The 551439-nt window shown below is 34.0% G+C and overlaps 15 protein-coding genes and 3 long non-coding RNA genes across 49 annotated transcripts; 8 read left to right on the top strand and 10 right to left on the bottom strand.

Annotated features, from left to right (window-relative positions):
* Positions 1–19909: 19909 nt before the first annotated feature.
* Gad1 (glutamate decarboxylase) lies at positions 19910–89613 on the bottom strand. The gene is made up of 8 exons (XM_075304659.1): positions 89430–89613; positions 88180–88248; positions 70805–71041; positions 51839–52407; positions 50295–50362; positions 32367–32445; positions 21537–21881; positions 19910–20087 (listed from the first exon to the last, which is right to left on the bottom strand). Exons 2-8 carry the CDS (start codon positions 88238–88240, stop codon positions 19914–19916), a joined length of 1533 nt encoding a protein of 510 aa, XP_075160774.1. The 5' UTR covers positions 88241–88248; positions 89430–89613; the 3' UTR covers positions 19910–19913.
* Positions 89614–100037: 10424 nt separating this feature from the next.
* Positions 100038–126736, top strand: LOC142233662 (uncharacterized). Its single transcript, XM_075304661.1, has 4 exons — positions 100038–100085; positions 115737–116003; positions 116385–116530; positions 125564–126736. Exons 2-4 carry the CDS (start codon positions 115744–115746, stop codon positions 125884–125886), a joined length of 729 nt encoding a protein of 242 aa, XP_075160776.1. The 5' UTR covers positions 100038–100085; positions 115737–115743; the 3' UTR covers positions 125887–126736.
* Positions 126737–140718: 13982 nt separating this feature from the next.
* LOC142233785 (uncharacterized) lies at positions 140719–141340 on the top strand. Its single transcript, XR_012721489.1, has 2 exons — positions 140719–140909; positions 140965–141340. It is a non-coding gene; the product is annotated as an uncharacterized LOC142233785 (long non-coding RNA).
* LOC142233786 (uncharacterized) lies at positions 140929–141771 on the bottom strand. Its single transcript, XR_012721490.1, has 2 exons — positions 141362–141771; positions 140929–141302 (listed from the first exon to the last, which is right to left on the bottom strand). It is a non-coding gene; the product is annotated as an uncharacterized LOC142233786 (long non-coding RNA).
* Positions 141772–144734: 2963 nt separating this feature from the next.
* LOC142235119 (uncharacterized) lies at positions 144735–227675 on the bottom strand. Of its 21 annotated transcripts, none has more exons than XM_075306372.1 (12): positions 227633–227675; positions 227428–227501; positions 203828–203893; positions 182173–182346; positions 181689–181857; positions 177313–177459; positions 174553–174651; positions 167051–167128; positions 154357–154449; positions 153978–154225; positions 153824–153917; positions 144735–146014 (listed from the first exon to the last, which is right to left on the bottom strand). In XM_075306372.1, the coding sequence occupies exons 3-12, from the start codon at positions 203854–203856 to the stop codon at positions 145901–145903; spliced, it is 1245 nt and encodes a 414-aa protein (XP_075162487.1). In that variant the 5' UTR covers positions 203857–203893; positions 227428–227501; positions 227633–227675; the 3' UTR covers positions 144735–145900. The 21 variants fall into 21 exon arrangements, with proteins under 21 accessions (XP_075162487.1, XP_075162472.1, XP_075162474.1 ...); XM_075306357.1 differs by lacking the exons at positions 227428–227501; positions 227633–227675 and adding exons at positions 220306–220642; positions 225489–225620; XM_075306359.1 differs by lacking the exons at positions 227428–227501; positions 227633–227675 and adding exons at positions 220306–220642; positions 225493–225575.
* A 157-nt stretch (positions 227676–227832) lies between these two features.
* On the top strand, positions 227833–231834 carry LOC142235118 (uncharacterized). The gene is made up of 7 exons (XM_075306355.1): positions 227833–228122; positions 228196–228424; positions 228484–228600; positions 228660–228799; positions 228859–229084; positions 230843–231418; positions 231477–231834. Exons 1-7 carry the CDS (start codon positions 228052–228054, stop codon positions 231729–231731), a joined length of 1614 nt encoding a protein of 537 aa, XP_075162470.1. The 5' UTR covers positions 227833–228051; the 3' UTR covers positions 231732–231834.
* LOC142235117 (ribosome biogenesis protein BMS1 homolog) lies at positions 231765–235582 on the bottom strand. Its single transcript, XM_075306354.1, has 3 exons — positions 234203–235582; positions 233617–234142; positions 231765–233554 (listed from the first exon to the last, which is right to left on the bottom strand). Exons 1-3 carry the CDS (start codon positions 235505–235507, stop codon positions 231885–231887), a joined length of 3501 nt encoding a protein of 1166 aa, XP_075162469.1. The 5' UTR covers positions 235508–235582; the 3' UTR covers positions 231765–231884.
* A 3864-nt stretch (positions 235583–239446) lies between these two features.
* On the top strand, positions 239447–241112 carry RpL14 (ribosomal protein L14). Of its 2 annotated transcripts, none has more exons than XM_075304982.1 (4): positions 239447–239503; positions 239876–239977; positions 240185–240379; positions 240790–241112. In XM_075304982.1, the coding sequence occupies exons 1-4, from the start codon at positions 239501–239503 to the stop codon at positions 240988–240990; spliced, it is 501 nt and encodes a 166-aa protein (XP_075161097.1). In that variant the 5' UTR covers positions 239447–239500; the 3' UTR covers positions 240991–241112. The 2 variants fall into 2 exon arrangements, with proteins under 2 accessions (XP_075161097.1, XP_075161096.1); XM_075304981.1 differs by lacking the exon at positions 239447–239503 and adding an exon at positions 239746–239787.
* Positions 241113–247340: 6228 nt separating this feature from the next.
* Positions 247341–249311, bottom strand: LOC142234088 (LETM1 domain-containing protein 1). The gene is made up of 4 exons (XM_075305166.1): positions 248982–249311; positions 248208–248759; positions 247850–248138; positions 247341–247781 (listed from the first exon to the last, which is right to left on the bottom strand). The coding sequence occupies exons 1-4, from the start codon at positions 249107–249109 to the stop codon at positions 247407–247409; spliced, it is 1344 nt and encodes a 447-aa protein (XP_075161281.1). The 5' UTR covers positions 249110–249311; the 3' UTR covers positions 247341–247406.
* A 1709-nt stretch (positions 249312–251020) lies between these two features.
* Positions 251021–390862, top strand: LOC142235075 (uncharacterized). Its single transcript, XM_075306301.1, is given in 6 exon segments — positions 251021–251509; positions 288728–289479; positions 386716–386877; positions 386989–387196; positions 387276–387471; positions 389515–390862. Coding segments are annotated over 5 exon segments (1602 nt in total). The 5' UTR covers positions 251021–251509; positions 288728–289287; the 3' UTR covers positions 390359–390862.
* LOC142232979 (uncharacterized) lies at positions 260423–268045 on the bottom strand. Its single transcript, XM_075303710.1, has 2 exons — positions 261537–268045; positions 260423–261366 (listed from the first exon to the last, which is right to left on the bottom strand). The coding sequence occupies exons 1-2, from the start codon at positions 266720–266722 to the stop codon at positions 260766–260768; spliced, it is 5787 nt and encodes a 1928-aa protein (XP_075159825.1). The 5' UTR covers positions 266723–268045; the 3' UTR covers positions 260423–260765.
* On the top strand, positions 295731–296935 carry LOC142234236 (uncharacterized). The gene has a single exon (XM_075305326.1). It carries the CDS (start codon positions 295823–295825, stop codon positions 296861–296863), a length of 1041 nt encoding a protein of 346 aa, XP_075161441.1. The 5' UTR covers positions 295731–295822; the 3' UTR covers positions 296864–296935.
* On the bottom strand, positions 373420–373938 carry LOC142236410 (uncharacterized). The gene has a single exon (XM_075307643.1). The coding sequence runs from the start codon at positions 373936–373938 to the stop codon at positions 373420–373422; it is 519 nt and encodes a 172-aa protein (XP_075163758.1).
* A 25466-nt stretch (positions 390863–416328) lies between the features above and the next one.
* LOC142234882 (TBC1 domain family member 13) lies at positions 416329–420822 on the bottom strand. The gene is made up of 7 exons (XM_075306091.1): positions 420703–420822; positions 420571–420644; positions 420035–420462; positions 419577–419775; positions 417228–417429; positions 416819–416941; positions 416329–416744 (listed from the first exon to the last, which is right to left on the bottom strand). The coding sequence occupies exons 1-7, from the start codon at positions 420720–420722 to the stop codon at positions 416630–416632; spliced, it is 1161 nt and encodes a 386-aa protein (XP_075162206.1). The 5' UTR covers positions 420723–420822; the 3' UTR covers positions 416329–416629.
* Positions 420823–430080: 9258 nt separating this feature from the next.
* Positions 430081–443456, top strand: LOC142235971 (uncharacterized). Its single transcript, XM_075307222.1, has 4 exons — positions 430081–430123; positions 431421–432863; positions 433967–434033; positions 443273–443456. Exons 1-4 carry the CDS (start codon positions 430081–430083, stop codon positions 443454–443456), a joined length of 1737 nt encoding a protein of 578 aa, XP_075163337.1.
* Positions 443457–443826: 370 nt separating this feature from the next.
* Zasp66 (PDZ_signaling and DUF4749 domain-containing protein Zasp66) lies at positions 443827–550487 on the top strand. Of its 9 annotated transcripts, none has more exons than XM_075303893.1 (10): positions 443834–444469; positions 502963–503111; positions 503174–503269; positions 503327–503525; positions 537048–537248; positions 537433–537512; positions 538053–538109; positions 542334–542484; positions 549432–549473; positions 549779–550487. In XM_075303893.1, the coding sequence occupies exons 1-10, from the start codon at positions 443996–443998 to the stop codon at positions 549863–549865; spliced, it is 1536 nt and encodes a 511-aa protein (XP_075160008.1). In that variant the 5' UTR covers positions 443834–443995; the 3' UTR covers positions 549866–550487. The 9 variants fall into 9 exon arrangements, with proteins under 9 accessions (XP_075160010.1, XP_075160011.1, XP_075160009.1 ...); XM_075303897.1 differs by lacking the exon at positions 443834–444469 and adding an exon at positions 473480–473904; XM_075303894.1 differs by lacking the exon at positions 538053–538109 and having other exon boundaries at positions 443833–444469.
* On the bottom strand, positions 475437–476329 carry LOC142233110 (uncharacterized). 3 transcript variants are annotated; one of them, XR_012721322.1, is made up of 4 exons: positions 476231–476329; positions 476015–476165; positions 475677–475919; positions 475437–475609 (listed from the first exon to the last, which is right to left on the bottom strand). It is a non-coding gene; the product is annotated as an uncharacterized LOC142233110 (long non-coding RNA). The 3 variants fall into 3 exon arrangements; XR_012721321.1 differs by having other exon boundaries at positions 476015–476181; positions 476231–476321; XR_012721320.1 differs by having other exon boundaries at positions 476015–476297.
* Positions 533077–535683, bottom strand: Cdc6 (Cell division cycle 6). Its single transcript, XM_075303891.1, has 2 exons — positions 534136–535683; positions 533077–534073 (listed from the first exon to the last, which is right to left on the bottom strand). Exons 1-2 carry the CDS (start codon positions 535535–535537, stop codon positions 533655–533657), a joined length of 1821 nt encoding a protein of 606 aa, XP_075160006.1. The 5' UTR covers positions 535538–535683; the 3' UTR covers positions 533077–533654.
* Positions 550488–551439: the final 952 nt, after the last annotated feature.

Raw genomic sequence — 551439 nt, 5'->3', positions numbered from 1 at the left:
TGGTTAGCATGCCCGCTTTGCATACACAAGGTCGTGGGTTCGATTCCTGCTTCGACCGAACACCAAAAAGTTTTTCAGCGGTGGATTATCCCACCTCAGTAATGCTGGTGACATTTCTGAGGATTTCAAAACTTCTCTAAGTGGTTTCACTGCAATGCGGAACGCCGTTCGGACTCGGCTATAAAAAGGAGGTCTCTTGTCATTGAGCTTAACATGGAATCGGGCAGCACTTAGTGATAAGAGAGAAGTTCACCAATGTGGTATCACAATGGACTGAATAGTCTAAGTGAGCCTGATACATCGGGCTTCCACCTAACCTACCTACCTAGGGAATAGCTCATTAGCTCTTTGGGCTAAAAATCAAAAAACAAATAAAACGTAAAAATACAAAAAAATTTAAATATTAGTTTTTAACTACCCTGTAAGTGGAAGTGGAAGTGGTCCAAAATTCGCACAGAAGCGATGATTTTAACATGGACTTGTCACCATGGGCATAAATCGCTGAGCGATATAACTTAAAAAAAACAAAAACAAATCATCATATTGGTACATTTTGTCGTACTGTAGGAAAATCTACTATTTTATCATCTCCCACGGAGTATATTCTCTATTTCGAAAACTTTCCACACTCAAGAGTGTAGATTGATTTTAATGAAGAGACATTTCAGTCAGGGATGCACAAGTTTGAACTATTGTACTAATTGGTACGTTCAATATTACTACAGTAAATAATTTGCTATAATTTCCGTACGTCTTCAAAATGCAAGAACACAGAAAAATCACCGAAACCAATTGAAGGTTAATTCAAGAAATTAAAAGGTTAATTAATGCAGGTAATTTTGGCTCCGCAAGCCAAATCGGGATATCGGTTTATATGGGGGCTATATGTAATTATGGACCGATGTGGACCAATTTCTGCAAGATTATTAGAGACCATATACCAACACCATGTACCAAATTTCAGCCGGATCGGATGAAATTTGCTTCTCTTAGAGCAATCGCAAGCCAAATTTGGGGGCTATACGTAAAAGTGGACCGATATGGCCCATTTGCAATGTGTTACAAACGGAATGACAAAGTTAATATACCACCCATCCTATGGTAGAGGGTACACGCTAAAAAAAACGTGTACCGAACACGTTTTTCATTTGTTAGAGTTTTTTGAATTTCTTCGAAAATTTTAAACTTTATCACCAAAAAAATTCGTTTGTTACAAAATTTTCAGTTTTTCAATAAAAGAAATTATTTTTGAACAAACAACACAATCCATTTCGTTTATATCAAGTACTGTTCTTTAAGTCTTTAGTAAGACACATTTTACAGTTTCATAGTAACATATAGAGTAGTATGTAATGTTGAACACCTTTTCGGAATCTTCCGAACATATATGGAATATAGGTAATTAAAAAAAATACAAAATAAAAACTTTTTGGTGTTCGATCGACGCAGGGAACGAACCCAGGACCCTATGTTTCTCTTAAATAAAATTTATTTATTCGGCTCGTGGGCGTCGCACACTATGCTATATAAATATAACTTATAACGATAATTGTCTATTGATGACAATAACAGCTACGTAGCCCATTGAATAGTGTGTTGGCTTAGAAATTGCAGGGTCCGCGGTTCGATTCTCCGTCCAGGCGAAAGGTAAAATTTAACAAATTTATAAAATTTAATAAATTTTTCTACATTGTTTGTATTACAGAAAGAGGTGCTAAGAAAGATGTGAGGGAAAATGTAATTATCCAGAAAATATTGTTTTTTTGAGTTAGTCTTTATGAATTTGTTTTTACATCCTGGAAATAAACTTCCTTACAGCGAAAAGCAAATGAGAAACGATCTTTGTTTGTGTAAAATTTCATTTGGGAGGAAAGAATTATTTTGTTTTTTGCGTGTATAAAAATACTGTTGATATTTTTTTCTGTGAAGTCACGGCCTCAGAATGGATTAAGTATATACGAGTATACGAAGAAGAAGAAGAAATTTTCATTATTTCAACACTTATTTATCATTTCATTCGTATTCATTTTAAGTTGGAACAGTTTGGTAAACTTGATTTCTCATCTCTGCTCCAAGCTCCAAGCCTCGTGAGTAAAAAAAATAGAATAGTAGAATAGATGCATTTTGAGTGTGGAACAACTTTAATATCTGGATTGGTTTATTTATATAAAAATACCATAACAAAAAAGAAAACACGAATATAACATTTCATATATACATCGCATTTTCTATTTGAATATTATACATATATATTTATTTTTTATTTTGTTATTATCATAACCAGATTTTTATTCTAACGATTTGTCAACAGTTTTATGACATAAATCCAAATGTGCAATACCTAAGTTGTGGTTATTTAAATCTTGCTAACACTCTTAAATATAAATAAAATGCAAATTGTAACAAGTAAAGGGTGATTTTTAAAGAGCTATAGGAACATTTTTCCAAAAAAAACATAAACTGTATGTTCCATATAAATTAATGTTTAATGATTAATTCATGCAAATGTTGATCCCGACTGTGCCACCAATCGTCTACTCTTCCCCACATTTCGGCTGGTATATCAATAAGACTTTCAATGGTGTCTTAAAATGCGATCGATCTTATCGATTCGATAAGAATCCCGAGATGAATTTTATTAACAGAGCACTCATTTTGATAATAAAATGCAATAATCTAAATTATCAACCAAACTGAAGATGTTTGATGGCTAAAAACACAAAACGTTCTTCAGCTGCTTAAACCAATGTTGCCAAAAAGATGAAAGCTAAACAATCACCCTTTACATACGGCCAAAAGTTCAAATCGTAAAATCCTATCACCACACGCAGAGAAGGAATATGTAACCTCTAAATTGTTTCTAGAGCAAAATTTTATTTTTGGATGGGGGAAATGTTTCATTATTGTTTTCTCGCCAAACAGAAAATGTTTGCCGAAATCAGCTACACAATCTCCAAAAAAACATGGTTGCGACAAACGTGTAAAATATTCCCCATCCAAAAATAACACATTGCTCTTGATACATGTTTGAGATGATCTTTCTTCTCTTGGTTCATGGAACGCATAGAAAATGTTTTTTATACCCTCCACCATAGGTTGGGGGGTATATTAACATTGTCATTCCGTTTGTAACACATCGCAATATCGCTCTAAGACCCCATAAACTATATATATATTCTGGGTCGTGGTGAAATTCTGAGTCGATCTAAGCATGTCCGTCCGTCCGTCCGTCCGTCTGTTGAAATCACGCTAACTTCCGAACGAAACAAGCTATCGACTTGAAGCTTGGCACAAGTAGTTGTTATTGATGTAGGTCGGATAGTATTGCAAATGGGCCATATCGGACCACTTTTACGTATATCCCCCATATAAACGGACCCCCAGATTTGGCTTGCGGAGCCTCTTGGAGGATCGAAATTCATCCGAAATTTGGTACATTGTGTTAGTATATGGTCTCTCACAATCATGCAAAAATTGGTCCATATCGGTCCATAATTATATATAGCCCCCATATAAACCGATCCCCAGATTTGGCTTGCGGAGCCTCTAAGAGAAGTAAATTTCATCCGATCCGGCTTAGATTTGGTTCACCGTGGAGCCACCGTGGTGCAATGGTTAGCATGCCCGCCTTGCATACACAAGGTCGTGGGTTCGATTCCTGCTTCGACCGAACACCAAAACGTTTTTCAGCGGTGGATTATCCCACCTCAGTACTGCTGGTGACATTTCTGAGGATTTCAAAGCTTCTCTAAGTGGTTTCACTGCAATATGGAACGCCGTTCGGACTCGGCTATAAAACGGAGGCCCCTTGTCATTGAGCTTAACATGGAATCGGGCAGTACTCAGTGATAAGAGAGACGTTCACCAATGTGGTATCACAATGGGCTGAATAGTCTAAGTGAGCCTTATACATCGGGCTGCCACCTAACCTAACCTAGATTTGGTTCATAGTGTTAGTATATGGTCTCTAACAACTATGCAAAAATTGGTCCACATCGGTCCATAATTATTTATAGCCCCATATAAACCGATCCCCCGATTTGACTCGCGGAGCCTCTAAGAGAAGCAAATTTCACCCGATCCGGTTCATAGTGTTAGTATATGGTCTCTAACAACTATGCAAAAATTGGTCAATAATTATATATAGCCCCCATATAAACCGATCCCCCGATTTGGCTTGCGGAGCCTCTTGGAGGAGCAAAATTCATCCGATCCGGTTGAAATTTGGTACATGGTGTTAGTATATGGTCTCTAACAACTATGCAAAAATTGGTCCACATCGGTCCATAATTATATATAGCCCCCATATGAACCGATCCCCAGATTTGGCTTGCGGAGCCTCTAAGAGAAGCAAATTTCATCCGATCCGGTTGAAATTTGGTACGTGGTGTTAGTATATGGTCTCTAACAACCATGCAAAAATTGGTCCATACCGATCTTAATTATATATAACTCCCATTTAAACCGATCCCCAGATTTGACCTCCGGAGCTATGGGAGAAGCAAAATTCATCCCACCCGGTTGAAATTTGATACGTGGTAAAATTTGGTACATTGCGCTAGTATATGGCCGCTAACCTAAAACAAACCAAAATTGGTCCATATAGGTCTATAGCTATATATAGCCCATCCCAAAATATAAACTACCAAAATTTTATTTCTATAGAAAATTTTGTCAAAATTTATTGCTATAGAAAATTTTGTCAAAATATTATACCATACGGGGTATATATTTGTTTAATATATACTCCGTACACGCAAAGAAAAAAACGTTTGGAAAACGTGTGCCGAAAACGTTTTTCTTTTGTTAGAGTTTTTTGAATTGCTTCGAAAAGTATCATAGTATTTTATCACCAAAAAAATTCGTTTGTTACAAGATTTTTATTTTTTCAATAAAAAAAGTTATTTTTGAACCAACAACACAGTCCATTTCGTTTATATCATACACTGTTCTTTTCTGACTTTAGGTCTTTAATAAGACACATTTTGCAGTTCATAGTAAAAATTTAATATAGTAGAATGTAATGTTGAACATTTTTTCGGAATCTTCCGACTATATCTGGAATATATGTAAAAAAAAAAACAGGGATCGAAGCCACGACCCTTGGAATGCAAGTCGGACGTAGCAACCACTGCTCCACGGTGCCCAACTAAATGTATTTTTCTGTTAAATAAACTTTGTTTAATCGGCTCGTGGGCGCCGAAAGCTATGCTATATAAATATAACTTATATGGGTAATTGTCTATTGATGACAATAACGGCTACATAGCTCAGTGGATAGTGTGTTGGCTTACAAATTGCATGGTCCGCGGTTCGATTCTTTGTCCAGGCGAAAGGTAAAAAAAATCAAAATTTATAAAATCGTATAATTTCTTGTACATTGTTTGTATTACAGAAAAAGGTGCTAATAACTAAAAAACTTCGTGAAGTGAGAAAGATGTGAGGGAAAATGCAATTGGCCAGAAAAATAATTTTTTGGAGTTAGTCTTTATGAAATTGTTTTTACATCCTGGAAAAGAATAACCGTTTATCAGAAAAAGTATATACTTTTCTTTCAAATACACTTCCTTTCAACGAAAAGCAAATGAGAAACGAACTTTGTTTGTCTAAAATTTCATTTGGGAGGAAAGAATTTTTTTTTTTCGTGTAGAGTCAACGTTTATCACAAGAAGTCTATACTAAAAACAAGTATAAACGGCCGTAAGTTCGGCCAGGCCGAATCTTATGTACCCTCCACTATGGATTGCGTAGAAACTTCTACGAAAGACTGTTATACACAATCGAATTACTTGGGTTGTGGTATCTTAAATCATTTTCTAAATTGTGAGTTAGTCCACATGTGGTATATATTAGACAAAAAGGTATGTAAGTCTACAAATAATTACGAATCGATATGGACTTTTGCACGGTACGTAGGGAGCCAGAATTGAAATATGGGGGTCGTTTATATGGGGGCTGTATACAATTATGAACTTGATATGGACCAATTTTTGTGTGATTGGGGATCGATTTATCTGAGGGCTATTTATAATTATAGACCGATATGGACCTAGTTAGGCATGGTTGTTAACGGCCATATACTAGCACAATATACCAAATTTCAACTGACTAGGAGGAAATTTACTCCTCCAAGAGGCTCCAAAACAACTACTAACATCACATATCAAATTTCAACAGAATCCGATGCATTTTGCTCTTCTAAGGGGCTCCGGAGGTCAAATCTGGGGATCGGTTTATATGGGGCTATACATAATTATGGACCGTTTTCGACCAATTTTTGCATGGGTGTTTGAGGCCATATATTAACACCACGTACCAAATATCAACTGAATCAGATGAATTTTGGTCTTCCAAGAGGCTCCGGAGATCAAATCTAGCGATCGGTTTATATGGAGCTATATATAATTATGCACCAATGCGGACCAATTTTTGCATGGTCATTAGAGACCATATACTAACACCATGTACCAAATTTCAGCCGGATAGAATGAAATTTGCTTCTCTTAAAGGCTCCGCAAGCCAAATCTGGGGATCGGTTTATATAGGGGCTATATATAATTATGGACCGATATGGACCAATTTTTGCGTGGTTGTTAAAGACCATATACTAACACAATGTACCAAATTTCAGCCGGATCGGATGAAATTTGCTTCTCTTAGAGGCTCCGAAAACCAAATCGGGGGATCGGTTTATATGGGAGCTATATATAATTATGGACCGATGTGGACCAATTTTTGCATGATTGTTAGAGACCATATACTAACACCATGTACCAAATTTCAGCCGGATCGGATGAAATTTGATTCTCTTAGAGGCTCCGCAAGCCAAATCGGGGAATCGGTTTATATGGGGGCTATATATAATTATTGACCGATGTAGACCCATTTTTGCATAGTTATTAGAGACCATATACTAACATCATGTACGAAATTTCAGCCGGATCCGATGAAATTTTCTTCTCGTAGAGGCTCCGCAAGCCAAATCTGGGGATTGGTTTATATGCACTGTTAGAAAAATATGTTTTTCATATGTTCCGATATAAACAAAATGTGTTTCGGGCACGATTTTAAACCACAATATATTTAAGTGCGAACATGTAATTTTCCTAAACTAACACTTAATGTTTGGGACATCTATGTTAATATGTTAGAATATATTATGTTTGGGGCATGAATGTTTCATAAAAATCATATGTGTGAATACAAACATATATAAATTTACAAATTTCAACTAAACATACATATGTTGTGATATTTTATTCAAAGCGACAGAGAGAGTATAGAGAGAAATAGAGATGGAAACCGGAGAGTTGACGAAAGATATCAATATAACACAGCAAAAGAGTCAAAAGAGAACAATTTCTGTGAAACCGCTTGTATGTTGTTTCGGAAAACTGTTTTATGATAAGGCCAAAAATTTGATATGTTTAAGTCTAAATATTATTTAATTTGAATAAAGAGAATATACATTCTGAACCAAGAGAATAGACATTTGAAAAACAAACAGCTTATGTTTTCGCCTTGAGAGCAGCATTTTATGTATGTGTGGACATGTGTTTTGTTTATCATTTTGGCATTATTTTTTTCTTGGTTCGTTAAAAGAAATCAGGGGTCTTCATAAAAATAACGAAAGGGCACTATACTCTTTTTAGAGTTGGGACGGTAAAATGAAATAAGGAGGAAATAGTGAAAAATTACACAGTAAAATGTAAAAAAAACAAAGTTTAGTTTCTCTTTATTAAAAAGTAGTCCACGAGGAGTTGACGGACACCATCAAATATAAAAGCGGGTATTAAGTTCGACTTTTACAGCTAAAACAATTTAAAAAGTTTATTTTCTTTAAAATGAATTATTAAAGAAAAATAAAAGGAATTTTAGAGCGATGGTGTTAAATGCTAGTAAAAAACTGTTCACTCCTAAATAAATTTATGTTTATATTATAAAATTATGTATGTATGTTTATACTCGACTCCACGTTCTTCTTTTGTTAGAGTATTTGAATTCCTCCCAAATTTTAAAGTTTTGTACAAAAACAGTTTTTTATTACAAGATTGTTATTTTTGCAATAAAAAATAATATTTTATCCAAAAATCATTCAATTTCGTTTATATCAAGCACTGTTACTGACTATAAATCTTTAATAACGCACATTTCGATGTTTCATTTAAAAAAATAATATAGTATAAATATAAATGTGTAAATTAAAAAAAAAAAAAAAAAAAAAAAAAAAAAAAAAATGTTCGGTCGGAGCAGGGATTGAACCCACGACCCTTTGCATGCAAGGCAGACATGCTAACCACTGCTCCACGTGGCAAACAAATGTATGTTTCTGTTAAATAATGTTATGTTTGCATGGGCTCGTGGGCGCTGCAAACTATGCTATATAAATGTAACTTAAAACGATAATTATCTACTGGTGACTATAACAGCTACGTAGCCCAGTGGATAGTGTGTTGGCTTACAAACTGTATGGTCCTCGGTTCGATTCTCCGTGCAGGCGAAAGGTAAAATTTAAAAAATTTATAAAAGTGAATAATTTCTTCAACATTATTTGTATTACAGAGAAAGGTGCCAATAACTAAAAAATTTCGTGGAAGAGAAAATTACGAGTATGTTAGGGAATGAGCACAATCGTGTTTGGGAAAAATTCTTCCAAGCATATAATATTTTTGGCTCAAAATGCTTCCAAACATATAATATGTTCACATAAAACAAACATATTAATGTTTCGGCAGTATGCAATAATATATGTGCTTCCTGCAAAATATGTTTGGAACATATGTTAAAGAAGCGATTTTTTTTGAGGGTGTGGGGGCTATATATAATTATGGACCTATGTGGACCTTGCCTGGTTATTAGAGACCATATACTAACACCATGTACCAAATTTCAGCCGGATCGGATGAAATTTGCTTCTCTTAGAGGGTCTGCAAGTCAAATTTGGGGGTCCGTTTATATGGGGGCTATATGTAAAAGTGGACCGATATGGTCCATTTGCAATACAATCTGACCTACATCAATAACAACTACTTGTGCCAAGTTTCAAGTCGATAGCTTGTTTCGTTCGGAAGTTAGCGTGATTTCAGCAGACGGACGGACGGACGGACATGCTCATATCGACTCAGAATTTCACCACGACGCAGAATATATATACTTTATGGGGTCTTAGTTTTTATACCGTCCCCATCCTATGATGGAGGGTATAAAAACTTCATTCAATGAATAATTTTTTGTATATAAAGACTGCATACTGACATCACATTACCTTCTTCCAAATTATTGAAAATTCACATTTTTAGAGATACATTTTATTTTTTTTATGGTTTTTTATGTTTTTCATTTTATAGGTTACATTTTTTTCATTATAATATATGTATGTATATATTTTATTATTACAGTTGACGTATACGCAATTTGGCATATACATAAACATATAACAGTTTTATTTTTCAATATTTCTTTTTTTTAGTTACCAATAACTTAAACATTTGCAAATGCATAAATCGCTTTTGTTTTGTCACAGGGAAGATTAATTAATCAGTTATGGTCAATTTTCCATATTTTTTTTTTAATTTTTTTTGCATAATTGTATGTGTCATGTTCATAAATTTATATATGTATATATATGTATATGAGTATATATTTTCTCTTTTTTTTTTTTTTTTTGTTTGAAATAGAAGAACACTTGTACATACAGAGATTTTTTTAGTTATTTACTTTATTTTGTGAAAACAATATATTATTTATTTAATGTAAGTCAGATTCTTTTTATTTTTTACTATTATTTTTTTTTTTAATATAACAACACAGAATTAATAAGAAATATGGATGGCTTAGTGAGTATTAGGATCCTTATGAACAAAGGAGAGGCATTTGGTAAGGAAGTTAAAAATCATTGAAGAAAAGAACTTGTATTGTGGTTATTCACATTAATGTTTTTAGTATGAAAATCTTTACCAGGGATGTATTTTCGGGAATATTATTTTATGGTATATGATATAGATTTTGTATATAGCAAAAACCTAGAATTAGTACTAATTTATTAGTACAAATAGTATTCATATGCGAATATTCTGTTCTAGTACTACGTTCACATTATGACATATTTTTGACATATGAAATCTCGAAAAGCAAGATTTCGAGCCTAGTGTGAACGTATTATAATACTCAGGTCTTCTCAGTACTCATCTTTATTTGTAGAGTGCAATAAAATGTGTGTGAGTATTATTTGCAGTACTACTCATAGTTTGATTGCCAAATATTTGAACTGTGCTATGTACCCATTGCTTACACTTGGGAGAATAATTTTATTCACCTAGATTCGGGAAATCACAAAAGGAATTTTGTCCCAGCTAACTTGAGGTCTCTTGACCTCTCCATGAAGATGATAGACTTTTTAGTTTTAGCAAATAATCTTCGGGGAGCATTAAATTAGGCTATAATAAGAATGTTATTTATAATTGAGCAAATAATACAAAAAATGCCAATTCAAGTTCTATTATAGATCTACTTAATACTACGTTCGCACTATGTCAACTTAAAAAAGATTTCAACTGAAATACCGATTCATTTCAGTACACTCGCAATAAATGATTGCCAGAATATATGAATGGGAGAATATTTTTCCCCCTTGATTCCGGAAAACACAAACAAAAACATCCAAAAGGAACCAAGAGTTAAACAATTAAGTTTATGTTGAAAGAAAAAAAAACCATCCAAAAGGAACCAAGAGTTAAACAATTAAGTTTATGTTGAAAGAAATAATCTAAAAAAATTGCAATGTTTACTTCTTCTGAATGTAAACAAAAAACAGCTGTTAACTTCGCAAATGCTCGAAATCTTTATTTTGTAGCCAGTATATTGGTAAAACAGTAACCTTTACGTTATGTTTGATGGATTGAATTTTTGTTTTGTTATAGAAAGTCACCTGAATTATTCAGAGCTCTGTTTGTATATATGTATGTATATTTGCTTTTAACTTACAAACAAATTACAAGAATGATAGCAGCTATAAGAATAATTGCAGATATATTAGTTTTGAATGTGTAAGCAAGTTTAGTGAGTATCAATGAGTACTTTGAGTATACAAATTTAATACTTGAGGGTAGCAATGGCTAAATACTCATTCATTCGACAATGAACTATGTTCTATACTCATTAACTTTGTACAAGCAATAAGTATCAATAACAAATAATATTGTATAGTACATTTGATTAAACTGTACATAATAGTTTGATTGGAAAAATACATATATTTATTCTCCAGCTAGCAAAGGGGTAGTAAGTATATCGGTGTATAAATTTTTCTTAGCTAAAAACATTAGTGTAAATCTCCATATTAAATATTCCTTTCCCCTAGCTCTTTTAAATAAAATTATTTTTCAACAATTAATGACATACATACACATGTACATAAATTACACTTAAAATTTTGTAATAAATTTCTATATAGATAGATAATATTTAAACAATGAGACCACAAAAAAAATTTTATGCATTTTTCTTTTGATTTCAGGGTGTTAGTATAATGGTTCATTTGATTGGAAAAATACATATATTTATTCTCCAGCTAGCAAAGGGGTAGTAAGTATATCGGTGTATAAATTTTTCTTAGCTAAAAACATTAGTGTAAATCTCCATATTAAATATTCCTTTCCCCTAGCTCTTTTAAATAAAATTATTTTTCAACAATTAATGACATACATACACATGTACATAAATTACACTTAAAATTTTGTAATAAATTTCTATATAGATAGATAATATTTAAACAATGAGACCACAAAAAAAAATTTTATACATTTTTCTTTTGATTTCAGGGTGTTAGTATAATGGTTCACAGAGGAATAGAGGATTTAACAGGTTGGCAGATAAGACCCCGGTCTGACACATAGATGGCGTCGCTAGTATTAAATGCATATTATTTTTATACAGAACCAACCTTCAAATGATTTGTGTCAAAATTTGACGTCTGTAGTCAATTAGTTTGTGAGATAGAGCGTCTTTTGTGAAGCAACTTTTGTTATTGTGAAAAAATGGAAAAAAGGAATTTCGTGTTTTGATAAAATACTGTTTTCTGAAGGGAAAAAATACGGTGGCAGCAAAAACTTGGCTCGATAATGAGATTCTGGACTCTGCCCCAGGGAAATCAACAATAATTGATTGATATGCAAAATTCAAGCGTGGTGAAATGAGCACGGAGGACGGTGAATGGAGTGGACGCCCGAAAGAGGTGGTTACCGACGAAAATATCAAAAAAATCCACAAAATTATTTTGAATGACCGTAAAATGAACATGATCGAGATAGCAGAAGCCTTAAAGATATCAAAGGAACGTGTTGGATATGTGGAAGCTCTGTGCAAAATTTGTGCCGCGCGAGCTCACATTTGACCAAAAACAACAACGTGTTGATGATTCTGAGCGGTGTTTGCAGCTGTTAACTCGTAATACACCCGAGTTTTTCCGTCGATATGTGACAGTGGATGAAACATGGCTCCATCACTATACTCCTGAGTCCAATCGACAGTCGGCTGAGTGGACAGCGGCCAGTGAACCGTCTCCGAAGCGTGGAAAGTAATGGCCTCTGTTTTTTGGGATGCGCATGGAATAATTTTTATCGATTATCTTGAGAAGGGAAAAACCATCAACAGTGACTATTATATGGCGTTATTGGAGGGTTTGAAGATCGAAATCGCGGCAAAACGGCTCCATATGAAGAAGAAAAAAGTGTTGTTCCACCAAGACAACGCACCGTTCCACAAGTCATTGAGAACGATGGAAAAAATTCATGAATTGGGCTTCGAATTGCTTCCTCACCCACCGTATTCTCCAGATCTGGCCCCCAGCGACTTTTTCTTGTTCTCAGACCTCAAAAGGATGCTCGCAGGAAAAAAATTTGGCTGCAATGAAGAGGTGATCGCCGAAACTGAGGCCTATTTTGAGGCAAAACCCAAGGAGTACTACCAAAATGGTATCAAAAAATTGGAAGTTCGTTATAATCATTGTATCGCTCTTGAAGGGAACTATGTTGAATAATAAAAACCATTTTTGACAAAAAAATGTGTTTTTCTTTGTTAGACCGGGGACTTATCAGCCAACCTGTTATATACTGTTAAAATTTTCTCTTTAACCCCCATTTTCATGAAGCTCCGTTAGTGCTACGTTAGCTAACGAACTTTTAAACCGTGATATCTACATATCTGTCATTTTGCGTATATATTCCAAATGCCAGTTAGAAACTTAACTGTTGAAAATTTTTCAGTTAAAGTTAACCGGAGAAAAGATATTTCCATTTTTCTTTCTGTTAACTGACAGTTAAAGCCTAACGGAGCTACATGAAAATGGCCGTAATAAGATGTTTCAGTTACCACGGAATTTCAAACACTCGTTTAAATTAACCACTCTAAAACGTTATTACCTTTGGGATAATTTTCTTAACTTTTTAAAGCTTCAACTTGTATATTATTTGTCTTTCCACATGTCCAATAATCGTTTACTTGTAGATGTAATTCTGATCACAATCACAATCAGAATGGTGATATCTTTGAATAGGTTTATGATTGTTGAATAATTTTTGTAATTGATCTTCGAATTTTATTGAAATCATATTTTTCATCTTATAGTTTTATTTGTTAAATAAGATATTTAAAAAATGCTGTGTTGTACCATTCGACGAACCCATTAAAATTATATTTTTTTATATATTTCTTTTCAATCAACTTTTATCTCTGGCAGCGTCTACTGTTGTTTCCATGTACACATGGAGAAATATTATAGTCAATGCCTATATAGCTGAAGATCATAAGTGTACATTTTATACATCAACTATAAGAGTTGAGATGAAAAACTGCTTACCATACTTGGGAATAATGACTTATTATTACTGCAAATTAATTTGCTCATATCTTGAGATGAGATAAATTGTGAAATATTGATTAAAATTAGATTTTTTCGAAAAATAAAGTATATGAGTGGAGATGAAAACCTTATACTTGGTAATAAAGACTTATTATCACCGCAAATTTTGGCAAATTAGTTGGCTCATATCTTATGAGATAAATTGCGAAATATTAATTATCAAATATAGAAATTTGATTAAAAATTAAATTTTTACTATGCCTACTGCACAGGACGAAATATTATGTACAGCAATAATGAATTCTATTTCTGGAGATTTTTAAGAATAAATATTGATAATCTCGGACAAATCTTCCATTATATATACCATGCATATAATATTCCTCATCTTCTTAAAATTTATTGCATCTCTATTGTGTTTATATGACATTTCTCTTGTTTGGCTACGTGTATCCAACTCTATTAAATATGGGTTTATAAACCTTTGAGTATTGTTTATTTACTATTTTGGTTAATTGACACTTGTAAGTGTTGACTTGCCTCATTTCAAAATACGTGTATCTTACAATTACAGTATTCGAAAATAAAGAGAGAAAAAAAATTATTAAAATTAATAACAAAAATTATTACTTGTATAAAATAAGCGCATTTTCTTTTTGTTTTTATACTTAGCACTCAACACAATTTGTTTATATTTCTTGAATATTGATTTTTTTTGGTAGGAGGAATCCATACAGATGATGGATATGATTAACAAGCACAGGTCTCTTTTGCAAAGGTACATAATTATAAATATTTCTTTTTTATGTTTTGTTTGGCAATATATTCTCATCTTTGGTTCTTATATAATTATATACACTGAAAGAAACATTTTGATAATTGATATACATATTAAATCAGGTAATGAAGGACGATTACTGAATTTAGTGCTGTGGTTAGTTTTTGTTTTTTTTTTTTTTATCAAGACGACAAAAGCTTTTGTTTTTATGGCAAAGAGAATAAGGCCTGATCCAGGATATTAATAAAAAAAAAATAATATATTAAATTAAATATTACTATTAAAATATTAACCCATTCCCTGGCATTGTACTCGCTTGAGTACAGAAAATTTACCACATTTAATCTCGCAAAATTTTGTTTCTGAATGAAATTAGGCAACGTTTTTTTTTTGTGTTTTTGTTTTTATGCTTTTTATATTTTTTAACTGAAGTTAAGTGAAAATATATAAATTAATTTTGTTTTTTTTTTTCTTTTAAATGGCATGTAAAAGTGAGTACTAGGTTCGGGTTTTTCACCAAAACACCAAATTAAAAGTACAAATATATTTATGAAGACGATTATATTTTGATCGAGTCTTGCCAAATAATGGATGGAAAAGATCCAAGGAATTGATTGCAAATAATTTTATATTTCTAAATTAGTTCATTAAACAAAAAGTAACCGTGAAAACAAGCTGGTTTTCAGCTTGAAAACTGAACATTACTCAGCTTAATGGGTTAATATTAACAGATCAAGAAAAAATAATAATAGCAAATAATATATGACTTTTTATATTAATATTAAAAAAAATATTTAGAAACTCTAAAATATATAGAAAATATGTAGTAGAGTGAATTTCCATAATATTGCAATTGAGCTGTGTTCAATATTAATTAAACAAACAAAAAACATATGGTTCACAGCCTGTTTTCTTTTACTAACCGATGCATCAGTTATATGACCCATCCAGCACATCTCATTAGTGAAAATCGCATCTGTGTTGGCAAATTGCATTTTCATAAAATGATGTTTACTCTATAGCAATTTGTTGTGATTAATTTGCCGTACGAAAATATTTATTAAATATTTACTATTTGAGCACTTTATACATTAAAAATGCAATGATTCTTTTCTATGATTGCTTTTAAACAGCTGATGCCAGATTTGCACTTTTTTGGACATACCCTCGATAAATGCGTACTCTGTTCTCTTTTAGTCCATCACTGTTTATTCAGTACTAAAAGAAAACAAGCCTAACATTAAAATATCGGTGGCGAGTTTCTTACTGAGTTTTTATCCTCGGCGGTATTGAGTAAAAAATCTAATTTTCGACTTTTTTAAGAAAAAAGTCGATTTTTTCTAATGTTCAAATTGGACATATGGACTTTTGATATTTTTGAAAATCAATTAATCGGCTTTTGATGTAGGTGAAAATCGACTTTTAACGAAAACTGCGAAAAGTCGACATTGGATTACAAACGGAATATAATGCAAATATTTCTATGGTAACTTTGGGAGTATCTTTAGACGATATCATTTATTTCAAACATTATTTCCAAAGTTTTACATATATACATACACACAAAAAAAATCACGAAAATTTGTCCAATTAAAAATTTAATTGAGTTTTAAAAAATATTCAATTAAAAATTTAATTGATTCAACAAATTTTTTAATTGAAATAAAAATCAATCACAAAAATAATAGTATCAATTAATTTTTTAATTGGATCAATTAACTTTTTAATTGACATTCAATTAATTTTTTAATTGATACTATCATTTCTGTGATTGAAGACATTTCATCAATTAATTTCGTGATTGAATCAGAAATTTTGTTTGTGTGTACAATGAATATGGATTATACGGTTTAAAAAACCGATTAATTGATTTTCCAAATCTAGAGTTTCCAAACTTGTTCAAATGACATTAGATGGAAAAATCGCCTTGTTTGATTCTGATGAAAATCCACATTATTTATTTCATTTATTTCGTATTTTTAAAGGTATACATTTATAAGAAAAAATAAGTGGATTATCCGGAATAAACTCAACTCAAAAATTAAAAAAAAAAAAAAATTGGAAAATCAGTTTTTCTGAATTTTTGAGTATTTAAAAAATTTTAAAGAGTCGTAATGACGACATTTGCAAATTACAAAAAAAAACCAAAAGTCGTCTTTTCCATATTTGGGCAAAGTAGAAAACTCAAACAGTGGATTTTTCCAAATTTTTCAAGAACCTACTGATAGGTAGGTCATAAAAATAATTCCAAAATAGTTTTAGAGCTACACAGAAAAAAAATTTCACGAAAATTTTTCCAATTAAAATCTTAATTGAGTTTTAAAAAATATTCAATTAAAAATGTAATTGAATCAACTAATTTTTTAATTGAAATAAAAATCAGTCACACACAGAAAAAAATATCACCAAAATATTTCCAATTAAAAAGTTAATTGAAGTTGAAAATTTTTTCAATTAATAAATTAATTAATACAATTAACTTTTTAATCATGATAGAAACATTAAGTTAATTAAGTTCAATGATTGAAAATTTTTAATTGATACAATTAACTTTTTAATCAAATTCGGAAGACTAAGTCAGTTAAAAAAGTGATGAACATTTTTTTAAATTTTTAATTAAAATTTTTTTTCAAACAATCAATTGTTAATCCATATAAAAATTCTAAGCCAATTCAAAATGTAATTGAAAATAGTTACCATTTTTAATTAATAAATTAATTGAGTTTTGCAATCAACATCAATTAAATTTTTAATTGAATCAATTAAAAAATTAATTGAAATTTGGTAATGAAATCAATTAATTTTTTAATCAAGAATTTTTTCTATGCCCAATTAAAACTCTGATTGATACTATCATTTTCGTGATTGAAGACATTTCAATTAAAAAATTAATTGGATCAATTAATTTCGTGATTGAATCAGAAAAAACTTTTTTGTGTGCACGAATTAATAGTATCAATTATTTTTTTAATTGGATCAATTAATTTTTTAATTGACACTATCATTTCTGTGACATTTCAATTAAAAAATTAATTGGATCAATTAATTTCGTGATTGAATCAGAAAATAATTTTTTTTTTGTGTATAAACAAATTCAGAATATATTTTAACTAGATCAGGCCTTTTGAGATTAGAGGGGAAGATTATGTTAAAGATGTATATTCTGTAATAGCAAATGAACTTTTTTTTTAATTATTTTAGCTTTTAGTTGTCACACTTAAAAAAACAATACATTAATAATAAAAACTTTTCCGTAGGTGCTGTTCTACATTAATTTTCTGCAGTGTGCTGTGCTCATAATTGACACTTAGGTCGGCTAATGTTAATTGTTTCATTTTTGAGTAAATTTTCAACTTTTGAAAATCAATTAATTAATTAATTAATTAACAGAATTTAACAGTTAACAATTACAATAATGATAATAATAATAATCAATAGTTAATAGAGTATATGAATATGTATGTTTCTATGTATGTAAATAGTATGCATGTAGTTGTTTTTTTTTTGTTTAGTTTATATTATTTAATAAAACAATTAAATCTTAAGGTTCAATTAAAAGTGGATTCATAAATTGAGGTGACTCATTTTTTTTAATTATACAAGTTTTATTAATAACTGAACAATGAACTTAAACATTTATAATAAATTCCAAAATTTATATCTTTTATGCGCTTTACATATTATCAGTTATTCCGGACGGAATGTCGGTGTTTGTAAAGAATCTTACACTATGTCGTATGGATACGACTTGTCGGCTATGACTAAATAATCGGTAAATGTGTTATCGATCCCATAAACATGCAGCAGTATCGATTATGCCTTCGGACTTAACTTATAATGTACACAATATATGGGATATGTTCGACTCGAGCACTGTCGTCCGGAATAACTGATAGTCTGTAAAGCGCATTAGTTGCTATTATGTTTTGTGTGCTGTACCTGAGAGAGTTATACACACACACACACAGTGTAATATGTTTTATATGCCGTTCATACCATAGATAACCTAACTAATAGATGACCCATCGGTGTCAAACACAGTCTGACAGTTCCCAAAATGAGGAATAAACGAAGAAAATAGGGGGAATTACAAATTCTATCTGAGATTCGATTCTATATTTTTCCTATTATATTCACAATTTGAACATTTTTGATACACGAGATGATTTATAATCAAAAATAAATATTCAAAAATAGTTGAGCAAAAAAATGCGACTAAAACCGCGAAACTACAAAATTTAATTTTGAGCAAATGTTCTCTTTACGAAAAACACAAAATGAAAAGTCAGAAAATTCATTTTGGCTTCTTCAACATGATCTGGTCGGAGAGCGACGGGCCATCAATTAGTTAGGTTATATATGATTCATACTACACTTTTATTCGTACAATATGTTCTAGTCTGAAGCAAAGATTATAGATTTGAGGAAGATAGGATATTGGCTTGCGTCATACCAAATGTTGCATTTACCAGATTAGTTTAATACATGTTTGTAATCTTTTAGTTGTTTTTCGTTTTTATTTTTTAAATGAAAAATTTAATTTTCTTAATGAAACAATGTTAAATTTTAGGCAACAACAAAAAAATTAAATTTTCCCCTTTATGGAAATTTATTTCGTGCACTTAATTTTTTTTTATTTGCATTTTAATGCCATGTCAATACTTGTCGTATACGCGTTTGGTTCGAGTATTAAACTATTCTGGTAGATGGTTCGATCTCTTCAGTAGCTAATTTCCTATCTTCCTACAATTTATAATCTTTGGTCTGAAGTGTATTTTACAAAGTTCACACTATACCCGAAATATATTAAAAGTAGATTTCGGCTGGAATCTCGATTGATGTCAGTAGATTTGCAAATGGGAAAGTCAGCTGAAATTCTCTTAATGAAAATTTTCAAAATCCTTTTTCCTTAATAGAATCCACTTTATATTTAAACCCTAATGAATTAAACGCATTATATTTAATAGTTTTTTTGCGATTTTTGTTTGAATGATATGCTTTTACCTTAAGGATATATCTTGGTTGATTTTTGTTTGTGTTCTATGTTAGTTTTGTTTGTCTTCTTTTTCATCTTCATGTTATACTTAAGAATAATTTTCTAAATTTCAAATTAAACTTAATAATCAAGTCTATATAAATCATATATGCAATTTTCTATTCCTTTTGTTGCAGGCTATTGATTGATATATAGTTCGTCAACTTTGGGCATCCCCCATTTCGGGGATGCCCTTTAACATTCAATATATAATTAAAATTATTCCTTCAGCATTAATTAATTTACAAATCATCACCCAATCGATGAATTTCATCCAACATATAATCAACATCGGCTTCAGTAACAGCAGCTGAGGAGATAATCGAGCGGAAGAAATTAGGTCGTCGATCGTCGGGTTGGTAGCCAACCATAAGGCTGCCCTTTTGCATCATGCGTCCCTTGATAATGGGGCAGATCTAAAAAGAAATTAAAATTATTATAAGTTCTTTTCATTAAGAGAATTTAAGAAATAAATATATAACAGGTTGGCTGATAAGTCCCCGGTCTGACACATAGATGGCGTCGTTAGTATTAAGTGCATATTTTTTTATATAGTACCAACCTTCAAATGATTTGTGTCCAAATTTGACGTCTGTAAGTCAATTAGTTTGTGAGCTAGAGCGTCTTTTGTGAAGCAACATTTGTTATTGTAAAAAAAATGGGAAAAAAGGAATTTCGTGTTTTGATAAAATACTGTTTTCTGAAGGGCAAAAATACGGTGGAAGCAACAACTTGGCTTGATAATGAGTTTCCGGACTCTGCCCAGGGAAATCAACAATAATTGATTGGTATGCAAAATTCAAGCGTGGTGAAATGAGCACGGAGGACGGTGAACGCAGTGGACGCCCGAAAGAGGTGGTTACCGACGAAAACATCAAAAAAATCCACAAAATGATTTTGAATGACCGTAAAATGAAGTTGATCGAGATAACAGAGGCCTTAAAGATATCAAAGGAACGTGTTGGTCATATCATTCATCAATATTTGGATATGCGGAAGCTCTGTGCAAAATGGGTGCCGCGCGAGCTCACATTTGACCAAAAACAACAACGTGTTGATGATTCTGAGCGGTGTTTGCAGCTGCTAACTCGTAATACACCCGAGCTTTTCCGTCGATATGTGACAATGGATTAAACATGGCTCCATCACTACACTCCTGAGTCCAATCGACAGTCGGCTGAGTGGACAGCGACCGGTGAACCGTCTCCGAAGCGTGGAAAGACTCAAAAGTCCGCTGGCAAAGTAATGGCCTCTTTTTTTGGGATGCGCATGGAATAATTTTTATCGATTATCTTGAGAAGGGAAAACCATCAAGAGTGAATATAATATGGCGTTATTGGAGCGTTTGAAGGTCGAAATCGCGGCAAAACAGCCCCATAGGAAGAAGAAAAAAGTGTTGTTCCACCAAGACAACGCACCGTGTCACAAGTCATTGTGAACGATGGCAAAAATTCATGAATTGGGCTTCGAATTGCTTCCCCACCCACCATATTCTTCAGATCTGGCCCCCAGAGACTTTTTCTTGTTCTCAGACCTCAAAAGGATGCTCGCAGGGAAAAAATTTGGCTACAATGAAGAGGTGATCGCCGAAACTGAGGCCTATTTTGAGGCAAAACCGAAAAAATTGGAAGGTCGTTATAATCGTTGTATCGCTCTTGAAGGGAACTATGTTGAATAATAAAAACGAATTTTGACAAAAAAATGTATTTTTCTTTGATATACCAGGGACTTATCAGCCAACCTGTTAGCAAATGTCTCACGAAAATTGTCCAATTTTGAAACGTGTCACGAAAATTGTCCAATTGTCTCTACGGCCATTTTAGTAATTGGTAACTCTTGCAAATAACATCATGATCTCAACTTACCTTGCCCAATTCCTTTTCCTTATTTGCATCGTGTGGTACACCTCGTAATCTCTTTGGAATATACCAAAATGATACATTCACACATTCTGGTTCCATAATCAAATGGAAACGATCCGATTGCTCATGGATACGTCTTACTTGATATTGGGCCAAATCCATAAGACGATCCTGCTGTCGCTCAAATCCATCGGTACCCTTGGAGCGCCACTGTAACCACAATTTGAAAATGTCATTGTGACGACCACATTGAATGACTTTATCGCCGGTGTCGTAACTAATGTCGTATTGTTTATCTGTCATGAAAAGATATTCAGCAGACATTTGATTACAGCTGATCAGAAGACCCTGTAATGAATGTTAAAAGAGAACAAATGTTTTAAATAAAGGCCGTTAAATTAATGGAATATCCAAAAAATATATTTTGTATCTATCGATTCATTTATCGGGCGAAATATCGAAATATTATCACATATCAGGAATTAATGCAGCATTGATTCAACGGATGCTTAAAACATATAACTTCAGCCCTACGACAGTCCATGCAAATTTCATTGTTTTGATCCGATTTTGCACCACTTCACTATCCAAAAAGGATAATTTAATTGCCTGTTTGGCTACAATCGATTTGCTGGGAATTTAACCCAACATAAATGCAAACAAGTAAGTAAAGTAGAAAGTCGGGCGGGGCCGATTATATCATACCCTAAACCACCCTTACTGAATTAGTAATCATAAGCATTTGTGGGGTAACATTGGGGTAAAAAGCGCAACGAGACCCCATTCGTCGAAATCGGGCGATACATATATATGGGAGCTATATCTAAATTTGATTTCGATTTCTTCCAAATTCAATAGGGCGAACGCTATTGTGCCCAAAAAACTCCCTGTACCAAATTTCATCAAAATAATAATTGCGATCGGAATCCTGTGAACAACAAATACATGGACAGACGGACGGACGGACACCAAGCGCTACATCGACTAGGAGGTGATTCTGAGTCGATCGGTATATATTTTATGGGTTAGGCACATCTGGTAGGCACATTTTTTGCCAGATCAAACTTATACCCTGACCACTATGTGGTTTAAGGTATAATTTTTAAATTCTATGGAAATCAGTAAGATAGGAAGAGATTCCCTTAATGCCATGCTGCATCTATTGCCTTTAGACATTTTGGCCAAACAGTCAGCTGCAACAACGGCTGTGCGGTTGCGCGAGCTAACGCGGTGGTCTGAAAAAAAGGTTCGGTCACAGTTCGGTCCTCAAAATAATGCCAGATGTGCCAAACGTAGTGGATTACAATCTGGCGAAACCACTTTTCGACAAAAAGTTTGAAACTCTAATTCCCAACAGTGAGGCGTGGTGCACACAGACCCCAGGGAATAAACGTCATATAGATTTCTACACTGATGGCTCCAAATTTGATGGACAAGTGGTTTTCGGAGTATATTCTAAAGACGTGGAACTACGAATAGCGAAACGATTACCCAATCACTATAGTGCTTTTCAGACAGAAATACTAGCAATAAGAGATGTGGCGAATTGGCTGAGAAGTAATGTTCCAACAAATGTTGGCATTAGGGAGCCACCGTGGTGCAATGGTTAGCATGCCCGCCTTGCATACACAAGGTCGTGGGTTCGATTCCTGCTACGACCGAACAACAAAAAGTTTTTCAGCGGTGGATTATCTCACCTCAGTAATGCTGGTGACATTTGTGAGGGTTTCAAAGCTTCTCTAAGTGGTTTCACTGGAATGTGGAACGCCGTTCGGACTCGGCTATAAAAAGGAGGTCCCTTGTCATTGAGCTTAACATGGAAGCGGGCAGCACTCAGTGATAAGAGAGAAGTTCACCAATGTGGTATCACAATGGATTGAATAGTCTAAGTGAGCCTGATACATCGGGCTGCCACATAACCTAACCTAACCTAACAAATGTTGGCATTAATATATTCTCAGACAGTCCAGACCTGAAATAAAATCCTTCTGTGTTCCTTAACTCGAAAAAGGCCATCGACTGCCGCAAATCTCTCAACGAGATGGCTGTGCAGTACAATATTCACCTAATATGGGTGCCTGGCCATAGGAACATAACGGCGAACTGCGAAGCGGATGAGTTAGCAAGGCTAGGAACTAGAATCTGTTGGTATGCTTCTGGCTACCTGCAAGCTCTTACTGCGTGAGAAGGCTGTTATGATAGCAAATGTTCGATGGGAGAATTGCAAGGGTTGTAACGACACAAAGCAAATATGGCCCCATTTAAACTTAAACCGCACACTAGATATACAAGTGTTCTCAAGACGTCAGATTTCACTACCGATATTTGCTACAACGGTTCGCTGCCTGTTAGGCGATTTTGCAAAAACTATTGGTGCGAGGAAAAGGAATCAATTAAACACCTATAGTGTGAGTGTCCTGCATTTTGTGTAAGGCGTAAGCGAATTTTAGGGGCATATAGCTTTAGATTACTGGCGGACCTGCAAAACGTTAACTTAAGCAGTCTGCTAATGTTGGTTCAACAGAAGAAAATAATCGAGAAGTTTCAGCGGTTAAAACTAGAAGTGCCCATATGTTATAGTTAAATGGTGATACGGTCAAAATGTGGTCAAGGGAAAACGCGTGAAAATCGGTGAAATCGTTTATTTAAAAAATCAAATTAAATTTCTTTTTCACGTTCAATTAGTATAAAATGATGAAAAGATGGCTTGCCAAACCAGATATTTCTTTGCGAACTTTGACAGTTTTATATGCTTGAAAATATCTGCTACCTTTCCCCTTCCTTTTGCCGTATAAAACTCCTGTCCCGGAAGCTGCTTGTAGTCGGCTTTGATGTAGGTTTCGTCGTCCATTACCACGCAGTCAAACTTCGTCAGCATCGTCGTGTACAGCCTCCGGGATCGCGCTTTGGCCGTCGTATTTTGTTTATCATCGCGATTTGGAGTCACTACCTTCTTGTAAGTCGATAGTCCGGCTCGTTTTTTGGCTCGATGCACGGTTGTAGACGATACACCCAGCTTATTTGCGGCATCTTGGAGAGAGAGGTTAGGGTTTCGCTTGAAACTACCGGCAGCTCTCTTTGTCGTCTCAGCGGCTTCCGGTTTTCGATTTCCCCCCGATCCAGACTTCCTGGCTGTCGACAAGCGTTCCCCAAACACTTTAATTACATTTGTAACGGTTGATTTGGCAACTTTTAGCGATTTTGCCAGCTTTGCGTGCGAGTAGCTCGGATTTTCGCGATGCGCGAGCAAAATTTTGATACGCTGCTCTTCTTGCTTGGACGGCATTTTGACAACTGAAGAGTGAATTCCAAAATCAAAATAGGAGCAATATTCTACACACACACACACCTTCAAAATGAGGGGTGTTCAGGTTATTTAAATGCAAAATTGAAAGTTTATATTGACCAAATTTTGACCGTAATGTGGTATCATAGTCTAGTGAGCCTGAAACTTATTCGGGCTGCCACTTTAACCTAACCTAGGGATATGGAGAAAATCTGTTCATTGTAAATTCAATTAAAAACATCTAATCGTTCATCAGATCACTTGAAAATATTCGTTTATTCCATTCAGAATTCAATCCAAATCAGATTAATAGCCATACACATAAATGTTCCCAACCAACTCCTATGCTCTTCTTTTGTCTCACCAACCAAACAAAAAAAATCATCATCTTCATCAACCACCAAGAGGATTTTATTGGTGGAACAAATGTTTCGCTTGTCCGTCCCGAGGGTTGTTGTATGTGTTATGTGTGAGTGGGTGTGTGCATGTCCGCGTCAAAAGCAATAAGTCAAGTAAAAATTTTAATTAAATTCCTTAAAAAGTAATTTTGTTACGCAAAATACCATCAGTGGCAACTGTGACCAATGACTGAAACATATTGTGTATTGTATAATATTATACTGGCCAAGGATACTATAGAATATGAATGGAAGTATAGCCACCAAACCATTGAAACATTTTCAAACTAGAGGGTAGTTATTTGGTCGAAGTTTTTCCCATATCATCTTATTGGTTTGTCCGTATGAATTGCTTTCGTTTTCTTATTCATAGAAAAGTTTTTCGTTTGCAATCTTTAAAATGTGTGGAAATTCCTAACGATATTTGAAATCTATTATAGTTCTAAAATATGTGAATAAACACTTCATTTCCAAAATTTCAAAAATTTTTTTCATTAACTTTGTATATTCTCCATTGAAACAATAAAATGTTAACCAACTTTTGTAAATTTTACAAATATGCCATGTACATACAAATTAGTATTTTTTCGTAAAAATATTCGCCTTACACTTTTGTGAAGAAGCTTTTACGAATTTCAGGAATATTTTACGAAGGCGGATTTTTTTCATAAAAAAATCAAAACATTTTCATCAAATGTACGAAACATTTCTTATAAAAAGTATGACTTTACTTAAGCAAACATATGGCCGCAATTTCGGTCGGGCCGAATCATAAATAGAATTCCAGACCGATTTGACGTACTCTCTCCAGAAGATCAGTTAAATTTTTAAGCTTCCCCAATTTAAACTTAAAGTTTATATGTGTGGAGACTATATTTGGATTTATAACAACCATTTTTGTTTGAGTTTTCGAAGAATTTCGCCCAATTCCAGCATATAAAAAAGCAAGGAACAAAATTGTTCATGAAATACTCCATCTAGAGTATTAGACTTTTTCTACATGAAGTATTGTCCATGAAAATTTTTATTTTATCAACTTCATATCAAATTTGTTTAAGGATCAAACATAGTTTTGTTTCACCGGCACCACATAGGGCTGCTTTGCAAACTTTAAGACAGAAGCCATTCAGACAGATCCCGACAAGTAAGTGTAGCCAATATGGTGTCTAAATATTCAAATTTATACACCATACGGTTTAGGTTTTTATAATGGAATCCCTTTTTTCAGCCAATGTTCGTAGACAATAAAATGTTGACAAAATTTTCTATAGAAATAAAATTTTGACAAAGTTTTCTACAGACATAAAATTTTGGCGAAATTTTCTATAGAAATAAAATTTTGCAAAATTTTCTATAGAAATAAATTTTTGCAAAATTTTCTATAGAAATAAAATTTTGACAAAAATTTCTATGGGATTAAAATTTTAAGAAAATTTTCTTTATAAATAAAATGTTGAGAAAAATAAAATTTTGCAAAATTTTCTACAGAAATAAAATGTTGACAAAATTCTCTCACAAGTCGTTAATACCAAATGTTTTGGTAGATTCTGCAAACCATTCCCCTCGAACTCAAAAGGCACTTCTATATAACTAAAAATTTTAACAAATTTCCTACAGAAATAAAATTTTGACAAAATTTTCTATAGAAATAAAATGTTGACAAAATTTTCTATAGAAATAATTTCTATAGAAATAATATTTTGACAAAATTTTCTATAGAAATAATATTTTGACAAAATTTTCTATAGAAATAATATTTTGACAAAGTTTTCTATAGACATAAAATTTTGACAAAATTTTCTATAGAAATAAAAATTTTCAAAATTTTCTATAGAAATACATTTTTGCAAAATTTTCTATAGAAATAAAATTTTGACAAAATTTTCTGTAGAAATAAAATTTTGGCAAAATTTTCTATAGAAATAAAATTTTGGCAAAATTTTCTATAGAAATAAAATTTTGGCAAAAATTTCTATGGGATTAATATTTTCTTTATAAATAAAATGTTGAGAAAATTTTTCTATAGAAATAAAATTTTGCAAAATTTTCTGCGGAAATAAAATGTTGACAAAATTTTCTATAAAAACAATATTTGGACAAAATTTTCTATAAAAATAATATTTTGACAAAATTTTCTATAGAAATAAAATTTTGATAAAATTTTCTATAAACATAAAATTTTGACAAAATTTTCTATAGAAATAAAATTTTGACAAAATTTTCTATAGAAATAAAATTTTGAAAAAATTTTCTCCAGAAATAAAATTTTGACAAAAATTTCTATGGGATTAAAATTTAAAAAAAAAATCTACATAAATAAAATGTTGAGAAAATTTTTCTATATAAATAAAATGTTGAGAAAAATTTTCTATAGAAATAAAATTTTGACAACATTTTCTATAGAAACAAAATGTTGACATAATTTTCTATAGAAATAAAATTTTGTCAAAAATTTCTATGGGATTAAAATTTTAAGAAAATTTTCTTTATAAAAAATGTTGGGAAAATTTTTCTATAGAAATAAAATTTTGCAAAATTTTCTACAGAAATAAAATGTTGACAAAATTTTCTATAAAAATAATATTTTGTCAACATTTTCTATAGAACTAATATTTTGACAAAATTTTCTATAGAAATACAATTTTGACAAAATTTTCTACAGACATAAAATTTTGATAAAATTTTCTATAAAAATATAATGTTGATAAAATTTTCTATAAAAATAAAATTTTGATAAAATTTTCTATAAACATAAAATTTTGACAAAAATTTCTATGGGATTAAAATTTAAAAAAAAAATCTACATAAATGAACTGTTGAGAAAATTTTTCTATATAAATAAAATGTTGAGAAAAATTTTCTATAGAAATAAAATTTTGACAACATTTTCTATAGAAACAAAATATTGGCAGAATTTTCTATAGAAATAAAATTTTGTCTATGGGAATAAAATTTTAAGAAAAAAAATTTTCTTTATAAATTAAATGTTGAGAAAAATTTTCTATAGAAATAAAATATTGCAAAATTTTCTACAGAAATAAAATGTTGACAAAACTTTCTATAAAAATAATATTTTGACAAAATTTTCTATAGAACTAAAATTTTGACAAAGTTTTCTATAGAAATAAAATTTTGATAAAGTTTCTATAAAAATAAAATTTTGATAAAATTTTCTATAAATATACATTTTTTACAAAATTAAATAAAATGTTGACAAAATTCTCTCACAAGTCGTTAATACCAAATGTTTTGGTAGATTCTCTCTCGAACTCAAAAGGCACTTCTATATAACTAAAAATTTTAACAAATTTTCTACAGAAATAAAATTTTGACAAAATTTTCTATAGAAATAAAATGTTGACAAAATTTTCTATAGAAATAATTTCTATAGAAATAATATTTTGACAAAATTTTCTATAGAAATAATATTTTGACAAAGTTTTCTATAGACATAAAATTTTGACAAAATTTTCTATAGAAATAAAAATTTTCAAAATTTTTTTATAGAAATACATTTTTGCAAAATTTTTTATAGAAATAGAATTTTGGCAAAATTTTCTAAAGAAATAAAATTTTGGCAAAAATTTCTATGGGATTAATATTTTCTTTATAAATAAAATGTTGAGAACATTTTTCTATAGAAATAAAATTTTGCAAAATTTTCTGCGGAAATAAAATGTTGACAAAATTTTCTATAAAAATAATATTTGGACAAAATTTTCTATAAAAATAATATTTTGACAAAATTTTCTATAGAAATAAAATTTTTATAAAATTTTCTATAAACATAAAATTTTGACAAAATTTTCTATAGAAATAAAATTTTGACAAAATTTTCTATAGAAATAAAATTTTGAAAAAATTTTCTATAGAAATAAAATTTTGACAAAAATTTCTATGGGATTAAAATTGAAAAAAAAAAATTCTACATAAATAAAATGTTGAGAAAATTTTTCTATATAAATAAAATGTTGAGAAAAATTTTCTATAGAAATAAAATTTTGACAACATTTTCTATAGAAACAAACTATTGACATAATCTTCTATAGAAATAAAATTTTGTCAAAAATTTCTATGGGAATAAAATTTTAAGAAAAAACTTTTCTTTATAAATAAAATGTTGAGAAAAATTGTCTATAGAAATACAATTTTGCAAAATTTTCTACAGAAATAATATGTTGACAAAATTCTCTCACAAGCCGTTAATACCAAATGTTTTGGTGGATTCTGCAAACCATTCCTCTCGAACTCAAAAGGCACTTCTATATAACTAACTATAGAAATAAAATGTTGACAAAATTTTCTATAGACATACAATTTTGACAAAATTTTCTATAGAAATAAAATTTTGCAAAATTTTCTATTGAAATAAATTTTTGCAAAATTTTCTATAGAAATAAAATTTTGACAAAAATTTCTATGGGATTAAAATTTTAAGAAAATGTTCTTTATAAAAAATGTTGAGAAAAGTTTTCTATAGAAATAAAATTTTGCAAAATTTTCTACAGAAATAAAATGTTGACAAAATTTTCTATAAAAATAATATTTTGACAAAATTTTCTATAGAACTAATATTTTGACAAAATTTTCTATAGAAATACAATTTTGACAAAATTTTCTACAGACATAAAATTTTGATAAAATTTTCTATAAAAATAAAATGTTGATAAAATTTTCTATAAAAAGTATTTGGGAGCCACGGTGGTGCAATGGTTAGCATGCCCGCCTTGCATACACAAGGTCGTGGGTTCGATTCCTGCTTCGACCGAACACCAAAAAGTTTTTCAGCGGTGGATTATCCCACCTCAGTAATGCTGGTGACATTTCTGAGGGTTTCAAAGCTTCTCTAAGTGGTTTCACTGCAATGTGGAACGCCGTTCGAACTCGGCTATAATAAGGAGGTCCCTTGTCATTGAGCTAAACATGGAATCGGGCAGCACTCAGTGATAAGAGAGAAGTTCACCAATGTGGTATCACAATGGACTGAATAGTCTAAGTGAGCCTGATACAGGCTGCCACCTAACCTAACCTAACCTACAAAAGTATTTCGATCTAATGCATTCAGAAATATGGTCATTCGATCAAGCGTGATAATGTCAATGCTTTATATTTGCCTGGAAGATCACAAGTGATCACCGTTAGGAATCTCCAGCGTTTAAATGTGCATAAATCGTGTTTTCCGTACCATTGACCGTTACCGTGATACTGGCAGTGCTGCATCACGTCCAAAAAGTGGACGAAAAACGACTCAGAGATAAAATTTTGATAAAATTTTCTATAAACATAAAATTTTGACAAAAATTTCTATGGGATTAAAATTTAAAAAAAAATCTACATAAATGAAATGTTGAGAAAATTTTTCTATATAAATAAAATGTTGAGAAAATTTTTCTATAGAAATAAAATTTTGACAAAATTTTCTATAGAAACAAAATATTGACAGAATTTTCTATAGAAATAAAATTTTGTCAAAAATTTCTATGGGAATAAAATTTTAAGAAAAAAAATTGTCTTTATAAATTAAATATTGAGAAAAATTTTCTATAGAAATAAAATATTGCAAAATTTTCTACAGAAATAAAATATTGACAAAACTTTCTATAAAAATAATATTTTGACAAAATTTTCTATAGAAATAAATTTTTGACAAAGTTTTCTATAGAAATAAAATTTTGATAAAGTTTCTATAAAAATAAAATTTTGTCAAAAATTTCTATGGGAATAAAATTTTAAGAAAAAAAATTTCTTTATAAATTAAATGTGAAGAAAAATTTTCTATAGAAATAAAATATTGCAAAATTTTCTACAGAAATAAAATGTTGACAAAATTTTCTATAAAAATAATATTTTGACAAAATTTTCTATAGAAATAAAATTTAGACAAAATTTTCTATAGAAATAAAATTTTGACAAAAATTTCTATGGGATTAAAATTTAAAAAAAATTCTATATAAATAAAACGTTGAGAAAAATTTTCTATATAAATAAAATGTAGAGAAAAAATTTTCTATAGAAATAAAATTTTGACAAAATTTTCTATGGGAATAAAATTTTAAGAAAATTTTCTATAGAAATAAAATTTTAAGAAAATTTTCTATAGAAATAAAATTTTGACAAAAATTTCTATGGGAATAAAATTTCAAGAAAACTTTCTATATAAATAAAATATTGAGAAAAATTTCTACAAAAAAAAAAAAACAATTTTGAAAAAGTTTTCTATAGACATAAAATTTTGACAAAATTTTCTATAGTAATACAATTTTGACAAAATTTTCTAAAAAAATAAAATTTTGACAAAATTTTCAATTGAAAAATTATATAGAAAATTATCTATATAAATAAAATTTTGAGAAAATTTTCTACACTCAAAAAAGTGAACTCTATATTTCACTTAAGCCAATTTAACTTTATTTTAGTTCATGGAATTATTATGTTTGGAGAAAGATTCCTTTACTCTAATAATTTTTTGCGTACGTTAGTTAAATTAACTAAAAAATGGAAAAAATTATACACAAATTAAGCATAGAGATTTACTAAATTTACTAAATTTCTCACAACATAGTTCATTAATTCTTTAAATTTGTGAATTTTAATACAAATGCGTTCATCATGAACTTCGTATGTCACTTAAGACTCTTGCAATTTTGAACTCCACTTTTTTCCTTCAAACTAAAAAATTTTCTTTAACAAGTGAAAATGTTCATGACTTTGTCGAAAATATTTACTTATTTTTGTGATATCGGCGTGATGCCAGCGTTTGTAATACTGTTTAGTTAAATTTTTCTAAAAATAATCAAAATTTTCTAAAATTGACGGAAAGTTTTCTTCCTGGTGGGTTCACTGTTTTTTCAGTGTATATAAATAAAATATTGACAAAATTGTATTCTCCGTTTTTTGTAGTAGATTTGTGGTAAGATTTTCTTAAAATTTTGGTAGCTTATTTTTGGCAAGAGTGGCAACCTTTTTCCTGGGCCAAAACAGCAACAGAAGTTACAAACGAACTTGGAAATAATTTTCGCGAGCACTTAAATTAATAGGCTAATATATGATTTAATTCAAAATAGTAGGCCAATCAAACACCGCTAAAATTCAGTGTGACCTGCATGAATTATGCAGTAATCTCACTTGAATAGGGTTATTTCTACTTACATCTTCTTTGAAATGAATAGTTGAGCATTGTAACAGGGCTCCCATTAGTTTATGTGGATTCCAGGTAACTGAATCAGCTCTGTAATGAGAACGAAAGAAAAAGGCAAACGAAAATTTAGATGACAATCAAACCACAAATGAGTAACAAATTAAATTACTTCAACAATAATCTGCAAATCAAAATCACATTTCATCCAAGGGGGGGAGAGAGAAGGATCTTCTGAGCAAATATTTATGAAGATGATATACTTGGATTTCTATTTGAGAAACAAGTCTCGTATTTGCTTTTATTAAATGCCACATTCAGATACAAATTACAAACAATTAACACTAATCCACACAACATTCACAGCACGCGGCATAAGGCACTCTTCGAAAGGCACAGTGAAAGACCCTGAACTTTACCAGCATCCAACCCATCCGCCTATACTTTATCATTACACTCATCCCTCACTCATTCACTCACTCTCCACCAGCCCGCATCCTGACATATTGTAATTGAATTCAGACGAGTTTTCCCTTTTGCCCTTACTATGATGTCCTTGTATGTCCTTGTCAAGAAGGGTGGCTGTCGAAATACAAAAAAGCACATTCTAGTGTGCTAAACATCCCTCTGGGAGCTACTTATGGTTTGAAAATTGGTAGCATTGTGTCAAGCATTCACTTACACAGGACCCACAATTAAGGGGGAGTTTGTGTGGCCGTTTTAATAGCCAAATAAATTTATCATCTCTCAACCGAGTCCATATGTTTTACGCGAATAGTTTGCCTTTTACAACTGAATGAGATGTTACTGATTGCGTAAAATAATGCCTGTGTAGTATACAGGTTGGCTGATATGTATTGAAACCAACATCAGATTGTTATCATTTCTAAACTGCTCGTGTGATAGTTCATTACTCCAGTGATAGTTCATTTTATTGTTTACAAGCTTAAACATAAACATGTTACGTGGTCACCCTCCAAAAATAACATTTTGCTCTTGAAACATGGTTGAGGTGATCATATTCCTTCTCTGCGTGTATTGAAGTTCCAAAAAGTGCAAGAGCTGACCGATTCACAAAAAAGTTTAGACTGGAGAGAGCCAAAAAGTTACTTCGCTTGCACGAAAGTGACCAGTTAATGAAATTGCTTTTCTCCGATGAGATTCCAGGGTTTACTTGCGAAAGAGGTCGATGTTCGGTCCCCTCTCATATTCATCGACGGTGGGGTCAAATACTATGGGGAAAGTGCAATAAATACAGTATTAAAGCCCGGGGCAGACAAACATTTCGGCCACAGGCGACGGACATTCCAAAAGGAATCAGCACTCAACATGCGTTCCCGAAGAATGGCTTAAAAAGCGGCTTCACGTTCCATTTTCACAATGGCCACCGAAATTTCCCGATTTCAGTTCATTTAACTTTTGCGCCTTGGACATTTTGGAGAGCAATAACAAATACTAAAGTTTCGTGATAGCCAATTTGCGCAATATTGCATCTAATAGTACATTTTGCGTAAAACGGTGAGACTGAGTACATATTGGACTATTCTGGTTTAAAGATCTCATGATATGCGTTTAATATTTATCTCATCGATCAAATCTAAGGTGGCACCAATTTTCGTACCACGTACTTACTTATGCCTACACCGAGAGAACTCTCTTCGTAAACTACACGAAATATGTCATAGTTTATCAGATCCTATCCAATCCAACATATAATAGCAACGGTATGGTAAATAGGAACATTGATACTAAATTTAGTACCACACCTAAACGTCAAGTGTTTTTCCGAATTTTATTTGACATTTCTCTATTTCAGACTTACTCAATTTGAACCATGGAGAGATACACAATCTAACAACGTATTAAATGGTTCCAAGAAATGGCAACAATGAACGATCAATTTTCGAAGAAAATCATCTTCAGTGATGAGGCACATTTTCACCTCAGTGGATTCGTCAATAAACACAATTGCCGCAAGGGTGTGAAGTTAAAGTTGTTTTTTAAAGTTGTTTTTAGCCAAGACACAAACCACCAGAAAAAATTTTTAATTTTCACTTTTCAGCGAAAATTCGCACAAAATCAAACGAATTTCATCTTGATTTGTTGCTGTTTGACTAAAATCAATAAAATATGAACACATTTTGTTAATTATTTTATATTTAGACCTTTAAACTATAGAGAGTTAAAACCCAAAAATACGACTAAACTATTCAAAGCTGATTTTGGCTATTTCTGATAGACGATAATGAACCAAAGGGGGTACACGTTGGTTACCCCAACTGAGGAGCGTACCCCAGTGAAAAGCCCATGGGCGTACGTAACCTGTGAGAGGAGTAATCAGGGGGGGGGTTTCAAATCAACTTTATGTCTATTTTTGAACGCATTATGAATACAATTTCTTTTAAATTTTAAAACCAGTAGACAGGCCAGACTGAGTAGAAAGCTACAGTTTCATTTCCATAACCGTAGCGTATTAAAATTTTAAAAGGGGGGCTAAGTAATTTTAGTAAAAATTTCGATATGGATTTTCGCCTATTTACACCCCACGACAACGAACTAAAGTGGGTATACGTAGATAGCTGCACTCTTGGAGCATCCCCCAGTGAAAGCCCCATGGGCGTAGCTCATCTGTGAACGGAGAAAAGTCAAAGGGGGTAAAAGTACTTTTTGTTACAATTTCAACTATTTTCAACACCGATTTTCACCTATTTACACCCCACGACAACGAACTAACGTGGGTATATGTAGGTAGCTGCACCCTTGGAGCATCCCCCAGTGAAAGCCCCTTGGGCTTAGCTCATCTGTGAACGGAGAAAAGTTAATGGGGGTAAAAGTACTTTTTGTTAGAACATCAACTATTTTCAACACTGATTTTCGCCTATTTAGACCCCACGACAACGAACTAAAGTGGGTATACGTAGGTAGCTGCACCCTTGGAACATCCCCCAGTGAAAGCCCCATGGGCGTACCTCATCTGTGAACGGAGAAAAGTTAATGGGGGTAAAAGTACTTTTTGTTAGCATATCAACTATTTTCAACGCTGATTTTCGTCTATTTAGACCCCACGACAACGAACTAAAGTGGGTATACGTAGGTAGCTGCACCCTTGGAGCATCCCCCATTGAAATCCCCATGGGCATACCTAATCTGTGAGAGGAGAAAACACAATGGGGGTAAATGTTATATTTGTCACAATTTCAACACTGATTTTCGCCTAGTTACACCCCACGACAACGAACTAAAGTGGGTATACGTAGGTAGCTGCACTCTTGGAGCATCCCCCAGTGAAAGCCCCATGGGCGTAGCTCATCTGTGAACGGAGAAAAGTCAAAGGGGGTAAAAGTACTTTTTGTTACAATTTCAACTATTTTCAACACCGATTTTCACCTATTTACATCCCACGACAACGAACTAACGTGGGTATATGTAGGTAGCTGCACCCTTGGAGCATCCCCCAGTGAAAGCCCCTTGGGCTTAGCTCATCTGTGAACGGAGAAAAGTTAATGGGGGTAAAAGTACTTTTTGTTAGAATATCAACTATTTTCAACGCTGATTTTCGTCTATTTAGACCCCACGACAACGAACTAAAGTGGGTATACGTAGGTAGCTGCACCCTTGGAGCATCCCCCATTGAAATCCCCATGGGCACACCTAATCTGTGAACGGAGGAAAGTCAAGGAGCGCTAAAATATTTTTTCAGTACTCTATAGCGGCAAATTTTTTTTAACAAAGGTTTCATATGTGTACCAGTAATATTCGTTTTCGCTTAGTCATGATTTTATCGAATCTATATATTATTATCCTTGAATCATTTATTTAAAAAATTTAAATATTTATTGTTGAAAGTTTAATATTTTTACTCGATCATTTTTGCTAACAAAGTTCGCGAACAGAACTATTGTCACTAGAGTTCATACACGGTGTAGATGCCAAGTAAGAAGAAGATTATTAAAATTGCGCGCTTTTGATACTGCGTGTAGTTTAATATAACTTTAAACGTGAAAGACAAGGATGGCAATATAGAGTACCATGCCGCCCTTTTTTGTTTTGAAACATTTCAATATATCCAATGTGCAAAACAAGGACGGAGGTATAATTATAGCATTTTGCCGCCCTTTACCAACATTTTAATGCGAATGCCAACCCAGTAGAATAAATATACTTTATCTTTGCTAATGAAGCTAATATTGTAATATTGTTTATGTAGTTGTTGTTTATAGGACTTCTATTATGATACAACAATATTTCATTAGCAAAATAAGATATGCATTTTTTATGGGTAATTTCACACGATATTCGACAAATCTGTGGCGTCTGAACGACACACAGTAAATATTTGATTTCCAAAATTTTGTCTCGTTTAGTTGGCACAACTTTTCACATGATTGTAACCTAGGGCACAAACATGTAAAGATAATCGAATTCTATTGCAAAACACCCAAAAGCCCAAAAATATATATATTTATTTCATGTATTCTACATAAAAAGCCAAAAATACAAGTAATTGAATTTTATATGCAGAGTTATTAGGACGCGCACATCGTTATACGGAGGCAAACATGTATATGAAGAAGCGTTCATATTACATGATTAGTTGTACAACTTTTTGGAAATACCAAGTGCATTATACCGCGTCCAGATCAGAGAATGAAGCCGCCGAGTCGCGCCGCCGTTTTTAGCCGCCGCCGACCAATTTTTGCCAGCCGAAGCCGCCGCCGAATATGTCGACTCATCCCGACTCAAACTTAGCCGCCAATTAATCAAAAATATTAATTTAAATCGAAAAAAAATATTAATAAATGTTATATTTTTTGTCAAAATATTTGACTTTCCATCCAAAATCCGTCAGTATCAAGCTGCTATAACAATTTTCCACAAATTTAGTTCAGAAAATTTGAATGAAACGTAGATGTGATTGTAAGATTGGTTGTACAACTAATCTCATTAGCATTCGGATAATTTCAAATTGATTTTATAATGGATAATTGTCCGCCGCCGAATCCACCAATTTATATCGGCTTAGCCGTCAAGCCGCCGCCGCCGGATGCAAAAAATTAGTGTCAGCCGCCGCTGACAAAAATGGGTCGGCTTCATTCTCTGGTCCAGATAATAAGTTCATCAGGACGCAATGTTGTTGTACAGAATGACTAAAAAATCGATAAATGTGTTGTCGATCACATTAACAAGTAGCAGTATCGATTATGATATCGGACATAACTTAAAAATGTGGTCAATATTTTTGACTCGATTACTGTCGTCTGTAGTGGGATTCTGTATTCAATTTTAACGATGAATCGCATAGTTAAGATGGGATAACAAGAAAAGTAACATCAAAGCTATTCGGTAGACGTTTTAAACTATATTTACAATCGTTTAAAATCAGTTGTGTTGTTTTCTGTGCAGATAACAATAAATAGATCGTTAAGTAAACCACGAAGATTTTTTGGTTGTTTGTTTTCTCTAATAAATTGACGTTATGAGCAGAAAATTTCATTCATGCAAAATAGGGTCTTTAATTATGTCGGTTAGTTTTAATAGATCCCTTCTCTACTACAAAAGAGTTTTCAGCAATATTTTAAAAATCCGAAGGTAATAAGCCGTTCTCAGAATTTTGTCGGTCGGAACTGCCTTGAATGGTCTTAAATTAAAGGGAATTTTATATAGATTTTTTCTCTTCCGGCTTGTGTATTTCTTTTAAATATCCAAACAATTTTGCAAACTGTTTTTGTCATTCCACCGTTTTTCGTAGCAGGGTTGCCAAGCGCAACGCAAATTAAACAACAGTTAGTTACAGAATGACACGATCGTTAGTGCAACCACGTTTTTCGTAGACAACGTAAACGTTGCGGTTATCGTGAAGAAATACAGAATCCCACTACAGGATAAACTTATAATCTGGACGGCTCATTATATGGCATCCCCAAAATTTTGTACAAATAATCATGTAATATGAACGCTTCTTCATATACATGTTTGCCTCCGTATAACGATGTGCGCGTCCTAATAACTCTGCATATAAAATTCAATTACTTGTATTTATGGCTTTTTATGTAGAATACATGAAATAAATATATATATTTTTGGGCTTTTTGGTGTTTTGCAATAGAATTCGATTATCTTTGCATGTTTGTGCCCTAGGTTACAATCATGTGAAAAGTGGTGCCAACTAAACGAGACAAAATTTTGGAAATCAAATATTTACTGTGTGTCGTTCAGACGCCACAGATTTGTCGAATATCGTGTGAAATTACCATTGCCCATAAAAAATGCATATCTTATTTTGCTAATGAAATTTTGTTGTATCATAATAGAAGTCCTATAAACAACAACTACATAAACAATATTACAATATTAGCTTCATTAGCAAATATAAAGTATATTTATTCTACTGGGTTGGCATTCGCATTAAAATGTTGGTAAAGGGCGGCAAAATGCTATAATTATACCTCCGTCCTTGTTTTGCACATATGATATATTGAAATGTTTCAAAACAAAAAAGGGTATCTATATTGCCATCCTTGTCTTTCACGTTTAAAGTTATATTAAACTACACGCAGTATCAAAAGCGCGCAATTTTAATAATCTTCTTCTTACTTGGCATCTACACCGTGTATGAACTCTAGTGACAATAGTTCTGTTCGCGAACTTTGTTAGCAAAAATGATCGAGTAGAAATATTAAACTTTCAACAATAAATATTTAAATTTTTTAAATAAATGATTCAAGGATAATAATATATAGATTCGATAAAATCATGACTAAGCGAAAACGAATATTACTGGTACACATATGAAACCTTTGTTAAAAAAAATTTGCCGCTATAGAGTACTGAAAAAATATTTTAGAGCTCCTTGACTTTCCTCCGTTCACAGATTAGGTATGCCCATGGGGATGTCAATGGGGGATGCTCCAAGGGTGCAGCTACCTACATATACCCACTTTAGTTCGTTGTCGTGGGGTCTAAATAGACGAAAATCAGCGTTGAAAATAGTTGATATTCTAACAAAAAGTACTTTTACCCCCATTAACTTTTCTCCGTTCACAGATGAGGTACGCCCATGGAGCTTTCACTGGGGGATGCTCCAAGGGTGCAGCTACCTACGTATACCCACTTTAGTTCGTTGTCGTGGGGTGTAAATAGGTGAAAATCGGTGTTGAAAATAGTTGAAATTGTAACAAAAAGTACTTTTACCCCCTTTGACTTTTCTCCGTTCACAGATGAGCTACGCCCATGGGGCTTTCACTGGGGGATGCTCCAAGGGTGCAGCTACCTACGTATACCCACTTTAGTTCGTTGTCGTGGGGTGTAAATAGGTGAAAATCGGTGTTGAAAATAGTTGAAATTGTAACAAAAAGTACTTTTACCCCCTTTGACTTTTCTCCGTTCACAGATGAGCTACGCCCATGGGGCTTTCACTGGGGGATGCTCCAAGAGTGCAGCTACCTACGTATACCCTTTTTAGTTCGTTGTCGTGGGGTGTAACTAGACGAAAATCAGTGTTGAAATTGTGACAAATATAACATTTACCCCCATTGTGTTTTCTCCTCTCACAGATGAGCTACGCCCATGGGGCTTTCACTGGGGGATGCTCCAAGAGTGCAGGTACCGACGTGTACCCACTTTAGTTCGTTGTCGTGGGTTGTAAATAGGTGAAAATCGGTGTTGAAAATAGTTGAAATTGTAACAAAAAGTACTTTTACCCCCTTTGACTTTTCTCCGTTCACAGATGAGCTACGCCCATGGGGCTTTCACTGGGGGATGTTCCAAGAGTGCAGCTACCTACGTATACCCTTTTTAGTTCGTTGTCGTGGGGTGTAACTAGACGAAAATCAGTGTTGAAATTGTGACAAATATAACATTTACCCTCATTGTGTTTTCTCCTCTCACAGATGAGCTACGCCCATGGGGCTTTCACTGGGGGATGCTCCAAGAGTGCAGGTACCGACGTGTACCCACTTTAGTTCGTTGTCGTGGGTTGTAAATAGGTGAAAATCGGTGTTGAAAATAGTTGAAATTGTAACAAAAAGTACTTTTACCCCCTTTGACTTTTCTCCGTTCACAGATGAGCTACGCCCATGGGGCTTTCACTGGGGGATGCTCCAAGAGTGCAGCTACCTACGTATACCCACTTTAGTTCGTTGTCGTGGGGTGTAACTAGGCGAAAATCAGTATTGAATTTGTGACAAATATAACATTTACCCCCATTCTGTTTTCTCCTCTCACAGATGAGCTACGCCCATGGGGCTTTCACTGGGGGATGCTCCAAGAGTGCAGGTACCGACGTGTACCCACTTTAGTTCGTTGTCGTGGGTTGTAAATAGGTGAAAATCGGTGTTGAAAATAGTTGAAATTGTAACAAAAAGTACTTTTACCCCCTTTGACTTTTCTCCGTTCACAGATGAGCTACGCCCATGGGGCTTTCACTGGGGGATGCTCCAAGAGTGCAGCTACCTACGTATACCCACTTTAGTTCATTGTCGTGGGGTGTAACTAGGCGAAAATCAGTGTTGAAATTGTGACAAATATAACATTTACCCCCATTGTGTTTTCTCCTCTCACAGATTAGGTATGCCCATGGGGATTTCAATGGGGGATGCTCCAAGGGTGCAGCTACCTACGTATACCCACTTTAGTTCGTTGTCGTGGAGTCTAAATAGGCGAAAATCAGTGTTGAAAATAGTTGATGTTCTAACAAAAAGCACTTTTACCCCCATTAACTTTTCTCCTCTCACAGATGAGCTACGCCCATGGGGCTTTCATTGGGGGATGCTCCAAGGATACAGCTACCTACGGATACCCACTTTAGTTCGTTGTCGTGGAGTCTAAATAGGCGAAAATCTGTGTTGAAAATAGTTGATGTTCTAACAAAAAGTACTTTTACCCCCATTAACTTTTCTCCTCTCACAGGTGAGCTACGCCCATGGGGCTTTCATTGGGGGATGCTCCAAGGATACAGCTACCTACGGATACCCACTTTAGTTCGTTGTCGTGGAGTCTAAATAGGCGAAAATCTGTGTTGAAAATAGTTGATGTTCTAACAAAAAGTACTTTTACCCCCATTAACTTTTCTCCTCTCACAGATGAGCTACGCCCATGGGGCTTTCACTGGGGGATGCTCCAAGGGTGCAGCTACCTACGTATACCCACTTTAGTTCGTTGTCGTGGAGTCTACATAGGCGAAAATCAGTGTTGAAAATAGTTGATGTTCTAACAAAAAGTACTTTTACCCCCATTAACTTTTCTCCTTTCACAGATGAGCTACGCCCATGGGGCTTTCACTGGGGGATGCTCCAAGGGTGCAGCTACCTACGTATACCCAATTTAGTTCGTTGTCGTGGAGTCTAAATAGGCGAAAATCAGTGTTGAAAATAGTTGATGTTCTAACAAAAAGTACTTTTATCCCCATTGTGTTTTCTCCTCTCACAGATGAGCTACGCCCATGGGGCTTTCACTGGGGGATGCTCCAAGAGTGCAGCTACCTACGTATACCCAATTTAGTTCGTTGTCGTGGAGTCTAAATAGGCGAAAATCAGTGTTGAAAATAGTTGATGTTCTAACAAAAAGTACTTTTACCCCCATTAACTTTTCTCCTCTCACAGATGAGCTACGCCCATGGGGCTTTCACTGGAGGATGCTCCAAGGGTGCAGCTACCTACGTATACCCACTTTAGTTCGTTGTCGTGGGGTGTAAATAGGCGAAAATCCATATCGAAATTTTTACTAAAATTACTTAGCCCCCCTTTTAAAATTTTAATACGCTACGGTTATGGAAATGCAACTGTAGCTTTCTACTCAGTCTGGGCTGTCTACTGGTTTTAAATTTTAAAAGAAATTGTATTCATAATGCGTTCAAAAATAGACATAAAGTTGATTTGAACCCCCCCCCTGATTTCTCCTCTCACAGGTTACGTACGCCCATGGGCTTTTCACTGGGGTACGCTCCTCAGTTGGGGTAACCAACGTGTACCCCCTTTGGTTCATTATCGTCTATCAGAAATAGCCAAAATCAGCTTTCAACAGTTTAGTCATATTTTTGGGTTTTAACTCCCTATAGTTTAAAGGTCTAAATATAAAATAATTAACAAAATGTGTTCATATTTTATTGCTTTTAGTCAAACAGCAACAAATCAAGATGAAATTCGTTTGATTTTGTGCGAATTTTCGCTGAAAAGGGAAAATTAAAAATTTTTCTGGTGGTTTGTGTCTTGGCTAAAAACAACTTTAAAAAACAACTTTAACTTCACACCCTTAATTGCCGCATGTGGGCGAATGAGAATCCAAGAGTGATTGTCGAAAAACCAATGCACCCACAAAGAGTGACTGTTGAGAGCGGTTTATGGGCTGGCGGCATCATCGGGCCGTATTTTTTCCAAAATGAGGCCGGTCAGGCAGTTACTTTGAATTGTTTTCGCTATCGTGAGATGATAACGAACTTTTTGTGGCCCGAATTGGAAGATATGGATGTGGACGATATGTGGTTTCAGCAGGACGGTGCCACTTGCCACACAGTTATCTCACGTAATGGCGATGTCAATTGGCCGCCAAGATCATGTGATTTGACACCGTTGGACTTTTTTCTTTGGGTTTATTTGAAAGAAAAGGTATACGTCGATAAGCCAGCAACAATTCAAGAGCTAAAGGATGAGATAATTCGGCACAGTTACGGCATAGAACCTCCATTATGCCTCAGCGTCATCGAAGATTTAGACCATCGGATGAAGGTGTGCCACCGAGGTCGCGGCGCCCATTAGGCCGATATTTTGTTCCATACATAATTGAGTAATACCAATATATCATAATAAAATAAAATTACAATAATTTCCTAAATAGTTTGTGTTTTATTCAAAGTCAACATCGGCCCTTGAAATTTTAACCACCCTTTAATTTTAATGAAATTTATCATGATTGTACTAAATTATAAATACTAAATTGTTCTTGCGATAGTTTTTTCAAGCCGTGAGGCAAAATACTTAACAGACTCTCCAATCCATACATCCTACACTGAAAAAAATATTTACGTGAAATTACACTACACAACCTAAATTTTAAGATGTACAATTTACAAAATATTAAGGACAAATTTCTTCAAAATAATGGAATTTTAATTAAAATAAAGTTGATAATCTTTGCTTGAAGTTTTTATACCCTGCGCCACACTGTGGAACACACTGTGCAACACCCAAAAGGAGACGAGATAGACACATGGTGTCTTTGGCAAAAATGCTCAGGGTGGGCTCCTGAGTCGATATAGCCATGTCCGTCTGTCCGTGAACACATTTTTGTAATCAACGTTTAGGTCGCAGTTTTAGTCCAATCGACTTCAAATTTGGCACAAGTATGTGTTTTGGCTCAGAATAGAACCCTATTGATTTTGGAAGAAATGGGTTCAGATTTAGATATAGCTCCCATATATATATATTTCGCCCGATATGGACTTATATGGCCCCAGAAGCCAGAGTTTTACCCTAATTTGCTTAAAATTTTGCACAAGAAGAACAATTAGTACTATAGTCAAGTGTGCAAAATTTTATTGAAATCGGTTTAGATTTATATATAGCTCCCATATATATCGTTCGCCCGATTTACACTCATATGACCACAGTGGCCAAACTTTTACTCCGATTTGATTGAAATTTTGCCCAGGGAGTAGAATTAGCATTCTAGCTATGCGTGCCGACTTTAGTTGAAATCGGTTCAGATTTAGATATAGCTCCCATATATAGCTTTCGCCCGATTTACACTCATATGACCACAGAGGCCAATTTTTTGCTCTGATTTAGTTGAAATTTTGCACAGGGAGTAGAATTAGCATTGTAGCTATGCGTGCCAAATTTGGTTGGAATCGGTTCAGATTTAGATATAGCTTCCGTATATATGTTTTTCTGATTTCGACAAAAATGGTCAAAATACCAACATTTTCCTTGTAAAATCGCCACTGCTTAGTCGAAAAGTTGTAAAAATGACTCTAATTTCCCTAAACTTCTAATACATATATATCGAGCGATAAATCATAAATAAACTTTTGCGAAGTTTCCTTAAAATTTCTTCAGATTTAAATGTTTCCCATAATTTTTTACTAACATTGTGTTCCACCCTAGTGCATTAGCCGACTTAAAATTTTAATCTATATATTTTGCAGAAGTCTATCAAATTGTGTCCAGATCGAGTGATATTTACATGTATGTATTTGGGACAAACCTTTATATATATCACCCAACACATTTGACGGATGTGATATGGTATCGAAAATTTAGATCTACAAAGTGGTGCAGGGTATAATATAGTCGGCCCCGCTCGACTTTAGACTTTCCTTATTTGTTTTTATTAAATTTAGGACACAAATTTTGGAAATTTACGTCACTCGGTTAAAGTCGCATGTCTTTGAACTAAGGCAAATTTTCCTTAAAGTAAAGAAACACATTTTTGATTTCAAGAATGTGTCCTTAAATTAACTGAAATATTGAATCTTTAGATTTAAGATAAAAACGCTTCAAATATACGTGAATAGCTTTATTCGCAAAAAGATAATGAAAATTCCATAAATGAGACATGTATCCTAATTTCATTGATCCTAGATTTAAAGCCAGATATGTAGGTAAAAAATATCTGTATTTTAAAAAAGCCGCATCTTTGGCTCGGAATCAATACCCAAATCTTTAAGGGAAGGTCAAAATTTTAGGATCCAAGTAACCTAATAAATGGTAAAATACTAATAAAAGGTACCAAATTTCGTACTATGTACTTAATAATGGTCTTTGCCTTCCTTTAAAAATTCACCATCATTTCGTGTACTAAGCCTGGGAATTTTGCAATTTGTCTTCCAATTTTGATTGGTATGCAGACATGCTGGCTGAATGGTTTTCTAGCTAACCGGGATGGGAGAGAAACATTAAAAGGATGCCATACTCAGTTCATTGTTCATCAGGTGTTTGAATTGCTGCCGGCAGATTATAGGGATTAAGAGTTGTCAAAGTTATGTTGTTACAAACAAAGTGCATTTACAGCATTTAAAAGACAAATAAATGAAGAAAGAATGATTGTTTTTTTCATATGAACAATCGGGCTGACTGTATAGATGGACAGACTGAGACGGGCTGACTGTATAGATGGACAGACTGAGAAATCCAACACAAAATTCAAAATAATGCAAAGGGATGATAGAAATGAAGGTCTGCTTAAACTTCAACCACCCCCATGTTCATATATAGACAATTTGTTTAAAAGCTTTTAAAGCGTTTCCCTATTCTCCTTGGAAACATCCTTTAAGGTTTGCATAAAATGAACAAGAATTGGTTATGCGGGAATGAGGAGATTTAAATGCAATAACAGCAAATGTTGAGATTTTTAATGAGATGCACTCAGGATACCGACCATATGTATCGACACATAGTGGCCAAATTCACTTCCTGTGCCTGGCGTGTTTTAATCCTTAAATGGTCTAGGGTATTTCATTAACATAACTATCCATCATTGCATTGCTACAGTAGGCCTTCAATTTAACTCCAACTAAAAGGGCGGGCGACAAAAGGAATGCTTTCAAAAATGGCCACTAATCCTTAAAGGTTTTTTTTTGTTAGAGATATAAAGAAGGGAGGGGGTGCTTTTAAGTTAACCACAGGCTTAATTCAAATGCTCTGTGAGTGATGGCTAGGAGGATAAAGGTCTATGGCTCTTGAGTGTTTTGTGGTTACATAAGACAAGAATTCTGTATATCCATTGAAGAATATGCTTGGGTGCTAATGAATACAGGAATCAATTATTGAAAGTTTGATAGACCCACAGCAGACTTCTTCTATACAGTATTTTAGGAGACTTTGATTAATGAGGCTGTTTTAAGCATTGGCCAAAAGAGGCTTTTAATTTGAGTGATTCGATATTATGATGATGTGATGTGTAAGGTCTTACTTAATCCTTAAGTTTTCTTTAACATCGCCTAATCAAATTTAAACATTTTCTAATCGCTTTGTTCTCTATGGAGATTGGTTGTGTGTGTGCGCGAGTGTCCTTTATTGTTTTCAAATCGCATTCATTGTTTCGCCTCAAGTGTGTCGTTGAAAGGTAATTACTTGCAGACATTCCATGATTTATGACTGTGCAAATTGTTGGCGACAACTGTAGACCCTGAGGGGTTCATGTTTTACATGATATTGTTTTTTTTTTTGATTCTTTTTTAATTTAGAAAATATTATGTAGATGTGAAGAGTATAGAAAAAACACAATTTTTGTCATTACTAAGGAAAAACAAATAATGAAAGTATAATACTCTACACAATTCTGTAGACCAATATTGTCTTTACATCGGAAGCTCTACAAATATCTCAGGGACATTTTATAAATCTTGTGCCTAGAGTAGCGATTTTACCAGGACATGTGCTAGGTGTCGCCAAGGTAGGTGGTAAATTGTGGGGTTTGGTACGTTATTTTGCATACTAGGGCGATATGTAACCAAGGCTGCCACAGTTGGTAGAATTCTACCAAAAATGATAGATTTTTTACTGTTTAGTAGATTGGTAGAATATTCGATGTTTTGGTAGATTTTTTTTTTCAAATAATATATACAAAATTTTTTATAGAAATAAATTTTTGACAAAATTTTCTATAGAAATAAACTTTTGACAATAATTTATAATTTTTGAAAAAATTTTCTTTGGTTTTTTTTTGTTTGGTAGTTTTTGGTAGAATTTTCTTCAAATTTTGGTAGATTATTTTTGGCTTGAGTGGCAATCGTGTATATAACCCTTTGACTACCTATGGCGTTCGAAACGATACTAAATTATAACATCCCACTTAGTTCCGATTTATTTCTCGATCTTACAGCCTCTACTGTAATCTAAATACGCTATAATTATTTTCCATATTGGTGGACACTAAAATTGATTTTTATAATGTTTTTTTTTTTTTTTTTTTTTTTTTTTTTTTTTTTTATCAACGAAAAATACACAATAATATGACTCATATATAAAATCAAAAGTTTTAACAATTTCAAAAAAAGGCGTGTTAATCGAGATTCCAATAATAGTGGTTAATAATAATCCAAATATTTCCGCCAAATTTCTTTTGTTTTGATTTTATATAAGTGTGGCACCTTTTTTGTTCGTTTTCGCCAAAGATAATTGAGTATAACAAGATTAAGCATTGTGCTCTTATAAAGAGAAAACAAATGTCAAGGTGTAGAGGGCTATGAGAAAAAAAATTGTTTTATTTGTCCATTTTTTCCAAAGCAGCTCTGCCCAGGAATAAATTTAAAACAGCAATATTCACATAAAACCATAATGAATATTCGCTTTAAAATACACATACGTTTTATTTTAATTTTCTACAATCGTTTTGGTATTGCTTTTGTGGGTTTTTATTCAGAAATTTATGAAAAACACAAATGTTATGATATTTTCCGACGCAAACGGCAGTACATTTGAGAGACACGTCGACGTGTCTCTCAAATGTCTCTGCATCTTCTTCTCAATTATCTTTGGTTTTCGCACGCAAAAGGTGTTGTCATTGCAAGGGATTTCGGCAACACTGTGGTAGCACCATAAAATGTTGTACCAAAGAGAATAAAAACACAAGAGGACGAAACTGTGAAGCGAAACTGCTTCAGTAGGTGGCAGTCATGAGGAACATTTCTGTAATATCATGCAGTTTTTGTCGGCGCTTCTCTCAAATATCATACAGTTTGCGTCGGCGTCACCCAGTTCAGTTCTCTGCCGGCTTTACGAAACGTAAGAAAAATAGGATTTAGAACCTACTTTGTAATAACAAATGTTCTTTTATATAAATCTTTTCATTCTAATAATTTTTTTGGCAGACAATTTGAAATTATAACTGCCGATGCCTTTATAAAGAATTTATCAAAACAGCGCTTCGACCGCAACATCGGTAATACCAAAGCTGCAGGCATTGTGCGTCATCTATACGGTTGACATTTGTTGTTTTTGTAGAAGAGAAATTTTCGTTCTCTTGTGTTTTTATTCTCTCTGGTTGTACCATTTGTATGCAACACTTTTTTCCCAAACGATATCACCATAAGAAATGTTACCAGCGTTACTGAGAGGGGATAATCCATATCCAAAAAACTTTTTGATGTTCAGACTAAGATTGAACCGATGACCCTTTGTATGCTAACCAATGCACCACAGTGACACTTTCGGAAGATAGCGTGATATAAGCAAACGGACGGATGGACATCGCTAGATCGATTCAAAGTTTCAATCGATCTAGCCAGTCTGTCTGAGTCTGAGATGTATATTTCGATGCGTTACAAAAAAAGGTCAAAGTTGTTATAAGCCCATCCTATGGTGGAGGGTATAAAAATAGCACAATCATGCAGCGTAAATCTTATCAGTAAAGTGCTTTTTTTCGTGAGCGTGAATTTTATCGTAAACGTGAATTTTTCGGGGGCAGTGTTGTCTGTATTGGGGATAGTCTTGGGCAAAATCGTTCACCGTAGTGATTCGGACTCATCGTTCCTTTTGTACAAAGGAAATAGTTCCTTCAAATCGTTCCATCGTTCCTTTTCGTTCCGGATTTGTATATTTGTCATCACTGTGATCTACTAAAGACAGACATTGCATTGTTTGTTTACTTTGTGTAACGAAGTTCGTGGTCAATTGAAGGATACAAAAATATGGAAAATTGAGTGAAATTACTTCAAATAGTTTATAGTAATATAAAAAAATTAAAGGAATGGAAAATTTAAGGAAATAACTAAATTCAGGAAGCCAAACTCTTTGGATGGATTTTTGGATTGAATAATACTATACTCTGTGCAAAATTATTCATTGCAAGAAATTACGATTTTTTTGTCGTTTGTGAAGACCCTGAGATGGAATTAAAGATTCTATTAAATAGCAGCATATCAGTCAATGGTTTAAATACATACGCGCCAACATGAATGAATTGGTAAATAGCGCAAACAGAAGTAAAAAAATCAAACTGCGATCTGAAGAACGATGGAGCGTAAATTGAAAATAAAACTAAATGAGAAAAGGAACGATGAGAACGAAAGAGATGGAATTAGTGACAGTCGTTCCTTTTAGTGAACCGTTAATTGGAACTAGTTCGTTCCGGAACGACACAAGACTAATTGGGGACTTATCCCCAAATTGGGAATATTTTTCGTGGGTGTTTTTTTTTTATTTGGGGACTTGGTGGGGAATTTCCAGAAATTCTGGGGATTTTTGTATTGATTTTACCGAAACAATTAAATTCTGTTTATTTCTAAATTATTAAAAAAAAAAGTACAAAACGGTGCAAAGCAAGCATTTGGACTAGAAACAGACCCAGCATTCTATATTGGCCTTCCAAGCGCTAAATTAATATTTTACTCAGCTTGATTAATACATCATTCTACAATTCTCAAATCCTATCGTGAGGCCTAAATGCTCCCCTGCCTTCAGTATTCATAACTGATTTGGACAATACTTCCCACAAATATAGAAATGATTAAGGTGGTTCACATTAATATTTATCTACCATCCAATTTTTTTTACTTGAGCAATTAGAAGTAAATTTTGTTCATAAATAGATGGTGGCCGAACGCCCATTTTTCATTTTCCGAACATTTGGAAAACGATGACCGGTCTCCTGGTGTTGTGTTCCGAAATCTTGATCTTATGGCAAACTCGTAAGCTGGTATGACAATAAATATTATATATTTTTCAATTTTTAAATAATTACTGATTTTCCACCCCAGAACCTATTTATTTCATAAAAACCCAAAAATCCCCAACAATTTTTTGGGGATTTTTGGGAGGGATTTTAATTTAAATTGGGGAATTTTGCAGACGAAAGCGTCGTAATTTGGGGACACGACCCAGGAAAATACTGACAACACTGTACGTAATAAACCTGATATTAAAAAATTAAAATTTACTCCGGAGGAAAGTATTTTTTCTTTGGTGTACAAAATTTCGGTATTATGGACCACTTAATAGGAAACTTACCGTTCAACACCTGTAAATCTGGGATGACGATGTCTTCGGGATAATAAAAGACCACCACCCCAAGCAGCCTGAAACAAATTAAAAATATTTATTAATAATATTAAATTTTTCACTGAAAGCAAATAGTAAAGGGTGATACGGTCAAAATTTGGTCAAGGGAAAACGCGTGATTTGCACGTTTATTTAAAAAATCAAATTAAATTTCTTTTTCAAGTTCAATTAGTATAAAATTCAGGAAAAATATTCAGTTAGGCTTTCGCTTTTCCAAATCCGAATTGGCGGGCCTCACGCTTGACACCTGCCATCAGATTTTGTACAGCCACCTTGTCCACCTTCTTCGCCGCAGAAAGCCAGTTTGCCTTGAACTGCTGCTCGTCCTTAGCAGTTTTTTTGGTCTTCTTTAGGTTCCGCTTGACAATAGCCCAGTATTTCTCAATTGGGCGGAGCTCTGGCGTGTTGGGAGGGTTCTTGTCCTTGGGAACCACCTGCACGTTGTTGGCGGCGTACCACTCCATGGACTTTTTACCGTAATGACAAGATGCCAAATCCGGCCAAAACAGTACGGAACAACCGTGTTTCTTCAGGAAAGGCAGCAGACGTTTATTCAAACACTCTTTCACGTAAATTTCTTGGTTGACAGTCCCGGAAGCTATGAAAATGCTACTTTTCAAGCCACAGGTACAGATGGCTTGCCAAACCAGATGTTTCTTTGCGAACTTTGACAGTTTTATGTGCTTGAAAATATCTGCAACCTTTCCCCTTCCTTTTGCGTATAAAAATCCTGTCCCGGAAGCTGCTTGTAGTCGGCTTTGACGTAGGTTTCGTCGTCCATTACCACGCAGTCAAACTTCGTCAGCATCGTCGTGTACAGCCTCCGGGATCGCGCTTTGGCCGTCGTATTTTGTTTATCATCGCGATTTGGAGTCACTACCTTCTTGTAAGTCGATAGTCCGGCTCGTTTTTTGGCTCGATGCACGGTTGTAGACGATACACCCAGCTTATTTGCGGCATCTCGGAGAGGTTAGGGTTTCGCTTGAAACTACCGGCAACTCTCTTTGTCGTCTCAGCGGCTTCCGGTTTTCGATTTCCCCCCGATCAAAACTTCCTGGCTGTCGACAAACGTTCCCCAAACACTTTAATTACATTTGTAACGGTTGATTTGGCAACTTTTAGCGATTTTGCCAGCTTTGCGTGCGAGTAGCTCGGATTTTCGCGATGCGCGAGCAAAATTTTGATACGCTGCTCTTCTTGCTTGGACGGCATTTTGACAACTGAAGAGTGAATTCCAAAATCAAAATAGGAGCAACATTCTACACACACACACCTTCAAAATGAGGGGTGTTCAGGTTTTTTAAATGCAAAATTGAAAGCAATACGTCAAGTTTATATTGACCAAATTTTGACCGTATCACCCTTTAGAAACAGATTATGGTTGTGGTGAAAGTGTTTTCTTTCAGAATAAAGCAAACACATAATAATGGCAACCTTATCTATTTTCATCTTCAAACCAAAGTGTATTTGTCTCTCTCAAAACGCATACTTACATCAACATGCATCCAGCAATTGTATTTCTGGCATATATCGGCAATTTCATTGAGATTATCGAATGCTCCCAACACTGTAGTACCAGCGGTGGCATTCACAAAGAATGGTATGTGTCCCTTGGCCTTACGCTGTATAATTAATCGTTCCAATTCGGTTGTGATCATACGGCCACGTTCATCTGATGGCACCATCACACAATTCTCCGTACCCAAACCGCATACAGACGCACATGATTTTATGGAATAATGACATTGATCTGATGTGAACATCACCAATTGACCGGGTAGACCAGCGGCACCATGTTCTTTATAATCGGGGAACATTTTATGACGAGCAGCCAAAAAGGCATACAAATTGGAGATGGAACCACCAGGAGCCAAAATGGAATCACCACCTTGCCAGCCTATAATTTCACGCATTTTTGAGAGGACTACATTTTCCATTAAAATGAAAACTGGAGCAATTTCATAGGTGAACATATTCGTATTGGCAGTGGCAGTTAACCATTCTCCAGCCATAGAGATGATATCCAAACCGCATGATAATTGATTGAAGAAATGGGGATGACCTGAAATGCACAGGTGGAGGGGAAAAAGACAATTTTTTACTTTATCTTAAAAAAAATACTTCAAGAGACTTAATAGGGCAGATTTCAGTTAACATTCAGAGTTGAAGGCGATGATCTTTATTTGTGTATGCCTACATTGAAAAAATATTTACGTGATATTAAAGATTACGCAACCTCAATTTTAGGATGCTAAATTGCCAAATATTAAGGACAAAATTCTTTAAAATAATGAAATTTTAATTAAAATAAAGTTTACAATCTTTGCTTCAAAAATGTTTTTCATTAAATTTAGGACACAAATTTTGTAAATTTGCGTCCCTCCGTTAAAGTCGCATGTCTTTGAACTAAGGCTAATTTTCCTTAAAGTAAAGAAACAAATTTTTTGATTTAAAGAAACTATCCTTAAATTAACTGAAATATTGAAACATTAGATTTAAGATAAAAACGCTTCAATATAGACGATATAACGATGTCCGTCTGTCGGTCTGTTGTAATCTCGCTACAGTCTTCAATAATGAAGCAATCGTGCTGAAATTTTGCACAAACTCGCCTTTTGTCTGCAGGCAAGTCAAGTTCGAAGGGTTATATCGGTCCAGGGTTTGATATAGTCCCCATATAAACCGACCTCCCGATTTGGGGTCTTGGGCTTATAGAAATCGTACTTTTTATCCAATTTGCCTGAAATTTGAAATCTAGGTGTGCCATAAATGGTGAGTATCGGTCCATATTTTGGTATAACCCCCATATAGACCGATCTCCCGATCTTACTTCTTGGGCTTATAGAAACCGCAGTTTTTATCCAATTTACCTGAAATTGGAAATTGAAAGGTATTTTCGGGCCATAAAGAGGTGTGCCAAAAATGGTGAGCATCGGTCCATGTTTTGGTATGGTCCCCTATTAACCGACCTCCCGATTTGGGGTCTTGGGCTTATAGAAACCGTAGTTTTTATCCAATTCGTCTGAAATTGGAAATCTAGAGGTATTTTAGGACCATAAAGAGGTGTGCCGAAAATGGTGAGTATCGGTCCATATTTTGGTATAGCCCCCATATAGACCGATTTCCCGATTTTACTTCTTGGGCTTATAGAAACCGCAGTTTTTATTCAATTTACCTGAAATTGGAAATCTAAAGGTATTTTAGAACAATAAAGAGGTGTGCTGAAAATAGTGGGTATCGGTGCATGTTTTGGTATAGCCCCCATATAGACCGATCTCCAGATTTTACTTCTTGGGTTTCTAGAAACCGTAGTTTTTATCTGATTTGCCTGAAATTATAAATATTCTGGTATTTTAGGCTCACAAAAACGTGTATCGGATTAAGTTTTCATCGGTCCATTTGGTAATGCCTCCATATAGACCGACTTCACTTCTTGAGGGTGTAGAAGGCGCACTGATCATGACAATTGCTTGAAACTCAATGTAACATTTCCAGATTTTAGTTCTACAGATTTAAGATTTCAAATTTATCTTCGGGAAGTGTCCTCAAGTCCTCAAGCCCTCCTGAAATTTCAAAGGAAACCCTAATATTTGGTTCATGGTGGTGGGTATTTAAGATTCGGCCCGGCCGAACTTAGTGCTGTATATACTTGTTATACCCTCCACCATAGGATGGGGGGTATATTAACTTTGTCATTCCGTTTGTAACACATCGAAATATTGCTCTAAGACCCCATAAAGTATATATATTCTGGGTCGTGGTGAAATTCTGAGTCGATCTGAGCATGTCCGTCCGTCCGTCCGTCCGTCTGTTGAAATCACGCTAACTTCCGAACGAAACAAGCTATCGACTTGAAACTTGGTACAAGTAGTTGTTATTGATGTAGGTCGGATGGTATTGCAAATGGGCCATATCGGTCCACTTTTACGTATAGCCCCCATATAAACGGACCCCCAAATTTGGCTTGCGAGGCCTCTAAGAGAAGCAAATTGCATCAGATCCGGCTGAAATTTGGTAGAGGGTGTTAGTATATGGTCTCTAACAACCATGCAAAAATTGGTCCACATCGGTTCATAATTATATATAGCCCCCATATAAACCGATCCCCCGATTTGGTTTGCGAGGCCTCTAAGAGAAGCAAATTTCATCCGATCCGGCTGAAATTTGGTACATGGTGTTAGTATATGGTCTCTAACAACCATACAAAAATTCGTCCACATCGATCCATAATTATATATAGCCCCCGATTTGGCTTGCGGAGCCTCTAAGAGAAGCAAATTTCATCCGATTCGGCTGAAATTTGGTACATGGTGTTAGTATATGGTCTCTAACAACCATGCAAAAATTGGTCCACATCGGTCTATAATTATATATAGCCCCCATATAAACCGATCCCCCGATTTGGCTTGCGGAGCCTCTAAGAGAAGTAAATTTCATCCGATTCGGCTGAAATTTGGTACATGGTGTTAGTATATGGTCTCTAACAACCAGGGCTGTGGAGTCAGAGTCGGAGTCGGAGTCGGAGTCTGAAGATTTGGCTGGAGTCGGAGTCGGAGTCGGAGTCGTAAAAATTTTGCTCGACTCCGACTCCGGCTAAACCAAATATTTTAAAACACTACACATTTTTGTAACTAAAAAAGTTTTTACGCAAATTAGTTTCCAATGCGTTATGGATTCGATCAATGTACACCATGATTGGAAATGAAAATCAACTTCCAATTACGGCTATCATTTTATGTTTCCTAGAATGTTAGACTAGCAAATGGGCTGGATCGATCCATTTTAATCCCCATATCAATTTATTTGAAATAATTCGAACAATAATTCGAATTTATTGTTTTTAATTTTATTTTAAGGCTATATACCTACACACATATGACAGAAAAAATTGTCAAAGCTGTTTTTTATAGAAAATTTTGTCACTATTGTATTTATATGGAATGTTTTGTCAAAATTTAATTTCTATAAAAAAATTATTCGAGATATTATTACTATAGAAATATTTTTTTTCTATAGAAAATTAAGTCAACATTTATTTCTATAGAAAATAAGAAATAAAACAAGTATATACAGCAGTAAGTTCGTCCGGGCCGAATCATAAATACCCACCACCATGAATCAAATATACTAATTTCCTTAGAAAATTTCATGGGGGTTTGATGACAGATCAGTTTAACCAGTTCGCATCCCGAAAATAAATGCAAAGATTTTACCTATCAGATTCCGGATTTATAAGAACTATTTTTGTTTGAGTTTTAAAGGAATCATAAACATATCCTGTAAATGTGCAAGAAAATTAAGAAAAAATACCTTGATTTGAAATCTAAAATCTATAGTACACCAACTGTTTTATGATTACGAGAAGAATTATCTGGCAAATTTACATTTATGGTAAATGCACCTTCTGTACCCTCAATATCTGAAATCGGTCTATATGGAGGCCTTACCAGCGTTGCAACAACGAATTTTTATTTTGGACCAAATTTTTCCAAAATTCGTACCAGGGGACCAGTTTTCTAATTTAAATTAATATAATTTAAAAGTTACAATTTTTCTAAAATTTTTCTTCGAAAGAAATTTTTTTCAAAATTTTATTTCTATATAAAATTTTGACCTCATTCTATTTCTATCGAAAATTTTGTCCATATTTTATTTCTATAGAAAATTTGGTCCAAATTTTATTTCAATAGATTTCATTTTAGCCAAAATTTAATTTCTATAGAAAATGTAGCCAAAGTTTAATTCTATTGAAAATTTAGCCAAAATTTAATTTCTGTAAAAAATTTAGCCAAAATTTTATTTCTATTACATATTTAGCAGAAATCTTTTTCTATAGAAAGTTATCGCAAAATTTTATTTTTTCTTAAAATTTGTACAAAATTTTTGCATAATATTGTATCCCAAAATTTTTTAAGAAGCTTATTTCTATACAAAATTTTGTTAACATTTTATTTCTATGAAAAATTTGTTAACATTTTATTTCTATGAAAATTTTGTTAAAATTTTATTTCTATAGAAATTTTTGTCCAAATGTTATTTCTGCAGAAAAATTCCATTTGGTCTGACCATCAGACCAACTTCAATAATTTTTTGGATCTATTTTGGTCCAATCGGACTAATGGGGTTACGCCAAAAACATGGAAGGATACGTACAGTATGCAGCACATCTATTGTAGTTCTAGAATATAGACCCCAAAACGGAGGGCCGGTTTGTAAGGAGACTATATCAAAAACTGGACCGATACACAATATATTCGGCACACCTCTTAATGGTCCTAGAATACCTCCAGATTTCCAATCTCAGGCAAATTGGATAAAAACTACGGATTGTAGAAGTCCAAGAAGTAAACTCGTAACATCCGTCTAAAAGGGGGCTATATCAAAACTTCGTCCGATAATGACCATCTTCGGCACGCCTTATAATGGTCCTATAATACCTCTAGATTTCCAATATCAGACAAATTGGATAAAAACTATGGATTCTAGAAGCTCAAGAAATAAAATCGGGAGTTCTGTCTACATAGGAGCTATATTAAAACATGGTCCGATAATCACCATTTTCAGCACTCCTCCTATAGCCCTAGAATACCTCTAGGTTTCCAATTTCTGGTAAATTGGATAAAAACTACGGTTTTTATAAGCCCAAGACCCCAAATCGGGCGATCGGTTGATAGGGGAGCTATATCAAAACATGGGCCGATCTAGCTCATCTTCGACATGACAAACTTATTATACCCCTGTCACCATTCTATGATGGTGGGTATAAAAATATTTTTATGTAGAAAATTTTGTCAAAAATTTATTTCTATAGAAAATTTAGCCAAAATTTTGCTTCTATAGAAAATTGTGCAAAATTTTATTTACACAAAAAATTTTCCAAAATTTCTATTAATAATTTTTTCAATTTTTTTTTATAGAAAATTGTGCCAAAATTTTGTTACTATAGATTTTTTCTTTTATAAAAAATTTTACATTTTATTTTTATAGAAAATTTAGTCTAAATTTTCTTTCTATAGAAAATTTTGCAGCATTTTATTTCTTTAGAAAATTTTGCAAAATTTTATTTACTACACAAAAAATTTTCCAAAAATTTCTATTGATATTCTTTTCAAAATTTTATTTCTATAGAAAATTTTGTCAAAATTTGTTTACTATAGTTTTTTTTTTATAGAAAATTTGGTAAAAATTTATTTATATAGAAAATTTTCTCAAACATTTATTTATATAGAGAATTTAGTTCAAATTTTGTTTCTATAGAAAATTTTGCAAACTTTTATTTACTACACAAAAATTTTTCCAAAATTTCTATTTATATTTTTTTCAAAATTTTATTTCTATAAAACAATTTGTCAAAATTTTATTTATATAGCAAATTTTCTCAAATTTTTTTCTTACTGATACTCACTGCTAAGTCGAAAACTGGTAAAAGTGACTCAAATTTTGCTATATAAAAAATTATTAATGTTTCCCAAATACTGCACGAGATTTTGTAGAAGTCTGATTTCAGATTTTATCAAAATGTAGATCTAAATACAAAGTTGTGCAGAGTATGTTACAATCGGCCCGCCCGACTTTAGACTTTCTTTGCATTTTTATTTTTTGCTATAATTGTGTTACGTCCCATAACGTTAGATTTAAATTTTAGGTACAGAGATTTTCTAGAAGTATATACAATTTTGTCTAAATCGATTCAGATTCAAATTCATGCATATGGGAATATAACCCTTTATAATAATTTTCGTCCACAAATACATATACTGTCGGTATCTTCTCATGTTATGGTGGGTATTTATATCATTATTTTATTTATTAAACATTGCCCTAAATTTGAAATAAAGAGTTTAATTGGTATAAATGCGAAATTAAGACCTTTCTTGCACACATAAATAAATACGATAGTTTATATCGATCCATATATATATACCCCATATACCCCCTCAACAGAACTACTAATTAGTGGTACTGAAATGAGATTTAGTTATATTACCCGGAGTCGACTCCGGAGTCGGAGTCGGAGTCGAGCTGATGAAAAATGCTGGAGTCGGAGTCGGAGTCGAGCAAAATTGGCTCGACTCCACAGCCCTGCTAACAACCATGCAAAAATTGGTCCACATCGATCCATAATTATATATAGCCCCCATATAAACCGATCCGATGGTTTTAGTATATGGTCTCTAACAACCATGCAAAAATTGGTCCACATCGGTCCATAATTATATATAGCCCCCATATAAACCGATCCCTCGATTTGGCTTGCAGAGCCTCTAAGAGAAACAAATTTCATCCGATCCGGCTGAACTTTGGTACATGATGTTAGTATATGGTCTCTAATGACCATGCAAAAATTGGTCCATATCGGTCCATAATTATATATAGCCCCCATATAAACCGATCACCAGATTTGACCTCCGGAGCCGCTTAGATGACCAAAATTCATCTGATTCAGTTGAAATTTGGTACGTGATGTTAGTATATGGTATCCAACAACCATGCAGGAATTGGTTCCATATCGGTCCATAATTATATATAGCTCCTATATAAACCGATCGCCAGATTTGACCTCCGGTGCCTTTTGGAGAAGCAAAATTCATCCGATTTGGTTGAAATTTGGTACGTGGTGGTAGTATATGATATTTAACAACCATGCCAAAAGTGGTCCATATCATTTATAGCCCCCATATAAACCGATCCCGAGATTTGGTTTTGGAGCCTCTTGGAGGAACAAATTTCATCCGAGTGAGTTGAAATTTGTGGATGACAGTCTTTCGTAGAAGTTTCTACGCAATCCATGGTGGAGGGTACATAAGATTCGGCCTGGCCGAACTTACGGCCGTATATACTTGTTTTGGAATTAAGAAAACATATTTTACTTTGAAGTAGCCCTTATAATTTGGATTTTTAAATTAATATAATGAGAGAATCAAAACTCGAGAAATGAGATCTGTATTCTAATTTTAATTTTATTGATCCTAGATGTAAAGCCGGATGGGTCGCTAAGAAATGTCTTTATTTTAAGGAACCCGCATCTTTGGCTCGGATTCAGTACCAAAATCCTTGCTTGTAATTTTGAGAGAACATAGAATACGATACTGAGACCTGTGACGAAAAGACTGTATAATTTCAGATTTTCACATCCTTGTGATCACTCTTCGAAATTCCCCTGTGATAAAACATCAGGCTAACCTATTAAGACTTCTAATTTTGATTTCATGTCTCTAATCAATTCTGATGACCATAACATGAAGTAGATCCAATTCTTCGATACGAACTCGTTCATTATCTCTCAATATCTTATAATCTTCCAAATCTCTCTTCGAACATCATTATTATTTTATATTATACGATACCAAAGATTGGCCATGACTCGTCACACAAACAGGAGCATACGAACACACACACCCACAAAATCCATTAAAATCAGCAACATTATCAGAATGTCTATAAAAATTCCATTTGGTATAGTTAAGCTTTCCTTAATCCTGCCTATAAATAAGCACTGGGCCAAAGAGCAAAGATACCGAGAAGACGAGTATGGAAAAAATTGGCAACACAATATTCGTCTCAAATTCCAATGCCACATTCGTGTTTCCCATACCATCGAACACAAGAGGCCCTCATCTATGTCCTTATGCACACTTCAGTGCTTTAATGATACCAAACATTGACAGTCATACTTCGAACTCCCAACCTAACAGGAGTTTGTGTTACATGCCAGGACAATAGCCCAGAGAAGAGAAATGATGTCAAAAGGGGACAAAACAAAAAAAGTTTTTTTTTTTCCATTTCTGGCGAGGGGAGTTGAGTTTTAATCAAAATCCGTTGTTATTTTCTGTATCGTTGCACACTGATCCTTTGATGCGTCTGAATGGCAGAACAATGTGTTCCATTTCGTCTATATTCCTACATCTTCGTCTGAGGAAGTATCTGTGGCAAACAAGGTGGAGTTGTATATGAAGGGGGATGGTATTGGGTTGGATGGATTTTACTCTAGAAATTTTACCCATCTGTGCCAGGAAGCTGCCACCACCACCACCACCACCGCCACTACGCCTATCGTCGCATGTTAGACTCGTGCTTAAATTGAAATGTTTAGTCCTGGTCGTAAGTCAATGTGAAATCCTTTATGTATTTTTATAAAGGAGACAAATGAAAATAAATTTCTTCTACCTTAAACAAATGTTTGGAATTCTTTTTGCTGCCATCATACTTTCCTGTATACGATGGGAAGTATGAAGAGTTTTTGAGAATGAAATGTACAAGGATTTTAAAAAGAGCTAACGCCAGATCGAGTCTTGTTTTGCTTCTTTTGTGGTGGTTAACCAAGCCGTGCCACGGTTGCCAGATTGTTCCAAACCAGTCTGTATTGATATCGCGCTAACCTAAAAGATTTATAATAGTTTTCGAATTTTTGACTATACAAAAGTTTGCGTTATTGCATAACTCGTAAACCAGAATACGGGAAAACATTTAGAATAAGTTGTAATAGTTTTTTAAAATGTTTTCTCGTTATATCTTGCCAATGGTAATTTGTTACTAAAATATGATCAAAAACAGAAAAGTGATTTTGCCTAATCTAAATGAATTTGTAAAGATTGACATATAAGACGTACTGTACGTCGGTATTACACTTTCTACGAAGTAAATATACAAAAATACACAACAATCCCCAGCCAAATCCACTAAGTAATAGAAATATCCCCAACCAGGAAAAAATTCGCAGTTTGGGTAAAAGTCCCCTAACCTGGCACCAATGAGCCGTAAGTACGGTTGGCACTCGAGTCAAAATTTTATTTCTATAGACAATTTTGTCAAAGTTTTATTTATATAGACAATTTTGTCAAAAATTCATTTGTATAGAAAATTTTGTCACAATTTTATTTCTACAGGAAATTTGTCAAAATTTTATTTCTATGGAAAATTTTGTCAAAATTTTATTTCTAAATTTTGTTTCTATAGTAACTTTTGTCAACATTATATTTATATAGACAAATTAGTCAAAATTTTTATTTCTATAGAAAATTTCGTCAAAGTTTGATTGCTATAGAAAATTTTGTTAACATTTCATTTCTATAGAAAATTTTGTCAAAATTGTATGTTTATAGAAATTCCTGTTAAAATTTTATTTTTAAAGAAAATTTTGTCAAAATTGTATTTTTATAGAAATTTTTGTCAAAATTTTATTTTTATAGAAAATTTTGTAAAAAATTTATTTCTATAGAAAATTTTATCAAAATTTTATTTCTATAGATAATATCAAAATTTTATTTCTGTAGAAAATTTTTTCAAAATTTTATTTCTATGGAAAATTTTGTCAAAATTTTATTTCTATAGAAAATTTTGTCAAAATTTCATTTTTATAGAAAATTTTGTCAAAATTTCATATCTACAGAAAATTTTGTCTAAATTCCATTTCTATAGAATTTTTTGTCAAAATTTCATTTCAATAGGAAATTTTGTCAAAATTTCATTTCTTTAAAAAATGTTGTCAAAATTTCATTTCTGTAGAAAATTTTGTCAAATTTTTTTTTCTATAGAAAATTTTGTCAAAATTTCATTTCTATAGAATTTTTTGTCAAAATTTCATTTCTACAGGAAATTTTTGTCAACATTTCATTTCTATAGGAAATTTTGTCAAAAGTTCATTTCTATAGAATTTTTTGTCAAAATTTAATTTCTATAGAGAATTATGTCAAAATTTTATTTCTTTAAACAATTTTGTCAAAATTTTATTTCTGTAGAAAATTTTATTTCTATGGAAAATTTTGTCAAAATTTTATTTCTATGGAAATTTTTGTTAAAATTTTATTTCTATAGAAACTTTTGCAAAATTTTATTTCTATAGAAAATTTTGTCAAAATTTTATTTCTATAGAAAATTCTGTCAAAATTTTATTTCTATGGAAAATTTTGTCAAAACTTTTATTCTATAAAAAATGCTGTCAAAGTTTTTACTTCTGTAGAAAATTTTGTCGAAATTTTACTTCTACAGAAAATTTTGTTAAAATTTTAATCTACCGTAAAAAATTTTGTCACAATTTTATTTTTACAGGAAATTTTGTCAAAATTTTATTTCTATAGAAAATATTGTCAAAATTGTATGTTTATAGAAATTTCTGTCAAAATTTTATTTTTGTCAAAAATTTATTTTTATAGAAAACTTTGTCAAAATTTTATTTCTATAGAAAATTTTGTCAAATTTTTATTTTTATAAAAAATTTTGTCAAACTTTTATTTTTATAGAAAATTTTGTAAAAAATTTATTTCTATACAAGATTTTGTCAAAATTTTATTTCTATAGAAAATATTGTAATTTTTTCTATAGAAAATTATATCAAAATTTTATTTCTATAGAAAATTTTGTCAAAATTTCATTTCTATAGAAAATTTTGTCAAAATTTCATGTCTATAGAAAATTTTGTCAAAATTTCATGTCTATAGAAAATTTTGTCAAAATTTCTTTTCAATAGAAACTTTTGTCAACATTTTATTTCTTAGAAAACTTTGTCAAAGTTTAATTTCTGTAGAGAATTTTGTCAAAATTTTATTTCTATAGAAAATTTTGTCAACATTTTATTTCTATAGAAACTTTTGACAAAATTTTATTTCTATAGAAAATTTTGTCAACATATTATTTCTATGGAAAATTTTGTCAATATTTTATTTCTATAGAAAATTCTGTCAAAATTTTATTTCTATGGAAAATTTTGTCAAAATTTTTATTCTATAGAAAATGCTGTCAAAATTGTTACTTCTGTAGAAAATTTTGTCGAAATTTTACTTCTACAGGAAATTTTGTTAAAATTTTAATCTACCGTAAAAAATCTACCATTTTTCGTAGAATTCTACCATTTGTGAGTAAAGTTTCATAACTAAGTACACATTTATTTCTATTTGCACTCTTCATACATTAAAAAATTTAAGATTTCAATTGTTTTCTGATGGAAGTTTTGCACATTTTTGGACATGTCCTGGATAAACGAGTACTCTGTTGGGCAACCAGTACTAAAAGAAAACAAGCCTATTGTTATCGTTGGAATTATTTTCATTTTCCGAAAACCAGATTATTTTCATGGCTACTTTTTTGAAATTGGAAAAATGAAATGTTTTCATGATTTGACAAAATTTGAGATATTTACTGACATTTATCATATCAGCGTATTGTTTGTCTGGTGAATTCAATTTTTTTAGTGTAGCTAACAAGTTTATAAAAAGACTTTTCATAATGTTTGATCCTCAATTTTAGTCTCTGCTCTCTATTTCTACTAGGGTGGTTCCTTTTAAATACTAAAATTTATCATTAACAATTTCACCTCATTAACATCCCTACCCTCGTACACAAAAAAAAATACAAAATCACATTGTTTGTCTGACATAAATCCAGTCAGGAAATAAACACCGGCATTGGCAGCACATGCGATTCCGTCATATTTTGCCATTGCTGCCACTGTTCAGGGAGGCAGCGGTCGCTTATGGCTTAAAGGAATGACTTTTTTTGTAATAACAGAAAATAACACAACTTATGGCACTTTCAATGTGACCTGACAAACAGCAAGGATTTTCATTATTGGGATTATGAAAACAGCAAGGGGTTCTCGCTGAAGGACTGACAACTCCTTCATTTGGTTGGTGTTGAAAGGGGAACTCCCTGGAGAGATGAATTGTTTGGCCTCTTATTGAGAGCTTTGGCTATTCATTTAATAGTCCTCATGATTTGTGTAAAGTAATTTCCAATTAGCTCCCAATAAATGAGCAATTGTTTGGCTAAGAATCGTCGAGTTATTCACTAGAGAAGGTGAATGTATTTGGTCATGACGATGGAGAATGTAATCAAGGATGAGAATTAATAGATGAGATATTTCGTAATCGCAATAGAGCAAATATCGATTTTTGTTTAACTTTTTACTTCAGTAGAGGAAATAACAGATGACCATGCAATGTCTCAACTTCCGAAACCCTTGAAACCCCTCGAACAATAGCTTTCAGCATTTCCTTTTTTTTTGTTTTATTCTTGGGATGATTTTCTGCATCACTTATTTTCCACAATATTGCAAATGTGGAGCATTCGAAAGAGTATGGAAAACAAATGGATTTTTTTGTATCACCCCTTCCCGCTTTTGGAATCATCTCATCAACAGTCGGTGATGTGAATGTCTCATAAGAATTATTAAAGCCTATTTGTATTTAACCCTCCATTTTACATTGGGTTTTGTTTTTTGTTTGGATCCTGACAAATACATCTGTTGCCTGTCGATGTTTAGACGATGGTTTTCCAATTTCGAGGCCATTTTTGTTTCCATCTATGCTGAACCGTTTGTTGTTCCTGAATATTTCCTTCCTGTTGCCTGTGTGTCGCATTGGGTGATAGACAAGCGAATATAATTGCTCATCTCTTGACACAGACCTTTTCGACAGACGAATTCACAAGAGTTCACTTATTTTAATCAAAGCTTATAGTCCTTGAAATAAATTCGCTTGAAATAAATTCGTACATCTATAATAGAGATCGGAATGCAATTTAATTTTCTCCAAGGCGATTTCAAGACAACTAGGATAGTAAAATACTACCGCTTAGGTATTTTCCTATCACGTATTCATGTATAAAACAGGCGTTCATTAAACACCGTATGACAATGCGGTGTTTAAGTGAATGCATTAAGTATTAGTAGTTGCGGTTTTAGGTTTGCATCCCATTTATGATTACGGAAATGATACAATGACATCGCGTTAATATTCTAAGAATTGTTTCATGATGGCTCCCATGTTTTTATGTTGAAGGATGTACATCCTCCACTAATATTTAACACTGACCCGATTTGGACAATATTTTGTCAAAAATTCATATATGATTCATCCGTCGATAGATATGTATTAGAAGTATACGAAAATTTGAGTAATTTTTACAAGTTGAGAAGTGAGTATCAGTGAGCATCCGAAAGAAATAACATTTTGAAAAAATTTGCTATAGAAATAAAATTTGGGAAAATTTGCCATAGAAATAAAATTTGGGAAAATTTGCCATAGAAATAAAATGTTGGGAAAATTTGCTATAGAAATAAAGTTTTGACAAAATTTTCTATAGAAATAAATTTTTGATAAAATTTGCTATAAAAATAAATTTTTGATAAAATTTGCTATAGAAATAAAATTTGGGAAAATTTTCTATAGAAATAAAATTTTGACAAAATTTTTTATAAAATAAAATTATGAAAAAATTATCAGTAGAAAACAAATTTTGCAAAATTTCCTATAGAAATAAAATTTTTACTAAATGTTCTATAGAAATTATATTTTGGCAAAATTTTCTATAGAAATAAAATTTTGGCAAAATTTTCTATAGAAATAAAATTTTGACAAAATCTTCTACAGAAATAAAATTTTGGCAAAATTTTCTATATAATAAAATGTTGGCAAAATTTTCTATAGAAATAATATTTCGACAAAATTTTCTATAGAAATAAAATGTTGACAAAATTTTCTATAGAAATACAATTTTGACAAACTTTTCTATAGAAATAAAATTTTGCCAAAATTTTCTATAGAAATAAAATTATAACAAAATTTTCTATAGAAATAACATTTTGACAACATTTTCTATAGATATAAAATTTTGACAAAATTTTCTATAGCAATTAAATGTTCACTAAATGGTCCATAGAAATAATATTTTGGCACAATTTTCTATAGAAATAAAATTTTCTATAGAAATTAAATTTTTACTAAATGTTCCATAGAAATAATATTTTGGCAAAATGTTCCATAGAAATAACATTTTGGCAAAATTTTCTATAGAAATAAAATTTTGACAAAATCTTCTATAGAAATAAAATGTTGACAAAATTTTCTATAGAAATAAAATTTTGAAAAAATCTTCTATAGAAATAAAATTTGGACAATATTTTGACAAAATTTTCTATAGAAATACAATTTTGCCAAAATTTTCTACAGATATAAAATTTTGACAAAATTTTCTATAGAAATTAAATTTTTACTAAATGTTCTATAGAAAAAAAATGTTGGCAAAATTTTCTATAGAAATAAAATTTTAGCTAAATTTTCTATAAAAATAAAATTTTGGCAAAATTTTCTATAGAAATAAAATTTTGGCAAAATTTTCTATAGAAATAAAATTTTAGCAAAATTTTCTATAAAAATAAAATTTTGACAAAATTTTCTATAGAAATAAAATTTTGCCAAAATTTTCTATAGCAATAAAATTTTGACAAATTTTTCTATAGAAATAAATTTTGACAAAATTTTCTATAGAACTAAAATTTTGACAAAATTTCTATAGAAATAAAATTTTGACAAAATTTCCTATAGAAATAAAATTTTGAGAAAATTTGCTATAGAAATAAAATTTGGGAAATTTTGCTATAGAAATAAAATTTTGACAAAATTTTCATAGAAATAAAATGTTGGCACAATTTTGTATAGAAATAAAATTTTGACAACATTTTTTGTAAAATAAAATTTTGAAAAAATTATCAATAGAAATAAAATTTTGAAAAATTGTCTATAGAAATGCAAATTTTGCAAAATTTCCCATAGAAATAAAATGTTTACTTAATGTTCTATAGATAAAATTTTCTATAGAAATAAAATTTTGGCAAAATTTTCTATAGAAATAAAATTTTTGCAAAATTTTCTATAGAAATAAAATGCTGACAAAACTTTCTATAGAAATACAATTTTGACAAAATTTTCTATACAAATAAAATGTTGGCAAAATTTCTAATAGAAATAAAATGTTGGCAATATTTTCTATAGAAATAAAATGTTGACAAAATTTTCTATGGAAATAAAATTTTGACAAAATTTTCTATAGAAATAAAATTTTGCTAAAATTTTTTATAGAAATAAAATTTTGACAAAATTTTCTATAGAAAGAAAATTTTCTATAGAAATACAATTTTGACAATATCTTCTATAGAAATAAAATTTTGAGAAAATTTGCTACAGAAATAAAATTTGGGAAATTTTGCTACAGAAATAAAATTTTGACAATTTTTTTTAGAAATAAAATGTTGGCAACATTTTTTATAAAATAAAATTTTGAAAAAATTATCAATAGAAATAAAATTTTGCAAAATTGTCTATAGAAATAAAATTTTGCAAAATTTCCCATAGAAATAAAATGTTTACTAAATGTTCAATAGATATAAAATTTTGTCAAAATTTTGTATAGAAATAACATTTTGACAACATTTTTTATAAAATAAAATTTTGAAAAAATTGTCAATAGAAATAAAATTTTGACAAAATTGTCTATAGAAATAAAATTTTGCAAAATTTCCCACAGAAATAAAATTTTTACTATATGTTCTATAGATATAAAATTTTGGCAAAATTTTCTATAGTAATAAAATTTTGGCAAAATTTTCTATAGAAATAAAATTTTGACAAAATTTTCTATAGAAATCAAATTTTGACAAAATTTTCTATAGAAATCAAATGTTGACAAAATTTTCTATAGAAAAAAAATTTTGACAAAATTTTCTATAGAAATAAAATTTTGACAAAATTTTCTACAAAAAAAAATTTGAAAAAAATTGCTATCAGTATTTCACATATGTATATAGATAGGTGTAGGGTTTAAAAAAAATTAAAAATAAAATCGGTGGTTGGAAATATTTCAAATAAATGGTTATGGTTGTGGACATTAAAATGGATCGATTCAGCCCATCTGCTAATCTAACGTTCTAGGAAACATAAATTGATCTCCGTAATTGGAAGTTGTTTTTCGTTTACAGTAATACCGTTTATTGATCGAATAAATAACGCAATGGAAACTAATTTGCGTAAAAACTTGTTTAGTTACAAAAATGTGAAGTGTTTTAAAAAATTTAAGTTAGTCGGAGTCGAGCAACAGTGTTACGACTCCAAAATCTTCAGACTCCGACTCCACAGCCCTGCTGCCAATACCGTGTTCTACAGTGGCATATATAGCTAAAGCTCTTCTAGCTGTATTTGCTTGCATTATTTTCGATGTAGTGCAACCCCTATCTTGACAGTGTAAAAATTATTCACACGTTTTTGGTTACCCATATCTCATAAACTTGGAGTAATCATTTAAATATGAATTGCGAGGCAGATTTAATTTAATTAAAATCCTCCACAAATTGTTGGCCAGCTTCAATAAAAGATGATGATGATGACAAGAGTTACAGCGAAGGCAAGTTTTATCAATGTTTGAACAGCCAACCAAGAAAAAAAAAAACAAAACAAACACAATTGTTAGAAATTAGCATCCTGAAATATAACCACAAACGCTTACTGCGAGCTAAGCAGATCAAATAACAAGGACTCTCTAACAAGATTTTGGCATAAATTTGAATAAAATTATCGCAACATCAGACTAGTATCGGAAGGAAGAAAGGACTCTGAGATGACAATGTCAAGCAACACCAAACGGCAAATAGCATATGCCACTCAATAATACAGAGATGAGTAAAGACTCTTTACAGGATAAGAACCCAAAATGGCACACTCCACCACACACTTCTTGCACACATACAAGCAAGACGTGTTCAAATGTAATATACACGCATTAGGGTTGTCAACAACAGGCCAGGACATTGAATCACTCATATCTTGCAAATATTTCACCTTACTATTTTGAGTCACAAGGACGATGTTTACACAGTCATCCAAGCAAGGCAAACAGTTGCTTCTCTGTAGTTAAAACCATTTTATGGTCCATTGAATATTGATGGCCAGCTAAAGATTATTTACACCTATCAACCACAGACGATGTTAATTCAATTTTTCGTTTTCAAAGTTTGCCTCTTGGGAAACTGGCTGGAAATATATGGAGAACGGCTTAGGGTGAAAGGGTAGAATTTTGGTTATTTCAATTATTCCGATTTTTTAGAGAGAGAAAAAAATGTGATTGTTTGTTTTTCTTTTTTTACAAAGAAAAGTCAATGAAATCAGCTATAAAAATCCCAAAAAAACATCAATCATAATTTTGTTCCAAAGGCAAACAGGGATTTAAATTTGCACAGTGGTATTCGTGCAATAATTTAAAAAGAATTTTCGATGAAAAGATATTATAGACAAGTAAGAGAGAGGTAAAGTCATTCGGAACCGAATATATAGGGTGGTTGATATGAAGGTCATCATATTCTTGACAAGCCATTATGCGTCTGTTTTTTTCAAAGGAAATTATAAAGAAAGTTTCAGCGCTAAACTGTGATTGAGTTATATTTGGCTGGTAAATCACAAGTTAGCAAACTTTTTTTCATTCATACTCGTAATTGATATAATGAGCAAAATTTTCGAATTTTCGACTTTTTGTAAATTCGAAAAAATTGACCTTTCGAAAATTCTAAAAATGATTGAAAATTTGGAATATGCCACTTTTCCCGTATTCGTCTTTTTTAAAATTTGTAAAAGTCAACTTTTAGAATTTTCCAGTTTTGAAAATTTTAAAAAAGTCGGCTTTTATAAAAGATTTTGACTTTTTCGGCTTTTTAAAAATTTGTAAAAGTCGACTTTTTGAATTTTCCAGTTTTTTAAAATTTTTAAAAAGTCGTGTTTTATAAAAGATTTTGACTTTTTCAAAATGATGAGAAGCGGTTTTTTTACTTTTTTAAAGTTTGAAAAAAAAAACTTTTTGAAAATTTTGGAAAAGTCTAACCTTTTGAAAAAGTCGAACTTTTTGAAACAGTCAAGTAAACTTGAAAAAATACACTAGTATGGATTTTCTGAGAAAAGCCATTGCACGAATGATTGTTATAGGGCATTTTTCATACAGCTCGTTTTTAACCGACCAATAGCAATAGTGAAGTGTTAATATCATGCTAAAATTTTCCTGATCTCCCTATATTTTTGTCATTTGAATCAATAAAAAAAAAAATCACACAAAAAATATATGGTTCTTTGAATAGCTAACACATCGTGTCAGCCACCCTGTACACATACATTTTCCTAGTATATATGAAAAAAAAACTTTGTTTATCTACACCACTGTCTTTGTTCGATTTGCAAAGCTCCCTTGACTATAAAAAGTCATTTGGCTGCTATTGAAAATAAAGCTCAAAAACACGCCTTATACTCCGCCCCAGTGTTAGGTATCCTTCATTGTCTGGCATAATCGCATCAGTAACACGTGACCACAATTGTTCTCTTGGAGTGTCGATAATAAGCATGTTTATATAGGAAGTGTGCTTGTCTGTAAGTCTTCCCCCCTCTAGGGTTGGGAATATGTTCAAAAATCGGAAATGTTCGTTTAGCAAAAAGGATGGAAAGACACATCACACCAAACCACAAGGATGTTGTTTCCCCCACTCAGTCCTTACACGCCAGGATATGAGGGTTATACATAAACTGATGGTCCAAGATAACAAATAACAGATTTTAATGAATTCAATTTTAAATTTGAAATTCTTTTCCCATTTCTGGTTCAGGTCAGGCAGAAAATCAATTTTTATTTGACTCTGTTCTTCTAAAACTACTTACCCGTCTTCACTTGGTATTTCAGAGTGGTAGCACAGTCTTCAATCAATTGCTGGAGATTCACTGCACGATCTGGTATATCCAAATCAAGAAGACGTTTCATATCCTCTGGATGATGGAAATCCAAAACTTTCTCATTTCGATCATTTGTGGCCTTGACAAAATCCAAAAGAACATCAATCACTTTGAGTAGAAATTCTCGGGTCTCAGGGCCCGCTGTGGTGGTGGTGGGCAAAAGCTCTGCAAAAAGGGGAAAATAAAATCAAGATTAGTTTTGAAAGAAGCTTTTCGATATTCGATAAACAAAAAATAGAATACCAACAAAAAATTATTGCCTACTGCATTTGGAGATATCAGCTATGTTGAAAGTTAAAATATGTTCTCGCCTTCCGTTATCAGGAAATTATGTCCTCCTTTTTTATCTTTGACTATGAATAATGGTTATGAGGAGATACACATACACTCACCAACCCAGATTGATAAAAAAAAAAAAAAACGGAAATATATTTTCACCCAATATTATATTTCTCATAAAGGCATTCAGACCACAACCATCAAATGGGGGAGCTCTTATAGCCATCATAAAAACCGGAAGATAGCTTACTGATGTGAACCCTCGTTATTTCAATACTCTCCCAGATGTTACCCTCTTGTAGGAAGGTTTTTGCATTCCAGTGCACTCAGTGTGTGTGTGTCGGCTTTGTGTCAATTTTAAGACACTCTCACTCTCTAGATGAACATCCCTTATTTTTTGTTCTTGGCAATTTTCGTTTCATTTATATTGTGGAGATTTTCCTTGTAAGGACTTAAATAATTACTAATTGATGTTGGTTTCTGACTGGGCCATACTACTTATTTTCCCAAGGATTAAATTGTCAGAATAATGGATTTTTTACGTAAAGACAACTAAGAGGGCAGAGATTTGGAGTTCAGTATGTTTTTTTTTTTTGAGAGAGGTGACTACGGACATAGTATCACATAAAATTTTATATATACGATTAAATTGAAATGAAAATTGCTTCACTCATATTCATGAAAATTTCAGCAATGTGTTTCATGGCAACGAATGCTTCCTTTTTTTGTTATCTGTTTGGAGAGGGTCTCCCTCAGCCCCACTATGCCAAAACTAGTATACCTCCAGGGTTATAAAAATCAAATATCAACTTTTCAACTAAACGACTTGCTGTCAAAACAGTCATAAAACCAAAGCTGACTTTGTGCACCCAGAGAAGGAATATGATCACCTCAAACATGTTTCAAGAGCAAAAAGTTATTTTTGGATGGTGACCATGTAATATGTTTGTCGCAAAAATTTTGCTTTCTCTGCAAACATAACATGCTTTCCGAAAACAGATACATAATTTCCGAGAAAATAACATGGTTGCGGCGAACATGTTGCTCTTGAAACATGTTTGAGGTGATCATATTCCTCGTCTGGGTGTGATACCTTAGGTTAGACTATTCTCCACCATAAGATAGGGGGTTAACTAAATTTGTCATTACGTTTGTAACACATCGAAATATTGGTCTCAGACCCCATAAAGTATATATATATATATATAATGAGCCTTAGGTTAGGTTAAGTGGCAGCCCGATGTATCAGGCTCACTTAGACTATTCAGTCCATTGTGAGACCAGATTGGTGAACTTCTCTCTTATCACTGAGTGCTGCCCGATTACGTGTTAAGCTCAATGACAAGGGACCACTTTTTTATAGCCGAGTCCGAACGGCGTTCCACATTGCAGTGAAACCACTTAGAGAAGCTTTGAAACCCTCAGAAATGTCACCGGCATTAATGAGGTGGGATAATCCACCGCTGAAAAACTTTTTGGTGTTCGGTCGAAGCAGGAATCGAACCCACGACCTTGTGTATGCAAGGCGTTGTGCGCCAGCATCATCAACGGCTGCACGGTTGCGTGAGATATCGCTGTGGTTGGAAAAAACTCACGGTCACAGTTCGGTCCTCAAAGTAATACCGGACGTGCCAAACGTACACTCAAAAAAATGAACTCTATATTTCACTAAAGCTGATTCATTTCTATTTTAGTTCATGGAATTATTACGATTTAAGAAAGTTTCCATTACTTCAATATTTTTTTTGCGTACGTTAGTTAAATTAACTAAAACAGAGGAAAAAATATACACAAAGCATAAAGATTAACTAAATTCGTGTTCCCCCAAAAGTAGTTCAGAATTTCTTAAAATTTGTAAATTTTGCCAATAATGTGTCCATCATGAACTTCGTATGGTACTAAAGACATTCTTGCAATTTTGAACTCCATTTTTTTCCTTCAAACTACAAAATGTTCTTTAACAAGTAAAAAAAAATAAGGAATTAACAGGTTGGCTGACAAGTCCCCGGTCTGACACATAGATGGCGTCGCTAGTATTAAATGCATATTATTTTTATATAGTACCAACCTTCAAATGATTCGTGTTAAAATTTGACGTCTGTAAGTCAATTAGTTTGTGAGAAAGAACGTCTTTTGTGAAGCAACTTTTATTATTGTGAAAAAAAATGGGGAAAAAAGGAATTTCGTGTTTTGATAAAATACTGTTTTCTGAAGGGGAAAAATACGGTGGAAGCAAAAACTTGGCTTGATAATGAGTTTACGGACTCTGTCCCAGGGAAATCAACAATAATTGATTGGTACGCAAAATTCAAGCGTGGTGAAATGAGCACGGAGGACGGTAAACGCAGTTGGCGCCCGAAAGAGGTGGTTACCGACGACAACATCAAAAAACTGCGCAAAATTAATTTTAATGACCGTAAAATGAAGTTGATCGAGATAGCAGAGGCCTTAAAGATATCAAAGGAACCTGTTGGTCATATCATTCATCAATATTTGGATATGCGGAAGCTCTGTGCAAAATGGGTGCCGCGCGAGCTCACATTTGACCAAAAACAACAACGTGTTGATGATTCTGAGCGGTGTTTGCAGCTGTTAACTCGTAATACACCCGAGTTTTTCCGTCGATATGTGAAAATGGACAGTCGGCAGTCGGCTGAGTGGACAGCGACCGGTGAACCGTCTCCGAAGCGTGTAAAGACTCAAAAGTCCGCTGGCAAAGTAATGGCCGCTATTTTTTTTTTGGGATGCGCTTTGAATAATTTTTATCGATTATCTTGAGAAGGGAAAAACCATCAACAGTGGCTATTATGTGGCGTTATTGGAGCGTTTGAAGGTCGAAATCGCGACAAGACGGCCCCATATGAAGAAGAAAAAAGTGTTGTTCCACCAAGACAACGCACCGTGCCACAAGTCATTGAGAACGATGGCAAAAATTCATGAATTGGGCTTCGAATTGTTTCCCCACCCACCGTATTCTCCAGATCTGGCCCCCAGCGACTTTTTATTGTTCTCAGACCTCAAAAGGATGCTCGCAGGGAAAGAATTTGGCTGCATTGAAGAGGTGATCGCCGAAACTCAGGCCTATTTTGAGGCAAAACCGAAGGAGTACTACCAAAATGGTATCAAAAAATTGGAAGGTCGTTGTATCGCTCTTGAAGGGAACTATGTTGAATAATAAAACCGAATTTTGACAAAAAATGTGTTTTTCTTTGTTAACCCGGGGACTTATCAGCCAACCTGTTATGTCTAATATTTTTATACACTGCGCCACACTGTGGAATAGGGTATTATAAGTTAGTGCATATGTTTGCAACACCCAGAAGGAGACGAGATAGACACATGGTGTCATTGGCAAAAATGGTCAGGGTGGGCTCCTGAGTCAATATAGCCATGTCCGTCTGTCCGTGAACACATTTTGTAATCAAAGTCTAGGTCGCAGTTTTAGTCCAATCGACTTCAAATTTGGCACAAGTATGTGTTTTGGCTCAGAATAGATCCCTATTGATTTTGGAAGAAATCGGTTCAGATTTAGGTGTAGCTCCCATATATATATTTCGCCCGATATGGACTAATTTGCTTAAAATTTTGCACAAGAAGAACAATTAGTACTATAGTCAAGTGTGCCAAATTTCATTGAAATCGGTTCAGATTTAGATATAGGTCCCATATATATCTTTCGCCCGATATGTACTAATACGGTCCCAGAAGCCAGAGTTTTACCCCAATTTGGTTGAAACTTTGCACAGGGAGTAGAATTAGTAGTGTAGTCAAGTGTGCCAAATTTGGTTGAAATCGGTTCAGATTTAGATATAACTCCCATATATATCGTTCGCCCGATTTACACTCATATGACCACAGTGGCCAATCTTTTACTCCGATTTGATTGAACTTTGCACAGGGAGTAGAATTAGCATTGTAGCTATGTGTGCCAAATTTGGTTGAAATCGGCTCAGATGTAGATATATCTCCCATATATAGCTTTCGCCAGATTTACACTCATATGACCACAGAGGCCAATTTGTAACTCCGATTTAGTTGAAATTTTGCACAGGGAGTAGAATTACCACTATAGCTATGCGTGCCAAATTTGGTTGAAATCGGTCCAGATTTAGATATAGCTCCCATATATAGCTTTCGCCCGATTTACACTCATATGACCACAGAGGCCAATTTTTAACTCCGATTTAGTTGAAATTTTGCACAGGGAGTAGAATTAGCTTTGTAGCTACGCGTGCCAAATTTGGTTGAAATCGGTTCAGATTTAGATATAGCTCCCATATATATGTTTTTCTGATTTCGACAAAAATGGTCAAAATACCAACATTTTCCTTGTAAAATCGCCACTGCTTAGTCGAAAAGTTGTAAAAATCCTAAACGTCTAATACATATATATCGAGCGATAAATCATAAATAAACTTTTGCGAAGTTTCCTTAAAATTGCTTCATATTTAAATGTTTCCCATATTTATACCCTTCACCACTACTGTGGTACAGGGTATAATAAGTTTGTGCATTTGTATGTAACTCCAAGAAGGAAAAGTCTGAGACCCATCGTTTAGTATACCGATCGTCTTAGAATTAAATTCTGAGTCGATTTAGCGATGTCCGTCTGTCTGTCTGTCTGTCTGTCTGTCTGTCTGTCCGTCTGTCTGTCTGTTGATGTATTTTTGTGTGCAAAGTACAGCTCGCAGTTTTAGTCCGATTGTCCTAAAATTTGGTATAGGGTCCTGTTTCGGCTCAAAGACGATCCCTATTGATTTTGGAAAAAATCGGTTCAGATTTAGATATAGCTGCCATATATATTTTTCACTGATCTGGTCATAATTGGCGTGTATATCAACCGATCTTCCTCAAATTCCGTACATCCGAATATTTTATGAGTCTCGAAAAACTTGCAAAATATCAGCCAAATCGATTCAGATTTAGATATAGCTCTCATATATAGCTTTTGCCCGATTTACACTCATTTGCCCACAGAGGCCAAGTTCCGATTTAGTTGAAATTTTGCACAGGGAGTAGAATTAGCATTATAGCTATGCGTGCCAAATTTGGTTGAAATCGGTTCAGATTTAGATATAGCTCCCATATATAGCTTTCGCCCGATTTACACTCAAATGACCACAGAGGCCAATTTTTTGCTCCGATTTAGTTGAAATTTTGCACTGGGAGTAGAATTAGCATTGTAGCTATGCGTGCCAAATTTGGTTGAAATCGGTTCAGATTTAGATATAGCTCCCATATATAGCTTTCGCCCGATTTACATTCATATGACCACAGAGGCAATTTTTAACTCCGATTTAGTTGAAATTTTGCACTGGGAGTAGAATTAGCATTATATCTATGCGTGCCAAATTTGGTTGAAATCAGTTCAGATTTAGATATAGCTCCCATATATAGCTTTCGCCCGATTTACACTCAAATGACCACAGAGGCCAATTTTTTGCTCCGATTTAGTTGAAATTTTGCACAGGGAGTATAATTAGCATTGTAGATATGCCTGCCAAATTTGGTTGAAATCGGTTCAGATTTAGATATAGCTCCCATATATAGCTTTCGCCCGATTTACATTCATATGACCACAGAGGCCAATTTTTAACTCCGATTTAGTTGAAATTTTGCACTGGGAGTAGAATTAGCATTGTAGCTATGCGTGCCAAATTTGGTTGAAATCGGTTCAGATTTAGATATAGCTCCCATATATAGCTTTCGCCCGATTTACATTCATATGACCACAGAGGCAATTTTTAACTCCGATTTAGTTGAAATTTTGCACTGGGAGTAGAATTAGCATTATATCTATGCGTGCCAAATTTGGTTGAAATCAGTTCAGATTTAGATATAGCTCCCATATATAGCTTTCGCCCGATTTACACTCAAATGACCACAGAGGCCAATTTTTTGCTCCGATTTAGTTGAAATTTTGCACAGGGAGTATAATTAGCATTGTAGATATGCCTGCCAAATTTGGTTGAAATCGGTTCAGATTTAGATATAGCTCCCATATATAGCTTTCGCCCGATTTACACTCATATGACCACAGAGGCCAATTTATAACTCCGATTTAGTTGAAATTTTGCACAGGGAGTAGAATTAGCATTGTAGCTATGCGTGCCAAATTTGGTTGACATCGGTTCAGATTTAGATTTAGCTCCCATATATATGTTTTTCTGATTTCGACCAACATTTTCCTTGTAAAATCGCCACTGCTTAGTCTAAAAGTTGTAAAGATGACTCTAATTTTCCTAAACTTCTAATACATATATATCGAGCGATAAATCATAAATAAACTTTTGCGAAGTTTCCTTAAAATTGCTTCAGATTTAAATGTTTCCCATATTTTTTTACTAAAATTGTATTCCACCCTAGTGCATTAGCCATCTTAAATTTTGAGTCTATAGATTTTGTAGAAGTCTATCAAATTCTGTCCAAATCGAGTGATATTTAATTGTATGTATTTGGGACAAACCTTTATATATAGCCTCCAACACATTTGACGGATGTGATATGGTATCGAAAATTTAGATCTACAAAGTGGTGCAGGGTATAATATAGTCGGCCCCGCCCGACTTTAGACTTTCCTTACTTGTTTTTTACTAACATTGTGTTCCACCCTAGTGCATTAGCCGACTTAAATGTTGAGTCTATAGATTTTTTGTGCAATTGGCTTGACGTCTGCGTTTCTAATACAGTCTAGTTAAAATTTTCTAAAATAATCTATTTTCTCTAAAATTGACTAAAATATTTTTTCCTAGTGGGTTCACTGTTTTTTGAGTGTAGTGGATTGCTCTCTGGCGAAACCGGTTTTTGACAACAAGTTTGAAACTATAATTCCCAAAAGTGCGGAGTGGAGCACACAAACCCCTGGAAATAAACGTTATATAGATTTCTACACCGATGACACAAAATTGAATGGATAAGTGGGTTTCGGAATATATTCTAAAGACCTGGAACTTAAAATAGCGAAACGATTACCTAATCGCTGTAGTGTTTTCAGGCTGAAATATTAGCAATAATAGAGGTGGCAAATTGGCTGAGAATTTATGTTCCAAGAAATGTTGACATTAATATACTCGGACAGTCAACCTGAAATAAAATCCTTAGATTCTGTGTTCCTTAACTCGAAAACGGTCATCAACTGCCGCAAATCTCTCAATGAGATAGCTGAGCAGTACAATATTCACCTAATATGGATGCCTGGCCATAGGAACATACCGGGGAACTGCGAAGCGGATGAGGAACTACCTTACATATTCCTGGGGAACTAGAATCTGTTGGTATGCCTCTGGCCACCTGCAAGCTCATGCTGTGTGACAAGGCTATTATGATGGTGAATGTCCGATTGGAGAATTGCAAGGGTTGCCACGACACTAATGGCGATTTCGATTGGGAAAAACTGTGCAACATTCTCCAAATTGATTGCAAAATATGAAGGACACTGTCATATATTTCGGATCCGGTGTCCCTCACAATATTATGAATTAACAATAACATTGGAAAGACACAATCATTTTGGCTAAAATACAATGAGGAAAAAAGTAGTGTAACACCAAGGCAACATATTTTTTGCGAAACGAAAACGCCCTAAGAAAATATGGCCCCATCTAAACTTAAAACGCACACTACATATGTTAGTGTTTTCAAGACGTCAAATTATTGGCGCGAAGTATAATGACTACTGCATGAGCTGTCATGATGCGGAGGAAAAGGAATCATTTAAACATCTCTTGTGTCAGTGTCCTGCATTTTTGTGTAAGGCGTAAGCGAATTTTAGGAGCATGCAGCTTTAGATTACTGGCGGGCCTGGAAAATGTTAACTTAAGCAGTCTGCTAATGTTTTTGCAGACATATACCACAAACACATTTAACATATACCCCAAACACATTTTGCTTCAAGCATATATATTTTCACGATTGGTCCAAATTAAATATTGTTTGTATTGTTCAAACATATTATGTTTCACCTTAAGCATACACTGGTAGAAAAAAATGTTAATGAAATTTTCCTTGTGTATATATATATTTTTAAGGCGCCAATTGGTTACTTCCATTCTTTTACTTGCAGCATACTCTCTAAGTCTCTCTTTCTAAACACATATATGTTTATAGGCTATTTCTAAATAAATATATGTTTCATCAGCTTTAGATTACTGGCGGGCCTGGAAAATGTTAACTTAAGCAGTCTGCTAATGTTTTTGCAGACATATACCACAAACACATTTAACATATACCCCAAACACATTTTGCTTCAAGCATATATATTTTCACGATTGGTCCAAATTAAATATTGTTTGTATTGTTCAAACATATTATGTTTCACCTTAAGCATACACTGGTAGAAAAAAATGTTAATGAAATTTTCCTTGTGTATATATATATTTTTAAGGCGCCAATTGGTTACTTCCATTCTTTTACTTGCAGCATACTCTCTAAGTCTCTCTTTCTAAACACATATATGTTTATAGGCTATTTCTAAATAAATATATGTTTCATCCAATCATATTATATTTACAAACATTTTATGTCCCAAACATAATATGTTCTAACATATTATGTTCCAAACATGATATGCTAGTTAATGAACATTGTATGCTTGCACATAAAAATATTGTGTTTAAAAATTAGTCTTCCAAACATATAATTTTTACACCTAAACATATGAAAAACAGTCTTTTTCGTCCTTGTAGAAGTACCCAAATGTATGTACCTATTAGTTAATGTGGTATCACAACGGACTGAATAGTCTAAGTGAGCTTGAAAATAAATCGTATATACTCTTGATCAGGTTGAAATTCTAAGACGATCTAACTATGTCCGCAAGTCTATCAGTTGTAATCACGCTCCAGCCTTCAATAATAAAATTTTGCACAAACGATGAGTCTACACACTGAAAAAAATATTTACGTGATATTAAAGATTGCAGAACCTAAATTTTAGTATGCGAAATTTACAAAATATTAAGGACAAATTTCTTTAATATAATGAAATTTTAATTCAAATAAAGTTTATAATTTTTGTTTCAAAAAATTTTTTCATTAGATTTAGGACACACATTTTGTAAATTTGCGTCCCTCCGTTAAAGTCACATGTCTTTGAACTAAGACTAATTTTCCTTAAAGTAAAGAAACACATTTTTGATTTAAAGAAATTGTCCTTAAATTAACTGAAATATTGAAACTTTAGATTTAAGATAAAACCGCTTCAAATATAGGCTAAGACTTATTTTGAGGATTTAGCGTCTTTGGTTTAAGAAAACATTTTTACTTTGAAGTATCCGTTATAATTTGGATTTTCAAACTGGCATTTGTTTGTACGTTAGTACCTTTATTATTAAACCGCTAAAAGGGAATGAAAATTTGATAAATGAGATCTGTACCCTAATTTTAATTTTATTGGTCCTAGATTTAAAGCCAGATAATAGGTCGCTAAAAATTTCTTTATTTTAAAGAAACCGCATCTTTGGCTCGGAATCAATACCAAAGGGAAGGTCAAAATCGTTGGATCCAAGTAAACTTGTTTTTGAGTGCAGGCAGGTGAAGTTCGAAGGCCAGCTATATATTCATTATAATTTGGATTTTTAAACTGGCATTTGTTTGTACGTGCCTCATTAATATACCGCGAAAAGAGAATGAAAATTCGATAAATGAGATCTGTATCCTAATTTTAATTTTATTATTCTTAAATTTAAAGCTTCATAGGTCCCAACAAAATGTATTTATGTTAAAGAAGCCGTATTTCTGGCTCGGAATGATTTCCAAAATCTTTAAGGGCAGGTCAATGTCTTTGGTTCCAAGTAAACTTTTTTTGAGTATATACACAGAAAAATATATCACCCAAATAGTTCCAATAAACAAGTTGATTGAAGTTGAACAATTTTTAAATTAATAAATTAATTGATACAATTAACTTTTAAATCAAGATAGAAATATTAAGTCAATTATTGGAAATTTTTATATGTTTAATCAAAAAATTAATGGATACAATTAACTTTTTAATCAAACCCGAAAGTCTAAGGCAGTTAAAAAAGTGACAGAATTTCTTTTAATTAAAAAATTATTTCAAACAATATTTCGAAATTTGCTATGAAATCAATTAATTTTTTAATCAAGTATTTTTTTATGCCCAAATAAAACGGCGATTGATACTACAATTTTCGTGATTGAAGACATTTCAATTATAAAATTAATTGGATCAATTAATTTCGTGATTGAATCTGAAGAAAAAAATGTGTGCAGATTCCCTCAAATATATTCAATGGAGTTAACGAAATATCGAGATATTAAAGTCAGTAGTTTTTTAAAGGATCATTTTAAGGACAAATATTATTTTTAGTTACAAATCTAAATAATTATAAATTTCTTCTCAATGGGACAAATATACGAAATTTTTAATTTAAACTTAAATTAAGTTTCCGTTTAATTTCACAAATTTTTCTAAATAACGAAAAAGTCAATTGTTTCATAAAAGCAAGTTTTGACTTATTCAAATTCTCAAACGTCTCAGTAAAACGATTCCTTCCAAAGCAGCAAAGGCGTTTTGGAATATTTCACCCACATGTCTTCAAAATTCGTTACAGAAACTTTAAAATTTAATTTAAATTCTTTACAGTTTTTCGAATTTCCTCCAAATGTGCCAGACAAACAAACGAATACCCTTTCGAAGAACATCGAAGGCAACAAAACAAATTTGATGTCTAATACAAAAATTCCTAAAATTCTGTAGAAAAATAAATTGTTGGCCAATGATTTTTATATTCCAACTTTGGTATGTGGTAAGGAATGGAAAAAAAGGAAACAAAATCATCATCATCAGCCATCACCCCTCTGTTGTGCCACAAAAGCTAAATCAGTTAAGGACTAGCTTTTGGTGGCCGGAGTGTAGGTAATATCCTGTGACTAAACGGTTTATGTTTGTTTTATTTCAATTTAAGACTTGGAACAGTTGCTGGCAGTGAATGTATGGTAGAAAGGTATGACATGGGGGTGGTTGGCTGGCTGGCTACAAGTGTTCCAAATGCCTAGTGCGTATGGATCCATTCGTTTGACTTTTCGTGCGTGGTGGAAAAAATACTAAATCTTTGGAACAATCGTTAAGTGCATATGTGTGAGTGTCTCACACAGGCATTGTAATGTTTGTTGCTACTGTTGAAAAAAAGTGATTTATCACAATGCGAACGAGTGTCCTGGACATAAGGACACTTGAGTTATGAGTAAATGTTACAATTTTCCCTTAAGATACCTTCCAACATTTTTCTACATGATCTTAGAATAATTTGCTTGGTTTTGGGACTTTTGTGGATATTTCGTTTTGTAATTTTTTTTCTTGTTCAATTTTTTGCCTTTGTATCCGTTTCGAAACACTTGCACTTTTTTTGTTGTATTTAGTTTTGTTTTGTTTTGCCATTTCTAAGGAGATTTAGAATTTGTGTTTGTGACATGAGCTTTGTGTGCCGTCTGTATTATTGTGTTTTGGAAGCAACAAAATATTTTTGCAATGTTAAGCTTTTGTATACAGGACATTTATTTGCTCATTTTGTTTTGAATGTCCTTAAGCACACTTCAACAAATATTGTGACATTCGTAGTTGACATGTTTGCGATGTGTACCGAGATAATGGCGTTGAAAATTATTTCAATAAAAACAGAGATTGGGGAACATATATTTTTCATATTAATACAAAATAATGATGTGAAAATAAGTAATATTTTTGCTTTAATATAAAAAAAATTGTTTCGTATTTTGTTGTAATACCACAGGTGGTGAAATTTCCCTTATGATTTCGGGCTTCCGCACTGAACTTAGAAAAGCTTTGAAACACTCAGAAATGTACGCAAAACTATTGAGAGAGAATACAGTTTTCTGCAACTACAAAAGTTCACTCAGTTTAGCTTGTCTGCATTTTAAGATGAGTCCTATCTATGCACCACTTTAAGATGTTAGAGTTTTTAACTCAAACTCAACTTTCAGATGTCATTTAAAAACACTCCGTTTCATGATTGGCTTTAGCATAATTCTTGTAATTTGTGTGTCTTTTTAGTAAAATATTGGGATATTATCTCATTTTATATTTTGTGAAGTTATTTCATTATGAAATAAAATTCCAATCCCAAAAATTATATAACACCCCCAAGATTGCGCTACGAAAATGGTCCCCAGGAAAATGAGCCACAAAACCCAAATGAAACAGGGGCCCAAAAATGGGACGACGCTTCATAATGACTTTAAGCCCCACGATAATTAAACTCAATAAAATGTAACTAATACATGAAAATCAACCCAAAGTAAAATTGGGGTTCATTTTCACTTTTGATTTAAATGACTGTGTGACAATGAACCCTAACTGATGCCAAATTAAATATGTATTACTGAGTACGAACAAATTACATCAGTTAAAATATTTTGTATTCACTTGGCCCTATTCAAATGGAACCACAGTCAGACTATATTCACGTCAGCCAAATTTGGACACAGTCCATAGGAAAAAGTTATAAACTCAGGCCGAAGGCCGGCCACTTGTAACTTTGGAAGCTCGTTAGCCCACTTCGGAGGCCCACATAGCCCACATAGGAGAAAGACCTAAACTCCGACCGAAAGCCGGTGTCTAATGTTACATTGAAATTACTTTAGCCCACTTTGTATTGTGACAAGTGGTCAAAATGGTAATCCTCGATAATTTTTTCATTGTCAAAATTTTATTTCTACTACTTTGTCAAAATTTTTTTTCTAAAAAAAAATTTGTCAAAATTTTTTTACAGAAATTTTTTGTCAAAATTTTATTTCTATACAAATTGTTGTCCAAATTTTATTTCTCTACAAATGTTTGTCAAAATTTTAATTCTTTTGAAGTCTTTTTTTGCAATTTTAATTCTACTGATTTTTTTTTTTAATTTATTTCTATAGAAATTTTTTTTTAATTTATTTCTATAGAAAATTTTGGTCAAAATTTTATTTCTATAGAAATTTTTGTCAAAATTTTATTTCTATACAAAATGTTGTCAAAATTTTATCCCAATACAAATTTTTGTCAAAATTTTAATTCTATTGAAGTTTTTTTTGTTTTGATTTATTTCTATAGAAAATTTTGTCAAAATTTTATTTCTATAAAAAATTTTGTTAATATTTTATTTCTATAGAAAATTTTGGCAAAATTTTATTTTTATAGAATATTTTGTCAAAAATTTATTTCTATAGAAAATTTTGTCAAAATTTTATTTTTAAAGAAAATTTCGTCAAAATTTTATTTCTATAGAAAAATTTGTCAAAATTTTATTTCTGTAGAAAATTTTGTCAAAATTTTATTTCTATAGAAAATTTTGTCAAAATTTTATTTCTATAGAAAATTTTGTGACAAATTTATTTCCATAGAAAATGTTGTCAAAATTTTATTTCTATAGAAAATGTTGTCAAAATTGTATTTTTATAGAAAATTTTGTCAAAATTTTATTTCTGTAGAAAATTTTGTCAAAATTTGATTTCTATAGAAAATTTTGTCAAAATTTTAGATCTATAGAAAATTTTGCCAAAATTTTATTTATATAGAAAATTTTGTCAAAATTTTATTTCTATAGAAAATTTTGTCAAAATTTTATTTCTGTAGAAAATTTTGGCAAAATTTTATTTCTATAGAAAATTTTGTTAACATTTTATTTCTATAGAAAATTTTGTCAAAATTTTATTTCTGTAGAAAATTTTGTCAAAATTTTATTTCTGTAGAAAAATTTGTCAAAAATTTTATTTCTATAGAAAATTTTGGTCAAAATTTTATTTCTATAGAAATTTTATTTCTACTAGAAATTTATTTCTATACAAAATGTTGTTAAAATTTTATTTCAATACAAATTTTTGTCAAAATTTTAATTCTATTGAAGTTTTTTTTTGTTTGATTTATTTCTATAGAAAATTTTGTCAAAATTTTATTTCTATAGAAAATTTTGTCAACATTTTATTTCTGTAGAAAATTTTGTTTAAATTTTATTTTTATAGAATATTTTGTCAAAATTTTATTTCTGTAGAAAATTTTGTCAAAATTTTATTTCTATAGAAAATTTTGTCAAAATTTTAGATCTATAGAAAATTTTGTCGAAATTTTAGATCTATAGAAAATTTTGCCAAAATTTTATTTTTATAGAAAATGTTGTCAAAATTTTATTTCTATAGAAAATTTTGTTAAAATTTTATTTCTATAGAAAATTCTGTCAAAATTTTATTTCTGTAGAAAATTTTGGCAAAATTTTATTTCTATAGAAAATTTTGTTAACATTTTATTTCTATAGAAAATTTCGTCAAAATTTTATTTCTGTAGAAAATTTTGTCAAAAATTTTATTTCTATAGAAAATTTTGTCAAAATTTTATTTCTGTAGAAAAATTTGTCAAAAATTTTATTTCTATAGAAAATTTTGTCAAAATTTTATTTTTATAGAAAATTTTGTCAAAATTTTATTTCTGTAGAAAATTTTGTCGAAATTTTATTTCTGTAGAAAATTTTGTCGAAATTTTATTTCTGTAGAAAATTTTGTCAAAATTTTATTTCTATAGAAAATTTTGTCAAAATTTTAGTTCAATAGAAAATTTTGTCAAAAATTTAGTTCAATAGAAAATTTTGTCAAAATTTTATTTTATAGAAAATTTTGTCAAAATTTTATTTCTGTAGAAAATTTTGTCAAAAGTTAATTTTTATATAAAATTTTGTCAAAATTTTATTTCTGTAGAAAATTTTGTCAAAATTTTATTTCTGTAGAAAATTTTGTCGGTTTTGACGAAGTCAACCGAAATATTGGAAATAAAAATAAAAGAAAAACATCATATCTACGTTTTTTAATCGACCTATAGCCGAAACTATGAAAAATAATTCTTAAAAATTTTATTTCTATAAAAAATTTTGTCAAAATTTTATTTCTATAGAAAATTTTGTCAAAATTTTAGTTCAATAGAAAATTTTGTCAAAAGTTTATTTTTATAGAAAATTTTGTCAAAATTTTATTTCTGTAGAAAATTTTGTCAAAATTTTATTTCTATAGAAAATTTTGTCAAGATTTTATTTCTATAGAAAATTTTGTCAAAATTTTATTTTTATAGAAAATTTTGTCAAAATTTTGTTTATATAGAAAATTTTGTCAACATTTTTTTCTATATAAAATTTGTCAAAATCTTGTTTCTATAGTACATTTGCCAAAATTTTAATTTTATTGAAAGTTGTTTTTTTTTTGTTTTTTCTTTTAAATTTTAATTTTATTGAAAGTTTTTTAATTTTGTTTCTATAGAAAATTTTGTCAAAATTTTATTTCTATAGAAAATTTTTCAAAATTTTGTTTCTATGGAAATTTTTGAAACAGACAAAACAGAAAAATGTGCTAAAACAGCCAAAAAATCTGCTCAAAAGAGACATAGAACCTTTTGGTTGAGTGTGAAGTTAAAAAAAATCCCTCGAATTTTATACAACCTTTTCACTCGAGTGTAATGCGTCTTACAGACTACGAGATTTTCCGGACGGAATGTCTGTGTTTGTAAAGAATCTTACACACCCAGAGAAGGAATATGATAACCTCTAACATGTTTTAAGAGCAAAATATTATTTTTGGATAGTGACCATGTAACATGTTTGTCGCAAAAAAGTTGTTTTCTCAGCAAACATAACATGCTTTCCGAAAACAGATACATAATTTCCGAGAAAATAACATGGTTGCAGCGAACATGTTACATGGTCACCATCCAAAAATAGCATTTTGCTCTTGAAACATGTTTGAGGTGATCATATTCCTTCTCTGGGTGCAGTGTGTCCAATCGATACGACAATTCGTTGATGACTAAATAATCGGTAAATCGATTACGCCTTCGGACTTAACTTATAATGTGGCCAATTATGGGATATGTTCGGTACGATCACTGTCGTCCGGATAAAGTTATAGTCTGCAAGGCACATAAAGGTAGTATAATATTCGCATTAACCCTCGGACAGACACATGAGCCTGGCCAGGCCTTTTTCGATTCTAATTGTAATTAAAATACATTTATAGTATAGCTCAAAACTTGAAACTTCAGGTACCCTCCTATAATGTTATTAACTATCGATGTGTGAAATAATCAGGACGGAAAATACGACAGTAATAATATCAACAAACTAGCATATTTTCCATATAAATACATTAAAATACATAGTGGGTCTGGTCAGGCCTCATGTGTTACGAATATGACTATCGAAACATGTGTATGACGGAGGGTTAAGTTTTAATAATCTAATCTATTTTTTTTTTCAATTACAAAATAAAGTAAAGATTACACTCGAGTGTAAAAGTTTCAAAAATTTTTTTTATTCATTTTATTTTAATTTTTAATAATAAAAAAAAATCTCATTGGGCCCTATTTAATAATGCTCGGGTCTTTTTGCATTGCTGTGGGATTTTATTGCATACTCAAAAGGGGGCTTTATTTCGTTATGAAACAAATCCCCAAAACTTGGGGCATTATTTCTAATTTGGGACCTTATTTCTTGTGGGCTTATTTTCCTCAACCGTTAGCTTTATAGCATATATATTTCAAAAATTAAGACATAATAGTAAATAAAATTTTTGCTGATCGCATTTAAGGGATTTTAATGGTATTATAAAAGACAGGAATATACGAAAACATTTTTTCATTTTAAAAATGCTTTGGGTAATATTTTAGAATCCAAACATGTTATGATTTTTTTGTTCGCTAGACCACAAATAAACAGCAAATACACACTGAAGATATTAGCAGATTTTTTCTATGAGTGTACTGTAACATCTCCCACTATGCAATCCCCTCTCTCATGCCATAAAACCATTGTACAAACTTTCTGAAACAATATACGGATTCCCGCCAAACCAAATCAAATATACGCCAGGCAAAAATTAATATATTAGGGAGGATAAGATTTAATAGAATCTTACGAACTTCTCTTTAGCAAGCATAAAATTTTCTTTAGTGTAGGTAATGAAATTTTGTAATTTAAGTTGTTACATAAAAATACTGAAAAAAAAACTTAAAGATATCAATACACTACTTACCATATGCTGTTAATTTGCCCGTTTTTTCGGAAAGTTTATACCCATTTGGATTGAGCGACATTTTCTCCTCTGTAAGTATTATCAAAAAAAAATATACCAAAAAAATTATTATTAATTATGAAAGTCCTCCTCATAGAGGTTGATGTGAAAATTCTACATCTATCTGTTTAAAGGACATGCTAGAAAACCTTGATTATATAATATCACAAAATGTTCTTGCTTTTGTTTTTGCATATACAACTACGCAGAAGACAAGGAGAAATAAAAACAAAAAATATAAACCAATGAACGTAGGATGAATGTTTTGGGGCTTTTTTGTATACATATATACTTGATAAAGGTATTGAGGGGAAAAACAAATAATGATACAGAAAAGTGTGGGGAGTAGGGAGAAAAAAAAATTATGGACAAAACTAAAATAAGGTCGTTTATATACAAGGACTTGTGAAGGTTAAATGTGAAGGGTATGAAAGGACAAGAGGGACGAATAAATGAAAATGGATACTGAGAGAAATGCAAATGCGCATTACAGATTGGAGATTTTATATAATTATGATGCGATAGTGATATTGAATATCAGCCTTTAGCACTGAGCAATGGAATAGTATCCTGTTTTCTGATTTTTTTTGCGAGGCAATTGTCTTGTTTTCTTAAAAAAATTACTTTTTTTTAAATTTAAATACATTAAATTTTTTTTTTTTAATTTTAAATAAATTATTTTTTTTTTTTTTTCAATTAAAATATATTTTATATTTTTTTCTATATTGAAATTAAAAATCTTACCAATTATCTTGCGGAGATCTTCGATGTATTGCTTTAAGAAAATCACTTTGACTGATTTATTTTAAAAACGGTGTTGATAGTAAGGTAATGTGAAGATCTATGAACGATTTCGAGGGGAAAAGTTTTTTTAAATTGATTTGAATGAAGCAACGATTGAATTCGATTTAAATAATAAATAAAATAAAAATTGTAATAAAAATCACAAACCGAAAAAATTAAAAAAAAGGAATCAAATTAAAATTTTTTTATTTATTTATTTATTTTCTTTTAATTAGAAAAATATTTTGTTTTAATATTTTCATAAATTATATAAATATTTAATATTATGAACTACTTTATATAACATAAATAAAATTGACAGTAACCAGTTCATAAAATCATAGTTTTTTTTTTATTTTCTAAAATAAGCCAACTAAGCATAATTTAAAATTATTTAACATTTAATTTTTTCTTTATAACTTTCTCACTTTGGTTTTTTCGGAAGCGTGTTAAATAGGCTTAAAGCACTGATTTTTGGAAACTTTCACTGATTTCTGTTTTTTTTTTTAATATGTATTTAATTCTTTTTTTTTCAGTTAGATAATGGAATCCAGCCGTTCACAAAAAATCGGGACGGACACAAAAGGAAAGAGCAGCCTTACTGTTCGACGATCTGAGGAGCTGTGTGGTATAACTTGCTGTTTGGTCTCCTACGAAGCCATTATTTCAAAATGGCTACATGCAGATATTCTTAGCATTCCCTCTGGCCCCTCATTGTCTATGTCTGCTATATATGGCCCCCCGTGTTTTGCCATATTAAATAAGCCAAGAGTCTTACTGCGCATAAACCATTTACTGTATATAGAGAAGAAGAAGCAGCACCTGGAATTCCCATCCTTGAAGCTGCAAAATAAACGATGACGTCACAAAACAAAGCCATATTGCTTTCTTCTATATCAAAAGGGGCGGAGTTTATATTTGACTCGTGTATACGCAAACACTCACATACACTCTTACAAATCTTTATAGTAGTCCATTTAAGTATTTTGGTGTATAATTCCTTGTAAGCGAAGGACACACCTCACTTATTAGTGGGTGGTCTATGGCCCACTGTTTCTCTTTTATCATTGTATGTTTAAAATTAATTTTAATCGAGATTTCATCAAATTTAAGAATACCAACCATTTACGTTTACTTTATTCTTTTTTGTTTGTTCTTAAAGCTGCCTAACAAGATGAATTACTTTTCTCCTTGAGAGTCAATCACTATAAATTGGATTTCACCAAAAGTTATTCCGAAGAATAATTGATTTATTGAAGGATATAGGATTTGTAAAACCATTTTTGTAATGAGTCTGGAAAGCAAAAAGGAAATGCTGAGTTACAGTGGCGACTGGACATATCCCCCAACGGATATATCGATTTTTGGGCGTTATGACCTCCCTTGGGGCGGTCACATCATCCAATTTTAGTTTGGGCACTATGTTTTTATGGGGCTTATGACCGCGATGAGAGAGGTCATAAGCCCCATAAAAAATGTGGGTGTTACGACCATTTGAATATAATTGAATATAAAGAATATTTTAAAATAACAAAATATATATTTTTTTTTTAATATTTCAAAAGCTATATATGATTACTTCATCTATGCATTTATTTTTTTTTTTTTTAATTTAATAGGTAGATATGCCTCTTATTGACAAATATCGAATCCTGCTTTTATTGCATATGCTGGAAGAAGAGATAAAACTAGCATGGCTTCATCGTTTGTTTTAACTGTTTTAGGCTGGATCAGAATTTTGACCATTTTTCTTCTCACGTACGACAGAAATGGAAAAGTGGCTAAAGTGGCACTACGAAGACCTATTTCGCTCGTGAAATAGGTCGGTTTAAGCTCAAAGACATTTGAATTTATATATTGAAACTTGTAAATTCGAAAAATGATCATTTTTTTCTTTTGAACAAACCAGACAAATGCTAAATAGAAAATTATGTATTTTAAACTGAAAATTTGAAAGAAATGAGATGATCGATGTGCTGCTGATGGGTACGTGAAACAAATCGCGCGCGCGATTTTTTTTAATGTTTAGAACAAGATAATAAAATGAAAGTTGCACCGATTTGGGGACGAACTGAATATGATGAATTTAAAAAAGGATTCGCGCCTGCGAATTCTTATTCAAATTCTTCAATGCTTGTATGACCACGTTTAAATTCAGCAACCCAAATTTTTACTGTTGCATATGCAAAAATCGCTGTTCCATTGTAAAAAAATTAAGAATGCGTCTTTTTTGAACACCTTTTTTTATATGAAGGAGTTGCCAGATCGAAACAAAATTTAACTTGTGTTCATAACAGAGATGGAAGTATTCAAAACACTTAACTTTTTTTTCAGTTTATACCGCGCTTTTTGTGCTAGGCTAAGATTTTACCGCCCTGATTTTTCTGCCCTCGTATTAAAATATTCCCACAGTGTCTAACCATTGATGATCTTCCGTCGGGAGATTAAACCAACTGAGGGCTATATAGAAAAGGAAGCAATAAGGGCATAAAACAAGTATATACAGCAGTAAGTTCGGCCGGGCCGAATCTTAAATACCCACCACCATGAACCAAATATTAGGGTTTCCTTTGAAATTTCAGGAGGGCTTGAGGACTTGAGGACACTTCCCGAAGATAAATTTAAAGATTTCACCTATGGGGAAATCTTTAAATTTATAAGAACCATTTTAGTTTGAGTTTTAGAGCAATCATTAACATCTCTTGTAAGTGTGCAAGAAAATTATAAAATAACGTCTTGATTTGAAATCTTAAATCTGTATATGTAAAATCTGGAAATTTTACATTGATTTTCAAGCAATTTTCATGATCAGTACGCCTTCTACACCCTCAAGAAGTGAAGTCGGTCTATATGGAGGCATTACCAAATGGACCAATAAAAACTTAATCCGATACACGTTTTTGTGAGCCTAAAATACCAGAATATTTACAATTTCAGGCAAATCAGATAAAAACTACGGTTTCTAGAAACCCAAGGAGTTAAATCGGGAGATCGTTCTGATGGGGGCTATACTAAAATATGGACCGATACTCACCGTTTTCGGCACACCTCTTTATGACCCGAAAATACCTCTAGATTTCCAATTTCAGGCAAATAGGATAAAAACTTCGGATTTTAGAAGCCCAAGAAGTAAAATCGGGAAATATGGGGGCTATACCGAAATATGGACCGATACTCACCATTTTCGGCACACCTCTTTATGGTCCTAAAATACCTCTAGATTTCCAATTTCAGACAAATTGGATAAAAACTACGGTTTCTATAAGCCCAAGACCCCAAATCGGGAGGTCGTTTTATATGGGGACCATATCAAAACATGGACCAATACTCACAATTTTTGGCACACGTATTTGTGGTCCTACAATACCTCTAGATTTCCAATTTCAGGTAAATTGAATAAAAACTGCGGTTTCTATAAGCCCAAGAAGTAAAATCGGGAGATCGGTCTATATGGGGGCTATACCAAAATACGGACCGATACTCATAATTTTTGGCACAAGTATTTGTAGTCCTACAATACCTCTAGATTTCCAATTTCAGGTAAATTGAATAAAAATTGCGGTTTCTATAAGCCCAAGAAGTAGAATCAGGGGATCGGTCTATATGGGGGCTATACCAAAACATGGACCGATACTCACCATTTTTGGCACACCTCTTTATGGTCATAAAATACCTCTAGATTTCAAATTTCAGGCAAATTGGATAAAAACTACGATTTCTATAAGCCCAAGGCCCCAAATCGGGAGGTCGGTTTATATGGGGACTATATCAAAACCTGGACCGATATAGCCCATCTTCGAACTTGACCTGCCTGCAGACAAAAGACGAGTTTGTGCAAAATTTCAGCATGATGGCTTCATTATTGAAGACTGTAGCGTGATTACAACAGACAGACAGACAGACAGACAGACAGACGGACAGACGGACATCGTTATATCGTCTTAGAATTTCTCCCTGATCAAGAATATATATACTTTATATAGTCGGAAATCGATATTTCGATGTGTTACAAACGGAATGACAAACTTATTATACCCCCGTCACCATTCTATGGTGGTGGGTATAATAACACGGACAGACACCGAGGGCTAGATGGACTCAGGAGGTTATTCTGAGTCGATCGGTATATATTTTAAGACCAATATTTCTGGTAGGCACATTTTTCTGAGGACGTTTTTTCAGCTATTTGATTTAGAGGCGATCTATTATTATGGCCGGTTTTGATGCCAATCTGGTGAGTGAGACCTCCCCTTGTCCGAATTTTTGAAAAATGGACTTATGTTCTCCGATTTGTTTGAAATTTTAAATGAAGGTTGGAATGGCTTCTAGACGATGATCCGAATTTTAATTTTTTCAGGATTTGAATGGAATTTGTTTTGGGGTTGGTCACGAATTACGCTCAGTTTTGGGGGTCGCTTATGTGGAGGCTATATAGAATTATGAACTTGATATGGACCAATTTTTGTGTGATTGGGCATCGATTTATCTGAGGGCTATATATAACTATAGACCGATATGGACCTAGTTAGGCATAGTTGTTAACGGCCATATACTAGGACAATGTACTAAATTTCAACTCGAATGAAATTTTGCTCCTCCAAGAGGCTCCAAAACCAAATCTCGGCATCGGTTTATATGGGGGCTATATATGATTATGTACTGATATGGACCACTTTTGGCATGGTTGTTAAACATCATATACTACCACCACGTACCAAATTTCAACCGGATCGGATGAATTTTGCTTCTCCATACGGCACAGGAGGTCAAATCTGGGGATCGGTTTATATGGGGCTATATATAATTATGGACCGATGTGGACCAATTTTTGCGCGGTCATTAGAGACCATATACTAACACCATATACCAAATTTCAGCCGGATCGGATGAAATTTGCTTCTCTTAGAGGCTCAGCAAGCCAAATCGGGGGATCGGTTTATATGGGGGCTCTATATAATTATGGACCGATGTGGACCAATTTTTGCGTGGTCATTAGAGACCATATACTAACACCATGTACCAAATTTCAGCCGGATCGGATGAAATTTGCTTCTCTTAGAGGCTCAGCAAGCCAAATCGGGGGATCGGTTTATATGGGGGCTATATGTAATTATGCACCGATGTGGACCAATTTTTGCATGGTTGTTAGAGACCATATACTAACACCATGTACCACATTTCAGCAGGATCGGATGAAATTTGCTTCTCTTAGAGCAATCGCAAGCCAAATTTGGATACCATCTGACCTACACACAAAAAAATTTTTTTCTGATTCAATCACGAAATTAATTGATCCAATTAATTTTTTAATTGAAATGTCTTCAATCACAGAAATGATAGTATCAATTAAAAAATTAATTGATCCAATTAAAAAATTAATTGACACTATTAATTTTTGTGATTGAATTTTGTTTCAATTAAAAAATTTGTTGATTCAACTAAATTTTTAATTGAATATTTTTTAAAACTCATTTAAAATTTTAATTGGAAAAATTTTCGTGAAAATTTTTTCTGTGTACATCAATAACAACTACCATCTGACCTACACCAATAACAACTACTTGTGCCAAGTTTCAAGTCGATAGCTTGTTTCGTTCGGAAGTTAGCGTGATTTCAACAGACGGACGGACGGACGGACATGCTCAGATCGACTCAGAATTTCACCACGACCCAGAATATATACTTTATGGGGTCTTAGAGCAATATTTCGATGTGTTACAAACGGAATGACAAAGTTAATATACCCCCATCCTATGGTGGAGGGTATAAAAATATTAAATTAAAAATTTAATTGGTTCAAAAAATTTTTTAATCGAAAAAAAATTAATCACAACAATTTATTAACTTATTAATTGGAACAATTAATTTTTTAATTGATCCTGGTGGTGGAAAAAGACGAATAAAATATTACCAAAAATTTTCCAAATAAAATTTTAAAAAATTTGTAATTAAAAATTGAATCGGTTAAAAAAAATTTAAATTGAAACAAAACTCAATCATAACAATTAATTGTATCGATTAATGTTTTAATTGGAACAATTCATTTGTTAATTGTTAATAATAAATTCTTTGTTTGAAGACATTTCAATTAACAATTATTGGATCAATTAATTTCGTGATTGAAGATAAAACATATTTTTTTATGTGTTGAAATTTACACGTGAATAAATTAATACAGGTCAGTGAAGGGGATCTCCTCTTTGGAATAGTGAAAAACTAAATTTCTTGGATTTACCCCGGGCAGTGACAAGAGAGAAGTTTACCACTGCACGCAAAAAAATAATTCTTTCCTCCCAAACGAAATTTTAGACAAACAAAGTTCGTTTCTCATTTGCTTTTCGCTGTAAGGAAGTGTATTTGGAAACAAAGTATATAATTTTTGTGATAAACGTTTATTCTTTTCCAGGATGTAAAAACAATTTCATAAAGACAAACATTTCCCTCACATCTTTTACACATCCACGAGGTTTTTTATTATTATACGACTTTATAAATTTTTAAAATTTGTTTACCTTTCGCCTGGACGGAGAATCGAACCGCGGACCATGCACTTTGTAAGCCAACACACTAACCACTGAGCTATGTACCTGTTATGGTCATCTATCTATATATATAAAATTCAGTCTATGTTTGTTTGTTTGTATGTTCCGAGTTGGCTCCGAAACGGCTGAACCGATTTACTTGAAACTTTCAGAGATCGTAGGGGCGTTCATGTGGTGAAAATAGGGTAGCTCATTTTTTGACACTTGGTCGCGGAGAGGGACCTCCCCTTTGTCGGACTTTTTGAAAATTGGACCAAAGTTGACCAATTTGCTTGACATTTTCATTGAAGGTTGGGTTTGGTATACAAAAATCAGCTACTTTATATTTCGATATTTGGCGGCGGAGGGGGACCTCTCCTTTGTTCGACTTTTTTTAAAGTACAGTGAAAAAACTAAAATTCTCTAAATTATCTGAGATTTACAGAGAACATGCGGTGAGGTTATGGAATTAATATGGGGTACCTGATGGTTCGATATGTGGATGGGGAGGGGGACCTCCCCCTTGCCCTACTTTTTTAAACTTGGAACAAAATTATGCGATTTGCTTGAAATTTTCATTGAATGTTGGGGTTGGCATCTAGACAAAAATCCGCTACATTATTTTTCGATATTTGGTCGGGGAGGCGGACCACCCCTTTGCCCGACTTTTTTTTTAAAGTACAGTGAAACAAAACTAAACTCCCCCGACTGAAATTTTACGGAAAAATGAGTGAAGTTATGATATTTATATCAGGTTCCTAATTTTTTAATAAAAATAAAAGGACATAGGGAGACATCCGCTTCTCTTAAGTAACTGCATACAGAGAAACAATTAAACTTTACCGAGTTACTTGAAATTTACAGAGGATTGGGGGGAGGTTACGATATTAATAGTTGATACCTGATTTTGTGATATTTGGACGGAAGAGAGGCCGCCCCTTTAGGCTTATAATTTGCTTGACATTTTACAAAAGATACGCTACATCACTTTTCGATATTTGAGGAGGAAGTCCTCCTCTAAAACTGGAAGAAAAACAAAAATTCTTAAGTTTTCTTGAAATTTACAAAGGCAGTGGGGGAAGGTTATGAACGAAGAGGTAACCTTCCTTGCCCCACACTTGAATTTGATGATTTTTCGATATCTGGTTGGGGAAGGGGAAAATTTGAATAAACTTTGTCGATTTACTTCGATAGAAATACGTCATAGTCCGATATCAGGTCGGAGTGGAGCGAAGGTGGGGAGAGGGTCCTCTTTTGTCCGTTTTTTTTTTTTTTAATTGAAAGTAGAGTGTTGTCCGTAAATGGGAACTCGGTACATAATTTTATGATTTTTGAACAATCTGCCAGACTTCTTTTTAGTAAAGAACTTAAATTTACATGAAATTGGCAGCCAACGTAGAGGGTGCATCATTTTCCAACATTTTAGCAAATGTTAATGTCGTAAAATTGTTTACTACTTTTGCTTTTTCCGATTTATTGAATTGGAAACAGTAATTCTTTGTATGTTATGTTATTATAATATAGTGCTTAATTTTCAGATATGTTGACGAGAAAGATACATTTCCACACTTAAAATTCACAAGAAATATAGAAGATTGACAACTACTTGAATACAGAACATTATTTAAAAAAATTGGAGGAAAGGGTACACCCTCTCCCCGACATTTTTTAAGGCGAACCGTTTTACATATGCATATCCGCCGTATTTGTACCTATAAACGAAAAAGCAAGTAGTCCGATTTGTTTGAAAGAATTCAAATCTTTTCGAATTTGTTTTCAGCACGAAGGATATGGTTGACTAAGTTAACGCAAAATGTTCCTACAAAAACACTTCGGAAGGCGCAGCGAAGCGGGCCGGGTTACGCTAGTCAATAGATAAATATCCATATAAGCTATATTTATATAGCATAGCTTGCGGCGCCCACGAACCGAATAAACAAAGTTTATTTAACAGAAACAAACATTTAGTTTGGTACCAAGGGTCGTGGGTTCGATCCCTGCTTCGACCAAAGTTTTTTTGTGTTGTTTTTACATATATTTATTCCAGATATGTTCGGAAGATTCCGAGAAAAAATGTTCAACATTACATTGTAGTATATTAAATTTTGAACTGTAAAATGTGTCTTATTAAAGACCTAAAGTCAGAAAAGAACAGTGTTTGATATAAACGAAATGGACTCTGTTGTTGTTTCAAAAATAACTTTTTTTATTGAAAAAATAAAAATTTTGTAACAAACGAATTTTTTTAGTGATAAAAGTATAAACTTTTCGAAACAATTCAAAATACTCTAACAAAAGAAAAACGTGTTCGGTACACGTGGTATCACAATGGATTGAATAGTTTAAGTGAGCCTTAAATAACAGGTTGCAACTATACCTAACTACTTACTACTTGGCATTTATAGGGAACGTGGGAGGAGGTTATAAAATGAATATGTGGTACGTGATTTTTCGATGTATAGTTGAGAACACAAAAAAAAATTGATTCAATCACGAAATTAATTGTTCAAATTAATTTTTTAATTGGAATGTCTTTAATCACGAAAATTATAGTATCAATTACAGTTTTAATTGGGCATAAAAAACATTTGAAAAAAAAATGAATTGATATGATTCGAAAATTTCAATTAATTTTTAACTAATTCAATTAAAAATTTAATTGATGTTGATTACAAAAAACAATTAATTTTTTAATTGATTCTTTTAAAAATTGATCAACTCAATCAGTTACTTTAATTGATTAAATTAATTATTTAGTTAAGCTTCAATCCACCTTTCAATTAACTTTTTCATTAAATTAATTCAGATTGAAATCAACAACGACTAATTTTTTTAATTAAATTGTTAATTACAACAATTGAGTAAAACAGTAAATCTAAGTGGTACACAACCATTTGTTTACCAATTTCCTTCCAAAAAAATCATGGAAACCACCCGTCGAAGACGGATCACTCTTTACCACGACAATTCGAGCTCTCATACATCGGGTAAAACAACTGCGGATGACCCATCAAATCGATGTTTTGAGTGCTCAAAAATACTCAAAACATCGATTTGATGAAGCGTCCTCCGTATAGGCCTGACTTGGTACAAAATGACTTCTTCTTTTCCGTACGAAAAAAATAAAATAAGAAGTCAACGTTCTTAGACACCTGAAGAAGCGATTTGCCTTTGTTTGCATGCAAAAGTGTATATTACATAATGGGGAATATTTTGAAAAACATTAGAGCTAGTTTCGACGCTTAATATGTATTTTTGTTCTCTAATCCCGAAATATAAAAGACAATTCTCGCACTCTGTGTATTTTTCGTTGTTCGATCGAGATATTCAAATATTTGTTTTGGTTACAGTCGGAGTTAAATTAAACAGTTATTACTCCAACTTCGACACCTGGTTCGCACTGCTTTTCTCCTCTACATTTATTGCTGGGATATATCATCGATCGTTTTCTTATATTTGATAGCTGTTTGCTATGATTCCTAAAAAAATTTAGTGAATCATCCATCAAATGGGGGAAATTTGTGCGATCCTATCTATTACCTCAATTGTTTGTATTTCATATCATATCATTTAAAATATTCCATTTTAATCTTATACGCATATTCGAAAATATTTCCAACACTTTGTGCATTTTGTGACATACATCACAAAATTCTCATATTTTATCAACGGCAATTCGACTTGATTCCCACATTATATTCCCAGATCAATAAGCCAAAGTAAACCAAATATATGAACACGCAAAATACACAATGTTTAACAAATCATCAAAAGTTCGGCCTGTTATTAGATTAAAAGGCACTTAAAGGCTCCTACTGCGACCAATAATAATTAACTGCGTTATCGTTCTGAAAAACTCAGTCAATGCAATTGTTGCCTGTGACAATCGGAATTTGTTCATTGATGATATCTCTAAAAGAGATATGGTGACAGTGATTGAGTGTTGGCTGAAGCAACAACAATCACGGTAAGAGCAAGAGAGAGCTAGCCAAGGAAAATACGCTAACCCATCAGGCAGCAGTAATCAGTAAAATCACATATACCTCAAGTGGATTAGCTGATGGACATGCCGACGGACAGACATGATTTTTTGCCAACAATCGTATTTATCATGACATCAATATGTCCACTGCCAACTAATGCGAACTTATCTCTAGACCTGATGATAATTTTGGAATTTATTTGCTCATTTGAACGAATGGGGTAAATTCAGAAATCAGTGATACTGGTATGTGGAATGAGCTCTAGTAGGAAATATATGGGAAATTTGTAGAATTCGAGTTTAGTTGTTTATAAGCTCGAGATACATTCGCAAGTTAATACGCGAGCTAATTACAAATTAAATAAACCTATTACGTCCTTGTAATTATCGTACCAATAGAGAAAGTTTAAATACTTATATTTTTAGCTAATAATAGCAAAAGAATTCATATGTGGAATGAGCTCTAGTAGGAAATATATGGGAAATTTGTAGAATTCGAGTTTAGTTGTTTATAAGCTCGAGATACATTCGCAAGTTAATACGCGAGCTAATTACAAATTAAATAAACCTATTACGTCCTTGTAATTATCGTACCAATAGAGAAAGTTTAAATACTTATATTTTTAGCTAATAATAGCAAAAGAATTCATATGAAAAAAGGATAAATGAAATATGAAAGGATAAAAACAAATAAAAAGTGTCTTAAATGCGAATAGAATTCACCTAAAGGTGAGTATTAAGTTCGAGTTTAGCCGTTAAAATCGCTAAAGTGAAAACTAAATCAGTAAGAAAAATGCATGAAATTATACGTATTTGTTGCAAATTTTATTATAACTTGATGGGGAAAAGACCAAAGCAAATTTTCACAAAGTTTGTATTCCTTAAAATGGATTATTAAAGAAAAGTAATCGTGAAAAAATGACGTTTTTAGCGGCTAAACTCGAACTTAATACCCATCTTAACTCCAAAAAAATATGTGAACTAAGAACAAAATCCATGATCTAAAATCAAACAATAAAATATCGGAAAACTTCAAACAAAAAACAAACTAAATTGAACTAAAAACCTTTAAATGATTCTAAAATCAATTCATGACGAGTTAATAACTATTTCCATGTTAGGCAAAATCAATTAGTGAACGTATAATGCCATAAAACTTAAGCTAATAAAGGAAGAGAGCTAGATGAAGATTTTTTATGGCAACTCTCTGAATGTCGAATATTTAATTTTGATTGGTGGAGATGGAGCCAAAAATTGGACAAGCCGATGGGATTAAAACTGGGATTTGATTACAAAGATGTGCCTACAAACTGAGGCATAAGCCTCAAGCTCATAAAGGAAGAGAGCTAGATGAAGATGAATTTTTTATGGCAACTCTCTGAATGTCGAATATTTAATTTTGATTGCTGGAGATGGAGCCAAAAATTGGACAAGTCGATGGGATTAAAACTGGGATTTGATTACAAAGATGTGCCTACAGACTGACGGACATCGCTAAATCAATTCAGGAACACGCAGAGAAGGAATATTATCACCCCAAACATGTTTCTAGAGCAAAATGTTATGTTTGGACTATTACCATGGATCATTTTTGTCGCCAAAATGTTGTTTTCTCGGCAAACATATATACATGGTTGCTGAAATTAGATACATAAACAAGTAAATACGGCCGTAAGTTCGGCCAGGCCGAAGCTTATGTACCCTCCACCATGGATTGCGTAGAAACTTCTTCTGAAGACTGTCATCCACAATCGAATTACTTGGGTTGCGGTAACACTTGCCGATGGCAAGGTATCTTAAAACTTCCTAACACCGTAATATATACGACATAGTCCATACGTGGTATATAATAAACTAAAAAAGGCCGATTAAATACGTATATAATTAAGTTTAAAGTAAAATTTAGACAAAATAAAATTTGGAAAAAATTTTCTATAGAAATAAAAATTTTGAAAAAAATTTTCTATACAAATAAAATTTTGACAAATTTTTCTATAGAAATAAAATTTTGACAAAATTTTCTATAGAAATAAAATTTTGATAAAATCTTCTATAGAAATAAAATTTTGACAAAATTTTCTAAAGAAATAAAATTTTGACAAAATTTTCTAAAGAAATAAAATGTTGACAAAATTTTCTATAGAAATAACATTTTGAAATTTTTTTCTATAAAAATAAAATTTTGGTAGATTATTTTTGGCTCGAGTGGCGACCATGATTATAAACCGATATGGACCAATTTTTCTGTGATTGGGGATCGGCTATATATAACTATGGACCGATATGGACCAATTTTGGCATGGTTATTAGCGGCCTTATACTAACACCACGTTGCAAATTTCAAACGGATCGGATGAATTTTGCTCCTCCAAGAGGCTCCGGAGATCAAATCTGGGGAACGGTTTATATGGGGCTATATATAATTATGGACCAATGTGGACCAATTTTTGCATGGTCATTAAAGAACATATACCAACACCATGTACCAAATTTCAGCCGGATCGGATGAAATTTGCTTCTCTTAGAGGCTCCGCAAGCCAAATCGGGGGATTGGTTTATATGTGGGCTATATATAATTATGGACCGATGTGGACCAATTTTTGCATGGTTGTTAGATACCATATACTAATACCATGTACCCAATTTCAGCCGGATCGGATGAAATTTGGTTCTCTTAGAGGCTCCGCAAGCCAAATCGGGGGATCGGTTTATATGGGGGCTATATGTAATTATGGACCGATATGGACCAATTTCTGCACGGTTGTTAGAGACCACATACCAAATTTCAGCCGGATCGGATGAAATTTGCTTTTCTTAGAGCAATCGCAAGCCAAATTTGGGGGTCCGTCTATATGGGGGCTATACGTAAAAGTGGACCAATATGGACCAATTTTTGCATGGTTGTTAGAGACCACATACTAACACCATGTACCAAATTTCAGCCGGATCGGATGAAATTTGCCCCCCAAATTTGGGGGTCCGTTTAGATGGGGGATATACGTAAAAGTGGACCGATATGGCCCATTTGCAATACCATCTGACCTACATCAATAACAACTACTTGTGCCAAGTTTCAAGTCGATAGCTTGTTTCGTTCGGAAGTTAGCTTGATTTCAACAGACGGACGGACATGCTCAGATCGACTCAGAATTTCACCACGACCCAGAATATATATACTTTATGGGGACTTAGAGCAATATTTCGATGTGTTACAAACGGAATGACAAAGTTAATATACCCCCATCCTATGGTGGAGGGTATAAAAATAACAGGATTGGAGCAAACATGTCACATGTTCCCCATCCAAAAATAAGATTTTTTCTCTTGAAACATGGTTGAGGTGATCATATTCCTTCTCTGGATGAAGTGGTCCTGAGCATATTTAGCTACATCTGGGCGTTGCAAATATATGCAATAACTCCCCAGCAAAAAAATGCAACAATTTTCATTTTCTTTTCTTTTTGGATGATGTGCACAATTGGCTCAGAAGCAATGAATTGTAAATGGACTTTAGTCATAAGGCAAATTCATCTTTTTAAGCATTCGCTTCATTGGTTTCACATCAGTTCTTCAGATGTGATACTAATTCAGTATTTTGGATTTCATTTTAAAACAATAGGGAACAATTAAAAAAAATCATTTTCCTAACTCTTTCGACTACTTCTATTCAAAGACATTTCGAATAATACTAGCCAATATTTTATTGTGAATTCTATGTCTGTCGAAAAATGAATCGGTACGCTTATAAAATATATTTTGGAACTTTCACTTATTTTGTTTGTCCTTACTGTGTTTTATGTACAATCAATTCTATTCAAATATAAAATTTTTATATACTGCCTTAAAAGAACTTCTTGTGAAGTAAAAATTAAGTCCATCTCCAGAAGAACATTTTTGAATGTCCTTTAAAGTAAAGTACTTTAGAAGAAACGAAAAAGAAAGTTCATTTTCAATTCATTCATGGTTGACGCGTACTGAACACAGTTGGTAGAATTCTATGGTAGATTTTTTACGGTTTGGTAGATTGGTAGAATTCTTGATGGTTTGGTAGGTTTTGCTTAATATTTCTCTCCAACTAAGAGGTACTTCATAAACCTTCTATAGAAATAGAATTTATACAAAATTTTCTATAGAAATAAAATTTTGACAAAATTTTCTATAGAAATAAATTTTGACTAAATTTTCAATAGAAATAAAATGTTGACAAAATTTTCTATAGAAATAAAATTTTGATAAAATTTTCTATAGAAAATGTTTATACACTTCACCACTACTGTGGTACAGGGTATAATAAGTTTGTGCATTTGTACGTAACGCCAAGAAAGAAAAGTCTGAGACCCATCGATTAGTATACCGATCGTCTTAGAATTAAATTCTGAGTCGATTTAGCGATGTCCGTCTGTCTGTCTCTATATGTAATTTTGTGTGCAAAGTACATCTCGCAATTTAAGTCCGATCGTCAGATTTTGATATAGCTCCCATATATATGTACGCCCGAGGTGGGGAAATATGGTAGAATGTTTCATATTTTAGACCTATTTTCAATGGGATTTTCCTGCAATTTACTCAATAGTTTCCACAGAGAATTATTTAATATGCTATTTAAGTGTGTCAAGTTTGATATAATTTGGTTCAGCTTCACCTTCAAAAAAAATCGCTTCTTTAACATATGTTCCAAACATATTTTGCAGGAAGCACATATATTATTGGATACTGCCGAAACATTAATATGTGAACATATTATATGTTTGGAAGCATTTTGTGCCCAAAAATAGTATATGCTTGGAAGAATTTTCCCCAAAGAAGATTGTGCTCATTCCCTCACATAATTTTCACTTCCACGATTTTTTTTAGTTCTTGGCACCTTTTTCTGTAATACAAATAATGTTGAAGAAATTATTCACTTTTATACATTTTTTTAAATTTTACCTTTCGCCTGCACGGAGAATCGAACCGAGGACCATACAGTTTGTAAGCTATCCACTATCCACTGGGCTGCATAGCTGTTATAGTCACCAGTAGATAATTATCGTTATAAGTTACATTTATATAGCATAGTTTGCAGCGCCCACGAGCCCATGCAAACATAACATTATTTAACAGAAACATACATTGTTTGCCACGTGGAGCAGCGGTTAGCATGTCTGCCTTGCAGCAAAGGATCGTGGGTTCAATCGCTGCTACGACCGAACACTTTTTTTTTATTTACACATTTATATTTATACTATATAAATTTTATAATGAAACTTCGAAATGTTGGTTATTAAAGATTTATAGTCAGTAACAGTGCTTGATATAAACGAAATTGACTGATTTTTGGATAAAATATTATTTTTTTTTATTGCAAAAATAACAATTTTGTAACAAAAAACTCTTTTTGGTACAAAACTTTAAAATTTGGAAGGAATTCAAAACCTCTAACAAAAGAAGAACGTGGAGTCCAGTATAAACATACATAAATATATCGAGTATAAACATGTACCACTACTGTGGTACAGGGTATAATAAGTTTGTGCATTTGTATGTAACGCCAAGAAGGAAAAGTCTGAGACCCATCGTTTAGTATACCGATCGTCTTAGAATTAAATTCTGAGTCGATTTGGCGATGTATGTCTGTTTGACTGTCTGTCTGTCTGTTGGTGTATTTTTGTGTGCAAAGTACAGCTCGCAGTTTTAGTCCGATTGTCCTAAAATTTTGTATAGGGTCCTGTTTCGGCTCAAAGACGTTCCCTATTGATTTTGGAAAAAATCGGTTCAGATTTAGATATAGCTGTCATATATATATTTCACCGATCTGGTCATAATTGGCGTGTATATCAACCGATCTTCCTCAAATTCCGTACATATGAATATTTTATGAGTCTCGACAAACTTACAAAATATCAGCCAAATCCGTTCAGATTTAGATATAGCTCCCATATATATCGTTCGCCCGATTTACACTCATATGACCACAGTGGCCAATCTTTTAGTCCGATTTAATTGAAATTTTGCACAGGGAGTAGAATTAGCATTATAGCTGTGCGTGCCAAATTTGTTGTTATGTGTGTGTAAAATCACCACTGCTTAGCCGAAAAGTTGTAAAAATGACTCTAAGTTTCCTAAACTTCTAATACATATATATCGAGCGATAAATAATAAATAAACTTTTGCGAAGTTTCCTTAAAATTGCTTCAGATTTAAATGTTTCCCATATTTTTTTACTAAAATTGTGTTCCACCCTAGTGCATTAGCCAATTTAAATTTTGAGTCTATAGATTTTGTAAAAGTCTATCAAATTCTGTCCAGATGGAGTGATATTTAAATGTATGCATTTCGGACAAACCTTTATATATAGCCCCCAACACATTTGACGGATGTGATATGGTATCGAAAATTTAGATCTACAAAGTTGTGCAGGGTCACGAAATTAATTGATCCAATTAATTTTTTAATTGAAATGTCTTCAATCACGAAAATGATAGTATCAATCACAGTTTTAATTGGGCATAGAAAAAATTCTTGATTAAAATATTAATTGATGTCATTAGCAATTTTCAATTCATTTTTTAATTGATTCAATTAAAAATTTAATTGATTTTGAATGCAAACCCCAATTAATTTTTTATTTAAAAAGGTAACTATTTTCAATAACTTTCTGAATTGGCTTAGAGTTTTTATTTGGATTAAGACATGTTCATCACTTTTTTTAACTGACTTAGTCTTCCGAATTTGGTTAAAAAGTTAATTGTATCAATTAATTTTTTAATTAAAAATTTAAAAATTTCAATCATTGACTTAATTAACTTTATGTTCTATCTTGATTAAAAAGTTAATTGTATCAATTAATTTATTAATTGAAAAAACATTCAACTTCAATTAACTTTTTAATTGGAAATATTTTGGTGATATTTTTTCTGTGTATAATATAGTCGGCCCCGCCCGATTTTAAACTTTTCTTACTTGTTTCAGTGTATGTTTTTGGACCTGGACTAGTATTGATGCTATTGTAGATTAGTGTAGATATATAAAAAACTTCCATTAAGTTTTCAAAATAATTTTTTTTAGATCACTACAATTTCCATCCATAATCACTTTCAAATATAGATATCTCACTTTTTTGCTCACAACTTGTCGATAGAAAACTTGTACACACAGATGTTGCAATATCCTTCGTTTTTCGATATCCTTTGAGAGATGTAGTATGTACAAGTGCACATTTTTGCTTGCATTATATAACCCAAACTATATATTATGTAATATCCAATAAGAAGAGGCAAACAAAGCTGGACAATAAAGGTGGGTGATGAGATGAGGAATCCTTGATAGTGCATGGATGATTTTGTTGCATTCGCATTATTCGTACCTTGAGTTTCTTGACGCTTTAGAAGATAGTGATGGTATGCCCGATAACCGAGATACGCGAAAATATTTCCTCACTATATAAGCTCTGGGCACGGCACTATTTGGTATTTTCCTCTTTGGGAAATTGTAGAAAAAACGCTTTTTCGTTCGTTCGTTCCACACTTCAGTTTCACTATTGGCAAATGTGTGTCAGGATCAGACGTTAACACCAAAATGGCGTTTACCATTTGCTTTGCTACACTACTTATATAAAAAAGGACGAGTGGTAAAATGTTTCCCGATTTTGTTTTTTCGTTTTTCTCAAATTTCACTTTATTTTGTTTCGATGGGTGGGAAAATGGGTAGGCATATATTTGGCGTTCATATTTTTGGGCTGAAGTGTAAGCAAACGCAAAGCTTAAGGTTTTGATAAACGTGGCAAAAAGGACTAAGCTAACCTTAAGGTAATAAGAATAGGTATTAGAATTCTCAAGGATATTTATCGCCAAAAAAAACAAATTCACCATTATGGAAAAGGTGTATCAATGTGGATAGTATGTAAGTGTGGGTGTCATATCAAAATATTCTTTGAAAATCCCCCAACTCCCATGGATGTTGTCAAAGTTTTATGCAAATTATGTAACAAGCACCTCACTACCTAATTTCCACTATATTATTTACTCGTACCGTCCTTGGTTTGTGTGTTTGCCCTCCTCCACCCCCAGCAGCACATCCTTTAGGAATTGAATTCCATTGAACCATGATAGTAGTGCCAATAGTAGAACTAATCGACCAGCATACCACGGTTGAATGCTCAACATTTTTACCGTCATCACCACCTATGCTGTCTTTGTCGAATGGATAAATGAATGCTGCCAGACATATGTGTCCGGTCCAGTAGTATGTTTCCATTGAAAACCATTGCAGTTTAATAATTGCATTTTAAGTACCATTAGGTCTACACATTGTATAGTAATCGCAACATTTTGTAGTGGGCATTGTGGAAAGAGTTCATTCCACATACGCCTGTACAACTTTTTTTTTTAATCTAAATTTTGCTGTACATACAAGAAACCTTGCATTCGATATTATCGTAAAAATGTATGTGTTCATTTTGTATATACAGTGGAGGAAATTTATTTAGGGGTACAAAAAATATAGAATTTGTAAACGAATAGTTATTATGTTAATGAGAATAAATTTTTTTTTTTTTCAAATTTTTGTTGACTGTGGGCTTTTTTGGAAAAGTCGACTTTTTTAATTTTCAAAATTTTGAAAATTTCAAAGTCAATTTTTCGAGTTTTCAAAAACTTCAAAAATTCAATTTTTTAAAATTTGGAATAATCTACTTGTCGATTTTCGCGATTTTGAAAAATTTGTTCGTTTTTCTGACTTTTTGAGATTTTTTCGAGTTTTTGACATTTTGAAAATTTGAAAATTTGAAAAACAACTTTTTGAAAAGTTGGTCGAATTTTTGACTTTTTGCAAAAGTGGACTTTTCAAGATTTGACTTATTCAAATATTCTAAAAAACTATTTTCGAATTTTTATACCCTGCGCCACACTGTGGAACAGGGTATTATAAGTTAGTACATATGTTTGTAACACCCAGAAGGAGACGAGATAGACACATTGTATCTTTGGAAATAATGCTCAGGGTGGGTCCCTCAGTCGATATAACCATGTCCGTCTGTCCATCTGTCCGTCCGTCCGTCCGTCTGTCTGTGAACACATTTTTGTGATCAAAGTCTAGGCCGCAATTTAAGTCCAATCGCCTTCAAATTTGTCACATGTTCCTAATATGGTTCAGATTCTGATTTAGATATAGCTGCCATATATATTTTTCGCCCGATATGCACTAATATGGACCCAGCAGCCAGAGTTTTATACCTATTTGCTTGAAATTTTGTACAAACATAACACTTAGCCGTATAGTGAAGTGTGCACAATTTGATTGAAATCGGTTCAGATTTAGATATAGCTCCCATATATATCTTTCGCCCGATATGGACTTATATGGCCCCAGAAGCCAGAGTTTTACCCTAATTTGCTTAAAATGTTGCACAAGAAGAACAATTAGTACTATGGTCAAGTGTGCCAAATTTTATTGAAATCGGTTCAGATTTAGATATAGCTCCCATATATATCTTTCGCTCGATATGGACTAATATGGTTCTAATAGCCAGAGTTTTGGCCCAATTTGGTTGAAATTTTGCACAGGGTGTAGATTTAGCATTGTAGCTATGCGTGCCAAATTTCATTGAAATCGGTTCAGATTTATATATAGCCCACATATAAAGCTTTCGCCCGATTTACACTCATATGACCCCAAAGGCCAATTTTTTGCTCCGATTTAGTTGAAATTTTGCACAGGGAGTAGAATTAGCATTGTTTTGGCCTTTTTTAAATTTTGGAAAAGTTGAATTTTTGACTGTAGAAAAACTGACTGTAATGTAGAAAAGTCGACTGACTTTCCTTACAATTTGGAAAAATCGATTTTTGTTTTCTTAACTTAGGGTAAGTCGACTTTTCAAGTTTTTGAATTATTTAAAATATGGAAAAATCGATTTTTTGATTTTTTAAATATGTGGAAAAGCCGACCTTTCGACTTTTTTTAAAATTAAAAAAAAATTACATTTGAATAGTTGACTTTTTAGCTGTAAAAAATCGTCTTTTCGAGATTTTGACTTTTTGAAAATGTAGAAAAGTCGACTTATTATGACTTTCCTTACAATTTGGAAATTTGGAATTTGGAATTTTTGTTTTCTTAAAATATCCCAGCAAAAAAATTGGAAGTTGTTCCACAAAAATTTCTTTTAAAGCGCATCCCGGAATCCCCCACCAAGTTTCTTCCACTTCCGATACAGTCCTTTTGGACAAGTGCACAAACATTTATTTCAAAGCGCATCCCGGGATCCCCTATCGATTTTCTTTCACTTCCGATGCAATCCTTTGGACAAGTCTTAGAATGTACGGAATTAGGCCGTTTTAAGTAAAAATTTAAGTTTTGGACAATTAAATTGCGAAAAATCAATAAAAAAGTAAAAAAATAATAAAAAAATAGAAATAAAATAAAAAATAAAATAATAAAAAACAAGTATATACAGCAGTAAGTTCGGCCGGGCCGAATCTTAAATACCCACCACCATGAACCAAATATTAGGGGTTCCTTTGAAATTTCAGGAGGGCTTGAGGACTTGAGGACACTTCCCGAAGATAAATTTAAAGATTTCACCTATGAGTACTATATCAGATTCTGGATTTATAAGAACCATTTTTGTTAGAGTTTTAGAGGATTCATTAATATCTCTTGCAAGTGTGCAAGAAAATTATAAAATAACGTATTGATTTGAAATCTTACATCTGTAGAAGTAAAATCTGGAAATTTTACATTGAGTTTCAAGCAATTTTCATGATAAGTGCGCTTTCTACACCCTCAAGAAGTGAAGTCGGTCTATATGGAGGCATTACCAAATGGACCGATAAAAACTTAATCCGATACACGTTTTTGTGAGCCTAAAATACCAGAATATTTACAATTTAAGGCAAATCAGATAAAAACTACGGTTTCTAGAAACCCAAGGAGTTAAATCGGGAGATCGTTCTTATGGGGGCTATACTAAAATATGGACCGATGCTCACCGTTTTCGGCATACCTCTTTATGACCCGAAAATACCTCTAGATTTCCAATTTCAGGCAAATAGGATAAAAACTTCGGATTCTAGAAGCCCAAGAAGTAAAATCGGGAAATCGGTCTATATGGAGGCTATACGAAAATATGGACCAATACTCACCATTTTCGGCACACCTCTTTATGGTCCTAAAATACCTCTAGAGTAACAATTTCAGACAAATTGGATAAAAACTACGGTTTCTATAAACCCAAGACCCTAAATCGGGAGGTCGTTTTATATGGGGACCATACCAAAACATGGACCGATACTCACAATTTTTGGCGCACGTATTTGTGGTCCTACAATACCTCTAGATTTCCAATTTCAGGTAAATTGAATAAAAACTGCGGTTTCTATAAGCCCAAGAGTAAAATCCGGAGATAGGTCTATATGGGGGCTATACCAAAATATGGTCCGATACTCACAATTTTTGGCACACGTATTTGTGGTCCTACAATACCTTTAGATTTCCAATTTCAGGTAAATTGAATAAAAACTGCGGTTTCTATAAGCCCAAGAAGTAAAATCGGGAGATCGGTCTATATGGGGGCTATACCAAAACATGGACCGATACTCACTATTTTTGGCACACCTCTTTATGGTCATAAAATACCTCTAGATTTCAAATTTCAGGCAAATTGGATAAAAACTACGATTTCTATAAGCCCAAGACCCCAAATCAGGAGGTCGGTTTATATGGGGACTATATCAAAACCTGGACCGATATAGCCCATCTTCGAACTTGACCTGCCTGCAGACAAAAGACGAGTTTGTGCAAAATTTCAGCACGATTGCTTCGTTATTGAAGACTGTAGCGTGATTACAACAGACAGACAGACAGACAGACGGACATCGTTATATCGTCTTAGAATTTCTCCCTGATCAAGAATATATATACTTTATATAGTCGGAAATCGATATTTCGATGTGGTACAAACGGAATGACAAACTTATTATACCCCCGTCACCATTCTATGGTGGTGGGTATAACAAATATATACAATAGTAAGTTCGGCCGAGCCGAATCTTAAATACCCACCACCATGAATCAAATATAATAGTTTCCTTTGAAAATTTCAGGGGGTTTGATGACAGATATTTTCCCAAGCAGATCAGTGCGCCTTTTATATCCTCTATAAGTGAAATCGGTCTATATGGAAGCCTTACCAAATGGACCAACAAAACTAAATCATATACACTTTGTTATGGGTCTAAAATGCCAGTATATTTTCAATTTGTGGCAAACAACTACAATTTCTAGAAACCCTAGGAGTTAAATTACCATTACACCGAACTCCCGGTTCTGTGTGATGGGTGCTAAACCAAAACATGGAAGGATACACACAGTATTCAGCACATTTAATTGTAGTTCTAGAATCTAGACCCCAAATTGGAGGGCCGGTTTATAAGGGGGCTATATCAAAAACTGTACCAATACTCAATATATTCGGCACACCTCTTCATGGTCCTAGAATACCTTTAGATTTCCAATTTCAAGCAAATTGGATAAAAACTACGGATTCTAGAAGCCCAAGAAGTAAAATCGGGAGATCGGTTTATATGGGGGCTATATCAAAACATGGACCGATACACCCCATTTTCGGCACATCTCTTTATTTTTCTAGAATACCTCTAGATTTCCAATTTCAGGCAAATTGGGTAAAAACTACGGATTCTAGAAGCCCAAGATGTAAAATCGGGAGATCGGTTTATATGGGGGCTATACCAAAACATGGACCGATAATCACCATTTTTGGCATATCTCTTTATTTTCCTAGAGTACCTCAAGATTTCAAACTTCAGGTAAATTGGATTAAAACTACGGATTCTAGACGCCCAAGAAGTAAAATCGGGAGATCGGTCTATATGGGGGTTATATCAAAACATGGACCGATACACCCCATTTTCGGCACACCTCTTTATTTTCCTAGAGTACCTCAAGATTTCAAACTTCAGGTAAATTGGATTAAAACTACGGATTCTAGACGCCCAAGAAGTAAAATCGGGAGATCGGTCTATATGGGGGTTATATCAAAACATGGACCGATACACTCCATTTTCGGCACACCTCTTTATTTTCCTAGAATACCTCTAGATATCCAATTTCAGGCAAATTGGGTAAAAATTACGCAAAAAAATCGGGAGAACGGTCTATATGGTGGCTATGCAAAACATGCATTGGTACTCACCATTTTCGGCACACATCTTTAGGGTCCTAGAGTACCTCTGGATTTCGAATTTCAGATAAATTGGATTAAAACTACGGATTCTAAACGGCCAAGAAGTAAAATCGGGAGATCGGCCTATATGGGGGCTATATCGAAACATGGTCCGATAATCACCATTTTCAGCACATCTCTTTATTTTCCTAGAATACTTCTAGATTTCCAATTTCAGCCAAATTGGGTAAAAATTACTGATTCTAGAAGAACAAGAAATAAAATCGGGAGATCGGTCTATATGGTGGTTATATCAAAACATGGATTAGTATTCACCATTTCCGGCACACGTCTTTAGGGTCCTATAGTACCTCCAGATTTCAAATTTCAGGTAAATTGGATTAAAACTACGGATTCTAGACGCCCAAGAAGCAAATCGGGAAATCGGTCCATATGTGGGCTATACCAAAACATGGACCGATAGGCACCATTTTCGGTACAATTTTGATGGTCGTAAAATACCTTTAGATTTCCAATTTCAGGCAAATTGGATAAAAACTACCGTTTTTATAAGCCCACGATCCCAAATAGGGAGGTTGGTTTATATGGGGACTATATCAAAACTTGGACCGATATAGCCCATCTTCGAACTTGACCTGCCTGCAAACAAAAGACGAATCTGTGCCAAATTTCAAGACGATAGCGCCATTATTGAAGGCTGTAGCGTGATTACAACAGACAGACAGACGGACATGTGTATATCGTCTTAGAATTTCTCCCTGATCAAAAATATATATACTTTATATTGTCGAAAATCGATATTTCGATGTGTTCCAAATGGAATGGCAAACTTATTATATCCCCGTCACCATTCTATAGTGGTGGGTATAAAAATTAATTGATTTTTTTTCAACATTTTCAAAAAGTCTTTTTTTTTTAAATTCGCAAATGTCAAAAATTCGATTTTTCTAAATTTAAGAAAAGTCGAATGGTGGAAAACTCGGCTTTTCCGAGTTTTCCACTCGTCTTTTGTCTGCAGGCAGGTCAAGTTCGAAGATGGGATATATCGGTCCAGGTTTTGATATAGTCCCCATATACACCGACCTCCCGATTTGGGGTCTTGGGCTTATAGAAATCGTAGTTTTTATCCAATTTACCTGAAATGTGAAATCTATAGGTATTTTATGACCACAAATACGTGTGCCAAAAATTGTGAGTATCGGTCCATATTTTGGTATAGCCCCCATATAGACCGATCTCCCGATTTTACTTCTTGGGCTTATAGAAACCGCAGTTTTTATTCAATTTACCTGAAATTGGAAATCTAGAGGTATTGTAGGACCACAAATACGTGTGCCAAAAATTGTGAGTATCGGTCCATGTTTTGGTATGGTCCCCATATAAAACGACCTCCCGATTTGGGGTCTTGGCCTTATGGAAACCGTAGTTTTTATCCAGTTTGTCTGAAATTGGAAATCTAGAGGTATTTTAGGACCATAAAGAGGTGCGCCGAAAATGGTGAGTATCGGTCCATATTTTGGTATAGCCCCCTATAGACCGATTTCCCGATTTTACTTCTTGGGCTTCTAGAATCCGAAGTTTTTATCCTATTTGCCTGAAATTGGAAATCTAGAGGTATTTTCGGGTCATAAAGAGGTGTGCCGAAAACGGTGAGTATCGGTCCATATTTTAGTATAGCCCCGACTTCACTTCTTGAGGGTGTAGAAGGCGCACTGATCATGAAAATTGCTTGAAACTCAATGTAAAATTTCCAGATTTTACTTCTACAGATTTAAGATTTCAAATCAAGACGTTATTTTATAATTTTCTTGCACACTTACAAGAGATATTAATGATTCCTCTAAAACTCAAACAAAAATGGTTCTTATAAATCCAGAATCTGATATAGTCCTCATAGGTGAAATCTTTAAATTTATCTTCGGGAAGTGTCCTCAAGTCTTCAAGCCCTCCTGAAATTTCAAAGGAAACCCTAATATTTGGTTCATGGTGGTGGGTATTTAAGATTCGGCCCGGCCGAACTTACTGCTGTATATACTTGTTTTTATTAGAAACGTAACTATTGTCAATTACTTTCTTTATTAATAGTGTTTTTAGTTTGATTAAAAATTGATTGTTATAAATAAATTAAAAGAAAAATCCATTACTTTTTTTCTAACTGACTTGTCTTCGGAGTTTGATTAAAAAGTTAATTGCATCATTTAATTTTTTAATTAAAATTTTAAAAATGTCTAATTATACAATTATTATTCGAGCTTTATGGACAGATATAGATTAAGGAACATGGTTAATAGAGCCATTGAAAAGAAAACGCCAGATACAAATCTATACACGCCTGGGCCCTTTATTGAGGGCCCAAAATTGAGTTATCTCTCCCAGCCAGATCTATACTAAAGGCTGTGGAAAGGTTCATTCGCCCGAACCGAAACATGTACAGTCCAGGCGTGTATAGATTTGTATCTGGCGTTTTCTTTTCAATGGCTCTATTAACCATGTTCCTTAATCTATATCTGTCCATAAAGCTCGAATAATAATTGTATAATTAGATATAATGCATTTGGACGTCAATTGCCTGTTTCGGTATCAGGCTAACATGTAATATAATTTTAAAAATGTTCAATCATTGACTTAAGTAACATAATGTTCCTATCTTGATTAAAAATTAATTAATTTGTTAATTGAAAAAAATAAAAAAATCAACTTCAATCAACTTTTTAATTGGAAATACTTTGTGATATTTTTATCTGTGATGTAGTGTGATTTTATTCAAATGTCGTAGTATGTATTTCATGCCAGCCATCAGTATTTGTTTTTGTTCTTTTTTAAGGACTAGGAGTAAAAGTAAATAGCACATCTACAATAACAACAACACGCCTACAACTACATCAAGAGTTCCAAACGACCTACCCACGTATCTGTTTGCCTATTTACACAAATGCACACATTTGCCACACTTATATGTGGATGTTAACCTTTACAAAATATCCTTTTGACGTCATAGATTCTTTGTCTCTTTCTCTCATATAATCAAGACCACCTATTTTCTTTCTACTTTCAGTAGCATTATGGGAAATCCTTACAAGCTTCTGCTATTGGCTCTTGTCGTCAGTGTTATGGCGCATGACATACACTTTGCTTTTGCTAAGGACATTGTGACGTCATCAAATAGTGTGCGAGGAGGAGGAGATGTTACGAATACACAGGCGATACGCTCAGCAGCATCCAAGCTAGAAACTGCTGTGGACAACCTTGATAAAACAGTAGACAAGAGTAGACCATCAAGTGCAGTTGAAGATTGGAGTTTGGTGTGTCAACAGCTCTGCGGGTAAGTTGCCCTGGAGCAACCATAAAAATGAAGAATTTTACAATGAAGAAAACAACAACAAGAAATACATACAATTTGAAGGATTGTTTTCTTTGATCATGTATATATGAGAGAGTGTGTGTGTGTGTGTATAGAGTGACCTTTTTTCAACAAAAAGAAAAACTAGTGATTTTATGGGAAAAGTTTTTACATAACACTTTTATTATGTGAATGACCTCCAGATAAAACAGAAAAAAACACTTTCCCTAAAGTGTGAAATTGTTGAAAATTTTCAAACATATACTGAAAAAGAAGTTTTCTTCTTGTTTTTATGAAAAAAAATATATATGGTGAATTTTTATGTGAAAATTTAAGTGATTTCTTTCTTTTAAATTTTTCTAGAGCTGCCTTAGGCGGTGCTCTGTGCTCCCCCTATTGTAAAAATATGCCAGTTTTATCTCAGAAAATGCTAATCGTAAATGCCAACACATTAATGGATCCTACAAAACTTCAATTTATTTGCCCTGAGCTCTGTGGACTACAGTTAGGTGAGTTATCTTTTTTGAACATGTTGAAAAAAAAAAAAACTAAACATTTTGAACAATATTGTATTAAAATATTTTACAAAATTTATGGTGTATTATCTGACAATTTTTATTTTGCTTCCGTTATAAAAATATTAATGTTTATTAGCTGTGTAAATAGCTAGGAAACGAAATTTGAGACCAACAAAGTATTAGGGACAAAATTTCTTTAACATAATGAAATTTTAATTAAAAGAAAGTTTATAATCTTTGCTTCAAAAATGTTTTCTATTAAATTAAGGGCGCAAATTTTGGAATTTTTTGTCTCTCCGTTAAAGACGTATGTCTTTGAACTAAAGCAAATTTTGTTTAAAGTAAAATAATATATAGAACCTTTAGATTAAAGATAAAAACGCTTCAAATATAATCTAAGACTTATATTGAGGATTTTGCTTATTTAATTTAAAGTGTTTTTTTTTTTTTTGAATTAAGAAAACATTTTTTAACTGGAAGTAGCTGTTATAATTTAGATTTGTAAACTGGCATTTGCTTCTACGTGAATTGCTTTATTCATATATCACTAAAAGACAATGAATATTCCATAAATGAGATCTGTATCCTAATTTGAATTTTATTGATCTTAAATTTAAAGCTACACAGTTCCACAAAACATTTCCTTATTTTAAAGAAGCCGCATCGTTGTCTCCGAATCAATTCTTTAATGGGAACTTTTTTTTGAGCGTATATTGACATACGACTTATAGCTTTAAAGAAGCGACGCAGATTTCAAATATTCGTATCGTAAATTTAATGGGAAAAAATTTCAATGACTTTGAAATTTCTTTTATATAGACCAATTTTTGCATGGTTGTTAGAGACCATATACCAACCCAGCAAAAAAATCGTCGTCAAAAAAGTAGTGAAAATGTTCTTTTTGGATCCGGAAGTGGTCCAAAATTGGCGCAGAAGCGATGAATTTAACATGGGCTTGTAAATAGGACGGATGTCCACCATTTTAACAGCCGTTGCACTGAATTTGCATCGCTTCTTAAGGTATGATGCGAATTCAGTGTTTTGGATGTGAATTAAGAAATTTTGTGATATTTTGACAAATAAATAATTTTTAAAATCTTTTATGAGTTTTAATGCATACAATGTGATTCAAATTCAGTGCAACGGCTGTTGAAATGGTGGACATCCATCCTATGACAAGCCCCCAGCAAAAAAAGCGTCGTCAAAAATGTAGTGAAAATGTTTTGTTTTTTTTTTGGATCCGCAACTGGTCCAAAATTGGCGCAGAAGCGATGAATTTAACATGGGCTTGTCATAGGACGGATGTCCACCATTTTAACAGCCGTTGCACTGAATTTGAATCACTTCTTAAGGTATGATGCGATTTCAGTGTTTTGGATGTGAATTAAGAAATTTTGTGATATTTTGACAAATAAATAATTTTTAACATTTTTATGAGTTTTAATGCATACTTACGCTTGTGTGGAACGTTTGGCATCAACTATTTTCAAAAATTCGCAATTTTTCAGAATGGATTTGGCATTTTTTTTCGGCCAAATATAAATAATTTTTAAGTATTTTATTAATTCTTAATCTATTTTTAACCTATTTGAAACAAAAATTGTTAAATTTTCCATTAAAAATATGAAAAAAAGCGAGTTATAAAAAAATTGACTTAAATGAACTTCCTGTGCGGCTAAAATAAAGAAATTCTTTGGGAGGACATTTCTGGAAGTGCTTTTAAAGTTGTGTCTTTAGAAGAACTTCCAAATTTTTTTGCTGGGAACACAATGTACCAAATATCAGCCGGATCGGGGATCGGTTTAAGTGGGGGCTATATATAATTATGGACCGATGTGGACTAATTTTTGCATGGTTGTTAGAGACCATATATCAACACCATCTTTGAGGCTTCGCAAGCCAAATTATAAAAATTGATTTTTATTGAAAGGTCAGGACCTTTGTTTTTTACAGTTAAATCCATATCTAATTCTTCTGTCTTAGCACATTTTCTCTGCCTACTTTTCAAAGTTCGATTCCAGCATAAAATAGGAACACTATTCTGGATTTGGAAGCTATAAGGATTTTTGAATTAGTAGTAGTAGGTTATCCTTTATTGATGAATTCAATTCAATATTTTGTTACAACTACATTTAATTATTTTGTTTTTATACCCTCCACCATTGGATGGGGGTATATTAACTTTGTCATTCCGTTTGTAACACATCGAAATATTGCTCTAAGACCCCATAAAGTACACTGTTAGAAAAATATTTTTCATATGTTCCGATATAAACAAAATGTGTTTGGGGCACAATTTTTAAACACAATATATTTAAGTGCAAACATGTAATGTTCCTAAACTAACACAAAATGTTTGGGACACATATGTTAATATGTTAGAATATATTATGTTTGGGGCATGAATGTTTCATAAAAATAGTATGTGTGAATGTAAACATATATAAATTTACAAATTTCGAGTAAACATATATATGTTGTGATACTTTATTCAGAGAGCGAAGAGAGAGAGAGAGAGTTAGTATAGAGAAAGAAATAGAGATGGAAACCGGGAGGGTTGAATAAAAAGATATCAACATAACACAGCGAAAGAATGAAATGAGAGCAATTTCTGTGAAACCGCCAAAAATTTAATATGCTTAAGTCTAAATATTATTTAATTTGAATATTAGAATGAGTATTCGGAATAAAGAGAATAGACATTCGGAACCAAGAGAATAGAAAAAAACAGTATATTTGTATTACAGAAAAAGATTCGAAGAACTCAAAAATTTCGTGGAAGTGAAAATTATGTGAGGGAATGAGCACAATATTCTTTGAGGAATTCTTCCAAGCATATACCATTTTTGGACTCAAAATGCTTCCAAACATATAATATGCTCACATAAAACAAACATATTAATGTTTCGGCAGTATCCAATAATATATGTGCTTCCTGCAAAATATGTTTGGAACATATGTTAAAGAAGCGATTTTTTTTGAAGGTGTACATATATTCTGGGTCGTGGTGAAATTCTGAGTCGATCTGAGCATGTCCGTCCGTCTGTTGAAATCACGCTAACTTCCGAACGAAACAAGCAATCGACTTGAAACTTGGCAAAAGTAGTTGTTATTGATGTAGGTCGGATGGTATTGCAAATGGGCCATATCGGTCCACTTTTACGTATAGTCCCCATATAAACGGACCACCAAATTTGGCTTGCAGACCCTCTAAGAGAAGCAAATTTCATACGATCCGGCTGAAATTTGGTACATGGTGGTTGTATAATGTCTCTAACAATCATGCAAAAATTGGTCCACATCGGTCCATAATTATTTATAGCCCCCATATAAACCGACCCCCCGATTTGGCTTTCGGAGCCTCTAAGAGAAGCAAATTTCATCCGATCCGGCTGAAATTTGGTACATGGTGTTAGTATATGGTCTCTAATAACTATGCAAAAATTGGTCCACATCGGTCCATAATTATATATAACCCCCATATAAACTGATCCCCCGATTTGGCTTGCGGAGCCTTTAAGAGAAGCAAATGTCCTCCGATCAGCCTGAAATTTGGTACATGGTGTTAGTATATGGTCTCTAATAACTATGCAAAAATTGGTCCACATCGGTCCATAATTATATATAGCTCCATCATAAACCGATCCCCAGATTTGACCTCAGGAGCCTCTTGGAAGACCACAATTCATCTGATTCAGTTGAAATTTGGTACATGGTGTTAGTATATGGCCTCAAACACCCATGCAAAAATTGGTCGAAATCGGTCCATAATTATATATAGCCCCCATATAAACCGATCCCTAGATTTGACCTCCGGAGCCAATTGGAAGAGCAAACTTCATCCGATTCGGTTGAAATTTGATACGTGATGTTAGTATATGGTATCCAACAAGCATGCAGGAATTGGTTCATATCAGTCCATAATTATATATAGCCCCCTATAAACCCATCCCCATCCCCGGTGAATAAGCAAAATTCATCCGATCTGATTGAAATTTAGTACGTGGTGTTAGTATATGGTCTCTAACAACCATTCAGGTATTGGTCTTTATCAGTCCATAATTATATATAGCCCTAGGCTTGCCAGATGACCAGGATTCGGCTGGATTGTCCCGGAATTTCGTCTCCAGGAAGTGTCCCAAATCTTTCACAAAATTTGGCAAAAATCACGGAATTTCAATTACTCAAGGCCTATGTTTAATTTTTTTCCATTTCTTAGAAAAGAAAACGATTTGGAATTAAATCGCTTTCAAAAATATGTTTGGTTTTGGATTTTCATACTTTTTGTACCCACCACCATAGAATGGTGTAATAAGTTTGTCATTTCGTTTTAGTTTACAGGCAGGAGAAGTTCGAAGATGGGCTATATCGGTCCATGTTTTGGTATAGCCCCCATATAAACCCTCGGATTTGGGGTCTTAGGTTTCTAGAAACCTTTTTTTCTATCCGATTTGCCTGAAATTGGACCACAAATAGGTGTGTCGAATATGGTGTGTATCGGTCTATGATTTGCTATAGCCCCCATATAGCCCAATCACCCGATTTTACTTCTTGAGATTCTAGAAACCGTAGTTTTTATCCAATTTGCTCGAAATGTGAAAACTATAGTTTTTTGAGAACCATAAATTGGTGTTTCGAATAAATCGATATAGATATTGATATATCCCCCTTATAAACCCGCCCTCCGATTTGAGGTCTAGATTCTGTAGGTATTTCAGAACCACAATTAGGTATGCTGAATTTTGTGTATCGGTGCATGTTTTTGGCATAGCACCCATATAGACTGATTTCCCGATTTAACTTCTTGGGCTTATTTAAACCGTAGTTTTCATCGAACTTGCTGCTGTATATACTTGTTAAATGTACATTTGTCTGTGAGAATTTGTACCATTTCATTCAATCTCATCGCTATGAGAAACAAATCAAATCACTACCACTTGAGTAATGTAAAAAATATACGCAAATGTCTAATTTTATTTCAAATTCACGTTTATCTGCGAAAAACATTTTTACAAATTATAAGTCAAGTCTATACTCCCATCCAACATTTTAAAGTTCGACTTTATCCCATTCACTAGTTCACAATTGTAGCCCCCATATATTTCAATTCTGGCTCTCCACGTACCGCGCAAAAGTTCATATCGATTCATAATTATTTGCAGACTTACCTATACATAACTTTTTTGTATAATATATACCACGTATGGACTAACTCACAATTTAGAAAACGATATTAAGAAGTTTTAAGATACCTTGCCATCGGTAAGTGTTACCACAACGCACACCCTCAGAAAAAATCGCTTCTCTAACATATGTTCTAAACATATTTTGCAGGAAGCACATATATTAGTGGATACTGCCGAAACATTAATATGTTTGTTTTATGTGAACATATATGTTGTGAAGCATTTTGAGCCCAAAAATATTATATGCTTGGAAGAATTTTCCCCAAAGAAGATTGTGCTCATTCCCTCACATAATTTTCACTTCCACGAATTTTTTTAGTTCTTGGCACCTTTTTCTGTAATACAAATAATGTTGAAGAAATTATTCAATTTTATAATTTTACCTTTCGCCTGGACTGAGGATCGAACCGGGAACCATGCAATTTGTAAGCCAACACACTACCACTGGGCTACGTAGCTGTTATAGTTACCAATAGACAATTATCGTTATAAGTTACATTTATATAGCATAGTTTGCAGCGCCCACGAGCCGATGCAAACAAAACATTATTCAACAGAAACATATATTTGTTGACCACGTGGAGCAGTGGTTAGCATGTCCGCCTTGCATGCAAAAGGTCCTGGGTTCAATCCCTACTCCGACCGAACACCATTTTTTTTTTTTTTTTAATTTTTGTATTTATATTTTTATATTATTAAATGAAATTTTTACAATGAAACTTCGAAATGTGTGTTATTAAAGATTTACAGTCAGAAAATAACAGTGCTTGATATAAACGAAATGGACTGAGCTTTTGGATAATTTTTTTTTTATTGCAAAAATAACAATTTTGTAGCAAAAAACTGTTTTTGGTATAAAAGCTTGAAATGTTGGAAGGAATTCAAAAACTCTAACAAAAGAAGAACGTGGAGTCGAGTATAAACATACATAAATAATTTTATAATATACACATAAATTTAGTTAGCCGTGAACAGTTTTTTACTAGCATTTAACACCATTTTAAATGCATTCAAAACTTATCGTGTTTTGTACTTAATTTCATTTTTACCCTTAAGGCCGGTATTAAGTTGGCATTATCGTTCTAAAATGACCCTGTTTTGCATTTTACTTTTCTTTAATAATTCATTTTAAAGAAAATAACCTTTTTCAATTTTTTAGCAAAACTCGAACTTAATGCCCGCTTCCGAATGTCTATTCTCTTTACACGAGTATTCAAATTAAATAATATTTGGACTTTCCGAAACAACATACAAGCAGTTTCACAGAAATTGCTCTCTTTTGATTCTCTCGCTGTGTTATGTTGATATCTTTCGTCAACCCTCCCGGTTTCCATCTCTATTTCTTTCTCTACACACTCTCTCTCTCTCTGTCGCTCTCTGAATAAAATGTCACAACATATATATGTTTACTCGAAATTTGTAAATTTATATATGTTTACATTCACACATATTATTTTTATGAAACATTCATGCCCCAAACATATATATTAACATATGTGTCCCAAACATTTAGTGTTAGTTTAGGAACATTACATGTTTGCACTTAAATATACTGTGTTTAAAAATTGAGCCCGAAACACATTTTGTTTATATCGGAACGTATGAAAAACATATTTTTCTAACAGTGCAAGAAATTCGATTGTGGATGACAGTCTTTCGCAGAAGTTTCTACACGCTCACAAAAAATCGCTTCTGTAACATATACTCCCAAACATATTTTGCTACAAGCATATACATTTTTGGCTATTGCCCAAACATTTATATGTTTGATCTCTTCCAATATATAATATGTTTGAAAGCATATTGGTCCAAACAATATATGTTTGGGTAGTCAATTTCCAAACATTTTGTATTTTTGCATCCAAATTCAATAATGTTGTCTTCCAAAAAACAATATGTTATTATGTGAACATATAATATGTTTGGAAGCATTTTGCACCCAAAAATATTATATGCTTAAAAAAATTCTCCCAAACAATATTGTGCTCAAAATTTTATTTATTTATTTATATATTTACAATCATAATGAATTATGAAAATAAACAGGTAATATAGGTACTAACAACATAGGTTTTCGACCTGAATGCTCAAAATTGTATATTCCCCCACATCTTTCTCACTTCCACGAGATTTTTTAGTTCTTAGCACCTTTTTCTGTAATACAAACATTGTAGAAGAAATTATTCAATTGTATGATTTTTTTTATTTTAATTTTACCTTTTGCCGGACGGGGATTCGAACAGCGGACAACACAGTTTGTAAGGATCAAAGAAGTAGCTGATCAATTGCCCAAGGAAAAATAAAATGTTAATTTTGTAATAACAAGCAACAACCACCAACTTAATTCAATATCGCTCCCTGTTAAATAGCGCTCCAAGCTACTAAACACATATATGTTTATAGGCTATTTCTAAATTAATATATGTTTGCATCCAAGCATATTATATTTAAAAACATTTTATGTCCCAAACATAATATGTTCTAACATATTAACATATATGTCCCATACATGTTATGCTAGTTTATGAACATTATATGCTTGCACTCAAAAATATTGTGTTTAAAAATTTGTTTTCCAAACATATAATGTTTATAGCCAAACATATGAAAAACAGTCTTTTTCATCCGTGTACGCAATCCATGGTGGAGGGTACATAAGATTCGGCCTGACCGAACTTACGGCCGTATATACTTATTATCAATTAAAGATATTACGACTTTGACTTATAGCGTCGTCAGTTGGCGGTTTAAAATTAAGCTTTGATTTTAGTTACAAATACAACAAAAAAATAAAAATATATATATTTATAATTGAAAGTATTTATGAATATTCTGACAATATCAAATTTCTGTAATTGATTGCTAATACCAAGTATCGCACCAAATTTTTCCAGCCATCCTCATATCTCCCGTTCAATATATTAATTAGTTCTTTTTCAGTCAGTATCGGCTTTGTGAAATAGCAAGTCCTATAGCCAATATAAATAGGGCATTTTTCCAAAAAGTGTTGCAGTGTTTCTTTTTCGCGGCAATTGCCCAAAGTACGTAATCCGTTGATATTTGAATTATCTATTGCATTTGCCTTTTTAAAGAAATAGTAACAATTAAATTTTTTTATTTTCCTAAAACCGATTAAAACCAGTTAAAATAACTATTAAACACTAATTTTATTGAAGAAACACACACAAGATTAACAATTGATTATAATAAAAGGCTATGGACAAATTCGTGATATACTTTCAGTGTGATAATCTGTTTTTCTTGTAATAATAAAGTAAACATTGTGTACAGTGTATGGTTAAAGTGACAGCCCGATTAATTAAAACCCTCTTAGACTATTCAGTCCATTGGAAAAAATGTCAGGTTTGGGTCTTCACTTCACAGACGATTTTTTGTTTAATTTTTGGTTTTTTGAAAAAAATTCATAGATACAATATTTCGTTGTTTCTATGTAATAATGAAGTATTACATTCTATTAATGAACTTTTCAATTGTCTTAATGAAACATTTGTGTATAGTGAAAACGAGTTGCTGTTTCACTTCTTCAGTATGTCTTTAAACACAGCTCGACTTTCGGAGGAAACATATGACAAAGAAGATAGAATTATCATTGAATTATTATAATTGGACATGAATATGAAAATATCGTAGGCGTTATCTTAGTTTCCACCTTTATGGCGAGTGTCTCCAAAATCAAGAAATATTGGTTGCTTTTTTGTTCTTTTTAACACATAGTCCGACAAACATGGCAAAGTTCTAGGAAAATTAATTTTAAGCCTTAAATTTGTAATCTTAATTCCCCTGTGCATTATAGTTTCCTTTTTTGTTTTATTTTTAGGTGATGATGTTTGTACATGCAAGAATTGGCTAAATGGTGAACATACCACCAAACTAGCAACCATGCGGAAGGAAAACAATATCTGTTCCATATTCTGTGATATTCAGCATGTCACACTTACTGGCTGTAGTCCTTGTGCCAAAAGTGATGCGACTCACCAAACTCCAACTACTTTGGCCAATATGGAGAAACTACGTGGATCCAGTATAACTGGTTTTGATGAAGAAACAACACCAGATTGGAATGAATTATGTGCTAGCCTGTGTAAAACTGGTGATGGCGGGTCATTGTGCAATTGTGACTTGTCGCCATTTTATGTATAAGAGGAAAATAGAAACTTTTATACAAAAGGCGATGGGTGAAAATATTCTAATTTTTTTGTTACTAAATTAAAATTATTATTATTTAAGTCTTAAGGACTTTAAACTTTAAAAATTTTCTTTGTATTTCTCGTTTCAATTTTTCAACATTATTATATTTGTCAATTATATATATATATATTATATGTTTCTTTATTTTTATAAACTTAACTAAAATTAATTATTGGAAAACTTGTTCAATTATTTTTGTAAACAAATTTAAAAACAAACAAAAACTATGTGAATTTTTTTTATTTTTTTCAATGGAAATATAGAAGAAATATGAGAAAAACACATAAGTGAAAGTAATAAACTAATCCCTATGCGCATCAATTAATTTGTAATTAATTTCAATTAAAATTAAAAAAAAAACACAATTAAACAAAAACCAAAAAATCCTAAACAAAAAAAAAAACAAAATACATACAAAACATTATATTAATCATAAAATCACAAAAATATATTTGTTATAAACTATAGTGTTACTATAAAGCGTTAACTTCATACAGATATCGAAAATAATAAATATCCAGGACTTGAGGGCTTTTCGTTATTGGGATAAAGAAGACCGACAAAATCATCGATGTTATAGGTTTTCGAAAATATTTTCACATAATCCCCAAGACTCAAAAAAAAAACTCAAACACATGAAACAACAAAAATCACTAAAGGGCTTCCAGGTGAAATAGTTTGTAATTGTTTTAACCTCCCCGGTTTTTATTTTTTGTGTTTTACATAAAGAAAATAATCCCAGGGTGGAATAAACAAAAGCAACTAGGCCACTACACTTTAGTTTTCAAACGAGAAAAATATATCCTCCTGAGGAAGAACATAAAAAAAAAACAAGAGACAACCAATAATATTCATATATACAACATATCGTCGTCACATTGTTGATAAATAAAACCAATAAAAGAAAACATAAAAATCTACAAAAAATGTAAAAAATTTGAAAATATCCAAAAAAAAAAGAAATACAATTTATTTTTTTAATTTCATTTCAGTTTGTTAATGGAATCAGCATATCAATTAACAAAAGAAATTAAATACATTTTTTAATTACCAACATCTTTCCAAAAATTAAAAATCTGTCTGGCTCACATTTCTATGCCAATATATCGTAATATGATTATAATTATTATTGTATACAAAACATATTATATACATAACCCCCTTATATATACAATAAAATGTTCCCAAGAAAAAAATCTTAAAAAAACATATATTTCACTAAATTATAAATACTACAAAATTTTAGCCAAGAGTTTATTGTTGTTATTTTTATTACATTTGGTTAATTATTTCTGCTTTTTAGTTAAACGAAAAAAAAAATAAACAAAAATTTATAATCAAGTGTATTGTCAAAATCTATGAAAAAAAATCAACTCTTCATATAATAAATCTTATGCTGTTACATACAGCAAAATATATATACATCACTAAGAAATATCGATTCATTTACATTATTGTCAATTTTAAATATTTTTATTTTTGAAAAAAAAAATATTTCAAAATATTTAAAATATTTTTAAAAATTTTTAAAAATTTCTATTTAAAAACTTTAATTTTATAATATTTAAAATATTTCGATTATAAAGTCATAAAATCAAATATGTTAAAATTTTATCGATAAATTTCGATATCGATAACATTCATAATCGATAATAACTTGAACATATCGAGAAATAAATAATTTAAGGCCTTTTAAATCTAAAATCATTATAAAAAATCTATAAAATTTTGTATCGATATTTTGCTGAAACATTTGGCTTTACTGTTTTCGTTAAAGTTTTTACCGGTTTCATTTCACCATGGAAATAATAATATAGATTCTCTAATCGTCTATAGAAATATATAATTTATCGATAGTATATCGAAACATTTTTCAATTTTATTCAACATATCGATTTAATTTTCAAAATGTATTATTTTTTATATCTTCGATAAATCCTAGTCTAAACCTTTCAATTATTAACTATTTGATTAAAAATTTTATTTCGGCATGGATCGATAAAAATAATTTTTAGAAAATGGTTTTCAATTCCACATATAAAAATGTCATTATTCAAATGGACTTATCAAATGAACATGAAATAATAACATTTTAATATTGCTTGATAATAATCGATGATACATTTTAAAATATATTTATTTACAAATTATTTGATTATTAAATTAAAAATTTTATTTCGGCATGGATCGATAAAAATAATTTTTAGAAAATGGTTTTCAATTCCACATATAAAAATGTCATTATTCAAATGGATTTATCAAATGCCTGAAATAATAATATTTTAATATTGCTTGATAATAATCGATGATACATTTTAAAATATATTTATTTAAAAATATATAAACAAATTTCAAAAACTCAAAGTTCCATTATAAAAAAAAATAATATATTGTAACTAAAGGTTACAATATTTATAGGCTCTTTATTTAAAAATGGCTTTATTGTAAATGAATCTAAACACAAAGTTTATTTAAGTTTTTCCTTAGTTTTGTTCACAAAAAAAAAAAATAAAATGAAATAATCAAAAGTTTTGGAAGACATTTATAATAATAAAAAACAACAACAAAAATAATACAACTATTGAAGACAATTTTCGATTTGTTAAAATTACCAAGTCAATGAAAATGTATAATAATAACATGAAATTAAATAACAATGGAAAATAATGCAATTAATAACTTGTGGAAGACATTTTAGTGTTTAAGTAAAATAAAAATATACCATTATCAAAAAAAAAAAAAAAATAAAATATAATTTTGATTAGACTTGCCCTTAAATGTAAGAGTCTGCAGATGGAAATGTTCTAAGCTGTGACTGACAATAATTAAATTTAAGGCGAGCGGTTACAAATGCCACCATAAAATGCAAATGCCACGCAAATAATACCTATAAATATATTAATAATAAACTAAATTAATTATTTAAAAAAAAAAAACTATAAATTTTAATTTTGAAAATTGCACGCATATTTAACAAAAAGCAAAAAACAAAATAAGCACCCTTTATATTTTTATTTAATTAAAAATATTGTCAATAAATATAAATATTATTTTGTTTAACATTTAACAAATCACCATCCAGCATCTTGCACCATCATGAATACAGATTTCCCAAAAACAAAAACCAAAAAACAACAACACACAGGAAACAGTTACACACAACCAAAATCTAACAAACGGGAATGCACGTCTTGCGTAGTACTTAAAAGAAATTTTATTAAAAAAATTAAATGAAATCCTTACAAAAAAAAAAAATAAAAATAAAACACAACTGTTAATGCCACCAAAGCAATAACAAATTAAAACAGTGAAAAATAATGCAAAAAATTGTTGTAGTTTGTTAAATGTTTAATAAAATTCTTCTTATTATTATTATTAAATTATATATGTAGATGTATTATCTATGTATTAAAAAAATATTCTATATAGTTCGCATCGCATATATATATAAAAATGTATGTACGTACCTATTCATTTTGAAAAATAAAATCCCAGTATGGGCGATAATAATCGCCTTAGATACCAGGGAAACTCTAATAACCCCCTACATGCAAACCTATGTACTTATACAATTTATACATATATATACACTGAGAAAAGAAATCATTATATACAATATTATGTAATGGTTAAATAGTCAAAGATTCAGAAAAAAAATAAAACAATAACCTTAATAAAAATTATATGTATATTTCAATGTGTTAAATGTTGTAAAATAAATATAAAAAAAATATATATATATAAAAAAAGCCATAAACAAAAAAATTTAAACTTGGTTTTATTTGTATTACGACCGTTTTCATATGGCTCCGTTAGGCTTTTCACATTCAAATTATTTTCCTTTGTCGGAAACAAAATAGGTTATGATTATTAATTCATCGATAGCGGCAAAAATCGGCGGCACGACTCTGCAGGTTCATTTTCTGAATCTATCCGTCGCACAGTGCTTCGAAAACTACAAAAAATGCTTGCTTTATTTTTTATTCTAAATGTTGTTTTTAATATTCAGCTATATTTGACTTAAACTACTTTAAAAAATATTTTAATTAAAAACATGTTTTGTTGAAAATAACCCTTGATACCTTTGCTAAAACTTTAGCTATAGCTACGAACTATATCTCAAATGAAAGAGCAGAAGATGGTCTTTAATATGCAAGTGGAAAAAGTATAATAGGTCATAATCGAAGGACTTTTGAGATACATACAATATTTCACAAAATTAGGGTCAAAATTTTAAAATTGTTGTTATACGAGGGCAGTTCAGTTGATTTCAATCTGAATTAATTTTATTAAAAAGTTAATTGAAAGGTGGATTGAAGCTTAACTAAATAATTAATTTAATCGATAAAAGTAACTGATTGAGTTTTCCAATCGCCATCAATTCAATTTTTAAATGAATCAATTAAAAAATTAATTGTCTTTTGTAATCAACATCAATTACATTTTTAATTGAATTAATTAAACATTAATTGAAATTTTCGAATCATATCAATTAATTTTTTTATCAAATGTTTTTTATGCCCAATTTATAGTGTAATTTTCGTGATTAAAGACATTTCAATTAAAAAATTAATTTGAACAATTAATTTCGTGATTGAATCAATTTTTTTTGTGTTCTCAACCAAACATCGAAAAATCACGTACCCCATATTTATTTTATAACCTCCTCCCACGTTCCCTATAAATGTCAAGTAGGCACTTAGTTAGGTATAGTGGCAACCTGATATTTAAGGCTCACTTAAACTATTCAATCCATTGTGATACCACAGTGGTGAACTTCATTCTTGTCACTTCCCGGGTAAATCCAAGAAATTTAGTTTTTCATTATTCCAAAGAGGAGTTCCCCTCCCTGACCTGTATTTATTTATTCCTGTTTCAAGTAAATTTCAACACATAAACAAGTATATACGGCCGTAAGTTCGGCCAGGCCGAAGCTTATGTACCCTCCACCATGGATTGCGTAGAAACTTCTACTGAAGACTGGCATCCACAATCGCAGTAGGGTTGCGGTAACTTTTGCCCATGACAAGGTATCTTAAAACTTCCTAATACGGTAATATATACCACGTAGTCCATACGTGGTATATATTAAACTTAAAATTGCCGATTAAATAGGTATATAATTAAGTTTGACAAAATTTTCTATAGAAATAAAATTTTGACAACATTTTCTATAGAAGTAAAATTTGGACAAAATTTTCTATAGAAATACGATTTTAACAAAATTTTCTATAGAAATAACATTTTGACAAAATTTTCTATAGAAATAAAATGTTTACAAAATTTTCAAAAGATTTAAAATTTTGACAACATTTTCTACAGAAATAAAATTTTGCCAAAATTTTCTATAGAAATAAAATTTGACAAAATTTTCTATAGAAATAAAATTTTGGTAGATTATTTTTGCTCGAGTGGCAAGCATGATTATGAACCGATATGGACCAATTTTTGTGTGCTTGGGGATCGGCTATATATAACTATAGACCGATATGGACCAATTTTGGCATGGTTATTAGCGGCCATATATTAACACCACGTTGCAAATTTCAACCGGATAGGATGAATTTTGCTCGTCCAAATGGCTCCAGAGTTCAAATCTGGGGATCGGTTTATATAGGGGCTATATATAATTATGGACTGATATGGACCAATTTTTGAATGGTTCTTAGAGACTATATACTAATACCATGTACCAAATTTCAGCCGGATCGGATGAAATTTGCAAACCAAATCTGGGAATCGGTTTATATGGGGGCTATATATAATTATGGACCGATATGGACCAATTTTTGCATGGTTGTTAGAGACCATACACTAACACCACGTACCAAATTTCAACCGGATCGGATGAATTTTGCTCCTCTAAGAGGCTCCGGAGCTCAAATCTGGGGATCGGTTTATATGGGGGCTATATATAATTATGGACCGATATGGACCAATTTTTGCATGGTTGTTAAAGATCATATACTTACAGCATGTACCAAATTTCAACCGGATCGGATGAAATTTGCTTCTCTTAGAGGATCCACAAACCAAATCTGGGAATCGGTTTATATGGGGGCTATATATAATTATGGACCGATATGGACCAATTTTTGCATGGTTGTTAGAGACCATACACTAACACCACGTACCAAATTTCAACCGGATCGGATGAATTTTGCTCCTCTAAGAGGCTCCGGAGCTCAAATCTGGGGATCGGTTTATATGGGGGCTATATATAATTATGGACCGATATGGACCAATTTTTGCATGGTTGTTAAAGATCATATACTTACAGCATGTACCAAATTTCAGCCGTATCGGATGAAATGTGCTGCTCTTTGAGGCTCCGCAAGCCAAATCTAGGGATCGGTTTATATGGGGGCTATATATAATTATGGACCGATGTGGACCAATTTTTGTATGGTTGTTAGAGACCATATACTAACACCATGTACCAAATTTCAGCCGGATCGGATGAAATTTGCTTCTCTTAGAGTAATCGCAAGCCAAATTTGGGGGTCCGTTTATATGGGGGCTATACGTAAAAGTGGACCGATATGGACCAATTTATTTATAAATGACCTTCCATCAGCCATTAAATATGGTTACACTCTCATGTATGCTGACGATGTTAAAATTATAAAGGTTATTCGGAATAGTGATGACCAATCCTTACTCCAATCTGATCTGAATAGCATGTACAGATGGTGCTCATCAAATATGATGGAACTGAACATAAGGAAATGCAAGCATATCTCTTTTTATAGATTAAATTATATCGACACGAATTATAACTTGAATGGCACAACGCTTGAAACTGTTGAATCCTTTAAAGATCTTGGAATACTTTTGGATCGCATGATAAATTTTAGATCTCACATTTCTATGACTGTAAATAAGGCCTATGGATCATTTGGATTTGTCAAGCGCTGGCGTAAGGAATTTTCTGACCCATTTGTTACAAGAAACTTATATACTTCACTTGTGCGTCCTATCCTGGAATATGGATCTGTAATTTGGGACCCACAGTACCAAATTCATTGCAATCGTACTGAATCTGTTCAGAAACAATTTTTACTGTTTTGTTTACGTCGGAATAACTGGACACCTCAGACCTTGCCGTCTTACAAAGAAAGACTATCGCTCATCAAATTACCCACACTGAAAAGTAGACGTACCATGCTGAATATCTGTTTTATGGTTGATTTAATTAACGGAAGATTTAAATCTGACTTCCTTATTAACAGCATATCATTCAATGTACCCTTTAAACCTACCCGCAACTTTGAACTGCTCCACATTGAATACTTTCGAACGAACTTTGAAAACAACGATCCACTTCGCCGTCTTTGTAAAGAATTCAATAAATTTTATTATTATCTTGATTTGTCAGAAGAGAAATACAATGTAAAGAAAAAGATAACATTATTATTAAATACTTGATATATTAACAAACGATATGTATATAATGTAATATATTACTGTTAGTCTGTAAGGGTTTAATCCATAGATGAAAATAATAAAAAAAAAAAAAAAAAAAAAAAAAAAAAAAAATTGCATGGTTGTTAGAGACCATATACTAACACCATGTACCAAATTTCAGCCGGATCGGATGAAATTTGCTTCTCTTAGAGGGTCTGCAAGCCAAATTTGGGGGTCCGTTTATATGGGGGCTATACGTAAAAGTGGACCGATATGGCCCATTTGCAATACCATCCGACCTACATCAATAACAACTACTTGTGCCAAGTTTCAAGTCGATAGCTTGTTTCGTTCGGAAGTTAGCGTGATTTCAACAGACGGACGGACATGCTCAGATCGACTTAGAATTTCACCACGACCCAGAATATATATACTTTATGGGGTCTTTGAGCAATATTTCGATGTGTTACAAACGGAATGACAAAGTTAATATACCCCCATCCTATGGTGGAGGGTATAAAAATATTTTTTATCTTCAATCACGGAATTAATTGATCCAATGTATTCAATCAAAGAATTTATTAACAATTAAAAAATTAATTGTTCCAATTAAAACATTAATCGATACAATTAATTGTTATGATTGAGTTTTGTTTCAATTTAAAATTTTTTTGAACCGATTCAATTTTTAATTACATATTTTTTAAAATTTTATTTGGAAAATTTTTGGTAGTAGTTTATTCGTCTTTTTCCACCACCAGGATCAATTAAAAAATTAATTGTTGCAATTAATAAGTTAATAAATTGTTGTGATTAATTTTTTTCGATTAAAAAATTTGTTGAACCAATTAAATTTTTAATTGAATATTTTTTAATTCAATTAAAATTTTATTTGCAAATTTTTTTTATGTATATGAAAATTTTCTTTTGCTCATGGCTCCTATATTAAGCGTCGTAGAGCGAAATTCAGCTTAATTCGTGACCAACACAAAAAAATTTAAAATTCAATCAAATCCTTGAAAATTCGAAATTTTTATATGAAAATCTTCTTTTGCTCTTATTTCCTAAACTAAGCGTAGAGCAAAACTTAGCTTAATTTGTGACCAACCCCAAAAAAAATCCATTCAAATCCTGAAAAAATCAAAATTCGGATCATTGTCTAGAAGCCACCCCAACCTTCCTTTAAAATTTCAAACAAATCGGAGGTCTCACTCCCCAGATTGGCATCGAAACCGGCCATAATAATAGATCGCCTCTAAATCAAATAGCTGAAAAAACCTCCTCAGAAAAATGTGCCTACCAGAAATATTGCTCTTAAAATATATACCGATCGACTCAGAATCACCTCCTGAGTTCATCTAGCCCTCGGTGTCTGTCCGTGTTATTTTATGCCCTTATTGCTTCCTTTTCTATATAGTCCTCAGTTGGTTTAATCTCCCGACGGAAGATCATCAATGGTTAAATACTGTGGGAATATTTTTATATGAGGGCAGTTCGGAAACTTCTTAGTCTAGCACAAAAAGCGCGGTATAAACAGAAAAAAGTTAAGTGTTTTGGAAACTTCCATCTCTGTTATGAACACATGTTAAATTTTGTTTCGATCTGGCAACTCCTTCATATAGAAACAGGTGTTCAAAAGAGACACATCCGCAATTTTTTTACAATGGAACAGCAATTTTTTTCATATGTAAAATTGGGTTGCTGAATTTAAACGTGATCGTACAAGCATTGAAGATGAACCACGTAGTGGACGTCCAAAAACAGCAACAACAATAGAAATTGTAGCCAAAGTGCATGATATGGTATTAAATGATCGACGAATAAAAGTGCGTGAAATTGCTAATATCATGGGCATCTCAAATTATCGAGTCCATTTAATTTTGCATGAAGAACTACAGATGAAAAAGCTTTCTGCAAGATAGCTTTTCCATCTTTAACAGCCGCATTTGTTAACAGTCGATCAAAAACGCATAAGAATGAACATTTCTCAAGCTTTTTTGGATCGTTTTAAGCGAAATAAAATGGATTTTAAGCGTCGTTTCATAACTGTTGATAAGACATGGATCCACACCATATACTCCAGAGACAAAAGAACAATCCAAACAATGGACTGAAGCTGGAGGAAGTGCCCCAAAGAAGGCAAAAACAATTCAATCGGCTGGTAAGGTTATGGCAACCGCTTTTTTGGGACTTCAAAGGTATTTTATTGATTAACTACCTGCAAAAGGGTAAAACAATAAATTCAGAGTACTATTGCAACCTTTTGGATCAATGTACAAATTCGAGAAAAACGTGCTGGCGTACAACACACAAAAAATATTTTTTCGTCAAGACAACGCACCAGCGAACAAGAGTGTTTTAACAATGGCTAAAATCAACGAGTTGCTTGTCCACCCACCTTATTCTCCTGATTTAGCTCCCAGTGACTTTTACTTGTTCCCAATTCTAAAAAAATCCTTGCTGGCAAGCGTTTTACCTCAAAGGAAAATGCATTTACAGTTACAACTGTATTTGACTATTTTGACCTTGAGGAAAACTATTTTAATCAAGGGATATAATTGATAGAAAAGCGTTGGACTAATTGTATTGAAGTATCAGGAGATTATATTGAAAAATACAAATATTTTGAAAAACTAACTATTCTCTTTTATTGATAGGCTAAGAAGTATCCGAACCGCCCTCGTATCTCATAAACTTTATTAGATATTTACGTAAAAATTTTTGTGGTTAATAGCACTTGGGATCAGCTTTACAATGACCCCAAGTTTGTTCAAATTGAAATATAAGAGATATAGCAAAATTTTGAATGACTTTTACGAGGTTATTTCTCAAGCCCCGGGTACTTCCGGGCCAGAACAACAAACTACGTAACATACTTGAAATTCAAGCGATTTGGTGAGGTGCCAGTAAAGTGCAGTAAAATTTCTCTTCTACAAAAACAACAAATGTCAACCGTATAGATGTCGCACAATGCCTGCAGCTTTGGTATTACCGACGTTGCGGTCGAAGCACTGTTTTGATAAATTGTTTATAAAGGCATCGGCAGTAATAATTTCAAATTGTCTGCCAAAAAATTTAATGGAATGAAAACATTTATAAAAAAGAACATTTGTTACTACAAAGTAGGTTTTAAGTCCTATCTTCTTTACGTTTCGTAAAGTCGACAGAGAACTGAACTGGGTCACGCTGAAGCAAACTGTATGATATTTGAGAGAAGTGCCGACAAAAACTGCATGATATTAGAGAAATTTTCCTCATGACTGCCATCTACTGACGCAGTTTCGCTTCACAGTTTCGTTCTCTTGTGTTTTTATTCTCTCTGTTCATTCTCATTTCAACCCCACAAGATTGTAACTTCAATATTCAGCAAATTGTGTTATACACGGTTTGTGGCTATACTAAAGGTTGTTAATTACATTTTAGTTTGTTTTAGAACTTTTTCTATCAATAAGCGAATGCCGCAACCTTTACATACACTGTATTCACCACCTTCTCAAGAAACATAGTTTGAGAGATACGTTTCTAATTACATCCAAAGAGATAAGAAATTATCTGTGAACTGTTCTATATGCGTACTTACAAAAATCGCGCAATTATATGAATGCGTCTTTTAATGGGTCTAAAATAATACTAAATTTCCAATTTCAAATACGACATAAATTGTGACTTTTAGGTGCTCAGGAATCAAAATCGGGAGATCGATGTGATATAAACCGTACATCACACACTTGTCTAGATGCTCAAGAAGTAAAGCCTGAACCGCTGCCGTATGCACTAATTGATTTTAAGTCCTTCTGAAATCCATCCAGATGGCTTTGGAAGATGCTCTCTTGGAAGTGGCGTGGTTCTGCAACTTTTGAACGGAAAAAAGTATCAACATAACACCCATAGAGAAATTATTACCATACGGTCTCAAAACGATACCGTACCTTATTGATAGTTAGTCAACCCCGTATGGTACAATATCAATACCGAATGGTACAGGCGGTGCACAATGCATGAAAGTACCTTTGGTATTATGAAAGTACCAATATGGTAATGAAAATAATACCTAAGCGGTATTATTATCTATACCACACGGATGAAAAAGACTGTTTTTTATATGTTTGGCTATAAACATTATATGTTTGGAACACACATTTTTAAACACAATATTTTTGAGTGCAAGCATATAATGTTCATAAACTAGCATAACATGTTTGGGACATATATGTTAATATGTTAGAACATATTATGTTTGGGACATAAAATGTTTGTAAGTAGCATATTACTTGGATGGAAACATATATTAATTTAGAAATAGCCTATAAACATATATGTGTTTAGTAGCTTGGAGCGCTATTTAACAGGGAGCGATATTGAATTAAGTTGGTGGTTGTTGCTTGTTATTACAAAATTAACATTTTATTTTTCCTTGGGCAATTGATCAGCTACTTCTTTGATCCTTACAAACTGTGTGGTCCGCTGTTCGAATCCCCGTCCGGCAAAAGGTAAAATTAAAATAAAAAAAATCATAAAATTGAATAATTTCTTCTACAATGTTTGTATTACAGAAAAAGGTGCTAAGAACTAAAAAATCTCGTGGAAGTGAGAAAGATGTCGGGGAATATACAATTGGGCAGAAACAAAATTTTGAGCATTCAGGTCGAAAACCTATGTTGTTAGCACCTATATTACCTGTTTATTTTCATAATTCATTATGATTGTAAATATATAAATAAATAAATAAAATTTTGAGCACAATATTGTTTGGGAGATTTTTTTTTAAGCATATAATATTTTTGGGTGCAAAATGCTTCCAAACATATTATAGGGTCACATAATAATTATTAATAATTTTTTGGAAGACAACATTATTGAATTTGGATGCAAAAATACAAAATGTTTGGAACTTAGACTACCCAAACATATATTGTTTAGACCAATATGCTTTCAAACATATTATATATTGGTAGAGATCAAACATATAAATGTTTGGGCAATACCCAAAAATGTATATGCTTGAAGCAAAATATGTTTGGGAGTATATGTTACAGAAGCGATTTTTTATGAGGGTGCATAAAGGTATTGATGTATAAACAGTGCGGTACTACCAAATAATACCTTAACGGTATTGGGTGTAATACCAACCCGGTATTAATTATAGTAATACATATTTAGTTTAATAAAACACACGTAACATGTATTTGTTTTTTTTTTAATTCATTTAATACATAACATACATACATACAACTAATCATATCACCATGCATTTTTCTCCCAATTCAGCTCCATGTCGCACTTCAGTCACTACATCCCTCAAGTCGTCTGTTGTGGTATTTGGAAGGTTTTTTTATTCCAATTGCGCATCCAATTAAAGAAGGTTCGCATTAGAAACCTTTAGAAATGTTAAAATAACAGGTTGGGTGATAAGTCCCCGGTCTGACACATAGATGGCGTCGCTAGTATTAAATGCATATTATTTTTATATAGTACCAACCTTCATATGATTCGTGTCAATTAGTTTGTGAGATAGAGCGTCTTTTGTGAAGCAACTTTTGTTATTGTGAAAAAATGGGGAAAAAAAGGAATTTCGTGTTTTGATAAAAAACTGTTTTCTGAAGGGAAAAAAATGCGGTGGAAGCAAAAATTTGGCTTGATAATGAGTTTCCAGACACTGCCCCAGGGGAAATCAACAATAATTGATTGGTATGCAAAATTCAAGCGTGGTGAAATGAGCACGGAGGATGGTGAACGCAGTGGACGCCCGAAAGAGGTGGTTACCGACGAAAACATCAAAAAATCCACAAAATTATTTTGAATGACCGTAAAATGAAGTTGATCGAGATAGCAGAGGCCTTAAAGATATCAAAGGAACGTGTTGGTCATATCATTCATCAATATTTGGATATGCAGAAGAAGAAGTTGATCGAGATAGCAGAGGCCTTAAAGATATCAAAGGAACATGTTCGTCATATCATTCATCAATATTTGGATATGCAGAAGCTCTGTGCAAAATGGGTGCCGCGCGAGCTCACATTTAACCAAAAAAACACAACGTGTTGATGATTCTGAGCGGTGTTTGCAGCTGTTAACTCGTAATACACCCGAGTTTTTCGTCGATATGTGCCAAAGGCTGAAACATGGCTCCATCACTACACTCCTGAGTCCAATCGACTGTCGGCTGAGTGGACAGCGACCGGTGAACCGTCTCCGAAGCGTGGAAAGACTCAAAAGTCCGCTGGCAAAGTAATGGCCTCTGTTTTTTGGGATGCGCATGGAATAATTTTTATCGATTATCTTGAGAAGGGAAAAACCATCAACAGTGACTATTATATGGCGTTATTGGAGCGTTTGAAGGTCGAAATCGCGGCAAAACGGCCCCATATGAAGAAGAAAAGTGTTGTTCCACCAAGACAACGCACCGTGCCACAAGTCATTGAGAACGATGGCAAAAATTCATGAATTGGGCTTCGAATTGCTTCCCCACCCACCGTATTCTCCAGATCTGGCCCCAGCGACTTTTTCTTGTTCTCCGACCTCAAAAGGATGCTCGCTAGGAAAAAATTTGGCTGCAATGAAGAGGTGATCGTCGAAACTGAGGCCTATTTTGAGGCCAAACCGAAGGAGTACTACCAAAATGGTATCAAAAAATTGGAAGGTCGTTATAATCGTTGTATCGCTCTTGAAGGGAACTAGGTTGAATAATATATACGAATTTTGACAAAAAATGTGTTTTTCTTTGTTAGACCGGGGACTTATCAGCCAACCTGTTATATTATACTTACCTTTACTTTGCTATATATACAGAATTCTTTTTTTCGGTAGCCATCTTATCCTAAGATATTGTTATTTACAAGCCACATGAAAATAATAAACTACCAAGGCGACCAATTATAATTGGTCGCAACGGCTACATATCATATGTTACGTTGATGCGATAGTTAATACCATAGTAATACCGGATGTAAATGATTTGATATAAAGTGGTATCAAAATTAAAAGGTAACATGAACCATTTTACTAATACCAAATGGTAATGGCCACATACCGCCTTTTTTCTACACGGCTAAGGGTATCCAGTGCTAAAAAAAAACAGCCCTATAATTGTTTGTGTGAAAGCTAACTTGTTTTCTTCTAGGTTTGAAAGTTTGTGGGTTGCTAGAGGGTCCATGGGCTGACCTGTACGCGTTGAAAGTTGGTCACCTCTGGGGTATGAAATTTTGTTTTAAGCCTAGTACTAAGGTAACGTCATGCACGAAAAACGTTTATACTCCATATAAAAAGCGTTAGCGCGGAATAAATGCGAAATCGTTGTTTTGAGTATTTTCAGACACACATTTATGCAACCCTGGATTTTTTGCACGAAAAAATGGGCAGGGGGGTTACTCTGTATTGCGATGCGTAAGAAAAATTGTCGCGAATCGAGTAATTGGTACTCAGTAATTCGTTTTCGTATCTACCTTGCGCATGTAGTTTTCGCAAATCTGGCATCACCGCACTCTATAATGCGAAAGCGTATGTCAAACTCGTTCGTTGATCGCAAAAATCGTGCGCAAACAAAATAGCAATCGCAAAGTAACAAATATGTAAGTAAGCACAATTAAATTTTTATATTTGTATCTAAATTGTTTATTGTTTTAGGGAAAAACCAAAAAAGTTACAGACACAGCAACGTCAGTTCCAAACTTTGGTAGACTTTATGGTCTCTTCCGCAGTTACCTCAAATTGTATGTGCTTGGGACAAAGTATTCGTTCAATCACCTCGCAAACTTCTTTTAAGCAGCGCGACATAGATTGCTCTGATAGTCCTAAAAGATGGTCTTGGCCGATTTGTAGATAACCACCTTGTCCAAGCAATTTCAAAGCAGCGGCCACTTTTATTGGAGTTGGAATGGCTGTGGATTTATTTGGAACGACAAGGTCGTCTTTAATAGCGTTTAATAAATACATACATAAACGCATCTTTATTAAGACGAAATCTATAAAAATGAAATATTCGAAAACGTTTGTCACATAATTTGAGTTTCCATTTTCTTACCCGTGGTCACTTAGGGAGAGTATATTTGACCGATCTCGCAAAATTCTTCTTGTAATTCGTTCATGTTAATTTTCTTCAAACCATAACGCTATCGAATCCATAATTATTACTTTTTTGTTATAAACGATTAGCAAGTTTTAAAAGAACACGCACCGAACGGAAGATTGTTTAAAATGTTTTTATTTACAATTTTTTGACATTTCTTTTTATCATTTTCGTTATTGTTTACATTGTGCAGCCAGCGTTGTCATATTTTCGCTTTATTTTGCTAAAGCGTTACCATATTTTCAGTTTACTTTGCGAAAGCGTTTGCGCAAGTGATACAGAGTACCGAATTGTACTCTTAACGCATTTAACTATCGCATCGCATTTGCTTTCGTATCGCAATACAGAGTAACCCCCCAGGTATATTATTTCGCATAAATAAGTTAACATCCCTGAGCTCGAGACCCTATTTACAGAGATAACAGGTTGGCTGATAAGTCCCCGGTCTGACACATAGATGGCGTCGCTAGTATTAAATGCATATTATTTTTATATAGTACCAACCTTCAGATCTGGCCCAGCGACTTTTTCTTGTTCTCAGACCTCAAAAGGATGCTCGCAGGGAAAAAAATTTGGCTGCAATGAAGAGGTGATCGCCGAAACTGAGGCCTATTTTGAGGCAAAACCGAAGGTATCAAAAATGGTATCAAAAAATTGGAAGGTCGTTATAATCGTTGTATCGCTCTTGAAGGGAACTATATTGAATAATAAAAACGAATTTTGATAAAAAAATGTGTTTTTCTTTGTTAGACCGGGGACTTATCAGCCAACCTGTTGGATGAAGATACTCGTTTTTCACAGAAACTAACTTTATAATAAGCATTAGCTGTCAAATCCGCAATTATGAACCGATTTCGATGACAAGTTCAATTATGAACTTGTAAACCCCTTCACAAAAAAGTCGCGTGGGTGTGCGAATATCTTTTTCAGTTTGCGAGAAATGGGCCCCACAATTTTTTATTTTTGCAAAATATTAACAAAATGGGGTAAGTATTTTGAACCAACAAGGTTCGTTTTTGGACGGAATAAAATCGATGTATAAATTCCTCTCAAATAGTGTACTATACTTAAAAAGAGCCGCCCGATATTATACCTTTCTTACCAAGTCCTATCCCATTTCATTATATTAAAACACTCATGTTATTGTTTGTAAGTTGTTGTTGTTTTTTTATTCTCCAGTTTATTGGACATTTTAATGAATATATAAAATAAACAAAAAGAAAATATTCTCAATCCTATGCTCTTATATACAATATACACGAGAAAATGTTAAATTTTTTTAATAGTTTTTGTATCCATTAGTCAAAAAAAAAGATTTGTTTTAATTTTTTTGCGTTAATAAAATAAAATCAGTGAATTATTAAACAAATTTTTAATTCAGAAATTGCGCTTGATTGACTGTTAAAGTATCAGGCATTTTCATTTTTATTGAATTTGAAAAAAAATTCAATTAAAAGATTCATTGAATCAATCAATATTTTAATCAAAACAAAATTCAACCACAGAAATTATTTGAATCAATTATTTTTAATAAGTTTCGGTATTTGATATTATAATTTCCGTGATTGAAGCAATATCAATTAAAAAATTATTGGATTGGAATTATTTTTGTGATTGCAATCAAAAAATATTTTATTTTTATTTTACGACCTATGTCATTCTCTAATGGGTTCTCTTTGGTCAAGTGTTTAAAGATGCATTGTTTGTTATTTTGCTTTATCGTTTCCTGGATGTTTTGTCATATTTTTGACGACTTTTTCAACCAAGTTTATGAAATATATTTTTTCTCTTCTTCTCTGATAGTAATTCTTAAGATTGCAAACATATATTTTTATTTTTGTGATGTCCACTTTTTAAATGAAATATTTGTGATGTAGAAAACAAAAATTATATTTCATTAAAAACCCTATAGCAAAAGTAGGAAAATATTTTTTCTATGTGGCCAGGTTTTCCTCGATTTTATATTAAAGAAAAAAAAGTGTGAAATGCTACAATATCTCTAACGTCATGTAGCGCAACCCGATTGGGCTTCGGTTTCTATCCTTGTTAAAGAAAAAGTGTAAAATAATATATAAGCGTATTTTCTCTTTGCTAGTGTCCATTAATGAAAACGGAATCACAAAACTATCAGGGGCCAAATCACCGCATTCGTCATCGAGTTCTGTTTCGTATAGAGAAACATTTCGATCGCATTAAATTTTTGGATCACCGCATTCGATCGTAATTTATTTTGTCTACTACTTTTTTTTGCATTGCTGTAAACATATGGTAATAAGAAATTGGAAGATAGAAGAATTTCAAAATAATTTTTTGTTATCAAATTATGTTATTTCTGAGATATTTATATTGTTTTTGTGTGTTTTTTTTGTTTTCCTCGTCTTCGGATTCAGAGGATGAGTACAAAGTGGCATTAATAAGGAAAAATATTCGTGACGAAGGCAGTCCTTTAGCATTGCCTGAAGTAGAGTAAGTGATTCTATTTTGAAGTGAGTGCTTTTAACTAATCCATAGATTTAAAAGACGTTTTCATCTGTCAAAAGAAACTTTTAAATATGTTCTTGAAAAAATAAGTTTTTTTTTGAAGCGGATACTGAGCATTCCTTTCTTTGATCCGATTCCCTAAATGCAAGTAAGATTATATTTTCTTAAATGTATTTTGCCAAAATGGAATAATAATTACATTTTCACCAACTTTTTTCTTTTTGTTTACCTTTTTTCTGCTCAAAAATCACTACATACTTCGTTTTCGATAGCATGCTACCTATCGTGTTCAACTTCGAGTAGAAACAATTCGATAACGACTGCGGTGAACCGCGTAAACTACACTAAGATGACGAATTACTCTATTTCGACTGCGGTGATTTGGCCCCAGAATAGTCATTTTTAGTACTAAATGAAAAAATTCAAAGGTCAACTAGCGTAACCCTATCGAACTTATACAGCTCTAGATACAGAGATATAACGCCATCTATTGGAACAATAATGGATTTCTTTTTTACTATATATAATATTAAAAGGTTAAATAATTTATTTTATTTTTTTGCTAGTTAAATAGATCAATAATTATATTAACAAAAATAATTGTAAATGCAATTCAAATTTAACATTTTTTGTGTAGGTATATTTCATTTTAATTATGCTTTAGGAAAAAGAAGCTCTTCAAGGAGTATACAATGATTGTTCGATAAAAAAACTCCCTAATAAATATGCAAAATATAACAGAGTTCCAAAAGAAATATTTATAGGGAAACTATAAATGATATAAAACATAACAATTATAATAAATTCTTTGTCCTGATAATAGAGTAGTTAAGCAAACAAACAAAAATATTAATGCATTTAATTTATTATACAAAATAAACAAACAAAAAACTTTCGAGTATATTTTTATTTAAATTTAATTTATTGCATTAGCCCCCGTTCTCAGTGGTTAATTAGACAATTTTTATTCGTCTTCTATTTCATTAAGTTTAGTTATTGTTAATGCTATTTGTTGTTGTTTTAGATTCACATTTTTTAAAAAAAAAACTTGTGTAAATTGTATAGTTCTATATATATATATTTGTTTCATAATTGGCAAGCCGTTGGTTTGAGTGTTTCCATTTGTTTCGTTTTTGTTTGTATGATTTCTTTTTTTACTTTATATTCTTAATTGTTTTAAAAAATATACAGCTAAAGTTAGGTTTTTTTATTTTGTGTTTCTTTTTTGGATTAATTATTTTTGTGTGGGTGTGTTTTTTTTTTATTCTTATTCACCACATCTATTTATGTTTGTATAAAAATTTAATTAAAAATATAGACAATTTTAAAAATTAAAAACATAAGTACATTGTTATTTGTTAAAGCAATATTTGTCTTTTTTCTGCTATTTCCATTTTCTATATTTCATCCTAGGGCTCTCTTTATTATTTCAGTTTTAATAACTTCCTTGTCATTAGTAATTCTAACTAAAATAATCGTTTTGTTTTGTTATAGTTTCATTTTAAATGTATGTGATAAATATTAAAAAAAAAAGATGTAAGAAAAGATTACTAATTATCAATTATAAATTAATAACAATAATAAATTTTGTTTTGTGTTTAGTAAGGGAATAAGATGATTCTCTATTAAAATTGAATTAAATTCAATGAAAAATTCCATTTCAAAGCTTACTTTAAATTAAATTAACTAAGATTATGATTTACTTAATGTCTGTTATAAAACAAAATAATTATTATTCTAATTATTTATGTTTAATAGCAATTATATATGTTTAAATGTTGTTTATTTCTGAAGTTAGTAAAATATATTTATTTGTTTTATATACTATTTTGAATTAAATTCAATGAAATTAATTCAATTTAAAGTAAGCTCCAAATCTTATTAATAATCATAAAAAATCAGGCAAAATAGTAGTAATAGGGTCATTCGAAATTTAGCGTTTTATGTTAGTTTAGGCAATATCTAAATCAGCACATCTTCTCTATCCCACTAATAGGAAGATCGTATTCATCATCATTCGGCAGCCAATTCATCTATGCGACAACGCACGGCATGTTCAACAACTTCCAAACTGGGATAATCGAGCTCTTTCACCAAACATAATGTTGCCGATAATAGATTGGAACTCTGTAAAGAATATATATATTAAAGAAAATATATTAAATTATTAATATAAAATTTGTAAAATAATTAAATATATTATATACACGCAACGACATTATTCATTCCTCCCAAACGAAATTTTAGACAAACAAAATTCGTTTCTCATTTGCTTCTCGCTGTAAGCAAGTGTATTTGGAAGAAAAGTATATACTTTTTGTGATAAACGTTTATTCTTTTCCAGGATGTAAAAACAATTTCATAAAGACTAACTCAAAAAAAAAACATTGTTTTCTTGCTAATTGCATTTTCCCTCATATCTTTCTCACATCCACGAGGTTTTTTATATCTTATTACATTTTCCTGTAAAACAAACAATGTAGAAGAAATTATACGATTTTATAAATATGTAAAATTTTTTTACCTTTCGCCTGGACGGAGAATCGAACCGCGGACCATGCACTTTGTAAGCCAACACACTAACCACTGAGCTATGTACCTACTATGGTCATCAATAGATAAATATCCATATAAGTTATATTTATATAGCATAGCTTGCGGCGCCCACGAACCGAATAAACAAAGTTTATTTAACAGAAACAAACATTTAGTTTGGCACCGTGGAGCAGTGGTTGCTACGTCCGACTTGCATGCCAAGGGTCGTGGGTTCGATCCCTGCTTCGACCAAAGTTTTTTTTTGTTTTTTACATATATTCCAGATATGTTCGGAAGATTCCGAAAAAAATTTCAACATTACATTGTACTATATTAAATTTTGAACTGTAAAATGTGTCGTATTAAAGACCTAAAGTCAGAAAAGAACAGTGTTTGATATAAACGAAATGTACTGTGTTGTTGTTTCAAAAATAACTCTTTTTATTGAAAAAATAAAAAAATTGTAACAAACGAATTTTTTTGGTGATAAAAGTTTAACATTTTCGAAGCAATTCAAAAAACTCTAACAAAAGAAAACACGTTTTCCAAACGTTTTTTTTTTCTTTGGGTGTACTATTAATCATTCCTTTAGGTCATCGTCTTGTTTTCCGAACATAATACCAAGTATTATACAAAAAATTTTGATGTACTAGCAGTTATATATATATGGTAACCCTATAAAAAAAATGCAATAGTGTGGCCATCACTTTTTTTGAACTCACCACTAGGAATTGTTGTTGTATGGCCACGTGGAAATTGTTTTTTTTTTTGAAATAACTCAACAAATAACCAGAAATTACTTCAATGTTTAATAAATATTGAAACAAGTAAGGAAAGTCTAAAGTCGGGCGGGGCCAACTATATTATACCCTGCACCACTTTGTAGATCTAAATTTTCGATACCATATCACATCCGTCAAATGTGTTGGGGGCTATATATAAAGGTTTGTCCCAAATACACCCATGTAAATATCACTCGATCTGGACAGAATTTGATAGACTTCTACAAAATCTATAGACTCAAAATTTAAGTTGGCTAATGCACTAGGGTGGAACACAATGTTAGTAAAAAATATGGGAAACTTTTAAATCTGAAGCAATTTTAAGGAAACTTCGCAAAAGTTTATTTATGATTTATCGCTCGATATATATGTATTAGAAGTTTAGGAAAATTAGAATCATCTTTACAACTTTTCGACTAAGCAGTGGCGATTTTACAAGGAAAATGTTGGTATTTTGACAATTTTTGTCGAAATCAGAAAAACATATATATGGGAGCTATATCTAAATCTGAACCGATTTCAACCAAAACTGGCACGCATAGCTACAATGCTAATTCTACTCTCTGTGCAAAATTTCAACTAAATCGGAGCAAAAAAATTGGCCTTTATGGTCATATGAGTGTAAATCGGCCGAAAGCTATATATTGGAGCTATATCTAAATCTGAACCGATTTCAACCAAATTTGGCACGCATAACTACAATGCTAATTCTACTCCCTGTACAAAATTTCAACTAAATCGGAGCAAAAAATTGGCCTCTGTGGTCATATGAGTGTAAATCGGGCGAAAGCTATATATTGGAGATATATCTAAATCTGCACTGATTTCAACCAAATTTAGCACGCATAGCTACAATGCTCCCTGTACAAAATTTCAACTAAATCGGAGCAAAAAATTGGCCTCTGTGGTCATATGAGTGTAAATCGGGCGAAAGCTATATATTGGAGATATATCTAAATCTGAACCAATTTCAACCAAATTTGGCACGCATAGCTACAATGGCAATTCTACTCCCTGTACAAAATTTCAACTAAATCGGAGCAAAAAATTGGCCTCTGTGGTCATATGGGAGTAAATCGGGCGAAAGCTATATATGGGAGCTATATCTAAATCTGAACCGATTTCAACCAAATTTGGCACGCATAGCTACAATGACAATTCTACTCCCTGTGCAAAATTTCAATTAAATCGGAGAAAAAGATTGGCCACTGTGGTCATATGAATGTAAATCGGGCGAACGATATATATGCGAGATATATCTAAATCTGAACCGATTTCAATAAAATTTGACACGCTCGACTACACTACTAATTGTACTCCTAGTGCAAAATTTCAACCAAATTGGGGTAAAACTCTGGCTTTTGGGACCGTATTAGTCCATATCGGGCGAAAGATATATATGGGAGCTATATCTAAATCTGAACCGATTACAATAAAGTTTAGCACACTTGACTACACTACTAATTGTACTCCTAGTGCAAAATGTCAACCAAATTGGGCTAAAACTCTGGCTTCTGGGGCTTTATAAGTCTCTATCGGGCGAAAGATATATATGGGAGCTATATCTAAATCTGAACTGATTTCAATCAAATTCGGCACACTTGACTATACGACTAATTGTTCTCTTTGTGCAAAATTGCAAGCAACTTAGAGTAAAACTCTTGCTTCTGGTCCATATTGGGCGAAATATATATATGGAAGCTATATCTAAATCTGGACCGATTTCTTCCAAAATCAATAGGGTTCTATTCTGAGCCAAAACACATACTGGTGCCAAATTTGAAGTCGATTGGACTTAAATTGCGACCTAGACTTTGATTACAAAAATGTGTTCACGGACAGACGGACATCGCTATATCGACTCAAGAGCCCACCCTGCGCATTATTGCCAAAGACACCATGTGTCTATCTCGTCTCCTTCTGGGTGTTGCAAACATATGCACTAACTTATAATACCCTGTTCCACAGTGTGGCGCAGGGTATAAAAAGCATGTTGTACTGATAACAAAAACACGGGAAAACATGAAAATATTTGTCGACAAGTTTAGGGCTGTTTTTAGCTTTTAGCACTGGATGCAACATTTGTATGGGCTATCCAGAATATTCTTGCACTGGTGTTCTATCTGATGCGATGTTCTGTCATCAGTGCAAGTCGCGCCGATGTTGCCAGATTGTATTTTGATAAAGTGACGCTTTTTCGATTCACAATAGCACTTTATTGTGACTAATTTATCGAAAAACAAAAAGTTCAAAGTGGTACAGTGTCATCAGCAGTAAATATTTATTACTAATTGGAGCATTTCATACATTAAAAATGCAAGATTTCACTTCTTTTCTGTGATTGTTTTTAAACTGCTGATGACAGTGTTGCATATTTTTGGAGATGTCCTGGATGAACGAGTACTCTGTTTTCTTTAAGGCCTTCACGGCTTAGGGTATCCAGTGCTAAAAGAAAACAGCCCTTTTATTGTATTTGCCGTCACGAAAAAATGTTTGGCCTACCGCCTATCGTTAAAATTATATTTACTCACTACACCTTCACATTTGTTTTCTCTCTCTCAGAAAACCAATTTGCGTCTTCTTCTAAGATAATTGAAAATATTAAGATTAAGCCGTGTGCTCCTGCCAATGTCACGGTGTAGAGGGCTATGAGAAAAAAATTGTTTTATTTGTCAATTTTTTCCAAGGCATCTCTATCCAGGAATAAATTAAAACAAAACCATAATATATATTCGCTTGTCATTGAACTTAACATGGAATCCTTTTCATTGAGCTTAACATGGAATCGGGCAGCACTCAGTGATAAGAGAGAAGTTCACCAATGTGGTATCACAATGGACTGAATAGTCTAAGTGAGCCTGATACATCGGGCTGCCACCTAACCTAACCTAAATATTCGCTTTAACATACACATACATGTACGTTTTATTTTAATTTTATATAATCGTTTTGGTGTTGCTTTTGTGGTTTTTAATTAAGAAATTTACGAAAAACACAAATGATATGCTATTTTCTGACGCAAACGGCAGTACATTTGAGAGACACGTCAACACAAACTTCATGATATTTTGTCGGTAGAGTCCTCTGGTGCTTCAGTTTTGCTATGACAAAACTGCGTCTTCTTCTAATTTTTTCCATGGTGACATTTTGAAGCAGTGTTGCCAGTATTAGGAATTTTGGGGACGAAAGCGACCAACTTTGGGGACACGAGCCACAAAAATAGTGGCAATGCTGTTTGGATGTATTATTCTCCAATCAACTGAGTACAATTAATTTTAATACCAACTCTCATATGGAAGTTGTTCCAATCTTTATCGGGGTATACAAACTTTGTCACTGTGTTTATAATGCAACGTATAGAACTATATGTCTGAGACCCCATAAAATATGGCTGATAAGTCCCCGGTCTAACAAAGAAAAACACATTTTTTTGTCAAAATTCGTTTTTATTATTCAACCTAGTTCCCTTCAAGAGCGATACAACGATTATAACGACCTTCCAATTTTTTGATACCATTTTTTGATACCTTCGGTTTTGCCTCAAAATAGGCCTCAGTTTCGGCGATCACCTCTTCATTGCAGCCAATTTTTTTCCCTGCAAGCATCCTTTTGAGGTCTGAGAACAAGAAAAAGTCGCTGGAGGCCAGCCAGATCTGGAGAATACGGTGGGTGGAGAAGCAATTCGAAGCCCAATTCATGAATTTTTGCCATCGTTCTCAATGACTTGTGGCACGGTGCGTTGTCTTGGTGGAACAACACTTTTTTCTTCTTCATATGGGCCCGTTTTGCCGCGATTTCGACCTTCAAACGCTCCAATAACGCCATATAATAGTCACTGTTGATGGTTTTTCCCTTCTCAAGATAATCGATAAAAATTATTCCATGCGCATGCCAAAAAACAGAGGCCATTACTTTGCCAGCGAGCTTTTGAGTCTTTCCACGCTTCGGAGACGGTTCACCGGTCGCTGTCCACTCAGCCGACTGTCGATTGCACTCAGAAGTGTAGTGATGGAGCCATGTTTCATCCATTGTCACATATTGACGGAAAAACTCGGGAATTAACACGTTGTTGTTTTTGGTCAAATGTGAGCTCGCGCGGCACCCATTTTGCACAGAGCTTCCGCATATCCAAATATTAATGAATGATATGACCAACACGTTCCTTTGATATCTTTAAGGACTCTGCTATCTCGATCAACTTCATTTTACGGTCATTCACAATCATTTTGTGGATTTTTTTGATGTTTTCGTCGGTAACCACCTCTTTCGGGCGTCCACTGCGTTCACCGTCCTCCGTGCTCATTTCACCACGCTTGAATTTTGCATACCAATCAATTATTGTTGATATCTGTGGGACAGAATCCGGAAACTCATTATCAAGCCAAGTTTTTGCTTCCACCGTATTTTTTCCCAGTATTTTTTCAAAACACGAAATTCCTTTTTTTCCATTTTTTTCACAATAACAAAAGGTGCTTCACAAAAGACGCTCTATCTCACAAACTAATTGGCTTACAGACGTCAAATTTTGACACGAATCCTTTGAAGGTTGGTACTATATAAAAATAATATGCATTTAATACTAGCGACGCCATCTATGTGTCAGACCGGGGACTTATCAGCCAACCTGTTACATTATATTTAGCAAAGAAAAAATATGCTTTTTTCACACATTTTTCTTAAATAACCAAACAATATTTACAATCGCTGTTAATTTTTACTAAAAGTACATACCTTGGTTTAAATTTTACATTTTAAATTAAGTTTATAACTTTAAAAAAACTTTTTTTACCAGCAAAATCTCTAAAGCGCCTTGCTAAACTATGAATTCAAGAAAAAAACAATAACAAAGAGTTGCCACATCGTCGGCCTGAAACCGCCAAACGGGTTGCCATATTGTTTTACCATTATGAATTTGTTTTTGGTAATGTGTTGTCAACTTTTTCGTACCACCAAATATTTAATTTTCACAAGTTCAAAATTTGATTTTATGCGTGAGATTTCGGGGTCATTTGGCTCAATGTGCATTCATTGAGTGCTGCCCTATTGTATGTTTAGCTCTTTAAAAAGGGGGCTCCTTAGTATGACAAAACTGTTCGTACTATTTACGAATTTAATCGTTAATATTGAATCAACATACAAATTCGTTAATACAACAATTGGTTTCATTGTGTTAACGTAAATTTTGTTTATTAAGGAACATTGGTCTATGAACACCAATCGTTAATATTACGATTGTTTTTCTGTGTAAAGGGTGATACGGTCAAAATTTGGTCAAGGGAAAACGCGTGTAAATCGGGGAAATCGTTTATTTAAAAAATTAAATTAAATTTCTTTTTCAAGTTCAATTAGTATAAAATTCAGGAAAAATATTCAGTTAGGCTTTCGCTTTTCCAAATCCGAATTGCCGGGCCTCACGCTTGACACCTGCCATCAGATTTTGTACAGTCACCTTGTCCACCTTCTTCGCCGCAGAAAGCCAATTTGCCTTGAATTGCTGCTCGTCCTTAGCAGTTTTTTTGGTCTTTTTTAGGTTCCGCTTGACAATAGCCCAGTATTTCTCAATTGGGCGGAGCTCTGGCGTGTTGGGAGGGTTCTTGTCCTTGCGAACCACCTGCACGTTGTTGGCGGCGTACCACTCCATGGCCTTTTTACCCTAATGGCAAGATGCCAAATCCGTCCAAAACAGTACGGAACAACCGTGTTTCTTCAGGAAAGGCAGCAGACGTTTATTCAAACACTCTTTTACGTAAATTTCTTGTTTGACAGTCCCGGAAGCTATGAAAATGCTGCTTTTCAAGCCACAGATACAGATGGCTTGCCAAACCAGATATTTCTTTGCGAACTTTGACAGTTTTATGTGCTTGAAAATATCTGCTACCTTTCCCCTTCCTTTTGCCGTATAAAACTCCTGTCCCGGAAGCTGCTTGTAGTCGGCTTTGACGTAGGTTTCGTCGTCCATTACCACGCAGTCAAACTTCGTCAGCATCGTCGTGTACAGCCTCCGGGATCGCGCTTTGGCCATCGTATTTTGTTTATCATCGCGATTTGGAGTCACTACCTTCTAGTAAGTCGATAGTCTGGCTCGTTTTTTGGCTCGATGCACGGTTGTAGACGATACACCCAGCTTATTTGCGGCATCTCGGAGAGAGAGGTTAGGGTTTCGCTTGAAACTACCGGCAAATCTCTTTGTCGTCTCAGCGGCTTCCGGTTTTCGATTTCCCCCCGATCCAGACTTCCTGGCTGTCGACAAACGTTCCCCAAACACTTTAATTACATTTGTAACGGTTGATTTGGCAACTTTTAGCGATCTTGCCAGCTTTGCGTGCGAGTAGCTCGGATTTTCCCGATGCGCGAGAAAAATTTTGATACGCTGCTCTTCTTGCTTGGACGGCATTTTGACAACTGAAGAGTGAATTCCAAAATCAAAATAGGAGCAACATTCTACACACACACACACCTTCAAAATGAGGGGTGTTCAGGTTTTATAAATGAAAAATTGAAAGAAATACGTCAAGTTTATATTGACCAAGTTTTGACCGTATCACCCTTTAATGACTCCGGTGATCATGTCTTTCTTGAAGTTTGTTTAAAATTTCATTTCCCATCAAAGAATACTCACTCGATTAATTGGTCTTCGATGATAACCAGAATAATGATTTAGAACTGCTGTTGATACTGTACTGGCTGAATCGGCATAACGTCCATCAGGTCGCCTAAATTAATATTGAAATAGAATTATTCTAATTATTGTATCTATAAAATTCTTTATATACCTCGGTCGTGGTCTTTCATCTTCCCAGTCGCCATTCTCACGACCATTTCTATAAGCATAACGGTCAACTGGTTCTGGACGTTCTGTACCGGCACTGCGTCTTGCACCCATATGATGTAAGGCTGCTGTACTGCCATAGGGATTTTGAGTATTTTGATGGGGTTGATGATTTTCATCCCATTCCGTTAGATCTGATTGACTATGACGATAATGGGCTGGATATGAGGGGCGATCTGATTGATAATATTCCTAAGAGAATGAAGATACGAAAATAAGAAATTATAAACATTTTGCCAAATATTATTAAAATAAAGTTAGTCATTGTGTTATAGTAACAAAACAGTTTTTTGTTTTTTTCATAACACACTCACACCACTTACCTTCATCGAATGCGTTGAAGCACTGGGTGGTATGGGAGCTCTCTCACGAAACCCACCACCATGTGGACTCTCCTGATCTGTATCAGGTGACCTCTGTTAGTTGGTGATTTTAATGTTCAATTCCCAAAATGTTAGTGACAATGTTAACATTATTACATGGTGCATTCCAATGGTGATGTGGACAAAATACAAAGGTATAGGAAATTGAATATACATACGTTTGTTTTCAAATGTTTGAATTACAATGAAATTCAATTGAGTTGCTATGAATTACATTTGATGTCATATTTGGCAAAATAAAAAACAATCTCAACAATTTTTTTTAATAAAAAAATAATATAAAACAGATTTCTTGCTTCCCCCACAAAATAAAAAATAATTAATTTATTTTGTGAAAAGTTTCACAACAATTTGCCAATTATGCCAGTCATAAAATGTATTAACAAATTTCCAAAACTGAAAATGGCTACAAATCCATACATATCTCTGAAATTTTTTATATTATAAATGGAATATTCAATACTTTCTAAGCTGAAATAATATGTACTTTTAAATAATATTTACGAAATTTTTTTATTTTATGAATAGAGTTCACAAAATTTTTCCAATTATGGAATTTATAAAATAAAAAAAGTTTTCAATGGCTACAAATACATACAGGGTGCCTGATATGTAATGCAAAAAAAAATTAAAGCGCTATAGTTTTCGTAATTTTACACTGAAAAAATACTGCCGTGAGACCAAAGATTTCATGTCCTTAAAACACGAATGCGAATTTTGCTTAGCATATAAGACGCATTTCTGTGATATACAGTTTTTTCTTTGTCTAAAAGTCGTTAAACTTTTCTATGAAGTCGTTTTGTCCAACCTTAAAATTGGGTATTCTAACATGAAAGAAAATTTAATTTTGCTAAGGTCAACTTGGCTTTAATACTCCAGAAAAAAATCTTCATAATTAATGAAATCGTCTTTAAATTTGTTAACTTTTTGCATCTTATCTACAAAGCTAAAAAGCGTTTAAAAATAGGCGATGTTTTTCAACACTTTATTTTAAAGACGCTTTTCACTTGAAACATGGTACAATATCTACTTGAAGTCGAGTCTAAATAAATAAAATCTTAGTTGTCGTTAACATGGTTTTAATGGACTTTAATACGTCCAGAAGAAAAAAAACTGAAGACACAAATAAATTAAAATTTGTTTCCTAGAATCAAGTACGAAAAACTCAAATTGGAAAGAAAATTGTATCTTAAATGTGTTATTATGTTACAATCAATTCTTTGGCAATTCTCCGCTTCTTTGGCTCGGAATCAATACCAAAATCATTAGTGTAAAGAGAAAATCTTTTGAAAGGAGCATGCTCTTTTTTCAGTGTAGTTCAAAAGTAAAAGCAAGTCGGTAATAACATCAAATTTTAGAATCCGTTTTGATTTGTTTCAATTGGCTACCTTTGGAACGAATTATAGACTTCAAACGGCCGACAACATCATCACACGTAGCACGAAAGTGGCTCTGCTGTATTTTGGCCCATTCCCAGGGACGCATCGCCTTGAGATGATCGACACCTTGGCATTTTTTAGTGTCAACCTTATTCTCCAAAACAAATCCATCAGTTGATATCCAAAGATTTTGGTTGCCAATGTGCGGTAGAAATGAATGGTTGATGCGTGCTGAATGTGATGGTGCTGAGTTCTGTTGGAATGTCCATGGTCTGCGGTCGAACTGTTCGTCTGTTCATGACTTCAATACCGTTCACGATAATATTTGACATTTATTTTTAACCCACGGTCGACGAATGAGAGCGGGGAGCAACCATCGGCCTTTACGGCGGCTCACACCAGCCGAAAACTTAAATTTCCAGCAGATATATTTCGCAAGTAACTCGATCATTTCAATTGATCACTCGATCATTTTCACCATTCCACCGTGGTACAATGGTTAGCATGCCCGCCTTGCATACAAACTTAAATTTCCAGCAGATATAAAGGGTGATTTGTTAAGAGCTTGATAACTTTTTTTTTTAAAAAAACGCATAAAATTTGCAAAATCTCATCGGTTCTTTATTTGAAACGTTAGATTGGTCCATGACATTTACTTTTTGAAGATAATTTCATTTAAATGTTGACCGCGGCTGCGTCTTAGGTGGTCCATTCGGAAAGTCCAATTTTGGGCAACTTTTTCGAGCATTTCGGCCGGAATAGCCCGAATTTCTTCGGAAATGTTGTCTTCCAAAGCTGGAATAGTTGCTGGCTTATTTCTGTAGACTTTAGACTTGACGTAGCCCCACAAAAAATAGTCTAAAGGCGTCAAATCGCATGATCTTGGTGGCCAACTTACCGGTCCATTTCTTGAGATGAATTGTTCTCCGAAGTTTTCCCTCAAAATGGCCATAGAATCGCGAGCTGTGTGGCATGTAGCGCCATCTTGTTGAAACCACATGTCAACCAAGTTCAGTTCTTCCATTTTTGGCAACAAAAAGTTTGTTAGCATCGAACGATAGCGATCGCCATTCACCGTAACGTTGCGTCCAACAGCATCTTTGAAAAAATACGGTCCAATGATTCCACCAGCGTACAAACCACACCAAACAGTGCATTTTTCGGGATGCATGGGCAGTTCTTGAACGGCTTCTGGTTGCTCTTCACTCCAAATGCGGCAATTTTGCTTATTTACGTAGCCATTCAACCAGAAATGAGCCTCATCGCTGAACAAAATTTGTCGATAAAAAAGCGGATTTTCTGCCACTGATTTTGGTAATAAAATTCAATGATTTGCAAGCGTTGCTCGTTAGTAAGTCTATTCATGATGAAATGTCAAAGCATACTGAGCATCTTTCTCTTTGACACCATGTCTGAAATCCCACGTGATCTGTCAAATACTAATGCATGAAAATCCTAACCTCAAAAGAATCACCCTTTATTTTGCAAGTAACTCCATCATTTCACTTGATCACTCGATCATTTTCACCATTCCACCGTGGTGCAATGGTTAGCATGCCCGCCTTGCATACACAAGGTCGCGGGTTCGATTCCTGCTTCGACCGAACACCAAAAAGTTTTTCAGCGGTGGTTTATCCCACCTCAGTAATGCTGGTGACATTTCTGAGGATTTCAAAGCTTCTCTAGGTGGTTTCAGTGCAATTTGGAACGCCGTTCGGACTCGGCTATAAACAGGAGGTCCCTTGTCATTGAGCTTAACACGGAATCGGGCAGCACTCAGTGATAAGAGAGAAGTTCACCAATGTGGTATCACAATGGACTGAAAAGTCTAAGTGAGCCTGATACATCGGGCTGCCACCTAACCTAACCTAACATTCACTTGTACACAAACTGCTCAATTTGGAATGGCATCTCATCGGAGAAAACCAGCCTAACTTTTTTGTGAACTCTTGCACTTTTTCGAATTTCAATGACTTTAGTCCAACACCATTTTCAGTTCTCGTGATATTTTCAGCAAGTTTTCTACCACTACCAGTGAAGACCCTATTGGAATGAAATCTACGCTAATCCAATAGGGTCTTCACTTTTCGGACCATTTCTGGTGTTGTTACCCCATTTTGTTTCGTGCACTCTTTGGACGCCAGTATCACGGCAACGAGAAATAATTCGAAAAACAAAATATTTATTCACATTTGAATGGTGAACGCACAAATAGAAACTACATTTCTAAATACAATAGATCAAAATGCTTTTCTAAGCTTGTGAACAATAAAATGAACCGTCACTGGAGTAAATCTATCAGCGCTGTCAGATAAGCGGTATAGAAATGATAGCAACCTAATGTTGGTTGTAGTACATATTAACCACACTAACAGGTTGGCTGATAAGTCCCCGGTCTTACACATAACAGGTTGGCTGATAAGTCCCCGGTCTGACACATAGATGGCGTCGCTAGTATTAAATGCATATTATTTTTATATAGTACCAACCTTCAAATGATTCGTGTCAAAATTTGACGTCTGTAAGTCAATTAGTTTGTGAGATAGAGCGTCTTTTGTGAAGCAACTTTTGTTATTGTGAAAAAAATGGAAAAAAAGGAAATTCGTGTTTTGATAAAATACTGTTTTCTGAAGGGAAAAACTACGGTGGAAGCAAAATGAGTTTCCGGACTCTGCCCTAGGGAAATCAACAATAATTGATTGGTATGCAAAATTCAAGCGTGGTGAAATGAGCACGGAGGACGGTGAACGCAGTGGACGCACGAAGGAGATGGTTACCGAAAATCCACAAAATGATTTTGAATGACTGTAAAATGAAGTTGATCGAGATAGCAGAGGCCTTAAAGATATCAAAGGAACGTGTTGGTCATATCATTCATCAATATTTGGATATGCGGAAACTCTGTGCAAAATGGGTGCCGCGCGAGCTCACATTTGACCAAAAACAACAACGTGTTGATGATTCTGAGCGGTGTTTGCAGCTGTTAACTCGTAATACGCCCGAGTTTTTCCGTCGATATGTGACAATGGATGAAACATGGCTCTGTCACTACACTCCTGAGTCCAATCGACAGTCGGCTGAGTGGACAGCGACCGGTGAACCGTCTCCGAAGCGTGGAAAGACTCAAAAGTCCGCTGGCAAAGTAATGGCCTCTGTTTTTTGGGATGCGCATGGAATAATTTTTATCGATTATCTTGAGAAGGGAAAAACCATCAGCAGTGACTATTATATGGCGTTATTGTAGCGTTTGAAGGTCGAAATCGCGGTAAAACGGCCCCATATGAAGAAGAAAAAAGTGTTGTTCCACCAAGACAACGCACCGTGCCACAAGTCATTGAGAACGATGGCAAAAATTCATGAATTGGGCTTCGAATTGCTTCCCCACCCACCGTATTCACCAGATCTGGCCCCCAGCGACTTTTTCCTGTTCTCAGACCTCAAAAGGATGATCGCAGGGAAAAAATTTGGCTGCAATGAAGATGTGATCGCCGAAATTGAGGCCTATTTTGTGGCAAAACCGAAGGAGTACTACCAAAATGGTATCAAAAAATTGGAAGGTCGTTATAATCGTTGTATCGCTCTTGAAGGGAATTATGTTGAATAATAAAAACGAATTTTGCCAAAAAAATTTTGTTTTTCTTTGTTAGACCGGGGAGCCACCGTGATGCAATAGTTAGCATGCCCGCCTTGCATACACAAGGTCGTGGGTTCGATTCCTGCTTCGACCGAACACCAAAAAGTTTTTGAGCGGTGGATTATCCTACCTCAGTAATGCTGGTGACATTTCTGAGGGTTTCAAAGCTTCTCTAAGTGGTTTCACTTCAATGTGGAACGCCGTTCGGACTCGGCTATAAAAAGGAGGTGCCTTGTCATTGAGCTTAACATGGAATCGGGCAGCACTCAGTGATAAGAGAGAAGTTCACCAATGTGGTATCACAATGGACTGAATAGTCTAAGTGAACCGATACATCGGGCTGCCACCTAACCTAACCTAACCTAGACCGGGGACTTATCAGCCGACCTGTTAAGATTCGGGCTGGGCAAAATTTTGGCCTTGTACACTTATCTCGTTTATTTTTGGATTCTTTGATGTTTTTGCTGAGAAGATTTAAATAAAAGGCATACCGAGGTCGTTACATTTTCCTTGTTTTAAATACACATCGGGGAAATCTCAAAAGTGGCTTATAATTTATTTAAATCATTTTTTTCATTTCCCTTTTTTCTGAGCATTATTACAATACTACAAATATCCTAATTTTAAAAACCAATTCCATTGAATTAATATTTCTAGTCCAATGATTTTTTTTCTATTTCGCAGGATATTACGTACATGACCATGGGTCATAAATTAACACAAAGAAAAATATGTCAACCACAGTATCATTAGCACATTAGCCTATTGGGAAAATCCTATGAGAAATACTAGTTCTGCACCACACAAGTAGCAAATCAAATAAATATGGTTAACCTAAAAAAGGAAAAAATCCTGGGCAAAAAAAAAAAGAAAAAAGTATAATGAGAAAAGTTTACCACAACTCCCTTATCCTACTCCAAACTCTGAGGACATTAGCACCACAAATATTGAAGAAAAACGCGAAAACATTTTGCCGCATTAAATTAGATTCTTATCTTGGAAATGGAAATAAATACTCGTAAATATGTCTGTGTCTGTGTAAATCAAAACCACCAATTCAAAATAGAGACCTAGCCATCAGCAATATCATCGACAATTCTCTAGCAACAGTCATAGCTAATTGCGATTATCTAAAGATAGAGTTGTGGCAAAGAACATGTCTATATAAATGACGTGGCATTGTCTGGTCATGAACTGAATCATTTTTAGCACATCATTTATATTGCAACTCGGAATTCGAATGCCTGTGAATGTGGTAGAGAAATTAAAATAAAATTATAAATGGTCACTAGCAGCGGATATATATGAGGATATTACTATTGCCAAGGCGTGATGGCGTGACCAAGGCTATTAAGGAAATATGACAAAATCATATAAATTAAAGTCAGACCCATACTCCAATTTATACAAAATACTGGGAAAACCCGAAATTATTTTAAATGCTAAAGTGTGACCTTTTCCATTTTTATTACGGAAAAGTCAAATAAAAGCCATAAAATACAAAGTAAATGACAATAAATTTATTACAATTTGTTCACAGAATATTGAAATCTACCCTCAGATCAACAAGTAAGGAAAGTCTAAAGTCGGGCGGGGCCGACTATATTATACCCTGCACCACTTTGTAGATCTAAATTTTCGGTGCACTTTGTAGATCTAAATTGGGTGCTATATATAAAGGTTTGTCCCAAATACATACATTTAAATACCACTCCATCTGGACAGAATTTGATAGACTTTTTCAAAATTTAAGTTGGCTAATGCACTAGGGTGGAACACAATTTTAGTAAAAAAAATATTGGAAACATTTAAATCTGAAGCAATTTTAAGGAAACTTCGCAAAAGTTTAAAATCAGAAAATATATATATGGGAGCTATATCTAAATCTGAACCGATTTCAACCAAATTTTGCACACATAGCTACAATGCTAATTCTACTCGCTGTGCAAAATTTCAACTAAATCGGAGTAAAAAATTGGCCTCTGTGGTCATATGAGTGTAAATCGGGCGAAAGCTATATATGGGAGCTATATCTAAATCTCAATCGATTTCAACCAAATTTGGCACGCATAGCTACAATGCTAAATCTACTCCCTGTGCAAAATTTCAACCAAATTGGGCCAAAACTCTGGCTTTTAGGACCATATTAGTCCATATCGGGCGAAAGATATATATGGGAGCTATATCTAAATCTGAACCGATTTCAATCAAATTTTGCACACTTGACTATACTACTAATTGTACTCCTAGTGCAAAATTTCAACCAAATTCGGCCAAAAAGCTGGCTTCTGGGGCCATATAAGTCCATATCGGGCGAAAGATATATATGGGAGCTATATCTAAATCTGAACCGATTTCAATCAAATTTCGCACCATTGACTATACGACTAAGTCTTATGTTTGTACAAAATTTCAAGCAAATCGATATAAAAGTCTGGCTGCTGGGTCCATATTAGTGCATATCGGGCGAAAGATATTATGGGAGTTGTATCTAAATCTGAACCGATTTCTTCCAAAATCAATAGGGTTCTATTCTGATCCAAATTAGGAACATGTGCCAAATTTGAAGGCGATTGGATTTAAACTGCGACCTAGACTTTGATCACAAAAATGTGTTCACAGACAGACGGAGGGACGGACGGAGGGACGGAGGGACGGACAGACGGACATGGTGATATCGACTCAGGGACCCACCCTGAGCATTATTGTCAAATACACCATGTGTCTATCTCGTCTCCTTCTGGATGTTACAAACATATGCACTAACTTGTAATACCCTGTTCCACAGTGTGGCGCAGGGTATAAAAATTGTTGAAGCAAAGATTATAAACTTTATTTTAATTAAAATAAAGAAATTTGTCCTTAATATTTGGTAAAGTTCGCATCCTAAAATTTAGGTTGCTTAATCTTTAATATCACGTAAATATTTTTTTCAGTGTACAGTTATCAATTTAAGTATGAAACACATACTAAACTTAAATAAGAAGAATATGATATTTCGGCATTTTATAAGGAACAGATGGTCGAAAAATTGTTTCTATTTCACTAATCGATTTTGGAGTCTTTTAAATTGACCAATCGAATTTTCCAGTAAATTAAAATTCGATCATTCGATTTTTGATATTAGACACATTCATTTTTCCTAGAATGAATTGCGACAAGAATTTTGATGAATGGAACTTTTCAATACTCTTGAACTGTCGTTTAGAAATAAAACATCGAATTTTTGATTAATCGATTTTTTCACATGAAAATCGATAAATCGAGTTGTCTTGGAAAAAACCTTAAATTTAGCTAATCGTCTTTCTTGTTCTGTTATATTTGTTTAAGGGATTCGAGGACGACTTTACGATTTTTTTTAATCTACTTTTCGCTTAATTGATACATTTTGACTTAGAAATACAAAAATCAATTATCGAATTTTCAAATAATCATTTTTCTATTGAAAATCGAAGTAGCTTTTGATAATTCCTAATTGACTCTTCGATAATTCCTAATCGACTCTTCAATAACTTAGAAATACAAAAATTAACAAACTAATTGTCAACTAATCGATATTTTTTTAAAATTAAAACCGAAGGCCTCTTTAAAAATAATGATGGCGACTTTCGATTAGTCCCAATAAAATTTTCGATTAATCGATCTAATTGATTTATTGCAATCATTGAATCAACTTTCATTGTCTTTCAAACCAATTCACATAGGTGAATAGACTTTTCATTTTCACCAGAAATCAATTAATCGACTTTTGACTTTTATACTATTTGCTAATGATCAACGACTAATCTTAACTTGGAATGTCCGGGAAGGTCGACCTTTGTCCAAGTCGAAAATCGACTCTTCTAAATTTTGCAAAAATTCTAAATGTCGACTTTTTAAAAATATAAGAATCGTTAACGAATTTTCAATTAATCGCCTTTTTTCAAATGAAAATCGAAATTCGAATTTAAATAATTGTCTCTATCGTTATATTCTATTTGTATGAAATGAATAAGGATCCTAGCGAGATTTTCTATGGTGATTTTTCGATTCTTCCTAATCGACTTTTCGATTAATCGATCAATAACGAAACTTTCGAAAGACAACGAATAGATTTTTGTTTTTGCCAATATAAACCAATCGACTTTTGACTAATGACTAGTCTACTTGTCATGTTGACTAAAATGGAATAACCAAAGTTCTTGTAGGTCGAAATCAATCGAACCATTTTCGATTATGGTCAAAATCGAATTTTTCACAAAAAAAAAACATTTTGTTTATTTCAAAATCGACTTTGAAAGACGAGTCATGCCAGCTAATCGGCGTTTAATCCTCAATGATGCTAATATACGTTTTACAGAGTCCAAAATCGACTAATCGAAAATTTACGAAAAAAATGGCAAAGTCGAAATTGCGATGGGAATGTGATATAACAGGTTGGCTGATAAGTCCCTGGCCTAACAAAGAAGAACACATTTTTTTGTCAAAATTAGTTTTTATTATTCAACATAGTTCCCTTCGAGAGCGATACAACGATTATAACAACCTTCCAATTTGTTGATAAAGGGTGATACGGTCAAAATTTGGTCAATACAAACTTGACGTATTTCTTTCAATTTTGCATTTAAAAAACCTGAACACCCCTCATTTTGAAGGTGTGTGTGTATAGAATGTTGCTCCTATCTTGATTGTGGAATTCACTCTTCAGTTGTCAAAATGCCGTCCAAGCAAGAAGAGCAGCGTATCAAAATTTTGCTCGCGCATCGGGAAAATCCGAGCTACTCGCACGCAAAGCTGGCAAGATCGCTAAAAGTTGCCAAATCAACCGTTACAAATGTAATTAAAGTGTTTGGGGAACGTTTGTCGACAGCCAGGAAGTCTGGATCGGGGGGAAATCGAAAACCGGAAGCCGCTGAGACGACAAAGAGTGTTGCCGGTAGTTTTAAGCGAAACCCTAACCTCTCTCTCCGAGATGCCGCAAATAAGCTGGGTGTATCGTCTACAACCGTGCATCGAGCCAAAAAACGAGCCAGACTATCGACTTACAAGAAGGTAGTGACTCCAAATCGCGATGATAAACAAAATACGACGGCCAAAGCGCGATCCCGGAGGCTGTACACGACGATGCTGACGAAGTTTGACTGCGTGGTAATGGATGACGAAACCTACGTCAAAGCCGACTACAAGCAGCTTCCGGGACAGGAGTTTTATACGGCAAAAGGAAGGGGAAAGGTAGCAGATATTTTCAAGCACATAAAACTGTCAAAGTTCCCAAAGAAATATCTGGTTTGGCAAGCCACCTGTACCTGTGGCTTGAAAAGCAGCATTTTCATAGCTTCCGGGACTGTCAACCAAAAAATTTACGTGAAAGAGTGTTTGAATAAACGTCTGCTGCCTTTCCTGAAGAAACACGGTTGTTCCGTACTGTTTTGGACGGATTTGGCATCTTGCCATTACGGTAAAAAGGCCATGAAGTGGTACGCCGCCAACAACGTGCAGGTGGTTCCCAAGAACAAGAACCCTCCCAACACGCCAGAGCTCCGCCCAATTGAGAAATACTGGGCTATTGTCAAGCGGATCCTAAAGAATACCAAAAAAACTGCTAAGGACGAGCAGAAGTTCAAGGACAAGGTGGCTATACAAAATCTGATGGCAGGTGTCAAGCGTGAGGCCCGGCAATTCGGATTTGGAAAAGCGAAAGCCTAACTGAATATTTTTCCTGAATTTTATACTAATTGAACTTGAAAAAGAAATTTAATTTGATTTTTTAAATAAACGATTTCACCGATTTACACGCGTTTTCCCTTGACCAAATTTTGACCGTATCACCCTTTACCATTTTCGTAGTACTCCTTCGGTTTTGCCTCAAAATAGGCCTCAGTTTCGGCGATCACCTCTTCATTGCAGCCAAATTTTTTTCCCTGCGAGCATCCTTTTAAGGTCTGAGAACAAGAAAAAGTCGCTGGGGGCCAGATCTGGAGAATACGGTGGGTTGGGAAGCAATTCGAAGCCCAATTCATAAAATTTTGCCATCGTTCTCAATGACTTGTAGCACGGTGCGTTGTCTTGGTGGAACAACACTTTTTTCTTCTTCATATGGAGCCGTTTTGCCGCGATTTCGACCTTCAAACGCTCCAATAACGCCATATAATAGTCAATGTTGATGGTTTTCCCCTTCTCAAGATAATCGATAAAAATTATTCCATGTGCACCCCAAAAAACAGAGGCCATTACTTTGCCAGAGGACTTTTGAGTCTTTCCACGCTTCGGAGACGGTTCAACGGTCGCTGTCCACTCATCCGACTGTCGATTGGACTCAGGAGTATAGTGATGGAGCCATGTTTCATCCATTGTTACATATCGACGGAAAAACTCGGGTGTATTACGAGTTAACAACTGCAAACATCGCTCAGAATCATCAATATGTTGTTGTTTTTGGTCAAATGTGAGCTCGCGCGGCACCCATTTTGCACAGAGCTTCCGCATATCCAAATATTGATGAATGATATGACCAACACGTTCCTTTGATATCTTTAAGGCCTCTGCTATCTCGATCAACTTCATTTTACGGTCATTCAAAATCATTTTGTGGATTTTTTTGATGTTTTCGTCGGTAACCACATCTTTCGGGCGTCCACTGCGTTCACCGTCTTCCGTGCTCATTTCACCACGCTTGAATTTTGCATACCAATCAATTATTGTTGATTTCCCCTGGGGCAGAGTCAGGAAACGCATTATCAAGCCAAGTTTTTGCTTCCACCGTATTTTTTCCCTTCAGAAAACAGAGTCCGGAAACTCATTCTCAAGCCAAGTTTTAGCTTCCACCGTATTTTTTCCCTTCAGAAAACAGTATTTTATCAAAACACGAAATTTCTTTTTTTTTTTCTCAATAACAAAAGTTGCTTTACAAAAGACGCTCTATCTCACAAACTAATTGACAGACGTCAAATTTTGACACGAATCATTTGAAGGTTGGTACTATATAAAAATAATATGCATTTAATACTAGCGACGCCATCTATGTGTCAGACCGGGGACTTATCAGCCAATATTTGGTATATTTTAAAAATGTCGCACAAAAAGTCACATGACGTCAGTAAGGTTGCAAAATACGACTAAAGTCGCACAACGGTAACTCAGGTCATAGCCATTAAACTTTTTTAAGTTATCAATTTTAACTTAATAATGGATAAATAAATAAGTCCAAAGTCGACTTTTTATAATCAAAAAAATCAAAAAAAATTATTTTCTAAATTTAGACAAAGTTGGAACGATGAGAAGTAGACTTTTTTAAATTTCAAAAAACTTTTCTGGCGTATAATGGCCTGGGATTCTAAAAAGAGATTTGAAGAATCTTTGCAAAATAAGAGTTACAGAAAAAGTCGACTTTTTAAATTTGCAAAATATTTTATAATATAGAAACATCTTCGATTCTTATACTGCATATAATAAGACTTTTGTATGGTATTTTCCCACTGAATGATAATTTAAATATCATTTATAGTTGCACAAAAACTTAAAAACTTATCACATAAGGTTTATGAATATAATCAAATTAAAATAAAAAAAAATTGCAATCTACGTATTATGTATCTCCAGACATTAATAGATAAATAAACTAAATACCCGTATGAAAGCTTACATCATATTGGTGATACGATAAACGATTTTCTTTTGGTGTCGAATTATATTTTGGCGATGGTGAATGTAGTAATTGTTCCTGTTTTTTTTTCATAAACAAATATGGGAAAAGAGTGGTGAATATAAGGAATTGCAAATTATTTATTTGTTTATATTATGAAAATTGATTTTTAATAGCTTAACTCATAGGGTGTGAAACAAAAACAATTATATATTTGTTTAATGAAAAAAAACTAAAGCAAAAAAGTAGAAATCAAATCGAAATCAAGAAAATAGCAAATCACAACACGTAATCCAAAATTAAATTTGGAAATGATAACATCTTTAAATAAAAAAAAATATCAAGCATATGAAATTAACGAACCTATATATATGGAAAGCCTCATAATTCATATGATATTGGAAACAAAATTCCAAACATAATTATGAGGAAAGCCAAATAAAACGAACAATACAATAAATAATCTAATATAATTTATTCTTTTCCGATAAACTTCCAAATAAAAAAAAAGAGTTACACTCATAAAAATAACAAAACAAACTAACACAAGCGGAAGAGTGAAATGAAACAATGACAAGAACTATTATATTTAACAACACAATGCTTCACAACTATTATATATTAATGCGGGTCGAGATCTTTGGAGATATTATAAGCAGCATATGTACGGAAACCAGAGAATGAAGCTGATCAATTTTTATTGGCAACGGTTGACGTACAATTTTTGATATCGGCGGCGATAACTTGACGGCTGAGCCGATGCACTTTTATCTATATGGCGCTGGTCAATAATTCATTCAAAAATCAAATCAAACCTGTCGGAACCTCAATGAGATTAATTGCACAAATAATCTGACAATCACATTCTCACTTTGTTCATTTTGGCTCCACATGTTTTTTTAGATAAGATGAAATATTGAGTTTTTTTTTTTTTTTTTTTTTTTTGTTGGCAGAAAATGGAAAAGTTGATCGGATTAAAAAAAATTATATTTTTATTAATTCACGGCGGTAGCGTCGACTAGTCAAATATAGCCAGCGAATTAAATCTCTGAAAATGACAATTAATATTTTTTTAGCCCTGGCGTTGGCGGCTTAATGGTGAGTGTGTAAACGTACCTATACCGATAGATGGTAGGCGAAATATTTTTCCGCAACGAACAAATACTATAACCCTTTCCGACCGTGTACGCACAATTTTGCGGGTAAGTTTAAGTCTCTATAATTTCTTTAATATATGACGTACTGCGATAAGAGCCGCAAAAAAATAATTGTGTATGCTCTCACTTTGTCTAAGAATGTGAAGAGCCGTTTTAAATATTTGTTTTTATACCCACCACCATAGAATGGTGACGGGGGTATAATAAGTTTGTCATTCCGTTTGTAACACATCGAAATATCGATTTCCGACTATATAAAGTATATATATTCTTGATCAGGGAGAAATTCTAAGACGATATAACGATGTCCGTCTGTCCGTCTGTCTGTCTGTTGTAATCACGCTACAGTCTTCAATAATGAAGCAATCGTGCTGAAATTTTGCACAAACTCGTCTTTTGTCTGCAGGCAGGTCAAGTTCGAAGATGGGCTATATCGGTCCAGGTTTTGATATAGTCCCCATATAAACCGACCTCCCGATTTGGGGTCTTGGGCTTATAGAAATCGTAGTTTTTATACAATTTTTTTTCTGAAATTTGAAATCTAGAGGTATTTTATGACCATAAAGAGGTGTGCCAAAAATGGTGAGTATCGGTCCATGTTTTGGTATAGCCCCCATATAGACCGATCTCCCGATTTTACTTCTGGGGCTTATAGAAACCGCAGTTTTTATTCAATTTGCCTGCCACTATACCTATCTTTACAGTTAGGTATAGTGGCAGTAGAATAGTCACTTAGACTATTCTATATTCACCTCAATGAAAAGGGACATCCTTTTTTTTTGCCGAATCCGAACGGCGTTCCACATTGCGGTGAAACCACTTAGATAAGCTTTGAAACACTCAGAAATGCCACCAGCATTACTGAGAGAGGATAATCCACCGCTGAAAATTTTTTTGATGTTTGGTCGAAACCGGGTTTAAGCCAACGACCCAGTGTATGGAAGACGGGCAAAATGTGATCTTTCCAGACAATACAAAATATAACTGTGACAAATCCGTCTTAACACAAATGAGACAGATCCTAAGTCACACATTGACAGACATGAGCATCACCTACTGAGTAGGCCTTGTCTTGAATGTCCATTAGACCTGTCCAGGAAATGTATGAGATTTTTCAAAACTCAAATTTTTTAATGAGCACTTACAGTTTTAGAATCTCTCAATGATTGTAATAAGAACTGTGAAAAAAGATTTTGAAAAACTTTTGCCAAAAAGTTGCTCATCGCGGTTGAAATTCAAAAAGTGAAATTTATTGAGCCGTTTGCTTGCCACATATAAAATATTTAAGTGAGATCTCTCATAAAGAAATTAATTTTTTAGCGACTAATGACACATCCAAAAATTCTTAAACTACATTGTTTTTATACCTTATTATAAAAATATGCAAATGTATATAAATTTTTTTCGAAAAAATATAATGAATTGAAAAACAAGTATATACGGCCGTAAGTTCGGCCAGGCCGAAGCTTATGTACCCTCCACCATGGATTGCGTAGAAACTTCTACTGTCATCCACAATCGAATTACTTGGGTTGCGGTAACACTTGCCGATGGCAAGCTATCTTAAAACTTCCTAACACCGTAATATATACCACATAGTCCATACCACGTATGGACTATGTGGTATATATTAAACTAAAACAAGTATTTACAGCAGTAAGTTCGGCCGGGCCGAATCTTAAATACCCACCACCATGAACCAAATATTAGGGTTTCCTTTGAAATTTCAGGAGGGCTTGAGAACTTGAGGACACTTCCCGAAGATAAATTGAAAGATTTCACCTATGAGGACTATATCAGATTCTGGATTTATAAGAACCATTTTTGTTTGAGTTTTAGAGGAATCATTAACATCTCTTGTAAGTGTGCAAGAAATTTATAAAATAACGTCTTGATTTGAAATCTTAAGTCAGTAGATTTTCACCCGAGAAGTAAAATATGGAAATTTTACATTGTGTTTCAAGCAATTTTCATGATCAGTGCGCCTTCTATACCCTCAAGAAGTGAAGTCGGTCTATATGGAGGCATTACCAAATGGACCGATAAAAACTTAATCCGATACACGTTTTTGTGAGCCTAAAATACCAGAATATTTACAATTTTAGGCAAATCGGATAAAAACTACGGTTTCTAGAAACCCAGGGAATTAAATCGGGAGATCGTTCTTATGGGGGCTATACTAAAATATGGACCGATACTCACCGTTTTCGGCACACCTCTTTATGGCCCGAAAATACCTCTAGATTTCCAATTTCAGGCAAATTGGATAACAACTTCGGATTCTAGAAGCCCAGGAAGTAAAATCGGGATGTCGGTCTATATGGGGCTATACCCAAACATGGATCGATACTCACCATTTGTGGCACACCTCTTTATGGTCCTAAAATACCTGTAAATTTCCAAATTCAGGCAAATTGTATATAAACTACGTATCGTTCCAAAACATGGAACGATACGAACCATTTTCGGCACACCTTTTGATGGTCCTCAAGTACCTCTAGATTTTAAATTTCAGGCAAATTGGATAAAAACTACGGTTTCTATAAGCCCAAGACCCCAAATCGGGAGGTCGGTTTATATGGGGACCATACCAAAACATGGACCGATGCTCACCATTTTTGGCACACCTCTTTACGGTTCTAAAGTACCTCTCGATTTCCAATTTCAGGTATGGGGGCTATACCAAAATATGGACCGATACTCACAATTTTTGGCACACATATTTGTGGTCCTACAATACCTCTAGATTCCCAATTTCAGGTAAATTGGATAAAAACTGCGGTTTCTATAAGCCCAAGAAGTAAAATCGGGAGATCGGTCTATATGGGGGCTATACGAAAACATGGACCGATACTCACCATTTTTGGCACACCTCTTTATGGTCATAAAATACCTCTAGATTTCAAATTTCAGGCAAATTGGATAAAAACTATGATTTCTATAAGCCCAAGACCCCAAATCGGGAGGTCGGTTTATATGGGGACTATATCAAAACCTGGACCGATATAGCCCATCTTCGAACTTGACCTGCCTACAGACAAAAGACGAGTTTGTGCAAAATTTCAGCACGATTGCTTCATTATTGAAGACTGTAGCGTGATTACAACAGACAGACAGACAGACATACAGACAGACAGACAGACAGACAGACGGACATCGTTATATCGTCTTAGAATTTCTCCCTGATCAAGAATATATATACTTTATATAGTCGGAAATCGATATTTCGATGTGTTACAAACGGAATGACAAACTTATTATACCCCCGTCACCATTCTATGGTGGTGGGTATAAAAAGCCGATTAAATACGTATATAATTAAGTTTAAAGTTTCTATAGAAATAAAATTTTGACAACATTTTCTATAAAAGTAAAATTTGGAAAAAAATTTCTATAGAAATAAAATTTTGACAAAATTTTCTTTAGAAATAAAATTTTGACAAAATTTTCTATAGAAATAAAATTTTGACAAAATTTTCTATAGTAATAAAATTTTGACATTTTCTATAGAAATACAATTTTGACAAAATTTTCTATAGAAATAAAATTTTGACAAAAGGCTCAGGCGATCAAATCTGGGGAACGGTTCATATGGGGGCTATATATATTATGGACCGATATGGACCAATTATTGCGTGTTTGTTAGAGACCACATTCTAACACCATGTTCCAAATTTCAACCGGATCGGATGAATTTTGCTCCTCTAAGAGGCTCCGGAGGACAAATCTGGAAATCGATTTATATGGGGGCTATATATAATTATGGACCGATATGGTCATTAGAGAACATATACCAACACCATGTACCAAATTTCAGCCGGATCGGATGAAATTTTCGTTTCTTAGAGGCTCCGCAAGCCAAATCGGGGGATCGGTTTATATGGGGGCTATATGCAATTATGGACCGATGTGGACCAATTTTTGCATTGTCATTAGAGAACATATACCAATATCATGTGCCAAATTTCAGCCGGATCGGATGAAATTTGGTTCTCTTAGAGGCTCCGCAAGCCAAATCGGAGGATCGGTTTATATGGGGGCTATGTGCAATTATGGACCGATGTGGACCAATTTTTGCCTGGTTGTTAGAGACCGTATACTAACACCATGTACAAAATTTCTGCCGGATTGGATGAAATTTGCTTCTCTTAGAGCAATCGCAAGCCAAATTTGGGGGTCCGTTTATATGGGGGCTGTACGTAAAAATGGCCCATTTGCAATACCATCCGACCTACATCAATAACAACTACTTGTGCCAAGTTTCAAGTCGATAGCTTGTTTCGTTCGGAAGTTAGCGTGATTTCAACAGACGGACGGACGGACGGACATGCCCAGATCGACTCAGAATTTCACCACGAACCAGAATATATACTTTTTGGGGTCTTGGAGCAATATTTCGATGTGTTACAAACGGAATGACAAAGTTAATATACCCCCATCGTATGGTGGAGGGTATAAAAAATTGCGGAAATTTTCTGCATTTTTTGATTTCTAGCGGCTACAGCAAGCAAACGGCTCAATAACAGCCTGTTTCTGTATGTCGATCGAGCTCTATCGATCGACTGGAATGCATAGAAACAGCTGATTTCTGGTTATAAATTCAGCTGTTTGTGTCGATTTCAGTCGATCGATTGAGCTCGTTCGACATACAGAAACAGGTTGTAAATTTCACTTTTTGAATTTTTTATTATTTGCTTGAGCATTTAGCTCAAAGATTGCGCTTTTAGATATTTCTTATATTTAATAATAAATTATTTAAAAATTTGTTTGTACGTATACCTTTAAAATTTTCGAAAATTGCCAAAATCCTAACTTCAACCGCGTTGAGCAACTTTTTGGCAAAAGCCTTTCTCTTTGTTCACAGTTCTTATTACAATCATTGAGAGATTCTAAAACTGTAAGTGCTCATTAAAAAATGTGAACTTTGGAAATCTGGACAGGTCTAATGTCCATAGTTCAATTTAATTGTCGTATTCAATATTTCGATAAGACTATAGTTCCAAGCTTTCTGAGATTTCGTATAACTCAATAGAAAGAATCCAAAAGTAAATCATTCCAATTTCTGGAAATTTTTACCTTTTGACAAAAAAAAACTTTTTCCGAGCCTGATTCAGTACAACCCAGCAAAAAAAATGGAAGTTCTTCCAAAGGCACAACTTTAAAAGCACTTCCAGAAGATGCACTCCCAATGATGTTCTTTATTTTAACTACCCAGGAAGTTCTTTTGATTCAATTTTTTATAACTTGGTATTTTCATACTTTTAATGGTTAATTTTAACTTTTTTTGTTTCAAATAGGTTAAAAACAGAGTAAGAATTCATAAAATGGTAGAAATCATTTAAATTTTGTCGAAAAAAATACTAATTCCAATCTGAAAAAATTGTGAATTTTTGAAAATATTTGCAGTCAAACGTTTCCGACAAGCGTTAAAATCCATTAAAATTATAAAAAAATATAAAAATTATTTATTTGGCAAAATATAACAGAATTTGTTTATTTAAATCCAAAACATTGAATTCGGATCACACCTAAAGAAGTGGTGCAAATTCAGTGCAACGGCTGTTGAAAAGGAGGACTTCCGTCCTATGACAAGCCCATGTTAAATTCATCGCTTCTGCGTCAATTTTGCACCACTTCCGGATCCAAAAAGAACATTTTCATTACATTTTTGGCGACGCTTTTTTTGCTGGGTTAATTTAAAGAATTCTATTCATCATCCCTTAATATAATTTGGCGACAAGCCACTTGCTGTCACGTTAGTTTGTTGAGTATTTTGGGCTTCCCATAAGAAATGCTCGTAAACAAGTGTTCGCCTATCTTCTATCGCCATGGTTATATTTACGCACAGAGCCGATAAACGTTTGTCTAGTCGGCGATGGTTTTCTGAATAGTCCGAATACAATAAATTGTACAACTACTAGTAAGATTTAGGTCGCTTGTAAACAATTTCTTATGACCAATTAATGTAAACGAATAGCAAAAATTGGTCGACATCATGATTCGGTGGCATCATTCTCTGGCATGGTAAGACAATTAGCTTTACAATTCAATATACGCAGTCTTACACAAGTTTAAATACGGTTTAAGAAGTTGTATTTTCTTCAATTAATAAAATATAATAAAATATGCATAATGTAAACGAATAGCAAAAATTCGTCAACATCATGATTCGGTGGCTTCATTCTCTGGCATGGTAAGACAATAAGCTTTACAAATCAATATACATATATAGTGCTGATCAGTTTTTCTTCTTCACTCATAACTCACGACCCGCCTCAATATAATTTGGCTATTCAAATATAAGATGTGAATTGTTATGACTTTCTTTGAACTAAAACGAAATACCTGAGAAGGCGTTGAGGCTTTCGATGATGAACCATTGGCATTGGCATTAGTTTCGCTTACACTTTCTTCTGTTGTGGCAGGACTCGTTTGTTGAGCAGGCTTTTCATGTTTTGTATTATTTTTTATTTTCATTAATTATTCAAGACATCCAAAAAAATATTTGTTTTTTATTGGCAGCGTGCACATGAGAAAGAATAAATTGAAGAGGTTAAATAAGGAACAAGATATACGATATGGTGTAAGAACAACAAATTTATGAATCCCTCCGTATACATTACGAATGTTCATATTCGTGTCATCATTTGTATAAAGGTCAAATAAGCAGAAGAAACAGTAAAAGCGAAACCTTTTCAACAATTTCGCTTCAATTTCACCAGATATAAGTGGCAAAAATTGGTTGTTATACAAGTATTACATTTCAATTGAGTTCAAGGCAAAATGAGCAATTTGAATGTATTCTATTTTGAAGACTTTATTTTGCGGTTTAAGGGCATGTCACCTAAAGATGTTTTTTTTTCGGTAAATTTATGGACAAAATGCATCTCAGAAAGGCATTCAAAATAAGATTACAAAATATTATAACAGGGATAAAGATATTCATATCTCAGCATATTACCCATATGTTACAGATTTATTACTCAATTGAATAATTAAAATAAATTCTAAGAGAAATTACGAAGGAAAACGACACATGCTTCGATTTGATGAACCAGTTGAAGATTACACATGTGAATGATATACATACTCGTATGTACACTGTTAGAAAAATATGTTTTTCATATGTTCCGATATAAACAAAATGTGTTTCGGGCACGATTTTAAACCACAATATATTTAAGTGCGAACATGTAATGTTCCTAAACTAACACTAAATGTTTGGGACATCTATGTTAATATGTTAGAATATATTATGTTTGGGGCATCAATGTTTCATAAAAATCATATGTGTGAATACAAACATATATAAATTTACAAATTTCGACTAAACATACATATGTTGTGATATTTTATTCAAAGCGACAGAGAGAGTATAGAGAGAAATAGAGATGGAAACCGGGAGAGTTGACGAAAGATATCAATATAACACAGCAAAAGAGTCAAAAGAGAACAATTTCTGTGAAACCGCTTGTATGTTGTTTCGGAAAACTGTTTTATGATAAGGCCAAAAATTTGATATGTTTAAGTCTAAATATTATTTAATTTGAATAAAGAGAATATACATTCTGAACCAAGAGAATAGACATTTGAAAAACAAACAGCTTATGTTTTCGCCTTGAGAGCAGCATTTTATGTATGTGTGGACATGTGTTTTGTTTATCATTTTGGCATTATGGGCACAATTTTTTTCTTTGTTCGTTAAAAGAAATCAGGGGTCTTCATAAAAATAACGAAAGGGCACTATACTCTTTTTAGAGTTGGGACATTAAAATGAAATAAGGAGGAAATAGTGAAAAATTACACAGTAAAATGTAAAAAAAACAAACTTTAGTTCCTCTTTATTAAAAAGTAGTCCACGAGGAGTTGACGGACACCATCAAATATAAAAGCGGGCATTAAGTTCGACAGCTAAAACAATTTAAAAAGTTTATTTTCTTTAAAATGAATTATTAAAGAAAAATAAAAGGAATTTTAGAGCGATGGTGTTAAATGCTAGTAAAAAACTGTTCACTCCTAAATAAATTTATGTTTATATTATAAAATTATGTATGTATGTTTATACTCGACTCCACGTTCTTCATTTATTAGTTTTTGAATTCCTTCCAAATTTTAAAGTTTTGTACAAAAACAGTTTTTTATTACAAGATTGTTATTTTTGCAATAAAAAATAATATTTTATCCAAAAATCAGTCAATTTCGTTTATATCAAGCACTGTTACTGACTATAAATCTTTAATAACACACATTTCGAAGTTTCATTTAAAAAAAATTAATATAGTGTAAATATAAATGTGTAAATTAAAAAAAAAAAAAAACAACAAAAAAATGTTCGGTCGGAGCAGGGATTGAACCCACGACCCTTTGCATGCAAGGCAGACATGCTAACCACTGCTCCACGTGGCAAACAAATGTATGTTTCTGTTAAATAATGTTATGTTTGCATGGGCTCGTGGGCGCTGTAAACTATGCTATATAAATGTAACTTAAAACGATAATTATCTACTGGTGACTATAACAGCTACGTAGCCCAGTGGATAGTGTGTTGGCTTACAAACTGTATGGTCCTCGGTTCGATTCTCCGTGCAGGCGAAAGGTAAAATTTAAAAAATTTATAAAAGTGAATAATTTCTTCAACATTATTTGTATTACAGAGAAAGGTTCCAATAACTAAAAAATTTCGTGGAAGTGAAAATTACGAGTATGTTAGGGAATGAGCACAATCGTGTTTGGGAAAAATTCTTCCAAGCATATAATATTTTTGGCTCAAAATGCTTCCAAACATATAATATGTTCACATAAAACAAACATATTAATGTTTCGGCAGTATGCAATAATATATGTGCTTCCTGCAAAATATGTTTGGAACATATGTTAAAGAAGCGATTTTTTTTGAGCGTGTATATATTGGTACAATTAAAAACAATCTTTTTGGTTAATTTCTTATTAATTATTTTTATATAGTAGATATTAGTTGAATATACACCAGATAACGATCACCAAACATTCGTTAATTATGTTATTATACAAAGAATTAAAATTCTTATTAGATATACAAGTAAAGAACTTCAAGGGATAAAAAAAAATCGGATACTTTCAACTTACTTTTTGACCTACCTCTTTTTGTGGACTGGAACTTCTTCGATATTGAGGCTGAGGTGGTTGTTGTGCTTGTGTTTGCCGTTGTTGTTGCTGTTGATACTGTTGTTGTTGCTGTTCATACAATTGTTGTTGTTGCTGCTGTTGTTGTTGCTGAAATGTAATGACAATAATTTGAATAAATTTAATTGTAGAAGTCTAAGTTTAAATGTGTATCTCAACTCCGCCGTGGAGTTGAGATCCTGCCTTAGATACAAAGGGTCCTTGGATCATTCCCAGTTTTTACGGTGGTTTATCCCCTCTCAGAAATGTTTTATATACACTCTTGAGAGCATATTCTTCGTACTGAACCACCTAATGAGGAAACATAGAAATGATCTAAAGGACAGCCTAATGATAAGGTTAGGTTAGGTTAGTTTATGTGGCAGCCCGATGTATCAGGCTCACTTAGACTATTCAGTCCATTGTGATACCACATTGGTGAACTTCTCTCTTATCACTGAGTGCTGCCCGATTCCATGTTAAGCTCAATGACAAGGGACCTCTTTTTTATAGCCGAGTCCGAACGGCGTTCCACATTCCAATGAAACCACTTCGAGAAGCTTTGAAACCCTCAGAAATGTCACCAGCTTTACTGAGGTGGGATAACCCACCGCTGAAATACTTTTTGGTGTTCGATCGTAGCAGGAATCGAACCCACGATCTTGTGTATGCAAGGCGGGCATGCTAACCATTGCACCACGGTGGCTCCCCGCCTAATGATATACGAACCAAGAAGAAAGGACATCACTTTAGGTGGTACATATGGATCAAGCCTAAGGCCGGACCTATAGAACACAACGTAGGACGAGATATTGTAGATAGACATGCCAGATCACAAATTCGTAGTGAGATATGCCGACAATATAACTGCGGTAATAAAATCTGGAAAACGCGGAAGAGGCTCAACACAAACTGCATCCAACGATGACTAGAACGAAAACCTGGCATGGTCTACAGTTACAAAAATGTGATTGTTGACAAGAACACATTCACAACCTTTCGAAATAGAGATGTAACAGGTTGGCTGATTAGTCCCCGGTCTAACAAAGAAAAACACATTTTTTCGTCAAAATTCGTTTTTATTATTCAACATAGTTGACTTCAAGAGCGATACAACGATTATAACGACCTTCCAATTTTTTGATACCATTGTGGTAGTACTCCTCCGGTTTTGCCTCAAAATAGGCCTCAGTTTCGGCGATCACCTCTTCATTGCAGCCAAAATTTTTCCCTGCGAGCATCCTTTTGAGGTCTGAGAACAAGAAAAAGTCGCCGAGGATCAGATTTGGAGAATGCGGTGGGTGGGGAAGTAATTCGAAGCCCAATTCTTGAATTTTTGCCATCGTTCTCAATGACTTGTGGCACGGTGCGTTGTCTTGGTGGAACAACACTTTTTTCTTCTTCATATGGGGCCGTTTTGCCGCGATTTCGACCTTCAAACGCTCCCGTAACGCCATATAATAGTCACTGTTGATGGTCTTTCCCTTCTCAAGATAATCGATAAAAATTATTCCATGCGCATCCCAAAAAAAACAGAGGCCATTACTTTGCCAGAGGACTTTTTGAGTCTTTCCAGCTTCGACGACGGTTCACCGGTTGCTGTCCACTCAGCCCACTATCGATTGGACTCAGGAGTGTAGTGATGGAGCCATGTTTCATCCATTGTCACATATCGACGGAAAAACTCGGGTGTATTACGAGTTAACAGCTGCAAACACCGCTCAGAATCATCAACACGTTGTTGTTTTTTGGTCAAATGTGAGCTCGCGCAGCACCCATTTTGCACAGAGCTTCCGCATATCCAAATATTGATGAATGATATGACCAACACGTTCCTTTGATATCTTTAAGGCCTCTGCTATCTCAATCAACTTCATTTTACGGTCATTCAAAATCAATTGTAGATTTTTGCGTTCTGCGTTCACCGTCCTCCGTGCTCATTTCACCACGCTTGAATTTTGCATACCCATCAATTATTGTTGATTTCCCTGGGGCAGAGTCCGGAAACTCATTATCAAGGCACGTTTTTGCTTCCACCGTATTTTTCCCCTTCAGAAAACAGTATTTTATCAAAACACGAACTTCCTTTTTCCATTTTTTCACAATAACAAAAGTTGCTTCACAAAAGACGCTCCATCTCACAAACTAATTGACTTACAGACGCCAAATTTTGACACGAATCATTTGAAGGTTGGTACTATATAAAAATAATATGCATTTAATACTAGCGACGTCATCTATGTATCATACTGGGGACTTATCAGCCAACCTGTTATCTAGATGATGTAGTTTTACCTATATAACTAACATACTTTAAGCAGATAGAGTACGCAACAACGAAAGCTTCCATGATACCAGCACGTTTGAGCCGCCAATGGCATATATTGGAGAATATGAATATCTGATATCTGGGAACCGACGTTACACCGAACGACCAGAGCTACTAAACTGCTCTCCGTGCAGAGAACAGCAGCCCTGAAGGTCACATCAGCGTAGCGTACATTATCGGGAGAAGCTTTATTGGTGATAGTCAAAATTTGGTCAAAGGAAAACGCGTGTAAATCGGTGAAATCGTTTATTTAAAAAATCAAATTAAATTTATTTTTCAAGTTCAATTAGTATAAAATTCAGGAAAAATATTCAGTTAGGCTTTCGCTTTTCCAAATCCGAATTGCCGGGCCTCACGCTTGACACCTGCCATCAGATTTTGTACAGCCACCTTGTCCACCTTCTTCGCCGCAGAAAGCCAGTTTGCCTTGAACTGCTGCTCGTCCTTAGCAGTTTTTGTGGTCTTCTTTAGGTTCCGCTTGACAATAGCCCAGTATTTCTCAATTGGGCGGAGCTCTAGCGTGTTGGGAGGGTTCTTGTCCTTGGGAACCACCTGCGCGTTGTTGGCGGCGTACCACTCCATGGCCTTTTTACCGTAATGGCAAGATGCCAAATCCGGCCAAAACAGTACGGAACAACCGTGTTTCTTCAGGAAAGGCAGCAGACGTTTATTCAAACACTCTTTCACGTAAATTTCTTGGTTGACCGTCCCGGAAGCTATGAAAATGCTGCTTTTCAAGCCACAGGTACAGATGGCTTGCCAAACCAGATATTTCTTTGCGAACTTTGACAGTTTTATGTGCTTGAAAATATCTGCTACTTTTCCCCTTTCTTTTGCCGTATAAAACTCCTGTCCCGGAAGCTGCTTGTAGTCGGCTTTGACGTAGGTTTCGTCGTCCATTACCACGCAGTCAAACTTCGTCAGCATCGTCGTGTACAGCCTCCGGGATCGCGCTTGGGCCGTCGTATTTTGTTTATCATCGCGATTTGCAGTCACTACCTTCTTGTAAGTCGATAGTCCGGCTCGTTTCACGGTTGTAGACGATACACCCAGCTTATTTGCGGCATCTCGGAGAGAGAGTTTAGGGTTTCGCTTGAAACTACCGGCAACTCTCTTTGTCGACTCAGGGGCTTCCGGTTTTCGATTTCCCCCCGATCCAGACTTCCTGGCTGTCGACAAACGTTCCCCAAACACTTTAATTACATTTGTAACGGTTGATTTGGCAACTTTTAGCTATTTTGCCAGCTTTGCGTGCGAGTAGATCGGATTTTCGCGATGCGCGAGCAAAATTTTGATACGCTGCTCTTCTTGCTTGGACGACATTTTGACAACTGAAGAGTGAATTCCAAAATCAAAATAGGAGCAACATTCTACACACACACACACACCTTCAAAATGAGGGGTGTTCAGGTTTTTTAAATGCAAAATTGAATGAAATACGTCAAATTTATATTGACCAAATTTTGACCGTATCACCCTTTATATATATGGAAGCTATATCTAAATCTGAACCGATTTCTTCCAAAATCAATAGGGATCTATTCTGAGCAAAAACACATACTTGTGCCAAATTTGAAATCGATTGGACTAAAACTGCGACCTAGACTTTGATTACAAAAATGTGTTCACGGACAGACGGACATGGCTATATCGACTCAGGAGCCCACCCTGAGCATTTTTGCCAAAGACACCATGTGTCTATCTCGTCTCCTTCTGGGTGTTGCAAACATATGCACTAACTTAAAATACCCTGTTCCACAGTGTGGCGCAGGGTATAAATATTTTTGAAAAACTAACTATTCTCTTTCATTGATAGGCTAAGAAGTTTCCGAAACGCCCTCGTACACACCTTATATAATATGAATAATGTAAGTCTTTGATACTGATGAAAGTAAGGAATTTCGGTACACAACAGTGATATCAAATTGGTATTAATTTTGGACCCTTAAAATTATACTGATCAACCAATAAAATATTTTAATACAAATTCCGATCCTATTTTTCTACATACCTGTTGTTCATAGGTATCGTCATATGGATCATCTTCAACGGCTCCTCCTCCACCGCCACCGCCACCTCCACTACCAGAGCGGAGAGCTTCATCAACTTCCTCTTGTGTGACTTCAATATTATCTAATTTTTTAAGATTTGGCAGAGCACGCAAAACAACGGCACGATATCTGCAATACAAAATACCGAAAACACACAAAAAATAAATTTTACATATTTAAAATCAAAAACCCATTACACCCAAAGACATAATACTTTCCTCAGGAACGAAATTATAGACAAACTAAATTCGCTTTTGTTATAAAGTATTATCTTAAAGAGCAAATAAACCCGAATTTGTTGCAAGTGTTGCAACGATTTTATCGACGGATTTTTATTTAATTCAGTAGAATTTTTTTTTTTTTTGCATCAAAAGAAAACTTAGTTTGTCTAAGATTTCTTTCCTGAAAAACGGAAACTCTTCTTTCAGTGTATGATCAACTTACCCTGGTCCAACACGATCACAGCAGGGATTCTCTTCCAACCATAAATATTTCAAATTGGGTAGATTTTGCAAATAGGCTATTTCATTAAGATCCTGTATATTATTCTTACGTAAATATAATTCCTGTAATTTCAGGCAGTCTTCAAATGGCTGTAGGGTACTGATTTTATTGACACTGTAAGAGACAGAGGGAGAGAAAACAAACAAACAAAGAAAATTTTAGTTATGAAAATTCCATTGTCAACTTGAATAAAGATGGGAAAGGAAAATATGTAGATCCAATCAATTTGAACAAAGAAGATAATGAAGCCATACCAGACACATAGCCAGACAGATATACAAAGGCCAAATGGGGAGTACTTATTATTGTCTATCGCCCCCCGTACCCACCATTTTCAATTGTTTAAATTGGGGTCAACAATCTGCGATAGTGCGAAGAGAAAACCACAGCAACAACAACAAGGAAACAACATACATTACAATCACAATGCGATCGTTGTAGTGAAACAAGGAAAAGTTATGAATACGCATTTGTGTATTGGGGAGCCACCGTGGTGCAATGGTGCCCGCCTTGCACACACAAGGTCGTGGGATCGATTCCTGCTTCGACCGAACACCAAAAAGTTTTTCAGCGGTGGATTATCCCACCTCAGTAATGCTGGTGACATTTCTGAGGGTTTCAAAACTTCTCTAAGTGGTTCCACTGGAATGTGGAACGCCGTTCGGACTCGGCTATAAAAAGGAGGTCCCTTGTCATTGAGCTTAACATGGAATCGGGCAGCACTCAGTGATAAGAGAGAAGTTCACCAATGTGGTATCACAATGGACTGAATAGTCTAAGTGAGCCTGATACATCGGGCTGCCACCTTACCTAACCTAGGGTGTATTGATACTACACAGAATCAATGAATGAATTAATCGAAATAATTATACGTACCACCTTAGAAAGATGATGTTGGTATAATAAGTTAGCCATTCTCTTTGTAGCATAACGAAATATTGATTTCCGAATAAACGAGGGTAGTCTTTTATATTTCGCGATTAGAGAACAAAAACAAATATTAATAATCGAAAATCGCCTTAGTTTGTTTTTCAAAATATTCACAAAAAGTCTATTTCCAAACGTTTGAACTAATTGTCGAAGCACTTTTGCCACTCTGAGTGTGGTAACAGGTTGGCTGATAAGTCCCCGGTCTGACACATAGATGGCTAGTCGCTAGTATTAAATGCATATTATTTTTATATACACGCAAAGAAAAAAAACGTTTGGAAAACGTGTACCGAAAACGTTTTTCTTTTGTTAGAGTTTTTTGAATTGCTTCGAAAATTTTAAACTTTTATCGCCAAAAAAATTCGTTTGCTACAAAATTTTTATTTTTTCAATAAAAAAGTTATTTTTGAAACAACAACACAGTCCATTTCGTTTATATCAAACACTGTCCTTTTCTGACTTTAGGTCTTTAATAAGACATATTTTACAGTTCAAAATTCAATATACTACAATGTAATGTTGAACATTTTTTCGGAATCTCCCGAACATATCTGGAATATATGTAAAAAAAAAATTGGTCGAAGCAGGGATCGAACCCACGACCCTTGGCATGCAAGTCGGACGTAGCAACCACTGCTCCACGGTGCCAAACTAAATGTTTGTTTCTGTTAAATAAACTTTGTTTATTTGGTTCGTGGGCGCCGCAAGCTATGCTATATAAATATAACTTATATGGATATTTATCTATTGATGACCATAACAGGTACATAGCTCAGTGGTTAGTGTGTTGGCTTACAAAGTGCATGGTCCGCGGTTCGATTCTCCGTCCAGGCGAAAGGTAAAAAAAAAATTTTAAAAATTTATAAAATCGTATAATTTCTTCTACATTGTTGGTATTACAGGAAAAGGTGTTAAGAACTAAAAAACCTCGTGGATGTGAGAAAGATGTGAGGGAAAATGCAATTAGCAAGAAAACAATGTTTTTTTTTTTCTTGAGTTAGTCTTTATGAAATTGTTTTTACATCCTGGAAAAGAATAAACGTTTATCACAAAAAGTATATACTTTTCTCCCAAATACACTTCCTTACAGCGAAAAGCAAATGAGAAACGAACATTGTTTGTCTAAAATTTCGTTTGGGAGGAAAGAATTATTTTTTTGCGTGTAGTACCCAACCTTCAAATGATTCGTGTCAAAATTTGACGTCTGTAAGTCAATTAGTTTGTGAGATAAATAGAGCGTCTTTTGTGAATCAACTTTTTTTATTGTGAAAAAAAAATTGGAAAAAAAGGAATTTCGTGTTTTGATAAAATACTGTTTTCTGAAGGGGAAAAATACGGTGGAAGTAAAAACTTGGCTTGATAATGAGTTTCCGGACTCTGCCCCAGGGAAATCAACAATAATTGATTGGTATGCAAAATTCAAGCGTGGTGAAATGAGCACGGAGGACGGTGAACGCAGTGGACGCCCGAAAGAGGTGGTTACCGACGAAAACATCAAAAAACTCCACAAAATGATTTTGAATGACCGTAAAATGAAGTTGATTGAGATAGCAGAGGCCTTAAAGATATCAAAGGAACGTGTTGGTCATATCATTCATCAATATTTGGATATGCGGAAGCTCTGTGCAAAATGGGTGCCGCGCGAGCTCACATTTGACCAAAAACAACAATGTGTTGATGATTCTGAGCGGTGTTTGCAGCTGTTAACTAGTAATACACCCGAGTTTTTCCGACGATATGTTACAATGGATGAAACATGGCTCCATCTTTACACTCCTGAGTCCAATCGACAGTCGGCTGAGTGGACAGCAACCGGTGAACCGTCTCCGAAGCGTGGAAAGACCGCTGGCAAAGTAATGGCCTCTGTTTTTTGGGATGCGCATGGAATAATTTTTATCGATTATCTTGAGAAGGGAAAAACCATCAACAGTGACTATTATATGGCGTTATTGGAGCGTTTGAAGGTCGAAATCGCGGCAAAACGGCCCCATATGAAGAAGAAAAAAGTGTTGTTCCATCAAGACAACTCACTGTGCAACAAGTCATTGAGAACGATGGCAAAAATTCATGAATTGGGCTTCGAATTGCTTCCCCATCCACCGTATTCTCCAGATCTGGCCCACAGCGACTTTTTCTTGTTCTCAGACCTCAAAAGGATGCTCGCAGGGAAAAAATTTGGCTGCAAAGAAGAGGTGATCGCCGAAACTGAGGCCTATTTTGAGGCAAAACCGAAGGAGTACTACCAATATGGTATCAACAAATTGGAAGGTCGTATCGCTCTTGAAGGGAACTATGTTGAATAATAAAAACGAATTTTGACAAAAAAAATTGTTTTTCTTTGTTAGACCGGTGACTTATCAGCCAACCTGTTATCTCCAAAATGTGCATTCTGAAAACATCAATCACTTATTCAGCTGTCGAAAAACGTTGATTTCTCATGTTATTTTTTATGTACGGGAATTGAAAAAGAAGTCATTCGGTGTTAAGTTAGGTTTTTGCTGATTTCTTGGATGACAACCCAGAAAAAAATTTCACCAAAATATTTCCAATTAAAATTTTAATTGAATTTTCAAAAATATTCAATTAAACATTTAATTGGTTCAATAATTTGTTTAATTAAAGCAAAAATCAATCGCAAAAATTCAATAGTATCAATTAATTTTTTAATTGGATCAATTAAATTTTAAATTGACTGCGTTGATTGATACTGCGATTGAAGACATCCACCATTCACGTCAAATCCACGAACGTGGAAATTTGGTGGGTTGCACAAATCACCCAAAAAATCACTAAAGGCGGAAATAAAAATAAGTGGAATCAATAAACTTATTTTAATTTATTATTTTATTAATTATTTTTATTAAAAATTACCAGGGACCGTAACGGTTATAAGTGCTATCAAAAAAGTTATTTTTTTAATCTCATTTTGTGACTAAAAAAATAAAAACTCGAATGAAACTGTCAAAAGGAGAGTTTTATTTATCCGTCATAAGTAAAACTCCTTTTATGAGTTATATTTTTTCCTTCGGAAAATTATACTCTTTTTTGGAGTTTTATTTTTTTTTTTTTCCTTCAGAAAATAAAACTCTTTTTTGGAGTTTTATTTTTTTTTTTTCTTCGGAAAATAAAACTCATTTTTGGAAGTAGGCCTTGCTATGCTCGCCTTCTGCTTGAAAAATGTCGATGCCGCGCTTAATCTATGTCAATCAGAATGGGAAAGTGTGGAAGACTTATTAGCCCTCTTGGAGCCTGTATACGTCCCCACACAAATGCTTCAAGAGCAAATATTTTGTAGCGATTTCTTTAACCCTTTCGACCCCGAATTTTTATAGGTATCGCTAAATTTTTTTTTTTACTTTTAATCATGTTGAAGTCATTTAAGAAGCGTCTGGCCAAAATTTCGGGTCGCCACGCCCATTCGTTTAGGCTGTAGAGAATGTTGCCTGTGGGCAACTTTAGGCAATTGTGACTACAAAATAGTTTGTTTTGTAATGATAGACGTATTACGTTTTATTTGATTTTCTTTTAAGTTTTTTGTTATTTTACAGTAAATATATACTTAGGAGCGCGCGTGAGTGGAATTTCACTCACGCTCAAACACATTGACGAAGAAATATTTGTACTCACACACGCCATGTGGGTAGGAATTCACGCTCACGTCAATTCACAAAATGAAAAGTTATACTCGCGCACGCTCACACATTAACAACGTTTATGACTCACGCTTTCGCACGATTCACGACCATTTTCATACTTCACGACAAACCTCGTGATTCGCGAATATTTTCGGAACACGACAATTTTCGTGGCTCAATAAAATTCTCGTAATTCACGAAATTTCTCGTGACTCACCCTATTGAAATCTTAACCGTGATGAAATCGGTGAGCTTGAATTTAATCGTGAACGTGATTTTGTTCGTGATAGTGACTTTTTGTGTCTCTGTTTTACCGTGAGTGTGAGTGAATTTTATCGTTAACATGAATTTTATCGTGAACGTGAATTTTATCTTAAGCGTGAGTTGGATCATGAGCGTGAGTTGGATCGTAAAAGTGAATTTTTATCGGGAGCGTGATTTCGGAGAAATTTTACTCACTCACAATCATTAACACAATTTGATTTTTACTCATGCGCTACACATTTTTGTTTAGTCCCGTTCCCGCACATTCGCGGGATTTCCTTTAAATTTCATTCACGGCTTCGCGTGAATCAAGCGTGACTACGAAAAAGTTTTTTTTTTTTTTTAACCCATGTCAATTTAACTGGCAGTGCGAATAAACCAAAGTATTATAAAGCGCCAATATTCGTGCAAATCCACTAGTATGTTGCCAAGAAAGTCGATATCTATGGCTTCCTCCCTTTTTACGATTCCTTCCAAATTCCCCCTGCACTGCAGAAAGGTTTTCCACATCATCGCCGCATTTCTCGTCACTGGGACATCCCAATCGAAGTTCAAAATTTGTTCAAAATCATTGTTTTTCAAACCTTTTTTCTCTAGGTCTTATGTTCAAAAATATGTAATTTTACTACCACAATTGCCCAAAGTTGCCCACAGGCAACTTTTCAATTTTAAAAATTTCTCATCTGTTGTGTTTTTGCAATTCTAAGATTTGACTTCCAGAAATATTTTATTCGACATGTACTACAACAGATTTAATAAAAACTTTCAAAATTTTAGTTGAAATTTTTGAAAAAAGTCACATGTATAAAAACCTCTTTTTAAATTCCCAAATATTTTTTTCTTGAGGCACGTGCGTATTAGTGAAAATGTTGCTAAATGACAACCAAATTAGCTGATTTTTCATTCGACTTGAAGAAAACACTTGTAGCTTTCGATACCGTTACAGTTTTATGAACAAAAACAAAAACAACGCTGACAGCGAGTCTCAAAACACAAAAGGTTGCCCACAGGCAACTTTAGGGTCGAAAGGGTTAAAATATGGCTTCAAATGAAGTTTGACATTCAGTCGAAGCGTGAAAAAGTGCTGCTAAAAAATCCAACACTCCTTGCAGCCTTATATTTGGATCCGCGTCTTCAGTGCATCATTATTACCCAGGAACAAAAGCGTCGCCAAAATAGTAATGAAAATGTTCTTGGTGCATAATTTACGCAGAAGCGATGAATTTAACATGGGCTTGTCATAGGACGGAAGTCCTCCATTTCAACAGCCGTTGCACTGAATTTGCATCACGTCTTTAGGTGTAATCCGAATTCAGTGTCTTGGATATAAATTAAAAAAATTCTGTTATATTTTATCAAATAAATAATTTTTATAATTTTTTATAATTTTTAATGGATTCTAACGCTTGTTGGAAACGTTACCCGATATGGACTAATACGGTCCCAGAAGCCAAAGTTTTACCCCAATTTGGTTGAAATTTTCCACTAGGAATACAATTAGTAGTGTAGTCAAGTGTACCAAAATTTATTGAAATCGGTTCAGATTTAGATATAGCTCCCATATATATCGTTCGCCCGATTTACACTCATATGACCACAGTGGCCAATCTTTTACTCCGATTTAATTGAAATTTTGCACAGGGAGTAGAATTAGCTTTGTAGCTATGCGTGCCAAATTTGGTTGAAATCGGTTCAGATTTAGATATAGCTCCCATATATATGTTTTTCTGATTTCGACAAAAATTGCCAAAATACCAACATTTTCCTTGTAAAATCGCCTCTGCTTAGTCGAAAAGTTGTAAAAATTACTCTAATTTTCCTAAACTTCTAATACATATACAAACTTTTGCGAAGTTTCCTTAAAATTGCTTCAGATTTAAATGTTTCCCATATTTATACCCTGCGCCACACTGTGGAACAGGGTATTATATATGCATATGCACTAAGCATATGTTTGTAACACCCAGAAGGAGACGAGATAGACACATGGTGTCTTTGGCAATAATGATCAGGGTGGGTCCCTGAGTCGATATAACCATGTCCGTCTGTCCGTCTGTCCGTCTGTCCGTCCGTCTGTCTGTGAACACATTTTTGTGATCAAAGTCTAGGTGGCAATTTAAGTCCAATCGCCTTCAAATTTGGCACATGTTCCTAATTTGGGTCAGAATAGAACCCTATTGATTTTGGAAGAAATCGGTTCAGATTTAGATATAGCTCCCATATATATCTTTCGCCCGATATGCACTAATATGGACCCAGCAGCCAGTTTTATACCGATTTGCTTGAAATTTTGTACAAATATAACACTTAGTGGTATAGTCAAGTGTGCAAAATTTGATTGAAATCGGTTCAGATTTAGATATAGCTCCCATATATATCTTTCGCCCGATATGGACTTATATGGCCCCAGAAGCCAGATTTTAGGCCGAATTTGGTTGAAATTTTGCACTAGGAGTACAATTAGTATTAGTCAAGTGTGCAAAATTTGATTGAAATGGGTTCAGATTTAGATATAGCTCCCATATATATCTTTCGCCCGATATGGACTAATATGGTCCTAAAAGCCAGAGTTTTGGCCCAATTTGGTTGAAATTTTGCACAGGGAGTAGATTTAGCATTGTAGCTATGCGTGCCAAATTTGGTTGAAATCGATTCAGATTTAAATATAGCTCCCATATATATCTTTCGCCCGATATGCACTTATATGGACCCAGAAGCCAGAGTTTTATCCCGATTAGCTTGAAATTTTCCACAAGGAGTACAATTGGTAGTATAGTCATGTGTGCTAAATTTGACTGAAATCGGTTCAGATTTAGATATAGCTTCCATATATATTTTTCGGCCTATATAGACTTATATGGCCCCAGAAGTCAGAGTTTTGGCCCAATTTGGTTGAAATTTTGCACTGGGAGTACAATTAGTAATATAGTCATGTGTGCCAAATTTGATTGAAATCGGTTCAGATTTAGATATAGCTCCCATATATATGTTTTTCTGATTTCGACAAAAATGTTCAAAATACCAACATTTTCCTTGTAAAATCGCCACTGCTTAGTCGAAAAGTTGTAAATAAGACTCTAATTTTCCTAAAATTTTAATACATATATATCGAGCGATAAATCATAAATAAACTTTTGCGAAGTTTCCTTAACATTGCTTCAGATTTAAATGTTTCCCATATTTTTTTACCAAAATTGAGTTCCACCCTAGTGCATTAGCCGACTTAAATTTTGAGTCTATAGATTTTGTAGAAGTCTATCAAATTCTTTAGACTTTCCTTACTTGTTTTTATTGAAAATATGTTTTCTTAGGTAATGACAGCCTTTTTTTCGTTTTTAGTTTGATTAGAAAGTTAATAGTATCAGTAAAATTTTCTATTGATTACGTTTGAAACCTGTTTGGGTTGGATATAAGATGGTGATATTTTTTCCTGTGTACAAATACAAAACAAAAAACTGGTATTTGTTTAATGGGGAAGCAAATGAATATAAATACACCAAAATAATCCGGAGCTTGTTATTTTAAGCAACACACAAAAATGAAGCATCCATCAAAAAACGACATCAAATGGGAAAGAATAAAGATAGTGCAACGTTAAATAAAATAAAACAACAACATAATTTCACTTTTCTTTAATGATGTTGAACATGTTTTAATTTGTTTTGTATTTTTCATTTTATGGATGTTTTCGTATACAAACAAATTAATTAAAAAAAAAATAGATGAAATAGAAACCTTATAGGGTTGACGAAAGATTTTATTGAGAAAATACATTTTGAAAAAGTGTTACATGTAGCGAAACCCTATAACGATCATCATCACTTATCTACCTGATAAGTGATGATGATCGTTATAGGGTTTCGCTACATGTTTTGCCATTTCGATAGCATAACTAAAGAAACGTTAAATTAACAAAATAAAAAATATTGTCCCAAGATATTGGAGTTAATTTTATAAATTATATTAATAATAAATCTTGGCTTTATTGTAGATAAATCACCCTGTGCTCTATAAGATTCAGACCCATATCACATACCTTTATACCAATTCCATGGTATGTCATCTAATCTAAATTTAGAAAAAGACTTAAGACGAACGATTGAATTCCACTACATGGCATGTTTAAATATAGCAACCATAGGAGTTCAATGACATGCTTCTTCAACATCACTTGCCATTCAATTCATACAGTCAATGGCAATCATGTCATTCCACCGCTTTCCGATTTTTTTTTTCTGCATTGAAATACCCATACCATAGCCACACGTTACTTGACAGTGAACTACTCTCTATTTACTGCCGATGGCGGAAGATTATGAAGAAGATATCGCTACTGTGCCATCGAGTAATGGAGGAGGAAGACACTACTTCAATAGACACATGAGACTAGGTTGCTAGCTTATATAGTATCTAGCATTGAGTAACAAAAACGACCTTGGCCATAAAAATTGTAAATTGTTTGTTCCAGTAACAGAAAATGAGCACTTGAATATACAGCCACCATCACTACAACCACTAGAGCTGCTACTACATCCACTCATCCATATTCGGTGGTTTCAGCAAATAAAAGCCAATGGATATAAATACATTTTGTGTCATGAAAATATTAACGACAAACTTGCAATGATCACGACATCGATGAGCTATCTATTTAGTCCAAATGAGAGATAAAGGGTGATACGGTCAAAATTTGGTCAAGGGAAAACGCGTGTAAATCGGTGAAATCGTTTATTTAAAAAATCAAATTAAATTTCTTTTTCAAGTTCAATTAGTATAAAATTCAGGAAAAATATTCAGTTAGGCTTTCCCTTTTCCAAATCCGAATTGCCGGGCCTCACGCTTGACACCTGCCATCAGATTTTGTACAGCCACCTTGTCCACCTTCTTCGCCGCAGAAAGCCAGTTTGCCTTGAACTGCTTCTCGTCCTTAGCAGTTTTTTTGGTCTTCTTTAGGTTCCGCTTGACAATAGCCCAGTATTTCTCAATTGGGCGGAGCTCTGGCGTGTTGGGAGGGTTCTTGTCCTTGCGAACCACCTGCACGTTGTTGGCGGCGTACCACTCCATGGCCTTTTTACCGTAATGGCAAGATGCCAAATCCGGCCAAAACAGTACGGAACAACCGTGTTTCTTCAGGAAAGGCAGCATACGTTTATTCAAACACTCTTTCACGTAAATTTCTTGGTTGACCGTCCCGGAAGCTATGAAAATGCTGCTTTTCAAGCCACAGGTACAGATGGCTTGCCAAACCAGATATTTCTTTGCGAACTTTGACAGTTTTATGTGCTTGAAAATATCTGCCACCTTTCCCCTTCCTTTTGCCGTATAAAACTCCTGTCCCGGAAGCTGCTTGTAGTCGGCTTTGACGTAGGTTTCGTCGTCCATTACCACGCAGTCAAACTTCGTCAGCATCGTCGTGTACAGCCTCCGGGATCGCGCTTTGGCCGTCGTATTTTGTTTATCATCGCGATTTGGAGTCACTACCTTCTTGTAAGTCGATAGTTCGGCTCGTTGTTTGGCTCGATGCACGGTTGTAGACGATACACCCAGCTTATTTGCGGCATCTCGGAGAAAGAGGTTAGGGTTTCGCTTGAAACTACCGGCAACTCTCTTTGTCGTCTCAGCGGCTTCCGGTGTTCGATTTCCCCCGATCCAGACTTCCTGGCTGTCGACAAACGTTTCCCAAACACTTTAATTACATTTGTAACGGTTGATTTGGCAACTTTTAGCGATTTTGTCAGCTTTGCGTGCGAGTAGCCCGGATTTTCGCGATGCGCGAGCAAAATTTTGATACGCTGCTCCTCTTGCTTGGACGGCATCTTGACAACTGAAGAGTGAATTCCAAAATCAAAATAGGAGCAACATTCTACACACACACACCTTCAAAATGAGGGGTGTTCAGGTTTTTTAAATGCAAAATTGAAAGAAATACGTCAAGTTTATATTGACCAAATTTTGACCGTATCACCCTTTATCAGTAAATCGGTAAGACAACCATGTCTCTTTCCTATGAAGAGTCTACGAGGGCAGTTCGGAAACTTCTTAGCGTAGCATAAAAACCGCGGTATAAACAGAAAAAAGTTAAGTGTTTTGGAAGCTTCCATCTCTGTTATGAACACATGTTGATCTGGCAACCGATTTCTTCCAAAATCAATAGGGTTCTATTCTGAGCCAAAACACATACTTGTGCTACGATATATGCCCCTAAAATTTGCTTACGCCTTACACAAAATGCAGGACACTCACATAAAAGGTGTTTAATTGATTCCTTTTCTTCCGCATCATGACAGCTCATACGATAGTCATTATACTTCGCGCCAATAGTTTTTGCAAAATCGCATATCAAGCAGCGACCCGTTATACCAGATACCATTTGCTTGGTGTCTTTACAACCCTTGCAATTCTCGCATCGAACATTTGCCATCATAACAGAATTCTCACGCAGTATGAGCTTGCAGGTAGCCAGGGGCATACCAACAGATTCTAGTTCCCCTGGAAAATGTAAGGTAGTCCCTAGCCTTGCCAGGGACTATGGGCTACAGGGACTACTGACCAGGCACCCATATTAGGTGAATATTGTGCTACTCAGCCATCTCATTGAGAGATTTGCGGCAGTCGATGACCGTTTTCGAGTTAAGGAACACAGACCCCAAGCAGGTTGCAGGTTGACTGTCTGAGTATATTTAATGCCAACAGTTTTTGGAACATTACTTCTCAGCCAATTCGCCACCTCTCTTATTGCTAATATTTCAGTCTGAAAAACACTAAAGTGATTAGGTAATCTTTTCGCTATTCGAAGTTCCAGATCTTTATAATATACTCTGAAACCCACTTGTCCATCCAATTTGGAGCCATCAGTGTAGAAATCTATATATTGTTTATTCCCCGGGGCCTGTGTGCACCACGCCTCACTGTTCGGAATTAAGAGTATCAAACTTTTTGTCGAAAAGTGCTCTCGCCAAAGTGTAATCCACTACGTTAGGCACATCTGAGGACCGAACTGTGACCGTAACTTTTTTTCCGACCACAGCGATAGCTTGCGCAACCGCACAGCCGTTGTTGCAGCTGAATGTTTGACCAAAATGTCTAAAGGCAATAGATGCAGCATGACATTAAGGGAATTTGTTCCTGAATATGCCTGAGATACACAAGCACGCCATACGCTGAACTTTGTCTAAACTTGTCGGCTACTGAAGTGCCGGCCACCAGACTACAACACCATATAGCATTATAGGTCTAACCACTGTCGTGTATAGCCAATGCACAATTTTTGGTTTTAGTCCCCACTTTTTTCCTATTGCCTTTTTGCACGAGTACAAAGCTACCGTGGCTTTTCTCGCCCTTTCTTCAATATTAAGCTTAAAGTTCAGCTTCCTGTCCAAAATAACGCCAAGGTATTTTGCATACTCACCAAAGGGAATTTCAATACCCCCTAAGGATATGGGGCTAACCGTGGGAGTTTTGCGATCTTTGCAGTACATGGCTACTTCTGTATTTGAAGGATTTACCCCAAGACCATTCTTTTCCGCCCAGAGGGCTCTCTGTATAATATCTCTGATTGTGGATGGGAATTTTCCCATGATTGCTACCGCCACATCATCTGCGTATGCCACTTTTATCCTTTCTTTTTCTAGGGAAACCAGAAGGTTGTTTATAGCAACATTCCAAAGAAGAGGTGATAGAACTCCTCCTTGGGGAATGCCTCTGTTCAGATACCTTTGTAAAGGGTGATACGGTCAAAATTTGGTCAATATAAACTTGACGTATTTCTTTCAATTTTGCATTTAAAAAACCTGAACACCCCTCATTTTGAAGGTGTGTGTGTGTAGAATGTTGCTCCTGTTTTGATTTTGGAATTCACTCTTCAGTTGTCAAAATGCCGTCCAAGCAAAAAGAGCAGCGTATCAAAATTTTGCTCGCGCATCGCGAAAATCCGAGCTACTCGCACGCAAAGCTGGCAAAATCGCTAAAAGTTGCCAAATCAACCTTACAAATGTAATTAAAGTGTTTGGGGAACGTTTGTCGACAGCCAGGAAGTCTGGATCGGGGGGAAATCGAAAACTGGAAGCCGTTGAGACGACAAAGAGAGTTGCCGGTAGTTTCAAGCGAAACCCTAACCTCTCTCTCCGAGATGCCGCAAATAAGCTAGGTGTATCGCCTACAACCGTGCATCGAGCCAAAAAACAAGCCGGACTATCGACTTACAAGAAGGTAGTGACTCCAAATCGCGATGATAAACAAAATACGACGGCCAAAGCGCGATCCCGGAGGCTGTACACGACGATGCTGACGAAGTTTGACTGCGTGGTAATGGACGACGAAACCTACGTCAAAGCCGACTACAAGCAGCTTCCGGGACAGGAGTTTTATACGGCAAAAGGAAGGGGAAAGGTAGCAGATATTTTCAAGCACATAAAACTGTCAAAGTTCGCAAAGAAATATCTGGTTTGGCAAGCCATCTGTACCTGTGGCTTGAAAAGCAGCATTTTCATAGCTTCCGGGACGGTCAACCAAGAAATTTACGTGAAAGAGTGTTTGAATAAACGTCTGCTGTCTTTCCTGAAGAAACACGGTTGTTCCGTACTGTTTTGGCCGGATTTGACATCTCGCCATTACGGTAAAAAAGCCATGGAGTGGTACGCCGCCAACAACGTGCAGGTGGTTCCCAAGGACAAGAACCCTCCCAACACGCCAGAGCTCCGCCCAATTGAGAAGTACTGGGCTATTGTCAAGCGGAACCTAAAGAAGACCAAAAAAACTGCTAAGGACGAGCAGCAATTCAAGGCAAACTGGCTTTCTGCGGCGAAGAAGGTGGACAAGGTGGCTGTACAAAATCTGATGGCAGGTGTCAAGCGTGAGGCCCGGCAATTCGGATTTGGAAAAGCCTAACTGAATATTTTTCCTGAACTTGAAAAAGAAATTTAATTTGATTTTTTAAATAAACGATTTCACCGATTTACACGCGTTTTCCCTTGACCAAATTTTGACCGTATCACCCTTTATGTTTGCTTGTCCTAGTGTGGCTGAAATACGTCTCTTCATTAGAAGTTCGTCTAACAGCCTAAGTATACCTAGATTAACATTCAGAGTTGTCAGTCCATTTAATATCGAGCTCGGATCGACATTATTGAACGCCCCTTCGATATCTAGAAACGCCACGATTTTGTATTCATTGACAGATAGTGAGCTTTCAATAAAGCTGACTAGTTCATGTAATGCGGTCTCAGTAGACCTGTCCTTCGAGTATGCACGCTGTCGTTTCGAGAGCAAACTTGAATCGACGCTAGTTCTAAAATAAATATCTACCATCCTCTCAGGAGTCTTAAGTAGGAATGAGGATAAGCTGATTGGTCGGAAATCCCACATGGATTTCTTTGAATCATAACAACAAAAGAAATTGTGAAGCTTCACCATATCATTTTTCCAATTACAACTTGGTGGGATTCCGTAAAATATTTCCCATAAAATTCCGTAGCCCTTATCTAACATTGCCACAAACAGTTATCGACAATGGTAATAGTTAAGGTGAAATTGAAACAAGTGAATGGATTTTTTGTTTGTATTTTCTTCTTCTTCTTTGTTGTTGAATGTTGTTGAGTGGCAATAATAAATAAGACCCAAAGAAATAGATGATATTCTACATCAATCGTAGGGAATATGATATTGGAGAAATCTTATCATTTATTTCGTAGATGAAGAAATTAAAAAAAAAAAAAAAAAACAAACAACTGATATTTTTTTTGTATCTGACTTAAGGCATTTTTCCCCACAGTTGCAACCAATTAATCGTATTATGAAAAAAGAACAGAAAAACTCTACAAATATTAAGACGCTGGTGACGACGATGATGATAATGATGAATATGCTCTTTTATTATAGTGATGTCATCATCTACACAACAAAACGTTGAACGATTATGAGCAAAACTGAACTCAGCGACGACATTCATTAGCCAGCTTTAGAAATCAAAGACAATACAAGCATTTGTTCAAATGATCACTTGAATTAATTTACAATGTCAAGATGGTATAAACAAAATAGTTTGAAATATTTGATGGTGAAATTGGCAATATTATTTTAATTTGAAATTAATATAGAAAACAAATATATACGATCGTAATTTCGCCTCGGCCAAATTTTATGTATTGTTAACCAATAGATTGCGTAGAAAGATTGCGCGATTTCAACATAGGGACGGAAGGATATCGCAACATCGACTCCGAATTTCAGCAAGACCAAGAATGGGGCCTGACTTCTACAGTTGGTGGAATTCTACCAAAAATGGTAGATTTTTTACTGCTTGACAATTTGTTTTATATAGAAATAAAATTTTGACAAAATTTTCTATAGAAATAAAATGTTGACAAAATTTTCTATACAAATAAAATTTTGACAAAATTTTCTATACAAAAGAAAATTTTGACAAAATTTTCTATAGAAATAAAATGTTAACAAAATTTTCTATAGAAGTAAAATTTTGACAAAATTTTCTATAGAAATAATATTTTGACAAAATTTTCTATAGAAATAAAATTTTGACAAAATTTTCTATAGAAATAAAATTTTGACAAAATATTCTATAGAAATAAAATTTTATTCTGATTATTATTTTGACAAAAATTTCTATAGAAATAAAATTTTGATAAAATTTTCTATAGAAATAAAATTTTGACAAAATTTTCTATAGAAATAAAATTTTGACAAAATTTTCTATAGAAATAGATTTTAAACAAAATTTTCTATAGAAATAAAATTTTGACAAAATTTTGTATAGAAATAAAATGTTGACAAAATTTTCTATAGAAATAAAATTTTGACAAAATTTTCTATAGAAATCTTTAAATTTTGACAAAATTTTCTATAGAAGTAAAATTTTGACAAAATTTTCTATAGAAATAAAATTTTGACAAAATTTTCTATAGAAATAAAATTTGACAAAATTTTCTATAGAAATAAAATTTGACAAAATTTTCTATAGAAATAAAATTTTGACAAAATTTTCTATAGAAATAAAATTTTGACAAAATATTCTATAGAAATAAAATTTTGACATAATTTTCTATAGAAGTAAAATTTTGACAAAATTTGGCAAATTTTTCTATAGAAATAAAAATTTTGACAAAATGTTCTATATATAAATGAAATGAAATGAATATATAAATTGAAATGAAAATGGCACACCCATTTTACAAAGGTGTCAAACTTTTCATTAAGAAAATAAATGAATTAAATGCATTTATGGACATTTTTTTATCCGAATTTTGAAAAATTAACTTTCTGAATTTACATTGTGATACGGGGAGGAAAAAATACTCATGAATTTAATATTTGGCGTATAAATTCGGGTATTTGGAAGACAACGATCACATCTGTAATCTTAACGGGATTTGGAACCAAAACTCATAAATAAAAAACAAATATTTCATAATAAAAAGAATAAAAAGTATCAATGAACAAGTATATAAAGTAGTAAGTTCGGCCGGGCCGAATCTTAAATACCCACCACCATGAATCAAATATAATTGTTTACTTTGAAAACGCTTAGTCGTGGCGGGTTACTTGATAATATATAGAATTTCAGGGGGTTTGATGACAGATATTCTCCCAAGCAGATAAGTTCAACCAGTACGCTTCCCGAAGAATCTGGTCTAGTCTATGAAGACTAGACCAGATTCTGGATTTATAAGAACCAATTTTGTTTGAGTTTTAGAGAAAACATAAACATATCGTATAATTGATGAAAGAAAGCCTTGATTTAAAATCTTAAATTTGTAGATTTTTACCGCCATTATTTAAATGATTATGAGGAGTAAAATCTGGAATTTTTATTTTCAGTTTCATGCAATTTTTATGATCAGTGCTCCAGCTATACCCTCAAGAAGTGGAATCGGTCTATATCGATGCCATACCAAATAGACCGGCAAAAATAAATGCGATACAGATTTTTGTGGGTCTAAGATACATTTTCGGGCAAATCGGTTTCTAGAAGCCCAATGAGGTAAATCGGGACATCGGGGCTATACCAAAACATGGCTCGATACACACTATATTTGGCTGAAATATTTGTGGTCCTAAAATACCTCTAGGTTTCCAATTTCAGGCAAAGTGGATAAAAACTACATATTCTAGCAGCCCAAGAAATAAATTTGGGAAGTAGGTCTATATGGACGCTATACCAAAACATGGAACAATACTCACCATTTTCGACACACCTCTTAATGGTCCTCAAATACCTCTAGAGTTCCAATTTCAGGCATATTGGATAAAAACTACGGATTTTAGAAGCCCAAGACATAAAGACGGTCTATATGGGGGCTACACCAAAACATAGACCAATACCCACCATTTTCGGCACACCTTTTTATGATCCTAGAATACTTCTAGATTTCAAATTTCAGGCAAATAGGAAAGTAAATACAGTTTCTAGAAGCCCAAGACGTAAAGTCGGGAAATCGGTCTATATGGGGGCTATACCAATAGATGGACCAATATGCTCCATATTCGCTATACCAGTTTTTGGTACTAAAATACTTCTAGATTTTCAATTTCAGGCAAATCGGATAGTAAATACAGTTTCTAGACGTCCAAGAAGTAAAATCGGGAGATCGGTCTAAATGGGGGCTATATCAAAAGATGGAACAATATCCGCCATTTTCGCTATACCAGTTTTTGGTACTAAAATACTTCTAGATTTTCAATTTCAGGCAAATCGGGTAGTAAATAGAGTTTCTAGAAGTCCAAGACGTAAAATCGGGAGATCGCTGTATATGGGGACTATATCGAAGCATGGGCACCATTTTCGGCACACCTTTTTATGGTCCTAGAATACCTCTAGATTGAAAATTTCAGGCAAATAGGAAAGTAAATACAGTTTCTAGAAGCCCAAGAAGTAAAATCGGGAGATCGGTCTATATGGGGGCTATACCAAAAGATGAACCGATACGCCCCATTTTTGCCACACTTATTTGTGGTCCTAGAATACCTTTAGATTTCAAATTTCAGGCAAATCGGATAGTACAGTTTCTAGAAGCCCAAGAAGTAAAATCGGGAAATCGGTCTATATGGGGGCTATACCAAAATATTGACCGATACTCACCATTTTCAGCACATCTCTTTATGGTCCTAAAATACCTCTAGATTTCCAATTTCAGACAAATTGGATAAAAACTACGGGTTTTATAAGCCCAAGACCCCAAATCGGGAGGTCGGTTTATATGGGGAATATACGAAAACTTGGAGCGATATAGCCCATCTTCGAACTTGACCTGCCTGCAAACAAAAAACAAATCTGTGCCAAATTTCAGGACCATTGCGCCATTATTGAAGGCTGTACCGTGATTACAACCGGCAGACAGACAGACAGACGGACATGATTATATCGTCTTAGAATTTCTCCCTGATCAAGAATATATATACTTTATATAGTCGGAAATCGATATTTCGATGTGTTACAAACGGAATGACAAACTTATTATACCCCCGTCACCATTCTATGTTGGTGGGTATCAAAAAGTGGCACAATATGACAAATCAGTGGCACTTATAGAAAGAAAAATATGGTATTTAGTGGCACAACAAAAAAGTGGCGCATAAGTGTAACTGCTGGAAAAAATGCCAAATGTGCCACTAAAGTGAAGCTACGGTAACACTGCTCCGGTCATACCTCATCATCGATGGTAAAACCGAATATCCATGAAAAGAAACTTATAATGTGCCTTTGGTGGTAGCAGCTATGTGTTCTATGAGGTTGTGTGTTCTACAAGCACCTGCAACCGTGTGAAACAACCCCAGGAGCCAGGGTTGATACAGTTGACACTTTTGTGCTTCTTTTGACACTATTTGAGTAAAATAATCACCGTTGTACGCCACGACAGAGTTGATACATTTTTAACCTTCTTTAGGTTCATAATTCAAACGATGAACTCCGAAATCAGTTTATTCATACAGTCAATTAGGTCATTTCTTTCAAATCAAATAGAAAATATTATTTATGAAAGCCTGTGGTGGATGATTGCTTATGCAGAGAATAAAAAACATAACGGGGATAAACACATCTGAATCCGAATGAGGCAGACATGACCATCACCATATAAGTTAGCTTGGCCTTGAATGCCCATAGTTCCATTTAATAATCATTTTCCAGATACCGATAAGACTTCGGCCCCAGCCTTCAAGAAATTCTGTACTACTAAGTTTTTGCTACAATGGAAATGTCTTCACCAAACTGAAAAACGTACTTTTTGGCTTGCGAAAAGTACTTTTTCAGCACAATTGCAAGAATGCCAGTTATCATCACTGTATCGAACTCAATTGATGCATTTGAGCCGAGCATTACGATTTTGCAGCACTCTAAAGCAACACAAGTGAAAACTTTTTTGGAAACTCTCAAAGGGGAAGTCCTACCCCACCCGCCGTATAGTCCAAACATTACTTCCAATTTTAACAACTTGTCCCCTTTGTTCTTATGAGGAAGCCAAAAATTGAGTCGATTCGGGTTAAGTATCGGTTAGTTGTTAAAAAAAAGAAAAAAAAAAGAAAAACAAGTATATACGGCCTTAAGTTCGGCCAGGCCGAAGCTTATGTACCCTCCACCATGGATTGCGTAGAAACTTCTACTGAAGACTGTCATCCACAATCGAATTACTTGGGTTGCGGTAACACTTGACGATGGCAAGGTATCTTACAACTTCCTAACACCGTAATATATACCACATAGTCCATACGTGGTATATATTAAACTAAAAAAGGCCGATTAAATACGTATATAATTAAGTTTAAAGTTTCTATAGAAATACAATTTTGACAAAATTAAATTTTGACAACATTTTCTATAGAAGTAAAATTTGGAAAAAAATTCTATAGAAATAAAATTTGGAAAAAATTTTCTATAGAAATAAAATTTGGAAAAAATTTTCTATAGAAATAAAATTTGGAAAAAATTTTCTATAGAAATAAAATTTTGACAAAATTTTCTATAGAAATAAAATTTTGACAAAATTTTCTTTAGAAATAAAATTTTGACAAAATTTTCTTTAGAAATAAAATTTTGACAAAATTTTCTATAGAAATAACATTTTGACAATGTTTTCTATAAAAATAAAATTTTGGTAGATTATTTTTGGCTCGAGTGGCAACCATGATTATGAACCGATATCATATGCTGACACCATGTACCAAATTTCAACCGGATCGGATGAAATTTGCTTCTCTTAGAGGCTCCGCAAGCCAAATCTGGGGATCGATTTATATGGGGGCTATATATAATTATGGACCGATATGGACCAATTCCTGCATGGTTGTTGGAAACCATATACTAACACCACGTACCAAATTTCAACCGGATCGGATGAATTTTGCTCCTCTAAGAGGCTCCAGAGGTCAAATCTGGGGATCAGCTTATATGGGGGCTATATATAATTATGGACCGATATGGACCAATTTTGGCACGGTTGTTAGAGACAATATACTAACACCACGTACCAAATTTCAATCGGATCGGATGACTTTTGCTCCTCTAAGAGGCTCCGGAGGTCAAATCTGGGGATCGGTTTATATGGGGGCTATATATAATTATGGACCGATGTGGGTCCGTGTATATGGGGGCTATACGTAAAAGTGGACCGATATGGACCAATTTTTGCACGGTTATTAGAGACCATATACTAACACCATGTACCAAATTTCAGCCGGATCGGATGAAATTTGCTTCGCTTAGAGCAATCGCAAGCCAAATTTGGGGGTCCGTTTATATGGGGGCTATACGTAAAAGTGGACCGATATGGACCAATTTTTGCATGGTTGTTAGAGACCATATACTAACAACATGGACCAAATTTCAGCCGGATCGGATGAAATTTGCTTCTCTTAGAGCAATCGCAAGCCAAATTTGTGGGTCCGTTTATATGGTGGCTATACGTAAAAGTGGACCGATATGGCCCATTTGCAATACCATCCGACCTACATCAATAACAACTACTTGTGCCAAGTTTCAAGTCGATAGCTTGTTCGTTCGGAAGTTAGCGTGACGGACGGACGGACGGACATGCTCAGATCGACTCAGAATTTCACCACGACCCAGAATATATATACTTTATGGGGTCTTAGAGTAATATTTCGATGTGTTACAAACGGAATGACAAAGTTAATATACCCCCTTCCTATGGTGGAGGGTATAAAAAACTTGGAAAAAGTTGTGGTTAGCGATGGATGGAATACTTCGATTCATCAGTCTGTTACAATAAATTTTGTAGATATTTAAATTTGTATAGTACGAGTATCGTTTAAAAAATATATTTATAATGCGTACATTAAATAAAAATCTCCATAAATTGTGGTACTATATGGTTGGGGTATACGAGTAATAAATCAAGTGCCGTAGTCAAAAGATTGAATACTAAAAAGCCAATAAGACCTTTAAGAAGACCTGGATATCGATTTATAGGGGGGAATATGTATATAAGTTTAAGAATTGAGGTAATTACAATGATTTGGAATAGTAATTGATTTTCCCGCAAAGATTTCAAGACAATATCCATATGAATTAGAAAACCGAAATTTGAAAATATGACATAAAGAAAATTGGGTGCGTATGAGTATGCGTGTACTGCCAATATGCATACGCCCACTAGCACGCAACTAGAAATTCTTATAACCCAACCTATTTATTCCATCATAAGGGTATGAGAAGTATAAATCACAAAAGAACAACAACATTATAAATTATTTTTAATAAGCAAAGATAAATAAAACAAACAAACAAACATATTTACCTTAACGCCAACACTTCCACACCACGCATACGTTTTATAATGGATACATCGCTGAGATCACTTCCCCTGTAAAATGAAATGTAAAGGTAAATATGGATTATTTAATAATCATTTAATATTTGTTGGAAATAATTAAAATCTTGGTTTTGATTGGTTTCCATCTTCTCTCTATCTCTCCTCTTCCTATCAATGAAATTTTACCTGCCATAATTAGACGATGGCATAACACAGGTTCGTCGTATTTTTCTCAAAATTGTCTGTCAAAGCAATAAATCTCTTTTTTTATGTTTTTATGGATATTTTGAGAAGGTGTTCACCATAATATTTTGTGGAATGTGATGCAATGTAATAAAGTGTGATTCTTTTGAGGTTAGGATTTTCATGCATTAGTATTTGACAGATCACGTGGGATTTCAGACATGGTGTCAAAGAGAAAGATGCTCAGTATGCTTTGACATTTCATCATGAATAGACTTACGATCTGCCACAACGTCGAATTTTCAGTGAATGGGCCCTAGAAAAGTTGGCAGAAAATCCGCTTTTTTATCGACAAATTTTGTTCAGCGATGAGGCTCATTTCTGGTTGAATGGCTACGTAAATAAGCAAAATTGCCGCATTTGGAGTGAAGAGCAACCAGAAGCCGTTCAAGAACTGCCCATGCATCCCGAAAAATGCACTGTTTGGTGTGGTTTGTACGCTGGTGGAATCATTGGACCGTATTTTTTCAAAGATGCTGTTGGACGCAACGTTACGGTGAATGGCGATCGCTATCGTTCGATGCTAACAAACTTTTTGTTGCCAAAAATGGAAGAACTGAACTTGGTTGACATGTGGTTTCAACAAGATGGCGCTACATGCCACACAGCTCGCGATTCTATGGCCATTTTGAGGGAAAACTTCGGAGAACAATTCATCTCAAGAAATGGACCGGTAAGTTGGTCACCAAGATCATGCGATTTGACGCCTTTAGACTATTTTTTGTGGGGCTACGTCAAGTCTAAAGTCTACAGAAATAAGCCAGCAACTATTCCAGCTTTGGAAGACAACATTTCCGAAGAAATTCGGGCTATTCCGGCCGAAATGCTCGAAAAAGTTGCCCAAAATTGGACTTTCCGAATGGACCACCTAAGACGCAGCCGCGGTCAACATTTAAATGAAATTATCTTCAAAAAGTAAATGTCATGGACCAATCTAACGTTTCAAATAAAGAACCGATGAGATTTTGCAAATTTTATGCGTTTTTTTTTAAAAAAAAAGTTATCAAGCTCTTAACAAATCACCCTTTACAAGTATTCGAAAGTTTTTAAATTCTAATTAAACAGCATAACCCAGAAAAAGTGCCTTCTAAACTAAAGGAAACAAGTAAGAAAAGTCTAAAGTCGGGCGGGGCCGACTATATTATACCCTGCACCACTTTGTAGATCTAAATTTTCGATACCATATCACATCCGTCAAATGTGTTGGGGGCTATATATAAAGGTTTGTCCCAAATACACCCATGTAAATATCACTCGATCTGGACAGAATTTGATAGACTTCTACAAAATCTATAGACTCAAAATTTATGTCTGCTAATGCACTAGGGTGGAACACAATGTTAGTACAAAAAAATATGGGAAACATTTAAATCTGAAACAATTTTAAGGAAACTTCGCAAAAGTTTATTTATGATTTATCGCTCGATATATATGTATTAAAAGTTTAGGAAAATTAGAGTCATTTTTACAACTTTTCGACTAACCAGTGGCGATTTAACAAGGAAAATGTGAAATCAGAAAAACATATATATGGGAGCTATATCTAAATCTGAACCGATTTCAACCAAATTTGGCACGCATAGCAACAATGCTAATTCTACTCCCTGTGCAAAATTTCAACTAAATCGGAGTTAAAAATTGGCCTCTGTGGTTATATGATTGTAAATCGGGCGAAAGCTATATATGGGAGCTATATCTAAATCTGAACCGATTTCAACCAAATTTGGCACGCATAGCAACAATGCTAATTCTACTCCCTGTGCAAAATTTCAACTAAATCGGAGTTAAAAATTGGCCTCTGTGGTCATATGAGTGTAAATCGGGCGAAAGCTATATATGGGAGCTATATCTAAATCTGAACCGATTTCAAATTGGCACGCATAGCTACAATGCTAATTCTACTCCCTGTGCAAAATTTCAATTAAATCTGAGTAAGAGATTGGCCACTGTGCTCATATGAGTGTAAATCGGGCGAACGATATACATATATGGGAGCTATATCTAAACCTGAACCGATTTCAATAAAATTTGGCACACTTGACTACTACTAATTGTACTCCTAGTGCAAAATTTCAACCAAATTGGGGTAAAACTCTGGCTTCTGAGACCGTATTAGTCCATATCGGGCGAAAGATATATATGGGAGCTATATCTAAATCTTAACCGATTTCAATAAAATTTGGCACACTTGACTATAGTACTAATTGTTCTTCTTGTGCAAAATTTTAAGCAAATGAGGGTAAAACTCTGGCTTCTGGGGCCATATAAGTCCATATCGGGCGAAATATATATATATGGGAGCTATATCTAAATCTGAACCGATTTCTTCCAAAATCAATAGGGATCTATTCTGAGCCAAAACGCATACGTGTGCCAAATTTTAAGTCGATTGGACTAAAACTGCGACCTAGACTTTGATTACAAAAATGTGTTCACGGACAGACGGACATGGCTATATCGACTCAGGAGCCCACCCTGAGCATTTTTGACAAAGACACCATGTGTCTATCTCGTCTCCTTCTGGGTGTTGCAAACATATGCAATACCCTGTTCTACAGTGTGGCGCAGGGTATAAAAATGTTCATCAATTTAGTTTAGCCATTTTATTTCCATTAAGGTAAATCTTTGTGTGAAATAATAAAATTTACTTGTTTCAGTAAAAAAATCCTAAACTGAAAGCAGTTAGGAATAGTTCATTAACTAGAATAAGGCATGGAATTTTACTAATACTGTTTTCTTCGCTGGGTATAAGAATTTACTACTGAAAAAGAAAATTTTATTCACTGATAACAAAGCATTCGTAAAAATAAACAAAAACCGAACTAAAACCAAGTTTCCTCAAATTTAGTAAAATTTCTTATAAAATGATAATTCTGACTTCCTTTATTATAGAAAGCTTATCATACATACGAATAACACTTGGCATAGAAAAATATTTTAGTTCATTCGTACTAAGAAGTATTCAATCCTTTCAAAACTTAAGGAAACACACTTGTTAGAATATAGGAAATTTTCCTATATTTCTTTTATCAGCCTGTAATCGATACCTGTCATCGATGTAACAGGTTGGCTGATAAGACCCCGGTCTGACACATAGATGGCGTCGCTAGTATTAAATGCATATTATTTTTATATAGTACCAACCTTCAAATGATTCGTGTCAAAATTTGACGTCTGTAAGTCAATTAGTTTGTGATATAAAACGTCTTTTGTGAAGCAACTTTTGTTATTGTGAAAAAAAATGGAAAAAAGGAATTTCGTGTTTTGATAAAATACTGTTTTCTGAAGGGAAAAAATACGGTGGAAGCAAAAACTTGGCTTGATAATGAGTTTCCGGACTCTGCCCCAGGGAAATCAACAATAATTGATTGCTATGCAAAATTCAAGCGTGGTGAAATGAGCACGGAGGACGGTGAACGCAGTGGACGCCCGAAAGAGGTGGTTACCGACGAAAACATCAAAAAAATCAACAAAATGATTTTGAATTACCATAAAACGAAGTTGATCGAGATAGCAGAGGCCTTAAAGATATTAAAGGAACGTGTTGGTCATATCATTCATCAATATTTGGATATGCGGAAGCTCTTTGACCAAAAACAACAACGTGTTGATGATTCTGAGCGGTGTTTGCAGTTGTTAACTCGTAATACACCCGAGTTTTTCCGTCGATATGTGACAATGGGTGAAATATGGATCACTACACTCCTGAGTCCAATCGACAGTCGGCTGAGTGGACAGCGACCGGTGAACCGTCTCCGAAGCGTGGAAAGACTCAAAAGTCCGCTGGCAAAGTAATGGCCTCTGCTTTTTGGGATGCGCATGTAAAAATTTTTATCGATTATCTTGAGAAGGGAAAAACCATCAACAGTGACTATTATATGGCGTTGATGGAGCGTTTGAAGGTCGACATCGCGGCAAAACGCCCCCATATGAAGAAGAAAAAAGTGTTGTTCCACCAAGACAACGCACCGTGCCACAAGTCATTGAGAACGATGGCAAAAATTCATGAATTGGGCTTCGACTTGCTTCCCCACCCACCGTATTCTCCAGATCTGGCCCCCAGCGACTTTTTCTTGTTCTCAGACCTCAAAAGGATGCTCGGAGGGAAAAAATTTGGCTGAAATGAAGAAGTGATCGCCGAAACTGAGGCCTATTTTGAGGCAAAACCGAAGGAGTACAACCAAAATGGTATCAAAAAATTGGAAGGTCGTTATAATCGATGTATCGCTCTTGAAGGGAACTATGTTGAATAATAAAAACGAATTTTGACAAATGTGTTTTTCTTTGTTAGACCGGGGACTTATCAGACAACCTGTTATTCTTGTTAAATTATAATACGGATAAGGCTTCTTTTGTTTTGTCATCACATCCATTATTTAACATATCTGTAAGATTAGAATTTTTCATCATCATAACACAACCAGTGTCTCATAAAGGGTTGTTCTACAAAATTGTACTTGAAATCCATCCACAATTTTAGGGACTAGGTCATATTCTTCTACACACATCAAAGAAGCATACAATTATTTATGAGAGCATACAAAATGTATGTGTAAAAATGTAGCTCATATTCAATGGATCCTAAAATTTTATGAGTTCTACATGTACACAAAAGAAGCTCATATAAACTCATAAAAGATAATGCATATGCGTTGAAACACTGAAAAAATTAACAGTCCTTCTCTAGTATTTAAAGGTTTATAGTTGAATTAAGAATTACACGTATATAAATTTTTTGGAATACATTGGAATGAAGAGTATTGAAATTTTAACAGAAAAAAGCATATTCTTGGCCTCAAATTATTTGATCCAACTAAAAAATTAATTCACCCAATTAAAAATTTAATTGAGTTCAATTAAAATTTTCCCCATTTGGCTAAGGTCAACTCGGCACTAATAGTTTCGAAAAATTATTCAAAATTAAAGAAAAGGCAAAACAGCGTTTAAAAATAGGATATGTTTTTCAAAACTTTATTTTAAAGATTTTTTGCTTGATAATCATAATTTATTCTACTTGAAGTCAAGTCTGAATTTCGAAATTTAAGATGTCGTTAACACGTTTTTAAAAGACTTTGATGGCACATGAAGAAAACAGCTGAAAACATGAATAAAATCCACTTTGTTTTCTATACACAAAAAACAAGTTTACTTGGATTCAAAGATTTTGACCTTCCTTTAAGGATTTTGGCATTGATGCGGCTTTTTTAAAATAAAGACATTTTTAGCGACCTATCTAGCTTTAAATCTAGGATAAATAAAATTAAAATTAGGATAGAAATCTCATTTAGCGAATTTTCATTCTCTTCTCTGGGTACATTAATAAAGCTATTCACGTACAAACAAATGTTAGTTTAAAAATCCAAATTATAACGGATGCTACAAAGTAAAAAAATGTTTTCTTAATTCCAAAAAAAAAACTTTAAACCAAAGATGCTAAATGGTCAAAATAAGTCTTATCCTATATTTGAAGCGTTTTTATCTTATATCTAAAGATTCAATATTTCAGTCAATTTAAGGACGATTTCTTTAAATCAAAAATGTGTTTCTTTACTTTAAGGAAAATTTGCTTTAGTTCAATGACATACCACTTTAAACGAGGGATGCAAATTTTCAAAATTTGTGCCCTAAATTTAATAAAAATTAAATTTTGAAGCAAGGATTATAGACTTTATTTTAATTAAAATGTCATTATTTTCAAGAAACTTGTCCTTAATATTTTGTAAATTGCGATTCCTAAAATTTAGGTTACGTAATCTTTAATACCACGTAAATATATATTTTTTGCAGTGTAGAATCAAGTACGAAAATCTCAAATTTAAATAAGAATTTAGTCTTAAAAGCATCCTTACTACAATTCTTCACTTCTTTGGCTCGGAATCAATATCAAAATCATTAGTACACAGAAAAAAATATCACCAAAATATTTTCAATTAAAAAGTTAATTGAAGTTCAATATTTTTTCAATTAATAAATTAATTGATACAATTAACTTTTTAATCAAGATAGAACATAAAGTTAATTAAGTCAATGATTGAAAATTTTAAAATTTTTAATTACAAAATTAATTGATACAATTAACTTTTTAATCAAATTCGGAAGACTAAGTCAGTTAAAAACAGTGATGAACATTTCTTATTTCAAATAAAAACTCTAAGCCAATTCAGAAAGTAATGGAAAATAGTTACCTTTTTAAATAAAAAATTAATTGGGGTTTGCATTCAAAATCAATTAAATTTTTAATTGAATCAATTAAAAAATTAATTGAAAATTGCTAATGACATCAATTAATATTTTAATCAAGAATTTTTTCTATGCCCAATTAAAACTGTGATTGATACTATCATTTTAGTGATTGAAGACATTTCAATTAAAAAATTAATTGGATCAATTAATTTCGTGATTGAATCAGAAAAAAATTTTTTTGTGTGTATAAAGACAACATCTTTGGAACAGGGCATGCTTTTTTCCAGTGTAAGCATGAAAACGCCACACATTTTATTAAAACTTTACTGTTCAATACGAATCTTTATGAGAATTTCTTAGAGTGTAAAATTTTTGGGACACATTAATGAAGCCAGCCCAAGCAAACATGATTACCAACAATGGCCAATGGTTGTTGCCATTAAATAATTTTCATTACTTTGTGCTGCTGCTACTTGTGTAAAATCTCCTCCATTTGCGAATGCTCCTCGAAAACATCAACTAGAACATCTACTATTCAAATGGGTATCTCGTAGTCCAGTATATATGTAGATTCCTTCACTGACATACTCACCAAAAACCCTTTTTTAAGTAGACAAAAAAGTCGGTCTTGTATTTCAGTGAAACGCTTGTAGTACATAGACTTTGTGGCTACCGCATATGATGGACTTACATACAGCATTGAGGCGAAAGATGCCATGTGAGTGCACGCAGGTTGCATTAATTATTTTTTTTATACCCTCCACCATAGAATGGAGAGTATATTAATTTTGTCATTTCATTTGCCATACAACGAAATATTTGTTTAAGACGCCATAAACTGTATATCAATTATTGGTCGTGGTGAAATACGCAGAGAAGGAATAAAGGGTGATACGGTCAAAATTTGGTCAAGGGAAAACGCGTGTAAATCGGTGAAATCGTTTATTTAAAAAAATCAAATTAAATTTCTTTTTCAAGTTCAATTAGTATAAAATTCAGGAAAAATATTCAGTTAGGCTTTCGCTTTTCCAAATCCGAATTGCCGGGCCTCACGCTTGACACCTGCCATCAGATTTTGTACAGCCACCTTGTCCACCTTCTTCGCCGCAGAAAGCCAGTTTGCCTTGAACAGCTGCTCGTCCTTAGCAGTTTTTTTGGTCTTCTTTAGGTTCCGCTTGACAATAGCCCAGTATTTCTCAATTGGGCTGAACTCTGGCGTGTTGGAAGGGTTCTAGTCCTTGGGAACCACCTGCACGTTGTTGGCGGCGTACCACTCCGTGGCCTTTTTACCGTAATGGCAAGATGGCAAATCCGGCCAAAACAGTACGGAACAACCGTGTTTCTTCAGGAAAGCCAGCAGACGTTTATTCAAACACTCGTTCACGTTAATTTCTTAGTTTCAAGCCACAGGTACAGATGGCTTGCCAAACCAGATAATTCTTTGCGAACTTTGACAGTTTTATGTGCTTGAAAATATCTGCTACCTTTCCCCTTCCTTTTGCCGTATAAAACTCTTGTCCCGGAAGCTGCTTGTAGTCGGCTTTGACGTAGGTTTCGTCGTCCATTACCACGCAGTCAAACTTCGTCAGCATCGTCGGGGATCGCGCTTTGGCCGTCGTATTTTGTTTATCATCGCGATTTGGAGTCAATACCTTCTTGTAAGTCGATAGTCCGGCTCGTTTTTTGGCTCGATGCACGGTTGTAGACAATGCACCCAGCTTATTTGCGGCATCTCGGATAGAGAGGTTAGGATTTCGCTTGAAACTACCGGCAACTCTCTTTGTCGTCTCAGCGGCTTCCGGTTTTCGATTTCCCCCCGATCCAGACTTCCTGGCTGTCGACAAACGTTCCCCAAACACTTTAATTACATTTGTAACGGTTGATTTGGCAACATTTAGCGATTTTGCCAGCTTTGCGTGCGAGTAGCTCGGATTTTCGCGATGCGCGAGCAAAATTTTGATACGCTGCTCTTCTTGCTTGGACGGCATTTTGACAACTGAAGAGTGAATTCCAAAATCAAAATAGGAGCAACATTCTACACACACACACCTTCAAAATGAGGGGTGTTCAGGAGAACTTGGAACATTTTTGTCGAAAACAAATTTTTTTCGCACCAAATATAAACAGGCTTGCTGAAATCAGCTACTAGAACATAAAAACCGGGAAACCATATTGCAACAAACATACCAAACAAAAAAATATTTTGTCAAAATATTATTCCTATAAAAATTTTGTCAAAATTTTATTGCTGTAGAAAAATTATGTCAAAATTCTAATTCTATAGAAAAATTATAGCAAATGTTGTAAAAATTATATATCTATAGAAAAAATTATCAAAATTTTATTTCTTTAAAAAATTTTGTCAAAATTTTATTCCTATAGAAAATTTTGTCAAACTTTTTTTTTCTATAAAAAATTTTCTCGAAATTTTATTTGTGTAGAAAATTTTGTCAAATTTCTATTTCTATACAGAAATTATGTCAAAGTTGTATAGCAAATGTTGTAAAAATTCAATTTCTATAGAAAAATTTTGTCACAATTTTATTTCTTTAAAAAATTTTGTCAAAATTTTATTTCTTTAAAAAATTTTGTCAAAATTTTATTTCTTTAAAAAATTTTATTTCTATAGAAAATTATGTCAAAATTTTATTTTTATAGAATATTTTATCAAAATTCTATTTCTATAGAAATAGCCAGAAATAATCTACCAAAATTTGGAAAAAATCTTACCAAAAAGTACCAAATAAAAAAAAATAGTTTGTCAAAATTTTATTTAAAAATTTTTTCACAATGTTATTTCTATAAAAAATGTTGTCTAAATTTTATTTCTATAGAAAATTTAATCAAAATTTTATTTCTATAGAAAATTATCAAAATTCTATTTATATAGATAAATTTTTCAAAATTATATTTCTATAGAAAATTGTGTAAGAATTTTATTTCTATAGAAAGCTTGTGAAGTACCTGTTATTTGGAGAGAATACTACCAATCTACCAAACAGTGAAAGATCTACCATTTTTGGTAAAATTCTACCAAGTTTAGGTTAATTTCGCACGAGATAGTTAATTTTTCCCACAAAACAGTTGACCTTTTTACTGTGGAGCAGGGTTGGCCTGTCACAAACTGTGACTTTTACGACGTACATTTGCGACGGTATAATACGTATGTCGCAAAAGTCGTAAACCTACTGTAGAAAACCTAATTTTGAATAGAAGAAATCCTGAACATTTTTTAATTTCGTTTGACAGCATTCGCTGTGAGTTTCTGTAGAGATTTGTGAAAGTTTTCCCACGGTTAAGCCTATTTTCTTAGGTGGTATCAAAATTCCCGTTGGTGAGTGTGCAAAATACCTTGGGATTATATTGGACAGGAGACTGAACTTATAGCTCAGAAAGGACGAGAAAATCCACGGTTACCCTGTACTCGTGCAAAATGCAATAGGGAAAATGTGGGGACTGAAACCGAAAATTGTGAACATTCCTAGGAATTGAAACTTCTTCGCACATACCATCGTCTTGGATATCATCGAATTCGCTGCTTAGCTGACGCGACTAAAGTATTTTGAGTTTGCGACTTTTTCTACATTTACGACGCATATGTGACGTTTACAACTTTGCGACAGTCGCAAACCTAAAAAAGTTTGATACAGACCATCTCTGCTGTGGAGTTTTAAGATACCTAGCCATCGACCACTGTTGTTACAACCCAAGTAATTCGGTTAAGAATGACGCAATGCATGGTGCAGGGTACATAAAATTCAAACTTTCGGCCGCATATACTTGTTATTTGCTTTTTGTTGTTGTGTTTTTTTTTCTACTAAAAAAAAAACTTTGTTAGATGATTATGTTGCGTTGGTTGGTTACTTGCGTCTCATATTTCTCGTGTTTCTTTTCTTTTGCTTTGAAATGCACACTGATGTTGATGGTGTTGACGGTGTTGATGGTTCCCATGATGCCAATGTTGAAGCTCAAATATCACAAAATATAGTTGAGTTGAGAATGCGGCATCATGTCATGCTTACAGGAGCGAGGTTAAGTGGCAAAAGTCTTGTCAGCGAACCATGAAATATGATTTTGTTTTGTTTTTTTTTTTTTCATTTTTGCTCCACAGACTCTTTTTCCTTGTATGTAATTCCCTATGATTGCAACACACAAAACAAGAAGCAGAAATAATTTCTCTTGGATGAATGGATTTAAGGAAACAATTGTGAAGACCGCCATCATATCAAATGCGACTTTTTTCTACTTCGTGTTTTTAGTTGGTTTTTATTTTTAATAGCAAATTGTAGGGCAATTCTAGTGAGGGAAAACAAGTATATAAAGCAGTAAGTTCGGCCGGGCCGAATCTTAAATACCCACCACCATGAATCAAATATTATAGTTTCCTGTGAAAATTTCAGGGGGATTATGTGACAAGCAGATCAGTTCAACCAGTACACTTCCCGAAGATAAATTCAAAGATTTTACCTATGAAGACTAGATCAGATTCTGGATTTATAAGAACCATCTTGTGCAAGTGTGCAAGAAAATGAAATAACGCCTTGATTTAAAATTTAACATCTGTAGATTTTTACCCCCATTATTTAAATGAATACCAGAAGTAAAATCTGGAAACTATAATCCAGTTTCAAGCAATTTTCATTATCAGTGCACCGACCGATATTGACCATTTTCGGCATACATCTTTATGTTCCTAAAATACTTCTAGATTTAAAATTTCATGCAAATTTGATAAAAACTATGTTTTCTAAAAGCCCAAGAAGTAAAATCGGGAGATCGGTCTATTTGAGAGATAAACCAAAACATGGACCAATACACGCCATTTTCGGCTCTCATATTTAAGGTCCTAAAATACCTGTAGATTTCTCATTTCAGGCAAATTGGATAAAAACTACGGATTCTAGAAGCCTATGGAGCCACCGTGGTGCAATGGTTAGCATGTCCGCCTTGCATACACAAGGTCGTGGGTTCGATTCCTGCTTCGACCGAACGCCAAAAAGTTTTTCAGCGGTGGATTATCCCACCTCAGTAATGCTGGTGACATTTCTGAGGGTTTCAAAGCTTCTCTAAGTGGTTTCGCTGCAATGTGGAACGCCGTTCGGACTCGACTATAAAAAGGAGGTCCCTTGTCATTGCGCTTAACATGGAATCGGGCAGCACTCAGTGATGAGAAGTTCACCAATGTGGTATCACAATGGACTGAATAGTCTAAGTGAGCCCGATACATCGGGCTGCCACCTAACCTAACCTAGAAGCCTAAAAAATAAAATCATTTCTTGCACACCTATTTGTATTCCTAAAAACCTCCAGATTTTCGATTTCAGGCAAAGTGGACAACAATTACGGTTTCTAGAAGCCCAAAAAGTAATATCGGGAGATCGGTCTGTCTGATGGCTATATCAAAACATGGACCTATACTCACCATTTTCGGCATACCTTTTTATGGTCCTAAAATACCTCTAAATTTCCAATTTGAGGCAAGTTGGATAAAAACTACGGTTTCTATAAGCCCAAGAATAAAATCTGGAGATAAAACATGGTCCGATACTCACCATTTTTAGCACACCTCTTTAGGGTTTTAAAATACCTCTAGATTTCAAATGTCAGGCAAATTGGATAAAAACTACATATTTTAGACGCCCATGAAGTAAAAACTGGATATCGGTCTACACGATGGCTATACCAAAACATGGACCGATACTCATCATTTTCAGCACACCTCTTTAGGGTTTTAAAATACCTCTAGATTTCCAATTTCAGGCAAATTGGATAAAAACTACGGATTCTATAAGCCCAAGACCCCAAATCGGGAGATCGGTCTATATGGGGGATATACCAAAACCTGGACCGATACTCACCATTTTTTAGCACACCTCTTTATGGTGCTAAGATACCTCCATTTCAGGCGAATTGAATAGAAACTATCGATTCTAGAAGCCCTAGAAATATAATCGGGAGATCGGTCTATATGGGGGCTATACCAAAACATGGACCGATACTCACCATTTTTGGCACACCTCTTTGTAGTCATAAAATACCTCTAGATTTCCAATTTCAGGCAAATTGGATAGAAACTAAGGTTTTTATAAGCCCAAGACCCCAAATCGGTAGCTCGGTTTATATGGAGACTATATCAAAACTTGGACCGATATAGCCGATCTTCGAACTTGACCTGCCTGCAGACAAAAGACGAGTTTGTGTGAAATTTCAGCACGATAGCTTTATTATTGAAGACTGTAGCGTGATTACAACAGACTGACGGACAGACGGACATGACTATATCGTCTTAGAATTTCTCCCTGATCAAGAATATTTATACTTTATATAGTCGGAAATCGATATTTCGATGTGTTACAAACGGAATGACAAACTTATTATACCCCCGTCACCATTCTATGGTGGTGGGTATAAACATGAAATTACACACAATCAGTCAGCTTTGTCTGCATTATTTTATGTATTTCATGGGGATGATTTTCATTATATCGCAATTTTAAATGCTTACAATAAAACAATACCATAATAATATTTTTGTTAAGTGGGCATAACATCATTTAATTCTATCTTTAAATTGTTTTAATAAAACGGGAATTAAAAGTTTTGAATTTGAAATGTTTATCCTATACAACTATGGGAATTAAGAAGTCGAAAATCGAAAAGTCGTCTTCTTCTTTTACGATTATTACAAAGATCACTTTTCAACAAATTTTATAAAGTCAAAAAGTCACCTTTTTCAAAAATATGTTCCCATTCCTATCAAATGGTGGTAGTTTCGTTTTGGAACTCTAAACGGTTTTCGCACAGTGGTCTCACTTATGAAAAACACTAGTTTACAAAATAATTTTTATTTTGTGAGAAAGATGTGAGGAAAAATGCATTTAGCCAGAAAATTTTTTTTTTTGTAATTCTTTATGAAATTGTTTTTACATCCTGGATAAGAACAAACGCTTATCACAAAAAGTATATACTTTTCTTCCAAATAAACTTCCTTAAAACAAAAAGCAAATGAGAAACGAACTTTGTTTGTCCAAAATTTCGTTTGGGAGGAAAGAAATATTTTTTTGCGTTTAGGAACATCTCCGTATCCTATCAAATTTTAAAACTCTTAGGGTTTCCAAAAAAATTAAAAAAATTGTAGAATTAAGTCGAGATTGAAATTGAAGATGATTTGTGTCTCTGATAAAACATCTGCTGCAATTTTAAATTCGAATTTATCTTCACACACATGTTTCAAATTATGGTGAAACAATTATAAAGCAGCTTTGGAATACCAATATCACCAACCCACTACACCTTGTATGCGAACTAACCATTGCACTACGAAAGAGTTTTCCTTGATCTCCAGTATGTACGAGTGGATCTATGTTTGGTTGACTGTTAGAAAACAAAGCAGAAACATCCTCGGATTGCGCTTCCCGATATCGAAACGCAGTACACAAACCTCAACTATGTTTCCTAAGAATAAATGTAAACGATTTTTAACAAAATCAGCAATGGAGGTCTTTTTCCAAGTCCACATATGACAATTTTCCGATTTTTTTCCAGACCCCATAATTTACCCATGGTGAACATTTCAAGAAACTATAGAGTAGTTGATATGTGATAGAAAGTAAAGGGTTATCATTTTTATACCCTCCACCATAGGATGGGGGGTATATTAACTTTGTCATTCCGTTTGTAACACATCGAAATATTGCTCTAAGACCCCATAAAGTATATATATTCTGGGTCGTGTTGAAATTCTGAGGCGATCTAAGCATGTCCGTCCGTCGGTCCGTCCGTCTGTTGAAATCATGCTAACTTCCGAACGAAACAAGGTATCGACTTGAAACTTGGCACAAGTAGTTGTTATTGATGTAGGTCGGATGGTATTGCAAATGGGCCATATCGGTCCACTTTTACGTATAGCCCCCGTATAAACGGACACCCAAATTTGGATTGCGATTGCTCTAAGAGAAGCAAATTTCATCCGATCCCGCTGAAATTTGGTACATGGTGTTAGTATATGGTCTCTAACAACCATGCAAAAATTGGTCCATATCGGTCCATAATAATCGGTTTATATAGCCCCTATATAAACCGATCCCCCGATTTGGCTTGTGGAGCCTCTAAGAGAACCAAATTTCATCCGATCCGGCCGAAAGTTGGTACATGCTTTTGGTATATGGTCTCTAACAACCATGCAAAAATTAGTCCACATCGGTTCATAATTATATATAGCCCCCATATAAACCGATCCCCAGATTTGGCTTCCGGAGCCTCAACGAGAAGCAAATTTCATCCGATCCGGCTGAAATTTGGTACATGGTGTTGGTATATGGTCTCTAAAAACCATGCTAAAATTGGTCCATATCGGTCCATAATTATATATAGCCCCCATATAAACCGTTCTCAAAATTTGACCTCCGGAGCCTCTTGGAGGAGCAAAATTCATCCGATCCGGTTCAAATGTGGAACGTTAGTATATGGTCTCTAACATCCATGCAAAAATTGGTCCATATCGGTCTATAGTTATATATAGCCGATCTCCAATCACACAAAAATTGGTCCATATCGGTTCATAATCACGGTTGCCACTCGAGCCAAAAATAATCTACCAAAATTGTATTTCTATAGAAAATGTTGTCAACATTTTATTTCTATAGAAAATTTTGTTAAAATTGTATTTCTATAGAAAATTTTATCAAAATTTTATTTCTATAGAAAATTTTGTCAAAATTTTATTTCTATAGAAAATTTTGTCAAAATTTTATTTCTATAGAAAATTTTGTCAAAATTTTATTTCTATAGAAAATTTTGTCAAAATTTTATTTCTATAGAAAATTTTGTTAAAATTGTATTTGTATAGAAAATTTTGTCAAAATTTTATTTCTATAGAAAATTTTGTTAAAATGTTATTTCTATAGAAAATTTTGTCAAAATGTTATTTCTATAGCAAATTTTGTCAAAATTTTATTTCTATAGAAAATTTTGTTAAAATTTTATTTCTATAGAAAATTTTGTTAAAATTTTATTTCTATAGAAAATTTTGTTAAAATTGTATTTCTATAGAAAATTTTATTTCAATAGAAAATTTTGTTAAAATTTTATTTCGATAGAAAATTTTGTCAAAATTTTATTTCTATAGAAAATTTTGTCAAAATTTTATTTCTATAGAAAATTTTGTCAAAATTTTATTTCTATAGAAAATTTTGTCAAAATTTTATTTCTATAGAAAATTTTGTCAAAATTTTATTTCTATAGAAAATTTTGTCAAAACTTTATTTTTATAGAAAATTTTGTCAAAACTTTATTTTTATAGAAAATTTTGTGAAAATTTTATTTCTATAGTAAATTTTGTTAAAATTGTATTTCTATAGAAAATTTTGTCAAAATTTTATGTCTATAGAAAATTTTGTCAAACTGAATTATATACGTATTTGATCGATCTTTTTTGATTTAATATATTCCACGTATGGACTTACATACAACTTAGAAGACGGTGTTAGGAGGTTTTAATATATCGGCAAGGTTAAGTTTCAAGGTTGCAACTTAAGTAATTCGATTGTGGAAGAAGTTTCTACGCAATCCATGGTGGAGGGTACATAAGCTTCGGTCTGGCCGAAATTACGGCCGTATACACTAGTACTTGTTACAGTTTATTCTCTTCGATATGAGTAAGCAATTACAAAATAATTGTAAACAAAAATAAAATAAACAAAAAAGAAAACAAACAAATAAAACGCTACGAAGCGTAAGAAACAACGAGAGAGGTATAATGGTCAATGGAGACAGATGGTGATCTTCATTAGCACCAGTGAAATTAACAAATGCAGCTGCAATGCAATCGTCACCAAAAGCAGCAACAACAAATCACAAATGGTTGTAACAAAACCCCATCAAAAAACAAAGAGGGCTTGTCATCATTATCGTGTAATTTTGAGGAATCTTAAATTTCAAAACAATTTTCAACGAAACGAAAATTAGTTTACAACTTTAATTTTGTAAAGTAATTTGGGGAGGAACAAAAACAAAAAAGAAAGCGACGTTAAACTTACCAGCAATTAAGTTTTTTAATGGAGCTTAAATCCGATTGTTTCGATCGTGCAATGACCATTTCTTCTGTGAGGCGTGTCATGATGCTATAATGTTGATTTTGTTCTGAGTATTGTGGTCGTTTTGGTAGTTTTTTTTTCCTGCTATTTCTATATAGCCGTCGTTGCAATGCAATTTCAAATTACTTGGAACACTGCTTTTTGTTTTTTGTTTTTTTTTTTTTATTTAATTTGGTTTTTCTATTATTTTCTTTTAGAATATGAATACCGCATTTGTCGCCATCTATGCGTTGTTGCAGTTATTTGAACACTGGACGACTGACTCGTTTCGATTTTACCACTATGAATGGAAAAGAATGTTGGTGGAATAGAAATATTCTGTGTTATTATTTACTTTAGATATAACCACCAGCCAACTAACTAACTAACCTACCAACGAACCACTCAATTTTTGTTCAGGCCTTTTTTGGAGTGTTCAGTGTACGACGGCGAGTGGAGGTCACACACAAAACACCAACGCCAACAGGTTTTACTTGTTCTTAGTATAACAAAATAAAGCACAATGTACATACATAGGTATCAGAATAATACGATTTATATTGCTGAACGTTTGTTCGAACGATGGATGGACGGACGGACGATATATATGCATGCTGGTTATAGATCGACTAACAATAAGGCAATAGTAACATAGCCTCATACATTCACACACTATGGTTCAAAAGTTTAGCGATGGAGAATGGTTTCATTGTTTGTGAATTACTCGCTAGTAATTTTAAAGAAAAAAAAAACTATCATTGGATTTCATCTAGACAAACCAGCAAAAAAATTGTTTGTTTATGATTTATCGCTCGATATATATGTATTAGAAGTTTAGGAAAATTAGAGTCATTTTTAAAACTTTTCGACTAAGCAGTGGCGATTTTACAATGAAAATGTTGGTATTTTGAACATTTTTGTCGAAACCAGAAAAACATATATATGGGAGCTATAACTAAATCTGAACCGATTTCAACCAAGTTGGGCACGCATAGCTACAATGATAATTCTACTCCCTGTGCAAAATTTCAACTAAATCAGAGTAAAAGATTGGCCTCTTTGGTCATATGAGTGTAAATTGGGCGAAAGCTATATATGGGAGCTATATCTAAATCTGAACCGATTTCAACCAAATTTGGCACGCATAGCTACAATGCTAATTCTACTCCCTGTGCAATTAAATCGGAGTCAAAGATTGGCCACTGTGGTCTTATGAGTGTAAATCGGGCGAACGATATATATGGGAGCTATATCTAAATCTTAACCGATTTCAATAAAATTTGGCACACTTGACTACACTACTAGTTGTACTCCTAGTGCAAAATTTCAACCAAATTGGGGTAAAACTCTGGCTTCTGGGACCATATTAGTCCATATCGGGCGAAAGATATATATGGGAGCTATATCTAAATCTGAACCGATTTCTTCCAAAATCAATAGGGTTCTATTCTGAGCCAAAACACATACTTATGCCAAATTTGAAGTCGATTGGACTAAAACTGCAACCTAGACTTTGATCACAGAAATGTGTTCACAGACAGACGGACATGGCTATATCGACTCAGGAGCCCACCCTGAGCATTTTTGCCAAATACACCATATGTCTATCTTGTCTCCTTCTGGGTGTTGCAAACATATGCACTAACTTATAATACCTGTTCCACGGTGTGGCGCTGGGTATAAAAAATGAGTCTACACAAAACAAGGGGATCTACCCTTGGAACTTGCAATGAAAAAAATATTGTCGTGAGGCCATAGATTTCATGTCCTTAAAACACGAATGTTTTTTATTGCTTAGCATACAAGACGCATTTCTAAAAATGGGTATCCCAAAATTAAAGAAAATTTTGTTTGACTAAGGTCAACTTGTCTTCGATAATTGTGAAAAATTCTTTAAAATTAATGAAATTGTCTTTAAATTTGTTGTCTTTTTGCATCTTGACAACAAAGCCAAAAAGCGTTTAAAAATAGGAGATGTTTTTCAACATTTTATTTTAAAGACCATTTTTACTTGAAACATAGCAGTTTTTCTACTTTAAGTCGAGTCCGAATTTAAAAATGTAATATGTCGTTAACACATTTTTTTAAGGACTTTAATTGCCGTGAAGAGAAAAAACAGAAAAAAACGAATACATTAAAATTTGCTACCTAGAATTAAACTTAAATCTAAAAGACAATTCTGTCTTAAAAGTATCCTTACTTCAATTCTATGCTTCTTTGGCTCGGAATTAATACCAAACTCATTAGTGTAAAGACAAAATCTTTGGATCCGGGCATGCTTATTTTTCAGTGTGTGATCTGAAAGTAGTACAAATTTCGAGCATCTCCAATGAAGGCTTATCATAGGGTGGCAGGCTTATCAGTACTACTTTCACATTCCTTGCAGTGCCTTGGAATTACATTTGAATGAAAAAATTTCAAACCCGAAAAATCAAACATTTAATTTTGCAAATTTTTCCACGGCACAGATTTGAAACTGTGACACCCGCTGGGGTGAATTTTTTTGATTTTTATTTTTATGTTTATTGTTTTTTACCTTTTTTAGTCATTTTCTGTTTGTTTTGCAGCAATAAATTATGCAAAATTCAATTTTTGACTTAAAGAGTCCAAATATTTCAGAGACCGCCAGCACTACCCCATGTAGTAAATCTATAGGATTAGCCTCACAGCAACAATTTTGAGACTTCTTCGTAAGTAACTTTTAAAGTATAATGCGCATCTACAGATGGACTTAATTTTTACTTCATATGAATTTTTTTTCAGGTGATATATACAAATCCTTTTGTCACAATAAATGCCAATTTAATTCTAGTGTTTTAACACAAGGGCAAAAAGAAATTCGAAAAGTGTACCGAACCATTTCTCGACAGACGTCGGGATAAAATATTCGCAAAAACGAATTTTATTTTTTAAGTTTTTCGTTTTTTTTTTTCAATGAAACCCGAAATACTGAAACCCGTCTGAAGAACTAATAGCCATGTCTGTCGGTCCGTCTATCCGTGTGTCCGAACCAATACAACATTAAGGAAAATATTAAAGAATTTTTTTCTTTAATAAAAAAGTATAATTAAAATAATATTCATAATATTCATAGTGTGTTTCTTTAAATTTAGGACACGAATCCATAAGACAAATTTTCCTTAAAGTATAAAAAAAAATTGATGTAAAGAAATAAAATGGAAATAAAAATTCCAAAAAAGAAATATGTGTGCTAATTTTAATGTTATAGATCCAAGATTTAAAGCTAGATAGTTTCCTAAAAGTGTCCTTATTTTAAACAGCCTTTGGAATCCAAAATCCTTAAGCGAAGGTCAAAATCTTGGGATCGAAGTAAACTTTTTTTTTCAATGTAATTAGATATTGCCCTACTATAAAATTTTGTCAGTATTTTAATTTTGTGTAGTGAAACTTTTGACCCAGAGTGTATGTGCGGGGGTAGACTTTACTACCTAGTACGTTGGTTGTTGGTATATTTTTATTATTATTTCATACAATTGTTTCACTTCTGTTTCTCCACCTTTTAACTAAGATTCTATATATGCCACAACAGATGGAAAACTTACTATGACACAATAGCTTTTTGTAAAGAGAATGCGCGTATACAATTTTTTATATCTGTTTTTATATTTTTCTTTCAAATTTCTCTATGTGATTGTGTTTCCACGAATATAATTTTTTACGGATATAAACAAACACAATATATTTTATATCTTTAATACGTGAGATAAACCATTTTTATGACATTTATTTCATCAACGATACAATGCTACTGCAAGCCTATGGCGATTGTTTCCTATTGCATGAAATATAAATCGTATCTTTGAGATAGCCGTACAAGTCACTGCTATCATTATCGCTGTTTTTGTAGTTGCATATCGCATAAATCCAGTCATAATCATCAAACATCAGAGTAGACGTGAATAAGGAATAATTAAAGATGAAGAACAACAAAACAATGTTGCCTCTAACACCGCCGTCGTCGTCGCCGTCATCATCTTTCTTATTTACGGATGACTAATCTCTAATTCATTCTCTCACTCACTTAACTAAACTTACTGACATGTATGTAGGTTTGTTTTGTGTTGGTGGTAATTAATATATATTTTTTTTGTACTTTTTTGGATTTGTTTTCCGTTTGGTGTGTTTTTTGTTGATGTTATTACTGAGCTTCTTAACCCACATATGGGGCCAATGTTAAGCCACGAATATGCTAACAACAAAAGGTTATTGGTTTTGCATGGCCTATTACCTTTTTTGCCTTATTTCGTTTAATTACAATAATCATCATTGACTTCAAAAATACTCTCTCCTATCACTAATGAGATACATAGGTGTGATGTGTCACTTTGGCATCTACTGTCAATGAGAATTCCTTTGAATTCACACTCTCTTTTTGTTCTCACTCTTTTTGCAATTGCATGAGCAAATATTACGACATAACGGATGGCGAGTTACTAGCGTTGGTAGTGGGTAAGGTGGTGGGCTGGTGGCCTTTTTAAACGTCAAAGCCAATGACACAATAAACGGTACAACACAGAAGTATGGGAATTTCGATTAGAGACACATTTTTTATTATCCTTTGGGGTTTCATAGGAAACTAATTCAAGTAACTTTTAATATTCACTGCTTAATTATATCCGTTTTTAGGAACAAATATACCATACGGTTGAGGTGATTTTCTTTATTAATTAAACGCACGCGTGGGATTTTCTTTTTTACCACTCAATTTTCTTATCCCAAAGTTTGAATAAAAAGCCCAATTTCTTTAAATTTTCACAGAATTTCAAAATTACATATTCCTCTCTTTTTGTTATAAATTACATAGGTAAATTTGTTAATTTTTTTTTAAACCAAAAATGTACACAAAACCTATCAAGCACGCACTTGTATACAATAACCAAGTTTTCCTTTTCGAATATTTTCAGTAGATTTTCCCATGCATTCACCCGATTTTTTGGTTTCTTTTCTATTCACTTCTTCCTCCCGTCTTATTATTCTTACTATACACAGGCGTAGATACTATGCCACAACGTTTGTTGTGTACTTTTTGCTGTTGTTGTTTTTGGCGAGGAAAACAGAAGAGTTTTCCTTGTTGTTGTTGTTACAGCTATTATTTTTATTCATTCAACCATACAATCAACACGTACCCACCGCGCACCACCGTCATACGTTGTACTATGTACCCTTTGAGGTCTAAAAATCTACCGCAAAACGTGTTGTGCTTGCGTCGAGAGTAGCACAGAGACTGAGACTGTAATAATCTTCTAAACGTATCTCACTACGAATTCCTTTACACTCTATCAATTTGGGGATGTCAGATCCATGAGAGTTGGAGGTTGTTTTTTTGTTTTTTCATTTTCTCGTTCGTTGGAGAGTGCTCTCGAGGCGAATTTATAGTTTTGTTTATTTCATTCTTCCATCCATGTATTTGGGGCTTCATATTGTTCCGCACCCATGAGTAAGGTCTTGAGTGGGGTGTGGGGGGCTTTCGTCTGCTACTCGATATGCGAGAGTTTGTTATGAATGTAACCGATAAAAGAAACGTCAAACAATGTTGTTGTTGTCTCACGCATACAGTGATTCCCAAATACATATAAGCCATGGTGGGTATTGGGAGATTTATGAGTTTTATACCAAGGTTCACACTACATTCGAAATCTCGCCTTCGTTTTGTATGAATGTGTATATTTCAAATTTCTAATGTGCTAATAGTTTCGAGTTGAAAACCACTTTATTTTCGCGATTACTTTTCCTTAAATATTCAAAATTATAAATGAAAACAAACTTATTCCTGTAAAGTCTTGCCGAAATCTAGAGGAACAAGAAACCACGCATCAATTGTGTTGATTTGTCTGCTTTATATTGAACTGTTTTAATAAAGTAACCACGAAAATTTCAACGCGAAAAGCGAACATAGTACTTACCTTTAGACAGTTGAAAATTGTTCCAAATATATTTGAGATTCGCTGTGAAACCCAAACATAACACAAAAAACTAAATAGCAATAATATGCCTTCACTAGCATTGCCGAGGTATAATAAGTTAAATTATACTCACTAAAAGTTATTACTAATATTTTATAAATAATTAAACAATAGCGTGAGTGTGTCACAAAAAATCTGTTCGTGAGTACGGTTAGTAAACAATGCACACATGTGCTCACTTCTAGTCAAAGACAATAGACTTTAGAAGATGGGAAATTGGCTGCTGAGAACATCAAACCATTGACGGCGCTAGGTCCCTAACAGGTTGGCTGATAAGTCCCCGGTTTGACACATAGATGGCGTCGCTAGTAGTAAATGCATATTATTTTTATATAGTACCAACCTTCAAGTGATTCGTGTCAAAATTTGACGTCTGTAAGTCAATTAGTTTGAGAGATAGAGCATCTTTTGTGAAGCAACTTTTATTACTGTGGAAAAAATGGGGAAAAAGGAATTTCGTGTTTTGATAAAATACTGTTTTCTGAATGGAAAAAATACGGTGGAAGCAAAAACTTGGCTTGATAATGAGTTTCCGGACTCTGCCCCAGGGAAATCAACAATAATTGATTGGTATGCAAAATTCAAGCGTGGTGAAATGAGCACGGAGGACGGTGAACGCAGTGGACGCCCGAAGGAGGTGGTTAAATATTAAATAACAATTTTGTAACAAAAAACTGTTTTTCTTATAAAAGTTTGGAATTTTCGAAGAAATGCGAAAACTCTAACAAAAGAAGAACGTGAAGTTGAGTATAAACATAAATAATTTTACAATATACACATAAATTTATTTAGGCGTGAACTATTTTTTACTAGCACTGAACACCATTTTAAATGCATTTAAAATTTATCGTATTTAGAAATACAAATATATATGAATTTTTATTAACGAATGATTTTATTCATTTTAAAGAAAATAAACTTTTCCAATTGTTAGTTTGGATCATTCCCCACCAAGTTATAATACAATTTGCATTAATAAAGAGGAACTAAACATTGTTTTTATATATTAAACTGTTTACTTTCTCATATGAAAAACATATTTTTCTAACAGTGTACACACCAGTCCTGTACATTTTTTGTAGCGACATGTTTAAGAACTTACCTTAGGTAAAGTCGTGGTATTTCTTAAAGACTTCTTAAGGCAACGATCACAACCATCAAGCTTGTATATATGATCTGTAATTATGAAAAATATGAAATTTTAAAAGGATAAAAAATTTCAAGAATGATTTTTTAGAGCGTAAATTACTATGTCAATCTTCCTATAAGTTGTTTTAGTTTGGATAATATTATATTGCTTGTTTTACCTTGATTGTATATAATATTTCAATTGTTTATAATACGTTGCCTAAGTGGTCAATTAATCCTTATGCCTTGCAAGGCAAACAACATCTGCTTCTATTCCGGATTTCTTCCGTTTTTGTTTTTGCAAAAAAATAATGCACATTTTGTTATTGACGTCATAGAAATGGAATACTAGTGTTAGGTCACTATGGTGACTATGCTTGGTGGTGATAAACAAAATGCAATCAAGCATCAAATCACTTTGCAATACCATCATGTTTTCATTAACAAACAAATCAAAATTTCAAACAAAAAATAATTTCTTCATACCATAGACGGGGAAAATTTTTGTTTCTCAGATTCTCACATCAATTTTAAATATATTTGTAAACTTTTATATATTCGCTAGAATTTTATACAATAATCAATAAAGAATTTGTCAATGTTATCGCCACGTAAATCCATATCGGCCTCAAGTGTAATTTCCTCAACAAGACAAAGGAATATGAATCCGTAAGTTCCAGAAGCACTGTATTTTTTTTTTGTCAACTTCTAAACCATAATAATCTTTTAATTGCTGTTATAGAGCTTCTACCAAGAGCTGTGAAAGTCTTTATTCGAATAGTTCCAAAGGATCGGCTAGCAATATATATCGTCGGAAACTTCCCTCAGCCATGGATGGTAAAGGTGGATACAATCGTCAACCTGGAATTATACCAGCAACGAATGAGGTACGCCAAAGAGTTTTGTCAGCCCGGCGACTTCGCATGAAAACCTATCAAAATCAATTAGCCAATGCCCAGCAGACTATAGCTGTAAGTAGAAAATCACATTCCCTTTAATATGTTCTATATATACAGACGTTCCACTTCAGGAATTGGCCCATGAAAATCGTATACTAAGGACTTTACATAAACGTCAGGATTCAGCCTTATCTAAATATGAATCCACAAATGCAGAATTACCCCAATTGCTTCATTCACATGCAGAGGTACGGTACAGCTTTTTAAAATTCTTGTTGGATATTTCATTAGGTTTTTTTTTTCACAGGAATTGCGTATGTGGCAAACCAAATATCGTAATCTACAAGCTGTTAATAAGGACCTTGAACAAAAACTCAAACAAAAGGAAGCAATTATTTTATCGTTAAGTGATCAAAATAAACACTATATACAATTGAATAAAGACAAGTAAGTATGATGAGAAGCTCCTTAGGGCACTTTGGCCTTTATACTTGTTCCTTTTCCAGAAATCTTGATGATCGTCATAAATTAACGGAAAAACTACAAACTTTGGAGACGCGTTTACATGAAAAAGATAATGATATCAAAATGATGGCACGCAAAATGCAATTGGAATCAAAACAGGCTAAACAACAACTACAGATGGAACAACGTAAAACCAAAGAGGTTTTAATGAAGTTGGAAAAAGCTCGTCTAGAATTGTCCGGATTCCGAAAATTGGAAGAACTACAGGTAAAAAAAGACACTATGTTTGTACTTAGTCAACTCTAGGGATTTTAATTAGAATCAAAAGTCGGCTATTTCCAAATTTAGAATACTCAACTTTTGCGATTATTTAAAATTCGACTTTTGACATTGCGACTTTCGAAGACTTAGCGTTATAACTTTCCCATTGGAATTTAAATTCGACTTTTCGATGCTATCGTCAAAAGTCGATGAGCCCAATTTTAAGATTACAAAAAGTCGACTTCGGCTTTTCGACTTCTTTGAAAAAGTCAAAACGACGACTTTTCGAATTTTGTTTTCTTGCAGTTAGCTTAATCGTCAGTAGAGGTGTTTTCGAGTTTTCAACTTTTTTAAAAGTATCGACTTTTCCAAAATTTAGATAACTCGACTTTTCTACAATTCAAACTGTGGGATTTTTCGAAGTATTATCCACAACTTTTTCCCATCTTTCTGGGTTTCGCGGATACCGCCTTTATTTTTTTAACTCAACCCGCTAATTGGCTTCCCTATAAGAACAAAAATTCTAATCAGCCAGGTCAGGCTGATAATGGTAATGAAAATAAAATGGGCAAAATTTTATTTCTATAGACAATTTTGTCAAAATTTTATTTCTATAGAAAATGTTGTCAATATTTTATTTCTATAGAAAATTGTGTCAAAATGTCATTTCTATAAAAAATTTTGTCAAAATTTTATTTCTATAGAAATTTTTGTCAATTTTTTTTTCTATAGAAAATTTTGTTAAAATTTCATTTCTATAAAAAATTTTGTCAAAATTTTATTTCTATAGAAAATTGTGTCAAAATTTTATTTCTATAGAAAATTTTGTCAAAATTTTATTTCTATAGAAAATTGTGTCAAAATTTTATTTCTATAGAAAATTGTGTCAAAATTTTATTTCTATAGAAAATTTTGTCAAAATTCAATTTGTATAGACAAATTTGTCAAAATTTTATTTCTATAGAAAATATTGTCAAAATTTTATTTCTATAGAAAATTGTGTCAAAATTTTATTTCTATAGAAAATTGTGTCAAAATTTTATTTCTATAGAAAATTTTGTCAAAATTTTATTTGTATAGACAATTTTGTCAAAATTTTATTTCTATAGAAAATTTTGTCAAAATTTTATGTCTATAGAAAATTTTGTCAAAATTTTATTTCTATAGAAGATTTTGTCAAAATTTTATTTCTATAGAAAATTTTGTCAAAAGTGTCTCTTAGTTTGGGAGGAATATTTTGCAAAATCTATAAAAACATCAAGAAATCTATCAAACAGCAAAAAATCCACCATTTTTGGTAAAATTCTACGAACTGTGGCAACCGTGTTGTGTAGTACTTCTCGTTTGATAATTTGCTTTGCAACAAGTGCTCGAGTTCGATACAAAGCTCTTGCGATCGTTTCTCGCGGTTGCAGCAGCTCTAGTACACCACACCCAATTGGTCCCCACTTTTCACCACTAGTAACGATATCGAACTACGCCATATGTTGTCAATCTCGCCAATTACTAATTTGCGCACACAATATTTCAGCAAATATTTATTTCCTTTCTTCAGCAGACTTTCTCTTATTTTAGCAGATTTTTGTTTCTTTGTCCGATTGAGTTACTGCCACATTCATTTTTCTGATTTTCATAGTGGCTTTTAAGTTTCCAAACTTAAATATGTCAATCGAGGGAGGAGGACATCGTTGGCACACCGCCTTTTACTGATTTACCTCAATTTCAATAATGAACAACCTAAATCTGTTTCCCATTCCCTTTTAGTTGCATGATAAATTCAATATGAATATACGAAGACATAAGACCCCCACTATGGATGGCCATAAAGATGAAAAGGATCATGAGAAAATGATATTTCATATACATGATGCGGAAGGTTTAGATGACACGGAGGCACCAAACAGTCAACGCTCGCAACAATCTACGCTTAGTAATCGCACAGTTACACAACGTTCCAATCGCACTGTTAAAAACATGCACAAGTCAAATTTCAGTGAAACACATTCACAACATGCAAATAAAACCAATCTACAAGGATTCGCTCGTCGTACAGATAATGGAGATGGTGATGCCAGTAAAATATCAACATCTTCCAATCATACAACACCATTACCATTGTTAAAGCAAACCAAAGGTGGAGATACATATTCTACAGAATATGAAGATGAATTTGAAAATGATGAGGCGGATGATATCGAAGATGATGCCACTAATACCGAAGAAAATGATAATGGTCATAATTCAAGTGGTCGTACAATGGACAATATTGATGAAGGATCTGGTGAAGAGGAGTTGGGTGAAGAGAATATTGATTACTTTAAAGAACAACAAAAAGTTGAGGTATTTCCCGAATATTTGCTCTCCAATTGTTTGCAAGTAATCACTTTTCCATTTACAGCTTCCCCATACAGGAAAGAAAATACGAATGAAAGAAGAAATTTCCAGTATACACAAACAAATATCCGATGACTATAAGGAACGTGAAGCCTTTTTGGATACATTTTGCCGTCAGGCCACAAGCGGTGCTTTAAAGGAGGATACACACAAGAAGAGAAACAGTATTGCTGCTGAGCACCAAATACCAAGTAGCAGTCGTAAACACAAACTATTGGCCGCCCTCAAAGCTATTGATGATAACAAGAGTCAGGATTGAATTGCACCCACTAATATATACAATGTCGACAGATTTTCTTTTTCTTCATTATTTTAATGAATATAAAATCCTTTATACAAATAGATTTAGATTCTAAAAACAACTTAAATTAGTTTTCCCTCAGTTAATTGAACATTTTTGGATGTACACACCTCATGTTTTCTGTTTGGCTTTCATTTTACTCAAAGCCCTTGATACCTTTTTACGCAATTCCTTTTGCCGTTTCAATTTGGAAAGTTCTTCTGCCCGCTTTTGAAGTTTGAATTTCTTAACACGTACTTTAGTATCATGGCGGTCTTTATTTCGTTTCTCTTGATAGTTGGTCTCGAGCATGCTCATTAATTTGGCCACCTTTTGTTCATGTGGTGATCGAATGACGGCCACACGTTCTGCCTTTTCGGCCGGAGTCAGTGGACCCATTTTGGGTTTATCTTTATAGGGTAATGCTCTTTGTAGACTCTTGGGAATTGTTAGAGGACGGAAAACTTTGGGTTGACGTTTAATTTCAGTGTACAAACTATCTGGTTGGGCTTCATTTTTAATTTCCTTCTCGCGTTTCAATTGACCCACTGTCTTCATACCCTGCCAATGGAGTTTCTTTTCGGGTGGCAATAAAAGTGTAGTTACAGGGGCATAGAAACGATTTACATCCACACGAAACCAAGTACGACAGAACACAATGTCGCTCAGTAGAATTTTATCCTCGAAAGTAGCTCTGAATGATCCTTCAGGTGTATGATGGGCCTTTTTAATCTGACCCCTAATACCTGAGACGGTTTTTATTTTGGCTCCCTCAAATTTGGCAACCTCAAGGCTAGAGTTGAACATACCTTTAATGAAAGCAGATTTTTGGTAAATCTTAAAGGGGTGTCCCACCAGTTTTAATTTCTTCATTATTTGACAGGATTTATCCAACTCGGTAACACAGCCAGTTGCAGCTATACGGAAACCTATTCTCTTTAACTCCTCCTGATCGTGTCGAACTGTTTGAAGGGCTAAAAATCCAGTGTTTTGGGGTGTAATGGGACCCCAGAAGGTCATGCTGCAAGTTACATGTTCTGGTGTATACTTAAGATAGCGATGACGAAAGTTATCCTCCACCTTGGCATAAACAGCCACAGTTTGAAAACGACGCCAACCCATGGATATGATAATGGGATCGGCCGATTTCAGAATCTTTTTATACCATCTATGCTTCTTCACTTTACAATTCACATAGCCAATATTTTCCTCGGCCATATTAAGGCCTCCAATCAATATAGGATAAGTGGGATCAAAATTTTCTATGAATTCGGCAGGTAAACTCTTGAAACCCAGGCGCACATACATGCCAGCACGATAGCCCTCGATTTGTACACGTAAATCATTATCCAGGTTCTCAAATTCTTTTTTATTCAATTGAGATTGTTTTTGGGCTTCGGACTTGAGGGATTCATAGTAATCATGATCACCGGTTATACGGCCATCATCCTCTTCCTTTTCGCCCTTATTATCATACTCAGCGTCAAACTTGGCCTTAAGCTTTAATTTCTTAGCCATTATTTCAGCTTTGGTAAGATTTTTTTCTTCCACTCGGGTAATTTTTCTTTTCAATGATGCAGTGGCTTCCTCAGATGCAGGGGGTTTCAATTCTTCTGGTTTTCCACTTTGTTTTTCTCCCGTCTCCAAATCTTCAAAGTCTCCGTAGACCTCACTTTCAGCATCACTCATATCATCCAGTCGTAACAGATTTTCAGCATCTTCAGATGCTTTCCATTTACCAGTGACAAAGCAATTTCTTAGCAAATCCTTGTTGATATCTTCCAACCAATTTCTGGTACTTTCTGTAATGGAAGAAGAGGTAAATGTGAAGTTTTTCCACCTTTTTCTAATTCATTTAACCTACCAAAATTATCCTCAAAAAGGCAAGTCTCCATTTTATTCCGCAAATCTTTGTCTTTTTGCAATTGGCTTTGTTTTTTCGCTGCCACTTTGAATAAACCTCCAATTTCCTCATCGCTATCGGTCTCTTGATCCGAATTTTCATTATCTTCTGTAGCTTTTTTCCTTTCGCTTTGGGTGTAACATCCATAGACAAGACGCATTATATTTTTTGATTCGGAATGACGTTGAAGGAAAGCATCTCTAGCTTTTTGAGCTAAATTGTCCTTCCAGCTCATACTATTGGCTAATATGGCCTCCTCATCATCTTCTTCGCTTTGTTCATCTTCACTAGGTGCTTTGACGAAATTCTTACGATTGCTTTGAATTTTTTCCAAATCTTGGTAGTCATCGTCGTCAGATGTATCTTCATCGGAATCATGTATTTTAGATTCACTTTGAGAATCCTCATTACGCCAATCGTCCCCATCGAACTCATTTTCGTCCTCCTCATCGCTAGCATTTTCATCGTCATCCACCCCAGAATCATCCTTGAAAAAATTATGAGAAATGAAACTAAGCAAAGCACAATGTTATATATAGTTTACTACCTCCCCAGCATTGTTGTCATCATCTTCATCACTCTCCATTTCACCATCGTCATCCTCTTCGACAAAATCTTTGGATTTTATAGCAGCACCATCTGAAAACAATCTGAATTCCTGCTCATCCATCTGCTCGTCTACCGTTTGTTTTTTCCCTATAAGCTTCCCCACCAATTCTTCTTGCTCGGTGGCCTCCGCAGTTTTTTCCTTGTGACTATGTGATCCTTGCAACTCAATATAAACAGCATCCTTGTCATAAACAATACCACCAACTCCTGACATGGGAGCATAGAGCAAACGCTCCTTCTCCAACAATGTACGTTTCTTTTCTGTACCTGGCAATGGACAGGGATCTGCTATCATACTCAATTCATCTATACGAACATCACCCAATCCTGCAATATGAACCATATGTTCCTGTTTCAAAGGCACTCCTCGCACATAGCCATACAGCACCACATCGCGGTCACACTTCACGTTTCGTCTAATCAAATCAGTATTGGTAATATCCTCAACACGATCGACAACAACATAACTATGAGCACCTCGCCACGTCAACGGTCTAAACTTCATTACCGATATAAAACGTCCCAAATTCTTTACCTCATTTCTAAGATATTCTCCATGCAGCAGACCCGACAAGTAGAAAAGTTTAGCACCATCATAAACTTCTGTCCAGAAACGATGTTTAAGCTCCTTCTTACGCTTCCTCAGTTGTTTGGTGTTCTTTATCATATCCAAATGAGTGAGCACACCCATGATTTTTGGCATGCCATGAACTTGACATATATTTAGAAATTCAAAGATTTCCATTTCAAAACCATAACTGGCATCACACATCAATAGAACCAAATCTGCGCACTTAGCCACATCTATCATGGAATTTATATCATTATTGCACTCCAAAAGTGTTATGCGCCTCTTCTTTGAGGTCACTATTGTTATAGGACCTTTCACATCATTAACATTTGTTCTGGTGAAACTTCGTATTAGGTTGTTTATCAATGTGGTCTTTCCCACTTTGGGAGGCCCCACCACTGCTATTAGAACTGGAGGTGGTTCATCCGGGGTTTGATCTACCACAGGTATATGTTGCTTTTTGGCAGTTATATCCTCTTTTCGTCTGAAATTTCTTTCAGCACTGATGGCAGAGTTGATGGCAAACGCTTTGGGATTCCTCTGACGGGCGCTTAAATTTGGTTCCTTTTGGTTTGATTCTTTCTTCGCTTTCAGCTTTTTCTTCTCCGCTTTGACACCAGATTGGCGGGCCCGGTGGGTCTTCTTTTTATCGGCTCCCTCATCTTCAGGCATTATGTACGATTAATTAAAGTTCTACTTGTTTTGAAAAATAACACACGTGCATGTCATAGTTTTGGGAAAGTAACGAGTATTTGATTACAAGTACTGGTTACTGACTAATTTTGTGAGTACTCGTTACAATTAAATGAGTACTCAATATCTTCAATACAACCCCGATAAACACCACCGCTTGAAAATACTAATTTAAAGTGAGTACTATGTTCGGGTTTTTCACAAAAACACTAAACTAAAAGTACAAAAATATGTATGAAGACGATTATATTTTGATCAAGTCTTACCAAATAATGGAAGGAAAAGATCCAAGGAATTGATTGCAAATAATTTTATATTTCTATATTAATTAATTAAAAAAAGTAACCGTGAAAACAAGCTGAACGTACAAATATATTTATGAAGCCGATTATATTTTGATCGAGTCTTGCCAAATAATGGATGGAAAAGATCCAAAGAATTGATTGCAAAAAATTTTATATTTCTAAATTAGTTAATTAAAAAAAGTAACCGTGAAAACAAGCTGGTTTTCAGCTTGAAAACTGAACATAGTACTCAGCTTTAGCGATTTTAGCAGCTAAACTCGAACTTAGTACCCATCTAAAGCTGAGTACTATGTTCAGTTTTCAAGCTGAAAACCAGCTTGTTTTCACGGTTACTTTTTTTAATTAATTAATATAGAAATATAAAATTATTTGCAATCAATTCCTTGGATCTTTTCCTTCCATTAAGGTGAGTACTATGTTCGGTTTTTTCACCAAAACACTAAATTAAAAGTACAAAAATATTTATGAAGACTATTATATTTTTATCAAGTCTTATCAAATAATGGATGGAAAAGATCCAATGAATTGATTGATAATCATTTTATATTTCTAAATTAATTAATTAAGAAAAGTAACCGTGAAAAAAAGCTGGTTTTCAGCTTGAAAACTGAACATAGTACTCAGCTTTATTTGGTAAAACTTGATCAAAATATAATCGTCTTCATACATATTTTTGTACTTTTAGTTTAGTGTTTTGGTGAAAAACCCGAACATAGTACTCACCTTAAACTGTCAAACTAAAACATCTCAACTCGATGTGGACGTTGAAATGTTTTGGAAAAACGAATGAGGAAAACGAGTCAGTGGGAACATAGCATAAGGAAAGTCTGGAGGGACAGACTATATTATACCATGCACCACTTTGTAGATCCACATTTTCGATACCATATCAAATCCGTAAAATGTGTTGGGTGCTATAGCCCTTCCAACATATTTTTTTTAATTTGGGGGCACTTCTGAGAATCCCCACTAAGTCGAAAACAGTCGTATACGATATCCAAAACTCCTCGGAAAAGCGCCTATTGAGAAGTTGTACCACGCCAAGTTACAACAAAAAAGTATCGCATGAGTGCAATTATTAGGTGCGCTTCTGGATACATTTAGAAGGACGCCAATAAGAGCCACTTCAAACAATCAGACAAGTAAAACACAGGGTTGGTGAACAATTGTTGACTTTCCAAATGGAATAAAGTGATTGTTTTTCAGATATTCTACAGACACCCTACCTCCATCGAGAATAAAAACTCTGGCTGATAGACGCTGCAACATGTAACTTGCCACTTGTAACTCAACATCATTCTATTATTAGCTCTGTTCGAGAACCCGATAATTTTTGATAATTATTACAAATTTTTACTGGAAGTCGTTCGTTCAGTTGACAGTTAACTGCAAGTTTTTGCTAGAGATTTTTTTCCCAGTAAAACCTTGCAAACCATAGCATACGTTGCCATCTGGATCAATTCAATTGCCCAAGGAAAAATAAAATGTTATTTTGTAAAAACAAGCAACAACCACCAACTTAATCCAATATCGCTCCCTGTAAAATAGCGCTCCAAGCTACCTAAAAAACGCCGCTTTCTATGTGCGAAATAATGGTTTCCATAAAAATTTTTCGCAAGAATGAACATAGTACCGGCCTTATCTTAAAATTCATTTTTTCTGATAGTTTGAAGGGGCTCTTATTGGCGTCGTTCAAAATTGATCTAAAAAGGCACCTAATAATTGCACGGATGAAAAACTTTTTGTAGTAACTTGGCGTGGTACAACTTCTCAATGCTGACGGCGCTTTTCCGACGAGTTTTTGATGTCGTATACGATTACTTTCGACGTGGTGGGTATTCTCAGAAGCGCCGTCAAATTCAAAATATATTGACAGGCAATAAATTGGCCGTAAATACTGTTCGTGGTAGTTGCCATAACCGAATAGGATGGTCACAGTGGTAGTAGATGTAACAACTTTCACTCCGCAGGTGAAAAAATCGGTTAGGGCTACATCCCTGCCAACATTTTTTGAATTTGGGGACTCTTTTGAGAATCCCCACTACGTCGAAAACAATCATATACGACATCAAAAACTCGTCGGAAAAGCGCCGTCACTATTGAGAAGTTGTACCACGCCAAGTTACTACAAAAATGTTTCGCATGAGTGCAATTATTAGGTGCCTTTATAGATCAATTTAGAACGACGCCAATAAGGGACCCTCCAAACAATCAGAAAAAGTGCATTTTAAGATAGTGGTAAAAGAATCATTGTGGTCGAGTAAAACACGTTTGTTTAGATATTTAATAATTTGATTAATTATTTACAAATTCTTAAAAATATAACATTTATACCACTATCACATCACATTTAACATAATTTTTTGCATTAATGATGAGGTACCCAATAAACACAAACGTTTGAAAAATGCTAAATTTCAACAATTTTTCAAACATTTTTTCAAAGGATTAGGGTAATATTCAAGTTGAGAAATTGTTGAGAAAATCGCGTTCTCAACAAAAAACAGACATTACCCTCAACAGTGAAATTCAACACATTAGCAATAATATCTCAAGTGTTATCCTCAAATTGAAATGCATCGCTAATCAATAATTTGTCAAACAATTTTCAATGCGTGTCAAATTCAAAATTAACATCGTTGCAAATACTTTTCAACCTAAATTTGTATGAATGATATCCCCACTTCAAATTGAAAGTCAATGCCAAAATTCTATGAATTTTGTATAATTTATTCATTTTCATCAAAATAAAATATATAATAATACACTACACTACATAATACACTACAATACCAATTGATAAATAATAATCTTATTAAACATATCAACAAATAAGAACAAAAAACAAAACTTTAAATATCTTAAACATTATTAGAAAACACTTTTGCATTGATAATTCGATTTCCTTCCTTTTGGTGTCATAAAACAGCATTAAAATTTATTAACATGCGGGCAATTTGAAATTAGGAACGTACTGGACCGCGTGTTAGAATTGATTTCCACAGAAGGAATTCACAAAATATCCATTTTAAACTGATAAAAGCATATGAAGTAAACTGACGATGTGATGCACATTTTCATCCAGAAGTTGTTGATTTCAACAATTTGTTGTTTTTAACAATTTTAATTGGTTGCACTTGTAATGTTTCTGGAAACTTTTTCTAGTCGATAAGCCACTCATTTTTCATTGGTCAGATTCTTAATGTCTTTTAATGTTTTTTAACAGTAGGGATGGCAAATTACTTGCATGTACTTTTTGATGTACCTTTTCATGATGGTTGAAGTGACATTTACGAGTCTGTGGTAACGATGAGGTTGAAATGGAACTTTGAAATGCTGGCAGGGATATTACTTCTCTGGGCGTGATAATGCACATTAAGCAGCTCGCAAATTCTAATAGACAAATTCCACTGACCTTTGTCATTAGATATTTATAATGAGTTTTACTGAATATATTTGAGGATTCATGGGTATACTTCGAGTTTGACAAAAATTAGTTTTTCTTGTTTTTACCATTTTCCTCTCCAAATACAACTCTGAACATATCTCAGGTGTAGAAACGCCTATTTGACTAATCTATTACATTATAAACTGCTAGAAAACTGAAGAACATGGCGATTTAATTTTGTCTCGTTCTTTTACATTTCTTTTCTTCCGGTTAGCAGTCATGGTAAGGAATGTTTTCGAGTTTTTCTTCAATAAATTTGGCGATATAACGTGAAAAATGAATTAATGCTCATGTGGCATGTGTGAAAAGTTCAGAAATATTCGTGAGCACATTATTCTGCATCAGTTTTATATTGAAATGCGTTTAATATTGGTGTAAAATACGAAAAGTATAGCATTGTTTGTCAGAGATGAACATGCTTTTTTGACAGCTGACAATGTGTCCGAGTAAACCAATGAAGATGTGTGCTCAACGTGTTTATGGACTTTTTTGCCCAGAGCCTGAATGTAATTCTTACGCTATTCTAAAAAGTCAACGATTTTATGAATTTTCGGCCAATATAGTAATATATTTTTTTTTGTTTACATTTTGCAGCCCTTCCAAAGATTTGTACAAACAGGTCGCATTGCGAAATGCTCGGCTGGCCCCTTGAAGGGACGTCTCGTCACCATTGTCGACGTGATTGACCAAAACAGGGTAAGTAAATATTGAAGCTACCAAGAGAGTGTATTTATTTTGTTTGATGTTCATCATGATGATTATTGGCTTCTTGATAGGAAGTGCCAACTGATACATAACTGAAGCTAGCATACCATTAAAACTGAGAACATCGAACAAAAGGCAAAAAGAAAATACATACAAGTATAAATAACATATTTAATAGCCATTTTTATCTTTTGGTAGGTTCTCGTCGATGGCCCCTTGACCGGTGTTCCACGTCAAGAATACAGATTGAACAACATGCATTTGACCAAGTACCGCATCAAGTTCCCTTTCACCGCCCCCACACGTATTGTACGTAAGGCATGGCAAGACAGTGACTTGAAGGCCCAATGGAAAGTCAGTCCCTGGTCCTCCAAGGCTCAAAACATTTGCAAGGTATGTATGGGTGGGGAAGCATAAAAATATTGCAAGTTTGTACCACGATGATGATAATGAAAGTTCTTGATAGGAATTGCCGGCTGATACATAAATGAAGCTAATTTATTTTTAACTGAAATTAATATTATCATCTAAATTGTTCTCATGTGGTTCGCAAGAACACCTTACTAATGAATTTGTTTTCTTTATTTTCTTTTTAGGTATGTACAAATTTGAAGCATGTTTAAAATGCTCCTTCCGTATATGGCTTAACATGATGATAATGAAAGTTCTTGATAGGAATTGCCGGCTGATACATAAATGAAGCTAATTTTTTGTAATAACTGACAAAGCTATTCAATATGCTTGCTGGATTGCCCATCGTAACTACGTTAATCTAATCGGCTGTCCTTTTTTCTCTTTTGCAGCGCTCCCAATTGAACGATTTCGATCGCTTCAAATTGCGTTATGCCAAACGTCAACGCAACAAGTTGCTTACCATTGCCTTCAACACATTGAAGAAGCGTACCAAGGAAGATGGTACCGTACGTAAACTCAAGAAGGACAAACGCGATCGCATTCGTGAATTGAAAGCCAAGGGTGTTAAGAAGGGCGCTGCCAAGAAGTAAATTTGTTCGCCACATTTACTTGACATTTTCAAAATAGTTCTTTAGTGGAGTTTTCTTTAAAAGATTAAAGAAAGTTGAGAATAAAAAAAGATAAAAACAAACTATATTTTCTAAGAAAATAATTCGTAGATTATTTATTCATTTAAAGACACAAAAATGGTGGAAGGGTTACCTCGTTGAAAACGTTTTTTTAAAAACTATTGGTAGTAAACAGGCTAAAGTTTTAGTAAAAATCAGGATGGGACTAATAGGAAAACTTTAGCAATTGAGCTGAAAACAATGATAGGCGACTTTTTTGGGTCGACCAAACCACTTTTTGTGTTTTCCAGTTGAAGTCCTATTTCATACACACACACAATCACGAAATGAATTGATCCAATTAATTTTTTAATTGAAGTATCTTCAGTCACCAAAATGATAGTCAGTCACAGTTTTAATAGGGCATGTTAGGTTAGGTGGCAGCCCGATGTATCAGGCTCACTTAGACTATTCAGTCCATTGTGATACCACATTGGTTAACTTCTCTCTTATCACTGAGTGCTGCCCGATTCCATGTTAAGCTCAATGACAAGGGACCTCCTTTTTATAGCCGAGCACGAACGGCGTTCCACATTGCAGTGAAACCACTTAGAGAAGCTTTGAAAACCCCAGAAATGTCACCAGCATTACTGAGGTGGGATAATCCACCACTGAAAATCTTTTTGGTGTTCGGTCGAAGCAGGAATCGAACCCACGACCTTGTGTATGCAAGGCGGGCATGCTAACCATTGTACCACGGTGGCTCATAAAAAATAGGGCATAAAAACACAATTGATTAAACAATTGGTTTCATTAGAAAATTTCAATAAATTTTTTAATTGAATCAAAACTCGTTTTCTTTACTGACCGTGTTTTTATTTTGATAAAAAAATTAAAAAATTGGGTCAATTAGTTTTTTAATTAAAATTTTCAATTATTGACATAATTGCAGGGACCGTAAATAACTGTTATCCAGAAAATTTAAACTCAAAAACTCTTCATGTTAGAGTCAACGGAGACCTATACTGTCATATACCATAAGATTCATCTCGGAAAGCTCTTTCAGAATCTATGGTGATATTAAAAAAACGCTCCCAACTCCAAAGTTAACGGTTATTTTCCAACGTAAAAATAAAAGGTAATAAATAAAACTCTGTTTAGGAGTTTTATTTTTTCCTTCAGAAAATAATACTCTTTTTTGGAGTTTTATTTTTTTTTTCTTCAGAAAATAATACTCTTTTTTGGAGTTTTATTTTTTCTTCGGAAAATAAAACTCTTTTCAGGAGTTTTATTTTTTCCGTCTTAAATAAAACTCATATTCATTTATTTTTCTTTTTTTTACAGTTTCTTGTTTTATTGAGTCTATCTCACATAAAGTTTGTATTAATTTATTTGTTTAATTTAACGAACATAATTTTTTCCAAATTTTCAACGGAAATATTTGAACGCAGGTCGCTCAGTACTAATTTAAGAGCAGAGAATGCTGTTTCCACACTTACTTGGGTTGCACACACAAACACTGTACAGTTTTTGCCAATATATACAAATACGGATAATTTACTCTTTTTGCTTCCCAGAACTCAAAAAGAGGTTTATCAATCGACAAGGGCCTTGGGGAAAAGTTATCGATTTCATAGAAGGCTTCTTTTTCTTCCTCATTATCAGTTTCTTCACTTTCTTGTTCCATGTCAACATTTAGGGTGTTCAAAAATTGACCCAAAAGCGATGTATTGGATTGCGATGTATCGCAAACATCCGGTCGATCATCGCATTGGCTATTTTGACTATTTATCTGCAAAGAGAAAAACAAATAAATAGCCTATAAAGAGTTTTATTTTCTGAAGAAAAAAATAAAACTCCAAAAAAGAGTATCATTTTCTGAAGGAAAAAATAAAACTCATAAAAAGAGTTTTATTTATGACGGATCTTTTTAACAGTTTCATTCGAGTTTTTATTTTTTTAGTCACAAAATAACGATTAAAAAATAACTTTTTTGATAGCACTTATAACCGTTACGGTCCCTGCATAATTGCCTTTACTATTATATTTTGAAGAAAGAAAATTTCTTGATTTCATCATTTGAACCATTCACTCAACGTTCTGCAAAGAAAAGCCATATCTATTAATTTGAGCTTGCAATTTTGATTTCTACTAGCCCAGCCTTAAAGCACGTGAAAAGCAGACAACTATTGATGCAGTTTTAAATATTTAACATTAGTATTTTTTAAAATTCTGCCTTTGTAAAATGTTGTAAAATTTGTAATATCAACGTAAAATCTAGCGCACAAAATCTGACTGAAGTTAGACTTTCTCAAATTCAAATTTTAATTACGGCACCTACCATCTAAATTAATCCTGGAAAGCCACGGTGTTATATATAAAACATGATTTATGCCTTGTTCCTCTAACTTGTACGAAATCATTTTTTTTTTTTGAAAATATCATTTTTTGATAAAGAACAAACTGTCAAAAATAGAAAAACCCAAATTCATTGGAATTTGACGAACTGCTTTCCTTTCGAATCGGGTTTAGTAAGATTTATAGGAAAAGAGCATTAGTGTTGGAGTTCGATTTTATTATTTGTTTTCTGTATAAAAAGTCTTCTTTGCTTAGAACTCAGAAAATCAATGTTTGTGTAGTGTTCAAATTGATGTTGGTATTATAAAAAATGGTTTACATCGATGTTGGATAAGATCTGTTATTGCTGTAGTGTCCATTCGACTAATAATCGTTGTCGCACGGTTTTCACCAATACACAGAAAAACATTTTGTTCCGATTCAACCACAAAATTAATTGATCCTAATTTGAACTAATTTTTATACCCTCCACCATAGGATGAGGGTATATTAACTTTGTCAATCCGTTGGTAACACATCGAAATATTGCTCTAAGACCCCATAAAGTATATATATTCTGGGTGGTGGTGAAATTCTGAGTCGATGTGAGCATGTCCGTCCGTCCGTCTGTTGAAATCACGCTAACTTCCGAACGAAACAAGCCATCGACTTGAAACTTGGCACAAGTAGTTGTTATTGATGTAGGTAGGATGGTATTGAAAATGGGTCATATCGGTCAACTTTTACGTATAGCCCCCATATAAACGGACCCCCAAATTTGGCTTGCGATTGCTCTAAGAGAAGCAAATTTCATCCGATCCGGCTGAAATTTGGTACATGGTGTTGGTATATGTTCTCTAGTGACCATGCAAAAATTGGTCCACATCGGCCCATAATTATATATAGCCCCCATATAAACCGATCCCCAGATGTGACCTCCGGAGCCTCTTAGAGGAGCAAAAGTCATCCGATCCGATTGAAATTTGGTCCGTGGTGTTAGTATGTTGTCTCTAACAACCATGCCAAAATTGGTCCATATCGGTCCATAATTATTCAGCCCCCATATAAATCGATCCCCAGATTTTCGGTCTATAGTTATATATAGGCGATCCCCAATCACACAAAAATTTGTCCTTATCGGTTCATAATCATGGTTGCCACTCGAGCCAAAAATAATTTACCGAACATTTTGTCAAAATTTTATTTCTATAGAAAATTTTGTCAGAATTTTATTTCTATAGAAAATTTTATCCAAATTTTATTTCTATAGAAATTTTTTTTCCAAATTTTACTTCTATAGAAAATGTTGTTAACATTTTATTTTGTCAACATTTTATTTATATAGAAACTTTAAACTTAAATATATACGTATTTAATCGCCCTTTTTTAGTTTAATATATACCACGTATGGACTATGTGGTATATATTACGGTGTTAGGAAGTTTTAAGATGCCTTGCCATCGGCAAGTGTTACCGCAACCCAAGTAATTCGATTGTGGATGACAGTCTTCAGTAGAAGTTTCTACACAATCCATGGTGGAGGGTACATAAGCTTCGGCCTGCTCGAACTTATGGCCGTATATACTTGTTTTAATTAAAGTTATTTCAATCATGGAAATGATAATACAAATCGCAGTTTTAATTGAGAATAAAAAATTAATTAATTGAGAATAAAAAATTAATTAATAGATTCAATTAGAAAATTAAATGCGATCGATTGCAAAAGTATATTAATTTTTTTAATTACTAATTAAAAAAATGTTCAATCATTTTTAACTATTTTACCAACTGTTTAAAAAGCTAATTCTATCAATTAATTCGTTAATTAAAACTTTTCGTTCATTGACTTAATAAACATATTTCTAGTTTGAATTGAACCAATTAATTATACCCTTCACCACTACTGTGGTACAGGGTATAATAAGATTGTGCATTTGTATGTAACGCCAAGAAGGAAAATTCTGAGACCCGATCGTCTTAGAACTAAATTCTGAGTCGATTTTGCGATGTCCGTCTGTCTGTCTGTTCATGTATTTTTGTGCCCAAAGTACAGGTCGCAGTCGATCAGATTTAGATATAGCTGTCATATATATGTCTCCCCGTGTTTATCAACCGATGTTCTTCAAATTCCGTAAATCCAAATAATTTATGAGTCTCGAAAAACTTGCAAAATATTATCCAAATCGGTTCAGATTTAGATATAGCTCCCATATATATCTTTCGTCCGATTTAGACTCATATGACAGAGGCCAAAGTTTACTACCGATTTTCGTGAAATTTTGCACAGAGACTACTAATGCATGGTAAATTTGATTGAAATCGGTTCATATTTAGGTATAGCTCCCATATATATCTTTCGTCCGATTTGCACTTATATGACCTCAAAAGCCAGAGTTTTGTCCTGACTTGCTTCAAATTTTACACGACAGGTAGGTTTAACAGTGTCGTTATGTGTGCCAAATTTGGTTAAAATCGGTTCAGATTTAGATATAGCTCCCATATAAATCTTTCGACCGATTTGGACTCAAAAGCCAGAGTTTTGCCCTGACTTGCTTCAAATTTTGCACAAGGAGTACGTTTAAAGTACCGGTAAGTGTGCCAAATCGGTTCAGATTTAGATATAACTCCCATATATATATTTCGCCTGATTTACACTCATATGACCACGGGGGCCAAAGTTATACTCCCATTTACGTGAAATTTTGCAGAGATTGCAGAATTATTATTCTAACTATGCATGTCAAATTTAGTCAAAATCGGTTCAGATTATATATAGCTCCCATATATACGTACACCAGAGTTGGGGAAATATGGTAGACTTTTTCATATTTTAGACCCATTTTCAATGGGATTTTCCTCCAATTGACTTAATAGTTTCTACGGAGAATATATTTAATATGATATTAAGTGTGTCAAGTTTGATCTAATTTAGTTCAGATTTAGATAAAGCCTTCATATATTCGTTTTTCCGGTTTATACAAATATGGCCAAAATTCCCTGACTTTATACAAAATTCTGTGATGATTTCCCCATATCTTAGTTATATCCTATACACTGTAATGCCAGAATTTGAGTTTTAAATAAGGCTCCAAGTCGCCCGGCTTGACCAAATAATATATCACAACCCACACTTGACCACATATCTTGGCGAGATCTAACCAATATCTTTGTAAAATCGCCACTGATGAGTAGCAAAAATTGTAAATATTACTAAAATTGCCCTATATCTCGAATACATATGTATCGCCTGATAAATCATAAATGCTCTTTTGTACAATTGCATTAAAATTTCTGTCGCTTCATATGTCCCATATTTTTTTACTAAAATTGTGTTTCATCCCAGGGCGTTATCCGATTTAAATTTTAATTCTAAAGATTTTGTAGAAGTACAAAAAATTGTCTCCATTAAAAGTATTTGTATCTGGAAACGTAAACCTTTATATAGCTCCAAGCAAATTTGAAGTAGTTGAGATGGTAACACAAATGTTTGTCTACATAGTGGTGAAGGGTATAATATAGTCGGCCCCGCCCGACTTTAGACTTACTTGTTTTTTAGTTGAAAACGTTTTCAGCTTCAATCAACTTTTTATTGGAAATACTGATATTTTTCTGTGTATGGCCCATTTCTAAAAAAAAAAGATATTTTTATTTGGAGGTATGCAATACTCTATAATATGCCTTAACCTCTCATAAGACATTGTTGGTACCCCCACACTTTAGTATCGGGTGACACCGTGGGATAATGGTTCATCACAATGGACTTATCTTTCTGAGAGAGCCTAAAATAACGGGCTCCTGTTATACCTAACCAAAGCATACCTATCGATATGTTCTCCATAATAAAACAATGCTTTCAAAATGCTTTCCCTTTTTGATAAAGCAATGCTTTCAAAGATTTCACTCTAAGCCCAATGCTGTCGTTTTGTCCTTAAAACTTTTATTTCTTCTTTTCAAGATTTAAAGTTAACGTAAAAAACAAAAAAAAAAAGGAACAATTAAAATATCATTGCATAACAGACTATTTGTTTTATTTCTCAACAATTTCCAGAAGTCCACTTTTGTTATTCCGATGCAGGGGGAGAATTTTGTATTTTTTTAGTGGAATCTTTGCTACCATATAACAATTGCCAGTTATTTGGATGATTGTAAGCCATGAATATGGGCAAATGCAAAAATAAAGTCAGATGCTCCAATTGAATTGAGTTTGATACCTTTATCCAATCACGTAGCCAATTGATCATGTCTTCATTACTTAGATTTACTGGATTCAGACCGCGAATATAGCATGCATTGCGCAATGATTCTAAAGGCATATTATGGACACCACCCTCTCGACTAATGGCCAGATCCATGTAATGTATGAAAAAGGCATGTTCATATAAACTATGGCGCTTGAACCAACCACGAGGAATTCCATGCATTTTGTTGAGCAATTTCTGAAGTGGAAATACAGAATAATTAATTGTGTTTACATCAATAAAAAAAAAACATTGCGAAAACTTACGATATGTTTTCCAGGTAAAGAGACTAAACTAAATGGCGTATCGCCAAAAATATCTTTGATATCTATAATTTGCTCTACACTGGGATGTGTACCACTTCCCAGTTGACCCAAAATATGGGCAAACTGCTCATGTTTTGGATGTTTCTTAAGCGATTTTAGTTTGGCTTGTAGGCATCGAAGGACAGGTCGGTTGTATGTTAAACGTTCCTGAAAATAATATTGCTTAAACTCGGCCTTTTGCTGCAGTGTCCAAAAGTGTGAAGTCAAGAAGGTACGAGGATACATTACACTAATCCACAAGTGAAAGGTAAATATTAATTCAAAGTAGATTGTAAATTAACCCAACAATAATACTCACACCAAAGGAAATATGGCATAGCCCACCATGGGCAGCGATGAAAGAATTAAAGCAGGCGCGACCTTTATCATATCTCGAGGCATTTGCATATACAATTCCAATTCTTGTCTATTCAGAGACTTTAAGCCTTTGGATGATGAATTAACTATGCGGGCAACTTTCAGGAAACGTTTCATATCAGCAAAAAATTCCTTAACACCATCGAAGAATACCCTGTAAACCTTCATAGCTGATGGAAAGTTCTTTTCCAAAACTGTATCATAGTTTTTGACATAGTCAAAAAATCTTGTAAACATATAGCCCCTAACATTTTCTCTCACTTGTTGTGGTGATAATTTGGCTTTATTTATAACAGCTGATTTGGACGCATCTTTTGGTTGGCCAGTTGCCTGCTGGTGTTTGCCAACATTTTCTGAAAACGAATTCAGAGATTTTATATTGTTCATATCAAAACCATCTTTGGGCGAAGCAGGATGGTCATTTTTCGAATTATATTCGGAACTATTTGGCGGTAAGGGCGTTGAAGAAGAGGGTTTCTTTGGAGCAGGATCGCTAAAATTAAAAAAAAAAATGTATTATATTTAAAATAGAGTTTCGTTGGAGCTGGATAGGTAAAATTAAAAATGTTTGACTCCTTAGATTTAAATTTATTGCATTAACATACAGGTCCTTTCAGTACATTGATGATATAAAACTATTGACCAACTCGATCAACAATGCTTTGCGAATTACAGATATTTGAGCTTAGAAACAAATTCACACATTGATTCTTACCTTGAGGTTACGTAGTGGCGTTGTCTTAAAAGAGTGTTGTTACCTAAACAGCTGTTGTGTTGGAACAAGAAGAATTCCTGAGAAATTCCGCTGCATACACGGAGCCGGGTCAATCGTACCAAAGACATTTTAGAGACTTGCCACAAACGTTTGCTCCACTTCCAATACGGACGTGGGTTGAGCACCTTCGTCAGCTAAGCCACTTTGTTCTCCTCTCACAAATGAACGTTCGTTGTGAAACTTAGAATCTCATACGCAACAGCAAATTTTTGTTAAATTTTTCTAAAAATATAGCGACGACACCTCCTTCGTTGTACTATAACTCTTTATCTGTCAAAAAATCGTATGTGACAATGAACTGCGGCACAACGCCGTCTGTATTTTTATCTCCAACTCTGCACTTCGAAAATTCTAATTCACAATGAAATGAAACATCAATGGCTGATATATGCGACTTCAATAGAGAATTTCTAAAAATGAAAAGTTAAATATTACACAACTTGGACGATTATGGATTACTTGAAATCGTGGGAAACGAACATTTCAATTGGAACTGTTTGCAAATAATTTTATATTTTCCAAAGTAACTAATTAAAAAAGTAACCGTGAAAACAAGTTGGTTTTCAGCTTGAAAAGTGAACATAGTACTCAGCTATAAACGGAAAAATGTTATATTTATAAGAATTTATAAATGGTTAATCAAATTAATAAACATCTACACAATCGTGTTTTACTTGACCACAATGATTCTTTTACAACTACTGGCAAAATACTTTCATGTACATTTCATACTTTTTCATACGCTTCCTCATCACAGTTGGCGATTGTTGCAGTGTCACGAGTCTGTGGTACCGATGAGGATGAAATGGAACTTTGAAATGCTGGTAGGGTGTATAATAAACCAAAAAATGTTTCCTGTTGGCAAAAATAGGGCATTATAGGGTTAACCCTCATTTTCATGAAGCCAAATTTTAAACCGAACAAACTGTAATCTAGGACTAAAGCCATTGAAGTTGCAATAAGTGCAAGAGCTCACCGTTGCACAAAAAATATAAACTGGAAAGAGCCAAGGAGTTGCTTCGCCTGCACGAGAGTGGCCAGTTAGCGAATTTGCTCTTCTCCGATGATAAGTCATTCCAAATTGAGCAGTTTGTGACCAAACAAAATTATTGGGTTTACTGGACTTTGAATTTTTGTCTGTCTGTTAAAAAGATAACATTGTTTAGGTTGCTAACAACAAATGCACAGACAACATGAAGACAAACATTTTTTTCTGAAAAAAAAAACACGATTACATGTAACTGTAATTAAATGTAACGTGTAATTTCGAACTGCTATACCAAAACAATTGAAGTAATGACAACCAAAGATAATAAAAGAGGAAGATGGAAGATGGCGTCATACCAAATATTGCATTTACCAGATTAGTTTAATACATGTTTGTAACATTTTAGTTGTTTTTAGTTTTTATTTTTTAAATGAAAAGTTTAATTTTCTTAATGAAACAATGATAAATTTTAGGCAACAACAAAAAAAATTACATTTTCCCATTTATGGAAATTTATTTCGTGCTCTTAATTTCTTTTTATGTGCATTTTAATGCTATGTCAATACTTGTCGTATACGCGTTTGGTTCGAGTATTAAACTAATGTGGTAAATGGTTTGATGTGCTCGGTAGCCAATCTCCCATCTTCCTCTTTTATAATCAAAGGTCACAATAGCACGATAGTTACTGTGATTAATTAGTTGCTGTGTAAATAGTTAACGACAGGGTGACACATTTGTATTCACATAAGTGTTTCGTTTAGTTGACCATAGCTCCGTTATCCGGAACTAAAAGAAAACATGTATATTTTAGTTAACGTATGGGTTAAGCCATATTGTGCGCATGTACCATTTTCAGCTTTAACATTGGCCCAATCATTTCGCGAATTTCTCTTAAAATGATTTCCACATTGAGTAAATATTCTCTCCCTCTTTCTATTTTACCTTGTTTGGCCAAACAATCGGAATTTGGCCAACAGTTTAGCTCCAGACCTATGCCATTAATAAACGTAGTCGCAGCTTCACTCGCGTTCGTCGTGTAGTCTCTAATATTTTTTGTTTGGTTCAAAATGCTTTTTCTAAACCAAAATTTCTGTTGTAAAAATATGAAAGAAGTGAACAAGAAGGACAAATAAATTGCGGGAAATACAAATACACACACACACAAAACTTTCTGAACAGCGGAAGCAGCAAACCATTATTGGCGCACGCAGCATCTTAAAAACCAAATATATTGTGCGTTAAATAAACGCGTATGTCGTGCGTGTAAACGTTTGTCCGTTCATTAACATTTTTATCTATGCATGTGTGCCATCGAATGTGATAGACCAATCTTATTCTCGATGTTAATGATGATGGGTAAAAAGCAAAGAGCCCAACTGCATTAAAAGATCTCCTTATTGCCGAAGAGACACAAGAAGAAGAAAGTGTTAGGAAAAAATATTCTTCTGCTGCTCTAAAAATGTGTACATAAATGGAAAATGTGCGTATAATACCAACGTGTTCTAAACGCTCACAAATACATACATACATATATATCTAGATTTACTTCAGATGAAATTTTTTTAGTTAATATAGGTATTTAGAAATTACTTATAATTGTTATCCCGTATTATACCTTCAAATCACCGAAACACCTAAAATAACAATGAAAAATTGGGGTTCTTTATAGCGGAAACAAGTGTTAAAACCATTGAAGAAAAAATATAAAACATGCCGTGAAAACCTTGAAAATTGTGCAAAAAAAACAAAAAAAAAACGAAAAAATAACGTTCCATACTACATATGTATGTGTCCCATGAGTTGCGTATGTATGGTTGTCGGCATAGATGTTTGTAGTAGAACGATGTACCTATCTATATATTTATACATATGTTTGTATATGTGTATAATATATAAGACTATTTACCTACTGTGTTAAAATCATAACGTTAACTAGAAAAACCCCAACCGTCATCATCATCACCATCATGCCTGGGATACCCTGAAGAAAGACTGGATGAGGACATGACAAGTACGAGAGTGTAGTCTATGTTACTTTTAAATCCATTCAAAAAACAACTCAGCAATTGCATTCGAATGCACGATGAATGCAAGAGTGTTTTTGTTGCTATTACTGTTTTGTTATGCTATTATTCTCCACATGAGAGATGACATTGCACATGGATAGCGTGGCACTGAATATAGTCGAGTAGCTATGTGTGTTGGTTTCGGTGTGCTAGGCTTGAATTACCAAAAAGAAAAAAAGAAAACCATGCATATTCTAAAATACACATTTAGATAGATGTATAAGCAAACGCCTACACGCCTTTGCCCTTGATGGAATTTGTTAACGAATTTTTGTCAAGCTCATTCACTAATTCTCACATACAAAGATTACCAGAGAACTACTGTCTCTTTCACTTTATTTATTGACATGTTCTTGGAATATCTGAGAGAGTGCAAGCAAATTTATGTCTTACAAAGATAAAGTTTCCTTGTTCCTAAAACAGGTTTGATGGATAAAAATACAAGCAAAATAAACGATCGTCGATTTATTGGAGTACTCATGCTCTCCTTTCACATAGAGTCTAATCCCAGCAAAAAATTTCCAAAAAGGGAATGCAGTAAGGAATTAATTAAATTTAGTAGCACTAGTATTACACCCATGGAAAAAATCATGAACGGCGGACATATTTCAAAAAGAATGAATCAACACACATGTGGTTTCAAACGGAAATCAGACACTGTCAATTTGAAAACGATAAAATGACACCATGTGTTGTCAAAACAACAACCAGCGTTCATGATCTGAAATCGTAATGGTTACGAATATATAATCAGGCATGTACGATTTAACTTGTAATGGCAAATAAGAGCTATGAGCACCTAGGTTCCAATACCGCAATGGACCTTTTTTGTTATTAAAATTTTTATATATATTTTATATCCTTAAGGTGAGTATTAAGTTCGAGTTTAGGCGCTTATTTTCACTAAAGTGAAAACTAAATCAGTAAAATATGTCATAAAATTATACATATTTGTTGCAGATTTCATTATAACTTGATGGGGAATATCCCAAAGTAAATTTGAACAAAGTTTGTATTCATTAAAATGTATTATTAAAGAAAAGTAATCGTGAAAAAATTACAATTTTAGCGGCTAAACTCGAACTTAATACCCACTTTTAATTCTAAAAAAATGTGGAAAAATATTTTGTACACATTTTTTAAGATCCTGCATAGTAACGTTGTTATGTATACTAACATTTCATAACAATGTTTCATTTCACAGAAAAAAATATCACCAAAATATTTCCAATTAAAAAGTTGATTGAAGTTGAAAAATTTTCCAATTAATAAATTAATTGATACAATTAACTTTTTAATCAAGATAGAAACATTAAGTTAATTTTAGTCAATGATTGAAAATTTAAAAATTTTTAATTAAAAAAATGAATTGATACAGTTAAATTTTTAATCAAACTCGGAAGGCTAACCCCCATTTTCATGAAGCTCCGTTAGTGCTACGTTAGCTAAATAACTTTTAAACCGATCTATGGACATATCTGTCATCTTGACTACATTCTATATGTCAGTTAGGAGTTTAACTGGTAGAAATTTTTCAGTTAAAGTTAACTGGAGAAAAGGTATTTGCAATTTACTTTGTGTTAACTGACAGTTAAATTCAAACGGAGATACATGAAAATGACCGTAAGTGATGGATTTTTTTTTTAATTTTTAACTAAAAATTTATTTCAAAAGCCAATTTTTTAATCAAACTAAAAACACAAAGTCAGTTAAGAAAGTAATTAAAAATATTTTCGTTTTTAACGAAAAAATTAATTAAGTGTTGCAATCCACATCAATTAAAAAATTAATGGAAATTGAAAAAAAAAATTGGAAGTACTTCTAAGGGCACAACTTTTAAAGCACTTCCAAAAAATGTCCTCCAAAGGTGTTCTTTATTTCAACTACTCTTTAATTCTGTTCTTTATTTTAACAACTCAGGAAGTTCTTTTAATTCAATTTTTTATAACTCGTTTTTTCATATATGCAAAGGGTAATTTTAACGTTTTTTGTGTCAACTAGGTTAAAAACAGAGTAAGGCTTAATAAAATGGTAAATGGTAAAACGGTACAAAAAAATGCTAAATCCATTGTAGAAAAATTGCGAATTTTTGGAAATATTTTAGGTCAAAAGTGTCGATCAAGGGTTAGAATGCATATTTGACCTCCGGAGCCTCTTGGAGGAGCAAAATTCATCCGATCCGGTTGAAATTTGGTACGTGGTGTTAGTATATGGTATCTAACAACCATGCAAAAATTGGTCCACATCGGTCCATAATTATATAGCCCCCATATAAATCGATCCCCCGATTTGGCGTTCGGAGCCTCTAAGAGAAGCAAATTTCATCCGATCCGGCTGAAATTTGGTACATGGTGTTAGTATATGGTCTTTAATAACCGTGCAAAAACTGGTTCACATAGGTCCATAATTATATATAGCCCCCATATAAACCGATCCCCAGATTTGGCTTGCGGAGCCACTAAGAGAAGCAAGCCGATCCGGTTGAAATTGGGAACAGATTTTGACCTCCGGAGCCTCTTAGAGAAGCAAAATTCATCCGATCCGGTTCAAATTTGGAACATGGTATTAGTATATGGCCACTAACAACCAGGGCTGTGGAGTCGAGCCAATTTTGCTCGACTCCGACTCCAGCATTTTTCATCAGCTCGACTCCGACTCCGGAGTCGACTCCGGGTAATATAACTAAATCTCATTTTAATACCACTAATTTGTAGTTCTATTGTGGGGGTACCGTAACCGGATCGATATAAAGTATCATATTTATATAAAGGTTTATATTCCCATATGCATGAATTTGAATCTGAATCGATTTAGACAAAATTGTATATACTTCTACAAAATCTATGTACTTTAAATTTAAATCTAACGTTATGAGACGTAACAAAATTTTAACAAAAAATAAAAATGCAAGGAAAGTCTAAAATCGGGCGGGCCGATTATAATATACTCTGCACAATTTTGTATTTAGATCTACATTTTGATAAAATCTCAAATCAGTCTTCTACAAAATCTCGGGCAATATTTGGGAAATATTTATAATTGTTTAGACAATTTCGCAAAAATGCATTTATGATTCATTCATTGAAAAATTTGAAAATTGGAGTCATTTCTACAAGTTTTCGACTTAGCAGTGAGTATCAGTGAGCATACAATTTTGGAAAAATTTTTGTCTAGTAAATAAAATTGTGCAAAATTTTCTACAGAAACAAAATTTTGACTTAAGTTTCTATAGAAATAAAATTTTGGCAAAATTTTTTATAGAAATCAAATTTTGACCAAATATATAGAAATCAAATTTTGAATAAAATTTTTATAGAAATAAAATTTGGCAACATTTTTTATAGAAATTAAAGTTTGAAAAAATTATCAATAGAAATACAATTTAAAAAAAAATTGTGTAGCAAACAAAATTTTGCAAAATTTTCTATAGAAATAAAATTTTGCAAAATAACATATTCTATAGAAACAAAATTTTGACTAAATTTTCTATAGAAATAAAATTTTGAATAAATAATAAAAAATATTTCTATAGTAATAAAATTTCGAATACATTTTTTATAGCAGTGAGCATCAGTAAGAACAAGAATTTTGAAAAAATTTGTTATAGCAATAAAATTTGACAATTTTTTCTTATAGAAATAACATTTTGAAAAAATTATCATTAAAAATACAATTGTAGAAAAATGTTTGTGTAGTAAATAAAATTCTGCAAAATATTCTACAGAAACAAAATTTTGACTAAATTTTCTATAGAAATTAAATTTTGACAAAATTTTCTAATAAAAAAATTTATTACTATAAAATTTTGGCAAAATTTTCTGTAGAAATAAAATTTTGACCAAATTTTCTAATAAAAAATCTATTACTACAAAATTTTGGCAAAATTTTCTATAGAAATAAGATTTTGACTTAAATTTTTATAGAAATAAAATTATCAATAGAAATAAAATTAAAAAAAAAAGACTTTTGCAAAATTTTCTATAGAAATAAAATTTTGACTAAATTTTCTATAGAAAAAAATATTTCTATAGTAATAAAATTTTGAATAAACTTTTTATAGAAATAAAATTTTGACAAAATTTGCTATAGAAATAAAATTTTGACAAAACTTTTTATAGAAATAACATTTTGACAAAATTTTCTATAAAAAACAACTTTGAAAAAATCTTCTGTCAATATTCCACATATGTATATGACCTTAAAATAAAATTAAAAAAAAAAAAAAAAAAATAATTTCGGGCATTAAAATGGATCGATCCAGCCCATCTGCTAGTCTAACATTCTAGGAAACATCAAAAGATAGCCGTAATTGGAAGTTGATTTTCATTTACAATCATGCTGTACATTGATCGAATGAATAACGCAAAATTTTCTGTAGAAATAAAATTTTGACCAAATTTTCTAATAAAAAATCTATTACTACAAAATTTTGGCAAAATTTTCTATAGAAATAAGATTTTGACTTAAATTTTTATAGAAATAAAATTATAAATAGAAATAAAATAAAAAAAAAAACTTTTGCAAAATTTTCTATAGAAATAAAATTTTGACTAAATTTTCTATAGAAAAAAATATTTCTATAGTAATAAAATTTTGAATAAACTTTTTATAGAAATAAAATTTTGACAAAATTTGCTATAGAAATAAAATTTTGACAAAACTTTTTATAGAAATAACATTTTGACAAAATTTTCTATAAAAAACAACTTTGAAAAAATCTTCTGTCAATATTCCACATATGTATATGACCTTAAAATAAAATTTAAAAAAAAAAAAATAATTTCGGGCATTAAAATGGATCGATCCAGCAGATAGTCTAACATTCTAGGAAACATCAAAAGATAGCCGTAATTGGAAGTTGATTTTCATTTACAATCATGCTGTACATTGATCGAATGAATAACGCAATGGAAACTAATTTGCGTAAAAACTTGCTTAGTTACAAAAATGTGAAGTGTTTTAAAAAATTTGGTTTAGCCGGAGTCAGAGTCGAGCAAAATTTTTCCGACTCCGACTCCAGCAAAATCTTCAGACTCCGACTCCGGCTCCACAGCCCTACCATACCAAAATTGGTCGAGCCAAAAATAATCTACCAAAATTTTATTTCTATAGAAAATTTTGTCAAAATTTTATTTTTATAGAACATTTTGTTACAATTTTATTATACCCACCACCATAGAATGGTGACGGGGGTATAATAAGTTTGTCATTCCGTTTGTAACACATCGAAATATCGATTTCCCACTATATAAAGTATATATATTCTTGGTCAGGGAGAAATTCTAAGACGATATAACGATGTCCGTCTGTTCGTCTGTCTGTCTGTCTGTCTGGCTGTCTGTCTGTGTAATCACGCTACAGTCTTCAATAATGAAGCAATCGTGCTGAAATTTTGCACAAACTCATCTTTTGTTTGCAGGCAGGTCAAGTTCGAAGATGGGCTATATCGGTCCAGGTTTTGATATAGTCCCCATATAAACCGACCTCCCTATTTGGGGTCTTGGGCTTATAGAAATCGTAGTTTTTATCCAATTTGCCTGAAATTGGAAATCTAGAGGTATTGTAGGACCACAAATACGTGTGCCAAAAATTGTGAGTATCGATCCATATTTTGGTATAGCCCCCATATAGACCGATCTCCCGATTTTACTTCTTGGGCTTATGGAAACCGCAGTTTTTATTTAATTTGCCTGAAATTTATTTATTGACCATAAAGAGGTGTGTCAAAAATGGTGAGTATCGGTCCATGTTTTGGTATAGCCCCCATATAGACCGATCTCCCGATTTTACTTCTTGGGCTTATAGAAACCGCAGTTTTTATTTAATTTATCTGAAATTGGAAATCTAGAGGTATTGTAAGACCACAAATACTTGTGCCAAAAATTGTGAGTATCGATCCATATTTTGGTATAGCCCCCATATAGACCGATCTCCCGATTTTACTTCTTGGGCTTATAGAAATCGTAGTTTTTATCCAATTTGCCTGAAATTTGAAATCTAGAGGTATTTTATGACCATAAAGAGGTGTGCCAAAAATGGTGAGTATCGGTTCATATTTTGATATAGCCCCCATATAGACCGATCTCCCGATTTTACTTCTTGGGCTTATGGAAACCGCAGTTTTTATCCAATTTATCTGAATTTGGAAATCAAAAGGTACTTTAGAACCGTAAAGAGGTGTGCCAAAAATGGTGAGCATCGGTCCATGTTTTGGTATGGTGTCCATATAAACCGACCTCCCGATTTGGGGTCTTGGGCTTATAGAAACCGTAGTTTTTATCCAATTTGCTTGAAATTGGAAATCTAGAGGTATTTTAGGACCATAAATAGGTGTGCCAAAAATGATGAGTATCGGTCCATATTTTGGTATAGCCCCCATATAGACCGATTTCCCGATTTTACTTCTTGGGCTTCTAGAATCCAAAGTTTTTATCCAATTTGCCTGAAATTGGAAATCTAGAGGTATTTTCGGGCCATAAAAAGGTGTGCCGAAAACGGTGAGTATCGGTCCATATTTTAGTATAGCCCCCATAAGAACGATTTCCAGATTTAACTCCTTGGGTTTCTAGAAACCGTAGTTTTTATCTGATTTGCCTGAAATTCTAAATATTCTGGTATTTGAGGCTCAGAAAAACGTGTATCGGATTAAGTTTTTATCGGTCCATTTGGTAATGCCTCCATATAGACCGACTTCACTTCTTGAGGGTGTAGAGGGCCAACTGATCATGAAAATTGCTTGAAACTCAATGTAAAATTTCCAAATTTTACTTCCCGGGTGAAAATCTACAGATTTAAGATTTCAAATCAAGACGTTATTTTATAATTTTCTTGCACACTTACAAGAGATGTTAATAATTCCTCTAAAACTCAAACAAAAATGGTTCTTATAAATCCAGAACCTGATATAGTCCTCATAGGTGAAATCTTTAAATTTATCTTCCGGAAGTGTCCTCAAGCCCTCCTGAAATTTCAAAGGAAACCCTAATATTTGGCTCATGGTGGTGGGTACTTAAGATTCGGCCCGGCCGAACTTACTGCTGTATATGCTTGTTTCTATAGAAAATTTTGTTAAAATTTCATTTCTATAGAAAATTTTGTCAAAACTTTATTTCTATAGAAAATTTTGTCAAAATTCTATTTCTATAGAACATATTGTCAAAATTTTATTTCTATGGAAAATTTTGTTAATATTTTATTTCTATAGAAAATTTTGTTAATTTAATATATACCACGTATGGACTTACTTACAATTTAGAAGACGGTGTTAGGAGGTTTTAAGATACCTTGCCCTCGGCAAGCGTTACCGCAACTCAAATATTTCGATCGTGGATGGTAGTGTTTAGAAGAAGTTTCTACGCAATCCATGGTGGAGGGTACATAAGATTCGGCCTGGCCGAACTTGCGGCCGTATATACTTGTTTTTTCTTTTCCTTGAGCGACGTTTTAAGCGATATTTCCATTTTTTAGTGCAATTTCATTTCATATCGACCACATTTTTCATCTGATTCTTTACCCATGAAAAGACAGACAATCGAAATTTGTAAGGCTAAATAGCAAACCACTAAGAATAAATGTTCTTTTATTTGTGCATACATACATACTTAAAGAAAACGGCCTCTTTCTTGTTTCTTAAGCCACATGCAAACACACACTCAGGTACATGGCAGCCGTCATCGTATTTAACATAAAAACAATAAAAAGCGCATATATTAAAAGAAATGCAAGATTATTTGAAGGTGCTATACGTCTCCCTCTCTCGAGTAAATGTTGATAGCACTGTGCTTTGTCAGCCAGCCAGAAAGCCAGGTGGCGTTTTGTTAAAACCAAGAATGCAACAAAACAATGACATGCAAACTGTAATGTTTTTGTCAACACGAACTTGACATGGGGGCTCACCTCACTTACCTCAACTGACAAACACAGAAGGTCTCAAATACACCACATACATATGTTCATACGTCACATTATCATGTCCTATTATTCGAATGAACTATCAAAGTACGACAATGACAGTGGCAACGTGGTTCACGGAAGTAAAAAATACAAATGAAAAAAAAAAAAAAGAACAAAAGACTATAATCGTCACATTTATGTAATAATGTATAACGGTATAAATATGACATACTGATTAATTTAGTAATTTGTTTGTATAGAGATGTTCTTAGGAACAAATGTGAACTTAGGTTCATACACGTTGGAACGAATACACATATGGTATAAAGGAACTTAGGTCCCAAATCGAGAGGATGGATTGGACACCTTTTCCAACCCTGCTTCTTTCTTTAATAATGAAGCTGCCAATCTCAAATAAATGACGAACACTGATGTTGTTTCTTTCACACTTACATTTATTGAGTGTATAATATAGCAACGGGAGAAGAGTGGCTGCTCGATGTGACTTCTATGACGGTCGAAGAGAAAGAAGAAGGAAGTTATGGATCTTTAATGACAGATAACCCATGAAACAAAATCTGGATAAAATTAAGAGATCGAGTTGCCACTCTTTTCCTTAAAAAATAGGGGTTTATAATTCAGAGGTGTATTAAGCTACGTTTTAGTAATTCATTTTGTTTTTTTTTTTTTTACAATATTCAAGTTTTCTTTCAATTCATTTCATTTAAAATGTAAATAGGTTCAACATTCTCCTCGCCTTGACCTATGGTCAATTGTTTATTCATCAAGGACATCTCTCAACTTCTCCAAAATATTTAGTGCAATACGGACCATTTTCCGCTGTCGTTCCACCCGGGGTCTATGGACGGATAATGTTCTATTTCTTGCATTAGGTGTTGATGGTCTGGCGACAGTTCTTCTTGCATTTGTTGCGAGCCTGGCTTCTGTTGTGGGGGCCACGAGTATGATGGGGGTCTCTTTGGGAGGACGACTTACAGTTTGGGTTCGCCGGGAACCCTGTTGTACGGATGACCTCCTTCCACCACGGGTACCTCGCCGTTCGTTGTTTGTTGGTCTTGCTATCAAATGACTGACATCTGACGGTACTCTTCCTCTTTCCATTTGTTCCAATGTGAACCTTTCCGTTGGCGGCAAATGAAGAAGGGTGTGATGCTCTCCACCACACCGTTTGCAAGCTACTTCGGAGTCACAGTCATACGATCGATGAGATCTGGCGAGACAATTTATACAGTAACCCATACGACGTACCTCCCTTTTACGACTGCCTATATCCAGTTCCAGGAATTTTCTACAAAATCGTAATGCATGAAACCGGTAACACATCCGGCACTGGTGAACTTCGGGGTTTCGGGGAGCCCTGGAGAAACAAGCAAAAAACAAATATTCATCACATAATAATTGATCAATAGTTTAACTGTTGAATAAGTTATACGTCACCAACTACATATTGGGAGGGATAGAGAGTGTTGAAAATTAAATTGAGAATTTTAAGAGTGGGAGGAGGTTTCTAAATATAAAGGACATAACTTCGTTATATCTCGGGTGACAATTCCGCTTGAGGTTTTTATGTCAGCTACACGCACATAGCCATCGCTGCCTCTATAAGCCTTACATATCCGTCCAAGTCGCCATTCACAAGGAGGTAATTGGTCATCCCTAATGACCACTAACTGATGCATTTCTAGGTTATCTTTTGGAGTTTGCCATTTGTATCGATGCTGTAGTTCTTTTAAATACTCATCTTTCCATCGTCGAGCGAAATGATGTTGTAGTGTTTTAACTTTTTCCCACCGATCCGCAAGCGATAAAGTATCACTTGAGATCTCAGGAGCAGCTACTAGTGAAGATCCGCGAAGAAAATGGCCGGGAGTTAACGCGTTTAATTCGAGAGGATCGTCTGTAACTGGGGACAGGGGTCGAGAATTAAGAACAGCTTCAATTCGAGTTAATAGTGTTGTGAACTCTTCAAAAGTATACTTGTAATTTTGAGCAATTTTCTTAAAGTGAGTTTTAAAGGATTTAACCCCTGCCTCCCACAATCCACCTATGTGAGGAGCATTGGGAGGAATAAAACACCAATTAATACCATGAGAAAGGTACTTTTTTGAGACTTCTTCAGATGTGCTATTGACAAATTGTTGAAACTCTTGACGAAGCTTTCGTTCTGCTCCAATAAAATTTGTTCCGTTGTCGGACATTATCTTTTTGGGAAATCCTCGTCGACTTACAAATCTTGTCAAAGCTGCCAAAAATGATCCGGAGGATAAATCAGAACAGAGTTCTAAGTGAATTGCTTTCGTACTGAAGCATACAAATACGCAAACATAACTTTTTTGGTAGACAGAGTTTCTAAGTGTGGAGGCTTTAATGGAAAATGGACCGGCAAAATCCAACCCGGTAATTGTAAAAGGAGGAGAAAATGTGCTTCTTTCGGAAGGAAGAGCGGCCATGAGTTGAGACTGTATTTTATGCTTGTATATGATGCACGTTTTACATCTGCGTATACATTTCTTGATTGCTGAGCGTAATCTTGAGATATAATATTCTTCACGTAAGCTCCTCAACAATAAATTATTTTCAGCGTGTAGCAATAGAATGTGTGTGAATTCAATTAATAATTGTGCGTAAGATGACTGCACTGGTATAATGATGGGATGACTTTCGTTGTATCTTAAATTTGCATTAGTTAGTCGCCCACTAACTCGCATAATCCCCTTTAAATCCAAAAAGGGATTAAGGGGGAAGAGTGTACTTTTCTTGGGAACAGGTTTTTTAGATTTGAGTAACTGGTACTCCTGATTAAAATATTCTTGTTGTGTTAATACTATAATCCTTTCTTTTACACTAGTAAATTCATTGTGGGTAATTGAAATAGATTTGAATGTTGCCATTTTACGAGTTATCTGGAAAAATCGGAATACGTATGAAAGTACCCTTATTGCTCTATCCCATCTTGAAAATCTTTTTAAGATGTCATCCTTTTCATAAGAATGAAAAGTTTCAACTCGTCGAACCTCCGGAGCGTTTTCAAACGATACTGTAGGCTTAGGCCATTCCTCCGGGGGACTTGTAAGCCAAACTGGTCCATGCCACCAAAGTGAATTTCCCGCAAGCTCCTCGGAGCTGCATCCTCGTGATCCAATATCCGCAGGGTTATCTGCAGATCTCACGTGTCTCCAAGTGGAATTGCCTACGTTTCGGATTACTTTTGCCACACGGTTTGCGACGTATGTTTTCCAAGTGTTTGGAGGTTTTCCAAGCCAAGCGAGAGTAATAGAAGAATCGCTCCAAAGAAAGAGTTCGGTGTGTTCAAGACATAAATTTGAGAGCACATGTTTAACTAAACGGGATAATAACACAGCGCCACAAAGTTCGAGTCGCGGGAGACTTACGGGATCTATCGGTGCCACCTTTGTTTTGGATATTAAAATATGAGAATATGTGGATTCGCCACTACTAACACGAATATAAACAACTGCACAGTATGCTTTCTCTGAAGCGTCACAGAAACCATGCACCTGAGAAGCATAAAACGGAGCGAAATTAACCCACCGCGGAATCTTTATGAGCGAAATTCGTTTCATACTATCCAAAAAATCCAACCACTTTTGAAGAGTCGTTGGCTTCACAGGCTCGTCCCATTGCGTTCCCTCTATCCACAATTGTTGTAACAAAATTTTTGCTTGTATAATGATTGGAGACACCCATCCTACTGGATCAAATAACTTAGAGACCATAGAAAGGATTTGTCTCTTGGTTATGGGTCCCGGTTTTGGGCACAGCTCAAGATTGTAAATAAACTCATCGCACATAGCATTCCATTGAATGCCAAGTGTTTTCGTACCGCTTGTTTCGTAAAATTTTAAAAAATTCGTATCCAGCAAATTTTCCTTAGGAACTGAACAAAGAACTTCAGTACAATTTGAGACAATTTTCTTTAATGGAAAACCCGCCGAATTCAACATAGAAATTAATTGTGAGAGAGCTTCTTTGGCTGTTGAGGTATCGTGAGCACCCGATAAAATGTCATCCACATATGTTTCATTTAAAATGGCTTTAGACGCTAGGGGATATGTTACTTGGGAATCACGTGCAAGTTGAATTAGTGTTCTGATGGCCAGGTAAGGAGCACAATTTATTCCAAATGTTACAGTGTTGAGTGTATAATCTTTAATTTGTTGACCCGGGGACGGTCTGAATAGAATTCTTTGATATTGAACATCATTCGGATGAACGAGAATCTGGCGGTACATTTTCTCAATGTCTCCGCAAAATACATATCTATAGAGACGCCATCTAAGAATTATACTTGTCAAATCTAACTGGAGAGTAGGACCCACATATAAAATGTCGTTGAGAGATATACCAGAACCTGTTTGCTTTGAGGCATTAAATACTACCCTGATTTTAGTGCTAAGACGATCAGGCCTAATAACGGCATGGTGGGGCAAGTAAAAGGAGTGAAAAGAGCCGTTTGAGAAAATCTCCTGAGAAGCGGTATCAGACATATGACCCAGCGTCAAATATTCATGAAGTACATTACTGTATGCTTGTGCAACCTCGGGACTTCTCGACGTTGATTTCTCCATTCTAACGTATTGACATAAAGCTTGAGCCCTAGATGGTCCTAATGGTGAGTGTGTTCGATAGTCCTTCTTAAATGGTAGTCGAACGACAAAGCGTCCTTCAGAATTTCGAAATGTAGTCGTACTGAACAGAGTCTCACAATACTCCTCATCTGGTGTGGGAAAAGTCTCTTGGGGAAACTCTTCTTGTTCCCAAAATGTCCTAAGCTGTTGACTCAACATATCATTCGATATCTCTGTGGTCTGTATAGAAAGGGAAGTAACTTCGCGAACTGGTATCGGACCGCTAATTATCCACCCAAATATGGTCGATTGGGCAATTAGAGAACCACAAACATGCTTCACACCCTCGAGTAACAAATCTGGGATAACATCGCTGCCTAAAAGTAGATCCACGTGTCCAGGAGAGTGAAAATCAGGATCCGCCAAATCTAAATCATCAAAGTCGGTAGATATGGCTGGCTTCGGTATGAAGAAACCCGGTAACAAACGCGCAATCTTCGGAACGACTATGGCCTTTAAATTTACAAGTTTGTGACAGATATCGGAAAATAACGAGACTGAGCACATAGAGTTAGAATTAGCTACAATTTGACCTCCTAAACCTCTGATCTCAAACCTTTTTTTTCCTATAGGGAGCATCAACTTTTGCTGCAAACTTCTGGATATAAATGTTTTTTCCGAACCTTGATCTAGAAAGGCCCTTGCTTTAAATAAGTCACCTCTATGTCGAATGGTAACCAAAGCCGTAGGTAAAAGAGTGCCTCCACAATCCTCAATTCCCTGGGACGAAAAGTGAGTCCTGGCCTGATTAATATTCACAAAATCCGTTTGTGCCAAAGATGGAGAAGTTTCTTCAAAGGGTGCCTGAGAAGGCGTTGGACTTTCCGGCGTAGTGGTTGCTTGATAGTTGGAAATGTTTGTCCCAGAGTTGTCCCTGGGTCTAGCATTTGGAAAATGCAAAAGCGTATGATGATTTCTTTTACAGTGTGAACAAGCAATTTTGCTTCTACACTCTTTCCTTAAATGTTTGTCTGAGAGACAATTAAGACACATCTTATTTTCTGAGACAAACTGAGAACGATCTGCGGGAGTGAGATTCTTAAATTGACGACAATTCTTTAAAGCGTGATCCTTATTACAGAGCTTACATGTAATTTGGGATAAACTTTCGGTATTGAACGAATTCACCTCAGGTGACTTCCGTGTCACAGCCCTCGAACCATGTATACTATCCAAGCGCTCGACTACCTCATACCTGTCGGACAAAAATTGGTCCATTTCTGACCACCTCGGTAAATCCTTGTGGGACTTCAACGACTGCTCCCATAGCGATAAGGTGCCATGCGGCAACTTCGTAGAGCACAAATATACTAAGATAGGGTCCCAATCACTGATTGATATACCCTGTGCTTTTAGAGCAGCCAAACAATCATTAATTGTTGTCTGGATCTTCTGTAAAGATTCACTGCTCTCCGATTGGATATTTTTCAGATTGAGAAGAATTCTTAATTGATTATCTACCAATATCCTTTTATTCTCATACCTGGACCTTAACGCCTCCCATGCCAGTGGGAAATTGTCCCCACATAATGTATATTTCCTGACTATCGTCGCCGCTTGGCCCTTAACCTTCAAACGCAAGTGGTATAGTTTCTGAACGGGAGAAAGTTTTGGGTGATTTATATACACCGCTGTAAACATGTCCCTAAATGAGGGCCATTCCTCATACCCCCCGTGGAAATCCTCCGTATCACAAGGCGGGACCTTAATGCTACTAAAACTGGTGTCCGTATTCTCAAAAGGCATAAATGTCTTGCCCAGATCTGGTGGTGCCACAAGTGTTTTCTGAAAATCCAAAATCCTCGTCATGAGACGGTGGAAACTTTTGGTACAATTTCCATACTTCTCCAAGGCCGATTCCTTAAATTCCTTCCCAATCTCTGTATCTGGCATCAAGAAAACCCGTTTATAAAACTGTTGCACCGCTGTCCATCTCTCCCTCAAATCTTGTTTTAGTACCTCTAACGAAGAGTCTGTATAGTCAGTAGGTATATCTTCAAAACTCGAACAGAACACCACCAAATGGTCGGAGTGGAAAATAAACTCCTTTTTCAATTCCTCCATTTTTTTTTTTTTCAAAATAAAACAAGATTTGGTTAATCACTAAATCTGGGAATATTATGGGATGGAAACTCCGCTATAGAGTAATAGCCAATTTAAAAAAAATGATACAAATCCGAACTCTGGGTAAATTTTCTCGAATCTCATATAAATTGATAAAATATCGTTACTGTATTCAGAGTAAATGTATAAAGCAGTATAACCATTCAATTTATATACCGACGTGTTAAAGAAACAAAGAAAGAACAGTTACAAAATTTCTGGTGTAATCCGAGAACTCTGCCTGGAGACAAACAAAATGGTCGTAATTCAATATTTCTCGCCAAGTCTAATAAACTTAGAATTACTTAATAAAATTGAATGGGCCTTTGAGATAAAGTTCCTCTTATTACACAAAAAGAACCGATTGAGCAAATCAGCACATCGCAATTGCATTTAAAATACATATATGTATCATTAATAAAAATACAAAACTAAGTCACTACTTGAACTTTCCAATCAGCAGTGCAATGATTGTACGATACAATCGATTTTTATGTGACCAAACAATAATCAGGTCGACTAAAGTCACTATAGAGAAAAAAAAAACAAAAAGCGTAGTCCTACTTAGGAATGATATATTCGTGACTCAGCTGTGCCAATGGTAAGAGAATATACGAGTATGATTCAATTCCCTATTCGAAGAGTAATTCACGCCTAAGTAAAACCAGTTTACTCTTTGCTTCAAATAGTATTCTGATGTATAAAGCCTTCATACAATGTACAAAATGTTACGTCTCAGATACTTTGTTCTATCCCATACATACGCGTCGACAAATCCAATAAGTTTTACTTTCGAATAAAATATTTTATATCTCCAGACACAATAAAGGAGTTAATTATTGGATGTAAAATAAGCACAATACTTAATCAAATTTTACTAAACGAGATAAACCCTAATATGTCTCATGCCCCTGTAAACCAGTTAAATAAGGCAATCCCCAAATAAAACCCAATAGGGAAACCTACATCGAATCATAACACAAGCACAATCGACATTGCGATGTAGCTCTTTACGCCCCACAGCACTATAATACAATTCTGTTTAGCATATCGTTCCAATAATTACAAAATTTCCCAGGTATAATCTCTTGAGCATTATTCCTTAATCCTCATGTAAAACACCAAGCTCCATGAATAGTACGAAAAGTGTCCTCATTCAATAACGACACAATAAATATGTAATTCAAATCAATATATCTTCACTTTTAATTCTCAAATACTTTTGATTCTATTTATTTTGTTGCAGATAGATAACCTCATCTATATAAATATACATAGATAAATAGAGATTACACTTACGGTTATTTTGATGAAATTGTTTAATAATTGTACTTAGCCGCCTTGCTATTTCTTTCCTTAAAATTCTTTTGCTAGTCCAAGCTTATTTGTCGACCACTGTTGTTTATTTATTTTTTTTAGCATACCTTTAGGAGCACGTTGATGAGGGATAAAGTTGCTATTGTGACCAGAAGATTTGTGTTATAAACATGTTCCTTGTATTTAATGTAGTGGTGAATGTTATTGTTGTAGATGCGTTAACTGCAGCTATGATGTCTTGATGAAATATTTGTGTGGATGGATATCTAATGTTGCTTAATATTTGTTCGTTTGTTTATGTTGATGGAGATGGTGCTACAGATGTTGATAAGCAGTGTGATGAGAAAACATGAATATTATAGTGATGCCAATTTTCTTGTTGACGGGAGCAATTATTCTGGGTTGATGTTGAGCACACAGTGTTTATATTTGTTGAGCAATTTTGAAGCTGATGGCAAAGTAAGGGATCTAAACTGTGATGGCACTGATTGATATAGAAACACGAGTTGAGATGGTTAAGATTTGTTGGTACTTAATTCCGGGCGATTGTTGGCGGGGATGACTTATTTTGTTCTTATTGTATGGATTCTCTGTGTTGTTCTCCCGAACACAATCCTAAGAGAATAAAGGCAAATGAGATTTGCAAATTAGAAAATACTTCTATGAAATACTAGAGACGGGGGATACGCGTTCCTTCAACTGTTAAATAAATTGGAGAAACGCGATGAATTCAATGCTGATTTTGGATATCTTTTAATAGTTTCGTTACTTTTCCCAATGGATATTGTATACATTTTCCATTTTTCCCTTTGGAAGAATACCGACACAATTTCGTATGTGTGGGTTGCAAATTTACTTACAGTGCAATTCTTTTGCTTTGTTACCATCAATGACGTGTTACACGGTTTGACCCAATATTTAATCCAACCGCTTCACAATCCTTATTTCTTTTATTAGCAAAAGGGGAGCCTATTTGGGGTTATAGCGCCACATCCAAACAAAGTTTTTCAACTGGCATGTATAATATTCTGCCTTTCAGGAGATTTACACTGAAATAATAGGACTTTAATATAAATTGTATATAACATACGGCTTTCTTTTTAACCACAAGTCAAAGTGCTATACCAACATGGCGCTTCTTTGAATTTTGAGGTTACGTTAATGACGAGTTTGGTGGTTTGCCTTAGATTTTAGTTGCGTAATCTTTATTTGCAACTTACCAACCAAATTGTTATACCAAACAAATATTAAACGATTTTTCAACTGCTTGATTTACTTTTTTAAGCGGAATTTAAAGATATTTCGCGTATTTATGAAGAAAATGTTGGGCTCTGTCCAAATTGACTCGTTCTTCATCCAATGCCTTCTGCTTGTTGTAAAAAAATGCTGCCAAATCGAATTTCACAATTACCTGTCGATCACAAATTATCGTACCAACCAATCAATTGTACATTTGATCGAACTTTTTAATGATTCGGTACATTAATCGTATAGCTTAGTTTTCTTTTTAAATGTATTATGTAGCGTGATGATGTTGATATATCAAAGCGGGCATGTAAAACTAGGCCTGATATAATAAAATGTTCGAAGGACCATGATTAATTTAGTAATTTGTTTGTATAGAGATGTTCTTAGGAACAAATGTGAACTTAGGTTCATACACGTTGGAACGAATACACATATGGTATAAAGGAACTTAGGTCCCAAATCGAGAGGATGGATTGGACACCTTTTCCAACCCTGCTTCTTTCTTTAATAATGAAGCTGCCAATCTCAAATAAATGACGAACACTGATGTTGTTTCTTTCACACTTACATTTATTGAGTGTATAATATAGCAACGGGAGAAGAGTGGCTGCTCGATGTGACTTCTATGACGGTCGAAGAGAAAGAAGAAGGAAGTTATGGATCTTTAATGACAGATAACCCATGAAACAAAATCTGGATAAAATTAAGAGATCGAGTTGCCACTCTTTTCCTTAAAAAATAGGGGTTTATAATTCAGAGGTGTATTAAGCTACGTTTTAGTAATTCATTTTGTTTTTTTTTTTTTTTACAATATTCAAGTTTTCTTTCAATTCATTTCATTTAAAATGTAAATAGGTTCAACACATACACTTGAATACAATGTTGTTGTCCCATATAGCATCAAGCCTATATATTTAGTGGGAAAGGAGTGAGGGAGTGAATAGGCAATCTATATTGGCATAAAAGACAAAAAGAACAGCTAACAAAAAGACTAAAAAAGGTATCTTATACAGCTTTGCTTCTTCTGAAACACATCTTTGATGTATAATTTTCAATCATCAACGAGAATCCTTTGACATTTCTCGAGATTCCGAACAATTAAATGATAGCAATCCGCCTGGATAGTTATGCTATGAGCGGAAATGAGTGTAGTCACGGTCAAAAAATCAAAGCTATGAAGCAATGTGTATACGATATAAGTTTGTATGGAAGCAACAAAAAAGCATTGCCAAAATGTTTTATATGGATCCGGAAGTGATGCAAAATTGGCGTATAAGCGATGAATTTAACATGATCTGTATCAAGCTATTTTAGGTTTGCGACTGTCGCAAATTGTAAACGTCGTAAACGTCACATACCCTTCGTAATTGTAGAAAAAGTATCAAACGTCGCAAACTCAAAATACTTCAGTTCCTTCAGCTAGGTAGCGAATGATATCCAAGATTATATGTTATGTGCGAAGAAATTTCAGTTCTATGATGGTGTAGTAAATGTGACGGTCGGTATTCGCTAATCCTTTCTTTTCAAAATTTATGCAGAAACTGGAACGAAGGAAAACTACTTAAGTCTGGCATAAGTGAATTTTTGTTTAGAGAGAATTTTATAAAATCACTCTTTGGCTTATTAGAGCCAATTTTCATACTAATTAAAATTTTTCAAAATTGTAGCTAGTCATTCTCTGATGCCACTAAGGCTTGGATGGACATTATGGACCACGCAAATCAAGAATAGTTTGAAGTTGCAAATGAGAGATGTAAAACTAGTAGAGTTTTGAATAAATACAACATAAAGCATCTTTTTACACCCCTTTTATCGGGGACCCTAACCAGAGATGGGCTGTATCAAACTTTTTTAGGTTTGCGACTGTCGCAAAGTTGTAAACGTCGTAAACGTCACATACGCGTCGCAAATGTAGAAAAAGTAGCAAACGTCTCAAACTCAAAATACTTTAGTCCCTTCAGCTAGGCTTCGAATGATATCTAAGATGACGATATGTGTGAAGAAGTTTCAATTCTCAAGAATGTTCATAAAATTATTAACAAGTCTAAAAAACTTGAGAATAGAGTTATTTCTTTTGGAGACTCCAAGCCAAAATTAATATGAACTGCTCGAAGGTGCAGTTAACGTGGCGGTCGGTACTCGCTCATAATTAACCTTTCACAAATTTCTGCAGAAACTGGAAGGAAGGAATACTACTTTAGTCTTGCATAAGTGATTTGCTGTTTAAAGAGAATTGTATAAAATTACTTTTGACTTATTAGAGCCAATTTCAAATTTTCAAAATTTTCAAAATTGTAGCTAGCCATTCGCTGATGCAACTAAAGCTTGGACGGACAATATGGACCACGCAAACCAAGAATAGTTTGAATGTGAATGAGTATGTAAAACTAGTAGAGTTTTGTATAAATACAATATATATTTTTTTTATCGGGGAGCCGAACTAAGTTAAATTAAACAATATTTACAATTTAATCAATTCAAAATTAGGTTTTCTACATTAGGTTTACGACTTTTGCGACATACGTTTTATACCGTCGTAAACATATGTCGCAAACGTCACAGTTTGCGACATGCAATCCCTGACCCTAACTAACTAAGACTTTACCGATGGTAAGGTATCTTAAAACTTGTTAACATCGTCTGCTAAATTGTATATTAGACAAAAAAGATATATAGGTAAGTCTACAAATAATTACGAACCGATAAAGACTTTTGCGCGGTACTTAGAGAGCCTGAATTGAAATATGGAAATTTGCTCCTCCAAGAGGCTCCAAAACCAAATCTGGGGATCGGTTTATATGGGGGCTATATATGATTATCGTCCGATATGACCCAATTTTGGCATGTTTGTTATATACCATATATTAACACCACGCACCAAACTTCAACCGAATCGGATGAATTTTGCTTCTCCAAAAGGCACCGGACGTCAAATCTGGGGATCGGTTTATATGGGGGCTACATATAATTATGGGCCGATATGGACCAATTCCTGCATGGTTGTTGGAGACCATATACTTACATCACGTACCAAATTTCAACCGAATCGGATGAATTTTGCTCTTCCAAGAGGCTCCGGAGATCAAATCTGGGGATCGGCCTATATGGGGGCTATATATAGTTATGGACCGATGTAGACCAATTTTTGCATTAGTTGTTAAGGGCCATATACTAACTCCATGTGCCAAATTTCAGCCGGATCTGATGAAATTTACTTCCCTTAGAGGCTCCGGAGGTCAAATCTGGGGATCGGTTTATATGGGGGCTATATATAATTATGGACCGATATGGACCAATTCCTGCATGATTGTTGGAGACCATATACTTACATCACGTACCAAATTTCAACCGAATCGGATGAATTTTGCTCTTCCAAGAGGCTCCGGAGGTCAAATCTGGGGATCGGTCTATATGGGGGCTATATATAGTTATGGACCGACGTAGACCAATTTTTGCATTAGTTGTTAGGGACCATATACTAACTCCATGTGCCTAATTTCAGCCGGATCGGATGAAATTTGCTTCCCTTAGAGGCTCCGGAGGTCAAATCTGGGGATCGGTTTATATGGGGGCTATATATAATTATGGACCGATATGGACCAATTCCTGCATGATTGTTGGAGACCATATACTTACACTACGTACCAAATTTCAACCGAATCGGATGAATTTCGCTCTTCCAAGAGGCTCCGGAGGTCAAATCTGGGGATCGGCCTATATGGGGGCTATATATAATTATGGACCGATGTGGACCAATTTTTGCATGGTTGTTAGAGACCATATACTAACACCATGTGCCAAATTTCAACCGAATCGGATGAAATTTGCTTCCCTTAAAGGCTCCGCAAGCCAAATCTGGGGATCGGTTTATATGGAGGCTATATATAACAGGTTGGCTGATAAAAACACATTTTTTTTTTCAAAATTCGTTTTTATTATTCAACATAGTTCCCTTCAAGAACGATACAAGGGAGCCACCTTGGTGCAATGGTTAGCATGCCCGCCTTGCACACACAAGGTCGTGGGTTCGATTCCTGCTTCGACCGAACACCAAAAAGTTTTTCAGCGGTGGATTATCCCACCTCAGTAATGCTGGTGACATTTCTGAGGGTTTCAAAGCTTCTCTAAGTGGTTTCACTGCAATGTGAAACGCGTTCGGACTCGGCTATAAAAAGGAGGTCCCTTGTCATTGAGCTTAACATGGAATCGGGCAGCACTCAGTGATAAGAGAGAAGTTCACCAATGTGGTATCACAATGGACTGAATAGTCTAAGTGAGCCTGATACATCGGGCTGCCACCTAACCTAACCTAAGAACGATACAACGATTATAACGACCTTCCAATTTTTTGATACCATTTTGGTAGTACTCCTTCGGTTTTGCCTCAAAATAGGCCTCAGTTTCGGCGATCACCTATTCATTGCAGCCAAATTTTTTCCCTGCGAGCATCCTTTCGAGGTCTGAGAACAAGAAAAAGTCGCTGGGGGCCAGATCTGGAGAATACGGTGGGTGGGGAAGCAATTCGAAGCCCAATTCATGAATTTTTGCCATCGTTCTCAATGACTTGTGGCACGGTGCGTTGTCTTGAAGGAACAACACTTTTTCTTCTTCATATGGGGCCGTTTTGCCGCGATTTTGACCTTCAAACGCTCCAGTAACGCCATATAATAGCCACTGTTGATGGTTTTTCCCTTCTCAAGATAATCGATAAAAATTATTCCATGCGCACCCCAAAAAACAGAGGCCATTACTTTGCCAGCTGACTTTTGAGTCTTTCCACGCTTCGGAGACGGTTCACCGGTCGCTGTCCACTCAGCCGACTGTCGATTGGACTCAGGAGTGTAGTGATGGAGCCATGTTTCATCCATTGTCACATATCGATGGAAAAAGTCGGGTGTATTATGAGTTAACAGCTGCGAACACCGCTCAGAATCATCAACACGTTGTTGTTTTTGGTCAAATGTGAGCTCGCGCGGCACCAATTTTGCACAGAGCTTCCGCATATCCAAATATTGATGAATGATATGACCAACACGTTCCTTTGATATCTTTAAAGCCTCTGCTATCTCGATCAACTTCATTTTACGGTCATTCAAAATCATTTTGTGGATTTTTTTGATGTTTTCTTCGGTAACCACCTCTTTCGGGCGTCCACTGCGTTCACCGTCCTCGGTGCTCATTTCACCACGCTTGAATTTTGCATACCAATCAATTATTGTTGATTTCCCTGAGGCAGAGTCCGGAAACTAATTATCAAGCCAAGTTGTTGTTTCCACCGTATTTTTCCCCTTCAGTAAACAGTATTTTATCAAAACACGAAATTCCTTTTTTTTCCATTATTTTCACAATAACAAAAGTTGCTTCACAAAAGACGCTCTATCTCACAAACTAATTGACTTACAGACGTCAAATTTTGACACGAATCATTTGAAGGTTGGTACTATATAAAAATGAAATGCATTTAATACTAGCGCCGCCAGCTATGTGTCAGACCGGGGACTTATCAGCCAACCTGTTAATACTGAAAGCTTTGTGACGCGTCCAAAACCTGAACGAAGAAACGGTAACAGCAGCGGAAATTATCCGAAAAATAAAAGCCACATTTGATCGAAACCCACGCTGCAATGGTAGAAAACTTGTTCGAAAGCTGAACATAATGCCATTGCAGAAAAAAAGTTACATAGGAAAGAGCCAAGGACTTGCTTCACTTCGAGAAAAAGTGGCCAGTAACTGAATTTGATTTTCTCTCATGAGAGCAAAGTGATCGGGTTTACTTCGCAAAGAGTTCAGTTGAAAACTTACACCTTCGATTGACCAAGAAAACTCAAGCGCAGCCGATGGTAATAATGTGGGCCGTGGGGTCAAAATAATCAACAAATATTTTCGGGAAAATATCCTGAGGCCAGTATTGAAGCCCTGGGCAGGCAAACATTTCGGCCGCAGACCGAGGACATACGAACAGGACTCATAACCATCACACTCAGCACACTTACACCAAAAATGCCTTATAAAGTAGATACTTCGTTTTATTTCTACAGCACAATGGCCACCGAAATCTCCGAATCTCAATCCGTTGGACTCTTAGACATAATGCGTTTTGGAGATTAAGGCATCAACCTAGTGCATTTTGGAGATTAAGGTTGATACTGAAAATACCAAAACGTCGATTATCAGGACGGCGCTTCGCCGCGAATGGGCAACATATGATGGCTTTGTCGGCCGTTCGGAGGCCATAATTCGTACTAAAGCTAGCCAATTCGAACAAATCTAAGCTGATTCAAAAACTTGATTTTATTTCCGTCATTTTTTGCTCTTTTGAACAAAAAAAAATAAATAAATAAAAATAAAAAAATATTGTCGATTTAATTTGTTGCATTAGATAATACCGTGTAATGCAATACATGATTTATTCCCATTTCAAAATTAAAAAAAAAACTTACCGTTTTTCCAGTTAATCCTGGCACAATACTCAATATCTAGTAAAATATCGGCCACATATGTCTAAATAATTCGGTCTATCCTGTCTATCACGTATATTTCCTTGTTAAAATATGTGAATGGAAGGTCATTTACTAATTGACTTATATCTAAATCCTTCACATAGACATTCTTTCCTACTCCATACCGGGTTCTACATTATACCATTCGAATACATTCAAGAAAAATAATACCATAGGAAGAATGACAAGCATTGTTACTCACTTGCCACCTAGTGTTGCATATTTGGTGATGCATATCATGTAGACAACACCTATATACCCATACTTATATACACACATATTATGTAGCCATGTATGTATGGCTATATGCTCCTCACCATCGTACATCCCACCTTAGTATAGGGCCAAAGTGAAAATTCATGACTTTATGTCCATCCATGTGGAAACGTGATTGCAATATCATTGAAATGAAAATGTCCGTAAAATAAATGGGTGGACGACATTTGGATGATGCAAGCCAGTCAAAGCTATCCAAGGCGTTGCAGAGCAATTTTAATTAAAAAGCAAGGATATCAAAACTATAACGTTGAGAAATTACAGATGGTGCAAGTTTTCTGGAAATATTTCTAATAAAAGAAAAACAAATCAACAAAAGCAATCAAATGTTTGAGTACGAGTTCGAGTGCATGTGGATAGTCTGTATTCCCGCAGTGCCAAGCCCAGCAGGTTAGATGACAGACGGCATATGGTTGAGAGGAATTTATGAAATGTTGATAAGTTTGTTGACAAACGTCAGAAAACTAATAAACGAATGATGAATCGAACAATGATCATAAAATAGCAAATCTATATATATAAAATTCAAAGTACACTGAAAAAACAGTGAACCCACCAGGAAAGAAAACTTTCGATTAATTTTAGAAAATTTGTAATATTTTTAGAAAATATTAACTAAACAGTATTACAATCGCTGGCATCACGCCGATATCACAAAAATAAGTAAATATTTTTCCACAAATTCAAGAAAATTTATTAAACATAATTATTTTTTTACACATGTGAAAGAAAATTTTGTAGTTTGAAGGAAAAAATTGGAGTTCAAAATGTCTTTAGTGACATACGAAGTGCATGATGAAGGCATTTCTAGTAAAATTTACAAATTTAAGAAATAATAACTATAATGTGAGGAATACGAATTCTGTAAATTTGTATGCTTAATTTATGTATTTATCTAACGTATGTTATGAAAAACATTATTAAAGTAAAGGAAACTTTCTCCAAACATAATAATTCCATGAACTAGAATAAAGATAAATTTTTTGATTGATTTTATTTGTATACAAAATTTTGTCAACATTTTATTTGTATAGAAAATTTTGTCAAAATTTTATTTGTATAGAAAATTTTGTCAAAATTTTATTTGTATATAAAATTTTGTCTAAATTTTATTTGTATAGAAAATTTTGTCAAAATTTTATTTGTATATAAAATTCTGTCAAAATTTATATTTGTATAGAAAATTTTGTCAAAATTTTTATTTCTATAGAAAATTTTGTCAAAATTTTTATTTCTATAGAAAATTTTGTCAAAATTTTATTTGTATCGAAAATTTTGTCAACATTTTATTTGTATAGAAAATTTTGTCAAAATTTTATTTGCATAGAACATTTTGTCAAAATTATTATTTGTATAGAAAATTTTGTCAAAATTTTTAGTTGTGTAGAAAATTTTGTCAAAATTTTATTTGTACAGAAAATTTTGTCAAAATTTTAGTTTTATAGGAAATTTTGTCAAAACTTTATTTGTATAGAAAATTTTGTCAAAACTTTATTTGTATAGAAAATTTTGTCAAAATTTTACTTGTATAGAAAATTTTGTCAAAATTTTATTTCTATAGAAAATTTTGTCAAAATTATATTTATATAGAAAATTTTGTCAAAATTTTATTTATATAGAAAATTTTGTCAAAATTTTATTTCTGTAGAAAATTTTGTCAAAATTATATTTCTATAGAAAATTTTGTCAAAATTTTAGTTCAATAGAAAATTTTATTTCTTTAGAAAATTTTGCCAAAATTTTTATTTGTATCGAAAATTTTGTCAAAATTTTATTTGTACAGAAAATTTTGTCAAAACTTTTATTTGTGTCGAAAATTTTGTCAAAATTTTATTTCTATAGAAAATTTTGTCAAAATGTTATTTCTATAGAAAATTCTGTCAAAATTTTATTTCTATAGAAAATTTTGTCAAAATTTTATTTCTATAGAAAATTTTGCCAAAATTTTATTTGTATAGAAAATTTTGTCAAAATTTTATTTGTACAGAATATTTTGTGAAAATTTTATTTGTATAGAAAATTTTGTCAAAATTTTATTTGTACAGAAAATGTTGTCAAAATTTTATTTCTGTAGAAAATTTTGTCAAAATTGTATTTCTATATAGAACATTTTGTTAAACTTAGACAATTTGTGGTTTGAAATCTTTATCTTATTGCAGCTTGCTGAATTATTATTACTGATTTTCTACAGCAGAGCCTTTTGCTTTATATTTGTTTTCAAAAAAAAATTGTCAAAAAAGTATTGGGGAGTTTTGTGAGGAATTTAAATTTAAATTGGGGATTTTTGGGAACGAAAACATCATAATTTGGGGACAAAGGCCAGCAAAATACTGGCAACACTGCTTCCCACTCAGATCTCGGATACACGTTTAAATTGTTGAAGCCACATGTTCCATGGGAACGTATGAGTGTCATTCAGCTAACATTTATAACGTATACGCTACATGGGTCAATCATTGCGTATCACATGTGACAACTTGTAAAATCTTTAAATCAAAAATGATTTTGTTTTTCCACCTAAAGGGTGATACGGTAATAATTTGGTCAAGGGAAAACGCGTGTAAATCGGTGAAATCGTTTATTTAAAAAATCAAATTAAATTTCTTTTTCAAGTTCAATTAGTATAAAATTCAGGAAAAATATTCAGTTAGGCTTTCGCTTTTCCAAATCCGAATTGCCGGGCCTCACGCTTGACACCTGCCATCAGATTTTGTACAGCCACCTTGTCCACCTTCTTCGCCGCAGAAAGCCAGTTTGCCTTGAACTGCTGCTCGTCCTTAGCAGTTTTTTTTTGTTTTCTTTAGGTTCCGCTTGACAATAGCCCAGTATTTCTCAATTGGGCGGAGCTCTGGCGTGTTGGGAGGTTTCTTGTCCTTGGGAACCACCTGCACGTTTGTTGGCGGCGTACCACTCCATGGCCTTTTTACCGTAATGGCAAGATGGCAAATCCGGCCAAAACAGGACGGAACAACCGTGTTTCTTCAGGAAAGGCAGCAGACGTTTATTCAAACACTCTTTCACGTAAATTTCTTGGTCGACAGTCCCGGAAGCTATGAAAATGCTGCTTTTCAGGCCACAGGTAGAGATGGCTTGCCAAACCAGATATTTCTTTGCGAACTTTGACAGTTTTATGTGCTTGAAAATATCTGCTACCTTTCCCCTTCCTTTTGCCGTATAAAACTCCTGTCCCGGAAGCTGCTTGTAGTCGGCTTTGAAAATTTTGTCAAAATTTTATTTGTATACAATATTTATCAAAATTTTATTTCTATAGAAAATTTTGTCAAAATTTTATTCGTATACAAAATTTTGTCAAAATTTTATTTCTATAGAAAATTTTGTCACAATTTTTATTTGTATAGAAAATTTTGTCAAAATTTTATTTGTATAGAAAAATTTGTCAAAATTTTATTTGCATAGAAAATTTTGTCAAAATTATTATTTGTACAGAAAATTTTGTCAAAATTTTATTTCTATAGGAAATTTTGTCAAAATTTTATTTCTATAGAAAATTTTGTCAAAATTTTATTTCTATAGAAAATTTTGTCAAAATTTTTATTTGTATAGAAAATTTTGTCAAAATTTTATTTCTATAGAAAATTTTGTCAAAATTTTATTTGCATAGAACATTTTGTCAAAATTATTATTTGTATAGAAAATTTTGTCAAAATTTTTAGTTGTGTAGAAAATTTTGTCAAAATTTTATTTGTACAGAATATTTTGTCAAAATTTTATTTCTATAGGAAATTTTGTCAAAACTTTATTTGTATAGAAAATTTTGTCAAAATTTTACTTGTATAGAAAATTTTGACAAAATTTTATTTTTATAGAAAATTTTGTCAAAATTGTATTTCTATATAGAACATTTTGTTAAATTTAGACAATTTTCTCAAATTTTGTCTTCTATATTCATTGAAAAATACAAGGAACTCCAAACTCGCATTTTCATGTATCCAGCATTTGGAAGACGATCACCAGTCTCTTGGTGTTGTGGTTTGAAATCTTGATCTTATTGCAGCTTGCTGAATTATTATTACTGATTTTCTACAGCAGAGCCTTTTGCTTTATATTTGTTTTCAAAAAAAATTGTATTGGGGATTTTTGTGAGGAATTTAAATTTAAATTGGGGATTTTTAGAAACGAAAACATCATAATTTGGGGACAAATGCCAGCAAAATACTGGCAACACTGTTTCCCACTCAGATCTCGGATACAAGTTTAAATTGTTGAAGCCAAATGTTCCATGGGAACGTATGAGTGTCATTCAGCTAACATTTTTAACGTATACGCTACATGGGTCAATCATTGCGTATCATATGTGACAACTTGTAAAATCTTTAAATAAAAAATGATTTTGTTTTTCCACCTATATCATGCAATTTGCTATGTAGTATTTTTCATTTACGGTCATTTTCATGTGTCTCCGTTATGCTTTATCTGTCAGTTAACAGAAAGAAAATACTTTATCTCCAATTAATTTTAAATGAAAAATTTTCAGCATTTAAAATCCTAACTGGCATATGGAATAAATAGAGAAAATGATAGCTAACGAAGCACTAACGGAGCTTCATGAAAATTGCGGTTAATATTTTTTTCTAAATTTGGAATATTGAATATTTCTTGGAATATCAAATTAAACTAATTTTCCCTACCATGTCACTACCACACTTTTCAATTTTAGGTTATTTAAAAAAAGTCTCACAAATTATTTATACAATAGCTAATTTTAATATTTTGCATTGCATTAAGTTGGCACATAATAGACATTGATATCCTTTGCTGTGGATCTACTAAATGGCGAACTGCCATATTTTCATTTAAATTAACCTTGAATTGAAAATAATAGGCCACTTAAATAGGCTGTACAAAAGGTTAGTGAAACAACGTCGGTTGCAGCAATAGCCAGCCTACTATTAGCTGTGGCAGCAGTACAACTAAAATCCATCCAACAATTCATTAGAAGGGGACATCAAAGAAAAAAAAAAAAGAACTATAAGCATACCATGCCAGTGCTAAGAGATATATGGAGAAGTGAACTTTGTTTGTGGAACACTCCAGAACTTAGTACACAAATTTTGTATGAGTTCGCATGTTAACGTTTATGTTTATATTTACATAGAGGGGAGGAGAAGAACATGTCGTTTATCTGTGTATAGCATCTCTCGTTGCATATTTACGATATCATAGGAATTGACTGAAAGCAATTTAAATGTTTTGTCCGTTTTTTTATTTTTTTATTTTGGCGAGGGTCACTTCATTTCATGTTAACAAATATTGCTATTGAGTTTCGTTGACATATTGAAATTTTGGACATGCCTTTTATATGCGAGGGTCTTTTTTATTGTATAGATTTTTCGATAAATTTGTTTTCGCATTCAGATGTCTTGATGCAATAATAGCATTTCACTTTGGGATGGATTTATGTACAGGGTGTAACTATATAAAGCGCTATATTTATTTATTTTTATACCCTGCGCCACACTGTGGAACAGGGTATTATAAGTTAGTGCATATGTTTGTAATACCCAGAAGGAGACGAGGTAGACATATGGTGTCTTTGGCAATAATGCTCAGGGTGGTTCCCTGAGTCGATATAACCATGTCCGTCTGTCCGTCCGTCTGTCTGCCTGTGAACACATTTTTGTGATAAAACTCTAGGTCGCAATATAAGTCCAATCGCCTTCAAATTTGGCACGTGTTCCTTTTATGGGTCAGAGTAGAACCCTATTGATTTTGGAAGAAATCGGTTCAGATTTAGATATAGCTCCCATATATATCTTTCGCCCGATATGCACTTATATGGCCCCAGAAGCCAGAGTTTTGGCCCAATTTGGTTGAAAATTTGCACTAAGAGTACAATTAGTAGTATAGTCATGTGTATCAAATTTAATTGAAATCGGTTCAGATCTAGCTATATATAGCTTTCGCCCGATTTACACTGAATTTTCCTTAACTTCAAAAACATATATATATATATATATATATATATATATATATATATATATATATATATATATATATATATATATATATATATATATATATATATATATATATATATATATATATATATATATATATATATATATATATATATATATATATATATATATATATATATATATATATATATATATCGAGCGATAAATCATAAATAAACGTTTGTGAGATTTCCTTAAAATTGCTTCAGATTTAAATCTTTCCCATATTTTTTTTACTAACATTGCGTTTCACCCTAGTGCATTCGCCGACTTAAATTTTGAGTCTATAGAATTTGTAGAAGTCTATCAAATTCTGTTCAGATCGAGAGATATTAAAATGTATGTATTTGGGACAAACCTTTATATATAGCCCCCAACACATTTGACGGATGTGATATGGTATCGAAAATTTAGGTCTACAAAGTGGTGCAGGGTATAATATAGTCGACCCCGCCCGACTTTAGACTTTCCTTACTTGTTTTTTTTTTTTTAAATTTTATTGTTCAAAAGCAAGAAATGTCGGAAATAACATCAAATTCTAGAATCAGGTTTATATTTGTTCGAATTGATAACCTTTGCCACGAATTAAGCCATCATACGCTGTACGAAAGTGGCTTTGCGGGTATTATGGTCCACTCCCGGTGAAGCGCCCTCTTGAAATGATCGACATTTTGGTATTTTTTAGTGTCAACTTTACAGTTCAAAATGACCCGTACACAAAAATCCAACGGATTGAAATCCAGAGATGTTGATGGATATTATGTGATGGACATGAGGTGAAGAGTCTCCCCTTGGAATGTAAGTGGCCTACGGCTGAAATGTTTCACTGCCCAGGGCTTCAATACTGCCATTTACCCGATAATATTCGGCATTTATTTGGATCCCACGGTCAATAAATTCGGTCGGGAAGCTATCATTGGCCATTACGGGAGCAACGCTCCCTACACAATTACCGTCGGCAGCGCTTGAGTACCTATGGCTAACTGCAGGTCTAAATTTTCAGATGGACTCTTTGGAAAGTAATTTTTTGGCAATTAAACTAAACCAGTACTCACTATGGACTCTCATCGGGGAAAATCAAATTGCTTTTTCTTGGATTTTTCCAATCTAACTTTTTTGTTCATCAGTGAGCTCTTACACTGTTTGGAACTTCAATGGCTTTAGAACAAGCTCCACAGATCTGCAAATTTTAATGGTCATTTTGTGGTAGAAATGAAGCGAGGAACCTACTATATAAGCCATTCTTGGTTGGTGTGTGAGGCCTGATGGTTCAATACTGTCTTTAGGACATTTTCCCGATAATATTCGGAATTTATTTTGGCCTCAGGGTCGATTAATACGAGCGGGGAGCGACCATTGACCGTTACGGCGACCCACACAAATGGCTCAATTTGGAATGGCTTCCCATCCGTAAAAAACAAATACGGTAACAGGTAACTTTTGTCCAAGTGAATCAACTCCTTGGTTTTCTTCAGTCTAACTTTTTTTGTGCATCGGTGAGCTCTTGCACTTTTTTATACTTCAACGGTTTTAGTCCAAGCTCATTTTTCAATATGTGTTGCATCCGTTCTTGCGATATGTTTCACTCACGAGCAATTTTTCTACCACTATGTCCTGAATTTCTACCAAACCTTGCCTTTACTCTTCGGATCAATTCTGGTGTGGCACGCAATGCAATACGCAATGCCATTATCACGGTTACGAGCAATCATACGGGAGACAAAAACTGTATTCATATTCAAATGCTGGAGGGCAATCGCACTATCAAGCTTGGATTCTATGACGGTTAACTTTATTTCTGAATTCAACTGATCTAAATTAACTGTCACTTCTGTTAGCTGTCAGACGAGCTGTGTAGAAATGGTGTCAACCTGGTTAGGTTAGGTTGCAAAAGATTCGTAAATCGAATTGATGTCCACCTAGAACACTATAGGTCCATAGTTGGTCTTTTTTAAAGTTGCTCAAGAACTTCCAAGTATTGCTTGAAACATTTAACCAGTGGCCCTGATAAACGCGAGTATGTTCCTTAAGCTACACTCCCGCTGATCGGTGAGAGCCTGAAAGAAAAATGGACCCAGAATCTAAAGGTACGAGTCTTCCGTTGATTCTGGGTCCAGACACCATCTGCATTAGTCGTTTTCTTTAAGGCCAAGTGTTTAATGCCAAGTTCTAACATTAATTAAAGGCCACAATTCTTGCATGTTCATCGCCAACTGGATTTTGTAATTTCTACGGTTCTTTTCGTCCCATATCAACTTGGGTTGGTATTTCTTTAAAACTATGAAGACAGTGAAGGAACAACATCCACATGGATGAGTGCCCTCCTTAGTCAATACATCTGCTTCTTCATTTCCCATTATTCCACAGCGCCCAGGTACCCAGCACAGAGTTAAATAATGCTGTTCAGTGAGAATTCTCTCTACAATAGTAAGAGACTACCTTACACCTTATGTTTGCAATGCCCAAGGTCTTTATAGCAGCTTAAATGTCGATGAAATGGCTTATAGCACTTCTGAATAACGGCCTCATCAATAGCGACTCAGTAGCTTTTATGATCCATTGGAAATTATTCAAATTTGCGCTACTTCAACTAGATCATAAGTTGGCAATCAAAAATACTTTTTTGGAATTGTATTTTTTAAATTGTTTCTATTTTTTTCAAATGAAATTCGAAAGAGTTAAAGAATCATTTTCGAAGAATGAAGAATCACTAATGGAAAGTCAATGCAGCGCATACTTCGAAGATGGCTTCCACCCTATTAGGTTAGGTGACAGCCCGATGTATCAGGCTCACTTAGACTATTCAGTCCATTGTTATACCACATTGGTGAACTTCTCTCTTATCACTGAGTGCTGTCCGATTCCATGTTAAGCTCAATGACAAGGGACCTCCTTATTATAGCCGAGTCCGAACGGCGTTCCACATTGCAGTGAAACCACATAGAGAAGCTTTGAAACCCTCAGAAATGTCACCAGCATTACTGAGGTGGGATAATCCACCGCTGAAAAACTTTTTGGTGTTCGGTCGAAGCAGGAATCGAACCCAGGACCTTGTGTATGCAAGGCGGGCATGCTAATCATTGCACCACGGTGGCTCCCACCCTATTTATAAGCCCGTGTAAAATTCATTGCTTCTGATCTGGAAAATTTTCATTACTTTTTTGGTGACATTTTTATTCTGAGATAAAGGGTGATACGGTCAAAATTTGGTCAAGGGAAAACGCGTGTAAATCGGTGAAATCGTTTATTTAAAAAATCAAATTAAATTTCTTTTCAAGTTCAATTAGTATAAAATTCAGGGAAAATATTCAGTTAGGCTTTCGCTTTTCCAAATTCGAATTGCCGGGCCTCACGCTTGACACCTGCCATCAGATTTTGTGCAGCCACCTTGTCCACCTTCTTCGCCGCAGAAAGCCAGTTTGCCTTGAACTGCTGCTCGTCCTTAGCAGTTTTTTGGTCTTCTTTAGGTTCCGCTTGACAATAGCCCTGTATTTCTCAATTGGGCGAGGCTCTGGCGTGTTGGGAGGGTTATTGTCCTTGGGAACCACATGCACGTTGTTGGCGGCGTACTACTCCATGGCCTTTTTACCGTAATGGCAAGATGTCAAATCCGGCCAACACAGTACGGAACAACCGTGTTTCTTCAGGAAAGGCAGCAGACGTTCATTCAAACACTCTTTCACGTAAATTTCTTGGTTGACAGTCCCGGAAGCTATGGAAATGCTGCTTTTCAAGCCACAGGTACAGATGGCTTGCCAAACCAGATATTTCTTTGCGAGCTTTGACAGTTTTATGTGCTTGAAAATATCTGCTACCTTTCCCCTTCCTTTTGCCGTATAAAACTCCTGTCCCGGAAGCTGCTTGTAGTCGGCTTTGACGTAGGTTTCGTCGTCCATTACCACGCAGTCAAACTTCGTCAGCATCGTCGTGTACAGCCTCCGGGATCGCGCTTTGGCCGTCGTATTTTGTTTATCATCGCGATTTGGAGTCACTACCTTCTTGTAAGTCGATAGTCCGGCTCGTTTTTTGGCTCGATGCACGGTTGTAGACGATACACCCAACTTATTTGCGGCATCTCGGAGAGATAGGTTAGGGTTTCGCTTGACCGTATCACCCTTTATTATATAATACATTAAAACTTGTATGCTGGAGATATGTAGGCCTAAAATACGAGTATCGCATACTCTGCTTGCCTACATTGTACTCCATATTCATTTGGTTTGAGGCAATAATTTCCAACCATTAATGTATAGCAATTTGAGTAGTATCCATTATCGAAAATAAGGGGTTACATTTTATGTGACCATAAATTATTTACCATCAACCGTAAAAACTGGACAAGTCCATTTTTATTATGAATTCCCCGAAAAAAAAACACTCTTTTTTGCCAATTATTATGGTTTTGTGTAATAAAGACATTCCATCTTTCCATATTGAGTTATGCAAAGAGAGGCATGAAATTGACTTGCTTTACCGTATATGAATTTATCCAATTTGTACGATCTGTAGTAGGATTTTTTACGTTCATTTACATATGAATACACAATGCATGTAGGGGGGATAAATTTTGTAATGTATGTGTATTAAGGTGGAACAAGAGGGATTTTTTAATTAAAAATTTTCTGTATCAAACTTTTTAGGTTTACGACTGTCGCAATGTTGTAAACGTCACATTTGCGTCGTAAATGTAGAAAAAGTAACAACCCAGCAAAAAAATTTGGAAGTTCTTCTCAAGCCACAACTTTAAAAGAACTTCCAAAAATGCTCTCCCAAAGATGTTTTTTAGTTTAACTGCACAGGAAGTTTATTTGAGTCAATTTTTTTATAACCCGCTTTTTTCGTATTTTTAAAGGGAAATTTATTTTTATTTGTTTCGAATAGATTAAAAACATATTAATAATTAATAAAATGGTACAAATTATTTAAATTTAGCCGAAAAAAATGTTAAATCCTTTCTAAAAAAATTGCGAATTTTTGCAAATATTTGATGACAAACGTTCTAGACAAGCCTTATAATGCATTAAAAATTATACAAAATTTTAAAAATTTTTTATTTGTCAAAATATCACAAAAATTCTTAATTCACATCCAAAACACTGAATTCACCTCACACCTTAAGAAGTGATGCAAATTCAGTGCAGGGGCTGTTGAAATGTTGGACATCCGTCCTATGACAAGCCCATATTAAATTCATCGCTTCTGCGTCAATTTGGCACCACTTCCGGATCCAAAAAGAACATTTTCACTACTTTTTTGGCGACGATTTTTTTTCTAGGAAATGTCGCAAATTTAAAATATTGCAGTGACGTCGACTGGGCAGGGGATTCGATGGTTAGGTGGCAGCCCGATGTATCAGGCTCATTTAGACTATACAGTCCATTGTGATACCACATTGGTGAACTTCTCTCTTATCACTGAGTGCTGCCCGATTCCATGTTAAGCTCAATGACAAGGGACCTCCTTTTTATAGCCGACTCCGAACGGCGTTCCACATTGCAGTGAAACCACTTAGAGAAGCTTTGAAACCCACAGAAATGTCAAATGCCATACTGAGGTGGGATAATCCACCGCTGAAAAACTTTTTGGTGTTCGGTCGAAGCAGGAATCGAACCCGCGACCTTGTGTATGCAAGGCGGGCATGCTAACCATTGCACCACGGTGGCTCCGACCCCAAATACACGGCCTAGGATGTGAAAATGTGGCTCCTTCACATCACCAAATACCTCAAAACGCCACCGAAAAGCCAGCGTTGTAGGAATCGTGGATCAGACAAAACCAAATTTTATCTAAGACAACCCTTAAAAAGTGTTACTGGAAGAATGGGGCAAAATCTCTCAAGAAACGTGTCGAAAATTGGTAGAGTCGATGCCAAGACGACTGGAAGCCATTTGCGCTAACAAAGGGCGCCATACCAAATACTAAGTGGACCAAACTGTATGTATTTTTAATGCTGAGAATTTATGAAAAAATCGTGGTGTCAAAAGTCGACTTTTGTAATTTTTTAATATTTTGACTTTTCCAAAATTTCAAAAACTCAAAACGTTGAGGAGAAAGTCAACTTGGTGAATTTTTAATAGTCATTCCAAATCTTGAAAAATCTATGGTGTCAATGCGGGAGGTTTGAACCGGTATGTTACCATGGTGAAAGAAAACTTTTTCTTCGTGCTCTTCGTGGATGCGTTTTCTCAACTTCGGCCCAACGGCCCAAAAATTCGGCATATAATAGCGCGAAAAGACCAGGCTCTCATGACGCTGTCTCAGCTAAATCAGAATCTTCAATCGGCAATTTTATAGTTATTTTGTCCATTTTTTTGGTTGAGTTGTAAAGCCGATGTCGCCAAAATGTATGTACAATTTATGGCATTCGGGCCAGCCGGACTCAGCGCCATTTTTGTACCCGGAATGAAATTTAAATTCAAATGAATTTGTACGACCCACCTTTATGTATGTGTGAAATATGTAAATGAATGGATGTTCGTTGCTGTGTGAGAACACACACGTGCAATTGATATCCACATAGTATAGCTTTTTCTTATTGGACCATTATTAACGAATGGGAAGAGTAAACAAAAGCTGAATGCATTTACGGCATATAGGAGGCCAAATATTTAAACATGACCCTTTTTGTTTTTCTTTTCTCTCCACAGGATATATGGTGATAGTAACATCGAAATAAGCACAGAGCTGTAAAATGCAACCCCCAGAAAAAGAAATCATTCAATTAATTGCTCAAAATGAGAATTTAATTTTTTACAAAATTCTACACAAGAATAACAACTGATGTCGTAGACGGAAAAGACAAAGATTCTTGCTTCTGGTCTAGACCAGTGTACGATACAATGCAAGGATATTATTAATACATAATATTGAAGAGGAAACAGTTACCACGAGCATTAGCATTATCAGCATTGCAGCATTGGTGAGAGGACAGCCAATATTACTAACAACAATAACAACAAAGATTACAACATACAAGAGTAGTCCATACAATTAACGAAAAACTGCCCATAAACACTAAGAGAGAGAAAGAGAGAGAGAGAGACACACACACATAAATACAAATACCATCTCTCATAGTCAACAATCTCATAGTAACTCAAACAGAAAGAAACAAATACACACACATAGTATACACTCACACTTTACATACATCCAAGATATTCGTAATTGAGTACAGAGCATAGAGAAGAAGCTGTAAACATTCGAAATGGCCATTAATATTTTGGACTATGACCATTATGCCATCAGTGCCATTGTTACGGTCAGCATGCAGATATTTTTCTTCCTCATCAATTCCATACTGCAGTTGGATAAATTAACCGACTTTGCTGGTGGTGTTAATTTCATCATTATTTCATTGCTGACATTTTTCCTGGGTCAAATTGATCGGCCATCAAAGGTAAGTACCTCGATACCCTGCCAAATAGCTTCCTCAATGTTTTCCACTGCAAATTGATTGACAATGTCTTTTTGAATCATTGAGTGGTAGATATCGTTTGCCAAAAGAACTCTTGAACATGAGGGTGATGTGGCTATGAAGTGTACTCAAGATGTTCTAGATTATGATAATCTGTAGAATATTAAAAATAATTATTATGATAATCATAACAAAATAATAACACTTGATGCCATTGCTGTTGCATCGCTATGGAAACATGATATAATAAAATTCTATAACTTTGTGAATTACGGGAGCATTCTTTCAAGTGAATATTATTTGTCTATCTATTCCATTGCACATAGAATAATGTTAGGAAAATTATAAAAAAAACAAAATATATATAATAAATTATAATTATTTCTAAGTAAAAACAAGTGAGTAAAGTAGAAAGTCGGGAGGGGACGACTATATCATACCCTAAACCACCCCTACTAAATTAGAAAACATAAACATTTGTGGGTTATCATTGATATAGGTTTGGGAGATAACCCGCATATCCATTAAGGGATACATGTTTATAGGAGTTTTATCACAATCTGAACAGAAATGTGTGATATTATTAGAAGCTATAGTTCCTTTTTCGAACAGCTACTAATATTGACCCCATTATTAAAAAGAGGAAATCGTTCAATTAGTTTGGGTAATAATCCAAATTTGTTAAAATCGGGCAATATATTTATGTAATATGTCTTAAAATTTTTCAAAATTGGGCGAAACATGTATGTGTGAGCTATATCTAAATCTGAAGCGATTTGCATGATATTTTGCAGGTTTGGTTGATATTACATTAGATTACCATTTGCTGAATTTAAGTAAGATCGGGAAATAAATGAGGCCACTATGGTCAAAAATAATGTTATTAGGGGCACATTTTTCAAAATAGGGCTCTACATATATATGGGAGCTATATCTAAATCAGAACCGATTTGGATGATATTTTGCAGGTTTAGATTCTCCCATAGAAGATTACCTTGTGTCAAATTTTAGTAAGATCGGTTGATTATTTATCAACCGATTATTATGTTTTATGGCCAAATTTGGGAAAATCGGGTGATACGTATATATGGGAGCTATAGCTAAATCTGAACCGATTTCGATGATGTTTTGCAAATTTTGTTAGTATTATAAAATATTATAGTAAGCAAAGTTTGAGTAAGATCGGTTCATAAATAAGGGTTTTATGGCCAAATTTGGGAAAATCGGGCTATACATATATATGAGAGCTATATCTAAATCTAAACCGATTTCGATAAAATTTTGCAGACTTGAAGAGTGATGAAAAATATTACTTTGTGCCATATTGGACGACAATCGGAGAGTAATAAAGTGCAACGTGACCCCATTTGTCGAAATAGGGCGATACATATATATAGGAGCTATATCTAAAGTTGATCCGATTTCTTCCAAATTCAATAGCGTTCGTCCTTGTGCCGAAAAAACTGCCTGTACCAAATTTTATCAAAATCAGTTAATAATTGCGACCGGAATTCTGCGAACAACAAATACATGGACAGACGGACGGACACCAAGCACTAGATCGACTGAGGAGGTGATTCTGAGTCGATAGGTATATATTTTATGGGGTCTAAAATCAATATTTCTGGTAGGCACATTTTTTGGCAGATCAAACTTATTATACCCTGACCACTATGTGGTTTAGGGTATAATAGACCCTGATTATGGATTATGTACACTCAAAAAAAAAAAATACTCTCAAAAAATGCACATCCAGGAAGGATTGAAAATGTAGTATAATTTATTCACAAATTAAATAAATATTCTTTGTCAAAAATTTTTAACTTTTTAAAGAAAATTTCATAGTTTGAAAGTTTGCAATGTCGTGGTGAAGCGAGATCCGTCTTCCGCAGTTGGTTTAAAAAAAAGTGTTGTATACTGGCAAACAAATTGTTGAATACCCCTTAGAATTGACTGTTCTGCTTTGTTCGATAAGATACGATTGCGTGGGGTGTTTCCGTTTCGAAACAAATTCGACTCTAACAGCGATCAAAAATCTAAATATAGACTCCATACATCGACATAGCTAATTTTTCAATAGAACCTCTCTGAGAGTACATGTGTGTAAAAAGCCACTATCAACCAACGAGCGTGGGTGGTACAGAGGGAGAGCCTCAAACTTGAAAACGAAAGGTTCCGAATTCAACGCTCGGTGCATCCAATCATAATTTTTATTAAAAAAAAAATAACTATCGCTTTTATGACCACTTTTAGTCATTGGTTCGATTCCCCGAGAACATTATCGCGTAGTGGGTCATTTGTTCCCGAACGGGGACACTAATTCGATAGGAATATGATATCGCCTATGAAAGTTATATCTTCCAGGGCGAAACTACTTCGATACACTTTCGATAGAAAATGTTTGCAGGGGTACCAATGTACAGTGGTGAGCAAAACTGAGTGCATTTTTTCACCACACTATATTGAGTATACCATATGTTGAGTTGTTGTTGTTGTTGTAACAGTTTTTAATGTAGTTTCATCCAGTTTGTTCTATGCTTGTGTAGTTCAGCTGGTAGCCAGATCAAGGAACTCTGCGACAAGGATGGGGTGTGTCCAGAGTGATCTGGTAGTGAGACGGGTAGGCTTAGCTGGGCAAGCAAAAAGGTGACGAGTGTCATGTGGCCCTTGATTACAGATGGGACACACGTCAGCTACGCTGCTATCAATCACTGATAAGTATGAATTGAAGAGGCTGCACTTGTCTGATCTTAGTTGGGTCAAAACTACCCTTGTCTACCGTGGGAGGTCTCTCTCCTCCGGTGCTATGGGCGGCGGTCGAACTCCGAGAACAGGATTAACATTGTAGCTTCTCACCGCTTCAGCTACAGTATCCTAATGAATCCTGTTCAGACCTGTCTGGTACGCTGCCTGATCTAGAGGCTCTCCTTTTGTAACGCTGGATATCGGGCTCTAGAAGGTGAAGATCAACCCTTACATTCCTGGGTGGAGGTTGTCTATCCACAAGATGGTGATTCGGATGACATCTTCGATGGCAACCCAAGAGGTACTGCTTTGACAACATGTAGTTGTGTCGACGCACTGGGATGATCTTAGTCTCCGCATAAAGGTGATCCAGGGGTGTACTGCGGAGACATCCTGTTGCGGTTCTAAGGGCAGCGTTCTGACAGGTCTGTATGTTATTCCACTGCGTATCGCTCGTTTGAGGTGTCCACACTGGCGCTGCATAGTTTACCACTGACCGGCCAATTGCCTTATATGTAGTTAACAAGGTTTCTTTGTCCGCTCCCCAAGTGCTGCCGGCCAGCGACTTGAGGACCTTGTTTCTACCGCGGAGCTTATCACAAATTGCAGTGGCATGGGCGGACGACTTAAAAAGGCTGTCGAATGTGACCCCGAGAATCTTGGGATAATTTGTTGTCGGAATTGTTTCGCCATCGACTCTGACATTCAACTGCCTGCGTACTTCCGCCATCCATGTAGTGAATAGTGTGGCTGAGGATTTGGTGGGAGATATCCTCAAATTTCTTGCAGTGAAATAACTGGTAAGATCAGCGAGGTAGACATTCAATCGATTGCAAAGGTCATCAACAATGGGCCCGGATGCCATGATTGTGCAATCATCCGCATAAGACACCGTCGTCAGGAGGGGGTGGAATCGAAGACAGGTAGAAGTTAAACAGTGCCCGAGATATCACCCCGCCCTGGGAACTCCCTGTTTAACTCTACGGGGTTTTGACTTCATGTCCCTGAATTCCACGTACGACTGGCGTCCACACATATAATTCAGAACCCAATGCTTCGTTCCTGCCGGTAGGACCGTATTCTCGATGTCCTCAAATAATGTGGCATGGTTAACCGTATCGAACGCTTTCGATAGGCCAAGCTCCACGAGGACCGTCCTATGACACGGCTTGGGCTGATTAAGTCCCCTATTGATATATGTCGAAATGGCATGTAAGGCTGTCGTCGTACTGTGTACCTTACGGAAACCATGTTGATGGTGGGCAGCTGGAAAATTCTCCACAAGGCTGGGGAGGAGTAGTGCCTCAAGTGTCGTGGCTACTGGCGAGAGAAGGGATATCGGTCTGTACGATTCACCTTTACTCGAATCTTTGCCTGGCTTCAGTAGTGGAATCACTCTTCCTATCTTCCAGACATCGGGTATAATGAGTGATTCCAAGGACAAATTGAAGAGTCTGGTCAGGTACTCAACTCCCAGTATTCCCAGATGTTTCAGCATTAGAATTGAAATTCCGTCGGGGCCCAGCGCTTGGATGGTTTCGCGCTGTTGATGACATTGGTAACTTCTGCTGCAGTAAATTGTGGTTTGTTCGGTTGAAGTATTTGGTGCATCTCTTCGGATCAGTCACAGTCACGTCGCCAAAGGTTACTGAAATCCCATCATCCCTTGTAGCGGGGTTCGAGAGGGCTCTCACTGTCGACCACAATTTACCAGTTCCTGTGCCTAAGTTACATTGCTTCAGGTGCTCTATCCAAGTGTTCCGCTTGTGCTCATTGACTATCTTCCTAATCTCTAGATTTAGTTCTCTGATTCTAGGATCAGCAGGGTTAGCACGACGGCGTTCATCACGCTCGTCTGTGAGTCCCGCCGTTTAGGCTGGGAAGTTGGGCCTCACTTGGGCAATTCGACCAGCGGGTATGAAGCGAGCGGCTGCTGCGTTGATGATGTCCCGGAACGCCCTCTGGGCAACATGAACATGAGAGGGGGACGGGAGTTCGCTGAAGCGGCGATCGGTGTATTCTCTGAAGCCTCCCCAATTGGCGTTCTTTTGATTGATATACGTCCGGCGTTCAGAGGTTATGAAATCGGAGGGTCGGTTAATGGTTAGAATTATGGGGAGGGGGTCCGATTCCAGTGAAACGACGGGTTGCCAGGAAACGTCATTTATCAGACCAGGCGACGATAAAGATAAATCTGGCGAACTGCTGCAGTCACCCATAATTCTCGTGGGGGCCTCTTCGTTCACCGTGCAAAATGTGGAGTCATCTATCTGCTCTGCCAAAGCTATGCCTCTCTGGTCATTACCTAGGAGTGAATGCCAAAGATCATGGTGGGCATTAAAGTCTCCTAGAACCAATCGGTTATGCCCGCACAACAGCCACTCAATGTTTGGGCTATAACCCAGAGCACAGCTACCAACCGGCGGTATATACACATAGCTCTATCTCGGCAACCCCAGACTTGACTGCTACCCCCATACATTCCATATACGGGTCACTAGTGTCTGGCACAAGCGGGATAGGTCTATACTGCACGGAACGGTGTATTATGGAAGCCAGGCCACCACCTCCACTTCTTGTGCGATCCTTTCGAAGCACATTGTATCCATCACAATGGCGTAGGATGCAGGTGGAATTCAGCTTAGTCTCCTGGATCGCCGCGACCCTTATCCTCTGCCGATTCATAAAGTCCACGATTTCACAAATCTTACCACGGAGCCCGTTGCAATTAAATGGCAAAAACGATGCACTATCCGGAACTGGAACAACAATATTGGGTGTAAGATGCTGCGGAGGAGAATATTGCTGTACGGGAGATGTCGGGAGGGTCACATAGGCAGACGACCCACTGCTGCTATCGCTGGCACAGCATCCTGCCACGTAGTCAGTATGACTATACTCCCGCAGCGATGTTAAGCCGGAGCAGTTCCGGTAATGTACCCACTCCAAGCACCGGTTACACCTGACCGTAACCGAACGGTGGTGGATCAGGTTTCGGCAGACTGAACAATACCATGGTCCGGGGTTCTCCTCTATCCCGGCTCGGACCAATAGCAAACGGAGAAGGCTCCCCGGGATGCACCTTCTCCAACACAAAAAAACGGACGAAACAACACGTAGACTGATGTGACAGCCTCTGGCCAATGGATGGGGTCCATCGGGTCAATCCGGTACACAGAATCCGCCGCCGTGGGATTGAGTGATCAATTTTATTTTAATTTTTATGCTTGTAACCATTCGATACAAAAGTTCAAAATCCCTAACCCACAATATTACACCTGGCCTCTCCCTCTTGTCAAATTTTACTTATGTGCATATTTCCATGTCAAACAACATCGACTGCAAAAGGGTTATAGTGCGATGGTGATAATGATCCCGATCATAGTATTTTGATATTTGTAGATAATTACCTTTAATAAATGGTTTATAAAAGAAAAAAAAAACTTTGCAAATATTTTGGAATTTTCTGTGCATTTTAGTTCATTTTTCAATATTTTCCGATTATTGGTAAACAGAAAAAGAAACACATATTACAAAAGTCTTGAGAAAATAAAAAAGTTTCAATTCTACCCAAGGACAGATGAAAATGCCTCGATATCTTTATGGAGCAGCCGATGAGAAGTTTGTTCCCTTACAAAGTACGAAATCCAAAGCGGACAATCAAAATCTTGTGGCCACATATAAATTTAATTTGGAAAATATTTTAAAAGGACCGCCATCATTTAATAAGAATGATGTACCCATTGACTTTAAAATTAGTCCGGATAGTTTATTAAATCTTTGTATCAAAATTGTAGATGCCTTGCCATTACCCTCGATATATGCATGGAATATCGAAGATATTTGCAAATGGCTAAGACGCTATGGTTATCATCAATATCAGAATACTTTTCGGCAAAATTGTATCAATGGTCATAGTCTACTGCTCTTGGACGCCTCCGCTTTATGTTCAATGAATATTAAGAATTTCGATCACATCAAGGACATTGCCTATGGCATACGAATGTTATTCCATTTTGAGATGACCAAATTTGGACGTAGTATCACATGTTATCCGGAATTCTCTAATGAACTTTATAAATTGTTTCGTATAAAAACAGGGGCAAAATACGAGCAAGTACGACGTTCGGATTTGTGGCGAAATATGCAATTGATACGAAAACAAGACCCCTGTCAAACACATTGGGAAATTCTAGAAAAATGGCTAGGATTCGACAAAAATCCTGAATATCCTGATCGATTCGGTGGTATTAAGAGGAATAAGCTTTATCATTGTCAGGAGAAAGTGGAATCCCTCCCACACCATAGCCCATCTACACAATGTCATTGCTTACCGCCTTGTGAATCTACTTGGAAGAATACAGATTGTCGTCCACCTTGGCTATTCAAATGTTTACCTCATTTAAAACCGTCCAAGGAGTTTGTGCAAGTTTGTAATGGTTGTCTTTCGCCCTGCACTTGTCACTGGACTTCGAAAATGTATATGACTCATGGTATTTTGTCTTGTTTGAAAACTGCTTTCCCCCATAAGTATGGTCCTCCATTGAAGTACACTGGTACCACGTACGAACAAACTGAACGATTTGAGAAACTCAATGAATATCGTTTATCTTTATTCTAAAATTACCTTTTTACTTCATTTTGAAAATTTCTAATAAATTTCCATACATTTCTGACAAAATGTAATTAAATATTTACTTGCATTATTGTAAGGTTTGCTTTGGATCATTTTATAAGGAAATAATCTTTTTCACACGAACTTCTGCGAAATATGATCAAATTTGTACGAAGTTGTTAAGATAACTACACTGGAAAAAAGCATGCCCGGTTCCAAATATTTTGTCTTTACTTAAAAAATTTTGGTACTGATTCCGAGCCAAAGAAGCGAAGAATACAAGTAAGGATGCTTTTAAGACACAATTCTCTTTTAAATTTGGGTTTTTTTTGTACTTGCTTCTAGGAAGCAAATTTAAATTTTTCGTTTTTTCAGCTTTTTTTCTTCATATCAACCAAGCCGATATGAATTCAACCAAGGTCGTAGTTCAGTCTAAGACGAATTTCGTGAAGGTCATCCCAAATCCGTTTTTTGTTCCGGAATTTATTGATGACATGCGATAACTGATATTTCAATATCGCCATTGTGACCTATCGTGAGATTGAGACAATCTTAGGCATTAGTGCAATATTTCATATTGCATGAATATTTGACTGTCAAAAAATAATAATGTTCGCGTTGAATCCCACACAATTTGTCAATCGCTCAAAATCTGGCTCGATTAGTCGAAATGCTCTAAAAATACGATCGCGGTGCTTTGAAACACGTCCATGACAACGTGACAGGTGACGATGGTGCATTTTCCCGTATTAATTCAAAATAAGATGAAATCTGTACGGGAGTTTTAAAGATGAGCCAAATCAAAGAAAAGTTGCTCGTGTACGAAGCACTTCCACTTCCACTTCCAATTAACATATTACCTTTTTTGAGAAAAACTAGGCATGTCGCAATCGTGTCACTAAAACAACGCAGAACAGTCAATTCTGAGTGATACACAACCATTTGTTTGTCAGTTATCTTCCAAGACACCACGACAATGTGAGCTCTCACATATCGGCTTGAACAACTGCATTTTTGGGAACTCAAAACATCGATTTGATAGATCATCCGCCATATAGTGCTGACTTGGTACCGAATGACTTCCTTTTCTATTCTCATACGTAAAAAATAACATGAGAATGCTTGTTTTGGAGATACCTCAATCAGAGTGACAAATGTGTTTCGACGATTGGTCCAAACGCATGCAATAGTATATAGATCTTTATGGGAAATACTTTGAAAAAAAAAAAACAAGTATATACGGCCGTAAGTTCGGCCAGGCTCCGGAGGTCAAATCTGGTGATCGGTTTATATGGGGGCTATATAATTATGTGGACCATTTTTTGCATGGTCATTAGAGACCATATACTAACACCATGTACCAAATTTCAGCCGGATAGGGTGAAATTTGCTTCTCTTAGAGGCACTGCAAACCAAATCAGGGGATCGGTTTATATGGGGGCTATATATAATTATGGACTGATATGAACCAATTCCTTGGATACCATATACCAATTGTTGGATACCATATACTAACATCACGTACCAAATTTAAACCGAATCGGAAGAATTTTGATCTTCCAAGGGGGGGGGGGGGGGTCAAATCTGGGGATCGGTTTATGTGGGGGCTATATATAATTATGGACCGATTTCGACCAATTTTTTCATGTTTGAGGCCATATATTAACACCACGTACCAAATTTCAACTGAATCAAATGAATTTTGGTCTTCCAAGAGGCTCCGGAGGTTAAATCTGGTGATCGGTTTATATGGGGGCTATATATAATTATGTGGACCATTTTTTGCATGGTCATTAGGGACCATATACTAACACCATGCACCAAATTTCAATCGGATCGGATGACCATGTACCAAATTTCAGCCGGATCGGATGAAATTTGCTTCTCTTAGAGGCCTCGCAAGCCAAATTTTGGGGTCCGTTTATATGGGGGCTATACGTAAAAGTGGACCGATATGGCCCATTTGCAATACCATCCGACCTACATCAATAACAACTACTTGTGCCAAGTTTCAAGTCGATAGCTTGTTTCGTTCGGAAGTTAGCGTGATTTCAACAGATGGACGGACGGAAATGCTCAAATCGACTCAGAATTTCACCACGACCCAGAATATATATTCTTTATGTGGTCTTAGAGCAATATTTCGACAGGAATGACAAAGTTAATATACCCCCCATCCTATGGTGGTGGGTATAAAAATAAAGCGATTTTCGATTATTAATATGTTAGTTCTATAATGCCGAAATGTAAAATGCATTCCCCGTACCAGTACCTTTATGTGGCGGTAAAGACAAAAACTACAAGGTGGATATGAAATATTAAAACACAATTGGTTTATTTTAATAATTTTATTTACATTCCAAATAGTCTTAAATCTACAGATTCCACGGATCACCTGACTACATATTCAAAAATGCAGAAGAAGTTAAAGAACTGCCACAAAGAGTATATAATTAAAAACATAGATAAAGGATAAAAATGGAAAATTATAAATAATGGATAATGAATGTGGAGGGTAAATAGAAAGAATTATTAAAATAGCCATAGTTAGTTGATCGTAACTCATGTGGTATTTGAAATCACCAACAATTACGCTTGTTGATAATTGCAAATAAACTCAAACGAAATACTTTTGGTGGTTTTTGAAATAATATAATGAACTGTCAATAAAAAAGTAACATGTAGCTATCACCTAGTTTATTACATATACCAAGGTGAACTTGGTAACACCCAAAGGAATTTTTCCGGGTCGGTCATAGAACCCAGTTTATGATACAAGCGTTTTAATTTTTTTATCTATTTTATTTCATATTAATATGAAATTTAACACTGTTGCCAAGCACAATAAATACCATTGTGAAATGTATATAAAATGTTTGCAATTACGAAGTGAGGTTATTTAATTTCACTTCTTGTTATTTTCTAAGCGTTAGTTAAAATCTCACTATAAACTAAACACCTGTGTAAAAGAATGTTTGTGATTTCCTAGTGTAGATGTTTATAAACATGTATAGAGGTATGTAGGTATGTATATTCCACAGATAAATAGCCCTCTCGGAAACGTTTAAAGGAATAGTGCAAAAGTAAGCAATTTGCAAAGCGCTTTTATATATCCAGCAACACCCAGTCATCAGACTATACAATATGAGCTAGAGTGTGTGTGTGAGAGAGAGAAAAGACCTAAGAACACAATGCTATTTAAGGCAAGTGTTTCTTTATACAAACGAGAGTATTAATGTAAGTATGGATGTGTGTGTGTGTGTTTATGAGGATATGAGTGTTCGTTGGTGTATGGCTATGTTTAAACGAATGCTGAGGAAATACTATACAAGTTTGCATTTCTATTGTATTTTTATTCCTCAAGCGCTTTGGCACTATGCACCACATCTGGCACTCTCCTCCCAAACTCAATATCATCCTCTTCCTCTCGCTCTCTTTCACTCTCTTTTCTTGTATTCATATGACTTGTGATATCACAAGTTAATAAACCAATGCTGACATGTGGTTGTACAGCGTAGTCAGGGCTTTTGAAAATTGTTAAAGAACATTTAAATTAGATAATAACATCATTGCCGCTACTTTTTTGCTCCTTCTGCTATCCGGTGTGCGCTTGATAGTTTGTAGGAATATGTCTGACAACGGTGATTGGTGTTGCTAAAGGCAAAAATGTCAGAATTTCATGTCCATGCTTCCTTTTTTGTGGCAAGAGGCCATACATAAAACATTGTGTCAGAATTTTTAGTAGGTTCTGTGCTCTAGGACTTTTTACAAAGTTCATGCTTTTTTTCCAAGATATATAGTCGAGAATTCATGCACATTCACAAGCATATGTACATTTGCGGAGATTTTTCTATTTGTAAAAAGAATAACTATTTGCAAAGGGACAAAGTTAATTTTTTAGTACGCCGTTTGATAATTTAAGCATCATATTACTTTGGAAAGTGCGCGTGTGTGCGTTTTTATGGGTCACTTATTAAAAAAAAAACATGACTTTGTTACTTTTAATATTTCCACATATGCAATTCTGGTAACTTTTTGTCATACATAGTTGGAAGTAAGTTTTTTCTATAGCAGTTGTAGAGTAATACTTGAAAATACTGAAATAATTCAGCGTTTTTACATGTCAACATAGTTTTTACCATGGATTTATCATGGTAAAGTTTGCAAAAATATACACACAAAAGAAAAGAAAGGAAAGTTTTGATATTATAGTTCATGAATTAGGCAAAATAAAATATTACAAAAATTGCACGTGCTGACAGGCTCACTTAGACTATTCAGTCCATTGTGATATTTGTAAGGTATAACTCAAAAACTACACTAAAAAAAAAGAATTCTCTATTTTGGAGAAAGTTTCCTTTATAATATACACAAATTAAGCATAAAGATTTAGTGAATTCTTTCTTTAAATTTGTAAATTTTACTACAAATGCGTCCATCATTAACTTAGTATGTCATTGAAGGCATTCTTGCAATTTTGAACTATATTTTTTTTCTTTCACAAGTGAAAACAATTATTTGTGTGTAGTAAATTTTCTTGAATTCGTCGAAAAATATTTACTTATTTTTGTGATATCGGCGTGATGCCAGTTTAGTTAAAAATTTCTAAAAATATTCAAAATTTTCTAAAATTAACCAAAAGTTTTCTTCCGGTTGGGTTCACTGTTTTCTTTCAGTGTATAGTGTAGGAATTTTATAAATTAACTTTTTGACTCAATTTTCATACTAATTAAACATTGTCAAAACTCTAGCTCGTTATTCGCTGATGCAACAAAAGTTTGGATGAACATTATGGACACTAATTTTACAATTATCTAATTTTACAATTACCGCAAGCCCTGAATAGATTGTAACACCGCAAGCCCTGAATAGATTGTAATTGCGAATGAGAGATGTAAAACTTGATGAGTTTTCAAATTAATGCAATGGAAGGCATATTTATACCCACCACCATAGAATGGTGACGGGGGTATAATAAGTTTGTCATTCCGTTTGTAACACATCGAAATATCGATTCCCGACTATATAAAGTATATATATTCTTGATCAGGGAGAAATTTTAAGACGATATAACGATGTCCGTCTGTCTGTCTGTTGTAATTACGCTACAGTCTTCAATAATGAAGCAATCGTGCTGAAATTTTGCACAAACTCGTCTTTTGTCTGCAGGCAGGTCAAGTTCGAAGATCGGTCCAGGTTTTGATATAGTCCCCATATAAACCGATCTCCCGATTTTACTTCTTGGGCTGATAGAAACCGCAGTTTTTATTCAATTTACCTGAAATTGGAAATCTAGAGGTATTGTAGGACCACAAATACGTGTGCTAAAAATTGTGAGTATCGGTCCATATTTTGGTATAGCCCCCATATAGACCGATCTCCCGATTTTACTTCTTGGGCTTATAGACACCGCAGTTTTTATCCAATTTACCTCAAATTGGAAATCGAGAGGTACTTTAGAACCATAAAGAGGTGTGCCAAAAATGGTGAGCATCCGTCCATGTTTTGGTATGGTCCCCATATAAACCGACCTCCCGATTTGGGGTCTTGGGCTTATAGAAACCGTAGTTTTTATCCAATTTGCCTGAAATTGAAAAACTAGAGGTACTTGAGGACCATGAAAAGGAGTGCCGAAAATGGTCCGTATCGTTCCATGTTTTGGTATAGCCCCCATATAGACCGATCTCCCGATTTCACATCTTGGGTTTATAGAATCCGTAGTTTATATACAATTTGTCTAAAATTGGAAATTTATAGGTATTTTAGGGCCATAAAGAGGTGTGCCGAAAATGGTGAGTATCGGTCCATATTTTGGTATAGCCCCCATATAGACCGATTTTACTTCTTGGGCATCTAGAATCCGAAGTTTTTATTCAATTTACCTGAAATTGGAAATCTAGAGGTATTGTAGGACCACAAATACGTGTGCCAAAAATTGTGAGTATCGGTCCATATTTTAGTATAGCCCCCTAAAAGACCGATCTCCCGATTTAACTCCTTGGGTTTCTAGAAACCGTAGTTTTTATCTGATTTGCCTGAAATTGTAAATATTCTGGTATTTTAGGCTCACAAAAACGTGTATCGGATTAAGTTTTTACCGGTCCATTTGGTAATGCCCCTATATAGACCGACTTCACTTCTTGAGGGTGTAGAAGGCGCACTGATCATGAAAATTGCTTGAAACTCAATGCAAAATTTCCAGATTTTACTTCTCGGGTGAAAATCTACAGATTTAAGATTTCAAATCAAGACGTTATTTTATAATTTTCTTGCACACTTACAAGAGATGTTAATGATTCCTCTAAAACTCAAACAAAAATGGTTCTTATAAATCCAGGAAGTGTCCTCTAGTCCTCAAGCCCTCCTGAAATTTCAAAGGTAACCCTAATATTTGGTTCATGGTGGTGGGTATTTAAGATTTGGCCCGGCCGAACTTACTACTGTATATACTTGTTTTTGTAGTTCATTTTTTCTTCTATGAGAGGATGTAATTTCGTTAACTACAGTTAAAAAGTACAGCAGGGCATTAAAATTTCCTGGTTTTAACAACGCTTTGTGGAAATCCTATAATGTGCAGTAAAATTTAGTTCAATTTTCGTGCGAGGTAGTTTATTCTTCCTATAAAACAGTTCACTTTTTTCGGTGTGGCTCTGTTTGCTGACTTTAAATGATGGTATGATTGTAAACATTTTATTAAATGCATAATTAGATTATACGCATTTTCACAAACTCATATAGTAGCAATATATCATGGGTAAAATGTACTCTAAATGTCTTTGCTTGCTAAGCGAATATTAAACAAGTATATACGGCCGTAAGTTCAGCCAGGCCGAATTTTATGTAGCCTCCACCATGGATTGCGTAGAAACTTCTACGAAAGACTGTCATCCACAATCGAATTACTTGGGTTGTGGTATCTTAAAACTTCTTAACATCGTTTTCTAAATTATGAGTTAGTCCATACGTGGTAGAGAGCCAGAATTCAAATATGGGGGTCGCTTATATGGGGACTATATACAATTATGAACTTGATATGGACCAATTTTTTGTGATTGGGGATCGATTTATCTGAGGGCTATATATAACTATAGACCGATATGGACCTAGTTAGGCATGGTTGTTAACGGCCATATACTAGCACAATGTACCAAATTTCAACTGACTCGGATGAAATTTGCTCCTCCAAATATCGGGATGGGTTTATATGGGGGCTATATATGATTATGGTCTGATATGGACCACTTTTGGCATGGCTGTTAAATATCATATACTATCACCACGTACCAAATTTCAAGCAGATCGGATGAATTTTGCTTCTCCAAAAGGCACCGGAGGCAAATCTGGGGATCGGTTTATATGGGGCTATATATAATTATGGACTGATATGAACCAATTCCTGCATGGTTTTTGGATAGCATATATTAACATCACGTAGCAAATTTCAACCGAATCGGATGAATTTTGCTCTTCCAAGGGGCTCCGGAGGTCAAATCAGGGGATCGGTTTATATGGGGGCTATATATAATTATGGACCGATTTCGACCAATTTTTGCATGGGTGTTTGAGGCCATATATTAACACCACGTACCAAATTTCAAATGAATCAGATGAATTTTGGTCTTCCAAGAGGCTCCGGAGGTCAAATCTGGTGATCGATTTATATGGGGGCTATACATAATTATGGACCGATATGGACCATTTTTTGCATGGTCATTAGAGACCATATACTAACACCGTGTACCAAATTTCAGCCGGATCGGATGAAATTTGCTTCTCTTAGAGGCTCCGCAAGCCAAATCGGGGGATCGGTTTATATGGGGGCTATATATAATTATTGAGCGATGTGGACCAATTTTTGCATGGTTGTTAGAGATCATATGCTGACACCATGTACCAAATTTCAGCCGGATCGGATGAAATTTGCTTCTCTTAGAGCCCCGCAAGCCAAATTTGGGGGTTCGTTAATATGAGGGCTATACGTAAAAGTGGACCGATATGGCCCATTTGCAATACCATCCGACATACATCAATAACAATTATTTGTGCCAAGTTTCATGTCGATAGCTTGTTTCGTTCGGAAGTTAGCGTGATTTCAACAGACGGACGGACGGACGGACATTCTCAGATCGACTCAGAATTTCACCACGATCTAGAATATATATACCTTATGGGGTCTTAGAGCAATATTTCGATGTGTTACAAACGGAATGACAAAGTTAATATACCCCCATCCTATGGTGGAGGGTATAAAAAACACTCATACACATACACAGTATACATTGAGGATTGTTTTCGTACGTGCCGGTTAACATTTCGATTTCTTAATTACAAAACCCTGACCAAAAAAGTTACCAGGTGCATAAAACCCAATATCAAATAATTGTTGCAGTTTGTTTGCACTTTAAACATTCTATGATGCGGTTGTTTGTAAATATCGGTGTATGTGTTTCATTTCTCACTCACACACACAAACAGACACAGTCACCCATGGAATTTACATAAGAAACAGTTGCCTTGAATGTTAGTTAGACGAACAAAACAAGCGATTTTCAATGCAAAACTTGGTTGAACTTCCTGTGTTTGAGGGCTCTTATTCTTGTACCATGAACGATAGACGGTCGAGAGTACGTAAGACGACCACGATGACGCTACATCACTTAATATGCATTTATATGACACGCACACACACACACATATGAACAAACGAGAGCACTTAATACAGTAATCGTACACTTGTAAGGAATTCAGTATGTACGTAAGCATATGGCACAATACAGACGAAATAAACACACTATGGATAGCCATAGCCGGTCGCTTGTGTAGACGTTAGAGACTACTACCACCTCATGTTAAAAAGCATACATTATATGCTTAAACAAAAAGTATAAACAATTTATAGGGCAATTTATTATAAAATCAATAGGGATTCATAATTCATAAAGCAAAGTCCTGAATGATGATGAAGATAATTTGATGGCACTGCTTTTGTTGTTGTTGTTTTTTTTCGTTTGCACTTTGTCTCGTTTGCATTGCTTTCAGTATTAGCTCGAGGACAATTGCATTTTGGTTATAGACAAGAAAACAAATGTTAGTCTCTTTGTGAGAACAAACGAAAAAAGCCTAAAAAATCAAGGTCAATTCAAAGAGCTGGAGGACATTTAGAAAAGACCAAAAACCAAAGAGTAAATGTTTTTTTCCAAGTACTCTTAATGTAGATAACATCAAGGAAATGCTATAAATGGAAGGGTTATGAAAATTCAATTTGAATTTCAATAAAAGTTCTTGGTTGGTTCACAGTTAAACCATGACATTGCTATTGTAACAGGTTGGCTGATAAGTCCTCGGTCTAACAAAGAAAAACACATTTTTATACCCTTCACCACTACTGTGGTACAGGGTATAATAAGTTTGTGCATTTTTATGTAACGCCAAGAAATAATTGTCATAGACCGAAACCGTAGTATACCGATCGGCTTAGAATTAAATTCTGAGTCGATTTAGCGATGTCTGTCTGTCTGTCCGTCCGTCTGTCTGTCCGTCCGTCTGTCTGTATATGTAATTTTGTGCACAAAGTACAGGTCGCAGTTTAAGTCCGATCGTCCTCAAATTTGACATAACGTCTTTCTTCGGGTAGAAGACAATCGCTATTGATTTTGGAAAAAATCGGTTCAGATTTAGATATAGCTGCGATATATAGTTATCACCGATTTGATCATAATTCACGTATTTATGAACCGACGCTCTTCAAATTTTGTACATCTGAATATTTTATCAGCCCCGTCAAAACTACCAAATATCAGCTAAATCGGTTCAGATATATATATAGCTCCCATATATGTCTTTCGTCCGATTTGGACTTATATGACCCCAAAAGCGAGAGTTTTGCCCTGATTTGCTTCAAATTTTGCACAACGAGTACGTTTAATAGTATCGTTAATTGTGCCAAATTTAGTTGAAATCGGTTCAGATTTAGATATAGCTCCCCTATATATCTTTCGTCCGATTTTGACTTATATGGCTTCAAAAGCCAGAGTTTTGCCCTGATTTGATTAAAATTTTGTACAAGGAGTACGTTTAATAGTATCGTTAATTGTGCCAAATTTAGTTGAAATCGGTTCAGATTTAGATATAGCTCCCATATATATCTTTCGACCGATTTGGCCCCAAAAGCCAGAGTTTTGCCCTGAGTTGCTTGAAATTTTGCACAAGGAGTACGTTTTATAGTATTGTTAATTTTGCAAAATTTAGTTGAAGTCGGTTCAGATTTAGATATAGCTCCCATATATATCATTCGCCCGATTTGGACTAATATGCCCACAGAGGCAAAAGTGCTACTCTGATTTTACAGAGGAAGTAGAATTGAACTTGAAACTTTGCACAGGCAGTAGAATTAAGGTTCTGCATATGCGTGTTTATTTTGGTTGAAATCGGTTCAGATTTTGATATAGCTCCCATATGTATCTTTCGCCCAATTTTCCGTCATATGACCACAGAGGTCAAAGTTGTTATCCGATTTACATGAAATTTTGCACAGGGAGTAGATTCAACATAGTAACTATGCATGTGAAATTTGATTGCAATCGGTTCAGATTTCGATATAGATTCCATATATATGTTTTTCCTATTTAGGCAAAACTGGCCGAAATACCTACATTTTCCTTATCAAATCGCCACTGCTAAGTCGAAAACTTATCAAAATGACTCAAATTTTCCTACTACTCTATTACACATCTATCGACCAATAAATCATAAATACACTTTTGCGAAGTTGCCTCAAAATTGGTTCATATTTAAATGTCTCCTATATTTTTCTACTAACATTGCGTTCCACCTCAGCGCATTAGCCGACTTAAATGTAAAATCTATAAGTATTGCAGAACTCTGTACAGATCTGCTCAGATATACAGAATATAGGGTTGCCACCGTGGTGCAATGGTTACCATGCCCGCCTTGCATACACAAGGTCGTGGGTTCGATTCCTGCTACGACAGAATACCAAAAAGTTTTTCACCGGTGGATTATCCCACCTCAGTAATGCTGGTGACATTTCTGAGGGTTTCAAAGCTTCTCTAAGTGGTTTCACTGGAATGTGGAACTCCGTTCGGACTCGGCTATAAAAAGTAGGTCCCTTGTCATTGAGCTTAACATGGAATCGGGCAGCACTCAGTGATAAGAGAGAAGTTCACCACTGTGGTATCACAATGGACTGAATAGTCTAAGTGAGTCTGATACATGGGGCTGCCACATAACCTAACCTAACCTAACCATACAGAATATATGTGTATGGATTCATATAGCATCCAACACATTGGACGGATTTGATATGGTATCGAAAATGTGGACTTACAAAGTGGTGAAGTGTATAAAATAGTCGGCCCCGCCCGACTTTAGACTTTCCTTACTTGGTTTTTACTAACATTGTGTTCCACCCTAGTGCATTAGCCGACATAAATTTTGAGTCTATAGATTTTGTAGAAGTCTATCAAATTCTGTCCAGATCGAGTGATATTTAAATGTATGTATTTGGGACAAACCTTTATGGACATCAGCGATCTCCCTAATCTTAAACTCTCTTGAAGCATTGTACTTCTCAGTTCATTTTTAATTCTTTTTAGTTTGGAAAAGGAACTTTCCCCACTGCAGTTAGTAACCATTATGCTTAAAAAGATTCTCATTGCGATTTCTACATTTGGAAATGTGTCGTCAATGATGTTTTCTTTCAAGAGTTGATATATTTTTAACATAGAATTAGTTCCCTCATTTTCACTGTCCATAATTTTCAAGTATTTTGTTAAATGCCAACATTCTATTTCTAACTCTTTCTCATTAACATCTTCATAATAAAATTCAGCAATCTGACAGGAGCTACTAGGGGGCCCTTATTTATCGCGGAGCCCTGGGCACGTGCCCTGTGGGAAAGACGGGCCTGGTTGCCAATCACATTTTATGTATATGTGTTTATACGGCCAGACTTACAGCCATTGCTCTTGCATCCTCGTAAGTGGTTGAAATAGTGAAAGAAATTTCAGTTTGTGAAATGATTGATGAGGTTGAAACCAATTTTTGGACATTGTCCAATTTTTTTGGCCCATATCTACCAATGACATATTGCCAATTTTAGGCTATAGGGTGACAGTTGCCAACCATATGTTATGAACTGCTGAAACTCAAACTGTTTACTCACATACATACACACTTGCACACTTGAGGATCATGAGAATGGAAACACACTTCTTGAGGTTTCAACAACCTGTGACAGTGATACCATACAGGTGTGTATGAAAACTAGAAATGCTGCCTGTATTTCTTATACCATTGGTGGGGCCCAAGGTGGTTGAAATTGCCTTCGAGCTCCATATCGCACAAGTATACATATGCTGGTGCCCACCAAGCGAATAATTACCAAGAACTTACACTACTTCCACTACACTAAATTCCACCACCTCTTTGACAAACCAAAAGTTATTCATCTCTAGTTTGCCAATTGGACATTAACATTTCATAGTCAAATTGTTGAAGTGTTAAGTGCCAAAAATCCTATTGCCAATATTTTCATGCCTTTCCGTAAATCATGACACACCATGATGAAGCTCCATTCATCACTAGAGTAGTTATGGTATAGCAACTCTTTTATGATATAATTTTTCCAAGTTTCTTTTCAAATTACATTGAAGATGACAGGAATAGGAAATCACTTCATTTGTCTTGGCCATCGCAAGGAATAAAAGACCAAGTGATTACAGAGCAGGACAAACTTTGAGCAGATGTTAAAGTTTTGCCTTGTTTTTCCAATGGGCCAATTTCTAGGAAAGGAACCAAAAAAAAAAAATTAATGATGAAGAAAAAAAAACAAAACTACAAGGCAATAGAGAATTTGAGTGGGCATATAATATATGAAATTTTGACTCCAAGGATATATTAGAAGCACTTATGCTACCTATATTTGTATATGGGTGTGAGTCTGACCTGTGTCGTCAAGGAAGACATATTTTAGTTTTTTTTTGTGATAAGTAGCGCCTGATGATAATAAAAATGGCCATCAAGCTAATGCTGGTAAAACTTTGAAATTTTCTAATGTTCAAGTTTTGTGGTATATTAGCAAAATATCGCGTATTTCCTCCCCCGCAGCAAATAATGTCCATGAACTCCATTGTGATTTTAGAACACAGTGGCATAAGGTTAGCATCGCACAATATTTAAAAGATTGTGAAGGGAAGAATGCTTACACTATAATTTAGTTTATAATTTGTATGCAGACTTAATTGCCTTTTTGTCTTGTTTTAAAGCTGGGAGCATTAGTTGTGGTCCATTGCAAAACTGGCTAATGGGTTTGGAATAATTTATAATGGGATTATTTTCTTAATCAAAAGCTGGAGAGATATTTTTTGTGTGCTGCTAATTTAGATGAGATTCAAACAGGCCAGAATTGCAGAATTACGAATATAAAGAAAAGCCAAATGTGGAATGGAAATTTACATTAAGTCGCCAGTGTGACGGTGACTTAATTACTGTTAACCACACAATATGAGTGTTCTTAAAAGTCTGATATATTTTGTCTAGAATCGAAAATTGGATTATTTGACATTTTGAAACTTTGAAATATCCATTTTTCGATTTTTATAGAATGTTTAAAAAGTCGACTTTGCAAAAGCACACTTTTCGATTGTTTTCAAAATTTGTTGAAAAAAAACGATTACAGACCGAAAACAGATCTTTCGATTTTTTTCCCCCAAGGCAGCTAATAAATTTCACAATCTGCAATCGACATATCATAGTCATCCGTTTTTTATACCCTGCGGCACACTGTGAAACACGGTATTATAAGTTAGTGCATATGTTTGTAACACCCAGAAGGAGACGAGATAGACACATGGTGTCTTTGGCAATAATGCTCAGGGTGGGTCCCTGAGTCGATATAACCATGTCCGTCTGTCCGTCCGTCCGTCTGTCTGTGAACACATTTTTGTGATCAAAGTCTAGGTCGCAATTTAAGTCCAATCGCCTTCAAATTTGGCACATGTTCCTAATTTGGGTCAGAATAGAACCCTATTGATTTTGGAAGAAATCGATTCAGATTTAGATATAGCTCCCATATATATCTTTCGCCCGATATGCACTAATATGGACCCAGCAGACAGAGTTTTATACCGATTTGCTTGAAATTTTGTACAAACATAACACTTAGTCGCATAGTCAAGTGTGCAAAATTTAATTGAAATCGGTTCAGATTTAGATATAGCTCCCATATATAGCTTTCGCCCGATTTACACTCATATGACCACAGAGGCCAATTTTTTACTCCGATTTAGTTGAAATTTGCACAGGGAGTAGAATTAGCATTGTAGCTATGCGTGACAAATTTGGTTGAAATCGGTTCAGATTTAGATATAGCTCCCATATATATGTTTTTCTGATTTCGACAAAAATGGTCAAAATACCAATATTTTCCTTGTAAAATCTGCTTAGTCGAAAAGTTGTAAAAATGACTCAAATTTTCCTAAAATTCATATATATCGAGCGATAAATCATAAATAAACTTTTGCGAAGTTTCCTTAACATAGCTTCAGATTTAAATGTTTCCCATATTTATACCCTGCGCCACACTGTGGAACAGGGTATTATAAGTTAGTGCATATGTTTGTAACACCCAGAAGGAGACGAGATAGACACATGGTGTCTTTGGCAATAATGCTCAGGGTGGGTCCCTGAGTCGATATAACCATGTCCGTCTGTTCGTCTGTCTGTGAACACATTTTTGTGATCAAAGTCTAGGTCGCAATTTAAGTCCAATCGCCTTTAAATTTGGCACATGTTCCTAATTTGGGTCAGAATAGAACCCTATTTATTTTGGAAGAAATCGGTTCAGATTTAGATATAGCTCCCATATATAGCTTTCGCCCGATTTACACTCATATGATCACAGAGGCTAATTTTTTACTCCGATTTAGTTGAAGTTTTGCACAGGGAGTATAATTAGCATTGTAGGTATGCGTGCCAAATTTGGTTGAAATCGGTTCAGATTTAGATATAGCTCCAATATATATGTTTTTCTGATTTCGACAAAAATGGTCAAAATACCAACATTTTCCTTGTAAAATCGCCTCTGCTTAGTCGAAAAGTTGTAAAAATGACTCTAAGTTTTCTTAACTTCAAATACTATATATAATATATATTTTATATATATTATATATATTATTTTATTTTAGAAATTAGTACATTTTTAAGTAGAACATTTTGGAAGTATATATACAAATTAGAAATTAGCGAGTCTGTAAGGATTATATTGTGAATTATCCAAAGACTAAATAAATAAATAAATAAATATCGAGCGATAAATCATAAATAAATTTTGTGAAATTTCCTTAAAATTACTTCAGATTTAAATCTTTCCAATATTTTTTTTACTAACATTGCGTTTCACCCTAGTGCATTAGCCGACTTAAATTTTGAGTCTATAGAATTTGTCTATCAAATTCTGTCCAGATCGAGAGATAGTAAAATGTATGTATTTGGGACAAACCTTTTTTATATATAGCACCCAACACAATTGACGGATGTGGTATGGTAACGAAAATTTAGATCTACATAGTGGTGAAGGGTATAATATAGTCGGCCCCGCTCGACTTTAGACTGTACTTACTTGTTTTAAATTAATTTTTTTTTATTAAAAAATAACGATAAAAAATTTTTATAGCCTCCAAAGTTTTTTTTTCGGTCATTTACAACCTAATTCCTCTTCAACTGCCCAATACCTGCAAATCAAAGATTTTTTCTCCTTGGAATCGCTTTAGCTCCACTCTATCTAAAGGAAAAAACCTTGAACCCCGACAATATAAACAGTTTATGATCAGTTTTCAACAGAACCCATCCATGATATTATCCTGCTGGAGGGAGATATATGAGTACTACATTAGGCTATACTCGCCTGGTTGAACTAGGAGAATGGGCGCCTGGAAAATGAGCCCCAAGTCCCAAATGAAAAAGGACCTCAAAAGTGGGGCGATGATTCATAATAAATATGAGCCCTATGAAAATGAACCCCTATGAAATAATTCACAGTAAATCATATGGTTTATCTTCAATCACGTAATTAATTGATCCAATTAATTTTTAATTGAAATGTCCTCAATTACAGAAATTATAGTATATCAATCACCAACATCAATTAAAAAATTAATTGATCCAATTAAACATTTAATTGATACTACTAATTTCTGTGATTGATTTTTGTTGAAATTTTGTTGAACCAATTAAATTTTTAATTGAAATTTTTTAGAATTCAATTAAAATTTTAATTGGAAATATTTTGGTGATATTATTTTGTGTGCTGTAGCATGATAATAGACTCCAAAGCAAAATTAGGGTTTATTTTTTCTGCCAATTTAAACTATTGTGTAAAAATGGTTCGCATTAGCTCACTTTTTTCACTCTGTTCATAGGAGAAACTAATAAACCCTTGTCGAAAACCGGCCTTTAGGTTAGGTTAGACTTAGTGGTAGACCGATATTACATGCTTGCAGTGGTGAATTTCTCCCTTATCACTGAGTGCCGCCCGATTCTATGTTTGACTCAAGTATAGAGGTGTGCGCGTGACTGAAATTTCACTCACACTCACGCACATTCATGAAGCACAATATGTGTGGTAGCCAAACCCACTCACGCACATTCACGAAATGAAAACCATTACTCACGCACGAACTACTTTTAAAGACTCACGCTCACACATGATTTACGATAATTCACTAGATTCACGATAAATTCACGAGACTCAAGACATTCTCCAAACGGAAATCAGTAAAAGTAACAAAATTCAAAATAGAATATAGTTCGAGAGCTAAACTAATTTTGGTTAACATACAAGTGTGAATTAAATCTTGATTTTTTTCGTGAGCGTGATTTTGCAGAAATTGTATTCACGCACATTGACGAACCTATTTTATTTCTCATGTACGCTCACGCACGACATATTTATTTTAGTCCCATTCACGCACATTCACGAGAGTTGCTTTGGATTTTATTCACGACTCACGTGATTCACGCGTGTCACGAGAATATCGTGTCATAGGCACACCGCTACTCAAGTACGAGGCACCTCTTTTTATAGACGAATGGCGTTCCACATAACAGTGAAATCACTTAAAGAAGTTTTGAAACACTCAGAAATATCCTCAACATTACTGAGAGGGGATAATCCACCGTTTTTGGTGTTTGGGTTTGTATGCAAGGCGGGCATGCATTGTCACCATGGAGTCGGGGTAGCCCACTGTCTATAGGAGAAAATTTTAAATTCCTACAAAGGCCGTTCACCCTATCATTTCACAATAGACGACATTGGATCTATGTATAGGAAAATGTTTTGCACCTCGTTTCCCTATCCATAGGAGAACGTTTGAAACCCTGGCCATAGGCCTGTCAAGTCATAAACAAATCTTTTGCTATTCGGAACAAAACGAGGCTGTGTAGAAAATAGGCCCTAGTTGAAAACTAGGGTCGAATCTTAAATACCCACCACCATGAATCAAATATAATAGTTTCCATTGAAAACTCTTCGGCGGAGCGGGTATCTTGATAATATATGTAGGATTTAAGGGGGTTTGATGACAGATATTGTCCCAAGCAGATCAATTCAACCAGTACACTTCCCGAAGATAAATTTAAAGATTCTACCTATGAATACCAGATCAGATTTTGGATTTATCCGTAGATTTTTACCGCCATTATTTAAATGATAACGAGGAGTAAAATCTGGAAGTATTACTTTTAGTTTCAAGCAATTGATATGATCCTGCTATACCCTCAAGAAGTGAAATCGGTCGATCGATAAATGTCTTACATAATGGACCGGTAGAAATAAATGGGATACAAATTTTTGAGGGTCAAAAATACCAGTATATTTATATTTTCAGGCAAAGTGGATAAAAAATACAGATTCTAGCAGCCTACGAACTAAATCCGAGAGTTAGGTCTATATGGGGGCTTTACCAAAGCGTGGACCAATACTCAAAATTTTCTTCACACCTCTTAATGTTCCTCAAATACCTCTAGAATTCAAATTTCAGACAAATTGGGTAAAAACTACGAAATCTAAAATCGGGCGATCAGCCTGCACACCTATTTGTGGTCCTAAAATACATCTCGATTTCCATTTTTAGGCAAATCGAATATAATCTACTGTTTCTAGAAGCTCAAGACCCCAAATCGGGGGATCGCTTTATATGGGAGATATATCAAAACTGGGACCGATACTCCCCATTTTCGACACAACTCTTTGTGATCTTAAAATACCTCTAGATTTTCAATTTCAAGCAAATCGGATAGAAAATACAGTTTCTATATGGGTGCTACACCAAACCATGAACCGATACTCCCCATTTTCGACACCCCTATTTGCGGTCTTAAAATACCTAGAGATTTTCAATTGCAAGCAAATCGGATAGAAAATACAGTTTCTAGCCCAAGAAGTAAAATCGGGGGATCGGTCTATATGGGGGCTATACCAAAACATGAACCTATATGGGGGCTATGCCAAAACATGAACTAGATTTCAAATTTCAGGCAAATTGGATAAAAACTACGGTTTCTATAAACACGAGAAGTAAAATCTGGAGATCGGTCTATATGGGGGCTATACCAAAACATAGACCGATAATCACCATTTTTGGCACAACTCTTTATGGTCCTAAAATACCTCTAGATTTCCAATTTCAGACGAATTGGATAAAAACTACGGTTTCTATAAACTCAAGACCCCAAGTCGGGAGGTCGGTTTATATGGGGACTATACCAAAACCTGGACCGATATAGCCCATCTTCGAACTTCCTGCAGACAAAAGACGAGTTTGTTCAAAATTTCAGCACGATTGCTTCATTATTGAAGACTGTAGCGTGATTACAACAGACAGACAGACGGACATGGTTATATCGTCTTAGAATTTCTCCCTGATCAAGAATATATACACTTTATATAGTCGGAAATCGATATTTCAAACGGAATGACAAACTTATTATACCCCCGTCACCATTCTATGGTGGTTGGTATAAAAATCATGTAAATACTGAACCGATATAAAAAATATTTCCACAAAAACCCCCACATTTATGGAAATTCCCCATCAAACCCCCTAGCCTCCAAATCATTCGTTCCCATCGGCGAGAAAATATCCCCAGTGAGGGGAAAAGTCCCTAATACTGGCAACACTGACGGACGAAAAAAAACAAATTAAATTACAACCCAAAATATATCAAAAATTTTAGAGTACTACTTCATTAACCCTAGGAGAGACTACTTGGTCTGGTCAGACCAAATTTGACTTTGAACGCTTAGTGATCGAAAGCTTATCGCCTATCCTAGGGTTAAAACAACTTCTTTTAATCAATGTGAAAACGTTTTGTTTTCAGATATCTACTTTTTTCCAAAAACAACAAATATACAATATAGTCCACATTTTCGTCATGAATTTCACAACATTACAACCGTATGGCATAAGCAAAACTTTTCACATTACAATTTTGACATTTCACATTAGCAATTTCAGTTCAGAACTGTGCAAAAACTCATCTATCATATTAACATTGAAAAATACATTCGTTTACTCTTGCCCTTGACTAATGTCTGTTAAAGTCATCGTAAACAATAACCCTGATTGCCTTCATTGCCAAATATTATTTATGTGGTAATTTCATTTGTCAAAACCGCAAAAATGTGTTTGCAATCCATTTGGTTTTATTTCTGTTTGCAAAGTGGTGAATAGTGACTGCAAGATAAAAGGCATTCAATAGTAATCACGATACCACAGTGAGCAACCACAATCGTTTCAAAAAGTTTGTAACATTTAGTGGTAGCATTCAAAAAGTTTTCCTATAATGTTGGAAAGTCGCAGAGAGTCTTTCCATATTTCTAAACAAATTGAAACTCATTTTTTATATGTGTGATTAACTACATCAAACCAAATATGTATAATTTTGGTCACCCATCATTTTTCCGCTAGAGATATTATTTGATTAATGTAAAACTTGTGTGGTATTTCGGTGAAAAACCTTCAACAAGTAATTTACACAGGTTTCTCTTGCCCACATCAAATGAGAAGCCGTTTTAGGGATACAAAGGTCGAATATTGATGATTCCATTAAAGAATTTTTAAAAACAAAGAATCAAAAGTCCATATCGACTTTTTGATTAAACGTCCTTTATATTTTTTGAAAATCGCGTTGGACAATTCGAGTTTGAGTCGAAAGGAGAAGTGACGTAGTTCTTTCTATGCTAAAAATTCGCCAAAAATTAATTCGGTCGATGTTGTTAGATTAGGTGGCAGCCCGATGTATCAGGCTCACTTAGACTATTCAGTCCATTGTGATACCACATTGGTGAACTTCTCTCTTATCACTGAGTGCCAGTGCTGCCGCTAGTGAAAAATTGAGTGAAGTAGATTTTGGAAAAAAGTGGAGTAGATTGAATAAAATTGAAGTAGTATACATTTTTGAAAACAATACAATAGCGTCGGTAAGCGTATTCCTTTGCTAAAGATATTAAAGAATTTGTAATTAATAATATATTTATATTTTTCATGGAAATTATTGCACTAACCGATTCATCTTGCACATCACATGTCCACACGTTATTTACTCACAACAATTTGACAGTTCACGCATTTTTGCAAAATTGCCGCATTTGGAGTGAAGAGCAACCAGAAGCCGTTCAAGAACTGCCCATGCATCCCGAAAAATGCACTGTTTGGTGTGGTTTGTACGCTGGTGGAATCATTGGACCGTATTTTTTCAAAGATGCTGTTGGACGCAACGTTACGGTGAATGGCGATCGCTACCGTTCGATGCTAACAAACTTTTTGTTGCCAAAAATGGAAGAACTGAACTTGGTTGACATGTGGTTTCAACAAGATGGCGCTACATGCCACACAGCTCGCGATTCTATGGCCATTTTGAGGGAAAACTTCGGAGAACAATTCATCTCAAGAAATGGACCGGTAAGTTGGCCACCAAGATCATGCGATTTGACGCCTTTAGACTATTTTTTGTGGGGCTACGTCAAGTCTAAAGTCTACAGAAATAAGCCAGCAACTATTTCAGCTTTGGAAGACAACATTTCCGAAGAAATTCGGGCTATTCCGGCCGAAATGCTCGAAAAAGTTGCCCAAAACTGGACTTTCCGAATGGACCACCTAAGACGCAGCCGCGGTCAACATTTAAATGAAATTATCTTCAAAAAGTAAATGTCATGGACCAATCTAACGTTTCAAATAAAGAACCGATGAGATTTTGCAAATTTTATGCGTTTTTTTTAAAAAAAAGTTATCAAGCTCTTAACAAATCACCCTTTACAAAGCAAAAATAAAGGGTTGCCATTCCAGCGATGAAAAATAGGGTTTGAATATGTTCAATGATTAAAACCACTATGTTCATCGTAATTAAAGGAATAGGAAAAACAATTAGGTAGTATGGGGAAAACTTTTTAAATTTGAAGCAGAACAAAAAGTGAAGCAGATTTTTGGAAGAAGGAGTGACGAAGTAAATTTTGTGAAAATGAAGCAAAACACTTCGATTGAAGTAGTAACGGCAGCACTCAGTGAGTGCTGCCCGATTCCATGTTAAGCTCGATGTTGTTGATTCAGTGGGTTGTGTGCTCCAGGCATAATACAATCCTCTACAATAGGTGTAGCCTGGGATACACCACCAATAATAGTTTCTGTATGGTACAGATAATAGAACGGTCGGGATTGGGTAAACCTAGTGTTGCATTCTACCAACTGACAGCTCTATCGTAAAGTTTGACATTTTGAGGTTATATAACCTCAGAACGTTTTGACATACAAGCGCCATGTGTGTCATTTGCAGCAGCTTTAAAGATATATCTCGCAAACAAAAAAAAACAAGTATATACGGCCGTAAGTTCGGCCAGGCCGAATCTTATGTACCCTCCACCATGGATTGCGTAGAAACTTCTACGAAAGACTGTCATCCACAAATTTCAACTCACATGGTTGTTAAATATCACATACTACCCCCACGTACCAAATTTCAACCAGATCGGATGAATTTTGCTCCTCCAAAGGGCACCGGAGGTCAAATCTGGGGATCGGTTTATATGGGAGATATATATTATTATGGACTGATAGGAACCAATTCCCGCATGCTTGTTGGATACCCTATACTAACATCACGTACCAAATTTCAACCGAATGGGAAGAATTTTGCTCTTCCAAGGTGCTCCGGAGGTCAAATCTGGGGATCGGTTTATATGGGGCCTATATATAATTATGGACCGATATCGACCAATTTTTGCATGGGTATTTGAGGCCATATATTAACATCACGTACCAAATTTCAACTGAATCAGATGAATTTTGGTCTTCCAAGAGGCTCCGGAGGTCAAATCTGGTGATAGGCTTATATGGGGGCTATATATAATTATGTGCCGATATGGACCAATTTTTGCATGGTTGTTAGATACCATATACTAACACCATGTACCAAATTTCAGCCGGATCGGATGAAATTTGCTTCTCTTAGAGGCTCCGCAAGCCAAATCGGGAGATCGGTTTATATGGGGGCTATCGGGGGATCGGTTAATATGGGGGCTATATATAATTATGGACCGATATGGACCAATTTTTGCATGGTTGTTAGAGATCATATACTAACACCATGTACCAAATTTCAGCCGGATCGGATGAAATTTGCTTCTCTTAGAGGCCTCGCAAGCCAAATTTGGGGGTCCGTTTATATGGAGGCTATACGTAAAAGTGGACCGATATGGCCCATTTGCAATACCATCCGACCTACATCAATAACAACTACTTATGCCAAGTTTCAAGTCGATAGCTTGTTTCGTTCGGAAGTTAGCGTGATTTCAACAGACGGACGGACGGACATGCTCAGATCGACTCAGAATTTCACCACGACCCAGAATATACTTTATGGGGTCTTAGAGAAATATTTCGATGTGTTACAAACGGAATGACAAAGTTAATATACCCCCCATACTATGGTGGAGGGTATAAAAATGGAATTAAATTATGAACATTTTCGTGCGATTATTTTTTACAACTTTCGACGAGGATTGATTCAAATACAGTGTTAGACCAACTTAATTTGAGTTTTGGACTGAAGCTCCGTCAAAGAGCAATGTTTATCGATGGCGTTCGACGGTATATTCAATTCAACCGGGATTGTAGTTCAACCCAAGACGAATTTCTTGAAAGCCGTCCAAAATCATCTTTAGGAATTAGTGCGACCAGCATATATTCAATATTGCACAAAAATTTGACCGCAAAAAAACTGTTTGTCAATCGCAAAAAAAAAAGTTTGTGTCGATTGGTGCTGCAAAAATAAGATCGCGGGGCTTCGAAACAGGCATATGACATCGTGACAGACGATGAATCGTGGATTTATGCATACGCATAGATTAGATTAGGTGGCAGCCCGATGTATCAGGCTCACTTAGACTTTCAGTCATTGTCATACCACATTGGTGAACTTCTCTCTTATCACTGAGTGCTGCCCGATTCCATGTTAAGCTCAATGACAAGGGACCTCCTTTTTATAGCCGAGTCTGAACGGCGTTCCACATTGCAGTGAAACCACTTAGAGAAGCCTTGCATACACAAGGTCGTGGTTTCGATTCCTGCTACGACCGAACACCAAAAATTTATTCAGCGGTGGATTATCGCACCTCAGTAATGCTGGTGACATTTCTGAGGGTTTCAAAACTTCTCTAAGTGGTTTCACTGCAATGTGGAACGCCGTTCGGACTCGGCTATAAAAAGGAGGTCCCTTGTCATTGAGCTTAACATGGAATCGGGCAGCACTCAGTGATAATAGAGAAGTTCACCAATGTGGTATCACAATGGACTGAATAGTCTAAGTGAGCCTGATACATCGGGCTGCCACCTAACCTAACCTAACGTCATATCAGCGCTTCGACCGCAACGTCAGCAATACCAAATATGCAGGCATTGTGCGACATCTATACGGTTGACATTTGTTGTTTTTGTAGAAGAGAAATGTTCGTCCTCTTGTTTTCTTAATACTCTCTGGTTTCAGTTAAGCAAGGGGCTTTTGGAGATTTTGTTCGTAAAAAAAGTTTTAAATCTATATTTTCATTCCCAGCGGTACATGTAGGGAAATTAAGAACTTCCGTTGACTTAATGCGTCAAAAACCTGTCATTTGGCTCATAGTGTATTTATTGAAATAAGTGGATTAGCTTACGAATAAAGTATTCATCTATTGAAATACACAAACTTATGGTGTAATTAAATTCAAAATTAAAATTTGTTTTATTCCTCACCAACGTTGTTTTATTTTTGATATTTTGTTACACTTTATAATTTCAATTAAACTAATTATATATTTTGTAATTGAATGTATGTCATTCATGCCTGTTTTGGTATACACATGTATCGCTTTTATGACGTGTCACACCTAAGAAGTGTTGGGGACTACACTTTACACAGTCGCAGACATTAAAAGTTTACACGAACATTTTGTCTGTGTGCACCAAGTGTACAGCACTATCGAATGGAAAGTTAGAAAATTTTTTAACACATATAACATATCATATATTTTGCACAAGGTATGATTTAAGAAAACAAACCTAACATTTTAACAAAAATTTCTTCTGACAGTTGTATAGGTTTAGGGGAGGTTTTTACATTTTGTTCCACAGTATACAGCAATTTTAAGTGAGAAATAAGTTTAGTAGAAAAATATCAGTTGTTTACATGTTTCGATCAGAAATGTGATAAAGTGTTCCCAGGTTCCAAATTTTAGAAGGTGTGATGAATGTGTTGTGTTATGTGGTGTAGAGTGGGGAGACACCGCGAACAGATATGATTATAATTTTTCAATAAAATCTTCAATTGTTGTCTCGCCTTTTGATGATTTGCTTACACAAAAGCTCCAATAAGAACAGCAAACAACCAGCCAGCAGAGAACTCATAATCATTATCCAAGTCCAATATAGATCAGTGACAGTTAGAGGTTTTGGTCCATGATCGACATAAGGATCACGTAGAGAGATAAGCTTTAGTTTAACCAAATCATAAAATATACTGGTAGCCCATTGATCCATTAGGCCCGATGCGTGAACCTGATGAATTAAATAGTTAAGGGGTTCCATATAAGGTGAATTCTGTTGCAATGGTATGGCCCATGGTAGATTTCCAACTATAGTTAAATTGTCAAAGGTGCAGAATACGTGACGTGTAAACAATTCCTGTTGCCTAGTAAACATTTCCCATGTGGGTGTGGCAGCGAGGTAGCCATATGTCGTATTGAGTTGTTGCCTTAATCGCGATAATAGGGTATAGTTATTTGTTATAAGGAGTGCATCCTTATACCATACTTCGAAGTCAAGTGAATTCAAGGAATTAGCTTCTGCCTCGTGAATTAAAATCTTTAGAGGTGATTTCATTATATCGTCCATTGTTTCCAACTGCCGATAATAGGGTGGATGGGTAAATAGAGAACTCACATTTACCGAAAATTGGGTATTAATGTAAAGTCCTATAAAGAATAGCACAATGTATATAACTTTCAGTCCATGACTGGAGCTAGATGAACGGGCAGCAAACGATTGCCCCAAAACACCGGGAAATATCCTATCGCTGAAGAAAAGACGGCCAATTTGCACACCATCATCGACAACATAATCGATTAAGCCATGACCAAGTGATAAGACCACTGTGGCAGCTATGATACATCCCACAAAATGCACATTTAATAGAATAGCGTATACATCACGAATGGTAAATGGCTGGGAACATGGTACCATATACAGCATTGAACTCCGCTCATAGGTGTCTGAAAAGTTTAGCCAAATGTGGCCCTCAATTGATGTGTCCATGACCATAGGGATGTCCAACAAATTCATTCTAACCATGTTTATTAGAATTTCGGAGAAGTGTAGTGGTTTGGTGAAACTCAAGGGATATGCCATGCGTAAGGATGCATTATAGCGTTCAGCAAAAAGTAAAATTAGATTAGGCACATAGCCATTGAGTTTTAGGTTACCTTGGTTATCCTTGAAATACACAGACCGCCCCCCAGAATTCTGATCGATCATTGTCAGAAGAGTTTTATTTTGCATATTCTTCCAATGTGGCGGAAAATACGTAGATTTATTGTATCGCTCCACTTTACGCCAATGATATTGGGGATATGGAATTAGCATGAAATCTTCACGGTCATTGTTATCATCTGGGTTAGGTATCAACTGCATGTACACATTGGTCATGTTGAACTTTTTGCAGGATAACAAAAACTGCGATTTGTAAACCTCTTGCATCTCAATACCCATGGCAATGTGAAGTATCCTTGTTTGACGCATACGATCCAATATTTCAGCTAAAGTTTCCATTAAAAAAACATTGAATGAGTCCCCCATAATGACAATAGTCAAAATCTCTCTATTGAATTCTCCTCTAAAGAAAAAACCACCAGACACATCGGTAATTGTCACCTTCGGAATTGGAAAATTTTGTAGCGCCAGCATTATTGATTCTGGTACATTTTGAGCTTCATATACCATAAGAATCGTTACAAATTCCTTTTCTCCATAAAGATCTTCTAACATTTTTGTATAGTTGAACGACTTATTGAAATGTTCCTGGGGTTGTAGACGAGATTCAGCCAAAAGTATTAGAAGAGACATTGTGATTATGATCTTCAGGCTTAGGATTGAGCGAGGTTTCATTTTCTTAAGATGGTTTTTGGCGTGCAAAACTCTATGACAACATTTTGGTAACTACTTCAGTTTCTCAACAATTCTTTCTATTTATGTAGGCGATTTCAATGTATGACCTCTATCAGATAACACTATGCAACAAAAAGTACGTATATAGGCACAATCATAGCGAAAAAATACTTGAGATTAAATCACTAAATTAATTGATTCGATTAAATTTTTAATTGAAATTGCTTTAGTAGCTAAAAATGCTAGTAACCACCAGAGTTAAAAAGTGATACGGTCAAAATTTGGTGAAGGGAAAACGCGTGTAAATCGGTGAAATCGTTTATTTAAAAAATCAAATTAACTTTCTTTTTCAAGTTCAATTATTATAAAATTCTGGAAAAATATTCAGTTAGGCTTTCGCTTTTCCAAATCCGAATTGCCGGGCCTCACGCTTGACACCTGCAATCTGATTTTGTACAGCCACCTTGTCCACCTTCTTCGCCGCAGAAAGCCAGTTTGCCTTGAACTGCTGCTCGTCCTTAGCAGTTTTTTTTTTGTCTTCTTTAGGTTCCGCTTGACAATAGCGCAGTATTTCTCAATTGGGCGGAGCTCTGGCGTGTTGGGAGGGTTCTTGTCCTTGGGAACCACCTGCACGTTGTTGGAGGCGTACCACTCCATGGCTTTTTTACCGTAATGACAAGATGCCAAATCCGGCCAAAACAGTACGGAACAACCGTGTTTCTTCAGGAAAGGCAGCAGACGTTTATTCAAACACTCTTTCACGTAAATTTCTTGGTTGACAGTCCCGGAAGCTATGAAAATGCTGCTTTTCAAGCCACAGGTACAGATAGCTTGCCAAACCAGATATTTCTTTGCGAACTTTGACAGTTTTATGTGCTTGAAAATATCTGCTACCTTTCCCCTTCCTTTTGCCGTATAAAACTCCAGTCCCGGAAGCTGCTTGTAGTCGGCTTTGACGTAAGTTTCGTCGTCCATTACCGCGCAGTCAAACTTCGTCCGCATCGTCGTGTACAGCCTCCGGGATCGCGCTTTGGCCGTCGTATTTTGTTTATCATCGCGATTTGGAGTCACTACCTTCTTGTAAGTCGATAGTCCGGCTAGTTGTTTGGCTCGACGCACGGTTGTAGACGATACACCCAGCTTATTTGCGGCATCTCGGAGAGAGAGGTTAGGGTTTCGCTTGAAACTACCGGCAACTCTCTTTGTCGTCTCAGCGGCTTCCGGTTTTCGATTTCCCCCCGATCCAGACTTCCTGGCTGTCGACAAACGTTCCCCAAACACTTTAATTACATTTGTAACGGTTGATTTGGCAACTTTTAGCGATTTTGCCTGCTTTGCGTGCGAGTAGCTCGGATTTTCGCGATGCGCGGTCAAAATTTTGATACGCTGCTCTTCTTGCTTGGACGACATTTTGACAACTGAAGAGTGAATTCCAAAATCAATAAAAATCATTCTACACACACCTTCAAAATTAGGGGTGTTCAGGTTTTTTAAATGCAAAATTGAAAGAAATACGTCAAGTTTATATTGACCAAATTTTGATTAGAAATAAAAAATCAATACTTGATTAAACAATTAATTGATTTCTTACATAATTTCTATTAATTGTACAATTAATTCAATTTTGATTGCAAAATTCAATTAACATTCAATTGAGGCAATCAATTATTTATTGTATTATTATTGAGAACACCTACAAAAATATCACCACAATATTTATACCCTTCACCACTACTGTTATACAGGGTATAATAAGTTTGTGCATTTGTATGTAACGCCAAGAAGGAGTAATCATAGACCAACCTTTTAGTATACGGATCGGATTAGAATTAAATTCTGAGTCGATTTAGCGATGTCCGTCTGTCTGTCTGTCTGTCTGTCTGTTGATGTATTTTTGTGTGCAAAGTACAGCTCGCAGTTTTAGTCCGATTGTCCTAAAATTTGGTATAGGGTCCTGTTTCGGCTCAAAGACGATCCCTATTGATTTTGGAAAAAATCGGTTCAGATTTAGATATAGCTGCCATATATATTTTTCACCGATCTGGTCATAATTGGCGTGTATATGGGTCTCGAAAAACTTGCAAAATATCAGCCAAATCGGTTCAGATTTAGATATAGCTCCCATATATAGCTTTCGCCCGATTTACACTCATTTGCCCACAGATGCCAATTTTTTGCTCCGATTTAGTTGAAAATTTGCATAGGGAGTAGAATTAGCATTGTAGCCATGCGTGCCAAATTTGGTTGATATCGGTTCAGATTTAGATATATCTCCCATATATAGCTTTCGCCCGATTTACACTCATATGACCACGGAGGCCAATTTTTAACTCCGACTTAGTTGAAATTTTGCACAGAGAGTAGAATTAGCATTGTTGCTATGCGTGCCAAATTTGATTGAAATCGGTTCAAATTTAGATATAGCTCCCATATATATGTTTTTCTGATTTCGACAAAAATGGTCAAAATACCAACATTTTCCTTGTAAAATCGCCACTGCTTAGTCCAAAAGTTGTAAAAATGACTCTAATTTTCCTAAACTTCTAATACATATATATCGAGCGATAAATCATAAATAAACTTTTGCGAAGTTTCCTTAAAATTGCTTAAGATTTAAATGTTTCCCATATTTTTTTACTAAAATTGTGTTCCACCCTAGTGCATTAGCCGACATAAATTTTGAGTCTATAGATTTTGTAGAAGTCTATCAAATTCTGTCCAGATCGAGTGATATTTAAATGTATTTGGGACAAACCTTTATAGAGCCCCCAACACGTTTGACGAATGTGATATAGTATCGAAAATTTAGATCTACTAAGTGGTGCAGGGTATAATATAGTCGGCCCCGCACGACTTTAGCCTTTCCTTACTTGTTTCAATTAAAAAGTTGCTTCAATTTTAATCACCTTAAAAAATAAAGTCAAAGATTTGAAAATGTTTACCTTTCTAATTATAATATTACTTGTCCACAGTAAACATTTTATTAAAAGTAAACACAATATTTCTAATTAAAAATATAATTGAAAATTTTATTCGTAAATAATTAATTTCATAACATATTGACTCAACTACAGACAAACAAAATCTAACTATAATTATAATTCACAATAAGGTATAAATTACAAGAACAAAAGCTTAAATAATTATAAATACATAAAAATACAATAAATAATTGATAGCCTCTATAGAAAAAAAAATGAATAAATGAGTTTTGCATCCAACTTCAATTAAATTTTTAATTTAACCAATTAAAAAATGAATTGAAAATTTTGAAGAAATCAATTAAATTCTCAGTCAACCGATATCGAGTAATATTTGCATGGTTGTTATAAAGCATATACTAACAACACGTAACAAATTCCAAAAGGGTCGGATTTTCGAAATGTTCCCTTCCTTAGAGACTCCAGAAGATGGTGCGATATGGTCCATTCCAAGTTTGAAGTCGATAGCTTCTTTCGTTCGGAAACAAAATGTATACAAGGGTTGCCTTTTATTTGGCGAAATTTGACAATCGAGAAGTTGCAATCTGCCAACTGACAGCTCTATCGTTAAGTTTGACATTTTGACTTGAAAAGATTTTTTCCTGCCTAAAAAATGAGATTAAATCGTAAACATTTTAGTGCCATTAGTTTTTAAAACTTTTGACGTGGATTAACTGAACAAGAGTACATCGATGAAGTAAATTAAATTTTTGGTAATGAAACTCCATCAAGGACCAGTACTTATCGATGGTATTGTGAATCCAACCGAGATCGTAGTTCATTCATTCCAAGATGAATTTCATGAATGTGGTCCAAAATTAGTTTTTATTCCGCAAACTATTGATGCTGCGTGCCAACTGATATTGCAAGATCATCGGATGACCTATCGTGCGATGGGGACATTCTTAGGTATTACTTGACCGTCCAAAGAATTTCTTCCCATTGGATCCCACACAATTTGTCAATAGCTCAAAAAAGTCTCGTGTCGATTAGTCGAAAGAAATACTCCGAAATACGATCGAAACATGCCTATGACATCGAGACGGGTGATGAAACGTGGATTTATGTGCATGCACCGGAAAGTAAACAGCTGTCGACTGTATGGATGTCTCAAGATGAGCCAAATCCCCGAACGAAGCACGTGCAAGCAAATGGTCGCCTGTTTTTCAGAAAAACTGGATATGTCGCAAACATAACCAAAAGAACAACACAGAACAGTCAACTCCAAATGGCACGCAACCATTTGTTTGCCTTCAAAGAAATCAGGAGAACCAACCATCAAAGACGGATCACTCTTCACCACGATAATGCGAGCTCTCACAAATTGGCTACTCCATAGTCCGAACTTGGTACCGAATGACTTTTTTTTATTCCCATACGTAAAAGATAAAATGAGAGGTCCACGTTTTACGACACATGATCAAGCCGGTTGGAGATACCTCAATCAGAGTGGCAAAATCGTTTTCCTTATCATTGAGCTAAACATTGAATCGGGCAGCACTGAGTGATAAGAGAGATAAGTTCACCTCTGTCTATTCAGTCTGAAATAACGGGCTGTTACTAGCAGCGTTGCCAATTTGACTTTTTTCGCTAGATCTGGCTGTTTTGAAGTCGTTTAGAGGAAAAAAGGCATTTAGCCTTAAGCTTTTTTCTGGCTTTTTTCCATGATCCTTTTAGCGGTTTTTAGCCATTTTGGTTTTATTGAAATACAATCAAGACTGAATTTTTAGTTAACCTTTGCTGCCATAATAAGGTTTTCAACATTAATCAAAGCTCAATTCAAACATTAACAATAATTCCCGCCGCTATGTGGCACAGTTTCGTAGCAAATACACTTCAAATATCAATAAATTCGCCACCAATATCAGATCATCTAGGTGTTATCTTGTGTTGCATAGTGTAGTTAATAATAGGAAAAAAGAAAATTAATTAAAAGGTCTTCCCTTTTTTGTCATATCATAATGGAGCCCTTCATAAATGCTACCTTCTAAGCATAAAAGAATTATTCAATCGATGGTATTTTCTAATTAAATATCAATCACAGAACAACTACGTGGTAGTAGTTAATCTAACTTTGTTATATAATTTTTACATCAATTAATTAATTATAATTATCAGTTTACTCTACTCTACTTCCTCATTATCTATAGTGGAAATGTTACATGAAATTATAACAAAAACTACAAATTAATCCAGAATTTAATACGAGCTTATTGGACATGAAGATGATACTATCATGCTATTGAAAAGAAAATGCCAGATACCAAGTTATACATGTTACATGTTCTGGACTATACTTTACACCGTCACGGACCTGAAAAATTAACACGAACATTTGTTCTGTGTAGGCTTAGTGTACGGCGATCGTATGCAAATTTAGAAGATGTTTATAGAAAATATATAACAGATTTTGAAATTTCAATATGTTTTTTTATATATATTTTACAAATTTTATTGAAAGAAAATCACTTATATTTGGCACCAAAGACGATTTAAAAAACCCATCCAAAATTTGAACCAAAATTTCTTCTCACTGGTGTGTAAATTTGGGGGTTACTTTTAGTCAGCTGTTTTTCAGTGTTTTTGATACTGTAATGTTGCCCAGTGTTGCAATAATTTTTCGTGCTCTTGTCCCCAAAATAGGTCGCTTTCATCCCCAAAAATCTCCAATTTAATTTAGAATTCCCCACAAAAATCCCCAATACATTTTTTGGCAATTTTTATACCCTGCGCCACACTGTGGAACAGGGTATTATAAGTTAGTGCATATGTTTGTAACACCTAGAAGGAGACGAGATAGACACATGGTGTCTTTGGCAATAATGCTCACGGTGGGTCTCTGAGTCAATATAACCACGTCCGTCTGTCCGTCCGTCCGTCTGTCTGTGAACACATTTTTGTGATCAAAGTCTAGGTCGCAATTTAAGTCCAATCGCCTTCAAATTTGGCATATGTTCCTAATTTGGGTCAGAATAGAACCCTATTGATTTTGGACGAAATCGGTTCAGATTTAGATATAGCTCCCATATATATCTTTCGCCCGATATGCACTAATATGGACCCAGCAGCCAGAGTTTTATACCGATTTGCTTGAAATTTTGTACAAACATAACACTTAGTCGTATAGTCAAGTGTGCAAAATTTGATTGAAATCGGTTTAGATTTAGATATAGCTCCCATATATATCATTCGCCCGATATGGACTTATATGGCCACAGAAGCCAGATTTTTGGCCGAATTTGGTTGAAATTTAGAAGTAGAATTAGTAGTGCAGTTAAGTGTGCAAAATTTGATTGAAATCGGTTCAGATTTCGATATAGCTCCCATATATATCTTTCGCCCGATATGGACTAATATGGTTCTAATAGCCAGAGTTTTGTCCCAATTTAGTTGAAATTTTGCGCAGGGAGTAGATTTAGCATTGTAGCTATGTGTGCCAAATTTGATTGAAATCGGTTCAGATTTATATATAGCTCCCACATATAGCTTTCGCCCGATTTACACTTATATGACCACAGAGGCCAATTTTTTTATTCCGATTTATTTGAAATTTTGCACAGGGAGTAGAATTAGCATTGTAGCTATGCGTGCCCAGTTTGGTTGAAATCGGTTCAGATTTAGATATAGCTCCCATATATATGTTTTTCAGATTTCGACAAAAATGGTCAAAATACCAACATTTTCCCTTTTAAAATCGCCTCTGTTTAGTCGAAAACTTGTAAAAAGGACTGTAATTTTCCTTATCATCTAATACATATATATCGAGCGATAATCATAAAAAAACTTTTGCGAAGTTTCCTTAAAATTGCTTCAGATTTAAATGTTTCCCAAATATTTTTTACTAACATTGTGGTCCACCATAGTGCATTAGCCGACTAAAATTTTGGGTCTATAGATTTTGTAGAAGTCTATCAAACTCTGTCCAGATCGAGTGATATTTAAATATACGTATTTGGGACAAAGCTTTATATATAGCCCCCAACACATTTGACGGATGTGATATGGTATCGAAAATTTAGGTCTACAAAGTGGTGCAGGGTATAATATAGTCGGCCCCGCCCGACTTTAGACTTTCCTTACTTGTTTTTTTTTTTTTAAGTAAAGGAATAGGCTCTGCTGTAAAAAATCCGTCATAATTTAAAAATTGGAAAAATATGCAATTTTTGTATACCAGTTTGCGAGTTACAATAGGATTAAGATTTCAAACCTAAAACCAGGAGACAGGTGCTCAAAATATTATCCGATACAATCCCTCATCAGAATTAATTATTGGTATAAAGAGTCATTGAATTTGTATCTTATGCAAATCGGCCTCTAAAAACTAGAGAAATAAAAATGGGAGTTTGGTCAACATGTGTAGTTATGAATCAAAAATTGAATAGCAAATTTCTTTGCAATTCAAAACTAAATTGGGTGATTGATCAAAAGGCGTTGTTGCCCCAATATGAACTCTATTCTATATGTATGGTATATATTTTCCAAATCAGTGATGTACGCAGATGAGGGGCCCACACTTCGATCCAAGTCCTTACGAAATAATTTGACAATAGTAAAAAAATTCTTTGGAAACAAAGTAGATTGAAAAATGGCTCTTGGAATAGATTTTTTTATTTTGAAGATTCTCTGTACTTCTTCAAGCCCCTTTTAAGCATGTAGAAGTAAAGAATTACATATAAATCATAACTCAAAATCTGCTGACCAGATTTCGAAAATTCCCCAAATTTGTGGAAATTCCCAACCGAATCCCCAAGTTCACAACTCAAAAATTTTGTCCCCATCCACAAAAAAATATCCGCGATTTGGGGAAAAATCCCCAATACTGGCAGAGAGTATTAAGATAACAAGAGGACGAAAATTTCTCTTCTACAAAAACTACAAATGTCAACCGTATAGATGTCGCACAGCCGACGTTGCGGTCGAAGCGCTGTTTTGATAAATTCTTTATTAAGGCATCGGCAGTTATAATTTCGAATTGTCTGCCAAAAAAATTAATAGAATGAAAAGATTTATATAAAAGAACATTTGTTACTACAAAGTAGGTTCTAAATTCTATTTTTCTTACGTCTCATAAGGCTGGCAGAGAAATGAACTGGGTGACACCGACGCAAACTGTATGATATTTGAGAGAAGCGCCGACAAAAACTGCAAGACATTAGATAAAGTTACTCATGACTGCCACCTACTGTCGCAGTTTCGCTTGACAGTTTCGTTCTCTTGTTTTCTTAATACTCTCTGATACTGGCAACATTGCCTACACTGAAAAAAATATTGACCTAATATGGAAGATTATGCAATTTAAATTTTAGGAAGGACAAAAAAAATAATGACATTTTAATTAGATGAAAGTTTATAATCCTTGCTTCAAAAATTTTTTTCATTAAATTTAGGACACAAATCTTGAAATTTTCCGCCTCTCTGCTGCAGTTGTAGATCTTTGAAGTAAGGCAAATTTTCCTTAAAATAAAGAAAAACATTTTTAATTTAAAGAAATCGTCTTTAACTCGACTGACATATTGCAACTTTAAGTTTAAGGTAAAATCGCTTCAAATATAGGCTAAGACTTATTTTAAGGATTTGCATCTTTGGTTTAAAGTTTTTTTTTTAACATTAAAAAAAAAAACTGTTTTTACTTTGAAGTACCTGTCATAATTTGGAATTTAAATTGGAATTTGTTTGTACATAAATACCTTTATTAATATATCGCAAAAAGAGGATACAAATTCGATTAACGAGATCTGTATCTAATTTTAATTTTATTTATACTAGATTTAAAGCCAGGGAGATCCGGCAAAGATGACTTAATTTTAAAGAGGCCGCATCTCTAGCTCGGAATCAATACCAAAATCCTTAAGGGAAGGTAGAAATCGTTGGATCCAAGTACACTTTTTTTTTAGTGTAATAACGTTATTTTTACCATAGTGGCCTCATTTATTGACCGATCTTACTCAAATTTAGCACACAATAACATTCTGTGGTATCAACCAAACCTGAAAAATTTCCTCGAAATCGGTTCAGATTTACATATAGCTCCCATATATATACATCGCTCGATTTTCCCAAATTTGGTCATGATACTCTTATTTATCAACCAATGCTACTCAAGTTTCAATCGTATCGTATTTAGACCTGCATGTAACTCTTTTATAATATTGCCCGATTTTTCCGAATTTTGATGTATTACCCACACTAATTGAACGATTTCTTTTTATACCCTCCACCATAGGATGGGGGGTATATTAACTTTGTCATTCCGTTCGAAATATTGCTCTAAGACCCCATAAAATATATATTCTGGGTCGTGGTTAAATTCTGAGTCGATTTGAGCATGTCCGTCCATCCGTCAGTTGAAATCACGCTAACTTCCGAACGAAACAAGCTATCGACTTGAAACTTGGCACAAGTAGTTGTTATTGATGTAGGTCGGATGGTATTGCAAATGGGCCACATCGGTCCACTTTTACGTATAGCCCCCATATAAACGGACCCCCAGATTTGGCTTGCGAATACTCTAAGAGAAGCAATTTCATCCGGCTGAAATTTGGTACATAGTGTTAGTATATGGTCTCTAACAACCATGAAAAAATTGGTCCACATCGGTCCATAATTATATATAGCCCCCATATAAACCGATCCCCACATTTGGCTTGCGGAGCCTCTAAGAGAAGCAAATTTCATCCGAACCGGTTGAAATTTCGTACATGGTGTTAGTATATGGTCTCTAACAACCATGCAAAAATTGGTCAACATCGGTCCATAATTATATATAGACCCCATATAAACCGATCCCCCGATTTGGCTTGCGAAGCCTCTAAGAGAAGCAAATTTCATCCGATCCGGCTGAAATTTGGTACATGGTGTAAGTATATGGTTTCTAATGACCATGCAAAAATTGGAAATCGGTCCATAATTATATATAGGCCCCATATAAACCGATCCCCCGATTTGGCTTGCGGAGCCTCTAAGAGAAGCAAATTTCATCCGATTCGGCTGAAATTTGGTACATGGTGTAAGTATATGGTTTCTAATGACCATGAAAAAATTGGAAATCGGTCCATAATTATATATAGGCCCCATATAAACCGATCCCCAGATTTGACCTCCAGAGCCCTTTTGAAGAGCAAAATTCTTCCCATTCGGTTGAAATTTGGTACGTGATGTTAGTATATGGTATCCAACAACCACGCAGGAATTGGTTCCTATCAGCCCATAATTATATATAGCTCCCATATAAACCGATCTCCAGATTTGACTGGAGGTACCTTTTGGAGAAGCAAAGTTCATCCGATCTGCTTGAAATTTGGTACGTGGTGATCGTATATGATATTTAACAACCATGCCAAAAGTGGTCCATATCAGTCCATAATCATATATAGCCCCATATAAACCGATCCCGAGATTTGGTTTTGGAGCCTCTTGGAGGAGCAAATTTCATCCGAGTGAGTTGATATTTGATACATTGTGCTAGTAAATGGTCGTTAACAACCATGCCGAACTAGGTCCATATCGGTCTATAGTTATATATATTCCTCAGATAAATCGATTTCCAATCACACAAAAATTGTTCCATATCAAATTCATAATTGTATATAGCCCCCATATAAGCGACCCCATATTTCAATTCTGGCTCTCTAGGTACCGTGCAAAAAGTCCATATCGATTCGTAATTATTTGTAGACTTAACTATACATAACTTTTTTGTCCAATATATACCACGTATGGACTAACTCACAATTTAGAAAACGATGTCAAGAAGTTTTAAGATACACAGAAAAAAATATCACCAAAATATTTCCAATTAAAAAGTTAATTGAAGTTGAAAATTTTTTCAATTAATAAATTAATTGATACAATTAACTTTTTAATCATGATAGAAATATTAAGTTAATTAAGTCAATGATTGAAATTTTTAAAATGTTTAATTAAAAAATTAATTGATACAATTAACTTTTTAATCAAATTCGGAAGACTAATTCAGTTAAAAAAGTGCTGATTTTTTTTTACTTTTTTAATTAAAAATGTATTTCAAACAATCACTTGTTAATCCAAATAAAAACTCTAAGCCAATCTAACTAAGTAATTAAAAATAGTTACCTTTTTTAATTAATTAATTAATTGCGTTTTGCAATCAACATCAATTAAATTTTTAATTGAATCAATTGAAAAATTAATTGAATTTTGCTGAAAAAATCAATTAATTTTTTAATCAAGAATTTTTTCTATGCCCAATTAAAACTGTGATTGATACTATCATTTTCGTGATTGAAGACATTTCAATTAAAAAATTAATTGGATCAATTAATTTGGTGATTGAATCAGAGAAAAAATTTTTTGTGTCTACCACTACCCAAGTAATTCGATTGCGGATGACAGTCTTTCGTAGAAGTTTCTAGGCAATCCATGGTGGAGGATACATAAGATTCGGCCTGACCGAACTTACGGCCATATATACATGTTTAATAATGGACTCAATATTAGTTATACTAGTGACAAAACTCCCATAAAAATGTACCCCTTAATGTTCTTAAATATGGAAATGCGGTTTATCGCTCAAACCTATATCAATGTTACCCCACAAATGCTTATGTTTACTACTTCAGTAGGGGTTAGGTTTAGGGTATGACATAGTCGGCACCGCCCGACTTTCTACTTTACTTACTTGTTTTTCTTAATCCATTTTCTCTCGTCCTTTGAGGACGAATGCTCCATAAAATTTCTCGTAAAAGAAAATATTTTTTTACGTAGTAAATAGGTGTATTTTGAATATGTATCTTCAAGAAAAACTTACTTTAGCCGAGTGGTTAAAAGGGTTAAATTTGGTCCCCCAGAATTTGACAATGAATTCAAAAACCACTTAAGCTTTGCACATTGATTGAAATAAGTGGAATAGCTGACGAATAAAATAAGTAATCAACTATTAAAATAAACAACCTTATGGTATAATAAAAGTAAAAAAAAACAAAAATTAGTTTTATACCTCACCAACTTTTTATTATTGTTTGATAGTTCGATACACTTTAATATTTCAATTGTATATTTTGTATTTGAATCTGTGTCATTTTTCAATGAAATCTTCCATTGTTGCCTCTCTTTTTCATGATTCGCTTACACAAAAGCTCCAATAAAAATAGCAAACAGCTAGCCAGTAGCGAACTTATAATCATTAACCAAGTCCAATATAGATCAGCGACAGTTAGAGGTTTTGGTCCATGATCGACATAAGGATCACGTACGGAGATAATCTTTAGTTTAACCAAGTCATGAAATGTGCTGGTGGTCCATGGGTCCATTAGGCCCGATGCATGGACCTGATGAATTAGGTAGTTAAGAGGTTCGATATAAGGTGAATTTTGTTGCAATGGTATGGCCCATGGGATATTTCCAAGTAGGGTTAAATTGTCAAAGGTACAGAATACTTGACGTGTAAAAAATTCCTGTTGCCTAGTGACCATTTCCCATGTGGGTGTAGTAGCAAGATAGCCATATGACGTATTGAGTTGATTCTTTAACATTTTATAATGGGTATTGTTGTTAGTTATGAGGAGTGTATCCTTGTAGTCTATTTTGAATTGAAGTGTAGTCAAGGATTCAGCTTCTCCTTCGTGAAGTAAAATCTGTAGAGGTGATTTCACTATATCTTCAATTGATTCCAACTGCCGATAATAGGGTGGTTGGGTAAATAGAGAGCTCACATTTACCGAAAATTGTGTATTAATGTAAAGTCCTATAAAGAATAGCACAATGTATATAATTTTCAGTCCATGACTGGAGCTAGATGAACGAGCAGCAAACGATTGTCCCAAAACACCGGGAAATATCCTATCGCTGAAGAAAAGACGGCCAATTTGCACACCATCATCGATAACATAATCGATTAAACCATGGCCAAGTGATAAGACTACTGTGGCAGCAATGACACATGCCACAAAATATTCATTTAATAGAATTGCGTATACATCACGAGTGGTAAATTGTTGGGAACATGGTACCATATACATCAATGAACTCGGCTCATAGATGTCTGAAAAGGTTAGCCACAAATCTTCATCAAATCCTGTGTCCATGACCATAGGGATGTCCAACAAATTCAGTCTTACCATCTTAATTAGAATTTCGGAGAAGTGTAAAGGTTCGGTGAAACTCAAGGGATATGCCATGCGTAAGGATGCATTATAGCGTTCAGCAAAAAGTAAAATTAGATTAGCCACATAGCCATTGAGTTTTTGGTTTCCTTGGCTATCCTTGAAAAATATAGAGCGTACAGAATAATGATCGATCATTGTCAGAAGAGTTTTATTTTGCATATTCTTCCAATGTGACGGAAAATACATAGCTTTATTGTATCGCTCCACTTTACGCCAATGATATTGGGGATATGGGATTAGCATGAATTCGTCATGTTCACTGGTATGATCTGGGCTAGGTATCAACTGCATGTAAACATTCGTCATATTGAACTCTTTGCAGGATAACAAAAATTGCGATTTATAAGCCTCTGGCATCTCAATACCCATGGCAATGTGTAGTATCCTTGTTTGGCGCATAGAATGCAATGTTTCGGCTAGAGTTTCCATTAAAATCTCGTTGAAAGAGTGCACCATAATTACAATTGTCAAAATCTCCCTATTGAATACTCCTCTAAAGAAAAAACCACCAGATACATCGGTAATTGTCACCTTCGGTATTGGAAAATATTGTAGCGCCAGCATTATTGATTCTGGTACATTTTGATCTCCATATACCATAAGAATCGTTACAAATTCCTTTTCTCTATAAATATCTTGTAACATTTTTGTATAGTTAAACGGCTCATTGAAATGTTCTTGAGGTTGTAGAGAAGATTCAGCCAGTAATATTAGAAGAGAGATTTGGGTCATCTTCATGTTGAGGATTGAATGATTTTTTATTTTCTTAAGACGGTTTTTTGTTGGCGTGAAAACTCTATGACAACTTTTTTGAAACTAATTTAGTTTCTCAACAATTCATTCTATTCACGTAGGCGGCTTCATTATAAGAGCTTTATTGATAACACTATGTAACAAAAAAAATGCGTGTGTAGTTACAATCATAGCGAAAGGATTTGGTTCGCGAAAGTAATTGATTTTGTTTAATGAAATTGCTTCAATCACTAAAACTGCTAGTAACATTCACAGAATTAATTAGAAGTAAAAAAATAAGACTGGATTAAACAATCAATTAAAAATTCAATAGATATAATTATTTTGATTGTAAAACTCAATTAACTTTCAATTAAGGCTGCAGCTGATGTACCCTCCACCACGGATTGCGTAGAAACTTCTTCTAAACACTGCCATCCACAATCGAATTACTTAAGTTGCGGTAACGCTTGCCGATGGCAAGGTATATTATAACCTCCTAAACCGTCTTCTAAATTGAATAAAATTTTCACAAAATTTTCTATAGAAATAAAATTTTAACAAAATTTGTGTAAAACAGAGTGTGAAGCTGTGTACACCAGAACAAATCCTTGAAAACGGTTTTGACGAAGTCAACCGAAATATTGGAAATAAAAATAAAAGAAAAACATCATATCTATGTTTTTTAATCGACCTATAGCCGAAACTATGAAAAATAATTCTTAAAATTTTCTATAGAAATAAAATTTTGACAAAATTTTCTATAGAAATAAAATGTTAACAAAATTTACTATTGAAATAAAATTTTCACAAAATTTTCTATAAAAATAAAATTTTCTATAGAAATTAAATTTTGACAAAATTTTCTATAGAAATAAAATTTTAATAAAATCTTCTATAGAAATAAAATTTTCACAAAATTTTCTATAGAAATAAAATTTTGATAAAATTTTCTATAGAAATAAAATTTTAATAAAATTTTCTATAGAAATAAAATTTTCACACAATTTTCTATAGAAATAAAATTTTGATAAAATTTTCTATAGAAATAAAATTTTGACAAAATTTTCTATAGAAATAAAATTTTAACAAAATTTTCTATAGAAACAAAATTTTGACAAAATTTTCTAGAGAAATAAAATTTTGACAAAATTTTCTATAGAAATAAAATTTTGACAAAATTTTCTATAGAAATAAAACTTTGGTAGATTACTTTTGGCTCGAGTGGCAACCATGATTATGAACCGATATGGACCAATTTTTGTGTGATTGGAGATCGGCTATAATTAACATAACTATAGACCTATATGGACCAATTTTGGTATGGTTGTTAGCGGCCATATATTAACACCACGTTCCACATTTGAATTGCATTGAATGAATTTTGCTCCTCCAAAAGGCTCCGGAGGTCAAATCTGGAGAACGGGTTATATGGGGGCTATATATAATTATGGACCGATATGGACCAATTCTGGCACGGTTGTTAGAGACCATATACTAACACCATGTTCCAAATTTCAATCGGATCAGATGAAATATGCTTCTCTTAGAGACTCCGCAAGCCAAATCTGGGGATCGGTTTATATGCGGGCAATCCATAATTATGGACCGATGTGGACCAATTTGTACATGGTTGTTAGAGACCATAGACCAATACCATGTACCAAATTTCAGCCGGATCGGATGAAATTTGTTTCTCTTAGAGGCTCCGCAAGCCAAATCTGGGGATCGGTTTATATGGGGGCTATATATAATTATGGACCGATGTGGACCAATTTTTGCATGGTTGTTAGAGACCATATACCAACACCATGTACCAAATTTCAACCGGATCGGATGAAATAGACTTCTTCTGTTAGAGGCTCCGCAAGCCAAATCTGAGGTTCCCTTTATATGGGGGCTATACGTAAAAGTGGACCGATATGGCCCATTTGCAATACCATCCCACCTACATCAATAACAACTACTTGTGCCAATTTTCAAGTCGATAGCTTGTTTCGTTCGGAAGTTAGCGTGATTTCAACAGACGGACGGACGGACGGACATGCTTAAATCGACTCAGAATTTCACTGCGACTCAGAATATATATACTTTATGGGGTCTTAGACCAATATTTCGATGTGTTACAAATGAAATGACAAAGTTAGTATACCTCCCCATCGTATCTGGGACGGTATAAAAATATTCACTTCACAAAAAGTTCTTTTGAAATTTTAATCTTCTCAACTCTACCGCATATAACATGGGAAATTTAAGCACTTTAAATAGGTACCGACCCATTTCTATGCAGTCATAGAATTTCCGAGAAAACATTTTCTAGTTTTGTTTAAAACGTTTCTACATAGATATATGTTAGGTATCGAAAAAGATAAAGAAAAATTTGTAATTCTTAAATACTTTTTTGATTTCTACAAATTAAATCGGTAATACGAAAATAGCATTAACATTTCAGTAATGCTGGTGCCATTTTCTCCGCTATCTGAAATGGCGTTCGGCCATGCAGTGGAGGACCACTGTCATTGAGCTAAACATGGAAGCGGATAGCACTCAGTGATAAGAGAGAAATTAACCTCTGCGGTATCACAATGGACTGAATAATCTGAGTTAGCCTCACCATTGAAGAATTAAAGCGAAATAAATGCAAGGAATGCTTCAAAAAATGACTTCCGCCAGATGATAAGCCCATCCCAGCAAAAAAGCGTCGCCAAAAAAGTAGTGAAAATGTTTTTTTTTGGATCCGGAAGTGGTGCCAAATTGACGCAGAAGCGATGAATTTAACATGGGCTTGTCATAGGATGGATGTCCACCATTTCAACAGCCGCTGCACTGAATTTGCCCCACTTCTTAAGGTGTGATCCGAATTCAGTGTTTTGGATGTGAATTAAAAAATGTTGTGGTATTTTGACAAATAAATAATTTTTAAATTTTTTTTATGATTTTTAATGCATTATAACGCTTGTCTGGAACTTTTGTGATCAAATATTTTCAAAAATTCGAAATTTTTCTACAAAGGATTAGAATTTTTTTCGGCTAAATTTAAATAATTTGTATCATTTTATTAATTCTCCCAAAAGCGTCGCCAAAAAAGTTGTGAAAATGTTCTTTTTGGCTCCGGAAGTGGTGCAGAAGTGGCGCAGAAGCGATGAATTTAACATGGGCTTGTCATAGGGCCGATGTCCACCATTTCAATAGCCGGTGAACTGAATTTGCACTACTTCTTAAGGTGTGATCCAAATTCAGTGTTTTGGATGAGAATTAAAAAATTTTATGATATTTTGACAAATAAATAATTAAAAAATTTTTTTTTATGATTTTTAATGCAGTATGACTGACGCGTTTCTTGAATGTTTAGAATCAAATATTTTCCAACAATTCGCAATTTTTCTAGAAAGTTTTTAGCATTTTTTACGGCAAAATTTTAATAATTTGTACCATTTTATTAATTCTTAATCTGTTTTTAACGCATTTGAAACAAAAAATGTTTAAATTTCTTATTAAAAATATGAAAAGAGCGAGTTATAAAAAAAATTGACTCAATTGAACTTCCTCTACACGGATGAAAAAGGCTGTTTTTCATATGTTTGGCTATAAACATTATATGTTTGAAGCACACATTTTTAAACACATAACATGTTTGGGACATATATGTTAATATGTTAGAACATATTATGTTTGGGACATAAAATGTTTGTAAATATAATATGCTTGGATGCAAACATATATTAATTTAGAAATAGCCTATAAATTCTAAACATATAGACATGGAAACATCAGATTATCCATGTGTTGTGTTGTATAGTGTAGTTAATAATAATAATAAATAAAAAATAATTTATTAAAACGTCTTCCTTTTGTTTTGGTCATATGATAATGAAGTCCTTCATAAATGTTACCTTCTAAAAATATAACAACTAATCATTCGATTGTATTTTTTAAGCAAATATCAATCACATAATAATTACGTGGTAGTAGTTAATGTAACTTTGTTATATAATTTTTACATTAATTCAAAAAAAAATACTTGGAACACTCAAAAAAAGTGAACTCTCTATTTCACTAAAGCCAATTTAAGTTTATGTTAGTTCATGGTAGTATTATGTTTGGAGAAAGTTTCCTTCACTCTAGTAATTTTTTGCGTACGTTAGTTAAATGAACAAAAAAAAACGGGAATAAATTATACACAAATGAAGCACAAAGATTTATGTTAAAACCGTACTTCTCACCATATAGTTAATTATTTGTATACCCTTCACCACTACTGTGGTACAGGGTATAATAAGTTTGTGCATTTGTATGTAACGCCAAGAAGGAGTAATCATAGACCAACCTTTTAGTATACGGATCGGCTTAGAATTAAATTCTGAGTCGATTTAGCGATGTCCGTCTGTCTGTCTGTCCGTCTGTCTGTCTGTCTGTCTGTTGATGTATTATTGTGTGCAAAGTACAGCTCGCAGTTTTAGTCCGATTGTCCTAAAATTTGGTATAGGGTCCTGTTTCGGTTCAAAGACGATCCCTATTGATTTTGGAAAAAATCGGTTCAGATTTAGATATAGCTGCCATATATATTTTTCACCGATCTGGTCATAATCGGCGTGTATATCAACCGATCTTCCTCAAATTCCGTACATCCGAATATTTTATGAGCCTTGAAAAACTTGCAAAATATCAGCAAAATCGGTTCAGATTTAGATATAGCTCCCATATGTAGCTTTCGCCCGATTTACACTCATTTGCCCACAGAGGCCAATTTTTTGCTCCGATTTAGTTGAAATTTTGCATAGGGAGTATAATTAGCGTTGTAACTATGCGTGCCAAATTTGCTTGAAATCGGTTCAGATTTAGATATAGCTCCCATATATATGTCTTTCTGATTTCGACAAAAATGGTCAAAACACCAACATTTTCCTTGTAAAATTGCCACTGCTTAGTCGAAAAGTTGTAAAAATGACTCTAATTTTCCTAAACTTGTAATACATATATATCGAGCGATAAATCATAAATAAACTTTTTCGAAGTTTCCTTAAAATTGCTTCAGATTTAAACGTTTCCCATATTTATACCCTTCACCACTACTGTGGTACAGGGTATAATAAGTTTGTTTTTTACTAACATTGTGTTCCACCCTAGTGCATTAGCCGACTTAAATTTTGGGTCTATAGATTTTGTAGAAGTCTATCAAATTCTTCCAGATCGAGTGAAATAAGTGTCATAGACCCATCTTTTAGTATACCGATCGGCTTAGAATTAAATTCTGAGTCGATTTAGCGATGTCTGTCTGTCTGTCCGTCTGTCTGTATATGTAATTTTGTGCACAAAGTACAGGTCGCAGTTTAAGTCCGATCGTCTTCAAATTTGACATAACGTCTTTCTTCGGGTAGAAGACAATCGCTATTGATTTTGGAAAAAATCGGTTCAGATTTAGATATAGCTGCCATATATAGTTATCACCGATTTGATCATAATTCACGTATTTATGAACCGACGTTCTTCAAATTTTGCACATCTGAATGTTTTGTTAGTCCCGTAAAAACTGCCAAATATCAGCTAAATCGGTTCAGATTTATATATAGCTCCCATATATATCTTTCGTCCGATTTGGACTTATATGGCCCCAAAAGCGAGAGTTTTGCCCTGATTTGCTTCAAATTTTGCACAACGAGTACGTTTAATAGTATCGTTAATTGTGCTAAATTTAGTTGAAATCGGTTCAGATTTAGATATAGCTCCCCTATATAACTTTCGTCCGATTTTGACTTATATGGCTTCAAAAGCCAGAGTTTTGCCCTGATTTGATTAAAATTTTATACAAGGAGTACGTTTAACAGTATCGTTAATTGTGCCAAATTTAGTTGAAATCGGTTCAGATTTAGATATAGCTCCCATATATATCTTTCGACCGATTTGGACTTATATGGCCCCAAAAGCCGGAGTTTTGCCCTGATTTGCTTCAAATTTTGCACAACAAGTACGTCTAATAGTATCGTTAAGTGTGCTTAATTTGGTTAAAATCGCTTCCGATTTAGATATAGCTCCCATATATATCTTTCGTCCGATTTGGATTTATAAGGCCTCAAAAGCCAGAGTTTTGCCCTGAGTTGCTTGAAATTTTGCAAAAGGAGTACGTTTTTTAGTATCGTTAATTGTGCAAAATTTAGTTGAAGTCGGTTCAGATTTAGATATAGCTCCCATATATATCATTCGCCCGATTTGGACTAATATGCCCACAGAGGCAAAAGTGCTACTCTGATTTACGTGAAATTTTGCAGAGGGAGTAGAATTGAACTTGAATTTTTGCACAGGCAGTAGACTTAAAGTTCTGCATATGCGTGTTTATTTTGGTTGAAATCGGTTCAGATTTTGATATAGCTCCCATATATATCTTTCGCCCGATTTTCCGTCATATGAGCACAGAGGTCAAAGTTGTTATCCGAGTACAGGGAGTAGATTCAACATACACGCAAAGAAAAAAAACGTTTGGAAAACGTGTACCGAAAACGTTTTTCTTTTGTTAGAGTTTTTTGAATTGCTTCGAAAATTTTAAACTTTTATCACCAAAAAAATTCGTTTGTTACAAAGTTTTTATTTTTTCAATAAAAAAAGTTATTTTTGAAACAACAACAGAGTCCATTTCGTTTATATCAAACACTCTTCTTTTCTGACTTTTGGTCTTTAATAAAACACATTTTACAGTTCAAAATTTAATATAGTACAATGTAATGTTGAACATTTTTTTCGGAATCTTCGGAACATATGTAGAATGTATGTAAAAAAAAAAAAAAAAAAAAAAAAAAACTTTGGTCGAAGCAGGGATCGAACCCACGACCCTTGGCATGAGAGTCAGACGTAGCAACCACTGCTCCACGGTGCCAAACTAAATGTTTGTTTCTGTTAAATAAACTTTGTTTATTCGGTTCGTGGGCGCCGCAAGCTATGCTATATAAATATAACTTATATGGATATTTATCTCTTGATGACCATAACAGGTACATAGCTCAGTGGTTAGTGTGTTGGCTTACAAAGTGCATGGTCCGCGGTTCGATTCTCCGTCCAGGCGAAAGGTAAAAAAATTTTAAACATTTATAAAATCGTATAATTTCTTCTACATTGTTTGTATTACAGAAAAAGGTGCTAAGAACTAAAAATCTTCGTGGAAGTGAGAAAGATGTGAGGGAAAATGCAATTAGCCAGAAAAAAAATTTTTTTTGAGTTAGTCTTTATGAAATTGTTTTTACATCCTGGAAAAGAATAAACGTTTATCACAAAAAGTATATACTTTTCTTCCAAATACACTTCCTTACAGCGAAAAGCAAATGAGAAACAAACTTTGTTTGTCTAAAATTTCGTTTGGGAGGAAAGAATTATTTTTTTGCGTGTAGTAACTATGCATGTGAAATTTGATTGCAATCGGTTCAGATTCCGATATAGATTCCATATATATGTTTTTCCTATGTAGGCAAAACTGGCCGAAATACCTACATTTTCCTTATCAAATCGCCACTGCCAAGTCGAAAACTTATCAAAATGACTCAAATTTTACTATTACTCTATTACACATCTATCGACCGATAAATCATAAATACACTTTTGCGAAGTTTCATCAAAATTAGTTCATATTTAAATATTTCCTATATTTTTTTTACTAACATTGTGTTCCACCTCAGCGCATTAGCCGACTTAAATGTAAAATCTATAAATATTGCAGAACTCTGTACAGATCTGCTCAGATATACAGAATATATGTGTATGGATTCATATAGCATCCAACACATTGGACGGATCTGATATGGTATCGAAAATGTGAACTTACAAAGTGGTGAAGGGTATAATATAGTCGACCCCGCCCGACTTTAGACTTTCCTTACTTGTTATTTTATGATTAGCTTATTTTACAAAACTTTGCAAAGGAAAATAGGGGAAAGCCTTTATTGGAGAATGGAGAAGAAGTCCAAATACAAATTGAAAGCAACAATATATAGGAAAAGTTTACAAAAGCGTAAACAGAAATATATATAGATAGCACTTTCTATTTGGTGAATATTATACAGTAAGATTATGGAGATAATCCTCTACAATCCCTTATCAAGGAATAAGTGGACTGTGTGTTCGTACGGTAGTAGTTTTGACTGATTCGCTTCATGAAATCAGATATGTTCTCATATCCAGTACGTATGTGCAGAAGTTCTGTTGGATATCGCCAGCGAAGATTATTGATAATTTTAAGGCATCTGTTTTGAACTACCTGTAATTTCTTGGTGTGTGATTTTGCTGCTTTCTAATAATAGACTTAAATATAAGGATCTTGTTTCTAAAGTTATTATGTGAACGATAGTTTATTAATGGCCAAAGAGACTTTAATATTCTTGAGCCTTTTTGGCGGCTTCGTCTATATGTTTGCCACACGTCAATTTTTTTATCCAGATAAATTCCTAAGTATTTCACCTCATCATGAATTGGAACTTGATAATCGCCAATCGATATGTCACGAGCAGGAAAGCGCTTATGGTATGGCTTATGGTAAATCTCCAATTATGGTTAAATTGTCAAAAGTACAGAATACTTGCCGTGTAAAATACTCCTGTTGCCTAGAGGTAATTTTCCATGAGGTTGTGATAGCGAGATAAGCAAACGACGAATTGAGTTGTTGCCTTAAAAGCTTATTGTGGGTATTGTTGTTAATTATGAGGAATGTATCTTTGTAATCTATTTTGGAGTTAATTGTAGATAAGGAGACAGCTTCTTCTTCAAAAAATAAAATCCTTAAACGTGATTTCACTATATCTTCAATTGTTTCCAACTGTCTATAATAGGGTGGTCGGGTAAATAGAGAGCTCACATTTACCGAAAATTCAGTATTAATGTAAAGTCCTATAAGGAATAGCACAATGTATAAACGCAAAAAAATAATTCTTTCCTCCCAAACGAAATTTTAGACAAGCAAAGATCGTTTCTCATTTCCTTTTCGCTGTAAGGCAGTTTATTTGGAAGAAAAGTATATACTTTTTGTGATAAACGTTTATTCTTTTCCAATTTCATAAAAACTAACTCAAAACAAGTATATACGGCCGTAAGTTCGGCCAGGCCGAATCTTATGTACCCTCTACCATGGATTGCGTAGAAACTTCTACGAATGACTGTCAGCCAGAATTACTTGGGTTATGGTATCTTAAAACTTCTTAACATCTTTTTCTAAATTGTGAGTTAGTCCATACGTGGTAGAGAGCCAGAATTGAAATATGGGGGTCGCTTATATGGGGGCTATATACAATTGTGAACTTGATATGGACCAATTTTTTGTGATTGAGGATCTATTTATCTGAGGGCTATATATAACTATAGACCGATATGGACCTAGTTAGGCATGGTTGTTAACGGCCATATACTAGCACAATGTACCAAATTTCAACTGAGTCGGATTAAATTTGCTCCTCCAAGATGCTCCAAAACCAAATCTCGAGATCGGTTTATATTGGGGCTATATATGATTATGGACTGATATGGACCACTTTTGGCATGGCTATTAAATATCATATACTACCACCACGTACCAAATTTCAACCAGATCGGATGAATTTTGCTTCTCCAAAAGGCACCGTAATTCAAATCTGGGGATCGGTTTATATGGGGCTATATATAATTATGGACTGATATGAACCAATTCCTGCGTAGTTGTTGGATAACATATACTAACATAACGTACCAAAATTCAACCGAATCGGATGAATTTTGCTCTTCCAAGGGGTTCCGGAGGTCAAATCTGGGGATCGGTTTATATGGGGCTATATATAATTATGGACCGATTTCGACCAGTTTTTGCATAGTTGTTAGATACTGTATACTAACACCAGGTACCAAATTTCAGCCGGATCGGATGAAATTTTCTTCTCTTAGAGGCTCTGCAAGCCAAATCTGCGGATCGGTTTATACGAAGGCCATATATAATTATGGACCGATGTGGACCAATTTTTGCACGGTTTTTAGAGACCATATACTAACACCATGTACCAAATTTCAGCCGGATCGGATGAAATTTGCTTCTCTTAGAGGCTCCGAAAAGCCAAATCTGGGGATCGGTTTATATGGGGGCTATATATAATTATGGACCTATATGGACCAATTTTTGCTTGGTTGTTAGAGACCATATACTGACACCACGTACCAAATTTCAACTGGATCGGATGAATTTTGCCCCTCTAAGAGGCTCCGGAGGTCAAATCTCGGGATCGGTTTATATGGGGGCTATATGTTATATAATTATGGACCGATATAGACCAATTTTTGCATGGTTGTTATAGACCATATACTAACACCACATACCAAATTTCAACCAGATCGGATGAATATTGCTCCTCCAAGAGGCTCCGTAGGTCAAATCTGGAGATCGGTTTATATGGGGGCTATATATATTATGAACCGATATGGACCAATTTTTGCATGCTTGATGTAGACCGTATACTAACACCACATACCAAATTTCAAGCAGATCGGATGAATTTTGCTCCTCCAAAAGGCTCTGCAAGCCAAATCTGGGAGTCGGTTTATGTGGGGGCTGTACGTAAAAGTGCTCCGATATGGCCCATTTGCAATACCATCCGACCTACATCAATAACAACTACTTATGCCAAGTTTCAAGTCAATAGCTTGTTTCGTTCGAAGTTAGCGTGATTTCAACAGACGGACGGACATGCTCAAATCGACTCAGAATTTCACCACGACACAGAATATATATAAAAGGTCGGAATTATTTTGGTGCCGTATTCCAAATTTTCAAGGAATGCAAAGTAAGCTTGCATGGCATCAATAATTAAGAAAATATATAATATTTTCACTCAAGCCAAACAAACATGGAAGAAACACAAAGAGCAGATGCGTCTCATTGGCTGTTTGCGGGAAATGCTTCACTAAATAGAAATAAATGTTATAAAAAAGACTTGATCATGCAAAAAAGGACTCGAGGATTCACAGAATAAGAGGTCTTTTCAATAGAGCCATCTTTTTGTGCAATTTGAAGCAAATTAAGGTGGGACAAATAAAGTGCATATAAGGTGAACGATATATATGAAAGCTATATCTAAATCTTGGGAGCCACCGTGGTGCAATGGTTAGCATGCCCGCCTTGCATACACAAGGTCGACCGAACACCAAAAAGTTTTTCAGCGGTGGATTATCCCACCTCAGTAATGCTGGTGACATTTCTGAGAGTTTCAAAGCTTCTCTAAGTGGTTTCACTGGAATGTGGAACGCCGTTCGGACTCGGCTATAAAAAGGAGGTCCCTTGTCATTGAGCTTAACATGGAATCGGGCAGCACTCAGTGATAAGAGAGAAGTTTACCAATGTGGTATCACAATGGACTGAATAATCTAAGTGAGCCTGATACATCGGGCTGCCACCTAACCTATATCTAAATCTTAACCGATTTCCACCAAATTTGGCACACTTGCAAATACTATCAATTTTACCCTTTGTGCATAATTTGAAGAAAATTGCGATGAAACTATGGCTTCTCGGTCCTTATATGTGCGTATCGACGTAAGATATATATGAGAGCTATATCTAAATCTTAACTGATTTCCTCCAAATTAAAAGGGCTCTATCCTGACCCAATACACATACGTTTGCAAAATTTAATGACAATTGATCTAAAATTGCGACCTAGACATAATATAAATAATAAAGGTTTCAGTGGGCGGGTCAGTTGTCGGATCGATCTGAAAATTTCTATGTGTTCCTAATTGTAAACCGATAAGTGCATTTTTTGTAGTTTTTGCCTCAAAATCCGGTCGTTGGCCCCATAGTGGAGTGGTTAAAAGGGTTAAATGTGGTTCACTAGAATTTGACAATGAATTCGAAAACCTACTTAAGCTTTGCACATTGATTGAAATAAGTGGAATAGCTGACAAATAAAGTATTGAACTATTAAAATAAACTACCGTATGGTATAATAAAAGTGACAAAAAAAAACGAAATTAGTTTAATACCTCACCAACTCTTATTTCCTTTTTTAATTTTTATTTGATATTTCGATACACTTTAATATTTCAAATAATATAATTTTATATTTTGTATTTGAATCTATCAATGAAATCTTCCATTGTTGCCTCTCTTTGTCATGATTCGCTTACACAAAAGCTCCAATAAAAATAGCAAACAGCTAGCCAGTAGAGAGCTTATAATCATTATCCAAGTCCAATATAAATCAGTGACATTTAAAGGTTTTGGTCCATCATCGACATAAGGATCACGTACAGAGATAATCTTTAGTTTAACCAAGTCATGAAATATGCTGGTGGTCCATGGATCCATTAGACCCATTGCATGGACCTGATGAATTAGGTAGTTAAGAGCTTCAGTATAAGGTGAATTTTGTTGCAATGGTATGGCCCATGGAATATTTCCAAGTAGAGTTAAATTGTCAAAGGTACAGAATACTTGCCGTGTAAAAAATTCCTGTTGCCTAGTGACCATTTCCCATGTGGATGTGGTAGCAAGATATGCATATGACGTATTGAGTTGATGCCTTAAAAGCCTATAGTGGGTATTGTTGTTAGTTATGAGGAGTGTATCCTTGTAATCTATTTTGTACTGAACTTTATCTAAGGATTCAGCTTCTGCTTCGTGAAGAAAAATCTGCAGAGGTGATTTCACTATATCTTCAATTGTTTCCAACTGTCGATAATAGGGTGGTTGGGTAAATAGAGAGCTCACATTTACCGAAAATTCAGTATTAATGTAAAGTCCTATAAAGAATAGCACAATGTATATAACTTTCAAGCCTTGACTGGAGCTAGTTGGACGGGCAGCAAACGATTGTCCCAAAACACCAGGAAATATCCTATCGCTGAAGAAAAGACGGTCAATTTGCACACCGTCATCGATAACATAATCGATTAAGCCATGACCAAGTGATATAACTACTGTGGCAGCAATGATACATCCCACAAAATATTCATTTAGTAGAATTGCGTATATATCACGATTAGTAAATGGCTGCGAACATGGCACCATATACACCACCGAACTCCGCTCATAGGTGTCTGATAAGTTTGGCCACTTGTAACCCAAGCCTGTGTCCATGATCATAGGAATGTCCAACAAATTCATTCTAACCATGTTTGTATTAATTTCGGAGAAGTGTAGAGGATCGGTGAAATTCAAGGGATATGCCATGCGTAAGGATGCATTATAGCGTTCAGCAAAAAGTAAAATTAGATTAGCCACATAGCCATTGACTTTTTGGTTTCCTTGGCTATCCTTGAAAAATATAGAGCGTAGAGAATAATGATCGATCATTGTCAGAAGAGTTTTATTTTGCATATTCTTCCAATGTGGCGGAAAATACATAGCTTTATTGTATCGTTCCACTTTACGCCAATGATATTGGGGATATGGGATTAGCATGAATTCGTCATGTTCACTGGTATGATCTGGGCTAGGTATCAACTGCATGTAAACATTCGTCATATTGAACTCTTTGCAGGATAACAAAAACTGCGATTTATAAGCCTCTGGCATCTCAATACCCATGGCAATGTGAAGTATTCTTGTTTGACGCATATAGTCCAATTTTTCGGCTAGAGTTTCCATTAAAGTCTCATTGAAGGATTTCGCCATAATTACAATTGTCAAAGTCTCCCTATTGAATACTCCTCTAAAGAAAAAACCACCAGATACATCGGTAATTGCCAACTTTGGAATTGGAAAATATTGTAGCGCCAGCATTACTGATTCTGGTACATTTTGATCTCCATATACCATAAGAATCGTTACAAATTCTTTTTCTCTATAAATATCTTCTATCATTTTTGTATAGTTGAACGGCTCATTGAAATCTTCCTGAGGTTGTAGGGAAGATTCAGCTAGTAATATTAGAAGAGAGATTGTGATTATGATCTTCATGTTGATGATTGAACAAGTTTTCATTTTCTCAGTAGTTTTTTGTTGACGTGAAGACCCTATGACAACTTTTTTGAAACTAATTTTGTTTTTCAAAAATTATTTCTATTCATGTAGGCGAGTTCAGTATATGACCTCTTGAAATATAACACTATGCAACAAACAAATACTTGTATAGACCCAATCATAGCGATTGTTTTGGTATACAGAAGAAATTATTTTTCAGAATCAATCATGAAATTAATTGAATAAATTAATTTATTTATTGAAATTGCTTCAATTACCAAAAATTATAGTTACAAAACTAATTAAAAATAGAAATTTATTTGATTAAAAAATTGATTGATTTCTTTGATAGTTTCAATTTCAATTTAATTTAAACAAGTATTTAATGATGTAAATAAGAGTTATATCTAAATCTAAACCGATTTCATTCAGATTCGATATCGAAAAAATTTTCGATACGATTAAAAGTTTTAACAGTTGGTGCAATTGATGTACATGGGTTTCAAATGGCGTGCACTGTTAGAAAGTCACCTTTTTGCAGGCTCAATGAACGATTTCGGCTGACGATTAATTGGCGGAATATCATTTTTGTGGCATGTCAACGTTAATTCAATCGATATTACAATTGTTTGCCGTCTTAAATATTTGGGCCAGTGGAAGCTTTCATCATTCACTAATCTTACACAGAAAATATTTCCAACTCTAAATTTGACTTGTTTTATTGGAAAAAATTTATTTGCTAGTAGTTAAATTTTATTATTTTTATCGGAATTTTCCACAGCATAATGAAATCTTACATTTTTTAAGTATGTCTCAAAAATTTTATGAACTCAACGTGGGTATAAAGTTCAATGACCGTACACATAAGTGCAATATGAAGATTTTCGTACGATTCCCAAAAATAGTAAGAATGAACTACTGTATGATTAAAATGGTCATGATTTGGCGCCAATGATTTTCTTCTTTACTTTTTCTTCTATGAGAGGATGTAATTTCGTGAACTGCAGTTAAAAAGTATAACAGGGCATTAAAATTTCCTGGTTTTAACAACGCTTTGTGGAAATCTCAAAATGTGGAGCAAAATTTAGTTCAATTTTCGTGCGAGATAGTTCATTCTTCCTATAAAACAGTTCATTTTTTTTGTTTGGTGTACATTGTGGTCCAGAAGCGTTATGTTGTCATGGCATGTCAAAATGTTTAATATAAATAATATTTTGACAAATTTTCCATTGAATTAAGACGTTGACAAAATTTTCTATAGATATAAAATTTTGACGAGATAGCTCATTCTTCCTATAAAACAGTTCATTTTTTTATTTGGTGTACATTGTGGTCCAGAAGCGTTATGTTGTCATGGCATGACAAAATGTTTAATATAAATAATATTTTGACAAAATTTCCATTGAATTAAGGCGTTGACAAAATTTTCTATAGATATAAAATTTTGACGAGATAGTTCATTCTTCCTATAAAACAGTTCATTTTTTTGTTTGGTGTACATTGTGGTCCTGAAGCGTTATGTTGTCATGGCATGACAAAATGTTTAATATAAATAATATTTTAACAAATTTTCCATTGAATTAAGACGTTGACAAAATTTTCTATAGATATAAAATTTTGACCAAATTTTCTATAGAAAAAAACATTTTGACAAAATTTTCTTATAAATAATATTTTATACATTTTCTATAGAAATAAAATTTTCACAAAATTTTCTTATAAATAATATTTTGACAAAATTTTCTCTAGATATAAAATTTTGACAAAATTTTCTTATAAATAATATTTTGACAAATTTTCCATAGAAATAAGACGTTGATAAAATTTTCGCTAGATATAAAATTTTGCCAAATTTTCTCTAGATATAAAATGTTGACAAAATTTTCTTATAAATAATATTTTGACAAATTTTCCATAGAAATAAGACGTTGACAAAATTTTCTCTAGATTTTTATATCTAGAGAAAATTTTGTCAACATCTTATTTCTTATGTTGTCATGGCATGACAAAATGTTTAATATAAATAATATTTTAACAAATTTTCCATTGAATTAAGACGTTGACAAAATTTTCTATAGATATAAAATTTTGACCAAATTTTCTATAGAAAAAAACATTTTGACAAAATTTTCTTATAAATAATATTTTGACAACATTTTCTATAGAAATAAAATTTTCACAAAATTTTCTTATAAATAATATTTTGACAAAATTTTCTCTAGATATAACATTTTGACAAAATTTTCTATAGAAATAAAATTTTCTTATAAATAATATTTTGACAAAATTTTCTCTAGATATAAAATTTTGACGAAATTTTTAATATAAATAATATTTTGACAAATTTTCCATAGAAATAAGACGTTGACAAAATTTTCTATAGATATAAAATTTTGACCAAATTTTCTATAGAAAAAAATGTTGACAAAATTTTCTTATAAATCACATTTTTAAAATTTTGATAAAATTTTCTATAGAAAAAAAAATTTACAAAATTTTGTATAGAAATAAAATTTTGACAAATTTTTCCATAGAAATAAAATTTTATATAGAAATTTTATATAGAACATTTTGAATAGAAATAAAATTTTGCAAAATACGATTTTTATACCCTCCACCATAGGATCGGGGGTATATTAACTTTGTCATTCCGTTTGTAACACATCGAAATAGTGATCTAAGACCCCATAAAGTATATATATTCTGGGTCGTGGTGAAATTCTGAGTCGATATAAGCATGTCCGTCCGTCCGTCTGTTGAAATCATGCTAACTTCCGAGCGAAATAAGCTATCGACTTGAAACTTGGCACAAGTAATTGTTATTGATGTATGTCGGATGGTATTGCAAATGGTCCATATCGGTCCACTTTTACGTATAGCCCCCATATAAACGGACCCCCAAATTTGGCCTGCGAGGCCTCTAAGAGAATCATATTTCATCCGAGCCCGCTGAAATTTGGCACATGGTGTTGGTATATGGTCTCTAATGACCATGCAAAAATTGGTCCATATTGGTCCATAATTATATATAGCCCGCATATAAACCGATCCCCCGATTTGGCTTGCGGAGCCTCTTGGAAGACCAAAATTCATCTGATTCAGTTGAAATTTGGTACGTTGTGTTAATATATGTCCTCAAACACCCATGCAAAAATTGGTCGATATCGGTCCATAATTATATGTAGGCCCCATATAAACCGATCCCAAGATTTGACCTCCGGAGCACCTTTGTTCGACTTTTTTTAAAGTACAGTGAAAAAAACTAAAATTCTCTAAGTTATCTGAGATTTACAGAGAACATGCGGTGAGGTTATGGAATTAATATGGGGTACCTGATGATTTCATATGTGGACGGGGAGGGAGACCTCCCCTTTGCCCTACTTTTTGAAACTTGGAACAAAATTATGCGATTTGCTTGAAATTTTCATTGAATGTTGGGGTTGGCATCTAGACAAAAATCCGCTACATTATTTTTCGATATTTGGTCGGGGAGGGGCACCACCCCTTTGTCCACCTTTTTTTTGTTTTTGAAGTACAGTGAAAACAAAACTGAACTCCCCGACTTAAATTTTACGGAAAAAATTGTGAGGTTATGTAATTTATATCAGGTTCCTGGTTTTTTAATAAAAATAAAAGGGCATAGGGAGACATCCGCAACTCTTAAGTACATACAGAGAAACAATTAAACTTTACCGAGTTACTTGGAATTTACAGAGGACTGGGGAGAGGTTACGATATTAATAGTTTATACCTGATTTTGTGATATTTGGAGAGAGGCCGCCCTTTTAGGCTTAAAATTTGATTGACATTTTCTGGAACGTTTACAAAAGATACGCTACATCACTTTTCGATATTTGGTCGGGGAGGAAGTCCTCCTCTAAAACTGCAAAACAAAAACAAAAATTCTTAAGTTTTCTTGAAATTTACCAAGGCAGTGGGGGAAGGTTATGAACGAAGAGGTAACCTTCCTTGCCCCACACTTAAAGGAAAGTTTCAAGAATTTTCAGGGAAGCTTAGGGGTGCTATTCACTACGGTGTTTGTCGATATTGTATCGGGGAATCTGACGTCCCTTTAAAACAATAGAGCAAAATTTAAACATCTCCGATCTACTTGAAATTTACAGGGAACGTGGGAGGAGGTGATTAAATTTATACATGATTTTTAAATTAGTATATGATTTTTCGATATCAGGTTGGGGAAGAGGAAAATTGAAATAAACTTTGTCGATTTACTTCGATAGAATTTATAGGGACCATTGCGTAGTTGTGAAATTAATATAGGGTACGTGATAGTCCGATATCAAGTCGGACTGGAGCGAAGGTTCCCTTTTGTCCGTTTTTTTTCTTAAATTGAAAGTAGAGGGTTGTCCGTAAATGGGAACTCGGTACATAATTGTATGATTTTTGCACAGGCTTCTGCCAGACTTCTTTTTAGTAAAGAACTTAAATTTACATGAAATTGGCAGCCAACATAGAGGGTGTATCATTTTCCAACATTTTAGCAAATGTTAATGTGGTAAACTTTTTTACTACTTTTGCCTTTTCCGATTTATTGGATGGGTAACAGTAATTTTTTTTTGTATGTTATTAAAGGGTGATTCTTTTGAGGTTAGGATTTTCATGCATTAGTATTTGACAGATCACGTGGGATTTCAGACATGGTGTCAAAGAGAAAGATGCTCAGTATGCTTTGACATTTCATCATGAATAGACTTACTAACGAGCCACAACGTCGAATTTTCAGTGAATGGGCCCTAGAAAAGTTGGCAGAAAATCCGCTTTTTTATCGACAAATTTTGTTCAGCGATGAGGCTCATTTCTGGTTGAATGGCTACGTAAATAAGCAAAATTGCCGCATTTGGAGTGAAGAGCAACCAGAAGCCGTTCAAGAACTGCCCATGCATCCCGAAAAATGCACTGTTTGGTGTGGTTTGTACGCTGGTGGAATCATTGGACCGTATTTTTTCAAAGATGCTGTTGGACGCAACGTTACGGTGAATGGCGATCGCTATCGTTCGATGCTAACAAACTTTTTGTTGCCAAAAATGGAAGAACTGAACTTGGTTGACATGTGGTTTCAACAAGATGGCGCTACATGCCACACAGCTCGCGATTCTATGGCCATTTTGAGGGAAAACTTCGGAGAACAATTCATCTCAAGAAATGGACCGGTAAGTTGGCCACCAAGATCATGCGATTTGACGCCTTTAGACTATTTTTTGTGGGGCTACGTCAAGTCTAAAGTCTACAGAAATAAGCCAGCAACTATTCCAGCTTTGGAAGACAATATTTCCGAAGAAATTCGGGCTATTCCGGCCGAAATGCTCGAAAAAGTTGCCCAAAATTGGACTTTCCGAATGGACCACCTAAGACGCAGCCGCGGTCAACATTTAAATGAAATTATCTTCAAAAAGTAAATGTCATGGACCAATCTAACGTTTCAAATAAAGAACCGATGAGATTTTGCAAATTTTATGCGTTTTTTTTAAAAAAAAAGTTATCAAGCTCTTAACAAATCACCCTTTATAATATAGTGCTTAATTTTCAGATATGTTGAGGAGAAGGATACCTTTCCTTGACAAACCACACTTAAAATTCACAAGAAATATAGAAGATTGTCCAACTACTTGAAATATCACAATGGACTGAATAGTCTAAGTGAGCCTGAATCTTAATCGGTCTGCCACTTTAACCTAACTACTTGAATACATAACATTATTAAAAAAATTTGGAGCAAAGGGTACATCCTCTCCCCGACATTTTTTAAGACGAACCGTTTTACATATGCATATCCGCCGTATTTGTACCTATAAACGAAAAAGCAAGTAGTTCGATTTGTTTGAAAGAATACAAATCTTTTCGAATTTGTTTCCAGCACGAAGGATATGGTTGACTAAGTTAACGCAAAATGTTCCTACAAATACGCTTCGGAAGGCGCAGCGAAGCGGGCCGGGTTACGCTAGTTATATATAGCTTCCATATAAACCGATCGCCAGATTTGACCTCCGGTGCCTTTTGGAGAAGCAAAATTCATCTGGTTGAAATTTGGTACGTGGTGGTAGTATATGATATTTAATAGCCATGCCAAAAGTGGTCACCAGATTTGGTTTTGGAGCCACTTGGAGGAGCAAATTTCATCCGAGTGAGTTGAAATTTGTGGATGACAGTCTTTCGTAGAAGTTTCTACGCAATCCATGGTGAAGGGTACATAAGATTCGGCCTGGCCGAACTTACGGCCGTATATACTTGTTTGGTATAATAGGTTTAATAGGCTCGTGTGGCAACCATACTCAGGAGCAGGCCCTGAATATGTTTGCCAAATACACAATGTGTCTATCTCGTCTGCTTCTGGGTGTTGCAAATATATACACTAATTTGTAATACCCTGCTCCACAGTGGGCCCTGAATAATGAAAAAAAAACAAATAAATTTTAAGCTTAATTCTTAAACACTTCTTATTTTTTTCAAATAAAATCCGTAATACTGAAATAGCATCGCTATAGAACTAATGCAAAATAAAGGAAGGTTAGGTTAGGTTATGTGGCAGCCCGATGTATCAGGCTCACTTAGACTATTCAGTCCATTGTGATACCACAGTGGTGAACTTCTCTTTTATCACTGAGTGCTGCCCGATTCCATGTTAAGCTCAATGACAAGGGACCTCCTTTTTATAGCCGAGTCCGAACGGCGTTCCACATTCCAGTGAAACCACTTAGAGAAGCTTTGAAACCCTCAGAAATGTCACCAGCATTACTGAGGTGGGATAATCCACCGCTGAAAAACTTTTTGGTGTTCGGTCGTAGCAGGAATCGAACCCACGACCTTGTGTATGCAAGGCGGGCATGCTAACCATTGCACCACGGTGGAAGGAAGCTAAAGGAAGCTAATACTAAAACTAGTAAGGAAAGTCTAAATTCGGGCGGGGCCGACTATATTATAAACTGCACCACTTTGTAAATCTAAATTTTCGATACCATATCACATCCGTCAAATGTGTTGGGGGCTATATATAAAGGGTTGTCCCAAATACATACATTTAAATATCACTCGATGTGGACAGAATTTGATACACTTCTACAAAATCTAAAGACTCAAAATTTAAGTCGGCTAATGCACTAGGGTGGAACACAATGTTAGTAAAAAATAAATATGGGAAACGTTTAAATCTGAAGCAATTTTAAGGAAACTTCGAAAAAGTTTATTTATGATTTATCGCTCGATATATATGTATTAGAAGTTTAGGAAAATTAGAGTCATTTTTACAACTTTTCGACTAAGCAGTGGCGATTTTACAAGGAAAATTTTGGTATTTTGACCATTTGTGTCGAAATCAGAAAAACATATATATGGGAGCTATTTCTAAATCTGAACCGATTTCAACCAAACTTGGCACGCATAGCAACAATGCTAATTCTCCTCCCTGTGCAAAATGTCAACTAAATCGGAGTAAAAATTGGGCTCTGTGGTCATATGAGTGTAAATCGGGCGAAAGCTATATATGGGAGATATATCTAAATCTGAACCGATTTCAACTCAATTTGGCACACATAGCTACAATGCTAATTCTACTCCCTGTGCAAAATTTCAACTAAATCGGAGCTAAAAATTGGCCTCTGTGGTCATATGAGTGTAAAGCGGCCGAAAGCTATATATTGGAGCTATATCTAAATCTGAACCGATTTCAACCAAATTTGGCACGAATAGCTACAATGCTAATTCTACTCCCTGTGCAAAATTTCAACTAAATTGGGGTAAAACTCTGGCTTCTGGGACCGTATTAGTCCATATCGGACGAAAGATATATATGGGAGCTATATCTAAATCTGAACCGATTTCAATAAAATTTGGCACACTTGACGATAGTACTAATTGTTCTTCTTGTGCAAAATTTTAAGAAAATAAGGGTAAAACTCTGGCTTCTGGGGCCATATAAGTCCATATCGGGCGAAATATATATGTGGGAGCTATATCTAAATCTGAACCGATTTCTTCCAAAATCAATAGGGATCTATTCTGAGCCAAAACACATACTTGTACCAAATTTGAAGGCGATTGGACTAAAACTGCGACCTAGACTTTGATTACAAAAATGTGTTCACGGACAGACGGACAGACGGACATCGCTATATCGACTCAAGAGCCCACCCTGAGCATTTTTGCCAAAGACACCATGTGTCTATCTCGTCTCCTTCTGGGTGTTGCAAACATATGCACTAACTTATAATACCCTGTTCCACAGTGTGGAGCAGGGTATAAATATGGGAAACATTTAAATCTGAAGCAATTTTAAGGAAACTTCGCAAAAGTTTATTTATGATTTATCGCTCGAAGTTTAGTAAAATTAGAGTAATTTTTACAACTTTTGGACTAAGAAGTGGCGATTTTACAAGGCTACAATACTAATTCTACTCCCTGTGCAAAATTTCAACTAAATCGGAGTTAAAAATTGGCCACTGTGGTCATATGAGTGTAAATCGGGCGAAGGACATATATATGGGAGCTATATCTAAATCTGAACCGATTTCAATCAAATTTAGCACACTTGACTACAATACTAATTGTACTCCTAGTGCGAAAACCAAATTGGGGTAAAACTCTGGCTTCTGAGACCATATTACTCCATATCGGCCGAAAGATATATGGGAACTATATCTAAATCTGAACCGATTTCAACCAAATTTGGCACGCATAGCTACAATGCTAATTCTACTCCCTGTGCAAAATTTCAACTAAATCGGAGTTAAAAATTGGCCTCTGTGGTCATATGAGTGTAAATCGGGCGAAAGCTATATATGAGAGCTATATTTAAATCTGAACCGATTTCAACCAAATTTGGCACGCATAGCTACAATGCTAATTCTACTTCCTGTACAAAATTTCAAGTAAATCGGAGTAAAAGATTAGCCACTGTGGTCATATGAGTGTAAATCGGGCGAACGATATATATGGGAGCTATATCAAAATCTGAACCGATTTCAATAAAATTTTGCACACTTGACTACACTACTAATTGTACTTCTAGTGCAAAATTTCAACCAAATTGGGGTAAAACTCTGGCTTCTGAGACCATATATATAGATATATGGGAGCTATATGTAAATCTGAACCGATTTCTTCCAAAATCAATAGGGTTCTATTCTGAGCCAAAACACATACTTGTGCCTAAAACTAGACTTTGATTACAAAAATGTGTTCACGGACAGACGGACAGACGGACATCACTATATCGACTCAGGAGCCCACCCTGACCATTTTTGCCAAATACACCATGTGTCTATCTCGCCTCCTTCTGGGTGTTGCAAACATATGCACAAACTTATCATACCCTGTTCCACAGTGTATCGCAGGGTAAAAAAATGACAGAAGACAAGCCAACATTTACAGATTCAACAACTTGATTTTCATGGCTTTTTTGACGACTCTTTTTTTATGGGTATTTATGCTAACGAATATTCGATTATATTCCACAATGAATACGATACAAAATATATAGACATGTTAATCAAGGTGTTATGTTGTGTCGAATAGTGTAATTAATAATAAGAACAACTAAATATAATTTATTAAAACACTTCCTTGTTTTCCATACAATTAGCAACGCCTTCATAAATGCTACCTTCTAAGTATATAACAACTAACATACTCAGTCAATTGGATTTCTAAAGCAAATATCAATCACGGAATAATTACGTCGTAATAGAAAACTATGATTGTCGAAATTCGATTGCATTGAAGAAGCTAGATAAATGGTGTTTTACCTTTATTCTTAAAAACATATTTTTGAATGGGTTATCAGAATTAGATGTATGTTGGGTATCAATGATCGTCTAATGACTATGAAACTTATTTCTCAATGTCGGTATAAAAGACAAACCAACACAACCAATTGCACAAATACTAATTCTATGAAAAAAAATCTAAATTGAGTAAACTATGACTGTCATTCAGTCCATCTTTATGTTCATGTATTTTTGTGTGTTAACTGCAGCTCACTTTTTAGGCCCGATCCTATTCAAATTGGAACAGGCCCTTAGGTGCGTTCGACACATTTTATCAAGAAACTGTCTATTGTTTGGAAACCGATATTTTCCAAATTGAGCAATTTGTGTAATATCTTATTGACGTTATTCTATCCTTAGTCTCATTTTGTCATATTTGCCATGTATCAGGTGTGAAGTATCTTATAAATAATGTCCTTCAAATATTTTACAAATAATGTCCTTTTTCTACCTATATGTGCTCTACCGATAACCTCCAAACCTACTTACTTAAACAAAGTGTCGTCTATTAATATATAAAGGGTGATGGTTTTAAGAGCTGTAGGAATTTTTTCCTACACACAAATAAGAAAAAATGCATGAAATATTTATTTGAACCGATAATACGGTCCATATAATTTAATGTTTGAAGATTTTTTTCATAAAAATGGTCCATGCAATTTTGCATACTCCTTCCAACATTTTGTTTCTATCGGGAATACGGTTGTCACTCGAGCCAAAAAATAATCTTCTAAGATTTGACGAAAGTTTTACCAAAAAAACTATCAAATAAAACAACCCAGCAAAAAAATTTGGAAGTTCTTCCAAAGGCACAACTTTAAAAGAACTTCCAGAAGATGCACTCCCAATAATGTTCTTTATTTTAACTACCCAGGCAGTCCTTTTAATTCAATTTTTTATATATTGTTTTTTTCATACTTTTAATGGGTAATTTTAACTTTTTTGTTTAAATTTGGTTAAAAACAGAGTAAGAATTCATAAAATGGTACAAATCATTTAAATTTTGTCGAAAAAAATGCTGAATCCAATCTGAAAAAATTGTGAATTTTTGAAAATATTTGAGGTCAGACATTTCCGACAAGCGATAGAATCCATTAAAAATTATAAAAAAATATAAAAAATTTTTTATTTGACAAAATATCACAGAATTTTTTAATTTACTTCCAAAACATTGAATTCGGATCACACCTAAAGAAGTGATGCAAATTCAGTGCACCGGCAGTTAAAATGGAGAGCTTCCGTCCTATGACAAGCCCATGTTAAATTCATCGCTTCTGCGTCAATTTTGCACCACTTCTGGATCCAAAAAGAACATTTTCATTACTTTTTTGGCGACGCTTTTTTTGGTCGGAATCTTATTTTGAAGTTTTTAATAAAATTTTTGTGGTTAGTATAAAAAAAATTCTTCGAAAGAAATGTTTTGTCAAAATTTTATTTCTATAGAAATTTTCTTAAAATTTTATTTCTATAGAAAGTTTTGTTAAAATTTTATTTTTGTTTAAAAATTTTGTCAAAATTCTATTTCTATAGATGATTTTGTTAAAATTTTATTTCTATAGAAAATTTTGACAAAATGTTATTCTTAAAGTGAGTATTAAGTTCGAGTTTAGCCGCTAAAATCACCATTTTTCACGATTACTTTTCTTAATAATACTTTTTAAGGAATACAAACTTTGTGAAAACTTGTTTTGCGCTATTCGCCATCAATTTATAATAAAATCTGCAACAAATATGTATAATTGTATGCCTTTTTATACTGATTTAGTTTTCACTAAATCAAAAAATGCGGCTAAACTCGAACTTAATACCCACCTTTATGGAAAATTTTGTCAAAATTTTATTCTTATGGAAAATTTTGTCAAAATGTTATTTCTATAGAAAAATTTGTCAAAATTTTATTTCTATAGAATTTTTTTTTTCAAAATTATATTTGTATAGAAAATGTTTATTTGAATAGAAAATTTTGTCAAAGTTTTATTAAATTTTATTTCTAAAGAAAAATTTGTGAAATTCATCTTTTTTACCAAACAGTAAAAAATCAAACATTTTGGGTACAATTCTACCAATTGTGGGAATCGTGGTCGCGAACCGTATTGGAATGCAAAACTTGATAAATGAATACTCGAAATTCGGCAGGATTCGCATCATATGGGTGAACCATGGACCAATATCCGAAAGCCGACGAAAATACTATGGAGTGATCCAAATAAAAAACAAGTAAGGAAAGTCTAAAGTCGGGCGGGGCCGACTATATTATACCCTGCACCACTTTGTAGATCTAAGTTTTCGATACCATATCACATCCGTCAAATGTGTTGGGTGCTATATATAAAGGTTTGTCCCAAATACATACATTTAAATATCACTCGATTTGGACAGAGACTTTTACAAAATCTATAGACTCAAAATTTAAGTTGGCTAATATGGGAAACATTTAAATCTGAAGCAATTTTAAGGAAACTCCACAAAAGTTTATTTATGATTTATCGCTCGATATATATGTATTAGAAGTTTGGGAAAGTTAGAGTCATTTTTACAACTTTTCGACTAAGCAGTGGCGATTTAACAAGGAAAATGTTGGTATTTTGACCATTTTTGTCGAAATCAGAAAAACATATATATGGGAGCTATATCTAAATCTGAACCGATGTCAACCAAATTTGGCACGCATAGCTATAATGCCAATTCTACTCTCTGTGCAAAATTTCAACTAAATCGGAGTAAAAAATTGGCCTCTGTGGTCATATGAGTGTAAATCGGCGAAAGCTATGTATGGGAGATATATCCAAATCTGAACCGATTTCAATCAAATTTGGCACGCATAGCTATAATGCCAATTCTACTCTCTGTGCAAAATTTCAACTAAATCGGAGCAAAAAATTGGCTTCTGTGGGCAAATGAGTGTAAATCGGGCGAAAGCTGTATATGGGAACTATATCTAAATCTGAACCGATTGATATTTTGCAAGTTTTGCGAGACTCATAAAATATTCGGATGTACGGAATTTGAGGAAGATCGGTTGATATACACGCCAATTATGACCAGATCAATAGGGATCGTCTTTGAGCCGAAACAGGACCCTATACCAAATTTTAGGATAATCGGACTAAAACTGCGAGCTGTACTTTGCACACAAAAATACACCAACAGACAGACAGACAGACAGACGGAAATCGCTAAATCGACTCAGAATTCAATTCTAAGCCGATCCGTATACTAAAAGATTGGTCTATGATTACTCCTTCTTGGCGTTACATACAAATGCACAAACTTATTATACCATGCACCACAGTAGTGGTGAAGGGTATAAAAACTGGAAAAGTATTCAAAGACAGTCAGAAGACAATCAGGAGGATCTTGGGAATAATGACCAGAATTGAATGCAAAACTGTGCCGAATAGAAGAAGCACAGAATGGTCGATTTAGGGAGTGTTTTGAAGATAATGAGACTTTAGAACACTTACTTTGTCACTGCCCTGTCTTTACCAGTCAAATAGTTAACCATATCCGTGAAGAGGTAATTCGGGGCTTGGGCCTACTAGAAAATATGGACTGTAAACAAATTAGGCAATTCTTTGTATACTCAGAGTTCCCGGAACAAAAGAAGGATACGATTTAAAGAAGATTTTTGTGCGCACGAAAAATCGAATACAAACAAGACAATCTGAATCTTCTTTTCAACCTAACCAAACCATCCGACATTTCGGTTGGTATCTCACGAATAAATGCTTCAATGTTGTCTTCCAAGGAGTCAATTGAAACGAGTTTATCTATATAGACATGAGCTTTAATATAGTCCCACAAAACGTAGTGTAAAGGCGTTAAATCGCACGATGTAGGCGCCCAATTGACCTGTCTCGAACGTGAAATAAAATACTTCACTTATTTGATACAAAAAAAAAAAACATTCAATAATTTGCAAGCGTTGTTCGTTCAGTTAAACCAAATACGAAATATCAATCAGCTTTATAAACCAATGTTGGCAAAAAGATATTAGCTAAAAATCACCCTTTATAAGATCTTCATTTGATGCAAATCATAAAAATATTTTGGTAGCAGCGAAAATTGTTTGGTCTCAACCAATTTGAGGTTACTGCCATGAAAAATATATGTGTGCCTGCTTTTGAATCCTCAATTGAAATCTTCCAATGCCATTATACATTTGCTATGATACTAAAACCACTGTGTATGAGAAATTGTTATACAAATTATAAAAATTATTGTTTATTTTGAGAAGTAGTTAGAGTATTCCACAACCCAACTCAGCAAATAGCATTTAAGATAGTATCTCTGCTAACCTTTGGTACACAACAGAGCCACACAGGGATATAAATCAAAATGCAACGAACGTCAGTTAGTGTGGTAGTGGTTGGTACCACAATTCACCAACCAATGACTGAACGAGGAAAGTGAGTGGCGCTTCATTTGCATTTGTGGTAGAAGTTTTGAATTTGAGGTGACGTAGATATATCTGAAATATTCCTTGGAATATGGGCATCAAGTAGCTAACACCACTAATTGCGTGCATTTTGCCTTGGAAATCATTTATGCATGCGAAACCGATTATTAAAATATCCCCACCAATTGCAGAATGCTCGTTGCTATGTAGAGAAAATTCCAATTGCATGTTACCTGCATACACACAAAGAAATAAAAAGAGGAAAATTGTAAAAAAAAACAACTTGTATCTTTTCTATACTTCGTAACGGAATAGGTTTCTTCGAAAACGAATGTATTTATACCCAGCGCCACACTGTGGAACATGGTATTATAAGTTAGTGCATATGTGCGCAGCACCCAGAAGGAGACGAAATAGACGTCTTTGTGTCTTAGGCACTATTGCTCAGGGTGGGCCCTTGAGTCGATCTAGGAATATCCATCTGTCTGTGAACACATTTTTATAATCAATGTTTAGGTCGAGTTTAAGTCAAAGTTTGCAAAATATGTATTTTGGGTCAGAATAGAACCCTATTGATTTTGGAAGAAATAAATTCAGATTTAGGTATAGCTCCTTTATACATTTTTCATCCTATATGCCCTTATATGGCCTCAGAAGCCAGAGCTTTAACCTGTCTTTTTTTATATTTTTTTGCACAAGGAGTACAATTAATAGTGTGCTAAACAGGGCTGTGGAGTCGAGCCAATTTTGCTCGACTCCGACTCCAACTTCAGCATTTTTCATCAGCTCGACTTTGACTCCGACTCCGGAGTCGACTCCGGGTAATATAACTAAATCTCATGTTAATACCACTAATTTGTAGTTCTATTTTCGGGGTACCGTAAGTGGATCGATAAAAAGTATCGTATTTATTTATGTGTGCAAAAAAAGGTCTTAATTTCACATTAAATGCCAAATAAACTCTATATTTCAATGTTTAATAAATAAAATAATGATATAAATACCCATCATAATATGAGAAGATACCAACAGTATAAGTATTTTGTGGATCAAAATTATTGATACTATCTCAAATCCTTTAAATTTGTTGCGAGCTATATAAATGTTTATATTCCCATATACATGAATTTGAATCTGAATCTGAATCGATTTAGAGAATATTGTATATACTTCTACAAAATCTATGTACTTAAAATTTAAATCTAACGTTATGGGACGTGACACAATTTTAACAAAAAATAAAAGTGCAAGGAAAGTCTAAAGTCGGGCGGGCCGATTATAATATACTCTGCACAACTTTGTATTTAGATCTACATTTCGATAAAATCTCAAATCATTTCGATAAAATCTCGGGCAACATTTGGGAAATATTTATAATTGTTTAAACATTTTCGCAAAAATGCATTTATCATTCATTCATTGAAAAATTTGAAAATTTGAGTCATTTCTACAAGTTTTCGACTTAGCAGTGAGTATCAGTGAGCATACAATTTTGGAAAAATTTTTGTCTAGTAAATAAAATTTTGCAAAATTTTCTACAGAAATAAAATTTTGACTAAATTTTCTATAGAAATAAAATTTTTGCAAAATTTTTTATAGAAATCAAATTTTGGCAAAATTTTCTACAGAAATAAAATTTTGACTAAATTTTCTATAGAAATAAAATTTTTGTAAAATTTTCTATAGAAATCAAATTTTGGCAAAATTTTCTATAGAAATCAAATTTTGACCAAACATATAGAAATAAAATTTTGAATAAAATTTTTTATAGAAATAAAATTTGGCAAAATTGTTTATAGAAATTAAAGTTTGAAAAAATTATCAATAGAAATACAATTTAAAAAAAATTGTGTAGCAAACAAAATTTCGCAAAATTTTGTATAAAAATAAAATTTTGACTAAATTTTATATAGAAAAAAATTGTTCTACAGTAATAAAATTTTGAATGCATTTTTTATAGCATTGAGTATCAGTGAGCATCAGTAAGATAAAAAATTTTGAGAAAATTTGCTATAGAAATAAAATTTGACAATTTTTTCTTATAGAAATAAAATTTTGAAAAAATTATCAATAAAAATACAATTTTAGAAAAAATTTTGAGTAGTAAATAAAATTCTGCAAACTATTCTACAGAAACAATTTTTTTTTACTATTTTTATTGTTTGAATAAATTCATTTTACACAATAATTTAATAATTATTTTTAAGAGTTCAGTTACATAACACAACTTTTCAACTTAAACATAATTGAAACCAAATTTTGACTAAATTTTCTATAGAAATAAAATTTTGACAAAATTTTCTATAGAAATAAATTTTTGACCAAATTTTCTAATAAAAAATATATTACTATAAAATTTTGGCAAAATTTTCTGTAGAAATAAAATTTTGACCAAATTTTCTAATAAGAAAATCTATTACTATAAAATTTTGGCAAATATTTCTATAGAAATAAAATTTTGACTTACATTTTTATAGAAATAAAATTTAGCAAAATTTGCTATAGAAATAAAATTTTGCAAAATATTTTATAGAAACAAAATTGTTTACTCAATTTTCTATAGAAATAAGATTTTGACTAAATTTTCTATAGAAAAAAAATATTTCTATAGTAATAAAATTTTGAATAAATTTTTTATAGAAATAAAATTTTGACAAAATTTGCTATAGAAATAAAATTTTTACAAAACTTTTCAATTCAATTCTCATTTATTGCATAATCCAAAGCCATTCTGAGGCCAAATTGATTATGTTTACCAACAATAGAGAGACACTATGAATATCAAATTACAATGTAAATATAAATATATTGATTCTAAAAAGAAAAAAAAAACACAAAAAAAAAGTGTTATTGACACGAACTTTTTATAGAACTTTTGAATTTTTTATAGAAATACCATTTTGACAAAATTTTCTATAAAAAAACAACTTTGAAAAAAATTTTCTGTCAATATTCCACATATGTATATGGCCGTAAAATAAAATAAAAAAAAAATAATTTCGATTGTTCGAAAAATTTCAAAAAAATATGGGCATTAAAATGGATCGATCCAGCCCATCTGCTAGTCTAACATTCTAGGAAACATAAAAAGATAGCCGTAATTGGAAGTTGATTTTCATTTACAATCATGCTGTACATTGTTCAAATGAATAACGCAATGGAAACTAATTTGCTTAAAAACTTGCTTAGTTACAAAAATGTGAAGTGTTTTAAAAAATTTGGTTTAGCCGGAGTCGGAGTCGAGCAAAATTTTTACGACTCCGACTCCAGCTAAATCTTCAGACTCCGACTCCAAGACTCCGACTCCGGCTCCACAGCCCTGGTGCTAAATTTGATTTGATTAGGTATAGCTCCCATATCTTTCGCCCAATTTAGATTCATGTGACTAGGGGGCCAAAGTTTTTCTCCGAAAATTTTGCACAGAGAAAGCAATAAGCTTTTTAGAAATTTGGTCAAAATTGTTTCAGATAAAACTATTGCTCGCACATACATGATTGCTCGAAGGGGAAAATATGGCTAGGTTAGGTTAGGTTAACCCTCCGATGAGTGACAGTTCTGAACTTCACGGCTGTGTGAAAAGGTCCTTTTTTTGTAAATCATGTTTTTTATATTTTTAACCCTCCGATGAGTGACAGTTCTGAACTTCACGGCCGTGTGAAAAGGTCCCTTTTTTTGTAAATCATGTTTTTTATATTTTTTTTGTTTTGTTTTTATTGTTTATAACTAAATTCTACATACAAGAATAATTTTTAAAATTTTTAAATTTTTTTTTTTGCTTGAATTTTCTTAAGACTATTATAAAAACAAATTAAAAATTATTGTTGTTGAGCGTGCACTTCTTGGCCCCTGCCCTGTGCGCAAGTGTTGCAGCGATGTAAAAGTGTGCTATGTTCTCCGCAAACAGCGTTGCCGCAGCCGAAGCAGTATGCCCGCGTTTTCCGCTGCCGCCCGTACTCAGAACGGCAAAGCCTACATGACGGTCCACTTGACCTAGCCGCAAACGACAGTACATTGCCTTCCATCGGTCTTGGTAATACCTGAAATGAAAAGAAAAATAAAAAACAAATAAATATATATTCTATTCTTGAATTTGAAGATGTTTTTCTTACCCTGACATCGAATGCTACCATCGCATTGCGTATCCTTGGATATGAGGTTATATGGTTGTTCAGGGCACGTTCTTCGAAATTTGGTGTGGCCAATTCTTTCGTTAGCAGTAACAAGAACGACCGCCGTCTGTCACTCCTTTTTATAGGCTTCATTTCGTTGTAAATCGTAAAAGCAGCCAATGCAGCGACGTCCACCATATGCCTAGCATTTGTTCCATGGTATCAACGCCGCATTTGTTGGCGTTGTAATCTAATATGGCATAGGGCTTCCGCTTCTCGGTTTGCTTCTCAACGAGGCAGGTGTAGTGCATTGTGGAGAGTACGTTCACCACTTTATCTTTTTTTTTCGGCACGTATGAGCATAACGATATATCCCCCTCGTTGAACCCAAATAATGTACTATTGATGGTGCGCATCGGGTTCTTCTTGAACTCCTGTGGAATGAATGCTTTGTTGTAGCGCACTGTACTAACATATGCGGTCTTCCTCCTCAACAAAATACGCGCCAAGTCAAGAGTGATAAAGAAATTATCCGCGTATATAGTACGGCCAGCATCTAAATATTTTTCCACAAGATCCAGCACTACGTTCTGCCCTTGGTTTATTTCCCGTTGTTGGTTTGGCAGTTTTCCAGAATATATCATTCCCTTCACAGGATAATAACTCTGTGAGTCGCATAACCACCATACTTTCAAACCATACTTAGCTGGCTTTGACGGACTATATTGTGTGAAGCGGGTGCGGCCTCTGTAATGGAACAACTGCTCATCAACTGTTAGTGCTTCATGAGGAGTGTAAGCTGCTGCCAAGTTATATTGCAACATTTCCCAAATGTCGTCAATAGACGCAGTTTTGCTGTTAATGAGTCGCTGTTGTCGAGTGTTTCCATTGTCGAATCGAATAAATTGCTTTATACATATGAAGCGATCGTACGACAACGCATCTTTGTATATTGGGCAACGCATCGCGTCCCATAGCTGGTTCATGGTTTGATCTTGTGAGTCCAGCATACAAAAGAATAGCTACAAAGGCGTCAAACTCTTTCACTGTCACTGGTTTCCACTCCTTCTCAATCTCTCTCTCAAGCTCTCTCAATGACTACTAAAAAAATATGTGTGTATTTTTGTTCTTCGAAATTCGAATGTGTTTTTTTTGTTCTTAGAATTTTTTGTTTTTATCATCATCCCTAATGTCTTTGAGTTTAGGTCTTTGTGTTCAGAACAAGTAAATTATGTATTGAAACAATAAAAAAATTATAATGGTGCCCAAAAACATGCATTTATTAGTGAAATTCAGTACAAGGTCCATACGGACCTATTCACACGTCCGCGTACTATTCTCACTAAAACCTTAATAACTCCTAAAGTAATGATCCGATCGGCTTGATTTTTTTCCAAAAGATGCGCAACAAAATACTCTTGGAACACAGAGTAACTTTGGGGGTGAGTTGTATTGGCCGAAGTGGGAGTAATTTCAGTTTGAAAAGGCAAAAAGGTCCCTGGGGACCTTCTCACTCATCGGAGGGTTAAGTGACCGATATTTCATGCTCATTAATACATTGTGATACCACAGTGTTATTAGTTGTGCTCTGCCCGATCCTATCAATTTTTATAGCAGCGTCCGAAAGGCATCCCACAATGCGGTGAAACCACTTGGAGAAGCTTTGAAACACTCGAAAACGTCATCAGCATTGATGAGAGGGGGAAAATCCACTGCTGAAAAGCTTTTTGATGTTCGATTGAAGCTGGAGTTGGTCCCACGATCCTACACTGTTAGAAAAATATGTTTTTCATATGTTCCGATTTAAACAAAATGTGTTTCGGACACGATTTTAAACCACAATATATTTAGGTGCAAACATGTAATGTTCCTAAACTAACACTAAATGTTTGGGACATCTATGTTAATATGTTAGAATATATTATGTTTGGGGTATGAATGTTTCATAAAAATCATATGTGTGAATACAAACATATATAAATTTACAAATTTCGACTAAACATACATATGTTGTGATATTTTATTCAAAGTGACAGAGAGAGTATAGAGAAAGAAATAGAGATGGAAACCGGGAGAGTTGACGAATGATATCAATATAACACAGCAAAAGAGTCAAAAGAGAACAATTTCTGTGAAACCGCTTGTATGTTGTTTCGGAAAACTGTTTTATGATAAGGCCAAAAATTTGATATGTTTAAGTCTAAATATTATTTAATTTGAATAAAGAGAATATACATTCTGAACCAAGAGAATAGACATTTGAAAAACAAACAGCTTATGTTTTCGCCTTGAGAGCAGCATTTTATGTATGTGTGGACATGTGTTTTGTTTATCATTTTGGCATTATGGGCACAATTTTTTTCTTGGTTCGTTAAAAGAAATCAGGGGTCTTCATAAAAATAACGAAAGGGCACTATACTCTTTTTAGAGTATAGTGCCCTTTAGTGACAGTAAAATGAAATAAGGAGGAAAGGAGTGAAAAATTACACAGTAAAATGTAAAAAAACAAACTTTAGTTCTTCTTTATTAAAAAGTAGTCCACGAGGAGTTGACGGACACCATCAAATATAAAAGCGGGTATTAAGTTCGAGTTTTACAGCTAAGACAATTTAAAAAGTTTATTTTCTTTAAAATGAATTATTAAAGAAAAATAAAAGGAATTTTAGAGCGATGGTGTTAAATGCTAGTAAAAAACTGTTCACTCCTAAATAAATTTATGTTTATATTATAAAATTATGTATGTATCTTCTTCTTTTGTTAGTTTTTGAATTCCTTCCAAATTTTAAAGTTTTGTACAAAAACAGTTTTTTATTACAAGATTGTTATTTTTGCAATAAAAAATAATATTTTATCCAAAAATCAGTCAATTTCGTTTATATCAAGCACTGTTACTGACTATAAATCTTTAATAACGCATATTTCGAAGTTTCATTTAAAAAAAAAAAAATAATATAGTATAAATATAAATGTGTAAATTAAAAAAAAAAAAACAAAAAAACAAAAAAACAAAAAAAATGTTCGGTCGGAGCAGGGATTGAACCCACGACCCTTTGCATGCAAGGCAGACATGCTAACCACTGCTCCACGTGGCAAACAAATGTATGTTTCTGTTAAATAATGTTATGTTTGCATGGGCTCGTGGGCGCTGCAAACTATGCTATATAAATGTAACTTAAAACGATAATTATCTACTGGTGACTATAACAGCTACGTAGCCCAGTGGATAGTGTGTTGGCTTACAAACTGTATGGTCCTCGGTTCGATTCTCCGTGCAGGCGAAAGGTAAAATTTAAAAAATTTATAAAAGTGAATAATTTCTTCAACATTATTTGTATTACAGAAAAAGGTGCCAATAACTAAAAAATTTCGTGGAAGTGAAAATTACGAGTATGTTAGGGAATGAGCACAATCGTGTTTGGGAAAAATTCTTCCAAGCATATAATATTTTTGGCTCAAAATGCTTCCAAGCATATAATATGTTCACATAAAACAAACATATTAATGTTTCGGCAGTATGCAATAATATATATGCTTCCTGCAAAATATGTTTGGGACATATGTTAAAGAAGCGATTTTTTTTGAGGGTGTATGTATGCAAGGCGGGCATGCTAGCCATTGTACCACGGTGGCTACAATACTCACATTTTAAGTCTAGAGATTTTGTACGAGTGGAAAAAATGTTTGTCCAATGCGTTTGACATTTAAATAAAGGGTGATTTGTTAAGAGCTTGATAACTTTTTTTAAAAAAAAAACGCATAAAATTTGCAAAATCTCATCGGTTCTTTATTTGAAACGTTAGATTGGTCCATGACATTTACTTTTTGAAGATAATTTCATTTAAATGTTGACCGCGGCTGCGTCTTAGGTGGTCCATTCGGAAAGTCCAATTTTGGGCAACTTTTTCGAGCATTTCGGCCGGAATAGCCCGAATTTCTTCGGAAATGTTGTCTTCCAAAGCTGGAATAGTTGCTGGCTTATTTCTGTAGACTTTAGACTTGACGTAGCCCCACAAAAAATAGTCTAAAGGCGTCAAATCGCATGATCTTGGTGGCCAACTTACCGGTCCATTTCTTGAGATGAATTGTTCTCCGAAGTTTTCCCTCAAAATGGCCATAGAATCGCGAGCTGTGTGGCATGTAGCGCCATCTTGTTGAAACCACATGTCAACCAAGTTCAGTTCTTCCATTTTTGGCAACAAAAAGTTTGTTAGCATCGAACGATAGCGATCGCCATTCACCGTAACGTTGCGTCCAACAGCATCTTTGAAAAAATACGGTCCAATGATTCCACCAGCGTACAAACCACACCAAACAGTGCATTTTTCGGGATGCATGGGCAGTTCTTGAACGGCTTCTGGTTGCTCTTCACTCCAAATGCGGCAATTTTGCTTATTTACGTAGCCATTCAACCAGAAATGAGCCTCATCGCTGAACAAAATTTGTCGATAAAAAAGCGGATTTTCTGCCACTGATTTTGGTAATAAAATTCAATGATTTGCAAGCGTTGCTCGTTAGTAAGTCTATTCATGATGAAATGTCAAAGCATACTGAGCATCTTTCTCTTTGACACCATGTCTGAAATCCCACGTGATCTGTCAAATACTAATGCATGAAAATCCTAACCTCAAAAGAATCACCCTTTATATGTATATAAGGAATGTATAAATCTTTATATGTACACTCAAAAAAAAGTTTACTTGGATCCAAAGATTTGGACCTTCCTTTAAGGATTTTGGTATTGATTCCGAGCCAAAGATGCGGCTTCTTTAAAATAAAGACATTTTTTAGGGTCCTCCCTGGCTTTAAATCTAGGATCGATAAAATTAAAATTGGATACAGATCTCATTCATCGAATTTTTATTCTCTGTTTGCGGTATATTAATAAAGGTATTCATGTACAAACAAATTCCAGTTTTAAAATCCAAACTATGTCAAGTACTTCAAAGTAAAAACTGTTTTCTTAATGCTAAAAAACTTTAAACCAAAGGTGCAAATCCTTAAAATAAGTCTTAGCCGTTTTATCTTAAATTTAAAAAAAAGTTTTATCTTAAATTTAAAAACTCAATATGTCAGTTGAGTTAAAGACGATTTCTTTAAATTAACATTTGCCTTACTTCAAAAATCTACAACTTCAACAGAGGGACGCAAAATTTCAAGATTTGTGTCCTAAATTTAATGACAAAAATTTTTGAAACAAGGATTATAAACTTTCTTTTAATTAAAATGTCATTATTTTAAAGAATTTTGTCCTTAGCATTGCGTAAATTTCGAGTCCTAAAATTTAAGTTGCATAATCTTCCATATTAGGTCAATATTTTTTTCAATGTAGCTCCCACAAAAAATTGGGAAACTTCAGATGGTGTCAATAATGTTAGTCTACCATTTTTGGAAAATATTGCTAGAGTGATGTTTCTTGGTTTTTCAATTCTGTCAAATATTCACCCAGTGTAATAAATCAAACTGAGCATGTATACGAAACACGACGATTTCCTTAAGGCTTTCCATTTAAAAATTTGGCGAAAACATTCATAACGACTCAATGGCGCATAGTCGTTTAATATTTTCTGTTTCAAAAATAGAACAATTTGTTTACTATTCAAATGGATTTATCAAATCACTTCATGTCTATTTTGGAACAATTCAAATTCAATTTGCATTCCGTCAATAAAATGAAATATTCATGGAACACAATTTCACATTCATTTAATTTTTAAATCACTGCCCGTTGTTTACCCATTTCATATGCAGTGTGAAATTTGCTTCTGATGATGATGATGATGAATTGAATGCCATTGAAATCGGATTGGATAAAAATAAATCAAAATTGATAAATGAAAATGGAATAGTATAAATTTTTAAAAGCAATATGTGGTGTGAGAAAATTTCAATATTTAGTCTTTAAATTGTTTTTATTATCATTACACTTCGATGTTAATAGAATTCCATTTGAGAAATGGATTCTCAGAATTTTTTTCAGTTGTTTTCCTATACTTTTTCGCAATTTTGGCAATGCCTATACAAATAACGTTCTGTTGACGTTTTTATGAATGCTTCATATGAAATTAAAGGGTGCACTCGTTGCCAAATTAATAGAAAAAAATACGTTGCCAAATTAATAAAACAAATATACGTTGCCAAAACAATAACAAGTAATCACGCATCGCAAAATGTTGCTGATATTTGTGGGCACGAGGATATGTTATTTGTGAGATACTTGTACATATAGAGTATTCGAAATGGTCTGGTAATATTGTTGACAACCACCATGGTACAATCGTTCAAAAGCCCGCCTTGTATACAAAGGTCCAATAGGTTCAATCGCAGTTTCGACCGAACACCAAAAGGTTTTTCAGCGGTGGCTTAACCCTTCTCAGTAATGCTAGTTACATTTCTGAGTGTTTCAAAAACCGTTGACGAAATTGGGAGAGAATATTAAAAGGAGAGAGATAGAGAATACAAGAGAGTGTCATAGAAATGACAATTGAGGTAAAATGCCATGATCTAGGAAATATGTTATTGTGTAGAAATGATCACAGTTGAGTTAAGAAATCCTTATCAAGAGCATTTGTGCTATATATTACACTTTTTAATTTTATTAAGTTTGTGTTTTTTGGAGAAAACCCCATTATAAAGATATGCTATATATAATAATGTTGTTTTTTGGTGTGGCATCTACTAAGGTATTAGTTGGGTTTTGTTTGGTCTTTTGTTATGATACACAAAGAAATGCATTACTGAGATTGAGAGAGCTGGAGACTGTAGAAATGACAATGGGGGTAAACTGTATTTTGTAAAACTGAATGGGCTGGGGAGTATGATGAAATACATGGAGTATGTTTATCCGTTGAAATTATCAGAAAGGGGGGAATATGTTCGGAATTTGTGTAATAATTGTCCCTATTTAAATTTTTGTTTTAAGCAACGCATAAAACTGATTTAAAAATTGGAGTTTAAAGATTGCTTAGCAAAGAGTATTAGCAATTAGACGTGTGCACGTGACATGAAATTGTCGTGACTCACCAAATTTTGAGTCGTGAGTCACGCTGATGGCAACGCTGTGAGTGTGCGTGATTAACAAACCAAATGTCGTGCGTGAGCTTGAGTCACGAAAATAATTTCTTCGTGAGTGTGCGTGTGTAACGAATTTCGAAAAAATACATTCAAGATAATAATCCCGCCCACTGACATAAACCGCTTACGAGTTCAATTCATTTACAATTTTAGTGATATCTGGGATGTTAAGAGTTTATTAACGCTCTTGATGTTAATCATGCTCACATTTTCAGACAAAAATATTAGTCTACCATTTTTGGAAAATATTGCTAGAGTGATGTTTCTTGGTTTTTCAATTCTGTCAAATATTCACACAGTGTAACCTTAAATATTACAGAATAAAAATCATGAAATAAATCAATTAATCAGCAAACTGAGCATGTATACGAAACACGACGATTTCTTTAAGGCTTTCCATTTTAAGATTTGGCGAAAACATTCATAACGACTCAATGGCGCATAGTCGTTTAATTATCAGAAAGGGGGGAAAATGTTCGGAATTTGTGTAATAATTGTCCCTATTTAAATTTTTGTTTTAAGCAACGCATAAAATTGATTTAAAAATTGCAGTTTAAAGATTGCTTAGCAAAGAGTATTAGCAATTAGACGTGTGCACGTGACATGAAATTGTCGTGACTCACCAAATTTTGAGTCGTGAGTCACGCTGATGGCAACGCTGTGAGTGTGCGTGATTAACAAACCAAATGTCGTGCGTGAGCTTGAGTCACGAAAATAATTTCTTCGTGAGTGTGCGTGTGTAACGAATTTCGAAAAAATACATTCAAGATAATAATCCCGCCCACTGACATAAACCGCTTACGAGTTCAATTCATTTACAATTTTAGTGATATCTGGGATGTTAAGAGTTTATTAACGCTCTTGATGTTAATCATGCTCACATTTTCAGACCCGTCCCTAAGGGAAATTACTCACAAAATTATTCGTGAATCACGATGTTTTTCGTGAATCGCGGCATTTTTCGTCAGTCACGACATTTTCGTGCGTGAGTAGGAATTACCTTTTCGTGAGTGTGCGTAACCGTGAGTCCTACCAAACAATATGTGTGTGAATATCGGCATGCTTGAGGAAAATGACCTATCATCATAGGATGGATTAGCATTTTTCTTCTTGTGAGGAGGTCAAAAATTGGATCGATTTGTAGATTGTGTTTATCCCACCTCAGTAATGCTGGTGACATTTCTGAGGGTTTCAAAGCTTCTCTAAGTGGTATCACTGCAATGTGGAACGCCGTTCGGACTCGTCTATAAAATGGAGGTCCCTTGTCATTGAGCTTAACATGTAATCGGGCAGCACTCAGTGATAAGGGAGAAGTTCACCAATGTGGTATCACAATGGACTGAATAGTCCAACAGCTTGGCTGATAAGTCCCCGGTCTGACACATAGATGGCGTCGCTAGTATTAAATGCATATTATTTTTATATAGTACCAACCTTCAAATGATTCGTGTCAAAATTTGTAAGTCAATTAGTTTGTGAGATAGAGCGTCGTTTGTGAAGCAACTTTTGTTATTGTGAAAAAAATGGAAAAAAGGAATTTCGTGTTTTGATAAAATACTGTTTTCTGAATGGAAAAAATACGGTGGTAGCAAAAACTTGGCTTGATAATGAGTTTCCGGACTCTGCCCCAGGGAAATCAACAATAATTGATAGATAGGCAAAATTCAAGCGTAGTGAAATGAGCACGGAGGACGGTGAACGCAGTGGACGCCCGAAAGAGGTGGTTACCGACGAAAACATAAAAAAATTTACAATTGATTTTGAATGACCGTAAAATGAAGTTGATCGAGATAGCAGAGGCCTTAAAGATATCAAAGGAACGTGTTGGTCATATCATTCATCAATATTTGGATATGCGGAAGCTCTGTGCAAAATGGGTGCCAGGCGGGTGCACATTTGACCAAAAACAACAACGTGTTGATGATTCTGAGCGGCGTTTGCAGCTGTTAACTCATAATACACCCGAGTTTTTCCGTCGATTTGCGACAATGGATGAAACATGGCTCCATCACTACACTCCTGAGTCCAATCGACAGTCGGCTGAGTGGACAGCGACCGGTGAACCGTCTCCGAAGAGTGGAAAGACTCAAAAGTCCGCTGGCAAAGTAATGGCCTCTGTTTTTTGGGATGCGCATGGAATAATTTTTATCGATTATCTTGAGAAGGGAAAAACCATCAACAGTGACTATTATATGGCGTTATTGGAGCGTTTGAAGGTCGAAATCGCGGCAAAACGGCCCCATATGAAGAAGAAAAAAGTGTTGTTCCACCAAGACAACGCACCGTGCCACAAGTCATTGAGAACGATGCCAAAAATTCATGAATTGGGCTTCGAATTGCTTCCCCACCCACCGTATTCTCCCGATCTGGCCCCAGCGACTTTTTCTTGTTCTCAGACCTCAAAAGGATGCTCACAGGGAAAAAATTTGGCTGCAATGAAGAGGTGATCATTGAGGCCTATTTTGAGGCAAAACCGAAGGAGTACTACCAAAATGGTATCAAAAAATTGGAAGGTCGTTATAATCGTTGTATCGCTCTTGAAGAGAACTATGTTGAATAATAAAAACGAATTTTGACAAAGAAATGTGTTTTTCTTTGTTAGACCGGGGACTTATCAGCCAACCTGTTAAGTGAGCCTGATACATCGGGCTGCCACCTAACCTAACCTAACCTAGATTGTGTCAAAAGATGAGTCGGTTTTGTCGCGGTATGCGTAACATATGTTTCGAGAAAAATGGGAAAAATAGTGGGTAGCTATAGACAATACTTTGATCGATCAATTTGTTAAATAAAAATATTGTGAAAGTTGAATGATTTAATGATTTTTAATATTAACTATCGAATTATAAAGAAAAATTCTGAATTTAATTCTTTTCCAAAATTTACAAAGGTAAACGTTACCCAATTTTAATAAAATTGGAATTCCGATGCATTGGCTTTTATTTAGACTTTAACTCTCTAACCCCCATTTTCATGGGGCTTCATAAGATCAAGGTTGGCAGCAAGCTTTTAAACCATACAACGGATATGTATGTAATTCTTTCTTTAAACGCACATATCTGTTAAGAGCTTAACATAAGCAAAATTCACTTCAAATTAAATCGCAACAAAAAAAACTTCATTTACTTGTTGCTTACTGAAGTTAAAGCCTAACGAAGCTACATAAAAAATTATCGCAAAAAGTGTCAACAATCGTAAAATTCTAAACTTTATATATCTACACCCTCAAAAACAAATCGCTTCTGTAACATATACCCCAAACACATTTTGCTTTAAGCATATATATTTTCAGGATTGGTCCAAACAAAATATTGCTTGTATTGTTCAAACATATTATGCTTCACCTTAGGGCATACACTGGTAGAAAAAAATTTTCTTTGTGTGGATATATTTTTAAGGCGCCAATTGGTTACTTCAATTATTTTACTAGTAGCATACTCTCTAGGTCTCTCTTTCTAAACACATATATGTTTATAGACTATTTCTAAATTAATATATGTTTGCATCTAAGCATATTATATTTAGAAACATTTCATGTCCCAAACATAATATGTCCAAACATGTAATGCTAGTTTATGAACATTATATCCTTGCACTTAAAAATATTGTGTTAAAAAATTTGAGTTCCAAATATATAGTTTTTACACCCAAACATATGAAAAACAGTCTTTTTCGTCCGTGTAGGTCTCTCTTTCTAAACACATATATGTTTATACGTTATTTCTAAATTAATATATGTTTGCATCTAAGCATATTATATTTAGAAACATTTCATGTCCCAAACATAATATCTTCTAACATATTAACATATATGTCCCATACATGTAATGTTAGTTTATGAACATTATATCCTTGCACTTACAAAACATTGTGTTAAAAAATTTGACTTCCAAACATATAGTTTTTACACCCAAACATATGAAAAACAGTCTTTTTCGTCCGTGTAGGTCTCTCTTTCTAAACACATATATGTTTATACGTTATTTCTAAATTAATATATGTTTGCATCTAAGCATATTATATTTAGAAACATTTCATGTCCCAAACATAATATCTTCTAACATATTAACATATATGTCCCAAACATGTTATGCTAGTTTATGAACATTATATGCTTGCACTTAAAAATATTGTGTTGAAAATTTGAGTTTCAAACATATAATTTTTACACCCAAACATATGAAAAACAGTCTTTTTCGTACGTGTAATGTGACATTAGGTTAACTTTAACATGAGTGAATGGCAGACATGGGGCGTATGACCATTTTATATTTAGAATTAAATGCAGCATTTGTAAATAACAAAATAAAGGCCTGTAATTTTACCCTACTTCATGATATTTCAAAAAGTAAAATTCAATTAGCTGCCATTACAAGTCAGCTATAAAATACCTTGCTCATTATGGCCCTCTGTTTTACTTTTGCATTTTATGGACATCATAACATATTGCATTTCCGGATAATAATCGTTAAAATGTTTCTAAATATTTACGAAGCCCCATGTATTTTAAATAGAAACAAACCAAAAACGAAAACCCAACCACAATAACAATAATAACAAGAAATACCAAAAAAGGGAGATTAAAATTTAAAGACTGCAAGTAGGAAGGTTTGATTTAAATGCATTTGCTAGCCTGCTAGTCTACACGCAATCTGGTGTGGCTTTGATTTGAATACAAATGCACATACACTAACATTTTATAAATGCACTGAAACATACGCTTACACAAAGATTTGTTTGTAAACACTTTTACTAAGTGCTAAAAACAACAACAACTTAACCATGGTCAATTCTATCATCTAAAAATGAGAAAATGAGAAAGGAAAACGAAACCAAAATCTGGGTTATGGAAATCGTCTGGTCTTCATAAAAGCTTGTACTGGTTAAATAACAAATGTTTTATGATTTCAATTGTATATAATATTTTTGGATTTGTGTTTAGTCATTTTTGTGTTGGGGTAGGGTGGTTGGTTGGACTTGCTTTTGTTAACATAAAAGCTTTATTGTTATCCCTGTGATAAAGCTAGGGGGGACAATATCAAATGGTCTTCTTTTCCATTTTCTTGGGTAAATATATAAACGTTTGAATACAATGTATTTAATACGAAGATTCAAACAATGAGAAACATGGGGATTGGGGAAATTTCGCATACATTTCTCTAAAGTACACTGTGGCGTATGTTATATTTTTAATATATGACATATCACGTATACGCAACCTATGCCTGTATGCTCACCACAAGAGTATGACGTATGGTATAAAAAAATTGTAATATATTAAACTATCAGTTTCCCACCATATAAAGTACAATACACGATTTATACAGGGTGGCAGATATATAAAGCAACAATTTAAAGCGTTATATTTTTCTTATGTTTTTTTTTTTTCATTTTAAAGCTGGTTAAACTGATTGATTTTAGAGTCAGTTTAGATTTGGCTCATATTATAGCCTTCAAAACGGCCGAGAAAGCCAACCCACACTATACTAAAATGGTTCTGCCATATTTTATTCCATTTCCGGCGGAGCGCCGGACACTTTAACATTTTCTAATGCCAAACATACACTTCAAAATGACTTAGGCGCAAAATCTAACGGATTGAGATCAAGAGATTTTTTTGAGGATTTTTTAAGCCATTCTTGGTTGACGTGTTCTGAGTGCGATGGTACTGAGTCTTGTGGGAATATCCATAATCTGCCGACGAAACTTTTGTCTGCCTAGAGCTTCAATACTGTCCGAAATGCTTGTCGGCCACCGGGGCTTCAATAATACCTTTAGGACATTTTCTCGATAATATTCGGCATTATATACCATTACCGTCGGCAGCGATTGAGTTCTGGTGTCTAATCGAAGGAGTACATTTTCAGCTGTCCTTTTCAGCAAGTAAACCCCATCAGTTAGGTTAGGTTAGGTGGCAGCCCGATGTATCAGGCTCACTTACACTATTCAGTCCATTGTGATACCACATTGGTGAACTTCTCTCTTATCACTGAGTGCTGCCCGATTCCATGTTAAGCTCAATGACAACGGACCTCCTTTTTATAGCCGAGTCCGAACGGCTTTCCACATTGCAGTGAAACCAATTAGAGAAGCTTTGAAACCCTCAGAAATGTCACCAGCATTACTGAGGTGGGATAATCCACCGCTGAAAAACTTTTTGGTGTTCGGTCGAAGCAGGAATCGAACCCACGACCTTGTGTATGCAAGGCGGGCATGCTAACCATTGCACCACGTTTGCTCCACATCATTTGGTTAGAATTGGGAATGGCTTCTCATCGAAGAAAACCAAATTCGGTAACTCGCCACTTTCGGATAAGCGAAGCATCACCTTGTTCGATCCAGCATTTTTTGGAACTTCAATAGCTTTGGGAAACCATGATAGCGTCTATGTACGTCTATCTATCTGTCGGTATATTGTATTCACGCCAAATCCTTAAATAGTGGAGCTATCGCTCTTAAATTTTTACAAAGATTCGTTTTTGTCTGCAAGAACGATTTAAAAAGTCAGAGATGGGATATATCGGTCCGGGTTTTGATGCAGCTTACATATAAACTGAACCCGATATCAATTTTTATCACAATGAACTGAATAGTCTAAGTGAGCCTGAAAATAAATCGGGCTGCCACCGGCTGCCTATCGGATTTGATACAAATTGGTAATGTCGATGTATTTTAGGTCCACAAATAGGTGAGACGAATACGATGTGTATGGGCCCATGTTTTGGTATAGCCTCATAGCAGAGAATGAAGAATATTCGGCGGCGGAATCGATTGGCAAAAAATGGTCAGTGATGGCAAAATTTGGCAGCGCGACTGGGCCGCTTTATTCTCTGCCCAATATATACAATGATCTCCCTATTTGACTACTTGGACTTCGAGAGAAGGACATTTTTATTCGATTTGTCTTATGGCGATTTCGATTGGGAAAAAAGGTGCAACATTCTCGAAATTGATTGCCAAATATAAAGGACACTGTCATAGATTTTGGATCCAGTATCACTTACTTATCATGCTCATTTGGGTAATGTTGGTAAAAAATTTACACAATTTAGATTTTAAATCAGAAAAACCAGTTGGCTTTCTATACCATTGATTTTTATACCCTCCACCATAGGATGGGGGTATATTAACTTTGTCATTCCATTTGTAACACATCGAAATATTGCTCTAAGACCCCATAAAGTATATATATTCTGGGTCGTGGTGAAATTCTGAGTCGATCTGAGCATGTCCGTCCGTCTGTTGAAATCACGCTAACTTCCGAACGAAACAAGCTATCGACTTGAAACTTGGCACAAGTAGTTGTTATTGATGTAGGTCAGATGGTATTGCAAATGGGCCATATCGGTCCACTTTTACGTATAGCCCCCATATAATTATATATAACACCCATATAAACCGATCCCCAGATTTGACCTCCGGTGCCTTTTGGATAAGCAAAATTCATCCGAAATTTGATACGTGGTGGTAGTATATGATATTTAACAACCGTACCAAAAGTGGTCCATATCAGTCCATAATCATATATAGCCCCCATATAAACCGATCCCGAGATTTGGTTTTGAGCCTCTTGGAGGAGCAAATTTCATCCGAGTCAGTTGAAATTTGGTACATTGTGCTAGTATATGACCGTTAACAACCATGCCTAACTAGGGCCATATCGGTCTATAGTTATATGTAGCTCTCAGATAAATCGATCCCCAATCACACAAAAATTGGTCCATATCAAGTTCGTAATTGTATATAGCCCCCATATTTCAAATCTGGCTCCCTACGTACCGTGCAAAAGTCCATATCGATTCGTAATTATTTGTAGACTTACTTACACATACCTTTTTTGTCTAATATATACAACGTATGAACTAACTCACAATTTACAAAACGATTCAAGATACCACATCCCAAGTACTTCGATTGTGGATGACAGTCTTTCGTAGAAGTTTCTACGCTATCCATGGAACTTGTTTTTTACTACTTTATTTTATATACAATTAAATTTATTATCAGTTTAAAATTACTATCACATCTTGAACATACATGGGTTATGTTATGTTCATTCTTCTATGAAAAATAATTGTTAAGGAATAAAACTGTATACCCCTTAGTGTTACTTGATTGCAGTTGTGTATGGCAATTTTCCACACATAATAAATTAACAAGTAAGATTTAAATTACCGAGCCAATGGGTGACCTTTACAAACACTAGAAAAAATGGGTGTCTTTCAAACAATATTCTTAACTTCCGGTTGCACAGGAAGTTTTCATAATTTAGAATATTTAAATTTGCAGAATATTCTTTAACCATTGCCATTATATATTCCTAATACAATATTGTTGACAAAAATTGCAGTAATTTTAAAATAATAATAGGCCGATATGCTATGTAGACAATAATTTAATCAAAAAAATTGTAGTCATCTGTATCAGAGATCAACTTAGCATCTTGTTATTACATATCTCTCATATCTCTGATGTAGTAAGATTTTGACGTATATTTTAAAAGTTCATAGGAAGAGGAAAACAATATTTTACACTCAATTAAATTCCATGGATTTTTTTCCACCCCCATTATTTTACAGACAATTGAAGTTATTTACATTTTGATATTAGCATCACTTGTAGAATATGACAATTCTATTAAAAATTATTGCTAAGCAATAGCAAGTTGATACTTAACTTTGTCACTTCATTGCAGTTGTCTATGGCAATTTTTCACACATAATAAATTGTCAAGTAAGAATCAAATTACCCTTTGGCATAAGGCATTTGCATACACTATAAAAAATATTGTTTCTAATTTAAATTTTATGTATATAAATGTGAGATATTTAACATTAAAATTTTCTCGTATTATCAAATATATATATATATATATATATATATATATATATATATATATATATATATATATATATATATATATATATATATATATATATATATATATATATATATATATATATATATATATATATATATATATATATATATATATATATATATATATATATATACATATATATTAAATCGTCTCGGAAGGAGATGGGGTGGGAGCACTGACCATTTTTGCCTTCCAGGTGTTTCAAACATACAATACCCAATATTTTGCGAAATACTGCCCAAAATATTAAGGCAAATATTATTGTGAAATTAAATTCAGCGAGAAATAAAGATATTATGTTATTTTTTACTTCAGGATGTAAGCCCTGTATGAATTTGTGTAAGATATTTTTCCTACTAGCCTAGCCCAACAATTTTTAAATTTATATCTCACTTCAATCCGAATTTGAAACCTTATCGGCTAACGAAAACATAATCTAGGGTTGCGTAAGTTTCATTCACATTTGAGACTTGATAACATTTTCTCTTCGGGGCTTTATTTCGTATTTACGAGCTGGTGATAATATACCCAATTTCCCCCATTTATTTAACAATATCATAGTTTGGCAATTGTTCACTCTTATCTGAAATTTCATTTTCAATCTTTGATTTGTAATGTAATGACCCATATAATATATTTTGAATAGCAGCACATGCAATATGCACAAACCCATATACAAATTTAACTCACACCCCCCTCCCCTATCCTTCACACACACTAAATACAAATGGTCTCCAAAAATCCATTCACCCATAAAGCCAACCAACCTTACCCTATAGCTGAGGACAATTCTCAATGTTTTGTTTTGCAATGCAATCTACTCCCTCTCTCCATCTCGCTCTCATACATGTATGTAAATATGTGTATGGTAATTGAGGTTTATACACAGACAATGGCCTCCAATGTCCACATATAAAATTTAAGTGAACAAATGACCAAAATCGACAGATAGGCATTCAGTTGGTTATTGGGATGACCATTATCTGTTCTGTTGCTGCAATAGCCACCATTCCATTTGTGTAATAGTTCTGTTGTCTCTGTATCTCCACTCTCTTAGTAAATGTGGTTTCGTTTATTTGTTTGTTTAATGTTAGTTTTTCTTCTACTAGCCAATTCATTTGATCTTTGTTTTTGTTTCTCTGTTTCGATTTGTTTACAGGCCTATGATAGCCGCCAATTGATGGTCACATTGTTTGTATGCCTTTGGGGCGCCCGTCTATCCGGTTACCTGCTGTATCGCATTGTTAAATTGGGACGAGATAAACAATTTGATGATACTCGAAGAAATATTATTAGATATGCTGTGTTCTGGACATTTCAGGTAACTACCAATGGAAAGGAATGAACAAATGAATGACGCAAGCTTAGATCAACATTCTTGTTCACCAAACACATGGAGACATGTAATAAAATTTAATTAAATCAATTACAGGCCGTCTGGGTTTATATTGTCTCGCTGCCAGTAATAATCATTAACTCACCACGTCACTCACAACCGAATGCTCCCAAGACGATGACCACATTGGACTCTGCTGGCACGGGTATGTTCATTGTGGGTTTGTTGGCCGAAACCTATGCTGATTTGCAGAAATTTTCATTTCGCCAAGATCCCGCTAATCAAGGAAAATTCTGCAATGATGGTGAGTGTGTGTGTGTAGTGTTTTAGTGTGAAGGATTTAAATGAACGTTTATACCTTTTTGTTTCTTACTTCATTTCAGGTCTTTGGCGTTTATCACGCCATCCCAATTATTTTGGTGAAGTTGTCATCTGGTGGGGTATATTTGCCATATCTTTGAATGTTATTTCGGGTCATGAGTGGGTAGCAATAGCTTCACCGATCTTCACTACCTTTATCATACTCTTTTTGTCCGGTATCCCTTTGAGAGAACGATCGGCTGATGAGAAATATAGAGAGTAAGTGAGATTTTTGTGAAATTCATAACACTTTACCTTAATGAAGTTACCACGGTGAACTAAGACTGAAGTCTTAAGTAGGAGAGATATGTGTGACGTTTGTCATATTAGCGAGAGTGTAAAAAAAATATTTTTTTTTTTGTTTTTTATGAGATTTCGTGGTGAAATATATTGACCAAGTACAGTAAATTGTACCTTGGCCATTAAGGGTCCAAATGCTACATTTGCAGTACTCATCGACCTACTGCAAGAGAAGTTCACCAATGTGGTATCACAATGGACTGAATAGTCTAAGTGAGCCAGATACATGGGACTGCCACCTAACCTAACCTACTGCAATAAGAACTTTTTATTTCAATTTCAAGCGGATATCTTTCTTGTTTGAAATTTAGCGTGATTTCAAAAAAAAAAAAAAAAACAATCTGAGCCAAATTTCAGGACGTAGCGCCATTACTAAAGTGTGTAGCGTGATTACAATACACAGAAAAAACTAAACTGGTTTATAGCAAGAATGAAATACTTCTTGCAATAATTGAACTAAATTATACTACAGACATTTCCAAAAATCCACGAAAATGTAACGCCCTGGTGTACTTTTTAAAGAAAAGAAGAATATACAAACTTAAGTTCGCCCGGGCCGAATCTTTTATACCCACCATCATGAATCAAATATAATTGTTTCCTTTGAAAACTCTTCGTAGTATCGGGTTACTTGAAAATATATAGAACTTCAGATGGATTGAATAACATGGCAAACATATATACTAAATCATGGAAATCGCGACATCAGTCTATATGGGGGCTATACAAAAAAATGGACCGATTCACACCATACTCGCCATACTACTTACCTAAACCTACGAGTAAAATACCTCAAATCGGATAAAAATTGGGATGACTAGATACTCACGAGTTCAAATCTGGGGATCGGTCTATATATGCGAGATAACAAAACATGAACCAATACACAGCATCTTCGTCAAAATTATGTATGGACCCAAAGTTCCAATGTCAGGCAGGTCGGATAAAAATGTTGGCGCCCAGAAGCCCAAGAAGTCAAATCAAGAGATCGGGCTATCTGGGGGCTATACCGAAACACGTACCGATACGCATCATATCAGGCACCCAAAATACCTATAGATTTCCAATTTCAGGCAAATCGGTCTATATGGGGGCTATACAAAAATATGGACTGATACAAACTATATTGAGCATATTTATGTGTTGACCCAAAATACCTCTAGGACAAGAATTTAATTCAAAACCAAAACGTGGGCCGATTCACACCATATTTAGCACATTTTTTTATGCACCCAAAATACCTCTAGATTTTAAATCGGAGAAAAATTTTGCAGTGTCTACATGCTCAAGACCTCAAATCGGGGGGCGGTTTGTATGTGGGCTATATTAAAATCTGGACCGATATAGCCCATCTTCGAACTAGACCTGCCTGCAGACAAAAAAAAGTTTGTGCAAAATTTCAGCACGATAGCTTTATTATTGAAGACTGTAGCGCGATTACAATACACAGCCAGATAGAATTTCTTCCTGATCCTGATCATATACATAATTTATGTAGTCGGAAATCAATATTATGATGGGATACAATGACAAACTTATTATACCCCTATTCTATCACTATTCTATGGTGGTGGGTATAAAAATCGTTGGCGCCCAAACGTGACCATTTTAATCATACAAGTGTTCATTCTTACTATTTGTGGGAATCGAACAAAAATTTTCTTCTGCTTCAATTCATATTAAACTTATGTGTACGGCCATAGAACTTAATGTCCATGTTTAGTTCATAAAGTATTTGAGACATCTTTAAAGAAATTTAAATTTTCATTGGGCTGTGGAAAATTTCGTAAAAAATAATCAAATTTAACTGCAAGCAAATATTTTTTTGTAATAGAACACACAGACGGATATGGTTATATTGTCTTAGAATTTCTCCAAATGACTTGAGGCGTTTATACCTTTCTTGGTCTATGGCATAATTTTTATAAAAATAATTTAATGATATTTGTTTACTTTTTGCAGTCAGCTGGAATACCGGAAATACAAAGCCTCAACCTCACCACTGATACCTGTACCACCGGCCGTCTATGTAGAAGTTCCAGCCGCATTGAAATTCATACTCTGCTGTGAGTTTCCCATTTACGACACAATGCAAATACAAAAGGATATTAGCCCATATTCGTTATCGATCGCTCGTTCACATTCCCACATATAGCAGTCAATTGCCCACTCTGGCAGTGGGCAACAAATACAAGGCACTGTGGGCCATAGTCTGCACAAATATGGTGAATCTGGTTCGGTGCATAGGGGTCATTGTTATGGAGCTAATGGAGGTGATCCCGAAAATCATATGAACTGTGGCGGCAGTTGTCGCAATTCATATGTGAAATCAGCCAATCCCTATCAGAATGGCTCGGGATATGCCGCCAGTTATGCTTGTAATCCTAATGAAATATCCCAGCCCCACACCCATCCTCATTCCCATCATCATAATCATCCTCATCAACAAATGGTTGCCCACAACAACAATAACAACAATAATCATAACAAATCACTCAACGCCGATGATGACACGGAGGATGATGGTATTATTTATATGCCAGGTCCATCGGCCTCCAAGAAACAACCGCAACATTTCTATCCGGCACCGTCTAAATCATTGGAACCCTTCGAAGAACCCTCATCGATTATCGATGTCGAAGAACAAGTCGAAGCCGAAATGGAGGAGGACTACGATGAAGATATACCACCCATTGATTTGAGTAAACCGCCCAGTGTGCAAAGCTTTACGAATAATATTCGAACGGAAAAGGAAGTACAAATTAATGCCGATGGTAAACCGATAACGGTAACGACAATATTGTGATTTAATTTCCTGGCCCCGATGATAAAGACGATGACGCTTGCGACGACGAAGACTACAACGGCAACCACAATGATGGCAACGAACGACCATGTCGTCATGCAATCCTATGACTGCGTTCTTGATATTAAATCATTGACGGCGAAATCAATGAACTTGATCCAAATATTACACGTCATAATAATTGTTTATGGCACGCCAGTAATTGATTTTGTGACGCTGACACAGTCATACACACCGTACATGAAATTAGCTGGGCGGTTCAGGTCGCTTTGGAGTGGGGAATGGGGCTCACATATGCATACAATGTTCTGCGTACGTACGTATGAATAATTTGAAGATTATGGATACGATTTGAGTTTTATTTATAAACTTTTGCCACCATTTTTATGTTCGTTTAGTTTTATGGAAGAAAGCTGCTACAGCAACATTTATGTATGTAAATGTGTACCTAGATAGAAAGTCAGTTATATAGAGGAATATTAAAGGACAAAAATGAAACACAAATGCTCAGCGATTTTTATTTTTATATACATGATAAGGCAAGTTTGTGTCAGCTTTAAAAGAAAATAAAACTATTACGTATTAAATAGCATATTAGAAAAAAATTTGAAATAATGATTTTTTTGTCTGGAGAAGAAACAAAAAAAACTAAATGGTATAGAAGATAATATCCTTTAAGTTACAAAGAAATCATGAGAATCACTTTATTTGTGAGTACCCCAGAGTTTATTAAGTTGTCACTTATTGTACTTTTTATTGGAAGTTTTTAAGTTAAATAAGTACCGTGACACTCCCGCGACATATTTGGTATTTTCTTTCAACCTTCTTAAAAGGCATAAATTCAAATATGGTAACTAGCCCTAATCAATTTATCTTTTATATTAATATATTTTTTTAAGAAAGAGTGAAATCCTAGTTCATACGGTATCTTAGCCCTTAAATCTTTTAATATACAACCAGAAAAAAATTCTTACGTGTTAAAATTTTGACCGGATTCTATGAAATTAAATTTGATATATTTACAACATCATAATGCTATTTTTAAAAATATGTTTTTCTGCAAAGCTTTTAAAATTAAAATTCAAAATACAATTTTGAGAAAAAAATTCCCAAAACTACAAATTGGAAGATAAATAATATTTACCAGATATGAAAGTAATATTGGCAAAGAAAAACTATGTAATGTAAAAATATATCTATTCTCTATTCTTTACTAAAGTCAATTTTTTTATTTGTAAATAAAAACTTAGTTTAATACGCACTGCATTTTTTTAAGATACAACCACTATTTTTTCAAAAAATAAAAGCAATTTTTTTGTTGTTGTATGCAAATTTTCTTTTCTTTTACCATTTTCTATATTATATATTTTTTTTCGTAGGAATCGGTGATCTTGTGCATTTAAGGGTTAATCTTGGGGTTTTTAGCCGTGAGTATAATTCATTCCATTTAATAAAACTCCAAAAATAATTTTTACTCGCTGGTAAAAATTTTGAAAATTGAAAACGTTTGCACGGAATGATTGAAGGGAGATTTGGAAACAGCATTTTTTTAATATTTTGGTTACTTATCATCCCTGAAGTATTCTATGCAAATAATCCGCTTTATTACTTTGTCCGAATGATACCAAACATTATCAAGACACCATATACTTTAGATTGTTCAATGAGTCAGTCCCAAAGATTAATTTTAACAATTACAAGTATATACGGCCGTAAGTTCGGCCAGGCCGAATCTTATGTACCTTCCACCATGGATTGCGTAGAAACTTCTACGAAAGACTGTCATCCACAATCGAATTACTTGGGTTGTGGTAATTTAAAACTTGGGAGCCACCGTGGTGCAATGGTTAGCATGCCCGCCTTGCATACACAAGGTCGTGGGTTCGATTCCTGCTACGACCGAACACCAAAAAGTTTTTCAGCGGTGGATTATCCCACCTCAGTAATGCTGGTGACATTTCTGAGGGTTTCAAAGCTTCTCTAAGTGGTTTCACTGGAATGTGGAACGCCGTTCGGACTCGGCTATAAAAAGCTTGTCATTGAGCTTAACATGGAATCGGGCAGCACTCAGTGATAAGAGAGAAGTTCACCACTGTGGTATCACAATGGACTGAATAGTCTAAGTGAGCCTGATACATCGGGCTGCCACATAACCTAACCTAACCTAACCTATTTTAAAACTTCTTAACATCGTTTTCTAAATTATGAGTTAGTTCATACGTGGTAGAGAGCCAGAATTCAAATATGGGGGTCGCTTATATGGGACTATATACAATTATGAACGTGATAGGACCAGTTTTTGTGTGATTGGGGATCAATTTATCTGAGGGCTATATATAACTATAGACCGATATGGACCTTGTTAGGCATGGTTGTTAACGACCATATACTAGCACAATGTACCAAATTTCAACTAACTCGGATGAAATTTGCTTCTCCAAGAGGCTCCAAAACCAAATCTCGGGATCGGTGTATATGGGGGCTATATATGATTATGGACTGATATGGACCACTTTTGGCATGGCTGTTAAATATCATATACTACCACCACGTACCAAATTTCAACCAGATCGGATGAATTTTGCTTCTCCAAAAGGCACCGGAGGCAAATCTGGGGATCGGTCTATATGGGCTATATATTATTATGGACTGATATGAACCAATTCATGCATGGTTTTTGGATAACATATACTAACATCACGTACCAAATTTCAAATGAATCAGATGAATTTTGGTCTTCCAAAAGGCTCCGGAGGTCAAATCTGGTGATCGATTTATATGGGGGCTATATATAATTATGGACCGATATGGATCATTTTTTGCATGGTCACTACTAACACCATGTACCACATTTCAGCCGGATCGGATGAAATTTGCTTCTCTTATAGGCTCCGCAAGCCAAATCGGGGGATCGGTTTATATGGGGGCTATATATAATTATAGACCGATGTGGACCGATTTTTGCATGGTTGTTAGAGATCATATGCTGACACCATGTACCAAATTTCAGCCGGAGAAGCAAATTTAACTTCTCTTAGAGTCCCCGCAAGCCAAATTTGGGGGTTCGTTTATATGGGGGCTATATGTAAAAGTGGACCGATATGGCCCATTTGTAATATCATCCGACCTACATCAATAACAACTACTTGTGCCAAGTTTCAAGTCGATAGCTTCTTTCGTTCGGAAGTTAGCGTGATTTCAACAGACGGACGGACAGACGGACAGACGGACGGACATGCTCAGATCGACTCAGAATTTATCCACGACCCAGAATATATATATACTTTATGGGGTCTTGAGCAATATTTCGATGTGTTACAAACGGAATGACAAAGTTAATATACCCCCATCCTATGGTGGAGGGTATAATAAATTAACTTTTTTCGCGGTTTTTATCGCATTTTTTAACTTTTTGTGAAAACATCAACTTTAATTGTTTTATTATATTTAAAAATCGAGCGATGCATCAGTAATACTAAGATGTTAGGTAAAATTCGCTTTTTTTCAGAAATGAGAACGAAAGTGAAAATAAGACGCGTTTTTTGTGGGTAATAAAGTGGCCAGATGGCAACAAACACAATTTATGACAAGACATCAAAGAGCTTTGATTTGCGCATCATAGATCGGTATTTGCTTTTGTGTTATTCCTAAAGAGCAAATCCGCTCAATATTAAATCTCGTATTTTTGGGGTTTGGGCCGCAATTCTTTTTATACCCTCCACCATATGATGGGGGTATATTAACTTTGTTATTCCGTTTGTAACACATCGAAATATTGCTCTAAGACCCTTCCGAACGAAACAAGCTATCGACTTGAAACTTGGCACAAGTAGTTGTTATTGATGTAGGTCGGATGGTATTGCAAATGACCCATATCGGTCCACTTTAACGTATAGCCCCCATATAAACGGACCCCCAAATTTGGCTTGCGATTGCTCTAAGAGAAGCAAATTTCATCCGATCCAGTTGAAATTTGGAACATGGTGTTAGAATGTGGTCTCTAACAAACACGCAAGAATTGGTCCATATCGGTCCATAATTATATATAGCACCCATACAAACCGTTTCCCAGATTTGATCTCCGGAGCCTATAATGTTATTTCTATAGAAAATTTTGTCAAAATTTTATTTCTATAGAAAAATTTTTCAAAATTTTATTTCTAAAGAAAATGTTGTCAAAATAGAATAGAAATAAAATTTTGGAAAAACGATTTGTTGGTTTTGTTTTTTTTTTTCGTAAAATTTTCTTCCAATTTTGGTAGATTATATTTGACTGAAGTGACAACCGTGGTGGTAGATCAATACAAGGTTGAATTATCTTCATAATATCTGTATTCGGATATATTGTACAAATCAGTGATGTACACTGATTACGGAGTCTTAAATGATTTTGCAATTGTAGAAAAATATCTTAGCCAAAATGAGAAAAATTAAAAGTAAAACGAGCTTAGGCCCTCGAAATAAAATTCTGTATCCGTTTCTAGTTGAAATGCTCCATTTGCACCCATTCGAATATCGTGGAATAAAAAGTAGCATAGTTTTCTTTATAAAAAGTTGACGAACCACTGGACTTCTTTTGTTAAAATGTAGAAATTTGATATTAATTTATTATGTTAAACCGATTTCAAAATAGTCACCACAAAAATACCCAACCAAATCCCCAAGTCCCCAACTCAGAAAATTCATCCCCATTCACGGAAAAATATCCACAATTTGGGGAAAAATCCCCAATACTGGCAACACTGTCTCCAGCAGAAGCAGAGAGAATAAAAATACAGGAGAACGACACTGTGAAGTGAAACTGCGTCAGTAAGTGGCAGCCATGAGGAAAATTTCTCTAATATCATGCAGTTTTTGTCGGCGCTTCTCTCAAATATCATACAGTTTGCATCGGCATCACACAGTTCAGTTTGGCAGACAATTTGAAATTATAACTGCCGATGCCTTTATAAACAATATATCAAAACAGCGCTTAGACCGCAACGTCGGTTATACCAAAGCTGCAGGCATTGTGCGACATCTATACGGTTGACATTTGTCGTTTTTGTAGAAGAGAAATTTTCGTCCTCTTGTGTTTTTATTCTCTCTGGCACAAGCTTGCAATTTCTCTCTATTTCTCAAATGTGAAATTTGAACTCTCTCTAGCTCTCCTGGCCTGGCTTTTTGGAGTAAACGGATGACTTCCAGTAAACATTTGTGATAATTATCAAAAATTATCAGGTACTCGAACGGAGCTAATACCAAACAAACGAGATGTTTGATTGGATTCAAACATTTCTAATATTTTGTGTTCATGGGGGCATATTATCTTCTATAGCATTTACAGGATGTTTTAAGCAAATTAATAAAAATTTATTGCAATTGTTATTCAGGCATATCAAAAAAAAATATATATCCAAAACATATGTTATTTTTTAGTTTTTATATAACCAAATAAATATAAAGAGTACAGTAAAAAATATATTATAATTAAAAACAATTTGTTAAATACAAACAAAGGAGCTTGATTTTAGGAAATCTAAAGATTAACTATGAATGTTAACAAATACGATGAGGAGAAGGTTATATATAATAGATAGAATTTTGCTAAAGAAAAGCCCAAACTCGTTTAGAATTTTAAAATTTTCTTAAAGAAAAGAAATGAATCTGTCCACCTCCGTTTTGTTAACTTAAAAATATCATTGCAACTTTACACAAATGGCTCTACTACTAATTAAAATTTAAATAGAAAATGAAATAGTATTTAAAATAGTTAAACAGTGAAACAAAAAACCTCTTTCATTTCAAATGAAAGTTAGAAAATCAACTCCGCTTTGTATAAAAGAGTATTCTATTTTTGTTATAAATACTAATTGAAAGATATGATGGCATGCAATTGTTCTATAAACACTTCAGATCAACAATAACAAATAACAAACAAAAAAAATAGTTATAAAATCTATTATAAAAAAAGTGCCAAAATTCTTCTAGAAAAACCAAACTTGTTAATAGTAGCAAAACAATTCTTAATAGCTATTATTCACTATTATTTATTGGGCTTGTTCGATTTTTACTAAATTGTTTTAAATCAATCTACAAATATATCTACAAATATCTAAATCTACATTTAAATTACTATCATATTTGTAATGTTGCTACGATTTAAAATAAAAATATATCTATAACCTATTAATTGTACTAATTGTGCCTCATCCAATGAACAAACTAAATAACAATTAAAAACTTTATATTATTAACAATTGTTCAATTAAACTTTCCAAGGGCTTGTTAATTAAATGAAAAAGGAAAAACTTAAATGTATATCTTTATCACTTCTAAGTTTTAATATCATATAAAATCGTTAAAACATGCAAGTAACTACTACTACAAATTACTCTAAATTATAAACGCAACCACTAAAGTTAAAACAAAACAATAGCAAGACCATAACAGCTAAATTATAAATATCAAAAGATGAAATCTATCTATTTTTGTGGATAGTGGATGTTATCAAATATTTTCCCATCCAATATTTCAATCCCCCACTTCATTACGTCACTAAAAAATGTGCACACTTTTGGAAAATCATCAGAGTATAGCATTTATTCGAGACCGAATAACTAAAAGACGTAAATAAACCTTTACGTCTAAATGCCATACATGTGTAAATAAGTGAGATTGCGTAATTACCTCAACTGCTCGATTTTCGCATATTTAAGACAAAAACCTTATACAACACAAACATTTTGTGTTAAGTTTCCAATCACACCAAAATTAACAAAAACCAATTCTATAAAAAATTATATAGAAATTTCCAGTTCAGGCCAGAGAATGAAGCCACCGAGTCGGGCTGCTGACGATTTTTGGTCCTCCGACGTCGTTATTGATTCAATCGACTCATCTCGACTGAAATTTTAATAAACATAAATTCTTTAAAATCTAAAAAAATAACTTCACATTTCTCTCATTTCCTGTTAAACAATTACTCTTTCCCACAAACTAATTGATTACTATGATTATATAATAATTTAGCTAAAATTATGCTCTACAGATATGAATTAAATTAAATTAGCGGTTTGATTACTTTTATTGAGTTTTTCATGTTAGCCTGATACCGAAACAGCGATTAACGTCTAAATGCATTATATTTTAATTTTACAATTAATTCTTTTTCGAGCTTTATGGACAAATTACATCAAGGAATTTGATTTATGGAACCATTGAAAAAAAACGCCAGATACAAATCTATGCACGGCTAGACTGTACGTGTTTCAGTTCGGGCGAATGAACCTTTCCACAGCCTTTAGTATAGATCTGGCTGGGAGAGATAACTCAATTTTGTTCCCTTTATGCTAACTTCTTATGGAGAAAACATTTGGGAATTTTCTTCTTACAAATTGAATCATCTTGACTCCCACTGTGCATCATCTTTTCATATAGTTACAAATCCCTTGATCTTATTTTGATTTCGTTTTGTTACTGCAGTCTAGGCGTGTATAGATTTGTATCTGACGTTTTCTTTTCAATGGTTCCATAGATCAAATTCCTTGAGGTAATTTGTCATTAAAGCTCGAAAAATAATTAATTGTAAAATTAAAATACTTTTATTGAGATATTTTATAATTGACTGAAGAGGAGTAGACATATTTGCATTGGTTCAGCCGTAAATCCGCCGCAGCCGGTATCACAATTTGAGTGTCATCCGCCGCTGACAAAAATGGTTCGGCTTCATTCTCCGGTTCGGACTATTTGGTCCTATTTGAAGTAATCTTTACTTTTGGTTTGGCTTATATTTCAGACATCAAATTTTTATTTTTCAACCACTGAGATTTTCTTAACCAAAATTTCTTTTTTTACCAAACTAATTGATTTTTCGGCCTTTTCAATTATTTGTCTAATTAATTTACTTAAAAAATTTATTGGTTATTGTTCGAAAACTCAACTAGTCTTTTAGTTGAGGCAATTAGTTATTTATTTGATTATTGTTTATTTATTTATATATTTTTTCTTTATTTTGTTCACAAGAGTTTATTCCTTTTTATGAATTTTCCAATAATAATTATAGTTGAATTGTTCTTTAGATTTAAGTTAACATATAATGAACCAATGATAGAAAGACCAATGAATAATGTGGTATCACAATGGACTGAATAGTCTAAGTGAGCCTGATACATCGGGCTGCCACCTAAGCTAACCTACCCAGCAAAAAAATTGGAAGTTGTTCCACAAACATTTCTTTTAAAGCCCATCCCAGAATCCCCCATCGAGTTTTTTCAACTTCCGGTGCAGTTCTTTTGGACAAGTGCACAAACATTTCTTCTAAAGGGCATCTTGGGATCCCCCAATAATTTTTTTCCACTTTCGATGCAGTCCTTTTGGACAAGTATTAGAAAGAACGCAATCAGGCTATTTTAAGTGAAAATTTTGTATAATTAAATTTTACAAAAAAATTGAAAACTAATCAAAAACTAAAAAAATAGAAATTAAAGTAAAAAAAAAAAAATTATAAAAAAATAAATTTCATCCCCGCTGGGATTTGAACCTGTGCCGTTTGACTTTTTCGCTTCCATGGAGGTTCTTTTGAAAAGGTTTTGCAAATTACGAGAATTTTTAATTTTTTTTTTTGTTGATTTTTGATGGAAAAAATATATTTTTGATGGAAAAAATATATTTGAAAATATATATATGAAAATATATGCCGAAAATAAAAAATAAAAACGATGCATGACATAAAAAAAAATTTTTTAGAAAAATATTTGATAAAAAAAATTACCGCTGGTGAGATTTGAACTTGCGTTTCTTATTTTTTCGTTCATACTAATAAAGAACATCTCGAGAAGCAATTAGAATGTTATTCCTTCGTGTCGTATTACGATCATATCACAAACATTTGAATTGACCTTTCGACGCTTTATGTTCAATGGCGTTTGTGGCTGAGTGTGCTAAGGCGTTCTGTTATGGTGCCAGCAAACCCACGTTCAACCCCTGGTCGGAGCGAAAAAGTTTTTCAAATTGTAAAAATTAAATTAAATAATTGTGTAATAAAACATATTGATGAAAAAAAGTGAAATTGGTTGAAAAAAAAATTTTCGCTTTTTAAATTTCTTCATTCAAATTAACTTCCAGGGCACAACTTCTAAAGCAATGCAAAGGATCAAAAAAGGGAGTACTTCCGTCCTATGACAAGCCCATGTAAAATTCAAATTTGCACTACTTCCGGATCACAGATTGGGGATCCAAACTACTTTTTTGGAAGCTCTTTTTTGCTGGGTAATGAATTGAGTGAAACTAAATATTTTTGCACAAAATTTTCAATTATATTCTAATTGGAAATATATTTTTAACATTTAACATTTAACATTTTCAATAATTTTCTTAATTGACTTTATTTTTTAATTTGTTTAAAAAGTCAGTTAAATTATAAAAGTCAATTATTTTTATTTTTAATTTCTTATGTTTTCAACTTCAATAAAGTTTTTAATTGGACCGGTATGGATAATTAGAAGAATTTTTTAAGGGCGTATTTTTATACCCTCCACCCTAGGATGGAGGGGATATTAACTTTGTCATTCCGTTTATAACACATCGAAATATTGCTATAAGACCCCATAAAGTATGTATTTTCTGGGACGTGGTGAAATTCTGAGTCGATCTAAGCATGTCCGTCCGTCTGTTGAAATCACCCTAACTTCCAAAAGAAACAAGCTATCGACTTGTAACTTGGCATAAGCATTTGTTATTGATGTAGATCGGATGGTATTGCAAATACCATATCGGATCACTTTTACGTATAGCCCCTAGATTTGGCTTGCGGATCCTCTTGGAGGAGGAAAATTCATCCTATCCAGTAGAAACTCGGTATGTGGTGTAAGTATAGGCTCTCTAACAACCATGCATATCGGTCCTTAATTATATATATAGCCCCCATATAAATCGATCCCCAGATTTGACCTCCGGAACCTCTTGGAGGAGCAAAATTCATCCGATTCGATTGAAATCACAAAAAAAATTGTTCCATATCGCCAAAAATAATCTACCAAAATTTTCATTCTATAGAAAATTTTGTCAAAATTTTATTTCTATACAAAATTTTGTCAAAATTTTATTTCTATAGAAAATGTTATCAAAATTGTAATTCTATAGGAAATTTTGTCAACATTTTATTACTATAGAAAATTTTGTCAAAATTTTATTACCATAGAAAATTTTGTCAAACCGATATACGTATTTTATCGGCTTTTTATACCCTGCGCCACACTGTGGAACAGGGTATTATAAGTTAGTGTATATGTTTGCAACACCCAGAAGGAGACGAAATAGACACATGGTGTCTTTGGCAATAATGCTCAGAGTGGGTCCCTGAGTCGGTCTACCCATGTCCGTCCGTCTGTCTGTGAACACATTTTTGTGATCAAAGTCTAGGTCGCAATCGACTTCAAATTTGACACAAGTTCCTGTTTTGGGTCAGAATAGAACCCTATTGATTTTGGAAGAAATTGGTTTAGATTTAGATATAGCTCCCATATATGTATAACTTTCGTCCGATATGGACTTATATGGCCCCAGAAGCCAGAGTTTTAGCCCAATTTGATTGAAATTTTGGAGTACAATTAGTAGTGTAGTCAAGTGTTCTAAATTTTATTGAAATCGGTTCAGATTTAGATATAGCTCCCACATATATCATTCGACCGATTTTCCGTCATATGACCACAGAGGTCAAAGTTGTAGTCCGATTTACGTGAAATTTTGCAGAGGGAGTAGATTTCAAATACTAAGTACACATGACATGGTTGAAATCGGTTCAGATTTCGATATAGCTTCCATATATATGTTTTTCCGGTTTTGGAAAAAATGACCAAAATACCCACATTTTCCTTATAAAATCACCATTGCTAAGTCGAAAACTTGTAAAAATGACTCAAATTTACCTTTATTTCTAATACAAATCTATCGACCGATAAATCATAAATACACTTTTGCGAAGTTGCCTCAAAATTGGTTCAGATTTAAATGTTTCCCATATTTATACCCTTCACCACTACTGTGGTACAGGGTATAATAAGTTTGTGCATTTGTATATAACGCAAAGAAATAGTGGTCATAGACCCATCTTTTATAAATTCTGAGTCGATTTAGCGATGTCCGTCTGTCTGTCTGTCCGTCCGTCTGTCTGTCTGTATATGTAATTTTGTGCACATTTAAGTCCGATCGTCCTCAAATTTGGCATAGGACCGTTTCTAGGGACAGAGACAATCGCTATTGGTTTTGGGAAAATCGGTTCAGATTTAGATATAGCTGCCATATATATTTATCCCCGATTTGGTGATAGTTAGCGTGTTTATCAACCGATTTTCTTGAAATACCGTACATCCAAATATGAATCTCGAAAATCTTGCAAAATATCATGCAAATCGGTTCAGATTTAGATATAGCTCCCATATTTATATATATATATATATATATATATATATATATATATATATATATATATATATATATATATATATATATATATATATATATATATATATATATATATATATATATATATATATATATAACTTTCGTCCGATATGGACTTATATGGCCCCAGAAGCCAGAGTTTTAGCCCAATTTGATTGAAATTTTGGAGTACAATTAGTAGTGTAGTCAAGTGTTCCAAATTTTATTGAAATCGGTTCAGATTTAGATATAGCTCCCATATATATCATTCGACCGATTTTCCGTCATATGACCACAGAGGTCAAAGTTGTAGTCCGATTTACGTGAAATTTTGCAGAGGGAGTAGATTTCAAATACTAAGTACACATGACATGGTTGAAATCGGTTCAGATTTCGATATAGCTTCCATATATATGTTTTTCCGGTTTTGGAAAAAATGACCAAAATACCCACATTTTCCTTATAAAATCACCATTGCTAAGTCGAAAACTTGTAAAAATGACTCAAATTTACCTTTATTTCTAATACAAATCTATCGACCGATAAATCATAAATACACTTTTGCGAAGTTGCCTCAAAATTGGTTCAGATTTAAATGTTTCCCATATTTATACCCTTCACCACTACTGTGGTACAGGGTATAATAAGTTTGTGCATTTGTATATAACGCAAAGAAATAGTGGTCATAGACCCATCTTTTATAAATTCTGAGTCGATTTAGCGATGTCCGTCTGTCTGTCTGTCCGTCCGTCTGTCTGTCTGTATATGTAATTTTGTGCACATTTAAGTCCGATCGTCCTCAAATTTGGCATAGGACCGTTTCTAGGGACAGAGACAATCGCTATTGGTTTTGGGAAAATCGGTTCAGATTTAGATATAGCTGCCATATATATTTATCCCCGATTTGGTCATAGTTAGCGTGTTTATCAACCGATTTTCTTGAAATACCGTACATCCAAATATGAATCTCGAAAATCTTGCAAAATATCATGCAAATCGGTTCAGATTTAGATATAGCTCCCATATATATATATATATATTTAGACTCATATGACCACAGAGGCCAAAGTTTACTACAAATCTTCGTGAAATTTTGCGCAGAGGGTAGAATTGGCATTCTACCAATGCTTGGTAAATTTGATTGAAATCGATTCAAATTTAGATATAGCTCCCATATATATCTTTCGTCCGATTTGAACTTATATGGCCACAAAAGTTTTGCCGTGATTTGCTTCAAATTGTGCACAAGAGGTACGTTTAATAGTATCGTTAAGTGTGTCAAATTTTGTTAAAATTGGTTCAGATTTAGATATACCTCACATATATATCTTTCGCCCGATTTGGACTTATATGGTCTCAAAAGCCAGAGTTTTGCCCCGACTTACTTCAAATTTTGCACAAGCGGTACTTTTAACGATACTATTGTATGTACCAAATATGGTCAAAATCGATTCAGATTTAGATATAGCTCCCATATATATCTTTCGTCCGATTTGAACTTATATGGCCTCAAAATCCAGGGGTTTGCCGTGATTTGCTTCAAATTTCGCACAAGGAGTACGTTTAGTAGTATCGGTAATTGTGCCAAATTTGATTGATATCGGTTCAGATTTAGATATGGCTCCCATATATATCTTCCGTCCGATTTGCACTCAAATGACCAGGGGGGTCAAAGTTATACTCCCACATTTACTTGAAATTTCGCATAGATAGCAGAATTATTATTCTAACTATGGTTAGGTTAGGTTAGGTTATGTGGCAGCCCGGTGTATCAGGCTCACTTAGACTATTCAGTCCATTGTGATACCACAGTGGTACATGTCAAATTTAGTCAAAATCAGGTTCAGATTATATATAGCTCCCATATATACGTACACCAGAGTTGGGGAAATATGGTAGACTGTTTACACATTTTAGACCCATTTTCAATGGAAGTTTCCTCCAATTAACTGTATAGCGTTAGCCGATTTAAATTCTAATTCTAGAGATTTTGTAGAAGTAAAAAAATTGTCTCTTTTACATAGCTTCCAGCAAATGTGAAGTAGTTGAGATGGTAACACACATTTTGGCCTACATAGGGGTGAAGGGTATAATATAGTCGGTCCCGCCCGACTTTAGACTTTACTTACTTGTTTTTTTTCCTAAACTTGTGTTCCACCCAGGGCATTAGCCGACTTAAATTTAAAGTCTACAAATATTGTAGAATTTTGTCCAGATCTGGTCAGGTTTAAATATATGTATATGGAAACATAAACCTTTATATAGCGCCCAACACATTGGACCAGCCCGACTTTAGACTTTCCTTACTTGTTTTGGACTAACTTACAATTTAGAAGACGGTGTTAAGAAGTGTTAAGATACCTTGCCATCGGCAAGTGTTATCGCAACTCACGTAATTCAATTGTGGATGACAGTCTTTAGTAGAAGTTTCTATGCAATCCATGGTGGAGGGTACATAAGATTCGACCTGGCCGAACTTACGGTCGTTTATACATGTTTGTATTAAAAATAAGAAAAATAAAAGAGTATTCAACCATTTGGGAGATTAAGCATGATAGTTATTTAAGCATGGGAGTAAATACGTGGGAATTACTGTAATATGCCGCTCATACTACAATTTTGTTTATATAACTTTTTTGGAATGTTGTACAAACACAGGTAGTTTTCACCAGGGCTGTGGAGCCGGAGTCGGAGTCTTGGAGTCGGAGTCTGAAGATTTTGCTGGAGTCGGAGTCGGAGTCGTAAAAATTTTGCTCGACTCCGACTCCGGCTAAACCTAATTTTTTAAAACACTTCACATTTTTGTAACTAAGCAAGTTTTTACGCATGTACAGCATGATTGTAAAACAAAATCAACTTCCAATTACGGCTATCTTTTTATGTTTCCTAGAATGTTAGACTAGCAGATGGGCTGGATCGATCCATTTTAATGCCCATATCAATTTATATGAAATATTTCGAACAATCGAAAGTATTTTTTTTAATTTTATTTTAAGGCCATATGCATATGTGGAATATTGACAGAAAATGGTTTCAACGTTGTTTTTTATAGAAAATTTTGTCAAAATTTTATTTCTATAGCAAATTTTGTCAAAATTTTATTTGTATAAAACATTTATTCAAAATTTTTTTACTATAGAAATATTTTTTTCTATAGGAAATTGAGTCAAAATTTTGTTTCTATAGAATATTTTGCAAAATTTTATTTCTATAGAAAATTTTGCAATATTTTGTTTGTTACACAAAAAAATTTTCAAAATTTTATTTCTATTCATAATTTTATTTTTATTTAAGTCAAAATTTTATTTCTCCAGAAAATTTTGCCAAAATTTTATAGTAATAGATTTTTTTATTAGAAAATTTGGTCAAAATTTTATTTCTGTAGAAAATTTAGTCAACATTTTGTTTCTGTAGAATATTTTGCAGAATTTTATTTACTACACAAAAAATTTTCTGAAATTGTATTTTTATTGATATTTTTTTCAAAATTTTATTTCTATAAGAAAAAATTGTAAAATTTTATTTCTATAGCAAATTTTCTCAATTTTTTTCTTACTGATGCTCACTGATACTCACTGCTATAAAAAATGTATTCAAAATTTTATTACTATAGAAATATTTTTTTTCTATATAAAATTTAGTCAAAATTTTATTTCTATAGAAAATTTAGTCAAAATTTTGTTTCTATAGAATATTTTGCAAAATTTTATTTCTATAGAAAATTTTGCAAAATTTTGTTTGCTACACAATTTTTTTTAATTGTATTTCTATTGATAATTTTTTCAAACTTTTATTTCTATAAAAAATTTTGCAAAATTTTATGTACTACACAAAAATTTTTCCAAAATTGTTTGCTCACTGATACTCACTGCTAAGTCGAAAACTTGTAGAAATTACTCAAATTTTAAAACTTTTCAATGAATGAATCATAAATGCATTTTTGCGAAATTGTCTAAACAATTATACATATTTCCCAAAGTTGCCCGAGATTTTGTAGAAGTCTGATTTGAGATTTTATCAAAATGTACATCTAAATACAAAGTTGTGCAGAGTATATTATAATCGGCCCACCCGACTTTAGACTTTCCTTGCATTTTTATTTTTTGTTAAAATTGTGTTACGTCCCATAACCTTAGATTTAAATTTTAAGTACATAGATTTTGTAGAAGTATATACAATTTTGTCTAAATCGATTCAGATTCAAATTCATGCAAATGGGAATATAAACCTTTATATAGCTCGCAACAAATTTAAAGGATTTGAGATAGTATCAATAATTTTGGTCCACAAATACATATACTGTTGGTATCTTCTCATATTATGATGGGTATTTATATCATTATTTTATTTATTAAACATTGCCCTAAATTTGAAATATAGAGTTCAATTGGCATCTAATGTGAAATTAACACCTTTTTTTGCACACATAAATATATACGATACTTTATATCGATCCACTTACGGTACCCCCACAATAGAACTACAAATTAGTGGTATTAAAATGAGATTTAGTTATATTACCCGGAGTCGACTCCGGAGTCGGAGTCGGAGTCGAGCTGACGAAAAATGCTGGAGTCGGAGTCGAGCAAAATTGGCTCGACTCCACAGCCCTGGTTTTCACAAATAAAATTCTGGTCTGAACTTTGAATATTTTCGCCTATCGCTATTGTTATATATATATATGTGTGCTATACAAATTTGTTCCATGTTTCCAGGAAATTGTGTAAATATAACCAAAGCGATAGGCGGTAGGCGAAACATTTTTGTGGTGACGACAAACACAATAAGCTTGTTGGCGAAAATGTCCTTTTTTCTTGTTTCCTAGTATTTTTGATGGTCAATATAACATGATAATTCAATATTTAATAGAGGAATAAAAATCAAATGTATAATGTTAAAAACATATAATGTTTTGTTATTTGTTGAGTTATTTCAAGAAAAATGAATTTCCACGTGACCAAGTAACTTGGCGACACACCGCTAGCCGTCACGGTATTCGCCGATTTTGATCTACCTACCGCATATCGCTATGGTTATATTTAAACACAAAAAGTAAAATTATGCTCTCGAAACATTTCTGAGGTGATAATCAGGGTTGGCCTGTCGTAAACTGCGACTTTTGCGACATACATTTACGACGGTATAATACGTATGTCGCAAAATTCATAATCCTAATGTAGAAAACCTATTTTTAAACAAAAAAATTTTAAACTTTTTTAATTTAATTTAGTTCGGCTCCCGATAAAATGGATGTAAAACGTATGCTGTTATTGAAAACTTAACTAGTTTTACATCTCGCATTCGCAACTTCAAACTATTCGGATTTTGCGTTGTTCATAATGTTCATCGAAGCTTTCGTTGCATCAGCGAATGACTAGCTAGAGCTTTGTCAATTTTTAATTAGTATGGAAATTGACTCTAATACGTTAAAAAGTGAATTTATAAAATTCACTCTTAAGTAGTGGGTTTCTTTCGTTGTCAGTTTCTGTGGAAATTTTTGGAAGGCTAATATGTGCATGAGCTTGTACAGATCGTCAAGTTTACTGTACCATCAAATAGGACATAGTAATTTTGGCTTGTAGTCTTCCATTGAAATAAGTCCATTCACTTCTACTTTTTTTTAAAGGTGGGTATTAAGTTCGAATTTAGCCGCTAAAATCGTAATTTTTTCACTAAAGTGAAAACTAAATCGATAAAAAAAAGGCATAAAATTATACATTTTTGTTTAAGATTTCATTATAACTTGATGGGGAATAGTCCAAAGCCAATTTTCACACAGTTTGTATTCCTTAAAATGGATTATTAAAGAAAAGTAATCGTGAAAAAATGACGATTTTAGCGGCTAAACTCGAACTTAATACCCACCTTAAATCCGTTTATAATTTTATGAACATTCCTGAGAACTAAAACTTCTTCGAACATATCATCATCTTGGATATCATCGAATTCGCTGCTCAGGCGACGCGACTGAAGTATTTTGAATTTGTTACGACGGGAATGTGACGTTTACGACGTTTACAACTTTGCGATAAAAAAGATCATATATCTTCTGTGCTTACAAGGCATTTCATATAAATCACAAGCATCACAGATACTCGAAAAGTTATAATAACAATTAAACCTATATGAACATCCCGTTATACGTTAAAACGTTGTTGAATTATCCGACGCTCTTACCTATCTGTCTATCAGACCGTTAAAACAGATAAAATTGCAAAAAACAAAGAGTGTGATAAAACTTCAAATATTTTATTGACACACGCTAAAAAAAAACTAGAGCATCCAATTGATTGTAAAATGTTCTATAGATGTAAAACATATAGCAACAATATATTGTATATTTTTTTTGTAATGAGCATAATATATTTATTATGAAAAAAAAATAAGTGAAAATAGTTTGATTTATAATAATTATAACAAATGCACCCACCCACCCAATTAAATTAAAAACAAAACTAAGCACCACTACCACAATACAAATGTGAAATTATCAGTAACAAAACAATTAACATTTTTTTTTAATTTAGCTATATATGTAAAATTAAATACACAAGTATTTGTAAGTACCTAACAAATAAATGTATACAATAATAGATCTAGAAAAGAAATAAGAAAATACACCACCAAATAGACTGAAGCTGTTTCATTTAGCTCAGTCTTATCATTAATGTAAAAAACAGACGATTTTTTTTTTGGGGTAATACGGTCCGAATCTGATTCACTTGATTTGGAAGTAAAATTTTCAGTATAGTGTTCCGGAATGTCTTCAGACATCTCGGTTTATTCTCTCTAAATAAAACTATAATCATTGACTTCAGTTAGTTTCTTTCTGAATTCTTTCAAAAAAGATTGATTATCCCATTTGTTTTATATATAATTTCAAATGTTATGCTTAGTACTAAGTTCGTTTCTGCTTATAACGAATTTCACCATGTATCACCGTGACTAAGGACCCAAACACAGGGTTGTTTACTTAATTGTGCGAAATAATAGGCATGTCTATTTTTCGGCTCCGGGAAATTAGTCCCCAAGAAATAAGACCCCAAACGGAAATTCAGCGGTAATGCTGGCGCCATTACTAAATGTTTCAAATCTCCTCCATGTGGATTAATCGCAATGTGGAACGTCTTTCGGACTCGTTTATAAGGAGCAGGACCCTTGTCATTGAGCTAAACATGGAATCGGGCAGCACTTAGTGATAAGAGAGAAGTTCACTACTCATTATGTTATTCTTGATAATGCAATAATTCCCCACACACAAACATTTTTTTCTGATTCAATCACGAAATTAATGGATCCACTTACTTTTTTAATTGAAATGTCTTCCATCACGAAAATGATAGTATCAATGACAGTTTAATTGGGCATGAAAAATACTTTATTAAAAAATTAATTGATTTCAATTGCAAATTTCAATTAAGTTATTAATTGATTAAAAATTGAATTGATGTTGATTGCAAACTCAATTAATTTTTTTTAATTAAAAACGTAACTTTCTTAATTGACTTAGTGTTGTATTAAAAAATTGATTGTTTGAAATAAATTTTTAATTAAAAATTAAAACAAAAAGCCCAGTACTTTTTTTTAACTTAATCTTCTGAGTTTGATTAAAAAGTTAATTGTATCTATTTATTGTATCTATGTATCTATTGTATCATTGTATCTATTCATTGTATCCCTTCACCACTACTGTGGTACAGGGTATAATAAGTTTGTGCATTTGTATGTAACGCCAAGAAATAGTGGTCATAGACCCATCTTTTAGTATACCGATCGGCTTAGAATTAAATTCTGAGTCGATTTAGCGATGTCCGTCTGTCTGTCCGTCCGTCTGTCTGTATATGTAATTTTATGCACAAAGTACAGCTCGCAATTTAAGTCCGATCGTCCTCAAATTTGGCATAGGGCCGTTTCTTCGAACAGAGACAATAGCTATTGGTTTTGGAAAAAATCGGTTCAGATTTAGATATAGCTGCCATATATATTTATCCCCGACTTGGTCGTAGTTAGCGTGTTTATCAACCGATTTTCTTGAAATACCGTATATCCAAATATTTTATGAATCTCGAAAATCTTGCAAAATATCAGCCAAATCGGTTCAGATTTAGATATAGCTCCCATATATATCTTTCGTCCGATTTGAACTTATATGACCACAGAGGCCAAAGTTTACTACCGATCTTCGCGAAATTTTGCACAGAGGGTAGAATTGACATTCTCCCAATGCTTGGTAAATTTGATTGAAATCGGTTCAAATTTAGATATAGCTCCCATATATATCTTTCGTCCGATTTGAACTTATATGGCCACAAAAGCCAGAGTTTTGCCGTGATTTGCTTCAAATTTTGCACAAGGGGTACGTTTAATAGTATCGTTAAGTGTGTCAAATTTTGTTAAAATTGGTTCAGATTTAGATATAGCTCACATATATATCTGTCGCCCGATTTGGACTTATATGGTCTCAAAAGCCAGAGTTTTGTCCTGACTTACTTCAAATTTTGCACAAGTGGTACTCTTAACGATACTATTGTATGTGCCAAATATGGTCAAAATCGATTCAGATTTAGATATAGCTCCCATATATATTTTTCGTCCGATTTGAACTTATATGGCCTCAAAATCCAGGGGTTTTGTCGTGATTTGCTTCAAATTTCGCACAAGGACCACGTTTAGTAGTATCGGTAATTGTGCCAAATTTGGTTGAAATCGGTTCAGATTTAGATATGGCCTCCATATATATCTTCCGTCCGATATGCACTCATATGACCAGGGGGCCAAAGTTATACTCCCATTTACGTGAAATTTCGCATAAATAGCAGAATTATTATTCTAACTATACATGTCAAATTTAGTCAAAATCGGTTCAGATTATATATAGCTCCCATATATACGTACACCAGAGTTGGAGAAATATGGTAGACTATTACACATTTCATTTCTATTTTGGGACCTTATTTCCCGGAATCTCTTGCGTGCGAAAATTCGAACGTTGCAGAAATATGTGTTCAAAAAAGCTCTCAACAAAGATTCTAAGTGAATATTTTTCTTATATGGAAGTCACAAGTTGTTCGTAAGCAAACGTGATTTCAGTACTAGACATTTCTCCAACCTGTAACGCATTCGTTCGATTGAAATAAAAAAAAAACATCTTGCGGTATTACATCATTCCCATTTTGGGGCTTTATCTCCAGGAGCTTAATTTGCCGTCTGATCATTCCAGAGTTGAATCAATTTGTGCTCAAAAAAGATCAAAACAATGATTTCACAAGAAAGTTTTGTTTGGGGTACAAGAGTTTTTCGTAAGAAACGTGATTTTAGTACTGGGCTTTACATTCAAATTTCTTCACCAAAAACATCTGATTTTTCTCTATAAAATCAGACATTTCGAATATTTTAGTCGAACGATAATATTCGCTTTGGATATGAAAAATTGGCCCTTATTTTTAACATTAATTTTAGTTCCGAAATTTTGAATAAGATCGCTAACCAAAGAACCCTCAAGGGCTGAAAAACATCATTCATGCATATATTATATAACTATAAAATACAATAATACATCTTGTACCTTTTATTCTATAATAAATATTATAAAAAAAATTTTAAATTACTAAAAAAAATAAACTAATTATTGACAATTTTAATTGACATACAAAATATATTTGAACTAAATATTTTAAACTGCAACACAAAATAGTAACGAAGCATATTCAATTTAATAACAATAACAACTAGTACTCAAATAAACAATTACAATATTATCCAAAATAAAATATTTTCAAAAACAAAATTGCATTTCTATATTACAAAAAAAAAATAAGATAACAAAACCAAGGTCTACAAAAGAAATTTCGAATACATATGACAGATTATATAAAACATACAAATGTATATAGAAAAACTAATATTTAGACATACTTTCATACATATATATCTTTGGTAAATACGTATGCTGCATATGTTTAAGAATTAATTAATTAATCTTAGATACATATTATTAATATATGTACTTAATTTAAGTATGTATATGACAAAAAACAAAACAAATAACTCAACCACAACAAGACAAAAGAAAATAAATTGAACCACTTTAATATTTTAGACATCATAATTATTGTGTAAATTATTTTAAGCGAAGAAGGCAAAAATACGTAAGTAATAGGGTTTTCATTTTCCTGGACTTTTTTCATTCCCGGGAAAGCGGGAATTTTTTTCAAATTTCCCGGGATCCCGGTCAAAGGGGAACTTGCTTCGATGTGGCATATATTTAGACATTTGAATAAATTATAAATAGCCTAAAGCTACGGTTATAAGGCACTGTCTGTATAACTATAAGTCCCCGGTCTAACAAAGAAAAACACATTTTTTTGTCAAAATTCGTTTTTATCATTCAATATAGTTCCCTTCAAGAGCGATACAACGATTATAATGACCTTCCAATTTTTTGATACCATTTTGGTAGTACTCATTCGGTTTTGCCTCAAAATAGGCCTCAGTTTCGACGATCACTTATTCATTGCAGCCAAATTTTTTCCCTGCAAGCATTCTTTTGAGGTCTGAGAACAAGAAAAAGTCACTGGGGGCCAGATCTGGAGAATACGGTGGGTGGGGAAGCACTTCGAAGCCCAATTCATGAACTTTTGCCATCGTTCTCAATGACTTGTGGCACGGTGCGTTGTCTTGGTGGAACAACACTTTTTTCTTCTTCATATGGGGCCGTTTTGCCGCGATTTCGACCTTCAAGCGTTCCAATAACGCCATATAATAGTCACTGTTAATGGTTTTTCCCTTCTCAAGATAATCGATAAAAATTATTCCATGCGCATCGCAAAAAACAGAGGCCATTACTTTGCCAGCGGACTTTTGAGTCTTTCCACGCTTCGGAGACGGTTCACCGGTCGCTGTCCACTCAGCCGACTGTTGATTGGACTCAGGAGTGTAGTGATGGAGCCATGTTTCATCCATTGTCACATATCGACGGAAAAACTCGGGTGTATTACGAGTTAACAGCTGCAAACACCGCTCAGAATCATCAACACGTTGTTGTTTTTGGTCAAATGTGAGCTCGCGAGGCACCCATTTTGCACAGAGCTTCCGCATATCCATATATTGATGATGACGATATGACCAACACGTTCCTTTGATATCTTTAAGGCCTCTGCTATATCGATCAACTTCATTTATTTATTTTATTTTATTTTATTTATTCATTCAATATAATACAAAGGCCTAGTAGCCCACATAGTGTATTACACAGTAACAAATCATTACCATAGGCTTCAGAGTAAAAAGACTTAAAAATTAAGATCCTTACAACTAAATAAATACACATCACAACCGGTTTCCAAATCTAATACACGAAAATAATTCAAGTAGTAGGAAAAAAATGTATAAATTACTAGTAAATAACCCCGTGTCAGTGACAAAAAACAAAAGAACAGATAATAAATAGTCCAGTCAAGTGAAATAAATTCTACATCAGGCATTGAAATATTCATAAAGTTTCAGTCGAAAGACATTACTACATTGAAAAAAAAAATGCGTAAAGAATAGGGTAACACATTCCAACACCGAGCAATCCTAACGACAAAAGACCTCATGTAAACAGAATTCCTCACAAGAGGAATGAGTAATTGAGGATTTCTCGTAGATCTACTGAATGAAAAGCTCTCGTACAAGGCTAATGGTTGACCTCTTTTAATAATTTTATGAAATATGTGAAGTAGATGAATGTACAAAAAATTCTCAAAAGAGCAACCCAAAAATTCCTTCACATAATCTGAAATATGTTCACGTCGATTAACTTTATAGACAAAGCGAGCAATAGTATTAACTATTCTTTTCACAACCAACAAATTACCATGGCACGTACCAGAGTAAACTTCTAAACAGTATAGAACCTGAGATAATAACAGACTATGAGCCAGACACTTCCTGACAAATAAAGGTAAAATCACTCTAGATGAATAGATTCTACGCAAGGAACTCCAGACTCTACAACATACCAAATCAATATGCGGTTTAAAGGTAAGTCTAGAATCAAGAATCAAACCCAAACATCTCAACTGGTCAACCAACTCAATACGATCATTACCGAGGAACACATTTAAATTGTAGTCATTATGATTAAACGATCCAAACGAAATAACCTTCGACTTCAATGGGTTAACGGAAAGGCCGTTAGTAGAAGTCCAACCCAAAAACCCAGAGGGACACCCATTGATTTCCCGCTCTAGAGTTCCAAGTTCACCGCGATTGCCACTAAAAAGAAAAAAAAAAAACATCATCAGCATAACAAAAAGATTTGCACCTATCCAAGAAAGCGCATTGATGCATGTCATTAATATAAAGAATAAATAAAAGTGGCCCAAGCACGGATCCCTGTGGAACTCCAGAGTGTAAACCAAGCACAGAGGACTCATGACCCCTAAATGCAACATATTGGAAACGATCATACAAATAAGAGAAAATAAGTCTGCATGCAGATCTCGAAAAGTTAAATTGCGCACGAAGCTTCGATATCATTACGACAAAATCTATAGAATTAAAGGCATTAGAAAGGTCTATAGACACAAGGGAGCATAGTCTATTCTCATTTAATTCCCCTCTAATCGCATCAGTCAGTCTAATAAGAAGCATAGATGTGCTAAAACCCTTACGGAAAGCATACTGATCCCGACAAATCCGCACTGAACCACATTCCAATATCTGCAACTTAAGAATGTGCTCTACCACCTTAGAAAGTGCAGGTAAGATAGATATAGGTCGATAGTCCTCTGGCCCACGAACCACATGCCCTTTTGGAATAGGGACAACTCGAACCAACTTCCATTGTGAAGGAAAGGTGGAAGTTGTCAAAATCGTAGTAAAAAAGTGCAAAATAACACCAGAAATATAAGGAAAAATAAGTTTAATAAAGCGAATTGAAATATTATCTACGCCTGTAGATTTAGATCTAACCTTACACAAGGCTTCAACAAGTTCAGATTCAGTGACACAGCGAAATGAAAACTCATGATCGCGGTCAGCAAAGTCCTCAAAGACACTATGATCATAATCCACAACAGCACTATCGCCAACAAATGACTGATTCAAAACATCAACGTCATTCAAAATCATTTTGTGGATTTTTTTTTTTTTTTGCTCATTTCACCACGCTTGAGTTTTGCATACCAATCAATTATTGTTGATTTCCCTGGGGCAGAGTCCGGAAACTCATTATCAAGCCAAGTTTTTGCTTCCACCGTATTTTTTCCCTTCAGAAAACAGTATTTTATCAAAACATGAAATTCCTTTTTTCCATTTCTTTCACAATAACAAAGGTGCTTCACAAAAAACGCTCTATCTCACAAACTAATTGACTTACAGACGTCAAATTTTGACACGAATCATTTGAAGGTTGGTACTATATAAAAATAATATGCATTTAATACTAGCGACGCCATCTATGGGTCAGACCGGGGAAATATTTTGTAATAATAAAATACAAAAAGCTTCTACAAAGGTCGCAATGGACAGTCTCTTCGATATAGTGGGAATTTTTTGTAACATTAAAAATTGTATGGAAATGAAAGAAACTTATTTCGATGTCACCATCGTAAAACAGAGTCAATATATGCCACTATATGCACATTTTCGGTCAATATTCCCACAAGGAATACATAATTTCAAATATAGAAATTAAGGTAACTATCATAATAAAAGTTGTCATTTTAATATTTCATAAACACATCCTTGCAATAATTATGAAAATATTTTGAAATTATGCAATTGCAAAAGTGGTTATATAAGGTAAAATGGCCCATGGTTTATAAAGGTTTACTTAGTCTACCAGTCTATGGGAATGCCGGTTTACAGAAATATGACGATAACAAATTAGGAAGAGCAACCTTATTTTAACCAACCTGGGATAGAACCCACGACTATATAGTCGGACAAGGAAACTATTGCTACTTGGTACCATATTCAAATAGGAGAATTCAATTTCCAAAGTAATTGAAAATGTTCACTAAATCATTTCATAGTTTATTTTTGTTAAACAAAAATACTAAAAAAAACAATTAAATTATATTATATATTCTTCTCTACTTAGGCTAAAATATACCCCGTACACATGAGACTCGAAATCTACTCAAAATGGAAGTTCCTTATTTGTAAAGAAAAAAATGACAGTTGAAAATAGTTAAAGTAGATTTTTGAAGTTGTGAGTAATGAGAATGATGATTTACCAAATGATACAAAAATAATGTTTTTGCAGTATTTATCCCCCTATTTTATATAAAATACTGCAAAGAACCGGTTTCCCAGGAATTCCCGCACTTAATTCCCGGGAAAGTGGGAGCGAAAAAATAGCGAACGGGATCCCGAAAAAAAAAACACTAGTAAAACCCATTTTTCGGGTCTGTGACGGTGTAAAGTTTAGTCCAACACCTCTTAAGTATGACATAACTTTACAACCATAAAAATCAAATACCCGACTTTCTCACCTATTGCATACGCATTTTAACTGATTTCGATTACTATATGTTAAATAAATTAAACTATTAATAAAATTTATCTTCAGGTTTTTAATAAAAAATATATATATGTTTAGTTTTGTCTTTTCATAAGGAAATTGTTTTCATAATTTTGAGTTAGTACTAAACTTAATACAAAGTTGGTATACAAAAAAATAGTAAATAGTAAAGAAGGAAAAATTCATTCTTGAACTGTACACTAAAAAGCTAATTATTTAAAAAATGTTGCATTTATTGGCATTACTTGTTGGTTGCTTCTAAATCCGATTCGAGATTTGTGTGATTATATTTTCCAAATGTTTGACATTTTTCTCCCCAAGTCTTGAAAGGGATGTTGTTATCGTAATGTTGCAGCTTTGGTCAACACTATGTTTATATCAATTGGAGGATAATTTTGTAGTAATTTGACATTTGATGCGAAATCATTGTGTAATATTTGTTCACGTTGGATTCTGCAATGAAATGAGTAAAATTCAATTCAATTTAAAATACATGAATTTAGAAGTGTTAATAGAAATTATCTTACAATATCATAGCACAACAGGTGTATAATAAAAAATCGAAACGCTTCTCATCAGCTAGAACAGAATCCCAAATTCGTACTACGTCCGGTAGAGGGAATTCCTGGGAGAGTATTAATGATATCCATCTGTGAAATAAAATGGAAAAAGGTAATTCTCATCGTGAATCATTTGGAAAATACATTGTTAACCTAAAACTCTTTTTCTGAATTTAGTTCATATTCCATATGAACATTTCGAAAATTACAGTATAAATAGAAATGGAGTAGTCTATATCGTACTGTTTTGTTTGCATTGAAATCAATCAAAAATACCTATCTTCGTTGAAGGGAAACATTTTGAAACATCAACATAAACGCTAAAATTCCTACAAATGTTAGAATACTAACAACTGAAGCAACCGTGAATACTTACCGAAAACTATAGTATTGTGGATACAATTCTTGTGATTTAAGCTGCTCATACACTTCCAAATCTCTGTCTCTTAACATATCCGATAAGCGTTTCATCATATTTTTTATGCCGCCCTCTGAATCATCCAATGTTTTTATGAAAAAATCTCGAATTTCAGCCATAAGAGCAGTAAAGCAATAAAAACAATCTGCTTCTGCATGTTCTAAAAAAACAAAACCGAAATAAAATGCAATTAGTGTATGATTTAGAACTGTGATTATGTTGGTGAATAAAAATGTGAATTTTGCAAAAATTGAAGGGTTCATTTAAATGAAATGGAATTTATGAAGTGATTTCCAGTAATGGGGAAAACTGAGACATGAGGTTTATCAACTTTTGTCAGTAATTTGAATGTTTACTCTATGCATACATATCATATATTAACCCTTTCACTACCGATGTCTACTTAGAAAGACATTCGAAAATGTTACCAAATTTTATTTTCCCACATAGTTTCGACTTATTTCTCGATGTTATTTTAAAGTAGAGGCTTTAATCTAAATAAGCTATAAATATTGTTCATATTGGTGAGGTCTGAAATACATTTTTATAATCTTCTTTAACAATAAACGAAAAATACGAAAATTTGAGACAATTTTTCTACTGTATGTTTCTAGTAAATGGACACTTATACAAAAACTATAGCTGATACTTTTTCGGGTCCTTTTTTGTATATTTTATCACACTTTGAAAGATATTATAGGCCAAATGGCTTATTTTCGTAAGACCATTTTGTCACAATTGAAGACTTAAGTTTTCAGAACAAGCTCATATAGCTCTTGAAGTAATTGAGGTAGGTTTCCAAAATGAAAATTTTTGTTCTAACAGGTTGGCTGATAAGTCCCCGGTCTGACACATAGATGGCGTCGCTAGTAATAAATGCATATTATTTTTATATAGTACCAAACTTCAAATGATTCGTGTCAAAATTTGACGTCTATAAGTCAATTAGTTGGTGAGATAGAGCGTCTTTTGTTATTGTGAAAAAAAAATGGAAAAAATGAATTTCGTGTTTTGATAAAATACTGTTTTCTGAAGGGAAAAAATACGGTGGAAGCAAAAACTTGGCTTGATAACGAGTTTCCGGACTCTGCCCCAGGGAAATCAACAATAATTGATTTGTATGCAAAATTCAAGCGTGGTGAAATGAGCACGGAGGACGGTGAACGCAGTGGACGCACGAAATAGGTGGTTACCGACGAAAACATCAAAAAAATCCACAAATTGATTTTGAATGACCGTAAAATGAAGTTGATCGAGATAGCAGAGGCCTTAAAGATATCAAAGGAACCTATTGGTCATATCATTCATCAATATTTGGATATGCGGAAGCTCTGTGCAAAATGGGTGCCGCGCGAGCTCACACTTGACCAAAAACAACAAACTGTTGATGATTCTGAGCGGTGTTTGCAGCTGTTAACTCGTAATACACCCGAGTTTTTCCGTCGATATGTGAACATGGATGAAACATGTCTCCATCACTGCACTCCTGAGTCCAATCGACAGTCGGCTGAGTGGACAGCGACTTGTGAACCGTCTCCGAAGCGTGGACTCAAAAGTCCGCTGGCAAAGTAATGGCCTCTGTTTTTTTGGGATGCGCATGGAATAATTTTTATCGATTATCTTGAGAAGGGAAAACCCATCAACAGTGACTATTATATGGCGTTATTGGAGCATTTGAAGGTCGAAATCGCGGCAAAACGGTCCCATGTGAAGAAGAAAACGCTCCGTGCCACAAGTCATTGAGAACGATGGCAAAAATTCATGAATTGGGCTTCGAATTGCTTTCCCACCCACCGTATTCTCCAGATCTGGCCCCCAGCGACTTTTTCTTGTTCTCAGATCTCAAAAGGATGCTCGCAGGGAAAAAATTTGGCTGCAATGAAGAGGTGATCGTCGAAACTGAGGCCTATTTTGAGGCAAAACCGAAAGAGTACTACCAAAATGGTGTCAAAAAATTGGTAGGTCGTTATAATCGTTGTATTGCTCTTGAAGGGAACTATGTTGAATAATAAAACCGAATTTTGACAAAAAAATGTGTTTTTCTTTGATAGACCGGGGACTTATCAGCCACCTGTTACATGCTGTTAGTACAAGTAAAACAGAAGAAAAATAAAAGCTTTTAACATTAGGTTTATTTCGGTAGTGAAAGGGTTAATTATTCATGTACTGGGTTTCAACGAGCACATGAATAATTAATGAATTATTAATTAATTACTAGAATACGTTTTTCTCAATAAAACAATGTCAATAGCTCAAGTGAGCCTGATATAAAATGGGCTGCTTTTTAGTTTGTGTTCTTTTACGTACCTCTAAACTCTATATCGGGATCAGATGCCATGACGTAATATATTGGGCCCACTATTTCATTCATACCTTGGACATAGCCTTGACCTGGATTTAGTTTGGCATATAAGAATAAAATACGTTGCACTACTTCCCAATGGGCCTCTTGTCCTTCATCCATGGCTTTATAGGTCTCCTCCGAACGTTTGTTTATCAAATTAATCTATAAGAATTTTTTAAACCATTATCAATAATTCAATTGTGAAAAAATGGAAAATGATCCATTACAAATCAAGTATGAAATACCTGTTGCTGCAAATTTATTCATTGGCGGCATGTATGTAAATTACAAATATATTTTTTGAGAGATTGTATAATAAAAAGATAAACTACTGCGGCAAGTTTTGACCTCTAGAAGGTCATCTATGTTACACATTACTGTAATATAAATGATAGTCCAATATGCTAAGAAGCTATCTTACCTTTTTCACTCCCAGTCCTTTGCTTTCAACATTGGCCGATTTTAATACTGAGGGCACAACCCTTTGATGCAGCCTTCTTTCACCCTTACTGTTGACAACAATATCACAGGGGAATTCTGTGGGTTGTTGGAAAAAGGATATGTCCGGGCAAAGTCTTCGCACATCTTTGTCAATTTGCAAGAGAAATTCATTGTCATTGAAAAATGTATTCCAAGCACTATCTGGACCTTCACTCAGAGGATGATCACATATAATATCTTTGTCTCTATTCTCCTTCAAACCGGGAGGTAACACCAAATCTTCAATGAAATGTCTGTATAAAGACCTCTTTTTGGCCAAAGTGCTGGACCAGGATTCTCGCCGTGTGCCCAAATAGCCCAAAAGAATTTTCCAACACAGAGGTCGTAGACTGTTTACATCGGGAATACCTTAAAGATGAAAAATATTTCAAATGGAGCATAACGCGAAAGTTTCCCATTGTTTTTTAATTTGTGGGCGAAACTTGGGAATTTAATGATTGCTCTTAATTTACTTACCATTACTGCATAGTTGTCTTAAATGTTTCAAGTCAATATCTTCTTTGGCCAAAGCATCTTCAAATTCTTTGACTCTAGAAATACAATAACATTTATTCGTTGCATTTAATATATATTTATTTAATATATTACCTTGCTTTGAAAATTGACATAGTTTATCTTATTGCAGTATTGTTTTGTTTTATGAGAATAGAGTTGCCAGGCTTTGAAATATACAATTATATTGTTTATCCAAAACAGCTGATGGAAAAAAGAAATGTTGCTAGAATAGATTTGGTAACAGTCAACACGTAATTGTATTATTGTAAAAGCGCTAATTTTCAAAGTTTTAATAAATTTTGAGATAACTATATGTACGTAAATTATTAGCTGTTAAAATAATCTTATGGTTCTTGTATATGAACTTATAATTATAAGTTCGTGTAATTAGACAAGAAGAATTCAACAGGCTTTATTTGAAAACAAGCGATGGTCACTCTACCAGCTAAGTCAAAAGAGAGAATGAGAAAATTTGAATGAGAGTAAAAGGAAAGAAGTTGCCAGATCTCTTAAGCGAATAATTTTAAGTTAAATACACCCAAAACATTTGTTATGGGAGCAAAATGTAAACAGTCAATAACGTCTCACTGAATTTTCGGAAGCTTTATAAAATGCATTGCTATATTTGGTAACGAAAATTTCGTGAGGTGTAATTTTCGTAGATGTGCATACCGGGCTTCACGGTCAATGTGCAGTTCATACTTAAATACACGTGTATCATATGGGAGAAAATGTGGGCAAACGTTAACATAAATGCTAACGAATATTTCATCAGAATTTCTTATTTAACTTGCCACTTGTAAATCAACATCATTCTATTATTAATGGAAAACATTATGTTAAATGTGTTGTGATAGTGGTATAAATGTTGCATTTATAAGCATTTATAAATTTTTAATCAAATTAATAAACATCTAAACAATCGTGTTTTACTTGACCACAATGATTCTTTAACAACTATCTTAAAATGTACTTTTTCTGATTGTTTGAAGGGGTCTTATTGGCGTCGTTCTAAATTTATTAAAAAAGACACCTAATAATTGCACTCATACGATACTTTTTTGTAGTAACTTGGCGTGGTACAAATTGTGAATAGTGACGGCACTTTTCCGACGAGTTGTGGATGTCGTATACGATTGCTTTCGACGTGTTGGGGATTCTCAGAAGCGCCGTCAAATTCAAAAAATTTTGGCAGGGTACCTCTAACGAAAATTTCTGTTGGGCTGTACACCGGCCTTTATGGGAGTAATGCGTCTTACGACTATAAGTTATTCCGGACGACAGTGCTCGTGTCGAACATATCCCATATATTGGCCACATTATAAGTGAAGTCCGTAGTAGAGGTGTGCACGTGAGTAATATTTTGCTCACACTCACTCACGACGGAGAAATCTTATTCACGCACACTCACGCACGATATTTTTTGGTAGGACTCACGCTCACGCATGTTCACGAAAATAAAATTTGTACTCATGCACGAAAATCTTTTAAATGTCGTGACTCACGAAAAATATCGTGACTCACGAAAAATGTCGTGACACGAATAATTTTATGAGTAATCTACTAGAGGTGTGCACGTGAGTAATAGTTTACTCACGCTCACGCACACTCACGACTGAAAAATCATACTCACGCACACTCACGCACGATATTTTTTGGTAGGACTCACGGTCACGCACACTCACGAAAAGAAAATTTTTACTCACGCACACTCACGCACGAAAACGTCGTGACTCACGAAAAATACCGTGACTCACGAAAAATATCGTGACTCACGAATAATTTTATGATTAATTTACCTTACCGATGTGTCTGAAAACATGAGCATTATTAAAATCGAGAGTGTTATTAAACTCTTAACATCCCAGGTGTCACTAAAATTGTAATTGAATTTGAATCTTAAGCGTAATTGTAATTGAATTTGAATCTTAAGCGTTTTATGTTGGTGAGCAGGAATATTTCTTTACTCACGCACACTCACGAAGATATTATTTTCGTGACTCACGCTCACGCACGACATTTTGGTTTGTTAATCACGCTCACGCACACTCACGCTGTTGTCATGAGCGTGAGTCACGACTCACGCACGATTCACGAAAATGTTCGTGACTCACGACAATTTCGTGTCACGTGCACACCTCTATAATCTACCTATAGAACTTGACTAAAAACATGAGTAATTTTAAAATCGAGAGCGTTATAAAACTGGTTAACACCTAGGATGTCACTAAAATTATAAATGAATTCAACTCGTAGGCATTTTATGTTCGTAAGCGAGACTATTTTCGTGAGCGTGTTTTTCCGAAATTCGTTACTCACGCACACTCACGAAGATATTATTTTCGTGACTCACACTCACGCACGATATTTGGTTGGTTAATCACGCTCACGCACACTCACGCCGTAGCCGTCAGCGTGACTCACGAATCACGCGTGAGTCACGAAAATTTTCGGACATTCTGTCCGGAATAACTGATATTCTGTAATGCGCTTTACAGATTATCAGTTATTCCAGACGGAATTTCAGTGTTTGTAAAGAATCTTACAATGTGTCAGATCGACACGACTTGTCGGCGATGACTAAATAATCGGTAAATGTGTTATCGATTCCATAAACATGCAGCAGTATCGATTATACCTTCGGACTTAACTGATGATGTGTCCAATATATGCGATATGTTCGACACGAGCACTGTTGTCCAGAATAACTGATAATCTGTAAAGAGCATAAAGCGCATAAATGTTAACAATCGATAACAACACCTTTACGGAATTTTCGTCAACAAAGCTAGATATGCAATTATTAAGGGTAGAGGAAATTTCGCGAGCTTTAATGAAAAATATGGAAACATCGTATTCACCTTTAAGGCCCGGAATGCAGAGAAAATGTTAAACGTCGATAACAACGTGTTTCCTATTGTACTAACAAAATCGCCTGTACATGTCCCCTGGGTGACATAAATTACGATAAAACAAGTACATACGGCCGTAAGTTCGGCCAGGCCGAAGCTTATGTACCCTACATCATGGATTGCGTAGAAACTTCATCTAAACACTGCCATCCACAATCGAATTACTTAAGTTGCGGTAACGCTTGCCGATGGCAAGGTATCTTAAAACCTCCTAACACCATCTTCTAAATTGTATGTAAGTCCATACGTGGTATATATTAAATCAAAAAAGATCGATCCAATACGTATATAATTCAGTTTGACAAAGTAGACATAAAATTTTGACAAAATTTTCTACAGAAATAAAATTTTAACAAAATTTTCTATAGAAATAAAATTTTCAAAAATTTTCTATAGAAATAAAAATTTTGACAAAATTTTCTATAGAAAGAAAATTTTGACAAAAATTTCTACAGAAATAAAATTTGAACAAAATTTTCTATAGAAATAAACTTTTGACAAAATTTTCTATAGAAATAAAATCTTGGTAGATTATTTTTGGCTCGAGTGACAGCCATGATTATGAACCGATATAGACCAATTTTTGTGTGATTGGACCAATTTTGGTATGGTTGTTAGCGACCATATACTAACACCACGTGCCTAATTTGAACCGGATCGGATGAATTTTGCTCCTCCAAGAGGCTCCGGAGGTCAAATCTGGAGAAAGTTTTATATGGGTGCTATATATAATTATGGACCGATATGGACCAATTCTGGCACGGTTGTTAAAGATCATATACTAACACCATGTTCCAAATTACACCCGGATTGGATGAAATTTGCTTCTCTTGGAGACTTCGCAAGCCAAATCTGGGGATCGGTTTATATGGGGGCTATATATAATTATGAACCGATGTGGACCAATTTTTGCATGGTTGTTAGAGACCATATACTAACACCATGTACCAAATTTCAGCCGGATCGGGTGAAATTTGCTTCTCTAATACTAACACCATGTACCAAATTTCAGCCGGATCGGATGAAATTTGCTTCTCTTTGAGGCTCCGCAACCCAAATCTGGGGGTCGGTTTATATGGGCGCCATATATAATTATGGACCGATGTGGACAAATTTTTGCATGGTTATTAGAAACCGTATACTAACACCATGTACCAAATTTCAGCCGGATCGGATGAAATTTGCTTCTCTTACAGGCCTCGCAAGCCAAATCTGGAGATCTGTTTATATGGAGGCTATATATAATTATGGACCGATGTGGACCAATTTTTGCATGGTTGTTAGAGACCATATACTAACATCATGTACCAAATTTCAGCCGGATCGGATGAAAATTGCTTCTCTTAGAGGCCTCGCAAGCCAAATCGGGGGATCGGTTTATATGGGGGCTATATATAATTATGCACCGATGTGGACCAATTTTTGCATGGTTGTTAGAGACCATATACTAACACCATGTACCAAATTTCAGCCGGATCGGGTGAAATTTGCTTCTCTTAGAGGCCTCGCAAGCCAAATTTGGGGGTCCCTTTATATGGGGGCTATACGTAAAAGTGGACCGATATGGCCCATTTTCAATACCATTCGACCTACATCGATAACAACTATTTGTGTCAAGTTTCAAGTCGATAGCTTCTTTCGTTCGGATGTTAGCGTGATTTCAACAGACGGACGGACGGACATGCTTAGATCGACTCAGAATTTCACCACGACCCAGAATATATATACTTTATGGGGTCTTAGAGCAATATTTCGATGTGTTACAAACGGAATGACAAAGTTAATATACCCCCATCCTATGATGGAGGGTATAAAAATGAGATGTGTGAAATAAAATAAGTTTAAAACGGCTTCATTAAAGAAAAAATTAATTAATTTAAAAATGGTTTCATTTGAAGTGAAAATGCTAGACTGAAAGAAGAGATTTCTTTTCTGAGGAACGAAATTTTAGGCAAGCAAATAAAGGTTTATGTGCTCTTAAAACAGTACTTTATATCTATCATTTGCCTAAAATTTCGTTCCAGAGGAAAGTATTTTTCTTTGGGTGTATTTATTAAAATTATATTAACTGTTTGAAATATATTTTCCCTTTTGGTTTGCGTTATTTAATTTAGCTAGAATGCATGGGAAGTTTTGAAACGGAATATGCTATTTCTTTTATATGTACGTACATATGTTTAGCGTTGTTCATGCAATTGTCAACGTTTAAAAAGTGGAACAATGAATTTCACAAAAACATTGGAGGTCGATTAAGACGCATGCATGTATTCTTAAAAAAACGATCTTTCTTTTCTTCAAATATAGTGTACTTTTTTGTTACACTACAATTTAAACGAAAATGTGTCTATCAGTAATGTGTAATGTTCATTTTAATAAGACCATGCAATTACCATTAATAAAATACGAGTAGCAAGTGTTAATGACCGACAAAAATGAACTAAATCCGAAATATCTATACAACTACAAATCAGATCAACAAATGTGTGGATCGGATCCACATCTGCCTATAAAAAAACATATTTACACAATGTAACCATTCTGGTGTGTGTTAGTGTTAGTGTGAGTGTGCGTGTCTGGTGTAAGGACGTTTGTCGAAAACTATAGCTAATTAACGTTTTTACGACATTCTGAACAGCAGACACATTATATAGTGAATGATAGAATTTTAGACTCCCCGACCCCAAAATCCCCCTGCAAGAGCACACTACTACTAGTTTACATTGAAAATCGAGATGTCATGAAATCGGCAGCTATAAACGAAAGAAGAATGAAATGGTCCAAATCGTTTGGGGGTATTTGGGTAGACAAATATAGCTAACCACTAGAGGTGTGCACGTGACACGAAATTGTCGTGACTCAAATTTTCGTCAATCACGCGTTAGTCATTAGTCACGCTCATGGCAACGGCGTGAGTGTGCGTGATTAACAAACCAAAATGTCGTGCGTGAGTAACGAATTACTCTCACGAAAATAGTCCTGCTCACCAACATAAACCGTTAAAGAGTTAAATTTATTTACAATTTTAGTGACACCTGGGATGTTAAGAATTTAATAACGCTCTCGATTTTACTAATGCTCAAGTTTTCAGACACGTCGCTAAGGTAAATTACTCATAAAATATTCGTGATTCAAGACATTTTTCGTGAGTCACGGTATTTTTCTTGAGTCACAACATTTTCGTGCGTGATTACAAATTTTCTTTTCGTGAGTGTGCATGAGCGTGAGTAAACTATTACTCACGTGCACACCTCTACTAACCACCATGGCAGAGAGGTAATAAAGAAAATATAATAATTGTACTGCAAACAAAATCTTCGATATTTTTATACCCTCCACCATAGGATGGGGGGTATATTAACTTTGACATTCCGTTTGTAACACATCGAAATATTGCACTAAGACCCCATAAAGTATATATATTCTGGGTCGTGGTGAAATTCTGAGTCGATCTGAGCATGTCCGTCCGTCCGTCTGTTGAAATCACGCTAACTTCCGAACGAAACAAGCTACCGACTTGAAACTTGGCACAAGTAGTTGTAATTGATGTAGGTCGGATGGTATTGCAAATGGGCCATATCGGTCCACTTTTACGTATAGCCCCCATATAAACGGACCCCCAAATTTGGCTTGCGAGGCCTCTAAGAGAAGCAAATTTCATCCGATCCGGCTGAAATTTGGTACATGGTGTTAGTATATGATCTCTAACAACCACGCAAAAATTGGTCCATATCGGTCCACTTTTACGTATAGCCCCCATATAAACGGACCCCCAAATTTGGCTTGCGATCGCTCTAAGAGAAACAAATTTCATCCGATACAGCTGAAATTTGGTACATGATGTTACTATACGGTCTCTAACAACCATGCAAAAATTGGTTCATATCGGTCCATAATTACATATAGCCCCCATATAAACCGATCCCCCGATTTGGTTTGCGGAGCCACTAAGAGAACCAAATTTCATCCGATCTGGCTGAAATTTGGTACATGGTGTTAGCATATGGTCTCTAACAACCATGCAAAAATTGGTCCACATCGGTCCATAATTATATAAAGCCCCCATATAAACCGATCCCCCGATTTGGCTTGCGGAGCCTCTAAGAGAAGCAAATTTCATCCGATCCGGCTGAAATTTGGTACATGGTATTGGTATATGTTCTCTAACAACCATGCAAAAATTGGTCCACATCGGTCCATAATTATATATAGCCCCCATATAAACCGATCCCCCGATTAGGCTTGCGGAGCCTCTAAGAAACGAAAATTTCATCCGATCCGGCTGAAATTTGGTACATGGTGTTGGTATATGTTCTCTAATGACCATGCAAAAATTGGTCCATATCGGTCCATAAATATATATAGCCCCCATATAAATCGATTCCCAGATTTGTCCTCCGGAGCCTCTTGGAGGAGCAAAATTCACCCGATCCGGTTGAAATTTTGAACATGGTGTTAAAATGTCGTCTCTAACAAACACGCAGGAATTGGTCCATATCGGTCCATAATTATATATAGTCCCCATATAAACCGTTCCCCAGATTTGATCTCCGGAGCCTCTTGGAGGAGCAAAATTCAACCGATCCGGTTGAAATTTGCAACGTGGTGTTAGTATAAGGCCGCTAATATCCATGCCAAAATTGGGCCATATCGGTCTATAGTTATATATAGCCGATCCTCTATCACACAAAAATTGGTCCATATCGGTTCATATTCATGGTTGCCACTCGAGCCAAAAATAATCTACCAAAATTTTATTTTTATGGAAAACATTGTCAAAATGTTATTTCTATAGAAAATTTTGTAAAAATTTTATTTCTATAGAAATTTTGTAAAAATTTTATTTCTGTAGAGATTTTTTTCCAAATTTTACTTCTATAGAAAATGTTGTCAAAATTTTATTTCTGTGGAAATCAATGCATTGGAACTTCCCCATCTCTAATTTGACAAGACTCGATAGACTTGAAGACTTGCGATAACACAGATTTGATATGTACTTAGGGTTTTCTTTTCCCCGGACTTTTTCCATTCCCGGGAAAGCGGGAATTTTTTCAAATTTCCCGGGATCCCGGCCAAACGGGAACTTGCTTCGATGTGGCATATATTTAGACATTTGAATAAATTATAAATCGCCTAAAGCTACGGTTATAAGGCGCTGTCGGGATAACTAACAATGTATATTATGTATAATTTACTAAAATAAGAAATATTTTGTAATAACAAAATACAAAAAGCTTGTACAATGGTCACAATTGACAGTCTCTTCGATATAGTGTGAATTTTTTGTACACCCAGAAAAAAGTGACCCCCTCTTTAAGTTAAAATGAACTCATTGTGAAGAAAGTTGAACTTCGTATAGCGCCAAAGACATTTTTATTTGTTTGAACGATATGATTTTCATAGAAAGTAGATAGAATGCATTCCATATATTAGTTAACATTTTCCTATATTTATGTACCACTTTACTACAGAATGAAAAAATTTAACTGAATTGAATTCATAAATGAAATGATTTCATTGATCTTTTTATACCCACCACCATAGAATGGTGACGGGGGTATAATAAGTTTGTCATTCCGTTTGTAACACATCGAAATATCGATTTCCGACTATATAAAGTATATATATTCTTGATCAGGGAGAAATTCTAAGACGATATGACCATGTCCGTCTGTCCGTCTGTCTGTCTGGCTGTCTGTCTGTCTGTTGTAATCACGCTACAGTCTTCAATAATGAAGCAATCGTGCTGAAATTTTGCACAAACTCGTCTTTTGTCTGCAGGCAGGTCAAGTTCGAAGATGGGCTATATCGGTCAAGGTTTTGATATAGTCCCCATATAAACCGACCTCCCGATTTGGGGTCTTGGGCTTATAGAAATCGTAGTTTTTATCAAATTTGCCTGAAATTTTAAATCTAAAGGTATTTTATGACCATAAAGAGGTGTGCCAAAAATGATCTCACGATTTTACTTCTTGGGCTTATAGAAACCGTAGTTTTTATCCAATTTGCCTGAGATTGGAAATCTAGGGGTATTTTAAGGACCATAAAGAGGTTTGCCAAAAATGGTGAGTATCGGTCCATGTTTTGGTATAGCCCCCATATAGACCGATCTGCCGATTTTACTTCTTGGGCTTATAGAAACCGTAGTTTTTATCCAATTTGCCTGAAATTGGAAATATTCTGGTATTTAAGGCTCACAATAATGTGTATCGGGTTAAGTTTTTATCGGTCCATTTGGTAATGCCTCCGATTTCACTTCTTGAGAGTATAGAAGGCGCACTGATCATGAAAATTGCTTGAAACTCTATGTAAAATTTCCAGATTTTATTTCTCGGGTGAAAATCTACAGATTTAAAATTTCAAATCAATACGTTATTTTATAATTAGAGGTGTGCGCGTGACTGAAATTTCACTCACACTCACGCACATTCACGAAGCAAAATGTTTATTCACACACGATACGTGTGGAAGCCAATCCAACTCACTCATATTCACGAAATGAAAAACAATACTCACGCACGAACTACTTTTAAAGACTCATGCTCACGCACGATTTACGACAATGCACGTGATTTACGACGTTTTCCAAATGGAAATCACCAAAGGTAACAAAATTCAAAAATAGAATATAGTTCGAGAGCTAAATTAATTTCAGTTAACATTAAATCTTGATTTGTTTCTGTAGCATGATTTTACAGAAATTTTATTCACGTACATTCACTAATAAATTTTATTTCTCACGCACGCTCACGCACGACATATTTATTTTAGTCCCATTCACGCACATTCACGAGATTTGCTTTGGATTTTGTTCACGACTCACGTGATTTACGCGTGAATCACGCGTGTCACGAGAATTTCGTGTCACGCACACGCCTCTACTACAAATATAAAAAAATCATAAACAAATTTTTTCACAAACGTTTAGCGTATCTGAATGTTACCTGATAATTGAAGATAACAAAATGAATACGAATGAAGGGATTATTATTCTTCTGGTGTTTTCTCTCTTTGTACACCATCACGAACATTCATGGATGTATTGTTTGTTGTTTATGTTTAATAATTTTCAAAAAACGAAACATTTTCTCACTAATTTAATATAACAAATATCTTATATATTTTATTTGTTATTTATTATATTATATTTTTTTAACAATCTCTCCGTATACTATAACAATTCGATTCCAACTAAAAAAACAACCCACGCGCAAACACATCGATTACATCGATGACTGGTATCGATTACAGGTAGATAAGAGAAATGTAGGAAATTTTCCTATATTCTAACAAGTGTGTTTCCTTAAGTTTTGAAAGGATTGAATACTTCTTAGTATGAATGAAGTAAAATATTTTTCTATGCCAAGTGTTATTCGTATGTATGATAAGCTTTCTATAATAAAGGAAGTCAGAATTATCATTTTATAAGAAATCTTACCAAATTTGAGGAAACTTGGTTTTAGCTCGGTTTTTGTTTATTTTTACGAATGCTTTGTTATCAGTGAATAAAATTTTCTTGTTCAGTAGTAAATTCTTATACCCAGCGAAAAACAGTATTAGTAAAATTCCATGCCTTATTCTAATGAACTATTCCTAACAGCTTTCAGTTTAGGAGTGTTTTACTGAAACAAGTAAATTTTATTATTTCACACAAAAATTTAAAATTTAAAAATTTAATGAAAATTTTTTCCTTTAGTTTCGAAAACACTTTTTTCTGGGTGAGAAATCATACGTCTGTACTGTCGGTAGATTTTGTTAAAGCCTTCGACAGAATTGGCATTCACATTGTACTTCAGAAACTATCTGAATGGAGACTTGGTCCTAGAATGTACAATTTCATTAAATCCTTCTTAACCAACAGAAAATTTTCTGTTAGGGTTAACAACATTTTCTCTGATATAGTTTCACTACACAATGGGATTCCTCAGGGTTCCCCACTATCAGTCACTTTGTTTATCATAGCATTTGACGACTTAAGTAGACTACTAACCCAGAACAAACGTATTGAACACTGTCTATATGCAGATGATTTATATATCATTGTCAAAAATAAATCGAATATCTCTATCCAGGACGTACTTATCAACACCCTTAGTGTTATAGACGAATGGTCTAAAGTATCGGGAGCAAACATATCATTCGATAAAACCAAACATCTGCATATATGCAACAAACGGAACTGTAGACCTATTAATATTACTTATAACAATAACTACATTGAGAATTGCGATACATGTAAAATATTAGGAGTACATTTTGATCATAAGTATAATTTTAAGAATCATTGTATTAGTCTTAAGAAGAGTTTACAACCCCGGCTAAATATTATCAAATACTTATCGTCGCCTCGTAGTTATGTGCATACAAATAATCTTCTCAAAATCGCCCAAGCTATAATTCTGTCAAAAATAGACTATGGACTTATACTCTACAATGTTGCCCCAAAAACCGCTATGTCTGCAATCGAAAGCACTATGCATAATGCAATCAGATCCAGCCTACGTGCTTTTAGAACAACTCCAGTACAAAACTTATTAGCTGAGAGTGGATTCGAGTCACTACCCGAACGTTCATATAAACTGAAATGCCGACTTTCATACAAAACAATTTGCATACAACCCAACATCTTATCAAAGGAATTATTATTACTGGGTAAACGTAAGACTAATCTACGATGTCCTTCTGCCCTTTTCAGTATATTCAAAATATCCAAAAATTTGGGTCTGACCAAGTTCAAAACACATACTCATAAATACCCGCCATGGGCTTTAGATACAAAACTATTTGATGCCTCTCTAACAAATCTGAATAAGAACAATACCAACCCAACAATTTTTCGTTCCTTATCTAATGAAATATTTACAAATTATAAAATGGATGGTTGGGATATAGTCTTCACTGACGGTTCCAAAACCACTACGAACACCTCCTTCGCTGTTGTATCGGAAAATGGTGACATTCTATCAACAGGATTAGTCCATGAGGACTCCTCCATATATGATGCCGAAGCTCTCGCAATTCAAAAAGCATTGGAAATATGCAGTAAAAGACGGGGTAAAACTTTAATATGTTCAGACAGCCGATCTGTTTTTAATGCGTGTTCTAATTGCTGGAATAAGCACGAATTTATTGTCCAAATCCAACAACTTATGCTTGATATGAAAAACAGAGTAAAACTCATGTGGATCCCCAGCCATGTTGGCATAGCTGGGAATGAAAAAGCCGATTGCATAGCAAAAGAAATTCCCAGTTATTTCCCCACTTACAGTTTTATACCTGCCAATAAAAATTTTCTGATAAAATTGGCGCTAACATCTGCCAAACAAAATACAGACAGCCATTGGGGTACATACAACCACCTATATAAAACAATAAATCCTAACAGAACGCCTCTGAAGTTACCCCCCAATACATCCTATCAAGCTAATAAATGTTTTACTCGTCTTCGACTCACTCACAGCAAATTCACGCATGGACATATTTTATCCCGAGATTCCCCACCGTTATGCGACTACTGCAAACAAACCAACCTCACTGCCAAACATTTTCTATCAGAATGCACATCACTTAAAACAATCTTTCGGAACATGTTACAAACCGACGATTTAGCAACTATCTTACAGCACCCCACCCAGGATAATATAAATAATATATACGCTCTTCTTAAATCTCTTAACTTACAAAACAAAATATAATGTACGCAAAACAAACAATAATTTTTATAATTTACTAACCCTTGTTTTCTCTTAACTCATTTATATCACCTATATTGATTAGTCATAAGCCGATAGCTTTAGCTGCTAGTGCTTAAATTTTCTTTTTATTTATTGTAATTTTAATTATAATAAATATAGAAATAAATAAATAAATAAATAAATAAATAAAATATTATTTCATACAAAAATTTAACTTAATGGAAATAAAATGGCTAAACTAAAGTGATAAACACTTTTGCCCTTAGTTTCGAAAGCAATTTTTTAATTCTGTAATTTTTTCATTCTGGTACATAAATATAGGAAAATGTTAACTAATATATGGAATGCATTCTACCTAATTTCTATGAAAATCACATCGTTCAAACAAATAAAAATGTCTTTGGCGCTATACAAAGATCAACTTTCTTCACAATGAGTTCATTTTAACTTAAAGACGGGGTCACATTTTTCTGGGTGTACGAATGGTTCGATAGACCACAAAGTACAAAAATATAACACCAAACATTGACTGCTGTTTTTAGCAGACTTTTTCTCTAATCAGCAATCAGTTATTTCTTGAATGACGGTTAAAAATCTAACTATAAAATATTTTGAAAAATTGAGGTTGGTCCATCAGTACGAATGAATTATTGACTGATGGTCTAATATTACCGCAGGCGCTAGTTTATATATTCTGACCAAGAAAAATAAACATATGCGATTCCAATGTCTACATTTGACCTCATACAACAGATTTATATACATTCATTTTTGATGGTATGCTACACATTGCCATTGAGAAGGGTACAATGACCACTAGGTAGAGCCAATTGGTACAAAAAAAGAAAAAAAAAAACGGTGGTGTGGCAGCCGACATCAGAATAGGCATATGTTTTTGTATATTAAACTCTTCGAACATATAGTTGGCTACATTTGTTCAATGTCCCTTGACGAAGAAAGAAAATGCCCATATAAACGGAATATTGAAATTCAATGATTGATTTCTGCGAACTACACAATGTGAATATTAACTGATCAAGAACCAGACAAACGGATTGGACTTTATGAATATATCTGACAAATGCTACGGACCAATTAAGCACAGGCAAAAAGAACGAGAGAAACAAAAATTTTCATCGGAATATTTAAATGTATATGCAGTCGGATGGATAAATTCATTTCGTTGTTTACAGTATCCTGTTATCATGTAATGGAAGGATTTTAGCTACAAATTATTTTGGAACAAACTCCTATGGTACGGTCATACTAGGCAAATATTTGACAGAAATCAAAACACAATTAGTCACCGCATACGAACCAGCGAACATTTTTGGCTCATATTTGATATATAACATCACGACAGCATTGTTTATCCAATTTACTTCGCAAATGCTCCTGGAAAATGTTTGACACTTATTTTGTCAAAATTATTATACATACATATCTATTTCGAGGGCGGTTGTCCCAGTTGGTAGAATTCTACCAAATATGGTAGATTTTTACTGTCCGTTAGATTGATAGAATTCTTGATGTTTTGATAGATTTTGCAAAACATACCTCTCCTTCACAAATTTTCTATAGAAATAAAATGTTGACAAAATTTTCTATGGAAATAAAATGTTGACAAAATTTTCTATAGAAATAAAATTTTGACAAAATTTTCTATAGAAATAATATTTTGACAAATTTTCTATTGAAATAATATTTTGTTGTTTTTCATTTCAGCTCAAAACCATGCATTGACTAAACTACAAGTGTAGCTTAACCAACAGAGGAAAATAATGTTTCTCAAATTTATTTGGGCAAAGCCCTATAGACTGCAAAATGGTTGGATGGACGTTTCGGAATTACCACATTCCTCATCAGCATCCTCTACTTGCAGCAAAACTATCAACCAATTATCAGCATAAATTCAGGCAGTTCACTAGCCCAAAGTGAACCACACTTGAACCTTCAGAAAAAATGTTTATGATAGCCGCCCTTTGCCGAAACAAATTCGTACAAACATATCTCTTTTCCTTTGCCACTATCAAATCCAGGGCAGTGGAGTCGAGTCAATTTTGCTCGACTCCGGCTCCGACTCCAGCATTTCGTATTAGCCTCGACTCCGACTCCAGAATTTCTTATTAGCCTCGACTCCGACTCCGGAGTCGACTCCAGGTGGTGTACCTAAATCTCATTTTAAAGAACCCTAATTTTAAATTTTGATACGACTTGACGACAAATCTCAGCATTTTAGGGATGTAAAGAACTCTACATTTTAATGTCAGGCCAATAAATTAAAATAAGACACAAGACTATATAAAAACAAAAAATTTCAAAAAATAATGGAATTAATCTATATAGTCATTTTATAAAAAATAAATCTATATAAAAAAAAGAAAAATACACAAAAATCAAAATGTCGGGCTAATTAGACAGAAAGTTTAGATGTTTAAAAAATGTAATGTGTCGGATATAGAAAACAAACATAAACTGCCCAAAATTAGGACGGGCGGAATTTTAAATAACCACTACCATACAACAGATGACAGGAATAGCTGGACAGTTACGAATATTGTTTCTACAGAAATAAAATCGTGACACATCGATTTATAAATGGTCTATCAGTTATGGACATTAGAGGCCAGGGTTGATAAAGTTGACATTTCGACTGCCAAAAGCACCGTGGCACGACCGCGAGTCATTTGGAACTTTTTCATCACAATTACTCTATATAAACCCAGCAAAAAAAAAAGCGTCGCCAAAAAAAGTAGAAATAAAATCGTGACACATCGATTTATAAATGGTCTATCAGTTATGGACATTAGAGGCCAGGGTTGATAAAGTTGACATTTCGACTGCCAAAAGCACCGTGGCACGACCGCGAGTCATTTGGAACTTTTTCATCACAATTACTCTATATAAACCCAGCAAAAAAAAAGCGTCGCCAAAAAAAGTAATGAAAATGTTCTTTTTGGATCCGGAAGTGGTGCAAAATTGACGCATAAGCGATGAATTTAACATGGGCTTGCCATAGGACGGAAGTCCTCCATGTCAACAGCCGTTGCACTGAATTTGCATCACTTCTTTAGGTGTGATCCGAATTCAATGTTTTAGATGTGAATTAATAAATTTTGTGATATTGCACAAATAAATAATTTTTAAAAATTTTGTATGAGTTTTAATGCATTCTTACGCTTGTGTGGGACGTTTGGCATCAAATATTTTCAAAACTTCGCAAATTTTTCAGACTGGATTTAGCATTTTTTCCGACAAAATTTAAATGATTTGTACCATTTTATGAATTCTTACTCTGTTTTTAACCTATTTGAAACAAAAACAGTTAAAATTACCCATTAAAAGTATGAAAACCCCAAGTTATAAAAAATGGAATAAAAAAACTTCCTGGGTAGTTAAAATAAAGAACATCATTGGGAGTGCATCTTCTGGAAGTGTTTTTAAAGTTGTGACTTTGGAAGAACTTCCAAATTTTTTTGCTGGGAAGTTATTCTGGCCTAAATGTGAACGTTTCTCACACATCAACTCAACTCTAAAAGTTATAAAAAGCGGACATTGAAGAAATATACATATTCTCAAATTAGGATATTTTAGTTTTTATTACAGGATCTTAACATTTTTGAGAGGAATATTGTATATACCACATTCATTTGGTAGATTTTGAAAAGAGGTACTTCTTTGTGACAAAATTTTCTATAAAAATAAAATTTTTCAAAAATTTTCTATAGAAATTTTTGACATTTTCAATGGAAATAATATTTTGACAAAATTTTCTTAGAAATAAAATTTTGACAAAATTTTCTACAGAAATAAAATTTTGAAAAAAAATTTATAGAAATAACATTTTGACAAAATTTTCGCTGAAATAAAATTTTCTGCAGAAATAAAATTTTGACAACATTTTCTACAGAAAGAAAATTTTGCAAAATGGGAAAAACTTCTTAAAACAAATCGGAAGATGGGTTTATATGTAGGTGCTATATCACAAATTTGTCCTGTATGGCCTATCTTCGAACTCGACTTGCCTGCCAAAAAAGTTAGAACGTTAGGTTCTACTGCTATATTGTCTTAAAATTGTACCTTTATCAAGAGTACATATATGGTCAAAAATAGATATTTTAATATGCTAAAAATGGGCAATACAATTGATCTATTCGGCCCATATTCTAGTAAAACCTACTTTTTATATCACCGTGACATTTCACCCATATAAATACACTTTGAATGGCCTGAAATCCATCACTTGGTTTTTTGCTGTTCGATTAAAAACCCTAATGGAATCTAATTTGTCGAAATAGTTCTTTAGTTACTAAGATAGGAAGTGTTTTCAGTTTGTTTCGCCGGAGTCGGAGTAGAGCACAATTTCTACGACATTCATTTGGTAGATTTTGCAAAGAGGTACTTCTTTGTGACAAAATTTTCTATAAAAATAAAATTTTTCAAAAATTTTCTATAGAAATTTTTGACATTTTCAATGGAAATATTTTGACAAAATTTTCTTAGAAATAAAATTTTGACAAAATTTTCTACAGAAATAAAATTTTGAAAAAAAATTTTATAGAAATAACATTTTGACAAAATTTTCGCTGAAATAAAATTTTCTGCAGAAATAAAATTTTGACAAAATTTTCTACAGAAACAAAATTTTGCAAAATGGGAAAAACTTCTTAAAACAAATCGGAAGATGGGTTTATATGTAGGTGCTATATCACAAATTTGTCCTGTATGGCCTATCTTCGAACTCGACATGCCTGCCAAAAAAATTTAGAACATTAGGTTCTACTGCTATATTGTCTTAAAATTTTACCTTTATCAAGAGTACATATATGGTCAAAAATCGATATTTTAATATGCTAAAAATGGACAATACAATTGATCTATTCGGCCCATATGCTAGTAAAACCTATTTTTTATATCACCGTGAAATTTCACCCATATAAATACACTTTGAATGGCCTGAAATCCATTACTTCGTTTTTTGCTGTTCGATTAAAAATCCTAATGGAATTTAATTTGTCGAAATAGTTCTTTAGTTACTAAGATAGGAAGTGTTTTCAGTTTGTTTCGCCGGAGTCGGAGTCGAGCAAAATTTCTACGAGTCCGGCCCCGACTCCAGTAAAATCTTCAAACTCCGGCTCCGACTCCAGTAAAATCTTCAGACTCCGACTCCGGCTCCGACTCTACAGCCCTGGTCAAATTGTTGATTTGAGTGCCAACTGCTGCGGTCTGGTAGATTGGTAGAATTCTTGATGTTTTGGTAGATTTTGCAAAATATACCTCTCCTTCACAAATGTTCTATAGAAATAAAATTTTGACTAAACTTTCATAGAAATAAAATTTAGAAAAAATTTTCTATAGAAATAAAATTTTGACAAAATTTTCTGCAGAAATAAAACTTTGACAAAATTTTCTATAGAATAAAATTTGGAAAAAAAATTTGACAATATTTTTTATAGGAATAAAATTTTTACAACATTTTCTATTAAAATAAAATGTTGACCAAATTTTCTATGAAAATAAAATTTAATCAAAATCTGTAAAATAAGATTTGTTTATTTGTTAGTTTTTTTTTGGAAAATTTTCTTCAAATTTTGGTAGATTATTTTTGGGTCGAGTGGCAACCGTGCTTACAACCCAATTCAGTTAATTTTTCGTATGATTGGTTAGATTGAGTATCACTCTTCCATACACTGTTAGAAAAATATGTTTTTCATATGTTTCGATATAAACAAAATGTGTTTCGGGCACAATTTTTAAACACAATATATTTAAGTGCAAACATGTAATGTTCCCAAACTAACATTAAATGTTTGGAACACATATGTTAATATGTTAGAATATATTATGTTTGGGGCATACATGTCTCATAAAAATTATATGTGTGAATGTAAACATATATAATTTTACAAATTTCGAGTAAACATATATATGTTGTGATATTTTATTCAGAGAGCGACAAATAGAGATAGAAACCGGGAGGGTTGACGATAGATATCAAATTAACACAGCGAGAAAATCAAAAGAGAGCAATTTCTGTGAAACCGCTTATATGTTGTTTCGGAAACTGCTTTATGATAAGGCCAAAAATTTTATATGCTTAAGTCTAAATATTATTTAATTTGAATATTAGAATGAGTATTCGGAATAAAGAGAATAGAGATTCAGAATAGACATTTGAAAAAAAACCATGTGTTTTCGTCTTGAAAGCAGCATTTTACGTATGTGTGGACATGTGTTTTGTTTATCATTTTGGCGTTATGGGTACACTATTTTTCTTGGTTCGTTAAAAGAAACCGGAACGTACGAGGAGTAAGTCAAAATATTCAGGCAAAGGAAATTAAAAAAAAACCAGTAAGGAAAGTCTAAAGTCGGGCGGGGCCGACTATATTATACCCTGCACCACTTTGTAGATCTAAATTTTCGATACCATATCACATCCGTCAAATGTGTTGGGGCTATATATAAAGGTTTGTCCCAAATACATACATTTAAATATCACTCGATCTGGACAGAATTTGATAGACTTCTACAAAATCTATAGGCTCAAAATTTAAGTCGGCTAATGCACTAGGGTGGAACACAATGTTAGTAAAAAAATATGGGAAACATTTAAATCTGGAGCAATTTTAAGAAAACTTCGCAAAAGTTTATTTATGATTTATCGCTCGATATATATGCATTAGAAGTTTAGGAAAATTAGAGTCATTTTTACAACTTTTCGACTAAGCAGTGGCGATTTTACAAGGAAAATGTTGGTATTTTGACCATTTTTGTCGAAATCAGAAAAACATATATATGGGAGCTATATCTAAATCTGAACCGATTTCAACCAAATTTGGCACGCATAGCTACAATGTTAATTCTACTCCCTGTGTAAAATTTCAACTAAATCGGAGTTAAAAATTGGCCTCTACGGTCATATGAGTGTAAATCGGGCGAAAGCTATATATGGGAGATATATCTAAATCTGAACCGATTTCAACCAAATTTGGCACGCATAGCTACAATGCTAATTATACTCCCTTTGCAAAATTTCAACTAAATCGGAGTTAAAAATTGGCCTCTACGGTCATATGAGTGTAAATCGGGCGAAAGCTATATATGGGAGCTATATCTAAATCTGAACCGATTTCAACCAAATTTGGCACGCATAGCTACAATGCTAATTCTACTCCCTGTGCAAAATCTCAACTAAATCGGAGCAAAAACTTGGCCTCTGTGGGCAAATGAGTGTAAATCGGCCGAAAGCTATATATGGGAGCTATATCTAAATCTGAACCGATTTGGCTGATATTTTTCAAGTTTTTCGAGACTCATAAAATATTCGGATGTACGGAATTTGAGGAAGATCGGTTGATATACACGCCAATTATGACCAGATCGGTGAAAAATATATATGGCAGCTATATCTAAATCTGAACCGATTTTTTTCCAAAATCAATAGGGATCGTCTTTGAGCCGAAACACGACCCTATACCAAATTTTAGGACAATCGGACTAAAACTGCGAGCTGTACTTTGCACACAAAAATACATCAACAGACAGACAGACTGACGGACAGACAGACAGACAGACAGACGGACATCGCTAAATCGACTCAGAATTTAATTCTAAGACGATCGGTATACTAAACGATGGGTCTCAGACTTTTCCTTCTTGGCGTTACATACAAATGCACAAACTTATTATACCCTGTACCACAGTAGTGGTGAAGGGTATAAAAAAACGGTGGAAAATATACACAAATTACAAAGAGATATTCATAAAAATAACGAAAGGGCATTATACTCTTTTTAGAGTTGGGACCGTAAAATGAAAAAAGGAGGAAATAGTGAAAAAATAAAAAGTAAAATGTATAAGAACAAAGTTTAGTTCCTCTTTATTAATAAGTAGTCCAAGAGGAGTTGACGGACACCTTCAAATATAAAAGCGGGCATTAAGTTCGAGTTTTGCAGCTAAAACATTTGAAAAAGTTTATTTTCTTTAGAATGAATTATTAAAGAAAAGTAAAAGGCAAAACAGGGTCAAAGGGTCATTTTAGAGCGATAATGCCAACTTAATACCGGCCTTAAAGTTAAAAATAAATTAAGTACAAAACATGATAAGTTTTAAATGAATTTAAAATGGTGTTAATTGCTATTAAAAAACTGTTCACGCCTAAATAAATTTATGTGTATATTATAAAATTATTTATGTATGTTTATACTCGACTCGTTCTTCTCTTGTTAGAGTTTTTGAATTCCTTCCAAGGTTAGGTTAGGTTATGTGGCAGCCCGATGTATCAGGCTCACTTAGACTATTCAGTCCATTGTGATACCACAGTGGTGAACTTCTCTCTTATCACTGAGTGCTGCCCGATTCCATGTTAAGCTCAATGACAAGGGACCTCCTTTTTATAGCCGAGTCCGAACGGCGTTCCACATTCCAGTGAAACCACTTAGAGAAGCTTTGAAACTCTCAGAAATGTCACCAGCATTACTGAGGTGGGATAATCCACCGCTGAAAAACTTTTTGGTGTTCGGTCGTAGCAGGAATCGAACCCACGACCTTGTGTATGCAAGGCGGGCATGCTAACAATGGTTATTCCTTCCAAAATTTCAAACTTTTATACCAAAAACAGTTTTTTATTACAAAATTGTTATTTTTGCAATAAAAAATAATATTTTATCCAAAAGGTCAGTCCATTTTGTTTATATCAATCACTGTTTCTGACTTAAATTTGTAATAACCCACATTTCGAAGTTTCATTATAAAAATTTAATATAGTGTAAATAGTAATGTGTAAATTAAAAAAAAAACAATTGGTGTTTGGTCGGAGCAGGGATTGAACCCACGACCCTTTGCATGTACGGCAGACATGCTAACCACTGCTCCACGTTGCCAACACATGTGTGTTTCTGTTAAATAATGTTATGTTTGCATGGGCTCGTGGGCGCTGCAAACTATGCTATATAAATGTAACTTATAACGATAATTGTCTACTGGTGACTATAACAGCTACGTAGCTCAGTGGTAGTGTGTTGGCTTACAAAATGTATGGTCCTCGGTTCGATTCTCCGTCCAGGCGAAAGGTAAAATTTAAAAAATTATAAAATTGAATAATTTCTTCAACATTATTTGTATTACAGAAAAAGGTGCCAAGAACTAAAAAATTTCGTGGAAGTGAAAATTATGTTAGGGAATGAGCACAATCTTCTTTGGGGAAAATTCTTCTAAGCATATTATATTTTTGGGCTCAAAATGCTTCCAAACATATAATATGTTCACATTAAACAAACATATTAATGTTTCGGCAGTATCCAATAATATATATGCTTCCTGCAAACTATGTTTGGAACATATGTTAGAGAGGCGATTTTTTTTGAGGGTGTACCAAAAACGCATACCAAAAAGAAAACGGTTCCAAAAAACGCATACCAAAAAAAGGTTCCAAAAAAACGAATATCAAAAAAAGGTTCCAAAAAACGACATGACGTAATCTGGTACTAAATCCACACAATCTTCGGTTGCTTAGTTTAAAATACTTTTTAATATAATACCATAGTTTTGGCAAAGAATAAAATATCATTTTATTGCATTGTCTGTGAAACAGAGATTTATGAGATTTTCTTTGAAAGATCATTAATTTAGCATTTTCCACAACCTCGCCAATTCATATGAAAAAAATGAATTGAACAAGAACGGTATAAAATCCAAAATTTCTCTTGACCATAGAAAAAAGTCCAAATGAAGTGAAATAAATATTTATTATCTCTTTTTGTGTACATTTGCGATCTCAAAATATTGGAACAGAATTTGGTGTAAACATTAGGGAACATCTATATTAAATTTCTTAGTTCACATTACACATCTAATGTGCCAAAGTTATTTAGTTTTCGCGTAACTTATGGTTATCTCTATCAAGATCAAAATATTCATAGGAGAGATCGAAATATGATACGATGATGTTTTGTGGGCGACGTCCAACTAAAATTGTTGCCTCCGCGGAGGGAGCTTGACGCCCGACCTAATAAAAATTTGTCTATTTGGCTTATTTTATTTTTATATTTTGGTTTGAAGTTGTACCAGGTATACCGGTATGAAGTCAAGTCAAGATACAAATATCTCGCCCTTTGGTGGAAGACCACCAAAAAAGATTGAAGACGCCGAATTGGATGGAGATGACACTTTGAGTCAAAAGCAAATGGCAGCAATGTCAAATGTTGCACAACAAACAATTTCTGGCCGTTTAAAAGCTATGTGAAATATCCAACAAGTGTGGAAAATGGGTGATACGTGAAAAAACGCTTATTTCATACCCGTATACCTGGTAGTCAGATATGTCTATAGACCGGTTTAAAATTTCGTTAGCTAACGTTGAACTAACTGAGCTTCATGAAAAGGGGGGTTATTCTAGTTGTTTTTTAACCTAAATATTACTGGAAATAATTATTTCCAATACAATATAATGTCCGTATACTGTATCAGCTTACGTATGTGTTGTAGTATGGTTGTGGTGGCGAAAACAAGAGCGCCGTTTACTTTTGTTTGAAAAATATTATAAACAAAAATCTTATGTTTTATGAAAAGCCTTTCAATTGAGAAAAACTAGCGAACGGAAAAACAACGTGTGGCTTTCTTGGCCCCATCCAAATCGTATTAGTGCCCCGCGCGTGATTCTTCAACCGACGACCATCCGTTTGTGGGTGAAGAAATTTCGTGAGTTTCGCGTTCTTTGCGGAAAGCAAAAAACGACTAGAAAGAAAAAGACCGAATAAGAAACCTTGATACAAAAAAAGAAAAATGAGTCAAACGAATCTAATGCCGCGTCCACCCTTTTGGAAAGTGCCTGACTATATCAATGATAGCCATTATCATCAACAGCATCAGCCTAAATTGACTATGCCGCATCAAGTGCATCATAGGGAGCCTGTTAGTGAATATCGTTATACAAAACTACCGGTGACGACGGTCAGGGGCACCGGCACAAACATGGGTGTGGGCATGGGCACAAACAGCACAAGTCAATATCATCATAATTATCATCCTATTGCCAAACCGGTCACGGGCATGGGCCCAAGTGCGTTTGCAACCGGTACTTGTACAAAGAGTTTGCTAAAAAAACATAGAAGTTATGAAAAATCCAAGAAACGTGTACATTTCAGGGATACCGTTGATGAATATGACTATCATACCAATACTAACGGATACGAGACGACAGATACCGGATGCACTTATTCTAGTCCTCCTTTACCATCTCAGAGTAGTCCCTTAAAAGTAAGTGATGATTAAATTGTTTGTGTTCGTAATCAATGCACCTATTGCTTTTACTTAAGGATATGCATTTTGGTCATTGTATAATGAATGGTTCATAGAATTTTCATTCATACTGGACACTGTGAATGATTATGACACGCTATGTGTGAGTGTGTAACAGTTGTTCTCCTCGTTTGTCAGAGAACAACTGTAATGTAAACAAATCGATTTGTTGTTGCCGAAATGTAAACATTTGCTTATACATATATCAATATCTAGGACAGTTGACATTCTCTTTTAGCAAACATTTGTCAGATAATAGATTGAACATTAGATTTGATACAACAACAACGACATACAGAGAGATATTTTTTAAGAATACAAAAAGAAATAAAACAAAAATTGTTAAGTAGCCAGTACACAAAAATCACATTAACTTTAATGCTGAATCATACGTAGGTGTATATTGCGTGAGAGAGAGAGAGAGAGAGCGAAAGAGATATTTTTTAACAAACATTTTAGAGAAAATATAGTTATATTCTATTTTAGCATACTACTCTTCTAATCAAAATGTGTAATAGGGGGAGTGATGTTTTTTTTTATGGTGGCATATGGAATCATTTGTGTGAAATTGTGCTTTAAAACATTTCAATCCAAATTTTGACAAGATTCGATGCCTAATAATAAAATTGTCGTCATATATAGTTTTACACGTTTAATCTGGAGGAAAACTCGATCATAGTACCATCTTAAAATGTTATGTTCTTTAAGAAAATATTGTTTTTTTTTAAGATTGCTCACCTCAAACATGTTTCAAGAGCAAAATATTATTTTTGACCCATGTTATTTCGACAAGTATTTTAGCGAAATAATAACATTTTTGCAGCCAAATTGTTTCATGTTTCCATCCAAACATTTTTCTCTTGAAACATGTTTAAGGTCGGCATCTTCTTTTTCTGCCTGTAGAAAGTACGCCATTTAAGAAAATAATGGAAATAAATTTGAAAAATTATTGCTTAGTTAATTAATTGTTTATTTGTGTTTATAATTTCTTGCAAGCTCAAGAGGAACAATAAAGGTTTCCAGTCACCAATAAATAGACTTTCCTATTCGACCCAGTGGCGAATTCGATCTATCTAAACAATGCTTTTTTTTACTAATGATATTATAATTTGCCAAGCTGCTTTGTTTTGAAGTAATACAAGAGGCATGGAACTTCCTTGTAAAGGGTGGTTAAAATTTCAAGGGCCTATGTTGATTTTGAATAAAACACAAACTATTTAGGAAATTATTGTCATTTTATTTTATTATGATATATTGGTATTACTCAATTATGTATGGAAGAAAATATCGGCCAAATGGGTGCCGCGACCTCGGTGGCACACCTTCATCCGATGGTCCAAATTTTCGATGACGCTGAGGCATAATAGAGGTTCTATGCCGTTAATGTGCCGAATTATCTCATCCTTTAGCTCTTGAATTGTTCCTGGCTTATCGACGTACACCTTTTCTTTCAAATAACCCCAAAGAAAAAAGTCCAACGGTGTCAAATCACATGATCTTGGTGGCCAATTGGCATCGCCATTACGTGAGATAACACGGCCATTGAATTTGTTGCGCAAAAGAGCCATTGTTTCGTTAGCTGTGTGGCAAGTGGCGCCGTCCTGCTGAAACCACATATCGTCCACATCCATATCTTCCAATTCGGGCCATAAAAAGTTCGTTATCATCTCACGATAGTGAACACCATTCACAGTAATTGCCTGACCGGCCTCATTTTGGAAAAAATATGGCCCGATGATGCCGCCAGCCCATAAACCGCACCAAACAGTCACTCTTTTTGTGGGTGCATTGGTTTTTCGACAATCACTCTTGGATTATCATTCGCCCAAATGCGGCAATTCTGTTTATTGACGAATCCACTGAGGTGCCTCATCACTGAAGATGACAATGCCTCATCACTGAAGATGACAATGACACCTCGTGCAAAAACTATATGGAGTTGAGATGGGACGTACAGGACCTAAACACAGGGAAAGAATATGATCACCTCAAACAAGGGCATAATCTTAGGAAAGGAGATCCTGGAACATTTTTGTCGCAAAAATATTATTTTCCCGCCAAACATGACCATACTTGCCAAAATCATATACATAATTTCCGACAAAATAACATGGTTGCGACAAACATGTTACATGTTTCCCGATCATAAATGAAATTATGCTCTTGAGACATGTTTTTTTTTATAATTTATACTCTCCCCTAATATACAATAAATACATATACATAGTTTACTAGAAAAATGGATTTCCCCAATCAAATATATTATTCACTCAGACACATGAGGTTAATCTTGTGTATTAATACACTAAATCGCACAATAATATTAACATATTAAACGAAAGAAAATTGATAAACAGATAAAATCAAGATTTTCGTTATTAATTCGGTTCGGTGGATCTTAATTAAGATAACTTAATTAACTTAAGTTAAAACATATAAACCTGAAATAAGGAAGTAAATAACGTTTGGTAATGTTCACATAGTTTGAGTACACTGAAAAAACAGTGAACCCACCAGGAAGAATAATTTTGGTTAATTTTAGAAAATTTAATTATTTTTAGAAAAATTTTAACTAAACAGTATTACAAACGTCGACATCATGCCGATATCATAAAAATAATAAACGTTTTTCGACAAATTTGTTGGACCTAATTAATTTTTTTACTTGTTAAAAAAACTTTGTAGCTTGCAGGAAAAAATTGGAGTTCAAAATTGCAAGAATGTCTTTAGTGCCAGTAAAGACATAATTAAAGTAACATTTACAAATTTAAAGAAATAATGAACTATTTTGTGAGCAGTACGAAAGATTTACTTAATCTTTATGCTTCTTTTGTATATAATTTTTTCCCGTGTTTTAGTTCATTTAACTAACGTACGCAAAAACTTACTAGAATAAAGGAAATTGGGTTCACGTTTTTTTTTGATTGTATAGACCAACAAATAAGTAGAAGTCTCAATTAAAATTAACAGCACTGTTGTTTGTATCTTCAATCGAAGATAGGTCTATTTTATTGTCTTCTTTGACTTCCTCCTTATTACCAAAGAAAAATAATTCAGAACTTGTTACATGTAAGTCTTGTTCTCCAAAGAGAAATTGAGAAAATTGCATTCACAATTGAGAGCAGGGCTGCCAATAAAATTTCAAGAAAAATCGTCACTTTTTTCGATAAAAATCGCCATAATCGGCAATTGCATTTTAAAAATCTTCTAAAAATCGGCAATATAAATAATATTAAAATTAAACATATTTTTTGGGTAAACACAAAACAAAAGTATATAAAGGGTGATTTGTTAAGAGCTTGATAACTTTTTAAAAAAAAAAAAAACGCATAAAATTTGCAAAATCTCATCGGTTCTTTATTTGAAACGTTAGATTGGTCCATGACATTTACTTTTTGAAGATAATTTCATTTAAATGTTGACCGCGGCTGCGTCTTAGGTGGTCCATTCGGAAAGTCCAATTTTGGGCAACTTTTTCGAGCATTTCGGCCGGAATAGCCCGAATTTCTTCGGAAATGTTGTCTTCCAAAGCTGGAATAGTTGTTGGCTTATTTCTGTAGACTTTAGACTTGACGTAGCCCCACAAAAAATAGTCTAAAGGCGTCAAATCGCATGATCTTGGTGGCCAACTTACCGGTCCATTTCTTGAGATGAATTGTTCTCCGAAGTTTTCCCTCAAAATGGCCATAGAATCGCGAGCTGTGTGGCATGTAGCGCCATCTTGTTGAAACCACATGTCAACCAAGTTCAGTTCTTCCATTTTTGGCAACAAAAAGTTTGTTAGCATCGAACGATAGCGATCGCCATACACCGTAACGTTGCGTCCAACAGCATCTTTGAAAAAATACGGTCCAATGATTCCACCAGCGTACAAACCACACCAAACAGTGCATTTTTCGGGATGCATGGGCAGTTCTTGAACGGCTTCTGGTTGCTCTTCACTCCAAATGCGGCAATTTTGCTTATTTACGTAGCCATTCAACCAGAAATGAGCCTCATCGCTGAACAAAATTTGTCGATAAAAAAGCGGATTTTCTGCCAACTTTTCTAGGGCCCATACACTGAAAATTCGACGTTGTGGCAGATCGTTCGTCTATTCATGATGAAATGTCAAAGCATACTGAGCATCTTTCTCTTTGACACCATGTCTGAAATCCCACGTGATCTGTCAAATACTAATGCATGAAAATCCTAACCTCAAAAGAATCACCCTTTATTTCACATACAAAACAGAAAATATCTACCATGGCTGAACAAGAAGGTTAAATCATGGGCCCATATGATTACAATTTTTTTATTTCGACAAAATTTTAAGATGTCAAAATCATATGTTTATGGTGATTGCAGCTCTCCAAATAACACTGCATAGCAAATGCATCTCAAACAAAATCACACATTCATAGCTGGAGAATTATTCGAAGATGACTTCTTGATAACATAACATGAGTATCTTGATAACATATTCCAGACCCAAAATGCCACGCACATCAGTTTTTAAACTGCATCATGAACTGTTTTTGTTAATAGCTGTCGAAGAGCCATTTGACTGACTTCAATTCTTAACTTTGGTGGGTATTATAGTCTTATTTGTCTCATATCGGCGTTCCTCGGATGAATTATCCACTTCACAATCACTCATAGGCGACGCAATTAAATTTGAACCTTTATTTTCTCTGGATTTGAATTATTTTTTCAGGACAATTGAAAGAATAAATAATTGCCACTTTTACCAATGCCATACGATTATTTTATCAGCTGATTTTGACTTCTTAAAATTGTAAACAACATATTGAAATTTTTGTTTTTGTTATCGTGATTCAACCTCCTTATTCAGCCATGGTATCTACATTGTTTACGAACAACATCACTTTTAATCAGGGTTGCCATTTTGGTCCGATCGGACTAAAATCGGCCCAAAAAATTATTAATTTTTAAATTTGGTCCGATGAACCAAATGGAATTTAGTTGATTTGGGTCCATTTTCGTCGTCAAGTCGGTAATTTTATCAAAATTTTCTGTAGAAATGTTTTAAAAAAAAAATTTCTATAGAAATAAAATTTTAACAATATTTTCTATAGAAATAAAATTTTGTACAGAAATAAAAATTTTTGTATAGATACAAAATTATGCAAATTTTTATATAGAATTAAAGTTTTGCGATATCTTTCTATAGAAATAAAAGTTTGACAAATTTTCTATAGAAATAATATTTTGGCTAAATTTTTTATAGAAATAAAATGTTGACAAAATTTTCTATAGAAATAAAATTTTGGCTAAATTTTCTATAGAAATAAAATTTTGACAAAATTTTCTATAGAAATAAAATGTTGACGATATTTTCTGTAGAAGTAAAATTGTGACAAAATTTTCTATAGAAATAAAATGTACACAGAATTTTTAATAGAAATAAAATTATGACAAAATTTTGTATAGAAATACAATTTTGACAAAATTTTCTATGGAAATAAAATTTTGAAAAAATTTTCTATAAAAATAAAATTGTGACAAAATTTTCTATAGAAATAAAATTTTGACAAAATTTTCTATAGAAATAAAATTTTGACAAAATTTTCTATAGAAATAAAATTTTGACACAATTTTCTATAGAAATAAAATTTTGACACAATTTTCTATAGAAATTAAATTGTGACAAATTTTTCTATAGAAATAATAATTTTGATTAGAGATAAAAATTTGACAAAATTTTCTATCAAAGTAAAATTTTGGAAAAATTTTAACTTTTAAATGATATTAATTTAATTTGGAAAAATGGTCTGCTGGTACGAATTTTGGTCCAATTTTGGAAAAAAAATGATCCAAAATAAAAATTAATTGCGGCAACGCTGCTTTTAATTAACTCGACACCCCAGCAAAAAAAATTGGAAGTTCTTCCAAAAGCACAACTTTAAAAGCATTTCCAGAAGTTGCACTCCCAATGATGTTCTTTATTTAAACTACCCAGGAAGTTATTTTAATTCAATTTTTTATAACTTGTTTTTTTCATACGTTTAATGGGTAATGTTAATTTTTTTTGTTTCAAATAGGTTACAAACAGAGTAAGAATTCATAAAGTGGTACAAATTATTTAAATTTTGTTGAAAAAAATACTAAATCCAATCTGAAAAAATTGTGGATTTTTGAAAATATTTGGGTCAAATGTTTCCGACAAGCGTTAGTATCCATTAAAAATTATAAAAAAATATAAAATTATTTATTTGACAAAATATCACAGAATTTTTTAATTTACATCCAAAACATTGAATTCGGATCACATCTAAAGAAGTGATGCAAATTCAGTGCAACGGCTGTTGACAAACCTATGTTAAATTCATCGTTTCTACGTCAATTTTGCACCACTTCCGGATTCAAAAAGAATATTTTCATTACTTTTTTGCTGGGACGTCTTTATATTTATTTGTCTATGATTTTAGCATAGACTGTCACTAACATTAATGTATGCGAACTGTAGACAATCAATAGCAACACGTACACGGTTTTGGATATATCCCAGCTATTGTCATAAACTTTACAGAGCATTGCAATAACACATCGCTAACATAGAAATATTAATGATGTGTGGTAAGTCTTCTAGAATTATAAAAGCGCTTAACAGATCAGTCTTTACGGTTAATGTTGCTAGTTTGAATCCTACACTATTTATAATACGAGTATTGTCTCCAAGGTATGTTTAAAAGTTTTAACTAGCATGTTTCATTACCGAAAATAATTTAAATAATAATGTAATGAACATTTACTACTGACGCTATTTAATACGAATAATAGGAACAATGCACTATGTATGACCAGAGTGTTCTTAATAAATTGCATAAATTAAAAATAAATTAAAATAATCGTATCGTATATAGATACATCTATTTCTTAACACATTATCGTGATTAGTAAAATACCTGACGATAATAAATTATTGAAAAATGTTCGAGCAATTGAGATAGCCAGCTTCAGATATTATGTAAATAAAATGAAAACATTATCGGTTGTTTAGCAATACAAATTCTGGGTTTCTACTTCTTCGCTTTAAAGACGTTTGCTAATGTCGATTTGTAAAATATCGTTTAGTCAAAAATTGCTACAGTATATGAAGCAAGTACCGTCCTCAATGCTTTAATATGCAATGTAATTTCAAAAATAAATTAAATTGTTGTAAACATCGTACGCACTAAAAGCTAATACTCAAAACCAACATCGTTATTTCCTTCACATTGGCTCGTTGTCAAAGAAGATGAAAATACATGCGATCAAATAAATAGGTTAGGTTACGTATATTGACAGCCCGATATTCAGGCCCATTTAGACTATTCAGTCTATTGTGATACCACAATCGTGAACTTCTCTCTTATCACTGAGTGCTGCCCGATTCTATGTTTAGCTCAATGACAAGAGATCTACTTTTTATAGCCGTGTCCGAACGACGTTACCCCTTACAGTGAAACTCTCAGAAATGTCACAGGCATTACTGAGAGGGGATAATTCACCGCTGAAAAACATTTTGGTGTTTGGTCGAAATAGAAGTTGAGCCGACGACCAGGCGGGCATACTAACCATTGCACCCATCAAACACTTTTTCGCAAATAACTTTTCAAAACAAAATATTACGGTGTCGAATTTTAAGTACCTTCTATCATAGATCAAATATAATTGTTTCCTTTGAAAACTCGTCCTACACTGAAAAAAAATTGTCCGGTTCCAAAGATTTTGCCTTTACGCTAATGGTTTTGGTATTGATTCCGAGCCAAAGAAGAATGAAAACTTAAATTTCCAAATTCAAATTCATCTCCTAGTTTTGAACGCTTTTTTGCTTTGTAGTTAAGATACAAAAAGTCAACAAATATCTAGACGATTTTATTATTTTTTATTTGAGAATTTTCCAAAATTATTACAGCCTTTGCCCAACAAAATTTTCTTTCATGTAAACAAGGACAAAACGACTTCATTGATTTTTGGACAATGACACACAAATGCCCACTTGGAAATATATAGAATTTCAGATAGATTTGATGACAGATACTCTCCCAAGCAGATCGGTCGGATCAAATGGTACGCTTCCTGAAGTTAAATTTAAAGTTTCCATGTAAAGGGTGATACGGTCAAAATTTGGTCAAGGGAAAACGCGTGTAAATCGGTGAAATCGTTTATTTAAAAAATCAAATTAAATTTCTTTTTCAAGTTCAATTAGTATAAAATTCTGGAAAAATATTCAGTTAGGCTTTCGCTTTTCCAAATCCGAATTGCCGGGCCTCACGCTTGACACCTGCCATCAGATTTTGTACAGCCACCTTGTCCACCTTCTTCGCCGCAGAAAGCCAGTTTGCCTTGAACTGCTGCTCGTCCTTAGCAGTTTTTTTGGTCTTCTTTAGGTTCCGCTTGACAATAGTCCAGTATTTCTCAATTGGGCGGAGCTCTGGCGTGTTGGGAGGGTTCTTGTCCTTGGGAACCACCTACACGTTGTTGGCGGCGTACCACTCCATGGCCTTTTTACCGTAATGGCAAGATGCCAAATCCGGCCAAAACAGTACGGAACAACCGTGTTTCTTCAGGAAAGGCAGCAGACGTTTATTCAAACACTCTTTCACGTAAATTTCTTGGTTGACAGTCCGGGAAGCTATGAAAATGCTGATTTTCAAGCCACAGGTACAGATGGCTTGCCAAACCAGATATTTCTTTGCGAACTTTGACAGTTTTATGTGCTTGAAAATATCTGCTACCTTTCCCCTTCCTTTTGCCGTATAAAACTCCTGTCCCGGAAGCTGCTAATAGTCGGCTTTGACGTAGGTTTCGTCGTCCATTACCACGCAGTCAAACTTCGTCAGCATCGTCGTGTACAGCCTCCGGGATCTCGCTTTGGCCGTCGTATTTTGTTTATCATCGCGATTTGGAGTCACTACCTTCTTGTAAGTCGATAGTCCGGCTCGTTTTTTGGCTCGATGCACGGTTGTAGACGATACAACCAGCTTATTTGCGGCATCTCGGAGAGAGAGGTTAGGGTTTCGCTTGAAACTACCGGCAACTCTCTTTGTCCTCTCAGCGGCTTCCGGTTTTCGATTTCCCCCCGATCCAGACTTCCTGGCTGTCGACAAACGTTCCCCAAACACTTTAATTGCATTTGTAAAGGCTGATTTGGAAACTTTTAGCGATTTTGCCAGCTTTGCGTGCGAGTAGCTCGGATTTTCGCGATGCGCGAGCAAAATTTTGATACGCTGCTCTTCTTGCTTGGACGGCATTTTGACAACTGAAGAGTGAATTCCAAAATCAAAATAGGAGCAACATTCTACACACACGCCTTCAAAATGAGGGGTGTTCAGGTTTTTTAAATGCAAAATTGAAAGAAATACGTCAAGTTTATATTGACCAAATTTTGACCATAGCACCCATACCAAAATATGGACTGTTAAACACCATCTTCGGCACACCTATTAATTAATGGATTTAAAACCTCTAGATATTCAATTTCACTTGGATCGGAAAAATACCATTATAAAGACCATTCTATGGTGGTGGGTACATAAATATTCAATGAAAAAATTAGTTGATTAAATTAATGCCCAGCAAAAACAGCGTCGCCAAAACAGTAATGAAAATGTTCTTTTTGGATTCGGAAGTGGTGCAAAATTGAAGCAAAAGCGATGAATTTAACATGGGCTTGTCATAGGACGGAAGCCCTCCATTTCAACAGCCGGTGCACTGAATTTGGATCACTTCTTTAGATGTGATCCGAATTGAATATTTTGGATGTAAATTAAAAAATTCTGTGATATTCTGTCAAATATATAATTTTTATATTTTTTATAATTTTTAATGGATTATAACGCTTGTCTGAAACGTTTGACCTCAAATTTTTTCAAAAATTCACAATTTTCTCAGATTGGATTTAGCATTTTTTTTTACAAAATTTAAGTAATTTGTACCATTTTATGAATTCTTAAACTGTTTTTAACCAATTTGAAACAAAAAAAGTTTAAATTACCCATTAAAAATATGAAAAAAGCATGTTATAAAAAATTTAATGAAAATAACTTCCTGTATAGTTAAAATAAAGAACATCATTGGGAGTACATCTTCTCGAAGTGCTTTTAAAGTTGTGCTTTTGGAAGAACTTCCAATTTTTTTTGCTGGGTGTTTAATCAATACAAACCCAATCACAGAAATCAATTGGACACATTAAAATTAATTTTTGTTAATTATGGAAAACAGTAGTCTTCAATCATAATTTCATAATGGTAGTAATAATTGGATGAAAGTGTTCTTCAAACGTATGTTTGGCTTCTTATGTCTTTTTTAAATGCCGCAAAATATTTTATCCAAATATGCTTTTTTATTGTGTGTTAATAAAATGCTTTTTGTACTCATAGCTATTTCCAAGCTCATTTCACAACTATTCGATTTCACTACATATCACCTGTGGTGGGTGGCTTTTTTATTGTCATTACATATACAAAAGCTATACTTAAATTTTAATAATATCTTTAAAATTTTTTCAAAAATATATTAATAATATTTTCAAAGAATCTAAATTTGCTTAATCTAGCTATACATTTAATCTAGAAAACAAGATTTTAACTTACTAACGCACAGGAAGCCTACAAGGACTAATTCTAAAAATCGATTGCTAGGACCTCGCTGACATCGTGGGACTAGAAAGGTAAGTGTAAAAATATAGATATTTTCTAGAAATTAAAACCAATATTAGGAATATTCAAGTTTAGAGAAATAGTTTTATTAGCTTCTTAGGAATTAGGTTTATCCTAGACTTAAAAAAATTCTAGATTAGTAATTTCTTAATGATAGGGATGATTAGGGATTAAATGTAATATCCGTTGGAACATAAAAGTTCCATGCTATTAAACAGTACTTTTTTCTGCGATAAAAGTTTGTTATCAGTGTGTAAACAGCAGGGCTGTGGAGTCGAGCCAATTATGATCGACTCCGACTCCAACTCCAGCATTTTTCATCAACTCGACTCCGACTCCGGAGTCGACTCCGGGTAATATAACTAAATCTCATTTTAATACCACTATATTGTAGTTCTATTGTGGGGGTACCGTAAGTGGATCTATATAAAGTATCGTATTTATTTATGTGTGCAAAAAAAGGTCTTAATTTCACATTAGATGGCAATAGAACTCTATATTTCAAATTTAGGGCAATGTTTAATAAATAAAATAATGATATAAATACCCATCATAATATGTTATGAGAAGATACCAACAATATATGTATTTGTGGACCAAAATTATTGATACTATCTCAAATCCTTTAAATCTGTTGCGAGCTATATTAAGGTTTATATTCCCATATGCATGAATTTGAATCTGAATCGATTTAGACAAAATTGTATATACTTCTACAAAATCTATGTACTTAAAATTTAAATCTAACGTTATGGGACGTAACACAATTTTAACAAAAGAAATAAAAATGCAAGGAAAGTCTAAAGTCTGGCGGGCCGATTATAATATACTCTGCACAACTTTGTATTTAGATCTACATTTTGATAAAATCTCAAATCAGACTTCTACAAAATCTCGAGCAATATTTGGGAAATATTTATAATTGTTTAGACAATTTCGCAAAAATGCATTTATGATTCATTCATTGAAAAATTTGAGTCATTTCTACAAGTTTTCGACTTAGCAGTGAGTATCAGTGAGCATACAATTTTGGTAAAATTTTTGTCTAGTAAATAAAATTTTGACTACATTTTCTATAGCATTAAAATTTTGCAAAATTTTCTACTGAAACAAAATTTTGACTACATTTTCTATAAAAATCAAATTTTGGCACAATTTTCTGTAGAAGTTACTGTTTGCATACAATATTTAAAATGTTTTCTTATTGAAAACAGTTATTTGATGAAATATTCCACAATTTAAATAATTTTAATATATTTGCAAACTTACATCTTCCACTCATTTTTACAAATGCGCAAAGTACACTGCTGAAACTACAAAATTAATATGAAAAGCAAATATTTATAACGGTTCTTCACATTCTTAGACAAAGAGAGAGCATACACAATTATTTTTTTGCCGCTCTTATCGCAGTACGTCATATATTAAAGAAATTATAGAGACTTAAAGTTACCCGCACAATTGTTCGTACACGGTCGGAAAGGGATATAGAAATAAAATTTTGAATAAAATTTTTATAGAAATTAAATTTGGCAAAATTTTTTATAGAAATAAAAGTTTGCAAAAATTATCAATAGAAATACAATTTAAAAAAATGTGTAGCAAACAAAATTTTGCAAAATTTTCTATAGAAATAAAATTTTGACTAAATTTTCTATAGAAATAAAATTTTGACTAAATTTTCTATAGAAATAAAATTTTGACTAAATTTTATATAGAAAAAAAAAAATGTTTATAGTAATAAAATTTCGAATACATTTTTTATAGCAGTGAGCATCAGTAAGAAAAAAAAATTTTGAGAAAATTTGCTATAGAAATAAAATTTGACAATTTTTTCTTATAGAAATAAAATTTTTACCAAATTTTCTAATAAAACAAGTATATACAGCACTAAGTTCGGCCGGGCCGAATCTTAAGTACGCACCACCATGAACCAAATATTAGGGTTTCCTTTGAAATTTCAGGAGGTCTTGAGGACACTTCCCGAAGATAAATTTAAAGATTTCACCTATGAGGACTAATATCAGATTCTGGATTTATAAGAACCATTTTTGTTTGAGTTTTAGAGGAATCATTAAAATCTCTTGTAAGTGTGCAAGAAAATTATAAAATAACGTCTTGATTTGAAATCTTAAATCTGTAGAAGTAAAATCTGGAAATTTTACATTGAGTTTCAAGCATTTTCCATGATCAGTGAACCTTCTACACCCTCAAGAAGTGAAGTCGGTCTATATGGATGCATTACCAAATGGACCGATAAAAACCTAATCCGATACACGTTTTTGTGAGCCTAAAATACCAGAATATTTACAATTTCAGGCAAATCAGATAAAAACTATGGTTTCTAGAAACCCAAGGAGTTAAATCGGAAGATCGTTCTTATGGGGGCTATACTAAAATATGGACCGATACTCATTGTTTTCGGCACACCTCTTTATGACCTGAAAATACCTCTAGATTTCCAATTTCAGGCAATTAGGATCAAAACATCGGATTCTAGAAGCCCAAGAAGTAAAATCGGGAAATCGGTCTATATGGGGGCTATACCAAAATATGGACCGATACTCACCATTTTCGGCACACCTCTTTATGGTCCTAAAATACCTCTAGATTTCCAATTTCAGACAAATTGGATAAAAACTACGGTTTCTATAAGCCCAAGACCCCAAATCGGGACCATACCAAAACATGGACCGATACTCACCATTTTTGGCACACGTATTTGTGGTCCTACAATACCTCTAGATTTCCAATTTCAGGTAAATTGAATAAAAACTGCGGTTTCTATAAGCCCAAGAAGTAAAATCGGGAAATCGGTCTATATGGGGGCTATACCAAATATGGACCGATACTCACCATTTTTGGCACACGTATTTGTGGTCCTACAATACCTCTAGATTTCCAATTTCAGGTAAATTGAATAAAAACTGCGGGTTCTATAAGCCCAAGAAGTAAAATCGGGAGATCGGTCTATATGGGGCTATACCAAAACATGGACTCACCATTTTTGGCACACCTCTTTATGGTCATAAAATACCTCTAGATTTCAAATTTCAGGCAAATTGGATAAAAACTACGATTTCTATAAGCTCAAGACCCCAAATCGGGAGGTCGGTTAATATGGGGACTATATCAAAACCTGGACCGATATAGCCCATCTTCGAACTTGACCTGCCTGCAGACAAAAGACGAGTTTGTGCAAAATTTCAGCACGATTGCTTCATTATTGAAGACTGTAGCGTGATTACAACAGACAGACAGACAGACAGACGGACATCGTTATATCGTCTTAGAATTTCTCCCTGATCAAGAATATATATACTTTATATAGTCGGAAATCGATATTTCGATGTGTTACAAACGGAATGACAAACTTATTATACCCCCGTCACCATTCTATGGTGGTGGGTATAAAAATCTATTACTATAAAATTTTGGTATGGTCATACTGGTCAAATATTTTACAGAAATCAAAAAAAAATCGTCGTCATATTGGATATAACAGGTTGGCTGATAAGTCCCCGGTCTGACACATAGACGGCGTCGCTAGTATTAAATACATATTAGTTTCATATAGTACCAAAATTTGACGTCTGTAAGTCAATTAGTTTGTGGGATGGAGCGTCTTTTGTGAAGCAACTTTTGTTATTGTGAAAAAATGGAAAAAAGGAATTTCGTGTTTTGATAAAATACTGTTTTCTGAAGGGAAAAAATACGGTGGAGGCAAAAACTTGGCTTGATAATGAGTTTCCGGGCTCTGCCCCAGGGAAATCAACAATAATTGGTATGCAAAATTCAAGCATGGTGAAATGAGCACGGAGGACGGTGAACGCAGTGGACGCCCGAGAGAGGTGGTTAACGACGAAAACATCAAAAAAATCCACATAATGATTTTGAATGACCGTAAAATGAAGTTGATCGAGATAGCAGAGGCCTTAAAGATCATTCATCAATATTTGGATATGCGGAAGCTCTGTGCAAAATGGGTGTTGCGCGAGCTCACATTTGACCAAAAACAACAACGTGTTGATGATTCTGAGCGGTGTTTGCAGCTGTTAACTCGTAATACACCCGAGTTTTTCCGTCGATATGTGACAATGGATAAAACATGGCTACATCACTACACTCCTGAGTCGGCTGAGTGGACAGCGACCGGTGAACCGTCTCCGAAGCGTGGAAAGACTCAAAAGTCCGCTGGCAAAGTAATGGCCTCTGTTTTTTGGGATGCGCATGGAATAATTGTTATCGATTATCTTGAGAAGGGAAAAACCATCAACAGTGACTATTATATGGCGTTATTGGAACGTTTGAAGGTCGAAATCGCGGCAAAATGGCCCCATATGAAGAAGAAAAAAGTGTTGTTCCACCAAGACAACGCACCGTGCCACAAGTCATTGAGAACGATGGCAAAAATTCATGAATTGGGCTTCGAATTGCTTCCCCACCCACCATATTCTCCAGATCTGGCCCCCAGCGACTTTTTCTTGTTCTCAGACCTCAAAAGGATGCTCGCAGGGAAAAAATTTGGCTGCAATGAAGAAGTGATCGCCGAAACTGAGGCCTATTTTGAGGCATATCCGAAGGAGTACTACCAAAATGGTATCAACAAATTGGAAGGTCGTTATAATCGTTGTATCGCTCTTGAAGGGAACTATGTTGAATAATCAAACGAATTTTAACAAAAAAAAATGTGTTTTTCTTTGTTAGACCGCGGACTTATCAGCCAACCTGTTATTACATCACGATAAGAGTATTTTCCAAAAACAGTATTTACATATTTCAAAAGTGATTTTGGAAAAAAATTGACACTCATTTTGGACAAATATTTGTGTGATCATACCATTATTGAAAGGGAACCAAATAAACACGTTTATATTTGCGTTAGTCCACTTTGGATTTTGTCCATAAGGGAGACTCTAACGCCGGGCGCAGACCATTTTATATCGTTTTGAAATCGCGTTAACTTACTTTGGAATCTGTCCCTAGAAGAAAGACTTAAAGCACTTAAATCTCGTCGGAATTGCTTCAGCCCACTGAACAGAGTGCAAACGCGCGGAGAGGGAATATGATCATCCCAAACCTGTTTCATGAGGAAGATGTTATTTTTGAACAGGGCATGGGACTGAGTATGGGTCTATTTCGTTTCCTTCTTTTTATGACAAAGATATACTACCCTGGTCCACAGAGTGATGCAAACTGAAAAGACTAGTCCTTGGATTTGGTGCAATTGAGTCACCATGCTTTTTTTTGAAATTTTATCAGCTAATTATTTTAAAACCAAATAAAAATACAAGAATAACGAAACGCCTTAATTTCACTTGTTCTACTTTATTAATTTATTCAATAAAAATCACCCATGCATTTTTCCTCTTCCATGCTGTAGGGAAAATTCACATCCAATTGGTTGATAGGGAAGAGGGAAAATTCACATCGAATTTCTTGTGATGTTCCTGGGAGTGTACACTGAACTGGCCATAAATGTCTTCTCATATAAAACAAATTTCGCATGGCAAGTCAATTAATGAAAAAAGAAAATTCATGGTAAGATTTTGGCTTAAAGAAAGAAAAAAAAGACTTTAAATTGTCATGTTTCCAGCCATTAATATTCCATGACATGTCATTGTATATTTGTATATTTTTTTTTTTTTACAATTTAAAATTACATTGAAAACACTTGTTCAATAGATGTCCAATTGACATTGTCTTCATTGCATTAAGTTAATCTAAAAATATTCCATTTAAATTTAATCGCAAATAATGTCGAAAATATTTTTTTCTTTTTACATGCCAGGCGTAAACGAAAGAAAAATAACAAAATATTCATCAGATTATAAATAAAAGTTTATATTATCAGCATCAACAATAACACCATTGTTGATGTTGATCACTATGGGATTGGCGATGATGATGTTGATAATGAAGAGATCTGTGTTCTGCTTGCCAATGAATAGTGAAAGTCAATTAATTACGTTGATCATTAAAATGAAATAGAGATAAGGTAGAGGAGGTAATCGACAGGTATTCCTAGCCAATGGTCAAACCACTAATTCGCATTATTTTTAACTAAGGTAATACTTTTTAACAATGCGGAAAATTGTTTTCAATCTACCTACAATTTACCATCATCCTCAAGAACAGCATCCGCGACCATCACCTAACAACGTACACATTATTAGTATCTATTTTCGCATAATGAGGGTGCTGCTGGTGGTCAGTGTCTAACATCAGGCGCCTTGAGATATTTTTATAATTCGTCACATTTCTTTTGTGAAATAGTTCATGGGATAGATGCTTCAATGAATGCTACCATGGGATATGGTGATTGATACATTGTTTGGATTGTTGTAAAGAACTCAACAAAAACATGTTTTTTTTCTAAAAAACCGCAATTTTTTTTTCGAAAAATATTAAATACCAAAATTTATGTATTTTGGTTTTTAGACTTGGTTCCTTTAACGCCAACATCTGAGTGGAACATAGGCAATTTGAGTAAAACCATAATACAACAACACCGAGCAATAAAATCGGAAAGAGATTTAATGAGCATAAAATAATGAAATAATTACACATACATATGTAGGTATAAGCAAAAAAGAGCAAGGGCAGAAATAAACAGAGATGGCTTATGGCAAAATGCGAAGGGAGGATTTGTAGTCACTATTCCAGTTTCTTATAAATAGTTCTGTATGCAAAGTGGACATTAGGGATTGTAATGAACATCGAAAATTCGAAAAAAAAATTAAAAAGGTCGACTTTTGGCTAAACGAGTTTTACAAGCGTCTTCTTTGAAAAAGTAAATTTTCAACTTTTGCTTTTGATGAAAAAAAAATTTGGAAGTTCTTCTAAAGGTACAACTTTTACAGCACTTCCAAAAATGTCTTCCCAAAGATGTTCTTTAAGTGCATAAGAAATTAATTTGAGTCGATTTTTTATATCTCCCTTTCTTATAGTTTTACCCCCATTTTCATAAAGCTCCGTTAGTGTTCCGTTAACTAACCAACTTTTAAACTGTATTGTAGACGAAGCTGTCATCTTGTCTTTATATTCAATAGGCCAGTTAGGAACTTAACTGAAGAACATTTTTCAGTTAAAATTAACCGGAGAGAAGATATTTGCAATTTACTTTCTGTTAACTGGCAGCTAAAGCCTAACGGAGCAACATGAAACCGGCCGTTAAAGGGAAATTTTAACTTGTTTTGTTTCAAATAGCTTAAAAACAGATTAGGAATAAACTAAAATGGTACAAATTATTTAAATTTTGTCAAAAAAAAAAAATCTGAATCCATTCCAGAAAAATTGCGAATTTTTTAAAATGTTTGTTATCAAACGTTCCAGACAAGCTTTAGAATGCATTAAAAATCATAAAAAATTTTGGAAATTATTTATTTGTCAAAATATCAAAAAATTTCTTAATTAACATTCAAAACACTGAATCCACATCACACCTTATGAATTGATGCAAATTCATTGCAACGGCTGTTGAAATGGTAGACATCCGTCATATGACAAGCCCATGTTAAATTCATCGCTTTTGCGTCAATTTTGCACCACTTCCAGATCCAAAAAGAACATTTTCACTACTTTTTTGGAGACGCTTTTTATACCCTCCACCATAGGATGGGGGGTATATTAACTTTGTCATTCCGTTTGTAACACATCGAAATATTGCTCTAAGACCCCATAAAGTATATATATTCCGAGTCGTGGTGAAATTCTGAGTCGATTTGAGCATGTCCGTCCGTCCGTCTGTTGAAATCACGCTACCTTCCGAACGAAACAAGCTATCGACTTGAAACTTGGCATAAGTAGTTGTTATTGATGTAGGTCGGATGGTATTGCAAATGGGCCACATCGGACCACTTTTACGTACAGCCCCCATATAAACCGACCCCAGATTTGGCTTGCAGAGCCTCTTGGAGGAGCAAAATTCATCCGATCCGCTTGAAATTTGGTATGTGGTGTAAGTATACGGTTTACAACAACCATACAAAAATTGGTCCATATCGGTCCATAAATATATATAGCCCCCCATATAAACCGTTCTCTAGATTTGACCTACAGAGCCTCTTGGAGGAGCAAAATTCATCCGATCTGGTTGAAATTTGGTATGTGATGTTAGTATATGGTCTCTAACAACCATGCAAAAATTGGTTCATATAGGTCCATAATTATATAGACCCCATATAAACCGGTCCCCAGATTTGAACTCCGAAGCCCGTTGGAAGAGCAAATTTAATCCGATCCGGTTGAAATTTGGTACGTGGTGTTAGTAAAGGGTGATTTGTTAAGAGCTTGATAACTTTTTAAAAAAAAAAAAAACGCATAAAATTTGCAAAATCTCATCGGTTCTTTATTTGAAACGTTAGATTGGTCCATGACATTTACTTTTTGAAGATAATTTCATTTAAATGTTGACCGCGGCTGCGTCTTAGGTGGTCCATTCGGAAAGTCCAATTTTGGGCAACTTTTTCGAGCATTTCGGCCGGAATAGCCCGAATTTCTTCGGAAATGTTGTCTTCCAAAGCTGGAATAGTTGCTGGCTTATTTCTGTAGACTTTAGACTTGACGTAGCCCCACAAAAAATAGTCTAAAGGCGTCAAATCGCATGATCTTGGTGGCCAACTTACCGGTCCATTTCTTGAGATGAATTGTTCTCCGAAGTTTTCCCTCAAAATGGCCATAGAATCGCGAGCTGTGTGGCATGTAGCGCCATCTTGTTGAAACCACATGTCAACCAAGTTCAGTTCTTCCATTTTTGGCAACAAAAAGTTTGTTAGCATCGAACGATAGCGATCGCCATTCACCGTAACGTTGCGTCCAACAGCATCTTTGAAAAAATACGGTCCAATGATTCCACCAGCGTACAAACCACACCAAACAGTGCATTTTTCGGGATGCATGGGCAGTTCTTGAACGGCTTCTGGTTGCTCTTCACTCCAAATGCGGCAATTTTGCTTATTTACGTAGCCATTTAACCAGAAATGAGCCTCATCGCTGAACAAAATTTGTCGATAAAAAAGCGGATTTTCTGCCAACTTTTCTAGGGCCCATTCACTGAAAATTCGACGTTGTGGCAGATCGTAAGTCTATTCATGATGAAATGTCAAAGCATACTGAGCATCTTCCTCTTTGACACCATGTCTGAAATCCCACGTGATCTGTCAAATACTAATGCATGAAAATCCTAACCTCAAAAGAATCACCCTTTATATGGTATCTAATAACCATGCAAACCTCTTGGAGGAGCAAAATTCATCCGATGCGGTTTAAATTTGGTACATTGCGCTAGTATATGGCCGCTAATAGCCATGCAAAAATTGGTCCAAATCGCCAAAAATAATCTACCAAAATTTTATTTCTATAGAAAATTTTGTCAAAATTTTATTACTATAGAAAGTTTTGTCAAAATTTTATTTCTATAGAAAGTTTTGTCAAAATTTTATTTCTGTAGAAAATTTGGCCAAATTTTATTTCTATAGAAAATTTAATCAAAATTTTATTTCTATAGATTTTATCAAAATTTTATTTCAACAGAAAATTTTGTCAACATTTTATTTCTATAGAAATTTTTGTCAAAATTTTATTACTATAGAAAATTTTGTCAAAATTTTATTACTATAGAAAATTTTGTTAAAATTTTATTTCTATAGAAAATTTTATCAAAATTTTATTTCTATAGAAAATTTTCCCACAATTTTATTTCTATAGAAAATTTTCCCAAAATTTTATTTCTATAGAAAATTTTGTCAGAATTTTATTTCTGTAGCAAATTTTGTCAAAATTTTATTTCTATAGCAAATTTTGTCAAAATTTTATTTCTTTAGCAAATTTTGTCAACATTTTATTTCTATAGCAAATTTTGTCAACATTTTATTTCTATAGAAAATTTTGCCAAAATTTTATTTCTATAGCAAATTTTGTCAACATTTTATTTCTATAGCAAATTTTGTCAACATTTTATTTATATAGCAAATTTTGTCAACATTATATTTCTATAGCAAATTTTGCCAACATTTTATTTCTATAGAAAATTTTCACAAAATTTTATTTCTATAGCTAATTTTGTCAAAATTTTATTTCTATAGCAAATTTTGTCAAAATTTTATTTCTATAGAAAATTTTGTCAACATTTTATTTCTATAGAGAATGTTGTCGAACTGAAATATATGCGTCTTTAATCGGCTTTTTTTTATACCCACCACCATAGAATGGTGACGGGGGTATAATAAGTTTGTCATTCCGTTTGTAACACATCGAAATATAGATTTCCGACTACATAAAGTATATATATGTTCTTAATCAGGGAGAAATTCTAAGACGATATAACGATGTCCGTGTGTCCGTCTGTCTGTTGTAATCACGCTACAGTCTTCAATAATGAAGCAATCGTGCTGAAATTTTGCACAAAACTCGTCTTTTGTCTGCAGGCAGGTCAAGTTCGAAAATGGGCTATATCGGTCCAGGTTTTGATATAGTCGCCATATAACCCGACCCCCCGATTTGGGGTCTTGGGCTTACAGAAATCGAAGTTTTTATCCAATTTGCCTGAAATTTGAAATCTAGAGGTATTTTATGACCATAAAGAGGTGTGCCAAAAATGGTGAGCATCGGTCCATGTTTTGGTATAGCCCCCATATAGACCGATCTCCCGATTTTACTTCTTGGGCTTATAGAAACCGCAGTTTTTATTCAATTTACCTGAAATTGGAAATCTAGAGGTATTGTAGGACCGCAAATACGTGTGCCAAAAATTGTGAGTATCGGTCCATATTTTGGTATAGCCCCCATGTAGACCGGGAGATCGGTTTTACTTCTTGGGCTTATAGAAACCGCAGGTTTTATTCAATTTACCTGAAATTGGAAATCTAGAGGTATTGTGGGACTACAAATATGTGTACCAAAAATTGTGAGTATCGGTCAATGTTTTGGTATGGTCCCCATATAAAACGACCTCTCGATTTGGGGTCTTGGGCTTATAGAAACCGTAGTTTTTATCCAATTTGTCTGAAATTGGAAATCTAGAGGTATTTTAGGACCATAAAGAGGTGTGCCGAAAATGGTGAGTATCGGTCCATATTTTGGTATAGCCCCCATATAGACCGATTTCCCGATTTTACTTCTTGGGCTTCTAGAATCCGAAGATTTTATCCTATTTGCCTGAAATTGGAAATCTAGAGGTATTTTCGGGTCATAAAGAGGTGTGCCGAAAACGGTGAGTATCTGTCCATATTTTAGTATAGCCGCCATAAGAACGATCTCCCGATTTAAGTCCTTGTAAATATTCTGGTATTTTAGGCTCACAAAAACGTGTATCGGATTAAATTTTTATCGGTCCATTTGGTAATGCCTCCATATAGACCGACTTCACTTCTCGAGGGTGTAGAAGGCGCACTGATCATGAAAATTGCTTGAAACTCAATGTAAAATTTCCAGATTTTACTTTTACAGATTTAAGATTTCAAATCAAGACGTAATTTTATAATTTTCTTGCACACTTACAAGAGATGTTAATGATTCCTCTAAAACTCAAACAAAAATAGTTCTTATAAATCCAGAATCTGATATTAGTCCTCATAGGTGAAATCTTTAAAATTATCTTCGGGAAGTGTCCTCAAGTCCTCAAGCCCTCCTGAAATTTCAAAGGAAACCCTAATATTTGGTTCATGGTGGTGCGTATTTAAGATTCGGCCCGGCCGAACTTAGTGCTTTATATACTTGTTTTTTGTTTAATATATCCTCCGTATGGACTAATATAAAATTTAGAAGACGGTTTTAAGGATTTTTTAAGATACCTTGCCATCGGCAAGTGTTACCGCAACCCAAGTAATTCGATTGTGGATGACAGTCTTTAGTAGAAGTTTCTACGCAATCCATGGTGGAGGGTACATAAGATTCGGCCTGGCCGAACTTACGGCCGTATATACTTGTTTTTGCTGGGATGACAATAATCTGGCTTGCCTGCAACGCTTCATTTACCACATTGCTAGTATGTTTAGGACCATTGCCTAGTTCGAACACTCAGGCAAGTATACGCAGAGAAGGAATATGATCACCTCAAAGATCAAAATTTTATTTTTGTGAGCAATGTCAATCTTGTCATACCGCTTATTCCCATCATACATTTCACGTAACATCATAGGATAGGTTTGGTAGCAGAACGTTATTATACCCTCCACCATAGGATAAGGGGTATGCATAGGTTAGGTTATGTGGCAGCCCGATGTATCAGGCTCACTTAGACTATTCAGTCCATTGTGATACCACAGTGGTGAACTTCTCTCTTATCACTGAGTGCTGCCCGATTCCATGTTAAGCTCAATGACAGGGGACCTCCTTTTTATAGCCGAGTCCGAACGGCGTTCCACATTCCAGTGAAACCACTTAGAGAAGCTTTGAAACCCTCAGAAATGTCACCAGCATTACTGAGGTGGGATATACATACTTTATCATTCCGTAACACATCGGAATATGTAACGCATCGTAATATTGATCTCAGACCCCATAAAGCATAAAAATTCTGGTTGAAATTCTGAGATCGATCTAGCGATATCCGTCCGTCTGTTAAAATCACGTTAATTTCCCAACGAAACAAGCTATCCATTTGAAGCTTTGTACAAGTGGTTGTTATGGTATGTAGATCGAATGGTATTGCAAATGGGCCATATCGGACCTTTATACATACAGCCCCCGTATAAAACGACCACCAGATTTGGCTTGCGGATGCTTTGAGAAGAGCAAATTTTATCCGATCCTGTTGAAATTTGGTACGCTATGTTAGTATATGCCATCTAAAAATCGTGGTCCGTAATTATATATAGCCCCCATATAAACCGATCCCCATATATAACCTACAGAGCCTGTTGGAGCAGCAAATTACATTCGGTTCGCTTGAAATTAGGTACGTGATGTTAGTATACCACTTTAATAACGGTACAAAAATATGTCTATATCCGTCAATAATTATATATAGACCCCGTATAAACCCACACGACTAAGATTTAACTTCGGAAGTCTCATAAAAGAACAAATTTTATTTGATCCGGTTGAAATTTGGCTCCAATAATCATGCAAAAATTGGTTTATATCGGTTCATAATTCAGTATTTATAGACTCCTCTATATAAAACGATCAACAACTAAGAGGCTTATATTGGTAATTATTCAGCATTTTTATCCAACATAGACTATATGTACATAAGATTCAGCCTGACCGAAATTTGGATCGTATTCATTTGTTTTTGGACTAATCGTTCATTGTGATACCACAAATGAAAAAACTTCACTGCTATCAATGCGTGACAAGGGACTTTGTTTTCGTAATGTGAAACGCCGCCCGGACACGCCTATAGACATTGCGGTGAAACGACTTATGGTGATTTCGTTTGGGAAAAAAAGTGTTGCATACTAATGGAACAATATTTTATGGTGTTACCACAGTGTTGCCGAAACCCCTTGCAATGACAACATCGTTTAAGGCAGGTATGCACCTCTAGCGAAATTTCATTCCCATAATAAATGCGTTGCTATTTATGATAACGAAATTTTCGGTAGCGTTCAATTTCGTAAGCTGGTACGCACCTCTAATGAAAATAACAAGGTTGTCAAAAGCATATTTTGGCAGCAAACATTTAATTTATTACAATCATTGTGTGCGTAAAAGTTTTAAAAGGTCTGTAAATAATAAACAATTTATTTGAGGAATATTTATTAACAATTTTTAAAAGCGATTAGCTGGTTTAAAATTTGTGTACACAGCCCTGTTTTTTTGTTGTAGACTTAAATAAATTTTTGCTACCGAAAATTTCGCTAGAGGTGCATACCGGCCTTTATGTGTGAAATCGAACAAACAAGGTGCAACATTGATATAAAATCAAAACAAAAGAAATTTGGCGGAAATATTTCGATTATTATTAACAACTATTATTGGAATCTCGACTAACACGCAAATTTTTCTTGAACTAAGGGAAATTGTTAAAACTTTTTTATATATTTTTAATGATCTTACTTCTACTTCAGAGTACATCACCAACAAAGTTTTTAGCTCGCCGTTGGTCATTTCGTCCAAGCAATGATGTTGTAACTTCTTCATCGTCGTCAGAAGAACTACTCTCCAATAGCGCATCTACAATGGTGTTGGCAAAAAAAAAAACGCAATTGCTTTTTGCTATTATATTGAAAATATTTAATATCGAATTTTGTTGTCGCGGCACTAAACAATTGATTGGCTTCTTCTTGCTAAATTAATCAGTTGTGTTGAAGAAATTGAAAAGCAACCACAATACACGCGTCACGCACTTTCTTTTATATTTGCAACAATGCTATTATTTAGGTCAAAGAATAAAAGCGTCTTCAACATCTGATTGAAAGTGTAACCATCTGCACCGTAGACCAACTACGGTGTAAAATGGGTTGCACTTTTGCTCTTGCGATGGGTAACACCTCGTCAATCGAACGTGCACTAAATTTTCCAATTGAACAAAAATTTTTGATTTATGGGGGTAAGGTGTAAAATATGCAACATATTTTTTACCAATCGAAATCACCATTAGATAAGCTTTGGAATACTCAGAAATATCATCACCATTACTGAGAGGGCATAACTTTTTGTTGTCTGGTTGAATCTAAGATTGAACCCAGGAGGGAGTCATCCATCCATGATTCCTCAAATATTTTCCATTGTATTAAGATCACGAGAGCAGGCTGGCCAATCCAATTAAGGCATGTTTTGGGTTACTTTGATTGGCCTGAGTGAAATATGTTACTTTAAATACAACAATAAAATACTTCGTTAAGGTGGGTATTAAGTTCGAGTTTAGCCGCTAAAATCGCTAAAGTGAAAACTAAATCAGTAAGAACAAGTATATACGGCCGTAAGTTCGGCCAGGCCGAAGCTTATGTACCCTCCATCATGGATTGCGTAGAAACTTCTTCTAAACACTGCCATCCACAATCGAATTACTTATGTTGCGGTAACGCTTGCCGATGGCAAGGTATCTTAAAACCTCCTAACACCATCTTCTAAATTGTATGTAAGTCCATACGTGGTATATATTAAATCAAAAAAGATCGATCCAATACGTATATAATTCAGTTTGAAAAAGTAGAAATAAAATTTTAACAAAATTTTCTATAGAAATAAAATTTTCACAAAATTTTCTATAGAAATGAAAATTTTGACAAAATTTTTTATAGAAAGAAAATTTTGACAAAAATTTCTACAGAAATAAAATTAAAAAAAAAAATTCTATAGAAATAAAATATTGGTAGATTATTTTTGGCTCGAGTGGCAACCATGATTATGAACCGAATAAAATTTGAACAAAATTTTCTATAGAAATAAAATTTTGACAAAATTTTCTATAGAAATAAAATTTTGGTAGATTATTTTTGGCTCTAGTGGCAACCATGATTATAAACCGATATGAACCAATTTTTGTGTGATTGGACCAATTTTGGTATGGTTGTTAGCGACCATATACTAACACCACGTTCCTAATTTGAACCGGATCGGATGAATTTTGCTCCTCCAAGAGGCTCCGGAGGTCAAATCTGGAGAACGTTTTATATGGGGGCTATATATAATTATGGACCGATATGGACCAATTCTGCCACGGTTGTTAAAGATCATATACTAACACCATGTTCCAAATTACAACCGGATTGGATGAAATTTGCTTCTCTTGGAGACTTCGCAAGTCAAATCTGGGGATCGGTTTATATGGGGGCTATATATAATTATGAACCGATGTGGACCAATTTTTGCATGGTTGTTCGAGACCATATACCACTATAATGTACCAAATTTCCGGCGGATCGGATGAAATTTGCTTCTCTTTGAGGCTCCGCAACCCAAATCTGGGGATCGGTTTATATGGGCGCTATATATAATTATGGACCGATGTGGACCAATTTTTGCATGGTTGTTAGAGACCATATACAGTTTGTCAAGAAAGTGTTTTGACAATGGGATAAAAATTATGTTTTGTTCCAAAATTAAATATAATGAAATTTTAAAAAAATATTTTATTATGTATTTTGCAAAGTATACATACGTACACAGAATTAAAAATTTAATAAAATATTTAATATTTCAATTATTTCTAGAATTTGAAATATTTGGCAATGTCAAAAGACTTTCTTGACATACTGTACCAACACCATGTACCAAATTTCAGCCGGATCGGATGAAATATGCTTCTCTTAGAGGCTCCACAAACCAAATCTGGGGATCGGTTTATATGGGGGCTATATATAATTAAGGACCGATATGGACCAATTTTTGCATGGTTGTTAGAGACCATATACCAACATCATGTACCAAATTTCAGCCGGATCGGATGAAATTTTCTTCTCTTTGAGGCTCGGCAAGCCAAATCTGGGGATCGGTTTATATGGGGGCTATATATAATTATGGACCGATGTGAACCAATTTTTTCACGGTTGTTAGCGACCATATACCAACACCATGTACCAAATTTCAGCCGGATCGGATGAAATTTGCTTCTCTTTTAGGCTCCGCAAGATAAATCTGGGGATCGGTTTATATGGGGGCTATATATAATTATGGACCGATGTGGACCAATTTTTGCATGGTTGTTAGAGACCATATACCAACACCATATACCAAATTTCAGCCGGATCGGATGAAATATGCTTCTTTTAGAGGCTCCACAAGCCAAATCTGAGGGTCCCTTTATATGGGAGCTATACGTAAAAGTGGACCGATATGGCCCATTTTCAATACCATCCGACCTACATCGATAACAACTACTTGTGCCAAGTTTCAAGTCGATAGCTTGTTTCGTTCGGAAGTTAGCGTGATTTCAACAGACGGACGGACGGACGGACGGACATGCTTAGATCGACTCAGAATTTCACCACGACCCAGAATATATATACTTATGGGGTCTTAGAGCAATATTTCGATGTGTTACAAACGGAATGACAAAGTTAATATACCCCCATCCTATGATGGAGGGTATAAAAATGCATGAAATTATACGTATTTGTTGCAAATTTTATTATAACTTGACGGGGAAAAGACCAAAGCAAATTTTCACAAAGTTTGTATTCCTTAAAATGGATTATTAAAGAAAAGTAATCGTGAAAAAATGACGTTTTTAGCGGCTAAACTCGAACTTAATACCCACCTTTAGTCTGAAATTTCATTTTTAAAAAAAATAAATTTTGCGCCAATATTGATGGACCAACATCAAACACTCAGATATCCCTACACCGAAAAAAAAACTAAACTGTTTTATAGGAAGAATAAACTAACTCGTACGAAAATTTAATTAAATTTCGCTACACATTTTGAGATTTCCCCAAAGCGTTGTTAAAACCAGGAAAATTTAATGCCCTGTTGTACTTTTTAACTACAGTTCACGAAATTACAGAAGAAAATTTTAAATAAAAGTTAAAAAGCAAATCATTGGCGCCAAATCATGACCATTTAACCCATACAGTAGTTCATTCTTATTATTTTTGGTAATCGTACGAAAATTTTCATTTGCTTTAGTTCATAATGCACTTATGTGTACGGTCATCGAACTTTATACTCACGTTTAGTTCATAAAATATTTGAGACATACTTAAAAAAACGAAAATTTCATTGGGATGTGGAAAATTTCGCAAAAAGTAATAAAATTTTACTACTAACAAATAATTTTTTTACAATAAAAAAAAGTTAAATTTAGCGTTAGTTTAACTACCGAAATTTTTTTTCTGTGTATTAAAGATAAAGTTATAGTGTCGCATCCGTTAAATCCATTATTAAAATCCATATCTTTAAATATATCGTAAAAAATATTTCTTCGATTTTTACTCGATAAAATCAATTAAGCTAATTTCAAATGTGAGTGACATTAGGAAAAAAAAACAATTTCACATATAGCCCCCCATTGAGATACGTCTATGAAATATAATCGGGTATTACTATTAGCTTTGGCATGATCCATATGAAAACACACACGCACACATACACGTACACTCATGCATGCAAATAATGGCTAAGTGAGGCAGACGCAGGAAACCAAGCATGTCCATAAGAAAGGAACAAATAAATTGATACATCTGTATGTAATAATAACAGCAGCACACAACAACAAGAACAACGTCAAAAAAAACTACATTTAGCCGTAATACAAAATACGATGCTACAGATGCTCGTTGCCGCAACAGCAACCGCAGCAGCTGATGTTGTTGAATGAGCAAAAGAAGATGAGACACAAAAAAAAAAAGAAATTGCAAAGAAAAATCACAAGTGAAAGAAGAAGAAGATTCAGCAAAAATAATTGTTTATGCGGATTTTTGTATTTAATTTTAGTACTTGGGCAGCTTTCAATACGATCAAAACGTTTTTTTCATTTAATTAAACGTAACAAAAATTACAACTAGAATTTTCTTTTTTTACTTGCAACAAAAACAAAATTGTCTCTCGTGCCTAGTGTGTGGAGTTATAACAACAACACAAAAAAAACACAAAAACAATACAGAAGAAAGACAATTGAACGAGAAAGTCGTGCGAAGTTTTTGTAACGGAAAATTAGAAAATTTAAATTAATTTTCGAAGTCACAACAAACTCTCGTCGTTGTCGGTTCATTTGTTGCCATTGTGAAGTGAAGGAGGATCATGAGCCCTAAACTGCATGAATTTGCGGTGGTACTCAAACGTGATGGTCAAAATACTCCCTGGGGTATACGCCTGGTCGGTGGCAATGATCTAGATACACCATTGATTATAACAAGGGTAAAAATTCAAAGAGAAAATTTTATTTGAATAATTTTAGTGACAATAGTGATAATGACATAGTGTGATGATAATTATGCATAAACGATATTAACTGTTATTATTATTATTTTTTATTATTATTCTATTGCTGAATACAAAAATTATGTAATGCAAAATAACTTTTACGTAGATGATTTAGTGTCACCCCAAAAATATAAAAAAAAAACAAAATAACTAAATTCACAAATGAAAGAGAATCGCTTGATCTTGCACCGTCGTCGCCGCGATTGCTATTTTCTTTTAAGGACATTTATTGTATTATGTTTTGTTCTTGTGCTCTATCGATAAATCTTACAATTGATCAAATTTGTGTTAACAAGTACATTATTTATTTGCCAAGTTTATTTACTTTTACAGAAATACTATAATATTATCACGAAAGGAAATGACAATAAATATTTAGCATTACGGTGCTATAGAATTTTATTTACCCTACGTTTGTGAAAAAAATGTGATGTTCGTGGAAAATTATTGAAAAACAAAAAAATACAGTCGAACATCTTTATAAATTACCACAGTTATAATAAACTTCCGCTTATAATAAACACAAATTTTCCGAGATTTTACCATATATTCACTAGTTCTTGCGCAGGGAATATGTGCAAGACCTTCCGGTAAAATTTCCTTACAATATTTTATATAAAATATTAGTATCAAAACGATTGTCATATTTTAGTCTAAATGTTTAGAGAGGAGTCACAGAAAAAAAAACGTAAACTGTTTTATAGCAAAACTGCGCCGAGCGAAAATTGAACCAAATTATACTCCCCTTTTTTAAGATTTCCGCAAAGCGTTGCTAAAACCAGGAAAATTTAATGCACCGGTGTACTTTTTGACTACAAGTCAACGAATTACCCCTCACACAGAAGAAACAAGTATATTCGGCCGTAAGTTCGGCTAGGCCGAATCTTATGTACCCTCCACCATGGATTGCGTAGAAACTTCTACGAAAGAAGTTTTCTAAATTGTGAGTTAGTCCAAACGTGGTTTATATTAGACAATACGTACACACAAAAAATTTTTTTTTGATTTCAATCACGAAAATCGCGGATTCAATCATTTTTTAATTGAAATGTCTTCAATCACGAAAATGATAGTATCAATCACCCATTTTGATTGAAAACCAACACGATTTTCAATTAAAAATTTAATTGACTTTTGTCACGGAATCAATTAATTGTGTGATTGAATCAATTAAAAACGTGATTGATTTTTAACATAAAATTCAATCACGGTTTTAATTGAATCAATTAAAATTTTAATTAATTTCGCGACAAAAATCAATCAACTATTTGATTCATTCAATTAAATAATTAATTGAAATTGGTTAAAAATTTCGATCAAAAAAATTATATATTGCGACCCCAAAATCGTATTTAGTTTTATTTGAAATAAAAGAAAATATGTGTTTCTTATAATATTTAATATTTTATTATTTTTTTAATTATGCAAAAGACAAATAAATTTTGTTCTTTTCATTTGTGTTTTGTTCTAACATAACTTACAAATACAATTACTATCAATAACAACTATAGGGTGAAAAAATAAATTATATAAATCATTAGCTTCCTTATAATAATAACCATGTTAGCATGTTCCTTCTAATATGTAGATGCGCCTAGATTTCCAATAAATCAGCAGACTGTAAGCTAAATTAGTTTTTCTGAAAGTAAACAGAATAATTCGAATTTAATTTTGTTCACTTAAAAGTTAATTTTGTTAAATATTACCTGCATAGAATATCAAGTTCAATTCTTAGTTCCAGGTTGCAGATTTATAATCTTCTTTTGCAGTTGTAGTCTTTTAGCATAAAAAGGTGTATTAAGGAGCTCGGTAATTTAATTTTAGTAACAATTCCTTTCCAAAATTTCCGCACATTGAAATCGTCTATTAAAATTTGAACCAATCAAAGACAAAAAATAATGGGAAAGCAATGTACTATTTGATATTATATTGATGATACTTTGCAAATTCTGGAAATAGTTAAAAATATAAATGGAAAATACATATTTTTATTATTTTCGGATATTTTTCATATTTTTAAATCCAAAAGAAAGAAATTTTTTACCATTACATAATTCAGCTCATTAGTTTATATATCAGATATACTGCTCTCTACTTGGGTTCAAACTGAAAAAGGCAGGTGAAACAAAAATGCAATTTAATGCCAACGCCACTTCGCAACTTCAAGGTGAATCTTCCAACAAACCCATACCGCTCTTGGTTTTAAGAAAACTAGGAGTGAAAAAAATTTATAATTTTAAAAGATCAATACGGTACCCACTTTTTTATTGCAAACATATTCTTATATATTTGATAAAATGGTGGAGTTGATGGGATTGATTGGTCAATTTCACGAAATAAAATTGGTCACTAAAAGAAATAAAAAAAAAATATATATTCCATTGAAGCCGTTTACGGTATTCACATTTCATAATTTCTTACCTTCAATAAACGTAGATTGTTTTCCATTTTTACAATACCACAAAACACAAACACAGGTAATTTCAAATGCGTTCTCTCATATATTTTTTTCACACCTTTACCACGTGGCCATTTGTTGTTGCACACTTTATTTATTTCAACCCTTTGCTATGATTTGTTGTTGCGATCAAAATATTTATGCACACATTTTGAATGCAGCAGACAGAATGTCGCCAATCATGTTTTTCAATTTACGCGAAAAACAAAATCCCAACCGTTCGTTATGAGTTACTTCAACAGACTGATCTCTCCATCATACCTTGTTGAATAAATACCCATTCTCTTGTTCTCTTTTCGCTCTTTCCATTGCTCAAAATTATTCAATTTCAATCACAAAGGTGATTGGATCAATCACATGTGTAATTGGAAACGGAAAAAATGTCAATCACGTTTGTAATTGAAAATTATTTCCGAATTGATTAACAAATTGATTGAATCAATTAATATTTTAATTGGAAACGTAACAAATATCAATCATTTTTTAATTGGTTTTTATTCGGATTTGATTAAATAATTAATTGAATCAATTAACATATTAATTGAATCCGTTTCCAATTTCAATTAAGTGTTTAATTGAAAAAATGTTGGTCATAATTTTTTGTGTGTAGAGAGCCAGAATTGAAATATGGGGGTCGCTTATATGGGGCCTATATACAATTATGAACTTGATATGAACCAATTTTTGTGTGATTGTGGATCGATTTATCTGATGGCTATATATAACTATAGACCGATATGGACCTAGTTAGGCATGGTTGTTAACGGCCATATACTTGCACAATGTACCAAATTTCAACTGACTCGCATGAAATTTGCTCCTCCAAGAGGTTTCAAAACCAAATCTCGGGATCGGTTTATATGGGGGCTACATATGATTATGGACTGATATGGACCACTTTTGCCATAGTTGTTAAATATCATATACTACCAACAAGTACCAAATTTCAACCAGATCGGATCTGGTCACATCTGGGGATCGGTTTATATGGGGGCTATATAATTATGGACTGATATGAACCAATTCCTGCATTGTTGTTGGATACCATATACTAACTTCAAATACCAAATTTCAACCGAATCGGATGAATTTTGCTCTTCTAAGAGGCTCCGGAGGTCAAATCTGGGAATCGGTTTATATGGAAGCTATATATAATTATGGACCGATTTCGAGCAATTTTTGCATGGGAGTTTGAGGCCACATATTAACACTACGTACCAAATTTCAACTGAATCAAATGAATTTTGGTCTTCCAAGAGGCTCCGGAGGTCAAATCTGGCGATCGGTTTATATGTGGGCTATATATAATTATGGACCGATGTGGACCAATTTTTGCATGACCATTAGAGACCATATATTAACACCATGTACCAAATTTCAAATGAATCAGATGAATTTTGCTTATCTTAGAGGATTCGCAAGCCAAATTTGGGGATCCGTTTATATGGGGGCTATACGTAAAAGTGGACAGATATGACCCATTTGCAATACCATCCGACCTACTTCAATAACCACTACTTGTGCCAAATTTCAAGTCGATAGCTTGTTTCGTTCGGAAGTTAGCGTGATTTAAACAGACGGACGGACATGCTCAGATCGACTCAGAATTTCACCACGACCCGGAATATATATACTTTATGGGGTCTTAGAGCAACATTTCGATGTGTTACAAACGGAATGACAAAATTAATATACCTCCCATCCTATGGTGGAGGGTATAAAAATGAACTAAACGTAAAAATAGAAATCAATGGTGCCAAATTATGACCATTTCAACCAAACCATAATTGATTTTCGTACGATTTTTGGAAATCGTGTGTACGGCCATTGAACTTCATATCCACATTTAGTTAATAAAATGTTTGAGACATACTTAAAACAAGGAAAATTTCATTGGATGTGGAAAATTTCAAAAATTAAATAATAAAATTTAACTAAAAACAAATATTTATTTTATAAATAAGTTGAGTTTAGAATTTGTTTAACTACGAAATTGTTTTTGGTGTGGGTCTAAGTCCAGATTCTAACCTAAATTGCTTAAATTTCTATGAGTCAACATTTCAATGGACCAGTGAAGTAAGTAAGCCTTTAGAAACAATGGGTCCTAACATTGCAAACGTTTCTGGCACTTTTTATTAAAAAATATTCGTCCGTCCTTTGGTATGATTGTTTGGATGGTGTAGCAGGTTAAAACAAAAGATAGGGGTTTCCGCGTACAGGATCCAAGGAGTTCCCGGAATTGTGCTATATTTTTGTTCTTGATTTCCCGAGAACGGAAAAAGTCCAGGAAAACTAATCTCTATATATAAACATTACAATCCTAGCCTTATAGTATTTCCAATTTCTTCAGATATCTAAAATGTATATGGCATCAAAAAAAGTTTTTGTTTGAGTGGGTTCCCAGGTAATTCAAAAAAAACAAGTATGTACGGCCGTAAGTTCGGCCAGGCCGAAGCTTATGTACCCTCCACCATGGATTGCGTAGAAAATTCTTCTAAACACTACCATCCACAATTGAATTACTTAAGTTGTGGTAGCGCTTGCCGATGGCAAGATATCTTAAAACCTCCTAACACCATCTTCTAAATTGTATGTAAGTCCATACGTGATTATATTAAATCAAAAAGATCAATCAAATACGTATATAATTCAGTTTGACAACATTTTTTTTAGACATAAAATTTTGACAAAATTTTCTACAGAAATAAAATTTTAACAAACTTTTCTTTAGAAATAAAATTTTAACAAAATTTTCTATAGAAATAAAATTTTTATTAAATTTTCTATAGAAATTAAAGTTTGACAAAATTTTCTATAGAAATAAAATTTTGACAAAATTTTCTATAGAAATAAAATTTTAACAAATTTTTCTATAGAAATAAAATTTTGACAAAATTTTCTATAGAAATAAAATTTTGGTAGATTATTTTTGGCTCGAGTGACAATCATGATTATGACCGATATGGACCAATTTTTGTGTGATTGGAGATCTGCTATATATAACTATAGACCGATATGGACCAATTTTGGTAGGGTTGTTACCGGTCATATACTAACACCAAGTTCCAAATTTGAACCGGATCGGATGAATTTTGCTATATATAATTATGGACCGATGTGGACTAAATTTTGCATGGTTGTTAGAGACCATATACCAACATTATGTACCAAATTTCAGGCGGATCTGATGAAATTGGCTTCTCTTAGAGGCCTCGCAAGCCAAATCGGGGGATCGGTTTATATGGGGGCTATATATAAATATGGACCGATGTCGACCAATTTTTGCATGGTTGTTAGAGACCGTATACTAACACAATGTACCAAATTCCAGCCGGATCGGATGAAATTTGCTTCTTTTTGAGGCTCCGCAAGCCAAATCTGGGGTCGGTTTATATGGGGGCTATATATAATTATGGACCGATGTGGACCAATTTTTGCATGGTTGTTAGAGACCATATACTAACACCATGTACCAAATTTCAGCCGGATCGGATGAAATTTGCTTCTCTTAGAGGCCTCGCAAGCCAAATTTTTGGGTCCGTTTATATGGGGGCTATACGTAAAAGTGGACCGATATGGCTCATTTGCAATACCATCCGACCTACATTAATAACAACTACTTGTGCCAAGTTTGAAGTCGATGGCTTGTTTCGTTCGGAAGTTAGCGTGATTTCAACAGACGGACGGACGGACATGCTTAGATCGACCCAGAATATATATACTTTATGGGGTCTTAGAGCAATATTTCAATGTGTTACAAACGGAATGACAAAGTTAATATACCCCCATATGGTGGAGGGTATAAAAAATCCCGTTTTTCCGTGAACGGAGAAAGTTTGGGGAAAAAACACTACTCACAATTGAAAACAAACCAAGACATTGTGTGATCGTTCGCCAATCAGGTGAATTCAGCAATGTCTTTAAAAATAGATTTCGATTTGTTGGTACATTAGTGTAGTAACAAATCGAAATCTAAAAATAAGATTAAGGGATTGTAAAGTTATACGAAAAGATGATGCACAGTGCGGGTGAAAAATGGTTAAATTTGGGAAAAATAATTCTCGTATGTAAATTTCATAAGAAATTAACATAAAAGAACCAAATTGAATCATCTCACCCGGCCAGATCTCGCTAAAGACTATGGAAATGTGTAGTGGCCAACACTGAAACATATATGTATAGTCAGGCTTGCGAGATGGGTATCTGGCATTTTCTTTTCAGTAACTTAATGATGTCAATTCCCTTAATCTTCCTGTCCAATAAGCTCGAATAAATATTGTAATAACTTCTAGTTTAAATGATTTGGACATTGAACCAGCCTGCATTGATATCAGGCTAACATAAAAATATAAAATAGTTGTTGAGGACAAGCTCAAATATAACAAGTATTAATTCATTAAACACATATTTCAACACTTTCCCTTGTTTAATTAATTAATATTCAACCGATTACATACAGTATGTCAAGAAAGTGTTTTGACAATAGGATAAAAATTATGTTTTGTTCCAAAATTAAATATAATTTAATTTTAAAAAATATTTTATTATGTATTTTGCAAAGTATACATATTTTATTTTTCTCAAACCGAATTAACAACTCGATTTTTACTTCAATTATTCCTGGAATTTGAAATATTTGGCAATGTCAAAAGACTTTCTTGACATACTGTAGGTATTGTAAACGAGGCTTTGGTAACGGCTTAGTCATCATATCTGCGAGTTGATTTTCAGATGAAATTTGGAATGTTGATAGAAACCATCTGAAACCTTTTATCGTATGAAAAAGTGTTTCAATGCAATGTGCTTTGTTCGCTTGTGAAATGCTGGGTTCTTTGAAAGTCGAATTGCTGCTGTATTATCAATCATTATCACCGGAATATCATTGTAATTAATGACATCTTTGAAAAGTCGTTTTAGCCAAATAATTTCTTTTGCGGCTTCACTGGCTGCTATAATTTCTGCTTCGGTTGTTGATGTGGATACTGTGGATTGTCTTTGACTTATCCAAGAAATTACTCCACCAGCATAGTCGACATACAATATTTGACAAAGAATACTAAAACTGAAAACAAATCGTTGTTGAGGACAAGTTGAAATATAACAAGTATTAATTCATTAAACACATATTTCAACACTAAGAAGTTTCCGAACTGCCCGTACACCTAAGCTAGTATCCGGCTTGTTTTGAGCTCTAACTTTTTCGCCTACTACCTTTTTTTTATTCCACGAACTCTGTGTCCCTAACTAATTCCCAAATTTGTGTGCAAGCTGGGCCAAGTCCCGAATCACCTCATCACCGATAGGGTTAACTCTTTACCTAGTAAAGACAAGTATGTGACAAATTAAGTGTTCCAAGATCTAATAATCCTCAAAATAAGCCCTACAGGCACCATCCCCTGCTGCTCCTATTCGGCGCAGATGTGCTATCAATTCTAGGTGACCGGTTATTATTGTCACGGCCCTCCTGACAGTTGTCCTACTCTCCATGAGTATTTCTCCAATCTTTTTCTTGTCTGAGTCACCCCATAGTATTTTTGTAGCCCTTCCGATCGTTGCAATAGTCCACGTCACTTTATGTGTCTTCCGTACCCATTCATCCAACTCGGCCCGAATTATCTCTATTGGCTTTGTATTCTCTAAGTTCATCTAGCTCTTATCGCCAGTTCATTTGCTTTAACGTTTCCTCTTATTTCGACATGTTCCGGCATATGATCCTGCCATATTCTAAATATTCTTTGATCATACTTTTACAGTTCAATACGCTTCATGATTGTACCGTAATATCTGCTATTGCCTTCATTGCTCTCCGGCAATCTATGAAAATGTTAACGTTTTGTACCCTCGTGCTATTTCCGAATCATTTAACATATTACGTTAAGGCATCCCCTTCTGCAGCCTGCGGGATTGTGGTGTGGTTCGGTAATTGGAATAGGATATTGGTGTCTTGGTCCTCCATATATACGCCCACTCGCGGCGTCGATCCGCTATCTTCCTCTTGTATCTCAGGTATACATGGATTGTTGCGGTGACCGCTATTACCTCTATTTATGGTTTCTCATGTTTCTTATATCCCCCGATTGCACCAATCTCTTCTCTCTTATACGAGTATTGTTAATGACAATCAAGAACTATGGGAATGCACTGCAAACAAGCTAAATCATTGTGCATTGACTTGACACTCAAACTATCAAACTTTCAAACTGTTGAAAGTCTCTCCTGCATATTCCATCTTCCAACAGCAACTGATGATTATGACTAGTATCTGATGTTTCACAATTCTTCATGAGGAGAGAAGCATGAGACAAAATTAAGACCACGCGTATGTCTCAGTATATATTCAACTTAATAGATCTATTTAACAAGTTGTATATGTATTGTTATAACAGTATATTGGGTCTGTTCGTCTGGGATCTGTTAACCTGTATCCGATCGAGGAACTATGCAATTTAGGTGGTGTCCAGAGTGATTTTGTGATAAATAGAATTGTACTGGCTAAGGGCTTTAATACCCAAAACTGTAAATTGATATTTCGATATTTCTACAATTTAAATAACAAATCTAATGGGCTTTTAGTTTGCAATAAAGTACACATATTGATAGTGCAACAATAATAGTGGCAGTCTTCTATGTTATGGCCCACATTGTGAATGAAAACAAATCCCAGTGCATTAGAAAAAAATATATAAACACTGAAATCCACCATCTTTTGCTGCCACCACTTGCTATTCTCCCACAACTAAGCCGCCAATATATATCGGTGCCATGTTTTCCTGTTGTTTTTCAGTTTTTTTTTTTTTTAACTTGATGTTGGCACCAATTCGATATGTTTTAGTTGCTGTTTTTTGTATTTCTCAGTTGATTTCTGTTGTAATTTGTAATCGTTGCAAATTGCGCTTTTCTTGAATTCACAAAAAAAATAGTAATGTTTATATTGTATTTTGTTTTGGCTGTTTTCGCCAAGAAAATGATGAATGTATTGTTAAGATGTTGGTTTCATGCTCTTGTTTGTTTGGCGAGATTGTAGCACAAGTTGCCCCTACCTTATGCCAACATGTAAACAGCCCACGTAAAACATTCAAACATTTTAATTTTTATTGGGGTGCGGATATGTGTGCCTGTAGAACGACTAGATGTTTTAAAGACGACCGGTCTTAAAATCAATTTCTAAATCAAAAAGGTCCGCATTGTTTTTTTGTTTTCAAAATGTACGTCGCGAAACTCTTGCGAAATCAACAAACAATGTCAACATATTTCAACTTTCGTTCTCAAAATCCTTGAAAAAATGTCAAAGCACAATAGCAAAATGTTCATGTAATTAATTTAAAAAATGTAATGTAGCCATATAAAGGGTGGTTAAAATTTCAAGGGCCGATGTTGATTTTGAATAAAACACAAACTATTTAGGAAATTATTGTTATTATTTTTATTTTTATACCCTCCACCATAGGTATATTAACTTTGTCATTCCGTTTGTAACACATCGAAATACTGCTCTAAGACCCCATAAAGTATATATATTCTGGGTCGTGGTGAAATTCTGAGTCGATCTGAGCATGTCCGTCCGTCCGTCCGTCTGTTGAAATCACGCTAACTTCCGAACGAAACAAGCTATCGACTTGAAACCTGGCACAAGTAGTTGTTATTGATGTAGGTCGGATGGTATTGCAAATGGGCCATATCGGTCCACTTTTACGTATAGCCCCCATATAAACGGACCCCCAAATTTGGCTTGCGAGGCCTCTAAGAGAAGCAAATTTCATCCGATCGGGCTGAAATTTGGTACATGGTGTTAGTATATGGTCTCTAACAACCATGCAAAAATTGGTCCACATCGGTCCATAATTATATATAGCCCCCATATAAACCGATCCCCCGATTTGGCTTGCGAGGCCTCTAAGAGAAGCAAATTTCATCCGATCCGGCTGAAATTTGGTACATGGTGTTAGTATATGGTCTCTGACAACCGTGCAAAAATTGATCCACATCGGTCCATAATTATATATAGCCCCCATATAAACCGATCCCCCGATTTGGCTTGCGAGGCCTCTAAGAGAAGTAAATTTTATCCGATCCGGCTGAAATTTGGTACGTGGTTTTCGTATATGGTCTCTAACAACCATGCAAGAATTGGTCCACATCGGTCCATAATTATATATAGCCCCCATATAAACCGATCACCAGATTTAACCTCCGGAGCCTCTTGGAAGACCAAAATTCATCTGATTCAGTTGAAATTTGGTACGTGGTGTTAATATATGGCCTCAAACTCCCATGCCAAAATTGGTCGAAATTGGTCCATATTTATATATAGCCCCCATATAAACCGATCCCCAGATTTGACGTCCAGAGCCCCTTGGAAGAGCAAAATTCTTCCCATTCGGTTGAAATTTGGTACGTGATGTTAGTATATGGTATCCAACAACCATGCAGGAATTGGCCCATAATTACATATAGCTCCCATATAAACCGATCCCCAGATTTGACCTCCGGTGCCTTTTGGAGAAGCAAAATACATCCCATCTGCTTGAAATTTGGTACGTGGTGATCGTATATAATATTTAACAACTATGCCAAAAGTGGTCCATATCAGTCCATAATCATATATAGCCCCATATAAACCGATCCCGAGATTTGGTTTTGGAGCCTCTTGGAGGAGAAAATTTCATCCGAGTGAGTTGAAATTCGGTACATTGTGCTAGTATATGGTCGTTAACAACCATGCCTAACTAGGTCCATATCGGTCTATAGTTATATATATCCCTCAGATAAATCTATTTCCAATCACACAAAAATTGGTCCATATCAAGTTCATAATTGTATATAGCCCCCATATAAGTGACACCAATATTTCAATTCTGGCTCTCTACGTACCGTGCAAAAGTCCATATCGATTCGTAATTATTTGTAGACTTAACTATACATAACTTTTTTGTCTAATTATACCACACAATTTAGAAAACGATGTTAAGAAGTTTTAAGATACCACAACCCAAGTATTTAGATTGTGGATGACAGTCTTTCGTAGAAGTTTCTACGCAATCCATGGTGGAGGGTACATAAGATTCGGCCTGGCCGAACGATGGTCCAAATTTTCGATGACGCTGAGGCATAATGGAGGTTCTATGCCGTTAATGTGCCGAATTATCTCATCCTTTAGCTCTTGAATTGTTGCTGGCTTATCGACGTACACCTTTTCTTTCAAATAACCCCAAAGAAAAAAGTCCAACGGTGTCAAATCACATAATCTTGGAGGCCAATTGACATCGCTATTACGTGAGATAACACGGCCATTGAATTTGTTGCGCAAAAGAGCCATTGTTTCGTTAGCTGTGTGGCAAGTGGCACCGTCCTGCTGAAACCACATATCGTCCACATCCATATCTTCCAATTCGGGCCATAAAAAGTTCGTTATCATCTCACGATAGCGAACACAATTCACAGTAACTGCCTGACCGGCCTCATTTTGGAAAAAATACGGCCCGATGATGCCGCCAGCCCATAAACCGCACCAAACAGTCACTCTTTGTTGGGGTGCATTGGTTTTTCGACAATCACTCTTGGATTCTCATTCGCCCAAATGCGGCAATTCTGTTTATTGACGAATCCACTGAGGTGAAAATGTGCCTCATCACTGAAGATGATTTTCGTCGAAAATTGATCCTCCACTGTTGCGATTTCTTGGAACCATTTAACACGGTGTTGGATTGTGTATCTCTCCATGGTTCAAATTGAGTAAGTCTGAAATAGAGAAATATCAAATAAAATTGGCGTTTAGGTGTGGTTCACATTCAACATCGGCCCTTACAATTTAACCGCCCTTTATTACCCACAAGTGATATTAGGTGATGAAATTGGTTAATTAGATTTTATTTAAATATGAATATGGCGCTATTGAAATACCCATAATCTAAAAATTCGTCTCCAAACCGCATATTCATACCTACATCATGCTGAAAAGTATTGTAAACAAATGAAAGTCAATAAAATAAGACATTTGATAGATATGATCATGTAAATAATTTTACCCAGAGAAGGAATATGATCACCTCAAACAGGTTTCAAGAGCAAAATATTTTTTTTTTGTGAACGGTGAACATGGAACATGTTTATCTCAAAAATGTTATTTTCTCGAAAATTATGTATCTTATTTTGGCATCCATCTATATGTTTGCGGAGAAAATAACATTTTAGCGACAAAAATGTTCCATGTTCACTGTCCAAAAATAACATTTTGCTATTGAAACATATTTGGGGTGATCATATTCTTTCTCTGCGTGTGATATTACAATATAAATATATCTCTACTTTCCTAACAAGTTTGTTATTTTTATACCCTCCACCATAGGATGGAGATATAACAATTTTGCCATTCCGTTTGTAATTCATCGAAATATTGGTCTCACACCCAATTGGTCTCATACCCTGCCAGCATTTCAAAAAAATTATTTTTGAACCAACAACACAGTCCATTTCGTTTATATCGAAACTAAAGGAAAAAATGTTCATCAATTTAGTTTGGCCATTTTATTTCCATTACGTTAAATTTTTGTGTGAAATAATAATATTTACTTGTTTCTTGTTGTTTTTGATCTCAGCTAAAAACCATGCATTGACTAAACTACAAGTTAGCTTAACCAACAGAGGAAAAGTATCCCTATCAAATTTATTTGGGCAAAGCCCTATAGACTGCAAGATGGTTGGATGTACAGCTATTTCGGAATTACCACATTCCTCATCAGCATCCTCTACTTGCTGCAAAACTATCAACCAATTATCAGAATAAATTCGGGTAATTCACTCAACCCAAAGTGAACTACACTTGAACCTTCCGAAAAAAAGTTTGATAATCGGCTACTGCCTAAACAAATTTGCAAGCATATCTCTTTCCTTTGCCAAACTCAAATCATCGATTTGAATGTAGTTGGCTGGGTTTGTTTTTGAGCGTGCTTCCTCTATCTTCATTCGTTTTATTTGTTATTGTTGGTTTCTCTTCAATCATTATTGTTGTTTTTAATATCAGCTTAAAACCATGCACTGACTAAACTACAAGTGTAGCTTAACCAATAGAGGAAAAGTATGCTTATCAAATTTATTTGGGCAAAGCCCTATAGACTGCAAGATGGTTGGATGTACAACTGTTTCGGAATTACCACATTCTTCATCAGCATCCTCTACTTGCAGCAAAACTATCAACCAATTATCAGAATAAATTCGGGTAATTCACTCAACCCAAAGTGTACTATATCTTGAAACTTCCTTACTTGTTTCATTAAAAAAAAATACTAAACTGAAAGCAGTTAGGAATAGTTCATTAACTAACAGGTTGGCTGATAAGTCCCCGGTCTAACAAAGAAAAACACATTTTTTTTTGTCAAAATTCGTTTCTATTATTCAACATAGTTCCCTTAAAGAGCGATACCACGATTATAACAACCTTCCAATTTTTTGATACCATTTTGGTAGTACTCCTTCGGTTTTGCCTCAAAATAGGCCTCAGTTTCGGCGATCACCTCTTCATTGCAGCCAAATTTTTTCCCTGCGAGCATCCTTTTGAGGTCTGAGAACAAGAAAAAGCCGCTGGGGCCAGATCTGGAGAATACGGTGGGCGGGGAAGCAATTCGAATTTTTGCCATCGTTCTCAATGATTTGTGGCACGGTGCGTTATCTTGGTGGAACAACACTTTTTTCTTCTTCATATGGGGCCGTTTTGCCGCGATTTCGACCTTCAAACGCTCCAATAACGCCATATAATAGTCACTGTTGATGGTTTTTCCCTTCTCAAGATAATCGATAAAAAATATTCCATGCGCATCCCAAAAAACAGAGGCCATTACTTTGCCAGCGGACTTTTGAGTCTTTCCACGCTTCGGAGACGGTTCACCGGTCGCTGTCCACTCAGCCGACTGTCGATTGGACTCAGGAGTGTAGTGATGGAGCCATCTTTCATCCATTGTCACATATCGACGGAAAAACTTGGGTGTATTATGAGTTAACAGCTGCAACCACCGCTAAGAATCATCAACACGTTGTTGTTTTTGGTCAAATGTGCGCTGGCGCGGCACCCATTTTACACAGAGCTTCCGCATATCCAAATATTGATGAATGATATGACCAACACGTTCCTTTGATATCTTTAAGGCCTCTACTATCTCGGTCAACTTCATTTTACGGTCATTCAAAATCAATTTGTAGATTTTTTTATGTTTTCGTCGGTAACCACCTCTTTAGGGTGTCCACTGCGTTCACCGTCCTGAGTGCTCATTTCACCACGCTTGAATTTTGCATACCAATCAATTATTGTTGATTTCCCTGGGGCAGAGTCCAGAAACTCATTATTAAGCCAAGATTTAGCTTCCACCGTATTTTTTCCCTTCAGAAAACAGTATTTTATCAAAACACGAAATTCCTTTTTTTCCCTTTTTTTCCACAATAACAAAAGTTGCTTAACGAAAGACGCTCTATCTCACAAACTAATTGACTTACAGACGTCAAATATTGACACGAATCATTTGAAGGTTGGTACTATATAAAAATAATATGCATTTAATACTAGCGACGCCATCTATGTGTCAGACCGGGGACTTATTAGCCAACCTGTTATTCAGATCATGAACGTTGGTTGCTGTTGTTTTGATAACGCACTGTGTCATTTTATCGTTGTCAGATTGACACCGTCTGTTCTCCACATGTGTATTGATTTAAGTTCATGAACACATCGTTTTGAAACGTACACGCCGTTCACGATTTTTTCTATGGGTGTACATTTGATGTTTAAAAGACCTCTATTGGTTAATTGTAATTGTTCCAAAATAAACGCATAGTAAATATACTCTAATGTGTAGTTAATCAATGGCAACACTATGCCATTTACCGCCAAGGGATAAGAATAGATTTTAATTTGACAACACGCTGCTGATTGTGAAAAAGTGTTCACCTACCGGACTTAAACGTTTTGCATTATGCATGTCTTGTTTATTTAGTTCATTTCCTTTCAGAAATATTGTCTAAAGTTATATTTGGACTAATTTTGGAAAAGAAATTCAAAAATAAAACCTATAAAAAATTTATACATATACATATATCTCATTGTTAATAGAAATTAGTTTTCCACCAAATTTTTCATTAAATTTAGAATAGATTTCATTCAATACAAGGCATCAATAAGATACCCTAAGTTTAAATATTCACCAAATAGCTATTTTATTTACCAAAATGGTGATTGCCATTAAACTTTTTCATTTTTGATTCTTTGCCAAATTGCCTATATATGTATATATTTGATACACATTTAACCCATGACATGGGACACACTGCCATATCATGAGAATTAATTTTCAAGCCAGCAATGTTTTTTTTTTCTATTTTCGTTTATTTAATTGTAGACAAGGTCATATTGATTTGAATCGAATCTTTTTTGAACGATATATGCTATAAATTTGTCTACACTCAACATATTTGAATGTAAGTCCTCAATAGCGTGGTGGTACTTGATTTTGCGACCAATTTTAACCAATGCCAAATTTGGAAGATATAACAGATTGGCTGATAAGTCCCCGATCTGACATATAGATGGCGTCGCTAGTTTTAAATGCATATTATTTTTATATAGTACCAACCTTAGGTTAGGTTAGGTGGCAGCCCGATGTATCAGGCTCACTTAGACTATTCAGTCCATTGTGATACCACATTGGTGAACTTCTCTCTTATCACTGAGTGCTTCCCGATTCCATGTTAAGCTCAATGACAAGGGATCTCCTTTTTATAGCCGAGTCCGAACGGCGTTCCACATTGCAATGAAACCACTTAGAGAAGTTTTGAAACCCTCAGAAATGTCACCAGTATTACTGAGGTGAGATAATCAAATGATTCGTGTCGTCTTTTGTGAAGCAACTTTTATTATTGTGAAAAAAATGGAAAAAAGGAATTTCGTGTTTTGATAAAATACTGTTTTCTGAAGGGAAAAAATACGTTGGAAGCGAAAACTTGGCTTGATAATGAGTTTCCGGACTCTGTCCCAGGGAAATCAACAATAATTGATTGGTATGCAAAATTCAAGCGTGGTGAAATGAGCACGGAGGACGGTGAACGCAGTGGACGCCCGAAAGAGGTGGTTACCGACGAAAACATAAAAAAAAATCCACAAAATGATTTTGAATGACCGTAAAATGAAGTTGATCGAGATAGCAGAGGCCTTAAAGATATCAAAGGAACGTGTTAGTCATATCATTCATCAATATTTGGATATGCGGAAGCTCTGTGCAAAATGGGTGCCGCGCGAGCTCACATTTGACCAAAAACAACAACGTGTTGATGATTCTGAGCGGTGTTTGCAGCTGTTAACTCATAATACACGCGAGTTTTTCCGTCGATATGTGACAATGGATGAAACATGGCTCCATCACTACACTCCTGAGTCCAATCGACAGTCGGCTGAGTGGACAGCGACCGGTGAACCGTCTCAGAAGCGTGGAAAGTCTCAAAAGTCCGCTGGCAAAGTAATGGCCTCTGTTTTTTGGGATGCGCATGGAATAATTTTTATCGATTATCTTGAGAAGGGAAAAGCCATCAACAGTGACTATTATATGGCGTTATTGGTGCGTTTGAAGGTCGAAATCGCGGCAAAACGGCCCCATATGAAGAAGAAAAAAGTGTTGTTCCACCAAGACAACGCACCGTGCCACAAGTCATTGAGAACGATGGCAAAAATTCATGAATTGGGCTTCGAATTGCTTCCCCACCCACCGCATTCTCTCCAGGTCTGGTCCCAGCGACTTTTTCTTGTTCTCAGACCTCAAAAGGATGCTCGCAGGGAAAAAAATTGGCTGCAATGAAGAAATGATCACCGAAACTGAGGCGTATTCTGAGACAAAACCGAAGGAGTACTACCAAAATGGTATCAAAAAATAGGAAGGTCGTTATAATCGTTGTATCGCTCTTGAAGGGAACTATGTTGAATTATAAAAACGAATTTTGACAAAAAATGTGTTTTTCTTTGTTAAACCGGGGACTTATCAGCCAACCTGTTACCTATACAACATATCTACAGTGGGGTGCAGAAATTAGTTTTGAATTGTTTGTCTTTCTTTATGATCAGTAATACAACTTTGTGTTTAGAAATGTGTTTACTAGTAAGAGTTAAAGCTTTATTCAAAGTGTACTGCAATAATATCAAGTAAAAATTAAAATGAAAAAGTTATCGCGCGATGTGGAGGACAATATAGTTTCCTTAACTAATAGTGGGTCTTCATCACGGAAAATAGCCAAGAAACTAAATATAAGTCCGTCTGTGGTCATTCGCGTTCAAAAAAGACGAAATTCTACTCCCAAGAAGAGCAAACCAGAGGCCGCCGAAAACTGTTGACCCAAGCGGACGCTCGCCTTATGATGGCAGAACAAGTCCGTAAAGCCGAAAAATACTACTGTTGCCAAAAATAAGCAAGTTAGTGAAAGGACAGCAAGACGAGCGCTCCACAACATTGGTTATGTTTCAGCTGTAAAAAAAATTAACTTGCATTGTCCGAAAAGAATCAAAAAGCGCGAATGAATGAATGCAAGAGAGCATAAAAATTGGATGACAGATGACTGGAAACATGTTATCTGGTCAGATGAATCAAAATTTAACCGTTTCCAATTGGACGGTAAACAATATTAGGGCTGTTTTCTTTTAGGACTGGATGTAACATTTGTATGAGCTATCCAGAACACCGTTGCACTGGTGTTCTATCCAGAACATCTCATCAGTGCAAGTCGCACCGATGTTGCCAGATTGTATTTTTATAAAGTGACGCTTCTTCGATTCACAATAGTACTTTATTGTGACTAATTTATCGAAAAACAAGAAATTCAAAGTGGTATAGTGTCATAAATAATCGCAGCAGTAAATATTTATTACTAATTTGAGCATTTCATACATTAAAAATGATAGATTTCACTTCTTTTCTGTGATTGTTTTTAAACAGCTGATGACAGTGTTGCATATTTTTGGAGATGTCCTGGATAAACGAGTACTCTGTTTTCTTTTAGTCCTTCACGGTTTAGTGTATCCAGTGCTAAAAGAAAACAGCCCTATTGTTTGCGTCATCCTGGTGATACCATTCAACGCCACCATGTTAAGCAAACTGTGATGCATGGTGGTGGAAGCTTCATGCACCCAGAGAAGGAATATGATCACCTCAAACATGTTTTAAGAGCAAAATATTATTTTTGGGTGGTGAACATGGATTTCACAACCATGTTATTTTCTCGGAAATAATGTATCTGATTTCGGCAAGCAGATTATATTTGACGAGAAAAAAAATTTTAGTGACAAACATATTACATGGTCACCATACAAAAATAACATTTTGCTCTTGAAACATGTTTGAGGTGATCATATTAATTCTCTGTGTGTGGTTTGGGGCTTCTTCACTTAGTGGCACAATGGGCCATTGCAGAAAATTGATGGTATAATGAAGAAGGAAGACTACCTCGCCATTTTGCAGACTCATCTTCCCGAGTTTGTTGACAAGAGTGCCTATCCTGATGATGAAGTTGTAGTTCAAGAGGATGGTGATCCGAAGTATAGTGCAAAAATAGTGAAAACATGACTTAGTGAGTAAAAAATTTCATGTTATGAATTGGCCAGCGAAAGCCCCGACCTCAACCCGATTGAGAATTTATGGTCAATCGTGGGAAGACGGCTGGGATTGTACAAATCAACTCCATCAAAATTAGAAGCCCTGTGGGAACGAGTACAGTTTGAGTGGGAGAATATACCAGATGAAATTATAAAGGAATTGGTTGGAAGTATGCCAAAACGTATAAATATGGTATTAAAAAATAAAGCACTATAAAATGTTCCAACTGACACCGGTATAGAAAAATGCAAAATTGAGTACATGCGAGTTTTTTGTTTTATTTAGAATTGAAGAAGGAATAAAGGAAAAATAAAATTATTTTGAGTTTCTTGCTTATTTTATTTGTTTAGAAATGAAACAAATTAATGAAGTACTCATTTCTGTACGCCACTGTATATACATATATGTTGTATATATCTTCCAAATTTGGCATTGGTTAAAATATATGTATATGTACAATATTACAAAGAGTGTATTTACTCATGTGTGATTAGCATGCCCGCCTTGTATAAATTAAATTAGTTTATTTTAAAAATTTTAAAAAAATATTTTTTTGTTGATCCAAACTTAAAGTTTGAAACAACCTTCTTTATTAATTGCCAGTTGGAAACTAACTAACTCTACATACTTAAAATTACCTAATCTTATAGCTACACATTGTGCTGAGTTGGATATCGTATATCCGCGCGTGTAGCGGTCATTTCCTCGCATTGCCCAATCTGTGGGAACTGTCCACTCAGCATTGTCCCACTTTACCTGTTGTCTGTTGATGTTGTCTGTTGATGTTGTTGTTGCTATATCGTGTGTCTGATGTGCATATGGCTGGTGTTAACTCCTCCCCTCTTAAATACAATTGCCCTCAATTGTCTGTTTTTTCTTCAAAAATATGGGATATCATTCAATCGTAAATTGGATGGAGTTCTATTGGCTAAGATGACTGTGGGTGCATTGGGGAATTGAATTTCTTGTTTGTTCGCAATGGTCCTGTTCATATTGGGTGAGGTCTTGGATGCCCTTAGGATGATGAATCCAATGATAGAAGCCAGGAGTATCAATATAATAGTTGAAGATCCATTTATAACTGTTCCGAGCTTAATCGTCTGTAATTCATGTGTGTTGTTTAGGTGGAGCTCATTCAAGCTTTCTATTGTTAGCAGGTTTTCAAGGTTTTCTTCTTCAGGTGTGGGTTGAAGCATAGCAGAAATGATTTTTACTTTTGGGGCTTCTAGATTACGGAACATTTTCCCTTGTGCGGTGATTGTAGAATTCATGAATTTGATTAAGAACGTGCCAGCCAGATTGCGTTTCGCTTCATTTATTAGAATAGAATCATTGTAATCGTTTAATAAAATTACTCCTTGGTTTAAATTTTCTATTTGTGGGATGTGTTGACTATTGGTGTAGGTGCATGAGGATTTTTGACTATTGATGATGCGAGGGATGCAGGGATCGTTGCTTATATCAATTATGTCAATAGTGTTACATATTTTAACTACATTATAATCTAAACATTTATTTTTTATTCCGTACATTTCATTATTGTTTTTAATTATTTCTTTGAAGGGTAATTTTATAATTTTATTATTTTTCTTAACTGGTCGTATTATAAAGTTTTCATATATTTTTTTATTTGTTAAGGGAATTTTAATAAGATACAAAATAGTTGAGTTGTTATACATAATTTTCACTTCGGCGTATTCCACCGCCTCTTCTACTGTTCTGAATGGCATATTTTCTTCCTTTAGTTTTTCCATAGCTAATTTAATTTCAATTTTATTCAAGATTAATGAGTTTATTATTCCACTTTTTGCCCATTGTATGGCGTAATTAATATTAACTAATTCTTCTTTTATCATTCTTACGCGATTCTGTAAATTTATCGTTATTTCATTTATTAAATATTTGTCCTTGCCTATGGCATTCGACATTCTATTAATTACTTCGCTTACATTGTTTAGTCTCTCGATAACATTTTGATTTATTATTATTTGCCTATTATTATTTTCGTTCAAATCATTTATATTAAATTTTAGATCTTCAAAATCATCAAAATCTGGGGTACCAGCTATATATTTCCACGCTGTTCCGATTAAATTTATTGATCTTTTTTTTCTTATGCTATTACTATTATTATAATTATTTTTACTACTGGGTAAGGGTATAATATTTTGAATTAGGTCAAAGGTTTGGGATATTTCTTGAGTTAAAACAGGATAAAAAGGATTGGATTTCGGGATACTTTTCTCAACATAGGTTTGGGTTTGGTGTAAGAAACTGTCATAGGAGTCAAGGTCTATTGTGTGGATTATTCGAAATGTTCCGTCTCGTATTTTAGTTTGTCCGTTATTGATCAGTATTAGGTGTGTCGACGTATAGTCTAGAATCTCGACTTCGGCTCTACATATCGTCAATATTAACAATAAAAAAATCATGTTCCAGTGTTTGCTGCTTCCTGCTGCTGCTGTTGTTTGATCCAGATTTTGTTGCTTCGTGCTGCTGCTGTTGACCTTTAAGGATTTTATTACTGTTGTCTTGTTGTTTATTATTTTATTTTCTTTAGTTTTTTAAGTTTGATTGTTAATTATTTTCACTATTTCTTAATTAATTTTCACAATTTCAATATTTATGTTCTTGACTGTTAAAGATTTTGATATATATATTTTTTTCACTTAAACGCTTATGTTTGATTTCTTGGTATTTTTTCTTAGTTAATTTTACACTTTTTGTTCTTAGCTCAATTTAAATATTAGAATTTGGTTCTTTACAATTATTATATTTTTTTTATTTATTTTTCACTTAACTTTATTTGTATTTTCCTGTTCTCACTTAATTAATTTTTTTAGTTTTATATTTAACACTTAGTCTACCGTGAAGCGGCTGGCGTATTATAACAACCGTCCCGTTTACAATGAAGTTACTAGGGGGCCTCTTTCTTCACATAAAATTTTTTTTTTTTTTTTTTGTGTTTTTTTTTCGGGTTTGCAGGGCAGTAGGTATTTTTTTTTCACGGACGACCGTTATTTCCTTTTTTTGTCCACTTACATGGGGCTATAGGAGGCCCATTGGGAAACGTCACTTAGAAGATTTATAACTTCGTCGAGTCCTTATTTTTCGAAGGACTTTTTCCGCGAACCTACCGGTCCCTACCCGCTCGGGCGCCAATTAAATTAGTTTATTTTAAAAATTTTAAAAAAATATTTTTTTGTTGATCCAAACTTAAAGTTTGAAACAACCTTCTTTATTAATTGCCAGTTGGAAACTAACTAACTCTACATACTTAAAATTACCTAATCTTATAGCTACACATTGTGCTGAGTTGGATATCGTATATCCGCGCGTGTAGCGGTCATTTCCTCGCATTGCCCAATCTGTGGGAACTGTCCACTCAGCATTGTCCCACTTTACCTGTTGTCTGTTGATGTTGTCTGTTGATGTTGTTGTTGCTATATCGTGTGTCTGATGTGCATATGGCTGGTGTTAACTTATACAAAGCGCCAGGGGTTCAATCCCGGGGTACAATAAGCGTATCGGCAAACATGTTGCGTCTACCGTCTATCGCTAGGGTTATATTTACACACTTACTGAGAGAAGATAGTCCACCGGGTTCGTTCGGGACTGGAATTGAACCCATGACGTTTTGTATGCATGACGGATATGCTAACCGCACATGGGTACATACCCCCTTTGGAATATTTTTTTATATATATGTTATCTCCAATAATTTCAAATTTTAAGACAAAACCAAACTTTGGTCATATACAAATCTTTCGCTACTTTATGTGATTTCAAAATTATAATTTTACTAATGGTTTTTTTCATAAAAAAATATATTCTAAAAAAATGTTATGTTGATGATTTTTTTTATAAGAAAATGGAATACTAAATTATCAACCCATTTTCGTGTGATGTGAGTACATTTTTTAGACGCAAACAAAAACGAAATGAAAATAGCCAAGGCTATATATGAAAAACAAATAAACTAATAATTCGAGCAACAAAGACAAAACACAAAATACAAATTAATGTCAATTTGACAAGTGAATCGCGAACAATAAAATACAAATACATATTTGTTTATACATACAAGAATATTGATAATTAGAATTAAAATTTTAGGGCTTCTTTTAGACAGCACACAATTTTCGTTAAACACACTGTTAGAAAAATATGTTTTTCATATGTTCCGATATAAACAAAATGTGTTTCGGGCACAATTTTTAAACACAATATATTTAAATGCCAACATGTAATGTTCCTAAACTAACACTAAATGTTTGGGACACATATGTTAATATGTTAAAATATATTATGTTTGGGGTATGAATGTTTCATAAAAATAATATGTGTGAATGTAAACATATATAAATTTACAAATTTCGAGCAAACATATATATGTTTACAATTTCTGTGAAACGGTTGTATGTTGTTTCGTAAAACTGCTTTATGATAAGGCCAAATATTTTATATGCTTAAGTCTAAATATTATTTAATTTGAATATTAGAATGAGTATTCGGAGTAAAGAGAATAGACATTCGGAACCAAGAGCATAGAGATTTGAAAAAAAAAAACAGTATGTGTTTTCGCCTTGAGAGGAGAATTTTATGTATGTGGGGACTGTAAATTTTTAATAACCCACATTTCGAAGTTTCATTATAAAAATTTAATATAATATAAATGTCTAAATTGCAAAAAAATGGTTCGGTCGGAGCAGGAATTGAACCCACGACCCTTTGCATGCAAGGCAGACATGCTAACCACTGCTCCACGTGACCAACAAATGTATGTTTCTTTTAAATAATGTTATGTTTGCATGGGCTCGTGGGCGCTGCAAAGTATGCTATATAAATGTAACTTGTAACGATAATTGTCTACTGGTGACTATAACTACTACGTAGCCCAGTGGATAGTGTGTTGGCTTACAAACTGTATGGGCCTCGGTTCGATTCTCCGCCCAGGCGAAAGGTAAAATTAAAAAAAAAAATTATAAAATTGAATAATTTCTTCAACATTATTTGTATTACAGAAAAAGGTGCCAAGAACTAAAAATTTCGTGGAAGTGAAAATTATGTGAGGGAATGATCACAATCTTCTTTGGGGAAAATTCTTCCAAGCATATAATATTTTTGGGCTCAAAATGCTTCCAAACATATAATATGTTCACAAAAAACAAACATATTAATATTTCGGCAGAATCCATTAATATATGTGCTTCCTGCAAAATATGTTTGGAACATATGTTAAAGAAGCGATTTTTTTTGAGGGTGCATTATTGGTAAAGTTTAATGTCAATACATGCCGAGAAGGAAAATGATCATCTCAAACAAGGAACAATTTTGGTTATATATCAATATGTTATTCCTTTCTTAAAGAAACTGACTTGAAGTAGTACTAAAAATATTTCCAAAAATCCAAATCTCGGGAAATTCTCCATACAAGTTCCGAAGCCAAAAATGTCGTCGTCATTCATGACAAAAAAAAAAATTATGGCAAGACTGGAGACAGATATCCGTAACGACTGGCCACATTACAAAACTATTCAAATTTCTTAGCGGCAAATTCTTAAACCCATCGATTCTTAAATGTTAGCGTCCATGATTCCACAATTGGTAGAATTTTTTTACAAAATTTTCTATAGAAATAAAATTTTGACAAAATTTGCTATAGAAATAAAATTTTGACAAAATTTGCTATAGAAATAAAATTTTGGCAAAATTTTATAAAGAAATAAAATGTTGACAAAATTTGCTACAGGCATAAAATTTTGAAAAAATTTGCTATAGAAATAAAAATTTGGGAAAATTTTCTATAGAAATAAAATTTTGACAAAATTTGCTATAGAAATAAAATGTTGACAACATTTGCTATAGTAATAACATTTTGACAAAATTTGCTATAGAAATAAAATTTTGGCAAAATTTTATATAGAAATAAAATGTTGACAAAATTTGCTATAGAAATAAAATTTTGACAAAATTTGCTATAGAAATAAAATTTTGACAAAATTTGCTATAGAAATAAAATGTTAACAAAATATGCTATACAAATAAAATGTTGACAACATTTGCTATAGAAATAAAATTTTGGCAAAATTTTCTATAGAAATAAAATGTTGACAAAATTTGCTATAGAAATAAAATTTTGCCAAAATTTGCTATAGAAATAAAATTTTGGGAAAATTTCCTATAGAAATAAAATGTTGCCAACATTTGCTATAGAAATAAAATGTTTGCAAAATTTTCTATAGAAATAAAATGTTCACAAAATTTGCTATAGAAATAAAATTTTGACAAAATTTGCTATAGAAATAAAATTTTGACAAAATTTGCTATAGAAATAAAATGTTAAAAAAATTTGCTATAGAAATAAAATTTTGACAAAATTTGCTATAAAAATAGAATTTGGGGAAAATTTGCTATAGAAATAACATTTTGGGAAAATTTTCTATAGAAATTAAATTTTCACAAAATTTGCTAGAGAAATAAAATTTTGACAAAATTTCTATAGTAATAAAGGGTGATTTGTTAAGAGCTTGATAACTTTTTTTTTAAAAAAAAACGCATAAAAAATCTCATCGGTTCTTTACTTGAAACGTTAGATTGGTCCATGACATTTACTTTTTGAAGATAATTTCATTTAAATGTTGACCGCGGCTGCGTCTTAGGTGGTCCATTCGGAAAGTCCAATTTTGGGCAACTTTTTCGAGCATTTCGGCCGGAATAGCCCGAATTTCTTCGGAAATGTTGTCTTCCAAAGCTGGAATAGTTGCTGGCTTATTTCTGTAGACTTTAGACTTGACGTAGCCCCACAAAAAATAGTCTAAAGGCGTCAAATCGCATGATCTTGGTGGCCAACTTACCGGTCCATTTCTTGAGATGAATTGTTCTCCGAAGTTTTCCCTCAAAATGGCCATAGAATCGCGAGCTGTGTGGCATGTAGCGCCATCTTGTTGAAACCACATGTCAACCAAGTTCAGTTCTTCCATTTTTGGCAACAAAAAGTTTGTTAGCATCGAACGATAGCGATCGCCATTCACCGTAACGTTGCGTCCAACAGCATCTTTGAAAAAATACGGTCCAATGATTCCACCAGCGTACAAACCACACCAAACAGTGCATTTTTCGGGATGCATGGGCAGTTCTTGAACGGCTTCTGGTTGCTCTTCACTCCAAATGCGGCAATTTTGCTTATTTACGTAGCCATTCAACCAGAAATGAGCCTCATCGCTGAACAAAATTTGTCGATAAAAAAGCGGATTTTCTGCCACTGATTTGGTAATAAAATTCAATGATTTGCAAGCGTTGCTCGTTAGTAAGTCTATTCATGATGAAATGTCAAAGCATACTGAGCGTCTTTCTCTTTGACACCATGTCTGAAATCCCACGTGATCTGTCAAATACTAATGCATGAAAATCCTAACCTCAAAAGAATCACCCTTTACAATTATAACAAAATTTTCAATAGAAATAAAATGTTGACAAAATATTCTATAGAAATAAAATTTTGACAAAATTTTCTGTAGAAATAAAATGTTGACAAAACTTGCTATAGAAATAAAATTTTGACAAATTTTGCTATAGAAATAAAATTTTGGTAAAATTTTCTATAGAAATAAAATTTTGACAAAATTTTCTATAGAAATAAAATTTTGACAAAATTTTCTATAGAAATAAAATGTTGACAAAATTTGCTATAGTAATAAAATTTTGAGAACATTTCTATAGTAATGCAATTATAACAAAATTTTCTATAGAAATGAAATTTTGGCAAATTTTTCTATAGAAATTTTGACAAAATTTTCTGTAGAAATAAAATTTTGACAAAATTTTCTATAGAAATAAAATGTTGATAAAATTTGCTATAGAAATAAAATTTTGACAAAATTTGCTATAGTAATGCAATTATAACAAAATGTTCTATAGAAATGAAATTTTGACAAAATTTTCTATAGAAATAAAATATTGACAAAATTTCTATAGAAATACAATTTGGCAAAAATTGTCTATACAAACAAAAGTTTGAAAAAATTCTTCATAGAAATAAAATGTTGACAACATTTTCTATACAAAAAAAAATTTTGACAATATTTTCTATAGAAATCAAATTTTTATAAATTTTCTATAGAAATCAATTTTTTATAAAATTTGCTATAGAAATAAAATGTTGACAAAATTTGCTATAGAAATAAAATTTTGAAAAAATTAGCTATAGAAATAAAATGTTGGCAAAATTTGCTATAGAAATAAAATGTTGACCATATTTGCTATAGAAATAAAATTTTGACAAAATTTGCTAGAGAAATAAAATTTTGACAAAATTTGCTATAGAAATAAAATTTTGGGAAAATTTTGTATAGAAATAAAATTTTGACAAAATTTGCTATAGAAATAAAATTTTGGCAAATTTTTCTATAGAAATAAAATGTTGACAAAATTTGCTATAGAAATAAAATTTTGACAAAATTTGCTATAGAAAAAAATGTTGACAAAATTTGCTATAGAAATAAAATTTTGGTAAAATTTTCTATAGAAATAAAATTTTGGGAAAATTTTCTATAGAAATAAAATTTTGACAAAATTTGCTATAGAAATAAAATTTTGACAAAAGTTGCTATAGAAATAAAATTTTGACTAAATTTCTATAGTAATGCAATTATAACAAAATTTTCGATAGAAATGAAATTTTGACATAATTTTCTATAGAAATAAAATTTTGACAAAATTTGCTATAGAAATAAAATGTTGACAAAATTTGCTACAGACATAAAATTTTGACAAAATTTCTATAGTAATGCAATTATAACAAAATTTTCTATAGAAATGAAATTTTGACATAATTTTCTATAGAAATAAAATATTTATTTGTAAAGTTTGTAAGGCTTGAGGTCATGTTGTAATAAAACAAAATAAAATCTTAGTTGTTATAGTGTTTTATTTTAATTTCTTTCCAATATTTCGAACACCATCGTTGTCCGTCCTCAGGGAAATTAACTTTAACAAAAGAAAATAGACACATATTAACCAAACAGAAAGACAAATATTTAAAAATTATGTTACAAAAATTTTTACTAGGACATTTACAAACATAAAAATTTTTGTAACATAATTTTTAAATATTTGTCTTTCTGTTTGGTTAATTTGTGTTTATTTTCTTTTGTAAAAGTTAATTTCCCTGAGGACGGACAACGATGGTGTTCGAAATATTGGAAAGAAATTAAAATAAAATACTATAAAAAACTAAGATTTTATTTTGTTTTATTACAACATGACCTCAAGCCTTACAAACTCTACAAATAATTATACTAAAAGGTCAACCATACAACAACTACAAGAAATAAAATATTGACAAAATTTCTATAGAAATAAAATGGTGACAAAATTTTCTATAGAAATAAAACTTTGACAAAACTTGCTATAGAAATAAAATTTTGACAAAATTTCTATAGTAATGCAATTATAATAAAATTTTCTATAGAAATGAAATTTTGACAAAATTTTCTATAGAAATAAAAATTTTGACAAATAAAATGTTGACATTTTTATTCTATAGAAACAAATATATATATTTTTTTAATTTTACTAGAATTTTAGTAAAATTTTGTAGAGTATTATTGACACGAGTGCCAACTATGCTAGTGTCACGGTATTCCGTCCCGGATTTGGGGCTTCCCATAACAAAACACAAATGTTCGCTTGTCGGATGGCTCAATTTAACCGTGGTGAGTTAGGAGGTGTGAGTTATTATTGCGAAACAGCACATTTTTTCTCTGGCAAGTGGAGCCGTTTTTTCTTGAATTCAGCACAATAATTTATATAAAAATATTCTGTATAAATTAACATTAAAATTTTTTATATTTATTGTTATTTTTCCCATATGCCAATTATTAAAATACTTTTGTCTATTTTTTACAATTTTTCTAGGTACAAGTTGGAAGTCCAGCTTTTGGTGAAGTTCTTCGAGGTGATATTATATGCAAAATTGGAGAATATGATGCTAGAGATGTTAGCCATGCCGATGCCCAAACATTATTTCGTACAGCTGGTAATGAAATCAATTTAGTTGTACACAGGTAGACAAACATATTAAAAAAGTCATATAAATCAAACTAAATATGCCCTTTTTCATTTACAGAGATAGTAAAATAGCTTATACCCAAGGATTAAATACAGATTCACGACCAAATTCATCTTTACTTTCCACAAGTCCAGATTCAAATTTGCCTCATAGGTTGGTAACCATATAAATGTAATTGTTCGATTTTTTCACATTTTTAATCGCCTTTAGAGCACCTTCACCTTTCCTACCTGGTCCTGGCCAATATGAGCATGCTTTGGAAGAACCATTGACTACGCTGCCTCAAACAGTATTTCCAAACTTGAATCAATCAGGTGGTTATGTTACACCATCTAGCACTTTTCAACCGATGCCAACACGGGATCATCAACAAGATGTTGCTGAAGAGCAGGCCACCATTGTGAATCAAGTGAGTCTCTAAATGCTTACTTTCTACCAAATTTGAAGAATAAACCAACTGCCACCACCACCACCACCACAACCAAAACCCATCCACCTCAAAAACAATTTCTATTACTCATCTTCTAATGCAAAAATGCGCGCATGGCTTTCCCTAATAACAAAAGTGCTTTTCTTTATATAATATTTATTTATTGCAAATAATCATACATTATAGTTGTTGTAGCAGTAGATGTAGTTGTTGTTACTTTTTTTAATTTAAAATAAAAGCATCTGTTGATTGGATTTTACATAACATGGCCACTTTGATATTGAAATTTTAGTAGATTTTTATTGAAATATCATTCATGCCATCAGATTTTTTTTAGCATCAGCAAAAAATCTATATATACTATCTATCACAATTCATTCATACATAAATATAAATGTTTATATAGGAATTTTATATCCCTTGCCACTAGGTTTTTACCACCAACCACAAACGAATCCGTTTAATTTTATAAATGCCTTAAGGTATGCTTTAAAAATTTCATATTTATTATTTGCCCAGCAATCAATTCGTAGTCCATAAGAGGGATAGAGAGAGCTTGTACTCAATGCTATTGCAATCTCAAACTAAACATTATTCGAATTCAACGATTAATTGAATTTTTGTTAAGAGAAATGTTCTGATTTTTGGAAGTTATATTAAAGAATGAGTTCTTCATTAATGAAATAGCAAAGAGAACTGAACAAAAGCTACCATGAAAACATGTTAATGTGGCTGCCGGATAGTACATAGTCATCTCCATACAAGCTTCATAAAACAAGAAAGGTAGCGTCAGTTTTGCAAAAAACAAAATATTTATTTTCTAAACGTCAATAATTTTAATTTAAGCTGCAATTATTCATAATTTTGTATATTTGAATTTGAGATGAAATTTATCATTTCATGGTTTGGAAACTTTGGCTTTAAAATAATAAAAGAGGATAAATTAATAAAAAATGTAGTCTAAAAGTAAAGAATTTGTTGAATAAATTTTCTTCGGATAAATTTACTATTTATCCTCCCAATGTAAAACCTATACAACTGAAACATTTGAGCAGTACTTTAATCGAAACCTTATTGTCCTATGTGATGTATACGTATTATCTCCTAACAAGCATATAACGTATACGTACTTGTACAAGTCCATGACTACTAAATCATGCCGGGCCATTTTACTAAACAAACGTATCCATTTTTTAAATCATCGGCATTGGCTTGATAATTGGAACATATTTATGTTTTCGTCATCATTTTTGGCTACTTTTATAATATCAATTCGCTTTCTCGTGTGACAGCAAAATTTCGTGGAGGACCATATTCAAATATGGCTCTCAACTATTAGTTATGCCTATTACATTGTAGCAAGCTGTGGGAACACGGGATTGAACTTGAGGCCATTAGCGTAGCTAGAAAATTTTCCTAGGGGGGGGCTATAGCCCCCTAGCTAAAACTTAATAGAATGAACTTATAGGTTCAACTAATATTTTTTTCATAAAATTGAATAAAAAAATAGACATCAAAATTACTCGACAATCAATTTATAATAAAGCAACTAAAAGTACCCTACGGGAAATTGGTGCAAATTGACACTGACGGACCTATCACAGAACTGGTACCTGTGCTCCAGTTAGTTGCAATTTTCATATTTAGTGAAATAAAATTATCAGAATAACCTTTTGTTCGACATATTTCAAGTTTTTTTTTTCATTTCGGGTTCGAGTAGGAGTCCAAATTGAAAGAGATTTCTAAGAGTTTGTCCGAGACTGGTTCCTGAGGACCTGTTTATGGGTTGCTCCTGCTAAATTGTCCCAGGACGTGTCCTTTGGGATGAGTCCAAGAAGCGTCCTAAAATGTAAGTTTACTCCGTCAATGACAAACCCATGTTAAAGTGGACGGTCCTTTCCATACGTTTTGATCAGAACTGGGACTGGTCCATACACACCAGGGACTAGTCCTGTACCAGTTCTGTGATTGATCCATTTCCCGTAGGGTAGTTCCACACTTTTCCCAGCAAAAAATTGGGAGTTGATCTAAAGGCATAAGTTTAAAAGCACTTCCAAGAATGTCTTCACAAAGAAGTTAACTATTTTAACTACACAGGAAGTTTTTTTACTTCATTTTTTTTATATTTTAATACGTAACTTTTTGTTTTCTTTTTTCAAATAGTTAAAAAAAGAGTAAGAATAAACAAAATGGTACAAATTATTCAAATTTTGCCACGAAAATGCAAAATCTATTATAGAAAAATCGATAATATTTGAAAAAACGTTTCAAACAAGCGTTAGAATGCATTAAAAATCATAAAAAGTATAAAAATTATTTATTTGGGAAAATATCACAAAATTTTTAATTCACATTCAAAACACTGAATTCGGATAACACCTTAAGAAGTGATGCAAATTCATTGCAACGGCTGTTGAAACGGTGGACATTCGTTCTATGACAAGTTCATATTACATTCATCGCTTCTCCGCCAATTTTGTACCACTTCCAGACCCAAAAAGAACATTTTCACTTTTTTTTGGCGACGCTTTTTTGCAGCATTATTAAGATATTAATTTATGAAACCGTGCCACCGTGGTGCAATGGTTAGCATGCCCGCCTTGCATACACAAGGTCGTGGGTTCGATTCCTGCTACGACCGAACACCAAAAAGTTTTTCAGCGGTGGATTATCTCACCTCAGTAATGCTGGTGACATTTCTGAGGGTTTCAAAGCTTCTCTAAGTGGTTTCACTGCAATGTGGAACGCCGTTCGGACTCGGCTATAAAAAGGAGGTCCCTTGTCATTGAGCTTAACATGGAATCGGGCAGCACTCAGTGATAAGTGAGAAGTTCACCACTGTGGTATCACAATGGACTGAATAGTCTAAGTGAGCCTGATACATCGGGCTGCCACATAACCTAACCTAACCTATGAAATAGTTTTAATATCAATTACTATTTTTTATTCAACTAAATCATAAGTTCAACCACAGCTTTATTTCATAAATATCAGACTTCTACCACAACCCAAGTAATTCGATTGTGCATAAAAGTCTTTAGTGGAACTTTGTGCGTTGTACGAGTATATACTTGTTTAATTTTTATAAAAATGTAAAATCGTAAATAGGTTTTTAAATTCTGGGGGGGCTTAAATTTTTCTGGGGGAGTCTAAGCTATGCTTGAGGCATCTTTTCAATAACATGAACGTATAATCGGATTGCTTTCACGCTTGCCACAAGTGGTAGAATTCTACCATAAATGGTAGATTTTTTTACTATTTGGCAAAATTTTCTATAGAAATAAAATTTTGACAAAATTTTCTATAGAAATATAATTTTGCTAAGTTTTCTATAGAAATAAAATTTTGACAAAATGTTCAATAGAAATAAAATTTTGAAAAAATTTGCTATAGAAATAAAATTTTGACAAAATTTTCTATTGAAATAAAATTTTGACAAAATTTACAATAGAAATAAAATTTCGACAAAATTTTCTATAGAAATAAAATTTTGACAACATTTTCTATAGAAATAAAATGTTGACAAAATTTGCTATACAAATAAAATGTTGTCTATAGAATAAAATGTTGACAAATTTTTCTATAGAAATAAAATATTGGCAAAATTTTCTATACAAACAAAATTTTGACAAAATTTTCTATAGAAATAAAATATTGAAAATATTTTCTATATTTTATTGAAATTTGCAAAATAACTTTTGGTAGCTTTTTGGTAAAATTTTCTTCATATTTTGGTAGATTATTTTGGATTGAGTGACAATAAAAACAGTGGCAATAGAAATAAAAGATTTTGATAGATTATTTTTGGCTCGAGTGGCAACGGAGGTTGCTTTACAGAAAGTATAAATGGGCTATGGTGGGCTGTATGTGGGGTTGAGGGAACAACAGTTGCGTTACCTTCGTAATACAAGAGAATTTATCTAGTATGAGAAATTATGACTCCATAGCTAGAAGCGAGGAGAGAATTGAAATAGAGATTGTTCTCACCGTTCAAGATGTAGAAAAGAATCTCTAAGTCTCTAATCGCTATTGCATACATTAATCTTGCTTATAACATAATTCACAGTAAAACTTGCTAAGTAATTAGTAATAGTGTTGAAATCGGTGATTTCAAATTAATATTTCAACGTTTCTGCAAAATAATTAAAATTAATTTTTTAATCGCATAAGAATTTGTTTCCAATTAAAACATACAATTGAAAATGTTGTTCGTAAATAATTAGTTTCTATGTACATACTATTATATTCATTGGATTATAAAATGTTGATTGAAATCCAAATAAAATTACAATCGGCATACACACGAAACGCTGAATAATATTCACTCTTATAAAATTACAAGAAATTTACTTGACAATTAACTTTCATAGAGTACGGACGTAAATTATCTCTCATTCCTTCTTTTTATACCCTCCATTTGTAAGACATCGAAATATTGGCCTTAGACCCCAAAAAGTATATAAAGGGTGATTTGTTAAGAGCTTGATAACTTTTTTTTTTAAAAAAACGCATAAAATTTGCAAAATCTCATCGGTTCTTTATTTGAAACGTTAGATTGGTCCATGACATTTACTTTTTGAAGATAATTTCATTTAAATGTTGACCGCGGCTGCGTCTTAGGTGGTCCATTCGGAAAGTCCAATTTTGGGCAACTTTTTCGAGCATTTCGGCCGGAATAGCCCGAATTTCTTCGGAAATGTTGTCTTCCAAAGCTGGAATAGTTGCTGGCTTATTTCTGTAGACTTTAGACTTGACGTAGCCCCACAAAAAATAGTCTAAAGGCGTCAAATCGCATGATCTTGGTGGCCAACTTACCGGTCCATTTCTTGAGATGAATTGTTCTCCGAAGTTTTCCCTCAAAATGGCCATAGAATCGCGAGCTGTGTGGCATGTAGCGCCATCTTGTTGAAACCACATGTCAACCAAGTTCAGTTCTTCCATTTTTGGCAACAAAAAGTTTGTTAGCATCGAACGATAGCGATCGCCATTCACCGTAACGTTGCGTCCAACAGCATCTTTGAAAAAATACGGTCCAATGATTCCACCAGCGTACAAACCATACCAAACAGTGCATTTTTCGGGATGCATGGGCAGTTCTTGAACGGCTTCTGGTTGCTCTTCACTCCAAATGCGGCAATTTTGCTTATTTACGTAGCCATTCAACCAGAAATGAGCCTCATCGCTGAACAAAATTTGTCGATAAAAAAGCGGATTTTCTGCCAACTTTTCTAGGGCCCATTCACTGAAAATTCGACGTTGTGGCTCGTTAGTAAGTCTATTCATGATGAAATGTCAAAGCATACTGAGCATCTTTCTCTTTGACACCATGTCTGAAATCCCACGTGATCTGTCAAATACTAATGCATGAAAATCCTAACCTCAAAAGAATCACCCTTTACATGCTGTTAGTACAAGTAAAAAAACGAAAAAAAAATAAAAGTGTTTATCATTAGGTTTATTTCGGTAGTGAAAGGATTAAACCAGTAAAAATATGTATATTAGTATGAATACCAATAACATTTTTCTCATATATCGCTGCATTCATCACACTAATTTTTTTATACCTATAAAAATTAATTGATCTAATTAGATATGATTAGATCTCAAATCTGTCCAATGTAAATATAAAATAGATAGAATAGATAGATAGAATGATATCTACTATCAAGGATATACAGAGATCTGATCATATCTAGTCCCATAGTAATTAAATATAATCATATCTTACTTTTCTGCTCAAATATAATCATATCAAATTAGATCTCGGGTATTAAAGGCTGGAGGATGTACTACGGATTATTAACTTTCATATGCATACTCTGAGCAGTTGATTCCAGACATCCATAACAGGTTGGCTGATAAGTCCCCGGTCTAACAAAGAAAAACACATTTTTTTCTCAAAATTTGTTTTTATTATTCAACATAGTTCCCTTCAAGAGCGATACAACGATTATAACGACCTTGCAATTTTTTGACACCATTTTGGTAGTACTCCATCGGTTTTGCCTCAAAATAGCCCTCAGTTTCGGCGATCACCTTTTCATTGTAGCCACATTTTTTCCCTGCGAGCATCCATCGTTGCCATCGTTCTCAATGACTTGTGGCACGGTGCGTTGTCTTGGTGGAACAACACTTTTTTCTTCTTCATATGGGGCCGTTTTGTCGCGATTTCGACCTTCAAACGCTCCAATAACGCCATATAATAGTCACTGTTGATGGTTTTTCCCTTCTCAAGATAATCGATAAAAATTATTCCATGCGCATCCCGAAAAACAGAAGCCATTACTTTGCCAGCGGACTTTTGAGTCTTTCCACGCTTCAGAGACGGTTCACCGGTCGCTATCCACTCAGCCGACTGTCGATTGGACTCAGGAGTGTAGTGATGGAGCCATGTTTCATCCATTGTCACATATCGACGGAAAAACTCGGGTGTATTACGAGTTAACAGCTGCAAACACCGCTCAGAATCATCAACACGTTGTGGTTTTTGGTCAAATGTGAGCTCGCGCGGCACCCATTTTGCACAGAGCTTCCGCATATCCATATATTGATGATGACGATATGACCAACAGGTTCCTTTGATATCTTTAAGGCCTCTACTATATCGATCAACTTCAGTTTACGGTCATTCAAAACAAGCCCGTATTCAGGGAGGGTGAGGGGGATCAATGAATAAATATTTTTATATAAATAAATATATATTTTTAGCAGCATAGAAAAATCTTATCGAAGATGTTGAAGAAAAGCTGGAGGTTTTATTTTAAAAAACGCTTACCTATAAAACTTGCACAAATCATAGAATATTAGTTGGAAAGCCCGTCAAACGACGGTCGAAAAAAACACATTGTTTTTGTTCTCGCACCACAAATTTCATTTTTGGAAAATGTCTTTCTGCTTTTTATTTGTGTTTGTTGTTCTTTTTGTGAACATGACTCGCTTTGTTTGGCCATAGCAACAACAACGAAACAGCCAAACACACATGTGTAAATGAAATGGCGCAAAACTTGCGAAAAGAACCCGCCTAATTCAGAGATGGAAGCACTTGGAGAGTGCAATAAAGAGATATTTCCAAACGTGCATATTCTTTTAAAAATTTTGGTCACTTTGCCAGTTACTCAAGGATGGAAAATACAATTTTTAAGAAAGTACAAAAACGGTATTTTTTGAGCGGAAAGGTACTTTTTACTAAATTTCAACAAAAATTTCATTGGAAAATTATTGTCAAGAGACTAAATTTTAAAGAAAATAAAATTTTGACAAAATTTTCTATATAAATAAAATTTTGCAAAAATTTTCTATAGAAATAAAATTTTGCAAAAAAAATCTGTAGAAAAAAAATGTTGCAAAATTTTTTCTATAGAAATAAAATTTTGCAAAAATTTCCTATAGAAATAAAATTTGTACAAAATTTTCAATTGAAATAAATTTTTGACAAAATTTTCTATAAAAATAAAATTTTGCAAAAATTCTATATAGAAATAAACTTTTGACAACATTTTCTACCGAAATAAAAAATCGATAATATAGAATCACATTCTTTTTTCGACTAAAACATTCTTGAAGTTCAATAAAATCCGGTTTTTGACTATGTCTTTTACAAAATCGAGATTTTCTTCCCACATGAACATGTTTGTTTTGCCATATTTGTAAAAGACTATTAGCAAATAAGGTTGATAAAGACTTTCTCAAAATATTAAAATATTTTGTCAAAGCTATTGTACCATAAATCTGATATCGACTCAAAAATGTCTACACAAAAGGTACTAAATCATTCGCGGGGGTACTACGGTACTGACCGGGGTGAAAAAGTATTGAAAAAAGTACTATAGTACTGCATTTTCCATCCCTGCAGTTACTACGTACTCATCCGAACTTTCATTTTCAACAATGAAGAGATTAAAGACGTATCTTAGAAATTCGACTAGCGAGAGTAGACTCAATGGATTGGCATTAATGTCGGTTCATCGCCAAATAAATGTGCCGACTGAAGAAGTAGTTGATTTATTTGCTGCCCAAAAAGCCCGTCGGCTCAATTTAATATTATAAAAATATTGTATACATACCTATGCATAAATAAAATTTTCTACACATGAGATTATATGAATATTTTTTTTTTTTTTTAAGTTGAAACCTTAACCTTGAAAAATAATGGTAAAAAAGATTTCCGCTACCGTGCCTCGAACCTGTATTGTCTGCACCATACGCGTTAACAGTCGCCTTAGCACATTGCACCACCAGCGGAGTTGCCATAACAACGTCTAACGATTATTTTAAGACTTTTCATGGCCAAAAAAAACGAATGCCGTTCATGAAACCGTAAACGTTTTAACGTTTCCGTTTCATTTTGATACCGTCCGTTCACGATTGTGGAACGCAATTTTTTCTATTAGTGTAGGTTTTCTCTTATTTACTTAATTTTTTTGGGTTCATTAAAAAGTTGAAAAGTCGACTATTAACTTTTGCTAAGTTTTAAAAACTGGCATTTTTAAAATGAAATTCCAAAGTACATAAATTGATTATTGTTAAACTTGAAAGTCGCTTTTGACAACATCAAAATGTATTTGCATACCTAACAGAAACCCTCATACTATATGTTAACATGAAAATTCAACAAATATCAATGGACGTCGTTTTTCAGAAATCATGAAAAATTATTTAATGTTACAAAACCAACAACATATTTAAAATATAAATAATATTTGAAAGCAATCGTTATAAAATAGCATATACAATAATATAAATTAATAACAAAATATGCACAAAAAAAAACAAATTAATATAAATATATTATGTCTATGGATGGATGAGTGAGTGAGAAAATTTCGATTTTATTAACAAAGAAAAATAAGCTATGTTCTAGAGTCATGTTTTCTTAATGATCGCTACAAAAATTTAAATATATCATTTTCAAAAAAATTCAATGAACTTTTATTGATTGAACTTTATGTTAAAATTAAAACGCCAAAAGGCAAACGTTAATTGCTATAAGAACGGAGGAGACAAATGGTCAAGGACATTTCAGTTTTTATTTTTTATGAAATGTAAATTCACTTTTAATTTTATTTAGTTTTTATTTATTTCCAAGCAGTCATTGTTTTTGTTTTTGGTTTTATAAAAATAAACAATGGTAATTACTAGCTAGAAATATTCATACTGACATACATACAGGCATCGTATAGAAATTGTGTAGGAATAGTATGATCATACATATATCTAAGAGTACATATAGAATTGAATAGGTGCGCATCTAGAATTTTTTGTTTGCTTGAAAATATAGCCACATGACGCACATAAGACCCAGACCCCATAACAGCTTTCAAAAGATGACGGCAATTTAAAGGCGTGTGGTGGCGACATGAAAGTCAAGAGACAAGATCACTAAAAAAATATCAAACATCATTGCTGTCACTCGTTCCCACAATTATAGAAATATGGGACGGATGATCCCAAAATACATCACAACATGAATTCTCTTACTTCCCGTAAAGACAAAGGTTTTTTTATTTTTTTTTATTTAATAAATGTGAAACTTCCTGTTTAGTTTATCTAATTACAAGAAAAAATACTCACAAATTATTTAAATTTAAAATTAAATTAGAAATTTAAAATAGAAACATTAATTTATGCAATATTCGAGTTAGTAAAAAAATAAAAAAAACAACAATTTATTGGACTAATTAAAGGGTGATACGGTCAAAATTTGGTCAAGGGAAAACTCGTGTAAATCGGTGAAATCGTTTATTTAAAAAATCAAATTAAATTTCTTTTTCAAGTTCAATTAGTATAAAATTCAGGAAAAATATTCAGTTAGGTTTTCGCTTTTTCAAATCCGAATTGCCGCGCCCCACGCTTGACACCTGCCATCAGATTTTGTACAGCCACCTTGTCCACCTTCTTCGCCGCAGAAAGCCAGTTTGCCTTGAACTGCTGCTCGTCCTTAGCAGTTTTTTGGTCTTCTTTAGTTTCCGCTTGACAATAGCCCAGTATTTCTCAATTGGGTGGAGCTCTGGCGTGTTGGGAGGGTTCTTGTCCCTGGGAACCACCTGCACGTTGTTGGCGGTGTACCACTCCATGCCAAATCCGGCCAAAACAGTACGGAACAACCGTGTTTCTTCAGGAAAGGCAGCAGACGTTTATTCAAACACTCTTTCACGTAAATTTCTTGGTTGACAGTCCCGGAAGCTATGAAAATGCTGCTTTTCAAGCCACAGATACAGATGGCTTGCCAAACCAGATATTTCTTTGCGAACTTTGACAGTTTTATGTGCTTGAAAATATCTGCTACCTTTCCCCTTCCTTTTGCCGTATAAAACTCCTGTCCCGGAAGTTGCTTGTAGTCGGCTTTGACGTAGGTTTCGTCGTCCATTACCACGCAGTCAAACTTCGTCAGCATCGTTGTGTTCAGCCTCCGGGATCGCGCTTTGGCCGTAGTATTTTGTTTATCATCGCGATTTGGAGTCACTACCTTCTTGTAAGTCGATAGTCCGGCTCGTTTTTTGGCTCGATGCACGCCTAGCTTATTTGCGGCATCTCGGAGAGAGGTTAGGGTTTCGCTTGAAACTACCGGCAACTCTCTTTGTCGTCTCAGCGGATTCTGGTTTTCGATTTCCCCCCGATCCAGACTTCCTGGCTGCCGACAAACGTTCCCCAAACTCTTTAATTACATTTGGCAACTTTTAGCGATTTTGCCAGCTTTGTGTGCGAGTAGCTCGGATTTTCGCGATGCGCTAGCAAAATTTTGATACGCTGCTCTTCTTGCTTGGACGGCATTTTGACAACTGAAGAGTGAATTCCAAAATCAAAATAGGAGCAACATTCTACACACACACCTTCAAAATGAGGGGTGTTCAGGTTTTTTAAATGCAAAATTGAAAGAAATACGTCAAGTTTATATTGACCAAATTTTGACCGTATCACCCTTTATACCTTTATCGAAGATAAAAGTAATCATTTACCAACCCCATAATGGGTTCCGAGATACCTTAGATGTCTTTTGAAGAAATTCGTTTGTAGATTTCTTTGGTTCTTTAAATGGATAATGTCCGTCTTCTGTCTGTAAGGATGGTTGGTTTGTATCTACATGTTATCTACAAAATTACCCAATCAGTTTCATATTTTCTACGTAATAATATAGAGTTCAGAAGCAAAAGATGTTTGACAAAGTTTTACTAAACTAAGATATTCAGAAGATTCATGAATAAAACAAGTATATTCGCCCGAAACTTTGGCCATGTAACCTCCAGCATGGATTGAGTACAATTTTCTACAAAAGACTTTCATCAATATTTAAATTTCATTTTTTAAAGATTTTAAAAATTGCAAAATTATAAATTGTACAAACCCGAAAACTACAAACTATGGCAAGGTTATGTAAAATTCATTGTAGATAATTCAAATTTGCCCTACTTCCAGACCACACGCATATGGAGACTAATCAAGCCTGTCCCAATTTAGTGAAAAAAATTTCCACTTTTTTGTTGTGGCGCTAAATGTAATAATGTTTAAGGTTTTTATGCCACCTTTTTACCAAGTTGTGGTATTTTTTATACCCTGCGCCACACTGTGGAACAGGGTATTATAAGTTAGTGCATATGTTTGTAATACCCAGAATGAGACGAGATAGACACATGGTGTCTTTGGCAAAAATGCTCAGGGTGGGCTCTTGAGTCGATATAGCGATGTCCGTCTGTCCGTGAACACATTTTTGTAATCAAAGCTTAGGTCGCAGTTTTAGTCCAATCGACTTCAAATTTGGCACAAGTGTGTATTTTGGCTCAGAATAGAACCCTATTGATTTTGGAAGAAATCGGTTCAGATTTAGATATAGCTCCCATATATATATATTTCTCCCGATATGGTCTTATATGACCGCAGAAGCCAGAGTTTTACCCTAATTTGCTTAAAATTTTGCACAAGAAGAAACATTAGTACTAGAGTCGAGTGTGCCAAATTTTATTGAAATCGGTTCAGATTTAGATATAGCTCCCATATATATCGTTCGCCCGATATGGACTAATACGGTCCCAGAAGCTAGAGTTTTACCCCAATATGGTTGAAATTTTGTACTAGGAGTACAATTAGAAGTGTAGTCAAGTATGCCAAATTTGATTGAAATCGGTTCAGATTTATATATAGCTCCCATATATATCGTTCGCCCGATTTACACTCATATGACCACAGTGGCCAATCTTTTACTCCGATTTAATTGAAATTTTGCACAGGGAGTAGAATTAGCATTGTAGATATGCGTGCTCCCATATATAGCTTTCGGCCGATTTACACTCATATGGCCACAGAGGCCAATTTTTGCTTCGATTTAGTTGAAATTTTGCACAGGGAGTAGAACTAGCATTGTTGCTATGCGTGCCAAATTTGGTTGGAATCGGTTCTGATTTAGATATAGCTCCCATATATATGTTTTTCTGATTTCGACAAAAATGGTCCAACATTTTCCTTGTAAAATCGTCACTGCTGTGTCGAAAAGTTGTAAAAATGACTCTAATTTTCCTAAACTTCTAATACATATATATCGAGCGATAAATCATAAATAAACTTTTGCGAAGTTTCCTTAAAATTGCTTCAGATTTAAATGTTTCCCATATTTTTTTACTAACATTGTGTTCCACGCTAGTGCATTAGCCGACTTAAATTTTGAGTCTATAGATTTTGTAGAAGTCTATCAAATTCTGTCCAGATCGAGTGATATTTAAATGTATGTATTTGGGACAAACCTTTATATATAGCCCCCAACACATTTGGCGGATGTGATATGGTATCGAAAATTTAGATCTACAAAGTGGTGCAGGGTATAATATAGTCGGCCCCGCCCGACTTTAGACTTTCCTTACTTGTTAATTAATTCTTTTTGTAGAGCAATATTTTTTGTAAAGTTTAATAGAACAATGGTCCACTGCTATTTTGAGTACAAATTTCATGTCTTCGCCATAGTGTTATCAAATGGACAATTAATTGTGATGCCTGAAAATATGCAAAGAATTTTTTCTGTGGTAGTTAATCCGGGTTCTTCTCTTAACTATTAAATTAAAGGATTGATTTTCGAAGAAATGTTGATAAAATTAATTGTTGAGTTATATTTGGCTCTAATTCAAAAAAAACGTACTTCATTATTTCATAGAATAAACTTTGATTGAATTCGTATTCTTTTCTTTATACAAAAATTTACCACTTTTTTTTAATTTTTATGCCACTTTGTATTGAAAGTGATATTTTTAGTGCCACTTTCCACAAATTATCTACGGTAACACTGAATCTGGAATAGTAACAGGTTGCCATTATTTTAACCTTCTCCAGGTAATCGATATGGATCACACCTTGTGACCAAATCGAAAAAATCGTGGCTGTTATCTTCTTTCCAAAAATTCTATCTGTTAGCTAATAATATCTCGCACAAATGTTAATTTTTGAATTGCACGCTTGAAATCTGTCATATACTACTTAGTCAGTGGTTTCCTTAGAGCAGCATATAGTCCGTTCCGTCTCACAATTTTCGTATATGTTAATGAATCATTTTGATTTTTTTGCTATTCATTGTCTCTCAATTTTGATCGAAATCTAGTTTGAATGTTCAATGTAAAATACTTGTGTGAGTGTTCCCATTATTCAAAATTCAAGGTCAATTTTTACAACAAGTTGTCATCAAACACTCTCAAGATGTCCCACACTTAAGATATCTGTGTGATTTCTTGTTTGAACGACAAAGATATGACCAAGAATTTTTCATTTCAAATTTATATATTTTGTCAAAGTAAAAATATGAATATGAAAATTGGTAGTTGAAATAATTAACAAAAAAACAAAAGGTACAAAATAATTCCTAAAAACTCGCTTGTTTTAGTGACAAAAATCGATTGATAATTTAGTTACAAAAATGTTCAAAATTTATTATCAAAATTGGTTGGAGGAGGTATCCAACTTGATAAAATATCTCTCTTATGTCTTCTAAAAAACCTACATATATAAAATTTATTATATCTGATCCTTTTTGGAACCACTTTGTATGACTATTTAACGATATTTATGTGTATGTAATCAAATTATTAATATGCCATTTAAATTTTCCAACTAGTAAAATTTAAAGAAAAATTAATTTTAGGTAATTAGTCGTTTGAGACCATCACATAGACAAAATTCTACAAGTCAATAATAGTCACCTGTGTTTGGCGTCTTTGTTCGTTCTATTCAAGGTACTTTTTCTCTACACATATTGAGGTTCAAGTTCATTGTTTTCTATTTACTAATAATATATAAATTGTTCTCTTGAGCAAAAAAAAAAAAAAAGAAAATCTCTATGACGCATAACGAATAAATAAATATTCAATAGAAATCTTGACCTTCAACATTTTCATGAGAATTGAAATAAAAAATCTGAAGATAATAAAAAAAAAAATACCTCAATAAAATCTGTAATGAAAATATTAGTTATTCACTTATTTATTCATCCATTTTAATATGGAAAGTAAAGAGTAGACATCATTCCAATAAATTTCGAAGGAATGAATGACATGAAATATTGATATTAATAAAGCTTCTCAATATGGTGTTATAATAATGTGAAATGCCGCGAAAAACTAAACTGAAAAAGTAGAAGGTCCTTAGTCATTGAGCTTAACATAGAATGGGCAGCATTCTTTGCTAACAAAGATCTTCAGCATTGGGTTGTCCAAATAACCAGGTTTTCAAACGGTTTTCGGTTTATCCAAAAATTTATTTTTTTACCGTTTTCAGTTTCTTTATTTTTCCCAAAGCCGGTTAAAGTCAATAAATGAAAATCTGTGAAAATGATGTTTGAACACTTGTTTTAGTGTAAAAAAAGAAACAAATAAATTATAATTCATTGCAATAAAATGAAAATCTGATAATTCTGCGCTAATTACACTGAAAGAAAAAGCTTAAATATATTAATGAAATTTGTCATTATAATTTAGCCATCTTTTCGTAGATATAATGAAACTTTTCGTTATTCCAATCAATTTTCTATTTAATAATGAAATATGTCATTAGATTAGGTTAAATTAAAGTAGCAGCCCGATTTGATTCTGGCTCACTTAGACTATTCAATATGACATTATATTAATGAGATTACCATTTTGTTAATGAAAACGCGAAACAACAACATTTTTCCCTATCCGAGATCAGTTTTCAGATTTGTTGGTGTCTGATAGGACGGCCTAAAAATGAGCAACAGATACTTTTAAACTACGTTAACACTACACCGAAAAAAAATATTGACCAAATATGAAATATTATGTAACGTCAATTTGATGACATGCAATTTACACAATATTAAGGACAACATCTTTGTTTTAAATTATGAGATTTGAATTAAGAGAAAATGAATTATTCATTATTATGGATAAAAAAATATCTCACACCTTATAAAGTAGAACAATTTTCAACCATATTTAGGAAAATTCTGGCATAAGTTCAGAGAAAAACATGCGGATGGAATTCAACGTAAGTTCCTAAATATAAGCAATAATGCATTAGCATTACATTCGGAACCCTTTTTATACCCTGCGCCACACTGTGGAACAGGGTATTATATGTTAGTGCGTATGTTTGCAACACCCAGAAGGAGACGAGAAAGACACATGGTGTCTTTGGCAAAAATGCTCAGGGTGGGCTCTTGAGTCGATATAGCGATGTCCGTCTGTCCGTGAACACATTATTGTAATCAAAGTCTAGGTCGCAGTTTTAGTCCAATCGACTACAAATTTAGCACAAGTATGTGTTTTGGCTCAGAATAGATCCCCATTGATTTTGGAAGAAATCGGTTCAGATTTAGATAAAGCTCCCATATATATATATATATATATATATATATATATATATATATATATATATATATATATATATATATATATATATATATATATATATATATATATATATATATATATATATATATATATATATATATATATATATATATATATATATATATATATATATATATATATATATATATATATATATATATATATATATATATATATATATATATATATATTTCGCCCGATATGGACTTATATGGCCCCAGAAGCCAGAGTTTTACCCTAATTTGCTTAAAATTTTGCACAAGAACAATTAGTACTATAGTCAAGTGTGCCAAATTTTACTGAAATCGGTTCAGATTTAGATATAGCTCCCATATATATCTTTCGCCCGATATGGACTAATACGGTCCCAGAAGCCAGAGTTTTACCCCAATTTGGTTGAAATTTTGCACAGGGAGTAAAATTAGCATTGTTGCTATGCGTGTTGAAATCGGTTCAGATTTAGATATAGCTCCCATATATATGTTTTTCTGATTTCGACAAAAATGGTCAAAATACCATCATTTTCCTTGTAAAATCACCACAGCTTAGTCGAAAAGTTGTAAAAATGACTCTAATTTTCCTAAACTTCTAATACATATATATCGAGCGACAAATCATAAATAAACTTTTGCGAAGTTTCCTTAATATTGCTTCAAATTTAAATGTTTCCCATATTTATACCCTTCACCACTACTGTGGTACAGGGTATAATAAGTTTGTGCATTTGTATCTAACGCCAAGAAATAGTGGTCATAGACCCATCTTATAGTATACCGATCGGCTTAGAATTAAATTCTGAGTCGATTTGGTCATAGTTAGCGTGTTTCACAACCGATTTTCTTGAAATACAGTACATCCAAATATTTTATGAATCTCGAAAATCTCTCAGCCAAATCGGTTCAGATTTAGATATAGCTCCCATATATATCTTTCGTCCGATTTAGACTCATATGACCACAGAGGCCAAATTTTACTACCGATCTTCGTAAAATTTTGCACAGAGGGTACACTGAAAAAAATATTGTCGTGAGGTCAAAGATTTCATGTCTTTAAAATACAAATACAAATTTTGCTTACCATAGAAGACGCATTTCTCTAATATAAATTTTTTTTCCTTGTCCAAAAGTCGATAAACTTTTCAATGAAGTCGTATTGTCCTTATAATTAAGCGATTTGGCTTAAAAATGGGTATCATAACATGGAAGAAAAAATGTTTGGGTTAAGGTCAACTTGACTTTAATAATTCAGAAAAGTTCTTTAAATTTAATGAAATTGTCTTTAAATTTGTTGTCTTTTAGCATCTTGACTACAAAGCAAAAAAATCGTTCAAATATAGGACATGTTTTTCAAAACTTTATTTTAAAGACGTTTTTTACGTTTTAGCATAATTTCTACTGGAAGTCGAGTCTTAATTTGGAAAATAAAGTTGTCGTTAACTCGTTTTTAAAGGACTTTGATAGCTATGAAGAAAAAAAGCTTAAAATTTGCTTCCTGGAAGCAAGTACACAAAACTCACATTTAAAAGAGAATTGTGTCTTAAAAGTATCCTTACTTGTATTCTCCGCTTCTTTGGCTCGGAATCAATACCAAAATTTTTAAAGTAAAGACAAAATCTTTGGAACCGGGTATGCTTTTTTTCAGTGTAGAATTGACATTCTACCAATGCTTGGTAAATTTGATTGAAATCGGTTCAAATTTAGATATAGCTCCCATATATATCTTTCGTCCGATTTGAACTTATATGGGCACAAAAGCCAGAGTTTTGCCGTGATTTGTTTCAAATTTTGCACAAGGGGTATGTTTAATAGTATCGTTAAGTGTGTCAAATTTTGTTCAGGTTCAGATTTAGATATAGCTCACATATATATCTTTCGCCCGATTTGGACTTATATGGTCTCAAAAGCCAGAGTTTTGTCCTGGCTTACTTCAAATTTTGCACAAGCGGTACTTTTAACGATACTATTTTATGTGCCAAATATGGTCAAAATCGATTCAGATTTAGATATAGCTCCCATATATATATTTCGTCCGATTTGAACTTAAATCCAGGGTTTTGCCGTGGTTTGCTTCAAACTTCGCACAAGGAGTGCGTTTAGTAGTATCGGTAATTGTGCCAAATTCGGTTGAAATCGGTTCAGATTTAGATATGGCTCCCATATATATCTTCCGTCCGATTTGCACTCATATGACAAGGTGGGGCCAAAGTTATACTCCCATTTTCGTGAAATTTCGCATAGATAGCAGAATTATTATTCTAACTACACTGAAAAAAAGCATACCCGGTTCCAAAGATTTTTTCTTTACTTTAAAAAATTTGGTATTGATTCCGAGCCAAAGAAGCGGAGACACAATTCTCTTTTAAAAGTTTTATTTTAATTTTTCGCTTTTTTTCTTCATATGCTATCAAAGTCCTTTAAAAACAAGTTAACGACGACTTTATTTTCCAAATTAAGACTCGACTTCTAGTAGAAATTATGCTGTGGTTCAAGTAAAAAACGTCTTTAAAATAAAGTGTTGAAAAACATGTCCTATATTTGAACGATTTTTTTCTTTGTAGTCAAGATGCAAAAAGACAACAAATTTAAAGACAAGTTCATTAAATTTAAAGATTTTCTCTAAATTATTAAAGTCAAGTTGACCTTAGCCCAAACATTTTTTCTTTCATGTTATGATATCCATTTTTAAATCAAATCACTTAATTATAAGGACAATACGACTTCATTGAAAAGTTTATCGACCTTTGGTCAAGGAAAAAAACTTTATACTAGAGAAATGCGTCTTCTATGCTAAGCAAAATTTGCATTCGTATTTTTAAGACATGAAATCTTTGACTTCACGACAATATTTTTTTCAGTGTATACATGTCAAATTTAGCCAAAATCGGTTCAGATTATATATAGCTCCCATATATACGTATACCAGAGTTGGGGAAATATGGTAAACTGTTACACATTTTAGACCCATTTTCAATGGAAGTTTCCTCCAATTAACTGGATAGCGTTAGCCGATTTAAATTTTAATTCTAGAGATTTTGTAGAAGTAAAAAAATTGTCTCCTTTATATAGCTTCCAACAAATGTGAAGTAGTTGAGATGGTAACACAAATTTTGGCCTACATAGGGGTGAAGGGTATAACATAGTCGGCCCCGCCCGACTTTAGACTTTACTTACTTGTTTTTTATCAGTTCGATTTAAAATATTTGTATGTTTAATTATTTTGTTTTATCTGCTTTTTTTAAGTGTATTATTAAAGGATTTTTTTTTCACAAAATTTGGAAAACCATTTTGTACACTGAAAAGAATATTGTTGTGGGGCCAAAGATTTAATGTCCTTAAAATACGAATGCGAATTTTGCCTTGCAAAGAAGACGCATATATTTGATATAAAGTATCCAATGAAGTCGTTTGGTCCTTAGAATTAAATAATTCGAATTAAAAATGGGTATAATAACATGAAAGAAATATTTTTTGGACTAAGGTCAACTTGACTTTACTAATTCACAAAAATTCTTTCAAATTAATGAAATTTTCTTTAAATTTTTTGTCTTTTTGCATGTTGACTACAAAGCAAAAATGTGTTCAAAAATAGGACAACGCTTTATTTTAAAGGCGTTTTTTTACTTGAAACATAGCATAATTTCTACTGGAAGTCGAGTCTGAATTTGAAAATTTATGTTGCCGTTAACATTGATAGCATATGAAGAACAAAACTTGAAAAAACGAAAAATTAAAATTTGCTTCCTAGAATCAAGTACGCAAACCACAAATTTAAATGAGAATTGTGTCTTAAAAGTATCCTTACTAGAATTTTCCGCTTCTTTGGCTCGGAATCAATACCAAAATCGTCAGATTAGAGACAAAATCTTTGGAACGGGACATGCTTTTTTTACACCCAAAAAAAGTTAAAATGTAGGTTTATTTAAAAAAAAAAATTAAAATCGTTTTCTAATAGCGACATGTTACAAATAAGTTAATTCTTTTTGTAAAATTGAAGAAAATTTATTACAAATAATAAATTTTTTCTATTGTTGAAGAAAACAAGTATGTACTGCACTAAGTTCGGCCGGGCCGAATCTCAAATACCCACCACCATGAACCAAATATTAGGGTTTCCTTTGAAATTTCAGGAGGGCTTGAGGACTTGAGGACATTTCCCGAAGATAAATTTAAAGATTTCACCTATGAGGACTATATCAGATTCTGGATTTATAAGAACCATTTTTGTTTGAGTTTTAGAGGAATCATTAACATCTCTTGTAAGTGTGCAAGAAAATTATAAAATAACATCTTGATTTGAAATCTTAAATCTGTAGAAATAAAATCAGGAAATTTTACATTGAGTTTCAAGCAATTTTCATGATCATTGCGCTTTCTACACCCTCAAGAAGTGAAGTCGGTCTATATGGAGGCATTACCAAATGGACCGATAAAAAATTAATCCGATACACGTTTTTGTGATCCTAAAATACCAGAATATTTACAATTTCAGGCAAATCAGATAAAAACTACGGTTTCTAGAAACCCAAGGAGTTAAATCGGGAGATCGCTTTTATGGGGGCTATACTAAAACATGGACCGATACTCACCATTTTTGGCACACCTCTTTATGGTCATAAAATAGCTCTAGATTTCAAATTTCAGGCAAATTGGATAAAAACTACGATTTCTATAAGCCCAAGACTCCAAATCGGGATGTCGGTTTATATGGGACTATATCGAAACCTGGACCGATATAGCCCATCTTCGAACTTGACCTGCCTGCAGACAAAGGACGAGTTTGTGCAAAATTTCAGCACGATTGCTTCATTATTGAAGACTGTAGCGTGATGACAACAGACGGACAGACGGACATCGTTATATCGTCTTAGAATTTCTCCCTGATCAAGAATATATACTTTATATAGTCGGAAATCGATATTTCGATGTCTTACAAACGGAATGACAAACTTATTATACCCCCGTCACCATTCTATGGTGGTGGGTATAAAAATTGGAGTTAAAAATTGTCGCTTAGCGAAGTTCAAGACAGGTAAAATTTTAGTAAAATTTACTCATTTGAAAGATTTATGAACTCAATTTAAGCCAACTTTTTGCTTTTTAGGAAAATGTTAACTATTTTATTATTTATAAAATTGTGCACAATATTTGTATACACCAATATATTCAAAAAAGGAACATTTGCTGAAATTAATTTGAAATTTAACTATAATCATCTAAGTCGGCATTAGCGCCCACTTGTTTGAGTGTAAATACCTAAGTATTTTTGGATTTTTTTAATTCAATTTTTCCTAATTAATATTCTTTACATTTAGTTTTTTTTTTTAAATGCCATTTGGCTGTCGGTATTTATTTTGATAAACTATTTCTACTATGTAACCACACGCAAAGAAAAAAAACGTTTGGAAAACGTGTACCGAAAACGTTTTTCTTTTGTTAGAGTTTTTTGAATTGCTTCGAAAATTTTAAACTTTTATCACCAAAAAAATTCGTTTGTTACAAAGTTTTTATTTTTTCAATAAAAAAAGTTATTTTTGAAACAACAACAGAGTCCATTTCGTTTATATGAAACACTGTTCTTTTCTGACTTTTGGTCTTTAATAAAATATAATACAGTTCAAAATTTAATATAGTAAAATGTAATGTTGAACATTTTTTTCGGAATCTTCCGAACATATGTAGAATGTATGTAAAAAAAAAAAAAACTTTGGTCGAAGCAGGGATCGAACCCACGACCCTTGGCATGAGAGTCAGACGTAGCAACCACTGCTCCACGGTGCCCAACTAAATGTTTGTTTCTGTTAAATAAACTTTGTTTATTCGGTTCGTGGGCGCCGCAAGCTATGCTATATAAATATAACTTATATGGATAAGTATCTATTGATGACCATAACAGGTACATAGCTCAGTGGTTAGTGTTTTGGCTTACAAAGTGCATGGTCCGTGGTTCGATTCTCCGTCCAGGCGAAAGGTAAAAAAATTTTAAAAATTTATAAATTCGTATAATTTCTTCTACATTGTTGGTATTACAGGAAAAGGTGTTAAGAACTAAAAAAACTAGTGTATGTGAGAAAGATGTGAGGGAAAATGCAGTTAGCAAGAAAATTTTTTTTTAGTTAGTCTTTATGAAATTGTTGTTACATCCTGGAAAAGAATAAATGTTTATCACAAAAAGTATATACTTTTCTTCCAAATACACTTCCTTACAGCGAAAAGCAAATAAGAAACGAACTTTGTTTGTCTAAAATTTCGTTTGGGAGGAAAGAATTATTTTTTTGCGTGCATAATATATAGACATATCCCTTACAAAGTATTTAATATAATTTTCTTGTCTTCTCCTATCTATCACCATTTCTTTAATCGAAAATTTCAAATTAACATTTTTAATTATTTTTTGCAATTTTTCTGAATTCCATGTGATGACAATGCAATGACAGACTTCGACAGATGAGAATAAGAATAAGATTCATAAAAAAGCCCCCATATCACCATAAAATAAAAAATAAATTTTTGTCAAAAAAAAATCAATGTCATGAACTTTCGAGGTCATGATAACAAAACCAACAACAACAAAAAAAACAAATACATTTAAAATATAACATAAAAATACAATAATAAAAATATTCCAAATTAAAAGGTTAACATATTTTACAATCTGTGGCGAATCTAAATGAGCATCAAGGAAATTTGGATGAAAATAAAATAAAAAAAACAACACAAATAAATGTTTGTTTATAAAACAAAACACCATAATTAATTATTACCTCGAAGAGGTGTAACACATATGTACTCGTATGGTATGGTATTCAAGAAAAGCCAAGTCATAAATACACATGAATACATATCTATATAATCTATGGACTTTTTACAAGAAAGTAGAGGGTGTGGGGCAAACGAAATGAAATGGTCATTGCTACCAACAACCAACAGATAAACTTGTGGAAATGCCCCAAATATTTTAAATGGCAAAATTGTGTAGGCGCGCCAATTGTGTATACAAGTCCAAGTTTATGCTCACCAGCAATGAGAAGCAAAGCGAAAAGTTGATTTTTTTTTCAAAAAGAAAATTATTTTTCTCTGATGGCAGCCCAATTCCACAAAGAAACGATTTGCGTTTTTTCCTTCACAACTACATAGGCAAAGTATTACTCTCTTCTTAACTACCAATTTACTTATACAAAAGTATATGGATAAATATGTACATATGTATGTATGTAGATGAGGCTAATAGATGAAGCGTGGAGACATTGTAGAGAAATGATTGTCGGATCTTAGACGGATGGTAAATGTTGTGGGGTGGGTGGGGGTGATCCATAGAGGGCGTTTAGAAAGAAAGAAAGATTGATATTGAAGATAAGTTGTATGTAGGTATGTATGTATGTATGTACATATGCTATATACATCTCCCCCTCTTCATTTCCTGCTATTGGATTGTTGTTGATAATGTTTAATGTTTTTGGGAATGTATGTTTGTGTTATATACATGTATATATGTATTAGTCATATTGTTCATACATATATGAATTTTTAAAAACAAATTTGTTTTCATCATCAATTTTTTAAAATTTGTGAAATCAGTTGCTTTCGGAATATTGTAATATTAAGTTCGCTTTTTTAGAATACTTAGGTAGTTTGGAAAAATATTGAAACAAAAAGACATTTTTTTTATATATTAAATGCAAAAAAAAATATTATTGGATAATAACTCCAGAACTATGAAAATATAGAAAAATACGAAGAAAAAACAAAACAAATAAACAATCAACAATTGCAACAAGTGTTAAAAAAAATTAAATAAACAACAAATACAAAACTTAAAGCTGTGACTTTTAGAAAACAAATGTGTTACGAAAAAAACTATTGATTATTTCATATAAAGTTTAATTTTTTTTTATTTTATTTATTTATTAATTTAAAAATTTTTTGTCTACTTTTTTCTATTGGTTAATAAACAATTAAAGGAGTTTTTAAAACTTCGCATTAAACGATATATACACATATAAAAAACCACATACACACACACGAAATGGAGTACGTACAATTCAAGAACGGTTCACCACACTACTACAGGGAACAACCCGACATCAACGAATGTATTCAATATCAAGTAAGAAAGATTTCTGGAAAATTCTCTAAAGACATTTGAATTTGAATAAATTAAAACAAAAGACATTATATATGAACTTTTATGATGGAATATTAATTTTTTGCTCATACAAATAAATTCATTGTTTAGTGATCATATTAAATAAAGAACTTTAGTGCCACTACTAAGTGAATATGAATGTGTGCTATGTTCAATGTAGGACCTTGAACGTATGATTAATGATGCGTATGTTATTATGAGGATATTTTTTTAGAACTCATACGCCCACTAGTGCAAAATACCGTGGAACATTTTTAAGTGATTCGAACCATTTTTTATTAATAAATGTTTTGAAAATTTCAAAATTTAGTGCTTTCAAAATAAATACAATTTTTTTATGGACCTGGATACCCTTCAGTGAAAGCTGTGGATTACACTACACTCAAAAAGTTCTTATAAGTTCCTAAAGTAGTCTTAGGTCTAGGATATGAGTAGTTTGCTATTACATTTGTTACACACCGAACTATCCATAGAAAGTATTAGGGTGAAATTCTGCTATTATAATGATAAGATCACAAAATGAGAACTTCGGCGTTTCGTCTTCTTTTTAATAAAAAGTCGATTTTGGACCTTTGTATCCTTATGTGAGATGTTATTCCAACAGATACCAGATATATTTTGAAAAATTTTCGGGATGAGTTTTTTAAGATAAGCAAATAATATTTATGTAAACGTTTTTGAGGCAGAAGACGAAATGTACTTAAAATATTTCCATTGTTTTATAATACTTTTTGGTTTGCTGCAGTAAAATAAAGTTTGTTTCGAGTCAAATGAGTTTAAAAAATTGTCAATTTTGCTATTTTAGCAATCGTCATTGTATACTATTTATACCCTGCGCCACACTGTGGAACAGGGTATTATAAGTTAGTGCATATGTTTGTAACACCCAGAAGGAGACGAGATAGACACATGGTGTCTTTGGCAATAATGCTCAGGGTGGGTCCCTGAGTCGATATAACCATGTCCGTCTGTCCGTCCGTCCGTCTGTCTGTGAACACATTTGTGTGATCAAAGTCTAGGTCGCAATTTAAGTCCAATCGCCTTCAAATTTGGCACATGTTCCTAATTTGGGTCAGAATAGAACCCTATTGATTTTGGAAAAAATCGGTTCAGATTTATATATAGCTCCCATATATATCTTTCGCCCGATATGCACTAATATGGACCCAGCAGCCAGAGTTTTATACCGATTTGCTTGAAATTTTATACAAACATAACACTTAGTCGTATAGTTAAGTGTGCAAAATTTGATTGAAATCGGTTCAGATTTAGATATAGCTCCCATATATATCTTTCGCCCGATATAGACTTATATGGCCCCAGAAGCCAGATTTTTGGCCGAATTTGGTTGAAATTTTGCTCTAGGAGTACAATTAGTAGTATAGTCAAGTGTGCAAAATTTGATTGAAATCGGTTCAGATTTAAATATAGCTCCCATATATATCTTTCGCCCGACATGGACTAATATGGTCCTAAAAGCCAGAGTTTTGGCCCAATTTGTTTGAAATTTCGCACAGGGAGTAGATTTAGCATTGCAGCTATGCGTGCCAAATTTGATTGAAATCGATTCAGATTTAGATATAGCTCCCATATACATCTTTCGCCCGATATGCACTTATATGGACCCAGAAGCCAGAGTTTTATCCCGATTAGCTTGAAATTTTGCACGAGGAGTACAATTGGTAGTATATTCATGTGTGCCAAATTTGATTGAAATCGGTTCAGATTTAGATATAGCTTCCATATATATTTTTCGCCCGATATGGACTTATATGGCCCCAGAAGCCAGGGTTTGGCCCAAGTTGGTTGAAATTTTGCACTAGGAGTACAATTAGTAATGTAGTCATGTGTGCCAAATTTGATTGAAATCGGTTCAGATTTAGATATAGCTCACATATATATGTTTTTCTGATTTCGACAAAAATGGTCGAAATACCAACATTTTCCTTGTTAAATCGCCACTGCTTAGTCGAAAAGTTGTAAAAATGACTAATTTCCTAAACTTCTAATACATATATATCGAGCGATAAATCATAAATAAACTTTTGTGCATTAGCCAACTTAAATTTTGAGTCTATAGATTTAAGTTGGCAGTATTAAGTTGGCATTATCGAGCTAAATTGGCCATTTTTTCACGGTCACTTTTCTTTAACAATTCATTTCATTGAAAATAAATGTATAATTTTATTCTGCTTTTGTAGATTTAGTTTTGATTTTAGCAGCTAAACTCGAACTTAGTACCCGAGCTTAGAGGGTTAAGCCCAAACTCGCCTTTAGGCGGCCTTCGAAAAAAACGGGAAGCTTTTAGTAAAACACCTCAAAGGCAGTAGAAATGGGTAAAATAAAAATAAAGCTTAGTCAAAACTCTACAAGAGACTTTGTGGCATGTACTGGATTTTACCGTATTGAATTTGCTTGTTTCGGTTTCTAGCCTTTGTGTCGTAAACCTGGACTAGTTTGTTAGCTGGTAAAAAAATGGGGCATTAGAGGGCTAACATTCTATAGCTATTGCTGTTAATAACAGTCATATTTTCCTATAGTGGTTTTGACGGAATTTTAATTAGGTCATTATTGGTTTACTTCAATATATTCAATAAAATATTTCAAATTAAAAATCTATTTGGTTCAAAATTTGCGAACAACTGTTCAATACCCACACCCCACATACATAACTCAAATAAACAAGAGGCAACAACGACAACAACTTCAAGTGTCGAAAGAAATATCTCTTGGCCACAGTGAGCAATTATTTATACAAAATAATAAATACATGTGTATGCATTAGTATACGAAATAGCCTTAAATATATATGTATGTGATATAGGGGGTCATAAACATACATATGTTTGTATGGTTGTGTATAGAAATATATCAAGGAAATATGGTCATCATCTATATCGAAAATCAGAAGATGTTCACAGTTAAAGAACATCTCTCTACACTTCATCTATATCTCTCTGTTGTTTTCTCTCTCTCTCTTTCCCGATTAGTCGTTTTTGTATTTCTTATTTTGTGTAATTTATACTTTATTTTTAGACAACAAAAACAAATAAAACACCAACAAATCGGCATATATACAAGAATGGATGCATATGTACATGTTAATAACAAATTGGAAAAACAAAATTTTGCACAAAAAATAAAATCCCAGAAAAATCCCAACCTATTATTTTGTTCATTCCTATATTCTCACAAACATACTTGCGTTATGGTTTGTGTCTTTATGTTTTTGATTTGCAAAATGTTTTAAGAAGAAATTTTAATTATACCCTATTAAATGCTATTCTATGCTACTATGTATCCATATTATGCCAGCTTTTAGCGTTGTTGTTATTGGTGTTCTATGGTTTTGTTCCCAATATATCAAAAGAAGAACAATAAACAACCTCAAAGACCACATATGGATTATGGCCATCATTATGGGGAACATTTTTAAACAAATTATCACCACTCCCATAATTTTATTAGACCGGTGGTGGTGATTCTGGTGATGATGTGAGGTATTTTTTTCGACATTCAAACTGACAATAGATTAAAAACATTTGTCGTTTTTTGAAATCATGAAATCATTCTATCCCAATCTCACAAGAAAGTGAACTTAAATTTTGAAAATTCCTGTTTGCCAAGAATCATTTGAAATTCTCTGCCAAATATAATAAAATGTAATTTTTTCTATTATTATTATTATATTATGCACCATTAAATTTTAATAATTAAAATAATTATAAAGGAATTTTAAATATAATATTTACAATATATATATATAGTGGTAAACAATGGCTTTTGTCAACAAATTACATGAAAGGTCGGTTACACTTCAGTGAGTAGAAATAGAAAAACAAACAATTGATGATATAAGAGCTTAGGAAACCACATGATAAGTAGATTGTCCGAAATGAATCATTATACCCTGTATTAAAGGATGTTATAAATGGGTGCATATCCGTCCATCTGTCTTTGAATTATGTAAACTATATATACTCTTTGGCAATTCGTGTTTTTGTTTAGCGATTTCCTCCCGTGTCCAAGTAGCCTTGTATAACTACGACTAATTTGCACTCCAAATACAGATTTTACAGCCAATGAGCGCGATGAGCGATTTTCTGATCATAATTTCACACTAATAAGCATTACTAAAGCTCCGCTGAAAATCGTTTTGAATTTCGGCCAAAATTAAAAGCTTTATATTGCAATCAATAAAAGAATGAAAGAAGAAACCAAATTTGAAGAATTTCGATTTTTAAATTAATATTTTAGTTTAAGGTGGGTATTAAGTAATTATACATATTTGTTGCAGATTTCATTATAACTTAATGGGGGAATAGCCCAAAGCAAATTTTCACAAAGTTTTTATTCCTTAAAATGGATTATTAAAGAATTGTAATCGTGAAAAAAGTGACAATTTTAGCGGCTAAACTCGAACTTAATACCCACCTTTACTCGGTAAATTTAAAATAGGCATTGTAATCCGAAGCAAAACTATTTTTTTCAAATTTTGGGAAAATTAACTTCCGAATGTGCAAATGTCGAAATTTTGATATTTTTAAATATTGAATAAACCATTTTTGCGAATTTTTGGATATATAGAAAAAATCCACAATTAGAAATGTCCGCGGTACAAGGCGGACTTGATAAATCCCCCCTTTCAAAATCTAGAAAATGTTCAAATATAGATCATTTAAGTCTCAATTAATAACCAAGTCCGAATGGTGTGCCAGGATATGTTTGATTTCAACTGGGGAAATTTTTAAACACTTAGAAATGTTACCAGCATTACTGAAAGAAGTTAAAACACTATAAGATACTATTTTCTGTTTAGGCACCCTTTAAGAGTCCCTATGATTATATTTCTACAAGTTTTGGAGATTTTTTCTCTTTAATACTCGAAAGGTTAACCTATAGAATTGTTGACTAAGTAGGCAATTCAAACTTTTCAATAGTTTTCCTATGTTTTCTAATAACTACAAATCTCCCATCTAAGGAACATGCGAAAAATGTATAATACCTTTGGTCTTAGGATTTCTTGGCCTATGTACTAAAAATAAAGATTAGACCATGCTAGATTTTGCATTGATTAAACAACGACTTCCAAAGGAATTTGTTAGTGACATTGCAGAAAAAACTGCTAAAATAGCAAAAAGTCTTCTGGAAAATAGATAGTAGTCACTGTTTGCTAAAGTATTGAACTTTGTCTGTTACTTTCTAAACTAGATTACATTAAAATACATTTTAGTTTGGTTGGAAGAAACAAAACATGTGATCGAGGCTATCTTGGCACAAGGGAAACAACATATTAAGAGTATGTACTTTATGTATGTACTTTAGTTACAAAAAAAACAAAATTTCTTAAATAAAGCAAAAAAAATTGCCTAACCTATTTAGGAGCTTTTCGAGGAGGGCTAAGTGGTAACATTTTAGACCATTAACATTTTACAAATTCCCCTAGACCATGGATTATAAAGATATAATAGAAGAAACCTACTGCAATTTTTTGCCGACTTATTTCTATGAGTGAATGTGTACAAATCTGCAAACAAAAAAACTTAATGTTTATTTTAAAAATTTTATTTTTGTAAAACCGATGTCTTCATTAAAAACTAGTTTATAAAAATGTAATCACTCTGAGGGGAAGAACGAAGACAATATAAGAGAAAAAAATAAAATAGAATTCAAATTGAAATGGTCAAAAATATCATAATTACTGAAATGGTCAAAAATGTCATAATTACCAAAAACGACAATTCCTAACCGACATGGATTTACTCACGTGAGTTGTTATTAATGAATGCATTTCTCGTATAGATGATTTAGTTGATTGTATTAAAAGAAATAAAGGAAATGCTTGAAATTGCATGACGTTAACAGATCAAGGTTAAACAATACTTGATGATTATAAATAAATTGTTTCTTTTTTTTTCATTCTTTCGTTTCAAAAATAAAATCGAAAAATCAATTAAAAATATACGAAATAAATCGAGTAATTAAGGGGTAAGCAATTCAAGTGGGGGATGGCGGTATTGAGAAATCTATTTACGATGAAAGTGTAATAAAAATATATCTAAAATTAAATGTCTAAATGCATCTTATGGTCAATATGGTTTGGTAAGCTATCCGATTTATGTAAGTCTCATTTGGTCAAACAGGCAGTGTCATCTAATATGGAAGCTATTAATTGCTTATCTTGTAAGGCACCATTTACTTCATCTTCATCCCATTGTAATTGGACTTTACTCAGGCGTGGTTCTTTCTTCTTGATGATACGTAAAATACCTCGAGTCTGTACTAGATCCACAGTACCAGCGAATTCTGCTTGATCCAAGGGATGTATATTTCGTTTAGTACATACACGTCTATAGACTTCATGTAGGCGTCCCATTGTGATGTCTTTATTTTTTTCGTTGCGCAGCATTAGCATTAGAGAGCAGAGCATAATTTTCTGTTGTAATGGAAATGACTCTTCAATGTCTTCTTGTAGATTTTGGGAGGCTCCATAGACTTTATTGAGTACAGCAGCTACTTGTGTCACCTGAACAGGTTTGAGTATTTCTGGTAATAAAAATACAGAATTTAGTTGCATTCATATTTAGAAGCATAACCTAGGAACTTACCCTCTTGAGGCTGATCTTCTGCTTCGCCCACAATTTTATTGAGATTCTGTAGCTTTACCTCCTTTTCACCATCCTTCTTTTGTTGTTCGGCAATTTCCACCACTCGCCTACCAATATCCAAAGCTCTTCGAACATCACCGCTTATAGCACTAACTTTGGCAGCCAAAAGTTGCAATGTAACTGGAGGGAAAATGTCCAAAACTCCAGCCTCTTCCAGACGTGATTTGAAAATATCAACAATTTGCTGCTTGGAATAGGGAGGAAAGTGCATATGTTTTGGTTTTAACTCACAACGGGCATTAAGACGCAAAAGAGTTCTCTCGGTCAAATCCAAACTATTGGCAATGCCAACCAGAAGTATACGTGAATCAGGTAGGGACGGCCATTCGAATATTGTATAGAGGACCGATTGTTTAGAACTGCAAAGTTGATCGATCTCATCTAGCACTATGAGTAGCATTCGTGATGAAGTTTTTAGATGGTGTTGTATGGCCATTAAGTGGTCTCTCTCTGTACGCCCCTGGGGTTTAAGATTTAGTTCTGTGCACAACTTCTTATATACTCCTCCTATGGAAGCTATAGATGTACAATTAACATACACCTTTTGAATGCGATGGCTAAATTCGGAAGATCTTAGCAGCAGCGAGAGACAAGCAGTTTTTCCAGTTCCAGGCTGGCCAGAAACATATAAACTACCAGATTTTTTATTTTCCAAATGGTCTTTAAAGAACGCCGTCAACTCTGCCAATTGTTCTTCTCGTCCTGGAAGTTTCTGACACTCCGCACTGTTTAAGACCTTTCGGGCATTTTGATATTTATTACGTACAGGTGATGGTTTGTGAGTAATGTCTTTGGTGGGGGTTTTCTTTGATGTATTGTGAGGCTGGAACTCTTCAGAAGTTGCGTCTGATATATTTGGGGTTTCGTCAATACTTAATCGATCCAACAGTCGAGATGGACTAATAACATGTTTAGGCAAGGCCTTAGAATGTTGGCGTGGCTGCTTGGGAGGTGAAGACTCATTTGCCTCACACATTCCCTCGTTACCAGAACCGGAATCTTGCTCGGTTTGCAGTCTTTTGAGTAACTCCCTCTTTTTGGATGCAGGCATGGGTCTCAATGCATTCTTACTTTTAGGAGTCTTTGGTTCATCAACAACTTCGTCCAAAGATTTGCTCGGTGCCTTAACACTTCTCCTTCTATTGACCATTTTATTGATACGATCACAGTTCTCTTCGTTGCTGCAATTGGAGGAACGTTCTTCCTCTTCGTCACTATGTATTGAATCACGACTTTGTCGATGGCCCCATATGCTACTTCTGCGGGTGATCTTTGTTGTTAGTGCAGGCAAATCAGAATTAACCCCAATGCCGCTTAATCGAGTTGAACGTCTTACTGCCATTTATTATCATTAAAATCAATTTGAAACATAAATTTTTTAATTAGTAATTACAAGATCTCCAAAAATTGATACGTAGTCAAGAAAAAGAACAAAGATCAGCATCAACAACAAAATATATGCATACTAAAAGCGCGGTAAACATTGACAAATGTCATTGAGGCTTAGCAATTTGTGGTACATGCCAGCTGTCCATTAACACTGGCTAACGCACTAAATTACGACGTAGATCCATAACGTACTACGCGTAAAGTACGGTTAGAGTTGCCATAACGAGTTGCCTACAAATTTCTTTTTTTTTAATCATCTTTCCTTACAAAACCGAGACACCAATTATCAGAATGGAGATTTCAAGTATTGTGTGAACGTAATATAAAGTACATAATGAACGCACATAAAATATATGAGCCTATGTTTGGTTTTCAATTTGAAACCCACTTCATTTTCAATCAATCAGTAAAAATATAAATGAAGATAGGCTTATTCCTGTTAAATATTGGCAATTGTGGTGAGATTGAGCGTATCAATTGAGTAAAATTAGCAGCATTAACATAATTTTATTTGCGTAAACGCGAAAATGTCAATGCGAAAACCGAACATAGTACCGGTCTTATAGCTGCAAACAGAGAATAAGCTTAGGAGCCATTCAGTTTACAATATTATTTTTACAAAAAGTTTCACAGGCAATATTACAATGTGATCGATCGTGGAAAATTAAATTTATGATAACTATGATTAACTTAAAAAAAATCAGCAATTGTATTTATTTATAAGTTACGTTATATTGTCTACGCCGCTCTAGGTTATTCGTGACAGGAAATTCAAGTAATACTAAATAGAAATATATGTAGGTTTTTTTCGCATATAAACACAGACATAGATACACACAGAAATTGTATGCTTTCCAAAGCAAACAACACTGGACAATAGAGTCAGACAGCGTCTGTCTTACGTAATATTTTAAAAATATTTTGTATGCAAAAGAAGAGAGAAAACAACTCATACATTGATAATCTCTTGAAATTTTATTTTAACAAATAAATTCTCTGATTAAAATGGCCGCCAAAATATAACTAGGCAGCTAGTCAAATGCAAAAAAAAAAAAATCTACATAAAATGAACGATAAATATTTTCCAATTGGCAAATGTTCTCGATTTTTCATCATCTTGTTTAACGTCGAACAAAGCGAAAAGCTTGGTGGATATTTTCAAATTTTACTACACAAATACAATGTGTTTATTTATTCAAATACATAGATATATATTTAAGTATTTGCACGAACCAGACATATAGGATAACAATATATACAATATAAATTCGATTTAGAAAGAAGGTGGCTCTTTTAAAATGTTTATATAATACGTTTTACTTTGAAATAATTATAAATATTTACATAAATTAAACAATACATTTCAATTCATAACAATAATATTATTGTTTACGATCATGAAACAATACACCTTTCTAAATATTGTATTTAAAACGCTGTTTTTCTCTTCTGATTTTTTTTAGCCATACCGAACAACTCCACTTGTTTTGCCCGGTGCTAAAGTGAAAAAAGATGCTCCCACCACAGAATCCTACCTGAGACATTATCCCAATCCAGCTGTACGTGCCCATCCCCACCATGACTTCCATGACAGTGTGATGAAGCAACGTGTTGCCGATACCATGTTGCACAGAGTTGTTGGCCAAGATGCTGATACTGGCAGAGTAAGTTAATCAGCTTTTAGAAATGTTGTTTTATTATACAATAGAAATGCTAAATTCCATGATAAGTATTTTGGTCAAAATCCTCGTTTACAGGATTTGGTGCCTAGCGTGAATGGGCTATTAGTATTAGGCTTAAGATAAAAGACGTTTATAAATGCAATCATTGTAACCATTTTTATTTTAGGTTTTCCACAAACAATTCAACTCCCCCATTGGCTTGTACTCAGAGAACAACATCGAGAACACCATCCGCCAGACAGTTCCGTAAGTAGAGTATTTTTTAAAATGTTTTCAACAGAAAATTATACTAACCATTATTAGAATGACATTAGGGTTGACAGTAATACAACAGAAAACCAACTGCTTTTAAAGAATTTCTAGGCTTTACGCTACAATTTAATCCATATATCAAATAAACTTTGTATGAACACTAAAACACTTAAAGAAAATTTATACAAATTTTAATATTCAATGCTATTATAGTTATAAAAATAATTCGAAAAACTTATTTATGAAAATGGCTACACTTTCTAATTGCCTACATTAGCAACAAATCTATACCAACTAATAAAAATAATATTTTACTAATATTTATAATCTTTTTTATTACTTTTTTGAACGTTACAACAACTACAACACTTTATATGCTACTATATCTGAATATTGTGAGATATGCTGTGTGCACGTTCTATCGTAAAAAACCAATCCCTCCAAGTGTTATTAAAAAATTGAAATGTTCAATATTGATGTGATTTTTTAATTTTGTGTCGACTATTTTTTTTTTCTACATATTGTTTGTTGTAGTGTCAATACAGTAAGGAAGAGTGCTTTGCATCGTCCTTTGCCATCGAAACTAGACGGGTAAAAGATAATACAAATTAATTTTTTTCAATGTATATTAAATATTACATCTATGTTTCTATAGAAATCATTTTAGAACTCTTCTTTAGATTTTTTTTCACACACCATTTTCCAAAATTAAGACATTTTGGCAACCCCTGGTCATTAGAGTAGAAAATCTATAAACCGTATACCTGTGAATCAGACGGCATAAAAGCAAAATAAAATTTGTGTACATAAAAATTACTTATTCCTGTGTAGCCTGAAGGCTTGCTTAACCCATCCTCAAAACACTTCGATTATATTATGTGGACACAACCTTGACACTATTCACAACACTAAATCATACATGTCTCCAATCCAATATTCAAACATCCACCCACAGTCATAATATGTTCTACAAAATGTTAGCCTCAATCGACTTATAGCCACAGCATAATAAAATTGTAGAGGATTATATGGGTTTTCAGTTAAATCAACTATAAATAGTTCTTAGAGTTATTGCCACAATACAGATTTCTTTTGTAAACAATTTCCAATAAAACTATGCAACTACAACTTTTGAAGGAATCATCTGATTGAAAGATTGCAGTCTCTACATTTCTTGTTTATGTTTGACTTTAGATCTGTCAGGCTGTCAACTTCAAACAATTCCAGATTTTCCTAACATAAATTTCAGGAAAGAAAAATATATTTGGATTTTTTGTGTATATATTGAAATAGGTACTTATGTTTGTATATTGTTGAAACTATTAACAAATTTATTCTTTTTTTTTTAATTTTTTATCTATTGTGTCTTGCTAAATTAACTTTTATGTTAACCCTTTTTTGCCAGCCTTCCTATATAGGCTACAATTTTCCACATTAATTTTTTATTATCCAATATATTTTAAACTTTGATATTGACTTAAATTTGGAATTAAAAATAACTGTGGAAAACTGGTAATAAATGTCACGAAAAGTGTGTTCTGGTCTGTATATATGTTAAGATTAGTTGTGTAGCTTAAGGATTTTGGTAATAAAATGTTCTTCTCACATTAAGGGACGGTGCTATAAACTGATATTAACCGGATGTTTAAGGAGGATAATAAAGTGGAATTACTAAATCACCTGAAAAATGTTTTGATCTACAAACGTCAAGTTGTCTTTTGAAACTTTTAAATTTACCAAACAGTCAACAGAAACAAAAAAAAAACTGAATATTTGGTAATATATTTCATTTGCGTAGTTTTTGTATAACGGGAATTAAAAATTTGTGCCGTTATTTACAAACACAGACTTTCCGTTTTTAGAAATGCTGTTTTATTAGACATCCTTAAACTTATAATCTGGACGACGCATTATGTTATTATGCCGATGAAGTTCACACATATATTTATTAATAGTAGATTCATCAAGGATGTCTTTGCTGAACACGAATTTCTATAAAATAGCGTCTGAACTGCCCACACGACAACTTTGATGATTCAATCTTGCTTGGCGCGATAAAACGCGAATAAACGTCTCTAATAATAGAAGCGCCCTTAAAGTGAAAAGAAATAAACCTGTTATTAAGCATTTTATACACCGTTCATAATTTAATTTGAACAACTTGTTGGAGATTTTGTATAAAACACATGGCAACGCTGATAATACTTTATGCGCTTTACAGACTATCAGTTATTCCGGACGGAATGTCGGTGTTTGTAAAGAATCTTACAGTGTGTCGGATCGATACGACTTGTCGGCGATGACTAAATAATCGGTAAATGTGTTATCGATCCCATAAACATGCAGCAGTATCGATTATGCCGTCGGACTTAACTTATAATGCGCACAATATATGGGATATGTTCGACACGAGCACTGTCGTCCGGAATAACTGATAGTCTGTAAAGCGCATTAAACAGAGAGAATAAAGACACAGAGGACGAAAATTTCTCTTCTACAAAAACAATAAATGTGAACCGTATACATGTCGCACAATGCCTGCAGCTTTGGTATTACCGACGTTGCGGTCGAAGCGCTGTTTTGATAAATTGTTTATAAAGGCATCGGCAGTTATAATTGAAATGAAAAATTTAATGGAATGAGAACGTTTATAAAAAAGAACATTTATTACTACAAAGTAGGTTTTAAATCCTATTTTCTTTACGTTTCGTAAAGTCGGCAGAGAACTGAACTGGGTGACGCCGATGCAAACTGTATGATATTTGAGAGAAGTGCCGACAAAAACTGCATGATATTAGAAAAATTTTCCTCATGACTGCTACCATAGACCTTATAATACATAGATGGGCCATGGGTGTCAAACTATATTTGACAGTTCCGAAGATTAAGAATAAACGAGCAAAATAAGAGCACGCTTACAATCTCTTTCGTTTTCCATTTTGTAGTTTGCCAATTTTACACAAAATTAGAAAGTTTATGATGCACCAGAGGATTTATAAAAAAATTAATATTTTAAAAGTTCATATTTGAACAAAAAATTGTGACCAAAACCGCCAAAAAACGAACTTTAACTTTGAGCAGCATTGCTCTTTACGAACAACACAAAAGCAAATGCACGAAAATTAATATTTGGGACTGACTCTTTACGAAAAAATCAAAACGAAATGTCAGAAAATTAATTTTTGGAACTGACACATTTTTTTTAAAGAGACACATGGCCTATCTATATAACATCTATTGTCTATGACTGCCACCTACTGACGCAGTTTCGCTTCACAGTTTCGTTCTCTTGTGTTTTTATTCTCTCTGAATTGATTGAAACTATTGTTGCCATGTTTTTAAATAATATACCCAAAAATGTACATGTAATATATAAGATTTTTAACGAAAGGCTCAACTAATCTTAATTTATATACAGCCCATAATGGAATGAATGAAATGAATACTTGAACATTAGATATGTTCCAAATTCCATTAGATTTCTGTGACATTTGAATATTACTTCTAATGTGATGTCTATTATGATCCAATTTTTGTTTGTTTGTTTTTTTTTTTTTTGAAATAAAATTAAAATCGACTTTCTTGTTATTTTGTTGAATATTCAATTAACATACTTGTTACCACTTAGCAAACAGTTTTACATATAATTTTAATAAAATATGACATATTTTCAGTACATAATATTACAAATGTAATTGTAAATGTGGCATATTTTATTTCATAGCCTCTTAAGTAAGAGTAAACAAAACAAACAGTAAACAATTATATTTTTGAAAACAATAACGTTCGATAAAGTATTTATAAATAGTATAAGGACAAAATATTGTTATGAACGATTAGCTGCACGATTAATATTAGAATTTTCATCGATCTATCTTTCCTGGAACAAAAATATAAAATTCTGGAGCAACAAAAGCAGAAAGAGTTGAATGAACTTCAGCAACGGGCTCAGCGACAAAAACAGCCAGAACAACCTCACCATCATTGAGGAATACAAAAAGAAGAGAATAGAGAAAGCATACAATTCCTGCGATTGTTAGAGAAACCATATAATAGATGAACATTAACATTACCCCAAATGCACCCTCTTAGATTATTTCAACCCATTCCTTTTAATTCCTTTTATTGCTCATAACCCTTTCATTAAGGTTTGATTCTAGAATCTGCCCAAATTAATCGATTACCCCCTCATACACTACCAGTAAACACTGACCAACACACCATTCTCAAGTTTATTTCTACAATGATGAAAAGCTTATGTGGCTAACATTTAGAGTAATATTCCCCGTTAGTCCCCTAAAAAGTCCATCATAAGCGTTGTTTAATAGTATATCCTATCCTACCATGCTTGTAAACACTAATTCCGAGACATTTTCCTATTATTTCTAATAGTAACGCTAAAATAATTTCTCGTAGTTCTAACATAATCTTTAATTTGATGCAAGCAAATTTGAGAGCCTACAAAAATATAAATTAGTCATTAAGTCTGAATTGGAATTTGTCATTTAAACTGTCATTGTTTTGCAAATTTACCAAAAACACTTTTTTTTGAAACTAATTCTAACGTATTTTGTGCACATCCTGTTTTTTCTCTCCTTCAACTGTCTTCGCTATCTAAAAACAAAAAAAATATACTCCCGTATAATAATTTTTATTAAAACTTCGTCAACTCGTCCGAAACAATTGCAACACATAAAATTATAAAAAAATATGTCAAAATGAAATTAACGATATTCAATAATGTAAATTGAATGGATCTATCTACCTCATGCTGCACCAATTGATTAAACGATGGTCTATCAACGAAAACTTTAGTTACAAGCCAACAGTTCTGTATGATCCATCAAAGAGTGAAACTTTCAAAGCCCTCCAGGAAGCTGGTTACGATTGTGCTGACTATACTGAAGAAGTAACGGTGCCAGTGCAACCAAAGGTGTTCCAACCCAATAGAATGGTTCCAGGAAAGGTAAGATCACAGTGTCACATTGTGGTTGAAACTCGCCTCTCCTTGAAGGAGTTAAATATCATCGCGTGTGTTTTTGGGGGAACGATTGCTATGACTCTCGGCACTCGTTTTCCCTTTTTCTCGCTCTTGATTCTTTCGAACAACCAATTATTTTTATTATCATTTTTGTTAATCAATAATCAAATATGCATACCGTACGTCAGCAAAATTTGTCCTGTGGAAACAATCATTGTCACTGTCTTGTTTTTATCCCCGCCGATTTGCATTAATTTTGTTTTGTTTATTCATTCTCTGTTGTTGTGTATTTAGAGTTCTTTTTTTTTAATATTTATTCTAAAATTTGTCTGTATCATTCGCCGCTCAGCTCGCTGCTCATAAAACTTTGTATTAATACATAGTTTTTATTAAAACAACATTTTTATTGAACAGCTATATATGTCGTCGCCATATAGATAGTATGTTTTTTTTAAGTGTAGCTTCATGTGTAGCCGACATAGGTTTTAATAAATGTAATATACGCATCACCCTGTATTGGAGTACAGTGTAAATTGAAAGCGATGGCAACTCTTCTGGCCACAAATTGATGGTAGTTGTATTATAAGAATTTGCACTCATTCGTGAGCGTCGTTCGTCAAGCAAGGTTGTGTTTTTTCAAGGCTGAGCTTCACGGAACTTGATCACTGCGGTTTTTCGAAATCAAGAAGATTGTGAAATTCTATCTATTTGGTTTCTCTTTTCTTTTTGATTTGGAAAAGAAAAATTGTTACCTATTATTGGCAAGGTGTATTTGCTGATTTTTGTTTATAGGCGGTAAAAATGCCGAATGGGACTGAGGCAAATGTCCCGCCAATTCCACCACCACCGGACATTGGGCGAAGATGCAGATCTAGAAGCCGGAATAAACTAGGAGGAAGAGAGGAAAGTCTGGACAAGCAAGGCACTAAGGTACCGAGATTAGAGGGTCGCCGTGATGTTAAAACATCTGGAGGTTCTCAGGTGAACCAATCGACCATGCTGACTAATTCTAGCCGTGTTTATGAATATGATGCAACAAGCGAAGGCCCCTTTTTAACGTTTTTAGAAACTTTTACGTCTGGCAACGAAAGAAAGCCGATTAACACCATGGCTGCGGCTAGATTCCTCAAAACGTTAAATATACCCAATATTCTGGAAATTGTTAAAGTTGGGTATGGAAGAGTGAAAGTTGTCTTCAAAGATGGTGCTTCGGCAAATAACTTCGTGAAGGATGCCCGTTTAAGTGAAGGTGGATATCAGGCCAGAATATTGGCTCACTTCGTGTCTATAGTAGGAGTTATTTATAATGTACCGGAAGAAATTTCCACAGAGGAGCTAAAAGAGGATTTAAAAACCAATGAGACAACGATTTTGGATATTATTCGAATGACTAGAAAAGAAAGAGGAGAGACCATAAATACAAGGAGAGTGAAGGTCATCTTCAAGGGGCGCAAATTGCCAGAGGTTATTGACTATAGTGGTGCAAAATTGAGGGTACACCATTTTATCCCCTTTGGTCAATGCTATCGGTGTTTCCGATTTAACCATTTTGCAGATCACTGCAAATCACCTGCTAATTGTCGTATTTGCTTCCAACGCCACGAAGTGGTTGACCCGAATAATTGCAGTAACCCGATCACATGCTCTAACTGTGGACTGGCGCACCCTTCCAATAGCCGCGACTGCCCTGCAAGGGAAAAGGCTTTTAGAATTAAAAAAATCATGGTCGTTGAGAATCTATCCATCCGAGAGGCAAGATCTAAATATTCTGCCATTTTTTCGAATAGGTTTGATATTTTGGATCAAAATCTTGATGTGGCTTTTCCCCCCATTCGGCACAAGCCGAACTTTAAGCCTTTCGCTAATAACAGCAATGTGAGCAACAATCTTGATGCAGCAAAAGATCTTCATAAACAATTTTCGTTTGCGCGAGTCGCCAAACTGAATATAAATAAGGAACGAGAGGAGGCTAACGCAAGAAGGACACAAAAAGAGCACCAGGCTGCTTTACAAGAAGGTGAGACGTATAAAGCTCCAAACGGTGTAGGTATTATTGCAGCGGAGAATTTGAAGACATCTGGTTTTGAGAGAGCTATAAATGAATTAGCTAAGAAATTAAATAATTACATTGTTGTGGGTGCAAATGGCTCCGGAGGAGACCATTTGAACTTCATTCAAGATCTTCATCAAGATATGAATCGCTTTTTTGCTACGCAAGACGTCGAGTTGATAAAAGCTGGGGGGGCCACTAGCCTCTCAGTGTAATTTTGTTTTTTTCATTGTATTATTATTGTTAAAGAAAAGATGAGAATTTTACAACTGAATATTCAGAGCCTGAGAAAGAGAGAGAACAAAGATGTCTTGGAATTATTTCTTGAGACTAACAAGATAGACATAGCACTACTGTCTGAAACATGGTTGACTGATAATTCGACTACAAGCATTTGTAATTTTAATTATGTTTATAAGAACAGGAGTGATGGATATGGAGGTGTAGGCATCTACATTAGAAGAGATATATCATTTTCAATTTTGGACAAATTTCCTGTTGGGGAAGTGGTTGGTATTCGTACTCATAATTTGAGGAAAAATGTCGGTGTTGTTTCGGCTTACATACCACCTAATACCTCAAACGGTGCTTTTAAGGCGATTATTTCCAGTTTCATTGACTCTGTTGAGAACATGTCCCTTCCGATGATTTTTGGCGGTGATTTGAATGCCAAATCGCATCTTTGGGGGTCTCCAGTTTCTGATACGAGAGGTGACATTCTTGCAGATTTGATGTATGGTTCTTCTTTTTGCTGTCTCAACACTGGTGACTACACTTTTTCTGTTCGTGATGGCCAATTCTCTTTTCTTGATGTTACGTTCTGCAGAAACTTTGTTCGAAATCCGAGTTGGTCTGTTCGGAAGGCAAAACTGACTAACAGTAATCATTTTCCCATTGTAATTGAAATCTGTGATATTGATCCGGCACCAAGGGGTTTCTACAAAGTGTGCCATCGCCGTGTATTAGACGGTGTTAGTCGTTTGAGTGTGGGCACCTCATATGAGGAATTCAGTTCCAAAATGGATTCTATAATTCAAAATTGTTCGGAATACATAGATTCTAGGAACAAATATAAACCCAAACCATGGTGGGACCCCGAGGCCTCAAGATTATTTCGAAGGCGCAATGCTCTTAGATTGAAATATCACCGATACAGAACTTATGAGAACTGTCAAGATTGGATTATGGCTGACAATGAATTGAAGAACTATATTGGAACTTTAAAGAAATCGAATTTTCAAGCCTTCCTCTCTGAAGTCTCTTCGGCTTGCTCTCCGAGGGAGGTTTGGGATAAAGTGAAGAACGTGCGGAAATTTGGTAAGGAAAAAAATATAAACAACATCTGGAATGAGGAACAGAAAGAGTGTTTTATCAATATGGTCACAGAATCTGCTCCCATTAACATCCCGCCGCCGCTCTCAACTGATTTTAAAAATAGAGACCCATTACCTCAATTCGGAGTATGTGATTTTGAATCGTTCATTAGATCAAGAAATCCCGGATCTGCAGCTGGTGCTGATAAGATAACTTATGAAATGATTATTAATTTAAAGGACTCAGACAGAATTGCGTTTTTCGAAATCCTGAAGAAGCTTTTCGAGGACGGTATTTTTCCTAATTCCTGGAGGAGAATTCTTTTAACGCCGGTCCCAAAGAGGAACAAAGATGCCACCATGATCGTAAACTTTAGACCGATATCGCTTCTGAGTGTACATGTCAAATTAATAGAAGGTGTGCTGAAAAATCTGATTAATGAACATATCAGATCATTTAACCTGCTCCCTGAACGCTCTTATGCCTTTAGACCTCATCATTCGACAGCCATGTGCATAAACGACCTTGTGAATTTTGTGGCCGACCTGAAGTCGAGGTCAATGCATGTAATGGGTATGTGTGTTGATGTGGAGAAAGCGTATGATTGCACAGATATAGAGGTTCTGAAGGATGTCATGGAAATTTTGGGCTTTAACAGTCACATTACTTGGTGGATCTATGAATTTTTTAGAGAAAGGATATTAATTTGCGGGACAAAGTCGAAAGAGACATTTGGTGGACTAGCTCAAGGGAGTGGGCTGAGTCCAATTCTTTTTAACTTATACACCATTTCACTTCATCATGTCAATTCGAGTCAATGTCGTTTATTTCAATATGCAGATGACTTTGTTTTGATCTGTTATGACAAGGATTTTAACAGTACCAAGACATTGCTTCAGTCTAAAATTATTGACTTTAAGGCAAGATGTAATGAAAAGAGTCTTAATTTCAACATGGCCAAGACAAGTGTGGTTCACTTTAACAGAAGACAACGAGATTTGAACATATGCGTTGAAAACACACTCCTGAATCAAGTACAGGAAATGAAATACCTAGGTGTGGTGATCTCGACAAATGGTTCGTCGAACGAACATGTGGACTTTACGATCAGGGAGATTGAAAAGAAATGCCGCTTCATGAATATTATCAATGGGTGTCGTTTTGGAGTGCATCCGATTAAGGCATTACTTTTTTATAAAGCATTTGTGAGGTCGAAAGCTGAATATGGAGCCTCGGCTCTTTCAAATATGTCTCAAGTTGCTTCTGGCAGAATTAAAAGTTGCCTTAATAATGTCCTGAGAAAGGCCCTGGGTCTCATACGCACAACACCTGTTTCAGTCATATATCATATGGCTGGTGAATTGCCTCCTGACAAGAGATTTGAATTGGCAACGGCAAAGGAACTAATAAAAGTTTTTGCGTTGAACCTTCCGGCAAAGGAGATAATGGCTGTTCGGGATCGTCCATTGAATTCTAGTTACTACAGAATCTATCATCAATTCCAGCATATTTTTGAAGACGTCGCACAGATCTCTGAATCAATCATTAAGCCAAGTAATATAAAGTTTGATGAGGACTTTTTCAAAGGAGCTGTCAAAAATAAGGCTGAAGCTAGCGTTGAACTGGTTAGGAGTCTGAGGTTGGAGAAGGAGGCGGATCTACAAGATAGAAAGTTTGATTTAATCTTCACGGATGGCTCAGTGCATGCTGAATATACGGGGGCTGCTTTCTACCACCAGGCTTCTGGTTTGGTTCAGGCCTTCTGTGTCACCAAAAGACTGTCTTCTATGTCGGCGGAGCTTGTTGCGTTATATAAAGCTCTTGAATTTGCTACAAACAACGGGCTGACAAATATTGCATTTTTAACGGATAGTCTAGCTGGAGTTCAAGCGCTTAAAAACAACGGAGGACTTAATTTTTTGGCACATCAATTTCTGGCTCTTGCAAATGAACACTGTGGAAGCATCGAAATACATTTCATTCCCGGGCACATGGGAATACCTCACAATGAGAAAGTGGATGAAGCAGCGAAAAAGGCATTTGAAGAGGGATGGCGTTTAGATTTGAAATGGCCCTTAGGTGATGCTATTCGTACAATAGAGGAAAAATTGTGGTTGAAATGGTCAACGGAATATATACAAGAGGCGTCAGTACGAAATTCCTGTTACTTCAGAATCTTTCCGACGGTGCGGAAGAAGCCGTGGTTCGGTAATGTGGCAGTGAATACTCTTCAGTGTAAAGCAATTAATAGAATACTGAGTGACAATGCATTCTGCAATTCTACACTTTATAAGGTGCGAGTAGCTGATTCTCCAGAGTGTGAGTCATGTGGTGGGGTGGAGACCCCATCCCATGTGATTTTTGAATGCCCTAGATTTTTCTTGGAAAGAACGCACTTCACCGAATTGGATGGTATATTTGATATTGAACAATTTGTTGACAAATTTGGTATAGAAGGTTTGAGCATTTTAGCGGATTTCTTGGAGAAGACTGGTCCATGCATTTAGTTTCATCACAGCATTGCGATGTCTATTAGTGTTGGCTTTGTGATTCCGGGCCAAATAAGTCTTCCAATAAGGGTGTTTTTTTTCATCGGCATTGGGAGCAACTTAAAAGGAAAAAAAAAAAAAAAAAAAAAGAATTTGCACTGTACTTTAGCATCACATTCAATAGCACAATTGTTAACAACAATTACTAACTAAATACTAAATTGAAATTCTGAGCAATGGGGTAATTTAATAAACTTGCTATCGTTAGAATAACGATGATATTTCCCTTTTTTACATCGATTACACCGGAAGTGTGAATTTATTCACAGTTATATTACAGACGTCGCCATTTGACGTGAGTGTGTAAACATAACCACAGCGATAGGCGATCAAGCGTTTATATTTTTATATTCAATTATTACGTGGTATATTAAAAATTAAGTTGAAGCGCTAGTTTAGCTATACCACCCAAAAAAGAAATGTTCGTCGAAATAACAGGTAACAGGTTTGCGGACGTAACCGGATAACCGGTTAATCGAGCCTAAGGTGTATGTAAATAATCATAAATCGGTTCTAGTTAAATGTATATAACAAGAGATGTAAAGGTAAGACTTTTCAAATGAGATATGACCCGAGCTTATTATTTATCCGTTTATGTGTCGCATAAAAAATATGTATTTTGCACCTGTTTTTTACAAAACCGACTATAAATCAAAAAGTGCTCATTGTAAAGGTACTTAATTGTAAATTGCAGCTAATATCGGTATGATTATGTTTACACACTGAGTCTGAGTATTATTATTATTAGTGTTGTACATGCTCGTTACTTCTTTTTGAAATACAGAAACATTGTTTGTAATCATATTGAAAACTTTGTTGAATTGCCTCAATGATCCATCATAGGTTTCGTTTGTCATACAATCGATTAAATATTACATATGCATGTTTTAAACAAATCGGTTGGTAAACAGAAATTTATTGTCTCTAAAATAAATACCATATCATTGAAATATATGTATATAATATTGTATTTGGCAAATTAAATGATTTTTTTCCTTAAATTTTTTTTTCTGAAACAGAAACTCTTACAATCAGCGCCCGTTTCCCGCTCGTCGTACCATGTAAGTTCATGGCATTTTTAAGATAAATCTGTTTTCTATTTAATTGCCGAACAAAAAATACTTTCCTCCGGAACGAAATTTTGGACAAAGAAAATTCCCCTTTCCTATAAAATAATTTATTTAAGAACCAAATAGACGGAATGTATAACAACCGATTACCGATTGTCTCTATCCAGGTTTATTTGATTCTAACGAAAATATTTTAAGGAAAAAATATAACTTTGTTTCGTTCCTGAAAAAAATGAAACTTCTTCTTTCAGTGTATTAAAGCTAAACTTAATCTGTTTTTTTTTTCTATTACACAGGTGGTAAATTCACAGGATGAAACCATTCGTCAAAGTGGATCTTTCAATCGTTTGATGCATAGTGTTTTGGGTGCATCGAATTACTAATTTCTGTTTTTGAAAAAAAATTTTGTTTGTAATTAACAGCAACCAGCACCAATATTGTCATCAGCGAAATTACTAAACAAAATTATGTATTTTTATTAATATATAAATATTATCCAAAAACAAATTCTAATGTAAACAAGAACAACCAAAGAAACACCAAAGTTTTGAAAACCCATTTACGACTTGTAATTATTTAAAGTTTAATCATATATGAGAGAAGAAATTTTAACCTTTGTATTAATATAATAAAACAACACAAACCAAAAATTTAATTATTACAACAACAATATGAAAAAACACAACACTAACACTCACCGAAATGGTTTTAATTATTTCTAAAGTATCACTCGATTATCGATCGAACGATTTGTGTAATTTCACCAAATTGTTCAATTCCCCCAATCAATTTAAATATTATATAATTAATTATTTTTAAATCTCCAATCAAGGAAAATCAATTGAAATTTTAAAATAGGAGAACAAAAAAGATAAACAAAACAATACACGACAAAAAAAAAATCTTATTCTTTATCTGTGTTGAACAATTTTTTTTTCTATTTTAATTTGAGAATAAATTAACAAACCTCTAAAATAAAAATAAAAAAAACCTAAAAAACTACAACTGATTTGTTTTAATTTAGTTATGCTGGGAATAGTAAACAAAAATATTTGGGTATGGATAGGCTTCTGCTCTAAATTTGAAATATTTGAATACCAGTTACACCAGGAACGTTTACGTTTTTAACAGGTTGGCTGATAAGTCCCCGGTCTAACAAAGAAAAACACATTTTTTTGTCAAAATTCGTTTTTATTATTCAACATAGTTCCTTTCAAGAGCGATACAACGATTATAACGACCTTTCAATTTTTTGATACCATTTTGGTAGTACTCCTTCGGTTTTGCCTCAAAAATCGCTGGGGGCCAGATCTGAAGAATACGGTGGGTGGGGAAGCAATTCGAAACCAAATTCATGAATTTTTGCCATCGTTCTCAATGACTTGTGGCACGGTGCGTTCTCTTGGTGGAACAACACTTTTTTCTTCTTCATATGGGGCCGTTTTGCCGCGATTTCGACCATCAAACGCTCCAATAACGCCATACAATAGTCACTGTTGATGGTTTTTCCCTTCTCAAGATAATCGATAAAAATTATTCCATGCGCATCCCAAAAAACAGAGGCCTTACTTTGCCAGCGGACTTTTGAGTCTTTCCACGCTTCGGAGACGGTTCACCGGTCGCTGTCCACTCAGCCGACTGTCGATTAGCCTCAGGAGTGTAGTGATGGAGCCATGTTTCATCCATTGTCACATATCGACGGAAAAACTCGGGTGTATTACAAGTTAACAGCTGCAAACACCGCTCACAATCATCAACACGTTGTTGTTTTTGGTCAAATGTGAGCTCGCGCGGAACCCATTTCGCACAGAGCTTCCGCATATCCAAATATTGATGAATGATATGACCAACACGTTCCTTTGATATCTTTAAGGCCTCTGCTATCTCGATCAACTTCATTTTACGGTCATTCAAAATCATTTTGTGGATTTTTTTGATGTTTTCGTCGGTAACCACC

The sequence above is a fragment of the Haematobia irritans genome, chromosome 4 (assembly GCF_050003625.1).
Source record: "Haematobia irritans isolate KBUSLIRL chromosome 4, ASM5000362v1, whole genome shotgun sequence".
NCBI classification, from domain to species: Eukaryota; Metazoa; Arthropoda; class Insecta; order Diptera; family Muscidae; genus Haematobia; species Haematobia irritans.
This window is presented reverse-complemented; position numbering and strand designations above follow the sequence as displayed.

Bases quoted from the DNA above. Each gene is read 5' to 3' on its own strand.
- Gad1 (XM_075304659.1), bottom strand. From the start codon at position 88,240: ATGTCGCTCAATCCAAATGGGTATAAACTTTCCGAAAAAACGGGCAAA. The intron at 52,408-70,804 runs GTAAGTAGTTTT...TGTGCATTTCAG, and splicing joins GAAATACCAAGTGAAGACGG to GTCATCCCCATTTCTTCAAT. The intron at 50,363-51,838 runs GTAAGTATGCGT...AATTTGTTTCAG, and splicing joins ATTGCTGGATGCATGTTGAT to GCTGCTTGGGGTGGTGGTCT.
- LOC142233662 (XM_075304661.1), top strand. From the start codon at position 115,744: ATGGGAAATCCTTACAAGCTTCTGCTATTGGCTCTTGTCGTCAGTGTT. The intron at 116,004-116,384 runs GTAAGTTGCCCT...AAATTTTTCTAG, and splicing joins GTGTGTCAACAGCTCTGCGG to AGCTGCCTTAGGCGGTGCTC. The intron at 116,531-125,563 runs GTGAGTTATCTT...TTTTATTTTTAG, and splicing joins GCTCTGTGGACTACAGTTAG to GTGATGATGTTTGTACATGC.
- LOC142235119 (XM_075306357.1), bottom strand. From the start codon at position 220,385: ATGACACGCCTCACAGAAGAAATGGTCATTGCACGATCGAAACAATCG. The intron at 177,460-181,688 runs GTATGTAGAAAA...ATTACATTTCAG, and splicing joins ACGATACCTATGAACAACAG to CAACAACAACAGCAGCAACA. The intron at 154,450-167,050 runs GTAAGCTTTCAT...ACCAACTAACAG, and splicing joins TATCGTATCACCAATATGAT to AGGTCACCTGATACAGATCA.
- LOC142235118 (XM_075306355.1), top strand. From the start codon at position 228,052: ATGTTATCGCCACGTAAATCCATATCGGCCTCAAGTGTAATTTCCTCA. The intron at 228,123-228,195 runs GTAAGTTCCAGA...TTGCTGTTATAG, and splicing joins AGACAAAGGAATATGAATCC to AGCTTCTACCAAGAGCTGTG. The intron at 228,425-228,483 runs GTAAGTAGAAAA...GTTCCACTTCAG, and splicing joins ATGCCCAGCAGACTATAGCT to GAATTGGCCCATGAAAATCG.
- LOC142235117 (XM_075306354.1), bottom strand. From the start codon at position 235,507: ATGCCTGAAGATGAGGGAGCCGATAAAAAGAAGACCCACCGGGCCCGC. The intron at 234,143-234,202 runs GTAGTAAACTAT...AATTTTTTCAAG, and splicing joins ATGACAACAATGCTGGGGAG to GATGATTCTGGGGTGGATGA. The intron at 233,555-233,616 runs GTAGGTTAAATG...CTTCCATTACAG, and splicing joins CCTTTTTGAGGATAATTTTG to AAAGTACCAGAAATTGGTTG.
- RpL14 (XM_075304981.1), top strand. From the start codon at position 239,761: ATGGACTTTTTTGCCCAGAGCCTGAAT. The intron at 239,978-240,184 runs GTAAGTAAATAT...ATCTTTTGGTAG, and splicing joins ACGTGATTGACCAAAACAGG to GTTCTCGTCGATGGCCCCTT. The intron at 240,380-240,789 runs GTATGTATGGGT...TCTCTTTTGCAG, and splicing joins AGGCTCAAAACATTTGCAAG to CGCTCCCAATTGAACGATTT.
- LOC142234088 (XM_075305166.1), bottom strand. From the start codon at position 249,109: ATGTCTTTGGTACGATTGACCCGGCTCCGTGTATGCAGCGGAATTTCT. The intron at 248,760-248,981 runs GTAAGAATCAAT...TTTTAATTTTAG, and splicing joins CGCCACTACGTAACCTCAAG to CGATCCTGCTCCAAAGAAAC. The intron at 247,782-247,849 runs GTAAGTTTTCGC...TTTCCACTTCAG, and splicing joins CTTTACCTGGAAAACATATC to AAATTGCTCAACAAAATGCA.
- LOC142232979 (XM_075303710.1), bottom strand. From the start codon at position 266,722: ATGGAGGAATTGAAAAAGGAGTTTATTTTCCACTCCGACCATTTGGTG. The intron at 261,367-261,536 runs GTTATGTCCTTT...TTGTTTCTCCAG, and splicing joins GTCACCCGAGATATAACGAA to GGCTCCCCGAAACCCCGAAG.
- LOC142234236 (XM_075305326.1), top strand. From the start codon at position 295,823: ATGAAAATGCCTCGATATCTTTATGGAGCAGCCGATGAGAAGTTTGTT.
- LOC142236410 (XM_075307643.1), bottom strand. From the start codon at position 373,938: ATGCATCCCGAAAAATGCACTGTTTGGTGTGGTTTGTACGCTGGTGGA.
- LOC142234882 (XM_075306091.1), bottom strand. From the start codon at position 420,722: ATGTCAATTTTCAAAGCAAG. The intron at 420,645-420,702 runs GTAATATATTAA...TTGTATTTCTAG, and splicing joins ATGTCAATTTTCAAAGCAAG to AGTCAAAGAATTTGAAGATG. The intron at 419,776-420,034 runs GTAAGATAGCTT...AAATTCTTATAG, and splicing joins AAGGACTGGGAGTGAAAAAG to ATTAATTTGATAAACAAACG.
- LOC142235971 (XM_075307222.1), top strand. From the start codon at position 430,081: ATGCACGTGATTTACGACGTTTTCCAAATGGAAATCACCAAAG. The intron at 430,124-431,420 runs GTAACAAAATTC...TCTCTGATATAG, and splicing joins CCAAATGGAAATCACCAAAG to TTTCACTACACAATGGGATT. The intron at 432,864-433,966 runs GTACATACAACC...CTCATACAACAG, and splicing joins AAATACAGACAGCCATTGGG to ATTTATATACATTCATTTTT.
- Zasp66 (XM_075303893.1), top strand. From the start codon at position 443,996: ATGAGTCAAACGAATCTAATGCCGCGTCCACCCTTTTGGAAAGTGCCT. The intron at 537,249-537,432 runs GTAAGTTAATCA...TTTTTATTTTAG, and splicing joins AAGATGCTGATACTGGCAGA to GTTTTCCACAAACAATTCAA. The intron at 538,110-542,333 runs GTAAAAGATAAT...CGAAAACTTTAG, and splicing joins TTGCCATCGAAACTAGACGG to TTACAAGCCAACAGTTCTGT.
- Cdc6 (XM_075303891.1), bottom strand. From the start codon at position 535,537: ATGGCAGTAAGACGTTCAACTCGATTAAGCGGCATTGGGGTTAATTCT. The intron at 534,074-534,135 runs GTAAGTTCCTAG...TTTTATTACCAG, and splicing joins AGAAGATCAGCCTCAAGAGG to AAATACTCAAACCTGTTCAG.